We start from the raw sequence: 576,716 nt of genomic DNA, 5'->3' as shown, positions 1-576,716 counted from the left end.
AATATCACGTTGCCAATTCCACAAGAACTGTCTTAGCGAAAGGCTTCTTGAGGGTAAAGCTGTAACTCTGTGAGATGATTTCACAGAACACAAAGAAGTTTCTCAGAAAGCTTCTTTCTCTTTGTTATCGGAGGATATTTCCTTTGGCCCTATAATCTTCAAAGGGATCCGAAATATCTGTTCTCAGATTCCACAGAAATAAGGCTAGCAAAGAGATCCACGAAATACAGATGTAACTCTGTGAGTTGAATTAACAGAACACTAAGCAGTTTCTCAGAAAGCTTCTTTCCAGATATCATCTGAGGATATTTCCTTTTTCACCATAGCCCTCTATGGGCTTCCAAATATCACTTTGCCAATTCCACAAAAACTGTCTCAGCGAAAGGCTCCTTTAGGGGAAAGCTGTAACTCTGTGAGATGATTTCACAGAACAAAACGAAGATTCTCAGAAAGCTTCTTTCTCTTTTTTATCGGTGGATATTTCCTGTGGCCCTATAGTCTTCAAAGGAATCCGAAATATCTGTTCTCAGATTCAACAGAAATAAGGCTAGCAAAGACATCCATGTAATGCAGATGTAACTCTGTGAGATGAATTAACAGAACACTAAGCAGTTTCTCAGAAAGCTTCTTTCCAGATTTCATCTGAGGATATTTCCTTTTTCACCATAGCCCTCTATGGGCTTCCAAATATCACTTTGCCAATTCCACAAGAACTGTCTTAGCGAAAGGCTCCTTGAGGGGAAAGCTGTAACTCTGTGAGATGATTTCACAGAACACAACGAAGTTTCTCAGAAAGCTTCTTTCTCTTTGTTATCGGAGGATATTTCCTTTGGAATTATAGTCTTCAAAGGGATCCGATATATCTGTTCTCAGATTCCACAGAAATAAGGCTAGCAAAGAGATCCACGAAATACAGATGTAACTCTGTGAGATGAATTAACAGAACACTAAGCAGTTTCTCAGAAAGCTTCTTTCCAGATTTCCTCTGAGGATATTTCCTTTTTCACCATAGCCCTCTATGGGCTTCAAAATATCACTTTGCCAATTCCAAAAGAACTGTCTTAGCGAAAGGCTCCATGAGGGTAAAGCTGTAACTCTGTGAGATGATTTCACAGAACACAACGAAGTTTCTCAGAAAGCTTCTTTCTTTTTGTTATCGGAGGATATTTCCTTTGGCCCTATAGTCTTCAAAGGGATCCGAAATATCTGTTCTCAGATTCCACAGAAATAAGGCTAGCAAAGAGATCCACGAAATACAGATGTAACTCTGTGAGATGAATTAACAGAACACTAAGCAGTTTCTCAGAAATCTTCTTTCCAGATTTCATTTGAGGATATTTCCTTTTTCACCGTAGCCCTCTATGGGCTTCCAAATATCACTTTGCCAATTCCACAAGAACTGACTTAGCGAAAGGCTTCTTGAGGGGAAAGCTGTAACTCTGGCAAGATGTCACAGAACACAAAGACTTTTCTCAGAAAGCTTCTTTCTCTTTGTTATCGGAGGATATTTCCTTTGGCCCTATAGTCTTCAAAGGGAACCGAAATATCTGTTCTCAGATTCCACAGAAATAAGACTAGCAAAGAGATCCACGAAATAGAGATGTAACTCTGTGAGATGAATTAACAGAACACAAAGCAGTATCTCAAAAAGCTTCTTTCCAGATTTCATCTGACGATATTTCCTTTTTCACCATAGCCCTCTATGGGCTTCCAGATATCAATTTGCCAATTCCACAAGAACTGTCTTAGCGAAAGTCTCCTTGGGGGGAAAGATGTAACTCTGTGAGATGATTTCACAGAACACCAAGAAGTTTCTCAGAAAGCTTCTTTCTCTTTGTTTTCGGAGGATATTTCCTTTGGCCCTATAGTCTTCAAAGGGATCCGAAATATCTGTTCTCAGATTCAACAGAAATAAGGCTAGCAAAGAGATCCACGAAATACAGATGTAACTCTGTAAGATGACTTCACAGAACACAACGAAGTTTCTCAGAAAGCTTTTTTCTCTTTGTTATCGGAGGATATTTCCTTTGGCCCTATAGTCTTCAAAGGGATCCGAAATATCTGTTCTCAGATTCCACAGAAATAAGGCTAGCAAAGAGATCCACGAAATACAGATGTAACTCTGTGAGATGAATTAACAGTACACTAAGCAGTTTCTCAGAAAGATTCTTTCCAGATTTCATTTGAGGATATTTCCTTTTTCACCATAGCCCTCTATGGGCTTCCAAATATCACTTTGCCAATTCCAAAAGACCTGTCTTAAGGAAAGGCTTCTAGAGGGGAAAGCTGTAACTCTGTGAGATGATTTCACAGAACACAAAGAAGTTTCTCAGAAAGCTTCTTTCTCTTTGTTATCGGAGGATATTTCCTTTGGCCCTATAGTCTTCAAAGGGATCCGAAATATCTGTTCTCAGATTCCACAGAAATAAGGCTAGCAAAGAGATCCACGAAATACAGATATAACTCTGTGAGTTGAATTAACAGAACACTAAGCAGTTTCTCAGAAAGCTTCTTTCCAGATTTCATCTGAGGATATTTCCTTTTTCACCATAGCCCTCTATGGGCTCCCGAATATCATTTTCCCAATTCCACAAAAACTGTCTTAGCGAAAGGCTCCTTGAGGGGAAAGCTGTAACTCTGTGAGATGATTTCACAGAACACAACGAAGTTTCTCAGAAAGCTTCTTTCTCTTTGTTATCGGAGGATATTTCCTTTGGCCCTATAGTCTTCAAAGGGATCCGAAATATCTGTTCTCAGATTCCACAGAAATAAGGCTAGCAAAGGCATCCACGAAATACAGATGTAACTCTGTGAGATGAATTAACAGAACACTAAGCAGTTTCTCAGAAAGCTTCTTTCCAGAGTTCATTTGAGGATATTTCCTTTTTCACCATTGCCCTCTATGGACTTCCAAATATCACTTTGCCAATTCCACAAGAACTGTCTTAGCGAAAGGCTTCTTGAGGGGAAAGCTGTAAATCTGTGAGATGATTTCACAGAACACAAGGAAGTTTCTCAGAAAGCTTCTTTCTCTTTGTTATCGGAGGATATTTCCTTTGGCCCTATAGTCTTCAAAGGGATCCGAAATATCTGTTCTCAGATTCCACAGAAATAAGGCTAGCAAACAGATCCACGAAATACAGATGTAACTCTGTGAGATGAATTAACAGAACACTAAGCAGTTTCTCAGAAAGCTTCTTTCCAGATTTCATTTTAGGATATTTCCTTTTTCACCATAGCCCTCTATGGGCTTCCAGATATCTCTTTGCCAATTCCAAATGAACTGTCTTAACGGAAGGCTCCTTGAGGGGAAAGCTGCAACTCTGTGAGATGATTTCAGAGAACACAACGAAGTTTCTCAGAAAGCTTCTTTCTCTTTGTTATCGGAGGATATTTCCTTTGTCCCTATAGTCTTCAAAGGGATCCGAAATATCTGTTCTCAGATTCCACAGAAATAAGGCTAGCAAAGAGATCCACGAAATACAGATGTAACTCTGTGAGATGAATTAACAGAACACTAAGCAGTTTCTCAGAAAGCTTCTTTCCAGATTTCCTCTGAGGATATTTCCTTTTTTACCATAGCCCTCTATGGGCTTCCAAATATCACTTTGCCAATACCAAAAGAACTGTCTTAGAGAAAGTCTCCGTGAGGGGAAAGCTGTAACTCTGTGAGATGATTTCACAGAACACAACGAAGTTTCTCAGAAAGCTTCTTTCTCTTTGTTATCGGAGGATATTTCCTTTAGCCCTGTAGTCTCAAAGGGATCCGAAATATCTGTTCTCAGATTCCACAGAAATAAGGCTAGGAAAGAGATCCACGAAATACAGATGTAACTCTGTGAGATGAATTAACAGAACACTAAGCAGTTTCTCAGAAAGCTTCTTTCCAGATTTCATTTGACGATATTTCCTTTTTCACCGTAGCCCTCTATGGGCTTCGAATTATCACTTTTCCAATTCCACAAGAACTGACTTAGCGAAAGGCTTCTTGAGGGGAAAGCTGTAACTGTGTGCACGATATCACAGAACACAAAGAAGTTTCTCAGAAAGCTTCTTTCTCTTTGTTATCGGAGGATATTTCCTTTGGCCCTATAGTCTTCAAAGGGATCCGAAATATCTGTTCTCAGATTCCACAGAAATAAGACGAGCAAAGAGATCCACGAAATACAGATGTAACTCTGTGAGATGAATTAACAGAACACAAAGCAGTTTCTCAGAAAGCTTCTTTCCAGATTTCATCTGAGGATATTTCCTTTTTCACCATAGCCCTCTATGGGCTTCCAGATAACAATTTGCCAATTCCACAAGAACTGTCTTAGCGAAAGTCTCCTTGAGGGGAAAGCTGTAACTCTGTGAGATGATTTCACAGAACACCAAGAAGTTTCTCAGAAAGCTTCTTTCTCTTTGTTTTCGGAGGATATTTTCTTTGTCCCTATAGTCTTCAAAGGGATCCGAAATATCTGTTCTCAGATTCAACAGAAATAAGGCTAGCAAAGAGATCCACGAAATACAGATGTAACTCTGTGAGATGATTTCACAGAACACAACGAAGTTTCTCAGAAAGCTTCTTTCTCTTTGTTATCGCAGGATATTTCCTTTGGCCCTATAGTCTTCAAGGGATCCGAAATATCTGTTCTCAGATTCCACAGAAATAAGGCTAGCAAAGAGATCCATGAAATACAGATGTAACTCTGATAGATGAATTAACAGAACACTAAGCAGTTTCTCAGAAGGCTTCTTTCCAGATTTCATCTGAGGATATTTCCTTTTTCACCATAGCCCTCTAAGGGCTTCCAGATATCAATTTGCCAATTCCACAAGCACTGTCTTAGCGAAAGGCTCCTTGAGGGGAAAGCTGTAACTCTGTGAGATGATTTCACAGAACACAACGAAGTTTCTCAGAAAGCTTCTTTCTCTTTGTTAACGGTGGATATTTCCTTTGGCCCTATAGTCTTCAAAGGGATCCGAAATATCTGTTCTCAGATTCCACAGAAATAAGGCTAGCAAAGAGATCCACGAAATACAGATGTAACTCTGTGAGATGAATTAACAGAACACTAAGCAGTTTCTCAGAAAGCTTCTTTCCAGATTTCCTCTGAGGATATTTCCTTTTTTACCATAGCCCTCTATGGGCTTCCAAATATCACTTTGCCAATACCAAAAGAACTGTCTTAGAGAAAGTCTCCGTGAGGGGAAAGCTGTAACTCTGTGAGATGATTTCACAGAACACAACGAAGTTTCTCAGAAAGCTTCTTTCTCTTTGTTATCGGAGGATATTTCCTTTAGCCCTGTAGTCTTCAAAGGGATCCGAAATATCTGTTCTCAGATTCCACAGAAATAAGGCTAGGAAAGAGATCCACGAAATACAGATGTAACTCTGTGAGATGAATTAACAGAACACTAAGCAGTTTCTCAGAAAGCTTCTTTCCAGATTTCATTTGACGATATTTCCTTTTTCACCGTAGCCCTCTATGGGCTTCGAATTATCACTTTTCCAATTCCACAAGAACTGACTTAGCGAAAGGCTTCTTGAGGGGAAAGCTGTAACTGTGTGCACGATATCACAGAACACAAAGAAGTTTCTCAGAAAGCTTCTTTCTCTTTGTTATCGGAGGATATTTCCTTTGGCCCTATAGTCTTCAAAGGGATCCGAAATATCTGTTCTCAGATTCCACAGAAATAAGACGAGCAAAGAGATCCACGAAATACAGATGTAACTCTGTGAGATGAATTAACAGAACACAAAGCAGTTTCTCAGAAAGCTTCTTTCCAGATTTCATCTGAGGATATTTCCTTTTTCACCATAGCCCTCTATGGGCTTCCAGATAACAATTTGCCAATTCCACAAGAACTGTCTTAGCGAAAGTCTCCTTGAGGGGAAAGCTGTAACTCTGTGAGATGATTTCACAGAACACCAAGAAGTTTCTCAGAAAGCTTCTTTCTCTTTGTTTTCGGAGGATATTTTCTTTGTCCCTATAGTCTTCAAAGGGATCCGAAATATCTGTTCTCAGATTCAACAGAAATAAGGCTAGCAAAGAGATCCACGAAATACAGATGTAACTCTGTGAGATGATTTCACAGAACACAACGAAGTTTCTCAGAAAGCTTCTTTCTCTTTGTTATCGCAGGATATTTCCTTTGGCCCTATAGTCTTCAAAGGGATCCGAAATATCTGTTCTCAGATTCCACAGAAATAAGGCTAGCAAAGAGATCCATGAAATACAGATGTAACTCTGATAGATGAATTAACAGAACACTAAGCAGTTTCTCAGAAGGCTTCTTTCCAGATTTCATCTGAGGATATTTCCTTATTCACCATAGCCCTCTAAGGGCTTCCAGATATCAATTTGCCAATTCCACAAGCACTGTCTTAGCGAAAGGCTCCTTGAGGGGAAAGCTGTAACTCTGTGAGATGATTTCACAGAACACAACGAAGTTTCTCAGAAAGCTTCTTTCTCTTTGTTAACGGTGGATATTTCCTTTGGCCCTATAGTCTTCAAAGGGATCCGAAATATCTGTTCTCAGATTCCACAGAAATAAGGCTAGCAAAGAGATCCACGAAATACAGATGTAACTCTGTGAGATGAATTAACAGAACACTAAGCAGTTTCTCAGAAAGCTTCTTTCCAGATTTCATCTGAGGATATTTCCTTTTTCACCATAGCCCTCTATGGGCTTCCAAATATCACTTTGCCAATTCCACAAGAACTGTCTTAGCGAAAGGCTCCTTGAGGGGAAAGCTGTAACTCTGTGAGATGATTTCACAGAACACAACGAAGTTTCTCAGAAAGCTTCTTTCTCTTTGTTATCGGAGGATATTTCCTTTGGCCCTATAGTTTTCATAGGGATCCGAAATATCTGTTCTCAGATTCCATAGAAATAAGGCTAGCAAAGAGATCCACGAAATACAGATGTAACTATGAGAGTTGAATTAACAGAACCCTAAGCAGTTTCTCAGAAAGCTTCTTTCCAGATTTCATCTGAGGATATTTCCTTTTTCACCATAGCCCTCTATGGGCTTCGAAATATCACTTTGCCAATTCCACAAGAACTGTCTTAGCGAAAGACTCCATGAGGGGAAAGCTGTAACTCTGTGAGATGATTTCACAGAACACAAAGAAGTTTCTCAGAAAGCTTCTTTCTCTTTTTTTTCAGAGGATATTTCCTTTGGACCTACAGTCTTCAAAGGGATCCGAAATATCTGTTCTCAGATTCAACAGAAATAATTCTTGCAAAGGGTTCCACGAAATACAGATGTAACTCTGTGAGATGAATTAACAGAACACTAAGCAGTTTCTCAGAAAGCTTCTTTCCAGATTTCCTCTGAGGATATTTCCTTTTTCACCATAGCCTTCTACGGGCTTCAAAATATCACTTTGCCAATTCCAAAAGAACTGTCTTAGCGAAAGGCTCCTTGAGGGGAAAGCTGTAACTCTGTGAGATGATTTCACAGAACACAACGAAGTTTCTCAGAAAGCTTCTTTCTCTTTGTTATCGGAGGATATTTCCTTTGGCCCTATAGTCTTCAAAGGGATCCGAAATATCTGTTCTCAGATTCCACAGAAATAAGGCTAGCAAAGAGATCCACGAAATACAGATGTAACTCTCTGAGATGAATTAACAGAACACTAAGCAGTTTCTCAGAAAGCTGCTTTCCAGATTTCATTTGAGGATATTTCCTTTTTCACCATAGCCCTCTATGGGCTTCCAAATATCACTTTGCCAATTCCACAAGAACTGTCTTAGCGAAAGGCTTCTTGAGGGTAAAGCTGTAACTCTGTGAGATGATTTCACAGAACACAAAGAAGTTTCTCAGAAAGCTTCTTTCTCTTTGTTATCGGAGGATATTTCCTTTGGCCCTATAGTATTCAAAGGGATCCGAAATATCTGTTCTCAGATTCCACAGAAATAAGGCTAGCAAAGAGATCCACGAAATACAGATGTAACTCTGTGAGTTGAATTAACAGAACACTAAGCAGTTTCTCAGAAAGCTTCTTTCCAGATTTCATCTGAGGATATTTCCTTTTTCACCATAGCCCTCTATGGGCTTCCAAATATCACTTTGCCAATTCCACAAAAACTGTCTCAGCGAAAGGCTACTTGAGGGGAAAGCTGTAACTCTGTGAGATGATTTCACAGAACACAACGAAGTTTCTCAGAAAGCTTCTTTCTCTTTGTTATCGGAGGATATTTCCTTTGGCCCTATAGTCTTCAAAGGGATCCGAAATATCTGTTCTCAGATTCCACAGAAATAAGGCTAGCAAAGAGATCCACGAAATACAGATATAACTCTGTGAGTTGAATTAACAGAACACTAAGCAGTTTCTCAGAAAGCTTCTTTCCAGATTTCATCTGAGGATATTTCCTTTTTCACCATAGCCCTCTATGGGCTCCCGAATATCATTTTCCCAATTCCACAAAAACTGTCTTAGCGAAAGGCTCCTTGAGGGGAAAGCTGTAACTCTGTGAGATGATTTCACTGAACACCAAGAAGATTCTCAGAAAGCTTCTTTCTCTTTGTTTTCGGAGGATATTTTCTTTGGCCCTATAGTCTTCAAAGGGATCCGAAATATCTGTTCTCAGATTCCACAGAAATAAGGCTAGCAAGGAGATCCACGAAATACAGATGTAACTCTGTGAGATGGTTTCTCAGAACACAACGAAGTTTCTCAGAAAGCTTCTTTCTCTTTGTTATCGGAGGATATTTCCTTTGGCCCTATAGTCTTCAAAGCGATCCGAAATATCTGTTCTCAGATTCCACAGAAATAAGGCTAGCAAGGAGATCCACGAAATACAGATGTAACTCTGTGAGATGAATTAACAGAACACTAAGCAGTTTCTCTGAAAGCTTCTTTCGAGATTTCATCTGAGGATATTTCCTTTTTCACCATAGCCCTCTATGGGCTTCCAAATATCACTTTGCCAATTCCACAAGAACTGTCTTAGCGAAAGGCTCCTTGAGGGGAAAGCTGTAACTCTGTGAGATGATTTCACAGAACACAACGAAGTTTCTCAGAAAGCTTCTTTCTCTTTGTTATCGGAGGATATTTCCTTTGCCCCTATAGTCTTCAAAGGGATCTGAAATATCTGTTCTGAGATTCCACAGAAATAAGGCTAGCAAAGAGATCCACGAAATACAGATGTAACTCTGTGAGATGAATTAACAGAACACTAAGCAGTTTCTCAGAAAGCTTCTTTCCAGATTTCATCTGAGGATAATTGCTTTTTCACCATAGCCCTCTATGGGCTTCCAAATATCACTTTGCCAATTCCACAAGAACTGTCTTAGCGAAAGGCTCCTTGAGGGGAAAGCTGTAACTCTGTGAGGTGATTTCACAGAACACAACGAAGTTTCTCAGAAAGCTTCTTTCTCTTTGTTATCAGAGGATATTTCCTTTGGCCCTATAGTCTTCAAAGGGATCCGAAATATCTGATCTCAGATTCCACAGAAATAAGGCTAGCAAAGAGATCCACGAAATACAGATGTAACTCTGTGAGATGAATTAACAGAACACTAAGCAGTTTCTCAGAAAGCTTCTTTCCAGATTTCCTCTGAGGATATTTCCTTTTTCACCATAGCCCTCTATGGGCTTCCAAATATCACTTTGCCAATTCCAAAAGAACTATCTTAGCGAAAGGCTCCATGAGGGGAAAGCTGTAACTCTGTGAGATGATTTCACAGAACACAACGAAGTTTCTCAGAAAGCTTCTTTCTCTTTGTTATCGGAGGATATTTCCTTTGGCCCTATAGTCTTCAAAGGGATCCGAAATATCTGTTCTCAGAATCCACAGAAATAAGGCTAGCAAAGAGATCCACGAAATACAGATGTAACTCTGTGAGATGAATTAACAGAACACTAAGCAGTTTCTCAGAAAGCTTCTTTCCAGATTTCATCTGAGGATATTTCCTTTTTCACCATAGCCCACTATGGGCTTACAAATATCACTTTTCCAATGCCACAAGAACTGTCTTAGCGAAAGGCTCCTTGAGGGGAAAGCTGTAACTCTGTGAGATGATTTCACAGAACACAACGAAGTTTCTCAGAAAGCTTCTTTCTCTTTGTTATCGGAGGATATTTCCTTTGGCCCTATAGTCTTCAAAGGGATCCGAAATATCTGTTCTCAGATTCCACAGAAATAAGGCTAGCAAGGAGATCCACGAAATACAGATGTAACTCTGTGAGATGAATTAACAGAACACTAAGCAGTTTCTCAGAAAGCTTCTTTCCAGATTTCCTCTGAGGATATTTCCTTTTTCACCATAGCCCTCTATGGGCTTCCAAATATCACTTTGCCAATTCCAAAAGAACTGTCTTAGCGAAAGGCTCCTTGAGGGGAAAGCTGTAACTCTGTGAGATGATTTCACAGAACACAACGAAGTTTCTCAGAAAGCTTCTTTCTCTTTGTTATCGGAGGATATTTCCTTTGGCCCTATAGTCTTCATAGGGATCCGAAATATCTGTTCTGAGATTCTACAGAAATAAGGCTAGCAAAGACATCCACGAAATACCGATGTAACTCTGTGAGATGAATTAACGGAACACTAAGCAGTTTCTCAGAAAGCTTCTTTCCAGATTTCATCTGAGGATATTTCCTTTTTCACCATAGCCCTCTATGGGCTTCCAAATATCACTTTGCCAATTCCACAAGAACTGTCTTAGCGAAAGGATCCTTGAGGGGAAAGCTGCAACTCTGTGAGATGATTTCACAGAACACAACGAAGTTTCTCAGAAAGCTTCTTTCTCTTTGTTATCGGAGAATATTTCCTTTGGCCCTATAGTGTTCAAAGGGATCCGAAATATCTGTTCTCAGATTCAACAGAAATAAGGCTAGCAAAAAGATCCACGAAATACAGATGTAACCTTGTGAGATGAATTAACAGAACACTAAGCAGTTTCTCACAAAGCTTCTTCCAGATTTCATCTGAGGATATTTCCTTTTTCACCATAGCCCTCTATGGGCTTCCAAATATCAATTTGCCAATTCCACAAGAACTGTCTTAGCGAAAGACTCCTTGAGGGGAAAGCTGTAACTCTGTGAGATGATTTCACAGAACACCAAGAAGTTTCTCAGAAAGCTTCTTTCTCTTTGTTTTCGGAGGATATTTCCTTTGGCCCTATAGTCTTCAAGGGGATCCGAAATATCTGTTCTCAGATTCAACAGAAATAAGGCTAGCAAAGAGATCCGCGATATACAGATGTATCTCTGTGAGATGATTTCGCAGAACACAACGAAGTTTCTCAGAAAGCTTCTTTCTCTTTGTTATCGTAGGATATTTCCTGTGGCCCTATAGTCTTCAAAGGGATCCGAAATATCTGTTCTCAGATTCCACAGAAATAAGGCTAGCAAAGACATCCATGAAATACAGATGTAACTCTGTGAGATGAATTAACAGAACACTAAGCAGTTTCTCAGAAATCTTCTTTCCAGATTTCATCTGAGTATATTTCCTTTTTCACCATAGCCCTCTATGGGCTTCCAAATATCACTTTGCCAATTCCACAAGAACTGTCTTAGCGAAAGGCTCCTTGAGGAGAAAGCTGCAATTCTGTGAGATGATTTCATAGAACACAAAGAAGTTTTTCAGAAAGCTTCTTTCTCTTTGTTATCAGAGGATATTTCCTTTGGACCTATAGTCTTCAAAGGGATCCGAAATATCTGTTCTCAGATTCCACAGAAATAAGGCTAGCAAAGAGATCCACGAAATACAGATGTTACTCTGTGAGATGAATTAACAGAACACTAAGCAGTTTCTCAGAAAGCTTCTTTCCAGATTTCATCTGAGGATATTTCCTTTTTCACCATAGCCCTCTATGGGCTTCCAGATGTCAATTTGCCAATTACACAAGAACTGTCTTAGCGAAAGACTCCTTGAGAGGAAAACAGTAACTCTGTGAGATGATGTCACAGAAAACCAAGAAGTTTCTCAGAAAGCTTCTTTCTCTTTGTTTTCGGAGGATATTTGCTTTGGCCCTATAGTCTTCAAAGGGATCCTAAATATCTGTTATCAGATTCCACAGAAATAAGGCTAGCAAAGAGATCCACGAAATACAGATGTAACTCTGTGAGATGAATTAACAGAACACTGAGCAGTTTCTCAGAAAGCTTCCTTCCAGATTTCCTCTGAGGATATTTCCTTTTTCACCATAGCCCTCTATGGGCTTCCAAATATCACTTTGCCAATTCCACATGAACTGTCTTAGCGAAAGGCTCTGTGAGGGGAAAGCTGTAACTCTGTGAGATGATTTCACAGAACACAACGAAGTTTCTCAGAAAGCTTCTTTCTCTTTGTTATCGGAGGATATTTCCTTTGGCCCTATAGTCTTCAAAGGGATCCGAAATATCTGTTCTCAGATTCCACAGAAATAAGGCTAGCAAAGAGATCCACGAAATACAGATGTAACTCTGTGAGTTGAATTAACAGAACACTAAGCAGTTTCTCACAAAGCTTCTTTCCAGATTTCATCTGAGGATATTTCCTTTTTCACCATAGCCCTCTATGGGCTTCCAGATATCAATTTGCCAATTCCACAAGAACTATCTTAGCGAAAGACTCCTTGAGAGGAAAGCAGTAAGTCTGTGAGATGATTTCACAGAACACCAAGAAGTTTCTCAGAAAGCTTTTTTCCCTTTGTTTTCGGAGGATATTTCCTTTGGCCCTATAGTCTTCAAAGGGATCCGAAATATCTGTTATCAGATTCCACAGAAATAAGGCTAGCAAAGAGATCCACGAAATACAGATGTAACTCTGTGAGATGAATTAACAGAACACTAAGCAGTTTCTCAGAAAGCTTCTTTCCAGATTTCCTCTGAGGATATTTCCTTTTTCACCATAGCCCTCTCTGGGCGTCCAAATATCACTTTGCCAATTCCAAAAGAACTGTCTTAGCGAACGGCTTCTTGAGGGGAAAGCTGTAACTCTGTGAGATGATTTCACAGAACACAAAGAAGGTTCTCAGGAAGCTTCTTTCTCTTTGTTATCGGAGGATATTTCCTTTGGCCCTATAGTCTTCAAAGGGATCCGAAATATCTGTTCTCAGATTCCACAGAAATAAGGCTAGCAAAGATATCCACGAAATACAGATGTAACTCTCTGAGATGAATTAACAGAACACTAAGCAGTTTCTCAGAAAGCTTCTTTCCAGATTTCCTCTGAGGATATTTCCTTTTTCACCATAGCCCTCTATGGTCTTCCAAATATTACTTTGCCAATTCCACAAGAACTGTCTTAGCGAAAGGCTTCTTGAGGGTAAAGCTGTAACTCTGTGAGATGATTTCACAGAACACAAAGAAGTTCCTCAGAAAGCTTCTTTCTCTTTGTTATCGGAGGATATTTCCTTTGGCCCTATAGTCTTCAAAGGGATCCGAAATATCTGTTCTCAGATTCCACAGAAATAAGGCTAGCAAAGATATCCACGAAATACAGATGTAACTCTGTGAGTTGAATTAACAGAACACTAAGCAGTTTCTCAGAAAGCTTCTTTCCAGATTTCATCTGAGGATATTTCCTTTTTCACCATAGCCCTCTATGGGCTTCCAAATATCACTTTGCCAATTCCACAAGAACTGTCTTAGCGAAAGGCTCCTTGAGGGGAAAGCTGTAACTCTGTGAGATGATTTCACGGAACACAACGAAGTTTCTCGGAAAGCTTCTTTCTCTTTGTTATCGGAGGATATTTCCTTTGGCCCTATAGTCTTCAAAGGGATCCGAAATATCTGTTATCAGATTCCACAGAAATAAGGCTAGCAAAGAGATCCACGGAATACAGATGTAACTCTGTGAGATGAGTTAACAGAACACTAAGCAGTTTCTCAGAAAGCTTCTTTCCAGATTTCCTCTGAGGATATTTCCTTTTTCACCATAGCCCTCTATGGGCTTCCAAATATCACTTTGCCAATTCCAAAAGAACTGTCTTAGCGAAAGGCTCCGTGAGGGGAAAGCTGTAACTCTGTGAGATGATTTCACAGAACACAACGAAGTTTCTCAGAAAGTTTCTTTTTCTTTGTTAATGGAGGATATTTCCTTTGGCCCTATAGTCTTCAAAGGGATCCGAAATATCTGTTCTCAGATTCCACAGAAATAAGGCTAGCAAAGACATCCACGAAATACAGACGTAACTCTCTGAGATGAATTAACCGAACACTGAGCAGTTTCTCAGAAAGCTTCTTTCCAGATTTCATTTAGGATATTTCCTTTTGCACCACAGCCCTCTTTGGACTTGCAAATATCACTTTGCCAATTCCAAAAGAACTGTCTTAGCGAAAGGCTTCTTGAGGGGAAAGCTGTAACTCTGTGAGGTGATTTCACAGAACACAAAGAAGTCTCTCAGAAAGCTTCTTTCTCTTTGTTATCGGAGGATATTTCCTTTGGCCCTATAGTCTTCAAAGGGATCCGAAAGATCTGTTCTCAGATTCCACAGAAATAAGGCTAGCAAAGAGATCCACGAAATACAGATGTAACTCTGTGAGATGAATTAACAGAACACTAAGCAGTTTCTCAGAGAGCTTCTTTCCAGATTTCCTCTGAGGATATTTCCTTTTTCACCATAGCCCTCTACGGGCTTCCAAATATCACTTTCCCAATTCCACAAGAACTGTCTTAGCGAAAGGCTCCTTGAGGGGAAAGCTGTAACTCTGTGAGATGATGTCACAGAACACAACGAAGTTTCTCAGAAAGCTTCTTTCTCTTTGTTATCGGAGGATATTTCCTTTGGCCCTATAGTCTTCAAAGATATCTGAAATATCTCTTCTCAGATTCCAAAGAAATAAGGCTTGCAAAGAGATCCACGAAATACAGATGTAACTCTGTGAGATAAATTAACAGAACACTAAGCAGTTTCTCAGAAAGCTTCTTTCCAGATTTTCTCTGAGGATATTTCCTTTTTCACCATTGCCCTCTATGGGCTTCCAAATATCACTTTGCCAATTCCAAAAGAACTGTCTTAGCGAAAGGCTCCGTGAGGAGAAAGCTGTAACTCTGTGAGATGATTTCACAGAACACAACGAAGTTTCTCAGAAAGCTTCTTTCTCTTTGTTATCGGAGGATATTTCCTTTGGCCCTAGAGTCTTCAAAGGGATCCGAAATATCTGTTATCAGATTCCACAGAAATAAGGCTAGCAAAGAGATCCACGAAATACAGATGTAACTCTGTGAGATGAATTAACAGAACACTAAGCAGTTTCTCAGAAAGCTTCTTTCCAGATTTCATCTGAGGATATTTCCTTTTGCACCCTAGCCCTCTATGGGCTTCCAAATATCACTTTGCCAATTCCACAAGAACTGTCTTAGCGAAAGGCTCCGTGAGGGGAAAGCTGTAACTCTGTGAGATGATTTCACAGAACACAACGAAGTTTCTCAGAAAGCTTCTTTCTCTTTGTTATCGGAGGATATTTCCTTTGGCCCTATAGTCTTCAAAGGGATTCGAAATATCTGTTCTCAGATTCTACAGAAATAAGGCTAGCAAAGAGATCCACGAAATACAGATGTAACTCCGTGAGATGAATTAACAGAACACTAAGCAGTTTCTCAGAAAGCTTCTTTCCAGATTTCCTCTGAGGATATTTCCTTTTTCACCATAGCCCTCTATGGGCTTCCAAATATCACTTTCCCAATTCCAAAAGAACTGTCTTAGCGAAAGGCTCCGTGAGGGGAATGATGTAACTCTGTGAAATGATTTCACAGAACACAACTAAGTTTCTCAGAAAGCTTCTTTCTCTTTGTTATCAGAGGATATTTCCTTTGGCCCTATAGTCTTCAAAGGGATCCGAAATATCTGTTCTCAGATTCCACAGAAATAAGGCTAGCGAAGAGATCCACGAAATACAGATGTAACTCTGTGAGGTGAATTAACAGAACACTAAGCAGTTTCTCAGAAAGCTTCTTTCCAGATTTCATCTGAGGATATTTCCATTTTCACCATTGCCCTCTATGGGCTTCCAAATATCACTTTGCCAATTCCAGAAGAACTGTCTTAGCGAAAGGCTCCTTGAGGGGAAAGCTGTAACTCTGTGAGATGATTTCACAGAACACAACGAAGTTTCTCACAAAGCTTCTTTCTCTTTTTTATCAGAGGATATTTCCTTTGGCCTTATCGTCTTCAAAGGGATCCGAAATATCTGTTCTCAGATTCCACAGAAATAAGGCTAGCAAAGAGGTCCACGAAATACAGATGTAACTCTGTGAGATGAATTAACAGAACACTAAGCAGTTTCTCAGAAAGCTTCTTTCCAGATTTCATCTGAGGATATTTCCTTTTTCGCCATAGCCCTCTATGGGCTTCCAAATATCACTTTGCCAATTCCAGAAGAACTGTCTTAGCGAAAGGCTGCTTGAGGGGGAAGCTGTAACTCTGTGAGATGATTTCACAGATCACAACGAAGTTTCTCAGAAAGCTTCTTTCTCTTTGTTATCGGAGGATATTTCCTGTGGCCCTATAGTCTTCAAAGGGATCCGAAATATCTGTTCTCAGATTCCACAGAAATAAGGCTAGCAAAGACACCCATGAAATACAGATATAACTCTCTGAGATGAATTAACAGAACACTAAGCAGTTTCTCAGAAAGCTTCTTTCCAGATTTCATCCGAGGATATTTCCTTTTTCACCATAGCCCTCTATGGGCTTCCAAGTATCACTTTGCCAATTCCACAAGAACTGTCTTAGCGAAAGGCTCCTTGATGGGAAAGCTGTAACTCTGTGAGATGATTTCACAGAACACAACGAAGTTTCTCAGAAAGCTTCTTTCTCTTTGTTATCGGAGGATATTTCCTTTGGCCCTATAGTCTTCACAGGGATCCGAAATATCTTTTCTCAGATTCCACAGAAATAAGGCTAGCAAAGACATCCACGAAATACAGATGTAACTCTGTGAGATGAATTAACAGAACACTAAGCAGTTTCTCAGAAACCTTCTTTCCAGATTTCATCTGAGGATATTTCCATTTTCACCATAGCCCTCTATGGGCTTCCAAATATCACTTTGTCAATTCCAAAACAACTGTCTTAGCAAAAGGCTCCATGAGGGGAAAGCTGCAATTCTGAGAGATGATTTCACAGAACACAACGAGGTTTCTCAGAAAGATTCTTTCTCTTTGTTATCGAAGGATATTTCCTTTGGCCCTATAGCCTTCAAAGGGACCCGAAATATCTGTTCTCAGATTCCACAAAAATAAGGCTAGCAAAGACATCCATGAAATACAGATGTAACTCTGTTAGATGAATTAACAGAACACTAAGCAGTTTTTCAGAAATCTTCTTTCCAAATTTCATCTGAGGATATTTCCTTTTTCACCATAGCCCTCTATGGGCTTCCAAATATCACTTTGCCAATTCTACAAGAACTGTCTTAGCGAAAGGCTCCTAGAGGGGAAAGCTGCAACTCTGTGAGATGATTTCACAGAACACGAAGAAGTTTCTAAGAAAGCTTCTTTCTCTTTGTTATCGGAAGATATTTCCTTTGGAACTATTGTCTTCAAAGGGATCCGAAATATCTGTTCTCAGATTCCACAGAAATAAGGCTAGCAAAGAGATCCACGAAATACAGATGTAACTCTGTGAGATGAATTAACAGAACACTAAGCAGTTTCTCAGAAAGCTTCTTTCCAGATTTCCTCTGAGGATATTTCCTTTTTCACCATATCCCTCTATGGGCTTCCAAATATCACTTTGTGAATTCTAAAAGAACTGTCATATCAAAAGGCTCCGTGAGGGGAAAGCTGTAACTCTGAGAGATGATTTCACAGAACACAACGAGGTTTCTCAGAAAGATTCTTTCTCTTTGTTATCGAAGGATATTTCCTTTGGCCCTATAGTCTTCAAAGGGACCCGAAATATCTGTTCTCATTTCCACAAAAATAAGCTAGCAAAGACATCCATGAAATACAGATGTAACTCTGTTAGATGAATTAACAGAACACTAAGCAGTTTCTCAGAAATCTTCTTTGCAAATTTCATCTGAGGATATTTCCTTTTTCACCATAGCCCTCTATGGGCTTCCAAATATCACTTTGCCAATTCCACAAGAACTGTCTTAGCGAAAGGCTCCATGAGGGGAAAGCTGCAACTCTGTGAGATGATTTCACAGAACACAAAGAAGTTTCTGAGAAAGCTTCTTTCTCTTTGTTATCGGAAGATATTTCCTTTGGCCCTATAGTCTTTAAAGGGATCCGAAATATCTGTTCTCAGATTCCACAGAAATAAGGCTAGCAAAGAGATCCACCAAAAAGAGATGTAACTCTGTGAGGTGAATTAACAGAACACTAAGCAGTTTCTCAGAAAGCTTCTTTCCAGATTTCATCTGAGGATATTTCCATTTTCACCATTGCCCTCTATGGGCTTCCAAATATCACTTTTCCAATTCCAGAAGAACTGTCTTAGCGAAAGGCTCCTTGAGGGGAAAGCTGTAACTCTGTGAGATGATTTCACAGAACACAACGAAGTTTCTCACAAAGCTTCTTTCTCTTTTTTATCAGAGGATATTTCCTTTGGCCTTATAGTCTTCAAAGGGATCCGAAATATCTGTTCTCAGATTCCACAGAAATAAGGCTAGCAAAGAGGTCCACGAAATACAGATGTAACTCTGTGAGATGAATTAACAGAACACTAAGCAGTTTCTCAGAAAGCTTCTTTCCAGATTTCATCTGAGGATATTTCCTTTTTCGCCATAGCCCTCTAAGGGCTTCCAAATATCACTTTGCCAATTCCACAAGAACTGTCTTAGCGAAAGGCTCCTTGAGGGGGAAGCTGTAACTCTGTGAGATGATTTCACAGATCACAACGAAGTTTCTCAGAAAGCTTCTCTCTCTTTGTTATCGGAGGATATTTCCTGTGGCCCTATAGTCTTCAAAGGGATCCGAAATATCTGTTCAAAGATTCCACAGAAATAAGGCTAGCAAAGACATCCATGAAATACAGATATAACTCTCTGAGATGAATTAACAGAACACTAAGAAGTTTCTCAGAAAGCTTCTTTCCAGATTTCATCTGAGGATATTTCCTTTTTCACCATAGCCCTCTATGGGCTTCCAAATATCACTTTGCCAATTCCACAAGAACTGTCTTAGCGAAAGGCTCCTTGAGGGAGAAGCTGTAACTGTGTGAGATGATTTCACAGATCACAACGAAATTTCTCAGAAAGCTTCTTTCTCTTTGTTATCGGAGGATATTTCCTGTGGCCCTATAGTCTTCAAAGGTATCCGAAATATCTGTTCTCAGATTCCACAGAAATAAGGCTAGCAAAGACATCCATGAAATACAGATATAACTCTCTGAGATGAATTAACAGAACACTAAGCAGTTTCTCAGAAAGCTTCTTTCCAGATTTCATCTGAGGATATTTCCTTTTTCACCATAGCCCTCTATGGGCTTCCAAGTATCACTTTGCCAATTCCACAAGAACTGTCTTAGCGAAAGGCTCCTTGAGGGGAAAGCTGTAACTCTGTGAGATGATTTCACAGAACACAACGAAGTTTCTCAGAAAGCTTCTTTCTCTTTGTTATCGGAGGATATTTCCTTTGGCCCTATAGCCTTCAAAGGGATCCGAAATATCTGTTCTCAGATTCCACAGAAATGAGGCTAGCAAAGACATCCACGAAATACAGATGTAACCCTGTGAGATGAATTAACAGAACACTACGCAGTTTCTCAGAAAGCTTCCTTCCACATTTCATCTGAGGATATTTCCTTTTACACCATAGCCCTCTATGGGCTTCCAAGTATCACTTTGCCAATTCCACAAGAACTGTCTTAGCGAAAGGCTCCTTGAGGGGAAAGCTGTAACTCTGTGAGATGATTTCACAGAACACAACGAAGTTTCTCAAAAAGCTTCTTTCTCTTTGTTTTCGGAGGATATTTCCTTTGGCCCTATAGTCTTCAAAGGGATCCGAAATATCTGTTCTCAGATTCCACAGAAATAAGGCTAGCAAAGAGATCCACGAAATACAGATGTAACTCTGTGAGATGAATTAACAGAACACTAAGCAGTTTCTCAGAAAGCTTCTTTCCAGATTTCCTCTGAGGATATTTGCTTTTTCACCATAGCCCTTTATGGGCTTCCAAATATCATTTTGCCAATTCCACAAGAACTGTCTTAACGAAATGCTCCTTGAGGGGAAAGCTGTAACTCTGTGAGTTGATTTCACTGAACACAACGAAGTTTCTCAGAAAGCTTCTTTCTCTTTGTTATCGGAGGATATTTCCTTTGGCCCTATAGTCTTCAAAGGGATCCGAAATATCTGTTCGCAGATTTTACAGAAATAAGGCCAGGAAAGAGATCCACGAAATACAGATGTAACTCTGTGAGATGAATTAACAGAACACTAAGCAGTTTCTCAGAAAGCTTCTTTACAGATTTCATCTGAGGATATTTCCTTTTTCACCATAGCCCTCTATGGGCTTCCAAATATCACTTTGACAATTCCACAAGAACTGTCTTAGCGAAAGGCTACTTGATGGGAAAGCTGTAACTCTGTGAGATGATTTCACAGAACACAACGAAGTTTCTCAGAAAGCTTCTTTCTCTTTGTTATCGGAGGATATTTCCTTTGGCCATATAGTCTTCAAAGGGATCCGAAATATCTGTTCTCAGATTCCACAGAAATAAGGCTAGCAAAGAGATCCACGAAATACAGATGTAACTCTGTGAGATGAATTAACAGAACACTAAGCAGTTTCTCAGAAAGCTTCTTTCCAGATTTCATCTGAGGATATTTCCTTTATCACCATAGCCCTCTATGGGCTTCCAAATATCACTTTGCCAATTCCAAAAGAACTGTCTTAGCGAAAGGCTCCGTGAGGGGAAAGCTGTAACTCTGTGAGATGATTTCACAGAACACAAGGAAGTTTCTCAGAAAGCTTCTTTCTCTTTGTTATCGGAGGATATTTCCTTTGGCCCTATAGTCTTCAAAGGGATACGAAATATCTGTTCTCAGATTCCACAGAAATAAGGCTAGCAAAGAGATCCACGAAATACAGATGTAACTCTGTGAGATGAATTAACAGAACACTAAGCAGTTTCTCAGAAAACTTCTTTCCAGATTTCATTTGAGGATATTTCCTTTTTCACAATAGCCCTCTATGGTCTTCCAAATATCACTTTGAAAATTCCACAGACTGTCTTAGCGAAAGGCTTATGAGGGTAAAGTTGTAACTCTGTGAGATGATTTCACAGAACACAAAGAAGTTTCTCAGAAAGCTTCTTTCTCTTTGTTATCGGAAGATATTTCCTTTGGCCCTATAGTCTTCAAAGGGATCCGAAATATCTGTTCTCAGATTCCACAGAAATAAGGCTAGCAAAGAGATCCACGAAATACAGATGTAACTCTGTGAGATGAATTAACAGAACACTAAGCAGTCTCTCAGAAAGCTTCTTTCCAGATTTCTTCTGAGGATATTTCCTTTTTCACCATAGCCCTCTATGGGCTTCCAAATATCACTTTGCCAATTCCAAAAGAACTGTCTTAGCGAAAGGCTCCCTGAGGGGAAAGCTGTAAATCTGTGAGATGATTTCACATAACACAACGAAGTTTCTCAGAAAGCTTCTTTCTCTTTGTTATCGGAGGATATTTCCTTTGGCCCTATAATATTCAAAGGGATCCGAAATATCTGTTGTCAGATTCCACAGAAAAAAGGCTAGCAAAGAGATCCACGAAATACAGATGTAACTCTGTGAGATGAATTAACAGGACACTAAGCAGTTTCTCAGAAAGCTTCTTTCCAGATTTCATCTGAGGATATTTCCTTTTTCACAATAGCCCTCTATGGGCTTCCAAATATCACTTTGCCAATTCCACAAGAACTGTCTTAGCGAAAGGCTCCTTGAGGGGAAAGCTGTAACTCTGTGAGATGATTTCACAGAACACAAAGAAGTTTCTCAGAAAGCTTCTTTCTTTTTGTTATCGGAGGATATTTCCTCTGGCGCTATAGTCTTCAAAGGGATCCGAAATATCTGTTCTCAGATTCCACAGAAATAAGGCTAGCAAAGAGATCCACGAAATACAGATGTAACTCTGTGAGATGAATTAACAGAACACTAAGCAGTTTCTCAGAAAGCTTCTTTCAGGATTTCCTCTGAGGATATTTCCTTTTTCACCATAGCCCTCTATGGGCTTCCAAATATCTCTTTGCCAATTCCACAAGAACTGTCTTAGCGAAAGGCTCCTTGAGGAGAAAGCTGTATCTCTGTGAGATGATTTCACAGAACACAACGAAGTGTCTCAGAAAGCTTCTTTCTCTTTGTTATCGGAGGATATTTCCTTTGGCCATATAGTCTTCAAAGGGATCCGAAATATCTGTTCTCAGATTCCACAGAAATAAGGCTAGCAAAGAGATCCACGAAATACAGATGTAACTCTGTGAGATGAATTAACAGAACACTAAGCAGTTTCTCAGAAAGCTTCTTTCCAGATTTCATCTGAGGATATTTCCTTTATCACCATAGCCCTCTATGGGCTTCCAAATATCACTTTGCCAATTCCAAAAGAACTGTCTTAGCGAAAGGCTCCGTGAGGGGAAAGCTGTAACTCTGTGAGATGATTTCACAGAACACAAGGAAGTTTCTCAGAAAGCTTCTTTCTCTTTGTTATCGGAGGATATTTCCTTTGGCCCTATAGTCTTCAAAGGGATACGAAATATCTGTTCTCAGATTCCACAGAAATAAGGCTAGCAAAGAGATCCACGAAATACAGATGTAACACTGTGAGATGAATTAACAGAACACTAAGCAGTTTCTCAGAAAACTTCTTTCCAGATTTCATTTGAGGATATTTCCTTTTTCACAATAGCCCTCTACGGTCTTCCAAATATCACTTTGCCAATTCCACAGAACTGTCTTAGCGAAAGGCTTATGAGGGTAAAGTTGTAACTCTGTGAGATGATTTCACAGAACACAAAGAAGTTTCTCAGAAAGCTTCTTTCTCTTTGTTATCGGAAGATATTTCCTTTGGCCCTATAGTCTTCAAAGGGATCCGAAATATCTGTTCTCAGATTCCACAGAAATAAGGCTAGCAAAGAGATCCACGAAATACAGATGTAACTCTGTGAGATGAATTAACAGAACACTAAGCAGTCTCTCAGAAAGCTTCTTTCCAGATTTCTTCTGAGGATATTTCCTTTTTCACCATAGCCCTCTATGGGCTTCCAAATATCACTTTGCCAATTCCAAAAGAACTGTCTTAGCGAAAGGCTCCCTGAGGGGAAAGCTGTAAATCTGTGAGATGATTTCACAGAACACAACGAAGTTTCTCAGAAAGCTTCTTTCTCTTTGTTATCGGAGGATATTTCCTTTGGCCCTATAATATTCAAAGGGATCCGAAATATCTGTTGTCAGATTCCACAGAAAAAAGGCTAGCAAAGAGATCCACGAAATACAGATGTAACTCTGTTAGATGAATTAACAGGACACTAAGCAGTTTCTCAGAAAGCTTCTTTCCAGATTTCATCTGAGGATATTTCCTTTTTCACAATAGCCCTCTACGGGCTTCCAAATATCACTTTGCCAATTCCACAAGAACTGTCTTAGCGAAAGGCTCCTTGAGGGGAAAGCTGTAACTCTGTGAGATGATTTCACAGAACACAAAGAAGTTTCTCAGAAAGCTTCTTTCTCTTTGTTATCGGAGGATATTTCCTCTGGCGCTATAGTCTTCAAAGGGATCCGAAATATCTGTTCTCAGATTCCACAGAAATAAGGCTAGCAAAGAGATCCACGAAATACAGATGTAACTCTGTGAGATGAATTAACAGAACACTAAGCAGTTTCTCAGAAAGCTTCTTTCAGGATTTCCTCTGAGGATATTTCCTTTTTCACCATAGCCCTCTATGGGCTTCCAAATATCTCTTTGCCAATTCCAAAAGAACTGTCTTAGCGAAAGGCTCCGTGAGGGGAAAGCTGTAACTCTGTGAGGTGATTTCACAGAACACAACGAAGTTTCTCAGAAAGCTTCTTTCTCTTTGTTATCGGAGGATATTTCCTTTGGCCCTATAGTCTTCAAAAGGATCCGAAATATCTGTTCTCAGATTCCACAGAAATAAGGCTAGCAAAGAGATCCACGAAATACAGATGTAACTCTGTGAGATGAATTAACAGAACACTAAGCAGTTTCTCAGAAAGCTTCTTTACAGATTTCATTTGAGGATATTTCCTTTTTCACCATAGCCCTGTATGGGCTTCCAAATATCACTTTGCCAATCCCACAAGAACTGTCTTAGCGAAAGGCTCCTTGAGGGGAAAGCTGTAACTCTGTGAGATGATTTCACAGAACACAAAGAAGTTTTTCAGAAAGCTTGTTTCCCTTTGTTATCGGAGGATATTTCCTTTGACCCTATAGTCTTCATAGGGATCCGAAATATCTGTTCTCAGATTCCTCAGAAATAAGGCGAGTAAAGAGATCCAGGAAATACAGATGTAACTCGGTGAGATGAATTAACAGAACACTAAGCAGTTTCTCAGAAAGCTTCTTTCCAGATTTCATCTGAGGATATTTCCTTTTTCACCATAGCCCTCTATGGGCTTCCAAATATCACTTTGCCAATTCCACAAGAACTGTCTTAGCGAAAGGCTTCTTGAGGGGAAAGCTGTAACTCTGTGAGATGATTTCACAGAACACAAAGAAGTTTCTCAGACAGCTTCTTTCTCTTTGTTATCGGAGGATATTTCCTTTGGCCCTATAGTCTTCAAAGGGATCCGAAATATCTGTTCTCAGATTCCACAGAAATAAGGCTAGCAAAGAGATCCACGAAGTACAGATGTAACTCTGTGAGATGAATTAACAGAACACTAAGCAGTCTCTCAGAAAGCTTCTTTCCAGATTTCTTCTGAGGATATTTCCTTTTTCACCATAGCCCTCTATTGGCTTCCAAATATCACTTTGCCAATTCCAAAAGAACTCTCTTAGCGAAAGGCTCCCTGAGGGGAAAGCTGTAAATCTGTGAGGTGATTTCACAGAACACAACGAAGTTTCTCAGAAAGCTTCTTTCTCTTTGTTATCGGAGGATATTTCCTTTGGCCCTATAATATTCAAAGGGATCCGAAATATCTGTTGTCAGATTCCACAGAAAAAAGGCTAGCAAAGAGATCCACGAAATACAGATGTAACTCTGTGAGATGAATTAACAGAACACTAAGCAGTCTCTCAGAAAGCTTCTTTCCAGATTTCTTCTGAGGATATTTCCTTTTTCACCATAGCCCTCTATGGGCTTCCAAATATCACTTTGCCAATTCCAAAAGAACTGTCTTAGCGAAAGTCTCCCTGAGGGGAAAGCTGTAAATCTGTGAGATGATTTCACAGAACACAACGAAGTTTCTCAGAAAGCTTCTTTCTCTTTGTTATCGGAGGATATTTCCTTTGGCCCTATAATATTCAAAGGGATCCGAAATATCTGTTGTCAGATTCCACAGAAAAAAGGCTAGCAAAGAGATCCACGAAATACAGATGTAACTCTGTGAGATGAATTAACAGAACACTAAGCAGTTTCTCAGAAAGGTTCTTTCCAGATTTCATCTGAGGATATTTCCTTTATCACCATAGCCCTCTATGGGCTTCCAAATATCACTTTGCCAATTCCAAAAGAACTGTCTTAGCGAAAGGCTCCGTGAGGGGAAAGCTGTAACTCTGTGAGATGATTTCACAGAACACAAGGAAGTTTCTCAGAAAGCTTCTTTCTCTTTGTTATCGGAGGATATTTCCTTTGGCCCTATAGTCTTCAAAGGGATACGAAATATCTGTTCTCAGATTCCACAGAAATAAGGCTAGCAAAGAGATCCACGAAATACAGATGTAACACTGTGAGATGAATTAACAGAACACTAAGCAGTTTCTCAGAAAACTTCTTTCCAGATTTCATTTGAGGATATTTCCTTTTTCACAATAGCCCTCTATGGTCTTCCAAATATCACTTTGCCAATTCCACAGAACTGTCTTAGCGAAAGGCTTATGAGGGTAAAGTTGTAACTCTGTGAGATGATTTCACAGAACACAAAGAAGTTTCTCAGAAAGCTTCTTTCTCTTTGTTATCGGAAGATATTTCCTTTGGCCCTATAGTCTTCAAAGGGATCCGAAATATCTGTTCTCAGATTCCACAGAAATAAGGCTAGCAAAGAGATCCACGAAATACAGATGTAACTCTGTGAGATGAATTAACAGAACACTAAGCAGTCTCTCAGAAAGCTTCTTTCCAGATTTCTTCTGAGGATATTTCCTTTTTCACCATAGCCCTCTATGGGCTTCCAAATATCACTTTGCCAATTCCAAAAGAACTGTCTTAGCGAAAGGCTCCCTGAGGGGAAAGCTGTAAATCTGTGAGATGATTTCACAGAACACAACGAAGTTTCTCAGAAAGCTTCTTTCTCTTTGTTATCGGAGGATATTTCCTTTGGCCCTATAATATTCAAAGGGATCCGAAATATCTGTTGTCAGATTCCACAGAAAAAAGGCTAGCAAAGAGATCCACGAAATACAGATGTAACTCTGTTAGATGAATTAACAGGACACTAAGCAGTTTCTCAGAAAGCTTCTTTCCAGATTTCATCTGAGGATATTTCCTTTTTCACAATAGCCCTCTATGGGCTTCCAAATATCACTTTGCCAATTCCACAAGAACTGTCTTAGCGAAAGGCTCCTTGAGGGGAAAGCTGTAACTCTGTGAGATGATTTCACAGAACACAAAGAAGTTTCTCAGAAAGCTTCTTTCTCTTTGTTATCGGAGGATATTTCCTCTGGCGCTATAGTCTTCAAAGGGATCCGAAATATCTGTTCTCAGATTCCACAGAAATAAGGCTAGCAAAGAGATCCACGAAATACAGATGTAACTCTGTGAGATGAATTAACAGAACACTAAGCAGTTTCTCAGAAAGCTTCTTTCAGGATTTCCTCTGAGGATATTTCCTTTTTCACCATAGCCCTCTATGGGCTTCCAAATATCTCTTTGCCAATTCCAAAAGAACTGTCTTAGCGAAAGGCTCCGTGAGGGGAAAGCTGTAACTCTGTGAGGTGATTTCACAGAACACAACGAAGTTTCTCAGAAAGCTTCTTTCTCTTTGTTATCGGAGGATATTTCCTTTGGCCCTATAGTCTTCAAAAGGATCCGAAATATCTGTTCTCAGATTCCACAGAAATAAGGCTAGCAAAGAGATCCACGAAATACAGATGTAACTCTGTGAGATGAATTAACAGAACACTAAGCAGTTTCTCAGAAAGCTTCTTTACAGATTTCATTTGAGGATATTTCCTTTTTCACCATAGCCCTGTATGGGCTTCCAAATATCACTTTGCCAATCCCACAAGAACTGTCTTAGCGAAAGGCTTCTTGAGGGGAAAGCTGTAACTCTGTGAGATGATTTCACAGAACACAAAGAAGTTTTTCAGAAAGCTTGTTTCCCTTTGTTATCGGAGGATATTTCCTTTGACCCTATAGTCTTCATAGGGATCCGAAATATCTGTTCTCAGATTCCTCAGAAATAAGGCGAGTAAAGAGATCCACGAAATACAGATGTAACTCGGTGAGATGAATTAACAGAACACTAAGCAGTTTCTCAGAAAGCTTCTTTCCAGATTTCATCTGAGGATATTTCCTTTTTCACCATAGCCCTCTATGGGCTTCCAAATATCACTTTGCCAATTCCACAAGAACTGTCTTAGCGAAAGGCTTCTTGAGGGGAAAGCTGTAACTCTGTGAGATGATTTCACAGAACACAAAGAAGTTTCTCAGACAGCTTCTTTCTCTTTGTTATCGGAGGATATTTCCTTTGGCCCTATAGTCTTCAAAGGGATCCGAAATATCTGTTCTCAGATTCCACAGAAATAAGGCTAGCAAAGAGATCCACGAAGTACAGATGTAACTCTGTGAGATGAATTAACAGAACACTAAGCAGTCTCTCAGAAAGCTTCTTTCCAGATTTCTTCTGAGGATATTTCCTTTTTCACCATAGCCCTCTATGGGCTTCCAAATATCACTTTGCCAATTCCAAAAGAACTGTCTTAGCGAAAGGCTCCCTGAGGGGAAAGCTGTAAATCTGTGAGATGATTTCACAGAACACAACGAAGTTTCTCAGAAAGCTTCTTTCTCTTTGTTATCGGAGGATATTTCCTTTGGCCCTATAATATTCAAAGGGATCCGAAATATCTGTTGTCAGATTCCACAGAAAAAAGGCTAGCAAAGAGATCCACGAAATACAGATGTAACTCTGTGAGATGAATTAACAGAACACTAAGCAGTCTCTCAGAAAGCTTCTTTCCAGATTTCTTCTGAGGATATTTCCTTTTTCACCATAGCCCTCTATGGGCTTCCAAATATCACTTTCCCAATTCCAAAAGAACTGTCTTAGCGAAAGGCTCCCTGAGGGGAAAGCTGTAAATCTGTGAGATGATTTCACAGAACACAACGAAGTTTCTCAGAAAGCTTCTTTCTCTTTGTTATCGGAGGATATTTCCTTTGGCCCTATAATATTCAAAGGGATCCGAAATATCTGTTGTCAGATTCCACAGAAAAAAGGCTAGCAAAGAGATCCAGGAAATACAGATGTAACTCTGTGAGATGAATTAACAGAACACTAAGCAGTTTCTCAGAAAGCTTCTTTCCAGATTTCATCTGAGGATATTTCCTTTTTCACCATAGCCCTCTATGGGCTTCAAAATATCACTTTGCCAATTCCACAAGAACTGTCTTAGCGAAAGGCTCCTTGAGGGGAAAGCTGCAACTCTGTGAGATGATTTCACAGAACACAAAGAAGTTTCTCAGAAAGCTTCTTTCTCTTTGTTATCGGAGGATATTTCCTTTGGCGCTATAGTCTTCAAAGGGATCCGAAATATCTGTTCTCAGATTCCACAGAAATAAGGCTAGCAAAGAGATCCAAGAAATACAGATGTAACTCTGTGAGATGAATTAACAGAACACTAAGCAGTTTCTCAGAAAGCTTCTTTCAGGATTTCCTCTGAGGATATTTCCTTTTTCACCATAGCCCTCTATGGGCTTCCAAATATCACTTTGCCAATTCCAAAAGAACTGTCTAAGCGAAAGGCTCCGTGAGGGGAAAGCTGTAACTCTGTGAGATGATTTCACAGAACACAACGAAGTTTCTCAGAAAGCTTCTTTCTCTTTGTTATCGGAGGATATTTCCTTTGGCCCTATAGTCTTCAAAAGGATCCGAAATATCTGTTCTCAGATTCCACAGAAATAAGGCTAGCAAAGAGATCCACGAAATACAGATGTAACTCTGTGAGATGAATTAACAGAACACTAAGCAGTTTCTCAGAAAGCTTCTTTACAGATTTCATTTGAGGATACTTCCTTTTTCACCTTAGCCCTGTATGGGCTTCCAAATATCACTTTGCCAATCCCACAAGAACTGTCTTAGCGAAAGGCTTCTTGAGGGGAAAGCTGTAACTCTGTGAGATGATTTCACAGAACACAAAGAAGTTTTTCAGAAAGCTTATTTCCCTTTGTTATCGGAGGATATTTCCTTTGACCCTATAGTCTTCATAGGGATCCGAAATATCTGTTCTCAGATTCCACAGAAATAAGGCGAGTAAAGAGATCCACGAAATACAGATGTAACTCGGTGAGATGAATTAACAGAACACTAAGCAGTTTCTCAGAAAGCTTCTTTCCAGATTTCATCTGAGGATATTTCCTTTTTCACCATAGCCCTCTATGGGCTTCCAAATATCACTTTGCCAATTCCACAAGAACTGTCTTAGCGAAAGGCTTCTTGAGGGGAAAGCTGTAACTCTGTGAGATGATTTCACAGAACACAAAGAAGTTTCTCAGACAGCTTCTTTCTCTTTGTTATCGGAGGATATTTCCTTTGGCCCTATAGTCTTCAAAGGGATCCGAAATATCTGTTCTCAGATTCCACAGAAATAAGGCTAGCAAAGAGATCCACGAAGTACAGATGTAACTCTGTGAGATGAATTAACAGAACACTAAGCAGTCTCTCAGAAAGAATTCTTTCCAGATTTCTTTTGAGGATATTTCCTTTTTCACCATAGCCCTCTATGGGCTTCCAAATATCACTTTGCCAATTCCAAAAGAACTGTCTTAGCGAAAGGCTCCCTGAGGGGAAAGCTGTAAATCTGTGAGATGATTTCACAGAACACAACGAAGTTTCTCAGAAAGCTTCTTTCTCTTTGTTATCGGAGGATATTTCCTTTGGCCCTATAATATTCAAAGGGATCCGAAATATCTGTTGTCAGATTCCACAGAAAAAAGGCTAGCAAAGAGATCCACGAAATACAGATGTAACTCTGTGAGATGAATTAACAGAACACTAAGCAGTCTCTCAGAAAGCTTCTTTCCAGATTTCTTCTGAGGATATTTCCTTTTTCACCATAGCCCTCTATGGGCTTCCAAATATCACTTTGCCAATTCCAAAAGAACTGTCTTAGCGAAAGGCTCCCTGAGGGGAAAGCTGTAAATCTGTGAGATGATTTCACAGAACACAACGAAGTTTCTCAGAAAGCTTCTTTCTCTTTGTTATTGGAGGATATTTCCTTTGGCCCTATAATATTCTAAGGGATCCGAAATATCTGTTGTCAGATTCCACAGAAAAAAGGCTAGCAAAGAGATCCACGAAATACAGATGTAACTCTGTGGGATGAATTAACAGAACACTAAGCAGTTTCTCAGAAAGCTTCTTTCCAGATTTCATCTGAGGATATTTCCTTTTTCACAATAGCCCTCTATGGGCTTCCAAATATCACTTTGCCAATTAAACAAGAACTGTCTTAGCGAAAGGCTCCTTGAGGGGAAAGCTGCAACTCTGTGAGATGATTTCACAGAACACAAAGAAGTTTCTCAGAAAGCTTCTTTCTCTTTGTTATCGGAGGATATTTCCTTTGGCCCTATAGTCTTCAAAAGGATCCGAAATATCTGTTCTCAGATTCCACAGAAATAAGGCTTGCAAAGAGATCCACGAAATACAGATGTAACTCTGTGAGATGAATTAACAGAACACTAAGCAGTTTCTCAGAAAGCTTCTTTACAGATTTCATTTGATGATATTTCCTTTTTCACCATAGCCCTGTATGGGCTTCCAAATATCACTTTGCCAATCCCACAAGAACTGTCTTAGCGAAAGGCTCCGTGAGGGGAAAGCTGTAACTCTGTGAGATGATTTCACAGAACACAAGGAAGTTTCTCAGAAAGCTTCTTTCTCTTTGTTATCGGAGGATATTTCCTTTGGCCCTATAGTCTTCAAAGGGATACGAAATATCTGTTCTCAGATTCCACAGAAATAAGGCTAGCAAAGAGATCCACGAAATACAGATGTAACTCTATGAGATGAATTAACAGAACACTAAGCAGTTTCTCAGAACACTTCTTTCCAGATTTCATTTGAGGATATTTCCTTTTTCACCATAGCCCTCTATGGTCTTCCAAATATCACTTTGCCAATTCCACAGAACTGTCTTAGCGAAAGGCTTATGAGGGTAAAGCTGTAACTCTGTGAGATGATTTCACAGAACACAAAGAAGTTTCTCAGAAAGCTTCTTTCTCTTTGTTATCGGAGGATATTTCCTTTGGCGCTATAGTCTTCAAAGGGATACGAAATATCTGTTCTCAGATTCCACAGAAAGAAGGCTAGCAAATAGATCCACGAAATACAGATGTAACTCTGTGAGATGAATTAACAGAACACTAAGCAGTTTCTCAGAAAACTTCTTTCCAGATTTCATTTGAGGATATTTCCTTTTTCACCATAGCCCTCTATGGTCTTCCAAATATCACTTTGCCAATTCCACAGAACTGTCTTAGCGAAAGGCTTATGAGGGTAAAGCTGTAACTCTCTGAGATGATTTCACAGAACACAAAGAAGTTTTTCAGAAAGCTTCTTTCTCTTTGTTATCGGAAGATATTTCCTTTGGCCCTATAGTCTTCAAAGGGATCCGAAATATCTGTTCTCAGATTCCATAGAAATAAGGCTAGCAAAGAGATCCACGAAATACAGATGTAACTCTGTGAGATGAATTAACAGAACACTAAGCAGTCTCTCAGAAAGCTTCTTTCCAGATTTCTTCTGAGGATATTTCCTTTTTCACCATAGCCCTCTATGGGCTTCCAAATATCACTTTGCCAATTCCAAAAGAACTGTCTTAGCAAAAGGCTCCCTGAGGGGAAAGCTGTAAATCTGTGAGATGATTTCACAGAACACAACGAAGTTTCTCAGAAAGCTTCTTTCTCTTTGTTGTCGGAGGATATTTCCTTTGGCCCTATAGTCTTCTAAGGTATCCGAAATATCTGTTCTCAGATTCCACAGAAATAAGGCTAGCAAAGAGATCCACGAAATACAGATGTAACTCTGTGAGATGAATTAACAGAACACTAAGCAGTTTCTCAGAAAGCTTCTTTACAGATTTCATTTGAGGATATTTCCTTTTTCACCATAGCCCTCTATGGGCTTCCAAATATCACTTTGCCAATTCCACAAGAACTGTCTTAGCGAAAGGCTCCTTGAGGGGAAAGCTGCAACTCTGTGAGATGATTTCACAGAACACAAAGAAGTTTCTCAGAAAGCTTCTTTCTCTTTGTTATCGGAGGATATTTCCTTTGGCGCTATAGTCTTCAAAGGGATCTGAAATATCTGTTCTCAGATTCCACAGAAATAAGGCTAGCAAAGAGATCCACGAAATACAGATGTAACTCTGTGAGATGAATTAACAGAACACTAAGCAGTTTCTCAGAAAGCTTCTTTCAGGATTTCCTCTGAGGATATTTCCTTTTTCACCATAGCCCTCTATGGGCTTCCAAATATCACTTTGCCAATTCCAAAAGAACTGTCTTAGCGAAAGGCTCCGTGAGGGGAAAGCTGTAACTCTGTGAGATGATTTCACAGAACACAACGAAGTTTCTCAGAAAGCTTCTTTCTCTTTGTTATCGGAGGATATTTCCTTTGTCCCTATAGTCTTCAAAGGGATCCGAAATATCTGTTCTCAGATTCCACAGAAATAAGGCTAGCAAAGAGATCCACGAAATACAGATGTAACTCTCTGAGATGAATTAACAGAACACTAAGCAGTTTCTTAGAAAGCTTCTTTCCAGATTTCATTTGAGGATATTTCCTTTTTCACCATAGCCCTCTATGGGCTTCCAAATATCACTTTGCCAATTCCACAAGACCTGTCTTAGCGAAAGGCTTCTTGAGGGGAAAGCTGTAACTCGGTGAGATGATTTGACAGAACACAAAGAACTTTCTCAGAAAGCTTCTTTCTCTTTGTTATCGGAGGATATTTCCTTTGGCCCTATAGTCTTCAAAGGGATCCGAAATATCTGTTCTCAGATTCCACAGAAATAAGGCTAGCAAAGAGATCCACGAAATATAGATGTAACTCTGTGAGTTGAATTAACAGAACACTAAGCAGTTTCTCAGAAAGCTTCTTTCCAGATTTCATCTGAGGATATTTCCTTTTTCACCTTAGCCCTCTATGGGCTTCCAAATATCACTTTCCCAATTCCACAAAAACTGTCTTAGCGAAAGGCTCCTTGAGGGGAAAGCTGCAACTCTGTGAGATGATTTCACAGAACACAACGAAGTTTATCAGAAAGCTTCTTTCTCTTTGTTATCGGAGGATATTTCCTTTGGCCCTATAGACTTCAAAGGGATCAGAAATATCTGTTCTCAGATTCCACAGAAATAAGGCTAGCAAACAGATCCACGAAATACAGATGTAACTCTGTGAGATGAATTAACAGAACACTAAGCAGTCTCTCAGAAAGCTTCTTTCCAGATTTCCTCAGAGGATATTTCCTTTTTCACCATAGCCTTCTATGGGCTTCCAAATATCACTTTGCCAATTCCAAAAGAACTGTCTTAGCGAAAGGCTCCGTGAGGGGAAAGCTGTAACTCTGTGAGATGATTTCACAGAACACAACGAAGTTTCTCAGAAAGCTTCTTTCTCTTTGTTATCGGGGGATATTTACTTTGGCCCTATAATATTCAAAGGGATCCGAAATATCTGTTCTCAGATTCCACAGAAATAAGGCTAGCAAAGAGATCCACGAAATATAGATGTAACTCTGTGAGTTGAATTAACAGAACACTAAGCAGTTTCTCAGAAAGCTTCTTTCCAGATTTCATCTGAGGATATTCCCTTTTTCACCATAGCCCTCTATGGGCTTCCAAATATCACTTTCCCAATTCCACAAAAACTGTCTTAGCGAAAGGCTCCTTGAGGGGAAATCTGCAACTCTTTGAGATGATTTCACAGAACACAACGAAGTTTCTCAGAAAGCTTCTTTCTCTTTGTTATCGGAAGATATTTCCTTTGGCCCTATAGTCTTCAAAGGGATCCGAAATATCTGTTCTCAGATTCCACAGAAATAAGGCTAGCAAAGAGATCCACGAAATACAGATGTAACTCTGTGAGATGAATTAACAGAACACTAAGCAGTTTCTCAGAAAGCTTCTTTACAGATTTCATTTGATGATATTTCCTTTTTCACCGTAGCCCTGTATGGGCTTCCAAATATCACTTTGCCAATCCCACAAGAACTGTCTTAGCGAAAGGCTTCTTGAGGGGAAAGCTGTAACTCTGTGAGATGATTTCACAGAACACAAAGAAGTTTTTCAGAAAGCTTATTTCCCTTTGTTATCGGAGGATATTTCCTTTGGCCCTATAGTCTTCAAAGGGATCCGAAATATCTGTTCTCAGATTCCACAGAAATAAGGCGAGTAAAGAGATCCACGAAATACAGATGTAACTCTGTGAGATGAATTAACAGAACACTAAGCAGTTTCTCAGAAAGCTTCTTTCCAGATTTCATCTGAGGATATTTCCTTTTTCACCATAGCCCTCTATGGGCTTCCAAATATCACTTTGCCAATTCCACAAGAACTGTCTTAGCGAAAGGCTCCTTGAGGGGAAAGCTGTAACTCTGTGAGATGATTTCACAGAACACAAAGAAGTTTCTCAGACAGCTTCTTTCTCTCTGTTATCGGAGGATATTTCCTTTGGCCCTATAGTCTTCAAAGGGATCCGAAATACCTGTTCTCAGATTCCACAGAAATAAGGCTAGCAAAGAGATCCACGAAATACAGATGTAAATCTGTGAGATGAATTAACAGAACACTAAGCAGTTTCTCAGAAAGCTTCTTTACAGATTTCATTTGATGATATTTCCTTTTTCACCATAGCCCTGTATGGGCTTCCAAATATCAATTTGGCAATCCCACAAGAACAGTCTTAGCGAAAGGCTTCTTGAGGGGAAAGCTGTAACTCTGTGAGATGATTTCACAGAACCAAAGATGTTTTTCAGAAAGCTTATTTCCCTTTGTTATCGGAGGATATTTCCTTTGACCCTATAGTCTTCATAGGGATCCGAAATATCTGTTCACAGATTCCACAGAAATAAGGCGAGTAAAGAGATCCACGAAATACAGATGTAACTCGGTGAGATGAATTAACAGAACACTAAGCAGTTTCTCAGAAAGCTTCTTTGCAGATTTCATCTGAGGATATTTCCTTTTTCACCATAGCCCTCTATGGGCTTCCAAATATCACTTTGCCAATTCCACAAGAACTGTCTTAGCGAAAGTCTCCTTGAGGGGAAAGCTGTAACTCTGGGAGATGATTTCACAGAACACCAAGAAGTTTCTCAGAAAGCTTCTTTCTCTTTGTTTTCAGAGGATATTTCGTTTGGCCCTATAGTCTTCAAAGGGATCCGAAATATCTGTTCTCACATTCCACAGAAATAAGGCTAGCAAAGAGATCCACGAAATACAGATGTAACTCTGTGAGATGAATTAACAGAACACTAAGCAGTTTCTCAGAAAGCTTCTTTCCAGATTTCATCTGAGGATATTTCCTTTTTCACCATAGCCCTCTATGGGCTTCCAAATATCACTTTACCAATTCCAAAAGAACTGTCTTAGTGAAAGGCTCCGTGAGGGGAAAGCTGTAACTCTGTGAGATGATTTCACAGAACACAAAGAAGTTTCTCAGACAGCTTCTTTCTCTTTGCTATCGGAGGATATTTCCTTTTGCCCTATAGTCTTCAAAGGGATCCGAAATATCTGTTCTCAGATTCCACAGAAATAAGGCTAGCAAAGAGATCCACGAAATACAGATGTAACTCTGTGAGATGAATTAACAGAACACTAAGCAGTTTCTCAGAAAGCTTCTTTCCAGATTTCATCTGAGGATATTTCCTTTATCACGATAGCCCTCTATGGGCTTCCAAATATCACTTTGCCAATTCCACAAGAACTGTCTTAGCGAAAGGCTCCGTGAGGGGAAAGCTGTAACTCTGTGAGATGATTTCACAAAACACAAGGAAGTTTCTCAGAAAGCTTCTTTCTCTTTGTTATCGGAGGATATTTCCTTTGGCCCTATAGTCTTCAAAGGGATCCGAAATATCTGTTGTCAGATTCCACAGAAAAAAGGCTAGCAAAGAGATCCACGAAATACAGATGTCACTCTGTGAGATGAATTAACAGAACACTAAGCAGTTTCTCAGAAAGCTTCTTTACAGATTTCATTTGATGATATTTCCTTTTTCACCATAGCCCTGTATGGGCTTCCAAATATCACTTTGCCAATCCCACAAGAACTGTCTTAGCGAAAGGCTTCTTGAGGGGAAAGCTGTAACTCTGTGAGATGATTTCACAGAACACAAAGAAGTTTTTCAGAAAGCTTATTTCCCTTTGTTATCGGAGGATATTTCCTTTGACCCTATAGTCTTCATAGGGATCCGAAATATCTGTTCTCAGATTCCACAGAAATAAGGCGAGTAAAGAGATCCACGAAATACAGATGTAACTCGGTGAGATGAATTAACAGAACACTAAGCAGTTTCTCAGAAAGCTTCTTTCCAGATTTCATCTGAGGATATTTCCTTTTTCACCATAGCCCTCTATGGGCTTCCAAATATCACTTTGCCAATTCCACAAGAACTGTCTTAGCGAAAGTCTCCTTGAGGGGAAAGCTGTAACTCTGTGAGATGATTTCACAGAACACCAAGAAGTTTCTCAGAAAGCTTCTTTCTCTGTGTTTTCAGAGGATATTTCCTTTGGCCCTATAGTCTTCAAAGGGATCCGAAATATCTGTTCTCAGATTCCACAGAAATAAGGCTAGCAAAGAGATCCACGAAATACAGATGTAACTCTGTGAGATGAATTAAGAGAACACTAAGCAGTTTCTCAGAAAGCTTCTTTCCAGATTTCATCTGAGGATATTTCCTTTTTCACCATAGCCCTCTATGGGCTTCCAAATATCACTTTGCCAATTCCAAAAGAACTGTCTTAGCGAAAGGCTCCTTGAGGGGAAAGCTGTATCTCTGTGAGATGATTTCACAGAACACAACGAAGTGTCTCAGAAAGCTTCTTTCTCTTTGTTATCGGAGGATATTTCCTTTGGCCATATAGTCTTCAAAGGGATCCGAAATATCTGTTCTCAGATTCCACAGAAATAAGGCTAGCAAAGAGATCCACGAAATACAGATGTAACTCTCTGACATGAATTAACAGAACACTAAGCAGTTTCTCAGAAAGCTTCTTTCCAGATTTCATTTGAGGATATTTCCTTTTTCACCATAGCCCTCTATGGGCTTCCAAATATCACTTTGCCAATTCCACAAGAACTGTCTTAGCGAAAGGCTTCTTGAGGGGAAAGCTGTAACTCTGTGAGATGATTTCACAGAACACAAAGAAGTTTCTCAGACAGCTTCTTTCTCTTTGTTATCGGAGGATATTTCCTTTGGCCCTATAGTCTTCAAAGGGATCCGAAATATCTGTTCTCAGATTCCACAGAAATAAGGCTAGCAAAGAGATCCACGAAATACAGATGTAACTCTGTGAGATGAATTAACAGAACACTAAGCAGTTTCTCAGAAAGCTTCTTTCCAGATTTCATCTGAGGATATTTCCTTTATCACCATAGCCCTCTATGGGCTTCCAAATATCACTTTGCCAATTCCACATGAACTGTCTTAGCGAAAGGCTCCGTGAGGGGAAAGCTGTAACTCTGTGAGATGATTTCACAGAACACAAGGAAGTTTCTCAGAAAGCTTCTTTCTCTTTGTTATCGGAGGATATTTCCTTTGGCCCTATAGTCTTCAAAGGGATCCGAAATATCTGTTCTCAGATTCCACAGAAATAAGGCTAGCAAAGAGATCCACGAAATACAGATGTAACTCTGTGAGATGAATTAACAGAACACTAAGCAGTTTCTCAGAAAACTTCTTTCCAGATTTCATTTGAGGATATTTCCTTTTTCACCATAGCCCTCTATGGTCTTCCAAATATCACTTTGCCAATTCCACAGAACTGTCTTAGCGAAAGGCTTATGAGGGTAAAGCTGTAACTCTGTGAGATGATTTCACAGAACACAAAGAAGTTTCTCAGAAAGCTTCTTTCTCTTTGTTATCGGAAGATATTTCCTTTGGCCCTATAGTCTTCAAAGGGATCCGAAATATCTGTTCTCAGATTCCATAGAAATAAGGCTAGCAAAGAGATCCAGGAAATACAGATGTAACCCTGTGAGATGAATTAACAGAACACTAAGCAGTCTCTCAGAAAGCTTCTTTCCAGATTTCTTCTGAGGATATTTCCTTTTTCACCATAGCCCTCTATGGGCTTCCAAATATCACTTTGCCAATTCCAAAAGAACTGTCTTAGCTAAAGGCTCCCTGAGGGGAAAGCTGTAAATCTGTGAGATGATTTCACAGAACACACCGAAGTTTCTCAGAAAGCTTCTTTCTCTTTGTTATCGGAGGATATTTCCTTTGGCCCTATAGTCTTCTAAGGGATCCGAAATATCTGTTCTCAGATTCCACAGAAATAAGGCTAGCAAAGAGATCCACGAAATACAGATGTAACACTGTGAGATGAATTAACAGAACACTAAGCAGTCTCTCAGAAAGCTTCTTTCCAGATTTCCTCTGAGGATATTTCCTTTTTCACCATAGCCTTCTATGGGCTTCCAAATATCACTTTGCCAATTCCAAAAGAACTGTCTTAGCGAAAGGCTCCGTGAGGGGAAAGCTGTAACTCTGTGAGATGATTTCACAGAACACAACGAAGTTTCTCAGAAAGCTTCTTTCTCTTTGTTATCGGAGGATATTTACTTTGGCCCTATAATATTCAAAGGGATCCGAAATATCTGTTGTCAGATTCCACAGAAAAAAGGCTAGCAATGAGATCCACGAAATACAGATGTAACTCAGTGAGATGAATTAACAGAACACTAAGCAGTTTCTCAGAAAGCTTCTTTCCAGATTTCATCTGAGGATATTTCCTTTTTCACCATAGCCCTCTATGGGCTTCCAAATATCACTTTGCCAATTCCACAAGAACTGTCTTAGCGAAAGGCTCCTTGAGGGGAAAGCTGTAACTCTGTGAGATGATTTCACAGAACACAAAGAAGTTTCTCAGAAAGCTTCTTTCTCTTTGTTATCGGAGGATATTTCCTTTGGCCCTATAGTCTTCAAAGGGATACGAAATATCTGTTCTCAGATTCCACAGAAATAAGGCTAGCAAAGAGATCCACGAAATACAGATGTAACTCTGTGAGATGAATTAACAGAACACTAAGCAGTTTCTCAGAAAACTTCTTTCCAGATTTCATTTGAGGATATTTCCTTTTTCACCATAGCCCTCTATGGTCTTCCAAATATCAGTTTGCCAATTCCACAGAACTGTCTTAGCGAAAGGCTTATGAGGGTAAAGCTGTAACTCTGTGAGATGATTTCACAGAACACAAAGAAGTTTCTCAGAAAGCTTCTTTCTCTTTGTTATCGGAAGATATTTCCTTTGACCCTATAGTCTTCAAAGGGATCCGAAATATCTGTTCTCAGATTCCACAGAAATAAGGCTAGCAAAGAGATCCACGAAATACAGATGTAACTCTGTGAGTTGAATTAACAGAACACTAAGCAGTTTCTCAGAAAGCTTCTTTCCAGATTTCATCTGAGGATATTTCCTTTTTCACCATAGCCCTTTATGGGCTTCCAAATATAACTTTCCCAATTCCACAAAAACTGTCCTAGCGAAAGGCTCCTTGCGGGAAAGCTGCAACTCTGTGAGATGATTTCACAGAACACAACGAAGTTTCTCAGAAAGCTTCTTTCTCTTTGTTATCGGAAGATATTTCCTTTGGCCCTATAGACTTCAAAGGGATCAGAAATATCTGTTCTCAGATTCCACAGAAATAAGGCTAGCAAAGAGATCCACGAAATACAGATGTAACTCTGTGAGATGAATTAACAGAACACTAAGCAGTCTCTCAGAAAGCTTCTTTCCAGATTTCCTCTGAGGATATTTCCTTTTTCACCATAGCCTTCTATGGGCTTCCAAATATCACTTTGCCAATTCCAAAAGAACTGTCTTAGCGAAAGGCTCCGTGAGGGGAAAGCTGTAACTCTGTGAGATGATTTCACAGAACACAACGAAGTTTCTCAGAAAGCTTCTTTCTCTTTGTTATCCGAGGATATTTACTTTGGCCCTATAATATTCAAAGGGATCCGAAATATCTGTTGTCAGATTCCACAGAAAAAAGGCTAGCAAAGAGATCCACGAAATACAGATGTAACTCTGTGAGATGAATTAACAGAACACTAAGCAGTTTCTCAGAAAGCTTCTTTGCAGATTTTATCTGATGATATTTCCTTTTTCACCATAGCCCTCTATGGGCTTCCAAATATCACTTTGCCAATTCCACAAGAACTGTCTTAGCGAAAGGCTCCTTGAGGGGAAAGCTGTAACTCTGTGAGATGATTTCACAGAACATAAAGAAGTTTCTCAGAAAGCTTCTTTCTCTTTGTTATCGGAGGATATTTCCTTTGGCGCTATAGTCTTCAAAGGGATCCGAAATATCTGTTCTCAGATTCCACAGAAATAAGGCTAGCAAACAGATCCACGAAATACAGATGTAACTCTGTGAGATGAATTAACAGAACACTAAGCAGTTTCTCGGAAAGCTTCTTTCCAGATTTCCTCTGAGGATATTTCCTTTTTCACCATAGCCCTCTATGGGCTTCCAAATATCACTTTGCCAATTCCAAATGAACTGACTTAGCGAAAGGCTCCGTGAGGGGAAAGCTGTAACCATGTGAGATGATTTCACAGAACACAAGGAAGTTTCTCAGAAAGCTTCTTTCTCTTTGTTATCGGAGGATATTTCCTTTGGCCCTATAGTCTTCAAAAGGATCCGAAATATCTGTTCTCAGATTCCACAGAAATAAGGCTAGAAAAGAGATCCACGAAATACAGATGTAACTCTGTGAGATGAATTAACAGAACACTAAGCAGTTTCTCAGAAAGCTTCTTTACAGATTTCATTTGATGATATTTCCTTTTTCACCATTGCCCTCTATGGGCTTCCAAATATCACTTTGCCAATCCCACAAGAACTGTCTTAGCGAAAGGCTTCTTGAGGGGAAAGCTGTAACTCTGTGAGATGATTTCACAGAACACAAAGAAGTTTTTCAGAAAGCTTATTTCCCTTTATTATCGGAGGATCTTTCCTTTGACCCTATAGTCTTCATAGGGATCCGAAATATCTGTTCTCAGATTCCACAGAAATAAGGCGAGTAAAGAGATCCACGAAATACAGATGTAACTCGGTGAGATGAATTAACAGAACACTAAGCAGTTTCTCAGAAAGCTTCTTTCCAGATTTCATCTGAGGATATTTCCTTTTTCACCATAGCCCTCTATGGGCTTCCAAATATCACTTTGCCAATTCCACAAGAACTGTCTTAGCGAAAGGCTTCTTGAGGGGAAAGCTGTAATTCTGTGAGATGATTTCACAGAACACAACGAAGTTTCTCAGAAAGCTTCTTTCTCTTTGTTATCGGAGGATATTTCCTTTGGCCCTATAGTCTTCAAAGGGATCCGAAATATCTGTTCTCAGATTCCACAGAAATAAGGCTAGCAAAGAGATCCACGAAATACAGATGTAACTCTGTGAGATGAATTAACAGAACACTAAGCAGTTTCTCAGAAAGCTTCTTTCCAGATTTCATCTGAGGATATTTCCTTTATCACCATAGCACTCTATGGGCTTCAAAATATCACTTTGCCAATTCCAAAAGAACTGTCTTAGCGAAAGGCTCCGTGAGGGTAAAGCTGTAACTCTGTGAGATGATTTCACAGAACACAAGGAAGTTTCTCAGAAAGCTTCTTTCTCTTTGTTATCGGAGGATATTTCCTTTGGCCCTATAGTTTTCAAAGGGATCCAAAATATCTGTTCTCAGATTCCACAGAAATAAGGCTAGCAAAGAGATCCACGAAATACAGATGTAACTCCCTGAGATGAATTAACAGAACACTAAGCAGTTTCTCAGAAAGCTTCTTTCCAGATTTCATTTGAGGATATTTCCTTTTTCACCGTAGCCGTCTATGGGCTTCCAAATATCACTTTGCCAATTCCACAAGAACTGTCTCAGCGAAAGGCTTCGAGAGGAAAGCTGCAACTCTGTGAGATGATTTCACAGAACACAAAGAAGTTTCTCAGAAAGCTTCTTTCTCTTTGTTATCGGAAGATATTTCCTTTGGCCGTATAGTCTTTAAAGGGATCCGAAATATCTGTTCTCAGATTCCACAGAAATAAGGCTAGCAAAGAGATCCACGAAATACAGATGTAACTCTGTGAGATGAATTAAGAGAACACTAAGCAGTCTCTCAGAAAGCTTCTTGCCAGATTTCCTCTGAGGATATTTCCTTTTTCACCATAGCCTTCTATGGGCTTCCAAATATCACTTTGCCAATTCCAAAAGAACTGTCTTAGCAAAAGCCTCCGTGAGGGGAAAGCTGTAACTCTGTGAGATGATTTCACAGAACACAACCAAGTTTCTCAGAAAGCTTCTTTCTCTTTGTTATCGGAGGATATTTCCTTTGGCCCTATAATCTTCAAAGGGATCCAAAATATCTGTTCTCAGATTCCACAGAAATAAGGCTAGCAAAGAGATCCACGAAATACAGATGTAACTCTGTGAGGTGAATTAACAGAACACTAAGCAGTTTCTCAGAAAGTTTCTTTCCAGATTTCATCTGAGGATATTTCCTTTTTCACCATAGCCCTCTAAGGGCTTCCAAATATCACTTTGCCAATTCCACAAGAACTGTCTTAACGAAAGGCTCCTTGAGGGGAAAGCTGTAACTCTGTGACATGATTTCACAGAACACAAAGAAGTTTCTCAGAAAGCTTCTTTCTCTTTCTTATCGGAGGATATTTCCTTTGGCCCTATGTTCTTCAAAGGGATCCGAAATATCTGTTCTCAGATTCTACAGAAATAAGGCTACCAAAGAGACACACGAAATACAGATGTAACTCTGTGAGATGAATTAACAGAACACTAAGCAGTTTCTCAGAAAGCTTCTTTCCAGATTTCATCTGAGGATATTTCCTTTTTCACCATAGCCCTCCATGAGCTTCCAAATATCACTTTGCCAATTCCACAAAAACTGTCATAGCGAAAGGCTCCTTGAGGGGAACGCTGTAACTCTGTGAGATGATTTCACAGAACACAACGAAGTTTCTCAGAAAGCTTCTTTCTCTTTGTTATCGGAGGATATTTCCTGGGGCCCTATAGTCTTCAAAGGGATCCGAAATATCTGTTCTCAGATTCCACAGAAATAAGGCTAGCAAAGACATCCATGAAATACAGATGTAACTCTCTGAGATGAATTAACAGAACACTAAGCAGTTTCTCAGAAAGCTTCTTTCCAGATTTCATCTGAGGATATTTCCTTTTTCACCCTAGCCCTCTATGGGCTTCCAAATATCACTTTGTCAATTCCACAAGAACTGTCTTAGCGAAAGGCTCCTTGAGGGGAAAGCTGTAACTCTGTGAGATGTTTTCACAGAACACAACGAAGTTTCTCAGAAAGCTTCTTTCCCTTTGTTATCGGAGGATATTTCCTTTGGCCCTGTAGTCTTCAAAGGGATCCGAAATATCTGTTCTTAGATTCCACAGAAATAAGGCTAGCAAAGAGATCGACGAAATACAGATGTAACACTGTGAGATGAATTAACAGAACACTAAGCAGTTTCTCAGAAAGCTTCTTTACAGATTTCTTTTGATGATATTTCCTTTTTCACCATAGCCCTCTATGGGCTTCCAAATATCACTTTGCCAATTCCACAAGAACTGTCTTAGCGAAAGTCTCCTTGAGGGGAAAGCTGTAACTCTGTGAGATGATTTCACAGAACACCAAGAAGTTTCTCAGAAAGCTTCTTTCTCTTTGTTTTCAGAGGATATTTCCTTTGGCCCTATAGTCTTCAAAGGGATCGGAAATATCTGTTATCATATTCCACAGAAATAAGGCTAGCAAAGAGATCCACGAAATACAGATGTAACTCTGTGAGATGAATTAACAGAACACTAAGCAGTTTCTCAGAAAGCTTCTTTACAGATTTCCTCTGAGGATATTTCCTTTTTCAACATAGCCCTCTATGGGCTTCCAAATATCACTTTGCCAATTCCAAATGAACTGTCTTAGCGAAAGGCTCCGTGAGGGGAAAGCTGTAACTCTGTGAGATGATTTCACAGAACACAACGAAGTTTCTCAGAAAGCTTCTTTCTCTTTGTTATCCGAGGATATTTACTTTGGCCCTATAATATTCAAAGGGATCCGAAATATCTGTTGTCAGATTCCACAGAAAAAAGGCTAGCAAAGAGATCCACGAAATACAGATGTAACTCTGTGAGATGAATTAACAGAACACTAAGCAGTTTCTCAGAAAGCTTCTTTGCAGATTTTATCTGATGATATTTCCTTTTTCACCATAGCCCTCTAAGGGCTTCCAAATATCACTTTGCCAATTCCACAAGAACTGTCTTAGCGAAAGGCTCCTTGAGGGGAAAGCTGTAACTCTGTGAGATGAATTCACAGAACATAAAGAAGTTTCTCAGAAAGCTTCTTTCTCTTTGTTATCGGAGGATATTTCCTTTGGCGCTATAGTCTTCAAAGGGATCCGAAATATCTGTTCTCAGATTCCACAGAAATAAGGCTAGCAAACAGATCCACGAAATACAGATGTAACTCTGTGAGATGAATTAACAGAACACTAAGCAGTTTCTCGGAAAGCTTCTTTCCAGATTTCCTCTGAGGATATTTCCTTTTTCACCATAGCCCTCTATGGTCTTCCAAATATCACTTTGCCAATTCCAAATGAACTGACTTAGCGAAAGGCTCCGTGAGGGGAAAGCTGTAACCATGTGAGATGATTTCACAGAACACAAGGAAGTTTCTCAGAAAGCTTCTTTCTCTTTGTTATCGGAGGATATTTCCTTTGGCCCTATAGTCTTCAAAAGGATCCGAAATATCTGTTCTCAGATTCCACAGAAATAAGGCTAGAAAAGAGATCCACGAAATACAGATGTAACTCTGTGAGATGAATTAACAGAACACTAAGCAGTTTCTCAGAAAGCTTCTTTACAGATTTCATTTGATGATATTTCCTTTTTCACCATTGCCCTCTATGGGCTTCCAAATATCACTTTGCCAATCCCACAAGAACTGTCTTAGCGAAAGGCTTCTTGAGGGGAAAGCTGTAACTCTGTGAGATGATTTCACAGAACACAAAGAAGTTTTTCAGAAAGCTTATTTCCCTTTATTATCGGAGGATCTTTCCTTTGACCCTATAGTCTTCATAGGGATCCGAAATATCTGTTCTCAGATTCCACAGAAATAAGGCGAGTAAAGAGATCCACGAAATACAGATGTAACTCGGTGAGATGAATTAACAGAACACTAAGCAGTTTCTCAGAAAGCTTCTTTCCAGATTTCATCTGAGGATATTTCCTTTTTCACCATAGCCCTCTATGGGCTTCCAAATATCACTTTGCCAATTCCACAAGAACTGTCTTAGCGAAAGGCTTCTTGAGGGGAAAGCTGTAATTCTGTGAGATGATTTCACAGAACACAACGAAGTTTCTCAGAAAGCTTCTTTCTCTTTGTTATCGGAGGATATTTCCTTTGGCCCTATAGTCTTCAAAGGGATCCGAAATATCTGTTCTCAGATTCCACAGAAATAAGGCTAGCAAAGAGATCCACGAAATACAGATGTAACTCTGTGAGATGAATTAACAGAACACTAAGCAGTTTCTCAGAAAGCTTCTTTCCAGATTTCATCTGAGGATATTTCCTTTATCACCATAGCACTCTATGGGCTTCAAAATATCACTTTGCCAATTCCAAAAGAACTGTCTTAGCGAAAGGCTCCGTGAGGGTAAAGCTGTAACTCTGTGAGATGATTTCACAGAACACAAGGAAGTTTCTCAGAAAGCTTTTTTCTCTTTGTTATCGGAGGATATTTCCTTTGGCCCTATAGTTTTCAAAGGGATCCAAAATATCTGTTCTCAGATTCCACAGAAATAAGGCTAGCAAAGAGATCCACGAAATACAGATGTAACTCTCTGAGATGAATTAACAGAACACTAAGCAGTTTCTCAGAAAGCTTCTTTCCAGATTTCATTTGAGGATATTTCCTTTTTCACCGTAGCCGTCTATGGGCTTCCAAATATCACTTTGCCAATTCCACAAGAACTGTCTCAGCGAAAGGCTTCGAGAGGAAAGCTGCAACTCTGTGAGATGATTTCACAGAACACAAAGAAGTTTCTCAGAAAGCTTCTTTCTCTTTGTTATCGGAAGATATTTCCTTTGGCCGTATAGTCTTTAAAGGGATCCGAAATATCTGTTCTCAGATTCCACAGAAATAAGGCTAGCAAAGAGATCCACGAAATACAGATGTAACTCTGTGAGATGAATTAAGAGAACACTAAGCAGTCTCTCAGAAAGCTTCTTGCCAGATTTCCTCTGAGGATATTTCCTTTTTCACCATAGCCTTCTATGGGCTTCCAAATATCACTTTGCCAATTCCAAAAGAACTGTCTTAGCAAAAGCCTCCGTGAGGGGAAAGCTGTAACTCTGTGAGATGATTTCACAGAACACAACCAAGTTTCTCAGAAAGCTTCTTTCTCTTTGTTATCGGAGGATATTTCCTTTGGCCCTATAATCTTCAAAGGGATCCAAAATATCTGTTCTCAGATTCCACAGAAATAAGGCTAGCAAAGAGATCCACGAAATACAGATGTAACTCTGTGAGATGAATTAACAGAACACTAAGCAGTTTCTCAGAAAGTTTCTTTCCAGATTTCATCTGAGGATATTTCCTTTTTCACCATAGCCCTCTAAGGGCTTCCAAATATCACTTTGCCAATTCCACAAGAACTGTCTTAACGAAAGGCTCCTTGAGGGGAAAGCTGTAACTCTGTGACATGATTTCACAGAACACAAAGAAGTTTCTCAGAAAGCTTCTTTCTCTTTCTTATCGGAGGATATTTCCTTTGGCCCTATGTTCTTCAAAGGGATCCGAAATATCTGTTCTCAGATTCTACAGAAAAAAGGCTACCAAAGAGACACACGAAATACAGATGTAACTCTGTGAGATGAATTAACAGAACACTAAGCAGTTTCTCAGAAAGCTTCTTTCCAGATTTCATCTGAGGATATTTCCTTTTTCACCATAGCCCTCCATGAGCTTCCAAATATCACTTTGCCAATTCCACAAAAACTGTCATAGCGAAAGGCTCCTTGAGGGGAACGCTGTAACTCTGTGAGATGATTTCACAGAACACAACGAAGTTTCTCAGAAAGCTTCTTTCTCTTTGTTATCGGAGGATATTTCCTGGGGCCCTATAGTCTTCAAAGGGATCCGAAATATCTGTTCTCAGATTCCACAGAAATAAGGCTAGCAAAGACATCCATGAAATACAGATGTAACTCTCTGAGATGAATTAACAGAACACTAAGCAGTTTCTCAGAAAGCTTCTTTCCAGATTTCATCTGAGGATATTTCCTTTTTCACCCTAGCCCTCTATGGGCTTCCAAATATCACTTTGTCAATTCCACAAGAACTGTCTTAGCGAAAGGCTCCTTGAGGGGAAAGCTGTAACTCTGTGAGATGTTTTCACAGAACACAACGAAGTTTCTCAGAAAGCTTCTTTCCCTTTGTTATCGGAGGATATTTCCTTTGGCCCTGTAGTCTTCAAAGGGATCCGAAATATCTGTTCTTAGATTCCACAGAAATAAGGCTAGCAAAGAGATCGACGAAATACAGATGTAACACTGTGAGATGAATTAACAGAACACTAAGCAGTTTCTCAGAAAGCTTCTTTACAGATTTCTTTTGATGATATTTCCTTTTTCACCATAGCCCTCTATGGGCTTCCAAATATCACTTTGCCAATTCCACAAGAACTGTCTTAGCGAAAGTCTCCTTGAGGGGAAAGCTGTAACTCTGTGAGATGATTTCACAGAACACCAAGAAGTTTCTCAGAAAGCTTCTTTCTCTTTGTTTTCAGAGGATATTTCCTTTGGCCCTATAGTCTTCAAAGGGATCGGAAATATCTGTTATCATATTCCACAGAAATAAGGCTAGCAAAGAGATCCACGAAATACAGATGTAACTCTGTGAGATGAATTAACAGAACACTAAGCAGTTTCTCAGAAAGCTTCTTTACAGATTTCCTCTGAGGATATTTCCTTTTTCAACATAGCCCTCTATGGGCTTCCAAATATCACTTTGCCAATTCCAAAAGAACTGTCTTAGCGAAAGGCTCCGTGAGGGGAAAGCTGTAACTCTGTGAAATGATTTCACAGAACACAACGAAGTTTCTCAGAAAGCTTCTTTCTCTTTGTTATCGGAGGATATTTCCTTTGGCCGTATAGTCTTCAAAGGGATCCGAAATATCTGTTCTCAGATTCCACAGAAAACAGGCTAGCAAAGAGATCCACGAAATACAGATGTAAATCTGTGAGATGAATTAACAGAACACTAAGCAGTTTCTCAGAAAGCTTCTTTCCAGATTTCATCTGAGGATATTTCCTTTATCACCATAGCCCTCTATGGGCTTCAAAATATCACTTTGCCAATTCCAAAAGAACTGTCTTAGCGAAAGGCTTCTTGAGGGGAAAGCTGCAACTCTGTGAGATGATTTCACAGAACACAAAGAAGTTTCTCAGAAAGCTTCTTTCTCTTTGTTATTGGAGGATATTTCCTTTGGCCATAGTGTCTTCAAATGGATCCGAAATATCTGTTCTCAGATTCCACAGAAATAAGGCTAGCAAAGAGATCCACGAAATACAGATGTAACTCTGTGAGATGAATTAACAGAACACTAAGCAGTTTCTCAGAAAGCTTCTTTCCAGATTTCCTCTGAGGATATTTCCTTTTTCACCATAGCCCTCTATGGGCTTCCAAATATCACTTTGCCAATTCCACAAGAACTGTCTTAGCGAAAGGCTCCTTGAGGGGAAAGATGTAACTCTGTGAGATGATTTCACAGAACTCAACGAAGTTTCTCAGAAAGCTTCTTTCTCTTTGTTATCGGAGGATATTTCCTTTGGCCCTATAGTCTTCAAAGGGATCCGAAATATCTGTTCTCAGATTCCACAGAAGTAAGGCTAGCAAAGAGATCCACGAAAAACAGATGTAACTCAGTAAGATGAATTAACAGAACACTAAGGAGTTTCTCAGAAAGCTTCTCTCCAGATTTCATCTGAGGATATTTCCTTTTTCACCATAGCCCTCTATGGGCTTCCAAATATCACTTTGCCATTTACACATGAACTGTCTTAGCGAAAGGCTCCTTGAGGGGAAAGCTGTAACTCTGTGAGATGATTTCACAGAACACAAAGAAGTTTCTCAGAAAGCTTCTTTCTCTTTGTTATCGGAGGATATTTCCTTTGGCCCTATAGTCTTCAAAGGCATCCGAAATATCTGTTCTTAGATTCTACAGAAATAAGGCTAGCAAAGAGATCCACGAAATACAGATGTAACTCTGTGAGGTGAATTAACAGAACACTAAGCAGTTTCTCAGAAAGCTTCTTTCCAGATTTCATCTGAGGATATTTCCTTTTTCACCATAGCCCTCTATGGGCTTCCAAATATCACTTTGCCAATCCCACAAGAACTGTCTTAGCGAAAGGCTCCTTAGGGGAAAGCTGTAACTCTGTGAGATGATTTCACAGAACACAACGAAGTTTCTCAGAAAGCTTCTTTCTCTTTGTTATCGGAGGATATTTCCTTTGGCCCTATAGTCTTCAAAGGGATCCGAAATATCTGTTCTCAGATTCTACAGAAATAAGGCTAGCAAAGAGATCCACGAAATACAGATGTAACTCTGTGAGGTGAATTAACAGAACACTAAGCAGTTTCTCAGAAAGCTTCCTTCCACATTTCATCTGAGGATATTTCCTTTTTCACCATAGCCCTCTATGGTCTTCCAAATATCACTTTGCCAATCCCACAAGAACTGTCTTAGGGAAAGGCTCCTTGAGGGAAAAGCTGTAACTCTGTGAGATGATTTCACAGAACACAAGGAAGTTTCTCAGAAAGCTTCTTTCTCTTTGTTATCGGAGGATATTTCCTTTGGCCCTATAGTCTTCAAAGGGATCCGAAATATCTGTTCTCAGATTCCACAGAAATAAGGCTAGAGAAGAGATCCACGAAATACAGATGTAACTCTGTGAGATGAATTAACAGAACACTGCGCAGTTTCTCAGAAAGCGTCTTTCCAGGTTTCATCTGAGGATATTTCCTTTTTCACCATAGCCCTCTATGGGCTTCCAAATATCACTTTGCCAATTCCACAAGAACTGTCTTAGCGAAAGGCTCCTTGAGGGGAAAGCTGTAACTCTGTGAGATGATTTCACAGAACACAAGGAAGTTTCTCAGAAAGCTTCTTTCTCTTTGTTATCGGAGGATATTTCCTTTGGCCCTATAGTCTTCAAAGGGATCCGAAATATCTGTTCTCAGATTCCACAGAAATAAGGCTAGCAAAGAGATCCACGAAATACAGATGTAACTCTGTGAGATGAATTAACAGAACACTAAGCAGTCTCTCAGAAAGCTTCTTGCCAGATTGCCTCTGAGGATATTTCCCTTTTCACCATAGCCTTCTATGGGCTTCCAAATATCACTTTGCCGATTCCAAAAGAACTGTCTTAGCAAAAGGCTTCGTGAGGGGAAAGCTGTAACTCTGTGAGATTATTTCACAGAACACAACGAAGTTTCTCAGAAAGCTTCTTTCTCTTTGTTATCGGAGGATATTTCCTTTGGCCCTATAATCTTCAAAGGGATCCGAAATATCTGTTCTCAGATTCCACAGAAATAAGGCTAGCAAAGAGATCCACGAAATACAGATGTAACTCTGTGAGATGAATTAACAGAACACTAAGCAGTTTCTCAGAAAGCTTCTTTCCAGATTTCATCTGAGGATATTTGCTTTTTCACCATAGCCCTCTATGGGCTTCCAAATATCACTTTGCCAATTCCAAATGAACTGTCTTAGCGAAAGGCTCCTTGAGGGGAAAGCTGTAACTCTGTGACATGATTTCACAGAACACAAAGAAGTTTCTCAGAAAGCTTCTTTCTCTTTGTTATCGGAGGATATTTCCTTTGGCCCTATAGTCTTCAAAGGGATCCGAAATATCTGTTCTCAGATTCTACAGAAATAAGGCTAGCAAAGAGACACACGAAATACAGATGTAACTCTGTGAGATGAATTAACAGAACACTAAGCAGTTTCTCAGAAAGCTTCTTTCCAGATTTCATCTGAGGATATTTCCTTTTTCACCATAGCCCTCCATGGGCTTCCAAATAACACTTTGCCAATTCCACAAGAACTGTCTTAGCGAAAGGCTCCTTTAGGGGAAAGCTGCAACTCTGTGAGATGATTTCACAGAACACAACCAAGTTTCTCACAAAGCTTCTTCCTCTTTGTTATCGGAGGATATTTCCTTTGGCCCTATAGTCTTCAAAGGGATCCGAAATATCTGTTCTCAGATTCCAAAGAAATAAGGCTAGCAAAGAGATCCACGAAATACAGATGTAACTCTGTGAGATGAATTAACAGAACACTAAGCAGTTTCTCAGAAAGCTTCTTTCCAGATTTCATCTGAGGATATTTCCTTTTTCACCATAGCCCTCTATGGGCTTCCAAATATCACTTTGCCAATTCCACAAGAACTGTCTTAGCGAAAGGTTCCTTGAGGGGAAAGCTGCAACTCTGTGAGATGATTTCACAGAACACAAAGAAGTTTCTCAGAAAGCTTCTTTCTCTTTGTTATTGGAGGATATTTCCTTTGGCCATAGAGACTTCAAAGGGATCCGAAATATCTGTTCTCAGATTCCACAGAAATAAGGCTAGCAAAGAGATCCACGAAATACAGATGTAACTCTGTAAGATGAATTAACAGAACACTAAGCAGTTTCTCAGAAAACTTCTTTCCAGATTTCCTCTGAGGATATTTCCTTTTTCACCATAGCCCTCTATGGGCTTCCAAATATCACTTTGCCAATTACACAAGAACTGTCTTAGCGAAAGGCTCCTTGAGGGGAAAGATGTAACTCTGTGAGATGATTTCACAGAACTCAACGAAGTTTCTCAGAAAGCTTCTTTCTCTTTGTTATCGGAGGATATTTCCTTTGGCCCTATAGTCTTCAAAGGGATCCGAAATATCTGTTCTCAGATTCCACAGAAATAAGGCTAGCAAAGAGATCCACGAAAAACAGATGTAACTCTGTGAGATGAATTAACAGAACACTAAGCAGTTTCTCAGAAAGCTTCTCTCCAGATTTCATCTGAGGATATTTCCTTTTTCACCATAGCCCTCTATGGGCTTCCAAATATCACTTTGCCATTTCCACATGAACTGTCTTAGCAAAAGGCTCCTTGAGGGGAAAGCTGTAACTCTGTGAGATGATTTCACAGAACACAAAGAAGTTTCTCAGAAAGCTTCTTTCTCTTTGTTATCAGAGGATATTTCCTTTGGCCCTATAGTCTTCAAAGGGATCCGAAATATCTGTTCTCAGATTCTACAGAAATAAGGCTAGCAAAGAGATCCACGAAATACAGATGTAACTCTGTGAGGTGAATTAAAAGAACACTAAGCAGTTTCTCAGAAAGCTTCTTTCCAGATTTCATCTGAGGATATTTCCTTTTTCACCATAGCCCTCTATGGGCTTCCAAATATCACTTTGCCAATCCCACAAGAACTGTCTTAGCGAAAGGCTCCTTGAGGGAAAAGCTGTAACTCTGTGAGATGATTTCACAGAACACAACCAAGTTTTCAGAAAGCTTCTTTCTCTTTGTTATTGGAGGATATTTCCTTTGGCCCTATAGTCTTCAAAGGGATACGAAATATCTGTTCTCAGATTCCACAGAAATAAGGCTAGCAAAGAGATCCACGAAATACAGATGTAACTCTGTCAGATGAATTAACAGAACACTAAGCAGTTTCTCTGAAAGCTTCTTTCCAGATTTCATCTGAGGATATTTCCTTTTTCACCATAGCCCTCTATGGGCTTCCAAATATCACTTTGCCAATTCCACAAGAACTGTCTTAGCGAAAGGTTCCTTGAGGGGAAAGCTGCAACTCTGTGAGATGATTTCACAGAACACAAAGAAGTTTCTCAGAAAGCTTCTGTCTCTTTGTTTTCGGAGGATATTTCCTTTGGCCCTATAGTCTTCAAAGGGATCCGAAATATCTGTTCTCAGATTCCACAGAAATAAGGCTAGCAAAGAGATCCACGAAATACAGATGTAACTCTGTGAGATGAATTAACAAAACACTAAGCAGTTTCTCAGAAAGCTTCTTTCCAGATGTCCTCTGAGGATATTTCCTTTTTCACCATAGCCCTCTATGGGCTTCCAAATATCACTTTGCCAATTCCACAAGAACTGTCTTAGCGAAAGGCTCCTTGAGGGGAAAGCTGTAACTCTGTGAGATGATTTCACAGAACACAAAGAAGTTTCTCAGAAAGCTTCTTTCTCTTTGTTATCGGAGGATATTTCCTTTGGCCCTATAGTCTTCAAAGGGATCCGAAATATCTGTTCTCAGATTCCACAGAAATAAGGCTAGCAAAGAGATCCACGAAAAACAGATGTAACTCTGTGAGATGAATTAACAGAACACTAAGCAGTTTCTCAGAAAGCTTCTCTCCAGATTTCATCTGAGGATATTTCCTTTTTCACCATAGACCTCTAGGGGCTTCCAAATATCACTTTGCCAATTCCAAAAGAACTGTCTCAGTGAAAGGCTTCTTGAGGGGAAAGCTGCAACTCTGAGAGATGATTTCACAGAACACAAAGAAGTTTCTCAGAAAGCTTCCTTCTCTTTGTTATCGGAAGATATTTCCTTTGGCCCTATAGTCTTCAAAGGGATCCGAAATATCTGTTCTCAGATTCCACAGAAATAAGGCTAGCAAAGAGATCCACGAAATACAGATGTATCTCTCTGAGATGAATTAACAGAACACTAAGCAGTTTCTCAGAAAATTCTTTCCAGATTTCATTTGAGGATATTTCCTTTTTCACCATAGCCCTCTATGGGATTCCAAATATCACTTTGCCAATTCCACAAGAACTGTCTCAGCGAAAGGCTTCTTGAGGGGAAAGCTGTAACTCTGTGACATGATTTCACAGAACACAAAGAAGTTTCTCAGAAAGCTTCTTTCTCTTTGTTATCGGAGGATATTTCCTTTGGCCCTATAGTCTTCAAAGGGATCCGAAATATCTGTTCTCAGATTCTACAGAAATAAGGCTAGCAAAGAGACACACGAAATACAGATGTAACTCTGTGAGATGAATTAACAGAACACTAAGCAGTTTCTCAGAAAGCTTCTTTCCAGATTTCATCTGAGGATATTTCCTTTTTCACCATAGCCCTCCATGGGCTTCCAAATATCACTTGGCCAATTCCACAAGAACTGTCTTAGCGAAAGGCTCCTTGAGGGGAAAGCTGCAACTCTATGAGATGATTTCACAGACCACAACCAAGTTTCTCACAAAGCTTCTTCCTCTTTGTTATCGGAGGATATTTCCTTTGGCCCTATAGTCTTCAAAGGGATCCGAAATATCTGTTCTCAGATTCCACAGAAATAAGGCTAGCAAAGACATCCACGAAATACAGATGTAACTCTGTGAGATGAATTAACAGAACACTATGCAGTTTCTCAGAAAGCTTCTTTCCAGATTTCATCTGAGGATATTTCCTTTTTCACCATACCCCTCTATGGGCTTCCAAATATCACTTTGCCAATTCCACAAGAACTGTCTTAGCGAAAGGTTCCTTGAGGGGAAAGCTGCAACTCTGTGAGATGATTTCACAGAACACAACGAAGTTTCTCAGAAATCTTCTTTCTCTTTGTTATCGGAGGATATTTCCTTTGGCCATATAGTCTTCAAAGGGATCCGAAATATCTGTTCTCAGATTCCACAGAAATAAGGCTAGCAAAGAGATCCACGAAATACAGATGTAACTCTGTGAGATGAATTAACAGAACAGTAAGCAGTTTCTCAGAAAGCTTCTTTCCAGATTTCCTCTGAGGATATTTCCTTTTTCACCATAGCCCTCTATGGGCTTCCAAATATCACTTTGCCAATTCCACAAGAACTGTCTTAGCGAAAGGCTCCTTGAGGGGAAAGATGTAACTCTGTGAGATGATTTCACAGAACTCAACGAAGTTTCTCAGAAAGCTTCTTTCTCTTTGTTATCGGAGAATATTTCCTTTGGCCCTATAGTCTTCAAAGGGATCCGAAATATCTGTTCTCAGATTCCACAGAAATAAGGCTAGCAAAGAGATCCACGAAATACAGATGTAACTCTGTGAGATGAATTAACAGAACACTAAGCAGTTTCTCAGAAAGCTTCTTTCCAGATTTCATTTGAGGATATTTCCTTTTTCACCATAGCCCTCTATGGGCTTCCAAATATCACTTTGCCAATTCCACAAGAACTGTCTTAGCGAAAGGCTTCTTGAGGGGAAAGCAGTAACTCTGTGAGATGATTTCACAGAACACAAAGAAGTTTCTCAGAAAGCTTCTTTCTCTTTGTTATCGGAGGATAATTCCTTTGCCCTATAGTCTTCAAAGGGATCCGAAATATCTGTTCTCAGACTCCACAGAAATAAGGCTAGCAAAGAGATCCACGAAACACAGATGTAACTCTGTGAGGTGAATTAACAGAACACTAAGCAGTTTGTCAGAAAGCTTCTTTCCAGATTTCATCTGAGGATATTTCCTTTTTCACCATAGCCCTCTATTGGCTTCCAAATATCACTTTGCCAATTCCACAAGAACTGTCTTAGCGAAAGGCTCCTTGTGGGGAAAGCTGTAACTCTGTGAGATGATTTCACAGAACACAACGAAGTTTCTCAGAAAGCTTCTTTCTCTTTGTTATCGGAGGATATTTCCTTTGGCCCTATAGTCTTCAAAGGGATCCGAAATATCTGTTCTCAGATTCCACAGAAATAAGGGTAGCAAAGAGATACATGAAATACACATGTAACTCTGTGAGATGAATTAACAGAACACTAAGCAGTTTCTCAGAAAGCTTCTTTCCAGATTTCATCTGAGGATATTTCCTTTTTCACCATAGCCCTCTATGGGCTTCCAAATATCACTTTGCCAATTCCACAAGAACTGTCTTAGCGACAGGCTCCTTGAGGGGAAAGCTGTAACTCTGTGAGATGATTTCACAGAACACAACGAAGTTTCTCAGAAAGCTTCTTTCTCTTTGTTATCGGAGGATATTTCCTTTGTCCCTATAGTCTTCAAAGGGTTCCGAAATATCTGTTCTCAGAATCCACAGAAATAAGGCTAGCAAAGAGATCCACGAAATACAGATGTAACTCTGTGAGATGAATTAACAGAACACTAAGCAGTTTCTCAGAAAGCTTCTTTCCAGATTTCATCTGAGGATATTTCCTTTTTCACCATAGCCCTCTATGGGCTTCCAAATATCACTTTGCCAATTCCACATGAACTGTCTTAGCGAAAGGCTCCTTGAGGGGAAAGGTGTAACTCTGTGAGATGATTTCACCGAACACAACGAAGTTTCTCAGAAAGGTTCTTTCTCTTTGTTATCGGAGGATACTTCCTTTGGCCCTATAGCCTTCAAAGGGATCCGAAATATCTGTTCTCAGATTCCACAGAAATAAGGCTAGCAAAAAGATCCACGAAATACAGATGTAACTCTGAGAGATGAATTAACAGAACACTAAGCAGTTTCTCAGAAAGCTTCTTTCCAGATTTCCTCTGAGGATATTACCTTTTTCACCATAGCCCTCTATGGGCTTCCAAATATCACTTTGCCAATTCCAAAAGAACTATCTTAGCGAAAGGCTCCGTGAGGGGAAAGCTGTAACTCTGTGAGATGATTTCACAGAACACAACGAAGTTTCTCAGAAAGGTTCTTTCTCTTTGTTATCGGAGGATACTTCCTTTGGCCCCAGAGTCTTCAAAGGGATCCGAAATATCTGTTCTCATATTCCACAGAAATAAGGCTAGCAAAGAGATCCACGAAATACAGATGTAACTCTGTGAGATGAATTAACAGAACACTAAGCAGTTTCTCAGAAAGCTTCTTTCCAGATTTCCTCTGAGGATATTTCCTTTTTCACCATAGCCCTCTATGGGCTTCCAAATATCACTTTGCCAATTCCAAAAGAACTATCTTAGCGAAAGGCTCCGTGAGGGGAAAGCTGTAACTCTGTGAGATGATTTCACAGAACACAACGAAGTTTCTCAGAAAGGTTCTTTCTCTTTGTTATCGGAGGATACTTCCTTTGGCCCCAGAGTCTTCAACGGGATCCGAAATATCTGTTCTCAGATTCCACAGAAATAAGGCTAGCAAAGAGATCGACGAAATACAGATGTAACTCTGTGAGATGAATTAACAGAACACTAAGCAGTTTCTCAGAAAGCTTCTTTACAGATTTCTTTTGATGATATTTCCTTTTTCACCATAGCCCTCTATGGGCTTCCAAATATCACTTTGCCAATTCCACAAGAACTGTCTTAGCGAAAGTCTCCTTGAGGGGAAAGCTGTAACTCTGTGACATGATTTCACAGAACACCAAGGAGTTTCTCAGAAAGCTTCTTTCTCTTTGTTTTCAGAGGATATTTCCTTTGGCCCTATAGTCTTCAAAGGGATCGGAAATATCTGTTATCATATTCCACAGAAATAAGGCTAGCAAAGAGATCCACGAAATACAGATGTAACTCTGTGAGATGAATTAACAGAACACTAAGCAGTTTCTCAGAAAGCTTCTTTACAGATTTCCTCTGAGGATATTTCCTTTTTCAACATAGCCCTCTATGGGCTTCCAAATATCACTTTGCCAATTCCAAAAGAACTGTCTTAGCGAAAGGCTCCGTGAGGGGAAAGCTGTAACTCTGTGAGATGATTTCACAGAACACAACGAAGTTTCTCAGAAAGCTTCTTTCTCTTTGTTATCGGAGGATATTTCCTTTGGCCGTATAGTCTTCAAAGGGATCCGAAATATCTGTTCTCAGATTCCACAGAAAACAGGCTAGCAAAGAGATCCACGAAATACAGATGTAACTCTGTGAGATGAATTAAAAGAACACTAAGCAGTTTCTCAGAAAGCTTCTTTCCAGATTTCATCTGAGGATATTTCCTTTATCACCATAGCCCTCTATGGGCTTCAAAATATCACTTTGCCAATTCCAAAAGAACTGTCTTAGCGAAAGGCTCCGTGAGGGGAAAGCTGTAACTCTGTGAGATGATTTCACAGAACACAAGGAAGTTTCTCAGAAAGCTTCTTTCTCTTTGTTATCGGAGGATATTTCCTTTGGCCCTATAGTCTTCAAAGGGATCCGAAATATCTGTTCTCAGATTCCACAGAAATAAGGCTAGCAAAGAGATCCACGAAATACAGATGTAACTCTCTGAGATGAATTAACAGAACACTAAGCAGTTTCTCAGAAAGCTTCTTTCCAGATTTCATTTGAGGATATTTCCTTTTTCACCGTAGCCCTCTATGGGCTTCCAAATATCACTTTGCCAATTCCACAAGAACTGTCTCAGCGAAAGGCTTCTTGAGGGGAAAGCTGCAACTCTGTGAGATGATTTCACAGAACACAAAGAAGTTTCTCAGAAAGCTTCTTTCTCTTTGTTATTGGAGGATATTTCCTTTGGCCATAGTGTCTTCAAAGGGATCCGAAATATCTGTTCTCAGATTCCACAGAAATAAGGCTAGCAAAGAGATCCACGAAATACAGATGTAACTCTGTGAGATCAATTAACAGAACACTAAGCAGTTTCTCAGAAAGCTTCTTTCCAGATTTCCTCTGAGGATATTTCCTTTTTCACCATAGCCCTCTATGGGCTTCCAAATATCACTTTGCCAATTCCACAAGAACTGTCTTAGCGAAAGGCTCCTTGAGGGGAAAGCTGTAACTCTGTGAGATGATTTCACAGAACACAACGAAGTTTCTCAGAAAGCTTCTTTCTCTTTGTTATCGGAGGATATTTCCTTTGTCCCTATAGTCTTCAAAGGGTTCCGAAATATCTGTTCTCAGAATCCACAGAAATAAGGCTAGCAAAGAGATCCACGAAATACAGATGTAACTCTGTGAGATGAATTAACAGAACACTAAGCAGTTTCTCAGAAAGCTTCTTTCCAGATTTCATCTGAGGATATTTCCTTTTTCACCATAGCCCTCTATGGGCTTCCAAATATCACTTTGCCAATTCCACATGAACTGTCTTAGCGAAAGGCTCCTTGAGGGGAAAGCTGTAACTCTGTGAGATGATTTCACCGAACACAACGAAGTTTCTCAGAAAGGTTCTTTATCTTTGTTATCGGAGGATACTTCCTTTGGCCCTATAGTCTTCAAAGGGATCCGAAATATCTGTTCTCAGATTCCACAGAAATAAGGCTAGCAAAAAGATGCACGAAATACAGATGTAACTCTGAGAGATGAATTAACAGAACACTAAGCAGTTTCTCAGAAAGCTTCTTTCCAGATTTCCTCTGAGGATATTACCTTTTTCACCATAGCCCTCTATGGGCTTCCAAATATCACTTTGCCAATTCCAAAAGAACTATCTTAGCGAAAGGCTCCGTGAGGGGAAAGATGTAACTCTGTGAGATGATTTCACAGAACACAACGAAGTTTCTCAGAAAGGTTCTTTCTCTTTGTTATCGGAGGATACTTCCTTTGGCCCCAGAGTCTTCAAAGGGATCCGAAATATCTGTTCTCAGATTCCACAGAAATAAGGCTAGCAAAGAGATCCACGAAATGCAGATGTAACTCTGTGAGATGAATTAACAGAACACTAAGCAGTTTCTCAGAAAGCTTCTTTCCAGATTTCCTCTGAGGATATTTCCTTTTTCACCATAGCCCTCTATGGGCTTCCAAATATCACTTTGCCAATTCCAAAAGAACTGTCTTAGCGAAAGGCTCCGTGAGGGGAAAGCTGCAACTCTGTGAGATGATTTCACAGAACACAACGAAGTTTCTCAGAAAGCTTCTTTCTCTTTGTTATCGGAGGATATTTCCTTTGGCCCTATAGTCTTCAAAGGGATCCGAAATATCTGTTCTCAGATTCCACAGAAATAAGGCTAGCAAAAAGATACACGAAATACAGATGTATCTCTGTGAGATGAATTAAGAGAACACTAAGCAGTTTCTCAGAAAGCTTCTTTGCAGATTTCATTTGAGGATATTTCCTTTTTCACCATAGCGCTCTAGGGGCTTCCAAATATCACATTGCCAATTCCACAAGAACGGTCTTAGCGTAAGGCTTCTTGAGGGGAAAGCTGTAACTCTGTGAGATGATTTCACAGAACACAAAGAAGTTTCTCAGAAAGCTTCTTTCTCTTTGTTATCGGAGGATATTTCCTTTAGCCCTATAGTCTTCAAAGGGATCCGAAATATCTGCTCTCAGATTCCACAGAAATAAGGCTAGCAAAGAGATCCACGAAACACAGATGTAACTCTGTGAGATGAATTAACAGAACACTAAGCAGTTTCTCAGAAAGCCTCTTTCCAGATTTCATCTGAGGATATTTCCTTTTTCACCATAACCCCCTATGGGCTTCCAAATATCACTTTGCCAATTCCACAAGAACTGTCTTAGCGAAAGGCTCCTTGAGGGGAAAGCTGTAACTCTGTGAGATGATTTCACAGAACACAAAGAAGTTTCTCGGAAAGCTTCTTTCTCTTTGTTATCGGAGGATATTTCCTTTGGCACTATAGTCTTCAAAGGAATCCGAAATATCTGTTCTCAGATTACACAGAAATAAGGCTAGCAAAGAGATTCACGAAACACAGATGTAACTCTGTGAGATGAATTAACAGAACACTAAGCAGTTTCTCAGAAATCTTCTTTCCAGATTTCATCTGAGGATATTTCCTTTTTCAGCATAGCCCTCTATGGGCTTCCAAATATCACTTTGACAATTCCACAAGAACTGTCTTAGCGAAGGGCTCCTTGAGGGGACAGCTGTAACTCTGTGAGGTGATTGCACAGAACACAAAGAAGTTTCTCAGAAAGCTTCTTTCTCTCTGTTATCGGAGGATATTTCCTTTGGCCCTATAGTCATCAAAGGGATCCGAAATATCTGTTCTCAGATTCCACAGAAAAAAAGACTAGCAAAGAGATCCTCGAAATAAAGATGTAACTCTTTGAGATGAATTAACAGAACACTAAGCAGTTTCTCAGAAAACTTCTTTTCAGATTTCATATGAGGATACTTCCTTTTTCACCGTAGACCTCTATGGGCTTCCAAATATCACTTTGCCAATTCCACAATAACTGTCTTAGCGAAAGGCTTCTTGATGGGAAAGCTGTAACTCTGTGAGATGATTTCACAGAACACAAAGAAGTTTCTCAGAAAGCTTCTTTCTCTTTGTTATCGGAGGATATATCCTTTGACCCTATAATCTTTTAAGGGATTCGAAATATCTGTTCTCATATTCCACAGAAATAAGGCAAGCAAAGAGATCCACGAAATACAGATATAACTCTGTGAGATGAATTAACAGAAAACTAAGCAGTTTCTCAGAAAGCTTCTTTCCAGATTTCATCTGAGGATATTTTCTTTTTCACCATAGCCTTCTATGGGCTTCCAAATATCACTTTGCCAATTCCACAAGACCTGTCTTAGCGAAAGGCTCCTTAAGGAGATAGCTCTAAGTCTGTGAGATGATTGCACAGAACACAAAGAAGTTTCTCAGAAAGCTTCTTTCTCTCTGTTATCGGAGGATATTTCCTTTGGCCCTATAGTCTTCAAAGGGATCCGAAATATCTGTTCTCAGATTCCACAAAAAAAAGACTAGCAAAGAGATCCACGAAATACAGATGTAACTCTGTGAGATGAATTAACAGAACACTAAGCAGTTACTCAGAAATCTTCTTTCCAGATTTCATTTGAGGATATTTCCTTTTTCACCATAGTCCTCTACGGGCTTCCAAATATCACTTAGCCAAATCCACAAGAACTGTCGTAGCGAAAGGCTCCTTGAGGGGAAAGCTGTAACTCTGTGAGATGATTTCACAGAACACAAAGAACTTTCTCAGAAAGCTTCTTTCTCTTTGTTATCGGAGGATATTTCCTTTGGCCCTAGAGTTTTCCAAGGGATCCGAAGTATCTGTTCTCAGATACCACAGAAATAAGGCTAGGAAACAGATCCATGACATACAGATGTAACTCTGTGAGATGAATTAACAGAACACTAAGCAGTTTCTCAGAAAACTTCTTTTCAGATTTCATCTGAGGATATTTCCTTTTTCACCATAGCCCTCTATGGGCTTCCAAATATCACTTTGTCAATTCCACAAGAACTGTCGTAGCGAAAGGCTCCTTTAGGGGAAAGCTGTAACTCTCTGAGGAGATTTCATAGGACACAAAGAAGTTTCTCAGAAAGCTTCTTTCTCTTTGTTATAGGAGGATATTTCCTCTTGCCCTATAGTCTTCAAAGGGATCCGAAATATATGTTCTCAGATTCCACAGAAATAAGGCTAGAAAAGAGATCCACGAAATACAGATGTAACTCTGTGAGATGAATTAACAGAACACTAAGCAGTTTCTCAGAAAGCTTGTTTCCAGATTTCATCTGCGGATATTTCCTTTTTAGCCATAGCCCTCTATGCGCTTCCAAATATCACTTTGCCAATTCCACAAGAACTGTCTTAGCGAAAGGCTCCTAGAGGTGAGAGCTGTAACTCTGTGAGATGATTTCACAGAACGCAAAGAAGTTTCCCAGAAAGCTTCTTTCTCTTTGTTATCGGAGGATATTTCCTTTGGCCCTATAGTCTTCAAAGGGATCCAAAATATCTGTTCTCACATTTCACAGAAATAAGGCTAGCAAAGAGATACACAAAATAAAGATATAACTCTGTGAGATGAATTAACAGAACACTAAGCAGTTTCTCAGAAAGCTTCTTTCCATATTTCATCTGAGGATATTTGCTTTTTAAACATCGCCCTCTATGGGCTTCCAAATATCACTTTGCCAATTCCACAAGAACTGTCCTAGCGAAAGGCTCCTTGAGGGGAAAGCTGTAACTCTGTGAGATGATTCGACAGAACACAAAGAAGTTTCTCAGAACGCTTCTTTCTCTTTGTTATCGGAGGATATTTCCTTTGGCCCTACAATCTTCAAAGGGATCCGAAATATCTGTTCTCAGATTCCACAGAAATAAGGCTAGCTAAGAGATCCACGAAATACAGATGTAACTCTGTGAGATGAATTAACAGAACACTAAGCAGTTTCTCAGAAAGCTTCTTTCCAGATTTCATCTGAGGATATTTGCTTTTTCACCATAGCCCTCTATGGGCTTCCAAACATCACTTTGCCAATTCCACAAGAACTGTCTTAGGGAAAGGCTTCTTGATGGGGAAGCTGTACCTCTGTGAGATGATTTCACAGAATACAAAGAAGTTTCTCAGAAAGCTTCTTTCTCATTTTTATCGCAGGACATTTCCTTTGGCCCTATACTCTTCTAAGGGATGCGATATATCTGTTCTCATATTCCACAGAAATAAGGCAAGCAAAGAGATTCATAAAATACACCTGTAACTCTGTGAGATGAATTAACAGAACACTAAGCAGTTTCTCAGAAAGCTTCTTCCAGATTTCATCTGAGGATATTTCCTTTTTAGCCATAGCCCTCTATGGGCTTCCAAATATCACTTTGCCAATTCCACAAGAACTGTCTTAGCGAAAGGCTTATGGAGGGGAAAGCTGTAACTCTGTGAGATGATTTCACAGAACTCAACGAAATTTCTCAGAAAGCCTCTTTGTCTTTGTTATCGGAGGATATTTCCTTTTGCCCTATATTCTTCAAAGGGATCCGAAATATCTGTTCTCAGATTCCACAGAAATAAGGCTAGCAAAGAGATCCACGAAATACATATGTAACTCTGTGAGATGAATTAACAGAACACTAAGCAGTTTCTCAGAAAGCTTCTTTCCAGATTTCATCTGAGGATATTTCCTTTTTCACCATAGCCCTCTATGGGCTTCCAAATATCACTTTGCCTATTCCACAAGAACTGTCTTAGCGAAAGGCTCCTTAAGGAGATAGCTCTAAGTCTGTGAGTTGATTTCACCGAACACAAAGAAGTTGATCCCAAAGCTTCTTACTCTTTTTTATCGGAGGATATTTCCTTTGGCCCTATAGTCTTCAAAGGGATCCGAAATATCTTTTCTCAGGTTCCACAGAAAAAAGGCTAGCAAAGAGATCCACGAAATACAGATGTAACTCTGTGAGATGAATTAACAGAACACTAAGCAGTTTCTCAGAAAACTTCTTTCAAGATTTCATCTGAGGATACTTCCTTTTTCACCACAGCCCTCTAAGGGCTTCCAAATATCACTTTGCCAATTCCACAAGAACTGTCTTTGCGAAAGGCATCTTGATGGGTAAGCTGTAACTCTGTGAGATGATTTCACAGAACACAAAGAAGTTGCTCAGAAAGCTTCTTTCTCTTTATTATCGGAAGATATCTCCTTTGGTTCTATATTCTTCAAAGCGATCCGAAATATCTGTTCTCAGATTCCACAGAAATAAGGCTAGCAAAGATGTCCACGAAATACAGATGTAACTCTGTGAGATGAATTAACAGAACACTAAGCAGTTTCTCAGAAAGCTTCTTTCCAGATTTCATCTGAGGATATTTCCTTTTTCAGCATAGCCCTCTATGGGCTTCCAAATACCACTTTGACAATTCCACAAGAACTGTCTTAGCGAAAGGCTCCTTGAGGGGACAGCTGTAACTCTGTGAGATGATTGCACAGAACACAAAGAAGTTTCTCAGAAAGCTTCTTTCTCTCTGTTATCGGAGGATATTTCCTTTGGCCCTATAGCCTTCAAAGGGATCCGAAATACCTGTTCTCAGATTCCACAGAAAAAAGACTAGCAAAGAGATCCACGAAATAAAGATGTAACTCTTTGAGATGAAATAACAGAACACTAAGCAGTTTCTCAGAAAACTTCTTTTCATATTTCATCTGAGGATACTTCCTTTTTCACCATAGACCTCTAAGGGCTTCCAAACATCACTTTGCCAATTCCACAATAACTGTCTTAGCGAAAGGCTTCTTGATGGGAAAGCTGTAACTCTGTGAGATGATTTCACAGAACACAATGAAGTTTCTCAGAAAGCTTCTTTCTCTTTTTTATCGGAGGATATTTCCTTTGGCCCTATACTCTTCTAATGGATCCGGAATATCTGTTCTCATATTCCACAGAAATAAGGCAAGCAAAGAGATCCACGAAATACAGATATAAGTCTGTGAGATGAATTAACAGAAAACTAAGCAGTTTCTCAGAAAGCTTCTTTCCAGATTTCATCTCAGGATATTTCCTTTTTCACCATAGCCCTCTATGGGCTTCCAAATATCACTTTGCCAATTCCACAAGACCTGTCTTAGCGAAAGGCTCCTTAAGGAGATAGCTCTAAGTCTGTGAGATGATTGCACAGAACACAAAGAAGTTTCTCAGAAAGCTTCTTTCTCTCTGTTATCGCAGGATATTTCCTTTGGCCCTATAGTCTTCAAAGGGATCCGAAATATCTGTTCTCAGATTCCACAGAAAAAAGACTAGCAAAGAGATCCACGAAATACAGATGTAACTCTGTGAGATGAATTAACAGAACACTAAGCAGTTTCTCAGAAAACTTCTTTTCAGATTTCATCTGAGGATAATTCCTTTTTCACCATAGACCTCTATAGGCTTCCAAATATCACTTTGCCAATTCCGCAAGAACTGTCTTAGCGAAAGGCTCCTTGAGGGGAAAGCTTAACTCTGTGAGATGATTTCACAGAACACAAAGAAGTTTCTCAGAAAGCTTCTTTCTCTTTGTTATCGGAGGATATTTCCTTTGGCCCTATAGTCTTCAAAGGAATCCGAAATATCTGTTCTCAGATTACACAGAAATAGGGCTAGCAAAGAGATCCACGAAATACAGATGTAACTCTGTGAGATGAATTAACAGAACACTAAGCAGTTTCTCAGAAAGATTCTTTCCAGATTTCATCTGAGGATACTTCCTTTTTCACCATAGCCCTCTATGGGCTTCCAAATATCACTTTGCCAATTCCACAAGAACTGTCGTAGCGAAAGGCTCCTTGAGGGGACAGCTGTAACTCTGTGAGATGATTGCACTAAACACAAAGAAGTTTCTCAGAAAGCTTCTTTCTCTCTGTTATCGGAGGATATTTCCTTTGGCCCTATAGTCTTCAAAGGGATCCGAAATATCTGTTCTCAGGTTCCACAGAAAAAAGGCTAGCAAAGAGATCCACGAAATACAGAAGTAACTCTGTGAGATGAATTAACAGAACACGAAGCAGTTTCACAGAAAGCTTCTTTCCAGATTTCATCTGTGGATATTTGGTTTTTCACCATAGCCCTCTAAGAGCTTCCAAACATCACTTTGCCAATTCCACAAGAACTGTCGTAGCGAAAGGCTCCTTGATGGGAAAGCTGTAACTCTCTGAGATGATTTCACAGAAAACAAAGAAGTTTCTCAGAAAGCTTCTTGCTTTTTGTTATCGGAAGGTATTTCCTTTGGCCCTATAGTCTTCAAAGGAATCCGAAATATCTGTTCTCAGATTACACAGAAATAGGGCTAGCAAAGAGATCCACCAAATACAGATGTAACTCTGTGAGATGAATTACCAGAACACTAAGCAGTTACTCAGAAAACTTCTTTCCAGATTTCATTTGAGGATATTTCCTTTTTCACCATAGTCCTCTATGGGCTTCCAAATATCACTTAGCCAAATCCACAAGAACTCTCGTAGCGAAAGGCTCCTTGAGGGGAAAGCTGTAACTCTGTGAGATGATTTCACAGAACACAAAGAACTTTCTCAGAAAGCTTCTTTCTCTTTGTTATCGGAGGATATTTCCTTTGGCCCTAGAGTTTTCCAAGGGATCCGAAGTATCTGTTCTCAGATACCACAGAAATAAGGCTAGCAAACAGATCCATGACATACAGATGTAACTCTGTGAGATGAATTAACAGAACACTAAGCAGTTTCTCAGAAAGCTTCTTTTCAGATTTCATCTGAGGATATTTCCTTTTTCACCATAGCCCTCTATGGGCTTCCAAATATCACTTTGCCAATTCCACAAGAACTGTCGTAGCGAAAGGCTCCTTTAGGGGAAAGCTGTAACTCTGTGAGAAGATTTCATAGAACACAAAGAAGTTTCTCAGAAAGCTTCTTTCTCTTTGTTATAGGAGGATATTTCCTTTGGCCCTATAGTCTTCAAAGGGATCCGAAATATCTGTTCTCATATTTCACAGAAATAAGGCTAGCAAAGAGATACACAAAATACAGATATAACTCTGTGAGATGAATTAACAGAACACTAAGCAGTTTCTCAGAAAGCTTCTTTCCATATTTCATCTGAGGATATTTCCTTTTTCAACATAACTCTCTATGGGCTTCCAAATATCACTTTGCCAATTCCACAAGAACTGTCCTAGCGAAAGGCTCCTTGAGGGGAAAGCTGTAACTCTGTGAGATGATTTGACAGAACACAAAGAAGTTTCTCAGAACGCTTCTTTCTCTTTGTTATCGGAGGATATTTCCTTTGGCCCTACAATCTTCAAAGGGATCCGAAATATCTGTTCTCAGATTCCACAGAAGTAAGACTAGCTAAGAGATCCACGAAATACAGATGTAACTCTGTGAGATGAATTAACAGAACACTAAGCAGTTTCTCAGAAAGCTTCTTTCCAGATTTCATCTGAGGATATTTGCTTTTTCACCATAGCCCTCTATGGGCTTCCAAACATCACTTTTCCAATTCCACAAGAACTGTCTTAGGGAAAGGCTTCTTGAGGCAAAAGCTGTACCTCTGTGAGATGATTTCACAGAATACAAAGAAGTTTCTCAGAAAGCTTCTTTCTCATTTTTATCGCAGGACATTTCCTTTGGCCCTATAATCTTCTAAGGGATGCGATATATCTGTTCTCATATTCCACAGAAATAAGGCAGGCAAGGAGATTCATAAAATACACCTGTAACTCTGTGAGATGAATTAACAGAACACTAAGCAGTTTCTCAGAAAGCTTCTTTCCAGATTTCATCTGAGGATATTTCCTTTTTAGCCATAGCCCTCTATGGGCTTCCAAATATCACTTTGCCAATTCCACAAGAACTGTCTTAGCGAAAGGCTTATGGAGGGGAAAGCTGTAACTCTGTGAGATGATTTCACAGAACTCAACGAAATTTCTCAGAAAGCCTCTTTGTCTTTGTTATCGGAGGATATTTCCTTTTGCCTTATAGTCTTCAAAGGGATCCGAAATATCTGTTCTCAGATTCCACAGAAATAAGGCTAGCAAAGAGATCCACGAAATACATATGTAACTCTGTGAGATGAATTAACAGAACACTAAGCAGTTTCTCAGAAAGCTTCTTTCCAGATTTCATCTGAGGATATTTCCTTTTTCACCGTAGCCCTCTATGGGCTTCCAAATATCACTTTGCCTATTCCACAAGAACTGTCTTAGCGAAAGGCTCCTTAAGGAGATAGCTCTAAGTCTGTGAGTTGATTTCACCGAACACAAAGAAGTTGATCCCAAAGCTTCTTACTCTTTTTTATCGGAGGATATTTCCTTTGGCCCTATAGTCTTCAAAGGGATCCGAAATATCTGTTCTCAGGTTCCACAGAAAAAAGGCTAGCAAAGAGATCCACGAAATACAGATGTAACTCTGTGAGATGAATTAACAGAACACTAAGCAGTTTCTCAGAAAACTTCTTTCAAGATTTCATCTGAGGATACTTCCTTTTTCACCATAGCCCTCTAAGGGCTTCCAAATATCACTTTGCCAATTCCACAAGAACTGTCTTTGCGAAAGGCATCTTGATGGGTAAGCTGTAACTCTGTGAGATGATTTCACAGAACACAAAGAAGTTGCTCAGAAAGCTTCTTTCTCTTTATTATCGGAAGATATCTCCTTTGGCCCTATATTCTTCAAAGCGATCCGAAATATCTGTTCTCAGATTCCAGAGAAATAAGGCTAGCAAAGAGATCCACGAAATACAGATGTAACTCTGTGAGATGAATTAACAGAACACTAAGCAGTTTCTCAGAAAACTTCTTTTCAGATTTCATCTGAGGATAATTCCTTTTTCACCGTAGACCTCTATGGGCTTCCAAATATCACTTTGCCAATTCCGCAAGAACTATCTTAGCGAAAGGCTCCTTGAGGGGAAAGCTTAACTCTGTGAGATGATTTCACAGAACACAAAGAAGTTTCTCAGAAAGCTTCTTTCTCTTTGTTATCGGAGGATATTTCCTTTGGCCCTATAGTCTTCAAAGGAATCCGAAATATCTGTTCTCAGATTACACAGAAATAGGGCTAGCAAAGAGATCCACGAAATACAGATGTAACTCTGTGAGATGAATTAACAGAACACTAAGCAGTTTCTCAGAAATCTTCTTTCCAGATTTCATCTGAGGATATTTCCTTTTTCACCATAGTTCTCTAAGGGCTTCCAAATATCACTTAGCCAATTCCACAAGAACTGTCGTAGCGAAAGGCTCCTTGAGGGGACAGCTGTAACTCTGTGAGATGATTGCACTAAACACAAAGAAGTTTCTCAGAAAGCTTCTTTCTCTCTGTTATCGGAGGATATTTCCTTTGGCCCTACAGTCTTCAAATGGATCCGAAATATCTGTTCTCAGATTCCACAGAAAAAAGACTAGCAAAGAGATCCACGAAATACAGATGTAACTCTGTGAGATGAATTAACAGAACACTAAGCAGTTTCTCAGAAAACTTCTTTTCAGATTTCACCTGAGGATACCTCCTTTTTCACCATAGCCGTCTAAGGGCTTCGAAATATCACTTTGCCAATTCCACAATAACTGTCTTTGCGAAAGGCTTCTTGATGGGAAAGCTGTAACTCTGTGAGATGGTTTCACAGAACACAAAGAAGTTGCTCAGAAATCTTCTTTCTCTTTATTATCAGAGGATATTTCTTTTGGCCCTATAGTGTTCAAAGGGATCCGAAATATCTGTTCTCACATTCCCCAGAAATAAGGCTAGCAAAGAGATCAACGAAATACAGATGTAACTCTGTGAGATGAATTAACAGAACACAAAGAAGTTTCTCAGAAAGCTTCTTTCTCTCTGTTATCGGAGGATATTTCCTTTGGCCCTATAGTCTTCAAAGGGATCCGAAATATCTATTCTCAGAATCCACAGAAAAAAGACTAGCAAAGAGATCCACGAAATACAGATGTAAGTCTGTGAGATGAATTAACAGAACACTGAGCAGTTTCTCAGAAAACTTCTTTTCAGATTTCATCTGAGGATACTTCCTTTTTCACCATAGACCTCTATGGGCTTCCAAACATCACTTTGCCAATTCCACAAGAACTGTCTTAGCGAAAGTCTCCTTGAGGGGAAAGCTATTTCACAGAACACAAAGAAGTTTCTCAGAAAGCTTCTTTCTCTTTGTTATCGGAGGATATTTCCTTTGGCCCTATAGTCTTCAAAGGAATCCGAAATATCTGTTCTCAGTTTCCACAGAAATAAGGCTAGCAAAGAGATGCACGAAATACAGATGTAACTCTGTGAGATGAATTAACAGAACACTAAGCAGTTTCTCACAAAGATTCTTTCCAGATTTCATCTGAGGATATTTCCTTTTTCACCATAGCCCTATACGGTCTTCCAAATATCACTTGGCCAATTCCACAAGAACTGTCTTAGCTAAAGGCTCCTTGAGGGGAAAGCTTTAACTCTGTGAGATGATTTCACAGAACACAACGAAGTTTCTCAGAAAGCTTCTTTCTCTTTGTTATCGGAGGATATTTCCTTTGGCCCTATAGTCTTCAAACGGATCCGAAATATCTGTTCTCAGATTCTACAGAAATTAGGCTAGCAAAGAGATCCACGAAATACAGATGTAACTCTGTGAGGTGAATTAACAGAACACTAAGCAGTTTCTCAGAAAGCTTCTTTCCAGATTTCATCTGAGGATATTACCTTTTTCACCATAGCCCTCTATGGGCTTCCAAATATCACTTTGCCAATTCCACATAAACTGTCTTAGGGAAAGGCTCCTTGAGGGGAAAGCTGTAACTCTGTGAGATGATTTCACAGAACACAACGAAGTTTCTAAGAAAGCTTCTTTCTCTTTGTTATCGGTGGATATTTCCTGTGGCCCTATAGTCTTCAAAGGGATCCGAAATATCTGTTCTCAGATTCAAGAGAAATAAGGCTAGCAAAGAGATCCATTAAATACAGATGTAACTCTGTCAGATGAATTAACAGAACACTAAGCAGTTTCTCAGAAAGCTTCTTTCCAGATTTCATCTGAGGATATTTTCTTTTTCACCATAGCCCTCTATGGGCTTCCAAATATCACTTTGCCAATTCCACAAGAACTGTCTTAGCGAAAGGCTCCTTGAGGGGAAACCTGTAACTCTGTGAGATGATTTCACAGAACACAACGAAGTTTCTCAGAAAGCTTCTTTCTCTTTGTTATTGGAGGATATTTCCTTTGGCCCTATAGTCTTCAAAGGGATCCGAAATATCTGTTCTCAGATTCTACAGAAATAAGGCTAGCAAAGAGATCCACGAAATACAGATGTAACTCTGTGAGTTGAATTAACAGAACACTAAGCAGTTTCTCAGAAAGCTTCTTTCCAGATTTCATCTGAGGATATTTCCTTTTTCACCATAGCCCTCTATGGGCTTCCAAATATCACTTTGCCAATTCCACATGAACTGTCTTAGCGAAAGGCTCCTTGAGGGGAAAGCTGTAACTCTGTGAGATGATTTCACAGAACACAACGAAGTTTCTCAGAAAGCTTCTTTCTCTTTGTTTTCGGAGGATATTTCCTTTGGCCCTAAAGTGTTCAAAGGGATCCGAAATATCTGTTCTCAGATTCAACAGAAATAAGGCTAGCAAAGAGATCCACGAAATACAGATGTAACCCTGTGAGATGGATTAACAGAACACTAAGCAGTTTCTCAGAAAGCTTCTTTCCAGATTTCATCTGAGGATATTTCCTTTTTCACCATAGCCCTCTATGGGCTTCCAAATATCACTTTGCCAATTCCACATGAACTGTCTTAGCGAAAGGCTCCTTGAGGGGAAAGCTGTAACTCTGTGAGATGATTTCACAGAACATAAAGAAGTTTCTCAGAAAGCTTCTTTCTCTTTGTTATCGGAGGATATTTCCTTTGGCCCTATAGTCTTCAAAGGGATCCGAAATATCTGTTCTCAGATTCTACAGAAATAAGGCTAGCAAAGAGTTCCACGAAATACAGATGTAACTCTGTGAGGTGAATTAACAGAACACTAAGCAGTTTCTCAGAAAGCTTCTTTCCAGATTTCATCTGAGGATATTTCCTTTTTCACCATAGCCCTCTATGGGCTTCCAGATATCACTTTGCCAATTCCACAAGAACTGTCTTAGCGAAAGGCTCCTTGAGGGGAAAGCTGTAACTCTGTGTAATGATTTCACAGAACACAACGAAGTTTCTCAGAAAGCTTCTTTCTCTTTATTAACGGTGGATATTTCCTGTGGCCCTATAGTCTTCAAAGGGATCCGAAATATCTGTTCTCAGATTCCACAAAAATAAGGCTAGCAAAGAGATCCATGAAATACAGATGTAACTCTGTGAGATGAATTAACAGAACACTAAGCAGTTTCTCAGAAAGCTTCTTTCCAGATTTCATCTGAGGATATTTCCTTTTTCACCATAGCCGTCTATGGGCTTCCAGATATCACTTTTCCAATTCCACATAAACTGTCTTATCAAAAGGCTCCTTGAGGGGAAAGCTGTAACTCTGTGAGATGACTTCACAGAACACAACGAAGTTTCTCAGAAAGCTTCTTTCTCTTTGTTATCGGAGGATATTTCCTTTGGCCCTATAGTCTTCAAAGGGATCCGAAATATCTGTTCTCAGATTCTACAGAAATAAGGCTAGCAAAGAGATCCACGAAATACAGATGTAACTCTGTGAGTTGAATTAACAGAACACTAAGCTGTTTCTCAGAAAGCTTCTTTCCAGATTTCCTCTGAGGATATTTCCTTTTTCACCATAGCCCTCTATGGGCTTCCAAATATCACTCTGCCAATTCCACATGAACTGTCTTAGCGAAAGGCTCCTTGAGGGGAAAGCTGTAACTCTGTGAGATGATTTCACAGAACACAACGAAGTTTCTCAGAAAGCTTCTTTCTCTTTGTTATCGGTGGATATTTCCTGTGGCCCTATAGTCTTCAAAGGGATCCGAAATATCTGTTCTCAGATTCAACAGAAATAAGGCTAGCAAAGAGATCCACGAAATACAGATGTAACCCTGAGAGATGAATTAACAGAACACTAAGCAGTTTCTCAGAAAGCTTCTTTCCAGATTTCATCTGAGGATATTTCCTTTTTCACCATAGCCCTCTAGGGGCTTCCAAATATCACTTTGCCAATTCCACATGAACTGTCTTAGCGAAAGGCTCCTTGAGGGGAAAGCTGTAACTCTGTGAGATGATTTCACAGAACACAAAGAAGTTTCTCAGAAAGCTTCTTTCTCTTTGTTATCGGAGGATATTTCCTTTGGCCCTATAGTCTTCAAAGGGATCCGAAATATCTGTTCTCAGATTCCACAGAAATAAGGCTAGCAAAGAGATCCACGAAATACAGATGTGTTTCTGTGAGGTGAATTAACAGAACACTAAGCAGTTCTTCAGAAACCTTCTTTCCATATTTCATCTGAGGATATTTCCTTTTTCACCATAGCCCTCTGTGGGCTTCCAAATATCACTTTGCCAATTCCACAAGAACTGTCTTAGCGAAAGGCTCCTTGAGGGGAAAGCTGTAACTCTGTGAGATGATTTCACAGAACACAACGAAGTTTCTCAGAAAGCTTCTTTCTCTTTGTTATCGGAGGATATTTCCTTTTGCCCTATAGTCTTCAAAGGGATCCGAAATATCTGTTCTCAGATTCCACAGAAATAAGGCTAGCAAGGAGATCCGCGAAATACAGATGTAACTCTGTGAGATGAATTAACAGAACACTAAGCAGTTTCTCAGAAAGCTTCTTTCCAGATTTCATCTGAGGATATTTCCTTTTTCACCATAGCCCTCTATGGGCTTCCAAATATCACTTTGCCAATTCCACAAGAACTGTCTTAGAGAAAGGCTCCTTGAGGGGAAACCTGTAACTCTGTGAGATGATTTCACAGAACACAACGAAGTTTCTCAGAAAGCTTCATTCTCTTTGTTATCGGAGGATATTTCCTTTGGCCCTATAGTCTTCAAAGGGATCCGAAATATCTGTTCTCAGATTCTACAGAAATAAGGCTAGCAAAGAGATCCACGAAATACAGACGTAACTCTGTGAGTTGAATTAACAGAACACTAAGCAGTTTCTCAGAAAGCTTCTTTCCAGATTTCATCTGAGGATATTTCCTTTTTCACCATAGCCCTCTATGGGCTTCCAAATATCACTTTGCCAATTCCACATGAACTGTCTTAGCGAAAGGCTCCTTGAGGGGAAACCTGTAACTCTGTGAGATGATTTCACAGAACACAACGAAGTTTCTCAGAAAGCTTCTTTCTCTTTGTTATCGGAGGATATTTCCTTTGGCCCTATAGTGTTCAAAGGGATCCGAAATATCTGTTCTCAGATTCAACAGAAATAAGGCTAGCAAAGAGATCCACGAAATACAGATGTAACCCTGTGAGATGAATTAACAGAACACTAAGCAGTTTCTCAGAAAGCTTCTTTCCAGATTTCATCTGAGGATATTTCCTTTTTCACCATAGCCCTCTATGGGCTTCCAAATATCACTTTGCCAATTCCACATGAACTGTCTTAGCGAAAGGCTCCTTGAGGGGAAAGCTGTAACTCTGTGAGATGATTTCACAGAACGCAAAGAAGTTTCTCAGAAACCTTCTTTCTCTTTGTTATCGGAGGATATTTCCTTTGGCCCTATAGGCATCAAAGGGATCCGAAATATCTGTTCTTAGATTCTACAGAAATAAGGCTAGCAAAGAGATCCACGAAATACAGATGTAACTCTTTGAGGTGAATTAACAGAACACTAAGCAGTTTCTCAGAAAGCTTCTTTCCAGATTTCATCTGACGATATTTCCTTTTTCACCATAGCCCTCTATGGGCTTCCAAATATCACTTTGCCAATTCCACAAGAACTGTCTTAGCGAAAGGATCCTTGAGGGGAAAGCTGTAACTCTGTGAGATGATTTCACAGAACACAACGAAGTTTCTCAGAAAGCTTCTTTCTCTTTATTATCGGTGGATATTTCCTGTGGCCCTATTGTCTTCAAAGGGATCCGAAATATCTGTTCTCAGATTCCACAGAAATAAGGCTAGTAAAGAGATCCATGAAATACAGATGTAACTCTGTGAGACGAATTAACAGAACACTAAGCAGTTTCTCAGAAAGCTTCTTTCCAGATTTCATCTGAGGATATTTCCTTTTTCACCATAGCCCTCTATGGGCTTCCAGATATCACTTTGCCAATTCCACAAGAACTGTCTTAGCGAAAGGCTCCTTGAGGGGAAAGCTGTAACTCTGTGAGATGATTTCACAGAACACAACGAAGTTTCTCAGAAAGCTTCTTTCTCTTTGTTATCGGTGGATATTTCCTGTGGCCCTATAGTCTTCAAAGGGATCCGAAATATCTGTTCTCAGATTCTACAGAAATAAGGCTAGCAAAGACATCCATGAAATACAGATGTAACTCTGTGAGATGAATTAACAGAACACTAAGCAGTTTCTCAGAAAGCTTCTTTCCAGATTTCATCTGAGGATATTTCCTTTTTCACCATAGCCCTCTATGGGCTTCCAAATATCACTTTGCCAATTCCACAAGAACTGTCTTAGTGAAAGGCTCCTTGAGGGGAAAGCTGTAACTCTGTGAGATGATTTCACAGAACACAAAGAAGTTTCTCAGAAAGCTTCTTTCTCTTTGTTTTCAGAGGATATTTCCTTTGGCCCTACAGTCTTCAGAGGGATCCGAAATATCTGTTCTCAGATTCCACAGAAATAAGGCTAGCAAAGAGATCCACGAAATACAGATGTTACTCTGTGAGTTGAATTAACAGAACACTAAGCAGTTTCTCAGAAAGCTTCTTTCCAGATTTCATCTGAGGATATTTCCTTTTTCACCATAGCCCTCTATGGTCTTCCAAATATCACTTTGCCAATTCCAAAAGAACTGTCTTAGCGAAAGGCTCCGTGAGGGGAAAGCTGTAACTCTGTGAGATGATTTCACAGAACACAACGAAGTTTCTCAGAAAGCTTCTTTCTCTTTGTTATCGGAGGATATTTCCTTTGGCCCTATAGTCTTCAAATGGATCCGAAATATCTGTTCTCAGATTCCACAGAAATAAGGCTAGCAAAGAGATCCACAAAATACAGATGTAACTCTCTGAGATGAATTAACAGAACACTAAGCAGTTTCTCAGAAAGCTTCTTTCCAGATTTCATTTGAGGATATTTCCTTTTTCACCATAGCCCTCTATGGGCTTCCAAATATCACTTTGCCAAATCCACAAGAACTGTCTTAGCGAAAGGCTTCTTGAGGGTAAAGCTGTAACTCTGTGAGATGATTTCACAGAACACAACGAAGTTTCTCAGAAAGCTTCTTTCTCTTTGTTATCGGAGGATATTTCCTTTGGCCCTATAGTCTTCAAAGGGATCCGAAATATCTGTTCTCAGATTCCACAGAAATAAGGCTAGCAAAGAGATCCACGAAATACAGATGTAACTCTGTGAGATAAATTAACAGAACACTAAGCAGTTTCTCAGAAAGCTTCTTTCCAGATTTCATCTGAGGATATTTCCTTTTTCACCATAGCCCTCTATGGGCTTCCAAATTTCTCTTCGCCAATTCCACAAGAACTGTCTTAGCGAAAGGCTCCTTGAGGGGAAAGCTGTAACTCTGTGAGATGATTTCACAGAACACAACGAAGTTACTCAGAAAGCTTCTTTCTCTTTGTTATCGGAGGATATTTCCTTTGGCCCTATAGTCTTCAAAGGGATCCGAAATATCTGTTCTCAGATTCTACAGAAATAAGGCTAGCAAAGAGATCCACGAAATACAGATGTAACTCTGTGAGTTGAATTAACAGAACACTAAGCAGTTTCTCAGAAAGCTTCTTTCCAGATTTCATCTGAGGGTATTTCCTTTTTCACCATAGCCCTCTATTGGCTTCCAGATATCACTTTGCCAATTCCACAAGAACTGTCTTAGCGAAAGACTCCTTGAGGGGAAAGCTGTAACTCTGTGAGATGATTTCACAGAACACAAAGAAGTTTCTCAGAAAGCTTCTTTCTCTTTGTTATCGGAGGATATTTCCTTTGGCCCTATAGTCTTCAAAGGGATCCGAAATATCTGTTCTCAGTTTCTACAGAAATAAGGCTAGCAAAGAGATGAACGAAATACAGATGTAACTCTGTGAGATGAATTAACAGAACACTAAGCAGTTTCTCAGAAAGCTTCTTTCCAGATTTCATCTGAGGATATTTCCTTTTTCACCATAGCCCTATACGGGCTTCCAAATATCACTTTGCCAATTCCACAAGAACTGTCTTAGCTAAAGGCTCCTTGAGGGGAAAGCTGTAACTCTGTGAGATGATTTCACAGAACACAACGAAGTTTCTCAGAAAGCTTCTTTCTCTTTGTTATCGGAGGATATTTCCTTTGGCCCTATAGTCTTCAAAGGCATCCGAAATATCTGTTCTCAGATTCCACAGAAATAAGGCTAGCAAAGAGATCCACGAAATACAGATGTAACTCTGTTAGATGAATTAACAGAACACTAAGCAGTTTCTCAGAAAGCTTCTTTCCAGATTTCATTTGAGGATATTTCCTTTTTCACCATAGCCCTCTATGGGCTTCCAAATATCACTTTGCCAAATCCACAGGAACTGTCTTAGCGAAAGGCTTCTTGAGGGTAAAGCTGTAACTCTGTGAGATGATTTCACAGAACACAACGAAGTTTCTCAGAAAGCTGCTTTCTCTTTGTTATCGGAGGATATTTCCTTTGGCCCTATAGTGTTCAAAGGGATCCGAAATATCTGTTCTCAGATTCAACAGAAATAAGGCTAGCAAAGAGATCCACGAAATACAGATGTAACCCTGTGAGATGAATTAACAGAACACTAAGCAGTTTCTCAGAAACCTTCTTTCCAGATTTCATCTGAGGATATTTCCTTTTTCACCATAGCCCTCTATGGGCTTCCAAATATCACTTTGCCAATTCCACATGAACTGTCTTAGCGAAAGGCTCCTTGAGGGGAAAGCTGTAACTCTGTGAGATGATTTCACAGAACACAAAGAAGTTTCTCAGAAACCTTCTTTCTCTTTGTTATCGGAGGATATTTCCTTTGGCCCTATAGTCATCAAAGGGATCGGAAATATCTGTTCTTAGATTCTACAGAAATAAGGCTAGCAAAGAGATCCACGAAATACAGATGTAACTCTGTGAGGTGAATTAACAGAACACTAAGCAGTTTCTCAGAAAGCTTCTTTCCAGATTTCAGCTGACGATATTTCCTTTTTCACCATAGCCCTCTATGGGCTTCCAAATATCACTTTGCCAATTCCACAAGAACTGTCTTAGCGAAAGGCTCCTTGAGGGGAAAGCTGTAACTCTGTGAGATGATTTCACAGAACACAACGAAGTTTCTCAGAAAGCTTCTTTCTCTTTATTATCGGTGGATATTTCCTGTGGCCCTATTGTCTTCAAAGGGATCCGAAATATCTGTTCTCAGATTCCACAGAAATAAGGCTAGCAAAGAGATCCATGAAATACAGATGTAACTCTGTGAGATGAATTAACAGAACACTAAGCAGTTTCTCAGAAAGCTTCTTTCCAGATTTCATCTGAGGATATTTCCTTTTTCACCATAGCCCTCTATGGGCTTCCAGATATCACTTTGCCAATTCCACAAGAACTGTCTTAGCGAAAGGCTCCTTGAGGGGAAAGCTGTAACTCTGTGAGATGATTTCACAGAACACAACGAAGTTTCTCAGAAAGCTTCTTTCTCTTTGTAATCGGTGGATATTTCCTGTGGCCCTATAGTCTTCAAAGGGATCCGAAATATCTGTTCTCAGATTCAACAGAAATAAGGCTAGCAAAGACATCCATGAAATACAGATGTAACTCTGTGAGATGAATTAACAGAACACTAAGCAGTTTCTCAGAAAGCTTCTTTCCAGATTTCATCTGAGGATATTTCCTTTTTCACCGTAGCCCTCTATGGGCTTCCAAATATCACTTTGCCAATTCCACAAGAACTGTCTTAGCGAAAGGCTCCTTGAGGGGAAAGCTGTAACTCTGTGAGATGATTTCACAGAACACAACGAAGTTTCTCAGAAAGCTTCTTTCTCTTTATTATCGGTGGATATTTCCTGTGGCCCTATTGTCTTCAAAGGGATCCGAAATATCTGTTCTCAGATTCCACAGAAATAAGGCTAGCAAAGAGATCCATGAAATACAGATGTAACTCTGTGAGATGAATTAACAGAACACTAAGCAGTTTCTCAGAAAGCTTCTTTCCAGATTTCATCTGAGGATATTTCCTTTTTCACCATAGCCCTCTATGGGCTTCCAGATATCACTTTGCCAATTCCACAAGAACTGTCTTAGCGAAAGGCTCCTTGAGGGGAAAGCTGTAACTCTGTGAGATGATTTCACAGAACACAACGAAGTTTCTCAGAAAGCTTCTTTCTCTTTGTAATCGGTGGATATTTCCTGTGGCCCTATAGTCTTCAAAGGGATCCGAAATATCTGTTCTCAGATTCAACAGAAATAAGGCTAGCAAAGACATCCATGAAATACAGATGTAACTCTGTGAGATGAATTAACAGAACACTAAGCAGTTTCTCAGAAAGCTTCTTTCCAGATTTCATCTGAGGATATTTCCTTTTTCACCATAGCCCTCTATGGGCTTCCAAATATCACTTTGCCAATTCCACAAGAACTGTCTTAGCGAAAGGCTCCTTGAGGGGAAAGCTGTAACTCTGTGAGATGATTTCACAGAACACAAAGAAGTTTCTCAGAAAGCTTCTTTCTCTTTGTTTTCAGAGGATATTTCCTTTGGCCCTACAGTCTTCAAAGGGATCCGAAATATCTGTTCTCAGATTCCACAGAAATAAGGCTAGCAAAGAGATCCACGAAATACAGATGTTACTCTGTGAGTTGAATTAACAGAACACTAAGCAGTTTCTCAGAAAGCTTCTTTCCAGATTTCATCTGAGGTTATTTCCTTTTTCACCATAGCCCTCTAAGGTCTTCCAAATATCACTTTGCCAATTCCAAAAGAACTGTGTTAGCGAAAGGCTCCGTGAGGGGAAAGCTGTAACTCTGTGAGATGATTTCACAGAACTCAACGAAGTTTCTCAGAAAGCTTCTTTCTCTTTGTTATCGGAGGATATTTCCTTTGGCCCTATAGTCTTCAAAGGGATCCGAAATATCTGTTCTCAGTTTCCACAGAAATAAGGCTAGCAAAGAGATGCACGAAATACAGATGTAACTCTGTGAGATGAATTAACAGAACACTAAGCAGTTTCTCAGAAAGCTTCTTTCCAGATTTCATCTGAGGATATTTCCTTTTTCACCATAGCCCTATACGGGCTTCCAAATATCACTTTGCCAATTCCACAAGAACTGTCTTAGGTAAAGGCTCCTTGAGGGGAAAGCTGTAACTCTGTGAGATGATTTCACAGAACACAACGAAGTTTCTCAGAAAGCTTCTTTCTCTTTGTTATCGGAGGATATTTCCTTTGGCCCTATAGTCTTCAAAGGCATCCGAAATATCTGTTCTCAGATTCCACAGAAATAAGGCTAGCAAAGAGATCCACGAAATACAGATGTAACTCTGTTAGATGAATTAACAGAACACTAAGCAGTTTCTCAGAAAGCTTCTTTCCAGATTTCATTTGAGGATATTTCCTTTTTCACCATAGCCCTCTATGGGCTTCCAAATATCACTTTGCCAAATCCACAGGAACTGTCTTAGCGAAAGGCTTCTTGAGGGTAAAGCTGTATCTCTGTGAGATGATTTCACAGAACACAACGAAGTTTCTCAGAAAGCTTCTTTCTCTTTGTTATCGGAGGATATTTCCTTTGGCCCTATAGTGTTCAAAGGGATCCGAAATATCTGTTCTCAGATTCAACAGAAATAAGGCTAGCAAAGAGATCCACGAAATACAGATGTAACCCTGTGAGATGAATTAACAGAACACTAAGCAGTTTCTCAGAAAGCTTCTTTCCAGATTTCATCTGAGGATATTTCCTTTTTCACCATAGCCCTCTATGGGCTTCCAAATATCACTTTGCCAATTCCACAAGAACTGTCTTAGCGAAAGGCTCCTTGAGGGGAAAGCTGTAACTCTGTGAGATGATTTCACAGAACACAAAGAAGTTTCTCAGAAACCTTCTTTCTCTTTGTTATCGGAGGATATTTCCTTTGGCCCTATAGTCATCAAAGGGATCCGAAATATCTGTTCTTAGATTCTACAGAAATAAGGCTAGCAAAGAGATCCACGAAATACAGATGTAACTCTGTGAGGTGAATTAACAGAACACTAAGCAGTTTCTCAGAAAGCTTCTTTCCAGATTTCATCTGACGATATTTCCTTTTTCACCATAGCCCTCTATGGGCTTCCAAATATCACTTTGCCAATTCCACAAGAACTGTCTTAGCGAAAGGCTCCTTGAGGGGAAAGCTGTAACTCTGTGAGATGATTTCACAGAACACAACGAAGTTTCTCAGAAAGCTTCTTTCTCTTTGTTATCGGAGGATATTTCCTTTGGCCCTATAGTGTTCAAAGGGATCCGAAATATCTGTTCTCAGTTTCCACAGAAATAAGGCTAGCAAAGAGATGCACGAAATACAGATGTAACTCTGTGAGATGAATTAACAGAACACTAAGCAGTTTCTCAGAAAGCTTCTTTCCAGATTTCATCTGAGGATATTTCCTTTTTCACCATAGCCCTATACGGGCTTCCAAATATCACTTTGCCAATTCCACAAGAACTGTCTTAGCTAAAGGCTCCTTGAGGGGAAAGCTGTAACTCTGTGAGATGATTTCACAGAACACAACGAAGTTTCTCAGAAAGCTTCTTTCTCTTTGTTATCGGAGGATATTTCCTTTGGCCCTATAGTCTTCAAAGGCATCCGAAATATCTGTTCTCAGATTCCACAGAAATAAGGCTAGCAAAGAAATCCACGAAATACAGATGTAACTCTGTGAGATGAATTAACAGAACACTAAGCAGTTTCTCAGAAAGCTTCTTTCCAGATTTCATTTGAGGATATTTCCTTTTTCACCATAGCCCTCTATGGGCTTCCAAATATCACTTTGCCAAATCCACAGGAACTGTCTTAGCGAAAGGCTTCCTGAGGGTAAAGCTGTAACTCTGTGAGATGATTTCACAGAACACAGCGAAGTTTCTCAGAAAGCTTCTTTCTCTTTGTTATCGGAGGATATTTCCTTTGGCCCTATAGTGTTCAAAGGGATCCGAAATATCTGTTCTCAGATTCAACAGAAATAAGGCTAGCAAAGAGATCCAAGAAATACAGATGTAACCCTGTGAGATGAATTAACAGAACACTAAGCAGTTTCTCAGAAAGCTTCTTTCCAGATTTCATCTGAGGATATTTCCTTTTTCACCATAGCCCTCTATGGGCTTCCAAATATCACTTTGCCAATTCCACATGAACTGCCTTAGCGAAAGGCTCCTTGAGGGGAAAGCTGTAACTCTGTGAGATGATTTCACAGAACACAAAGAAGTTTCTCAGAAACCTTCTTTCTCTTTGTTATCGGAGGATATTTCCTTTGGCCCTATAGTCATCAAAGGGATCCGAAATATCTGTTCTTAGATTCTACAGAAATAAGGCTAGCAAAGAGATCCACGAAATACAGATGTAACTCTGTGAGGTGAATTAACAGAACACTAAGCAGTTTCTCAGAAAGCTTCTTTCCAGATTTCATCTGACGATATTTCCTTTTTCACCATAGCCCTCTATGGGCTTCCAAATATCACTTTGCCAATTCCACAAGAACTGTCTTAGCGAAAGGCTCCTTGAGGGGAAAGCTGTAACTCTGTGAGATGATTTCACAGAACACAACGAAGTTTCTCAGAAAGCTTCTTTCTCTTTATTATCGGTGGATATTTCCTGAGGCCCTATTGTCTTCAAAGGGATCCGAAATATCTGTACTCAGATTCCACAGAAATAAGGCTAGCAAAGAGATCCATGAAATACAGATGTAACTCTGTGAGATGAATTAACAGAACACTAAGCAGTTTCTCAGAAAGCTTCTTTCCAGATTTCATCTGAGGATATTTCCTTTTTCACCATAGCCCTCTATGGGCTTCCAGATATCACTTTGCCAATTCCACAAGAACTGTCTTAGCGAAAGGCTTCTTGAGGGTAAAGCTGTAACTCTGTGAGACGATTTCACAGAACACAACGAAGTTTCTCAGAAAGCTTCTTTCTTTTTGTTATCGGAGGATATTTCCTTTGGCCCTATAGTCTTCAAAGGGATCCGAAATATCTGTTCTCAGATTCCACAGAAATAAGGCTAGCAAAGAGATCCACGAAATACAGATGTAACTCTGTGAGATAAATTAACAGAACACTAAGCAGTTTCTCAGAAAGCTTCTTTCCAGATTTCATCTGAGGATATTTCCTTTTTCACCATAGCCCTCTATGGGCTTCCAAATATCACTTCGCCAATTCCACAAGAACTGTCTTAGCGAAAGGCTCCTTGAGGGGAAAGCTGTAACTCTGTGAGATGATTTCACAGAACACAACGAAGTTTCTCAGAAAGCTTCTTTCTCTTTGTTATCGGAGGATATTTCCTTTGGCCCTATAGTGTTCAAAGGGATCCGAAATATCTGTTCTCAGATTCAACAGAAATAAGGCTAGCAAAGAGATCCACGAAATACAGATGTAACCCTGTGAGATGAATTAACAGAACACTAAGCAGTTTCTCAGAAAGCTTCTTTCCAGATTTCATCTGAGGATATTTCCTTTTTCACCATAGCCCTCTATGGGCTTCCAAATATCACTTTGCCAATTCCACAAGAACTGTCTTAGCGAAAGGCTCCTTGAGGGGAAAGCTGTAACTCTGTGAGATGATTTCACAGAACACAAAGAAGTTTCTCAGAAACCTTCTTTCTCTTTGTTATCGGAGGATATTTCCTTTGGCCCTATAGTCATCAAAGGGATCCGAAATATCTGTTCTTAGATTCTACAGAAATAAGGCTAGCAAAGAGATCCACGAAATACAGATGTAACTCTGTGAGGTGAATTAACAGAACACTAAGCAGTTTCTCAGAAAGCTTCTTTCCAGATTTCATCTGACGATATTTCCTTTTTCACCATAGCCCTCTATGGGCTTCCAAATATCACTTTGCCAATTCCACAAGAACTGTCTTAGCGAAAGGCTCCTTGAGGGGAAAGCTGTAACTCTGTGAGATGATTTCACAGAACACAACGAAGTTTCTCAGAAAGCTTCTTTCTCTTTGTTATCGGAGGATATTTCCTTTGGCCCTATAGTGTTCAAAGGGATCCGAAATATCTGTTCTCAGTTTCCACAGAAATAAGGCTAGCAAAGAGATGCACGAAATACAGATGTAACTCTGTGAGATGAATTAACAGAACACTAAGCAGTTTCTCAGAAAGCTTCTTTCCAGATTTCATCTGAGGATATTTCCTTTTTCACCATAGCCCTATACGGGCTTCCAAATATCACTTTGCCAATTCCACAAGAACTGTCTTAGCTAAAGGCTCCTTGAGGGGAAAGCTGTAACTCTGTGAGATGATTTCACAGAACACAACGAAGTTTCTCAGAAAGCTTCTTTCTCTTTGTTATCGGAGGATATTTCCTTTGGCCCTATAGTCTTCAAAGGCATCCGAAATATCTGTTCTCAGATTCCACAGAAATAAGGCTAGCAAAGAAATCCACGAAATACAGATGTAACTCTGTTAGATGAATTAACAGAACACTAAGCAGTTTCTCAGAAAGCTTCTTTCCAGATTTCATTTGAGGATATTTCCTTTTTCACCATAGCCCTCTATGGGCTTCCAAATATCACTTTGCCAAATCCACAGGAACTGTCTTAGCGAAAGGCTTCCTGAGGGTAAAGCTGTAACTCTGTGAGATGATTTCACAGAACACAGCGAAGTTTCTCAGAAAGCTTCTTTCTCTTTGTTATCGGAGGATATTTCCTTTGGCCCTATAGTGTTCAAAGGGATCCGAAATATCTGTTCTCAGATTCAACAGAAATAAGGCTAGCAAAGAGATCCAAGAAATACAGATGTAACCCTGTGAGATGAATTAACAGAACACTAAGCAGTTTCTCAGAAAGCTTCTTTCCAGATTTCATCTGAGGATATTTCCTTTTTCACCATAGCCCTCTATGGGCTTCCAAATATCACTTTGCCAATTCCACATGAACTGCCTTAGCGAAAGGCTCCTTGAGGGGAAAGCTGTAACTCTGTGAGATGATTTCACAGAACACAAAGAAGTTTCTCAGAAACCTTCTTTCTCTTTGTTATCGGAGGATATTTCCTTTGGCCCTATAGTCATCAAAGGGATCCGAAATATCTGTTCTTAGATTCTACAGAAATAAGGCTAGCAAAGAGATCCACGAAATACAGATGTAACTCTGTGAGGTGAATTAACAGAACACTAAGCAGTTTCTCAGAAAGCTTCTTTCCAGATTTCATCTGACGATATTTCCTTTTTCACCATAGCCCTCTATGGGCTTCCAAATATCACTTTGCCAATTCCACAAGAACTGTCTTAGCGAAAGGCTCCTTGAGGGGAAAGCTGTAACTCTGTGAGATGATTTCACAGAACACAACGAAGTTTCTCAGAAAGCTTCTTTCTCTTTATTATCGGTGGATATTTCCTGAGGCCCTATTGTCTTCAAAGGGATCCGAAATATCTGTACTCAGATTCCACAGAAATAAGGCTAGCAAAGAGATCTATGAAATACAGATGTAACTCTGTGAGATGAATTAACAGAACACTAAGCAGTTTCTCAGAAAGCTTCTTTCCAGATTTCATCTGAGGATATTTCCTTTTTCACCATAGCCCTCTATGGGCTTCCAGATATCACTTTGCCAATTCCACAAGAACTGTCTTAGCGAAAGGCTTCTTGAGGGTAAAGCTGTAACTCTGTGAGACGATTTCACAGAACACAACGAAGTTTCTCAGAAAGCTTCTTTCTTTTTGTTATCGGAGGATATTTCCTTTGGCCCTATAGTCTTCAAAGGGATCCGAAATATCTGTTCTCAGATTCCACAGAAATAAGGCTAGCAAAGAGATCCACGAAATACAGATGTAACTCTGTGAGATAAATTAACAGAACACTAAGCAGTTTCTCAGAAAGCTTCTTTCCAGATTTCATCTGAGGATATTTCCTTTTTCACCATAGCCCTCTATGGGCTTCCAAATATCACTTCGCCAATTCCACAAGAACTGTCTTAGCGAAAGGCTCCTTGAGGGGAAAGCTGTAACTCTGTGAGATGATTTCACAGAACACAACGAAGTTTCTCAGAAAGCTTCTTTCTCTTTGTTATCGGAGGATATTTCCTTTGGCCCTATAGTCTTCAAAGGGATCCGAAATATCTGTTCTCAGATTCTACAGAAATAAGGCTAGCAAAGAGATCCACGAAATACAGATGTAACTCTGTGAGTTGAATTAACAGAACACTAAGCAGTTTCTCAGAAAGCTTCTTTCCAGATTTCATCTGAGGATATTTCCTTTTTCACCATAGCCCTCTTTGGGCTTCCAAATATCACTTTGCCAATTCCACATGAACTGTCTTAGCGAAAGGCTCCTTGAGGGGAAAGCTGTAACTCTGTGAGATGATTTCACAGAACACAACGAAGTTTCTCAGAAAGCTTCTTTCTCTTTATTATCGGTGGATATTTCCTGTGGCCCTATAGTCTTCAAAGGGATCCGAAATATCTGTTCTCAGATTCAACAGAAATAAGGCTAGCAAAGAGATCCATGAAATACAGATGTAACTCTGTGAGATGAATTAACAGAACACTAAGCAGTTTCTCAGAAAGCTTCTTTCCAGATTTCATCTGAGGATATTTCCTTTTTCACCATAGCCCTATACGGGCTTCCAAATATCACTTTGCCAATTCCACAAGAACTGTCTTAGCGAAAGGCTCCTTGAGGGGAAAGCTGTAACTCTGTGAGATGATTTCACAGAACACAACGAAGTTTCTCAGAAAGCTTCTTTCTCTTTGTTATCGGAGGATATTTCCTTTGGCCCTATAGTCTTCAAAGGCATCCGAAATATCTGTTCTCAGATTCCACAGAAATAAGGCTAGCAAAGAGATCCACGACATACAGATGTAACTCTGTGAGATGAATTAACAGAACACTAAGCAGTTTCTCAGAAACCTTCTTTCCAGATTTCATTTGAGGATATTTCCTTTTTCACCATAGCCCTCTATGGGCTTCCAAATATCACTTTGCCAAATCCACAGGAACTGTCTTAGCGAAAGGCTTCTTGAGGTTAAAGCTGTAACTCTGTGAGATGATTTCACAGAACACAATGAAGTTTCTCAGAAAGCTTCTTTCTCTTTGTTATAGGAGGATATTTCCTTTGGCCCTATAGTCTTCAAAGGGATCCGAAATATCTGTTGTCAGATTCTACAGAAATTAGGCTAGCAAAGAGATCCACGAAATACAGATGTAACTCTGTGAGATGAATTAACAGAACACTAAGCAGTTTCTCAGAAAACTTCTTTCCAGATTTCATCTGAGGATATTTCCTTTTTCACCATAGCCCTCTATGCGCTTCCAAATATCACTTTGCCAATTCCACATAAACTGTCTTATGGAAAGGCTCCTTGAGGGGAAATCTGTAACTCTGTGAGATGATTTCACAGAACACAACGAAGTTTCTCAGAAAGCTTCTTTCTATTTGTTATCGGTGGATATTTCCTGTGTCCCTATAGTCTTCAAAGGGATCCGAAATATCTGTTCTCAGATTCAACAGAAATAAGGCTAGCAAAGAGATCCTCGAAATACAGATGTAACCCTGTGAGATGAATTAACAGAACACTAAGCAGTTTCTCGGAAAGCTTCTTTCCAGATTTCATCTGAGGATATTTCCTTTTTCACCATAGCCCTCTATGGGCTTCCAAATATCACTTTGCCAATTCCACATGAACTGTCTTAGCGAAAGGCTCCTTGAGGGGAAAGCTGTAACTCTGTGAGATGATTTCACAGAACACAAAGAAGTTTCTCAGAAAGCTTCTTTCTCTTTGTTATTGGAGGATATTTCCTTTGGCCCTACAGTCTTCAAAGGGTTCCGAAATATCTGTTCTCAGATTCTACAGAAATAAGGCTAGCAAAGAGATCCACGAAATACAGATGTAACTCTGTGAGGTGAATTAACAGAACACTAAGCAGTTTCTCAGAAAGCTTCTTTCCAGATTTCATCTGAGGATATTTCCTTTTTCACCATAGCCCTCTATGGGCTTCCAAATATCACTTTGCCAATTCCACAAGAACTGTCTTAGCGAAAGGCTCCTTGAGGGGAAAGCTGTAACTCTGTGAGATGATTTCACAGAACACAACGAAGATTCTCAGAAAGCTTCTTTCTCTTTGTTATCGGAGGATATTTCCTTTTGCCCTATAGTCTTCAAAGGGATCTGAAATATCTGTTCTTAGATTCCACAAAAATAAGGCTAGCAAGGAGATCCACGAAATACAGATGTAACTCTGTGAGATGAATTAACAGAACACTAAGCAGTTTCTCAGAAAGCTTCTTTCCAGATTTCATCTGAGGATATTTCCTTTTTCACCATAGACCTCTATGGGCTTCCAAATATCACTTTGCCAATTCAACAAGAACTGTCTTAGCAAAAGGCTCCTTGAGGGGAAACCTGTAACTCTGTGAGATGATTTCACAGAACACAAAGAAGTTTCTCAGAAAGCTTCTTTCTCTTTGTTATCGGAGGATATTTCCTTTGGCCCTATAGTGTTCAAAGGGATCCGAAATATCTGTTCTCAGATTCAACAGAAATAAGGCTAGCAAAGAGATCCACGAAATACAGATGTAACCCTGTGAGATGGATTAACAGAACACTAAGCAGTTTCTCAGAAAGCTTCTTTCCAGATTTCATCTGAGGATATTTCCTTTTTCACCATAGCCCTCTAAGGTCTTCCAAATATCACTTTGCCAATTCCACATGAACTGTCTTAGCGAAAGGCTCCTTGAGGTGAAAGCTGTAACTCTGTGAGATGATTTCACAGAACATAAAGAAGTTTCTCAGAAAGCTTCTTTCACTTTGTTATCGGAGGATATTTCCTTTGGCCCTATAGTCTTCAAAGGGATCCGAAATATCTGTTCTCAGATTCTACAGAAATAAGGCTAGCAAAGAGATCCACGAAATGCAGATGTAACTCTGTGAGGTGAATTAACAGAACACTAAGCAGTTTCTCAGAAAGCTTCTTTCCAGATTTCATCTGAGGATATTTCCTTTTTCACCATAGCCCTCTATGGGCTTCCAAATATCACTTTGCCAATTCCACAAGAACTGTCTTAGCGAAAGGCTCCTTGAGGGGAAAGCTGTAACTCTGTGTAATGATTTCACAGAACACAACGAAGTTTCTCAGAAAGCTTCTTTCTCTTTATTATCGGTGGATATTTCCTGTGGCCCTATAGTCTTCAAAGGGATCCGAAATATCTGTTCTCAGATTCCACAGAAATAAGGCTAGCAAAGAGATCCACGAAATACAGATGTAACTCTGTGAGGTGAATTAACAGAACACTAAGCAGTTTCTCAGAAAGCTTCTTTCCAGATTTCATCTGAGGATATTTCCTTTCTCACCATAGCCCTCTAAGGGCTTCCAAATATCACTTTGCCAATTCCACATAAACTGTCTTAGGGAAAGGCTCCTTGAGGGGAAAGCTGTAACTCTGTGAGATGATTTCACAGAACACAACGAAGTTTCTCAGAAAGCTTCTTTCTCTTTGTTATCGGTGGATATTTCCTGTGGCCCTATAGTCTTCAAAGGGATCCGAAATATCTGTTCTCAGATTCAAGAGAAATAAGGCTAGCAATGAGATCCATTAAATACCGATGTAACTCTGTGAGATGAATTAACAGAACACTAAGCAGTTTCTCAGAAAGCTTCTTTCCAGATTTCATCTGAGGATATTTCCTTTTTCACCATAGCCCTCTATGGGCTTCCAAATATCACTTTGCCAATTCCACAAGAACTGACTTAGCGAAAGGCTCCTTGAGGGGAAAGCTGTAACTCTGTGAGATGATTTCACAGAACACAACGAAGTTTCTCAGAAAGCTTCTTTCTCTTTGTTATCGGAGTATATTTCCTTTGGCCCTATAGTCTTCAAAGGGATCCGAAATATCTGTTCTCAGATTCTACAGAAATAAGGCTAGCAAAGAGATCCACGAAATACAGATGTAACTCTGTGAGTTGAATTAACAGAACACTAAGCAGTTTCTCAGAAAGCTTCTTTCCAGATTTCATCTGAGGATATTTCCTTTTTCACCATAGCCCTCTATGGGCTTCCAAATATCACTTTGCCAATTCCACATGAACTGTCTTAGCGAAAGGCTCCTTGAGGGGAAAGCTGTAACTCTGTGAGATGATTTCACAGAACACAACGAAGTTTCTCAGAAAGCTTCTTTCTCTTTGTTTTCGGAGGATATTTCCTGTGGCCCTATAGTCTTCAAAGGGATCCGAAATATCCGTTCTCAGATTCTACAGAAATAAGGCTAGCAAAGAGATCCACGAAATACAGATGTAACTCTGTGAGTTGAATTAACAGAACACTAAGCAGTTTCTCGGAAAGCTTCTTTCCAGATTTCATCTGAGGATATTTCCTTTTTCACCATAGCCCTCTTTGGGCTTCCAAATATCACTTTGCCAATTCCACATGAACTGTCTTAGCGAAAGGCTCCTTGAGGGGAAAGCTGTAACTCTGTGAGATGATTTCACAGAACACAACGAAGTTTCTCAGAAAGCTTCTTTCTCTTTATTATCGGTGGATATTTCCTGTGGCCCTATAGTCTTCAAAGGGATCCGAAATATCTGTTCTCAGATTCAACAGAAATAAGGCTAGCAAAGAGATCCATGAAATACAGATGTAACTCTGTTAGATGAATTAACAGAACACTAAGCAGTTTCTCAGAAAGCTTCTTTCCAGATTTCATCTGAGGATATTTCCTTTTTCACCATAGCCCTCTATGGGCTTCCAGATATCACTTTGCCAATTCCACAAGAACTGTCTTAGCGAAAGACTCCTTGAGGGGAAAGCTGTAACTCTGTGAGATGATTTCACAGAACACAAAGAAGTTTCTCAGAAAGCTTCTTTCTCTTTGTTATCGGAGGATATTTCCTTTGGCCCTATAGTCTTCAAAGGGATCCGAAATATCTGTTCTCAGTTTCCACAGAAATAAGGCTAGCAAAGAGATGCACGAAATACAGATGTAACTCTGTGAGAAGAATTAACAGAACACTAAGCAGTTTCTCAGAAAGCTTCTTTCCAGATTTCATCTGTGGATATTTCCTTTTTCACCATAGCCCTATACGGGCTTCCAAATATCACTTTGCAAATTCCACAAGAACTGTCTTAGCTAAAGGCTCCTTGAGGCGAAAGCTGTAACTCGGTGAGATGATTTCACAGAACACAACGAAGTTTCTCAGAAAGCTTCTTTCTCTTTGTTATCGGAGGATATTTCCTTTGGCCCTATAGTCTTCAAAGGCATCCGAAATATCTGTTCTCAGATTCCACAGAAATAAGGCTAGCAAAGAGATCCACGAAATACAGATGTAACTCTGTGAGATGAATTAACAGAACACTAAGCAGTTTCTCAGAAAGCTTCTTTCCAGATTTCATTTGAGGATATTTCCTTTTTCACCATAGCCCTCTATGGGCTTCCAAATATCACTTTGCCAAATCCACAAGAACTGTCTTAGCGAAAGGCTTCTTGAGGGTAAAGCTGTAACTCTGTGAGATGATTTCACAGAACACAACGAAGTTTCTCAGAAAGCTTCTTTCTCTTTGTTATCGGAGGATATTTCCTTTGGCCCTATAGTCTTCAAAGGGATCCGAAATATCTGTTCTCAGATTCTACAGAAATTAGGCTAGCAAAGAGATCCACGAAATACAGATGTAACTCTGTGAGATGAATTAACAGAACACTAAGCAGTTTCTCAGAAATCTTCTTTCCAGATTTCATCTGAGGATATTTCCTTTTTCACCATAGCCCTCTATGCGCTTCCAAATATCACTTTGCCAATTCCACATAAACTGTCTTATGGAAAGGCTCCTTGAGGGGAAATCTGTAACTCCGTGAGATGATTTCACAGAACACAACGAAGTTTCTCAGAAAGCTTCTTTCTCTTTGTTATCGGTGGATATTTCCTGTGGCCCTATAGTCTTCAAAGGGATCCGAAATATCTGTTCTCAGATTTAACAGAAATAAGGATAGCAAAGAGATCCACGAAATACAGATGTAACCCTGTGAGTTGAATTAACAGAACACTAAGCAGTTTCTCAGAAAGCTTCTTTCCAGATTTCATCTGAGGATATTTCCTTTTTCACCATAGCCCTCTATGGGCTTCCAAATATCACTTTGCCAATTCCACATGAACTGTCTTAGCGAAAGGCTCCTTGAGGGGAAAGCTGTAACTCTGTGAGATGATTTCACAGAACACAAAGAAGTTTCTCAGAAAGCTTCTTTCTCTTTGTTATCGGAGGATATTTCCTTTGGCCCTATAGTCTTCAAAGGGATCCGAAATATCTGTTCTCAGATTCTACAGAAATAAGGCTAGCAAAGAGATCCACGAAATACAGATGTAACTCTGTGAGGTGAATTAACAGAACACTAAGCAGTTTCTCAGAAAGCTTCTTTCCAGATTTCATCTGAGGATATTTCCTTTTTCACCATAGCCCTCTATGGGCTTCCAAATATCACTTTGCCAATTCCACAAGAACTGTCTTAGCGAAAGGCTCCTTGAGGGGAAAGCTGTAACTCTGTGAGATGATTTCACAGAACACAACGAAGTTTCTCAGAAAGCTTCTTTCTCTTTGTTATCGGAGGATATTTCCTTTTGCCCTATAGTCTTCAAAGGGATCCGAAATATCTGTTCTCAGATTCCACAGAAATAAGGCTAGCAAGGAGATCCACGAAATACAGATGTAACTCTGTGAGATGAATTAACAGAACACTAAGCAGTTTCTCAGAAAGCTTCTTTCCAGATTTCATCTGAGGATATTTCCTTTTTCACCATAGCCCTCTATGGGCTTCCAAATATCACTTTGCCAATTCCACAAGAACTGTCTTAGCGAAAGGCTCCTTGAGGGGAAAGCTGTAACTCTGTGAGATGATTTCACAGAACACAACGAAGTTTCTCAGAAAGCTTCTTTCTCTTTATTATCGGTGGATATTTCCTGTGGCCCTATAGTCTTCAAAGGGATCCGAAATATCTGTTCTCAGATTCAACAGAAATAAGGCTAGCAAAGAGATCCATGAAATACAGATGTAACTCTGTTAGATGAATTAACAGAACACTAAGCAGTTTCTCAGAAAGCTTCTTTCCAGATTTCATCTGAGGATATTTCCTTTTTCACCATAGCCCTCTATGGGCTTCCAGATATCACTTTGCCAATTCCACAAGAACTGTCTTAGCGAAAGACTCCTTGAGGGGAAAGCTGTAACTCTGTGAGATGATTTCACAGAACACAAAGAAGTTTCTCAGAAAGCTTCTTTCTCTTTGTTATCGGAGGATATTTCCTTTGGCCCTATAGTCTTCAAAGGGATCCGAAATATCTGTTCTCAGTTTCCACAGAAATAAGGCTAGCAAAGAGATGCACGAAATACAGATGTAACTCTGTGAGAAGAATTAACAGAACACTAAGCAGTTTCTCAGAAAGCTTCTTTCCAGATTTCATCTGTGGATATTTCCTTTTTCACCATAGCCCTATACGGGCTTCCAAATATCACTTTGCAAATTCCACAAGAACTGTCTTAGCTAAAGGCTCCTTGAGGCGAAAGCTGTAACTCGGTGAGATGATTTCACAGAACACAACGAAGTTTCTCAGAAAGCTTCTTTCTCTTTGTTATCGGAGGATATTTCCTTTGGCCCTATAGTCTTCAAAGGCATCCGAAATATCTGTTCTCAGATTCCACAGAAATAAGGCTAGCAAAGAGATCCACGAAATACAGATGTAACTCTGTGAGATGAATTAACAGAACACTAAGCAGTTTCTCAGAAAGCTTCTTTCCAGATTTCATTTGAGGATATTTCCTTTTTCACCATAGCCCTCTATGGGCTTCCAAATATCACTTTGCCAAATCCACAAGAACTGTCTTAGCGAAAGGCTTCTTGAGGGTAAAGCTGTAACTCTGTGAGATGATTTCACAGAACACAACGAAGTTTCTCAGAAAGCTTCTTTCTCTTTGTTATCGGAGGATATTTCCTTTGGCCCTATAGTCTTCAAAGGGATCCGAAATATCTGTTCTCAGATTCTACAGAAATTAGGCTAGCAAAGAGATCCACGAAATACAGATGTAACTCTGTGAGATGAATTAACAGAACACTAAGCAGTTTCTCAGAAATCTTCTTTCCAGATTTCATCTGAGGATATTTCCTTTTTCACCATAGCCCTCTATGCGCTTCCAAATATCACTTTGCCAATTCCACATAAACTGTCTTATGGAAAGGCTCCTTGAGGGGAAATCTGTAACTCCGTGAGATGATTTCACAGAACACAACGAAGTTTCTCAGAAAGCTTCTTTCTCTTTGTTATCGGTGGATATTTCCTGTGGCCCTATAGTCTTCAAAGGGATCCGAAATATCTGTTCTCAGATTTAACAGAAATAAGGATAGCAAAGAGATCCACGAAATACAGATGTAACCCTGTGAGTTGAATTAACAGAACACTAAGCAGTTTCTCAGAAAGCTTCTTTCCAGATTTCATCTGAGGATATTTCCTTTTTCACCATAGCCCTCTATGGGCTTCCAAATATCACTTTGCCAATTCCACATGAACTGTCTTAGCGAAAGGCTCCTTGAGGGGAAAGCTGTAACTCTGTGAGATGATTTCACAGAACACAAAGAAGTTTCTCAGAAAGCTTCTTTCTCTTTGTTATCGGAGGATATTTCCTTTGGCCCTATAGTCTTCAAAGGGATCCGAAATATCTGTTCTCAGATTCTACAGAAATAAGGCTAGCAAAGAGATCCACGAAATACAGATGTAACTCTGTGAGGTGAATTAACAGAACACTAAGCAGTTTCTCAGAAAGCTTCTTTCCAGATTTCATCTGAGGATATTTCCTTTTTCACCATAGCCCTCTATGGGCTTCCAAATATCACTTTGCCAATTCCACAAGAACTGTCTTAGCGAAAGGCTCCTTGAGGGGAAAGCTGTAACTCTGTGAGATGATTTCACAGAACACAACGAAGTTTCTCAGAAAGCTTCTTTCTCTTTGTTATCGGAGGATATTTCCTTTTGCCCTATAGTCTTCAAAGGGATCCGAAATATCTGTTCTCAGATTCCACAGAAATAAGGCTAGCAAGGAGATCCACGAAATACAGATGTAACTCTGTGAGATGAATTAACAGAACACTAAGCAGTTTCTCAGAAAGCTTCTTTCCAGATTTCATCTGAGGATATTTCCTTTTTCACCATAGCCCTCTATGGGCTTCCAAATATCACTTTGCCAATTCCACAAGAACTGTCTTAGCGAAAGGCTCCTTGAGGGGAAAGCTGTAACTCTGTGAGATGATTTCACAGAACACAACGAAGTTTCTCAGAAAGCTTCTTTCTCTTTGTTATCGAAGGATATTTCCTTTGGCCCTATAGTCTTCAAAGGGATCCGAAATATCTGTTCTCAGTTTCCACAGAAATAAGGCTAGCAAAGAGATCCACGAAATACAGATGTAACTCTGTGAGATAAATTAACAGAACACTAAGCAGTTTCTCAGAAAGCTTCTTTCCAGATTTCATCTGAGGATATTTCCTTTTTCACCATAGCCCTCTATGGGCTTCCAAATTTCTCTTCGCCAATTCCACAAGAACTGTCTTAGCGAAAGGCTCCTTGAGGGGAAAGCTGTAACTCTGTGAGATGATTTCACAGAACACAACGAAGTTACTCAGAAAGCTTCTTTCTCTTTGTTATCGGAGGATATTTCCTTTGGCCCTATAGTCTTCAAAGGGATCCGAAATATCTGTTCTCAGATTCTACAGAAATAAGGCTAGCAAAGAGATCCACGAAATACAGATGTAACTCTGTGAGTTGAATTAACAGAACACTAAGCAGTTTCTCAGAAAGCTTCTTTCCAGATTTCATCTGAGGGTATTTCCTTTTTCACCATAGCCCTCTATGGGCTTCCAAATATCACTTTGCCAATTCCACAAGAACTGTCTTAGCGAAAGACTCCTTGAGGGGAAAGCTGTAACTCTGTGAGATGATTTCACAGAACACAAAGAAGTTTCTCAGAAAGCTTCTTTCTCTTTGTTATCGGAGGATATTTCCTTTGGCCCTATAGTGTTCAAAGGGATCCGAAATATCTGTTCTCAGTTTCCACAGAAATAAGGCTAGCAAAGAGATGCACGAAATACAGATGTAACTCTGTGAGATGAATTAACAGAACACTAAGCAGTTTCTCAGAAAGCTTCTTTCCAGATTTCATCTGAGGATATTTCCTTTTTCACCATAGCCCTATACGGGCTTCCAAATATCACTTTGCCAATTCCACAAGAACTGTCTTAGCTAAAGGCTCCTTGAGGGGAAAGCTGTAACTCTGTGAGATGATTTCACAGAACACAACGAAGTTTCTCAGAAAGCTTCTTTCTCTTTGTTATCGGAGGATATTTCCTTTGGCCCTATAGTCTTCAAAGGCATCCGAAATATCTGTTCTCAGATTCCACAGAAATAAGGCTAGCAAAGAGATCCACGAAATACAGATGTAACTCTGTTAGATGAATTAACAGAACACTAAGCAGTTTCTCAGAAAGCTTCTTTCCAGATTTCATTTGAGGATATTTCCTTTTTCACCATAGCCCTCTATGGGCTTCCAAATATCACTTTGCCAAATCCACAGGAACTGTCTTAGCGAAAGGCTTCCTGAGGGTAAAGCTGTAACTCTGTGAGATGATTTCACAGAACACAGCGAAGTTTCTCAGAAAGCTTCTTTCTCTTTGTTATCGGAGGATATTTCCTTTGGCCCTATAGTGTTCAAAGGGATCCGAAATATCTGTTCTCAGATTCAACAGAAATAAGGCTAGCAAAGAGATCCAAGAAATACAGATGTAACCCTGTGAGATGAATTAACAGAACACTAAGCAGTTTCTCAGAAAGCTTCTTTCCAGATTTCATCTGAGGATATTTCCTTTTTCACCATAGCCCTCTATGGGCTTCCAAATATCACTTTGCCAATTCCACATGAACTGTCTTAGCGAAAGGCTCCTTGAGGGGAAAGCTGTAACTCTGTGAGATGATTTCACAGAACACAAAGAAGTTTCTCAGAAACCTTCTTTCTCTTTGTTATCGGAGGATATTTCCTTTGGCCCTATAGTCATCAACGGGATCCGAAATATCTGTTCTTAGATTCTACAGAAATAAGGCTAGCAAAGAGATCCACGAAATACAGATGTAACTCTGTGAGGTGAATTAACAGAACACTAAGCAGTTTCTCAGAAAGCTTCTTTCCAGATTTCATCTGACGATATTTCCTTTTTCACCATAGCCCTCTATGGGCTTCCAAATATCACTTTGCCAATTCCACAAGAACTGTCTTAGCGAAAGGCTCCTTGAGGTGGAAGCTGTAACTCTGTGAGATGATTTCACAGAACACAACGAAGTTTCTCAGAAAGCTTCTTTCTCTTTATTATCGGTGGATATTTCCTGAGGCCCTATTGTCTTCAAAGGGATCCGAAATATCTGTACTCAGATTCCACAGAAATAAGGCTAGCAAAGAGATCCATGAAATACAGATGTAACTCTGTGAGATGAATTAACAGAACACTAAGCAGTTTCTCAGAAAGCTTCTTTCCAGATTTCATCTGAGGATATTTCCTTTTTCACCATAGCCCTCTATGGGCTTCCAGATATCACTTTGCCAATTCCACAAGAACTGTCTTAGCGAAAGGCTTCTTGAGGGTAAAGCTGTAACTCTGTGAGATGATTTCACAGAACACAACGAAGTTTCTCAGAAAGCTTCTTTCTTTTTGTTATCGGAGGATATTTCCTTTGGCCCTATAGTCTTCAAAGGGATCCGAAATATCTGTTCTCAGATTCCACAGAAATAAGGCTAGCAAAGAGATCCACGAAATACAGATGTAACTCTGTGAGATAAATTAACAGAACACTAAGCAGTTTCTCAGAAAGCTTCTTTCCAGATTTCATCTGAGGATATTTCCTTTTTCACCATAGCCCTCTATGGGCTTCCAAATATCACTTCGCCAATTCCACAAGAACTGTCTTAGCGAAAGGCTCCCTGAGGGGAAAGCTGTAACTCTGTGAGATGATTTCACAGAACACAACGAAGTTTCTCAGAAAGCTTCTTTCTCTTTGTTATCGGAGGATATTTCCTTTGGCCCTATAGTCTTCAAAGGGATCCGAAATATCTGTTCTCAGATTCTACAGAAATAAGGCTAGCAAAGAGATCCACGAAATACAGATGTAACTCTGTGAGTTGAATTAACAGAACACTAAGCAGTTTCTCAGAAAGCTTCTTTCCAGATTTCATCTGAGGATATTTCCTTTTTCACCATAGCCCTCTTTGGGCTTCCAAATATCACTTTGCCAATTCCACATGAACTGTCTTAGCGAAAGGCTCCTTGAGGGGAAAGCTGTAACTCTGTGAGATGATTTCACAGAACACAACGAAGTTTCTCAGAAAGCTTCTTTCTCTTTATTATCGGTGGATATTTCCTGTGGCCCTATAGTCTTCAAAGGGATCCGAAATATCTGTTCTCAGATTCAACAGAAATAAGGCTAGCAAAGAGATCCATGAAATACAGATGTAACTCTGTGAGATGAATTAACAGAACACTAAGCAGTTTCTCAGAAAGCTTCTTTCCAGATTTCATCTGAGGATATTTCCTTTTTCACCATAGCCCTCTATGGGCTTCCAGATATCACTTTGCCAATTCCACAAGAACTGTCTTAGCGAAAGACTCCTTGAGGGGAAAGCTGTAACTCTGTGAGATGATTTCACAGAACAGAAAGAAGTTTCTCAGAAAGCTTCTTTCTCTTTGTTATCGGAGGTTATTTCCTTTGGCCCTATAGTCTTCAATGGGATCCGAAATATCTGTTCTCAGTTTCCACAGAAATAAGGCTAGCAAAGAGATGCACGAAATACAGATGTAACTCTGTTAGATGAATTAACAGACCACTAAGCAGTTTCTCAGAAAGCTTCTTTCCAGATTTCATCTGAGGATATTTCCTTTTTCACCATAGCCCTATACGGGCTTCCAAATATCACTTTGCCAATTCCACAAGAACTGTCTTAGCGAAAGGCTCCTTGAGGGGAAAGCTGTAACTCTGTGAGATGATTTCACAGAACACAACGAAGTTTCTCAGAAAGCTTCTTTCTCTTTGTTATCGGAGGATATTTCCTTTGGCCCTATAGTCTTCAAAGGCATCCGAAATATCTGTTCTCAGATTCCACAGAAATAAGGCTAGCAAAGAGATCCACGACATACAGATGTAACTCTGTGAGATGAATTAACAGAACACTAAGCAGTTTCTCAGAAACCTTCTTTCCAGATTTCATTTGAGGATATTTCCTTTTTCACCATAGCCCTCTATGGGCTTCCAAATATCACTTTGCCAAATCCACAGGAACTGTCTTAGCGAAAGGCTTCTTGAGGTTAAAGCTGTAACTCTGTGAGATGATTTCACAGAACACAATGAAGTTTCTCAGAAAGCTTCTTTCTCTTTGTTATAGGAGGATATTTCCTTTGGCCCTATAGTCTTCAAAGGGATCCGAAATATCTGTTCTCAGATTCTACAGAAATTAGGCTAGCAAAGAGATCCACGAAATACAGATGTAACTCTATGAGATGAATTAACAGAACACTAAGCAGTTTCTCAGAAAACTTCTTTCCAGATTTCATCTGAGGATATTTCCTTTTTCACCATAGCCCTCTATGCGCTTCCAAATATCACTTTGCCAATTCCACATAAACTGTCTTATGGAAAGGCTCCTTGAGGGGAAATCTGTAACTCTGTGAGATGATTTCACAGAACACAACGAAGTTTCTCAGAAAGCTTCTTTCTATTTGTTATCGGTGGATATTTCCTGAGTCCCTATAGTCTTCAAAGGGATCCGAAATATCTGTTCTCAGATTCAACAGAAATAAGGCTAGCAAAGAGATCCACGAAATACAGATGTAACCCTGTGATATGAATTAACAGAACACTAAGCAGTTTCTCAGAAAACTTCTTTCCAGATTTCATCTGAGGATATTTCCTTTTTCACCATAGCCCTCTATGGGCTTCCAAATATCACTTTGCCAATTCCACATGAACTGTCTTAGCGAAAGGCTCCTTGAGGGGAAAGCTGTAACTCTGTGAGATGATTTCACAGAACACAAAGAAGTTTCTCAGAAAGCTTCTTTCTCTTTGTTATTGGAGGATATTTCCTTTGGCCCTACAGTCTTCAAAGGGTTCCGAAATATCTGTTCTCAGATTCTACAGAAATAAGGCTAGCAAAGAGATCCACGAAATACAGATGTAACTCTGTGAGGTGAATTAACAGAACACTAAGCAGTTTCTCAGAAAGCTTCTTTCCAGATTTCATCTGAGGATATTTCCTTTTTCACCATAGCCCTCTATGGGCTTCCAAATATCACTTTGCCAATTCCACAAGAACTGTCTTAGCGAAAGGCTCCTTGAGGGGAAAGCTGTAACTCTGTGAGATGATTTCACAGAACACAACGAAGATTCTCAGAAAGCTTCTTTCTCTTTGTTATCGGAGGATATTTCCTTTTGCCCTATAGTCTTCAAAGGGATCTGAAATATCTGTTCTTAGATTCCACAAAAATAAGGCTAGCAAGGAGATCCACGAAATACAGATGTAACTCTGTGAGATGAATTAACAGAACACTAAGCAGTTTCTCAGAAAGCTTCTTTCCAGATTTCATCTGAGGATATTTCCTTTTTCACCATAGACCTCTATGGGCTTCCAAATATCACTTTGCCAATTCAACAAGAACTGTCTTAGCAAAAGGCTCCTTGAGGGGAAACCTGTAACTCTGTGAGATGATTTCACAGAACACAAAGAAGTTTCTCAGAAAGCTTCTTTCTCTTTGTTATCGGAGGATATTTCCTTTGGCCCTATAGTGTTCAAAGGGATCCGAAATATCTGTTCTCAGATTCAACAGAAATAAGGCTAGCAAAGAGATCCACGAAATACAGATGTAACCCTGTGAGATGGATTAACAGAACACTAAGCAGTTTCTCAGAAAGCTTCTTTCCAGATTTCATCTGAGGATATTTCCTTTTTCACCATAGCCCTCTAAGGTCTTCCAAATATCACTTTGCCAATTCCACATGAACTGTCTTAGCGAAAGGCTCCTTGAGGTGAAAGCTGTAACTCTGTGAGATGATTTCACAGAACATAAAGAAGTTTCTCAGAAAGCTTCTTTCACTTTGTTATCGGAGGATATTTCCTTTGGCCCTATAGTCTTCAAAGGGATCCGAAATATCTGTTCTCAGATTCTACAGAAATAAGGCTAGCAAAGAGATCCACGAAATACAGATGTAACTCTGTGAGGTGAATTAACAGAACACTAAGCAGTTTCTCAGAAAGCTTCTTTCCAGATTTCATCTGAGGATATTTCCTTTTTCACCATAGCCCTCTATGGGCTTCCAAATATCACTTTGCCAATTCCACAAGAACTGTCTTAGCGAAAGGCTCCTTGAGGGGAAAGCTGTAACTCTGTGTAATGATTTCACAGAACACAACGAAGTTTCTCAGAAAGCTTCTTTCTCTTTATTATCGGTGGATATTTCCTGTGGCCCTATAGTCTTCAAAGGGATCCGAAATATCTGTTCTCAGATTCCACAGAAATAAGGCTAGCAAAGAGATCCACGAAATACAGATGTAACTCTGTGAGGTGAATTAACAGAACACTAAGCAGTTTCTCAGAAAGCTTCTTTCCAGATTTCATCTGAGGATATTTCCTTTTTCACCATAGCCCTCTAAGGGCTTCCAAATATCACTTTGCCAATTCCACATAAACTGTCTTAGGGAAAGGCTCCTTGAGGGGAAAGCTGTAACTCTGTGAGATGATTTCACAGAACACAACGAAGTTTCTCAGAAAGCTTCTTTCTCTTTGTTATCGGTGGATATTTCCTGTGGCCCTATAGTCTTCAAAGGGATCCGAAATATCTGTTCTCAGATTCAAGAGAAATAAGGCTAGCAAAGAGATCCATTAAATACCGATGTAACTCTGTGAGATGAATTAACAGAACACTAAGCAGTTTCTCAGAAAGCTTCTTTCCAGATTTCATCTGAGGATATTTCCTTTTTCACCATAGCACTCTATGGGCTTCCAAATATCACTTTGCCAATTCCACAAGAACTGACTTAGCGAAAGGCTCCTTGAGGGGAAAGCTGTAACTCTGTGAGATGATTTCACAGAACACAACGAAGTTTCTCAGAAAGCTTCTTTCTCTTTGTTATCGGAGTATATTTCCTTTGGCCCTATAGTCTTCAAAGGGATCCGAAATATCTGTTCTCAGATTCTACAGAAATAAGGCTAGCATAGAGATCCACGAAATACAGATGTAACTCTGTGAGTTGAATTAACAGAACACTAAGCAGTTTCTCAGAAAGCTTCTTTCCAGATTTCATCTGAGGATATTTCCTTTTTCACCATAGCCCTCTATGGGCTTCCAAATATCACTTTGCCAATTCCACATGAACTGTCTTAGCGAAAGGCTCCTTGAGGGGAAAGCTGTAACTCTGTGAGATGATTTCACAGAACACAACGAAGTTTCTCAGAAAGCTTCTTTCTCTTTGTTTTCGGAGGATATTTCCTGTGGCCCTATAGTCTTCAAAGGGATCCGAAATATCCGTTCTCAGATTCTACAGAAATAAGGCTAGCAAAGAGATCCACGAAATACAGATGTAACCCTGTGAGATGAATTAACAGAACACTAAGCAGTTTCTCAGAAAGCTTCTTTCCAGATTTCATCTGAGGATATTTCCTTTTTCACCATAGCCCTCTATGGGCTTCCAAATATCACTTTGCCAATTCCACAAGAACTGTCTTAGCGAAAGGCTCCTTGAGGGGAAAGCTGTAACTCTGTGAGATGATTTCAGAGAACACAACGAAGTTTCTCAGAAAGCTTCTTTCTCTTTATTATCGTTGCATATTTCCTGTGGCCCTATTGTCTTCAAAGGGATCCGAAATATCTGTTCTCAGATTCCACAGAAATAAGGCTAGCAAAGAGATCCATGAAATACAGATGTAACTCTGTGAGATGAATTAACAGAACACTAAGCAGTTTCTCAGAAAGCTTCTTTCCAGATTTCATCTGAGGATATTTCCTTTTTCACCATAGCCCTCTAGGGGCTTCCAGATATCACTTTGCCAATTCCACAAGAACTGTCTTAGCGAAAGGCTCCTTGAGGGGAAAGCTGTAACTCTGTGAGATGATTTCACAGAGCACAACGAAGTTTCTCAGAAAGCTTCTTTCTCTTTGTTATCGGAGGATATTTCCTTTGGCCCTATAGTCTTCAAAGGGATCCGAAATATCTGTTCTCAGATTCCACAGAAATAAGGCTAGCAAAGAGATCCACGAAATACAGATGTAACTCTGTGAGATAAATCAACAGAACACTAAGCAGTTTCTCAGAAAGCTTCTTTCCAGATTTCATCTGAGGATATTTCCTTTTTCACCATAGCCCTCTATGGGCTTCCAAATATCACTTCGCCAATTCCACAAGAACTGTCTTAGCGAAAGGCTCCTTGAGGGGAAAGCTGTAACTCTGTGAGATGATTTCACAGAACACAACGAAGTTTCTCAGAAAGCTTCTTTCTCTTTTTTATCGGAGGATATTTCCTTTGGCCCTATAGTCTTCAAAGGGATCCGAAATATCTGTTCTCAGATTCTACAGAAATAAGGCTAGCAAAGAGATCCACGAAATACAGATGTAACTCTGTGAGTTGAATTAACAGAACACTAACCAGTTTCTCGGAAAGCTTCTTTCCAGATTTCATCTGAGGATATTTCCTTTTTCACCATAGCCCTCTTTGGGCTTCCAAATATCACTTTGCCAATTCCACATGAACTGTCTTAGCGAAAGGCTCCTTGAGGGGAAAGCTGTAACTCTGTGAGATGATTTCACAGAACACAACGAAGTTTCTCAGAAAGCTTCTTTCTCTTTATTATCGGTGGATATTTCCTGTGGCCCTATAGTCTTCAAAGGGATCCGAAATATCTGTTCTCAGATTCAACAGAAATAAGGCTAGCAAAGAGATCCATGAAATACAGATGTAACTCTGTTAGATGAATTAACAGAACACTAAGCAGTTTCTCAAAAAGCTTCTTTCCAGATTTCATCTGAGGATATTTCCTTTTTCACCATAGCCCTCTATGGGCTTCCAGATATCACTTTGCCAATTCCACAAGAACTGTCTTAGCGAAAGACTCCTTGAGGGGAAAGCTGTAACTCTGTGAGATGATTTCACAGAACACAAAGAAGTTTCTCAGAAAGCTTCTTTCTCTTTGTTATCGGAGGATATTTCCTTTGGCCCTATAGTCTTCAAAGGGATCCGAAATATCTGTTCTCAGTTTCCACAGAAATAAGGCTAGCAAAGAGATGCACGAAATACAGATGTAACTCTGTGAGAAGAATTAACAGAACACTAAGCAGTTTCTCAGAAAGCTTCTTTCCAGATTTCATCTGTGGATATTTCCTTTTTCACCATAGCCCTATACGGGCTTCCAAATATCACTTTGCAAATTCCACAAGAACTGTCTTAGCTAAAGGCTCCTTGAGGCGAAAGCTGTAACTCGGTGAGATGATTTCACAGAACACAACGAAGTTTCTCAGAAAGCTTCTTTCTCTTTGTTATCGGAGGATATTTCCTTTGGCCCTATAGTCTTCAAAGGCATCCGAAATATCTGTTCTCAGATTCCACAGAAATAAGGCTAGCAAAGAGATCCACGAAATACAGATGTAACTCTGTGAGATGAATTAACAGAACACTAAGCAGTTTCTCAGAAAGCTTCTTTCCAGATTTCATTTGAGGATATTTCCTTTTTCACCATAGCCCTCTATGGGCTTCCAAATATCACTTTGCCAAATCCACAAGAACTGTCTTAGCGAAAGGCTTCTTGAGGGTAAAGCTGTAACTCTGTGAGATGATTTCACAGAACACAACGAAGTTTCTCAGAAAGCTTCTTTCTCTTTGTTATCGGAGGATATTTCCTTTGGCCCTATAGTCTTCAAAGGGATCCGAAATATCTGTTCTCAGATTCTACAGAAATTAGGCTAGCAAAGAGATCCACGAAATACAGATGTAACTCTGTGAGATGAATTAACAGAACACTAAGCAGTTTCTCAGAAATCTTCTTTCCAGATTTCATCTGAGGATATTTCCTTTTTCACCATAGCCCTCTATGCGCTTCCAAATATCACTTTGCCAATTCCACATAAACTGTCTTATGGAAAGGCTCCTTGAGGGGAAATCTGTAACTCCGTGAGATGATTTCACAGAACACAACGAAGTTTCTCAGAAAGCTTCTTTCTCTTTGTTATCGGTGGATATTTCCTGTGGCCCTATAGTCTTCAAAGGGATCCGAAATATCTGTTCTCCGATTTAACAGAAATAAGGCTAGCAAAGAGATCCACGAAATACAGATGTAACCCTGTGAGTTGAATTAACAGAACACTAAGCAGTTTCTCAGAAAGCTTCTTTCCAGATTTCATCTGAGGATATTTCCTTTTTCACCATAGCCCTCTATGGGCTTCCAAATATCACTTTGCCAATTCCACATGAACTGTCTTAGCGAAAGGCTCCTTGAGGGCAAAGCTGTAACTCTGTGAGATGATTTCACAGAACACAAAGAAGTTTCTCAGAAAGCTTCTTTCTCTTTGTTATCGGAGGATATTTCCTTTGGCCCTATAGTCTTCAAAGGGATCCGAAATATCTGTTCTCAGATTCTACAGAAATAAGGCTAGCAAAGAGATCCACGAAATACAGATGTAACTCTGTGAGGTGAATTAACAGAACACTAAGCAGTTTCTCAGAAAGCTTCTTTCCAGATTTCATCTGAGGATATTTCCTTTTTCACCATAGCCCTCTATGGGCTTCCAAATATCACTTTGCCAATTCCACAAGAACTGTCTTAGCGAAAGGCTCCTTGAGGGGAAAGCTGTAACTCTGTGAGATGATTTCACAGAACACAACGAAGTTTCTCAGAAAGCTTCTTTCTCTTTGTTATCGGAGGATATTTCCTTTTGCCCTATAGTCTTCAAAGGGATCCGAAATATCTGTTCTCAGATTCCACAGAAATAAGGCTAGCAAGGAGATCCACGAAATACAGATGTAACTCTGTGAGATGAATTAACAGAACACTAAGCAGTTTCTCAGAAAGCTTCTTTCCAGATTTCATCTGAGGATATTTCCTTTTTCACCATAGCCCTCTATGGGCTTCCAAATATCACTTTGCCAATTCCACATAAACTGTCTTAGGGAAAGGCTCCCTGAGGGGAAAGCTGTAACTCTGTGAGATGATTTCACAGAACACAACGAAGTTTCTCAGAAAGCTTCTTTCTCTTTGTTATCGGTGGATATTTCCTGTGGCCCTATAGTCTTCAAAGGGATCCGAAATATCTGTTCTCAGATTCAAGAGAAATAAGGCTAGCAAAGAGATCCATTAAATACAGATGTAACACTGTGAGATGAATTAACAGAACACTAAGCAGTTTCTCAGAAAGCTTCTTTCCAGATTTCATCTGAGGATATTTCCTTTTTCACCATAGCCCTCTATGGGCTTCCAAATATCACTTTGCCAATTCCACAAGAACTATCTTAGCGAAAGGCTCCTTGAGGGGAAAGCTGTAACTCTGTGAGATGATTTCACAGAACACAACGAAGTTTCTCAGAAAGCTTCTTTCTCTTGGTTATCGGAGTATATTTCCTTTGGCCCTATAGTCTTCAAAGGGATCCGAAATATCTGTTCTCAGATTCTACAGAAATAAGGCTAGCAAAGAGATCCACGAAATACAGATGTAACTCTGTGAGATGAATTAACAGAACACTAAGCAGTTTCTCAGAAAGCTTCTTTCCAGATTTCATCTGAGGATATTTCCTTTTTCACCATCGCCCTCTAGGGGTTCCAAATATCAGTTTGCCAATTCCACAAGAACTGTCTTAGCGAAAGGCTCCTTGAGGGGAAAGCTGTAACTCTGTGAGATGATTTCACAGAACACAACGAAGTTTCTCAGAAAGCTTCTTTCTCTTTGTTTTCGGAGGATATTTCCTTTGGCCCTATAGTCTTCAAATGGATCCGAAATATCTGTTCTCAGATTCCACAGAAATAAGGCTAGCAAAGAGATCCACGAAATACAGATGTAACTCTCTGAGATGAATTAACAGAACACTAAGCAGTTTCTCAGAAAGCTTCTTTCCAGATTTCATTTGAGGATATTTCCTTTTTCACCATAGCCCTCTAGGGGCTTCCAAATATCACTTTGCCAAATCCACAAGAACAGTCTTAGCGAAAGGCTTCTTAAGGGTAAAGCTGTAACTCTGTGAGATGATTTCACAGGACACAAAGAAGTTTCTCAGAAAGCTTCTTTCTCTTTGTTATCGGAGGATATTTCCTTTGGCCCTATAGTCTTCAAAGGGATCCGAAATATCTGTTCTCAGTTTCCACAGAAATAAGGCTAGCAAAGAGATGCACGAAATACAGATGTAACTGTGTGAGATGAATTAACAGAACACTAAGCAGTTTCTCAGAAAGCTTCTTTCCAGATTTCATCTGTGGATATTTCCTTTTTCACCATAGCCCTATACGGGCTTCCAAATATCACTTTGCAAATTCCACAAGAACTGTCTTAGCTAAAGGCTCCTTGAGGGGAAAGCTGTAACTCGGTGAGATGATTTCACAGAACACAACGAAGTTTCTCAGAAAGCTTCTTTCTCTTTGTTATCGGAGGATATTTCCTTTGGCCCTATAGTCTTCAAAGGCATCCGAAATATCTGTTCTCAGATTCCACAGAAATAAGGCTAGCAAAGAGATCCACGAAATACAGATGTAACTCTGTGAGATGAATTAACAGAACACTAAGCAGTTTCTCAGAAAGCTTCTTTCCAGATTTCATTTGAGGATATTTCCTTTTTCCCCATAGCCCTCTGTGGGCTTCCAAATATCACTTTGCCAAATCCACAAGAACTGTCTTAGCGAAAGGCTTCTTGAGGGTAAAGCTGTAACTCTGTGAGATGATTTCACAGAACACAACGAAGTTTCTCAGAAAGCTTCTTTCTCTTTGATATCGGAGGATATTTCCTTTGGCCCTATAGTCTTCAAAGGGATCCGAAATATCTGTTCTCAGATTCTACAGAAATTAGGCTAGCAAAGAGATCCATGAAATACAGATGTAACTCTGTGAGAAGAATTAACAGAACACTAAGCAGTTTCTCAGAAAACTTCTTTCCAGATTTCATCTGAGGATATTTCCTTTTTCACCATAGCCCTCTATGCGCTTCCAAATATCACTTTGCCAATTCCACATAAACTGTCTTATGGAAAGGCTCCTTGAGGGGAAATCTGTAACTCCGTGAGATGATTTCACAGAACACAACGAAGTTTCTCAGAAAGCTTCTTTCTATTTGTTATCGGTGGATATTTCCTGTGGCCCTATAGTCTTCAAAGGGATCCGAAATATCTGTTCTCAGATTCAACTGAAATAAGGCTAGCAAAGAGATCCACGAAATACAGATGTAACCCTTTGAGATGAATTAACAGAACACTAAGCAGTTTCTCAGAAAGCTTCTTTCCAGATTTCATCTGAGGATATTTCCTTTTTCAACATAGCCCTCTATGGGCTTCCAAATATCACTTTGCCAATTCCACATGAACTGTCTTAGCGAAAGGCTCCTTGAGGGGAAAGCTGTAACTCTGTGAGATGATTTCACAGAACACAAAGAAGTTTCTCAGAAAGCTTCTTTCTCTTTGTTATCGGAGGATATTTCCTTTGGCCCTATAGTCTTCAAAGGGATCCGAAATATCTGTTCTCAGATTCTACAGAAATAAGGCTAGCAAAGAGATCCACGAAATACAGATGTAACTCTGTGAGGTGAATTAACAGAACACTAAGCAGTTTCTCAGAAAGCTTCTTTCCAGATTTCATCTGAGGATATTTCCTTTTTCACCATAGCCCTCTATGGGCTTCCAAATATCACTTTGCCAATTCCACAAGAACTGGCTTAGCGAAAGGCTCCTTGAGGGGAAAGCTGTAACTCTGTGAGATGATTTCACAGAACACAACGAAGTTTCTCAGAAAGCTTCTTTCTCTTTGTTATCGGAGGATATTTCCTTTTGCCCTATAGTCTTCAAAGGGATCCGAAATATCTGTTCTCAGATTCCACAGAAATAAGGCTAGCAAGGAGATCCACGAAATACAGATGTAACTCTGTGAGATGAATTAACAGAACACTAAGCAGTTTCTCAGAAAGCTTCTTTCCAGATTTCATCTGAGGATATTTCCTTTTTCACCATAGCCCTCTATGGGCTTCCAAATATCACTTTGCCAATTCCACAAGAACTGTCTTAGCGAAAGGCTCCTTGAGGGGAAAGCTGTAACTCTGTGAGATGATTTCACAGAACACAACGAAGTTTCTCAGAAAGCTTCTTTCTCTTTGTTATCGGAGGATATTTCCTTTTGCCCTATAGTCTTCAAAGGGATCCGAAATATCTGTTCTCAGATTCCACAGAAATAAGGCTAGCAAGGAGATCCACGAAATACAGATGTAACTCTGTGAGATGAATTAACAGAACACTAAGCAGTTTCTCAGAAAGCTTCTTTCCAGATTTCATCTGAGGATATTTCCTTTTTCACCATAGCACTCTATGGGCTTCCAAATATCACTTTGCCAATTCCACAAGAACTGACTTAGCGAAAGGCTCCTTGAGGGGAAAGCTGTAACTCTGTGAGATGATTTCACAGAACACAACGAAGTTTCTCAGAAAGCTTCTTTCTCTTTGTTATCGGAGTATATTTCCTTTGGCCCTATAGTCTTCAAAGGGATCCGAAATATCTGTTCTCAGATTCTACAGAAATAAGGCTAGCATAGAGATCCACGAAATACAGATGTAACTCTGTGAGTTGAATTAACAGAACACTAAGCAGTTTCTCAGAAAGCTTCTTTCCAGATTTCATCTGAGGATATTTCCTTTTTCACCATAGCCCTCTATGGGCTTCCAAATATCACTTTGCCAATTCCACATGAACTGTCTTAGCGAAAGGCTCCTTGAGGGGAAAGCTGTAACTCTGTGAGATGATTTCACAGAACACAACGAAGTTTCTCAGAAAGCTTCTTTCTCTTTGTTTTCGGAGGATATTTCCTGTGGCCCTATAGTCTTCAAAGGGATCCGAAATATCCGTTCTCAGATTCTACAGAAATAAGGCTAGCAAAGAGATCCACGAAATACAGATGTAACCCTGTGAGATGAATTAACAGAACACTAAGCAGTTTCTCAGAAAGCTTCTTTCCAGATTTCATCTGAGGATATTTCCTTTTTCACCATAGCCCTCTATGGGCTTCCAAATATCACTTTGCCAATTCCACAAGAACTGTCTTAGCGAAAGGCTCCTTGAGGGGAAAGCTGTAACTCTGTGAGATGATTTCAGAGAACACAACGAAGTTTCTCAGAAAGCTTCTTTCTCTTTATTATCGTTGCATATTTCCTGTGGCCCTATTGTCTTCAAAGGGATCCGAAATATCTGTTCTCAGATTCCACAGAAATAAGGCTAGCAAAGAGATCCATGAAATACAGATGTAACTCTGTGAGATGAATTAACAGAACACTAAGCAGTTTCTCAGAAAGCTTCTTTCCAGATTTCATCTGAGGATATTTCCTTTTTCACCATAGCCCTCTAGGGGCTTCCAGATATCACTTTGCCAATTCCACAAGAACTGTCTTAGCGAAAGGCTCCTTGAGGGGAAAGCTGTAACTCTGTGAGATGATTTCACAGAGCACAACGAAGTTTCTCAGAAAGCTTCTTTCTCTTTGTTATCGGAGGATATTTCCTTTGGCCCTATAGTCTTCAAAGGGATCCGAAATATCTGTTCTCAGATTCCACAGAAATAAGGCTAGCAAAGAGATCCACGAAATACAGATGTAACTCTGTGAGATAAATCAACAGAACACTAAGCAGTTTCTCAGAAAGCTTCTTTCCAGATTTCATCTGAGGATATTTCCTTTTTCACCATAGCCCTCTATGGGCTTCCAAATATCACTTCGCCAATTCCACAAGAACTGTCTTAGCGAAAGGCTCCTTGAGGGGAAAGCTGTAACTCTGTGAGATGATTTCACAGAACACAACGAAGTTTCTCAGAAAGCTTCTTTCTCTTTTTTATCGGAGGATATTTCCTTTGGCCCTATAGTCTTCAAAGGGATCCGAAATATCTGTTCTCAGATTCTACAGAAATAAGGCTAGCAAAGAGATCCACGAAATACAGATGTAACTCTGTGAGTTGAATTAACAGAACACTAACCAGTTTCTCGGAAAGCTTCTTTCCAGATTTCATCTGAGGATATTTCCTTTTTCACCATAGCCCTCTTTGGGCTTCCAAATATCACTTTGCCAATTCCACATGAACTGTCTTAGCGAAAGGCTCCTTGAGGGGAAAGCTGTAACTCTGTGAGATGATTTCACAGAACACAACGAAGTTTCTCAGAAAGCTTCTTTCTCTTTATTATCGGTGGATATTTCCTGTGGCCCTATAGTCTTCAAAGGGATCCGAAATATCTGTTCTCAGATTCAACAGAAATAAGGCTAGCAAAGAGATCCATGAAATACAGATGTAACTCTGTTAGATGAATTAACAGAACACTAAGCAGTTTCTCAAAAAGCTTCTTTCCAGATTTCATCTGAGGATATTTCCTTTTTCACCATAGCCCTCTATGGGCTTCCAGATATCACTTTGCCAATTCCACAAGAACTGTCTTAGCGAAAGACTCCTTGAGGGGAAAGCTGTAACTCTGTGAGATGATTTCACAGAACACAAAGAAGTTTCTCAGAAAGCTTCTTTCTCTTTGTTATCGGAGGATATTTCCTTTGGCCCTATAGTCTTCAAAGGGATCCGAAATATCTGTTCTCAGTTTCCACAGAAATAAGGCTAGCAAAGAGATGCACGAAATACAGATGTAACTCTGTGAGAAGAATTAACAGAACACTAAGCAGTTTCTCAGAAAGCTTCTTTCCAGATTTCATCTGTGGATATTTCCTTTTTCACCATAGCCCTATACGGGCTTCCAAATATCACTTTGCAAATTCCACAAGAACTGTCTTAGCTAAAGGCTCCTTGAGGCGAAAGCTGTAACTCGGTGAGATGATTTCACAGAACACAACGAAGTTTCTCAGAAAGCTTCTTTCTCTTTGTTATCGGAGGATATTTCCTTTGGCCCTATAGTCTTCAAAGGCATCCGAAATATCTGTTCTCAGATTCCACAGAAATAAGGCTAGCAAAGAGATCCACGAAATACAGATGTAACTCTGTGAGATGAATTAACAGAACACTAAGCAGTTTCTCAGAAAGCTTCTTTCCAGATTTCATTTGAGGATATTTCCTTTTTCACCATAGCCCTCTATGGGCTTCCAAATATCACTTTGCCAAATCCACAAGAACTGTCTTAGCGAAAGGCTTCTTGAGGGTAAAGCTGTAACTCTGTGAGATGATTTCACAGAACACAACGAAGTTTCTCAGAAAGCTTCTTTCTCTTTGTTATCGGAGGATATTTCCTTTGGCCCTATAGTCTTCAAAGGGATCCGAAATATCTGTTCTCAGATTCTACAGAAATTAGGCTAGCAAAGAGATCCACGAAATACAGATGTAACTCTGTGAGATGAATTAACAGAACACTAAGCAGTTTCTCAGAAATCTTCTTTCCAGATTTCATCTGAGGATATTTCCTTTTTCACCATAGCCCTCTATGCGCTTCCAAATATCACTTTGCCAATTCCACATAAACTGTCTTATGGAAAGGCTCCTTGAGGGGAAATCTGTAACTCCGTGAGATGATTTCACAGAACACAACGAAGTTTCTCAGAAAGCTTCTTTCTCTTTGTTATCGGTGGATATTTCCTGTGGCCCTATAGTCTTCAAAGGGATCCGAAATATCTGTTCTCCGATTTAACAGAAATAAGGCTAGCAAAGAGATCCACGAAATACAGATGTAACCCTGTGAGTTGAATTAACAGAACACTAAGCAGTTTCTCAGAAAGCTTCTTTCCAGATTTCATCTGAGGATATTTCCTTTTTCACCATAGCCCTCTATGGGCTTCCAAATATCACTTTGCCAATTCCACATGAACTGTCTTAGCGAAAGGCTCCTTGAGGGCAAAGCTGTAACTCTGTGAGATGATTTCACAGAACACAAAGAAGTTTCTCAGAAAGCTTCTTTCTCTTTGTTATCGGAGGATATTTCCTTTGGCCCTATAGTCTTCAAAGGGATCCGAAATATCTGTTCTCAGATTCTACAGAAATAAGGCTAGCAAAGAGATCCACGAAATACAGATGTAACTCTGTGAGGTGAATTAACAGAACACTAAGCAGTTTCTCAGAAAGCTTCTTTCCAGATTTCATCTGAGGATATTTCCTTTTTCACCATAGCCCTCTATGGGCTTCCAAATATCACTTTGCCAATTCCACAAGAACTGTCTTAGCGAAAGGCTCCTTGAGGGGAAAGCTGTAACTCTGTGAGATGATTTCACAGAACACAACGAAGTTTCTCAGAAAGCTTCTTTCTCTTTGTTATCGGAGGATATTTCCTTTTGCCCTATAGTCTTCAAAGGGATCCGAAATATCTGTTCTCAGATTCCACAGAAATAAGGCTAGCAAGGAGATCCACGAAATACAGATGTAACTCTGTGAGATGAATTAACAGAACACTAAGCAGTTTCTCAGAAAGCTTCTTTCCAGATTTCATCTGAGGATATTTCCTTTTTCACCATAGCCCTCTATGGGCTTCCAAATATCACTTTGCCAATTCCACATAAACTGTCTTAGGGAAAGGCTCCCTGAGGGGAAAGCTGTAACTCTGTGAGATGATTTCACAGAACACAACGAAGTTTCTCAGAAAGCTTCTTTCTCTTTGTTATCGGTGGATATTTCCTGTGGCCCTATAGTCTTCAAAGGGATCCGAAATATCTGTTCTCAGATTCAAGAGAAATAAGGCTAGCAAAGAGATCCATTAAATACAGATGTAACACTGTGAGATGAATTAACAGAACACTAAGCAGTTTCTCAGAAAGCTTCTTTCCAGATTTCATCTGAGGATATTTCCTTTTTCACCATAGCCCTCTATGGGCTTCCAAATATCACTTTGCCAATTCCACAAGAACTATCTTAGCGAAAGGCTCCTTGAGGGGAAAGCTGTAACTCTGTGAGATGATTTCACAGAACACAACGAAGTTTCTCAGAAAGCTTCTTTCTCTTGGTTATCGGAGTATATTTCCTTTGGCCCTATAGTCTTCAAAGGGATCCGAAATATCTGTTCTCAGATTCTACAGAAATAAGGCTAGCAAAGAGATCCACGAAATACAGATGTAACTCTGTGAGATGAATTAACAGAACACTAAGCAGTTTCTCAGAAAGCTTCTTTCCAGATTTCATCTGAGGATATTTCCTTTTTCACCATCGCCCTCTAGGGGTTCCAAATATCAGTTTGCCAATTCCACAAGAACTGTCTTAGCGAAAGGCTCCTTGAGGGGAAAGCTGTAACTCTGTGAGATGATTTCACAGAACACAACGAAGTTTCTCAGAAAGCTTCTTTCTCTTTGTTTTCGGAGGATATTTCCTTTGGCCCTATAGTCTTCAAATGGATCCGAAATATCTGTTCTCAGATTCCACAGAAATAAGGCTAGCAAAGAGATCCACGAAATACAGATGTAACTCTCTGAGATGAATTAACAGAACACTAAGCAGTTTCTCAGAAAGCTTCTTTCCAGATTTCATTTGAGGATATTTCCTTTTTCACCATAGCCCTCTAGGGGCTTCCAAATATCACTTTGCCAAATCCACAAGAACAGTCTTAGCGAAAGGCTTCTTAAGGGTAAAGCTGTAACTCTGTGAGATGATTTCACAGGACACAAAGAAGTTTCTCAGAAAGCTTCTTTCTCTTTGTTATCGGAGGATATTTCCTTTGGCCCTATAGTCTTCAAAGGGATCCGAAATATCTGTTCTCAGTTTCCACAGAAATAAGGCTAGCAAAGAGATGCACGAAATACAGATGTAACTGTGTGAGATGAATTAACAGAACACTAAGCAGTTTCTCAGAAAGCTTCTTTCCAGATTTCATCTGTGGATATTTCCTTTTTCACCATAGCCCTATACGGGCTTCCAAATATCACTTTGCAAATTCCACAAGAACTGTCTTAGCTAAAGGCTCCTTGAGGGGAAAGCTGTAACTCGGTGAGATGATTTCACAGAACACAACGAAGTTTCTCAGAAAGCTTCTTTCTCTTTGTTATCGGAGGATATTTCCTTTGGCCCTATAGTCTTCAAAGGCATCCGAAATATCTGTTCTCAGATTCCACAGAAATAAGGCTAGCAAAGAGATCCACGAAATACAGATGTAACTCTGTGAGATGAATTAACAGAACACTAAGCAGTTTCTCAGAAAGCTTCTTTCCAGATTTCATTTGAGGATATTTCCTTTTTCCCCATAGCCCTCTGTGGGCTTCCAAATATCACTTTGCCAAATCCACAAGAACTGTCTTAGCGAAAGGCTTCTTGAGGGTAAAGCTGTAACTCTGTGAGATGATTTCACAGAACACAACGAAGTTTCTCAGAAAGCTTCTTTCTCTTTGATATCGGAGGATATTTCCTTTGGCCCTATAGTCTTCAAAGGGATCCGAAATATCTGTTCTCAGATTCTACAGAAATTAGGCTAGCAAAGAGATCCATGAAATACAGATGTAACTCTGTGAGAAGAATTAACAGAACACTAAGCAGTTTCTCAGAAAACTTCTTTCCAGATTTCATCTGAGGATATTTCCTTTTTCACCATAGCCCTCTATGCGCTTCCAAATATCACTTTGCCAATTCCACATAAACTGTCTTATGGAAAGGCTCCTTGAGGGGAAATCTGTAACTCCGTGAGATGATTTCACAGAACACAACGAAGTTTCTCAGAAAGCTTCTTTCTATTTGTTATCGGTGGATATTTCCTGTGGCCCTATAGTCTTCAAAGGGATCCGAAATATCTGTTCTCAGATTCAACTGAAATAAGGCTAGCAAAGAGATCCACGAAATACAGATGTAACCCTTTGAGATGAATTAACAGAACACTAAGCAGTTTCTCAGAAAGCTTCTTTCCAGATTTCATCTGAGGATATTTCCTTTTTCAACATAGCCCTCTATGGGCTTCCAAATATCACTTTGCCAATTCCACATGAACTGTCTTAGCGAAAGGCTCCTTGAGGGGAAAGCTGTAACTCTGTGAGATGATTTCACAGAACACAAAGAAGTTTCTCAGAAAGCTTCTTTCTCTTTGTTATCGGAGGATATTTCCTTTGGCCCTATAGTCTTCAAAGGGATCCGAAATATCTGTTCTCAGATTCTACAGAAATAAGGCTAGCAAAGAGATCCACGAAATACAGATGTAACTCTGTGAGGTGAATTAACAGAACACTAAGCAGTTTCTCAGAAAGCTTCTTTCCAGATTTCATCTGAGGATATTTCCTTTTTCACCATAGCCCTCTATGGGCTTCCAAATATCACTTTGCCAATTCCACAAGAACTGGCTTAGCGAAAGGCTCCTTGAGGGGAAAGCTGTAACTCTGTGAGATGATTTCACAGAACACAACGAAGTTTCTCAGAAAGCTTCTTTCTCTTTGTTATCGGAGGATATTTCCTTTTGCCCTATAGTCTTCAAAGGGATCCGAAATATCTGTTCTCAGATTCCACAGAAATAAGGCTAGCAAGGAGATCCACGAAATACAGATGTAACTCTGTGAGATGAATTAACAGAACACTAAGCAGTTTCTCAGAAAGCTTCTTTCCAGATTTCATCTGAGGATATTTCCTTTTTCACCATAGCCCTCTATGGGCTTCCAAATATCACTTTGCCAATTCCACAAGAACTGTCTTAGCGAAAGGCTCCTTGAGGGGAAAGCTGTAACTCTGTGAGATGATTTCACAGAACACAACGAAGTTTCTCAGAAAGCTTCTTTCTCTTTGTTATCGGAGGATATTTCCTTTTGCCCTATAGTCTTCAAAGGGATCCGAAATATCTGTTCTCAGATTCCACAGAAATAAGGCTAGCAAGGAGATCCACGAAATACAGATGTAACTCTGTGAGATGAATTAACAGAACACTAAGCAGTTTCTCAGAAAGCTTCTTTCCAGATTTCATCTGAGGATATTTCCTTTTTCACCATAGCCCTCTATGGGCTTCCAAATATCACTTTGCCAATTCCACATAAACTGTCTTAGGGAAAGGCTCCTTGAGGGGAAAGCTGTAACTCTGTGAGATGATTTCACAGAACACAACGAAGTTTCTCAGAAAGCTTCTTTCTCTTTGTTATCGGTGGATATTTCCTGTGGCCCTATAGTCTTCAAAGGGATCCGAAATATCTGTTCTCAGATTCCACAGAAATAAGGCTAGCAAAGAGATCCATTAAATACAGATGTAACACTGTGAGATGAATTAACAGAACACTAAGCAGTTTCTCAGAAAGCTTCTTTCCAGATTTCATCTGAGGATATTTCCTTTTTCACCATAGCCCTCAATGGGCTTCCAAATATCACTTTGCCAATTCCACAAGAACTATCTTAGCGAAGGCTCCTTGAGGGGAAAGCTGTAACTCTGTGAGATGATTTCACAGAACACAACGAAGTTTCTCAGAAAGCTTCTTTCTCTTTGTTATCGGAGTATATTTCCTTTGGCCCTACAGTCTTCAAAGGGATCCGAAATATCTGTTCTCAGATTCTACAGAAATAAGGCTAGCAAAAAGATCCACGAAATACAGATGTACTCTGTGAGTTGAATTAACAGAACACTAAGCAATTTCTCAGAAAGCTTCTTTCCAGATTTCATCTGAGGATATTTCCTTTTTCACCATAGCCCTCTATGGGCTTCCAAATATCACTTTGCCAATTCCATATGAATTGTCTTAGCGAAAGGCTCCTTGAGGGGAAAGCTGTAACTCTGTGAGATGATTTCACAGAACACAACGAAGTTTCTCAGAAAGCTTCTTTCTCTTTGTTTTCGGAGGATATTTCCTTTGGCCCTATAGTGTTCAAAGGGATCCGAAATATCTGTTCTCAGATTCAACAGAAATAAGGCTAGCAAAGAGATCCACGAAATACAGATGTAACCCTGTGAGATAGATTAACAGAACACTAAGCAGTTTCTCAGAAAGCTTCTTTCCAGATTTCATCTGAGGATATTTCCTTTTTCACCATAGCCCTCTATGGGCTTCCAAATATCACTTTGCCAATTCCACATGAACTGTCTTAGCGAAAGGCTCCTTGAGGTGAAAGCTGTAACTCTGTGAGATGATTTCACAGAACATAAGAAGTTTCTCAGAAAGCTTCTTTCTCTTTGTTATCGGAGGATATTTCCTTTGGCCCTATAGTCTTCAAAGGGATCCGAAATATCTGTTCTCAGATTCTACAGAAATAAGGCTTGCAAAGAGATCCACGAAATACAGATGTAACTCTGTGAGGTGAATTAACAGAACACTAAGCAGTTTCTCAGAAAGCTTCTTTCCAGATTTCATCGGAGGATATTTCCTTTTTCACCATAGCCCTCTATGGGCTTCCAAATATCACTTTGCCAATTCCACAAGAACTGTCTTAGCGAAAGGCTCCTTGAGGGGAAAGCTGTAACTCTGTGTAATGATTTCACAGAACACAACGAAGTTTCTCAGAAATCTTCTTTCTCTTTATTATCGGTGGATATTTCCTGTGGCTCTATAGTCTTCAAAGGGATCCGAAATATCTGTTCTCAGATTCCACAGAAATAAGGCTAGCAAAGAGATCCACGAAAAAGAGATGTAACTCTGTGAGATGAATTAACAGAACACTAAGTAGTTTCTCAGAAAGCTTCTTTCCAGATTTCATCTGAGGATATTTCCTTTTTCACCATAGCCGTCTATGGGCTTCCAGATATCACTTTGCCAATTCCACAAGAACTGTCTTATCGAAAGGCTCCTTGAGGGGAAAGCTGTAACTCTGTGAGATGATTTCACGGAACACAACGAAGTTTCTCAGAAAGCTTCTTTCTCTTTGTTATCGGAGGATATTTCCTTTTGCCCTATAGTTTTCAAAGGGATCCGAAATATCTGTTCTCAGATTCCACAGAAATAAGGCTAGCAAGGAGGTCCGCGAAATACAGATGTAACTCTGTGAGATGAATTGACAGAACACTAAGCAGTTTCTCAGAAAGCTTCTTTCCAGATTTCATCTGAGGATATTTCCTATTTCACCATAGCCCTCTATGGGCTTCCAAATATCACTTTGCCAATTCCACAAGAACTGTCTTAGCGAAAGGCTCCTTGAGGGGAAAGCTGTAACTCTGTGAGATGATTTCACAGAACACAACGAAGTTTCTCAGAAAGCTTCTTTCTCTTTGTTATCGGAGGATATTTCCTTTGGCCCTACAGTCTTCAAAGGGATCCGAAATATCTGTTCTCAGATTCTACAGAAATAAGGCTAGCAAAGAGATCCACGAAATACAGATGTAACCCTGTGAGTTGAATTAACAGAACACTAAGCAGTTTCTCAGAAAGCTTCTTTCCAGATTTCATCTGAGGATATTTCCTTTTTCACCATAGCCCTCTATGGGCTTCCAAATATCACTTTGCCAATTCCACATGAACTGTCTTAGCGAAAGGCTCCTTGAGGGGAAAGCTGTAACTCTGTGAGATGATTTCACAGAACACAACGAAGTTTCTCAGAAAGCTTCTTTCTCTTTATTATCGGTGGATATTTCCTGTGGCCCTATTGTCTTCAAAGGGATCCGAAATATCTGTTCTCAGATTCCACAGAAATAAGGCTAGCAAAGAGATACATGAAATACACATGTAACTCTGTGAGATGAATTAACAGAACACTAAGCAGTTTCTCAGAAAGCTTCTTTCCAGATTTCATCTGAGGATATTTCCTTTTTCACCATAGCCCTCTAGGGGTTCCAAATATCACTTTGCCAATTCCACAAGAACTGTCTTAGCGAAAGGCTCCTTGAGGGGAAAGCTGTAACTCTGTGAGATGATTTCACAGAACACAACGAAGTTTCTCAGAAAGCTTCTTTCTCTTTGTTATCGGTGGATATTTCCTGTGGCCCTATAGTCTTCAAAGGGATCCGAAATATCTGTTCTCAGACTCAACAGAAATAAGGCTAGCAAAGACATCCATGAAATGCAGATGTAACTCAGTGAGATGAATTAACAGAACACTAAGCAGTTTCTCAGAAAGCTTCTTTCCAGATTTCATCTGAGGATATTTCCTTTTTCACCAAAGCCCTCTATGGGCTTCCAGATATCACTTTGCCAATTCCACAAGAACTGTCTTAGCGAAAGCCTCCTTGAGGGGAAAGCTGTAACTCTGTGAGATGATTTCACAGAACACAAAGAAGTTTCTCAGAAAGCTTCTTTCTCGTTGTTATCAGAGGATATTTCCTTTGGCCCTATAGTCTTCAAAGGGATGCGAAATATCTGTTCTCAGATTCCACAGAAATAAGGCTAGCAAAGAGATCCACGAAATACAGATGTAACTCTGTGAGATGAATTAACAGAACACTAAGCAGTTTCTCAGAAAGCTTCTTTCCAGATTTCATCTGACGATATTTCCTTTTTCACCATAGCCCTCTATGGGCTTCCAAATATCACTTTGCCAATTCCACAAGAACTGTCTTAGCGAAAGGCTCCTTGAGGGGAAAGCTGTAACTCTGTGAGATGATTTCACAGAACACAAAGAAGTTTCTCAGAAAGCTTCTTTCTCTTTGTTTTCAGAGGATATTTCCTTTGGCCCTACAGTCTTCAAAGGGATCCGAAATATCTGTTCTCAGATTCCACAGAAATAAGGCTAGCAAGGAGATCCACGAAATACAGATGTAACTCTGTGAGATGAATTAACAGAACACTAAGCAGTTTCTCAGAAAGCTTCTTTCCAGATTTCATCTGAGGATATTTCCTTTTTCACCATAGCCCTCTATGGGCTTCCAAATATCACTTTGCCAATTCCACAAGAACTGTCTTAGCGAAAGGCTCCTTGAGGGGAAAGCTGTAACTCTGTGAGATGATTTCACAGAACACAACGAAGTTTCTCAGAAAGCTTCTTTCTCTTTGTTATCGGAGGATATTTCCTTTTGCCCTATAGTCTTCAAAGGGATCCGAAATATCTGTTCTCAGATTCCACAGAAATAAGGCTAGCAAGGAGATCCACGAAATACAGATGTAACTCTGTGAGATGAATTAACAGAACACTAAGCAGTTTCTCAGAAAGCTTCTTTCCAGATTTCATCTGAGGATATTTCCTTTTTCACCATAGCCCTCTATGGGCTTCCAAATATCACTTTGCCAATTCCACATAAACTGTCTTAGGGAAAGGCTCCTTGAGGGGAAAGCTGTAACTCTGTGAGATGATTTCAGAGAACACAACGAAGTTTCTCAGAAAGCTTCTTTCTCTTTGTTATCGGTGGATATTTCCTGTGGCCCTATAGTCTTCAAAGGGATCCGAAATATCTGTTCTCAGATTACACAGAAATAAGGCTAGCAAAGAGATCCATTAAATACAGATGTAACCCTGTGAGATGAATTAACAGAACACTAAGCAGTTTCTCAGAAAGCTTCTTTCCAGATTTCATCTGAGGATATTTCCTTTTTCACCATAGCCCTCTATGGGCTTCCAAATATCACTTTGCCAATTCCACAAGAACCATCTTAGCGAAAGGCTCCTTGAGGGGAAAGCTGTAACTCTGTGAGATGATTTCACAGAACACAACGAAGTTTCTCAGAAAGCTTCTTTCTCTTTGTTTTCGGAGGATATTTCCTTTGGCCCTATAGTGTTCAAAGGGATCCGAAATATCTGTTCTCAGATTCAACAGAAATAAGGCTAGCAAAGAGATCCACGAAATACAGATGTAACCCTGTGAGATAGATTAACAGAACACTAAGCAGTTTCTCAGAAAGCTTCTTTCCAGATTTCATCTGAGGATATTTCCTTTTTCACCATAGCCCTCTATGGGCTTCCAAATATCACTTTGCCAATTCCACATGAACTGTCTTAGTGAAAGGCTCCTTGAGGTGAAAGCTGTAACTCTGTGAGATGATTTCACAGAACACAAAGAAGTTTCTCAGAAAGCTTCTTTCTCTTTGTTATCGGAGGATATTTCCTTTGGCCCTATAGTCTTCAAAGGGATCCGAAATATCTGTTCTCAGATTCTACAGAAATAAGGCTAGCAAAGAGATCCACGAACTACAGATGTAACTCTGTGAGGTGAATTAACAGAACACTAAGCAGTTTCTCAGAAAGCTTCTTTCCAGATTTCATCTGAGGATATTTCCTTTTTCACCATAGCCCTCTATGGGCTTCCAAATATCACTTTGCCAATTCCACAAGAACTGTCTTAGCGAAAGGCTCCTTGAGGGGAAAGCTGTAACTCTGTGTAATGATTTCACAGAACACAACGAAGTTTCTCAGAAAGCTTCTTTCTCTTTATTATCGGTGGATATTTCCTGTGGCTCTATAGTCTTCAACGGGATCCGAAATATCTGTTCTCAGATTCCACAGAAATAAGGCTAGCAAAGAGATCCATGAAATACAGATGTAACTCTGTGAGATGAATTAACAGAACACTAAGCAGTTTCTCAGAAAGCTTCTTTCCAGATTTCATCTGAGGATATTTCCTATTTCACCATAGCCCTCTATGGGCTTCCAAATATCACTTTGCCAATTCCACAAGAACTGTCTTAGCGAAAGTCTCCTTGAGGGGAAAGCTGTAACTCTGTGAGATGATTTCACAGAACACAACGAAGTTTCTCAGAAAGCTTCTTTCTCTTTGTTATCGGAGGATATTTCCTTTGGCCCTATAGTGTTCAAAGGGATCCGAAATATCTGTTCTCAGATTCCACAGAAATAAGGCTAGCAAAGAGATCCACGAAATACAGATGTAACCCTGTGAGATGAATTAACAGAACACTAAGCAGTTTCTCAGAAAGCTTCTTTCCAGATTTCATCTGAGGATATTTCCTTTTTCACCATAGCCCTCTATGGGCTTCCAAATATCACTTTGCCAATTCCACATGAACTGTCTTAGCGAAAGGCTCCTTGAGGGGAAAGCTGTAACTCTGTGAGATGATTTCACAGAACACAAAGAAGTTTCTCAGAAACCTTCTTTCTCTTTGTTATCGGAGGATATTTCCTTTGGCCCTATAGTCTTCAAAGGGATCCGAAATATCTGTTCTCAGATTCTACAGAAATAAGGCTAGCAAAGAGATCCACGAAATACAGATGTAACTCTGTGAGGTGAATTAACAGAACACTAAGCAGTTTCTCAGAAAGCTTCTTTCCAGATTTCATCTGACGATATTTCCTTTTTCACCATAGCCCTCTATGGGCTTCCAAATATCACTTTGCCAATTCCACAAGAACTGTCTTAGCGAAAGGCTCCTTGAGGGGAAAGCTGTAACTCTGTGAGATGATTTCACAGAACACAACGAAGTTTCTCAGAAAGCTTCTTTCTCTTTATTATCGGTGGATATTTCCTGTGGCCCTATTGTCTTCAAAGGGATCCGAAATATCTGTTCTCAGATTCCACAGAAATAAGGCTAGCAAAGAGATCCATGAAATACAGATGTAACTCTGTGAGATGAATTAACAGAACACTAAGCAGTTTCTCAGAAAGCTTCATTCCAGATTTCATCTGAGGATATTTCCTTTTTCACCATAGCCCTCTAGGGGTTCCAAATATGACTTTGCCAATTCCACAAGAACTGTCTTAGCGAAAGGCTCCTTGAGGGGAAAGCTGTAACTCTGTGAGATGATTTCACAGAAGACAATGAAGTTTCTCAGAAAGCTTCTTTCTCTTTATTATCGGTGGATATTTCCTGTGGCCCTATAGTCTTCAAAGGGATCCGAAATATCTGTTCTCAGATTCAACAGAAATAAGGCTAGCAAAGACATCCATGAAATACAGATGTAACTCTGTGAGATGAATTAACAGAACACTAAGCAGTTTCTCAGAAAGCTTCTTTCCAGATTTCATCTGAGGATATTTCCTTTTTCACCATAGCCCTCTATGGGCTTCCAGATATCACTTTGCCAATTCCACAAGAACTGTCTTAGCGAAAGCCTCCTTGAGGGGAAAGCTGTAACTCTGTGAGATGATTTCACAGAACACAAAGAAGTTTCTCAGAAAGCTTCTTTCTCGTTGTTATCGGAGGATATTTCCTTTGGCCCTATAGTCTTCAAAGGGATGCGAAATATCTGTTCTCAGATTCCACAGAAATAAGGCTAGCAAAGAGATCCACGAAATACAGATGTAACTCTGTGAGATGAATTAACAGAACACTAAGCAGTTTCTCAGAAAGCTTCTTTCCAGATTTCATCTGAGGATATTTCCTTTTTCACCATAGCCCTCTATGGGCTTCCAAATATCACTTTGCCAATTCCACAAGAACTGTCTTAGCGAAAGGCTCCTTGAGGGGAAAGCTGTAACTCTGTGAGATGATTTCACAGAACACAAAGAAGTTTCTCAGAAAGCTTCTTTCTCTTTGTTATCGGAGGATATTTCCTTTGGCCCTACAGTCTTCAAAGGGATCCGAAATATCTGTTCTCAGATTCCACAGAAATAAGGCTAGCAAAGAGATCCACGAAATACAGATGTTACTCTGTGAGTTGAATTAACAGAACACTAAGCAGTTTCTCAGAAAGCTTCTTTCCAGATTTCATCTGAGGATATTTCCTTTTTCACCATAGCCCTCTAAGGTCTTCCAAATATCACTTTGCCAATTCCACAAGAACTGTCTTAGCGAAAGGCTCCGTGAGGGGAAAGCTGTAACTCTGTGAGATGATTTCACAGAACACAACGAAGTTTCTCAGAAAGCTTCTTTCTCTTTGTTATCGGAGGATATTTCCTTTGGCCCTATAGTCTTCAAATGGATCCGAAATATCTGTTCTCAGATTCCACAGAAATAAGGCTAGCAAAAAGATCCACGAAATACAGATGTAACTCTCTGAGATGAATTAACAGAACACTAAGCAGTTTCTCAGAAAGCTTCTTTCCAGATTTCATTTGAGGATATTTCCTTTTTCACCATAGCCCTCTATGGGCTTCCAAATATCACTTTGCCAAATCCACAAGAACTGTCTTAGCGAAAGGCTTCTTGAGGGTAAAGCTGTAACTCTGTGAGATGATTTCACAGAACACAACGAAGTTTCTCAGAAAGCTTCTTTCTCTTTGTTATCGGAGGATATTTCCTTTGGCCCTATAGTCTTCAAAGGGATCCGAAATATCTGTTCTCAGATTCCACAGAAATAAGGCTAGCAAAGAGATCCACGAAATACAGATGTAACTCTGTGAGATAAATTAACAGAACACTAAGTAGTTTCTCAGAAAGCTTCTTTCCAGATTTCATCTGAGGATATTTCCTTTTTCACCATAGCCCTCTATGGGCTTCCAAATATCACTTCGCCAATTCCACAAGAACTGTCTTAGCGAAAGGCTCCTTGAGGGGAAAGCTGTAACTCTGTGAGATGATTTCACAGAACACAACGAAGTTTCTCAGAAAGCTCTTTCTCTTTGTTATCGGAGGATATTTCCTTTGGCCCTATAGTCTTCAAAGGGATCCGAAATATCTGTTCTCAGATTCTACAGAAATAAGGCTAGCAAAGAGATCCACGAAATACAGATGTAACTCTGTGAGTTGAATTAACAGAACACTAAGCAGTTTCTCAGAAAGCTTCTTTCCAGATTTCATCTGAGGATATTTCCTTTTTCACCATAGCCCTCTTTGGGCTTCCAAATATCACTTTGCCAATTCCACATGAACTGTCTTAGCGAAAGGCTCCTCGAGGGGAAAGCTGTAACTCTGTGAGATGATTTCACAGAACACAACGAAGTTTCTCAGAAAGCTTCTTTCTCTTTATTATCGGTGGATATTTCCTGTGGCCCTATAGTCTTCAAAGGGATCCGAAATATCTGTTCTCAGATTCAACAGAAATAAGGCTAGCAAAGAGATCCATGAAATACAGATGTAACTCTGTGAGATGAATTAACAGAACACTAAGTACTTTCTCAGAAAGCTTCTTTCCAGATTTCATCTGAGGATATTTCCTTTTTCACCGTAGCCCACTACGGGCTTCCCAATATCACTTTGCCAATTCCAGAAGAACTGTCTTAGCGAAAGACTCCTTGAGGGGAAAGCTGTAACTCTGTGAGATGATTTCACAGAACACAAAGAAGTTTCTCAGAAAGCTTCTTTCTCTTTGTTATCGGAGGATATTTCCTTTGGCCCTATAGTCTTCAAAGGGATCCGAAATATCTGTTCTCAGTTTCCACAGAAATAAGGCTAGCAAAGAGATTCACGAAATACAGCTGTAACTCTGTGAGATGAATTAACAGAACACTAAGCAGTTTCTCAGAAAGCTTCTTTCCAGATTTCATCTGAGGATATTTCCTTTTTCACCATAGCCCTATACGGGCTTCCAAATATCACTTTGCCAATTCCGCAAGAACTGTCTCATCTAAATTCTCCTTGAGGGGAAAGCTGTAACTCTGTGAGATGATTTCACAGAACACAACGAAGTTTCTCAGAAAGCTTCTTTATCTTTGTTATCGGAGGATATTTCCTTTGGCCCTATAGTCTTCAAAGGCATCCGAAATATCTGTTCTCAGATTCCACAGAAATAAGGCTAGCAAAGAGATCCACGAAATACAGATGTAACTCTGTGAGGTGAATTAACAGAACACTAAGCAGTTTCTCAGAAAGCTTCTTTCCAGATTTCCTCTGAGGATATTTCCTTTTTCACCATAGCCCTCTATGGGCTTCAAAATATCACTTTGCCAATTCCAAAAGAACTGTCTTAGCGAAAGTCTCCATGAGGGTAAAGCTGTAACTCTGTGAGATGATTTCACAGAACACAACGAAGTTTCTCAGAAAGCTTCTTTCTTTTTGTTATCGGAGGATATTTCCTTTGGCCCTATAGTCTTCAAAGGGATCCGAAATATCTGTTCTCAGATTCCACAGAAATAAGGCTAGCAAAGAGATCCACGAAATACAGATGTAACTCTGTGAGATGAATTAACAGAACACTAAGCAGTTTCTCAGAAAGCTTCTTTCCAGATTTCATTTGAGGATATTTCCTTTTTCACCGTAGCCCTCTATGGGCTTCCAAATATCACTTTGCCAATTCCACAAGAACTGACTTAGCGAAAGGCATCTTGAGGGGAAAGCTGTAACTCTGTGCAAGATGTCACAGAACACAAAGACGTTTCTCAGAAAGCTTCTTTCTCTTTGTTATCGGAGGATATTTCCTTTGGCCCTATAGTCTTCAAAGGGATCCGAAATATCTGTTCTCAGATTCCACAGAAATAAGACAAGCAAAGAGATCCACGAAATAGAGATGTAACTCTGTGAGATGAACAGAACACAAAGCAGTATCTCAAAAAGCTTCTTTCCAGATTTCATCTGACGATATTTGCTTTTTCACCATAGCCCTCTATGGGCTTCCAGATATCAATTTGCCAATTCCACAAGAACTGTCTTAGCGAAAGTCTCCTTGGGGCGAAAGCTGTAACTCTGTGAGATGATTTCACAGAACACCAAGAAGTTTCTCAGAAAGCTTCTTTCTCTTTGTTTTCGGAGGATATTTCCTTTGGCCCTATAGTCTTCAAAGGGATCCGAAATATCTGTTCTCAGATTCAACAGAAATAAGGCTAGCAAAGAGATCCACGAAATACAGATGTAACTCTGTAAGATGACTTCACAGAACACAACGAAGTTTCTCAGAAAGCTTCTTTCTCTTTGTTATCGGAGGATATTTCCTTTGGCCCTATAGTCTTCAAAGGGATCCGAAATATCTGTTCTCAGATTCCACAGAAATAAGGCTAGCAAAGAGATCCACGAAATACAGATATAACTCTGTGAGTTGAATTAACAGAACACTAAGCAGTTTCTCAGAAAGCTTCTTTCCAGATTTCATCTGAGGATATTTCCTTTTTCACCATAGCCCTCTATGGGCTCCCGAATATCATTTTCCCAATTCCACAAAAACTGTCTTAGCGAAAGGCTCCTTGAGGGGAAAGCTGTAACTCTGTGAGATGATTTCACAGAACACAACGAAGTTTCTCAGAAAGCTTCTTTCTCTTTGTTATCGGAGGATATTTCCTTTGGCCCTATAGTCTTCAAAGGGATCCGAAATATCTGTTCTCAGATTCCACAGAAATAAGGCTAGCAAAGGCATCCACGAAATACAGATGTAACTCTGTGAGATGAATTAACAGAACACTAAGCAGTTTCTCAGAAAGCTTCTTTCCAGATTTCATTTGAGGATATTTCCTTTTTCACTATTGCCCTCTATGGACTTCCAAATATCACTTTGCCAATTCCACAAGAACTGTCTTAGCGAAAGGCTTCTTGAGGGGAAAGCTGTAAATCTGTGAGATGATTTCACAGAACACAAGGAAGTTTCTCAGAAAGCTTCTTTCTCTTTGTTATCGGAGGATATTTCCTTTGGCCCTATAGTCTTCAAAGGGATCCGAAATATCTGTTCTCAGATTCAACAGAAATAAGGCTAGCAAAGAGATCCACGAAATACAGATGTAACTCTGTGAGATGATTTCACAGAACACAACGAAGTTTCTCAGAAAGCTTCTTTCTCTTTGTTATCGCAGGATATTTCCTTTGGCCCTATAGTCTTCAAAGGGATCCGAAATATCTGTTCTCAGATTCCACAGAAATAAGGCTAGCAAAGAGATCCACGAAATACAGATGTAACTCTGTGAGTTGAATTAACAGAACACTAAGCAGTTTCTCAGAAAGCTTCTTTCCAGATTTCATCTGAGGATATTTCCTTTTTCACCATAGCCCTCTATGGGCTTCCAAATATCACTTTGCCAATTCCACAAAAACTGTCTCAGCGAAAGGCTACTTGAGGGGAAAGGTGTAACTCTGTGAGATGATTTCACAGAACACAACGAAGTTTCTCAGAAAGCTTCTTTCTCTTTGTTTTCGGAGGATATTTCCTGTGGCCCTATAGTCTTCACAGGGATCCGAAATATCTTTTCTCAGATTCCACAGAAATAAGGCTATCAAAGACATCCATAAAATACAGATATAACTCTGTGAGATGAATTAACAGAACACTAAGCAGTTTCTCAGAAAGCTTCTTTCCAGATTTCATTTGAGGATATTTCCTTTTTCACCATAGCCCTCTATGGGCTTCCAAATATCACTTTGCCAATTCCACAAGAACTGTCTTAGCGAAAGGCTCCTTGAGGGTAAAGCTGTAACTCTGTGAGATGATTTCACAGAACACAACGAAGTTTCTCAGAAAGCTTCTTTCTCTTTGTTATCGGAGGATATTTCCTTTGGCCCTATTGTCTTCAAAGGGATCCGAAATATCTGTTCTCAGAATCCACAGAAATAAGGCTAGCAAAGAGATCCACGAAATACAGATGTAACTCTGTGAGATGAATTAACAGAACACTAAGCAGTTTCTCAGAAAGCTTCTTTCCAGATTTCATCTGAGGATATTTCCTTTTTCACCATAGCCCACTATGGGCTTACAAATATCACTTTGCCAATGCCACAAGAACTGTCTTAGCGAAAGGCTCCTTGAGGGGAAAGCTGTAACTCTGTGAGATGATTTCACAGAACACAACGAAGTTTCTCAGAAAGCTTCTTTCTCTTTGTTATCGGAGGATATTTCCTTTGGCCCTATAGTCTTCAAAGGGATCCGAAATATCTGTTCTCAGATTCCACAGAAATAAGGCTAGCAAGGAGATCCACGAAATACAGATGTAACTCTGTGAGATGAATTAACAGAACACTAAGCAGTTTCTCAGAAAGCTTCTTTCCAGATTTCCTCTGAGGATATTTCCTTTTTCACCATAGCCCTCTATGGGCTTCCAAATATCACTTTGCCAATTCCAAAAGAACTGTCTTAGCGAAAGGCTCCTTGAGGGGAAAGCTGTAACTCTGTGAGATGATTTCACAGAACACAACGAAGTTTCTCAGAAAGCTTCTTTCTCTTTGTTATCGGAGGATATTTCCTTTGGCCCTATAGTCTTCATAGGGATCCGAAATATCTGTTCTGAGATTCTACAGAAATAAGGCTAGCAAAGACATCCACGAAATACCGATGTAACTCTGTGAGATGAATTAACGGAACACTAAGCAGTTTCTCAGAAAGCTTCTTTCCAGATTTCATCTGAGGATATTTCCTTTTTCACCATAGCCCTCTATGGGCTTCCAAATATCACTTTTCCAATTCCACAAGAACTGTCTTAGCGAAAGGCTCCTTGAGGGGAAAGCTGTAACTCTGTGAGATGATTTCACAGAACACAACGAAGTTTCCCAGAAAGCTTCTTTCTCTTTGTTATCGGAGGATATTTCCTTTGGCCCTATAGTCTTCATAGGGATCCGAATTATCTGTTCTGAGATTCTACAGAAATAAGGCTAGCAAAGACATCCACGAAATACAGATGTAACTCTGTGAGATGAATTAACGGAACACTAAGCATTTTCTCAGAAAGCTTCTTTCCAGATTTCATCTGAGGATATTTCCTTTTTCACCATAGAACTCTATGGGCTTCCAAATATCACTTTGCCAATTCCACAAGAACTGTCTTAGCGAAAGGATCCTTGAGGGGAAAGCTGCAACTCTGTGAGATGATTTCACAGAACACAACGAAGTTTCTCAGAAAGCTTCTTTCTCTTTGTTATCGGAGAATATTTCCTTTGGCCCTATAGTGTTCAAAGGGATCCGAAATATCTGTTCTCAGATTCAACAGAAATAAGGCTAGCAAAGAGATCCACGAAGTACAGATGTAACCTTGTGAGATGAATTAACAGAACACTAAGCAGTTTCTCACAAAGCTTCTTTCCAGATTTCATCTGAGGATATTTCCTTTTTCACCATAGCCCTCTATGGGCTTCCAGATATCAATTTGCCAATTCCACAAGAACTGTCTTAGCGAAAGACTCCTTGAGGGGAAAGCTGTAACTCTGTGAGATGATTTCACAGAACACCAAGAAGTTTCTCAGAAAGCTTCTTTCTCTTTGTTTTCGGAGGATATTTCCTTTGGCCCTATAGTCTTCAAGGGGATCCGAAATATCTGTTCTCAGATTCAACAGAAATAAGGCTAGCAAAGAGATCCGCGATATACAGATGTATCTCTGTGAGATGACTTCACAGAACACAACGAAGTTTCTCAGAAAGCTTCTTTCTCTTTGTTATCGTAGGATATTTCCTGTGGCCCTATAGTCTTCAAAGGGATCCGAAATATCTGTTCTCAGATTCCACAGAAATAAGGCTAGCAAAGACATCCATGAAATACAGATGTAACTCTGTGAGATGAATTAACAGAACACTAAGCAGTTTCTCAGAAAGCTTCTTTCCAGATTTCATCTGAGTATATTTCCTTTTTCACCATAGCCCTCTATGGGCTTCCAAATATCACTTTGCCAATTCCACAAGAACTGTCTTAGCGAAAGGCTCCTTGAGGAGAAAGCTGCAATTCTGTGAGATGATTTCATAGAACACAAAGAAGTTTCTCAGAAAGCTTCTTTCTCTTTGTTATCAGAGGATATTTCCTTTGGCCCTATAGTCTTCAAAGGGATCCGAAATATCTGTTCTCAGATTCCACAGAAATAAGGTTAGCAAAGAGATCCACGAAATACAGATGTAACTCTGTGAGATGAATTAACAGAACACTAAGCAGTTTCTCAGAAAGCTTCTTTCCAGATTTCATCTGAGGATATTTCCTTTTTCACCTTAGCCCTCTATGGGCTTCCAGATGTCAATTTGCCAATTACACAAGAACTGTCTTAGCGAAAGACTCCTTGAGAGGAAAACAGTAACTCTGTGAGATGATGTCACAGAACACCAAGAAGTTTCTCAGAAAGCTTCTTTCTCTTTGTTTTCGGAGGATATTTCCTTTGGCCCTATAGTCTTCAAAGGGATCCTAAATATCTGTTATCAGATTCCACAGAAATAAGGCTAGCAAAGAGATCCACGAAATACAGATGTAACTCTATGAGATGAATTAACAGAACACTGAGCAGTTTCTCAGAAAGCTTCCTTCCAGATTTCCTCTGAGGATATTTCCTTTTTCACCATAGCCCTCTATGGGCTTCCAAATATCACTTTGCCAATTCCACATGAACTGTCTTAGCGAAAGGCTCTGTGAGGGGAAAGCTGTAACTCTGTGAGATGATTTCACAGAACACAACGAAGTTTCTCAGAAAGCTTCTTTCTCTTTGTTATCGGAGGATATTTCCTTTGGCCCTATAGTCTTCAAAGGGATCCGAAATATCTGTTCTCAGATTCCACAGAAATAAGGCTAGCAAAGACATCCACGAAATACAGATGTAACTCTCTGAGATGAATTAACAGAACACTAAGCAGTTTCTCAGAAAGCTTCTTTCCAGATTTCATTTGATTATATTTCCTTTTGCACCATAGCCCTCTATGGGCTTCCAAATATCACTTTGACAATTCCACAAGAACTGTCTTAGCGAAAGGCTTCATGAGGGGAAAGCTGTAACTCTGTGAGATGATTTCACAGAACACAACGAAGTTTCTCAGAAAGCTTCTTTCTCTTTGTTATCGGAGGATATTTCCTTTGGCCCTATAGTCTTCAAAGGGATCCGAAATATCTGTTCTCAGATTCCACAGAAATAAGGCTAGCAAAGAGATCCACGAAATACAGATGTAACTCTGTGAGTTGAATTAACAGAACACTAAGCAGTTTCTCACAAAGCTTCTTTCCAGATTTCATCTGAGGATATTTCCTTTTTCACCATAGCCCTCTATGGGCTTCCAGATATCAATTTGCCAATTCCACAAGAACTGTCTTAGCGAAAGACTCCTTGAGAGGAAAGCAGTAAGTCTGTGAGATGATTTCACAGAACACCAAGAAGTTTCTCAGAAAGCTTTTTTCCCTTTGTTTTCGGAGGATATTTCCTTTGGCCCTATAGTCTTCAAAGGGATCCGAAATATCTGTTATCAGATTCCACAGAAATAAGGCTAGCAAAGAGATCCACGAAATACAGATGTAACTCTGTGAGATGAATTAACAGAACACTAAGCAGTTTATCAGAAAGCTTCTTACCAGATTTCCTCTGAGGATATTTCCTTTTTCACCAGAGCCCTCTCTGGGCTTCCAAATATCTCTTTGCCAATTCCAAAAGAACTGTCTTAGCGAAAGGCTCCATGAGGGGAAAGCTGTAACTCTGTGAGATGATTTCACAGAACACAACGAAGTTTCTCAGAAAGTTTCTTTCTCTTTGTTAATGGAGGATATTTCCTTTGGCCCTATAGTCTTCAAAGGGATCCGAAATATCTGTTCTCAGATTCCACAGAAATAAGGCTAGCAAAGACATCCACGAAATACAGACGTAACTCTCTGAGATGAATTAACCGAACACTAAGCAGTTTCTCAGAAAGCTTCTTTCCAGATTTCATTTAGGATATTCCTTTTGCACCACAGCCCTCTTTGGACTTCCAAATATAACTTTGCCAATTCCACAAGAACTGTCTTAGCGAAAGGCTTCTTGAGGGGAAAGCTGTAACTCTGTGAGGTGATTTCACAGAACACAAAGAAGTTTCTCAGAAAGCTTCTTTCTCTTTGTTATCGGAGGATATTTCCTTTGGCCCTATAGTCTTCAAAGGGATCCGAAATATCTGTTCTCAGATTCCACAGAAATAAGGCTAGCAAAGAGATCCACGAAATACAGATGTAACTCTGTGAGATGAATTAACAGAACACTAAGCAGTTTCTCAGAGAGCTTCTTTCCAGATTTCCTCTGAGGATATTTCCTTTTTCACCATAGCCCTATACGGGCTTCCAAATATCACTTTGCCAATTCCACAAGAACTGTCTTAGCGAAAGGCTCCTTGAGGGTAAAGCTGTAACTCTGTGAGATGATGTCACAGAACACAACGAAGTTTCTCAGAAAGCTTCTTTCTCTTTGTTATCGGAGGATATTTACTTTGGCCCTATAGTCTTCAAAGATATCTGAAATATCTGTTCTCAGATTCCAAAGAAATAAGGCTTGCAAAGAGATCCACGAAATATAGATGTAACTCTGTGAGATGAATTAACAGAACACTAAGCAGTTTCTCAGAAAGCTTCTTTCCAGATTTTCTCTGAGGATATTTCCTTTTTCACCACTGCCCTCTATGGGCTTCCAAATATCACTTTGCCAATTCCAAAAGAACTGTCTTAGCGAAAGGCTCCGTGAGGATAAAGCTGTAACTCTGTGAGATGATTTCACAGAACACAACGAAGTTTCTCAGAAAGCTTCTTTCTCTTTGTTATCGGAGGATATTTCCTTTGGCCCTATAGTCTTCAAAGGGATCCGAAATATCTGTTCTCAGATTCCACAGAAATAAGGCTAGCAAAGACATCCACGAAATACAGATGTAACTCTTTGTGATGAATTAACAGAACACTAAGCAGTTTCTCAGAAAGCTTCTTTCCAGATTTCATTTGAGGATATTTCCCTTTTCACCATAGCCGTCTATGGTCTTTCAAATATAACTTTGCCAATTCCACAAGAACTGTCTTAGCGAAAGGCTTCTTGAGTGTAAAGCTGTAACTCTGTGAGATGATTTCACAGAACACAAAGAAGTTCCTCAGAAAGCTTCTTTCTCTTTGTTATCTTAGGATATTTCCTTTGGCCCTATAGTCTTCAAAGGGATCCGAAATATCTGTTCTCAGATTCCACAGAAATAAGGCTAGCAAAGACATCCACGAAATACAGATGTAACTCTGTGAGTTGAATTAACAGAACGCTAAGCAGTTTCTCCGAAAGCTTCTTTCCAGATTTCATCTGAGGTTATTTCCTTTTTCAGCATAGCCCTCTATTGGCTTCCAAATATCACTTTGCCAATTCCACAAGAACTGTCTTAGCGAAAGGCTCCTTGAGGGGAAAGCTGTAACTCTGTGAGATGATTTCACAGAACACAAAGAAGTTTCTCAGAAAGCTTCTTTCTCTTTGTTATCGGAGGTTATTTCCTTTGGCCCTATAGTCTTCAAATGGATCCGAAATATCTGTTCTCAGATTCCACAGAAATAAGGCTAGCAAAGAGATCCACGAAATACAGATGTAACTCTGTGAGATGAATAAACAGAACACTAAGCAGTTTCTCAGAAAGCTTATTTCCAGATTTCTTCTGAGGATATTTCCTTTTTCACCATAGCCCTCTATGGGCTTCCAAATATCACTTTGGCAATTCCAAAAGAACTGTCTTAGCGAAACGCTCCGTGAGGGGAAAGCTGCAACTGTGTGAGATGATTTCACAGAACACAACGAAGTTTCTCAGAAAGCTTCTTTCTCTTTGTTATCGGAGGATATTTCCTTTGGCCCTATAGTCTTCAAAGGGATCCGAAATATCTGTTCTCAGATTCCACAGAAATAAGGCTAGCAAAGAGATCCACGAAATACAGATGTAACTCTGTGAGATGAATTAACAGAACACTAAGCAGTTTCTCAGAAAGCTTCTTTCCAGATTTCATCTGAGGATATTTCCTTTTTCACCTTAGCGCTCTATGGGCTTCCAAATATCACTTTGCCAATTCCACAAGAACTGTCTTAGCGAAAGGCTTCTTGAGGGGAAAGCTGTAACTCTGTGAGATGATTTCACAGAACACAAAGAAGTTTCTCAGAAAGCTTCTTTCTCTTTGTTATCGGAGGATATTTACTTTGGCCTTACAGTCTTCAAAGGGATCCGAAATATCTGTTCTCAGATTCCACAGAAATAAGGCAAGCAAAGAGATCCACGAAACACAGATGTAACTCTATGAGATGAATTAACAGAACACTAAGCAGTTTCTCAGAAAGCTTCTTTACAGATTTCATCTGAGGATATTTCCTTTTTCACCATAGCCCTCTATGGGCTTCCAGATATCAATTTGCCAATTCCACAAGAACTGTCTTAGCGAAAGACTCCTGGAGGGGAAAGCTGTAACTCTGTGAGATGATTTCACAGAACACCAAGAAGTTTCTCAGAAAGCTTCTTTCTCTTTGTTTTCGGAGGATATTTCCTTTGGCCCTATAGTCTTCAAAGGGATCCGAAATATCTGTTCTCAGATTCTACAGAAATAAGGCTAGCAAAGAGATCCACGAAATACAGATGTAACTCTGTGAGATGAATTAACAGAACACTACGCAGTTTCTCAGAAATCTTCTTTCCAGATTTCCTCTAAGGATATTTCCTTTTTCACCATAGCCCTCTATGGGCTTCCAAATATCACTTTGCTAATTCCAAAAGAACTGTCTTAGCGAAAGGCTCCGTGAGGGGAAAGCTGTAACTCTGTGAGATGATTTCACAGAACACAACGAAGTTTCTCAGAAAGCTTCTTTCTCTTTGTTATCGGAGGATATTTCCTTTGGCCCTATAGGCTTCAAAGGGATCCGAAATATCTGTTCTCAGATTCCACAGAAATAAGGCTAGCAAAGAGATCCACGAAATACAGATGTAACTCTGTGAGATGAATTAACAGAACACTAAGCAGTTTCTCAGAAAGCTTCTTTCCATATTTCCTCTGAGGATATTTACTTTTTCACCTTAGCCCTTTATGGGCTTCCAGATATCACTTTGCCAATTCCAAAAGAACTGTCTTAGAGAAAGGCTCCGTGAGGGGAAAGCTGTAACTCTGTGAGATGATTTCACAGAACACAACGAAGTTTCTGAGAAAGCTTCTTTCTCTTTGTTATCGGAGGATATTTCCTTTGGCCCTATAGTCTTCAAAGGGATCCGAAATATCTGTTCTCAGATTCCACAGAAATAAGGCTAGCAAAGAGATCCACGAAATACAGATGTAACTCTGTGAGATGAATTAACAGAACACTAAGCAGTTTCTCAGAAAGCTTCTTTACAGATTTCATTAGAGGATATTTCCTTTTGCACCATAGCCCTCTATGGGCTTCCAAATATCACTTTGCCAATTCCACAAGAACTGTCTTTGCAAAAGGCTCCGTGAGGGGAAAGCTCTAACTCTTTGAGATGATTTCACAGAACACTAAGAAGTTTCTCAGAAAGCTTCTTTCTCTTTGTTATCGGAGGTTATTTCCTTTGGCCCTATAGTCTTCAAAGGGATCCGAAATATCTGTTCTCAGATTCCACAGAAATAAGGCTAGCAAAGAGATCCACGAAATACAGATGTAACTCTGTGAGATGAATAAACAGAACACTAAGCAGTTTGTCAGAAAGCTTCTTTCCAGATTTCATCAGAGGATATTTCCTTTTTTACCATAGCCCTCTATGGGCTTCCAGATATCAATTTGCCAATACCACAAGAACTGTCTTAGCGAAAGACTCCTTGAGAGGAAAGCAATAACTCTGAGAGATGATGTCACAGAACACCAAGAAGTTTCTCAGAAAGCTTCTTTCTCTTTGTTTTCGGAGGATATTTCCTTTGGCCCTATAGTCTTCAAAGGGATCCGAAATATCTGTTATCAGATTCCACAGAAATAAGGCTAGCAAAGGGATCCACGAAATACAGATGTAACTCTGTGAGATGAATTAACAGAACACTAAGCAGTTTCTCAGAAAGCTTCTTTCCAGATTTCCTCTGAGGATATTTCCTTTTTCACCATAGCCCTCTATGGGCTTCCAAATATCACTTTGCCGATTCCAAAAGAAGTGTCTTAGCGAAAGGCTCCGTGAAGGGAAAGCTGTAACTCTGTGAGATGATTTCACAGAACACAAAGAAGTTTCTCAGAAAGCTTCTTTCTCTTTGTTATCGGAGGATATTTCCTTTGGTCCTATAGTCTTCAAAGGGATCCGAAATATCTGTTCTCAGATTCCACAGAAATAAGGGTAGCAAAGACATCCACGAAATACAGATGTAACTCTGTGAGATGAATTAACAGAATACTAAGCAGTTTCTCAGAAAGCTTCTTTCCAGATTTCATAAGTGGATATTTCCTTTTTCACCATAGCCCTCTATGGGCTTCCAAATATCACTTTGCCAATTTCACATGAACTGTCTTAGCGAAAGGCTCCTTGAGGGGAAAGCTGTAACTCTGTGAGATGATTTCACAGAACACAACGAAGTTTCTCAGAAAGCTTCTTTCTCTTTGTTATCGGAGGATATTTCCTTTGGCCCTATAGTCTTCAAAGGGATCCGAAATATCTGTTCTCAGATTCTACAGAAATAAGGCTAGCAAAGAGACCCACGAAATACAGATGTAACTCTGTGAGGTGAATTAATAGAACACTAAGCAGTTTCTCAGAAAGCTTCTTTCCAGATTTCATCTGAGGATATTTCCTTTTTCACCCTAGCCCGATATGGGCTTCCAAATATCACTTTGCCAATTCCACAAGAACTGTCTTAGCGAAAGGCTCCTTGAGGGGAAAGCTGCAACTCTGTGAGATGATTTCACAGAACACAACCAAGTTTCTCAGAAAGCTTCCATCTCTTTGTTATCAGAGGTTATTTCCTTTGGCCCTATAGTCTTCAAAGGGATCCGAAATATCTGTTCTCACATTCCACAAAATAAGGGTAGCAAAGAGATCCACGAAATACAGATGTAACTCTGAGATGAATTAAGAGAACACTACGCAGTTTCTCAGAAAGCTTCTTTCCAGATTTCCTCTGAGGATATTTCCTTTTTCACCATAGCCATCTATGGGCTTCCAAATATCACTTTGCTAATTCCAAAAGAACTGTCTTAGCGAAAGGCTCCGTGAGGGGAAAGCTGTAACTCTGTGAGATGATTTCACAGAACACAACGAAGTTTCTCAGAAAGCTTCTTTTTTTGTTATCGGAGGATATTTCCTATGGCCCTATAGTCTTCAAAGGGATCCGAAATATCTGTTCTCAGATTCCACAGAAATAAGGCTAGCAAAGAGATCCACGAAATACAGATGTAACTCTATGAGATGAATTAACAGAACACTGAGCAGTTTCTCAGAAAGCTTCCTTCCAGATTTCCTCTGAGGATATTTCCTTTTTCACCATAGCCCTCTATGGGCTTCCAAATATCACTTTGCCAATTCCACATGAACTGTCTTAGCGAAAGGCTCTGTGAGGGGAAAGCTGTAACTCTGTGAGATGATTTCACAGAACACAACGAAGTTTCTCAGAAAGCTTCTTTCTCTTTGTTATCGGAGGATATTTCCTTTGGCCCTATAGTCTTCAAAGGGATCCGAAATATCTGTTCTCAGATTCCACAGAAATAAGGCTAGCAAAGACATCCACGAAATACAGATGTAACTCTCTGAGATGAATTAACAGAACACTAAGCAGTTTCTCAGAAAGCTTCTTTCCAGATTTCATTTGATTATATTTCCTTTTGCACCATAGCCCTCTATGGGCTTCCAAATATCACTTTGACAATTCCACAAGAACTGTCTTAGCGAAAGGCTTCATGAGGGGAAAGCTGTAACTCTGTGAGATGATTTCACAGAACACAACGAAGTTTCTCAGAAAGCTTCTTTCTCTTTGTTATCGGAGGATATTTCCTTTGGCCCTATAGTCTTCAAAGGGATCCGAAATATCTGTTCTCAGATTCCACAGAAATAAGGCTAGCAAAGAGATCCACGAAATACAGATGTAACTCTGTGAGTTGAATTAACAGAACACTAAGCAGTTTCTCACAAAGCTTCTTTCCAGATTTCATCTGAGGATATTTCCTTTTTCACCATAGCCCTCTATGGGCTTCCAGATATCAATTTGCCAATTCCACAAGAACTGTCTTAGCGAAAGACTCCTTGAGAGGAAAGCAGTAAGTCTGTGAGATGATTTCACAGAACACCAAGAAGTTTCTCAGAAAGCTTTTTTCCCTTTGTTTTCGGAGGATATTTCCTTTGGCCCTATAGTCTTCAAAGGGATCCGAAATATCTGTTATCAGATTCCACAGAAATAAGGCTAGCAAAGAGATCCACGAAATACAGATGTAACTCTGTGAGATGAATTAACAGAACACTAAGCAGTTTATCAGAAAGCTTCTTACCAGATTTCCTCTGAGGATATTTCCTTTTTCACCAGAGCCCTCTCTGGGCTTCCAAATATCTCTTTGCCAATTCCAAAAGAACTGTCTTAGCGAAAGGCTCCATGAGGGGAAAGCTGTAACTCTGTGAGATGATTTCACAGAACACAACGAAGTTTCTCAGAAAGTTTCTTTCTCTTTGTTAATGGAGGATATTTCCTTTGGCCCTATAGTCTTCAAAGGGATCCGAAATATCTGTTCTCAGATTCCACAGAAATAAGGCTAGCAAAGACATCCACGAAATACAGACGTAACTCTCTGAGATGAATTAACCGAACACTAAGCAGTTTCTCAGAAAGCTTCTTTCCAGATTTCATTTAGGATATTCCTTTTGCACCACAGCCCTCTTTGGACTTCCAAATATAACTTTGCCAATTCCACAAGAACTGTCTTAGCGAAAGGCTTCTTGAGGGGAAAGCTGTAACTCTGTGAGGTGATTTCACAGAACACAAAGAAGTTTCTCAGAAAGCTTCTTTCTCTTTGTTATCGGAGGATATTTCCTTTGGCCCTATAGTCTTCAAAGGGATCCGAAATATCTGTTCTCAGATTCCACAGAAATAAGGCTAGCAAAGAGATCCACGAAATACAGATGTAACTCTGTGAGATGAATTAACAGAACACTAAGCAGTTTCTCAGAGAGCTTCTTTCCAGATTTCCTCTGAGGATATTTCCTTTTTCACCATAGCCCTATACGGGCTTCCAAATATCACTTTGCCAATTCCACAAGAACTGTCTTAGCGAAAGGCTCCTTGAGGGTAAAGCTGTAACTCTGTGAGATGATGTCACAGAACACAACGAAGTTTCTCAGAAAGCTTCTTTCTCTTTGTTATCGGAGGATATTTACTTTGGCCCTATAGTCTTCAAAGATATCTGAAATATCTGTTCTCAGATTCCAAAGAAATAAGGCTTGCAAAGAGATCCACGAAATATAGATGTAACTCTGTGAGATGAATTAACAGAACACTAAGCAGTTTCTCAGAAAGCTTCTTTCCAGATTTTCTCTGAGGATATTTCCTTTTTCACCACTGCCCTCTATGGGCTTCCAAATATCACTTTGCCAATTCCAAAAGAACTGTCTTAGCGAAAGGCTCCGTGAGGATAAAGCTGTAACTCTGTGAGATGATTTCACAGAACACAACGAAGTTTCTCAGAAAGCTTCTTTCTCTTTGTTATCGGAGGATATTTCCTTTGGCCCTATAGTCTTCAAAGGGATCCGAAATATCTGTTCTCAGATTCCACAGAAATAAGGCTAGCAAAGACATCCACGAAATACAGATGTAACTCTTTGTGATGAATTAACAGAACACTAAGCAGTTTCTCAGAAAGCTTCTTTCCAGATTTCATTTGAGGATATTTCCCTTTTCACCATAGCCGTCTATGGTCTTTCAAATATAACTTTGCCAATTCCACAAGAACTGTCTTAGCGAAAGGCTTCTTGAGTGTAAAGCTGTAACTCTGTGAGATGATTTCACAGAACACAAAGAAGTTCCTCAGAAAGCTTCTTTCTCTTTGTTATCTTAGGATATTTCCTTTGGCCCTATAGTCTTCAAAGGGATCCGAAATATCTGTTCTCAGATTCCACAGAAATAAGGCTAGCAAAGACATCCACGAAATACAGATGTAACTCTGTGAGTTGAATTAACAGAACGCTAAGCAGTTTCTCCGAAAGCTTCTTTCCAGATTTCATCTGAGGTTATTTCCTTTTTCAGCATAGCCCTCTATTGGCTTCCAAATATCACTTTGCCAATTCCACAAGAACTGTCTTAGCGAAAGGCTCCTTGAGGGGAAAGCTGTAACTCTGTGAGATGATTTCACAGAACACAAAGAAGTTTCTCAGAAAGCTTCTTTCTCTTTGTTATCGGAGGTTATTTCCTTTGGCCCTATAGTCTTCAAATGGATCCGAAATATCTGTTCTCAGATTCCACAGAAATAAGGCTAGCAAAGAGATCCACGAAATACAGATGTAACTCTGTGAGATGAATAAACAGAACACTAAGCAGTTTCTCAGAAAGCTTATTTCCAGATTTCTTCTGAGGATATTTCCTTTTTCACCATAGCCCTCTATGGGCTTCCAAATATCACTTTGGCAATTCCAAAAGAACTGTCTTAGCGAAACGCTCCGTGAGGGGAAAGCTGCAACTGTGTGAGATGATTTCACAGAACACAACGAAGTTTCTCAGAAAGCTTCTTTCTCTTTGTTATCGGAGGATATTTCCTTTGGCCCTATAGTCTTCAAAGGGATCCGAAATATCTGTTCTCAGATTCCACAGAAATAAGGCTAGCAAAGAGATCCACGAAATACAGATGTAACTCTGTGAGATGAATTAACAGAACACTAAGCAGTTTCTCAGAAAGCTTCTTTCCAGATTTCATCTGAGGATATTTCCTTTTTCACCTTAGCGCTCTATGGGCTTCCAAATATCACTTTGCCAATTCCACAAGAACTGTCTTAGCGAAAGGCTTCTTGAGGGGAAAGCTGTAACTCTGTGAGATGATTTCACAGAACACAAAGAAGTTTCTCAGAAAGCTTCTTTCTCTTTGTTATCGGAGGATATTTACTTTGGCCTTACAGTCTTCAAAGGGATCCGAAATATCTGTTCTCAGATTCCACAGAAATAAGGCAAGCAAAGAGATCCACGAAACACAGATGTAACTCTATGAGATGAATTAACAGAACACTAAGCAGTTTCTCAGAAAGCTTCTTTACAGATTTCATCTGAGGATATTTCCTTTTTCACCATAGCCCTCTATGGGCTTCCAGATATCAATTTGCCAATTCCACAAGAACTGTCTTAGCGAAAGACTCCTGGAGGGGAAAGCTGTAACTCTGTGAGATGATTTCACAGAACACCAAGAAGTTTCTCAGAAAGCTTCTTTCTCTTTGTTTTCGGAGGATATTTCCTTTGGCCCTATAGTCTTCAAAGGGATCCGAAATATCTGTTCTCAGATTCTACAGAAATAAGGCTAGCAAAGAGATCCACGAAATACAGATGTAACTCTGTGAGATGAATTAACAGAACACTACGCAGTTTCTCAGAAATCTTCTTTCCAGATTTCCTCTAAGGATATTTCCTTTTTCACCATAGCCCTCTATGGGCTTCCAAATATCACTTTGCTAATTCCAAAAGAACTGTCTTAGCGAAAGGCTCCGTGAGGGGAAAGCTGTAACTCTGTGAGATGATTTCACAGAACACAACGAAGTTTCTCAGAAAGCTTCTTTCTCTTTGTTATCGGAGGATATTTCCTTTGGCCCTATAGGCTTCAAAGGGATCCGAAATATCTGTTCTCAGATTCCACAGAAATAAGGCTAGCAAAGAGATCCACGAAATACAGATGTAACTCTGTGAGATGAATTAACAGAACACTAAGCAGTTTCTCAGAAAGCTTCTTTCCATATTTCCTCTGAGGATATTTACTTTTTCACCTTAGCCCTTTATGGGCTTCCAGATATCACTTTGCCAATTCCAAAAGAACTGTCTTAGAGAAAGGCTCCGTGAGGGGAAAGCTGTAACTCTGTGAGATGATTTCACAGAACACAACGAAGTTTCTGAGAAAGCTTCTTTCTCTTTGTTATCGGAGGATATTTCCTTTGGCCCTATAGTCTTCAAAGGGATCCGAAATATCTGTTCTCAGATTCCACAGAAATAAGGCTAGCAAAGAGATCCACGAAATACAGATGTAACTCTGTGAGATGAATTAACAGAACACTAAGCAGTTTCTCAGAAAGCTTCTTTACAGATTTCATTAGAGGATATTTCCTTTTGCACCATAGCCCTCTATGGGCTTCCAAATATCACTTTGCCAATTCCACAAGAACTGTCTTTGCAAAAGGCTCCGTGAGGGGAAAGCTCTAACTCTTTGAGATGATTTCACAGAACACTAAGAAGTTTCTCAGAAAGCTTCTTTCTCTTTGTTATCGGAGGTTATTTCCTTTGGCCCTATAGTCTTCAAAGGGATCCGAAATATCTGTTCTCAGATTCCACAGAAATAAGGCTAGCAAAGAGATCCACGAAATACAGATGTAACTCTGTGAGATGAATAAACAGAACACTAAGCAGTTTGTCAGAAAGCTTCTTTCCAGATTTCATCAGAGGATATTTCCTTTTTTACCATAGCCCTCTATGGGCTTCCAGATATCAATTTGCCAATACCACAAGAACTGTCTTAGCGAAAGACTCCTTGAGAGGAAAGCAATAACTCTGAGAGATGATGTCACAGAACACCAAGAAGTTTCTCAGAAAGCTTCTTTCTCTTTGTTTTCGGAGGATATTTCCTTTGGCCCTATAGTCTTCAAAGGGATCCGAAATATCTGTTATCAGATTCCACAGAAATAAGGCTAGCAAAGGGATCCACGAAATACAGATGTAACTCTGTGAGATGAATTAACAGAACACTAAGCAGTTTCTCAGAAAGCTTCTTTCCAGATTTCCTCTGAGGATATTTCCTTTTTCACCATAGCCCTCTATGGGCTTCCAAATATCACTTTGCCGATTCCAAAAGAAGTGTCTTAGCGAAAGGCTCCGTGAAGGGAAAGCTGTAACTCTGTGAGATGATTTCACAGAACACAAAGAAGTTTCTCAGAAAGCTTCTTTCTCTTTGTTATCGGAGGATATTTCCTTTGGTCCTATAGTCTTCAAAGGGATCCGAAATATCTGTTCTCAGATTCCACAGAAATAAGGGTAGCAAAGACATCCACGAAATACAGATGTAACTCTGTGAGATGAATTAACAGAATACTAAGCAGTTTCTCAGAAAGCTTCTTTCCAGATTTCATAAGTGGATATTTCCTTTTTCACCATAGCCCTCTATGGGCTTCCAAATATCACTTTGCCAATTTCACATGAACTGTCTTAGCGAAAGGCTCCTTGAGGGGAAAGCTGTAACTCTGTGAGATGATTTCACAGAACACAACGAAGTTTCTCAGAAAGCTTCTTTCTCTTTGTTATCGGAGGATATTTCCTTTGGCCCTATAGTCTTCAAAGGGATCCGAAATATCTGTTCTCAGATTCTACAGAAATAAGGCTAGCAAAGAGACCCACGAAATACAGATGTAACTCTGTGAGGTGAATTAATAGAACACTAAGCAGTTTCTCAGAAAGCTTCTTTCCAGATTTCATCTGAGGATATTTCCTTTTTCACCCTAGCCCGATATGGGCTTCCAAATATCACTTTGCCAATTCCACAAGAACTGTCTTAGCGAAAGGCTCCTTGAGGGGAAAGCTGCAACTCTGTGAGATGATTTCACAGAACACAACCAAGTTTCTCAGAAAGCTTCCATCTCTTTGTTATCAGAGGTTATTTCCTTTGGCCCTATAGTCTTCAAAGGGATCCGAAATATCTGTTCTCACATTCCACAAAATAAGGGTAGCAAAGAGATCCACGAAATACAGATGTAACTCTGAGATGAATTAAGAGAACACTACGCAGTTTCTCAGAAAGCTTCTTTCCAGATTTCCTCTGAGGATATTTCCTTTTTCACCATAGCCATCTATGGGCTTCCAAATATCACTTTGCTAATTCCAAAAGAACTGTCTTAGCGAAAGGCTCCGTGAGGGGAAAGCTGTAACTCTGTGAGATGATTTCACAGAACACAACGAAGTTTCTCAGAAAGCTTCTTTTTTTGTTATCGGAGGATATTTCCTATGGCCCTATAGTCTTCAAAGGGATCCGAAATATCTGTTCTCAGATTCCACAGAAATAAGGCTAGCAAAGAGATCCACGAAAAAAAGATGTAACTCTCTGAGATGAATTAACAGAACACTAAGCAGTTTCTCAGAAAGCTTCTTTCCAGATTTCATCTGAGGATATTTCCTTTTTCACCATACCCTCTATGGGCTTCCAAATATCACTTTGCCAATTCCACAAGAACTGTCTTAGCGAAAGGCTCCTTGAGGGGAAAGCTGTAACTCTGTGAGATGATTTCACAGAACACAACGAAGTTTCTCAGAAAGCTTCTTTCTCTTTGTTATCGGAGGATATTTCCTTTGGCCCTATAGTCTTCAAAGGGATCCGAAATATCTGTTATCAGATTCCACAGAAATAAGGCTAGCAAAGGGATCCACGAAATACAGATGTAACTCTGTGAGATGAATTAACAGAACACTAAGCAGTTTCTCAGAAAGCTTCTTTCCAGATTTCCTCTGAGGATATTTCCTTTTTCACCATAGCCCTCTATGGGCTTCCAAATATCACTTTGCCGATTCCAAAAGAAGTGTCTTAGCGAAAGGCTCCGTGAAGGGAAAGCTGTAACTCTGTGAGATGATTTCACAGAACACAAAGAAGTTTCTCAGAAAGCTTCTTTCTCTTTGTTATCGGAGGATATTTCCTTTGGTCCTATAGTCTTCAAAGGGATCCGAAATATCTGTTCTCAGATTCCACAGAAATAAGGGTAGCAAAGACATCCACGAAATACAGATGTAACTCTGTGAGATGAATTAACAGAACACTAAGCAGTTTCTCAGAAAGCTTCTTTCCAGATTTCATAAGTGGATATTTCCTTTTTCACCATAGCCCTCTATGGGCTTCCAAATATCACTTTGCCAATTTCACATGAACTGTCTTAGCGAAAGGCTCCTTGAGGGGAAAGCTGTAACTCTGTGAGATGATTTCACAGAACACAACGAAGTTTCTCAGAAAGCTTCTTTCTCTTTGTTATCGGAGGATATTTCCTTTGGCCCTATAGTCTTCAAAGGGATCCGAAATATCTGTTCTCAGATTCTACAGAAATAAGGCTAGCAAAGAGACCCACGAAATACAGATGTAACTCTGTGAGGTGAATTAATAGAACACTAAGCAGTTTCTCAGAAAGCTTCTTTCCAGATTTCATCTGAGGATATTTCCTTTTTCACCCTAGCCCGATATGGGCTTCCAAATATCACTTTGCCAATTCCACAAGAACTGTCTTAGCGAAAGGCTCCTTGAGGGGAAAGCTGCAACTCTGTGAGATGATTTCACAGAACACAACCAAGTTTCTCAGAAAGCTTCCATCTCTTTGTTATCAGAGGTTATTTCCTTTGGCCCTATAGTCTTCAAAGGGATCCGAAATATCTGTTCTCACATTCCACAAAATAAGGGTAGCAAAGAGATCCACGAAATACAGATGTAACTCTGAGATGAATTAACAGAACACTACGCAGTTTCTCAGAAAGCTTCTTTCCAGATTTCCTCTGAGGATATTTCCTTTTTCACCATAGCCCTCTATGGGCTTCCAAATATCACTTTGCTAATTCCAAAAGAACTGTCTTAGCGAAAGGCTCCGTGAGGGGAAAGCTGTACCTCTGTGAGATGATTTCACAGAACACAACGAAGTTTCTCAGAAAGCTTCTTTTTTTGTTATCGGAGGATATTTCCTATGGCCCTATAGTCTTCAAAGGGATCCGAAATATCTGTTCTCAGATTCCACAGAAATAAGGCTAGCAAAGAGATCCACGAAATACAGATGTAACTCTCTGAGATGAATTAACAGAACACTAAGCAGTTTCTCAGAAAGCTTCTTTCCAGATTTCATCTGAGGATATTTCCTTTTTCACCATACCCTCTATGGGCTTCCAAATATCACTTTGCCAATTCCACAAGAACTGTCTTAGCGAAAGGCTCCTTGAGGAGAAAGCTGCAACTCTGTTAGTTGATTTCACAGAACACAACCAAGTTTCTCAGAAAGCTTCTTTCTCTTTGTTATCGGAGGATATTTCCTTTGGCCCTATAGTCTTCAAAGGGATCCGAAATATCTGTTCTCACATTCCACAGAAATAAGGCTAGCAAAGAGATCCACGAAATACAGATGTAACGCTGTGAGATGAATTAACAGAACACTAAGCAGTTTCTCAGAAAGCTTCTTTCCAGATTTAATCTGAGGATATTTCCTTTTTCACCATAACCCTCTATGGGCTTCCAAATATCACTTTGCCAATTCCAAAAGAACTGTCTTAGCGAAAGGCTCCGTGAGGGGAAAGCTGTAACTCTGTGATATGATTTCACAGAACACAACGAAGTTTCTCAGAAAGCTTCTTTCTCTTTGTTATCGGAGGATATTTCCTTTGGCCCTATAGTCTTCAAAGGGATCCGAAATATCTTTTCTCAGATTCCACAGAAATAAGGCTAGCAAAGAGATCCACGAAATACAGATGTAACTCTGTGAGATGAATTAACAGAACACTAAGCAGTTTCTCAGAAAGCTTCTTTCCAGATTTCATCTGAGGATATTTCCTTTTTCACCATAGCCCTCTATGGGCTTCCAAATATCTCTTTGCCAATTCCACAAGAACTGTCTTAGCGAAAGGCTTCCTGAGGGGAAAGCTGTAACTCTGTGAGATGATTTCTCAGAACACAAAGAAGTTTCTCAGAAAGCTTCTTTCTCTTTGTTTTCGGAGGATATTTCCTTTGGCCCTATAGTCTTCAAAGGGATCCGAAATATCTGTTCTCAGATTCCACAGAAATAAGGCTAGCAAAGAGATCCACGAAATAAGGATGTAACTCTGTGAGATGAATTAACAGAACACTACGCAGTTTCTCAGAAAGCTTCTTTCCAGATTTCCTCTGAGGATATTTCCTTTTTCACCATAGCCCGATATGGGCTTCCAAATATCACTTTGCTAATTCCAAAAGAACTGTCTTAGCGAAAGGCTCGGTGAGGGGAAAGCTGTAACTCTGTGAGATGATTTCACAGAACACCAAGAAGATTCTCTGAAAGCTTCTTTCTCTTTGTTTTAGAGGATATTTCCTTTGGCCCTATAGTCTTCAAAGGGATCCGAAATATCTGTTCTCAGATTCAACAGAAATAAGGCTAGCAAAGAGATCCACGAAATACAGATGTAACTCTGTGAGATTAATTAACAGAACACTAAGCAGTTTCTCAGAAAGCTTCTTTCCAGATTTAATCTGAGGATATTTCCTTTTTCACCATAGCCCTCTATGGGCTTCCAAATATCACTTTGCCAATACCAAAAGTACTGTCTTAGCGAAAGGCTCCGTGAGGGGAAAGCTGTAACTCTGTGAGATGATTTCACAGAACACAACGAAGTTTCTCAGAAAGCTTCTTTCTCTTTGTTATCGGAGGATATTTCCTTTGGCCCTATAGTCTTCAAAGGGATCCGAAATATCTGTTCTCAGATTCCACAGAAATAAGGCTAGCAAAGAGATCCACGAAATACAGATGTAACTCTCTGAGATGAATTAACAGAACACTAAGCAGTTTCTCAGAAAGCTTCTTTCCAGATTTCCTCTGAGGATATTTCCTTTTTCACCATAGCCCTCTATGGGCTTCCAAATATCACTTTGCCAATTCCACAAGAACTGTCTTAGCGAAAGGCTCCTTGAGGGGAAAGCTGTAACTCTGTGAGATGATTTCACAGAACACAACGAAGTTTCTCAGAAAGCTTCTTTCTCTTTGTTATCGGAGGATATTTCCTTTGGCCCTATAGTCTTCAAAGGGATCCGAAATAACTGTTCTCAGATTCCACAGAAATAAGGCTAGCAAAGAGATCCACGAAATACAGATGTAACCCTGTGAGATGAATTAACAGAACACTATGCAGTTTCTCAGAAAGCTTCTTTCCAGATTTCATTTGAGGATATTTCCTTTTTCACCATAGCCCTCTATGGGCTTCCAAATATCACTTTGCCAATTCCACAAGAACTTTCTTAGCGAAAGACTCCTTGAGGGGAAAGCTGTAACTCTGTGAGATGATTTCACAGAACACCAAGAAGTTTCTCAGAAAGCTTCTTTCTCTTTGTTTTCGGAAGATATTTCCTTTGGCCCTATAGTCTTCACAGGGATCCGAAATATCTGTTCTCAGATTCGACAGAAATAAGGCTAGCAAAGAGATCCACGAAATACAGATGTAACTCTGTGAGATGAATTAAAAGAACACTAAGCAGTCTCTCAGAAAGCTTCTTTCCAGATTTCCTCTGAGGATATTTCCTTTTTCACCATAGCGCTCTATGGGCTTCCAAATATCACTTTGCCAATTCCACATAAACTGTCTTAGCGAAAGGCTCCTTGAGGGGAAAGCTGTAACTCTGTGAGATGATTTCACAGAACACAACGAAGTTTCTCAGAAAGCTTCTTTCTCTTTGTTATCGGAGGATATTTCCTGTGGCCCTATAGTCTTCAAAGGGTTCCGAAATATCTGTTCTCAGATTCCACAGAAATAAGGCTAGCAAAGACATCCATGAAATACACATGTAACTCTGTGAGATGAATTAACAGAACACTAAGCAGTTTCTCAGAAAGCTTCTTTCCAGATTTCATCTGAGGATATTTCCTTTTTCACCATAGCCCTCTATGGGCTTCAAATATCACTTTGCCAATTCAACAAGAACTGTCTTAGCAAAAGGCTCCTTGAGGGGAAAGCTGCAACTCTGTGAGATGATTTCACAGAACTAAACGAAGTTTCTCAGAAAGCTTCTTTCTCTTTTTTATCGGAGGATATTTCCTTTGGCCCTATAGTCTTCAAAGGGATCCGAAATATCTGTTCTCAGATTCCACAGAAATAAGGCTAGCAAAGAGATCCATGAAATACACATGTAACTTTGTGAGATAAATTAACAGAACACTAAGCAGTTTCTCAGAAAGCTTCTTTCCAGATTTCATCTGAGGATATTTCCTTTTTCACCATAGCCCTCTATGGGCTTCCAAATATCACTTTGCCAATTCCACAAGAACTGTCTTAGTGAAAGGCTCCTTGAGGGGAAAGCTGTAACTCTGTGAGATGATTTCAAAGAACACAACGATGTTTCTCAGAAAGCTTCTTTCTCTTTGTTGTCGTAGGATATTTCCTTTGACCCTATAGTCTTCAAAGGGATCCGAAATATCTGTTCTCAGATTCCACAGAAATAAGGCTAGCAAAGAGATCCACGAAATACAGATGTAACTCTGTGAGACGAAGAAACAGAACACTAAGCAGTTTCTCAGAAAGCTTCTTTCCAGATTTCATCTGAGGATATTTCCTTTTTCACCATAGCCCTCTATGGGCTTCCAGATATCACTTTGCCAATTCCACAAGAACTGTCTTAGCGAAAGGCTCCTTGAGGGGAAAGCTGCAACTCTGTGAGATGATTTCACAGAACACAACGAAGTTTCTCAGAAAGCTTCTTTCTCTTTGTTATCAGAGGATATTTCTTTGGCCCTATAGTCTTCAAAGGGATCCGAAATATCTGTTCTCAGATTCCACAGAAATAAGGCTAGCAAAGAGATCCACGAAACACAGATGTAACTCTATGAGATGAGTTAACAGAACACTAAGCAGTTTCTCAGAAAGCTTCTTTCCAGATTTCATCTGAGGATATTTCCTTTTTCACCATAGCCCTCTAGGGGCTTCCAGATATCAATTTGCCAATTCCACAAGAACTGTCTTAGCGAAAGACTCCTTTAGGGGAAGCTGTAACTCTGTGGGATGATTTCACAGAACACCAAGAAGTTTCTCAGAAAGCTTCTTTCTCTTTGTTTTCGGAGGATATTTCCTTTGGCCCTATAGTCTTCAAAGGGATCCGAAATATCTGTTCTCAGATTCCACAGAAATAAGGCTAGCAAAGAGATCCACGAAATAAGGATGTAACTCTGTGAGATGAATTAACAGAACACTAAGCAGTTTCTCAGAAAGCTTCTTTCCAGATTTCATCTGAGGATATTTCCTTTTTCACCATAGCCCTCTATGGGCTTCCAAATATCTCTTTGCCAATTCCACAAGAACTGTCTTAGCGAAAGGCTTCCTGAGGGGAAAGCTGTAACTCTGTGAGATGATTTCTCAGAACACAAAGAAGTTTCTCAGAAAGCTTCTTTCTCTTTGTTTTCGGAGGATATTTCCTTTGGCCCTATAGTCTTCAAAGGGATCCGAAATATCTGTTCTCAGATTCCACAGAAATAAGGCTAGCAAAGAGATCCACGAAATAAGGATGTAACTCTGTGAGATGAATTAACAGAACACTACGCAGTTTCTCAGAAAGCTTCTTTCCAGATTTCCTCTGAGGATATTTCCTTTTTCACCATAGCCCGATATGGGCTTCCAAATATCACTTTGCTAATTCCAAAAGAACTGTCTTAGCGAAAGGCTCGGTGAGGGGAAAGCTGTAACTCTGTGAGATGATTTCACAGAACACCAAGAAGTTTCTCTGAAAGCTTCTTTCTCTTTGTTTTAGAGGATATTTCCTTTGGCCCTATAGTCTTCAAAGGGATCCGAAATATCTGTTCTCAGATTCAACAGAAATAAGGCTAGCAAAGAGATCCACGAAATACAGATGTAACTCTGTGAGATTAATTAACAGAACACTAAGCAGTTTCTCAGAAAGCTTCTTTCCAGATTTAATCTGAGGATATTTCCTTTTTCACCATAGCCCTCTATGGGCTTCCAAATATCACTTTGCCAATACCAAAAGAACTGTCTTAGCGAAAGGCTCCGTGAGGGGAAAGCTGTAACTCTGTGAGATGATTTCACAGAACACAACGAAGTTTCTCAGAAAGCTTCTTTCTCTTTGTTATCGGAGGATATTTCCTTTGGCCCTATAGTCTTCAAAGGGATCCGAAATATCTGTTCTCAGATTCCACAGAAATAAGGCTAGCAAAGAGATCCACGAAATACAGATGTAACTCTCTGAGATGAATTAACAGAACACTAAGCAGTTTCTCAGAAAGCTTCTTTCCAGATTTCCTCTGAGGATATTTCCTTTTTCACCATAGCCCTCTATGGGCTTCCAAATATCACTTTGCCAATTCCAAAAGAACTGTCTTAGCGAAAGGCTCCTTGAGGGGAAAGCTGTAACTCTGTGAGATGATTTCACAGAACACAACGAAGTTTCTCAGAAAGCTTCTTTCTCTTTGTTATCGCAGGATATTTCCTGTGGCCCTATAGTCTTCAAAGGGATCCGAAATATCTGTTCTCAGATTCCACAGAAATAAGGCTAGCAAAGACATCCACGAAATACAGATGTAACTCTGTGAGATGAATTAACAGAACACTAAGCAGTTTCTCAGAAAGCTTCTTTCCAGATTTCATCTGAGGATATTTCCTTTTTCACCATAGCCCTCTATGGGCTTCCAAATATCACTTTGCCAATTCCAAAAGAACTGTCTTAGCGAAAGGCTCCGTGAGGGGAAAGATGTAACTCTGTGAGATGATTTCACAGAACACAACGAAGTTTCTCAGAAAGCTTCTTTCTCTTTGTTATCGGAGGATATTTCCTTTGGCCCTATAGTCTTCAAAGGGATCCGAAATAACTGTTCTCAGATTCCACAGAAATAAGGCTAGCAAAGAGATCCACGAAATACAGATGTAACCCTGTGAGATGAATTAACAGAACACTATGCAGTTTCTCAGAAAGCTTCTTTCCAGATTTCATTTGAGGATATTTCCTTTTTCACCATAGCCCTCTATGGGCTTCCAAATATCACTTTGCCAATTCCACAAGAACTTTCTTAGCGAAAGACTCCTTGAGGGGAAAGCTGTAACTCTGTGAGATGATTTCACAGAACACCAAGAAGTTTCTCAGAAAGCTTCTTTCTCTTTGTTTTCGGAAGATATTTCCTTTGGCCCTATAGTCTTCACAGGGATCCGAAATATCTGTTCTCAGATTCAACAGAAATAAGGCTAGCAAAGAGATCCACGAAATACAGATGTAACTCTGTGAGATGAATTAAAAGAACACTAAGCAGTCTCTCAGAAAGCTTCTTTCCAGATTTCCTCTGAGGATATTTCCTTTTTCACCATAGCGCTCTATGGGCTTCCAAATATCACTTTGCCAATTCCACATAAACTGTCTTAGCGAAAGGCTCCTTGAGGGGAAAGCTGTAACTCTGTGAGATGATTTCACAGAACACAACGAAGTTTCTCAGAAAGCTTCTTTCTCTTTGTTATCGGAGGATATTTCCTGTGGCCCTATAGTCTTCAAAGGGTTCCGAAATATCTGTTCTCAGATTCCACAGAAATAAGGCTAGCAAAGACATCCATGAAATACACATGTAACTCTGTGAGATGAATTAACAGAACACTAAGCAGTTTCTCAGAAAGCTTCTTTCCAGATTTCATCTGAGGATATTTCCTTTTTCACCATAGCCCTCTATGGGCTTCAAATATCACTTTGCCAATTCAACAAGAACTGTCTTAGCAAAAGGCTCCTTGAGGGGAAAGCTGCAACTCTGTGAGATGATTTCACAGAACTAAACGAAGTTTCTAAGAAAGCTTCTTTCTCTTTTTTATCGGAGGATATTTCCTTTGGCCCTATAGTCTTCAAAGGGATCCGAAATATCTGTTCTCAGATTCCACAGAAATAAGGCTAGCAAAGAGATCCATGAAATACACATGTAACTTTGTGAGATAAATTAACAGAACACTAAGCAGTTTCTCAGAAAGCTTCTTTCCAGATTTCATCTGAAGATATTTCCTTTTTCACCATAGCCCTCTATGGGCTTCCAAATATCACTTTGCCAATTCCACAAGAACTGTCTTAGTGAAAGGCTCCTTGAGGGGAAAGCTGTAACTCTGTGAGATGATTTCAAAGAACACAACGATGTTTCTCAGAAAGCTTCTTTCTCTTTGTTGTCGGAGGATATTTCCTTTGACCCTATAGTCTTCAAAGGGATCCGAAATATCTGTTCTCAGATTCCACAGAAATAACGCTAGCAAAGACATCCACGAAATACAGATGTAACTCTGTGAGATGAATTAACAGAACACTAAGCAGTTTCTCAGAAAGCTTCTTTCCAGATTTCATCTGAGGATATTTCCTTTTTCACCATAGCCCTCTATGGGCTTCCAAATATCACTTTGCCAATTCCAAAAGAACTGTCTTAGCGAAAGGCTCCGTGAGGGGAACGATGTAACTCTGTGAGATGATTTCACAGAACACAACGAAGTTTCTCAGAAAGCTTCTTTCTCTTTGTTATCGGAGGATATTTCCTTTGGCCCTATAGTCTTCAAAGGGATCCGAAATAACTGTTCTCAGATTCCACAGAAATAAGGCTAGCAAAGAGATCCACGAAATACAGATGTAACCCTGTGAGATGAATTAACAGAACACTATGCAGTTTCTCAGAAAGCTTCTTTCCAGATTTCATTTGAGGATATTTCCTTTTTCACCATAGCCCTCTATGGGCTTCCAAATATCACTTTGCCAATTCCACAAGAACTTTCTTAGCGAAAGACTCCTTGAGGGGAAAGCTGTAACTCTGTGAGATGATTTCACAGAACACCAAGAAGTTTCTCAGAAAGCTTCTTTCTCTTTGTTTTCGGAAGATATTTCCTTTGGCCCTATAGTCTTCACAGGGATCCAAAATATCTGTTCTCAGATTCAACAGAAATAAGGCTAGCAAAGAGATCCACGAAATACAGATGTAACTCTGTGAGATGAATTAAAAGAACACTAAGCAGTCTCTCAGAAAGCTTCTTTCCAGATTTCCTCTGAGGATATTTCCTTTTTCACCATAGCGCTCTATGGGCTTCCAAATATCACTTTGCCAATTCCACATAAACTGTCTTAGCGAAAGGCTCCTTGAGGGGAAAGCTGTAACTCTGTGAGATGATTTCACAGAACACAACGAAGTTTCTCAGAAAGCTTCTTTCTCTTTGTTATCGGAGGATATTTCCTGTGGCCCTATAGTCTTCAAAGGGTTCCGAAATATCTGTTCTCAGATTCCACAGAAATAAGGCTAGCAAAGACATCCATGAAATACACATGTAACTCTGTGAGATGAATTAACAGAACACTAAGCAGTTTCTCAGAAAGCTTCTTTCCAGATTTCATCTGAGGATATTTCCTTTTTCACCATAGCCCTCTATGGGCTTCAAATATCACTTTGCCAATTCAACAAGAACTGTCTTAGCAAAAGGCTCCTTGAGGGGAAAGCTGCAACTCTGTGAGATGATTTCACAGAACTAAACGAAGTTTCTCAGAAAGCTTCTTTCTCTTTTTTATCGGAGGATATTTCCTTTGGCCCTATAGTCTTCAAAGGGATCCGAAATATCTGTTCTCAGATTCCACAGAAATAAGGCTAGCAAAGAGATCCATGAAATACACATGTAACTTTGTGAGATAAATTAACAGAACACTAAGCAGTTTCTCAGAAAGCTTCTTTCCAGATTTCATCTGAGGATATTTCCTTTTTCACCATAGCCCTCTATGGGCTTCCAAATATCACTTTGCCAATTCCACAAGAACTGTCTTAGTGAAAGGCTCCTTGAGGGGAAAGCTGTAACTCTGTGAGATGATTTCAAAGAACACAACGATGTTTCTCAGAAAGCTTCTTTCTCTTTGTTGTCGGAGGATATTTCCTTTGACCCTATAGTCTTCAAAGGGATCCGAAATATCTGTTCTCAGATTCCACAGAAATAAGGCTAGCAAAGAGATCCACGAAATACAGATGTAACTCTGTGAGACGAAGAAACAGAACACTAAGCAGTTTCTCAGAAAGCTTCTTTCCAGATTTCATCTGAGGATATTTCCTTTTTCACCATAGCCCTCTATGGGCTTCCAGATATCACTTTGCCAATTCCACAAGAACTGTCTTAGCGAAAGGCTCCTTGAGGGGAAAGCTGCAACTCTGTGAGATGATTTCACAGAACACAACGAAGTTTCTCAGAAAGCTTCTTTCTCTTTGTTATCAGAGGATATTTCTTTGGCCCTATAGTCTTCAAAGGGATCCGAAATATCTGTTCTCAGATTCCACAGAAATAAGGCTAGCAAAGAGATCCACGAAATAAGGATGTAACTCTGTGAGATGAATTAACAGAACACTAAGCAGTTTCTCAGAAAGCTTCTTTCCAGATTTTATCTGAGGATATTTCCTTTTTCACCATAGCCCTCTATGGGCTTCCAGATATCAGTTTGCCAATTCCACAAGAACTGTCTTAGCGAAAGTCTCCTTGAGGATAAAGCTGTAACTCTGTGAGATGATTTCACAGAACACCAAGAAGTTTCTCTGAAAGCTTCTTTCTCTTTGTTTTCAGAGGATATTTCCTTTGGCCCTATAGTCTTCAAAGGGATCCGAAATATCTGTTCTCAGATTCAACAGAAATAAGGCTAGCAAAGAGATCCACGAAATACAGATGTAACTCTGTGAGATGAATTAACAGAACACTAAGCAGTTTCTCAGAAAGCTTCTTTCCAGATTTAATCTGAGGATATTTCCTTTTTCACCATAGCCCTCTATGGGCTTCCAAATATCACTTTGCCAATACCAAAAGAACTGTCTTAGCGAAGGCTCCGTGAGGGGAAAGCTGTAACTCTGTGAGATGATTTCACAGAACACAACGAAGTTTCTCAGAAAGCTACTTTCTCTTTGTTATCGGAGGATATTTCCTTTGGCCCTATAGTCTTCAAAGGGATCCGAAATATCTGTTCTCAGATTCCACAGAAATAAGGCTAGCAAAGAGATCCACGAAATACAGATGTAACGCTCTGAGATGAATTAACACAACACTAAGCAGTTTCTCAGAAAGCTTCTTTCCAGATTTCCTCTGAGGATATTTCCTTTTTTACCATAGCCCTCTAGGGGCTTCCAAATATCACTTTGCCAATTCCACAAGAACTGTCTTAGCGAAAGGCTCCTTGAGGGGAAAGCTGTAACTCTGTGAGATGATTTCCGAGAACACAAAGAAGTTTCTCAGAAAGCTTCTTTCTCTTTGTTATCGGAAGATATTTCCTTTCGCCCTATAGTCTTCAAAGGGATCCGAAATACCTGTTCTCAGATTCTACAGAAATAAGGCTAGCAAAGAGATCCACGAAATACAGATGTAACTCTATGAGGTGAATTAACAGAACACTAAGCAGTTTCTCAGACAGCTTCTTTCCAGATTTCATCTGAGGATATTTCCTTTTTCACGATAGCCCTCTATGGGCTTCCAAATATCACTTTGCCAATTCCAGAAGAACTGTCTTAGCGAAAGGCTCCTTGAGGGGAAAGCTGTAACTCTGTGAGATGATTTCACAGAACACAACGAAGTTTCTCACAAAGCTTCTTTCTCTTTTTTATCAGAGGATATTTACTTTGGCCTTATAGTCTTCAAAGGGATCCGAAATATCTGTTCTCAGATTCCACAGAAATAAGGCTGGCAATGAGATCCACGAAATACAGATGTAACTCTGTGAGATGAATTAACAGAACACTAAGCAGTTTCTCAGAAAGCTTCTTTCCAGATTTCATCTGAGGATATTTCCTTTTTCACCATAGAACTCTATGGGCTTCCAAATATCACTTTGCCAATTCCACAAGAACTGTCTTAGCGAAAGGCTCCTTGAGGGGAAAGCTGCAACTCTGTGAGATGATTTCACAGAACACAAAGAAGTTTCTAAGAAAGCTTCTTTCTCTTTGTTATCGGAAGATATTTCCTTTGGAACTATAGTCTTCAAAGGGATCCGAAATATCTGTTCTCAGATTCCACAGAAATAAGGCTAGCAAAGAGATACACGAAATACAGATGTAACTCTGTGAGATGAATTAACAGAACACTAAGCAGTTTCTCAGAAAGCTTCTTTCCAGATTTCCTCTGAGGATATTTCCTTTTTCACCATAGCCCTCTATGGGCTTCCTAATATCACTTTGTCAATTCCAAAAGAACTGTCTTAGCAAAAGGCTCCGTGAGGGGAATGCTGTAACTCTGAGAGATGATTTCACAGAACACAACGAGGTTTCTCAGAAAGATTCTTTCTCTTTGTTATCGAAGGATATTTCCTTTGGCCCTATAGTCTTCAAAGGGACCCGAAATATCTGTTCTCAGATTCCACAAAAATAAGGCTAACAAAGACATCCATGAAATACAGATGTAACTCTGTTAGATGAATTAACAGAACACTAAGCAGTTTCTCAGAAATCTTCTTTCCAAATTTCATCTGAGGATATTTCCTTTTTCACCATAGCCCTCTATGGGCTTCCAAATATCACTTTGCCAATTCCACAAGAACTGTCTTAGCGAAAGGCTCCTTGAGGGGAAAGCTGTAACTCTGTGAGATGATTTCACAGAACACCAAGAAGTTTCTCTGAAAGCTTCTTTCTCTTTGTTATCAGAGGATATTTCCTTTGGCCCTATAGTCTTCAAAGGGATCCGAAATACCTGTTCTCAGATTCTACAGAAATAAGGCTAGCAAAGAGATCCACGAAATACAGATGTAACTCTGTGAGGTGAATTAACAGAACACTAAGCAGTTTCTCAGAAAGCTTCTTTCCATATTTCACCTGAGGATATTTCCTTTTTCACGATAGCCCTCTATGTGCTTCCAAATATCACTTTGCCAATTCCACAAGAACTGTCTTAGCGAAAGGCTCCTTGAGGGGAAAGCTGTAACTCTGTGAGATGATTTCACAGAACACAACGAAGTTTCTCACAAAGCTTCTTTCTCTTTTTTATCAGAGGATATTTCCTTTGGCCTTATAGTCTTCAAAGGGATCCGAAATATCTGTTCTCAGATTCCACAGAAATAAGGCTTGCAAAGAGGTCCACGAAATACAGATGTAACTCTGTGAGATGAATTAACAGAACACTAAGCAGTTTCTCAGAAAGCTTCTTTCCAGATTTCATCTGAGGATATTTCCTTTTTCGCCATAGCCCTCTATGGGCTTCCAAATATCACTTTGCCAATTCCACAAGAACTGTCTTAGCGAAAGGCTCCTTGAGGGGGAAGCTGTAACTCTGTGAGATGATTTCACAGATCACAACGAAGTTTCTCAGAAAGCTTCTTTCTCTTTGTTATCGGAGGATATTTCCTGTGGCCCTATAGTCTTCAAAGGGATCCGAAATATCTGTTCTCAGATTCCACAGAAATAAGGCTAGCAAAGACATCCATGAAATACAGATATAACTCTCTGAGATGAATTAACAGAACACTAAGCAGTTTCTCAGAAAGCTTCTTTCCAGATTTCATCTGAGGATATTTCCTTTTTCACCATAGCCCTCTATGGGCTTCCAAGTATCACTTGGCCAATTCCACAAGAACTGTCCTAGCGAAAGGCTCCTTGAGACGAAAGCTGCATCTCTGTGAGATGATTTCAAAGAACACAACGAAGTTTTTCAGAAAGCTTCTTTCTCTTTGTTATCGGAGGATATTTCCTTTGGCCCTATAGTCTTCAAAGGGATCCGAAATATCTGTTCTCAGATTCCACAGAAATGAGGCTAGCAAAGACATCCATGAAATACAGATGTAACTCTGTGAGATGAATTAACAGAACACTACGCAGTTTCTCAGAAAGCTTCTTTCCAGATTTCATCTGAGGATATTTCCTTTTTCACCATAGCCCTCTATGGGCTTCCAAATATCACTTTGACAATTCCACAAGAACTGTCTTAGCGAAAGGCTCCTTAATGGGAAAGCTGTAAATCTGTGAGATGATTTCACAGAACACAACGAAGATTCTCAGAAAGCTTCTTTCTCTTTGTTATCGGAGGATATTTCCTGTGGCCCTATAGTCTTCACAGGGATCCGAAATATCTTTTCTCAGATTCCACAGAAATAAGGCTAGCAAAGACATCCATGAGATACAGATATAACTCTGTGAGATGAATTAACAGAACACTAAGCAGTTTCTCAGAAAGCTTCTTTCCAGATTTCATCTGAGGATATTTCCTTTTTCACCATAGCCCTCTATGGGCTTCCAAATATCACTTTGCCAATTCCACATGAACTGTCTTAGCGAAAGGCTCCTTGAGGGGAGAGCTGCAACTCTGTGAGATGATTTCACAGAACACAAAGAAGTTTCTCAGAAAGCTTCTTTCTCTTTGTTATTGGAAGATATTTCCTTTGGCCCTACAGTCTTCAAAGGGATCCGAAATATCTGTTCTCAGATTCCACAGAAATAAGGCTAGCAAAGAGATCCACGAAATACAGATGTAACTCTGTGAGGTGAATTAACAGAACACTAAGCAGTTTCTCAGAAAGCTTCTTTCCAGATTTCATCTGAGGATATTTCCATTTTCACCATAGCCCTCTATGGGCTTCCAAATATCACTTTGTCAATTCCAAAAGAACTGTCTTAGCAAAAGGCTCCGTGAGGGGAAAGCTGTAACTCTGAGAGATGATTTCACAGAACACAACGAGGTTTCTCAGAAAGATTCTTTCTCTTTGTTATCGAAGGATATTTCCTTTGGCCCTATAGCCTTCAAAGGGACCCGAAATATCTGTTCTCAGATTCCACAGAAATGGGGCTAGCAAAGACATCCATGAAATACAGGGTAACTCTGTGAGATGAATTTACAGATCACTAAGCAGTTTCTCAGAAATCTTCTTTCCAAATTTCATCTGAGGATATTTCCTTTTTCACCATAGCCCTCTATGGGCTTCCAAATATCACTTTGCCAATTCCACAAGAACTGTCTTAGCGAAAGGCTCCTTGAGGGGAAAGCTGTAACTCTGTGAGATGATTTCACAGAACACCAAGAAGTTTCTCAGAAAGCTTCTTTCTCTTTGTTATCGGAGGATATTTCCTTTGGCCCTATAGTCTTCAAAGGGATCCGAAATACCTGTTCTCAGATTCTACAGAAATAAGGCTAGCAAAGAGATGTACGAAATACAGATGTAACTCTGTGAGGTGAATTAACAGAACACTAAGCAGTTTCTCAGAAAGCTTCTTTCCAGATTTCATCTGAGGATATTTCCTTTTTCACGATAGCCCTCTATGGGCTTCCAAATATCACTTTGCCAATTCCACAAGAACTGTCTTAGTGAAAGGCTCCTTGAGGGGAAAGCTGTAACTCTGTGAGATGATTTCACAGAACACAACGAAGTTTCTCACAAAGCTTCTTTCTCTTTTTTATCAGAGGATATTTACTTTGGCCTTATAGTCTTCAAAGGGATCCGAAATATCTGTTCTCAGATTCCACAGAAATAAGGCTGGCAAAGAGATCCACGAAATACAGATGTAACTCTGTGAGATGAATTAACAGAACACTAAGCAGTTTCTCAGAAAGCTTCTTTCCAGATTTCATCTGAGGATATTTCCTTTTTCACCATAGCCCTCTATGGGCTTCCAAATATCACTTTGCCAATTCCACAAGAACTGTCTTAGCGAAAGGCTCCTTGAGGGGAAAGCTGCAACTCTGTGAGATGATTTCACAGAACACAAAGAAGTTTCTAAGAAAGTTTCTTTCTCTTTGTTATCGGAAGATATTTCCTTTGGAACTATAGCCTTCAAAGGGATCCGAAAGATCTGTTCTCAGATTCCACAGAAATAAGGCTAGCAAAGAGATCCACGAAATACAGATGTAACTGTGTGAGATGAATTAACAGAACACTAAGCAGTTTCTCAGAAAGCTTCTTTCCAGATTTCATCTGAGGATATTTCCTTTATCACCATAGCCCTCAATGGGCTTCCAAATATCACTTTGCCAATTCAACAAGAACTGTCTTAGCGAAAGGCTCCTTGAGACGAAAGTGGATCTCTGTGAGATGATTTCAAAGAACACAATGAAGTTTCTCAGAAAGCTTCTTTCTCTTTGTTATCGGAGGATATTTCCTTTGGCCCTTAGTCTTCAAAGGGATCCGAAATATCTGTTCGCAGATTCTACAGAAATAAGGCTAGCAAAGAGTTCCACGAAATACAGATGTAACTCTGTGAGTTGAATTAACAGAACACTAAGCAGTTTCTCAGAAAGCTTCTTTCCAGATTTCATCTGAGGATATTTCCTTTTTCACCATAGCCCTCTATGGGCTTCCAAATATCACTTTGACAATTCCACAAGGACTGTCTTAGCGAAAGGCTCCTTGATGGGAAAGCTGTAAATCTGTGAGATGATTTCACAGAACACAACGAAGTTTCTCAGAAAGCTTCTTTCTCTTTGTTATCGGAGGATATTTCCTTTGGCCCTATAGTCTTCAAAGGGATCCGAAATATCTGTTCTCAGATTCCACAGAAATAAGGCTAGCAAAGAGATCCACGAAATACAGATGTAACTGTGTGAGATGAATTAACAGAACACTAAGCAGTTTCTCAGAAAGCTTCTTTCCACATTTCCTCTGAGGATATTTCCTTTTTCACCATAGCCCTCTATGGGCTTCCAAATATCACTTTGTCAATTCCAAAAGAACTGTCTTAGCAAAAGGCTCCGTGAGGGGAAAGCTGTAACTCTGAGAGATGATTTCACAGAACACAACGAGGTTTCTCAGAAAGATTCTTTCTCTTTGTTATCGAAGGATATTTCCTTTGGCCCTATAGTCTTCAAAGGGACCCGAAATACCCGTCTCAGATTCCACAAAAATAAGGCTAGCAAAGACATCCATGAAATACAGATGTAACTCTGTTAGATGAATTAACAGAACACTAAGCAGTTTCTCAGAAATCTTCTTTCCAAATTTCATCAGAGGATATTTCCTTTTTCACCATAGCCCTCTATGGGCTTCCAAATATCACTTTGCCAATTCCACAAGAACTGTCTTAGCGAAAGGCTCCTTGAGGGGAAAGCTGTAACTCTGTGAGATGATTTCACAGAACACCACGAAGTTTCTCAGAAAGCTTCTTTCTCTTTGTTATCAGAGGATATTTCCTTTGGCCCTATAGTCTTCAAAGGGATCCGAAATACCTGTTCTCAGATTCTACAGTAATAAGGCTAGCAAAGAGATCCACGAAATACAGATGTAACTCTGTGAGGTGAATTAACAGAACACTAAGCAGTTTCTCAGAAAGCTTCTTTCCATATTTCACCTGAGGATATTTCCTTTTTCACGATAGCCCTCTATGTGCTTCCAAATATCACTTTGCCAATTCCAGAAGAACTGTCTTAGCGAAAGGCTCCTTGAGGGGAAAGCTGTAACTCTGTGAGATGATTTCACAGAACACAACGAAGTTTCTCACAAAGCTTCTTTCTCTTTTTTATCAGAGGATATTTCCTTTGGCCTTATAGTCTTCAAAGGGATCCGAAATATCTGTTCTCTGATTCCACAGAAATAAGGCTTGCAAAGAGGTCCACGAAATACAGATGTAACTCTGTGAGATGAATTAACAGAACACTAAGCAGTTTCTCAGAAAGCTTCTTTCCAGATTTCATCTGAGGATATTTCCTTTTTCGCCATAGCCCTCTATGGGCTTCCAAATATCACTTTGCCAATTCCACAAGAACTGTCTTAGCGAAAGGCTCCTTGAGGGGGAAGCTGTAACTCTGTGAGATGATTTCACAGATCACAACGAAGTTTCTCAGAAAGCTTCTTTCTCTTTGTTATCGGAGGATATTTCCTTTGGCCCTATAGTCTTCAAAGGGATCCGAAATATCTGTTCTCAGATTCCACAGAAATAAGGCTAGCAAAGACATCCATGAAATACAGATATAACTCTCTGAGATGAATTAACAGAACACTAAGCAGTTTCTCAGAAAGCTTCTTTCCAGATTTCATCTGAGGATATTTCCTTTTTTACCATAGCCCTCTATGGGCTTCCAAATATCACTTTGCCAATTCCACATGAACTGTCTTAGCGAAAGGCTCCTTGAGGGGAGAGCTGCAACTCTGTGAGATGATTTCACAGAACACAAAGAAGTTTCTCAGAAAGCTTCTTTCTCTTTGTTATCGGAAGATATTTCCTTTGGCCCTACAGTCTTCAAAGGGATTCGAAATATCTGTTCTCAGATTCCACAGAAATAAGGCTAGCAAAGAGATCCACGAAATACAGATGTAACTCTGTGAGGTGAATTAACAGAACACTAAGCAGTTTCTCAGAAAGCTTCTTTCCAGATTTCATCTGAGGATATTTCCATTTTCACCATAGCCCTCTATGGGCTTCCAAATATCACTTTGCCAATTCCAGAAGAACTGTCTTAGCGAAAGGCTCCTTGAGGGGAAAGCTGTAACTTTGTGAGATGATTTCCCAGAACACAACGAAGTTTCTCACAAAGCTTCTTTCTCTTTTTTATCAGAGGATATTTCCTTTGGCCTTATAGTCTTCAAAGGGATCCGAAATATCTGTCCTCAGATTCCACAGAAATAAGGCTAGCAAAGAGGTCCACGAAATACAGATGTAACTCTGTGAGATGAATTAACAGAACACTAAGCAGTTTCTCAGAAAGCTTCTTTCCAGATTTCATCTGAGGATATTTCCTTTTTCGCCATAGCCCTCTATGGGCTTCCAAGTATCACTTGGCCAATTCCACAAGAACTGTCCTAGCGAAAGGCTCCTTGAGACGAAAGCTGCATCTCTGTGAGATGATTTCAAAGAACACAACGAAGTTTTTCAGAAAGCTTCTTTCTCTTTGTTATCGGAGGATATTTCCTTTGGCCCTATAGTCTTCAAAGGGATCCGAAATATCTGTTCTCAGATTCCACAGAAATGAGGCTAGGAAAGACATCCATGAAATACAGATGTAAATCTGTGAGATGAATTAACAGAACACTACGCAGTTTCTCAGAAATCTTCTTTCCAGATTTCATCTGAGGATATTTCCTTTTTCACCATAGCCCTCTATGGGCTTCCAAATATCACTTTGACAATTCCACAAGAACTGTCTTAGCGAAAGGCTCCTTGATGGGAAAGCTGTAACTCTGTGAGATGATTTCACAGAACACAACGAAGTTTCTCAGAAAGCTTCTTTCTCTTTGTTATCGGTGGATATTTCCTGTGGCCCTATAGTCTTCACAGGGATCCGAAATATATTTTCTCAGATTCCACAGAAATAAGGCTAGCAAAGAGATCCACGAAATACAGATGTAACTCTGTGAGATGAATTAACAGAACACTAAGCAGTTTCTCAGAAAGCTTCTTTCCAGATTTCCTCTGAGGATATTTCCTTTTTCACCATAGCCCTCTATGGGCTTCCAAATATCACTTTGCCAATTCCACAAGAACTGTCTTAGCGAAAGGCTCCTTCAGGGGAAAGATGTAACTCTGTGAGATGATTTCACAGAACACCAAGAAGTTTCTCAGAAAGCTTCTTTCTCTTTGTTATCGGAGGATATTTCCTTTGGCCCTATAGTCTTCAAAGGGATCCGAAATACCTGTTCTCAGATTCTACAGAAATAAGGCTAGCAAAGAGATGCACGAAATACAGATGTAACTCTGTGAGGTGAATTAACAGAACACTAAGCAGTTTCTCAGAAAGCTTCTTTCCAGATTTCATCTGAGGATATTTCCTTTTTCACGATAGCCCTCTATGGGCTTCCAAATATCACTTTGCCAATTCCACAAGAACTGTCTTAGCGAAAGGCTCCTTGAGGGGAAAGCTGCAACTCTGTGAGATGATTTCAGAGAACACAAAGAAGTTTCTAAGAAAGTTTCTTTCTCTTTGTTATCGGAAGATATTTCCTTTGGAACTATAGCCTTCAAAGGGATCCGAAAGATCTGTTCTCAGATTCCACAGAAATAAGGCTAGCAAAGAGATCCACGAAATACAGATGTAACTCTGTGAGATGAATTAACAGAACACTAAGCAGTTTCTCAGAAAGCTTCTTTCCAGATTTCCTCTGAGGATATTTCCTTTTTCACCATAGCCCTCTATGGGCTTCCAAATATCACTTTGTCAATTCCAAAAGAACTGTCTTAGCAAAAGGCTCCGTGAGGGGAAAGCTGTACCTCTGAGAGATGATTTCACAGAACACAAAGAGGTTTCTCAGAAAGATTCTTTCTCTTTGTTATCGAAGGATATTTCCTTTGGCCCTATAGTCTTCAAAGGGACCCGAAATATCTGTTCTCAGATTCCACAAAAATAAGGCTAGCAAAGACATCCATGAAATACAGATGTAACTCTGTTAGATGAATTAACAGAACACTAAGCAGTTTCTCAGAAATCTTCTTTCCAAATTTCATCTGAGGATATTTCCTTTTTCACCATAGCCCTCTATGGGCTTCCAAATATCACTTTGCCAATTCCAAAAGAACTGTCTCAGCGAAAGGCTCCTTGAGGGGAAAGCTGTAACTCTGTGAGATGATTTCACAGAACACCAAGAAGTTTCTCAGAAAGCTTCTTTCTCTTTGTTATCGGAGGATATTTCCTTTGGCCCTATAGTCTTCAAAGGGATCCGAAATACCTGTTCTCAGATTCTACAGAAATAAGGCTAGCAAAGAGATCCACGAAATACAGATGTATCTCTGTGAGGTGAATTAACAGAACACTAAGCAGTTTCTCAGAAAGCTTCTTTCCATATTTCACCTGAGGATATTTCCTTTTTCACGATAGCCGTCTATGTGCTTCCAAATATCACTTTGCCAATTCCAGAAGAACTGTCTTAGCGAAAGGCTCCTTGAGGGGAAAGCTGTAACTCTGTGAGATGATTTCACAGAAAACAACGAAGTTTCTCACAAAGCTTCTTTCTCTTTTTTATCAGAGGATATTTCCTTTGGCCTTATAGTCTTCAAAGGGATCCGAAATATCTGTTCTCAGATTCCACAGAAATAAGGCTTGAAAAGAGGTCCACGAAATACAGATGTAACTCTGTGAGATGAATTAACAGAACACTAAGCAGTTTCTCAGAAAGCTTCTTTCCAGATTTCATCTGAGGATATTTCCTCTTTCGCAATAGCCCTCTATGGGCTTCCAGATATCAATTTGCCAATTCCACAAGAACTGTCTTAGCGAAAGGCTCCTTGAGGGGAAAGCTGTAACTCTGTGAGATGATTTCACAGAACACCAAGAAGTTTCTCAGAAAGCTTCTTTCTCTTTGTTATCGGAGGATATTTCCTTTGGCCCTATAGTCTTCAAAGGGATCCGAAATATCTGTTCTCAGATTCTACAGAAATAAGGCTAGCAAAGAGATCCACGAAATACAGATGTAACTCTGTGAGATGAATTAACAGAACACTAAGCAGTTTCTCAGAAAGCTTCTTTCCAGATTTCCTCTGAGGATATTTCCTTTTTCACCGTAGCCCTCTATGGGCTTCCAAATATCACTTTGTCAATTCCAAAAGAACTGTCTTAGCGAAAGGCTCCTTGAGGGGAAAGCTGTAACTCTGTGAGATGATTTCACAGAACACCAAGGAGTTTCTCAGAAAGCTTCTTTCTCTTTGTTATCGGAGGATATTTCCTTTGGCCCTATAGTCTTCAAAGGGATCCGAAATATCTGTTCTCAGATTCCACAGAAATAAGGCTAGCAAAGAGATCCACGAAATACAGATGTAACTCTGTGAGATGAATTAACAGAACACTAAGCAGTTTCTCAGAAAGCTTCTTTCCAGATTTCATCTGAGGATATTTCCTTTTTCACCATAGACCTTTATGGGCTTCCAAATATCACTTTGCCAATTCCACAAGAACTGTCTTAACGAAAGGCTCCTTGAGGGGAAAGCTGTAACTCTGTGAGTTGATTTCACAGAACACAACGGTTTCTCAGAAAGCTTCTTTCTCTTTGTTATCGGAGGATATTTCCTTTGGCCCTATAGTCTTCAAAGGGATCCGAAATATCTGTTCTCAGATTCCACAGAAATAAGGCTGGCAAAGAGATCCACGAAATACAGATGTAACTATGTGAGATGAATTAACAGAACACTAAGCAGTTTCTCAGAAAGCTTCTTTCCAGATTTCATCTGAGGATATTTCCTTTTTCACCATAGCCCTCTATGGGCTTCCAAATATCACTTTGCCAATTCCACAAGAACTGTCTTAGCGAAAGGCTCCTTGATAGGAAAGCTGCAACTCTGTGAGATGATTTCACAGAACACAAAGAAGTTTCTCAGAAAGCTTCTTTCTCTTTGTTATCGGAAGATATTTCCATTGGCCCTATAGTCTTCAAAGGGATCCGAAATATCTGTTCTCAGATTCCACAGAAATAAGGCTAGCAAAGAGATCCACGAAATACAGATGTAACTCTATGAGGTGAATTAACAGAACACTAAGCAGTTTCTCAGAAAGCTCCTTTCCAGATTTTATCTGAGGATATTTCCATTTTCACCATAGCCCTCTATGGGCTTCCAAGTATCACTTTGCCAATTCCAGAAGAACGGTCTTAGCGAAAGGCTCCTTGAGGGGAAAGCTGTAACTCTGTGAGATGATTTCACAGAACACAACGAAGTTTCTCAGAAAGCTTCTTTCTCTTTGTTATCGGAGGATATTTCCTGTGGCCCTATAGTCTTCAAAGGGATCCGAAATATCTGTTCTCAGATTCCACAGAAATAAGGCTAGCAAAGAGATCCACGAAATACAGATGTAACTCTGTGAGATGAATTAACAGAATACTAAGCAGTTTCTCAGAAAGCTTCTTTCCAGATTTCATCTGAGGATATTTCCTTTTTCACCATAGCCCTCTATGGGCTTCCAAATATCACTTTGCCAATTCAACAAGAACTGTCTTTGCGAAAGGCTCCTTGAGAGGAAAGCTGCAACTCTGTTAGATGATTTCAAAGAACACAGCGAAGTTTCTCAGAAAGCTTCTTTCTCTTTGATATCGGAGGATATTTCCTTTGGCCCTTAGTCTTCAAAGGGATGCGAAATATCTGCTCGCAGATTCTACAGAAATAAGGCTAGCAAAGAGATCCACGAAATACAGATGTAACTCTGTGAGTTGAATTAACAGAACACTAAGCAGTTTCTCAGAAAGCTTCCTTCCAGGTTTCATCTGAGGATATTTCCTTTTTCACCATAGCCCTCTATGGGCTTCCAAATATCACTTTGCCAATTCAACAAGAACTGTCTTAGCGAAAGGCTCCTTGAGGGGAAAGCTGCAACTCTGTGAGATGATTTCACAGAACACAAAGAAGTTTCTCAGAAAGCTTCTTTCTCTTTGTTATCGGAAGATATTTCCTTTGGCCCTATAGTCTTCAAAGGGATCCGAAATATCTGTTCTCAGATTCCACAGAAATAAGGCCAGCAAAGAGATCCACGAAATACAGATGTAACTCTGTGAGGTGAATTAACAGAACACTAAGCAGTTTCTCAGAAAGCTTCTTTCCAGATTTCATCTGAGGATATTTCCATTTTCACCATTGCCCTCTATGGGCTTCCAAATATCACTTTGCCAATTCCAGAAGAACTGTCTTAGCGAAAGGCTCCTTGAGGGGAAAGCTGTAACTCTGTGAGATGATTTCACAGAACACAACGAAGTTTCTCACAAAGCTTCTTTCTCTTTTTTATCAGAGGATATTTCCTTTGGCCTTATAGTCTTCAAAGGGATCCGAAATATCTGTTCTCAGATTCCACAGAATTAAGGCTAGCAAAGAGGTCCACGAAATACAGATGTAACTCTGTGAGATGAATTAACAGAACACTAAGCAGTTTCTCAGAAAGCTTCTTTCCAGATTTCATCTGAGGATATTTCCTTTTTCACCATAGCTCTCTATGGGCTTCCAAGTATCACTTTGCCAATTCCACAAGAACTGTCTTAGCGAAAGTCTCCTTGAGGGGAAAGCTGTAACTCTGTGAGATGATTTCACAGAACACAATGAAGTTTCTCAGAAAGCTTCTTTCTCTTTGTTATCGGAGGATATTTCCTTTGGCCCTATAGTCTTCAAAGGGATCCGAAATATCTTTTCTCAGATTCCACAGAAATAAGGCTAGCAAAGACATCCATGAAATACAGATATAACTCTGTGAGATGAATTAACAGAACACTAAGCAGTTTCTCAGAAAGCTTCTTTCCAGATTTCATCTGAGGATATTTCCTTTTTCACCATAGCCCTCTATGGGCTTCCAAATATCACTTTGCCAATTCCACAAGAACTGTCTTAGCGAAAGGCTCCTTGAGAGGAAAGCTGCAACTCTGTGAGATGATTTCACAGAACACAAAGAAGTTTCTCAGAAAGCTTCTTTCTCTTTGTTATCGGAGGATATTTCCTTTGGCCCTATAGTCTTCAAAGGGATCCGAAATATCTGTTCTGAGATTCCACAGAAATGAGGCTAGCAAAGAAATCCATGAAATACAGATGTAACTGTGTGAGATGAATTAACAGAACACTACGCAGTTTCTCATAGAGCTTCTTTCCAGATTTCATCTGAGGATATTTCCTTTTTCACCATAGCCCTCTATGGGCTTCCAAATATCACTTTGACAATTCCACAAGAACTGTCTTAGCGAAAGGCTCCTTAATGGGAAAGCTGTAACTCTGTGAGATGATTTCACAGAACACAACGAAGTTTCTCAGAAAGCTTCTTTCTCTTTGTTATCGGAGGATATTTCCTGTGGCCCTATAGTCTTCACAGGGATCCGAAATATCTTTTCTCAGATTCCACAGAAATAAGGCTAGCAAAGACATCCACGAAATACAGATGTAACTCTGTGAGATGAATTAACAGAACACTAAGCAGTTTCTCAGAAACCTTCTTTCCAGATTTCATCTGAGGATATTTCCTTTTTCACCATAGCCCTCTAAGGGCTTCCAAATATCACTTTGTCAATTCCAAAACAACTGTCTTAGCAAAAGGCTCCATGAGGGGAAAGCTGCAATTCTGAGAGATGATTTCACAGAACACAACGAGGTTTCTCAGAAAGATTCTTTCTCTTTGTTATCGAAGGATAATTCCTTTGGCCCTATAGCCTTCAAAGGGACCCGAAATATCTGTTCTCAGATTCCACAAAAATAAGGCTAGCAAAGACATCCATGAAATACAGATGTAACTCTGTTAGATGAATTAACAGAACACTAAGCAGTTTCTCAGAAATCTTCTTTCCAAATTTCATCTGAGGTTATTTCCTTTTTCACCATAGCCCTCTATGGGCTTCCAAATATCACTTTGCCAATTCCACAAGAACTGTCTTAGCGAAAGGCTCCTAGAGGGGAAAGCTGCAACTCTGTGAGATGATTTCACAGAACACGAAGAAGTTTCTAAGAAAGCTTCTTTCTCTTTGTTATCGGAAGATATTTCCTTTGGAACTATAGTCTTCAAAGGGATCCGAAATATCTGTTCTCAGATTCCACAGAAATAAGGCTAGCAAAGAGATCCACGAAATACAGATGTAACGCTGTGAGATGAATTAACAGAACACTAAGCAGTTTCTCAGAAAGCTTCTTTCCAGATTTCCTCTGAGGATATTTCCTTTTTCACCATAGCCCTCTATGGGCTTCCAAATATCACTTTGTGAATTCTAAAAGAACTGTCATAGCAAAAGGCTCCGTGAGGGGAAAGCTGTAACTCTGAGAGATGATTTCACAGAACACAACGGGGTTTCTCAGAACGATTCTTTCTCTTTGTTATCGAAGGATATTTCCTTTGGCCCTATAGTCTTCAAAGGGACCCGAAATATCTGTTCTCGGATTCCACAAAAATAAGCTAGCAAAGACATCCATGAAATACAGATGTAACTCTGTGAGATGAATTAACAGAACACTAAGCAGTTTCTCAGAAATCTTCTTAGCAAATTTCATCTGAGGATATTTCCTTTTTCACCATAGCCCTCTATGGGCTTCCAAATATCACTTTGCCAATCCCACAAGAACTGTCTTAGCGAAAGGCTCCTTGAGGGGAAAGCTGCAACTCTGTGAGATGATTTCACAGAACACAAAGAAGTTTCTCAGAAAGCTTCTTTCTCTTTGTTAACGGAAGATATTTCCTTTGGCCCTATAGTCTTTAAAGGGATCCGAAATATCTGTTCTCAGATTCCACAGAAATAAGGCTAGCAAAGAGATCCACGAAATACAGATGTAACTCTGTGAGGTGAATTAACAGAACACTAAGCAGTTTCTCAGAAGGCTTCTTTCCAGATTTCATCTGAGGATATTTCCATTTTCACCACAGCCCTCTATGGGCTTCCAAATATCACTTATCCAATTCCAGAAGAACTGTCTTAGCGAAAGGCTCCTTGAGGGGAAAGCTGTAACTCTGTGAGATGATTTCACAGAACACAACGAAGTTTCTCACAAAGCTTCTTTCTCTTTTTTATCAGAGGATATTTCCTTTGGCCTTATAGTCTTCAAAGGGATCCGAAATATCCGTTCTCAGATTCCACAGAAATAAGGCTAGCAAAGAGGTCCACGAAATACAGATGTAACTCTGTGAGATGAATTAACAGAACACTAAGCAGTTTCTCAGAAAGCTTCTTTCCAGATTTCATCTGAGGATATTTCCTTTTTCGCCATAGCCCTCTAAGGGCTTCCAAATATCACTTTGCCAATTCCACAAGAACTGTCTTAGCGAAAGGCTCCTTGAGGGGGAAGCTGTAACTCTGTTAGATGATTTCACAGATCACAACGAAGTTTCTCAGAAAGCTTCTCTCTCTTTGTTATCGGAGGATATTTCCTGTGGCCCTATAGTCTTCAAAGGGATCCGAAATATCTGTTCAAAGATTCCACAGAAATAAGGCTACCAAAGACATCCATGAAATACAGATATAACTCTCTGAGATGAATTAACAGAACACTAAGCAGTTTCTCAGAAAGCTTCTTTCCAGATTTCATCTGAGGATATTTCCTTTTTCACCATAGCCCTCTATGGGCTTCCAAGTATCACTTTGCCAATTCCACAAGAACTGTCCTAGCGAAAGGCTCCTTGAGACGAAAGTTGCATCTCTGTGAGATGATTTCAAAGAACACTACGAAGTTTTTCAGAAAGCTTCTTTCTCTTTGTTATCGGAGGATATTTCCTTTGGCCCTATAGTCTTCAAAGGGATCCGAAATATCTGTTCTCAGATTCCACAGAAATGAGGCTAGCAAAGAAATCCATGAAATACAGATGTAACTCTGTGAGATGAATTAACAGAACACTACGCAGTTTCTCATAAAGCTTCTTTCCAGATTTCATCTGAGGATATTTCCTTTTTCACCATATCCCTCTATGGGCTTCCAAATATCACTTTGACAATTCCACAAGAACTGTCTTAGCGAAAGGCTCCTTGATTGGAAAGCTGTAACTCTGTGAGATGATTTCACAGAACACAACGAAGTTTCTCAGAAAGCTTCTTTCTCTTTGTTATCGGAGGATATTTCCTGTGGCCCTATAGTCTTCACAGGGATTCGAAATATCTTTTCTCAGATTCCACAGAAATAAGGCTAGCAAAGACATCCACCAAATACAGATGTAACTGTGTGAGATGAATTAACAGAACACTAAGCAGTTTCTCAGAAACCTTCTTTCCAGATTTCATCTGAGGATATTTCCTTTTTCACCATAGCCCTCTATGGGCTTCCAAGTATCACTTTGCCAATTCCACAAGAACTGTCCTAGCGAAAGGCTCCTTGAGACGAAAGCTGCATCTCTGTGAGATGATTTCAAAGAACACTGCGAAGTTTTTCAGAAAGCTTCTTTCTCTTTGTTATCGGAGGATATTTCCTTTGGCCCTATAGTCTTCAAAGGGATCCGAAATATCTGTTCTCAGATTCCACAGAAATGAGGCTAGCAAAGAAATCCATGAAATACAGACGTAACTCTGTGAGATGAATTAACAGAACACTACGCAGTTTCTCATAAAGCTTCTTTCCAGATTTCATCTGAGGATATTTCCTTTTTCACCATAGCCCTCTATGGGCTTCCAAATATCACTTAGACAATTCCACAAGAACTGTCTTAGCGAAAGGCTCCTTGATGGGAAAGCTGTAACTCTGTGAGATGATTACACAGAACACAACGAAGTTTCTCAGAAAGCTTCTTTCTCTTTGTTATCGGAGGATATTTCCTGTGGCCCTATAGTCTTCACAGGGATCCGAAATATCTTTTCTCAGATTCCACAGAAATAAGGCTAGCAAAGACATCCACGAAATACAGATGTAACTCTGTGAGATGAATTAACAGAACACTAAGCAGTTTCTCAGAAACCTTCTTTCCAGATTTCATCTGAGGATATTTCCTTTTTCACCATAGCCCTCTATGGGCTTCCAAATATCACTTTGTCAATTCCAAAACAACTGTCTTAGCAAAAGGCTCCGTGAGGGGAAAGCTGTAATTCTGAGAGATGATTTCACAGAACACAACGAGGTTTCTCAGAAAGATTCTTTGTCTTTGTTATCGAAGGATATTTCCTTTGGCCCTATTGCCTTCAAAGGGACCCGAAATATCTGTTCTCAGATTCCACAAAAATAAGCCTAGCAAAGACATCCATGAAATACAGATGTAACTCTGTTAGATGAATTAACAGAACACTAAGCAGTTTCTCAGAAATCTTCTTTCCAAATTTCATCTGAGGATATTTCCTTTTTCACCATAGCCCTCTATGGGCTTCCAAATATCACTTTGCCAATTCCACAAGAACTGTCTTAGCGAAAGGCTCCTAGAGGGGAAAGCTGCAACTCTGTGAGATGATTTCACAGAACACGAAGAAGTTTCCCAGAAAGCTTCTTTCTCTTTGTTATCGGAAGATATTTCCTTTGGAACTATAGTCTTCAAAGGGATCCGAAATATCTGTTCTCAGATTCCACAGAAATAAGGCTAGCAAAGAGATCCACGAAATACAGATGTAACTCTGTGAGATGAATTAACAGAACACTAAGCAGTTTCTCAGAAAGCTTCTTTCCAGATTTCCTCTGAGGATATTTCCTTTTTCACCATAGCCCTCTATGGGCTTCCAAATATCACTTTGTGAATTCTAAAAGAACTGTCTTAGCAAAAGGCTCCGTGAGGGGAAAGCTGTAACTCTGAGAGATGATTTCACAGAACACAACGAGGTTTCTCAGAAAGATTCTTTCTCTTTGTTATCGAAGGATATTTCCTTTGGCCCTATAGTCTTCAAAGGGACCCGAAATATCTGTTCTCATTTCCACAAAAATAAGCTAGCAAAGACATCCATGAAATACAGATGTAACTCTGTTAGATGAATTAACAGAACACTAAGCAGTTTCTCAGAAATCTTCTTTGCAAATTTCATCTGAGGATATTTCCTTTTTCACCATAGCCCTCTATGGGCTTCCAAATATCACTTTGCCAATCCCGCAAGAACTGTCTTAGCGAAAGGCTCCTTGAGGGGAAAGCTGTAACTCTGTGAGATGATTTCACAGAACACAACGAAGTTTCTCAGAAAGCTTCTTTCTCTTTGTTATCGGAAGATATTTCCTTTGGCCCTATAGTCTTCAAAGGGATCCGAAATATCTGTTCTCAGATTCCACAGAAATAAGGCTAGCAAAGAGATCCACGAAATACAGATGTAACTCTGTGAGATGAATTAACAGAACACTGCGCAGTTTCTCAGAAAGCTTCTTTCCAGGTTTCATCTGAGGATATTTCCTTTTTCACCATAGCCCTCTATGGGCTTCCAAATATCACTTTGCCAATTCCACAAGAACTGTCTTAGCGAAAGGCTCCTTGAGGGGAAAGCTGTAACTCTGTGAGATGATTTCACAGAACACAACGAAGTCTCTCAGAAAGCTTCTTTCTCTTTTTTATCGGAGGATATTTCCTTTGGCCCTATAGTCTTCAAAGGGATCCGAAATATCTGTTCTCAGATTCCACAGAAATAAGGCTAGCAAAGAGATCCACGAAATACAGATGTAACTCTGTGAGATGAATTAACAGAACACTAAGCAGTTTCTCAGAAAGCTTCTTTCCAGATTTCATCTGAGGATATTTCCTTTATCACCATAGCCCTCTATGGGCTTCCACATATCACTTTGCCAATTCCAAAAGAACTGTCTTAGCGAAAGGCTCCGTGAGGGGAAAGCTGTAACTCTGTGAGATGATTTCACAGAACACAAGGAAGTTTCTCAGAAAGCTTCTTTCTCTTTGTTATCGGAGGATATTTCCTTTGGCCCTATAGTCTTCAAAGGGATCCGAAATATCTGTTCTCAGATTCCACAGAAATAAGGCTAGCAAAGAGATCCACGAAATACAGATGTAACTCTCTGAGATGAATTAACAGAACACTAAGCAGTTTCTCAGAAAGCTTCTTTCCAGATTTCATTTGAGGATATTTCCTTTTTCACCATAGCCCTCTATGGGCTTCCAAATATCACTTTGCCAATTCCACAAGAATTGTCTCAGCGAAAGGCTTCTTGAGGGGAAAGCTGCAACTCTGTGAGATGATTTCACAGAACACAAAGAAGTTTCTCAGGAAGCTTCTTTCTCTTTGTTATCGGAAGATATTTCCTTTGGCCCTAGAGTCTTCAAAGGGATCCGAAATATCTGTTCTCAGATTCCACAGAAATAAGGCTAGCAAAGAGATCCACGAAATACAGATGTAACTCTGTGAGATGAATTAACAGAACACTAAGCAGTCTCTCAGAAAGCTTCTTGCCAGATTTCCTCTGAGGATATTTCCTTTTTCACCATAGCATTCTATGGGCTTCCAAATATCACTTTGCCAATTCCAAAAGAACTGTCTTAGCAAAAGGCTCCGTGAGGGGAAAGCTGTAACTCTGTGAGATGATTTCACAGAACACAACGAAGTTTCTCAGAAAGCTTCTTTCTCTTTGTTATCGGAGGATATTTCCTTTGGCCCTATAATCTTCAAAGGGATCCGAAATATCTGTTCTCAGATTCCACAGAAATAAGGCTAGCAAAGAGATCCACGAAATACAGATGTAACTCTGTGAGATGAATTAACAGAACACTAAGCAGTTTCTGAGAAAGCTTCTTTCCAGATTTCATCTGAGGATATTTCCTTTTTCACCATAGCCCTATATGGGCTTCCAAATATCACTTTGCCAATTCCAAATGAACTGTCTTAGCGAAAGGCTCCTTGAGGGGAAAGCTGTAACTCTGTGACATGATTTCACAGAACACAAAGAAGTTTCTCAGAAAGCTTCTTTCTCTTTGTTATCGGAGGATATTTTCTTTGGCCCTATAATCTTCAAAGGGATCCGAAATATCTGTTCTCAGATTCTACAGAAATAAGGCTAGCAAAGAGACAAACGAAATACAGATGTAACTCTGTGAGATGAATTAACAGAACACTAAGCAGTTTCTCAGAAAGCTTCTTTCCAGATTTCATCTGAGGATATTTCCTTTTTCACCATAGCCCTCCATGGGCTTCCAAATATCACTTTGCCAATTCCACAAAAACTGTCATAGCGAAAGGCTCCTTGAGGGGAACGCTGTAACTCTGTGAGATGATTTCACAGAACACAACAAAGTTTTTCAGAAAGCTTCTTTCTCTTTGTTATCGGAGGATATTTCCTGGGGCCCTATAGTCTTCAAAGGGATCCGAAATATCTGTTCTCAGATTCCACAGAAATAAGGCTATCAAAGACATCCATGAAATACACATGTAACTCTGTGTGATGAATTAACAGAACACTAAGCAGTTTCTCAGAAAGCTTCTTTCCAGATTTCATGTGAGGATATTTCCTTTTTCACCATAGCCCTCTATCGGCTTCCAAATATCACTTTGCCAATTCCACAAGAACTGTCTTAGCGAAAGGCTCCTTGAGGGGAAAGCTGTAACTCTGTGAGATGATTTCACAGAACACAACGAAGTTTCTCAGAAAGCTTCTTTCTCTTTTTTATCGGAGGATATTTCCTTTGGCCCTATAGTTTTCAAAGGGATCCGAAATAACTGTTCTCAGATTCCACAGAAATAAGGCTAGCAAAGAGATCCACGAAATACAGATGTAACTCTGTGGGATGAATTCAGAGAACACTAAGCAGTTTCTCAGAAAGCTTCTTTCAGGATTTCCTCTATGGATATTTCCTTTTTCACCATAGCCCTCTATGGGCTTCCAAATATCACTTTGCCAATTCCAAAAGAACTGTCTTAGCGAAAGGCTCCGTGAGGGGAAAGCTGTAACTCTGTGAGATGATTTCACAGAACACAACGAAGTTTCTCAGAAAGCTTCATTCTCTGTGTTATCGGAGGATATTTCCTTTGGCCCTATAGTCTTCAAAGGGATCCGAAATATCTGTTCTCAGATTCTACAGAAATAAGGCTAGCAAAGAGACCCACGGAACACAGATGTAACTCTTTGAGGTGTATTAACAGAACACTAAGCAGTTTCTCAGAAAGCTTCTTTCCAGATTTCATCTGAGGATATTTCCTTTTTCACCCTAGCCCTCTATGGGTTTCCAAATATCACTTTGCCAATTCCACAAGAACTGTCTTAGCGAAAGGCTCCTTGAGGGGAAAGCTGCAACTCTATGAGATGATTTCACAGACCACAACCAAGTTTCTCACAAAGCTTCTTCCTCTTTGTTATCGGAGGATATTTCCTTTGGCCCTATAGTCTTCAAAGGGATCCGAAATATCTGTTCTCAGATTCCACAGAAATAAGGCTAGCAAAGACATCCACGAAATACAGATGTAACTCTGTGAGATGAATTAACAGAACACTATGCAGTTTCTCAGAAAGCTTCTTTCCAGATTTCATCTGAGGATATTTCCTTTTTCACCATACCCCTCTATGGGCTTCCAAATATCACTTTGCCAATTCCACAAGAACTGTCTTAGCGAAAGGTTCCTTGAGGGGAAAGCTGCAACTCTGTGAGATGATTTCACAGAACACAACGAAGTTTCTCAGAAAGCTTCTTTCTCTTTGTTATCGGAGGATATTTCCTTTGGCCATATAGTCTTCAAAGGGATCCGAAATATCTGTTCTCAGATTCCACAGAAATAAGGCTAGCAAAGAGATCCACGAAATACAGATGTAACTCTGTGAGATGAATTAACAGAACACTAAGCAGTTTCTCAGAAAGCTTCTTTCCAGATTTCCTCTGAGGATATTTCCTTTTTCACCATAGCCCTCTATGGGCTTCCAAATATCACTTTACCAATTCCACAAGAACTGTCTTAGCGAAAGGATCCTTGAGGGGAAAGATGTAACTCTGTGAGATGATTTCACAGAACTCAACGAAGTTTCTCAGAAAGCTTCTTTCTCTTTGTTATCGGAGAATATTTCCTTTGGCCCTATAGTCTTCAAAGGGATCCGAAATATCTGTTCTCAGATTCCACAGAAATAAGGCTAGCAAAGAGATCCACGAAATACAGATGTAACTCTGTGAGATGAATTAACAGAACACTAAGCAGTTTCTCAGAAAGCTTCTTTCCAGATTTCATTTGAGGATATTTCCTTTTTCACCATAGCCCTCTATGGGCTTCCAAATATCACTTTGCCAATTCCAAAAGAACTATCTTAGCGAAAGGCTCCGTGAGGGGAAAGCTGTAACTCTGTGAGATGATTTCACAGAACACAACGAAGTTTCTCAGAAAGGTTCTTTCTCTTTGTTATCGGAGGATACTTCCTTTGGCCCCAGAGTCTTCAAAGGGATCCGAAATATCTGTTCTCAGATTCCACAGAAATAAGGCTAGCAAAGAGATCCACGAAATACAGATGTAACTCTGTGAGATGAATTAACAGAACACTAAGCATTTCTCAGAAAGCTTCTTTCCAGATTTCCTCTGAGGATATTTCCTTTTTCACCATAGCCCTCTATGGGCTTCCAAATATCACTTTGCCAATTCCAAAAGAACTGTCTTAGCGAAAGGCTCCGTGAGGGGAAAGCTGCAACTCTGTGAGATGATTTCACAGAACACAACGAAGTTTCTCAGAAAGCTTCTTTCTCTTTGTTATCGGAGGATATTTCCTTTGGCCCTATAGTCTTCAAAGGGATCCGAAATATCTGTTCTCAGATTCCACAGAAATAAGGCTAGCAAAAAGATCCACGAAATACAGATGTAACTCTGTGAGATGAATTAAGAGAACACTAAGCAGTTTCTCAGAAAGCTTCTTTGCAGATTTCATTTGAGGATATTTCCTTTTTCACCATAGCCCTCTAGGGGCTTCCAAATATCACTTTGCCAATTCCACAAGAACGGTCTTAGCGTAAGGCTTCTTGAGGGGAAAGCTGTAACTCTGTGAGATGATTTCACAGAACACAAAGAACTTTCTCAGAAAGCTTCTTTCTCTTTGTTATCGGAGGATATTTCCTTTAGCCCTATAGTTTTCAAAGGGATCCGAAATATCTGCTCTCAGATTCCACAGAAATAAGGCTAGCAAAAGATCCACGAAACACAGATGTAACTCTGTGAGATGAATTAACAGAACACTAAGCAGTTTCTCAGAAAGCCTCTTTCCAGATTTCATCTGAGGATATTTCCTTTTTCACCATAACCCTCTATGGGCTTCCAAATATCACTTTGCCAATTCCACAAGAACTGTCTTAGCGAAAGGCTCCTTGAGGGGAAAGCTGCAACTCTGTGAGATTATTTCACAGAACACAACCAAGTTTCTCAGAAAGCTTCTTTCTCTTTGTTATCGGAGGATATTTCCTTTGGCCCTATAGTCTTCAAAGGTATCCGAAATATCTGTTCTCAGATTCCACAGAAATAAGGCTAGCAAAGAGATCCACGAAATACAGATGTAACTCTGTGAGATGAATTAACAGAACACAAAGCAGTTTCTCAGAAAGCTTCTTTCCAGATTTCATTTGAGGATATTTCCTTTTTCACCATAGCCCTCTATGGGCTTCCAAATATCACTTTGCCAATTCCACAAGAACTGTCTTAGCGAAAGGCTTCTTGAGGGGAAAGCTGTAACTCTGTGAGATGATTTCACAGAACACAAAGAAGTTTCTCAGAAAGCTTCTTTCCCTTTGTTATCGGAGGATAATTCCTTTGGCCCTATAGTCTTCAAAGGGATCCGAAATATCTGTTCTCAGACTCCACAGAAATAAGGCTAGCAAAGAGATCCACGAAACACAGATGTAACTCTGTGAGGTGAATTAACAGAACACTAAGCAGTTTGTCAGAAAGCTTCTTTCCAGATTTCATCTGAGGATATTTCCTTTTTCACCATAGCCCTCTATGGGCTTCCAAATATCACTTTGCCAATTCCACAAGAACTGTCTTAGCGAAAGGCTCCTTGTGGGGAAAGCTGTAACTCTGTGAGATGATTTCACAGAACACAACGAAGTTTCTCAGAAAGCTTCTTTCTCTTTGTTATCGGTGGATATTTCCTTTGGCCCTATAGTCTTCAAAGGGATCCGAAATATCTGTTCTCCGATTCCACAGAAATAAGGCTAGCAAAGAGATACATGAAATACACATGTAACTCTGTGAGATGAATTAACAGAACACTAAGCAGTTTCTCAGAAAGCTTCTTTCCAGATTTCATCTGAGGATATTTCCTTTTTCACCATAGCCCTCTATGGGCTTCCAAATATCACTTTGCCAATTCCACAAGAACTGTCTTAGCGAAAGGCTCCTTGAGAGGAAAGCTGTAACTCTGTGAGATGATTTCACAGAACACAACGAAGTTTCTCAGAAAGCTTCTTTCTCTTTGTTATCGGAGGATATTTCCTTTGTCCCTATAGTCTTCAAAGGGTTCCGAAATATCTGTTCTCAGAATCCACAGAAATAAGGCTAGCAAAGAGATCCACGAAATACAGATGTAACTCTGTGAGATGAATTAAAAGAACACAACGAAGTTTCTCAGTAAACTTCTTTCTCTTTGTTATCGGAGGATATTTCCTTTGGCCCTATGGTCTTCAAAGGGATCCGAAATATCTGTTCTCAGATTCCACAGAAATAAGGCTAGCAAAGAGATCCACGAAATACAGATGTAACTCTGTGAGAGGAATTAACAGAACTTTAGCAGTTTCTCAGAAAGTTTCTTTCCAGATTTCAACTGAGGATATTTCCTTTTTCACCATAGCCCTCTATGGGTTTCCAAATATCACTTTGACAATTCCACAATAACTGTCTTAGTGAAAGGCTCCTTGAGGGGAAAGCTGTAACTCTGTGAGATGATTTCACAGGACACAACGAAGTTTCTCAGAAAGTTTCTTTCTCTTTGTTATCGGAGGATATTTCCTTCGGCCCTTTAGTCCTCAAAGGGATCCGAAATATCTGTTCTCAGATTCCACAGAAATAAGGCTAGCAAAGACATCCATGAAATACAGATGTACTCTGTGAGATGAATTAACAGAACACTAAGCAGTTTCTCAGAAAGCTTCTTTCCAGATTTCATCTGTGGATATTTCCTTTTTCACCATAGCCCTCTACGGGATTCCAAATATCACTTTGCCAATTCCACAAGAACTGTCTTAGCGAAAGGCTCTTTGAGGGGAAAGCTGTAACTCTGTGAGATGATTTCACAAAACACAACGAAGTTTCTCAGAAAGCTTCTTTCTCTTTGTTATCGGAGGATATTTCCTTCGGCCCTATAGTCTTCAAAGGGATCCGAAATATCTGTTCTCAGATTCCACAGAAATAAGGCTAGCAAAGACATCCATGAAATACAGATGTAACTCTCTGAGATGAATTAACAGAACACTAAGCAGTTTCTCAGAAAGCCTCTTTCCAGATTTCATGTGAGGATATTTCCTTTTTCACCAAAGCCCTCTATGGGCTTCCAAATATCACTTTGCCAATTCCACAAGAACTGTCTTAGCGAAAGGCTCCTTGAGGGGAAAGCTGTAACTCTGTGAGATGATTTCACAGAACACAACGAAGTTTCTCAGAAAGCTTCTTTCTCTTTGTTATCGGAGGATATTTCCTTTGGCCCTATAGTCTTCAAAGGGATCCGAAATATCTGTTCTCAGATTCCACAGAAATAAGGCTAGCAAAGAGATCCACGAAATACAGATGTAACGCTGTGAGATGAATTAACAGAACACTAAGCAGTTTCTCAGAAAGCTTCGTTCCAGATTGCATCTGAAGATATTTCCTTTTTCACCATAGCCCTCTAAGGGCTTCCAAATATCACTTTGCCAATTCCACAAGAGCTGTCTTAGCGAAAGGCTCCTTGAGGGGAAAGCTGTAACTCTGTGAGATGATTTCACATAACACAACGAAGTTTCTCAGTAAACTTCTTTCTCTTTGTTATCGGAGGATATTTCCTTTGGCCCTATAGTCTTCAAAGGGATCCGAAATATCTCTTCTCAGATTACACAGAAATAAGTCTAGCAAAGAGATCCACGAAATACAGATGTAACTCTGTGAGATGAATTAAGAGAACACTAAGCAGATTCTCAGAAAGCTTCTTTCCAGATTTCATCTGAGGATATTTCCTTTTTCACCATAGCCCTCTATGGGCTTCCAAATATCACTTTGCCAATTCCACAAGAACTGTCTTAGCGAAAGGCTTCTTTAGGGGAAAGCTGTAACTCTGTGAGATGATTTCACAGAACACAACGAAGTTTCTCAGAAAGCTTCTTTCTCTTTGTTATCGGAGGATATTTCCTTTGGCCCTATAGTCTTCAAAGGGATCCGAAATATCTGTTCTCAGATTCCACAGAAATAAGACTAGCAAAGAGATCCACGAAATACAGATGTAACTCTGTGAGATGAATTAACAGAACACTAAGCAGTTTCTCACAAAGCTTCTTTCCAGATTTCATCTGTGGATATTTCCTTTTTCACCATAGCCCTCTAAGGGCTTCCAAAAATCACTTTACCAATTCCACAAGAACTGTCTTAGCGAAAGGCTCCTTGAGGGGAAAGCTGAACCTCTGTGAGATGATTTCACAGAACACAAAGAAGTTTCTCAGAAAGCTTCTTTCTCTTTGTTATCGGAGGATATTTCCTTTGGCCCTATAGTCTTCAAAGGGATCCGAAATTTCTGTTAACAGATTCCACAGAAATAAGGCTAGCAAAGAGATCCACGAAACACAGATGTAACTCTGTGAGATGAATTAACAGAACACTAAGCAGTTTCTCAGAAAGCTTCTTTCCAGATTTCATCTGAGGATATTTCCTTTTTCACCATAGCCCTCCATGGGCTTCCAAATATCACTTTGCCAATTCCACATGAACTGTCTTAGCGAAAGGCTCCTTGAGGGGAAAGCTGTAACTCTGTGAGATGATTTCACAGAACACAAAGAAGTTTCTCAGAAAGCTTCTTTCTCTTTGTTATCGGAGGATATTTCCTTAGGCCCTATAGTCTTCAAAGGGATCCGAAATATCTGTTCTCAGATTCCACAGAAATAAGGCTAGCAAAGAGATCCACGAAATACAGATGTAACTCTGTGAGAGGAATTAACAGAACTTTAGCAGTTTCTCAGAAAGTTTCTTTCCAGATTTCATCTGAGGATATTTCCTTTTTCACCATAGCCCTCTATGGGTTTCCAAATATCACTTTGACAATTCCACAATAACTGTCTTAGCGAAAGGCTCCTTGAGGGGAAAGCTGTAACTCTGTGAGATGATTTCACAGAACACAACGAAGTTTCTCAGAAAGTTTCTTTCCCTTTGTTATCGGAGGATATTTCCTTCGGCCCTATAGTCCTCAAAGGGATCCGAAATATCTGTTCTCATATTCCACAGAAATAAGGCTAGCAAAGACATCCATGAAATACAGATGTACTCTGTGAGATGAATTAACAGAACACTAAGCAGTTTCTCAGAAAGCTTCTTTCCAGATTTCATCTGAGGATATTTCCTTTTTCACCATAGCCCTCTACGGGATTCCAAATATCACTTTGCCAATTCCACAAGAACTGTCTTAGCGAAAGGCTCTTTGAGGGGAAAGCTGTAACTCTGTGAGATGATTTCACAAAACACAACGAAGTTTCTCAGAAAGCTTCTTTCTCTTTGTTATCGGAGGATATTTCCTTTGGCCCTATAGTCTTCAAAGGGATCCGAAATTTCTGTTAACAGATTCCACAGAAATAAGGCCAGCATAGAGATCCACGAAACACAGATGTAACTCTGTGAGATGAATTAACAGAACACTAAGCAGTTTCTCAGAAAGCTTCTTTCCAGATTTCATCTGAGGATATTTCCTTTTTCACCATAACCCTCTATGGGATTCCAAATATCACTTTGCCAATTCCACAAGAACTGTCTTAGCGAAAGGCTCTTTGAGGGGAAAGCTGTAACTCTGTGAGATGATTTCACAAAACACAACGAAGTTTCTCAGAAAGCTTCTTTCTCTTTGTTATCGGAGGATATTTCCTTTGGCCCTATAGTCTTCAAAGGGATCCGAAATATCTGTTCTCAGATTCCACAAAAATAAGGCTAGCAAAGACATCCATGAAATACAGATGTAACTCTCTGAGATGAATTAACAGAACACTAAGCAGTTTCTCAGAAAGCCTCTTTCCAGATTTCATGTGAGGATATTTCCTTTTTCACCAAAGCCCTCTATGGGCTTCCAAATATCACTTTGCCAATTCCACAAGAACTGTCTTAGCGAAAGGCTCCTTGAGGGGAAAGCTGTAACTCTGTGAGATGATTTCACAGAACACAACGAAGTTTCTCAGAAAGCTTCTTTCTCTTTGTTATCGGAGGATATTTCCTTTGGCCCTATAGTCTTCAAAGGGATCCGAAATATCTGTTCTCAGATTCCACAGAAATAAGGCTAGCAAAGAGATCCACGAAATACAGATGTAACGCTGTGAGATGAATTAACAGAACACTAAGCAGTTTCTCAGAAAGCTTCGTTCCAGATTGCATCTGAAGATATTTCCTTTTTCACCATAGCCCTCTAAGGGCTTCCAAATATCACTTTGCCAATTCCACAAGAACTGTCTTAGCGAAAGGCTCCTTGAGGGGAAAGCTGTAACTCTGTGAGATGATTTCACATAACACAACGAAGTTTCTCAGTAAACTTCTTTCTCTTTGTTATCGGAGGATATTTCCTTTGGCCCTATAGTCTTCAAAGGGATCCGAAATATCTGTTCTCAGATTACACAGAAATAAGTCTAGCAAAGAGATCCACGAAATACAGATGTAACTCTGTGAGATGAATTAAGAGAACACTAAGCAGATTCTCAGAAAGCTTCTTTCCAGATTTCATCTGAGGATATTTCCTTTTTCACCATAGCCCTCTATGGGCTTCCAAATATCACTTTGCCAATTCCACAAGAACTGTCTTAGCGAAATGCTTCTTTAGGGGAAAGCTGTAACTCTGTGAGATGATTTCACAGAACACAACGAAGTTTCTCAGAAAGCTTCTTTCTCTTTGTTATCGGAGGATATTTCCTTTGGCCCTATAGTCTTCAAAGGGATCCGAAATATCTGTTTTCAGATTCCACAGAAATAAGGCTAGCAAAGACATCCATGGAATACACATGTAACTCTGTGAGATGAATTAACAGATCACTAAGCAGTTTCTCAGAAAGCTTCTTTCCAGATTTCATCTGAGGATATTTCCTTTTTCACCATAGCCCTCTATGGGCTTCCAAATATCACTTTGCCAATTCCACAAGAACTGTCTTAGCGAAAGGCTCCTTGAGGGGAAAGCTGTAACTCTGTGAGATGATTTCACAGAACACAACGAAGTTTCCCAGAAAGCTTCTTTCTCTTTGTTATCGGAGGATATTTCCTTTGGCCCTATAGTCTTCAAAGGGATCCGAAATATCTGTTCTCAGATTCCACAGAAATAAGGCTAGCAAAGAGATCCACGAAATACAGATGTAACTCTGTGAGATGAATTAACAGAACACTAAGCAGTTTCTCAGAAAGCTTCTTTCCAGATTTCATCTGAGGATATTTCCTTTTTCACCATAGCCCTCTAAGGGCTTCCAAACATCACTTCGCCAATTCCACAAGAACTGTCTTAGCGAAAGGCTCCTTGAGGGGAAAGCTGTAACTCTGTGAGATGATTTCACAGAACACAAAGAAGTTTATCAGAAAGCTTCTTTCTCTTTGTTATCGGAGGATATTTCCTTTGGCCCTATAGTCTTCAAAGGGATCCGAAATATCTGTTCTCAGATTCCACAGAAATAAGGCTAGCAAAGACATCCATGAAATACAGATGTAACTCTGTGAGATGAATTAACAGAACACTAAGCAGTTTCTCAGAAAGCTTCTTTCCAGATTTCATGTGAGGATATTTCCTTTTTCACCAAAGCCCTCTATGGGCTTCCAAATATCACTTTGCCAATTCCACAAGAACTGTCTTAGCGAAAGGCTACTTGAGGGGAAAGCTGTAACTCTGTGAGATGATTTCACAGAACACAACGTAGTTTCTCAGAAATCTTCTTTCTCTTTGTTATCGGAGGATATTTCCTTTGGCCCTATAGTCTTCAAAGGGATCCGAAATATCTGTTCTCAGATTTCACAGAAATAAGGCTAGCAAAGAGATCCACGAAATACAGATGTAACTCTGTGAGATGAATTAACAGAACACTAAGCAGTTTCTCAGAAAGCTTCTTTCCAGATTTCATCTGAGGATATTTCCTTTTTCACCATAGCCCTCTATGGGCTTCCAAATATCACTTTGCCGATTCCACAAGAACTGTCTTAGCGAAAGGCTCCTTGAGGGGAAAGCTGTAACTCTGTGAGATGATTTCACAGAACACAAAGAAGTTTCTCAGAAAGCTTCTTTCTCTTTGTTATCGGAGGATATTTCCTTTGGCCCTATAGTCTACAAAGGGATCCGAAATATCTGTTCTCAGACTCTACAGAAATAAGGCTAGCAAAGACATCCACGAAATACAGATGTAACTGTGTGAGTTGAATTAACAGAACACTAAGCAGTTTCTCAGAAAGCTTCTTTCCAGATTTTATCTGAGGATATTTCCTTTTTCACCATAGCCCTCTATGGGCTTCCAAATATCACTTTGCCAATTCCACAAGAACTCTCTTAGCGAAAGGCTCCTTGATGGGAAAGCTGTAAGTAACTCTGTTAGATGATTTCACAGAACACAACGAAGTTTCTCAGAAAGCTTCTTTCTCTTTGTTATCGGAGGCTATTTCCTTTGGCCCTATAGTCTTCAAAGGGATCCGAAATATCTGTTTTCAGATTCCACAGAAATAAGGCTAGCAAAGACATCCATGGAATACACATGTAACTCTGTGAGATGAATTAACAGATCTCTAAGCAGTTTCTCAGAAAGCTTCTTTCCAGATTTCATCTGAGGATATTTCCTTTTTCACCATAGCCCTCTATGGGCTTCCAAATATCACTTTGACAATTCCACATGAACTGTCTTAGCGAAAGGCTACTTGAGGGGAAAGCTGTAACTCTGTGAGATGATTTCACAGAATACAAAGAAGTTTCTCAGAAAGCTTCTTTCTCTTTGTTATCGGAGGATATTTCCTTTGGCCCTATATTCTTCAAAGGGATCCGAAATATCTGTTCTCAGATTCCACAGAAATGAGGCTAGCAAAGAGCTCCACGAAATACGGATGTAACTCTGTGAGAGTAATTAACAGAACATTAAGCAGTTTCTCAGAAAGCTTCTTTCCAGATTTCATCTGAGGATATTTCCTTTTTCACCATTGCCCTCTATGGGCTTCCAAATATCACTTTGCAAAATCCACAAGAACTGTCTTAGCGAAAGGCTCCTTGAGGGGAAAGCTGCAACTCTGTGAGATGATTTCACAGAACACAACGAAGTTTCTCAGAAAGCTTCTTTCTCTTTGTTATCGGAGGCTATTTCCTTTGGCCCTATAGTCTACAAAGGGATCCGAAATATCTCCTCTCAGATTCCACAGAAATAAGGCTAGCAAAGAGATCCACGAAATACAGATGTAACTCTGTGAGATGAATTAACAGAACACTAAGCAGTTTCTCAGAAAGCTTCCTTCCAGATTTCATCTGAGGATATTTCCTTTTTCACCACAGCCCTCTATGGGCTTTCAAATATCACTTTGCCAATTCCACAAGAACTGTCTTAGCGAAAGGCTTCTTGAGGGGAAAGCTGTAACTCTGTGAGATGATTTCACAGAACACCAAGAAGTTTCTCAGAAAGCTTCTTTCTCTTTGTTATCGGAGGATATTTCCTTTGGCCCTGTAGTCTTCAAAGGGATCTAAAATATCTGTTCTCAGATTCCACAGAAATAAGGCTAGCAAGGAGATCCACGAAATACAGATGTAACTCTGTGAGATGAATTAACAGAACACTAAGCAGTTTCTCAGAAAGCTTCTTTCCAGATTTCATCTGAGGATATTTCCTTTTTCACCGTAGCCATCTATGGGCTTCCAAATATCACTTTGCCAATTCCACAAGAACTGTCTTAGGAAAGGCTCCGTGAGGGGAAAGCTGTAACTCTGTGAGATGATTTCAGAGAACACAACGAAGTTTCTCAAAAAGCTTCTTTCTCTTTGTTATCGGAGGATATTTCCTTTGGCCCTATAGTCTTCAAAGGGATCCGAAATATATCTTCACAGATTCCACAGAAATAAGGTTACCAAAGAGATCCACGAAATACAGATGTAACTCTGTGAGATGAATTAACAGAACACTAAGCAGTTTCTCAGAAAGCTTCTTTCCAGATTTCATCTGAGGATATTTCCTTTTTCATCATAGCCCTCTATGGGCTTCCAAATATCACTTTGCCAATTCCACAAGAACTGTCTTAGCGAAAGGCTTCTTGAGGGGAAAGCTGTAACTCTGTGAGATGATTTCACAGAACACCAAGAAGTTTCTCAGAAAGCTTCTTTCTCTTTGTTATCGGAGGATATTTCCTTTGGCCCTATAGTCTTCAAAGGGATCCGAAATATCTGTTAACAGATTCCACAGAAATAAGGCTAGCAAAGAGATCCACGAAACACAGATGTAACTCTGTGAGATGAATTAACAGAACACTAAGCAGTTTCTCAGAAAGCTTCTTTCCAGATTTCATCTGAGCATATTTCCTTTTTCACCATAGCCCTCTATGGGCTTCCAAATATCACTTTGCCAATTCCACATGAACTGTCTTAGCGAAAGGCTCCTTGAGGGGAAAGCTGTAACTCTGTGAGATGATTTCACAGAACACAAAGAAGTTTCTCAGAAAGCTTCTTTCTCTTTGTTATCGGAGGATATTTCCTTTGGCCCTATAGTCTTCAAAGGGATCCGAAATATCTGTTCTCAGATTCCACAGAAATAAGGCTAGCAAAGACATCCATGAAATACAGATGTAACACTCTGAGATGAATTAACAGAACACTAAGCAGTTTCTCAGAAAGCTTCTTTCCAGATTTCATGTGAGGATATTTCCTTTTTCAACAAAGCCCTCTATGGGCTTCCAAATATCACTTTGCCAATTCCACAAGAACTGTCTTAGCGAAAGGCTCCTTGAGGGGAAAGCTGTAACTCTGTGAGATGATTTCAGAGAACACTACGAAGTTTCTCAGAAAGCTTCTTTCTCTTTGTTATCGGAGGATATTTCCTTTGGCCCTATAGTCTTCAAAGGGATCCGAAATATCTGTTCTCAGATTCCACAGAAATAAGGCTAGCAAAGAGATCCACGAAATACAGATGTAACTCTGTGAGATGAATTAACAGAACACTAAGCAGTTTCTCAGAAAGCTTCTTTCCAGATTTCATCTGAGGATATTTCCTTTTTCACCATAGCCCTCTAAGGGCTTCCAAATATCACTTCGCCAATTCCACAAGAACTGTCTTAGTGAAAGGCTCCTTGATGGGAAAGCTGTAAGTAACTCTGTTAGATGATTTCACAGAACACAACGAAGTTTCTCAGAAAGCTTCTTTCTCTTTGTTATCGGAGGCTATTTCCTTTGGCCCTATAGTCTTCAAAGGGATCCGAAATATCTGTTTTCAGATTCCACGGAAATAAGGCTAGCAAAGACATCCATGGAATACACATGTAACTCTGTGAGATGAATTAACAGATCACTAAGCAGTTTCTCAGAAAGCTTCTTTCCAGATTTCATCTGAGGATATTTCCTTTTTCACCATAGCCCTCTAAGGGCTTCCAAATATCACTTTGACAATTCCACATGAACTGTCTTAGCGAAAGGCTCCTTGAGGGGAAAGCTGTAACTCTGTGAGATGATTTCACAGAATACAAAGAAGTTTCTCAGAAAGCTTCTTTCTCTTTGTTATCGGAGGATATTTCCTTTGGCCCTATGTTCTTCAAAGGGATCCGAAGTATCTGTTCTCAGATTCCACAGAAATAAGGCTAGCAAAGAGCTCCACGAAATACGGATGTAACTCTGTGAGAGGAATTAACAGAACATTAAGCAGTTTCTCAGAAAGCTTCTTTCCAGATTTCATCTGAGGATATTTCCTTTTTCACCATTGCCCTCTATGGGCTTCCAAATATCACTTTGCAAAATCCACAAGAACTGTCTTAGCGAAAGGCTCCTTGAGGGGAAAGCTGCAACTCTGTGAGATGATTTCACAGAACACAACGAAGTTTCTCAGAAAGCTTCTTTCTCTTTGTTATCGGAGGATATTTCCTTTGGCCCTATAGTCTACAAAGGGATCAGAAATATCTCTTCTCAGATTCCACAGAAATAAGGATAGCAAGGAGATCCACGAAATACAGATGTAACTCTGTGAGATGAATTAACAGAACACTAAGCAGTTTCTCAGAAAGCTTGTTTCCAGATTTCATCTGAGGATATTTCCTTTTTCACCGTAGCCATCTATGGGCTTCCAAATATCACTTTGCCAATTCCACAAGAACTGTCTTAGGAAAGGCTCCTTTAGGGGAAAGCTGTAACTCTGTGAGATGATTTCACAGAACACAACGAAGTTTCTCAGAAAGCTTCTTTCTCTTTGTTATCGGAGGATATTTCCTTTGGCCCTATAGTCTTCAAAGGGATACGAAATATCTGTTCACAGATTCCACAGAAATAAGGTTAGCAAAGAGATCCACGAAATACAGATGTAACTCTGTGAGATGAATTAACAGAACACTAAGCAGTTTCTCAGAAAGCTTCTTTCCAGATTTCATCTGAGGATATTTCCTTTTTCACCACAGCCCTTTATGGGCTTCCAAATATCACTTTGCCAATTCCACAAGTACTGTCTTAGCGAAAGGCTTCTTGAGGGGAAAGCTGTAACTCTGTGAGATGATTTCACAGAATACCAAGAAGTTTCTCAGAAAGCTTCTTTCTCTTTGTTATCGGATTATATTTCCTTTGGCCCTATAGTCTTCAAAGGGATCCGAAATATCTGTTCTCAGATTCCACAGAAATAAGGCTAGCAAAGAGATCCACGAAATACAGATGTAACTCTGTGAGATTAATTAACAGAACACTAAGCAGTTTCTCAGAAAGCTTCTTTCCAGATTTCATCTGAGGATATTTCCTTTTTCACCATAGCCCTCTATGGGCTTCCAAATATCACTTCGCCAATTCCACAAGAACTGCCTTAGCGAAAGGCTCCTTGAGGGGAAAGGTGTAACTCTGTGAGATGATTTCACAGAACACAACGAAGTTTCTCAGAAAGCTTCTTTCTCTTTGTTATCGGAGGATATTTCCTTTGGCCCTATAGTCTTCAAAGTGATTTGAAATATCTGTTCTCAGATTCCACAGAAATAAGCCTAGCAAAGAGATCCACGAAATACAGATGTAACTCTGTGAGATGAATTAACAGAACACTAAGCAGTTTCTCAGAAAGCTTCTTTCCAGATTTCATCAAGGATATTTCCTTTTTCACCATTGCCCACTAAGGGCTTCCAAATATCACTTTGCGAATTCCACAAGAACTGTCTTAGCGAAAGGCTCCTTGAGGGGAAAGCTGTAACTCTGTGAGATGATTTCACAGAACACAACGAAGTTTCTCAGAAAGCTTCTTTCTCTTTGTTATCGGAGGATATTTCCTTTGACCCTATAGTCTTCAAAAAGATCCGAAATATCTGTTCTCAGATTCCACAGAAATAAGGCTTGCAAAGACATCCACGACATAAAGATGTAACTCTGTGAGATGAATTAACAGAACACTAAGCAGTTTCTCAGAAAGCTTCTTTCCAGATTTCATCTGAGGATATTTCCTTTTTCACCGTAGCCCTATATGGGCTTCCAAATATCACTTTACCAATTCCACAAGAACTGTCTAAGCGAAAGGCTCCTTGAGGGGCAAGCTGAACCTCTGTGAGATGATTTCACAGAACACAACGTAGTTTCTCAGAAAGCTTCTTTCTCTTTGTTATCGGAGGATATTTCCTTTGGCCCTATAGTCTTCATAGGGATCCGAAGTTTCTGTTAACAGATTCCACAGAAATAAGGCTAGCAAAGAGCTCCACGAAATACAGATGTAACTCTGTGAGATGAATTAACAGAACACTAAGCAGTTTCTCAGAAAGCTTCTTTCCAGATTTCATCTGAGCATCTTTCCTTTTTCACCATAGCCCTCTATGGGCTTCCAAATATCACTTTGCCAATTCCACAAGAATTGTCTTAGCGAAAGTCTCCTTGAGGGGAAATCTGTAACTCTGTGAGATGATTTCACAGAACACAACGAAGTTTCTCAGAAAGCTTCTTTCTCTTTGTTATCGGAGGATATTTCCTTTGGCCCTATAGTCTTCAAAGGGATCCGAAATATCTGTTCTCAGATTCCACAGAAATAAGGCTAGCAAAGACATCCACGAAATACAGATGTAACTGTGTGAGATGAATTAACAGAACACTAAGCAGTTTCTCAGAAAGCTTCTTTCCAGATTTTATCTGAGGATATTTCCTTTTTCACCATAGCCCTCTATGGGCTTCCAAATATCACTTTGCCAATTCCACAAGAACTGTCTTAGCGAAAGGCTCCTTGATGGGAAAGCTGTAACTCTGTTAGATGATTTCACAGAACACAACGAAGTTTCTCAGAAAGCTTCTTTCTCTTTGTTATCGGAGGATATTTCCTTGGCCCTATAGTCTTCAAAGGGATCCGAAATATCTGTTCTCAGATTCCACAGAAATAAGGCTAGCAAAGAGCTCCACGAAATACAGATGTAACTCTGTGAGAGGAATTAACAGAACATTAAGCAGTTTCTCAGAAAGCTTCTTTCCAGATTTCATCTGAGGATATTTCCTTTTTCACCTTAGCCCTCTATGGGCTTCGAAATATCACGTTGCCAATTCCACAAGAACTGTCTTAGCGAAAGGCTCCTTGAGGGGAAAGCTGTAACTCTGTGAGATGATTTCACAGAACACAATGAAGTTTCTCAGAGAGCTTCTTTCTCTTTGTTATCGGAGGATATTTCCTTTGGCCCTGTAGTCTTCAAAGGGATCCGAAATATCTTTTCTCAGATTCCATAGAAATAAGGCTAACAAAGAGATCCACGAAATACAGATGTAACTCTGTGAGATGAATTAACAGAACACTAAGCAGTTTCTCAGAAAGGTTCTTTCCAGATTTCATCTGAGGATATTTCCTTTTTCACCATAGCCCTCTATGGGCTTCCAAATATCACTTTCCCAATTCCACAAGAACTGTCCTAGCCAAAGGCTCCTAGAGGGGAAAGCTGCAACTCTGTGAGATGATTTCACAGAACACAACGAAGTTTCTCAGAAAGCTTCTTTCTCTTTGTTATCGGAGGATATTTCCTTTGGCCTTATAGTCTTCAAAGGGATCCGAAATATCTGTTCTCAGATTCCACAGAAATAAGGCTAGCAAAGACATCCACGAAATACAGATGTAACTCTGTGAGATGAATTAACAGAACACTAAGCAGTTTCTCAGAAAGCTTCTTTCCAGATTTCATCTGAGGATATTTCCTTTTTCACCATAGACCTCTAAGGGCTTCCAAATATCACTTTACCAATTCCACCAGAACTGTCTTAGCGAAAGGCTCCTTGAGTGGAAAGCTGTAACTCTGTGAGATGATTTCACAGAACACAACGAAGTTTCTGAGAAAGCTTCTTTCTCTTTGTTATCGGAGGATATTTCCTTTGGCCCTATAGTCTTCAAAGGGATCCGAAATATCTGTTTTCAGATTCCACAGAAATAAGGCAAGCAAAGACATCCATGAAACACAGATGTAACTCTGTGAGATGAATTAACACAACACTAAGGAGTTTCTCAGAAAGCTTCATTCCAGATTTCATCTGAGGATATTTCCTTTTTCACCATAGGCCTCTATGGGCTACCAAATATCACTTTGCCAATTCCACAAGAACTGTATTAGCCCAAGGCTCCTTGAGGGGAAAGCTGTAACTCTGTGAGATGATTTCGCAGAACACAACGAAGTTTCTCAGAAAGCTTCTTTCTCTTTGTTATCGGAGGATATTTCCTTTGGCCGTATAGTCTTCAAAGGGATCCGAAATATCTGTTCTCAGATTCCACAGAAATAAGGCTAGCAAGGAGATCCACGAAATACAGATGTAACTCTGTGAGATGAATTAACAGAACACTAAGCACTTTCTCAGAAAGCTTCTTTCCAGATTTCATCTGAGGATATTTCCTTTTTCACCATAGCCCTCTATGGGCTTCCAAATATCACTTTGCAAAATCCACAAGAACTGTCTTAGCGAAAGGCTTCTTTAGGGGAAAGCTGTAACTCTGTGAGATGATTTCACAGAACACAACGAAGTTTCTCAGAAAGCTTCTTTCTCTTTGTTATCGGAGGATATTTCCTTTGGCCCTATAGTCTTCAAAGGGATCCGAAATATCTGTTCTCAGATTCCACAGAAATAAGGCTAGCAAAGAGATCTACGAAATACAGATGTAACTCTGTGAGATGAATTAACAGAACACTAAGCAGTTTCTCAGAAAGCTTCTTTCCAGATTTCATCTGAGGATATTTCCTTTTTCACCGTAGCCCTCTATGGGCTTCCAAATATCACTTTGCCAATTCCACAAGAACTGTCTTAGCGAAAGGCTCCTTGAGGGGAAAGCTGTAACTCTGTGAGATGATTTCACAGAACACAACGAAGTTTCTCAGAAAGCTTCTTTCCTTTTGTTATCGGAGGATATTTCCTTTGGCCCTACAGTCTTCAAAGGGATCCGAAATATCTGTTCTCAGATTCCAGAGAAATAAGGCTCGCAAAGAGATCCACGAAATACAGATGTAACTCTGTGAGATGAATTAACAGAACACTAAGCAGTTTCTCAGAAAGCTTCTTTCCAGATTTCATCTGAGGATATTTCCTTTTTCACCATAGCCCTCTAAGGGCTTCCAAATATCACTTCGCCAATTCCACAAGAACTGTCTTAGCGAAAGGCTCCTTGAGGGGAAAGGTGTAACTCTGTGAGATGATTTCACAGAACACAACGAAGTTTCTCAGAAAGTTTCTTTCTCTTTGTTATCGGAGGATATTTCCTTTGGCCCTATAGTCTTCAAAGGGATCCGACATATCTGTTCTCAGATTCCACAGAAATAACACTAGCAAAGAGATCCACGAAATACAGATGTAACTCTGTGAGATGAATTAACAGAACACTAAGCAGTTTCTCAGAAAGCTTCTTTCCAGATTTCATCTGTGGATATTTCCTTTTTTCACCATAGCCCTCTAAGGGCTTCCAAATATCACTTTGCGAATTCCACAAGAACTGTCTTAGCGAAAGGCTCCTTGAGGGGAAAGCTGTAACTCTGTGAGATGATTTCACAGAACACAACGAAGTTTCTCAGAAAGCTTCTTTCTCTTTGTTATCGGAGGATATTTCCTTTGGCCCTACAGTCTTCAAAGGGATCCGAAATATCTGTTCTCAGATTCCACAGAAATAAGGCTAGCAAAGAGATCCACGACATACAGATGTAACTCTGTGAGATGAATTAACAGAACACTAAGCAGTTTCTCAGAAAGCTTCTTTCCAGATTTCATCTGAGGATATTTCCTTTTTCACCGTAGCCCTATATGGGCTTCCAAATATCACTTTACCAATTCCTCAAGAACTGTCTTAGCGAAAGGCTCCTTGAGGGGCAAGCTGAACCTCTGTGAGGTGATTTCACAGAACACAACGAAGTTTCTCAGAAAGATTCTTTCTATTTGTTATCGGAGGATATTTCCTTTGGCCCTATAGTCTTCAAAGGGATCCGAAATATCTGTTCTCAGATTCCACAGAAATAAGGCTAGCAAAGACATCCATGAAATACACATGTAACTATCTGAGATGAATTAACAGAAATACTAAGCAGTGTCTCAGAAAGCTTCTTTCCAGATTTCATCTGAGGATATTTCCTTTTTCACCATAGCCCTCTAAGGGCTTTCAAATATCACTTTGCCAATTCCACATGAACTGTCTTAGCGAAAGGCTCCTTGAGGGGAAAGCTGTAACTCTGTGAGATGATTTCACAGAACACAACGAAGTTTCTCAGTAAGCTTCTTTCTCTTTGTAATCGGAGGATATTTCCTTTGGCGCTATAGTCTTCAAAGGGATCCGAAATATCTGTTCTCAGATTCCACAGAAATAAGGCTAGCAAAGAGATCCACGAAATACAGATGTAACTCTGTGAGATGAATTAAGAGAACACTAATCAGATTCTCAGAAAGCTTCTTTCCAGATTTCATCTGGGGATATTTCCTTTTTCACCATAGCCCTCTATGGGCTTCCAAATATCACTTTGCCAATTCCACAAGAACTGTCTTAGCGAAAGTCTCCTTGAGGGGAAAGCTGTAACTCTGTGAGATGATTTCACAGAACACAACAAAGTTTCTCAGAAAGCTTCTTTCTCTTTGTTATCGGAGGATATTTCCTTTGGCCCTATAGTCTTCAAAGGGATCCGAAATATCTGTTCTCAGATTCCACAGAAATAAGGCTAGCAAAGAGATCCACGAAATACAGATGTAACTCTGTGAGAGGAATTAACAGAACATTAAGCAGTTTCTCAGAAAGTTTCTTTCCAGATTTCATTTGAGGATATTTCCTTTTTCACCATAGCGCTCTATGGGCTTCCAAATATCACTTTGACAATTCCACAAGAACTGTCTTAGCGAAAGGCTCCTTGAGGGGAAAGCTGTAACTATGTGAGATGATTTCACAGAACACAACGAAGTTTCTCAGAAAGCTTCTTTCTCTTTGTTATCAGAGGATATTTCCTTTGGCCCTATAGTCGTCAAAGGAATCCGAAATATCTGTTTTCAGATTCCACAGACATAAGGATAGCAAAGACATCGATGAAATACAGATGTAACTCTGTGAGATGAATTAACACAACACTAAGCAGTTTCTCAGAAAGCTTCTTTCCAGATTTCATCTGAGGATATTTCCTTTTTCACCATAGCCCTCTATGGGCTTCCAAATATCACTTTGCCAATTCCACAAGAACTGTCTAAGCGAAAGGCTCCTTGAGGGGATAGCTGTAACTCCGTGAGATGATTTCACAGAACACAACGAAGTTTCTCAGAAAGTTTCTTTCTCTTTGTTATCGGAGGATATTTCCTTTGGCCCTATAGTCTTCAAAGGGATCCGAAATATCTGTTCTCAGATTCCACAGAAATAAGGCTAGCAAAGAGATCCACGAAATACAGTTGTAACTCTGTGAGATGAATTAACAGAACACTAAGCAGTTTCTCAGAAAGCTTCTTTCCAGATTTCATCTGAGGATATTTCCTTTTTCACCATAGCCCTCTATGGGCTTCCAAATATCACTTTGCCAATTCCACAAGAACTGTCTTAGCGAAAGGCTCCGTGAGGGGAAAGCTGTAACTCTGTGAGATGATTTCACAGAACACAACGAAGTTTCTCAGAAAGCTTCTTTCATCGGAGGATATTTCCTTTGGCACTATAGTCTTCAAAGGGATCCGAAATATCTGTTCTCAGATTCCACAGAAATAAGGCTAGCAAAGAGATCCACGAATTACAGATGTAACTCTGTGAGAGGAATTAACAGAATATGAAGCAGTTTCTCAGAAAGTTTCTTTCCAGATTTCATCTGAGGATATTTCCTTTTTCAGCATAGCCCTCTATGGCTTCCAAATATCACTTTGCCAATTCCACAAGAACTGTCTTAGCGAAAGGCTTCTTGAGGGGAAAGCTGTAACTCTGTGAGATGATTTCACAGAACACAACGAAGTTTCTCAGAAACCTTCTTTCTCTTTGTTATCGGAGGATATTTCCTTTGGCCCTATAGTCTTCAAAGGGATCCGAAATATCTGTTCTCAGATTCCACAGAAATAAGGCTAGCAAAGAGATCCACGAAATACAGATGTAACTCTGTGAGGTGAATTAACAGAACACTAAGCAGTTTCTCAGAAAGCTTCTTTCCAGATTTCATCTGAGGATATTTCCTTTTTCACCGTAGCCCTCTATGGGCTTCCAAATATCACTTTGCCAATTCCACAAGAACTGTCTTAGCGAAAGGCTCCTTGAGGGGAAAGCTGTAACTCTGTGAGATGATTTCACAGAACACAACGAAGTTTCTCAGAAAGCTTCTTTCCCTTTGTTATCGGAGGATATTTCCTTTGGCCCTATAGTCTTCAAAGGGATCCGAAATATCTGTTCTCAGATTCCACAGAAATAAGGCTAGCAAAGAGAACCACGAAATACAGATGTAACTCTGTGAGATGAATTAAGAGAACACTAATCAGATTCTCAGAAAGCTTCTTTCCAGATTTCATCTGAGGATATTTCCTTTTTCACCATAGCCCTCTATGGGCTTCCAAATATCACTTTGCCAATTCCACAAGAACTGTCTTAGCGAAAGTCTCCTTGAGGGGAAAGCTGTAACTCTGTGAGATGATTTCACAGAACACAACGAAGTTTCTCAGAAAGCTTCTTTCTCTTTGTTATCGGAGGCTATTTCCTTTGGCCCTATAGTCTTCAAAGGGATCCGAAATATCTGTTCTCAGATTCCACAGAAATAAGGCTAGCAAAGAGCTCCACGAAATACAGATGTAACTCTGTGAGATGAATTAACAGAACACTAAGCAGTTTCTCAGAAAGCTTCTTTCCAGATTTCATCTGAGGATATTTCCTTTTTCACCATAGCCCTCTATGGGCTTCCAAATATCACTTTGCAAAATCCACAAGAACTGTCTTAGTGAAAGGCTTCTTTAGGGGAAAGCTGTAACTCTGTGAGATGATTTCACAGAACACAACGAAGTTTCTCAGAAAGCTTCTTTCTCTTTGTTATCGGAGGATATTTCCTTTGGCCCTATAGTCTTCAAAGGGATCCGAAATATCTGTTCTCAGATTCCACAGAAATAAGGCTAGCAAAGAGATCCACGAAATACAGATGTAACTCTGTGAGATGAATTAACAGAACACTAAGCAGTTTCTCAGAAAGCTTCTTTCCAGATTTCATCTTAGGATATTTCCTTTTTCACCGTAGCCCTCTATGGGCTTCCAAATATCACTTTGCCAATTCCACAAGAACTGTCTTAGCCAAAGGCTCCTTGAGGGGAAAGCTGTAACTCTGTGAGATGATTTCACAGAACACAACGAAGTTTCTCAGAAAGCTTCTTTCCCTTTGTTATCGGAGGATATTTCCTTTGGCCCTATAGTCTTCAAAGGGATCCGAAATATCTGTTCTCAGATTCCAGAGAAATAAGGCTCGCAAAGAGATCCACGAAATACAGATGTAACTCTGTGAGATGAATTAACAGAACACTAAGCACTTTCAAAGAAAGCTTCTTTCCAGATTTCATCTGAGGATATTTCCTTTTTCACCATAGCCCTCTAAGGGCTTCCAAATATCACTTCGCCAATTCCACAAGAACTGTCTTAGCGAAAGGCTCCTTGAGGGGAAAGGTGTAACTCTGTGAGATGATTTCACAGAACACAACGAAGTTTCTCAGAAAGTTTCTTTCTCTTTGTTATCGGAGGATATTTCCTTTGGCCCTATAGTCTTCAAAGGGATCCGAAATATCTGTTCTCAGTTTCCACAGAAATAACACTAGCAAAGAGATCCACGAAATACAGATGTAACTCTGTGAGATGAATTAACAGAACACAAACCAGTTTCTCAGAAAGCTTCTTTCCAGATTTCATCTGTGGATATTTCCTTTTTTCACCATAGCCCTCTAAGGGCTTCCAAATATCACTTTGCGAATTCCACAGGAACTGTCTTAGCGAAAGGCTCCTTGAGGGGTAAGCTGTAACTCTGTGAGATGATTTCACAGAACACAACGAAGTTTCTCAGAAAGCTTCTTTCTCTTTGGTATCGGAGGATATTTCCATTGGCCCTACAGTCTTCAAAGGGATCCGAAATATCTGTTCTCAGATTCCAAAGAAATAAGACTAGCAAAGATCCACGACATACAGATGTAACTCTGTGAGATGAATTAACAGAACACTAAGCAGTTTCTCAGAAAGCTTCTTTCCAGATTTCATCTGAGGATATTTCCTTTTTCACCGTAGCCCTATATGGGCTTCCAAATATCACTTTACCAATTCCTCAAGAACTGTCTTAGCGAAAGGCTCCTTGAGGGGCAAGCTGAACCTCTGTGAGATGATTTCACAGAACACAACGAAGTTTCTCAGAAAGATTCTTTCTATTTGTTATCGGAGGATATTTCCTTTGGCCCTATAGTCTTCAACGGGATCCGAAATATCTGTTCTCAGATTCCACAGAAATAAGGCTAGCAAAGACATCCATGAAATACACATGTAACTATCTGAGATGAATTAAGAGAACACTAAGCAGTGTCTCAGAAAGCTTCTTTCCAGATTTCATCTGAGGATATTTCCTTTTTCACCATAGCCCTCTAAGGGCTTCCAAATATCACTTTGCCAATTCCACAAGAACTGTCTTAGCGAAAGGCTCTTTGAGGGGAAAGCTGTAACTCTGTGAGATGATTTCACAGAACACAACGAAGTTTCTCAGAAAGCTTCTTTCTCTTTGTTATCGGAGGATATTTCCTTGGCCCTATAGTCTTCAAAGGGATCCGAAATATCTGTTCTCAGATTCCACAGAAATAAGGCTAGCAAAGAGCTCCACGAAATACAGATGTAACTCTGTGAGAGGAATTAACAGAACATTAAGCAGTTTCTCAGAAAGCTTCTTTCCAGATTTCATCTGAGGATATTTCCTTTTTCACCTTAGCCCTCTATGGGCTTCGAAATATCACGTTGCCAATTCCACAAGAACTGTCTTAGCGAAAGGCTCCTTGAGGGGAAAGCTGTAACTCTGTGAGATGATTTCACAGAACACAATGAAGTTTCTCAGAGAGCTTCTTTCTCTTTGTTATCGGAGGATATTTCCTTTGGCCCTGTAGTCTTCAAAGGGATCCGAAATATCTTTTCTCAGATTCCATAGAAATAAGGCTAACAAAGAGATCCACGAAATACAGATGTAACTCTGTGAGATGAATTAACAGAACACTAAGCAGTTTCTCAGAAAGGTTCTTTCCAGATTTCATCTGAGGATATTTCCTTTTTCACCATAGCCCTCTATGGGCTTCCAAATATCACTTTCCCAATTCCACAAGAACTGTCCTAGCCAAAGGCTCCTAGAGGGGAAAGCTGCAACTCTGTGAGATGATTTCACAGAACACAACGAAGTTTCTCAGAAAGCTTCTTTCTCTTTGTTATCGGAGGATATTTCCTTTGGCCTTATAGTCTTCAAAGGGATCCGAAATATCTGTTCTCAGATTCCACAGAAATAAGGCTAGCAAAGACATCCACGAAATACAGATGTAACTCTGTGAGATGAATTAACAGAACACTAAGCAGTTTCTCAGAAAGCTTCTTTCCAGATTTCATCTGAGGATATTTCCTTTTTCACCATAGACCTCTAAGGGCTTCCAAATATCACTTTACCAATTCCACCAGAACTGTCTTAGCGAAAGGCTCCTTGAGTGGAAAGCTGTAACTCTGTGAGATGATTTCACAGAACACAACGAAGTTTCTGAGAAAGCTTCTTTCTCTTTGTTATCGGAGGATATTTCCTTTGGCCCTATAGTCTTCAAAGGGATCCGAAATATCTGTTTTCAGATTCCACAGAAATAAGGCAAGCAAAGACATCCATGAAACACAGATGTAACTCTGTGAGATGAATTAACACAACACTAAGGAGTTTCTCAGAAAGCTTCATTCCAGATTTCATCTGAGGATATTTCCTTTTTCACCATAGGCCTCTATGGGCTACCAAATATCACTTTGCCAATTCCACAAGAACTGTATTAGCCCAAGGCTCCTTGAGGGGAAAGCTGTAACTCTGTGAGATGATTTCACAGAACACAACGAAGTTTCTCAGAAAGCTTCTTTCTCTTTGTTATCGGAGGATATTTCCTTTGGCCGTATAGTCTTCAAAGGGATCCGAAATATCTGTTCTCAGATTCCACAGAAATAAGGCTAGCAAGGAGATCCACGAAATACAGATGTAACTCTGTGAGATGAATTAACAGAACACTAAGCACTTTCTCAGAAAGCTTCTTTCCAGATTTCATCTGAGGATATTTCCTTTTTCACCATAGCCCTCTATGGGCTTCCAAATATCACTTTGCAAAATCCACAAGAACTGTCTTAGCGAAAGGCTTCTTTAGGGGAAAGCTGTAACTCTGTGAGATGATTTCACAGAACACAACGAAGTTTCTCAGAAAGCTTCTTTCTCTTTGTTATCGGAGGATATTTCCTTTGGCCCTATAGTCTTCAAAGGGATCCGAAATATCTGTTCTCAGATTCCACAGAAATAAGGCTAGCAAAGAGATCTACGAAATACAGATGTAACTCTGTGAGATGAATTAACAGAACACTAAGCAGTTTCTCAGAAAGCTTCTTTCCAGATTTCATCTGAGGATATTTCCTTTTTCACCGTAGCCCTCTATGGGCTTCCAAATATCACTTTGCCAATTCCACAAGAACTGTCTTAGCGAAAGGCTCCTTGAGGGGAAAGCTGTAACTCTGTGAGATGATTTCACAGAACACAACGAAGTTTCTCAGAAAGCTTCTTTCCTTTTGTTATCGGAGGATATTTCCTTTGGCCCTACAGTCTTCAAAGGGATCCGAAATATCTGTTCTCAGATTCCAGAGAAATAAGGCTCGCAAAGAGATCCACGAAATACAGATGTAACTCTGTGAGATGAATTAACAGAACACTAAGCAGTTTCTCAGAAAGCTTCTTTCCAGATTTCATCTGAGGATATTTCCTTTTTCACCATAGCCCTCTAAGGGCTTCCAAATATCACTTCGCCAATTCCACAAGAACTGTCTTAGCGAAAGGCTCCTTGAGGGGAAAGGTGTAACTCTGTGAGATGATTTCACAGAACACAACGAAGTTTCTCAGAAAGTTTCTTTCTCTTTGTTATCGGAGGATATTTCCTTTGGCCCTATAGTCTTCAAAGGGATCCGACATATCTGTTCTCAGATTCCACAGAAATAACACTAGCAAAGAGATCCACGAAATACAGATGTAACTCTGTGAGATGAATTAACAGAACACTAAGCAGTTTCTCAGAAAGCTTCTTTCCAGATTTCATCTGTGGATATTTCCTTTTTTCACCATAGCCCTCTAAGGGCTTCCAAATATCACTTTGCGAATTCCACAAGAACTGTCTTAGCGAAAGGCTCCTTGAGGGGAAAGCTGTAACTCTGTGAGATGATTTCACAGAACACAACGAAGTTTCTCAGAAAGCTTCTTTCTCTTTGTTATCGGAGGATATTTCCTTTGGCCCTACAGTCTTCTAAGGGATCCGAAATATCTGTTCTCAGATTCCACAGAAATAAGGCTAGCAAAGAGATCCACGACATACAGATGTAACTCTGTGAGATGAATTAACAGAACACTAAGCAGTTTCTCAGAAAGCTTCTTTCCAGATTTCATCTGAGGATATTTCCTTTTTCACCGTAGCCCTATATGGGCTTCCAAATATCACTTTACCAATTCCTCAAGAACTGTCTTAGCGAAAGGCTCCTTGAGGGGCAAGCTGAACCTCTGTGAGGTGATTTCACAGAACACAACGAAGTTTCTCAGAAAGATTCTTTCTATTTGTTATCGGAGGATATTTCCTTTGGCCCTATAGTCTTCAAAGGGATCCGAAATATCTGTTCTCAGATTCCACAGAAATAAGGCTAGCAAAGACATCCATGAAATACACATGTAACTATCTGAGATGAATTAACAGAAATACTAAGCAGTGTCTCAGAAAGCTTCTTTCCAGATTTCATCTGAGGATATTTCCTTTTTCACCATAGCCCTCTAAGGGCTTTCAAATATCACTTTGCCAATTCCACATGAACTGTCTTAGCGAAAGGCTCCTTGAGGGGAAAGCTGTAACTCTGTGAGATGATTTCACAGAACACAACGAAGTTTCTCAGTAAGCTTCTTTCTCTTTGTAATCGGAGGATATTTCCTTTGGCGCTATAGTCTTCAAAGGGATCCGAAATATCTGTTCTCAGATTCCACAGAAATAAGGCTAGCAAAGAGATCCACGAAATACAGATGTAACTCTGTGAGATGAATTAAGAGAACACTAATCAGATTCTCAGAAAGCTTCTTTCCAGATTTCATCTGGGGATATTTCCTTTTTCACCATAGCCCTCTATGGGCTTCCAAATATCACTTTGCCAATTCCACAAGAACTGTCTTAGCGAAAGTCTCCTTGAGGGGAAAGCTGTAACTCTGTGAGATGATTTCACAGAACACAACAAAGTTTCTCAGAAAGCTTCTTTCTCTTTGTTATCGGAGGATATTTCCTTTGGCCCTATAGTCTTCAAAGGGATCCGAAATATCTGTTCTCAGATTCCACAGAAATAAGGCTAGCAAAGAGATCCACGAAATACAGATGTAACTCTGTGAGAGGAATTAACAGAACATTAAGCAGTTTCTCAGAAAGTTTCTTTCCAGATTTCATTTGAGGATATTTCCTTTTTCACCATAGCGCTCTATGGGCTTCCAAATATCACTTTGACAATTCCACAAGAACTGTCTTAGCGAAAGGCTCCTTGAGGGGAAAGCTGTAACTATGTGAGATGATTTCACAGAACACAACGAAGTTTCTCAGAAAGCTTCTTTCTCTTTGTTATCAGAGGATATTTCCTTTGGCCCTATAGTCGTCAAAGGAATCCGAAATATCTGTTTTCAGATTCCACAGACATAAGGATAGCAAAGACATCGATGAAATACAGATGTAACTCTGTGAGATGAATTAACACAACACTAAGCAGTTTCTCAGAAAGCTTCTTTCCAGATTTCATCTGAGGATATTTCCTTTTTCACCATAGCCCTCTATGGGCTTCCAAATATCACTTTGCCAATTCCACAAGAACTGTCTAAGCGAAAGGCTCCTTGAGGGGATAGCTGTAACTCCGTGAGATGATTTCACAGAACACAACGAAGTTTCTCAGAAAGTTTCTTTCTCTTTGTTATCGGAGGATATTTCCTTTGGCCCTATAGTCTTCAAAGGGATCCGAAATATCTGTTCTCAGATTCCACAGAAATAAGGCTAGCAAAGAGATCCACGAAATACAGTTGTAACTCTGTGAGATGAATTAACAGAACACTAAGCAGTTTCTCAGAAAGCTTCTTTCCAGATTTCATCTGAGGATATTTCCTTTTTCACCATAGCCCTCTATGGGCTTCCAAATATCACTTTGCCAATTCCACAAGAACTGTCTTAGCGAAAGGCTCCGTGAGGGGAAAGCTGTAACTCTGTGAGATGATTTCACAGAACACAACGAAGTTTCTCAGAAAGCTTCTTTCATCGGAGGATATTTCCTTTGGCACTATAGTCTTCAAAGGGATCCGAAATATCTGTTCTCAGATTCCACAGAAATAAGGCTAGCAAAGAGATCCACGAATTACAGATGTAACTCTGTGAGAGGAATTAACAGAATATGAAGCAGTTTCTCAGAAAGTTTCTTTCCAGATTTCATCTGAGGATATTTCCTTTTTCAGCATAGCCCTCTATGGCTTCCAAATATCACTTTGCCAATTCCACAAGAACTGTCTTAGCGAAAGGCTTCTTGAGGGGAAAGCTGTAACTCTGTGAGATGATTTCACAGAACACAACGAAGTTTCTCAGAAACCTTCTTTCTCTTTGTTATCGGAGGATATTTCCTTTGGCCCTATAGTCTTCAAAGGGATCCGAAATATCTGTTCTCAGATTCCACAGAAATAAGGCTAGCAAAGAGATCCACGAAATACAGATGTAACTCTGTGAGGTGAATTAACAGAACACTAAGCAGTTTCTCAGAAAGCTTCTTTCCAGATTTCATCTGAGGATATTTCCTTTTTCACCGTAGCCCTCTATGGGCTTCCAAATATCACTTTGCCAATTCCACAAGAACTGTCTTAGCGAAAGGCTCCTTGAGGGGAAAGCTGTAACTCTGTGAGATGATTTCACAGAACACAACGAAGTTTCTCAGAAAGCTTCTTTCCCTTTGTTATCGGAGGATATTTCCTTTGGCCCTATAGTCTTCAAAGGGATCCGAAATATCTGTTCTCAGATTCCACAGAAATAAGGCTAGCAAAGAGAACCACGAAATACAGATGTAACTCTGTGAGATGAATTAAGAGAACACTAATCAGATTCTCAGAAAGCTTCTTTCCAGATTTCATCTGAGGATATTTCCTTTTTCACCATAGCCCTCTATGGGCTTCCAAATATCACTTTGCCAATTCCACAAGAACTGTCTTAGCGAAAGTCTCCTTGAGGGGAAAGCTGTAACTCTGTGAGATGATTTCACAGAACACAACGAAGTTTCTCAGAAAGCTTCTTTCTCTTTGTTATCGGAGGCTATTTCCTTTGGCCCTATAGTCTTCAAAGGGATCCGAAATATCTGTTCTCAGATTCCACAGAAATAAGGCTAGCAAAGAGCTCCACGAAATACAGATGTAACTCTGTGAGATGAATTAACAGAACACTAAGCAGTTTCTCAGAAAGCTTCTTTCCAGATTTCATCTGAGGATATTTCCTTTTTCACCATAGCCCTCTATGGGCTTCCAAATATCACTTTGCAAAATCCACAAGAACTGTCTTAGTGAAAGGCTTCTTTAGGGGAAAGCTGTAACTCTGTGAGATGATTTCACAGAACACAACGAAGTTTCTCAGAAAGCTTCTTTCTCTTTGTTATCGGAGGATATTTCCTTTGGCCCTATAGTCTTCAAAGGGATCCGAAATATCTGTTCTCAGATTCCACAGAAATAAGGCTAGCAAAGAGATCCACGAAATACAGATGTAACTCTGTGAGATGAATTAACAGAACACTAAGCAGTTTCTCAGAAAGCTTCTTTCCAGATTTCATCTTAGGATATTTCCTTTTTCACCGTAGCCCTCTATGGGCTTCCAAATATCACTTTGCCAATTCCACAAGAACTGTCTTAGCCAAAGGCTCCTTGAGGGGAAAGCTGTAACTCTGTGAGATGATTTCACAGAACACAACGAAGTTTCTCAGAAAGCTTCTTTCCCTTTGTTATCGGAGGATATTTCCTTTGGCCCTATAGTCTTCAAAGGGATCCGAAATATCTGTTCTCAGATTCCAGAGAAATAAGGCTCGCAAAGAGATCCACGAAATACAGATGTAACTCTGTGAGATGAATTAACAGAACACTAAGCACTTTCAAAGAAAGCTTCTTTCCAGATTTCATCTGAGGATATTTCCTTTTTCACCATAGCCCTCTAAGGGCTTCCAAATATCACTTCGCCAATTCCACAAGAACTGTCTTAGCGAAAGGCTCCTTGAGGGGAAAGGTGTAACTCTGTGAGATGATTTCACAGAACACAACGAAGTTTCTCAGAAAGTTTCTTTCTCTTTGTTATCGGAGGATATTTCCTTTGGCCCTATAGTCTTCAAAGGGATCCGAAATATCTGTTCTCAGTTTCCACAGAAATAACACTAGCAAAGAGATCCACGAAATACAGATGTAACTCTGTGAGATGAATTAACAGAACACAAACCAGTTTCTCAGAAAGCTTCTTTCCAGATTTCATCTGTGGATATTTCCTTTTTTCACCATAGCCCTCTAAGGGCTTCCAAATATCACTTTGCGAATTCCACAGGAACTGTCTTAGCGAAAGGCTCCTTGAGGGGTAAGCTGTAACTCTGTGAGATGATTTCACAGAACACAACGAAGTTTCTCAGAAAGCTTCTTTCTCTTTGGTATCGGAGGATATTTCCATTGGCCCTACAGTCTTCAAAGGGATCCGAAATATCTGTTCTCAGATTCCAAAGAAATAAGACTAGCAAAGATCCACGACATACAGATGTAACTCTGTGAGATGAATTAACAGAACACTAAGCAGTTTCTCAGAAAGCTTCTTTCCAGATTTCATCTGAGGATATTTCCTTTTTCACCGTAGCCCTATATGGGCTTCCAAATATCACTTTACCAATTCCTCAAGAACTGTCTTAGCGAAAGGCTCCTTGAGGGGCAAGCTGAACCTCTGTGAGATGATTTCACAGAACACAACGAAGTTTCTCAGAAAGATTCTTTCTATTTGTTATCGGAGGATATTTCCTTTGGCCCTATAGTCTTCAACGGGATCCGAAATATCTGTTCTCAGATTCCACAGAAATAAGGCTAGCAAAGACATCCATGAAATACACATGTAACTATCTGAGATGAATTAAGAGAACACTAAGCAGTGTCTCAGAAAGCTTCTTTCCAGATTTCATCTGAGGATATTTCCTTTTTCACCATAGCCCTCTAAGGGCTTCCAAATATCACTTTGCCAATTCCACAAGAACTGTCTTAGCGAAAGGCTCTTTGAGGGGAAAGCTGTAACTCTGTGAGATGATTTCACAGAACACAACGAAGTTTCTCAGAAAGCTTCTTTCTCTTTGTTATCGGAGGATATTTCCTTTGGCCCTATAGTCTTCAAAGGGATCCGAAATATCTGTTCTCAGATTCCACAGAAATAAGGCTACCAAAGACATCCATGAAATACAGATGTAACTATCTGAGTTGAATTAACAGAACACTAAGCAGTGTCTCAGAAAGCTTCTTTCCAGATTTCATCTGAGGATATTTCCTTTTTCACCAAAGCCCTCTATGGGCTTCCAAATATCACTTTGCCAATTCCACAAGAACTGTCTTAGCGAAAGGCTCCTTGAGGGGAAAGCTGTAACTCTGTGAGATGATTTCACAGAACACAACGAAGTTTCTCAGAAATCTTCTTTCTCTTTGTTATAGGAGGACATTTCCTTTGGCCCTATAGTCTTCAAAGGGATCCGAAATATCTGTTCCCACATTCCACAGAAATAAGGCTAGCAAAGAGATCCACGAAATACAGATGTAACTCCGTGAGAGGAATTAACAGAACATTAAGCAGTTTCTCAGAAAGTTTCTTTCCAGATTTCATCTGAGGATATTTCCTTTTTCACCATAGCCCTCTATGGGCTCCCAAATATCACTTTACCATTACCACAAGAACTGTCTTAGCGAAAGGCTCCTTGAGGGGAAGGCTGTAACTCTGTGAGATGATTTCACAGAACACAACGAAATTTCTCAGAAAGCTTATTTCTCTTTACTTATCGGAGGATATTTCCTTTGGCCCTATAGTCTTCAAAGGGATCCGAAATATCTGTTTTCAGATTCCACAGAAAAAAGGCTAGGAAGGAGATCCACGAAATACAGATGTAACTCTGTGAGATGAATTAACAGAACACTAAGCAGTTTCTCAGAAAGCTTCTTTCCAGATTTCATCTGAGGATATTTCCTTTTTCACCCTAGCCCTCTAAGGGCTTCCAAATATCACTTTGCAATATCCACAAGAACTGTCTTAGCGAAAGGCTCCTTGAGGGGAAAGCTGCAACTCTGTGAGATGATTTCACAGAACACAACGAAGTTTCTCAGAAAGCTTCTTTCTCTTTGTTATCGGAGGATATTTCCTTTGGCCCTATAGTCTTCAAACGGATACGAAATATCTGTTCTCAGGTTCCACAGAAATAAGGCTAGCAAAGAGATCCACGAAATACAGATGTAACTCTGTGAGAGGAATTAACAGAACATTAAGCAGTTTCTCAGAAAGTTTCTTTCCAGATTTCATTTGAGGATATTTCCTTTTTCACCATAGCCCTCTATGGGCTTCCAAATATCACTTTGACAATTCCACAAGAACTGTCTTAGCGAAAGGCTCCTTGAGGGGAAAGCTGTAACAATGTGAGATGATTTCACAGAACACAACGAAGTTTCTCAGAAAGCTTCTTTCATCGGAGGATATTTCCTTTGGCCCTATAGTCTTCAAAGGGATCCGAAATATCTGTTCTCAGATTCCACAGAAATAAGGCTAGCAAAGAGATCCACGAAATACAGATGTAACTCTGTGAGAGGAATTAACAGAATATGAAGCAGTTTCTCAGAAAGTTTCTTTCCAGATTTCATCTGAGGATATTTCCTTTTTCAACATAGCCCTCAATGGGCTTCCAAATATCACTTTGCCAATTCCACAAGAACTGTCTTTGCGAAAGGCTTCTTGAGGGGAAAGCTGTAACTCTGTGAGATGATTTCACAGAACACAACGAAGTTTCTCAGAAAGCTTCTTTGTCTTTGTTATCGGAGGATATTTCCTTTGGCCCTATAGTCCTCAAAGGAATCCGAAATATCTGTTTTCAGATTCCAGAGACATAAGCATAGCAAAGACATCCATGAAATACAGATGTAACTCTGTGAGATGAATTAACACAACACTAAGCAGTTTCTCAGAAAGCTTCTTTCCAGATTTCATCTGAGGATATTTCCTTTTTCACCATAGCCCTCTATGGGCTTCCAAATATCACTTTGCCAATTCCACAAGAACTGTCTAAGCGAAAGGCTCCTTGGGGGGATAGCTGTAACTCCGTGAGATGATTTCACAGAACACAACGAAGTTTCTCAGAAAGCTTCTTTCTCTTTGTTATCGGAGGATATTTCCTTTGGCCCTATAATCTTCAAAGGAATCCGAAATATCTGTTCTCAGATTCCACAGAAATAAGGCTAGCAAAGAGATCCACGAAATACAGATGTAACTCTGTGAGATGAATTAACAGAAAACTAAGCAGTTTCTCAGAAAGCTTCTTTCCAGATTTCATCTGAGGATATTTCCTTTTTCACCATAGCCCTCTAGGGGCTTCTAAATATCACTTTACCATTTCCACAAGAACTGTCTTAGGGAAAGGCTCCTTGAGAGGAAAGCTGTAACTCTGTGAGTTGATTTCACAGAACACAACGAAGTTTCTCAGAAAGCTTCTTTCTCTTTGTTATCGGAGGATATTTCCTTTGGCCCTATAGTCTTCAAAGGGATCCGAAATATCTGTTTTCATATTCCACAGAAATAAGGCTAGCAAAGACATCCATAGAATACATATGTAACTCTGTGAGATGAATGAGATGAATTAACAGAACACTAAGCAGTTTCTCAGAAAACTTCTTTCCAGATTTCATCTGAGGATATTTCCTTTTTCACCAAAGCCCTCTATGGGCTTCCAAATATCACTTTATGAATTCCACAAGAACTGTCTTAGCGAAAGGCTCCTTGAGGGGAAAGCTGTAACTCTGTGAGATGATTTCACAGAACACAACGAAGTTTCTCAGAAATCTTCTTTCTCTTTGTTATCGGAGGATATTTCCTTTGGCTCCATAGTCTTCAAAGGGATCCGAAATATCTGTTCTCAGATTCCACAGAAATAAGGCAAGCAAAGAGATCCACGAAATACAGATGTAACTCTGTGAGATGAATTAAGAGAACACTAAGCAGTTTCTCAGAAAGCTTCTTTCCAGATTTCATCTGAGGATCTTTCCTTTTTCACCATAGCCCTCTATGGGCTTCCAAATATCACTTTGCCAATTCCACAAGAACTGTCTTAGCGAAAGGCTCCTTGAGAGGAAAGCTGTAACTCTGTGAGATGATTTCACAGAACACAACGAAGTTTCTCAGAAAGCTTCTTTCTCTTTGTTATCGGAGGATATTTCCTTTGGCCCTATAGTCTTCAAAGGGATCCGAAATATCTGTTCTCAGATTCCACAGAAATAAGGCTAGCAAAGACATCCACGAAATACAGATGTAACTCTGTGAGATGAATTAAGAGAACACTAAGCAGTTTCTCAGAAAGCTTCTTTCCAGATTTTATCTGAGGATATTTCCTTTTTCACCATAGCCCTCTATGGGCTTCCAAATATCACTTTGACAATTCCACAAGAACTGTCTTAGCTAAAGGCTCCTTGAGGGGAAAGCTGTAACTCTGTTAGATGATTTCACAGAACACAACGAAGTTTCTCAGAAAGGTTCTTTCTCTTTGTTATCGGAGGATATTTCCTTGGCCCTATAGTCTTCAAAGTGATCCGAAATATCTGTTCTCAGATTCCACAGAAATAAGGATAGCAAAGAGCTCCACGAAATACAGATGTAACTCTGTGAGAGGAATTAACAGAACATTAAGCAGTTTCTCAGAAAGCTTCTTTCCAGATTTCATCTGAGGATATTTCCTTTTTCACCATAGCCCTCTAGGGGCTTCTAAATATCACTTTACCATTTCCACAAGAACTGTCTTAGGGAAAGGCTCCTTGAGGGGAAAGCTGTAACTCTGTGAGATGATTTCACAGAACACAACGAAGTTTCTCAGAAAGCTTCTTTCTCTTTGTTATCGGAGGATATTTCCTTTAGCCCTATAGTCTTCAAAGGGATCCGAAATATCTGTTTTCATATTCCACAGAAATAAGGCTAGCAAAGACATCCATAGAATACATATATAACTCTGTGAGATGAATTAACAGAACACTAAGCAGTTTTTCAGAAAGCTTCTTTCCAGATTTCATCTGAGGATATTTCCTTTTTCACCATAGACCTCTACGGGCTTCCAAATATCACTTTGACAATTCCACAAGAACTGTCTTAGCGAAAGGCTCCTTGAGGGGAAAGCTGTAACTCTGTGAGATGATTTCACAGAACACAACGAAGTTTCTCAGAAAGCTTCTTTCTCTTTGTTATCGGAGGATATTTCCTTTGGCCCTCTAGTCTTCAAAGGGATCCGAAATTTCTGTTAACAGATTCCACAGAAATAAGGCTAGCAAAGAGATCCCCGAAATACAGATGTAACTCTGTGAGATGAATTAACAGAACACTAAGCAGTTTCTCAGAAAGCTTCTTTCCAGATTTCATCTGAGGATATTTCCTTTTTCACCATAGCCCTCTATGGGCTTCCAAATATCACTTTGCCAATTCCACATGAACTGCCTTAGCGAAAGTCTCCTTGAGGGGAAAGCTGTAACTCTGTGAGATGATTTCACAGAACACAACGAAGTTTCTCAGAAAGCTTCTTTCATCGGAGGATATTTCCTTTGGCCCTATAGTCTTCAAAGGGATCCGAAATATCTGTTCTCAGATTCCACAGAAATAAGGCTAGCAAAGAGATCCACGAAATACAGATGTAACTCTGTGAGAGGAATTAACAGAACATGAAGCAGTTTCTCAGAAAGTTTCTTTCCAGATTTCATCTGAGGATATTTCCTTTTTCAGCATAGCCCTCTATGGGCTTCCAAATATCACTTTGACAATTCCACAAGAACTGTCTTAGCGAAAGGCTTCTTGAGGGGAAAGCTGTAACTCTGTGAGATGATTTCACAGAACACCAAGAAGTTTCTCAGAAAGCTTCTTTCTCTTTGTTTTCGGAGGATATTTCCTTTGGCCCTATAGTCTTCAAAGGGATCCGAAATATCTGTTCTCAGATTCCACAGAAATAAGGCTAGCAAGGAGATCCACGAAATACAGATGTAACTCTGTGAGATGAATTAACAGAACACTAAGCAGTTTCTCAGAAAGCTTCTTTCCAGATTTCATCTGAGGATATTTCTTTTTTCACCGTAGCCCTCTATGGGCTTCCAAATATCACTTTGCCAATTCCACAAGAACTGTCTTAGGCAAAGGCTCCTTGAGGGGAAAGATGTAACTCTGTGAGATGATTTCAAAGAACACAACGAAGTTTCTCAGAAACCTTCTTTCTCTTTGTTATCGGAGGAAATTTCCTTTGGCCCTATAGTCTTCAAAGGGATCTGAAATATCTGTTCTCAGATTCCACAGAAATAAGGCTAGCAAAGAGATCCACGAAATACAGATGTATCTCTGTGAGATGAATTAACAAAACACTAAGCAGTTTCTCAGAAAGCTTCTTTCCAGATTTCATCTGAGGATATTTCCTTTTTCACCGTAGCCCTCTATGGGCTTCCAAATATCACTTTGCCAATTCCACAAGAACTGTCTTAGCCAAAGGCTCCTTGAGGGGAAAGCTGTAACTCTGTGAGATGATTTCACAGAACACAACGAAGTTTCTCAGAAAGTTTCTTTCTCTTTGTTATCGGAGGATATTTCCTTTGGCCCTATAGTCTTCAAAGGGATCCGAAATTTCTGTTAACAGATTCCACAGAAAAAAGGCTAGCAAAGAGATCCACGAAACACAGATGTAACACTGTGAGATGTATTAACTGAACACTAAGCAGTTTCTCAGAAAGTTTCTTTCCAGATTTCATCTGAGGATATTTCCTTTTTCACCTTAGCCCTCTATGGGCTTCAAAATATCACTTTGACAATTCCACAAGAACTGTCTTAGCGAAAGGCTCCTTGAGGGGAAAGCTGTAACTCTGTGAGATGATTTCCCAGAACACAACGAAGTTTCTCAGAAAGCTTCTTTCTCTTTGTTATCGGAGGATATTTCCTTTGGCCCTATAGTCCTCAAAGGGATCCGAAATATCTGTTCTCAGATTCCACAGAAATAAGGCAAGCAAAGACATCCATGAAATACATACGTACTCTGTGAGATGAATTAACAGAATACTAAGCAGTTTCTCAGAAAGCTTCTTTCCAGATTTCATCTGAGGATATTTCCTTTTTCACCATAGCCCTCTATGGGCTTCCAAATATCACTTTGCCAATTCCACAAAAACTGTCTTAGCAAAAGGCTCTTTGAGGGGAAAGCTATAACTCTGTGAGATGACTTCACAGAACACAACGAAGTTTCTCAGAAAGCTTCTTTCTCTTTGTTATCGGAGGATATTTCCATTGGCCCTATAGTCTTCAAGGGGATCCGAAATATCTGTTCTCAGATTCCACAGAAATAAGGCTAGCAAAGACATCCATGAAATACAGATGTAACTCTCTGAGATGAATTAACAGAACACTAAGCAGTTTCTCAGAAAGCTTCTTTCCAGATTTCATCTGAGGATATTTCCTTTTTCACCAAAGCCCTCTATGGGCTTCCAAATATCACTTTATGAATTCCACAAGAACTGTCTTAGCGAAAGGCTCCTTGAGGGGAAAGCTGTATCTCTGTGAGATGATTTCACAGAACACAACGAAGTTTCTCAGAAATCTTCTTTCTCTTTGTTAGCGGAGGATATTTCCTTTGGCCCTATAGTCTTCAAAGGGATCCGAAATATCTGTTCTCAGATTCAGCAGAAATAAGGCTAGCAAAGAGATCCACGAAATACAGATGTAACTCTGTGAGATGAATTAAGAGAACACTAAGCAGTTTCTCAGAAAGCTTCTTTCCAGATTTCATCTGAGGATCTTTCCTTTTTCACCGTAGCCCTCTATGGGCTTCCAAATATCACTTTGCCAATTCCACAAGAACTGTCTTAGCGAAAGGCTCCTTGAGAGGAAAGCTGCAACTCTGTGAGATGATTTCACAGAACACAACGAAGTTTCTCAGAAAGCTTCTTTCTCTTTGTTATCGGAGGATATTTCCTTTGGCCCTATAGTCTTCTAAGGGATCCGAAATATCTGTTCTCAGATTCCACAGAAATAAGGCTAGCAAAGACATCCACGAAATACAGATGTAACTCTGTGAGATGAATTAACAGAACACTAAGCAGTTTCTCAGAAAGCTTCTTTCCAGATTTTATCTGAGGATATTTCCTTTTTCACCATAGCCCTCTATGGGCTTCCAAATATCACTTTGCCAATTCCACAAGAACTGTCTTAGCGAAAGGCTCCTTGAGGGGTAAGCTGTAACTCTGTGAGATGATTTCACAGAACACAACGAAGTTTCTCAGAAAGCTTCTTTCTCTTTGTTATCGGAGGATATTTCCATTGGCCCTACAGTCTTCAAAGGGATCCGAAATATCTGTTCTCAGATTCCAAAGAAATAGACTAGCAAAGATCCACGACATACAGATGTAACTCTGTGAGATGAATTAACAGAACACTAAGCAGTTTCTCAGAAAGCTTCTTTCCAGATTTCATCTGAGGATATTTCCTTTTTCACCATAGCCCTCTATGGGCTTCCAAATATCACTTTACCAATTCCTCAAGAACTGTCTTAGCGAAAGGCTCCTTGAGGGGCAAGCTGAACCTCTGTGAGATGATTTCACAGAACACAACGAAGTTTCTCAGAAAGATTCTTTCTATTTGTTATCGGAGGATATTTCCTTTGGCCCTATAGTCTTCAACGGGATCCGAAATATCTGTTCTCAGATTCCACAGAAATAAGGCTAGCAAAGACATCCATGAAATACACATGTAACTATCTGAGATGAATTAACAGAACACTAAGCAGTGTCTCAGAAAGCTTCTTTCCAGATTTCATCTGAGGATATTTCCTTTTTCACCATAGCCCTCTAAGGGCTTCCAAATATCACTTTGCCAATTCCACAAGAACTGTCTTAGCGAAAGGCTCTTTGAGGGGAAAGCTGTAACTGTGTGAGATGATTTCACAGAACACAACGAAGTTTCTCAGAAAGCTTCTTTCTCTTTGTTATCGGAGGATACTTCCTTTGGCCCTATAGTCTTCAAAGGGATCCGAAATATCTGTTCTCAGATTCCACAGAAATAAGGCTACCAAAGACATCCATGAAATACAGATGTAACTATCTGAGATGAATTAACAGAACACTAAGCAGTGTCTCAGAAAGCTTCTTTCCAGATTTCATCTGAGGATATTTCCTTTTTCACCAAAGCCCTCTATGGGCTTCCAAATATCACTTTGCCAATTCCACAAGAACTGTCTTAGCGAAAGGCTCCTTGAGGGGAAAGCTGTAACTCTGTGAGATGATTTCACAGAACACAACGAAGTTTCTCAGAAATCTTCTTTCTCTTTGTTATAGGAGGACATTTCCTTTGGCCCTATAGTCTTCAAAGGGATCCGAAATATCTGTTCCCACATTCCACAGAAATAAGGCTAGCAAAGAGATCCACGAAATACAGATGTAACTCCGTGAGAGGAATTAACAGAACATTAAGCAGTTTCTCAGAAAGTTTCTTTCCAGATTTCATCTGAGGATATTTCCTTTTTCACCATAGCCCTCTATGGGCTCCCAAATATCACTTTACCATTACCACAAGAACTGTCTTAGCGAAAGGCTCCTTGAGGGGAAGGCTGTAACTCTGTGAGATGATTTCACCGAACACAACGAAATTTCTCAGAAAGCTTCTTTCTCTTTACTTATCGGAGGATATTTCCTTTGGCCCTATAGTCTTCAAAGGGATCCGAAATATCTGTTTTCAGATTCCACAGAAAAAAGGCTAGGAAGGAGATCCACGAAATACAGATGTAACTCTGTGAGATGAATTAACAGAACACTAAGCAGTTTCTCAGAAAGCTTCTTTCCAGATTTCATCTGAGGATATTTCCTTTTTCACCCTAGCCCTCTATGGGCTTCCAAATATCACTTTGCAATATCCACAAGAACTGTCTTAGCGAAAGGCTCCTTGAGGGGAAAGCTGCAACTCTGTGAGATGATTTCACAGAACACAACGAAGTTTCTCAGAAAGCTTCTTTCTCTTTGTTATCGGAGGATATTTCCTTTGGCCCTATAGTCTTCAAACGGATACGAAATATCTGTTCTCAGGTTCCACAGAAATAAGGCTAGCAAAGAGATCCACGAAATACAGATGTAACTCTGTGAGAGGAATTAACAGAATATTAAGCAGTTTCTCAGAAAGTTTCTTTCCAGATTTCATTTGAGGATATTTCCTTTTTCACCATAGCCCTCTATGGGCTTCCAAATATCACTTTGACAATTCCACAAGAACTGTCTTAGCGAAAGGCTCCTTGAGGGGAAAGCTGTAACTCTGTGAGATGATTTCACAGAACACAACGAAGTTTCTCAGAAAGCTTCTTTCATCGGAGGATATTTCCTTTGGCCCTATAGTCTTCAAAGGGATCCGAAATATCTGTTCTCAGATTCCACAGAAATAAGGCTAGCAAAGAGATCCACGAAATACAGATGTATCTCTGTGAGATGAATTAACAAAACACTAAGCAGTTTCTCAGAAAGCTTCTTTCCAGATTTCATCTGAGGATATTTCCTTTTTCACCGTAGCCCTCTATGGGCTTCCAAATATCACTTTGCCAATTCCACAAGAACTGTCTTAGCCAAAGGCTCCTTGAGGGGAAAGCTGTAACTCTGTGAGATGATTTCACAGAACACAACGAAGTTTCTCAGAAAGTTTCTTTCTCTTTGTTATCGGAGGATATTTCCTTTGGCCCTATAGTCTTCAAAGGGATCCGAAATATCTGTTCTCAGATTCCACAGAAAAAAGGCTAGCAAAGAGATCCACGAAACACAGATGTAACTCTGTGAGATGTATTAACTGAACACTAAGCAGTTTCTCAGAAAGTTTCTTTCCAGATTTCATCTGAGGATATTTCCTTTTTCACCTTAGCCCTCTATGGGCTTCAAAATATCACTTTGACAATTCCACAAGAACTGTCTTAGCGAAAGGCTCCTTGAGGGGAAAGCTGTAACTCTGTGAGATGATTTCCCAGAACACAACGAAGTTTCTCAGAAAGCTTCTTTCTCTTTGTTATCGGAGGATATTTCCTTTGGCCCTATAGTCCTCAAAGGGATCCGAAATATCTGTTCTCAGATTCCACAGAAATAAGGCAAGCAAAGACATCCATGAAATACATACGTACTCTGTGAGATGAATTAACAGAATACTAAGCAGTTTCTCAGAAAGCTTCTTTCCAGATTTCATCTGAGGATATTTCCTTTTTCACCATAGCCCTCTATGGGCTTCCAAATATCACTTTGCCAATTCCACAAAAACTGTCTTAGCAAAAGGCTCTTTGAGGGGAAAGCTATAACTCTGTGAGATGACTTCACAGAACACAACGAAGTTTCTCAGAAAGCTTCTTTCTCTTTGTTATCGGAGGATATTTCCATTGGCCCTATAGTCTTCAAGGGGATCCGAAATATCTGTTCTCAGATTCCACAGAAATAAGGCTAGCAAAGACATCCATGAAATACAGATGTAACTCTCTGAGATGAATTAACAGAACACTAAGCAGTTTCTCAGAAAGCTTCTTTCCAGATTTCATCTGAGGATATTTCCTTTTTCACCAAAGCCCTCTATGGGCTTCCAAATATCACTTTATGAATTCCACAAGAACTGTCTTAGCGAAAGGCTCCTTGAGGGGAAAGCTGTATCTCTGTGAGATGATTTCACAGAACACAACGAAGTTTCACAGAAATCTTCTTTCTCTTTGTTATCGGAGGATATTTCCTTTGGCCCTATAGTCTTCAAAGGGATCCGAAATATCTGTTCTCAGATTCAGCAGAAATAAGGCTAGCAAAGAGATCCACGAAATACAGATGTAACTCTGTGAGATGAATTAACAGAAAACTCAGCAGTTTCTCAGAAAGCTTCTTTCCAGATTTCATCTGAGGATATTTCCTTTTTCACCATAGCCCTCTAGGGGCTTCTAAATATCACTTTACCATTTCCAAAAGAACTGTCTTAGGGAAAGGCTCCTTGAGGGGAAAGCTGTAACTCTGTGAGATGATTTCACAGAACACAACGAAGTTTCTCAGAAAGCTTCTTTCTCTTTGTTATCGGAGGATATTTCCTTTGGCCCTATAGTCTTCAAAGGGATCCGAAATATCTGTTCTCAGATTCCACAGAAATAAGGCTAGCAAAGACATCCACGAAATACAGATGTAACTCTGTGAGATGAATTAACAGAACACTAAGCAGTTTCTCAGAAAGCTTCTTTCCAGATTTTATCTGAGGATATTTCCTTTTTCACCATAGCCCTCTATGGGCTTCCAAATATCACTTTGCCAATTCCACAAGAACTGTCTTAGCGAAAGGCTCCTTGAGGGGTAAGCTGTAACTCTGTGAGATGATTTCACAGAACACAACGAAGTTTCTCAGAAAGCTTCTTTCTCTTTGTTATCGGAGGATATTTCCATTGGCCCTACAGTCTTCAAAGGGATCCGAAATATCTGTTCTCAGATTCCAAAGAAATAGACTAGCAAAGATCCACGACATACAGATGTAACTCTGTGAGATGAATTAACAGAACACTAAGCAGTTTCTCAGAAAGCTTCTTTCCAGATTTCATCTGAGGATATTTCCTTTTTCACCATAGCCCTCTATGGGCTTCCAAATATCACTTTACCAATTCCTCAAGAACTGTCTTAGCGAAAGGCTCCTTGAGGGGCAAGCTGAACCTCTGTGAGATGATTTCACAGAACACAACGAAGTTTCTCAGAAAGATTCTTTCTATTTGTTATCGGAGGATATTTCCTTTGGCCCTATAGTCTTCAACGGGATCCGAAATATCTGTTCTCAGATTCCACAGAAATAAGGCTAGCAAAGACATCCATGAAATACACATGTAACTATCTGAGATGAATTAACAGAACACTAAGCAGTGTCTCAGAAAGCTTCTTTCCAGATTTCATCTGAGGATATTTCCTTTTTCACCATAGCCCTCTAAGGGCTTCCAAATATCACTTTGCCAATTCCACAAGAACTGTCTTAGCGAAAGGCTCTTTGAGGGGAAAGCTGTAACTGTGTGAGATGATTTCACAGAACACAACGAAGTTTCTCAGAAAGCTTCTTTCTCTTTGTTATCGGAGGATACTTCCTTTGGCCCTATAGTCTTCAAAGGGATCCGAAATATCTGTTCTCAGATTCCACAGAAATAAGGCTACCAAAGACATCCATGAAATACAGATGTAACTATCTGAGATGAATTAACAGAACACTAAGCAGTGTCTCAGAAAGCTTCTTTCCAGATTTCATCTGAGGATATTTCCTTTTTCACCAAAGCCCTCTATGGGCTTCCAAATATCACTTTGCCAATTCCACAAGAACTGTCTTAGCGAAAGGCTCCTTGAGGGGAAAGCTGTAACTCTGTGAGATGATTTCACAGAACACAACGAAGTTTCTCAGAAATCTTCTTTCTCTTTGTTATAGGAGGACATTTCCTTTGGCCCTATAGTCTTCAAAGGGATCCGAAATATCTGTTCCCACATTCCACAGAAATAAGGCTAGCAAAGAGATCCACGAAATACAGATGTAACTCCGTGAGAGGAATTAACAGAACATTAAGCAGTTTCTCAGAAAGTTTCTTTCCAGATTTCATCTGAGGATATTTCCTTTTTCACCATAGCCCTCTATGGGCTCCCAAATATCACTTTACCATTACCACAAGAACTGTCTTAGCGAAAGGCTCCTTGAGGGGAAGGCTGTAACTCTGTGAGATGATTTCACCGAACACAACGAAATTTCTCAGAAAGCTTCTTTCTCTTTACTTATCGGAGGATATTTCCTTTGGCCCTATAGTCTTCAAAGGGATCCGAAATATCTGTTTTCAGATTCCACAGAAAAAAGGCTAGGAAGGAGATCCACGAAATACAGATGTAACTCTGTGAGATGAATTAACAGAACACTAAGCAGTTTCTCAGAAAGCTTCTTTCCAGATTTCATCTGAGGATATTTCCTTTTTCACCCTAGCCCTCTATGGGCTTCCAAATATCACTTTGCAATATCCACAAGAACTGTCTTAGCGAAAGGCTCCTTGAGGGGAAAGCTGCAACTCTGTGAGATGATTTCACAGAACACAACGAAGTTTCTCAGAAAGCTTCTTTCTCTTTGTTATCGGAGGATATTTCCTTTGGCCCTATAGTCTTCAAACGGATACGAAATATCTGTTCTCAGGTTCCACAGAAATAAGGCTAGCAAAGAGATCCACGAAATACAGATGTAACTCTGTGAGAGGAATTAACAGAATATTAAGCAGTTTCTCAGAAAGTTTCTTTCCAGATTTCATTTGAGGATATTTCCTTTTTCACCATAGCCCTCTATGGGCTTCCAAATATCACTTTGACAATTCCACAAGAACTGTCTTAGCGAAAGGCTCCTTGAGGGGAAAGCTGTAACTCTGTGAGATGATTTCACAGAACACAACGAAGTTTCTCAGAAAGCTTCTTTCATCGGAGGATATTTCCTTTGGCCCTATAGTCTTCAAAGGGATCCGAAATATCTGTTCTCAGATTCCACAGAAATAAGGCTAGCAAAGAGATCCACGAAATACAGATGTATCTCTGTGAGATGAATTAACAAAACACTAAGCAGTTTCTCAGAAAGCTTCTTTCCAGATTTCATCTGAGGATATTTCCTTTTTCACCGTAGCCCTCTATGGGCTTCCAAATATCACTTTGCCAATTCCACAAGAACTGTCTTAGCCAAAGGCTCCTTGAGGGGAAAGCTGTAACTCTGTGAGATGATTTCACAGAACACAACGAAGTTTCTCAGAAAGTTTCTTTCTCTTTGTTATCGGAGGATATTTCCTTTGGCCCTATAGTCTTCAAAGGGATCCGAAATATCTGTTCTCAGATTCCACAGAAAAAAGGCTAGCAAAGAGATCCACGAAACACAGATGTAACTCTGTGAGATGTATTAACTGAACACTAAGCAGTTTCTCAGAAAGTTTCTTTCCAGATTTCATCTGAGGATATTTCCTTTTTCACCTTAGCCCTCTATGGGCTTCAAAATATCACTTTGACAATTCCACAAGAACTGTCTTAGCGAAAGGCTCCTTGAGGGGAAAGCTGTAACTCTGTGAGATGATTTCCCAGAACACAACGAAGTTTCTCAGAAAGCTTCTTTCTCTTTGTTATCGGAGGATATTTCCTTTGGCCCTATAGTCCTCAAAGGGATCCGAAATATCTGTTCTCAGATTCCACAGAAATAAGGCAAGCAAAGACATCCATGAAATACATACGTACTCTGTGAGATGAATTAACAGAATACTAAGCAGTTTCTCAGAAAGCTTCTTTCCAGATTTCATCTGAGGATATTTCCTTTTTCACCATAGCCCTCTATGGGCTTCCAAATATCACTTTGCCAATTCCACAAAAACTGTCTTAGCAAAAGGCTCTTTGAGGGGAAAGCTATAACTCTGTGAGATGACTTCACAGAACACAACGAAGTTTCTCAGAAAGCTTCTTTCTCTTTGTTATCGGAGGATATTTCCATTGGCCCTATAGTCTTCAAGGGGATCCGAAATATCTGTTCTCAGATTCCACAGAAATAAGGCTAGCAAAGACATCCATGAAATACAGATGTAACTCTCTGAGATGAATTAACAGAACACTAAGCAGTTTCTCAGAAAGCTTCTTTCCAGATTTCATCTGAGGATATTTCCTTTTTCACCAAAGCCCTCTATGGGCTTCCAAATATCACTTTATGAATTCCACAAGAACTGTCTTAGCGAAAGGCTCCTTGAGGGGAAAGCTGTATCTCTGTGAGATGATTTCACAGAACACAACGAAGTTTCACAGAAATCTTCTTTCTCTTTGTTATCGGAGGATATTTCCTTTGGCCCTATAGTCTTCAAAGGGATCCGAAATATCTGTTCTCAGATTCAGCAGAAATAAGGCTAGCAAAGAGATCCACGAAATACAGATGTAACTCTGTGAGATGAATTAACAGAAAACTCAGCAGTTTCTCAGAAAGCTTCTTTCCAGATTTCATCTGAGGATATTTCCTTTTTCACCATAGCCCTCTAGGGGCTTCTAAATATCACTTTACCATTTCCAAAAGAACTGTCTTAGGGAAAGGCTCCTTGAGGGGAAAGCTGTAACTCTGTGAGATGATTTCACAGAACACAACGAAGTTTCTCAGAAAGCTTCTTTCTCTTTGTTATCGGAGGATATTTCCTTTGGCCCTATAGTCTTCAAAGGGATCCGAAATATCTGTTCTCAGATTCCACAGAAATAAGGCTAGCAAAGACATCCACGAAATACAGATGTAACTCTGTGAGATGAATTAACAGAACACTAAGCAGTTTCTCAGAAAGCTTCTTTCCAGATTTTATCTGAGGATATTTCCTTTTTCACCATAGCCCTCTATGGGCTTCCAAATATCACTTTGCCAATTCCACAAGAACTGTCTTAGCTAAAGGCTCCTTGAGGGGAAAGCTGTAACTCTGTTAGATGATTTCACAGAACACAACGAAGTTTCTCAGAAAGGTTCTTTCTCTTTGTTATCGGAGGATATTTCCTTGGCCCTATAGTCTTCAAAGGGATCCGAAATATCTGTTCTCAGATTCCACAGAAATAAGGATAGCAAAGAGCTCCACGAAATACAGATGTAACTCTGTGAGAGGAATTAACAGAACATTAAGCAGTTTCTCAGAAAGCTTCTTTCCAGATTTCATCTGAGGATGTTTCCTTTTTCACCTTAGCCCTCTATGGGCTTCCAAATATCACGTTGCCAATTCCACAAGAACTGTCTTAGCGAAAGGCTCCTTGAGGGGAAAGCTGTAACTCTGTAGGATGATTTCACAGAAAACAATGAAGTTTCTCAGAAAGCTTCTTTCTCTTTGTTATCGGAGGATATTTCCTTTGGCCCTGTAGTCTTCAAAGGGATCCGAAATATCTGTTCTCAGATTCCATAGAAATAAGGCCAGCAAAGAGATCCACGAAATACAGATGTAACTCTGTGAGATGAATTAACAGAACACTAAGCAGTTTCTCAGAAAGCTTCTTTCCAGATTTCATCTGAGGATATTTCCTTTTTCACCATAGCCCTCTATGGGCTTCCAAATATCACTTTTCCAATTCCACAAGAACTGTCTTAGCGAAAGGCTGCTTGATGGGAAAGCTGCAACTCTGTGAGATGATTTCACAGAACACAACGAAGTTTCTCAGAAAGCTTCTTTCTCGTTGTTATCGGAGGATATTTCCTTTGGCCCTATAGTCTTCAACGGGATCCGAAATATCTGTTCTCAGATTCCACAGAAATAAGGCTAGCAAAGACATCCACGAAATACAGATGTAACTCTGTGAGATGAATTAACAGAACACTAAGCAGTTTCTCAGAAAGCTTCTTTCCAGATTTCATCTGAGGATATTTCCTTTTTCACCATAGCCCTCTATTGGCTTCCAAATATCACTTTACAAATTCCACTAGAATTGTCTTAGCGAATGGCTCCTTGAGGGGAAAGCTGTAACTCTGTGAGATGATTTCACAGAACACAACGAAGTTTCTCAGAAAGCTTCTTTCATCGGTGGATATTTCCTTTGGCCCTATAGTCTTCAAAGGGATCCGAAATATCTGTTCTCAGATTCCACAGAAATAAGGCTAGCAAAGAGATCCACGAAATACAGATGTAACTCTGTGAGAGGAATTAACAGAATATGAAGCAGTTTCTCAGAAAGTTTCTTTCCAGATTTCATCTGAGGATATTTCCTTTTTCAACATAGCCCTCTATGGGCTTCCAAATATCACTTTGCCAATTCCACAAGAACTGTCTTATCGAAAGACTTCTTGAGGGGAAAGCTGTAACTCTGTGAGATGATTTCACAGAACACAACGAAGTTTCTCAGAAAGCTTCTTTCTCTTTGTTATCGGAGGATATTTCCTTTGGCCCTATAGTCCTCAAAGGAATCCGAAATATCTGTTTTCAGATTCCACAGACATAAGCATAGCAAAGACATCCATGAAATACAGATGTAACTCTGTGAGTTGAATTAACACAACACTAAGCAGTTTCTCAGAAAGCTTCTTTCCAGATTTCATCTGAGGATATTTCCTTTTTCACCATAGCCCTCTATGGGCTTCCAAATATCACTTTGCCAATTCCACAAGAACTGTCTAAGCGAAAGGCTCCTTGGGGGCGTAGCTGTAACTCCGTGAGATGATTTCACAGAACACAACGAAGTTTCTCAGAAAGCTTCTTTCTCTTTGTTATCGGAGGATATTTCCTTTGGCCCTATAGTCTTCAAAGGGATCCGAAATATCTGTTCTCAGATTCCACAGAAATAAGGCTAGCAAAGAGATCCACGAAATACAGATGTAACTCTGTGAGATGAATTAACAGAAAACTAAGCAGTTTCTCAGAAAGCTTCTTTCCAGATTTCACCTGAGGATATTTCCTTTTTCACCATAGCCCTCTAGGGGCTTCTAAATATCACTTTACCATTTCCACAAGAACTGTCTTAGGGAAAGGCTCCTTGAGGGGAAAGCTGTAACTCTGTGAGATGATTTCACAGAACACAACGAAGTTTCTCAGAAAGCTTCTTTCTCTTTGTTATCGGAGGATATTTCCTTTAGCCCTATAGTCTTCAAAGGGATCCGAAATATCTGTTTTCATATTCCACAGAAATAAGGCTAGCAAAGACATCCATAGAATACATATGTAACTCTGTGAGATGAATTAACAGAACACTAAGCAGTTTTTCAGAAAGCTTCTTTCCAGATTTCATCTGAGGATATTTCCTTTTTCACCATAGACCTCTACGGGCTTCCAAATATCACTTTGACAATTCCACAAGAACTGTCTTAGCGAAAGGCTCCTTGAGGCGAAAGCTGTAACTCTGTGAGATGATTTCACAGAACACAACGAAGTTTCTCAGAAAGCTTCTTTCTCTTTGTTATCGGAGGATATTTCCTTTGGCCCTCTAGTCTTCAAAGGGATCCGAAATTTCTGTTAACAGATTCCACAGAAATAAGGCTAGCAAAGAGATCCCCGAAATACAGATGTAACTCTGTGAGATGAATTAACAGACCACTAAGCAGTTTCTCAGAAAGCTTCTTTCCAGATTTCATCTGAGGATATTTCCTTTTTCACCATAGCCCTCTATGGGCTTCCAAATATCACTTTGCCAATTCCACATGAACTGCCTTAGCGAAAGTCTCCTTGAGGGGAAAGCTGTAACTCTGTGAGATGATTTCACAGAACACAAAGAATTTTCTCAGAAAGCTTCTTTCTCTTTGTTACCGGAGGATATTTCTTTTGGCCCTATAGTCTTCAAAGGGATCCGAAATATCTGTTCTCAGATTCCACAGAAATAAGGCTAGCAAAGAGATCCACGAAATACAGATGTAACTCTGTGAGATGAATTAACAGAACACTAAGCAGTTTCTCAGAAAGCTTCTTTCCAGATTTCATCTGAGGATATTTCCTTTTTCACCATAGCCCTCTATGGGCTTCCAAATATCACTTTGCCAATTCCACAAGAACTGTCTTAGCGAAAGGCTCCGTGTGGGGAAAGCTGTAACTCTGTGAGATGATTTCACAGAACACAACGAAGTTTCTCAGAAAGCTTCTTTCATCGGAGGTTATTTCCTTTGGCCCTATAGTCTTCAAAGGGATCCGAAATATCTGTTCTCAGATTCCACAGAAATAAGGCTAGCAAAGAGATCCACGAAATACAGATGTAACTCTGTGAGAGGAATTAACAGAACCTGAAGCAGTTTCTCAGAAAGTTTCTTTCCAGATTTCATCTGAGGATATTTCCTTTTTCAGCATAGCCCTCTATGGGCTTCCAAATATCACTTTGACAATTCCACAAGAACTGTCTTAGCGAAAGGCTTCTTGAGGGGAAAGTTGTAACTCTGTGAGATGATTTCACAGAACACCAAGAAGTTTCTCAGAAAGCTTCTTTCTCTTTGTTTTCGGAGGATATTTCCTTTGGCCCTATAGTCTTCAAAGGGATCCGAAATATCTGTTCTCAGATTCCACAGAAATAAGGCTAGCAAGGAGATCCACGAAATACAGATGTAACTCTGTGAGATGAATTAACAGAACACTAAGCAGTTTCTCAGAAAGCTTCTTTCCAGATTTCATCTGAGGATATTTCTTTTTTCACCGTAGCCCTCTATGGGCTTCCAAATATCACTTTGCCAATTCCACAAGAACTGTCTTAGGCAAAGGCTCCTTGAGGGGAAAGATGTAACTCTGTGAGATGATTTCACAGAACACAACGAAGTTTCTCAGAAACCTTCTTTCTCTTTGTTATCGGAGGAAATTTCCTTTGGCCCTATAGTCTTCAAAGGGATCCGAAATATCTGTTCTCAGATTCCACAGAAATAAGGCTAGCAAAGAGATCCACGAAATACAGATGTATCTCTGTGAGATGAATTAACAAAACACTAAGCAGTTTCTCAGAAAGCTTCTTTCCAGATTTCATCTGAGGATATTTCCTTTTTCACCGTAGCCCTCTATGGGCTTCCAAATATCACTTTGCCAATTCCACAAGAACTGTCTTAGCCAAAGGCTCCTTGAGGGGAAAGCTGTAACTCTGTGAGATGATTTCACAGAACACAACGAAGTTTCTCAGAAAGTTTCTTTCTCTTTGTTATCGGAGGATATTTCCTTTGGCCCTATAGTCTTCAAAGGGATCCGAAATTTCTGTTAACAGATTCCACAGAAAAAAGGCTAGCAAAGAGATCCACGAAACACAGATGTAACTCTGTGAGATGTATTAACTGAACACTAAGCAGTTTCTCAGAAAGTTTCTTTCCAGATTTCATCTGAGGATATTTCCTTTTTCACCTTAGCCCTCTATGGGCTTCAAAATATCACTTTGACAATTCCACAAGAACTGTCTTAGCGAAAGGCTCCTTGAGGGGAAAGCTGTAACTCTGTGAGATGATTTCCCAGAACACAACGAAGTTTCTCAGAAACCTTCTTTCTCTTTGTTATCGGAGGATATTTCCTTTGGCCCTATAGTCCTCAAAGGGATCCGAAATATCTGTTCTCAGATTCCACAGAAATAAGGCAAGCAAAGACATCCATGAAATACATATGTACTCTGTGAGATGAATTAACAGAATACTAAGCAGTTTCTCAGAAAGCTTCTTTCCAGATTTCATCTGAGGATATTTCCTTTTTCACCATAGCCCTCTATGGGCTTCCAAATATCACTTTGCCAATTCCACAAAAACTGTCTTAGCAAAAGGCTCTTTGAGGGGAAAGCTATAACTCTGTGAGATGACTTCACAGAACACAACGAAGTTTCTCAGAAAGCTTCTTTCTCTTTGTTATCGGAGGATATTTCCATTGGCCCTATAGTCTTCAAGGGGATCCGAAATATCTGTTCTCAGATTCCACAGAAATAAGGCTAGCAAAGACATCCATGAAATGCAGATGTAACTCTCTGAGATGAATTAACAGAACACTAAGCAGTTTCTCAGAAAGCTTCTTTCCAGATTTCATCTGAGGATATTTGCTTTTTCACCAAAGCCCTCTATGGGCTTCCAAATATCCCTTTATGAATTCCACAAGAACTGTCTTAGCGAAAGGCTCCTTGAGGGGAAAGCTGTATCTCTGTGAGATGATTTCACAGAACACAACGAAGTTTCTCAGAAATCTTCTTTCTCTTTGTTATCGGAGGATATTTCCTTTGGCCCTATAGTCTTCAAAGGGATCCGAAATATCTGTTCTCAGATTCAGCAGAAATAAGGCTAGCAAAGAGATCCACGAAATACAGATGTAACTCTGTGAGATGAATTAACAGAACACTAAGCAGTTTCTCAGAAAGCTTCTTTCCAGATTTCATCTGAGGATCTTTCCTTTTTCACCGTAGCCCTCTATGGGCTTCCAAATACCACTTTGCCAATTCCACAAGAACTGTCTTAGCGAAAGGCTCCTTGAGAGGAAAGCTGCAACTCTGTGAGATGATTTCACAGAACACAACGAAGTTTCTCAGAAAGCTTCTTTCTCTTTGTTATCGGAGGATATTTCCTTTGGCCCTATAGTCTTCAAAGGGATCCGAAATATCTGTTCTCAGATTCCACAGAAATAAGGCTAGCAAAGACATCCACGAAATACAGATGTAACTCTGTGAGATGAATTAACAGAACACTAAGCAGTTTCTCAGAAAGCTTCTTTCCAGATTTCATCTGAGGATATTTCCTTTTTCACCATAGCCCTCTATGGGCTTCCAAATATCACTTTGCCAATTCCACAAGAACTGTCTAAGCGAAAGGCTCCTTGGGGGCGTAGCTGTAACTCCGTGAGATGATTTCACAGAACACAACGAAGTTTCTCAGAAAGCTTCTTTCTCTTTGTTATCGGAGGATATTTCCTTTGGCCCTATAGTCTTCAAAGGGATCCGAAATATCTGTTCTCAGATTCCACAGAAATAAGGCTAGCAAAGAGATCCACGAAATACAGATGTAACTCTGTGAGATGAATTAACAGAAAACTAAGCAGTATCTCAGAAAGCTTCTTTCCAGATTTCATCTGAGGATATTTCCTTTTTCACCATAGCCCTCTAGGGGCTTCTAAATATCACTTTACCATTTCCACAAGAACTGTCTTAGGGAAAGGCTCCTTGAGGGGAAAGCTGTAACTCTGTGAGATGATTTCACAGAACACAACGAAGTTTCTCAGAAAGCTTCTTTCTCTTTGTTATCGGAGGATATTTCCTTTAGCCCTATAGTCTTCAAAGGGATCCGAAATATCTGTTTTCATATTCCACAGAAATAAGGCTAGCAAAGACATCCATAGAATACATATGTAACTCTGTGAGATGAATTAACAGAACACTAAGCAGTTTTTCAGAAAGCTTCTTTCCAGATTTCATCTGAGGATATTTCCTTTTTCACCATAGACCTCTACGGGCTTCCAAATATCACTTTGACAATTCCACAAGAACTGTCTTAGCGAAAGGCTCCTTGAGGGGAAAGCTGTAACTCTGTGAGATGATTTCACAGAACACAACGAAGTTTCTCAGAAAGCTTCTTTCTCTTTGTTATCGGAGGATATTTCCTTTGGCCCTCTAGTCTTCAAAGGGATCCGAAATTTCTGTTAACAGATTCCACAGAAATAAGGCTAGCAAAGAGATCCCCGAAATACAGATGTAACTCTGTGAGATGAATTAACAGAACACTAAGCAGTTTCTCAGAAAGCTTCTTTCCAGATTTCATCTGAGGATATTTCCTTTTTCACCATAGCCCTCTATGGGCTTCCAAATATCACTTTGCCAATTCCACATGAACTGCCTTAGCGAAAGTCTCCTTGAGGGGAAAGCTGTAACTCTGTGAGATGATTTCACAGAACACAAAGAATTTTCTCAGAAAGCTTCTTTCTCTTTGTTACCGGAGGATATTTCTTTTGGCCCTATAGTCTTCAAAGGGATCCGAAATATCTGTTCTCATATTCCACAGAAATAAGGCTAGCAAAGAGATCCACGAAATACAGAAGTAACTCTGTGAGATGAATTAACAGAACACTAAGCAGTTTCTCAGAAAGCTTCTTTCCAGATTTCATCTGAGGATATTTCCTTTTTCACCATAGCCCTCTATGGGCTTCCAAATATCACTTTGCCAATTCCACAAGAACTGTCTTAGCGAAAGGCTCCGTGTGGGGAAAGCTGTAACTCTGTGAGATGATTTCACAGAACACAACGAAGTTTCTCAGAAAGCTTCTTTCATCCGAGGATATTTCCTTTGGCCCTATAGTCTTCAAAGGGATCCGAAATATCTGTTCTCAGATTCCACAGAAATAAGGCTAGCAAAGAGATCCACGAAATACAGATGTAACTCTGTGAGAGGAATTAACAGAACATGAAGCAGTTTCTCAGAAAGTTTCTTTCCAGATTTCATCTGAGGATATTTCCTTTTTCAGCATAGCCCTCTATGGGCTTCCAAATATCACTTTGACAATTCCACAAGAACTGTCTTAGCGAAAGGCTTCTTGAGGGGAAAGCTGTAACTCTGTGAGATGATTTCACAGAACACAACGAAGTTTCTCAGAAATCTTCTTTCTCTTTGTTATAGGAGGACATTTCCTTTGGCCCTATAGTCTTCAAAGGGATCCGAAATATCTGTTCCCACATTCCACAGAAATAAGGCTAGCAAAGAGATCCACGAAATACAGATGTAACTCCGTGAGAGGAATTAACAGAACATTAAGCAGTTTCTCAGAAAGTTTCTTTCCAGATTTCATCTGAGGATATTTCCTTTTTCACCATAGCCCTCTATGGGCTCCCAAATATCACTTTACCATTACCACAAGAACTGTCTTAGCGAAAGGCTCCTTGAGGGGAAGGCTGTAACTCTGTGAGATGATTTCACAGAACACAACGAAATTTCTCAGAAAGCTTATTTCTCTTTACTTATCGGAGGATATTTCCTTTGGCCCTATAGTCTTCAAAGGGATCCGAAATATCTGTTTTCAGATTCCACAGAAAAAAGGCTAGGAAGGAGATCCACGAAATACAGATGTAACTCTGTGAGATGAATTAACAGAACACTAAGCAGTTTCTCAGAAAGCTTCTTTCCAGATTTCATCTGAGGATATTTCCTTTTTCACCCTATCCCTCTAAGGGCTTCCAAATATCACTTTGCAATATCCACAAGAACTGTCTTAGCGAAAGGCTCCTTGAGGGGAAAGCTGCAACTCTGTGAGATGATTTCACAGAACACAACGAAGTTTCTCAGAAAGCTTCTTTCTCTTTGTTATCGGAGGATATTTCCTTTGGCCCTATAGTCTTCAAACGGATACGAAATATCTGTTCTCAGGTTCCACAGAAATAAGGCTAGCAAAGAGATCCACGAAATACAGATGTAACTTTGTGAGAGGAATTAACAGAACATTAAGCAGTTTCTCAGAAAGTTTCTTTCCAGATTTCATTTGAGGATATTTCCTTTTTCACCATAGCCCTCTATGGGCTTCCAAATATCACTTTGACAATTCCACAAGAACTGTCTTAGCGAAAGGCTCCTTGAGGGGAAAGCTGTAACTCTGTGAGATGATTTCACAGAACACAACGAAGTTTCTCAGAAAGCTTCTTTCATCGGAGGATATTTCCTTTGGCCCTATAGTCTTCAAAGGGATCCGAAATATCTGTTCTCAGATTCCACAGAAATAAGGCTAGCAAAGAGATCCACGAAATACAGATGTAACTCTGTGAGAGGAATTAACAGAATATGAAGCAGTTTCTCAGAAAGTTTCTTTCCAGATTTCATCTGAGGATATTTCCTTTTTCAACATAGCCCTCAATGGGCTTCCAAATATCACTTTGCCAATTCCACAAGAACTGTCTTTGCGAAAGGCTTCTTGAGGGGAAAGCTGTAACTCTGTGAGATGATTTCACAGAACACAACGAAGTTTCTCAGAAAGCTTCTTTGTCTTTGTTATCGGAGGATATTTCCTTTGGCCCTATAGTCCTCAAAGGAATCCGAAATATCTGTTTTCAGATTCCAGAGACATAAGCATAGCAAAGACATCCATGAAATACAGATGTAACTCTGTGAGATGAATTAACACAACACTAAGCAGTTTCTCAGAAAGCTTCTTTCCAGATTTCATCTGAGGATATTTCCTTTTTCACCATAGCCCTCTATGGGCTTCCAAATATCACTTTGCCAATTCCACAAGAACTGTCTAAGCGAAAGGCTCCTTGGGGGGATAGCTGTAACTCCGTGAGATGATTTCACAGAACACAACGAAGTTTCTCAGAAAGCTTCTTTCTCTTTGTTATCGGAGGATATTTCCTTTGGCCCTATAATCTTCAAAGGAATCCGAAATATCTGTTCTCAGATTCCACAGAAATAAGGCTAGCAAAGAGATCCACGAAATACAGATGTAACTCTGTGAGATGAATTAACAGAAAACTAAGCAGTTTCTCAGAAAGCTTCTTTCCAGATTTCATCTGAGGATATTTCCTTTTTCACCATAGCCCTCTAGGGGCTTCTAAATATCACTTTACCATTTCCACAAGAACTGTCTTAGGGAAAGGCTCCTTGAGAGGAAAGCTGTAACTCTGTGAGTTGATTTCACAGAACACAACGAAGTTTCTCAGAAAGCTTCTTTCTCTTTGTTATCGGAGGATATTTCCTTTGGCCCTATAGTCTTCAAAGGGATCCGAAATATCTGTTTTCATATTCCACAGAAATAAGGCTAGCAAAGACATCCATAGAATACATATGTAACTCTGTGAGATGAATGAGATGAATTAACAGAACACTAAGCAGTTTCTCAGAAAACTTCTTTCCAGATTTCATCTGAGGATATTTCCTTTTTCACCAAAGCCCTCTATGGGCTTCCAAATATCACTTTATGAATTCCACAAGAACTGTCTTAGCGAAAGGCTCCTTGAGGGGAAAGCTGTAACTCTGTGAGATGATTTCACAGAACACAACGAAGTTTCTCAGAAATCTTCTTTCTCTTTGTTATCGGAGGATATTTCCTTTGGCTCCATAGTCTTCAAAGGGATCCGAAATATCTGTTCTCAGATTCCACAGAAATAAGGCAAGCAAAGAGATCCACGAAATACAGATGTAACTCTGTGAGATGAATTAAGAGAACACTAAGCAGTTTCTCAGAAAGCTTCTTTCCAGATTTCATCTGAGGATCTTTCCTTTTTCACCATAGCCCTCTATGGGCTTCCAAATATCACTTTGCCAATTCCACAAGAACTGTCTTAGCGAAAGGCTCCTTGAGAGGAAAGCTGTAACTCTGTGAGATGATTTCACAGAACACAACGAAGTTTCTCAGAAAGCTTCTTTCTCTTTGTTATCGGAGGATATTTCCTTTGGCCCTATAGTCTTCAAAGGGATCCGAAATATCTGTTCTCAGATTCCACAGAAATAAGGCTAGCAAAGACATCCACGAAATACAGATGTAACTCTGTGAGATGAATTAAGAGAACACTAAGCAGTTTCTCAGAAAGCTTCTTTCCAGATTTTATCTGAGGATATTTCCTTTTTCACCATAGCCCTCTATGGGCTTCCAAATATCACTTTGCCAATTCCACAAGAACTGTCTTAGCTAAAGGCTCCTTGAGGGGAAAGCTGTAACTCTGTTAGATGATTTCACAGAACACAACGAAGTTTCTCAGAAAGGTTCTTTCTCTTTGTTATCGGAGGATATTTCCTTGGCCCTATAGTCTTCAAAGGGATCCGAAATATCTGTTCTCAGATTCCACAGAAATAAGGATAGCAAAGAGCTCCACGAAATACAGATGTAACTCTGTGAGAGGAATTAACAGAACATTAAGCAGTTTCTCAGAAAGCTTCTTTCCAGATTTCATCTGAGGATATTTCCTTTTTCACCATAGCCCTCTAGGGGCTTCTAAATATCACTTTACCATTTCCACAAGAACTGTCTTAGGGAAAGGCTCCTTGAGGGGAAAGCTGTAACTCTGTGAGATGATTTCACAGAACACAACGAAGTTTCTCAGAAAGCTTCTTTCTCTTTGTTATCGGAGGATATTTCCTTTAGCCCTTTAGTCTTCAAAGGGATCCGAAATATCTGTTTTCATATTCCACAGAAATAAGGCTAGCAAAGACATCCATAGAATACATATGTAACTCTGTGAGATGAATTAACAGAACACTAAGCAGTTTTTCAGAAAGCTTCTTTCCAGATTTCATCTGAGGATATTTCCTTTTTCACCATAGACCTCTACGGGCTTCCAAATATCACTTTGACAATTCCACAAGAACTGTCTTAGCCAAAGGCTCCTTGAGGGGAAAGCTGTAACTCTGTGAGATGATTTCACAGAACACAACGAAGTTTCTCAGAAAGGTTCTTTCTCTTTGTTATCGGAGGATATTTCCTTGGCCCTCTAGTCTTCAAAGGGATCCGAAATTTCTGTTAACAGATTCCACAGAAATAAGGCTAGCAAAGAGATCCCCGAAATACAGATGTAACTCTGTGAGATGAATTAACAGAACACTAAGCAGTTTCTCAGAAAGCTTCTTTCCAGATTTCATCTGAGGATATTTCCTTTTTCACCATAGCCCTCTATGGGCTTCCAAATATCACTTTGCCAATTCCACATGAACTGCCTTAGCGAAAGTCTCCTTGAGGGGAAAGCTGTAACTCTGTGAGATGATTTCACAGAACACAACGAAGTTTCTCAGAAAGCTTCTTTCATCGGAGGATATTTCCTTTGGCCCTATAGTCTTCAAAGGGATCCGAAATATCTGTTCTCAGATTCCACAGAAATAAGGCTAGCAAAGAGATCCACGAAATACAGATGTAACTCTGTGAGAGGAATTAACAGAACATGAAGCAGTTTCTCAGAAAGTTTCTTTCCAGATTTCATCTGAGGATATTTCCTTTTTCAGCATAGCCCTCTATGGGCTTCCAAATATCACTTTGACAATTCCACAAGAACTGTCTTAGCGAAAGGCTTCTTGAGGGGAAAGCTGTAACTCTGTGAGATGATTTCACAGAACACCAAGAAGTTTCTCAGAGAGCTTCTTTCTCTTTGTTTTCGGAGGATATTTCCTTTGGCCCTATAGTCTTCAAAGGGATCCGAAATATCTGTTCTCAGATTCCACAGAAATAAGGCTAGCAAGGAGATCCACGAAATACAGATGTAACTCTGTGAGATGAATTAACAGAACACTAAGCAGTTTCTCAGAAAGCTTCTTTCCAGATTTCATCTGAGGATATTTCTTTTTTCACCGTAGCCCTCTATGGGCTTCCAAATATCACTTTGCCAATTCCACAAGAACTGTCTTAGGCAAAGGCTCCTTGAGGGGAAAGATGTAACTCTGTGAGATGATTTCAAAGAACACAACGAAGTTTCTCAGAAACCTTCTTTCTCTTTGTTATCGGAGGAAATTTCCTTTGGCCCTATAGTCTTCAAAGGGATCTGAAATATCTGTTCTCAGATTCCACAGAAATAAGGCTAGCAAAGAGATCCACGAAATACAGATGTATCTCTGTGAGATGAATTAACAAAACACTAAGCAGTTTCTCAGAAAGTTTCTTTCCAGATTTCATCTGAGGATATTTCCTTTTTCACCTTAGCCCTCTATGGGCTTCAAAATATCACTTTGACAATTCCACAAGAACTGTCTTAGCGAAAGGCTCCTTGAGGGGAAAGCTGTAACTCTGTGAGATGATTTCCCAGAACACAACGAAGTTTCTCAGAAAGCTTCTTTCTCTTTGTTATCGGAGGATATTTCCTTTGGCCCTATAGTCCTCAAAGGGATCCGAAATATCTGTTCTCAGATTCCACAGAAATAAGGCAAGCAAAGACATCCATGAAATACATACGTACTCTGTGAGATGAATTAACAGAATACTAAGCAGTTTCTCAGAAAGCTTCTTTCCAGATTTCATCTGAGGATATTTCCTTTTTCACCATAGCCCTCTATGGGCTTCCAAATATCACTTTGCCAATTCCACAAAAACTGTCTTAGCAAAAGGCTCTTTGAGGGGAAAGCTATAACTCTGTGAGATGACTTCACAGAACACAACGAAGTTTCTCAGAAAGCTTCTTTCTCTTTGTTATCGGAGGATATTTCCATTGGCCCTATAGTCTTCAAGGGGATCCGAAATATCTGTTCTCAGATTCCACAGAAATAAGGCTAGCAAAGACATCCATGAAATACAGATGTAACTCTCTGAGATGAATTAACAGAACACTAAGCAGTTTCTCAGAAAGCTTCTTTCCAGATTTCATGTGAGGATATTTCCTTTTTCACCAAAGCCCTCTATGGGCTTCCAAATATCACTTTATGAATTCCACAAGAACTGTCTTAGCGAAAGGCTCCTTGAGGGGAAAGCTGTATCTCTGTGAGATGATTTCACAGAACACAACGAAGTTTCTCAGAAATCTTCTTTCTCTTTGTTAGCGGAGGATATTTCCTTTGGCCCTATAGTCTTCAAAGGGATCCGAAATATCTGTTCTCAGATTCAGCAGAAATAAGGCTAGCAAAGAGATCCACGAAATACAGATGTAACTCTGTGAGATGAATTAAGAGAACACTAAGCAGTTTCTCAGAAAGCTTCTTTCCAGATTTCATCTGAGGATCTTTCCTTTTTCACCGTAGCCCTCTATGGGCTTCCAAATATCACTTTGCCAATTCCACAAGAACTGTCTTAGCGAAAGGCTCCTTGAGAGGAAAGCTGAAACTCTGTGAGATGATTTCACAGAACACAACGAAGTTTCTCAGAAAGCTTCTTTCTCTTTGTTATCGGAGGATATTTCCTTTGGCCCTATAGTCTTCTAAGGGATCCGAAATATCTGTTCTCAGATTCCACAGAAATAAGGCTAGCAAAGACATCCACGAAATACAGATGTAACTCTGTGAGATGAATTAACAGAACACTAAGCAGTTTCTCAGAAAGCTTCTTTCCAGATTTTATCTGAGGATATTTCCTTTTTCACCATAGCCCTCTATGGGCTTCCAAATATCACTTTGCCAATTCCACAAGAACTGTCTTAGCGAAAGGCTCCTTGAGGGGTAAGCTGTAACTCTGTGAGATGATTTCACAGAACACAACGAAGTTTCTCAGAAAGCTTCTTTCTCTTTGTTATCGGAGGATATTTCCATTGGCCCTACAGTCTTCAAAGGGATCCGAAATATCTGTTCTCAGATTCCAAAGAAATAGACTAGCAAAGATCCACGACATACAGATGTAACTCTGTGAGATGAATTAACAGAACACTAAGCAGTTTCTCAGAAAGCTTCTTTCCAGATTTCATCTGAGGATATTTCCTTTTTCAACATAGCCCTCTATGGGCTTCCAAATATCACTTTACCAATTCCTCAAGAACTGTCTTAGCGAAAGGCTCCTTGAGGGGCAAGCTGAACCTCTGTGAGATGATTTCACAGAACACAACGAAGTTTCTCAGAAAGATTCTTTCTATTTGTTATCGGAGGATATTTCCTTTGGCCCTATAGTCTTCAACGGGATCCGAAATATCTGTTCTCAGATTCCACAGAAATAAGGCTAGCAAAGACATCCATGAAATACACATGTAACTATCTGAGATGAATTAACAGAACACTAAGCAGTGTCTCAGAAAGCTTCTTTCCAGATTTCATCTGAGGATATTTCCTTTTTCACCATAGCCCTCTAAGGGCTTCCAAATATCACTTTGCCAATTCCACAAGAACTGTCTTAGCGAAAGGCTCTTTGAGGGGAAAGCTGTAACTGTGTGAGATGATTTCACAGAACACAACGAAGTTTCTCAGAAAGCTTCTTTCTCTTTGTTATCGGAGGATATTTCCTTTGGCCCTATAGTCTTCAAAGGGATCCGAAATATCTGTTCTCAGATTCCACAGAAATAAGGCTACCAAAGACATCCATGAAATACAGATGTAACTATCTGAGATGAATTAACAGAACACTAAGCAGTGTCTCAGAAAGCTTCTTTCCAGATTTCATCTGAGGATATTTCCTTTTTCACCAAAGCCCTCTATGGGCTTCCAAATATCACTTTGCCAATTCCACAAGAACTGTCTTAGCGAAAGGCTCCTTGAGGGGAAAGCTGTAACTCTGTGAGATGATTTCACAGAACACAACGAAGTTTCTCAGAAATCTTCTTTCTCTTTGTTATAGGAGGACATTTCCTTTGGCCCTATAGTCTTCAAAGGGATCCGAAATATCTGTTCCCACATTCCACAGAAATAAGGCTAGCAAAGAGATCCACGAAATACAGATGTAACTCCGTGAGAGGAATTAACAGAACATTAAGCAGTTTCTCAGAAAGTTTCTTTCCAGATTTCATCTGAGGATATTTCCTTTTTCACCATAGCCCTCTATGGGCTCCCAAATATCACTTTACCATTACCACAAGAACTGTCTTAGCGAAAGGCTCCTTGAGGGGAAGGCTGTAACTCTGTGAGATGATTTCACCGAACACAACGAAATTTCTCAGAAAGCTTCTTTCTCTTTACTTATCGGAGGATATTTCCTTTGGCCCTATAGTCTTCAAAGGGATCCGAAATATCTGTTTTCAGATTCCACAGAAAAAAGGCTAGGAAGGAGATCCACGAAATACAGATGTAACTCTGTGAGATGAATTAACAGAACACTAAGCAGTTTCTCAGAAAGCTTCTTTCCAGATTTCATCTGAGGATATTTCCTTTTTCACCCTAGCCCTCTATGGGCTTCCAAATATCACTTTGCAATATCCACAAGAACTGTCTTAGCGAAAGGCTCCTTGAGGGGAAAGCTGCAACTCTGTGAGATGATTTCACAGAACACAACGAAGTTTCTCAGAAAGCTTCTTTCTCTTTGTTATCGGAGGATATTTCCTTTGGCCCTATAGTCTTCAAACGGATACGAAATATCTGTTCTCAGGTTCCACAGAAATAAGGCTAGCAAAGAGATCCACGAAATACAGATGTAACTCTGTGAGAGGAATTAACAGAATATTAAGCAGTTTCTCAGAAAGTTTCTTTCCAGATTTCATTTGAGGATATTTCCTTTTTCACCATAGCCCTCTATGGGCTTCCAAATATCACTTTGACAATTCCACAAGAACTGTCTTAGCGAAAGGCTCCTTGAGGGGAAAGCTGTAACTCTGTGAGATGATTTCACAGAACACAACGAAGTTTCTCAGAAAGCTTCTTTCATCGGAGGATATTTCCTTTGGCCCTATAGTCTTCAAAGGGATCCGAAATATCTGTTCTCAGATTCCACAGAAATAAGGCTAGCAAAGAGATCCACGAAATACAGATGTATCTCTGTGAGATGAATTAACAAAACACTAAGCAGTTTCTCAGAAAGCTTCTTTCCAGATTTCATCTGAGGATATTTCCTTTTTCACCGTAGCCCTCTATGGGCTTCCAAATATCACTTTGCCAATTCCACAAGAACTGTCTTAGCCAAAGGCTCCTTGAGGGGAAAGCTGTAACTCTGTGAGATGATTTCACAGAACACAACGAAGTTTCTCAGAAAGTTTCTTTCTCTTTGTTATCGGAGGATATTTCCTTTGGCCCTATAGTCTTCAAAGGGATCCGAAATATCTGTTCTCAGATTCCACAGAAAAAAGGCTAGCAAAGAGATCCACGAAACACAGATGTAACTCTGTGAGATGTATTAACTGAACACTAAGCAGTTTCTCAGAAAGTTTCTTTCCAGATTTCATCTGAGGATATTTCCTTTTTCACCTTAGCCCTCTATGGGCTTCAAAATATCACTTTGACAATTCCACAAGAACTGTCTTAGCGAAAGGCTCCTTGAGGGGAAAGCTGTAACTCTGTGAGATGATTTCCCAGAACACAACGAAGTTTCTCAGAAAGCTTCTTTCTCTTTGTTATCGGAGGATATTTCCTTTGGCCCTATAGTCCTCAAAGGGATCCGAAATATCTGTTCTCAGATTCCACAGAAATAAGGCAAGCAAAGACATCCATGAAATACATACGTACTCTGTGAGATGAATTAACAGAATACTAAGCAGTTTCTCAGAAAGCTTCTTTCCAGATTTCATCTGAGGATATTTCCTTTTTCACCATAGCCCTCTATGGGCTTCCAAATATCACTTTGCCAATTCCACAAAAACTGTCTTAGCAAAAGGCTCTTTGAGGGGAAAGCTATAACTCTGTGAGATGACTTCACAGAACACAACGAAGTTTCTCAGAAAGCTTCTTTCTCTTTGTTATCGGAGGATATTTCCATTGGCCCTATAGTCTTCAAGGGGATCCGAAATATCTGTTCTCAGATTCCACAGAAATAAGGCTAGCAAAGACATCCATGAAATACAGATGTAACTCTCTGAGATGAATTAACAGAACACTAAGCAGTTTCTCAGAAAGCTTCTTTCCAGATTTCATCTGAGGATATTTCCTTTTTCACCAAAGCCCTCTATGGGCTTCCAAATATCACTTTATGAATTCCACAAGAACTGTCTTAGCGAAAGGCTCCTTGAGGGGAAAGCTGTATCTCTGTGAGATGATTTCACAGAACACAACGAAGTTTCACAGAAATCTTCTTTCTCTTTGTTATCGGAGGATATTTCCTTTGGCCCTATAGTCTTCAAAGGGATCCGAAATATCTGTTCTCAGATTCAGCAGAAATAAGGCTAGCAAAGAGATCCACGAAATACAGATGTAACTCTGTGAGATGAATTAACAGAAAACTCAGCAGTTTCTCAGAAAGCTTCTTTCCAGATTTCATCTGAGGATATTTCCTTTATCACCATAGCCCTCTAGGGGCTTCTAAATATCACTTTACCATTTCCAAAAGAACTGTCTTAGGGAAAGGCTCCTTGAGGGGAAAGCTGTAACTCTGTGAGATGATTTCACAGAACACAACGAAGTTTCTCAGAAAGCTTCTTTCTCTTTGTTATCGGAGGATATTTCCTTTGGCCCTATAGTCTTCAAAGGGATCCGAAATATCTGTTCTCAGATTCCACAGAAATAAGGCTAGCAAAGACATCCACGAAATACAGATGTAACTCTGTGAGATGAATTAACAGAACACTAAGCAGTTTCTCAGAAAGCTTCTTTCCAGATTTTATCTGAGGATATTTCCTTTTTCACCATAGCCCTCTATGGGCTTCCAAATATCACTTTGCCAATTCCACAAGAACTGTCTTAGCTAAAGGCTCCTTGAGGGGAAAGCTGTAACTCTGTTAGATGATTTCACAGAACACAACGAAGTTTCTCAGAAAGGTTCTTTCTCTTTGTTATCGGAGGATATTTCCTTGGCCCTATAGTCTTCAAAGGGATCCGAAATATCTGTTCTCAGATTCAACAGAAATAAGGATAGCAAAGAGCTCCACGAAATACAGATGTAACTCTGTGAGAGGAATTAACAGAACATTAAGCAGTTTCTCAGAAAGCTTCTTTCCAGATTTCATCTGAGGATGTTTCCTTTTTCACCTTAGCCCTCTATGGGCTTCCAAATATCACGTTGCCAATTCCACAAGAACTGTCTTAGCGAAAGGCTCCTTGAGGGGAAAGCTGTAACTCTGTAGGATGATTTCACAGAAAACAATGAAGTTTCTCAGAAAGCTTCTTTCTCTTTGTTATCGGAGGATATTTCCTTTGGCCCTGTAGTCTTCAAAGGGATCCGAAATATCTGTTCTCAGATTCCATAGAAATAAGGCCAGCAAAGAGATCCACGAAATACAGATGTAACTCTGTGAGATGAATTAACAGAACACTAAGCAGTTTCTCAGAAAGCTTCTTTCCAGATTTCATCTGAGGATATTTCCTTTTTCACCATAGCCCTCTATGGGCTTCCAAATATCACTTTTCCAATTCCACAAGAACTGTCTTAGCGAAAGGCTGCTTGATGGGAAAGCTGCAACTCTGTGAGATGATTTCACAGAACACAACGAAGTTTCTCAGAAAGCTTCTTTCTCGTTGTTATCGGAGGATATTTCCTTTGGCCCTATAGTCTTCAAAGGGATCCGAAATATCTGTTCTCAGATTCCACAGAAATAAGGCTAGCAAAGACATCCACGAAATACAGATGTAACTCTGTGAGATGAATTAACAGAACACTAAGCAGTTTCTCAGAAAGCTTCTTTCCAGATTTCATCTGAGGATATTTCCTTTTTCACCATAGCCCTCTATTGGCTTCCAAATATCACTTTACAAATTCCACTAGAATTGTCTTAGCGAATGGCTCCTTGAGGGGAAAGCTGTAACTCTGTGAGATGATTTCACAGAACACAACGAAGTTTCTCAGAAAGCTTCTTTCATCGGTGGATATTTCCTTTGGCCCTATAGTCTTCAAAGGGATCCGAAATATCTGTTCTCAGATTCCACAGAAATAAGGCTAGCAAAGAGATCCACGAAATACAGATGTAACTCTGTGAGAGGAATTAACAGAATATGAAGCAGTTTCTCAGAAAGTTTCTTTCCAGATTTCATCTGAGGATATTTCCTTTTTCAACATAGCCCTCTATGGGCTTCCAAATATCACTTTGCCAATTCCACAAGAACTGTCTTATCGAAAGACTTCTTGAGGGGAAAGCTGTAACTCTGTGAGATGATTTCACAGAACACAACGAAGTTTCTCAGAAAGCTTCTTTCTCTTTGTTATCGGAGGATATTTCCTTTGGCCCTATAGTCCTCAAAGGAATCCGAAATATCTGTTTTCAGATTCCACAGACATAAGCATAGCAAAGACATCCATGAAATACAGATGTAACTCTGTGAGTTGAATTAACACAACACTAAGCAGTTTCTCAGAAAGCTTCTTTCCAGATTTCATCTGAGGATATTTCCTTTTTCACCATAGCCCTCTATGGGCTTCCAAATATCACTTTGCCAATTCCACAAGAACTGTCTAAGCGAAAGGCTCCTTGGGGGCGTAGCTGTAACTCCGTGAGATGATTTCACAGAACACAACGAAGTTTCTCAGAAAGCTTCTTTCTCTTTGTTATCGGAGGATATTTCCTTTGGCCCTATAGTCTTCAAAGGGATCCGAAATATCTGTTCTCAGATTCCACAGAAATAAGGCTAGCAAAGAGATCCACGAAATACAGATGTAACTCTGTGAGATGAATTAACAGAAAACTAAGCAGTTTCTCAGAAAGCTTCTTTCCAGATTTCATCTGAGGATATTTCCTTTTTCACCATAGCCCTCTAGGGGCTTCTAAATATCACTTTACCATTTCCACAAGAACTGTCTTAGGGAAAGGCTCCTTGAGGGGAAAGCTGTAACTCTGTGAGATGATTTCACAGAACACAACGAAGTTTCTCAGAAAGCTTCTTTCTCTTTGTTATCGGAGGATATTTCCTTTAGCCCTATAGTCTTCAAAGGGATCCGAAATATCTGTTTTCATATTCCACAGAAATAAGGCTAGCAAAGACATCCATAGAATACATATGTAACTCTGTGAGATGAATTAACAGAACACTAAGCAGTTTTTCAGAAAGCTTCTTTCCAGATTTCATCTGAGGATATTTCCTTTTTCACCATAGACCTCTACGGGCTTCCAAATATCACTTTGACAATTCCACAAGAACTGTCTTAGCGAAAGGCTCCTTGAGGCGAAAGCTGTAACTCTGTGAGATGATTTCACAGAACACAACGAAGTTTCTCAGAAAGCTTCTTTCTCTTTGTTATCGGAGGATATTTCCTTTGGCCCTCTAGTCTTCAAAGGGATCCGAAATTTCTGTTAACAGATTCCACAGAAATAAGGCTAGCAAAGAGATCCCCGAAATACAGATGTAACTCTGTGAGATGAATTAACAGAACACTAAGCAGTTTCTCAGAAAGCTTCTTTCCAGATTTCATCTGAGGATATTTCCTTTTTCACCATAGCCCTCTATGGGCTTCCAAATATCACTTTGCCAATTCCACATGAACTGCCTTAGCGAAAGTCTCCTTGAGGGGAAAGCTGTAACTCTGTGAGATGATTTCACAGAACACAAAGAATTTTCTCAGAAAGCTTCTTTCTCTTTGTTACCGGAGGATATTTCTTTTGGCCCTATAGTCTTCAAAGGGATCCGAAATATCTGTTCTCAGATTCCACAGAAATAAGGCTAGCAAAGAGATCCACGAAATACAGATGTAACTCTGTGAGATGAATTAACAGAACACTAAGCAGTTTCTCAGAAAGCTTCTTTCCAGATTTCATCTGAGGATATTTCCTTTTTCACCATAGCCCTCTATGGGCTTCCAAATATCACTTTGCCAATTCCACAAGAACTGTCTTAGCGAAAGGCTCCGTGTGGGGAAAGCTGTAACTCTGTGAGATGATTTCACAGAACACAACGAAGTTTCTCAGAAAGCTTCTTTCATCGGAGGATATTTCCTTTGGCCCTATAGTCTTCAAAGGGATCCGAAATATCTGTTCTCAGATTCCACAGAAATAAGGCTAGCAAAGAGATCCACGAAATACAGATGTAACTCTGTGAGAGGAATTAACAGAACATGAAGCAGTTTCTCAGAAAGTTTCTTTCCAGATTTCATCTGAGGATATTTCCTTTTTCAGCATAGCCCTCTATGGGCTTCCAAATATCACTTTGACAATTCCACAAGAACTGTCTTAGCGAAAGGCTTCTTGAGGGGAAAGTTGTAACTCTGTGAGATGATTTCACAGAACACCAAGAAGTTTCTCAGAAAGCTTCTTTCTCTTTGTTTTCGGAGGATATTTCCTTTGGCCCTATAGTCTTCAAAGGGATCCGAAATATCTGTTCTCAGATTCCACAGAAATAAGGCTAGCAAGGAGATCCACGAAATACAGATGTAACTCTGTGAGATGAATTAACAGAACACTAAGCAGTTTCTCAGAAAGCTTCTTTCCAGATTTCATCTGAGGATATTTCTTTTTTCACCGTAGCCCTCTATGGGCTTCCAAATATCACTTTGCCAATTCCACAAGAACTGTCTTAGGCAAAGGCTCCTTGAGGGGAAAGATGTAACTCTGTGAGATGATTTCACAGAACACAACGAAGTTTCTCAGAAACCTTCTTTCTCTTTGTTATCGGAGGAAATTTCCTTTGGCCCTATAGTCTTCAAAGGGATCCGAAATATCTGTTCTCAGATTCCACAGAAATAAGGCTAGCAAAGAGATCCACGAAATACAGATGTATCTCTGTGAGATGAATTAACAAAACACTAAGCAGTTTCTCAGAAAGCTTCTTTCCAGATTTCATCTGAGGATATTTCCTTTTTCACCGTAGCCCTCTATGGGCTTCCAAATATCACTTTGCCAATTCCACAAGAACTGTCTTAGCCAAAGGCTCCTTGAGGGGAAAGCTGTAACTCTGTGAGATGATTTCACAGAACACAACGAAGTTTCTCAGAAAGTTTCTTTCTCTTTGTTATCGGAGGATATTTCCTTTGGCCCTATAGTCTTCAAAGGGATCCGAAATTTCTGTTAACAGATTCCACAGAAAAAAGGCTAGCAAAGAGATCCACGAAACACAGATGTAACTCTGTGAGATGTATTAACTGAACACTAAGCAGTTTCTCAGAAAGTTTCTTTCCAGATTTCATCTGAGGATATTTCCTTTTTCACCTTAGCCCTCTATGGGCTTCAAAATATCACTTTGACAATTCCACAAGAACTGTCTTAGCGAAAGGCTCCTTGAGGGGAAAGCTGTAACTCTGTGAGATGATTTCCCAGAACACAACGAAGTTTCTCAGAAACCTTCTTTCTCTTTGTTATCGGAGGATATTTCCTTTGGCCCTATAGTCCTCAAAGGGATCCGAAATATCTGTTCTCAGATTCCACAGAAATAAGGCAAGCAAAGACATCCATGAAATACATATGTACTCTGTGAGATGAATTAACAGAATACTAAGCAGTTTCTCAGAAAGCTTCTTTCCAGATTTCATCTGAGGATATTTCCTTTTTCACCATAGCCCTCTATGGGCTTCCAAATATCACTTTGCCAATTCCACAAAAACTGTCTTAGCAAAAGGCTCTTTGAGGGGAAAGCTATAACTCTGTGAGATGACTTCACAGAACACAACGAAGTTTCTCAGAAAGCTTCTTTCTCTTTGTTATCGGAGGATATTTCCATTGGCCCTATAGTCTTCAAGGGGATCCGAAATATCTGTTCTCAGATTCCACAGAAATAAGGCTAGCAAAGACATCCATGAAATGCAGATGTAACTCTCTGAGATGAATTAACAGAACACTAAGCAGTTTCTCAGAAAGCTTCTTTCCAGATTTCATCTGAGGATATTTGCTTTTTCACCGAAGCCCTCTATGGGCTTCCAAATATCCCTTTATGAATTCCACAAGAACTGTCTTAGCGAAAGGCTCCTTGAGGGGAAAGCTGTATCTCTGTGAGATGATTTCACAGAACACAACGAAGTTTCTCAGAAATCTTCTTTCTCTTTGTTATCGGAGGATATTTCCTTTGGCCCTATAGTCTTCAAAGGGATCCGAAATATCTGTTCTCAGATTCAGCAGAAATAAGGCTAGCAAAGAGATCCACGAAATACAGATGTAACTCTGTGAGATGAATTAACAGAACACTAAGCAGTTTCTCAGAAAGCTTCTTTCCAGATTTCATCTGAGGATCTTTCCTTTTTCACCGTAGCCCTCTATGGGCTTCCAAATACCACTTTGCCAATTCCACAAGAACTGTCTTAGCGAAAGGCTCCTTGAGAGGAAAGCTGCAACTCTGTGAGATGATTTCACAGAACACAACGAAGTTTCTCAGAAAGCTTCTTTCTCTTTGTTATCGGAGGATATTTCCTTTGGCCCTATAGTCTTCAAAGGGATCCGAAATATCTGTTCTCAGATTCCACAGAAATAAGGCTAGCAAAGACATCCACGAAATACAGATGTAACTCTGTGAGATGAATTAACAGAACACTAAGCAGTTTCTCAGAAAGCTTCTTTCCAGATTTCATCTGAGGATATTTCCTTTTTCACCATAGCCCTCTATGGGCTTCCAAATATCACTTTGCCAATTCCACAAGAACTGTCTAAGCGAAAGGCTCCTTGGGGGCGTAGCTGTAACTCCGTGAGATGATTTCACAGAACACAACGAAGTTTCTCAGAAAGCTTCTTTCTCTTTGTTATCGGAGGATATTTCCTTTGGCCCTATAGTCTTCAAAGGGATCCGAAATATCTGTTCTCAGATTCCACAGAAATAAGGCTAGCAAAGAGATCCACGAAATACAGATGTAACTCTGTGAGATGAATTAACAGAAAACTAAGCAGTATCTCAGAAAGCTTCTTTCCAGATTTCATCTGAGGATATTTCCTTTTTCACCATAGCCCTCTAGGGGCTTCTAAATATCACTTTACCATTTCCACAAGAACTGTCTTAGGGAAAGGCTCCTTGAGGGGAAAGCTGTAACTCTGTGAGATGATTTCACAGAACACAACGAAGTTTCTCAGAAAGCTTCTTTCTCTTTGTTATCGGAGGATATTTCCTTTAGCCCTATAGTCTTCAAAGGGATCCGAAATATCTGTTTTCATATTCCACAGAAATAAGGCTAGCAAAGACATCCATAGAATACATATGTAACTCTGTGAGATGAATTAACAGAACACTAAGCAGTTTTTCAGAAAGCTTCTTTCCAGATTTCATCTGAGGATATTTCCTTTTTCACCATAGACCTCTACGGGCTTCCAAATATCACTTTGACAATTCCACAAGAACTGTCTTAGCGAAAGGCTCCTTGAGGGGAAAGCTGTAACTCTGTGAGATGATTTCACAGAACACAACGAAGTTTCTCAGAAAGCTTCTTTCTCTTTGTTATCGGAGGATATTTCCTTTGGCCCTCTAGTCTTCAAAGGGATCCGAAATTTCTGTTAACAGATTCCACAGAAATAAGGCTAGCAAAGAGATCCCCGAAATACAGATGTAACTCTGTGAGATGAATTAACAGAACACTAAGCAGTTTCTCAGAAAGCTTCTTTCCAGATTTCATCTGAGGATATTTCCTTTTTCACCATAGCCCTCTATGGGCTTCCAAATATCACTTTGCCAATTCCACATGAACTGCCTTAGCGAAAGTCTCCTTGAGGGGAAAGCTGTAACTCTGTGAGATGATTTCACAGAACACAAAGAATTTTCTCAGAAAGCTTCTTTCTCTTTGTTACCGGAGGATATTTCTTTTGGCCCTATAGTCTTCAAAGGGATCCGAAATATCTGTTCTCATATTCCACAGAAACAAGGCTAGCAAAGAGATCCACGAAATACAGAAGTAACTCTGTGAGATGAATTAACAGAACACTAAGCAGTTTCTCAGAAAGCTTCTTTCCAGATTTCATCTGAGGATATTTCCTTTTTCACCATAGCCCTCTATGGGCTTCCAAATATCACTTTGCCAATTCCACAAGAACTGTCTTAGCGAAAGGCTCCGTGTGGGGAAAGCTGTAACTCTGTGAGATGATTTCACAGAACACAACGAAGTTTCTCAGAAAGCTTCTTTCATCCGAGGATATTTCCTTTGGCCCTATAGTCTTCAAAGGGATCCGAAATATCTGTTCTCAGATTCCACAGAAATAAGGCTAGCAAAGAGATCCACGAAATACAGATGTAACTCTGTGAGAGGAATTAACAGAACATGAAGCAGTTTCTCAGAAAGTTTCTTTCCAGATTTCATCTGAGGATATTTCCTTTTTCAGCATAGCCCTCTATGGGCTTCCAAATATCACTTTGACAATTCCACAAGAACTGTCTTAGCGAAAGGCTTCTTGAGGGGAAAGCTGTAACTCTGTGAGATGATTTCACAGAACACCAAGAAGTTTCTCAGAAAGCTTCTTTCTCTTTGTTTTCGGAGGATATTTCCTTTGGCCCTATAGTCTTCAAAGGGATCCGAAATATCTGTTCTCAGATTCCACAGAAATAAGGCTAGCAAAGAGATCCACGAAATACAGATGTATCTCTGTGAGATGAATTAACAGAACACTAAGCAGTTTCTCAGAAAGCTTCTTTCCAGATTGCATCTGAAGATATTTCCTTTTTCACCATAGCCCTCTATGGGCTTCCAAATATCACTTTGCCAATTCCACAAGAACTGTCTTAGGCAAAGGCTCCTTGAGGGGAAAGATGTAACTCTGTGAGATGATTTCACAGAACACAACGAAGTTTCTCAGAAACCTTCTTTCTCTTTGTTATCGGAGGAAATTTCCTTTGGCCCTATAGTCTTCAAAGGGATCCGAAATATCTGTTCTCAGATTCCACAGAAATAAGGCTAGCAAAGAGATCCACGAAATACAGATGTATCTCTGTGAGATGAATTAACAAAACACTAAGCAGTTTCTCAGAAAGCTTCTTTCCAGATTTCATCTGAGGATATTTCCTTTTTCACCGTAGCCCTCTATGGGCTTCCAAATATCACTTTGCCAATTCCACAAGAACTGTCTTAGCCAAAGGCTCCTTGAGGGGAAAGCTGTAACTCTGTGAGATGATTTCACAGAACACAACGAAGTTTCTCAGAAAGTTTCTTTCTCTTTGTTATCGGAGGATATTTCCTTTGGCCCTATAGTCTTCAAAGGGATCCGAAATTTCTGTTAACAGATTCCACAGAAAAAAGGCTAGCAAAGAGATCCACGAAACACAGATGTAACTCTGTGAGATGTATTAACTGAACACTAAGCAGTTTCTCAGAAAGTTTCTTTCCAGATTTCATCTGAGGATATTTCCTTTTTCACCTTAGCCCTCTATGGGCTTCAAAATATCACTTTGACAATTCCACAAGAACTGTCTTAGCGAAAGGCTCCTTGAGGGGAAAGCTGTAACTCTGTGAGATGATTTCCCAGAACACAACGAAGTTTCTCAGAAAGCTTCTTTCTCTTTGTTATCGGAGGATATTTCCTTTGGCCCTATAGTCCTCAAAGGGATCCGAAATATCTGTTCTCAGATTCCACAGAAATAAGGCAAGCAAAGACATCCATGAAATACATATGTACTCTGTGAGATGAATTAACAGAATACTAAGCAGTTTCTCAGAAAGCTTCTTTCCAGATTTCATCTGAGGATATTTCCTTTTTCACCATAGCCCTCTATGGGCTTCCAAATATCACTTTGCCAATTCCACAAAAACTGTCTTAGTAAAAGGCTCTTTGAGGGGAAAGCTATAACTCTGTGAGATGACTTCACAGAACACAACGAAGTTTCTCAGAAAGCTTCTTTCTCTTTGTTATCGGAGGATATTTCCATTGGCCCTATAGTCTTCAAGGGGATCCGAAATATCTGTTCTCAGATTCTACAGAAATAAGGCTAGCAAAGACATCCATGAAATACAGATGTAACTCTGTGAGATGAATTAACACAACACTAAGCAGTTTCTCAGAAAGCTTCTTTCCAGATTTCATCTGAGGATATTTCCTTTTTCACCAAAGCCCTCTATGGGCTTCCAAATATCACTTTATGAATTCCACAAGAACTGTCTTAGCGAAAGGCTCCTTGAGGGGAAAGCTGTATCTCTGTGAGATGATTTCACAGAACACAACGAAGTTTCTCAGAAATCTTCTTTCTCTTTGTTATCGGAGGATATTTCCTTTGGCCCTATAGTCTTCAAAGGGATCCGAAATATCTGTTCTCAGATTCAGCAGAAATAAGGCTAGCAAAGAGATCCACGAAATACAGATGTAACTCTGTGAGATGAATTAACAGAACACTAAGCAGTTTCTCAGAAAGCTTCTTTCCAGATTTCATCTGAGGATCTTTCCTTTTTCACCGTAGCCCTCTATGGGCTTCCAAATACCACTTTGCCAATTCCACAAGAACTGTCTTAGCGAAAGGCTCCTTGAGAAGAAAGCTGCAACTCTTTGAGATGATTTCACAGAACACAACGAAGTTTCTCAGAAAGCTTCTTTCTCTTTGTTATCGGAGGATATTTCCTTTGGCCCTATTGTCTTCAAAGGGATCCGAAATATCTGTTCTCAGATTCCACAGAAATAAGGCTAGCAAAGACATCCACGAAATACAGATGTAACTCTGTGAGATGAATTAACAGAACACTAAGCAGTTTCTCAGAAAGCTTCTTTCCAGATTTTATCTGAGGATATTTCCTTTTTCACCATAGCCCTCTATGGGCTTCCAAATATCACTTTGCCAATTCCACAAGAACTGTCTTAGCGAAAGTCTCCTTGATGGGAAAGCTGTAACTCTGTTAGATGATTTCACAGAACACAACGAAGTTTCTCAGAAAGGTTCTTTCTCTTTGTTATCGGAGGATATTTCCTTGGCCCTATAGTCTTCAAAGGGATCCGAAATATCTGTTTCAGATTCCACAGAAATAAGGATAGCAAAGAGCTCCACGAAATACAGATGTAACTCTGTGAGAGGAATTAACAAAACATTAAGCAGTTTCTCAGAAAGCTTCTTTCCAGATTTCATCTGAGGATATTTCCTTTTTCACCATAGCGCTCTATGGGCTTCCAAATATCACTTTGCCAAATCCACAAGAACTGTCCTAGCGAAAGGCTCCTTGATGGGAAAGCTGCAACTCTGTGAGATGATTTCACAGAACACAACGAAGTTTCTCAGAAAGCTTCTTTCTCTTTGTTATCGGAGGATATTTCCTTTGGCCCTATAGTCTTCAAAGGGATCCGAAATATCTGTTCTCAGATTCCACAGAAATAAGGCTAGCAAAGACATCCACGAAATACAGATGTAACTCTGTGAGATGAATTAACAGAACACTAAGCAGTTTCTCAGAAAGCTTCTTTCCAGATTTCATCTGAGGATATTTCCTTTTTCACCATAGCCCTCTATGGGCTTCCTAATATCACTTTACAAATTCCACAAGAACTGTCTTAGCGAAAGGCTCCTTGAGGGGAAAGCTGTAACACTGTGAGATGATTTCACAGAACACAACGAAGTTTCTCAGAAAGCTTCTTTCTCTTTGTTATCGGAGGATATTTCCTTTGGCCCTATAGTCTTCAAAGGGATCCGAAATATCTGTTTTCAGATTGCACAGAAATAAGGCAAGCAAAGACATCCATGAAATACAGATGTAACTCTGTGAGATGAATTAACACAACACTAAGCAGTTTCTCAGAAAGCTTCATTCCAGATTTCATCTGAGGATATTTCCTTTTTCACCATAGCCCTCTATGGGCTTCCAAATATCACTTTGCCAATTCCACAAGAACTGTATTAGCCAAGGCTCCTTGAGGGGAAAGCTGTAACTCTGTGAGATGATTTCAAAGAACACAACGAAGTTTCTCAGAAAGCTTCTTTCTCTTTGTTATCGGAGGATATTTCCTTTGGCCCTATAGTCTTCAAAGGGATCCGAAATATCCGTTCTCAGATTCCACAGAAATAAGGCTAGCAAAGACATCCATGGAATACACATGTATCTCTGTGAGATGAATTAACAGAACACTAAGCAGTTTCTCAGAAAGCTTCTTTCCAGATTTCATCTGAGGATATTTCCTTTTTCACCATAGCCCTCTATGGGATTCCAAATATCACTTTGACAATTCCACATGAACTGTCTTAGCGAAAGGCACCTTGAGGGGAAAGCTGTAACTCTGTGAGATGATTTAACAGAACACAAAGAAGATTCTCAGAAAGCTTCTTTCTCTTTGTTATCGGAGGATATTTCCTTTGGCCCTATAGTCTTCAAAGGGATCCGAAATATCTGTTCTCAGATTCCACAGAAATAAGGCTAGCAAAGAGCTCGACGAAATACAGATGTAACTCTGTGAGATGAATTAACAGAACACTAAGCAGTTTCTCAGAAATCTTCTTTCCAGATTTCATCTGAGGATATTTCCTTTTTCACCATAGCCCTCTATGGGCTTCCAAATATCACTTTGCCAATTCCACAAGAACTGTCTTAGCGAAAGGCTCCGTGTGGGGAAAGCTGTAACTCTGTGAGATGATTTCACAGAACACAACGAAGTTTCTCAGAAAGCTTCTTTCTCTTTGTTATCGGAGGATATTTCCTTTGGCCCTATAGTCTTCAAAGGGATCCGAAATATCTGTTCTCAGATTCCACAGAAATAAGGCTAGCAAAGAGATCCACGAAATACAGATGTATCTCTGTGAGATGAATTAACAGAACACTAAGCAGTTTTTCAGAAAGCTTCTTTCCAGATTTCATCTGAGGATATTTCCTTTTTCACCGTAGCCCTCTATGGGCTTCCAAATATCACTTTGCCAATTCCACAAGAACTGTCTTAGCCAAAGGCTCCTTGAGGGGAAAGCTGTAACTCTGTGAGATGATTTCACAGAACACAACGAAGTTTCTCAGAAAGTTTCTTTCTCTTTTTTATCGGAGGATATTTCCTTTGGCCCTATAGTCTTCAAAGGAATCAGAAATTTCTGTTAACAGATTCCACAGAAAAAAGGCTAGCAAAGAGATCCACGAAACACAGATGTAACTCTGTGAGATGTATTAACTGAACACTAAGCAGTTTCTCAGAAAGCTTCTTTCCAGATTTCATCTGAGGATATTTCCTTTTTCACCTTAGCCCTCTATGGGCTTCAAAATATCACTTCGCCAATTCCACAAGAACTGTCTTAGCGAAAGGCTCCTTGAGGGGAAAGCTGTAACTCTGTGAGATGATTTCACAGAACACAAAGAAGATTCTCAGAAAGCTTCTTTCTCTTTGTTATCAGAGCATATTTCCTTTGGCCCTATAGTCTTCAAAGGGATCCGAAATATCTGTTCTCAGATTCCACAGAAATAAGGCTAGCAAAGAGCTCGACGAAATACAGATGGAACTCTGTGAGATGAATTAACAGAACACTAAGCAGTTTCTCAGAAAGCTTCTTTCCAGATTTCATCTGAGGATATTTCCTTTTTCACCATAGACCTCTATGAGCTTCCAAATATCACTTTGACAATTCCACAAGAACTGTCTTAGCGAAAGGCTCCTTGAGGGTAAAGCTGTAACTCTGTGAGATGATTACACAGAACACAACGAAGTTTCTCAGAAAGCTTCTTTCTCTTTATTATCGGAGGATATTTCCTTTGGCCCTATACTCTTCAAAGGGATCCGAAATATCTGTTCTCAGATTCCACAGAAATAAGGCTAGCAGGAAGATCCACGAAATACAGATGTAACTCTGTGAGATGAATTAACAGAACACTAAGCAGTTTCTCAGAAAGCTTCTTTCCAGATTTCATCTGAGGATATTTCCTTTTTCACCGTAGCCCTCTGTGGGCTTCCAAATATCACCTTGCCAATTCCACAAGAACTGTCTTAGCGAAAGGCTCCGTGAGGGGAAAGCTGTAACTCTGTGAGATGATTTCACAGAACACAACGAAGTTTCTCAGAAAGCTTCCTTCATCGGAGGATATTTCCTTTGGCCCTATAGTCTTCAAAGGGATCCGAAATATCTGTTCTCAGATTCCACAGAAATAAGGCTAGCAAAGTGATCCACGAAATACAGATATAACTCTGTGAGAGGAATTAACAGAACATGAAGCAGTTTCTCAGAAAGTTTCTTTCCAGATTTCATCTGAGGATATTTCCTTTTTCAGCATAGCCCTCTATGGGCTTCCAAATATCACTTTGCCAATTCCACAAGAACTGTCTTAGCGAAAGGCTTCTTGAGGGGAAAGCTGTACTCTGTGAGATGATTTCACAGAACACCAAGAAGTTTCTCAGAAAGCTTCTTTCTCTTTGTTATCGGAGGATATTTCCTTTGGCCCTATAGTCTTCAAAGGGATCCGAAATATCTGTTCTCAGATTCCACAGAAATAAGGCTAGCAAGGAGATCCACGAAATACAGATGTAACTCTGTGAGGTGAATTAACAGAACACTAAGCAGTTTCTCAGAAAGCTTCTTTCCAGATTTCATCTGAGGATATTTCCTTTTTCACTGTAGCCCTCTATGGGCTTCCAAATATCACTTTGCCAATTCCACAAGAACTGTCTTAGCGAAAGGCTCCTTGAGGGGAAAGCTGTAACTCTGTGAGATGATTTCACAGAACACAACGAAGTTTCTCAGAAAGCTTCTTTCTCTTTGTTATCGGAGGATATTTCCTTTGGCCCTATAGTCTTCAAAGGGATCCGAAATATCTGTTCTCAGATTCCACAGAAATAAGGCTAGCAAAGAGATCCACGAAATACAGATGTAACTCTGTGAGATGAATTAACAGAACACTAAGCAGTTTCCCAGAAAGCTTCTTTCCAGATTTCATCTGAGGATATTTCCTTTTTCGCCATAGCCCTCTATGGGCTTCCAAATATCACTTTGCCAATTCCACAAGAACTGTATTAGCCAAAGGCTCCTTGATGGGAAAGCTGTAACTCTGTGAGATGATTTCACAGAACACAAGGAAGTTTCTCAGAAAGCTTCTTTCTCTTTGTTATCGGAGGATATTTCCTTTGGCCCTATAGTCTTCAAAGGGATCCGAAATATCCGTTCTCAGATTCCACAGAAATAAGGCTAGCAAAGACATCCATGGAATACACATGTAACTCTGTGAGATGAATTAACAGAACACTAAGCAGTTTCTCAGAAAGCTTCTTTCCAGATTTCATCTGAGGATATTTCCTTTTTCACCATAGCCCTCTATGGGCTTCCAAATATCACTTTGACAATTCCACATGAACTGTCTTAGCGAAAGGCTCCTTGAGGGGAAAGCTGTAACTCTGAGATGATTTCACAGAACACAAAGAAGTTTCTCAGAAAGCTTTTTTCTCTTTGTTATCGGAGGATATTTCCTTTGGCCCTATAGTCTTCAAAGGGATCCGAAATATCTGTTCTCAGATTCCACAGAAATAAGGCTAGCAAAGAGCTCCACGAAATACAGATGTAACTCTGTGAGATGAATTAACAGAACACTAAGCAGTTTCTCAGAAATATTCTTTCCAGACTTCATCTGAGGATATTTCCTTTTTCACCATAGACCTCTATGAGCTTCCAAATATCACTTTGACAATTCCACAAGAACTGTCTTAGCGAAAGGCTCCTTGAGGGTAAAGCTGTAACTCTGTGAGATGATTACACAGAACACAACGAAGTTTCTCAGAAAGCTTCTTTCTCTTTGTTATCGGAGGATATTTCCTTTGGCCCTATAGTCTTCAAAGGGATCCGAAATATCTGTTCTCAGATTCCACAGAAATAAGGCTAGCAGGGAGATCCACGAAATACACATGTAACTATGTGAGATGAATTAACAGAACACTAAGCAGTTTCTCAGAAAGCTTCTTTCCAGATTTCATCTGAGGATATTTCCTTTTTCACCATAGTCCTCTATGGGCTTCCAAATATCACTTTGCCAATTCCACAAGAACTGTCTTAGCGAAAGGCTTCTTGAGGGGAAAGCTGTAACTCTGTGAGATGATTTCACAGAACACCAAGAAGTTTCTCAGAAAGCTTCTTTCCCTTTGTTATCGGAGGATATTTCCTTTGGCCCTATAGTCTTCAAACGGATCCGAAATATCTGTTCTCAGATTCCACAGAAATAAGGCTAGCAAAGAGATCCACGAAATACAGATGTAACTCTGTGAGAGGAATTAACAGAACATTAAGCAGTTTCTCAGAAAGTTTCTTTCCAGATTTCATTTGAGGATATTTCCTTTTTCACCATAGCCCTCTATGGGCTTCCAAATATCACTTTGACAATTCCACAAGAACTGTCTTAGCGAAAGGCTCCTTGAGGGGAAAGCTGTAACTCTGTGAGATGATTTCACAGAACACAACGAAGTTTCTCAGAAAGCTTCTTTCTCTTTGTTATCGGAGGATATATCCTTTGGCCCTATAGTCCTCAAAGGAATCTGAAATATCTGTTTTCAGATTCCACAGACATAAGGATAGCAAAGACATCCATGAAATACAGATGTAACTCTGTGAGATGAATTAACACAACACTAAGCAGTTTCTCAGAATGCTTCTTTCCAGATTTCATCTGAGGATATTTCCTTTTTCACCATAGCCCTCTATGGGCTTCCAAATATCACTTTGCCAATTCCACAAGAACTGTGTAAGCGAAAGGCTCCTTGAGGGGATAGCTGTAACTCCGTGAGATGATTTCACAGAACACAACGAAGTTTCTCAGAAAGCTTCTTTCTCTTTGTTATCGGAGGATATTTCCTTTGGCCCTATAGTCTTCAAAGGAATCCGAAATATCTGTTCTCAGATTACACAGAAATAAGGCTAGCAAAGAGATCCACGAAATACAGATGTAACTCTGTGAGATGAATTAACAGAACACTAAGCAGTTTCTCAGAAAGCTTCTTTCCAGATTTCATCTGAGGATATTTCCTTTTTCACCATAGCCCTCTAGGGTCTTCTAAATATCACTTTACCATTTCCACAAGAACTGTCTTAGCGAAAGGCTCCTTGTGGGGAAAGCTGTAACTCTGTGAGATGATTTCACAGAACACAACGAAGTTTCTCAGAAAGCTTCTTTCTCTTTGTTATCGGAGGATATTTCCTTTGGCCCTATAGTCTTCAAAGGGATCCGAAATTTCTGTTAACAGATTCCACAGAAATAAGGCTAGCAAAGAGATCCCCGAAATACAGATGTAACTCTGTGAGATGAATTAACAGAACACTAAGCAGTTTCTCAGAAAGCTTCTTTCCAGATTTCATCTGAGGATATTTCCTTTTTCACCATAGCCCTCTATGGGATTCCAAATATCACTTTGACAATTCCACATGAACTGTCTTAGCGAAAGGCTCCTTGAGGGGAAAGCTGTAACTCTGTGAGATGATTTCACAGAACACAAAGAAGTTTCTCAGAAAGCTTCTTTCTCTTTGTTATCGGAGGATATTTCCTTTGGCCCTATAGTCTTCAAAGGGATCCGAAATATCTGTTCTCAGATTCCACAGAAATAAGGCTAGCAAAGACATCCACGAAATACAGATGTAACTCTGTGAGATGAATTAACAGAACACTAATCAGTTTCTCAGAAAGCTTCTTTGCAGATTTCATCTGAGGATATTTCCTTTTTCACCATAGCCCTCTATGGGCTTCCAAATATCACTTTGCCAATTCCACAAGAACTGTCTTAGCGAAAGGCTCCGTGAGTGGAAAGCTGTAACTCTGTGAGATGATTTCACAGAACACAACGAAGTTTCTCAGAAAGCTTCTTTCATCGGAGGATATTTCCTTTGGCCCTATAGTCTTCAAAGGGATCCGAAATATCTGTTCTCAGATTCCACAGAAATAAGGCTAGCAAAGAGATCCACGAAATACAGATGTAACTCTGTGAGAGGAATTAACAGAACATGAAGCAGTTTCTCAGAAAGTTTCTTTCCAGATTTCATCTGAGGATATTTCCTTTTTCAGCATAGCCCTCTACGGGCTTCCAAATAACACTTTGCCAATTCCACAAGAACTGTCTTAGCGAAAGGCTTCTTGAGGGGAAAGCTGTAACTCTGTGAGATGATTTCACAGAACACCAAGAAGTTTCTCAGAAAGCTTCTTTCTCTTTGTTATCGGAGGATATTTCCTTTGGCCCTATAGTCTTCAAAGGGATCCGAAATACCTGTTCTCAGATTCCACAGAAATAAGGCTAGCAAGGAGATCCACGAAATACAGATGTAACTCTGTGAGATGAATTAACAGAACACTAAGCAGTTTCTCAGAAAGCTTCTTTCCAGATTTCATCTGAGGATATTTCCTTTTTTACCAAAGCCCTCTAAGGGCTTCCAAATATCACTTCGCCAATTCCACAAGAACTGTCTTAGCGAAAGGCTCTTTGAGGGGAAAGCTGTAACTCTGTGAGATGACTTCACAGAACACAACGAAGTTTCTCAGAAAGCTTCTTTCTCTTTGTTATCGGAGGATATTTCCTTTGGCCCTATAGTCTTCAAGGGGATCCGAAATATCTGTTCTCAGATTCCACAGAAATAAGGCTAGCAAAGACATCCATGAAATACAGATGTAACTCTCTGAGATGAATTAACAGAACACTAAGCAGTTTCTCAGAAAGCTTCTTTGCAGATTTCATCTGAGGATATTTCCTTTTTCACCAAAGCCCTCTATGGGCTTCCAAATATCACTTTATCAATTCCACAAGAACTGTCTTAGCGAAAGGCTCCTTGAGGGGAAAGCTGTAACTCTGTGAGATGATTTCACAGAACACAACGAAGTTTCTCAGAAATCTTCTTTCTCTTTGTTATCGGAGGATATTTTTTTTGGCCCTATAGTCTTCAAAGGGATCTGAAATATCTGTTCCCAGATTCAACAGAAATAAGGCTAGCAAAGAGATCCACGAAATACAGATGTAACTCTGTGAGATGAATTAACAGAACACTAAGCAGTTTCTCAGAAAGCTTCTTTCCAGATTGCATCTGAGGATATTTCCTTTTTCACCATAGCCCTCTATGGGCTTCCAAATATCACTTTGCCAATTCCACAAGAACTGTCTTAGCGAAAGGCTCCTTGAGGGGAAAGCTGTAACTCTGTGAGATGATTTCACAGAACACAACGAAGTTTCTCAGAAAGCTTCTTTCTCTTTGTTATCGGAGGATATTTCCTTTGGCCCTATAGTCTTCAAAGGGATCCGAAATATCTGTTCTCAGATTCCACAGAAATAAGACTAGCAAAGACATCCACGAAATACAGATGTAACTCTGTGAGATGAATTAACAGAACACTAATCAGTTTCTCAGAAAGCTTCTTTCCAGATTTCATCTGAGGATATTTCCTTTTTCACCATAGCCCTCTATGGGCTTCCAAATATCACTTTGCCAATTCCACAAGAACTGTCTTAGCGAAAGGCTCCGTGAGTGGAAAGCTGTAACTCTGTGAGATGATTTCACAGAACACAACGAAGTTTCTCAGAAAGCTTCTTTCATCGGAGGATATTTCCTTTGGCCCTAGAGTCTTCAAAGGGATCCGAAATATCTGTTCTCAGATTCCACAGAAATAAGGCTAGCAAAGAGATCCACGAAATACAGATGTAACTCTGTGAGATGAATTAACAGAACACTAAGCAGTTTCTCAGAAAGCTTCTTTCCAGATTTCATCTGAGGATATTTCCTTTTTCACCATAGCCCTCTAAGGGCTTCCAAATATCACTTCGCCAATTCCACAAGAACTGTCTTAGCGAAAGGCTCCTTGAGGGGAAAGGTGTAACTCTGTGAGATGATTTCACAGAACACAACGAAGTTTCTCAGAAAGCTTCTTTCTCTTTGTTATCGGAGGATATTTCCTTTGGCCCTATAGTCTTCAAAGGGATCCGAAATATCTGTTCTCAGATTCCACAGAAATAAGACTAGCAAAGAGATCCACGAAATACAGATGTAACTCTGTGAGATGAATTAACTGAACACTAAGTAGTTTCTCAGAAAGCTTCTTTCCAGATTTCATCTGAGGATATTTCCTTTTTCACCGTAGCCCACTATGGGCTTCCAAATATCACTTTGCCAATTCCACAAAAACTGTCTTAGCGAAAGGCTCTTTGAGGGGAAAGCTGTAACTCTGTGAGATGACTTCACAGAACACAACGAAGTTTCTCAGAAAGCTTCTTTCTCTTTGTTATCGGAGGATATTTCCTTTGGCCCTATAGTCTTCTAGGGGATCCGAAATATCTGTTCTCAGATTCCACAGAAATAAGGCTAGCAAAGACATCCATGAAATACAGATGTAACTCTCTGAGATGAATTAACAGAACACTAAGCAGTTTCTCAGAAAGCTTCTTTCCAGATTTCATCTGAGGATATTTCCTTTTTCATCAAAGCCCTCAATGGGCTTCCAAATATCACTTTATCAATTCCACAAGAACTGTCTTAGCGAAAGGCTCCTTAAGGGGAAAGCTGTAACTCTGTGAGATGATTTCACAGAACACAACGAAGTTTCTCAGAAATCTTCTTTCTCTTTGTTATCGGAGGATATTTTTTTTGGCCCTATAGTCTTCAAAGGGATCCGAAATATCTGTTCCCAGTTTCAACAGAAATAAGGCTAGCAAAGAGATCCACGAAATACAGATGTAACTCTGTGAGATGAATTAACAGAACACTAAGCAGTTTCTCAGAAAGCTTCTTTCAAGATTTCATCTGAGGATTTTTCCATTTTCACCATAGCCCTCTATGGGCTTCCAAATATCACTTTGCCAATTCCACAAGAACTGTCTAAGCGAAAGGCTACTTGAGAGGAAAGCTGTAACTCTGTGAGATGATTTCACAGAACACAACGAAGTTTCTCAGAAAGCTTCTTTCTCTTTGTTATCGGAGGATATTTCCTTTGGCCCTATGGTCTTCAAAGGGATCCGAAATATCTGTTCTCAGATTCCACAGAAATAAGGCTAGCAAAGACATCCACGAAATACAGATGTAACTGTGTGAGATGAATTAACAGAACACTAAGCAGTTTCTCAGAAAGCTTCTTTCCAGATTTTATCTGAGGATATTTCTTTTTTCACCATAGCCCTCTATGGGCTTCCAAATATCACTTTGCCAATTCCACAAGAACTGTCTTAGCGAAAGGCTCCTTGAGGTTAAAGCTGTAACTCTGTGAGATGATTACACAGAACACAACGAAGTTTCTCAGAAAGCTTCTTTCTCTTTGTTATCGGAGGATATTTCCTTTGGCCCTATAGTCTTCAAAGGGATCCGAAATATCTGTTCTCAGATTCCACAGAAATAAGGCTAGCAGGGAGATCCACGAAATACAGATATAACTCTGTGAGATGAATTAACAGAACACTAAGCAGTTTCTCAGAAAGCTTCTTTCCAGATTTCATCTGAGGATATTTCCTTTTTCACCGTAGCCCTCTATGGGCTTCCATATATCACTTTGCCAATTCCACAAGAACTGTCTTAGCGAAAGGCTCCGTGAGGGGAAAGCTGTAACTCTGTGAGATGATTTCGCAGAACACAACGAAGTTTCTCAGAAAGCTTCTTTCTCTTTGTTATCGGAGGATATTTCCTTTGGCCCTATAGTCTTCAAAGGGATCCGAAATATCTGTTCTCAGATTCCACAGTAATAAGGCTAGCAAAGAGATCCACGAAATACAGATGTACCTCTGTGAGATGAATTAAGGGAACACTAAGCACTTTCTCAGAAAGCTTCTTTCCAGATTTCATCTGAGGATATTTCCTTTTTCACCATAGCCCTCTATGGGCTTCCAAATATCACTTTGCCAATTCCACAAGAACTGTCTTAGCGAAAGGCTCCGTGAGTGGAAAGCTGTAACTCTGTGAGATGATTTCACAGAACACAACGAAGTTTCTCAGAAAGCTTCTTTCATCGGAGGATATTTCCTTTGGCCCTATAGTCTTCAAAGGGATCCGAAATATCTGTTCTCAGATTCCACAGAAATAAGGCTAGCAAAGAGATCCACGAAATACAGATGTAACTCTGTGAGATGAATTAACAGAACACTAAGCAGTTTCTCAGAAAGCTTCTTTCCAGATTTCATCTGAGGATATTTCCTTTTTCACCATAGCCCTCTAAGGGCTTCCAAATATCACTTCGCCAATTCCACAAGAACTGTCTTAGCGAAAGGCTCCTTGAGGGGAAAGGTGTAACTCTGTGAGATGATTTCACAGAACACAACGAAGTTTCTCAGAAAGCTTCTTTCTCTTTGTTATCGGAGGATATTTCCTTTGGCCCTATAGTCTTCAAAGGGATCCGAAATATCTGTTCTCAGATTCCACAGAAATAAGACTAGCAAAGAGATCCACGAAATACAGATGTAACTCTGTGAGATGAATTAACTGAACACTAAGCAGTTTCTCAGAAAGCTTCTTTCCAGATTTCATCTGAGGATATTTCCTTTTTCACCGTAGCCCTCTATGGGCTTCCAAATATCACTTTGCCAATTCCACAAAAACTGTCTTAGCGAAAGGCTCTTTGAGGGGAAAGCTGTAACTCTGTGAGATGACTTCACAGAACACAACGAAGTTTCTCAGAAAGCTTCTTTCTCTTTGTTATCGGAGGATATTTCCTTTGGCCCTATAGTCTTCAAGGGGATCCGAAATATCTGTTCTCAGATTCCACAGAAATAAGGCTAGCAAAGACATCCATGAAATACAGATGTAACTCTCTGAGATGAATTAACAGAACACTAAGCAGTTTCTCAGAAAGCTTCTTTGCAGATTTCATCTGAGGATATTTCCTTTTTCACCAAAGCCCTCTATGGGCTTCCAAATATCACTTTATCAATTCCACAAGAACAGTCTTAGCGAAAGGCTCCTTAAGGGGAAAGCTGTAACTCTGTGAGATGATTTCACAGAACACAACGAAGTTTCTCAGAAATCTTCTTTCTCTTTGTTATCGGAGGATATTTTTTTTGGCCCTATAGTCTTCAAAGGGATCCGAAATATCTGTTCCCAGTTTCAACAGAAATAAGGCTAGCAAAGAGATCCACGAAATACAGATGTAACTCTGTGAGATGAATTAACAGAACACTAAGCAGTTTCTCAGAAAGCTTCTTTCCAGATTTCATCTGAGGATATTCCCTTTTTCACCTTAGCCCTCTATGGGCTTCCAAATATCACTTTTACAATTCCACATGAACTGTCTTAGCGAAAGGCTCCTTGAGGGGAAAGCTGTAACTCTGTGAGATGATTTCACAGAACACAAAGAAGTTTCTCAGAAAGCTTCTTTCTCTTTGTTATCGGAGGATATTTCCTTTGGCCCTATAGTCTTCAAAGGGATGCGAAATATCTCTTCTCAGATTCCACAGAAATAAGGCTAGCAAAGAGCTCCACGAAATACAGATGTAACTCTGTGAGATGAATTAACAGAACACTAAGCAGTTTCTCAGAAAGCTTCTTTCCAGATTTCATCTGAGGATATTTCCTTTTTCACCATAGACCTCTATGAGCTTCCAAATATCACTTTGACAATTCCACAAGAACTGTCTTAGCGAAAGGCTCCTTGAGGTTAAAGCTGTAACTCTGTGAGATGATTACACAGAACACAACGAAGTTTCTCAGAAAGCTTCTTTCTCTTTGTTATCGGAGGATATTTCCTTTGGCCCTATAGTCTTCAAAGGGATCCGAAATATCTGTTCTCAGATTCCACAGAAATAAGGCTAGCAGGGAGATCCACGAAATACAGATGTAACTCTGTGAGATGAATTAACAGAACACTAAGCAGTTTCTCAGAAAGCTTCTTTCCAGATTTCATCTGAGGATATTTCCTTTTTCACCGTAGCCCTCTATGGGCTTCCATATATCACTTTGCCAATTCCACAAGAACTGTCTTAGCGAAAGGCTCCGTGAGGGGAAAGCTGTAACTCTGTGAGATGATTTCGCAGAACACAACGAAGTTTCTCAGAAAGCTTCTTTCTCTTTGTTATCGGAGGATATTTCCTTTGGCCCTATAGTCTTCAAAGGGATCCGAAATATCTGTTCTCAGATTCCACAGTAATAAGGCTAGCAAAGAGATCCACGAAATACAGATGTACCTCTGTGAGATGAATTAAGGGAACACTAAGCACTATCTCAGAAAGCTTCTTTCCAGATTTCATCTGAGGATATTTCTTTTTCACCATAGCCCTCTATGGGCTTCCAAATATCACTTTGCCAATTCCAGAAGAACTGTCTTAGCGAAAGGCTCCTTTAGGGGAAAGCTGTAACTCTGTGAGATGATTTCACAGAACACAACGAAGTTTCTCAGAAAGCTTCTTTCTCTTTGTTATCGGAGGATATTTCCTTTGGCCCTATAGTCTTCAAAGGGATCCGAAATATCTGTTCTCAGATTCCACAGAAATAAGGCTTGCAAAGAGATCCACGAAATACAGATGTAACTCTGTGAGATGAATTAACAGAACACTAATCAGTTTCTCAGAAAGCTTCTTTCCAGATTTCATCTGAGGATATTTCCTTTTTCACCATAGCCCTCTATGGGCTTCCAAATATCACTTTGCCAATTCCACAAGAACTGTCTTAGCGAAAGGCTCCGTGAGTGGAAAGCTGTAACTCTGTGAGATGATTTCACAGAACACAACGAAGTTTCTCAGAAAGCTTCTTTCATCGGAGGACATTTCCTTTGGCCCTATAGTCTTCAAAGGGATCCGAAATATCTGTTCTCAGATTCCACAGAAATAAGGCTAGCAAAGAGATCCACGAAATACAGATGTAACTCTGTGAGAGGAATTAACAGAACATGAAGCAGTTTCTCAGAAACTTTCTTTCCAGATTTCATCTGAGGATATTTCCTTTTTCAGCATAGCCCTCTATGGGCTTCCAAATATCACTTTGCCAATTCCACAAGAACTGTCTTAGCGAAAGGCTTCTTGAGGGGAAAGCTGTAACTCTGTGAGATGATTTCACAGAACACCAAGAAGTTTCTCAGAAACCTTCTTTCTCTTTGTTATCGGAGGATATTTCCTTTGGCCCTATAGTCTTCAAAGGGATCCGAAATATCTGTTCTCAGATTCCACAGAAATAAGGCTAGCAAGGAGATCCACGAAATACAGATGTAACTCTGTGAGATGAATTAACAGAACACTAAGCAGTTTCTCAGAAAGCTTCTTTCCAGATTTCATCTGAGGATATTTCCTTTTTCACTGTAGCCCTCTATGTGCTTCCAAATATCACTTTGCCAATTCCACAAGAACTGTCTTAGCCAAAGTCTACTTGAGGGGAAAGATGTAACTCTGTGAGATGATTTCACAGAACACAACGAAGTTTCTCAGAAAGCTTCTTTCTCTTTGTTATTGGAGGATATTTCCTTTGGCCCTATAGTCTTCAAAGGGATCCGAAATATCTGTTCTCAGATTCCACAGAAATAAGGCTAGCAAAGAGATCCACGAAATACTGATGTAACTCTGTGAGATGAATTAACAGAACACTAAGCAGTTTCTCAGAAAGCTTCTTTCCAGATTTCATCTGAGGATATTTCCTTTTTCACCGTAGCCCTCTATGGGCTTCCAAATATCACTTTGCCAATTCCACAAGAACTGTCTTAGCGAAAGGCTCCTTGAGGGGAAAGCTGTAACTCTGTGAGATGATTTCACAGAACACAACGAAGTTTCTCAGAAAGCTTCTTTCTCTTTGTTATCGGAGGATATTTCCTTTGGCCCCATAGTCTTCAAAGGGATCCGAAATATCTGTTCTCAGATTCCACAGAAAAAAGGCTAGCAAAGAGATCCACGAAATACAGATGTAACTCTGTGAGATGAATTAACAGAACACTAAGCAGTTTCTCAGAAAGCTTCTTTCCAGATTTCATCTGAGGATATTTCCTTTTTCACCATAGCCCTCTAAGGGCTTCCAAATATCACTTCGCCAATTCCACAAGAACTGTCTTAGCGTAAGGCTCCTTGAGGGGAAAGGTGTAACTCTGTGAGATGATTTCACAGAACACAACGAAGTTTCTCAGAAAGCTTCTTTCTCTTTGTTATCGGAGGATATTTCCTTGGCCCTATAGTCTTCAAAGGGATCCGAAATATCTGTTCTCAGATTCGACAGAAATAAGGCTAGCAAAGAGCTCCACGAAATACAGATGTAACTCTGTGAGAGGAATTAACAGAACATTAAGCAGTTTCTCAGAAAGCTTCTTTCCAGATTTCATCTGAGGATATTTCCTTTTTCACCTTAGCCCTCTATGGGCTTCCAAATATCACGTTGCCAATTCCACAAGAACTGTCTTAGCGAAACGCTCCTTGAGGGGAAAGCTGTAACTCTGTGAGATGATTTCACAGAACACAATGAAGTTTCTCAGAAAGCTTCTTTCTCTTTGTTATCGGAGGATATTTCCTTTGGCCCTGTAGTCTTCAAAGGGATCCGAAATATCTGTTCTCAGATTCCATAGAAATAAGGCCAGCAAAGAGATCTACGAAATACAGATGTAACTCTGTGAGATGAATTAACAGAACACTAAGCAGTTTCTCAGAAAGCTTCTTTCCAGATTTCATCTGAGGATATTTCCTTTTTCACCTTAGCCCTCTATGGGCTTCCAAATATCACTTTTACAATTCCACATGAACTGTCTTAGCGAAAGGCTCCTTGAGGGGAAAGCTGTAACTCTGTGAGATGATTTCACAGAACACAAAGAAGTTTCTCAGAAAGCTTCTTTCTCTTTGTTATCGGAGGATATTTCCTTTGGCCCTATAGTCTTCAAAGGGATGCGAAATATCTGTTCTCAGATTCCACAGAAATAAGGCTAGCAAAGAGCTCCACGAAATACAGATGTAACTCTGTGAGATGAATTAACAGAACACTAAGCAGTTTCTCAGAAAGCTTCTTTCCAGATTTCATCTGAGGATATTTCCTTTTTCACCATAGACCTCTATGAGCTTCCAAATATCACTTTGACAATTCCACAAGAACTGTCTTAGCGAAAGGCTCCTTGAGGTTAAAGCTGTAACTCTGTGAGATGATTACACAGAACACAACGAAGTTTCTCAGGAAGCTTCTTTCTCTTTGTTATCGGAGGATATTTCCTTTGGCCCTATAGTCTTCAAAGGGATCCGAAATATCTGTTCTCAGATTCCACAGAAATAAGGCTAGCAGGGAGATCCACGAAATACAGATGTAACTCTGTGAGATGAATTAACAGAACACTAAGCAGTTTCTCAGAAAGCTTCTTTCCAGATTTCATCTGAGGATATTTCCTTTTTCACCGTAGCCCTCTATGGGCTTCCATATATCACTTTGCCAATTCCACAAGAACTGTCTTAGCGAAAGGCTCCGTGAGGGGAAAGCTGTAACTCTGTGAGATGATTTCGCAGAACACAACGAAGTTTCTCAGAAAGCTTCTTTCTCTTTGTTATCGGAGGATATTTCCTTTGGCCCTGTAGTCTTCAAAGGGATCCGAAATATCTGTTCTCAGATTCCACAGTAATAAGGCTAGCAAAGAGATCCACGAAATACAGATGTAACTCTGTGAGATGAATTAAGGGAACACTAAGCACTTTCTCAGAAAGCTTCTTTCAAGATTTCATCTGAGGATATTTCCTTTTTCACCATAGCCCTCTATGGGCTTCCAAATATCACTTTGCCAATTCCACAAGAACTGTCTTAGCGAAAGGCTTCTTTAGGGGAAAGCTGTAACTCTGTGAGATGATTTCACAGAACACAACGAAGTTTCTCAGAAAGCTTCTTTCTCTTTGTTATCGGAGGATATTTCCTTTAGCCCTATAGTCTTCAAAGGGATCCGAAATATCTGTTCTCAGATTCCAAAGAAATAAGACTAGCAAAGACATCCACGAAATACAGATGTAACTCTGTGAGATGAATTAACAGAACACTAAGCAGATTCTCAGAAAGCTTCTTTCCAGATTTCATCTGAGGATATTTCCTTTTTCACCATAGCCCTCTAAGGGCTTCCAAATATCACTTTGACAATTCCACAAGAACTGTCTTAGCGAAAGGCTCCTTGAGGGGAAAGCTGTAACTCTGTGAGATGATTTCACAGAACACAACGAAGTTTCTCAGAAAGCTTCTTTCTCTTTGTTATCGGAGGATGTTTCCTTTGGCCCTATAGTCTTCAAAGGGATCCGAAATATCTGTTCTCAGATTCCACAGAAATAAGGCTAGCAAAGAGATCCACGAAATACAGATGTAACTCTGTGAGATGAATTAACAGAACACTAAGCAGTTTCTCAGAAAGCTTCTTTCCAGATTTCATCTGAGGATATTTCCTTTTTCACCATAGCCCTCTATGGGCTTCCAAATATCACTTTGCCAATTCCACAAGAACTGTCTTAGCGAAAGGCTTCTTGAGGGGAAAGCTGTAACTCTGTGAGATGATTTCACAGAACACCAAGAAGTTTCTCAGAAGGCTTCTTTCTCTTTGATATCGGAGGATATTTCCTTTGGCCCTACAGTCTTCAAAGGGATCCGAAATATCTGTTCTCAGATTCCACAGAAATAAGGCTAGCAAAGAGATCAACGAAATACAGATGTAACTCTGTGAGATGAATTAACAGAACACTAAGCAGTTTCTCAGAAAGCTTCTTTCCAGATTTCATCTGAGGATATTTCCTTTTTCACCATAGCCCTCTATGGGCTTCCAAATATCACTTTGCCAATTCCACAAGAACTGTCTTAGCGAAAGGCTCCGTGAGGGGAAAGCTGTAACTCTGTGAGATGATTTCACAGAACACAACGAAGTTTCTCAGAAAGCTTCCTTCATCGGAGGATATTTCCTTTGGCCCTATAGTCTTCAAAGGGATCCGAAATATCTGTTCTCAGATTCCACAGAAATAAGGCTAGCAAAGTGATCCACGAAATACAGATATAACTCTGTGAGAGGAATTAACAGAACATGAAGCAGTTTCTCAGAAAGTTTCTTTCCAGATTTCATCTGAGGATATTTCCTTTTTCAGCATAGCCCTCTATGGGCTTCCAAATATCACTTTGCCAATTCCACAAGAACTGTCTTAGCGAAAGGCTTCTTGAGGGGAAAGCTGTACTCTGTGAGATGATTTCACAGAACACCAAGAAGTTTCTCAGAAAGCTTCTTTCTCTTTGTTATCGGAGGATATTTCCTTTGGCCCTATAGTCTTCAAAGGGATCCGAAATATCTGTTCTCAGATTCCACAGAAATAAGGCTAGCAAGGAGATCCACGAAATACAGATGTAACTCTGTGAGATTAATTAACAGAACACTAAGCAGTTTCTTAGAAAGCTTCTTTCCAGATTTCATGTGAGGATATTTCCTTTTTCAACATAGACCTCTATGGGCATCCAAATATCACTTTACCATTACCACAAGAACTGTCTTAGCGAAAGGCTCCTTGAGGGGAAGGCTGTAACTCTGTGAGATGATTTCACAGAACACGACGAAATTTCTCAGAAAGCTTCTTTCTCTTTGTTATCGGAAGATATTTCCTTTGGCCCTATAGTCTTCAAAGGGATCCGAAATATCTGTTCTCAGATTCCACAGAAATAAGGCTAGCAAGGAGATCCACGAAATACAGATGTAACTCTGTGAGGTGAATTAACAGAACACTAAGCAGTTTCTCAGAAAGCTTCTTTCCAGATTTCATCTGAGGATATTTCCTTTTTCACTGTAGCCCTCTATGGGCTTCCAAATATCACTTTGCCAATTCCACAAGAACTGTCTTAGCGAAAGGCTCCTTGAGGGGAAAGCTGTAACTCTGTGAGATGATTTCACAGAACACAACGAAGTTTCTCAGAAAGCTTCTTTCTCTTTGTTATCGGAGGATATTTCCTTTCGCCCTATAGTCTTCAAAGGGATCCGAAATATCTGTTCTCAGATTCCACAGAAATAAGGCTAGCAAAGAGATCCACGAAATACAGATGTAACTCTGTGAGATGAATTAACAGAACACTAAGCAGTTTCCCAGAAAGCTTCTTTCCAGATTTCATCTGAGGATATTTCCTTTTTCGCCATAGCCCTCTATGGGCTTCCAAATATCACTTTGCCAATTCCACAAGAACTGTATTAGCCAAAGGCTCCTTGATGGGAAAGCTGTAACTCTGTGAGATGATTTCACAGAACACAACGAAGTTTCTCAGAAAGCTTCTTTCTCTTTGTTATCGGAGGATATTTCCTTTGGCCCTATAGTCTTCAAAGGGATCCGAAATATCCGTTCTCAGATTCCACAGAAATAAGGCTAGCAAAGACATCCATGGAATACACATGTAACTCTGTGAGATGAATTAACAGAACACTAAGCAGTTTCTCAGAAAGCTTCTTTCCAGATTTCATCTGAGGATATTTCCTTTTTCACCATAGCCCTCTATGGGCTTCCAAATATCACTTTGACAATTCCACATGAACTGTCTTAGCGAAAGGCTCCTTGAGGGGAAAGCTGTAACTCTGTGAGATGATTTCACAGAACACAAAGAAGTTTCTCAGAAAGCTTTTTTCTCTTTGTTATCGGAGGATATTTCCTTTGGCCCTATAGTCTTCAAAGGGATCCGAAATATCTGTTCTCAGATTCCACAGAAATAAGGCTAGCAAAGAGCTCCACGAAATACAGATGTAACTCTGTGAGATGAATTAACAGAACACTAAGCAGTTTCTCAGAAATCTTCTTTCCAGATTTCATCTGAGGATATTTCCTTTTTCACCATAGACCTCTATGAGCTTCCAAATATCACTTTGACAATTCCACAAGAACTGTCTTAGCGAAAGGCTCCTTGAGGGTAAAGCTGTAACTCTGTGAGATGATTACACAGAACACAACGAAGTTTCTCAGAAAGCTTCTTTCTCTTTGTTATCGGAGGATATTTCCTTTGGCCCTATAGTCTTCAAAGGGATCCGAAATATCTGTTCTCAGATTCCACAGAAATAAGGCTAGCAGGGAGATCCACGAAATACACATGTAACTATGTGAGATGAATTAACAGAACACTAAGCAGTTTCTCAGAAAGTTTCTTTCCAGATTTCATCTGAGGATATTTCCTTTTTCACCATAGCCCTCTATGGGCTTCCAAATATCACTTTGCCAATTCCACAAGAACTGTCTTAGCGAAAGGCTTCTTGAGGGGAAAGCTGTAACTCTGTGAGATGATTTCACAGAACACCAAGAAGTTTCTCAGAAAGCTTCTTTCTCTTTGTTATCGGAGGATATTTCCTTTGGCCCTATAGTCTTCAAACGGATCCGAAATATCTGTTCTCAGATTCCACAGAAATAAGGCTAGCAAAGAGATCCACGAAATACAGATGTAACTCTGTGAGAGGAATTAACAGAACATTAAGCAGTTTCTCAGAAAGTTTCTTTCCAGATTTCATTTGAGGATATTTCCTTTTTCACCATAGCCCTCTATGGGCTTCCAAATATCACTTTGACAATTCCACAAGAACTGTCTTAGCGAAAGGCTCCTTGAGGGGAAAGCTGTAACTCTGTGAGATGATTTCACAGAACACAACGAAGTTTCTCAGAAAGCTTCTTTCTCTTTGTTATCGGAGGATATTTCCTTTGGCCCTATAGTCCTCAAAGGAATCTGAAATATCTGTTTTCAGATTCCACAGACATAAGGATAGCAAAGACATCCATGAAATACAGATGTAACTCTGTGAGATGAATTAACACAACACTAAGCAGTTTCTCAGAATGCTTCTTTCCAGATTTCATCTGAGGATATTTCCTTTTTCACCATAGCCCTCTATGGGCTTCCAAATATCACTTTGCCAATTCCACAAGAACTGTGTAAGCGAAAGGCTCCTTGAGGGGATAGCTGTAACTCCGTGAGATGATTTCACAGAACACAACGAAGTTTCTCAGAAAGCTTCTTTCTCTTTGTTATCGGAGGATATTTCCTTTGGCCCTATAGTCTTCAAAGGAATCCGAAATATCTGTTCTCAGATTACACAGAAATAAGGCTAGCAAAGAGATCCACGAAATACAGATGTAACTCTGTGAGATGAATTAACAGAACACTAAGCAGTTTCTCAGAAAGCTTCTTTCCAGATTTCATCTGAGGATATTTCCTTTTTCACCATAGCCCTCTAGGGTCTTCTAAATATCACTTTACCATTTCCACAAGAACTGTCTTAGCGAAAGGCTCCTTGTGGGGAAAGCTGTAACTCTGTGAGATGATTTCACAGAACACAACGAAGTTTCTCAGAAAGCTTCTTTCTCTTTGTTATCGGAGGATATTTCCTTTGGCCCTATAGTCTTCAAAGGGATCCGAAATTTCTGTTAACAGATTCCACAGAAATAAGGCTAGCAAAGAGATCCCCGAAATACAGATGTAACTCTGTGAGATGAATTAACAGAACACTAAGCAGTTTCTCAGAAAGCTTCTTTCCAGATTTCATCTGAGGATATTTCCTTTTTCACCATAGCCCTCTATGGGATTCCAAATATCACTTTGACAATTCCACATGAACTGTCTTAGCGAAAGGCTCCTTGAGGGGAAAGCTGTAACTCTGTGAGATGATTTCACAGAACACAAAGAAGTTTCTCAGAAAGCTTCTTTCTCTTTGTTATCGGAGGATATTTCCTTTGGCCCTATAGTCTTCAAAGGGATCCGAAATATCTGTTCTCAGATTCCACAGAAATAAGGCTAGCAAAGACATCCACGAAATACAGATGTAACTCTGTGAGATGAATTAATAGAACACTAATCAGTTTCTCAGAAAGCTTCTTTGCAGATTTCATCTGAGGATATTTCCTTTTTCACCATAGCCCTCTATGGGCTTCCAAATATCACTTTGCCAATTCCACAAGAACTGTCTTAGCGAAAGGCTCCGTGAGTGGAAAGCTGTAACTCTGTGATATGATTTCACAGAACACAACGAAGTTTCTCAGAAAGCTTCTTTCATCGGAGGATATTTCCTTTGGCCCTATAGTCTTCAAAGGGATCCGAAATATCTGTTCTCAGATTCCACAGAAATAAGGCTAGCAAAGAGATCCACGAAATACAGATGTAACTCTGTGAGAGGAATTAACAGAACATGAAGCAGTTTCTCAGAAAGTTTCTTTCCAGATTTCATCTGAGGATATTTCCTTTTTCAGCATAGCCCTCTACGGGCTTCCAAATAACACTTTGCCAATTCCACAAGAACTGTCTTAGCGAAAGGCTTCTTGAGGGGAAAGCTGTAACTCTGTGAGATGATTTCACAGAACACCAAGAAGTTTCTCAGAAAGCTTCTTTCTCTTTGTTATCGGAGGATATTTCCTTTGGCCCTATAGTCTTCAAAGGGATCCGAAATACCTGTTCTCAGATTCCACAGAAATAAGGCTAGCAAGGAGATCCACGAAATACAGATGTAACTCTGTGAGATGAATTAACAGAACACTAAGCAGTTTCTCAGAAAGCTTCTTTCCAGATTTCATCTGAGGATATTTCCTTTTTTACCAAAGCCCTCTAAGGGCTTCCAAATATCACTTCGCCAATTCCACAAGAACTGTCTTAGCGAAAGGCTCTTTGAGGGGAAAGCTGTAACTCTGTGAGATGACTTCACAGAACACAACGAAGTTTCTCAGAAAGCTTCTTTCTCTTTGTTATCGGAGGATATTTCCTTTGGCCCTATAGTCTTCAAGGGGATCCGAAATATCTGTTCTCAGATTCCACAGAAATAAGGCTAGCAAAGACATCCATGAAATACAGATGTAACTCTCTGAGATGAATTAACAGAACACTAAGCAGTTTCTCAGAAAGCTTCTTTGCAGATTTCATCTGAGGATATTTCCTTTTTCACCAAAGCCCTCTATGGGCTTCCAAATATCACTTTATCAATTCCACAAGAACTGTCTTAGCGAAAGGCTCCTTGAGGGGAAAGCTGTAACTCTGTGAGATGATTTCACAGAACACAACGAAGTTTCTCAGAAATCTTCTTTCTCTTTGTTATCGGAGGATATTTTTTTTGGCCCTATAGTCTTCAAAGGGATCTGAAATATCTGTTCCCAGATTCAACAGAAATAAGGCTAGCAAAGAGATCCACGAAATACAGATGTAACTCTGTGAGATGAATTAACAGAACACTAAGCAGTTTCTCAGAAAGCTTCTTTCCAGATTGCATCTGAGGATATTTCCTTTTTCACCATTGCCCTCTATGGGCTTCCAAATATCACTTTGCCAATTCCACAAGAACTGTCTTAGCGAAAGGCTTCTTTAGGGGAAAGCTGTAACTCTGTGAGATGATTTCACAGAACACAACGAAGTTTCTCAGAAAGCTTCTTTCTCTTTGTTATCGGAGGATATTTCCTTTGGCCCTATAGTCTTCAAAGGGATCCGAAATATCTGTTCTCAGATTCCACAGAAATAAGACTAGCAAAGACATCCACGAAATACAGATGTAACTCTGTGAGATGAATTAACAGAACACTAATCAGTTTCTCAGAAAGCTTCTTTCCAGATTTCATCTGAGGATATTTCCTTTTTCACCATAGCCCTCTATGGGCTTCCAAATATCACTTTGCCAATTCCACAAGAACTGTCTTAGCGAAAGGCTCCGTGAGTGGAAAGCTGTAACTCTGTGAGATGATTTCACAGAACACAACGAAGTTTCTCAGAAAGCTTCTTTCATCGGAGGATATTTCCTTTGGCCCTAGAGTCTTCAAAGGGATCCGAAATATCTGTTCTCAGATTCCACAGAAATAAGGCTAGCAAAGAGATCCACGAAATACAGATGTAACTCTGTGAGATGAATTAACAGAACACTAAGCAGTTTCTCAGAAAGCTTCTTTCCAGATTTCATCTGAGGATATTTCCTTTTTCACCATAGCCCTCTAAGGGCTTCCAAATATCACTTCGCCAATTCCACAAGAACTGTCTTAGCGAAAGGCTCCTTGAGGGGAAAGGTGTAACTCTGTGAGATGATTTCACAGAACACAACGAAGTTTCTCAGAAAGCTTCTTTCTCTTTGTTATCGGAGGATATTTCCTTTGGCCCTATAGTCTTCAAAGGGATCCGAAATATCTGTTCTCAGATTCCACAGAAATAAGACTAGCAAAGAGATCCACGAAATACAGATGTAACTCTATGAGATGAATTAACTGAACACTAAGCAGTTTCTCAGAAAGCTTCTTTCCAGATTTCATCTGAGGATATTTCCTTTTTCACCGTAGCCCTCTATGGGCTTCCAAATATCACTTTGCCAATTCCACAAAAACTGTCTTAGCGAAAGGCTCTTTGAGGGGAAAGCTGTAACTCTGTGAGATGACTTCACAGAACACAACGAAGTTTCTCAGAAAGCTTCTTTCTCTTTGTTATCGGAGGATATTTCCTTTGGCCCTATAGTCTTCAAGGGGATCCGAAATATCTGTTCTCAGATTCCACAGAAATAAGGCTAGCAAAGACATCCATGAAATACAGATGTAACTCTCTGAGATGAATTAACAGAACACTAAGCAGTTTCTCAGAAAACTTCTTTCCAGATTTCATCTGAGGATATTTCCTTTTTCATCAAAGCCCTCAATGGGCTTCCAAATATCACTTTATCAATTCCACAAGAACTGTCTTAGCGAAAGGCTCCTTAAGGGGAAAGCTGTAACTCTGTGAGATGATTTCACAGAACACAACGAAGTTTCTCAGAAATCTTCTTTCTCTTTGTTATCGGAGGATATTTTTTTTGGCCCTATACTCTTCAAAGGGATCCGAAATATCTGTTCCCAGTTTCAACAGAAATAAGGCTAGCAAAGAGATCCACGAAATACAGATGTAACTCTGTGAGATGAATTAACAGAACACTAAGCAGTTTCTCAGAAAGCTTCTTTCAAGATTTCATCTGAGGATTTTTCCATTTTCACCATAGCCCTCTATGGGCTTCCAAATATCACTTTGCCAATTCCACAAGAACTGTCTAAGCGAAAGGCTACTTGAGAGGAAAGCTGTAACTCTGTGAGATGATTTCACAGAACACAACGAAGTTTCTCAGAAAGCTTCTTTCTCTTTGTTATCGGAGGATATTTCATTTGGCCCTATGGTCTTCAAAGGGATCCGAAATATCTGTTCTCAGATTCCACAGAAATAAGGCTAGCAAAGACATCCACGAAATACAGATGTAACTGTGTGAGATGAATAAACAGAACACTAAGCAGTTTCTCAGAAAGCTTCTTTCCAGATTTTATCTGAGGATATTTCTTTTTTCACCATAGCCCTCTATGGGCTTCCAAATATCACTTTGCCAATTCCACAAGAACTGTCTTAGCGAAAGGCTCCTTGATGGGAAAGCTGTAACTCTGTTAGATGATTTTACAGAACACAACGAAGTTTCTCAGAAAGGTTCTTTCTCTTTGTTATCGGAGGATATTTCCTTGGCCCTATAGTCTTCAAAGGGATCCGAAATATCTGTTCTCAGATTCCACAGAAATAAGGCTAGCAAAGAGCTCCACGAAATACAGATGTAACTCTGTGAGAGGAATTAACAGAACATTAAGCAGTTTCTCAGAAAGCTTCTTTCCAGATTTTATCTGAGGATATTTCCTTTTTCACCTTAGCCCTCTATGGGCTTCCAAATATCACTTTGCCAATTCCACAAGAACTGTCTTAGCGAAAGGCTCCTTGAGGGGAAAGCTGTAACTCTGTGAGATGATTTCACAGAACACAATGAAATTTCTCAGAAAGCTTCTTTCTCTTTGTTATCGGAGGATATTTCCTTTGGCCCTGTAGTCTTCAAAGGGATCCGAAATATCTGTTCTCAGATTCCATAGAAATAAGGCCAGCAAAGAGATCCACGAAATACAGATGTAACTCTGTGAGATGAATTAACAGAACACTAAGCAGTTTCTCAGAAAGCTTCTTTCCAGATTTCATCTGAGGATATTTCCTTTTTCACCTTAGCCCTCTATGGGCTTCCAAATATCACTTTTACAATTCCACATGAACTGTCTTAGCGAAAGGCTCCTTGAGGGGAAAGCTGTAACTCTGTGAGATGATTTCACAGAACACAAAGAAGTTTCTCAGAAAGTTTCTTTCTCTTTGTTATCGGAGGATATTTCCTTTGGCCCTATAGTCTTCAAAGGGATGCGAAATATGTGTTCTCAGATTCCACAGAAATAAGGCTAGCAAAGAGCTCCACGAAATACAGATGTAACTCTGTGAGATGAATTAACAGAACACTAAGCAGTTTCTCAGAAAGCTTCTTTCCAGATTTCATCTGAGGATATTTCCTTTTTCACCATAGACCTCTATGAGCTTCCAAATATCACTTTGACAATTCCACAAGAACTGTCCTAGCGAAAGGCTCCTTGAGGTTAAAGCTGTAACTCTGTGAGATGATTACACAGAACACAACGAAGTTTCTCAGAAAGCTTCTTTCTCTTTGTTATCGGAGGATATTTCCTTTGGCCCTATAGTCTTCAAAGGGATCCGAAATATCTGTTCTCAGATTCCACAGAAATAAGGCTAGCAGGGAGATCCACGAAATACAGATGTAACTCTGTGAGATGAATTAACAGAACACTAAGCAGTTTCTCAGAAAGCTTCTTTCCAGATTTCATCTGAGGATATTTCCTTTTTCACCGTAGCCCTCTATGGGCTTCCATATATCACTTTGCCAATTCCACAAGAACTGTCTTAGCGAAAGGCTCCGTGAGGGGAAAGCTGTAACTCTGTGAGATGATTTCGCAGAACACAACGAAGTTTCTCAGAAAGCTTCTTTCTCTTTGTTATCGGAGGATATTTCCTTTGGCCCTATAGTCTTCAAAGGGATCCGAAATATCTGTTCTCAGATTCCACAGTAATAAGGCTAGCAAAGAGATCCACGAAATACAGATGTACCTCTGTGAGATGAATTAAGGGAACACTAAGCACTTTCTCAGAAAGCTTCTTTCCAGATTTCATCTGAGGATATTTCCTTTTTCACCATAGCCCTCTATGGGATTCCAAATATCACTTTGACAATTCCACAAGAACTGTCTTAGCGAAAGGCTCCGTGAGTGGAAAGCTGTAACTCTGTGAGATGATTTCACAGAACACAACGAAGTTTCTCAGAAAGCTTCTTTCATCGGAGGATATTTCCTTTGGCCCTATAGTCTTCAAAGGGATCCGAAATATCTGTTCTCAGATTCCACAGAAATAAGGCTAGCAAAGAGATCCACGAAATACAGATGTAACTCTGTGAGATGAATTAACAGAACACTAAGCAGTTTCTCAGAAAGCTTCTTTCCAGATTTCATCTGAGGATATTTCCTTTTTCACCATAGCCCTCTAAGGGCTTCCAAATATCACTTCGCCAATTCCACAAGAACTGTCTTAGCGAAAGGCTCCTTGAGGGGAAAGGTGTAACTCTGTGAGATGATTTCACAGAACACAACGAAGTTTCTCAGAAAGCTTCTTTCTCTTTGTTATCGGAGGATATTTCCTTTGGCCCTATAGTCTTCAAAGGGATCCGAAATATCTGTTCTCAGATTCCACAGAAATAAGACTAGCAAAGAGATCCACGAAATACAGATGTAACTCTGTGAGATGAATTAACTGAACACTAAGCAGTTTCTCAGAAAGCTTCTTTCCAGATTTCATCTGAGGATATTTCCTTTTTCATCGTAGCCCTCTATGGGCTTCCAAATATCACTTTGCCAATTCCACAAAAACTGTCTTAGCGAAAGGCTCTTTGAGGGGAAAGCTGTAACTCTGTGAGATGACTTCACAGAACACAACGAAGTTTCTCAGAAAGCTTCTTTCTCTTTGTTATCGGAGGATATTTCCTTTGGCCCTATAGTCTTCAAGGGGATCCGAAATATCTGTTCTCAGATTCCACAGAAATAAGGCTAGCAAAGACATCCATGAAATACAGATGTAACTCTCTGAGATGAATTAACAGAACACTAAGCAGTTTCTCAGAAAGCTTCTTTGCAGATTTCATCTGAGGATATTTCCTTTTTCACCAAAGCCCTCTATGGGCTTCCAAATATCACTTTATCAATTCCACAAGAACTGTCTTAGCGAAAGGCTCCTTGAGGGGAAAGCTGTAACTCTGTGAGATGATTTCACAGAACACAACGAAGTTTCTCAGAAATCTTCTTTCTCTTTGTTATCGGAGGATATTTTTTTTGGCCCTATAGTCTTCAAAGGGATGCGAAATATGTGTTCTCAGATTCCACAGAAATAAGGCTAGCAAAGAGCTCCACGAAATACAGATGTAACTCTGTGAGATGAATTAACAGAACACTAAGCAGTTTCTCAGAAAGCTTCTTTCCAGATTTCATCTGAGGATATTTCCTTTTTCACCATAGACCTCTATGAGCTTCCAAATATCACTTTGACAATTCCACAAGAACTGTCCTAGCGAAAGGCTCCTTGAGGTTAAAGCTGTAACTCTGTGAGATGATTACACAGAACACAACGAAGTTTCTCAGAAAGCTTCTTTCTCTTTGTTATCGGAGGATATTACCTTTGGCCCTATAGTCTTCAAAGGGATCCGAAATATCTGTTCTCAGATTCCACAGAAATAAGGCTAGCAGGGAGATCCACGAAATACAGATGTAACTCTGTGAGATGAATTAACAGAACACTAAGCAGTTTCTCAGAAAGCTTCTTTCCAGATTTCATCTGAGGATATTTCCTTTTTCACCGTAGCCCTCTATGGGCTTCCATATATCACTTTGCCAATTCCACAAGAACTGTCTTAGCGAAAGGCTCCGTGAGGGGAAAGCTGTAACTCTGTGAGATGATTTCGCAGAACACAACGAAGTTTCTCAGAAAGCTTCTTTCTCTTTGTTATCGGAGGATATTTCCTTTGGCCCTATAGTCTTCAAAGGGATCCGAAATATCTGTTCTCAGATTCCACAGTAATAAGGCTAGCAAAGAGATCCACGAAATACAGATGTACCTCTGTGAGATGAATTAAGGGAACACTAAGCACTTTCTCAGAAAGCTTCTTTCCAGATTTCATCTGAGGATATTTCCTTTTTCACCATAGCCCTCTATGGGATTCCAAATATCACTTTGACAATTCCACAAGAACTGTCTTAGCGAAAGGCTCCGTGAGTGGAAAGCTGTAACTCTGTGAGATGATTTCACAGAACACAACGAAGTTTCTCAGAAAGCTTCTTTCATCGGAGGATATTTCCTTTGGCCCTATAGTCTTCAAAGGGATCCGAAATATCTGTTCTCAGATTCCACAGAAATAAGGCTAGCAAAGAGATCCACGAAATACAGATGTAACTCTGTGAGATGAATTAACAGAACACTAAGCAGTTTCTCAGAAAGCTTCTTTCCAGATTTCATCTGAGGATATTTCCTTTTTCACCATAGCCCTCTAAGGGCTTCCAAATATCACTTCGCCAATTCCACAAGAACTGTCTTAGCGAAAGGCTCCTTGAGGGGAAAGGTGTAACTCTGTGAGATGATTTCACAGAACACAACGAAGTTTCTCAGAAAGCTTCTTTCTCTTTGTTATCGGAGGATATTTCCTTTGGCCCTATAGTCTTCAAAGGGATCCGAAATATCTGTTCTCAGATTCCACAGAAATAAGACTAGCAAAGAGATCCACGAAATACAGATGTAACTCTGTGAGATGAATTAACTGAACACTAAGCAGTTTCTCAGAAAGCTTCTTTCCAGATTTCATCTGAGGATATTTCCTTTTTCATCGTAGCCCTCTATGGGCTTCCAAATATCACTTTGCCAATTCCACAAAAACTGTCTTAGCGAAAGGCTCTTTGAGGGGAAAGCTGTAACTCTGTGAGATGACTTCACAGAACACAACGAAGTTTCTCAGAAAGCTTCTTTCTCTTTGTTATCGGAGGATATTTCCTTTGGCCCTATAGTCTTCAAGGGGATCCGAAATATCTGTTCTCAGATTCCACAGAAATAAGGCTAGCAAAGACATCCATGAAATACAGATGTAACTCTCTGAGATGAATTAACAGAACACTAAGCAGTTTCTCAGAAAGCTTCTTTCCAGATTTCATCTGAGGATATTTCCTTTTTCACCAAAGCCCTCTATGGGCTTCCAAATATCACTTTATCAATTCCACAAGAACAGTCTTAGCGAAAGGCTCCTTAAGGGGAAAGCTGTAACTCTGTGAGATGATTTCACAGAACACAACGAAATTTCTCAGAAATCTTCTTTCTCTTTGTTATCGGAGGATATTTTTTTTGGCCCTATAGTCTTCAAAGGGATAAGAAATATCTGTTCCCAGTTTCAACAGAAATAAGGCTAGCAAAGAGATCCACGAAATACAGATGTAACTCTGTGAGATGAATTAACAGAACACTAAGCAGTTTCTCAGAAAGCTTCTTTCCAGATTTCATCTGAGGATTTTTCCATTTTCACCATAGCCCTCTATGGGCTTCCAAATATCACTTTGCCAATTCCACAAGAACTGTCTTAGCGAAAGGCTACTTGAGAGGAAAGCTGTAACTCTGTGAGATGATTTCACAGAACACAACGAAGTTTCTCAGAAAGCTTCTTTCTCTTTGTTATCGGAGGATATTTCCTTTGGCCCTATGGTCTTCAAAGGGATCCGAAATATCTGTTCTCAGATTCCACAGAAATAAGGCTAGCAAAGACATCCACGAAATACAGATGTAACTGTGTGAGATAAATTAACAGAACACTAAGCAGTTTCTCAGAAAGCTTCTTTCCAGATTTTATCTGAGGATATTTCCTTTTTCACCATAGCCCTCTATGGGCTTCCAAATATCACTTTGCCAATTCCACAAGAACTGTCTTAGCGAAAGGCTCCTTGATGGAAAGCTGTAACTCTGTTAGATGATTTTACAGAACACAACGAAGTTTCTCAGAAAGGTTCTTTCTCTTTGTTATCGGAGGATATTTCCTTGGCCCTATAGTCTTCAAAGGGATCCGAAATATCTGTTCTCAGATTCCACAGAAATAAGGCTAGCAAAGAGCTCCACGAAATACAGATGTAACTCTGTGAGAGGAATTAACAGAACATTAAGCAGTTTCTCAGAAAGCTTCTTTCCAGATTTTATCTGAGGATATTTCCTTTTTCACCTTAGCCCTCTATGGGCTTCCAAATATCACGTTGCCAATTCCACAAGAACTGTCTTAGCGAAAGGCTCCTTGAGGGGAAAGCTGTAACTCTGTGAGATGATTTCACAGAACACAATGAAGTTTCTCAGAAAGCTTCTTTCTCTTTGTTATCGGAGGATATTTCCTTTGGCCCTGTAGTCTTCAAAGGGATCCGAAATATCTGTTCTCAGATTCCATAGAAATAAGGCCAGCAAAGAGATCCACGAAATACAGATGTAACTCTGTGAGATGAATTAACAGAACACTAAGCAGTTTCTCAGAAAGCTTCTTTCCAGATTTCATCTGAGGATATTCCCTTTTTCACCTTAGCCCTCTATGGGCTTCCAAATATCACTTTTACAATTCCACATGAACTGTCTTAGCGAAAGGCTCCTTGAGGGGAAAGCTGTAACTCTGTGAGATGATTTCACAGAACACAAAGAAGTTTCTCAGAAAGCTTCTTTCTCTTTGTTATCGGAGGATATTTCCTTTGGCCCTATAGTCTTCAAAGGGATGCGAAATATCTCTTCTCAGATTCCACAGAAATAAGGCTAGCAAAGAGCTCCACGAAATACAGATGTAACTCTGTGAGATGAATTAACAGAACACTAAGCAGTTTCTCAGAAAGCTTCTTTCCAGATTTCATCTGAGGATATTTCCTTTTTCACCATAGACCTCTATGAGCTTCCAAATATCACTTTGACAATTCCACAAGAACTGTCTTAGCGAAAGGCTCCTTGAGGTTAAAGCTGTAACTCTGTGAGATGATTACACAGAACACAACGAAGTTTCTCAGAAAGATTCTTTCTCTTTGTTATCGGAGGATATTTCCTTTGGCCCTATAGTCTTCAAAGGGATCCGAAATATCTGTTCTCAGATTCCACAGAAATAAGGCTAGCAGGGAGATCCACGAAATACAGATGTAACTCTGTGAGATGAATTAACAGAACACTAAGCAGTTTCTCAGAAAGCTTCTTTCCAGATTTCATCTGAGGATATTTCCTTTTTCACCGTAGCCCTCTATGGGCTTCCATATATCACTTTGCCAATTCCACAAGAACTGTCTTAGCGAAAGGCTCCGTGAGGGGAAAGCTGTAACTCTGTGAGATGATTTCGCAGAACACAACGAAGTTTCTCAGAAAGCTTCTTTCTCTTTGTTATCGGAGGATATTTCCTTTGGCCCTATAGTCTTCAAAGGGATCCGAAATATCTGTTCTCAGATTCCACAGTAATAAGGCTAGCAAAGAGATCCACGAAATACAGATGTACCTCTGTGAGATGAATTAAGGGAACACTAAGCACTATCTCAGAAAGCTTCTTTCCAGATTTCATCTGAGGATATTTCTTTTTCACCATAGCCCTCTATGGGCTTCCAAATATCACTTTGCCAATTCCACAAGAACTGTCTTAGCGAAAGGCTCCTTTAGGGGAAAGCTGTAACTCTGTGAGATGATTTCACAGAACACAACGAAGTTTCTCAGAAAGCTTCTTTCTCTTTGTTATCGGAGGATATTTCCTTTGGCCCTATAGTCTTCAAAGGGATCCGAAATATCTGTTCTCAGATTCCACAGAAATAAGGCTTGCAAAGATATCCACGAAATACAGATGTAACTCTGTGAGATGAATTAACAGAACACTAATCAGTTTCTCAGAAAGCTTCTTTCCAGATTTCATCTGAGGATACTTCCTTTTTCACCATAGCCCTCTATGGGCTTCCAAATATCACTTTGCCAATTCCACAAGAACTGTCTTAGCGAAAGGCTCCGTGAGTGGAAAGCTGTAACTCTGTGAGATGATTTCACAGAACACAACGAAGTTTCTCAGAAAGCTTCTTTCATCGGAGGACATTTCCTTTGGCCCTATAGTCTTCAAAGGGATCCGAAATATCTGTTCTCAGATTCCACAGAAATAAGGCTAGCAAAGAGATCCACGAAATACAGATGTAACTCTGTGAGAGGAATTAACAGAACATGAAGCAGTTTCTCAGAAAGTTTCTTTCCAGATTTCATCTGAGGATATTTCCTTTTTCAGCATAGCCCTCTATGGGCTTCCAAATATCACTTTGCCAATTCCACAAGAACTGTCTTAGCGAAAGGCTTCTTGAGGGGAAAGCTGTAACTCTGTGAGATGATTTCACAGAACACCAAGAAGTTTCTCAGAAACCTTCTTTCTCTTTGTTATCGGAGGATATTTCCTTTGGCCCTATAGTCTTCAAAGGGATCCGAAATATCTGTTCTCAGATTCCACAGAAATAAGGCTAGCAAGGAGATCCACGAAATACAGATGTAACTCTGTGAGATGAATTAACAGAACACTAAGCAGTTTCTCAGAAAGCTTCTTTCCAGATTTCATCTGAGGATATTTCCTTTTTCACTGTAGCCCTCTATGTGCTTCCAAATATCACTTTGCCAATTCCACAAGAACTGTCTTAGCCAAAGTCTACTTGAGGGGAAAGATGTAACTCTGTGAGATGATTTCACAGAACACAACGAAGTTTCTCAGAAAGCTTCTTTCTCTTTGTTATTGGAGGATATTTCCTTTGGCCCTATAGTCTTCAAAGGGATCCGAAATATCTGTTCTCAGATTCCACAGAAATAAGGCTAGCAAAGAGATCCACGAAATACAGATGTAACTCTGTGAGATGAATTAACAGAACACTAAGCAGTTTCTCAGAAAGCTTCTTTCCAGATTTCATCTGAGGATATTTCCTTTTTCACCGTAGCCCTCTATGGGCTTCCAAATATCACTTTGCCAATTCCACAAGAACTGTCTTAGCGAAAGGCTCCTTGAGGGGAAAGCTGTAACTCTGTGAGATGATTTCACAGAACACAACGAAGTTTCTCAGAAAGCTTCTTTCTCTTTGTTATCGGAGGATATTTCCTTTGGCCCTATAGTCTTCAAAGGGATCCGAAATATCTGTTCTCAGATTCCACAGAAAAAAGGCTAGCAAAGAGATCCACGAAATACAGATGTAACTCTGTGAGATGAATTAACAGAACACTAAGCAGTTTCTCAGAAAGCTTCTTTCCAGATTTCATCTGAGGATATTTCCCTTTTCACCATAGCCCTCTAAGGGCTTCCAAATATCACTTCGCCAATTCCACAAGAACTGTCTTAGCGAAAGGCTCCTTGAGGGGAAAGGTGTAACTCTGTGAGATGATTTCACAGAACACAACGAAGTTTCTCAGAAAGCTAATTTCTCTTTGTTATCGGAGGATATTTCCTTGGCCCTATAGTCTTCAAAGGGATCCGAAATATCTGTTCTCAGATTCCACAGAAATAAGGCTAGCAAAGAGCTCCACGAAATACAGATGTAACTCTGTGAGAGGAATTAACAGAACATTAAGCAGTTTCTCAGAAAGCTTCTTTCCAGATTTCATCTGAGGATATTTCCTTTTTCACCTTAGCCCTCTATGGGCTTCCAAATATCACGTTGCCAATTCCACAAGAACTGTCTTAGCGAAACGCTCCTTGAGGGGAAAGCTGTAACTCTGTGAGATGATTTCACAGAACACAATGAAGTTTCTCAGAAAGCTTCTTTCTCTTTGTTATCGGAGGATATTTCCTTTGGCCCTGTAGTCTTCAAAGGGATCCGAAATATCTGTTCTCAGATTCCATAGAAATAAGGCCAGCAAAGAGATCCACGAAATACAGATGTAACTCTGTGAGATGAATTAACAGAACACTAAGCAGTTTCTCAGAAAGCTTCTTTCCAGATTTCATCTGAGGATATTTCCTTTTTCACCTTAGCCCTCTATGGGCTTCCAAATATCACTTTTACAATTCCACATGAACTGTCTTAGCGAAAGGCTCCTTGATGGGAAAGCTGTAACTCTGTGAGATGATTTCACAGAACACAAAGAAGTTTCTCAGAAAGCTTCTTTCTCTTTGTTATCGGAGGATATTTCCTTTGGCCCTATAGTCTTCAAAGGGATGCGAAATATCTGTTCTCAGATTCCACAGAAATAAGGCTAGCAAAGAGCTCCACGAAATACAGATGTAACTCTGTGAGATGAATTAACAGAACACTAAGCAGTTTCTCAGAAAGCTTCTTTCCAGATTTCATCTGAGGATATTTCCTTTTTCACCATAGACCTCTATGAGCTTCCAAATATCACTTTGACAATTCCACAAGAACTGTCTTAGCGAAAGGCTCCTTGAGGTTAAAGCTGTAACTCTGTGAGATGATTACACAGAACACAACGAAGTTTCTCAGAAAGCTTCTTTCTCTTTGTTATCGGAGGATATTTCCTTTGGCCCTATAGTCTTCAAAGGGATCCGAAATATCTGTTCTCAGATTCCACAGTAATAAGGCTAGCAAAGAGATCCACGAAATACAGATGTAACTCTGTGAGATGAATTAAGGGAACACTAAGCACTTTCTCAGAAAGCTTCTTTCAAGATTTCATCTGAGGATATTTCCTTTTTCACCATAGCCCTCTATGGGCTTCCAAATATCACTTTGCCAATTCCACAAGAACTGTCTTAGCGAAAGGCTTCTTTAGGGGAAAGCTGTAACTCTGTGAGATGATTTCACAGAACACAACGAAGTTTCTCAGAAAGGTTCTTTCTCTTTGTTATCGGAGGATATTTCCTTTGGCCCTATAGTCTTCAAAGGGATCCGAAATATCTGTTCTCAGATTCCAAAGAAATAAGACTAGCAAAGACATCCACGAAATACAGATGTAACTCTGTGAGATGAATTAACAGAACACTAAGCAATTTCTCAGAAAGCTTCTTTCCAGATTTCATCTGAGGATATTTCCTTTTTCACCATAGCCCTCTAAGGGCTTCCAAATATCACTTTGACAATTCCACAAGAACTGTCTTAGCGAAAGGCTCCTTGAGGGGAAAGCTGTAACTCTGTGAGATGATTTCACAGAACACAACGAAGTTTCTCAGAAAGCTTCTTTCTCTTTGTTATCGGAGGATATTTCCTTTGGCCCTATAGTCTTCAAAGGGATCCGAAATATCTGTTCTCAGATTCCACAGAAATAAGGCTAGCAAGGAGATCCACGAAATACAGATGTAACTCTGTGAGGTGAATTAACAGAACACTAAGCAGTTTCTCAGAAAGCTTCTTTCCATATTTCATCTGAGGATATTTCCTTTTTCACCGTAGCCCTCTATGGGCTTCCAAATATCACTTTGCCAATTCCACAAGCACTGTCTTAGCGAAAGGCTCCTTGAGGGGAAAGCTGTAACTCTGTGAGATGATTTCACAGAACACCAAGAAGTTTCTCAGAAAGCTTCTTTCTCTTTGTTATCGGAGGATGTTTCCTTTGGCCCTATAGTCTTCAAAGGGATCCGAAATATCTGTTCTCAGATTCCACAGAAATAAGGATAACAAAGAGATCCACGAAATACAGATGTAACTCTGTGAGATAAATTAAGAGAACACTAAGCAGTTTTCTCCGAAAGCTTCTTTCCAGATTTCATCTGAGGATATTTCCTTTTTCACCATAGCCCTCTATGGGCTTCCAGATATCACTTTGCCAATTCCACAAGAACTGTCTTAGGGAAAGGCTCCTTGAGGGGAAAGCTGTAACTCTGTGAGATGATTTCACAGAACATAACGAAATTTCTCAGAAAGCTTCTTTCTCTTTGTTATCGGAGGATATTTCCTTTGGCCCTATAGTCTTCAAAGGGATCCGTAATATCTGTTCTCAGATTCCACAGAAATAAGGCAAGCAAAGAGATCCACGAAATACAGATGTAACTCTGTGAGATGTATTAACAGAACACTAAGCAGTTTCTCAGAAAGCTTCCTTCCATATTTCATCTGAGGATATTTCCTTTTTCACCATAGCCCTCTATGGGCTTCCAAATATCACTTTGCCAATTCCACAAGAACTGTCTTAGCGAAAGGCTTCTTTAGGGGAAAGCTGTAACTCTGTGAGATGATTTCACAGAACACAACGAAGTTTCTCAGAAAGCTTCTTTCTCTTTGTTATCGGAGGATATTTCCTTTGGCCCTATAGTCTTCAAAGGGATCCGAAATACCTGTTCTCAGATTCCACAGAAATAAGGCTAGCAAAGAGATCCACGAAATACAGATGTAACACTGTGAGATGAATTAACAGAACACTAAGCAGTTTCTCAGAAAGCTTCTTTCCAGATTTCATCTGAGGATACTTCCTTTTTCACCATAGCCCTCTATGGGCTTCCAAATATCACTTGGCCAATTCCACAAGAACTGTCTTAGCGAAAGGCTTCTTGAGGGGAAAGCTGTAACTCTGTGAGATGATTTCACAGAACACCAAGAAGTTTCTCAGAAAGCTTCTTTCTCTTTGTTATCGGAGGATATTTCCTTTGGCCCTATAGTCTTCAAAGGGATCCGAAATATCTGTTCTCAGATTCCACAGAAATAAGGCTAGCAAAGAGATCCACGAAATACAGATGTAACTCTGTGAGATGAATTAACGGATCACTAAGCACTTTCTCAGAAAGCTTCTTTCCAGATTTCATCTGAGGATATTTCCTTTTTCACCATAGCCCTCTATGGGATTCCAAATATCACTTTGCCAATTCCACAAGAACTGTCTTAGCGAAAGGCTTCTTTAGGGGAAAACTGTAACTCTGTGAGATGATTTCACAGAACACAACGAAGTTTCTCAGAAAGCTTCTTTCTCTTTGTTATCGGAGGATATTTCCTTTGGCCCTATAGTCTTCAAAGGGATCCGAAATATCTGTTCTCAGATTCCAAAGAAATAAGACTAGCAAAGAGATCCACGAAATACAGATGTAACTCTGTGAGATGAATTAACAGAACACTAAGCAGTTTCTCAGAAAGCTTCTTTCCAGATTTCATATGAGGATATTTCCTTTTTCACCGTAGCCCTATATGGGCCTCCAAATATCACTTTACGAATTCCTCAAGAACTGTCTTAGCGAAAGGCTCCTTGAGGGGCAAGCTGAACCTCTGTGAGATGATTTCACAGAACACAACGAAGGTTCTCAGAAAGCTTCTTTCTCTTTGTTATCGGAGGATATTTCCTTTGGCCCTACAGTCTTCAAAGGGATCCGAAATATCTGTTCTCAGATTCCACAGAAATAAGGCTAGCAAAGAGATCCACGAAATACAGATGTAACTCTGTGAGATGAATTAACAGAACACTAAGCAGTTTCTCAGAAAGCTTCTTTCCAGATTTCATCTGAGGATATATCCTTTTTCACCATAGCCCTCTAGGGGCTTCCAAATATCACTTTGCCAATTCCACAAGAACTGTCTTAGCGAAAGGCTTCTTGAGGGGAAAGCTGTAACTCTGTGAGATGATTTCACAGAACACCAAGAAGTTTCTCAGAAAGCTTCTTTCTCTTTGTTATCGGAGGATATTTCCTTTGGCCCTATAGTCTTCAAAGGGATCCGAAATATCTCTTCTCAGATTCCACAGAAATAAGGCTAGCAAGGAGATCCACGAAATACAGATGTAACTCTGTGAGGTGAATTAACAGAACACTAAGCAGTTTCTCAGAAAGCTTCTTTCCAGATTTCATCTGAGGATATTTCCTTTTTCACCGTAGCCCTCTATGGGCTTCCAAATATCACGTTGCCAATTCCACAAGAACTGTCTTAGCGAAAGGCTCCTTGAGGGGAAAGCTGTAACTCTGTGAGATGATTTCACAGAACACAACGAAGTTTCTCAGAAAGCTTCTTTCATCGGAGGATATTTCCTTTGGCCCTATAGTCTTCAAAGGGATCCGAAATATCTGTTCTCTGATTCCACAGAAATAAGGCTAGCAAAGTGATCCACGAAATACAGATGTAACTCTGTGAGAGGAATTAACAGAACATTAAGCAGTTTCTCAGAAAGCTTCTTTCCAGATTTCATATGAGGATATTTCCTTTTTCACCGTAGCCCTCTATGGGCTTCCAAATATCACGTTGCCAATTCCACAAGAACTGTCTTAGCGAAAGGCTCCTTGAGGGGAAAGCTGTAATTCTGTGAGATGATTTCACAGAACACAACGAAGTTTCTCAGAAAGCTTCTTTTTCTTTGTTATCGGAGGATATTTCCTTTGGCCCTATAGTCTTCAAAGGAATCCGAAATATCTGTTCTCAGATTCCACGGAAATAACGGTAGCAAAGTGATCCACGCAATACAGATGTAACTCTGTGAGATGAATTAACAGAACACTAAGCAGTTTCTCAGAAAGCTTCTTTCAAGATTTCATCTGAGGATATTTCCTTTTTCACCAGAGTCCTCTATGGGCTTACAAATATCACTTTGCCAATTCCACAAGAACTGTCTTAGCGAAAGGCTTCTTGAGGGGAAAGCTGTAACTCTGTGAGATGATTTCACAGAACACAACGAAGTTTCTCAGAAAGCTTCTTTCTCTTTGTTATCCGAGGATATTTCCTTGGCCCTATAGTCTTCAAAGGGATCCGAAATATCTGTTCTCAGATTCCACAGAAATAAGGCTAGCAAAGACATCCACGAAATACAGATGTAACTCTGTGAGATGAATTAACAGAACACTAAGCAGTTTCTCAGAAAGCTTCTTTCCAGATTTCATCTGAGGATATTTCCTTTTTCACCATAGCCCTCTATGGGCTTCCAAATATCACTTTGACAATTCCACAAGAACTGTCTTAGCGAAAGGCTCCTTGAGGGGAAAGCTGTAACTCTGTGAGATGATTTCACAGAACACAACGAATTTTCTCAGAAAGATTCTTTCTCTTTGTTATCGGAGGATATTTCCTTTGGCCCTATAGTCTTCAAAGGGATCCGAAATATCTGTTCTCAGATTCCACAGAAATAAGGCTAGCAAAGAGATCTACGAAATACAGATGTAACTCTATGAGATGAATTAACAGAACACTAAGCAGTTTCTCAGAAAGCTTCTTTCCAGATTTCATCTGAGGATATTTCCTTTTTCACCATAGCCCTCTATGGGCTTCGAAATATCACTTTGCCAATTCCACAAGAACTGTCTTAGCGAAAGGCGGCTTGAGGGGAAAGCTGTAACTCTGTGAGATGATTTCACAGAACACCAAGAAGTTTCTCAGAAAGCTTCTTTCTCTTTGTTATCGGAGGATGTTTCCTTTGGCCCTATAGTCTTCAAAGGGATTCGAAATATCTCTTCTCAGATTCCACAGAAATAAGGCTAGCAAAGAGATCCACGAAATACAGATGTAACTCTGTGAGATGAATTAAGAGAACACTAAGCAGTTTTCTCCGAAAGCTTCTTTCCAGATTTCATCTGAGGATATTTCCTTTTTCACCATAGCCCTCTATGGGCTTCCAGATATCACTTTGCCAATTCCACAAGAACTGTCTTAGGGAAAGGCTCCTTGAGGGGAAAGCTGTAACTCTGTGAGATGATTTCACAGAACATAACGAAATTTCTCAGAAAGCTTCTTTCTCTTTGTTATCGGAGGATATTTCCTTTGGCCCTATAGTCTTCAAAGGGATCCGTAATATCTGTTCTCAGATTCCACAGAAATAAGGTTAGCAAAGAGATCCACGAAATACAGATGTAACTCTGTGAGATGTATTAACAGAACACTAAGCAGTTTCTCAGAAAGCTTCCTTCCATATTTCATCTGAGGATATTTCCTTTTTCACCATAGCCCTATATGGGCTTCCAAATATCACTTTACCAATTCCAGAAGAACTGTCTTAGCGAAAGGCTCCTTGAGGGGAAAGCTCTAACTCTGTGAGATGATTTCACAGAACACAACGAAGTTTCTCAGAAAGCTTCTTTCTCTTTGTTATCGGAGGATATTTCCTTTGGCCCTATAGCCTTCAAAGGGATACGAAATATCTGTTCTCAGATTCCACAGAAATAAGGCTAGCAAAGAGATCCACGAAATACAGATGTAACTCTGTGAGATGAATAAACAGAACACTAAGCAGTTTCTCAGAAAGCTTCCTTCCAGATTTCATCTGAGGATATTTCCTTTTTCACCATAGCCCTCTAGGGCTTCCAAATATCACTTTGACAATTCCACAAGGACTGTCTTAGCGAAAGGCTCCTTGAGGGGAAAGCTGTAACTCTGTGAGATGATTTCACAGAACACAACGAAGTTTCTCAGAAACCTTCTTTCTCTTTGTTATCGGAGGATATTTCCTTAGGCCCTATAGTCTTCAAAGGGATCCGAAATATCTTTTCTCAGATTCCACAGAAATAAGGCTAGCAAGGAGATCCATGAAATATAGATGTAACTCTGTGAGATGAATAAACAGAACACTAAGCATTTTTTCAGAAAGCTTCTTTCTAGATTTCATCTGAGGATATTTCCTTTTTCACCATAGCAATGTAAGGGCTTCCAAATATCACTTTGCCAATTCCACATGAACTGTCTTAGCGAAAGGCTCCTTCAGGGGAAAGCTGTTACTCTGTGAGATGATTTCACAGAACACAACGACGTTTCTCAGAAAGCTTCTTTCTCTTTGTTATCGGAGGATATTTCCTTTGGCCCTATAGTCTTCAAAGGGATCCGAAATAACTGTTCTCAGATTCCACAGAAATAAGGCTAGCAAAAAGATCCACGAAATACAGATGTAACTCTGTGAGATGAATAAACAGAACACTAAGCAGTTTCTCAGAAAGCTTCTTTCCAGATTTCATCTGAGGATATTTCATTTTTCACCATAGCCCTCTATGGGATTCCAAATATCACTTTGCCAATTCCACAAGAACTGTCTTAGCGAAAGGCTCCTTGAGGGGAAAGCTGTAACTCTGTGAGATGATTTCACAGAACACAACGAAGTTTCTCAGAAAGCATCTTTCTCTTTGTTATCGGAGGATATTTCCTTTGGCCCTATAGTCTTCAAAGGGATCCGAAATATCTGTTCTCAGATTCCACAGAAATAAGGCTAGCAAAAATATCCAAGAAATACAGATGTAACTCTGTGAGATGAATTAACAGAACACTAAGCAGTTTCTCAGAAAGCTTTTTTCCAGATTTCTTCTGAGGATATTTCATTTTTCAACATAGCCCACTAAGGGCTTCCAAATATTACTTTGACAATTCCACAAGAACTGTCTTAGCGAAAGGCTCCTTGAGGGGAAAGCTGTAACTCTGTGAGATGATTTCACAGAACACAACGAAGTTTCTCAGAAAGCTTCTTTCTCTTTGTTATCGGAGGATATTTCCTTTGACCCTATACTCTTCAAAGGGATCCGAAATATCTGTTCTCAGATTTAACAGAAATAAGACTAGCAAAGAGATCCATGAAATACAGATGTAACTCTGTGAGATGAATTAACAGAACACTAAGCAGTTTTTCAGAAAGCTTCTTTCCTAATTTCATCTGAGGATATTTCCTTTTTCACCATAGCCCTATATGGGCTTCCATATATCACTTTGCCAATTCCGCAAGAACTGTCTTAGGAAAAGGCTCCTTGAGGGAAAAGCTGTAACTCTGTGAGATGATTTCACAGAACACAACGAAGTTTCTCAGAAAGCTTCTTTCTCTTTGTTATCGGAGGATATTTCCTTGGCCCTATAGTCTTCATAGGGATCCGAAATATCTGTTCTCAGATTCCACAGAAATAAGGCTAGTAAAGAGTTCCACGAAATACAGATGTAACTCGGTGAGAGGAATTAACAGAATATTAAGCAGTTTCTCAGAAAGCTTCTTTCCAGATTTCATCTGAGGATATTTCCTTTTTCACCATAGCCCTCTTCGGGCTTCCAAATATCACGTTGCCAATTCCACAAGAACTGTCTTAGCGAAAGGCTCCTTGAGGGGAAAGCTGTAACTCTCTGAGATGATTTCACAGAACACAATGAAGTTTCTCAGAAAGCTTCTTTCTCTTTGTTATCGCAAGATATTTCCTTTGGCCTTGCAGTCTTCAAAGGGATCCGAAATATCTGTTCTCAGATTCCATAGAAATAAGGCTAGCAAAGAGATCCACGAAATACAGATGTAACTCTGTGAGATGAATAACAGAACACTAAGCAGTTTCTCAGAAAGGTTCTTTCCAGGTTTCATCTGAGGATATTTCCTTTTTCACCATAGCCCTCTATGGGCTTCCAAATATCACTTTGACAATTCCACAAGAACTGTCCTAGCGAAAGGCTCCTTGAGGGGAAAGCTGCAACTCTGTGAGATGATTTCACAGAACACAACGAAGTTTCTCAGAAAGCTCCTTTCTCTTTGTTACCGGAGGATATTTCCTTTGTCCCTTAGTCTTCAAAGGGATCCGAAATATCTGTTCTCAGATTCTACAGAAATAAGGCTAGCAAAGACATCAAAGAAATACAGATGTAACTCCGTGAGATGAATTAACAGAACAGTAAGCAGTTTCTCAAAAAGCTTCTTTCCAGATTTCATCTGAGGATATTTCCTTTTTCACCCTAGCCCTCTATGGGCTTCCAAATATCACTTTGCAAAATCCTCAAGAACTGTCTTAGCGAAAGGCTCCTTGAGGGGAAAGCTGCAACTCTGTGAGATGATTTCACAGAAAACAACGAAGTTTCTCAGAAAGCTTCTTTCTCTTTGTTATCGGCGGATATTTCCTTTGGCCCTATAGTCTTCAAAGGGATCCGAAATATCTGTTCTCAGATTCCACAGAAATAAGGCTAGCAAAGAGATCCACGAAATACAGATGTAACTCTTTGAGAGGAATTAACAGAACATTAAGCAGTTTCTCAGAAAGTTTCTTCCCAGATTTCATTTGAGGATATTTCCTTTTTCACCATAGCCCTCTATGGGCTTCCAAATATCACTTTGACAATTCCACAAGAACTGTCTTAGCGAAAGGCTACTTGAGGGGAAAGCTGTAACTCTGTGAGATGATTTCACAGAACACAACGAAGTTTCTCAGAAAGCTTCTTTCTCTTTGTTATCGAAGGATATTTCCTTTGGCCCTATAGTCCTCAAAGGAATCCGAAATATCTGTTTTCAGATTCCACAGACATAAGGCTAGCAAAGACATCCATGAAATACAGATGTAACTCTGTGAGATGAATTAACACAACACTAGGCAGTTTCTCAGAAAGGTTCTTTCCAGATTTCATCTGAGGATATTTCCTTTTTCACCATTGCCCTCTATGGGCTTCCAAATATCACTTTGCCAATTCCACAAGAACTGTCTAAGCGAAAGGCTCCTTGAGGGGATAGCTGTAACTCCGTGAGATGATTTCACAGAACACAACGAAGTTTCTCAGAAAGAGTTATCGGAGGATATTTCCTTTGGCCCTATAGTCTTCAAAGGGATCCGAAATATCTGTTCTCAGATTCCACAGAAATAAGGCTAGCAAAGTGATCCACGAAATACAGATGTAACTCTGTGAGATGAATTAACAGAACACTAAGCAGTTTCTCAGAAAGCTTCTTTCCAGATTTCATCTGAGGATATTTCCTTTTTCACCATAGCCCTCTATGGGCTTCTAAATATCACTTTACCATTTCCACAAGAACTGTCTTAGCGAAAGGCTCCTTGAGGGGAAAGCTGTAACTCTGTGAGATGATTTCACAGAACACAACCAAGTTTCTCAGAAAGCTTCTTTCTCTTTTTTATCGGAGGATATTTCCTTTGGCCGTATAGTCTTTAAAGGGATCCGAAATATCTGTTCTGAGATTCCACAGAAATAAGGCTAGCAAAGAGATCCACGAAATACAGATGTAACTCTGTGAGATGAATAAACAGAACACTAAGCAGTTTCTCAGAAAGCTTCCTTCCAGATTTCATCTGAGGATATTTCCTTTTTCACCATAGCCCTCTAGGGGCTTCCAAATATCACTTTGACAATTCCACAAGGACTGTCTTAGCGAAAGGCTCCTTGAGGGGAAAGCTGTAACTCTGTGAGATGATTTCACAGAACACAACGAAGTTTCTCAGAATCCTTCTTTCTCTTTGTTATCGGAGGATATTTCCTTTGGCCCTATAGTCTTCAAAGGGATCCGAAATATCTTTTCTCAGATTCCACAGAAATAAGGCTAGCAAGGAGATCCATGAAATATAGATGTAACTCTGTGAGATGAATAAACAGAACACTAAGCATTTTTTCAGAAAGCTTCTTTCTAGATTTCATCTGAGGATATTTCCTTTTTCACCATAGCAATGTAAGGGCTTCCAAATATCACTTTGCCAATTCCACATGAACTGTCTTAGCGAAAGGCTCCTTCAGGGGAAAGCTGTTACTCTGTGAGATGATTTCACAGAACACAACGACGTTTCTCAGAAAGCTTCTTTCTCTTTGTTATCGGAGGATATTTCCTTTGGCCCTATAGTCTTCAAAGGGATCCGAAATAACTGTTCTCAGATTCCACAGAAATAAGGCTAGCAAAAAGATCCACGAAATACAGATGTAACTCTGTGAGATGAATAAACAGAACACTAAGCAGTTTCTCAGAAAGCTTCTTTCCAGATTTCATCTGAGGATATTTCATTTTTCACCATAGCCCTCTAAGGGCTTCCAAATATCACTTTGCCAATTCCACAAGAACTGTCTTAGCGAAAGGCTCCTTGAGGGGAAAGCTGTAACTCTGTGAGATGATTTCACAGAACACAACGAAGTTTCTCAGAAAGCTTCTTTCTCTTTGTTATCGGAGGATATTTCCTTTGACCCTATACTCTTCAAAGGGATCCGAAATATCTGTTCTCAGATTTAACAGAAATAAGACTAGCAAAGAGATCCACGAAATACAGATGTAACTCTGTGAGATGAATTAACAGAACACTAAGCAGTTTTTCAGAAAGCTTCTTTCCTAATTTCATCTGAGGATATTTCCTTTTTCACCATAGCCCTATATGGGCTTCCCTATATCACTTTGCCAATTCCGCAAGAACTGTCTTAGGAAAAGGCTCCTTGAGGGAAAAGCTGTAACTCTGTGAGATGATTTCACAGAACACAACGAAGTTTCTCAGAAAGCTTCTTTCTCTTTGTTATCGGAGGATATTTCCTTGGCCCTATAGTCTTCATAGGGATCCGAAATATCTGTTCTCAGATTCCACAGAAATAAGGCTAGCAAAGAGCTCCACGAAATACAGATGTAACTCGGTGAGAGGAATTAACAGAATATTAAGCAGTTTCTCAGAAAGCTTCTTTCCAGATTTCATCTGAGGATATTTCCTTTTTCACCATAGCCCTCTTCGGGCTTCCAAATATCACGTTGCCAATTCCACAAGAACTGTCTTAGCGAAAGGCTCCTTGAGGGGAAAGCTGTAACTCTGTGAGATGATTTCACAGAACACAATGAAGTTTCTCAGAAAGCTTCTTTCTCTTTGTTATCGCAAGATATTTCCTTTGGCCTTGCAGTCTTCAAAGGGATCCGAAATATCTGTTCTCAGATTCCATAGAAATAAGGCTAGCAAAGAGATCCACGAAATACAGATGTAACTCTGTGAGATGAATAACAGAACACTAAGCAGTTTCTCAGAAAGGTTCTTTCCAGGTTTCATCTGAGGATATTTCCTTTTTCACCATAGCCCTCTATGGGCTTCCAAATATCACTTTGACAATTCCACAAGAACTGTCCTAGCGAAAGGCTCCTTGAGGGGAAAGCTGCAACTCTGTGAGATGATTTCACAGAACACAACGAAGTTTCTCAGAAAGCTTCTTTCTCTTTGTTACCGGAGGATATTTCCTTTGTCCCTTAGTCTTCAAAGGGATCCGAAATATCTGTTCTCAGATTCTACAGAAATAAGGCTAGCAAAGACATCAAAGAAATACAGATGTAACTCCGTGAGATGAATTAACAGAACACTAAGCAGTTTCTCAAAAAGCTTCTTTCCAGATTTCATCTGAGGATATTTCCTTTCTCACCCTAGCCCTCTATGGGCTTCCAAATATCACTTTGCAAAATCCACAAGAACTGTCTTAGGGAAAGGCTCCTTGAGGGGAAAGCTGCAACTCTGTGAGATGATTTCACAGAAAACAACGAAGTTTCTCAGAAAGCTTCTTTCTCTTTGTTATCGGCGGATATTTCCTTTGGCCCTATAGTCTTCAAAGGGATCCGAAATATCTGTTCTCAGATTCCACAGAAATAAGGCTAGCAAAGAGATCCACGAAATACAGATGTAACTCTTTGAGAGGAATTAACAGAACATTAAGCAGTTTCTCAGAAAGTTTCTTCCCAGATTTCATTTGAGGATATTTCCTTTTTCACCATAGCCCTCTATGGGCTTCCAAATATCACTTTGACAATTCCACAAGAACTGTCTTAGCGAAAGGCTCCTTGAGGGGAAAGCTGTAACTCTGTGAGATGATTTCACAGAACACAACGAAGTTTCTCAGAAAGCTTCTTTCTCTTTGTTATCGAAGGATATTTCCTTTGGCCCTATAGTCCTCAAAGGAATCCGAAATATCTGTTTTCAGATTCCACAGACATAAGGCTAGCAAAGACATCCATGAAATACAGATGTAAGTCTGTGAGATGAATTAACACAACACTAGGCAGTTTCTCAGAAAGGTTCTTTCCAGATTTCATCTGAGGATATTTCCTTTTTCACCATTGCCCTCTATGGGCTTCCAAATATCACTTTGCCAATTCCACAAGAACTGTCTAAGCGAAAGGCTCCTTGAGGGGATAGCTGTAACTCCGTGAGATGATTTCACAGAACACAACGAAGTTTCTCAGAAAGAGTTATCGGAGGATATTTCCTTTGGCCCTATAGTCTTCAAAGGGATCCGAAATATCTGTTCTCAGATTCCACAGAAATAAGGCTACCAAAGTGATCCACGAAATACAGATGTAACTCTGTGAGATGAATTAACAGAACACTAAGCAGTTTCTCAGAAAACTTCTTTCCAGATTTCATCTGAGGATATTTCCTTTTTCACCATAGCCCTCTATGGGCTTCTAAATATCACTTTACCATTTCCACAAGAACTGTCTTAGCGAAAGGCTCCTTGAGGGGAAAGCTGTAACTCTGTGAGATGATTTCACAGAACACAACCAAGTTTCTCAGAAAGCTTCTTTCTCTTTTTTATCGGAGGATATTTCCTTTGGCCGTATAGTCTTTAAAGGGATCCGAAATATCTGTTCTGAGATTCCACAGAAATAAGGCTAGCAAAGAGATCCACGAAATACAGATGTAACTCTGTGAGATGAATAAACAGAACACTAAGCAGTTTCTCAGAAAGCTTCCTTCCAGATTTCATCTGAGGATATTTCCTTTTTCACCATAGCCCTCTAGGGGCTTCCAAATATCACTTTGACAATTGCACAAGGACTGTCTTAGCGAAAGGCTCCTTGAGGGGAAAGCTGTAACTCTGTGAGATGATTTCACAGAACACAACGAAGTTTCTCAGAATCCTTCTTTCTCTTTGTTATCGGAGGATATTTCCTTTGGCCCTATAGTCTTCAAAGGGATCCGAAATATCTTTTCTCAGATTCCACAGAAATAAGGCTAGCAAGGAGATCCATGAAATATAGATGTAACTCTGTGAGATGAATAAACAGAACACTAAGCATTTTTTCAGAAAGCTTCTTTCTAGATTTCATCTGAGGATATTTCCTTTTTCACCATAGCAATGTAAGGGCTTCCAAATATCACATTGCCAATTCCCATGAACTGTCTTAGCGAAAGGCTCCTTCAGGGGAAAGCTGTTACTCTGTGAGATGATTTCACAGAACACAACGACGTTTCTCAGAAAGCTTCTTTCTCTTTGTTATCGGAGGATATTTCCTTTGGCCCTATAGTCTTCAAAGGGATCCGAAATAACTGTTCTCAGATTCCACAGAAATAAGGCTAGCAAAAAGATCCACGAAATACAGATGTAACTCTGTGAGATGAATAAACAGAACACTAAGCAGTTTCTCAGAAAGCTTCTTTCCAGATTTCATCTGAGGATATTTCATTTTTCACCATAGCCCTCTAAGGGCTTCCAAATATCACTTTGCCAATTCCACAAGAACTGTCTTAGCGAAAGGCTCCTTGAGGGGAAAGCTGTAACTCTGTGAGATGATTTCACAGAACACAACGAAGTTTCTCAGAAAGCTTCTTTCTCTTTGTTATCGGAGGATATTTCCTTTGACCCTATACTCTTCAAAGGGATCCGAAATATCTGTTCTCAGATTCCACAGAAATAAGGCTAGCAAAGAGATCTACGAAATACAGATGTAACCCTATGAGATGAATTAACAGAACACGAAGCAGTTTCTCAGAAAGCTTCTTTCCAGATTTCATCTGAGGATATTTCCTTTTTCACCATAGCCCTCTAAGAGCTTCCAAATATCACTTTGCCAATTCCACACGAACTCTCTTAGCGAAAGGCTCCTTGAGGGGAAAGCTGTAACTCTGTGAGATGATTTCACAGAACACCAAGAAGTTTCTCAGAAAGCTTCTTTCTCTTTGTTATCGGAGGATATTTCCTTTGGCCCTATAGTCTTCAAAGGGATTCGAAATATCTCTTCTCAGATTCCACAGAAATAAGGCTAGCAAAGAGATCCACGAAATACAGATGTAACTCAGTGAGATGAATTAAGAGAACACTAAGCAGTTTCTCCGAAAGCTTCTTTCCAGATTTCATCTGAGGATATTTCCTTTTTCACCATAGCCCTCTATGGGCTTCCAGATATCACTTTGAGAATTCCACAAGAACTGTCTTAGCGAAAGGCTCCTTGAGGGGAAAGCTGTAACTCTGTGAGATGATTTCACAGAACATAACGAAGTTTCTCAGAAAGCTTCTTTCTCTTTGTTATCGGAGGATATTTCCTTTGGCCCTATAGTCTTCAAAGGGATCCGTAATATGTGTTCTCAGATTCCACAGAAATAAGGCTAGCAAAGAGATCCACGAAATACAGATGTAACTCTGTGAGATGAATTAACAGAACACTAAGCAGTTTTTCAGAAAGCTTCTTTCCTAATTTCATCTGAGGATATTTCCTTTTTCACCATAGCCCTATATGGGCTTCCATATATCACTTTGCCAATTCCGCAAGAACTGTCTTAGGAAAAGTCTCCTTGAGGGAAAAGCTGCAACTCTGTGAGATGATTTCACAGAAAACAACGAAGTTTCTCAGAAAGCTTCTTTCTCTTTGTTATCGGCGGATATTTCCTTTGGCCCTATAGTCTTCAAAGGGATCCGAAATATCTGTTCTCCGATTCCACAGAAATAAGGCTAGCAAAGAGATCCACGAAATACAGATGTAACTCTTTGAGAGGAATTAACAGAACATTAAGCAGTTTCTCAGAAAGTTTCTTCCCAGATTTCATTTGAGGATATTTCCTTTTTCACCATAGCCCTCTATGGGCTTCCAAATATCACTTTGACAATTCCACAAGAACTGTCTTAGCGAAAGGCTCCTTGAGGGGAAAGCTGTAACTCTGTGAGATGATTTCACAGAACACAACGAAGTTTCTCAGAAAGCTTCTTTCTCTTTGTTATCGAAGGATATTTCCTTTGGCCCTATAGTCCTCAAAGGAATCCGAAATATCTGTTTTCAGATTCCACAGACATAAGGCTAGCAAAGACATCCATGAAATACAGATGTAACTCTGTGAGATGAATTAACACAACACTAAGCAGTTTCTCAGAAAGGTTCTTTCCAGATTTCATCTGAGGATATTTCCTTTTTCACCATTGCCCTCTATGGGCTTCCAAATATCACTTTGCCAATTCCACAAGAACTGTCTAAGCGAAAGGCTCCTTGAGGGGATAGCTGTAACTCCGTGAGATGATTTCACAGAACACAACGAAGTTTCTCAGAAAGAGTTATCGGAGGATATTTCCTTTGGCCCTATAGTCTTCAAAGGGATCCGAAATATCTGTTCTCAGATTCCACAGAAATAAGGCTAGCAAAGAGATCCACGAAATACAGATGTAACTCTGTGAGATGAATTAACAGAACACTAAGCAGTTTCTCAGAAAGCTTCTTTCCAGATTTCATCTGAGGATATTTCCTTTTTCACCATAGCCCTCTATGGGCTTCTAAATATCACTTTACCATTTCCACAAGAACTGTCTTAGCGAAAGGCTCCTTGAGGGGAAAGCTGTAACTCTGTGAGATGATTTCACAGAACACAACCAAGTTTCTCAGAAAGCTTCTTTCTCTTTTTTATCGGAGGATATTTCCTTTGGCCGTATAGTCTTTAAAGGGATCCGAAATATCTGTTCTGAGATTCCACAAAAATAAGGCTAGCAAAGAGATCCACGAAATGCAGATGTAAGTCTGTGAGATGAATTAACAGAACACTAGGCAGTTTCTCAGAAAGCTACTTTCCAGATTTCTTCTGAGGATATTTCCTTTTTCACCATAGACCTCTATGGGCTTCCAAATATCACTTTGCCAATTCCACAAGAACTGTCTCAGAGAAAGGCTCCTTGAGGGGAAAGCTGTAACTCTGTGAGATGATTTCACAGAACACAAGGAAGTTTCTCAGAAAGCTTCTTTCTCTTTGTTATCGGAGGATATTTCCTTTGGCCCTATAGTGTTCAAAGGGATCCGAAATTTCTGTTAACAGATTCCACAGAAATAAGGCTAGCAAAGAGATCCCCGAAATACAGATGTAACTCTGTGAGATGAATTAACAGAACACTAAGCAGTTTCTCAGAAAGCTTCTTTCCAGATTTCATCTGAGGATATTTCCTTTTTCACCATAGCCCTCTATGGGCTTCCAAATATCACTTTGCCAATTCCACATGAACTGTCTTAGCGAAAGGCTCCTTGAGCGGAAAGCTGTAACTCTGTGAGATGATTTCACAGAACACAAAGAAGTTTCTCAGAAAGCTTCTTTCTCTTTGTTATCGGAGGATATTTCCTTTGGCCCTATAGTCTTCAAAGGGATCCGAAATATCTGTTCTCAGATTCCACAGAAATAAGGCTAGCAAAGAGATCCACGAAATACAGATGTAACTCTGTGAGATGAATTAACAGAACACTAAGCAGTTTCTCAGAAAGCTTCTTTCCAGATTTCATCTGAGGATATTTCCTTTTTCACCAGAGTCCTCTATGGGCTAACAAATATCACTTTGCCAATTCCACAAGAACTGTCTTAGCGAAAGGCTTCTTGAGGGGAAAGCTGTAACTCTGTGAGATGATTTCACAGAACACAACGAAGTTTCTCAGAAAGCTTCTTTCTCTTTGTTATCCGTGGATATTTCCTTGGCCCTATAGTCTTCAAAGGGATCCGAAATATCTGTTCTCAGATTCCACAGAAATAAGGCTAGCAAAGACATCCACGAAATACAGATGTAACTCTGTGAGATGAATTAAAAGAACACTAAGCAGTTTCTCAGAAAGCTTCTTTCCAGATTTCATCTGAGGATATTTCCTTTTTCACCATAGCCCTCTATGGGCTTCCAAATATCACTTTGACAATTCCACAAGAACTGTCTTAGCGAAAGGCTCCTTGAGGGGAAAGCTGTAACTCTGTGAGATGATTTCACAGAACACAACGAAGTTTCTCAGAAAGATTCTTTCTCTTTGTTATCGGAGGATATTTCCTTTGGCCCTATAGTCTTCAAAGGGATCCGAAATATCTGTTCTCAGATTCCACAGAAATAAGGCTAGCAAAGAGATCTACGAAATACAGATGTAACTCTATGAGATGAATTAACAGAACACTAAGCAGTTTCTCAGAAAGGTTCTTTCCAGATTTCATCTGAGGATATTTCCTTTTTCACCATAGACCTCTAAGAGCTTCCAAATATCACTTAGCCAATTCCACACGAACTCTCTTAGCGAAAGGCTCCTTGAGGGGAAAGCTGTAACTCTGTGAGATGATTTCACAGAACACAACGAAGTTTCTCAGAAAGCTTCTTTCTCTTTGTTATCGGAGGATATTTCCTTTGGCCCTATAGTCTTCAAAGGGATCCGAAATATCTGTTCTCAGATTCCACAGAAATAAGGCTAGCAAAGTGATCCACGAAATACAGATGTAATTCGGTGAGGTGAATTAACAGAACACTGAGCAGTTTCTCAGAAAGCTTCTTTCCAGATTTCATCTGAGGATATTTCCTTTTTCACCATAGCCCTCTATGGGCTTCCAAATATCACTTTGCCAATTCCACAAGAACTGTCTTAGCGAAAGGCTCCTTGAGGGGAAACCTGTAAGTCTGTGAGATGATTTCACAGAACACAACGAAGTTTCTCAGAAAGCTTCTTTCTCTTTGTTTTCGGAGGATATTTCCTTTGGCCCTATAGTCTTCAAAGGGATCCGAAATATCTGTTCTCAGATTCCACAGAAATAAGGCTAGCAAGGAGATCCACGAAATACAGATGTAACTCTGTGAGATGAATTAACAGAACACTAAGCAGTTTCTCAGAAAGCTTCTTTCCAGATTTCATCTGAGGATATTTCCTTTTTCAACATAGCCCTCTATGGGCTTCCAAATATCACTTTGCCAATTCCACAAGAACTGTCTTAGCGAAAGGCTGCTTGAGGGGAAAGCTGTAACTCTGTGAGATGATTTCACAGAACACCAAGAAGTTTCTCAGAAAGCTTCTTTCTCTTTGTTATCGGAGGATATTTCCTTTGGCCCTATAGTCTTCAAAGGGATTCGAAATATCTCTTCTCAGATTCCACAGAAATAAGGCTAGCAAAGAGATCCACGAAATACAGATGTAACTCTGTGAGATGAATTAAGAGAACACTAAGCAGTTTCTCCGAAAGTCTCTTTCCAGATTTCATCTGAGGATATTTCCTTTTTCACCATAGCCCTCTATGGGCTTCCAGATATCACTTTGCCAATTCCACAAGAACTGTCTTAGCGAAAGGCTCCTTCAGGGGAAAGCTGTAACTCTGTGAGATGATTTCACAGAACACAACGACGTTTCTCAGTAAGCTTCTTTCTCTTTGTTATCGGAGGATATTTCCTTTGGCCCTATAGTTTTCATAGGGATCCGAAATATCTGTTCTCAGATTCCACAGAAATAAGGCTAGCAAAGAGATCCACGAAATACAGATGTAACCCTGTGAGATGAATTAACAGAACACTAAGCAGTTTCTCAGAAAGCTTCTTTCCAGATTTCATCTGAGGATATTTCCTTTTTCACCATAGCCCTCTATGGGCTTCCAGATATCACTTTACCAATTTCATAAGAACTGTCTTAGCGAAAGGCTCCTTGAGAGGAAAGCTGTAACTCTGTGAGATGATTTCACAGAACACAACGAAGTTTCTCAGAAAGCTTCTTTCTCTTTGTTATCGGAGGATATTTCCTTTGGCCCTATACTCTTCAAAGAGATCCGAAATATCTGCTCTCAGATTCCACAGAAATAAGAGTAGCAAAGAGATCCACGAAATACAGATGTAACTCTGTGAGATGAATAAACAGAACACTAAGCAGTTTCTCAGAAAGCTTCTTTCCAGATTTCATCTGAGGATATTTCCTTTTTCACCATAGCCCTCTAGGGGCTTCCAAATATCACTTTGCCAATTCCACAAGAACTGTCTTAGCGAAAGGCTGCTTGAGGGGAAAGCTGTAACTCTGTGAGATGATTTCACAGAACACAACGAAGTTTCTCAGAAAGCTTCTTTCTCTTTGTTATCGGAGGATATTTCCTTTGGCCCTATAGTCTACAAAGGGATCCGAAATATCTGTTCTCAGATTCCACAGAAATTAGGCTAGCAAAGAGATCCACGAAATACAGATGTAACTCTGTGAGATGAATTAACAGAACACTAAGCAGTTTCTCAGAAAGCTTCTTTCCATATTTCCTCTGAGGATATTTCCTTTTTCACCTTAGCCCTCTATGGGCTTCCAAATATCACTTTGCCAATTCCACAAGAACTGTCTTAGCGAAACGCTCCTTGAGGGGAAAGCTGTAACTCTGTGAGATGATTTCACAGAACACCAAGAAGTTTCTCAGAAAGCTTCTTTCTCTTTGTTATCGGAGGATATTTCCTTTGGCCCTATAGTATTCAAAGGGATCCGAAATATCTGTTCTCAGATTCCACAGAAATAATGCTAGCAAAGAGATCCACGAAATACAGATGTAACTCTGTGAGGTGAATTAACAGAACACTAAGCAGTTTCTAAGAAAGCTTCTTTCCAGATTTCATCTGAGGATATTTCCTTTTTCACCATAGCCCTCTATGGGCTTCCAGATATCACTTTGCCAATTTCACAAGAACTGTCTTAGCGAAAGGCTCCTTGAGAGGAAAGCTGTAACTCTGTGAGATGATTTCACAGAACACAAAGAAGTTTCTCAGAAAGCTTCTTTCTCTTTGTTATCGAAGGATATTTCCTTTGGCCCTATAGTCTTCATAGGGATCCGAAATATCTGTTCTCAGATTCCACAGAAATAAGGCTAGCAAAGACATCAACGAAATACAGATGTAACTCTGTGAGATGAATTAACAGAACACTAAGCAGTTTCTCAGAAAGCTTCTTTCCAGATTTCATCTGAGGATATTTCCTTTTTCACCATAGCCCTCTATGGGCTTCCAAATATCACTTTGCCAATTCCACAAGAACTGTCTTAGCGAAAGTCTCCTTGAGGGGAAAGCTGTAACTCTGTGAGATGATTTCACAGAACACAACGAAGTGTCTCAGAAAGCTTCTTTCTCTTTGTTATCAGAGGATATTTCCTTTGGCCCTATAGTCTTTAAAGGGATCCGAAATATCTGTCCTCAGATTCCACAGAAATAAGTCTAGCAAAGAGATCCACGAAATACAGATGTAACTCTGTGAGATGAATTAACAGAATACGAAGCAGTTTCTCAGAAAACTTCTTTCCAGATTTCATCTGAGGGTATTTCCTTTTTCACCGTAGCCCTCTATGGGCTTCCAAATATCACTTTGCCAATTCCACAGGAACTGTCTTAGCCAAAGGCTCCTTGAGGGGAAAGCTGTAACTCTGTGAGATGATTTCACAGAACACAACGAAGTTTCTCAGAAAGCTTCTTTCTCTTTGTTATCGGAGGATATTTCCTTTGGCCCTATAGTCTTCAAAGGGATCCGAAATATCTGTTCTCAGATTCCACAGAAATAAGGCTAGCAAAGAGATCCACGAAATACAGATGTAACTCTCTGAGATGAATTAACGGAACACTAAGCACTTTCTCAGAAAGCTTCTTTCCAGATTTCATCTGAGGATATTTCCTTTTTCACCATAGCCCTCTATGGGCTTCCAAATATCACTTTGCCAATTCCACAAGAACTGTCTCAGAGAAAGGCTTCTTTAGGGGAAAGCTGTAACTCTGTGAGATGATTTCACGGAACACAACGAAGTTTCTCAGAAAGCTTCTTTCTCTTTGTTATCGGAGGATATTTCCTTTGGCCCTATAGTCTTCAAAGGGATCCGAAATATCTGTTCTCAGATTCCAAAGAAATAAGACTAGCAAAGAGATCCACGAAATACAGATGTAACTCTGTGAGATGAATTAACAGAACACTAAGCAGTTTCTCAGAAAGCTTCTTTCCAGATTTCATCTGAGGATATTTCCTTTTTCACCATAGCCCTCTATGGGCTTCCAGATATCACTTTGCCAATTTCACAAGAACTGTCTTAGCGAAAGGCTCCTTGAGAGGAAAGCTGTAACTCTGTGAGATGATTTCACAGAACACAACGAAGTTTCTCAGAAAGCTTCTTTCTCTTTGTTATCGGAGGATATTTCCTTTGGCCCTATACTCTTCAAAGAGATCCGAAATATCTGCTCTCAGATTCCACAGAAATAAGACTAGCAAAGAGATCCACGAAATACAGATGTAACTCTGTGAGATGAATAAACAGAACACTAAGCAGTTTCTCAGAAAACTTCTTTCCATATTTCCTCTGAGGATATTTCCTTTTTCACCTTAGCCCTCTATGGGCTTCCAAATATCACTTTGCCAATTCCAAAAGAACTGTCTTAGCGAAACGCTTCTTGAGGGGAAAGCTGTAACTCTGTGAGATGATTTCACAGAACACCAAGAAGTTTCTCAGAAAGCTTCTTTCTCTTTGTTATCAGAGGATATTTCCTTTGGCCCTATAGTCTTCAAAGGGATCCGAAATATCTGTTCTCAGATTCCACAGAAATAATGCTAGCAAAGAGATCCACGAAATACAGATGTAACTCTGTGAGGTGAATTAACAGAACACTAAGCAGTTTCTCAGAAAGCTTCTTTCCAGATTTCATCTGAGGATATTTCCTTTTTCACCATAGCCCTCTAAGGGCTTCCAAATATCACTTTGCCAATTCCACAAGAACTGTCTTAGCGAAAGGCTCCTTGAGGGGAAAGTTGTAACTCTGTGAGATGATTTCACAGAACACAACGAAGTTTCTCAGAAAGCTTCTTTCTCTTTGTTATCAGAGGATATTTCCTTTGGCCCTATAGTCTTTAAAGGGATCCGAAATATCTGTCCTCCGATTCCACTGAAATAAGCCTAGCATAGAGATCCACGAAATACAGATGTAACTCTGTGAGATGAATTAACAGAACACGAAGCAATTTCTCAGAAAGCTTCTTTCCAGATTTCATCTGAGGATATTTCCTTTTTCACCATAGCCCTCTATGGGCTTCCAAATATCACTTTGACAATTCCAAAAGAACTGTCTTAGCGAAAGGCTCCTTGAGGGGAAGCTGTAACTCTGTGAGATGATTTCACAGAACACCACGAAGTTTCTCAGAAAGCTTCTTTCTCTTTGTTATCGGAGGATATTTCCTTTGGCCCTATACTCTACAAAGGGATCCGAAATATCTGTTCTCAGATTCCACAGAAATAAGGCTAGCAAGGAGATCCACGAAATACAGATGTAACTCTGAGAGATGAATTAACAGAACACTAAGCAGTTTCTCAGAAAGCTTCTTTCCAGATTTCATCTGAGGATATTTCCTTTTTCACCATAGCCCTCTATGGGCTTCCAAATATCACTTTGACAATTCCACAAGAACTGTCTTAGCGAAAGGCTCCTTGAGCGGAAAGCTGCAACTCTGTGAGATGATTTCCAGGACACAAAGAAGTTTCTCAGAAAGCTTCTTTCTCTTTGTTATCGGAGGATATTTCCTTTGGCAATATAGTCTTCAAAGGGATCCGAAATATCTGTTCTCAGATTCCACAGAAATAAGGCTAGCAAAGAGATCCACGAAATACAGATGTAACTCTGTGAGATGAATTAACAGAACACTAAGCAGTTTCTCAGAAAGCTTCTTTCCATATTTCCTCTGAGGATATTTCCTTTTTCACCTTAGCCCTCTATGGGCTTCCAAATATCACTTTTCCAATTCCACAAGAACTGTCTTAGCGAAACGCTCCTTGCGGGGAAAGCTGTAACTCTGTGAGATGATTTCACAGAACACCAAGAAGTTTCTCAGAAAGCTTCTTTCTCTTTGTTATCGGAGGATATTTCCTTTGGCCCTATGGTATTCAAAGGGATCCGAAATATCTGTTCTCAGATTCCACAGAAATAATGCTAGCAAAGAGATCCACGAAATACAGATGTAACTCTGTGAGGTGAATTAACAGAACACTAAGCAGTTTCTCAGAAAGCTTCTTACCAGATTTCATCTGAGGATATATCCTTTTTCACCATAGCCCTCTATGGGCTTCCAAATATCACTTTGCCAATTCCACAAGAACTGTCTTAGCGAAAGTCTCCTTGAGGGGAAAGATGTAACTCTGTGAGGTGATTTCACAGAACACAACGAAGTGTCTCAGAAAGCTTCTTTCTCTTTGTTATCAGAGGATATTTCCTTTGGCCCTATAGCCTTTAAAGGGTTCCGAAATATCTGTCCTCAGATTCCACAGAAATAAGTCTAGCAAAGAGATCCACGAAATACAGATGTAACTCTGTGAGGTGAATTAACAGAACACGAAGCAGTTTCTCAGAAAACTTCTTTCCAGATTTCATCTGAGGGTATTTCCTTTTTCACCGTAGCCCTCTATGGGCTTTCAAATGTCACTTTGCCAATTCCACAAGAACTGTCTTAGCCAAAGGCTCCTTGAGGGGAAAGCTGTAACTCTGTGAGATGATTTCACAGAACACAACGAAGTTTCTCAGAAAGCTTCTTTCTCTTTGTTATCGGAGGATATTTCCTTTGGCCCTATAGTCTTCAAAGGGATCCGAAATATCTGTTCTCAGACTCCACAGAAATAAGGCTAGCAAAGAGATCCACGAAATACAGATGTAACTCTGTGAGATGAATTAACGGAACACTAAGCACTTTCTCAGAAAGCTTCTTTCCAGATTTCATCTGAGGATATTTCCTTTTTCACCATAGCCCTCTATGGGCTTCCAAATATCACTTTGCCAATTCCACAAGAACTGTCTTAGCGAAAGGCTTCTTTAGGGGAAAGCTGTAACTCTGTGAGATGATTTTACAGAACACAACGAAGTTTCTCAGAAAGCTTCTTTCTCTTTGTTATCCGAGGATATTTCCTTTGGCCCTATAGTCTTCAAAGGGATCCGAAATATCTGTTCTCAGATTCCACAGAAATAAGGCTAGCAAAGAGCTCCACGAAATACAGATGTAACTCGGTGAGAGGAATTAACAGAACATTAAGCAGTTTCTCAGAAAGCTTCTTTCCAGATTTCATCTGAGGATATTTCCTTTTTCACCATAGCCCTCTACGGGCTTCCAAATATCACGTTGCCAATTCCACAAGAACTGTCTTAGCGAAAGGCTCCTTGAGGGGAAAGCTGTAACTCTTTGAGATGATTTCACAGAACACAATGAAGTTTCTCAGAAAGATTCTTTTTCTTTGTTATCGCAGGATATTTCCTTTGGACCTGCAGTCTTCAAATGGATCCGAAATATCTGTTCTCAGATTCCATAGAAATAAGGCTAGCAAAGAGATCCACGAAATACAGATGTAACTCTGTGAGATGAATTAACAGAACACTAAGCAGTTTCTCAGAAAGGTTCTTTCCAGGTTTCATCTGAGGATATTTCCTTTTTCACCATAGCCCTCTATGGGCTTCCAAATATCACTTTGCCAATTCCACAAGAACTGTCCTAGCGAAAGGCTCCTTGAGGGGAAAGCTGCAACACTGAGAGATGATTTCACAGAACACGACGAAGTTTCTCAGAAACCTTCTTTCTCTTTGTTACCGGAGGATATTTCCTTTGTCCCTTAGTCTTCAAAGGGATCCGAAATATCTGTTCTCAGATTCTACAGAAATAAGGCTAGCAAAGACATCAAAGAAATACAGATGTAATTCTGTGAGGTGAATTAACAGAACACTGAGCAGTTTCTCAGAAAGCTTCTTTCCAGATTCATCTGAGGATATTTCCTTTTTCACCATAGCCCTCTAAGGGCTTCCAAATATCACTTTGCCAATTCCACAAGAACTGTCTTAGCGAAAGGCTCCTTGATGGGAAAGCTGTAACTCTGTTAGATGATTTCACAGAACACAACGAAGTTTCTCAGAAAGCTTCTTTCTCTTTGTTATCGGAGGATATTTCCTTGGCCCTATTGTCTACAAAGGTATCCGAAATATCTGTTCTCAGATTCCACAGAAATAAGGCTAGCAAAGAGCTCCACGAAATACAGATGTAACTCTGTGAGAGAAATTAACAGAACATTAAGCAGTTTCTCAGAAAGCTACTTTCCAGATTTCATCTGAGGATATTTCCTTTTCCACCATAGCCCTCTATGGGCTTCCAAATATCACATTGCCAATTCCACAAGAACTGACTTAGCGAAAGACTCTTTGAGGGGAAAGCTGTAAGTCTGTGAGATGATTTCACAGAACACAATGAAGTTTCTCAGAAAGCTTCTTTCTCTTTGTTATCGCAGGATATTTCCTTTGGCCCTGTAGTCTTCAAAGGGATCCGAAATATCTGTTCTCAGATTCCATAGAAATAAGGCTAGCAAAGAGATCCACGAAATACAGATGTAACTCTGTGAGATGAATTAACAGAACACTAAGCAGTTTCTCAGAAAGGTTCTTTCCAGATTTCATCTGAGGATATTTCCTTTTTCACCATAGCCCTCTATGGGCTTCCAAACATCACTTTGCCAATTCCACAAGAACTGTCCTAGCGAAAGGCTCCTTGAGGGGAAAGCTGCAACTCTTTGAGATGATTTCACAGAACACAACGAAGTTTCTCAGAAAGCTTCTTTCTCTTTGTTATCGGAGGATATTTCCTTTGTCCCTTAGTCTTCAAAGGGATCCGAAATATCTGTTCCCAGATTCCACAGAAATAAGGCTAGCAAAGACATCAAAGAAATACAGATGTAATTCTGTGATGTGAATTAACAGAACACTGAGCAGTTTCTCAGAAAGCTTCTTTCCAGATTTCATCTGAGGATATTTCCTTTTTCACCATAGCCCTCTATGGGCTTCCAAATATCACTTTACCATTACCACAAGAACTGTCTTAGCGAAAGGCTCCTTGAGGGGAAGGCTGTAATTCTGTGAGATGATTTCACAGAACACAACGAAGTTTCTCAGAAAGCTTCTTTCTCTTTGTTATCGGAGGATATTTCCTTAGGCCCTATATTCTTCAAAGGGATCCGAAATATCTGTTTTCAGATTCCACAGAAAAAAGGCTAGGAAGGAGATCCACGAAATACAGATGTAATTCTGTGAGATGAATTAACAGAACACTAAGCAGTTTCTCAGAAAGCTTCTCTTCAGATTTCATCTGAGGATATTTCCTTTTTCACCTTCGCCCTCTATGGGCTTCCAAATATCACTTTGCAAAATCCACAAGAACTGTCTTAGCGAAAGGCTCCTTGAGGGGAAAGCTGCAACTCTGTGAGATGATTTCACAGAAAACAACGAAGTTTCTCAGAAAGCTTCTTTCTCTTTGTTATCGGAGGATATTTCCTTTGGCCCTATAGTCTTTAAAGGGATCCGAAATATCTGTCCTCAGATTCCACAGAAATAAGTCTAGCAAAGAGATCCACGAAATACAGATGTAACTCTGTGAGATGAATTAACAGAATACGAAGCAGTTTCTCAGAAAAGTTCTTTCCAGATTTCATCTGAGGGTATTTCCTTTTTCACCGTAGCCCTCTATGGGCTTCCAAATATCACTTTGCCAATTCCACAGGAACTGTCTTAGCCAAAGGCTCCTTGAGGGGAAAGCTGTAACTCTGTGAGATGATTTCACAGAACACAACGAAGTTTCTCAGAAAGCTTCTTTCTCTTTGTTATCGGAGGATATTTCCTTTGGCCCTATAGTCTTCAAAGGGATCCGAAATATCTGTTCTCAGATTCCACAGAAATAAGGCTAGCAAAGAGATCCACGAAATACAGATGTAACTCTCTGAGATGAATTAACGGAACACTAAGCACTTTCTCAGAAAGCTTCTTTCCAGATTTCATCTGAGGATATTTCCTTTTTCACCATAGCCCTCTATGGGATTCCAAATATCACTTTGCCAATTCCACAAGAACTGTCTCAGAGAAAGGCTTCTTTAGGGGAAAGCTGTAACTCTGTGAGATGATTTCACGGAACACAACGAAGTTTCTCAGAAAGCTTCTTTCTCTTTGTTATCGGAGGATATTTCCTTTGGCCCTATAGTCTTCAAAGGGATCCGAAATATCTGTTCTCAGATTCCAAAGAAATAAGACTAGCAAAGAGATCCACGAAATACAGATGTAACTCTGTGAGATGAATTAACAGAACACTAAGCAGTTTCTCAGAAAGCTTCTTTCCAGATTTCATCTGAGGATATTCCCTTTTTCACCATAGCCCTCTATGGGCTTCCAGATATCACTTTGCCAATTTCACAAGAACTGTCTTAGCGAAAGGCTCCTTGAGAGGAAAGTTGTAACTCTGTGAGATGATTTCACAGAACACAACGAAGTTTCTCAGAAAGCTTCTTTCTCTTTGTTATCGGAGGATATTTCCTTTGGCCCTATACTCTTCAAAGAGATCCGAAATATCTGCTCTCAGATTCCACAGAAATAAGCCTAGCATAGAGATCCACGAAATACAGATGTAACTCTGTGAGATGAATTAACAGAACACGAAGCAGTTTCTCAGAAAGCTTCTTTCCAGATTTCATCTGAGGATATTTCATTTTTCACCATAGCCCTCTATGGGCTTCCAAATATCACTTTGACAATTCCACAAGAACTGTCTTAGCGAAAGGCTCCTTGAGGGGAAGCTGTAACTCTGTGAGGTGATTTCACAGAACACAACGAAGTTTCTCAGAAAGCTTCTTTCTCTTTGTTATCAGAGGATATTTCCTTTGGCCCTATAGTCTTTAAAGGGATCCGAAATATCTGTCCTCAGATTCCACAGAAATAAGCCTAGCATAGAGATCCACGAAATACAGATGTAAATCTGTGAGATGAATTAACAGAACACGAAGCAATTTCTCAGAAAGCTTCTTTCCAGATTTCATCTGAGGATATTTCCTTTTTCACCATAGCCCTCTATGGGCTTCCAAATATCACTTTGCCAATTCCAAAAGAACTGTCTTAGCGAAACGCTTCTTGAGGGGAAAGCTGTAACTCTGTGAGATGATTTCACAGAACACAACGAAGTTTCTCAGAAAGCTTCTTTCTCTTTGTTATCAGAGGATATTTCCTTTGGCCCTATAGTCTTCAAAGGGATCCGAAATATCTGTTCTCAGATTCCACAGAAATAATGCTAGCAAAGAGATCCACGAAATACAGATGTAACTCTGTGAGGTGAATTAACAGAACACTAAGCAGTTTCTCAGAAAGCTTCTTTCCAGATTTCATCTGAGGATATTTCCTTTTTCACCATAGCCCTCTAAGGGCTTCCAAATATCACTTTGCCAATTCCACAAGAACTGTCTTAGCGAAAGGCTCCTTGAGGGGAAAGTTGTAACTCTGTGAGATGATTTCACAGAACACAACGAAGTTTCTCAGAAAGCTTCTTTCTCTTTGTTATCAGAGGATATTTCCTTTGGCCCTATAGTCTTTAAAGGGATCCGAAATATCTGTCCTCCGATTCCACTGAAATAAGCCTAGCATAGAGATCCACGAAATACAGATGTAACTCTGTGAGATGAATTAACAGAACACGAAGCAGTTTCTCAGAAAGCTTCTTTCCAGATTTCATCTGAGGATATTTCCTTTTTCACCATAGCCCTCTATGGGCTTCCAAATATCACTTTGACAATTCCACAAGAACTGTCTTAGCGAAAGGCTCCTTGAGGGGAAGCTGTAACTCTGTGAGGTGATTTCACAGAACACAACGAAGTTTCTCAGAAAGCTTCTTTCTCTTTGTTATCAGAGGATATTTCCTTTGGCCCTATAGTCTTTAAAGGGATCCGAAATATCTGTCCTCAGATTCCACAGAAATAAGCCTAGCATAGAGATCCACGAAATACAGATGTAAATCTGTGAGATGAATTAACAGAACACGAAGCAATTTCTCAGAAAGCTTCTTTCCAGATTTCATCTGAGGATATTTCCTTTTTCACCATAGCCCTCTATGGGCTTCCAAATGTCACTTTGACAATTCCAAAAGAACTGTCTTAGCGAAAGGCTCCTTGAGGGGAAGCTGTAACTCTGTGAGATGATTTCACAGAACACCACGAAGTTTCTCAGAAAGCTTCTTTCTCTTTGTTATCGGAGGATATTTCCTTTGGCCCTATACTCTACAAAGGGATCCGAAATATCTGTTCTCAGATACCACAGAAATAAGGCTAGCAAGGAGATCCACGAAATACAGATGTAACTCTGAGAGATGAATTAACAGAACACTAAGCAGTTTCTCAGAAAGCTTCTTTCCAGATTTCATCTGAGGATATTTCCTTTTTCACCATAGCCCTCTATGGGCTTCCAAATATCACTTTGACAATTCCACAAGAACTGTCTTAGCGAAAGGCTCCTTGAGCGGAAAGCTGCAACTCTGTGAGATGATTTCCAGGACACAAAGAAGTTTCTCAGAAAGCTTCTTTCTCTTTGTTATCGGAGGATATTTCCTTTGGCCCTATAGTCTTCAAAGGGATCCGAAATATCTGTTCTCCGATTCCACAGAAATAAGGCTAGCAAAGAGATCCACGAAATACAGATGTAACTCTGTGAGATGAATTAACAGAACACTAAGCACTTTCTCAGAAAGCTTCTTTCCATATTTCCTCTGAGGATATTTCCTTTTTCACCTTAGCCCTCTATGGGCTTCCAAATATCACTTTTCCAATTCCACAAGAACTGTCTTAGCGAAACGCTCCTTGCGGGGAAAGCTGTAACTCTGTGAGATGATTTCACAGAACACCAAGAAGTTTCTCAGAAAGCTTCTTTCTCTTTGTTATCGGAGGATATTTCCTTTGGCCCTATGGTATTCAAAGGGATCCGAAATATCTGTTCTCAGATTCCACAGAAATAATGCTAGCAAAGAGATCCACGAAATACAGATGTAACTCTGTGAGGTGAATTAACAGAACACTAAGCAGTTTCTCAGAAAGCTTCTTTCCAGATTTCATCTGAGGATATTTCCTTTTTCACCGTAGCCCTCTATGGGCTTCCAGATATCACTTTGCCAATTTCACAAGAACTGTCTTAGCGAAAGGCTCCTTGAGAGGAAAGCTGTAACTCTGTGAGATGATTTCACAGAACACAACGAAGTTTCTCAGAAAGCTTCTTTCTCTTTGTTATGGAAGGATATTTCCTTTGGCCCTATAGTCTTCATAGGGATCCGAAATATCTGTTCTCAGATTCCACAGAAATAAGGCTAGCAATGACATCCACGAAATACAGATGTAACTCTGTGAGGTGAATTAACAGAACACTAAGCAGTTTCTCAGAAAGCTTCTTACCAGATTTCATCTGAGGATATTTCCTTTTTCACCATAGCCCTCTATGGGCTTCCAAATATCACTTTGCCAATTCCACAAGAACTGTCTTAGCGAAAGGCTCCTTGAGGGGAAAGCTGCAACTCTGTGAGATGATTTCACAGAAAACAACGAAGTTTCTCAGAAAGCTTCTTTCTCTTTGTTATCGGAGGATATTTCCTTTGGCCCTATAGTCTTCAAAGGGATCCGAAATATCTGTTCTCAGATTCCACAGAAATAAGGCTAGCAAAGAGATCCACGAAATACAGATGTAACTCTTTGAGAGGAATTAACAGAACATTAAGCAGTTTCTCAGAAAGTTTCTTTCCAGATTTCATTTGAGGATATTACCTTTTTCACCATAGCCCTCTATGGGCTTCCAAATATCACTTTGACAATTCCACAAGAACTGTCTTAGCGAAAGGCTCCTTGAGGGGAAAGCTGTAACTCTGTGAGATGATTTCACAGAACACAACGAAGTGTCTCAGAAAGCTTCTTTCTCTTTGTTATCAGAGGATATTTCCTTTGGCCCTATAGTCTTTAAAGTTATCCGAAATATCTGTCCTCAGATTCCACAGAAATAAGTCTAGCAAAGAGATCCACGAAATACAGATGTAACTCTGTGAGATGAATTAACAGAATACGAAGCAGTTTCTCAGAAAACTTCTTTCCAGATTTCATCTGAGGGTATTTCCTTTTTCACCGTAGCCCTCTATGGGCTTCCAAATATCACTTTGCCAATTCCACAGGAACTGTCTTAGCCAAAGGCTCCTTGAGGGGAAAGCTGTAACTCTGTGAGATGATTTCACAGAACACAACGAAGTTTCTCAGAAAGCTTCTTTCTCTTTGTTATCGGAGGATATTTCCTTTGGCCCTATAGTCTTCAAAGGGATCCGAAATATCTGTTCTCAGATTCCACAGAAATAAGGCTAGCAAAGAGATCCACGAAATACAGATGTAACTCTCTGAGATGAATTAACGGAACACTAAGCACTTTCTCAGAAAGCTTCTTTCCAGATTTCATCTGAGGATATTTCCTTTTTCACCATAGCCCTCTATGGGATTCCAAATATCACTTTGCCAATTCCACAAGAACTGTCTCAGAGAAAGGCTTCTTTAGGGGAAAGCTGTAACTCTGTGAGATGATTTCACGGAACACAACGAAGTTTCTCAGAAAGCTTCTTTCTCTTTGTTATCGGAGGATATTTCCTTGGGCCCTATAGACTTCAAAGGGATCCGAAATATCTGTTCTCAGATTCCAAAGAAATAAGACTAGCAAAGAGATCCACGAAATACAGATGTAACTCTGTGAGATGAATTAACAGAACACTAAGCAGTTTCTCAGAAAGCTTCTTTCCAGATTTCATCTGAGGATATTCCCTTTTTCACCATAGCCCTCTATGGGCTTCCAGATATCACTTTGCCAATTTCACAAGAACTGTCTTAGCGAAAGGCTCCTTGAGAGGAAAGTTGTAACTCTGTGAGATGATTTCACAGAACACAACGAAGTTTCTCAGAAAGCTTCTTTCTCTTTGTTATCGGAGGATATTTCCTTTGGCCCTATACTCTTCAAAGAGATCCGAAATATCTGCTCTCAGATTCCACAGAAATAAGACTAGCAAAGAGATCCACGAAATACAGATGTAACTCTGTGAGATGAATAAACAGAACACTAAGCAGTTTCTCAGAAAACTTCTTTCCATATTTCCTCTGAGGATATTTCCTTTTTCACCTTAGCCCTCTATGGGCTTCCAAATATCACTTTGCCAATTCCAAAAGAACTGTCTTAGCGAAACGCTTCTTGAGGGGAAAGCTGTAACTCTGTGAGATGATTTCACAGAACACAACGAAGTTTCTCAGAAAGCTTCTTTCTCTTTGTTATCAGAGGATATTTCCTTTGGCCCTATAGTCTTCAAAGGGATCCGAAATATCTGTTCTCAGATTCCACAGAAATAATGCTAGCAAAGAGATCCACGAAATACAGATGTAACTCTGTGAGGTGAATTAACAGAACACTAAGCAGTTTCTCAGAAAGCTTCTTTCCAGATTTCATCTGAGGATATTTCCTTTTTCACCATAGCCCTCTAAGGGCTTCCAAATATCACTTTGCCAATTCCACAAGAACTGTCTTAGCGAAAGGCTCCTTGAGGGGAAAGTTGTAACTCTGTGAGATGATTTCACAGAACACAACGAAGTTTCTCAGAAAGCTTCTTTCTCTTTGTTATCAGAGGATATTTCCTTTGGCCCTATAGTCTTTAAAGGGATCCGAAATATCTGTCCTCCGATTCCACTGAAATAAGCCTAGCATAGAGATCCACGAAATACAGATGTAACTCTGTGAGATGAATTAACAGAACACGAAGCAGTTTCTCAGAAAGCTTCTTTCCAGATTTCATCTGAGGATATTTCCTTTTTCACCATAGCCCTCTATGGGCTTCCAAATATCACTTTGACAATTCCACAAGAACTGTCTTAGCGAAAGGCTCCTTGAGGGGAAGCTGTAACTCTGTGAGGTGATTTCACAGAACACAACGAAGTTTCTCAGAAAGCTTCTTTCTCTTTGTTATCAGAGGATATTTCCTTTGGCCCTATAGTCTTTAAAGGGATCCGAAATATCTGTCCTCAGATTCCACAGAAATAAGCCTAGCATAGAGATCCACGAAATACAGATGTAAATCTGTGAGATGAATTAACAGAACACGAAGCAATTTCTCAGAAAGCTTCTTTCCAGATTTCATCTGAGGATATTTCCTTTTTCACCATAGCCCTCTATGGGCTTCCAAATATCACTTTGACAATTCCAAAAGAACTGTCTTAGCGAAAGGCTCCTTGAGGGGAAGCTGTAACACTGTGAGATGATTTCACAGAACACCACGAAGTTTCTCAGAAAGCTTCTTTCTCTTTGTTATCGGAGGATATTTCCTTTGGCCCTATACTCTACAAAGGGATCCGAAATATCTGTTCTCAGATACCACAGAAATAAGGCTAGCAAGGAGATCCACGAAATACAGATGTAACTCTGAGAGATGAATTAACAGAACACTAAGCAGTTTCTCAGAAAGCTTCTTTCCAGATTTCATCTGAGGATATTTCCTTTTTCACCATAGCCCTCTATGGGCTTCCAAATATCACTTTGACAATTCCACAAGAACTGTCTTAGCGAAAGGCTCCTTGAGCGGAAAGCTGCAACTCTGTGAGATGATTTCCAGGACACAAAGAAGTTTCTCAGAAAGCTTCTTTCTCTTTGTTATCGGAGGATATTTCCTTTGGCCCTATAGTCTTCAAAGGGATCCGAAATATCTGTTCTCCGATTCCACAGAAATAAGGCTAGCAAAGAGATCCACGAAATACAGATGTAACTCTGTGAGATGAATTAACAGAACACTAAGCAGTTTCTCAGAAAGCTTCTTTCCATATTTCCTCTGAGGATATTTCCTTTTTCACCTTAGCCCTCTATGGGCTTCCAAATATCACTTTTCCAATTCCACAAGAACTGTCTTAGCGAAACGCTCCTTGCGGGGAAAGCTGTAACTCTGTGAGATGATTTCACAGAACACCAAGAAGTTTCTCAGAAAGCTTCTTTCTCTTTGTTATCGGAGGATATTTCCTTTTTCCCTATAGTCTTCAAAGGGATCCGAAATATCTGTTCTCAGATTCCACAGAAATAATGCTAGCAAAGAGATCCACGAAATACAGATGTAACTCTGTGAGGTGAATTAACAGAACACTAAGCAGTTTCTCAGAAAGCTTCCTTCCAGATTTCATCTGAGGATATTTCCTTTTTCACCGTAGCCCTCTATGGGCTTCCAGATATCACTTTGCCAATTTCACAAGAACTGTCTTAGCGAAAGGCTCCTTGAGAGGAAAGCTGTAACTCTGTGAGATGATTTCACAGAACACAACGAAGTTTCTCAGAAAGCTTCTTTCTCTTTGTTATGGAAGGATATTTCCTTTGGCCCTATAGTCTTCATAGGGATCCGAAATATCTGTTCTCAGATTCCACAGAAATAAGGCTAGCAATGACATCCACGAAATACAGATGTAACTCTGTGAGGTGAATTAACAGAACACTAAGCAGTTTCTCAGAAAGCTTCTTACCAGATTTCATCTGAGGATATTTCCTTTTTCACCATAGCCCTCTATGGGCTTCCAAATATCACTTTGCCAATTCCACAAGAACTGTCTTAGCGAAAGTCTCCTTGAGGGGAAAGATGTAACTCTGTGAGGTGATTTCACAGAACACAACGAAGTGTCTCAGAAAGCTTCTTTCTCTTTGTTATCAGAGGATATTTCCTTTGGCCCTATAGCCTTTAAAGGGTTCCGAAATATCTGTCCTCAGATTCCACAGAAATAAGTCTAGCAAAGAGATCCACGAAATACAGATGTAACTCTGTGAGATGAATTAACAGAACACGAAGCAGTTTCTCAGAAAACTTCTTTCCAGATTTCATCTGAGGGTATTTCCTTTTTCACCGTAGCCCTCTATGGGCTTTCAAATGTCACTTTGCCAATTCCACAAGAACTGTCTTAGCCAAAGGCTCCTTGAGGGGAAAGCTGTAACTCTGTGAGATGATTTCACAGAACACAACGAAGTTTCTCAGAAAGCTTCTTTCTCTTTGTTATCGGAGGATATTTCCTTTGGCCCTATAGTCTTCAAAGATATCCGAAATATCTGTTCTCAGACTCCACAGAAATAAGGCTAGCAAAGAGATCCACGAAATACAGATGTAACTCTGTGAGATGAATTAACGGAACACTAAGCACTTTCTCAGAAAGCTTCTTTCCAGATTTCATCTGAGGATATTTCCTTTTTCACCATAGCCCTCTATGGGCTTCCAAATATCACTTTGCCAATTCCACAAGAACTGTCTTAGCGAAAGGCTTCTTTAGGGGAAAGCTGTAACTCTGTGAGATGATTTTACAGAACACAACGAAGTTTCTCAGAAAGCTTCTTTCTCTTTGTTATCCGAGGATATTTCCTTTGGCCCTATAGTCTTCAAAGGGATCCGAAATATCTGTTCTCAGATTCCACAGAAATAAGGCTAGCAAAGAGCTCCACGAAATACAGATGTAACTCGGTGAGAGGAATTAACAGAACATTAAGCAGTTTCTCAGAAAGCTTCTTTCCAGATTTCATCTGAGGATATTTCCTTTTTCACCATAGCCCTCTACGGGCTTCCAAATATCACGTTGCCAATTCCACAAGAACTGTCTTAGCGAAAGGCTCCTTGAGGGGAAAGCTGTAACTCTTTGAGATGATTTCACAGAACACAATGAAGTTTCTCAGAAAGATTCTTTTTCTTTGTTATCGCAGGATATTTCCTTTGGACCTGCAGTCTTCAAAGGGATCCGAAATATCTGTTCTCAGATTCCATAGAAATAAGGCTAGCAAAGAGATCCACGAAATACAGACGTAACTCTGTGAGATGAATTAACAGAACACTAAGCAGTTTCTCAGAAAGGTTCTTTCCAGGTTTCATCTGAAGATATTTCCTTTTTCACCATAGCCCTCTATGGGCTTCCAAATATCACTTTGCCAATTCCACAAGAACTGTCCTAGCGAAAGGCTCCTTGAGGGGAAAGCTGCAACACTGAGAGATGATTTCACAGAACACGACGAAGTTTCTCAGAAACCTTCTTTCTCTTTGTTACCGGAGGATATTTCCTTTGTCCCTTAGTCTTCAAAGGGATCCGAAATATCTGTTCTCAGATTCTACAGAAATAAGGCTAGCAAAGACATCAAAGAAATACAGATGTAATTCTGTGAGGTGAATTAACAGAACACTGAGCAGTTTCTCAGAAAGCTTCTTTCCAGATTCATCTGAGGATATTTCCTTTTTCACCATAGCCCTCTAAGGGCTTCCAAATATCACTTTGCCAATTCCACAAGAACTGTCTTAGCGAAAGGCTCCTTGATGGGAAAGCTGTAACTCTGTTAGATGATTAAACAGAACACAACGAAGTTTCTCAGAAAGCTTCTTTCTCTTTGTTATCGGAGGATATTTCCTTGGCCCTATTGTCTACAAAGGTATCCGAAATATCTGTTCTCAGATTCCACAGAAATAAGGCTAGCAAAGAGCTCCACGAAATACAGATGTAACTCTGTGAGAGAAATTAACAGAACATTAAGCAGTTTCTCAGAGCTACTTTCCAGATTTCATCTGAGGATATTTCCTTTTCCACCATAGCCCTCTATGGGCTTCCAAATATCACATTGCCAATTCCACAAGAACTGACTTAGCGAAAGGCTCTTTGAGGGGAAAGCTGTAAGTCTGTGAGATGATTTCACAGAACACAATGAAGTTTCTCAGAAAGCTTCTTTCTCTTTGTTATCGCAGGATATTTCCTTTGGCCCTGCAGTCTTCAAAGGGATCCGAAATATCTGTTCTCAGATTCCTTAGAAATAAGGCTAGCAAAGAGATCCACGAAATACAGATGTAACTCTGTGAGATGAATTAACAGAACACTAAGCAGTTTCTCAGAAAGGTTCTTTCCAGATTTCATCTGAGGATATTTCCTTTTTCACCATAGCCCTCTATGGGCTTCCAAACATCACTTTGCCAATTCCACAAGAACTGTCCTAGCGAAAGGCTCCTTGAGGGGAAAGCTGCAACTCTTTGAGATGATTTCACAGAACACAACGAAGTTTCTCAGAAAGCTTCTTTCTCTTTGTTATCGGAGGATATTTCCTTTGTCCCTTAGTCTTCAAAGGGATCCGAAATATCTGTTCCCAGATTCCACAGAAATAAGGCTAGCTAAGACATCAAAGAAATACAGATGTAATTCTGTGATGTGAATTAACAGAACACTGAGCAGTTTCTCAGAAAGCTTCTTTCCAGATTTCATCTGAGGATATTTCCTTTTTCACCATAGCCCTCTATGGGCTTCCAAATATCACTTTACCATTACCACAAGAACTGTCTTAGCGAAAGGCTCCTTGAGGGGAAGGCTGTAATTCTGTGAGATGATTTCACAGAACACAACGAAGTTTCTCAGAAAGCTTCTTTCTCTTTGTTATCGGAGGATATTTCCTTAGGCCCTATATTCTTCAAAGGGATCCGAAATATCTGTTTTCAGATTCCACAGAAAAAAGACTAGGAAGGAGATCCACGAAATACAGATGTAATTCTGTGAGATGAATTAACAGAACACTAAGCAGTTTCTCAGAAAGCTTCTCTTCAGATTTCATCTGAGGATATTTCCTTTTTCACCTTCGCCCTCTATGGGCTTCCAAATATCACTTTGCAAAATCCACAAGAACTGTCTTAGCGAAAGGCTCCTTGAGGGGAAAGCTGCAACTCTGTGAGATGATTTCACAGAAAACAACGAAGTTTCTCAGAAAGCTTCTTTCTCTTTGTTATCGGAGGATATTTCCTTTGGCCCTATAGTCTTCAAAGGGATCCGAAATATCTGTTCTCAGATTCCACAGAAATAAGGCTAGCAAAGAGATCCACGAAATACAGATGTCACTCTTTGAGAGGAATTAACAGAACATTAAGCAGTTTCTCAGAAAGTTTCTTTCCAGATTTCATTTGAGGATATTACCTTTTTCACCATAGCCCTCTATGGGCTTCCAAATATCACTTTGACAATTCCACAAGAACTGTCTTAGCGAAAGGCTCCTTGAGGGGAAAGCTGTAACTCTGTGAGATGATTTCACAGAACACAACGAAGTTTCTCAGAAAGCTTCTTTCTCTTTGTTATCGAAGGATGTTTCCTTTGGCCCTATAGTCCTCAAAGGAATCCGAAATATCTGTTTTCAGATTCCACAGAAATAAGGCTAGCAAAGAGACATACGAAATACAGATGTAACTCTGGGAGGTGAATTAACAGAACACTACGCAGTTTCTCAGAAAGCTTCTTTCCAGATTTCATCTGAGGATATTTCCTTTTTCACCATTGCCCTCTATGGGCTTCCAAATATCACTTTGCCAATTCCACAAGAACTGTCTTAGCGAAAGGCTCCTTGAGGGGAAAGCTGTAACTCTGTTAGATGATTCACAGAACACAACCAAGTTTCTCAGAAAGCTTCTTTCTCTTTGTTATCGGAGGATATTTCCTTTGGCCCTATAATCTTCAAAGGGATCCGAAATATCTGTTCTCAGATTCAACAGAAATAAGGCTAGCAAAGAGATCCACGAAATACAGATGTAACTCTGTGAGATAAATTAACAGAACACTAAGCAGTCTCTCAGAAAGCTTCTTTCCAGATTTCCTCTGAGGATATTTCCTTTTTCACCATAGCCCTGTATGGGCTTCCAAATATCACTTTGCCAATTCCAAAAGAACTGTCTTAGCGAAAGGTTCCGTGAGGGGAAAGCTGTAACTCTGTGAGATGATTTCACAGAACACAAAGAAGTTTCTCAGAAAGCTTCTTTCTCTTTGTCATCAGAGGATATTTCCTTTTGCCCTATAGTCTTCAAAGGGATCCGAAATAACTGTTCTCAGATTCCACAGAAATAAGGCTAGCAAAGACATCCACGAAATACAGGTGTAACTCTGTGAGATGAATTAACAGAACACTAAGCAGTTTCTCAGAAAGCTTCTTTCCAGATTTCATCTGAGGATATTTCCTTTTTCACCGTAGCCCTCTATGGGCTTCTGAATATCACTTTGCCAATTCCACAAGAACTGTCTTAGCGAAAGGCTCCTTGAGCGGAAAGCTGCAACTCTGTGAGATGATTTCACAGAACACAAAGAAGTTTCTCAGAAAGCTTCTTCCTCTTTGTTATCGGAGGATATTTCCTTTGGCCCTATAGGCTTCAAAGGGATCCGAAATATCTGTTCTCAGATTCCACAGAAATAAGGCTAGCAAAGAGATCCACGAAATACAGATGTAACTCTGTGAGATGAATTAACAGAACACTAAGCAGTTTCTCAGAAAGCTTCTTTCCATATTTCCTCTGAGGATATTTCCTTTTTCACCTTAGCCCTCTATGGGCTTCCAAATATCACTTTGCCAATTCCTCAAGAACTGTCTTAGCGAAACGCTACTTTAGGGGAAAGCTGTAACTCTGTGAGATGATTCACAGAACACAACCATGTTTCTCAGAAAGCTTCTTTCTCTTTGTTATCGGAGGATATTTCCTTTGGCCCTATAGTCTTCAAAGGGATCCGAAATATCTGTTCTCAGATTCCACACAAATAAGGCTAGCAAAGAGATCCACGAAATACAGATGTAACTCTGTGAGATGAATTAACAGAACACTAAGCAGTTTCTCAGAAAGCTTCTTTCCAGATTTCATCTGAGGATATTTCCTTTTTCACCATAGCCCTCTATGGGCTTCCAAATATCACTTTGCCAATTCCACAAGAACTGTCTTAGCGAAAGGCTCCTTGAGCGGAAAGATACAACTCTGTGTGATGATTTCACAGAACACAAAGAAGTTTCTCAGAAAGCTTCTTCCTCTTTGTTATCGGAGGATATTTCCTTTGGCCCTATAGTCTTCAAATGGATCCGAAATATCTGTTCTCAGATTCCACAGAAATAAGGCTAGCAAAGAGATCCACGAAATACAGATGTAACTCTCTGAGATGAATTAACAGAACACTAAGCAGTTTTTCAGAAAGCTTCTTTCCATATTTCCTCTGAGGATATTTCCTTTTTCACCTTAGCCCTCTATGGGCTTCCAAATATCACTTTGCCAATTCCTCAAGAACTGTCTTAGCGAAACGCTCCTTGAGGGGAAAGCTGTAACTCTGTGAGATGATTTCACAGAACACCAAGAAGTTTCTCAGAAAGCTTCTTTCTCTTTGTTATCGGAGGATATTTCCTTTGGCCCTATTGTCTTCAAAGGGATCCGAAATATCTGTTCTCAGAATCCACAGAAATAACACTAGCAAAGAGATCCACGAAATACAGATGTAACTCTGTGAGGTGAATTAACAGAACACTAAGCAGTTTCTCAGAAAGCTTCTTTCCAGATTTCATCTGAGGATATTTCCTTTTTCACCATAGCCCTCTATGGGCTTCCAGATATCACTTTGCCAATTTCACAAGAACTGTCTTAGCGAAAGGCTCCTTGAGAGGAAAGCTGTAACTCTGTGAGATGATTTCACAGAACACAACGAAGTTTCTCAGAAAGCTTCTTTCTCTTTGTTATCGGAGGATATTTCCTTTGGCCCTATAGTCTTCATAGGGATCTGAAATATCTGTTCTCAGATTCCACAGAAATAAGGCTAGCAAAGACATCCACGAAATACAGATGTAACTCTGTGAGATGAATTAACAGAACACTAAGCAGTTTCTCAGAAAGCTTCTTTCCAGATTTCATCTGAGGATATTTCCTTTTTCACCATAGCCCTCTATGGGCTTCCAAATATCACTTTGCCAATTCCACAAGAACTGTCTTAGCGAAAGTCTCCTTGAGGGGAAAGCTGTAACTCTGTGAGATGATTTCACAGAACACAACGAATTTTCTCAGAAAGCTTCTTTCTCTTTGTTATCAGAGGATATTTCCTTTGGCCCTATAGTCTTTAAAGGGATCCGAAATATCTGTCCTCAGATTCCACAGAAATAAGTCTAGCAAAGAGATCCACGAAATACAGATGTAACTCTGTGAGATGAATTAACAGAACACGAAGCAGTTTCTCAGAAAGCTTCTTTCCAGATTTCATCTGAGCATATTTCCTTTTTCAACATAGCCCTCTATGGGCTTCCAAATATCACTTTGACAATTCCACAAGAACTGTCTTAGCGAAAGGCTCCTTGAGGGAAAGCTGTAACTCTGTGAGATGATTTCACAGAACACAACGAAGTTTCTCAGAAAGCTTCTTTCTCTTTGTTATCGGAGGATATTTCCTTTGGCCCTATAATCTTCAAAGGGATCCGAAATATCTGTTCTCAGATTCCACAGAAATAATGCTAGCAAAGAGATCCACGAAATACAGATGTAACTCCGTGAGATGAATTAACAGAACACTAATCAGTTTCTCAGAAAGCTTCTTTCCAGATTTCATCTGAGGATATTTCCTTTTTCACCATAGGCCTCTATGGGCTTCCAGATATCACTTTGCCAATTTCACAAGAACTGTCTTAGCTAAAGGCTCCTTGAGAGGAAACCTGTAACTCTGTGAGATGATTTCACAGAACACAACGAAGTTTCTCAGAAAGCTTCTTTCTCTTTGTTATCGGAGGATATTTCCTTTGGCCCTATAGTCTTCATAGGGATCCGAAATATCTGTTCTCAGATTCCACAGAAATAAGGCTAGCAAAGACATCCACGAAATACAGATGTAACTCTGTGAGATGAATTAACAGAACACGAAGCAGTTTCTCAGAAAGCTTCTTTGCAGATTTCATCTGAGGATATTTCCTTTTTCACCATAGCCCTCTATGGGCTTCCAAATATCACTTTGACAATTCCACAAGAACTGTCTTATCGAAAGGCTCCTTGAGGGGAAGCTGTAACTCTTTGAGATGATTTCAGAGAACACAACGAAGTTTCTCAGAAAGCTTCTTTCTCTTTGTTATCGGAGGATATTTCCTTTGGCCCCATACTCTTCAAAGAGATCCGAAATATCAGCTCTCAGGTTCCACAGAAATAAGACTAGCAAAGAGATCCACGAAATACAGATGTAACTCTGTGAGATGAATAAACAGAACACTAAGCAGTTTCTCAGAAAGCTTCTTTCCAGATTTCATCTGAGGATATTTCCTTTTTCACCATAGCCCTCTATGGGCTTCCAAATATCACTTTGCCAATTCCACAAGAACTGTCTTAGCGAAAGGCTGCTTGAGGGGAAAGCTGTAACTCTGTGAGATGATTTCACAGAACACCAAGAAGTTTCTCAGAAAGCTTCTTTCTCTTTGTTATCGGAGGATATTTCCTTTGGCCCTATAGTCTACAAAGGGATCCTAAATATCTGTTCTCAGATTCCACAGAAATAAGGCTAGCAAGGAGATCCACGAAATACAGATGTAACTCTGTGAGATGAATTAACAGAACACTAAGCAGTTTCTCAGAAAGCTTCTTTCCAGATTTCATCTGAGGATATTTCCTTTTTCACCATAGCCCTCTATGGGCTTCCAGATATCACTTTGCCAATTCCACAAGAACTGCTTAGCAAAAGTCTCCTTGAGGGGAAAGCTGTAACTCTGTGAGATGATTTCACAGAACACAACGAAGGTTCTCAGAAAGCATCTTTCTCTTTGTTATCGGAGGATATTTCCTATGCCCCTATAGTCTTCAAAGGGATCCGAAATATCTGTTCTCAGATTCCACAGAAATAACGCTAGCAAGGAGATCCACGAAATACAGATGTAACTCTGTGAGATGAATTAACAGAACACTAAGCAGTTTCTCAGAAAGATTCTTTCCAGATTTCGTCTGAGGATATTTCCTCTTTCACCATAGCCCTCTAAGGGCTACCAAATATCACTTTGCCAATTCCACAAGAACTCCCTTAGCGAAAGGCTCCTTGAGGGGAAAGCTGTAACTCTGTGAGATGATTTCACAGAACACAAAGAAGTTTCTCAGAAAGCTTCTTTCTCTTTGTTATCGGAGGATATTTCCTTTGGCCCTATAGTCTTCAAAGGGATCCGAAATATCTGTTCTCAGATTCCACAGATATAAGGCTAGCAAGGAGATCCACGAAATACAGATGTAACTCTGTGAGTTGAATTAACAGAACACTAAGCAGTTTCTCAGAAAGCTTCTTTCCAGATTTCAGCTGAGGATATTTCCTTTTTCACCATAGCCCTCTATGGGCTTCCAAATATCACTTTGCCAATTCCACAAGAACTGTCTTAGCGAAAGGCTCCTTGAGGGGAAAGCTGTAACTCTGTGAGATGATTTCACAGAACACAACGAAGTTTCTCTGAAAGCTTCTTTCTCTTTGTTATCGGAGGATATTTCCTTTGGCTCTATAGTCTTCAAAGGGATCCGAAATATCTGTTCTCAGATTCCACAGAAATAAGGCTAGCAAAGAGATCCACGAAATACAGATGTAACTGTGTGAGATGAATTAACAGAACACTAAGCAGTTTCTCAGAAAGCTTCTTTCCAGATTTCATCAGAGGATATTTCCTTTTTCACCATAGCCCTCTAAGGGCTTCCAAATATCACTTTGCCAAATCCACAAGAACTGTATTAGCGAAAGGCTCCTTGAGGGGAAAGCTGTAACTCTGTGAGATGATTTCACAGAACACAACGAAGTTTCTCAGAAAGCTTCTTTCTCTTTGTTATCGGAGGATATTTCCTTTGGCCCTATAGTCTTCAAAGGGATCCGAAATATCTGTTCTCAGATTCCACAGAAAAAAGACTAGCAGAGAGATCCAGGAAATACAGATGTAACTCTGTGAGATGAATAAACAGAACACTAAGCAGTTTCTCAGAAAGCTTCTTTCCAGATTTCATCTGAGGATATTTCCTTTTTCACCATAGCCCTCTATGGGCTTCCAAATATCACTTTGCCAATTCCACAAGAACTGTCTTAGCGAAAGGCTGCTTGAGGGGAAAGCTGTAACTCTGTGAGATGATTTCACAGAACACAACGAAGTTTCTCAGAAAGTTTCTTTCTCTTTTTTATCGGAGGATATTTCTTTGGCCCTATAGTATTCAAAGGAATCCGAAATATCTGTTCTCAGATTCCACAGAAATAAGGCTAGCAAGGAGATCCAGGAAATACACATGTAACTCTGTGAGATGAATTAACAGAACACTAAGCAGTTTCTCAGAAAGCTTCTTTCCAGATTTCATCTGAGGATATTTCCTTTTTCACTATAGCCCTCTATGGGCTTCTAAATATCACTTTGACAATTCCCCAAGAACTGTCTTAGCCAAAGGCTCCTTGAGGGAAAGCTGTAACTCTGTGAGATGATTTCACAGAACACAACGAAGTTTCTCAGAAAGCTTATTTCTCTTTGTTATCGGAGGATATTTCCTTTGGCCCTATAGTCTTCAAAGGGATCCGAAATATCTGTTCTCAGATTCCACAGAAATAAGGCTAGCAAAGACATCCACGAAATACAGATGTAACTCCGTGAGATGAATTAACAGAACACTAATCAGTTTCTCAGAAAGCTTCTTTCCAGATTTCAACTGAGGATATTTCCTTTTTCACCATAGCCCTCTATGGGCTTCCAAATATCACTTTGCCAATTCAACAAGAACTGTCTTAGCGAAAGGCTCCGTCAGGGGAAAGCTGTAACTCTGTGAGATGATTTCACAGAACACAACGAAGTTTCTCAGAAAGCTTCTTTCTCTTTGTTATCGGAGGATATTTCCTTTGGCCCTATAGTCTTCAAAGGGATACGAAATATGTGTTCTCAGATTCCACAGAAATAAGGCTAGCAAAGAGATCCACGAAATAGAGATGTAACTCTGTGAGATGAATTAACAGAACACTAAGCAGTTTCTCAGAAAGCTTCCTTCCAGGTTTCATCTGAGGATATTTCCTTTTTCACCATAGCCCTCTATGGGCTTCCAAATATCACTTTGCCAATTCCATATGAACTGTCTCAGCGAAAGGCTCCTTGAGGGGAAAGCTGTAACTCTGTGAGATGATTTCACAGAACACAACGAAGTTTCTCAGAAAGCTTCTTTCTCTTTGTTATCGGAGGATATTTCCTTTGGCCCTGTATTCTTCAATGGGATCCGAAATATCTGTTCTCAGATTCCACAGAAATAAGGCTAGCAAAGAGACCCACGAAATACAGATGTAACTCTGTGAGTTGAATTAACAGAACACTAAGCAGTTTCTCAGAAAGCTTCTTTCCAGATTTCATCTGAGGATATTTCCTTTTTCACAATAGCCCTCTATGGGCTTCCAAATATCACTTTGCCAATTCCACAAGAACTGTCTTAGCGAAAGGCTCCTTGAGGGGAAAGCTGTAACTCTGTGAGATGATTCACAGAACACAACGAAGTTTCTCAGAAAGCTTCTTTCACTTTGTTATCAGAGGATATTTCCTTTGGCCCTATAGTCTTCAAAGGGATCCGAAATATCTGTTCTCAGATTCAACAGAAATAAGGCTAGCAAAGAGATCCACGAAATACGGATGTAACTCTGTGAGATGAATTGACAGAACACTAAGCAGTCTCTCAGAAAGCTTCTTTCCAAATTTCCTCTGAGGGTATTTCCTTTTTTACCATAGCCCTCTAGGGGCTTCCAAATATCACTTTGCCAATTCCAAAAGAACTGTCTTAGCGAAAGGCTCCCTGAGGGGAAAGCTGGAACTCTGTGAGATGATTTCACAGAACACAACGAAGTTTCTCAGAAAGCTTCTTTCTCTTTGTTATCGGAGGATATTTCCTTTGGCCCTATAGTCTTCAAAGGGATCCGAAATATCTGTTCTCAGATTCCACAGAAAAAAGACTAGCAAAGAGATCCAGGCAATACAGATGTAACTCTGTGAGATGAATAAACAGAACACTAAGCAGTTTCTCAGAAAGCTTCTTTCCAGATTTCATCTGAGGATATTTCCTTTTTTACCATAGCCCTCTATGGGCTTCCAAATATCACTTTGCCAATTCCACAAGAACTGTCTTAGCGAAAGGCTGCTTGAGGGGAAAGCTGTAACTCTGTGAGATGATTTCACAGAACACAACGAAGTTTCTCAGAAAGTTTCTTTCTCTTTTTTATCGGAGGATATTTCCTTTGGCCCTATAGTATTCAAAGGACTCCGAAATATCTGTTCTCAGATTCCACAAAAATAAGGCTAGCAAGGAGATCCACGAAATACAGATGTAACTCTGTGAGATGAATTAACAGAACACTAAGCAGTTTCTCAGAAAGCTTCTTTCCAGATTTCATCTGAGGATATTTCCTTTTTCACGATAGCCCTCTATGGGCTTCTAAATATCACTTTGACAATTCCACAAGAACTGTCTTAGCCAAAGTCTCCTTGAGGGGAAGCTGTAACTCTGTAAGATGATTTCACAGAACGCAACAAAGTTTCTCAGGAAGCTTCTTTCTCTTTGCTATCGGAGGATATTTCCTTTGGCCCTATAGTCTTCAAAGGGATCTGAAATATCTGTTCTCAGATGCCACAGAAATAAGGCTAGCAAGGAGATCCAGGAAATACAGATGTAACTCTGTGAGATGAATTAACAGAACACTAAGCAGTTTCTCAGAAAGCTTCTTTACAGATTTCATCTGAGGATATTTCCTTTTTCACCGTAGCCCTCTATGGGCTTCCAAATATCACTTTGCCAATTCCACAAGAACAGTCTTAGCGAAAGGCTCCTTGAGGGAAAGCTGTAACTCTGTGAGATGATTTCACAGAACACAACGAAGTTTCTCAGAAAGCTTATTTCTCTTTGTTTTCGGAGGATATTTCCTTTGGCCCTGTAGTCTTCAAAGGGATCCGAAATATCTGTTCTCAGATTCCACAGAAATAAGGCTAGCAAAGACATCCACGAAATACAGATGTAACTCCGTGAGATGAATTAACAGAACACTAATCAGTTTCTCAGAAAGCTTCTTTCCAGATTTCATCAGAGGATATTTCCTTTTTCACCATAGCCCTCTAAGGGCTTCCAAATATCACTTTGCCAAATCCACAAGAACTGTATTAGCGAAAGGCTCCTTGAGGGGAAAGCTGTAACTCTGTGAGATGATTTCACAGAACACAACGAAGTTTCTCAGAAAGCTTCTTTCTCTTTGTTATCGGAGGATATTTCCTTTGGCCCTATAGTCTTCAAAGGGATCCGAAATATCTGTTCTCAGATTCCACAGAAAAAAGACTAGCAGAGAGATCCAGGAAATACAGATGTAACTCTGTGAGATGAATAAACAGAACACTAAGCAGTTTCTCAGAAAGCTTCTTTCCAGATTTCATCTGAGGATATTTCCTTTTTCACCATAGCCCTCTATGGGCTTCCAAATATCACTTTGCCAATTCCACAAGAACTGTCTTAGCGAAAGGCTGCTTGAGGGGAAAGCTGTAACTCTGTGAGATGATTTCACAGAACACAACGAAGTTTCTCAGAAAGTTTCTTTCTCTTTTTTATCGGAGGATATTTCTTTGGCCCTATAGTATTCAAAGGAATCTGAAATATCTGTTCTCAGATTCCACAGAAATAAGGCTAGCAAGGAGATCCAGGAAATACACATGTAACTCTGTGAGATGAATTAACAGAACACTAAGCAGTTTCTCAGAAAGCTTCTTTCCAGATTTCATCTGAGGATATTTCCTTTTTCACTATAGCCCTCTATGGGCTTCTAAATATCACTTTGACAATTCCCCAAGAACTGTCTTAGCCAAAGGCTCCTTGAGGGAAAGCTGTAACTCTGTGAGATGATTTCACAGAACACAACGAAGTTTCTCAGAAAGCTTATTTCTCTTTGTTATCGGAGGATATTTCCTTTGGCCCTATAGTCTTCAAAGGGATCCGAAATATCTGTTCTCAGATTCCACAGAAATAAGGCTAGCAAAGACATCCACGAAATACAGATGTAACTCCGTGAGATGAATTAACAGAACACTAATCAGTTTCTCAGAAAGCTTCTTTCCAGATTTCAACTGAGGATATTTCCTTTTTCACCATAGCCCTCTATGGGCTTCCAAATATCACTTTGCCAATTCAACAAGAACTGTCTTAGCGAAAGGCTCCGTCAGGGGAAAGCTGTAACTCTGTGAGATGATTTCACAGAACACAACGAAGTTTCTCAGAAAGCTTCTTTCTCTTTGTTATCGGAGGATATTTCCTTTGGCCCTATAGTCTACAAAGGGATACGAAATATGTGTTCTCAGATTCCACAGAAATAAGGCTAGCAAAGAGATCCACGAAATAGAGATGTAACTCTGTGAGATGAATTAACAGAACACTAAGCAGTTTCTCAGAAAGCTTCCTTCCAGGTTTCATCTGAGGATATTTCCTTTTTCACCATAGCCCTCTATGGGCTTCCAAATATCACTTTGCCAATTCCATATGAACTGTCTCAGCGAAAGGCTCCTTGAGGGGAAAGCTGTAACTCTGTGAGATGATTTCACAGAACACAACGAAGTTTCTCAGAAAGCTTCTTTCTCTTTGTTATCGGAGGATATTTCCTTTGGCCCTGTATTCTTCAATGGGATCCGAAATATCTGTTCTCAGATTCCACAGAAATAAGGCTAGCAAAGAGACCCACGAAATACAGATGTAACTCTGTGAGTTGAATTAACAGAACACTAAGCAGTTTCTCAGAAAGCTTCTTTCCAGATTTCATCTGAGGATATTTCCTTTTTCACAATAGCCCTCTATGGGCTTCCAAATATCACTTTGCCAATTCCACAAGAACTGTCTTAGCGAAAGGCTCCTTGAGGGGAAAGCTGTAACTCTGTGAGATGATTCACAGAACACAACGAAGTTTCTCAGAAAGCTTCTTTCACTTTGTTATCAGAGGATATTTCCTTTGGCCCTATAGTCTTCAAAGGGATCCGAAATATCTGTTCTCAGATTCAACAGAAATAAGGCTAGCAAAGAGATCCACGAAATACGGATGTAACTCTGTGAGATGAATTGACAGAACACTAAGCAGTCTCTCAGAAAGCCTCTTTCCAAATTTCCTCTGAGGGTATTTCCTTTTTTACCATAGCCCTCTAGGGGCTTCCAAATATCACTTTGCCAATTCCAAAAGAACTGTCTTAGCGAAAGGCTCCCTGAGGGGAAAGCTGGAACTCTGTGAGATGATTTCACAGAACACAACGAAGTTTCTCAGAAAGCTTCTTTCTCTTTGTTATCGGAGGATATTTCCTTTGGCCCTATAGTCTTCAAAGGGATCCGAAATATCTGTTCTCAGATTCCACAGAAAAAAGACTAGCAAAGAGATCCAGGCAATACAGATGTAACTCTGTGAGATGAATAAACAGAACACTAAGCAGTTTCTCAGAAAGCTTCTTTCCAGATTTCATCTGAGGATATTTCCTTTTTTACCATAGCCCTCTATGGGCTTCCAAATATCACTTTGCCAATTCCACAAGAACTGTCTTAGCGAAAGGCTGCTTGAGGGGAAAGCTGTAACTCTGTGAGATGATTTCACAGAACACAACGAAGTTTCTCAGAAAGTTTCTTTCTCTTTTTTATCGGAGGATATTTCCTTTGGCCCTATAGTATTCAAAGGACTCCGAAATATCTGTTCTCAGATTCCACAAAAATAAGGCTAGCAAGGAGATCCACGAAATACAGATGTAACTCTGTGAGATGAATTAACAGAACACTAAGCAGTTTCTCAGAAAGCTTCTTTCCAGATTTCATCTGAGGATATTTCCTTTTTCACGATAGCCCTCTATGGGCTTCTAAATATCACTTTGACAATTCCACAAGAACTGTCTTAGCCAAAGGCTCCTTGAGGGGAAGCTGTAACTCTGTAAGATGATTTCACAGAACGCAACAAAGTTTCTCAGGAAGCTTCTTTCTCTTTGTTATCGGAGGATATTTCCTTTGGCCCTATAGTCTTCAAAGGGATCTGAAATATCTGTTCTCAGATGCCACAGAAATAAGGCTAGCAAGGAGATCCAGGAAATACAGATGTAACTCTGTGAGATGAATTAACAGAACACTAAGCAGTTTCTCAGAAAGCTTCTTTACAGATTTCATCTGAGGATATTTCCTTTTTCACCGTAGCCCTCTATGGGCTTCCAAATATCACTTTGCCAATTCCACAAGAACAGTCTTAGCGAAAGGCTCCTTGAGGGAAAGCTGTAACTCTGTGAGATGATTTCACAGAACACAACGAAGTTTCTCAGAAAGCTTATTTCTCTTTGTTTTCGGAGGATATTTCCTTTGGCCCTGTAGTCTTCAAAGGGATCCGAAATATCTGTTCTCAGATTCCACAGAAATAAGGCTAGCAAAGACATCCACGAAATACAGATGTAACTCCGTGAGATGAATTAACAGAACACTAATCAGTTTCTCAGAAAGCTTCTTTCCAGATTTCATCTGAGGATATTTCCTTTTTCACCATAGCCCTCTATGGGCTTCCAAATATCACTTTGCCAATTCAACAAGAACTGTCTTAGCGAAAGGCTCCTTGAGGGGAAAGCTGTAACTCTGTGAGATGATTTCACAGAACACAAAGAAGTTTCTCAGAAAGCTTCTTTCTCTTTGTTATCGGAGGATATTTCCTTTGGCCCTATAGTCTTCAAAGGGATACGAAATATGTGTTCTCGGATTCCACAGAAATAAGGCTAGCAAAGAGATCCACGAAATAGAGATGTAACTCTGTGAGATGAATTAAAAGAACACTAAGCAGTTTCTCAGAAAGCTTCCTTCCAGGTTTCATCTGAGGATATTTCCTTTTTCACCATAGCCCTCTATGGGCTTCCAAATATCACTTTGCCAATTCCATATGAACTGTCTCAGCGAAAGGCTCCTTGAGGGGAAAGCTGTAACTCTGTGAGATGATTTCACAGAACACAACGAAGTTTCTCAGAAAGCTTCTTTCTCTTTGTTATCGGAGGATATTTCCTTTGGCCCTATATTCTTCAATGGGATCCGAAATATCTGTTCTCAGATTCCACAGAAATAAGGCTAGCATAGAGACCCACGAAATACAGATGTAACTCTGTGAGTTGAATTAACAGAACACTAAGCAGTTTCTCAGAAAGCTTCTTTCCAGATTTCATCTGAGGATATTTCCTTTTTCACCTTAGCCCTCTATGGGCTTCCAAATATCACTTTGCCAATTCCACAAGAACTGTCTTAGCGAAAGGCTCCTTGAGGGGAAAGCTGTAACTCTGTGAGATGATTCACAGAACACAACGAAGTTTCTCAGAAAGCTTCTTTCACTTTGTTATCAGAGGATATTTCCTTTGGCCCTATAGTCTTCAAAGGGATCCGAAATATCTGTTCTCAGATTCAACAGAAATAAGGCTAGCAAAGAGATCCACGAAATACGGATGTAACTCTGTGAGATGAATTGACAGAACACTAAGCAGTCTCTCAGAAAGCTTCTTTCCAAATTTCCTCTGAGGGTATTTCCTTTTTTACCATAGCCCTCTAGGGGCTTCCAAATATCACTTTGCCAATTCCAAAAGAACTGTCTTAGCGAAAGGCTCCTTGAGGGGAAAGCTGGAACTCTGTGAGATGATTTCACAGAACACAACGAAGTTTCTCAGAAAGCTTCTTTCTCTTTGTTATCGGAGGATATTTCCTTTGGCCCTATAGTCTTCATAGGGATCCGAAATATCTGTTCTCAGATTCCACAGAAATAAGGCTAGCAAAGAGATCCACGAAATACAGATGTAACTCTGTGAGATGAATTAACAGAACACTAAGCAGTTTCTCAGAAAGCTTCTTTCCAGATTTCATCTGAGGATATTTCCTTTTTCACCATAGCCCTCTACGGGCTTCCAAATATCACTTTGCAAATTCCACAAGAACTGTCTTAGCGAAAATCTCCTTGAGGGGAAAGCTGTAACTCTGTGAGATGATTTCACAGAACACAACGAAGTTTCTCAAGAAGCTTCTTTCTCTTTGTTATCTGAGGATATTTCCTGTGGCCCTATAGTCTTCAAAGGGATCCGAAATATCTGTTCTCAGATTCCACAGAAATAAGGCTAGCAAAGAGATCCACGAAATACAGAAGTAACTCTGTGAGATGAATTAACAGAACACTAAGCAGTTTCTCAGAAAGCTTCTTTCCAGATTTCATCTGAGGATATTTCCTTTTTCACCATAGCCCTCTATGGGCTTCCAAGTATCACTTTGCCAATTCCACAAGAACTGTCTTAGCGAAAGGCTCCTTGAGGGGAAAGCTGTAACTCTGTGAGATGATTTCACAGAACACAACGAAGTTTCTCAGAAAGCTTCTTTCTCTTTGTTTTCGGAGGATATTTCCTTTGGCCCTATAGTCTTCAAAGGGATCCGAAATATATGTTCTCAGATTCCACAGAAATAAGGCTAGCAAAGAGATCCACGAAATACAGAAGTAACTCTGTGAGATGAATTAACAGAACACTAAGCAGTTTCTCAGAAAGCTTCTTTCCAGATTTCATCTGAGGATATTTCCTTTTTCACCATAGCCCTCTATGGGCTTCCAAGTATCACTTTGCCAATTCCACAAGAACTGTCTTAGCGAAAGGCTCCTTGAGGGGAAAGCTGCAACTCTGTGAGATGATTTCACAGAACACAACGAAGTTTCTCAGAAAGCTTCTTTCTCTTTGTTATCGGAGGATATTTCCTTTGGCCCTATAGTCGTCAAATTGATCCGAAATATCTGTTCTCAGATTCCACAGAAATAAGGCTAGCAAAGACATCCATGAAATAGAGATGTAACTCTGTGAGATGAATTAACAGAACACTACGCAGTTTCTCGGAAAGCCTCTTTCCAGATTTCATCTGAGGATATTTCCTTTTTCACCATAGCCCTCTATGGGCTTCCAAGTATCACTTTGCAAATTCCTCAAGAACTGTCTTAGCGAAAGGCTCCTTGAGGGGAAAGCTGTAACTCTGTGAGATGATTTCACAGAACACAACGAAGTTTCTCAGAAAGCTTCTTTCTCTTTGTTATCGGAGGATATTTCCTTTGGCCCTATAGTCTTCAAAGGGATCAGAAATATCTGTTCTCAGATTCCACAGAAATAAGGCTAGCAAGGAGATCCACGAAATACAGATGTAACTCTGTGAGATCAATTAACAGAACACTAAGCAGTTTCTCAGAAAGCTTCTTTCCAGATTTCATCTGAGGATATTGCCTTTTTCACCATAGCCCACTATGGGCTTCCAAATATCACTTTGACCATTCCACAAGAACTGTCTTAGCGAAATGCTCCTTGAGGGGAAAGCTGTAACTCTGTGAGATGATTTCACAGAACACAAAGAAGTTTCTCAGAAAGCTTCTTTCTCTTTGTTATCGGAGGATATTTCCTTTGGCCCTATAGTCTTTAAAGGGATCCGAAATATCTGTTCTCAGATTCCACAGAAATAAGGCCAGCAAAGAGACCCACGAAATACAGATGTAACTCTGTGAGGTGAATTAACAGAACACTAAGCAGTTTCTCAGAAAGCTTCTTTCCAGATTTCATCTGAGGATATTTCCTTTTTCACCATAGCCCTCTATGGGCTTCCAGATATCACTTTGCCAATTCCACAAGAACTGTCTTAGCGAAAGGCTCCTTGAGGGGAAAGCTGTAACTCTGTGAGATGATTTCACAGAACACAACGAAGTTTCTCAGAAAGCTTCTTTCTCTTTGTTTTCGGAGGATATTTCATTTGGCCCTATAGTCTTCATAGGGATCCGAAATATCTGTTCTCAGATTGCACAGAAATAAGGCTAGCAAAGAGATCCACGAAATACAGATGTAACTCTGTGAGATGAATTAACAGAACACTAAGCAGTTTCTCAGAAAGCTTCTTTCCAGATTTCATCTGAGGATATTTCCTTTTTCACCATAGCCCTCTATGGGCTTCCAAATATCACTTTGCCAATTCCACAAGAACTGTCTTAGCGAAAATCTCCTTGAGGGGAAAGCTGTAACTCTGTGAGATGATTTCACAGAACACAACGAAGTTTCTCAGATAGCTTCTTTCTCTTTGTTATCTGAGGATATTTCCTGTGGCCCTATAGTCTTCAAAGGGATCCGAAATATCTGTTCTCAGATTCCTCAGAAATAAGGCTAGCAAAGAGATCCACGAAATACAGAAGTAACTCTGTGAGATGAATTAACAGAACACTAAGCAGTTTCTCAGAAAGCTTCTTTCCAGATTTCATCTGAGGATATTTCCTTTTTCACCATAGCCCTCTATGGGCTTCCAAGTATCACTTTGCCAATTCCACAAGAACTGTCTTAGCGAAAGGCTCCTTGAGGGGAAAGCTGTAACTCTGTGAGATGATTTCAGAGAACACAACGAAGTTTCTCAGAAAGCTTCTTTCTCTTTGTTATCTGAGGATATTTCCTGTGGCCCTATAGTCTTCAAAGGGATCCGAAATATGTGCTCTCAGATTCCACAGAAATAAGGCTAGCAAAGACATCCATGAAATATATATGTAACTCTGTGAGATGAATTAACAGAACACTAAGCAGTTTCTCAGAAAGCTTCTTTCCAGATTTCATCTGAGGATATTTCCTTTTTCACCATAGCCCTCTAAGGGCTTCCAAGTATCACTTTGCCAATTCCACAAGAACTGTCTTAGCGAAAGGCTCCTTGAGGGGAAAGCTGCAACTCTGTGAGATGATTTCACAGAACACAACGAAGTTTCTCAGAAAGCTTCTTTCTCTTTGTTTTCGGAGGATATTTCCTTTGGCCCTATAGTCTTCAACGGGATCCGAAATATCTGTTCTCAGATTCCACAGAAATAAGGCTAGCAAAGAGATCCACGAAATACAGAAGTAACTCTGTGAGGTGAATTAACAGACCACTAAGCAGTTTCTCAGAAAGCTTCTTTCCAGATTTCATCTGAGGATATTTCCTTTTTCACCATAGCCCTCTATGGGCTTCCAAATTTCACTTTGCCAATTCCACTAGAACTGTCTTAGCGAAAGGCTCCTTGAGGGGAAAGCTGTAACTCTGTGAGATGATTCACAGAACACAACGAAGTTTCTCAGAAAGCTTCCTTCTCTTTGTTATCGGAGGATATTTCCTTTGGCCCTATAGTCTTCAAAGGGATCCGAAATATCTGTTCTCAGATTCCACAGAAATAAGGCTAGCAAAGAGATCCACGAAATACAGATGTAACTCTGTGAGATGAATTAACAGAACACTAAGCAGTTTCTCAGAAAGCTTCTTTCCAGTTTTCCTCTGAGGATATTTCCTTTTTCACCATAGCCCTCTATGGGCTTCCAAATATCACCTTGCCAATTCCACAAGAACTGTCTTAGCGAAAGGCTCCTTGAGCGTAAAGCTGCAACTCTGTGAGATGATTTCACAGAACACAAAGAAGTTTCTCAGAAAGCTTCTTTCTCTTTGTTATCGGAGGATATTTCCTTTGGCCCTATAGTCTTCAAAGGGATCCGAAATATCTGTTCTCAGATTCCACAGAAATAAGGCCAGCAAAGAGATCCACGAAATACAGATGTAACTCTGTGAGATGAATTAACAGAACACTAAGCAGTTTCTCAGAAAGCTTCTTTCCAGATTTCATCTGAGAATATTTCCTTTTTCACCTTAGCCCTCTATGGGCTTCCAAATATCACTTTGACAATTCCACAAGAACTGTCTTAGCGAAACACTCCTTGAGGGGAAAGCTGTAACTCTGTGAGATGATTTCACAGAACACCAAGAAGTTTCTCAGAAAGCTTCTTTCTCTTTGTTATCGGAGGATATTTCCTTTGGCCCTATAGTCTTCAAAGGGATCCGAAATATCTGTTCTCAGATTCCACAGAAATAATGCTAGCAAAGAGATCCACGAAATACAGATGTAACTCTGTGAGGTGAATTAAGAGAACACTAAGCAGTTTCTCAGAAAGCTTCTTTCCAGATTTCATCTGAGGATATTTCCTTTTTCACCATAGCCCTCTATGGGCTTCCAGATATCACTTTGCCAATTCCACAAGAACTGTCTTAGCGAAAGGCTCCTTGAGGGGAAAGCTGTAACTCTGTGAGATGATTTCACAGAACACAACGAAGTTTCTCAGAAAGCTTCTTTCTCTTTGTTTTCGGAGGATATTTCCTTTGGCCCTATAGTCTTCATAGGGATCCGAAATATCTGTTCTCAGATTCCACAGAAATAAGGCCAGCAAAGAGATCCACGAAATACAGATGTAACTCTGTGAGATGAATTAACAGAACACTAAGCAGTTTCTCAGAAAGCTTCTTTCCAGATTTCATCTGAGGATATTTCCTTTTTCACCATAGCCCTCTATGGGCTTCCAAATATCACTTTGCCAATTCCACAAGAACTGTCTTAGCGAAAATCTCCTTGAGGGGAAAGCTGTAACTCTGTGCGATGATTTCACAGAAAACAACGAAGTTTCTCAGAAAGCTTCTTTCTCTTTGTTATCTGAGGATATTTCCTGTGGCCCTATAGTCTTCAAAGGGATCCGAAATATCTGTTCTCAGATTCCACAGAAATAAGGCTAGCAAAGAGATCCACGAAACACAGAAGTAACTCTGTGAGATGAATTAACAGAACACTAAGCAGTTTCTCAGAAAGCTTCTTTCCAGATTTCATCTGAGGATATTTCCTTTTTCACCATAGCCCTCTATGGGCTTCCAGATATCACTTTGCCAATTCCACAAGAACTGTCTTAGCGAAAGGCTCCGTGAGGGGAAAGCTGTAACTCTGTGAGTTGATTTCACAGAACACAACGAAGTTTCTCAGAAAGCTTCTTTCTCTTTGTTATCGGAGGATATTTCCTTTGGCCCTATAGTCTTCATAGGGATCCGAAATATCTGTTCTCAGATTCCACAGAAATAAGGCTAGCAAAGAGATCCACGAAATACAGATGTAACTCTGTGAGATGAATTAACAGAACACTAAGCAGTTTCTCAGAAAGCTTCTTTCCAGATTTCATCTGAGGATATTTCCTTTTTCACCATAGCCCTCTATGGGCTTCCAAATATCACTTTGCCATTTCCACAAGAACTGTCTTAGCGAAAGGCTCCTTGAGGGGACAGCTGTAACTCTGTGAGATGATTTCACAGAACACAACGAAGTTTCTCAGAAAGCTTCTTTCTCTTTGTTATCGGAGGATATTTCCTTTGGCCCTATATTCTTCAATGGGATCCGAAATATCTGTTCTCAGATTCCACAGAAATAAGGCTAGCATAGAGACCCACGAAATACAGATGTAACTCTGTGAGTTGAATTAACAGAACACTAAGCAGTTTCTCAGAAAGCTTCTTTCCAGATTTCATCTGAGGATATTTCCTTTTTCACCTTAGCCCTCTATGGGCTTCCAAATATCACTTTGCCAATTCCACAAGAACTGTCTTAGCGAAAGGCTCCTTGAGGGGAAAGCTGTAACTCTGTGAGATGATTCACAGAACACAACGAAGTTTCTCAGAAAGCTTCTTTCACTTTGTTATCAGAGGATATTTCCTTTGGCCCTATAGTCTTCAAAGGGATCCGAAATATCTGTTCTCAGATTCAACAGAAATAAGGCTAGCAAAGAGATCCACGAAATACGGATGTAACTCTGTGAGATGAATTGACAGAACACTAAGCAGTCTCTCAGAAAGCTTCTTTCCAAATTTCCTCTGAGGGTATTTCCTTTTTTACCATAGCCCTCTAGGGGCTTCCAAATATCACTTTGCCAATTCCAAAAGAACTGTCTTAGCGAAAGGCTCCTTGAGGGGAAAGCTGGAACTCTGTGAGATGATTTCACAGAACACAACGAAGTTTCTCAGAAAGCTTCTTTCTCTTTGTTATCGGAGGATATTTCCTTTGGCCCTATAGTCTTCATAGGGATCCGAAATATCTGTTCTCAGATTCCACAGAAATAAGGCTAGCAAAGAGATCCACGAAATACAGATGTAACTCTGTGAGATGAATTAACAGAACACTAAGCAGTTTCTCAGAAAGCTTCTTTCCAGATTTCATCTGAGGATATTTCCTTTTTCACCATAGCCCTCTACGGGCTTCCAAATATCACTTTGCCAATTCCACAAGAACTGTCTTAGCGAAAATCTCCTTGAGGGGAAAGCTGTAACTCTGTGAGATGATTTCACAGAACACAACGAAGTTTCTCAAGAAGCTTCTTTCTCTTTGTTATCTGAGGATATTTCCTGTGGCCCTATAGTCTTCAAAGGGATCCGAAATATCTGTTCTCAGATTCCACAGAAATAAGGCTAGCAAAGAGATCCACGAAATACAGAAGTAACTCTGTGAGATGAATTAACAGAACACTAAGCAGTTTCTCAGAAAGCTTCTTTCCAGATTTCATCTGAGGATATTTCCTTTTTCACCATAGCCCTCTATGGGCTTCCAAGTATCACTTTGCCAATTCCACAAGAACTGTCTTAGCGAAAGGCTCCTTGAGGGGAAAGCTGTAACTCTGTGAGATGATTTCACAGAACACAACGAAGTTTCTCAGAAAGCTTCTTTCTCTTTGTTTTCGGAGGATATTTCCTTTGGCCCTATAGTCTTCAAAGGGATCCGAAATATATGTTCTCAGATTCCACAGAAATAAGGCTAGCAAAGAGATCCACGAAATACAGAAGTAACTCTGTGAGATGAATTAACAGAACACTAAGCAGTTTCTCAGAAAGCTTCTTTCCAGATTTCATCTGAGGATATTTCCTTTTTCACCATAGCCCTCTATGGGCTTCCAAGTATCACTTTGCCAATTCCACAAGAACTGTCTTAGCGAAAGGCTCCTTGAGGGGAAAGCTGCAACTCTGTGAGATGATTTCACAGAACACAACGAAGTTTCTCAGAAAGCTTCTTTCTCTTTGTTATCGGAGGATATTTCCTTTGGCCCTATAGTCGTCAAATTGATCCGAAATATCTGTTCTCAGATTCCACAGAAATAAGGCTAGCAAAGACATCCATGAAATAGAGATGTAACTCTGTGAGATGAATTAACAGAACACTACGCAGTTTCTCGGAAAGCCTCTTTCCAGATTTCATCTGAGGATATTTCCTTTTTCACCATAGCCCTCTATGGGCTTCCAAGTATCACTTTGCAAATTCCTCAAGAACTGTCTTAGCGAAAGGCTCCTTGAGGGGAAAGCTGTAACTCTGTGAGATGATTTCACAGAACACAACGAAGTTTCTCAGAAAGCTTCTTTCTCTTTGTTATCGGAGGATATTTCCTTTGGCCCTATAGTCTTCAAAGGGATCAGAAATATCTGTTCTCAGATTCCACAGAAATAAGGCTAGCAAGGAGATCCACGAAATACAGATGTAACTCTGTGAGATCAATTAACAGAACACTAAGCAGTTTCTCAGAAAGCTTCTTTCCAGATTTCATCTGAGGATATTGCCTTTTTCACCATAGCCCACTATGGGCTTCCAAATATCACTTTGACCATTCCACAAGAACTGTCTTAGCGAAATGCTCCTTGAGGGGAAAGCTGTAACTCTGTGAGATGATTTCACAGAACACAAAGAAGTTTCTCAGAAAGCTTCTTTCTCTTTGTTATCGGAGGATATTTCCTTTGGCCCTATAGTCTTTAAAGGGATCCGAAATATCTGTTCTCAGATTCCACAGAAATAAGGCCAGCAAAGAGACCCACGAAATACAGATGTAACTCTGTGAGGTGAATTAACAGAACACTAAGCAGTTTCTCAGAAAGCTTCTTTCCAGATTTCATCTGAGGATATTTCCTTTTTCACCATAGCCCTCTATGGGCTTCCAGATATCACTTTGCCAATTCCACAAGAACTGTCTTAGCGAAAGGCTCCTTGAGGGGAAAGCTGTAACTCTGTGAGATGATTTCACAGAACACAACGAAGTTTCTCAGAAAGCTTCTTTCTCTTTGTTTTCGGAGGATATTTCATTTGGCCCTATAGTCTTCATAGGGATCCGAAATATCTGTTCTCAGATTGCACAGAAATAAGGCTAGCAAAGAGATCCACGAAATACAGATGTAACTCTGTGAGATGAATTAACAGAACACTAAGCAGTTTCTCAGAAAGCTTCTTTCCAGATTTCATCTGAGGATATTTCCTTTTTCACCATAGCCCTCTATGGGCTTCCAAATATCACTTTGCCAATTCCACAAGAACTGTCTTAGCGAAAATCTCCTTGAGGGGAAAGCTGTAACTCTGTGAGATGATTTCACAGAACACAACGAAGTTTCTCAGATAGCTTCTTTCTCTTTGTTATCTGAGGATATTTCCTGTGGCCCTATAGTCTTCAAAGGGATCCGAAATATCTGTTCTCAGATTCCTCAGAAATAAGGCTAGCAAAGAGATCCACGAAATACAGAAGTAACTCTGTGAGATGAATTAACAGAACACTAAGCAGTTTCTCAGAAAGCTTCTTTCCAGATTTCATCTGAGGATATTTCCTTTTTCACCATAGCCCTCTATGGGCTTCCAAGTATCACTTTGCCAATTCCACAAGAACTGTCTTAGCGAAAGGCTCCTTGAGGGGAAAGCTGTAACTCTGTGAGATGATTTCAGAGAACACAACGAAGTTTCTCAGAAAGCTTCTTTCTCTTTGTTATCTGAGGATATTTCCTGTGGCCCTATAGTCTTCAAAGGGATCCGAAATATGTGCTCTCAGATTCCACAGAAATAAGGCTAGCAAAGACATCCATGAAATATATATGTAACTCTGTGAGATGAATTAACAGAACACTAAGCAGTTTCTCAGAAAGCTTCTTTCCAGATTTCATCTGAGGATATTTCCTTTTTCACCATAGCCCTCTAAGGGCTTCCAAGTATCACTTTGCCAATTCCACAAGAACTGTCTTAGCGAAAGGCTCCTTGAGGGGAAAGCTGCAACTCTGTGAGATGATTTCACAGAACACAACGAAGTTTCTCAGAAAGCTTCTTTCTCTTTGTTTTCGGAGGATATTTCCTTTGGCCCTATAGTCTTCAACGGGATCCGAAATATCTGTTCTCAGATTCCACAGAAATAAGGCTAGCAAAGAGATCCACGAAATACAGAAGTAACTCTGTGAGGTGAATTAACAGACCACTAAGCAGTTTCTCAGAAAGCTTCTTTCCAGATTTCATCTGAGGATATTTCCTTTTTCACCATAGCCCTCTATGGGCTTCCAAATTTCACTTTGCCAATTCCACTAGAACTGTCTTAGCGAAAGGCTCCTTGAGGGGAAAGCTGTAACTCTGTGAGATGATTCACAGAACACAACGAAGTTTCTCAGAAAGCTTCCTTCTCTTTGTTATCGGAGGATATTTCCTTTGGCCCTATAGTCTTCAAAGGGATCCGAAATATCTGTTCTCAGATTCCACAGAAATAAGGCTAGCAAAGAGATCCACGAAATACAGATGTAACTCTGTGAGATGAATTAACAGAACACTAAGCAGTTTCTCAGAAAGCTTCTTTCCAGTTTTCCTCTGAGGATATTTCCTTTTTCACCATAGCCCTCTATGGGCTTCCAAATATCACCTTGCCAATTCCACAAGAACTGTCTTAGCGAAAGGCTCCTTGAGCGTAAAGCTGCAACTCTGTGAGATGATTTCACAGAACACAAAGAAGTTTCTCAGAAAGCTTCTTTCTCTTTGTTATCGGAGGATATTTCCTTTGGCCCTATAGTCTTCAAAGGGATCCGAAATATCTGTTCTCAGATTCCACAGAAATAAGGCCAGCAAAGAGATCCACGAAATACAGATGTAACTCTGTGAGATGAATTAACAGAACACTAAGCAGTTTCTCAGAAAGCTTCTTTCCAGATTTCATCTGAGAATATTTCCTTTTTCACCTTAGCCCTCTATGGGCTTCCAAATATCACTTTGACAATTCCACAAGAACTGTCTTAGCGAAACACTCCTTGAGGGGAAAGCTGTAACTCTGTGAGATGATTTCACAGAACACCAAGAAGTTTCTCAGAAAGCTTCTTTCTCTTTGTTATCGGAGGATATTTCCTTTGGCCCTATAGTCTTCAAAGGGATCCGAAATATCTGTTCTCAGATTCCACAGAAATAATGCTAGCAAAGAGATCCACGAAATACAGATGTAACTCTGTGAGGTGAATTAAGAGAACACTAAGCAGTTTCTCAGAAAGCTTCTTTCCAGATTTCATCTGAGGATATTTCCTTTTTCACCATAGCCCTCTATGGGCTTCCAGATATCACTTTGCCAATTCCACAAGAACTGTCTTAGCGAAAGGCTCCTTGAGGGGAAAGCTGTAACTCTGTGAGATGATTTCACAGAACACAACGAAGTTTCTCAGAAAGCTTCTTTCTCTTTGTTTTCGGAGGATATTTCCTTTGGCCCTATAGTCTTCATAGGGATCCGAAATATCTGTTCTCAGATTCCACAGAAATAAGGCCAGCAAAGAGATCCACGAAATACAGATGTAACTCTGTGAGATGAATTAACAGAACACTAAGCAGTTTCTCAGAAAGCTTCTTTCCAGATTTCATCTGAGGATATTTCCTTTTTCACCATAGCCCTCTATGGGCTTCCAAATATCACTTTGCCAATTCCACAAGAACTGTCTTAGCGAAAATCTCCTTGAGGGGAAAGCTGTAACTCTGTGCGATGATTTCACAGAAAACAACGAAGTTTCTCAGAAAGCTTCTTTCTCTTTGTTATCTGAGGATATTTCCTGTGGCCCTATAGTCTTCAAAGGGATCCGAAATATCTGTTCTCAGATTCCACAGAAATAAGGCTAGCAAAGAGATCCACGAAACACAGAAGTAACTCTGTGAGATGAATTAACAGAACACTAAGCAGTTTCTCAGAAAGCTTCTTTCCAGATTTCATCTGAGGATATTTCCTTTTTCACCATAGCCCTCTATGGGCTTCCAGATATCACTTTGCCAATTCCACAAGAACTGTCTTAGCGAAAGGCTCCGTGAGGGGAAAGCTGTAACTCTGTGAGTTGATTTCACAGAACACAACGAAGTTTCTCAGAAAGCTTCTTTCTCTTTGTTATCGGAGGATATTTCCTTTGGCCCTATAGTCTTCATAGGGATCCGAAATATCTGTTCTCAGATTCCACAGAAATAAGGCTAGCAAAGAGATCCACGAAATACAGATGTAACTCTGTGAGATGAATTAACAGAACACTAAGCAGTTTCTCAGAAAGCTTCTTTCCAGATTTCATCTGAGGATATTTCCTTTTTCACCATAGCCCTCTATGGGCTTCCAAATATCACTTTGCCATTTCCACAAGAACTGTCTTAGCGAAAGGCTCCTTGAGGGGACAGCTGTAACTCTGTGAGATGATTTCACAGAACACAACGAAGTTTCTCAGAAAGCTTCTTTCTCTTTGTTATCGGAGGATATTTCCTTTGGCCCTATAGTTCTTCAAAGGGATCCGAAATATCTGTTCTCAGATTCCACAGAAATAAGGCTAGCAAAGAGATCCACGAAATACAGGTGTAACTCTGTGAGATGAATTAACAGAACACTAAGCAGTTTCTCAGAAAGCTTCTTTCCAGATTTCATCTGAGGATATTTCCTTTTTCACCGTAGCCCTCTATGGGCTTCCAAATATCAATTTGCCAATTCCACAAGAACTGTCTTAGCGAAAATCTCCTTGAGGGGAAAGCTGTAACTCTGTGAGATGATTTCACAGAACACAACGAAGTTTCTCAGAAAGCTTCTTTCTCTTTGTTATCTGAGGATATTTCCTGTGGCCCTATAGTGTTCAAAGGGATCCGAAATATCTGTACTCAGATTCCACAGAAATAAGGCTAGCAAAGAGATCCACGAAATACAGAAGTAACTCTGTGAGATGAATTAACAGAACACTAAGCAGTTTCTCAGAAAGCTTCTTTCCAGATTTCATCTGAGGATATTTCCTTTTTCACCATAGCCCTCTATGGGCTTCCAAGTATCACTTTGCCAATTCCACAAGAACTGTCTTAGCGAAAGGCTCCTTGAGGGGAAAGCTGTAACTCTGTGAGATGATTTCAGAGAACACAACGAAGTTTCTCAGAAAGCTTCTTTCTCTTTGTTATCTGAGGATATTTCCTGTGGCCCTATAGTCTTCAAAGGGATCCGAAATATGTGCTCTCAGATTCCACAGAAATAAGGCTAGCAAAGACATCCATGAAATATATATGTAACTCTGTGAGATGAATTAACAGAACACTAAGCAGTTTCTCAGAAAGCTTCTTTCCAGATTTCATCTGAGGATGTTTCCTTTTTCACCATAGCCCTCTAAGGGCTTCCAAGTATCACTTTGCCAATTCCACAAGAACTGTCTTAGCGAAAGGCTCCTTGGGGGGAAAGCTGCAACTCTGTGAGATGATTTCACAGAACACAACGAAGTTTCTCAGAAAGCTTCTTTCTCTTTGTTTTCGGAGGATATTTCCTTTGGCCCTATAGTCTTCAACGGGATCCGAAATATCTGTTCTCAGATTCCACAGAAATAAGGCTAGCAAAGAGATCCACGAAATACAGAAGTAACTCTGTGAGGTGAATTAACAGACCACTAAGCAGTTTCTCAGAAAGCTTCTTTCCAGATTTCATCTGAGGATATTTCCATTTTCACCATAGCCCTCTATGGGCTTCCAAATTTCACTTTGCCAATTCCACTAGAACTGTCTTAGCGAAAGGCTCCTTGAGGGGAAAGCTGTAACTCTGTGAGATGATTCACAGAACACAACCAAGTTTCTCAGAAAGCTTCCTTCTCTTTGTTATCGGAGGATATTTCCTTTGGCCCTATAGTCTTCAAAGGGATCCGAAATATCTGTTCTCAGATTCCACAGAAATAAGGCTAGGAAAGAGATCCACGAAATACAGATGTAACTCTGTGAGATGAATTAACAGAACACTAAGCAGTTTCTCAGAAAGCTTCTTTCCAGTTTTCCTCTGAGGATATTTCCTTTTTCACCATAGCCCTCTATGGGCTTCCAAATATCACCTTGCCAATTCCACAAGAACTGTCTTAGCGAAAGGCTCCTTGAGCGTAAAGCTGCAACTCTGTGAGATGATTTCACAGAACACAAAGAAGTTTCTCAGAAAGCTTCTTTCTCTTTGTTATCGGAGGATATTTCCTTTGGCCCTATAGTCTTCAAAGGGATCCCAAATATCTGTTCTCAGATTCCACAGAAACAAGGCCAGCAAAGAGATCCACGAAATACAGATGTAACTCTGTGAGATGAATTAACAGAACACTAAGCAGTTTCTCAGAAAGCTTCTTTCCAGATTTCATCTGAGAATATTTCCTTTTTCACCTTAGCCCTCTATGGGCTTCCAAATATCACTTTGCCAATTCCACAAGAACTGTCTTAGCGAAACACTCCTTGAGGGGAAAGCTGTAACTCTGTGAGATGATTTCACAGAACACCAAGAAGTTTCTCAGAAAGCTTCTTTCTCATTGTTATCGGAGGATATTTCCTTTGGCCCTATAGTCTTCAAAGGGATCCGAAATATCTGTTCTCAGATTCCACAGAAATAATGCTAGCAAAGAGATCCACGAAATACAGATGTAACTCTGTGAGGTGAATTAACAGAACACTAAGCAGTTTCTCAGAAAGCTTCTTTCCAGATTTCATCTGAGGATATTTCCTTTTTCACCGTAGACCTCTATGGGCTTCCAAATATCACTTTGCCAATTCCACAAGAACTGTCTTAGCGAAAATCTCCTTGAGGGGAAAGCTGTAACTCTGTGAGATGATTTCACAGAAAACAACGAAGTTTCTCAGAAAGCTTCTTTCTCTTTGTTATCTGAGGATATTTCCTGTGGCCCTATAGTCTTCAAAGGGATCCGAAATATCTGTTCTCAGATTCCACAGAAATAAGGCTAGCAAAGAGATCCACGAAACACAGAAGTAACTCTGTGAGATGAATTAACAGAACACTAAGCAGTTTCTCAGAAAGCTTCTTTCCAGATTTCATCTGAGGATATTTCCTTTTTCACCATAGCCCTCTATGGGCTTCCAAGTATCACTTTGCCAATTCCACAAGAACTGTCTTAGCGAAAGGCTCCTTGAGGGGAAAGCTGTAACTCTGTGAGATGATTTCACAGAACACAACGAAGTTTCTCAGAAAGCTTCTTTTTCTTTGTTATCGGAGGATATTTCCTTTGGCCCTATAGTCTTCAAAGGGATCCGAAATATATGTTCTCAGATTCCACAGAAATAAGGCTAGCAAAGAGATCCACGAAATACAGAAGTAACTCTGTGAGATGAATTAACAGAACACTAAGCAGTTTCTCAGAAAGCTTCTTTCCAGATTTCATCTGAGGATATTTCCTTTTTCACCATAGCCCTCTATGGGCTTCCAAGTATCACTTTGCCAATTAAACAAGAACTGTCTTAGCGAAAGGCTCCTTGAGGGGAAAGCTGTAACTCTGTGAGATGATTTCACAGAACACAACGATGTTTCTCAGAAAGCTTCCTTCTCTTTGTTATCGGAGGATATTTCGTTTGGCCCTATAGTCTTCAAATTGATCCGAAATATCTGTTCTCAGATTCCACAGAAATAAGGCTAGCAAAGACATCTATGAAATACAGATGTAACTCTGTGAGATGAATTAACAGAACACTACGCAGTTTCTCGGAAAGCCTCTTTCCAGATTTCATCTGAGGATATTACCTTTTTCACCATAGCCCTCTATGGGCTTCCAAGTATCACTTTGCAAATTCCTCAAGAACTGTCTTAGCGAAAGGCTCCTTGAGGGGAAAGCTGTAACTCTGTGAGATGATTTCACAGAACACAACGAAGTTTCTCAGAAAGCTTCTTTCTCTTTGTTATCGGAGGATATTTCCTTTGGCCCTATAGTCTTCAAAGGGATCCGAAATATATGTTCTCAGATTCCACAGAAATAAGGCTAGCAAAGAGATCCACGAAATACAGAAGTAACTCTGTGAGATGAATTAACAGAACACTAAGCAGTTTCTCAGAAAGCTTCTTTCCAGATTTCATCTGAGGATATTTCCTTTTTCACCATAGCCCTCTATGGGCTTCCAAGTATCACTTTGCCAATTCCACAAGAACTGTCTTAGCGAAAGGCTCCTTGAGGGGAAAGCTGTAACTCTGTGAGATGATTTCACAGAACACAACGAAGTTTCTCAGAAAGCTTCTTTCTCTTTGTTATCGGAGGATATTTCCTTTGGCCCTATAGTCGTCAAATTGATCCGAAATATCTGTTCTCAGATTCCACAGAAATAAGGCTAGCAAAGACATCCATGAAATACAGATGTAACTCTGTGAGATGAATTAACAGAACACTACGCAGTTTCTCGGAAAGCCTCTTTCCAGATTTCATCTGAGGATATTTCCTTTTTCACCATAGCCCTCTATGGGCTTCCAAGTATCACTTTGCAAATTCCTCAAGAACTGTCTTAGCGAAAGGCTCCTTGAGGGGAAAGCTGTAACTCTGTGAGATGATTTCACAGAACACAACGAAGTTTCTCAGAAAGCTTCTTTCTCTTTGTTATCGGAGGATATTTCCTTTGGCCCTATAGTCTTCAAAGGGATCAGAAATATCTGTTCTCAGATTCCACAGAAATAAGGCTAGCAAGGAGATCCACGAAATTCAGAAGTAACTCTGTGAGATGAATTAACAGAACACTAAGCAGTTTCTCAGAAAGCTTCTTTCCAGATTTCATCTGAGGATATTTCCTTTTTCACCATAGCCCTCTATGGGCTTCCAAGTATCACTTTGCCAATTCCACAAGAACTGTCTTAGCGAAAGGCTCCTTGAGGGGAAAGCTGTAACTCTGTGAGATGATTTCACAGAACACAACGAAGTTTCTCAGAAAGCTTCTTTCTCTTTGTTATCGGAGGATATTTCCTTTGGCCCTGTAGTCGTCAAATTGATCCGAAATATCTGTTCTCAGATTCCACAGAAATAAGGCTAGCAAAGACATCCATGAAATACAGATGTAACTCTGTGAGATGAATTAACAGAACACTACGCAGTTTCTCAGAAAGCTTCTTTCCAGATTTCATCAGAGGATATTTCCTTTTTCACCATAGCCCTCTATGGGCTTCCAAGTATCACTTTGCCAATTCCTCAAGAACTGTCTTAGCGAAAGGCTCCTTGAGGGGAAAGCTGTAACTCTGTGAGATGATTTCACAGAACACAACGAAGTCTCTCAGAAAGCTTCTTTCTCTTTGTTATCGGACGATATTTCCTTTTTCCCTATAGTCATCAAAGGGATCAGAAATATCTGTTCTCAGATTCCACAGAAATAAGGCTAGCAGGGAGATCCACGAAATACAGATGTAACTCTGTGAGATGAATTAACAGAAACCTAAGCAGTTTCTCAGAAAGCTTCTTTCCAGATTTCATCTGAGGATATTTCCTTTTTCACCATAGCCCTCTATGGGCTTCCAAATATCACTTTGCCAATTCCACAAGAACTGTCTTAGCGAAATTCTCCTTGAGGGGAAAGCTGTAACTCTGTGAGATGATTTCACAGAACACAACGAAGTTTCTCCGAAAGCTTCTTTCTCTTTGTTATCTGAGGATATTTCCTGTGGCCCTATAGTCTTCAAAGGGATCCGAAATATCTGTTCTCAGATTCCACAGAAATAACGCTAGCAAAGAGATCCACGAAATACAGAAGTAACTCTGTGAGATGAATTAACAGAACACTAAGCAGTTTCTCAGAAAGCTTCTTTCCAGATTTCATCTGAGGATATTTCCTTTTTCACCATAGCCCTCTATGGGCTTCCAAGTATCACTTTGCCAATTCCTCAAGAACTGTCTTAGCGAAAGGCTCCTTGAGGGGAAAGCTGTAACTCTGTGAGATGATTTCACAGAACACAACGAAGTTTCTCAGAAAGCTTCTTTCTCTTTGTTTTCGGAGGATATTTCCTTTGGCCCTATAGTCTTCAAAGGGATCCGAAATATCTGTTCTCAGATTCCACAGAAATAAGGCTAGCATAGAGATCCACGAAATTCAGAAGTAACTCTGTGAGATGAATTAACAGAACACTAAGAGGTTTCTCAGAAAGCTTCTTTCCAGATTTCATCTGAGGATATTTCCTTTTTCACCATAGCCCTCTATGGGCTTCCAAGTATCACTTTGCCAATTCCACAAGAACTGTCTTAGCGAAAGGCTCCTTGAGGGGAAAGCTGTAACTCTGTGAGATGATTTCACAGAACACAACGAAGTTTCTCAGAAAGCTTCTTTCTCTTTGTTATCGGAGGATATTTCCTTTGGCCCTATAGTCTTCAAAGGGATCCGAAATATCTGTTTTCAGATTCCACCGAAATAATGCTAGCAAAGAGATCCACGAAATACAGATGTAACTCTGTGAGGTGAATTAACAGAACACTAAGCAGTTTCTCAGAAAGCTTCTTTCCAGATTTCATCTGAGGATATTTCCTTTTTCACCATAGCCCTCTATGGGCTTCCAGATATCACTTTGCCAATTCCACAAGAACTGCCTTAGCGAAAGGCTCCTTGAGGGGAAAGCTGTAACTCAGTGAGATGATTTCACAGAAGACAACGAAGTTTCTCAGAAAGCTTCTTTCTCTTTGTTATCGGAGGATATTTCCTTTGGCCCTATAGTCTTCATAGGGATCCGAAATATCTGTTCTCAGATTCCACAGAAATAAGGCTAGCAAAGACATCCACGAAATACAGATGTAACTCTGTGAGATGAATTAACAGAACAGTAAGCAGTTTCTCAGAAAGCTTCTTTCCAGATTTCATCTGAGGATATTTCCTTTTTCACCGTAGCCCTCTATGGGCTTCCAAATATCAGTTTGCCAATTCCACAAGAACTGTCTTAGCGAAAGGCTCCTTGAGGGGAAAGCTGTAACTCTGTGAGATGATTTCACAGAACACAACGAAGTTTCTCAGAAAGCTTCTTTCTCTTTGTTATCGGAGGATATTTACTTTGGCCCTATAGTCTTCAAAGGGATCCGAAATATCTGTTCTCAGATTCCACAGAAATAAGGCTAGCAAAGAGATCCACGAAATACAGGTGTAACTCTGTGAGATGAATTAACAGAACACTAAGCAGTTTCTCAGAAAGCTTCTTTCCAGATTTCATCTGAGGATATTTCCTTTTTCACCATAGCCCTCTAGGGGCTTCCAAATATCTCTTTGCCAATTCCACAAGAACTGTCTTAGCGAAAGTCTCCTTGAGAGGAAAGCTGTAACTCTGTGAGATGATTTCACAGAACACAACGAAGTTTCTCAGAAAGCTTCTTTCTCTTTGTTATCTGAGGATATTTCCTGTGGCCCTATAGTCTTCAAGGGGATCCGAAATATCTGCTGTCAGATTCCACAGAAATAAGGCTAGCAAAGACATCCATGAAATATAGATGTAACTCCGTGAGATGAATTAACAGAACACTAAGCAGTTTCTCAGAAAGCTTCTTTCCAGATTTCATCTGAGGATAATTCCTTTTTCACCGTAGCCCTCTATGGGCTTCAAGATATCACTTTGCCAATTCCACAAGAACTGTCTTAGCGAAAGGCTCCTTGAGGGGAAAGCTGTAACTCTGTGAGATGATTTCACAGAACACAACGAAGTTTCTCAGAAAGTTTCTTTCTCTTTGTTTTCGGAGGATATTTCCTTTGGCCCTATAGTCTTCATAGGGATCCAAAATATCTGTTCTCAGATTCCACAGAAATAAGTCTAGCAAAGAGATCCACGAACTACAGATGTAACTCTGTGAGATGAATTAACAGAACACTAAGCAGTTTCTCAGAAAGCTTCTTTCCAGATTTCATCTGAGGATATTTCCTTTTTCACCATAGCCCTCTATGGGCTTCCAAATATCACTTTCCCAATTCCACAAGAACAGTCTTAGCGAAATTCTCCTTGAGGGGAAAGCTGTAACTCTGTGAGATGATTTCACAGAACACAACGAAGTTTCTCCGAAAGCTTCTTTCTCTTTGTTATCTGAGGATATTTCCTGTGGCCCTATAGTCTTCAAAGGGATCCGAAATATCTGTTCTCAGATTCCACAGATAACGCTAGCAAAGAGATCCACGAAATACAGAAGTAACTCTGTGAGATGAATTAACAGAACACTAAGCAGTTTCTCAGAAAGCTTCTTTCCAGATTTCATCTGAGGATATTTCCTTTTTCACCATAGCCCTCTATGGAATTCCAAGTATCACTTTGCCAATTCCACAAGAACTGTCTTAGCGAAAGGCTCCTTGAGGGGAAAGCTGTAACTCTGTGAGATGATTTCACAGAACACAACGAAGTTTCTCAGAAAGCTTCTTTCTCTTTGTTTTCGGAGGATATTTCCTTTGGCCCTATAGTCTTCAAAGGGATCCGAAATATCTGTTCTCAGATTCCACAGAAATAAGGCTAGCATAGAGATCCACGAAATTCAGAAGTAACTCTGTGAGATGAATTAACAGAACACTAAGCAGTTTCTCAGAAAGCTTCTTTCCAGATTTCATCTGAGGATATTTCCTTTTTCACCATAGCCCTCTATGGGCTTCCAAGTATCACTTTGCCAATTCCTCAAGAACTGTCTTAGCGAAAGGCTCCTTGAGGGGAAAGCTGTAACTCTGTGAGATGATTTCACAGAACACAACGAAGTTTCTCAGAAAGCTTCTTTCTCTTTGTTATCGGAGGATATTTCCTTTGGCCCTATAGTCTTCAAAGGGATCAGAAATATCTGTTCTCAGATTCCACAGAAATAAGGCTAGCAGGGAGATCCACGAAATACAGATGTAACTCTGTGAGATGAATTAACAGAACACTAAGCAGTTTCTCAGAAAGCTTCTTTCCAGATTTCATCTGAGGATATTTCCTTTTTCACCATAGCCCTCTATGGGCTTCCAAATATCACTTTGCCAATTCCACAAGAACTGTCTTAGCGAAATGCTCCTTGAGGGGAAAGCTGTAACTCTGTGAGATGATTTCACAGAACACAAAGAAGTTTCTCCGAAAGCTTCTTTCTCTTTGTTATCGGAGGATATTTCCTTTGGCCCTATAGTCTTCAAAGGGATCCGAAATATCTGTTCTCAGATTCCACAGAAATAAGGCCAGCAAAGAGATTCCCGAAATACAGATGTAACTCTGTGAGATGAATTAACAGAACACTACCCAGTTTCTCTGAAAGCTTCTTTCCAGATTTCATCTGAGGATATTTCCTTTTTCACCTTAGCCCTCTATGGGCTTCCAGATATCACTTTGCCAATTCCACAAGAAGTGTCTTAGCGAAAGGCTCCTTGAGGGGAAAGCTGTAACTCTGTGAGATGATTTCACAGAACACAACGAAGTTTCTCAGAAAGCTTCTTTCTCTTTGTTTTCGGAGGATATTTCCTTTGGCCCTATAGTCTTCAAAGGGATCCGAAATATCTGTTCTCAGATTCCACAGAAATAAGGCTAGCAAAGAGATCCACGAAATACAGATGTAACTCTGTGAGATGAATTAACAGAACATTAAGCAGTTTCTCACAAAGCTTCTTTCCAGATTTCATCTGAGGATATTTCCTTTTTCACCATAGCCCTCTATGGGCTTCCAAATATCTCTTTGCCAATTCCACAAGAACTGTCTTAGCGAAAGTCTCCTTGAGGGGAAAGCTGTAACTCTGTGAGATGACTTCACAGAACACAACGAAGTTTCTCAGAAAGCTTCTTTCTCTTTGTTATCGGAGGATATTTCCTGTGGCCCTATAGTCGTCAAATTGATCCGAAATATCTGTTCTCAGATTCCACAGAAATAAGGCTAGCAAAGACATCCATGAAATACAGATGTAACTCTGTGAGATGAATCAAAAGAACACTACGCAGTTTCTCAGAAAGCTTCTTTCCAGATTTCATCTGAGGATATTTCCTTTTTCACCATAGCCCTCTATGGGCTTCCAAGTATCACTTTGCCAATTCCTCAAGAACTGTCTTAGCGAAAGGCTCCTTGAGGGGAAAGCTGTAACTCTGTGAGATGATTTCACAGAACACAACGAAGTTTCTCAGAAAGCTTCTTTCTCTTTGTTATCGGAGGATATTTCCTTTGGCCCTATAGTCTTCAAAGGGATCAGAAATATCTGTTCTCAGATTCCACAGAAATAAGGCTAGCAAGGAGATCCACGAAATACAGATGTAACTCTGTGCGATGAATTAACAGAACACTAAGCAGTTTCTCAGAAAGCTTCTTTCCAGATTTCATCTGAGGATATTTCCTTTTTCACCATAGCCCTCTATGGGCTTCCAAATATCACTTTGACAATTTCAAAAGAACTGTCTTAGCGAAATGCTCCTTGAGGGGAAAGCTGTAACTCTGTGAGATGATTTCACAGAACACAAAGAAGTTCCTCTGAAAGCTTCTTTCTCTTTGTTATCGGAGGATATTTCCTGTGGCCCTATAGTCGTCAAATTGATCCGAAATATCTGTTCTCAGATTCCACAGAAATAAGGCTAGCAAAGACATCCATGAAATACAGATGTAACTCTGTGAGATGAATTAAGAGAACACTACGCAGTTTCTCAGAAAGCTTCTTTCCAGATTTCATCTGAGGATATTTCCTTTTTCACCATAGCCCTCTATGGGCTTCCAAGTATCACTTTGCCAATTCCTCAAGAACTGTCTTAGCGAAAGGCTCCTTGAGGGGAAAGCTGTAACTCTGTGAGATGATTTCACAGAACACAACGAAGTTTCTCAGAAAGCTTCTTTCTCTTTGTTATCATAGGATATTTCCTTTGGCCCTATAGTCTTCAAAGGGATCAGAAATATCTGTTCTCAGATTCCACAGAAATAAGGCTAGCAAGGAGATCCACGAAATACAGATGTAACTCTGTGCGATGAATTAACAGAACACTAAGCAGTTTCTCAGAAAGCTTCTTTCCAGATTTCATCTGAGGATATTTCCTTTTTCACCATAGCCCTCTATGGGCTTCCAAATATCACTTTGACAATTTCAAAAGAACTGTCGTAGCGAAATGCTCCTTGAGGGGAAAGCTGTAACTCTGTGAGATGATTTCACAGAACACAAAGAAGTTCCTCAGAAAGCTTCTTTCTCTTTGTTATCGGAGGATATTTCCTTTGGCCCTGTAGTCTTCAAAGGGATCCGAAATATCTGTTCTCAGATTCCACAGAAATAAGGCCAGCAAAGAGATCCACGAAATACAGATGTAACTCTGTGAGATGAATTAACAGAACACTAAGCAGTTTCTCAGAAAGCTTCTTTCCAGATTTCATCTGAGGATATTTCCTTTTTCACCATAGCACTCTATGGGCTTCCAGATATCACTTTGACAATTCCACAAGAACTGTCTTAGCGAAAGGCTCCTTGAGGGGAAAGCTGTAACTCTGTGAGATGATTTCACAGAACACAACGAAGTTTCTCAGAAAGCTTCTTTCTCTTTGTAATCGGAGGATATTTCCTTTGGCCCTATAGTCTTCAAAGGAATCCGAAACATCTGTTCTCAGATTCCACAGAAATAAGGCTAGCAAAGAGATCCACGAAATACAGATGTAACTCTGTGAGATTAATTAAGAGAACACTAAGCAGTTTCTCAGAAAGCTTCTTTCCAGATTTCATCTGAGGATATTTCCTTTTTCACCATAGCCCACCATGGGCTTCCAAATATCACTTTGCCAATTCCACAAGAACTGTCTTAGCGAAAGGCTCCTTGAGGGGAAAGCTGTTACTCTGTGAGGTCATTTCACAGAACACAACGAAGTATCTCGCAAAGCTTCTTTCTCTTTGTTATCGGAGGATATTTCCTTTGGCCCTATAGTCTTCAAAGGTATCCGAAATATCTGTTCTCAGATTCCACAGAAATAAGGCTAGCAAGGAGATCCACGAAATACAGATGTAATTCGGTGAGATGAATTAACAGAACACTAAGTAGTTTCTCAGAAAGCTTCTTTCCATATTTCATCTGAGGATATTTCCTTTTTCACCATAGCCCTCTATGGGCTTCCAGATATTACTTTGCCAATTCCACAAGAACTGTCTTAGCGAAAGGCTCCTTGAGGGGAAAGCTGTAACGCTGTGAGGTCATTTCACAGAACACAACGAAGTATCTCGCAAAGCTTCTTTCTCTTTGTTATCGGAGGATATTTCCTTTGGCCCTATAGTCTTCAAAGGTATCCGAAATATCTGTTCTCAGATTCCACAGAAATAGGGCTAGCAAGGAGATCCACGAAATACAGATGTAATTCTGTGAGATGAATTAACAGAACACTAAGCAGTTTCTCAGAAAGCTTCTTTCCATTTTTCATCTGAGGATATTTCCTTTTTCACCATAGCCCTCTATGGGCTTCCAGATATCACTTTGACAATTCCAAAAGAACTGTCTTAGCGAAAGGCTCCTTGAGGGGAAAGCTGTAACTCTGTGAGATGATTTCACAGAACACAACGAAGTTTCTCAGAAAGCTTCTTTCTCTTTGTTATCGGAGGATATTTCCTTTGGCCCTATAGTCTTCAAAGGGATCCGAAATATCTGTTCTCAGATTCCACAGAAATAAGGCTAGCAAAGAGATCCATGAAATACAGATGTAACTCTGTGAGATGAATTAACAGAACACTAAGCGGTTTCTCAGAAAGCTTCTTTCCAGATTTCATCTGAGGATATTTCCTTTTTCACCATAGCCCTCTATGGGCGTCCAAATATCACTTTGCCAATTCCACAAGAACTGTCTTAGCGAAAGTCTCCTTGAGGGGAAAGCTGTAAATCTGTGAGATGATTTCACAGAACACAACGAAGTTTCTCAGAAAGCTTCTTTCTCTTTGTTATCTGAGGATATTTCCTGTGGCCCTATCGTCTTCAAAGGGATCCGAAATATCTGTTCTCAGATTCCACAGAAATAAGGCTAGCAAAAAGATCCACGAAATACGGATGTAACTCTGTGAGATGAATTGACAGAACACTAAGCAGTCTCTCAGAAGGCTTCTTTCCAGATTTCCTCTGAGGGTATTTCCTTTTTTACCATAGCCCTCTAGGGGCTTCCAAATATCACTTTGCCAATTCCACAAGAACTGTCTTAGCGAAAGTCTCCGTGAGGGCAAAGCTGTAACTCTGTGAGATGATTTCACAGAACACAACGAAGTTTGTCAGAAAGCTTCTTTCTCTTTTTCATCGGAGGATATTTCCTTCGCCCTATAGTCTTCAAAGGGATGCGAAATATCTGTTCTCAGATTCCACAGAAATAAGGCTAGCAAAGAGATCCACGAAATACAGGTGTAACTCTGTGAGGTGAATTAACAGAACACTTAGCAGTTTCTCAGAAAGCTTCTTTCCAGATTTCATCTAAGGATATTTCCTTTTTCACCATAGCCCTCTTTGGGTTTCTGAATATCACTTTGCCAATTCCACATGAAGTGTCTTAGCGAAAGGCTCCTTGAGGGGAAAGCTGTAACTCTGTGAGATGATTTCACAGAACACAAAGAAGTTTCTCAGAAAGCTTCTTTCTCTTTGTTATCGGAGGATATTTCCTTTGGCCCTATAGTCTTGAAAGGGATCCGAAATATCTGTTCTCAGATTCCACAGAAATAAGGCTAGCAAAGAGATCCACGAAATACAGATGTAACTCTGTGAGATGAATTGACAGAACACTAAGCAGTTTCTCAGAAACTTCTTTCCAGATTTCATCTGAGGATATTTCCTTTTTCACCATAGCCGTCTATGGGCTTCCAAATATCACTTTGCCAATTCCACAAGAACTGCCTTAGCGAAAGGCTCCTTGAGCGGAAAGCTGCAACTCTGTGAGATGATTTCAGAGAACACAAAGAAGTTTCTCAGAAAGCTTCTTTCTCTTTGTTATCGGAAGATATTTCCTTTGGCTCTATAGTCTTCAAAGGGATCCGAAATATCTGTTCTCAGATTCCACAGAAATAAGGCTAGCAAAGAGATCCACGAAATACAGATGTAACTCTGTGAGATGAATTAACAGAACACTAAGCAGTTTCTCAGAAAGCTTCTTTCCAGATTTCCTCTGAGGATATTTCCTTTTTCACCTTAGACCTCTATGGGCTTCCAAATATCACTTTGCCAATTCCACAAGAACTGTCTTAGCGAAAGGCTCCTTGAGGGGAAAGCTGTAACTCTGTGAGATGATTTCACAGAACACCAAGAAGTTTCTCAGAAATCTTCTTTCTCTTTGTTATCGGAGGATATTTCCTTTGGCCCTATAGTCTTCAAAGGGATCCGAAATATCTGTTCTCAGATTCCACAGAAATAATGCTAGCAAAGAGATCCACGAAATACAGATGTAACTCAGTGAGGTGAATTAACAGAACACTAAGCAGTTTCTCAGAAAGCTTCTTTCCAGATTTCATCTGAGGATATTTCCTTTTTCACCATAGCCCTCTATGGGCTTCCAGATATCACTTTGCCAATTGCACAAGAACTGTCTTAGCGAAAGGCTCCTTGAGGGGAAAGCTGTAACTCTGTGAGATGATTTCACAGAACACAACGAAGTTTCTCAGAAAGCTTCTTTCTCTTTGTTATCGGAGGATATTTCCTTTGGCCCTATAGTCTTCATAGGGATCCGAAATATCTGTTCTCAGATTCCACAGAAATAAGGCTAGCAAAGACATCCACGAAATACAGATGTAACACTGTGAGATGAATTAACAGAACACTAAGCAGTTTCTCAGAAAGCTTCTTTCCAGATTTCATCTGAGGATATTTCCTTTTTCACCATAGCCCTCTATGGGCTTCCAAATATCACTTTGCCAATTCCACAAGAACTGTCTTAGCGAAAGGCTCCTTGAGGGGAAAGCTGTAACTCTGTGAGATGATTTCACAGAACACAACGAAGTTTCTCAGAAAGCTTCTTTCTCTTTGTTATCGGAGGATATTTCCTTTGGCCCTATAGTCTTCAAAGGGATCCGAAATATCTGTTCTCAGATTCCACAGAAATAAGGCTAGCAAAGAGATCCACGAAATACAGGTGTAACTCTGTGAGATGAATTAACAGAACACTAAGCAGTTTCTCAGAAAGCTTCTTTCCAGATTTCATCTGACGATATTTCCTTTTTCACCATAGCCCTCTAAGGGCTTCCGAATATCACTTTGCCAATTCCACAAGAACTTTCTTAGCGAAAGGCTCCTTGAGGGGAAAGCTGTAACTCTGTGAGATGATTTCACAGAACACAACGAAGTTTCTCAGAAAGCTTCTTTCTCTTTGTTTTCGGAGGATATTTCCTTTGGCCCTATAGTCTTCAAAGGGATCCGAAATATCTGTTCTCAGATTCCACAGAAATAAGGCTAGCAAAGAGATCCACGAAATACAGATGTAACTCTGTGAGATGAATTAACAGAACACTAAGCAGTTTCTCAGAAACCTTCCTTCCAGATTTCATCTGACGATATTTCCTTTTTCACCATAGCCCTCTATGGGCTTCCAAATATCACCTTGCCAATTCCACAAGAACTGTCTTAGCGAAAGGCTCCTTGAGCGTAAAGCTGCAACTCTGTGAGATGATTTCACAGAACACAAAGAAGTTTCTCCGAAAGCTTCTTTCTCTTTGTCATCGGAGGATATTTCCTTTGGCCCTATTGTCTTCATAGGGATCCGAAATATCTGTTCTCAGATTCCACAGCAATAAGGCTAGCAAAGACACCCATGAAATACAGATGTAACTCTGTGAGATGAATTAACAGAACACTAAGCAGTTTCTCAGAAAGCTTCTTTCCAGATTTCATCTGAGGATATTTCCTTTTTCACCATAGCCCTCTATGGGCTTCCAAATATCACTTTGCCAATTCCACAAGAACTGTCTTAGCGAAAGGCTCCTTGAGGGGAAAGCTGTAACTCTGTGAGATGATTTCACAGAACACAACGAAGTTTCTCAGAAAGCTTCTTTCTCTTTGTTATCGGAGGATATTTACATTGGCCCTATAGTCTTCAAAGGGATCCGAAATATCTGTTCTCAGATTCCACAGAAATAAGGCTAGCAAAGAGATCCATGAAATACAGGTGTAATTCTGTGAGATGAATTAACAGAACACTAAGCAGTTTCTCAGAAAGCTTCTTTCCAGATTTCATCTGAGGATATTTCCTTTTTCACTATAGCCCTCTAAGGGCTTCCGAATATCACTTTGCCAATTCCACAAGAACTATCTTAGCGAAAGGCTCCTTGAGGGGAAAGCTGTAACTCTGTGAGATGATTTCACAGAACACAACGAAGTTTCTCAGAAAGCTTCTTTCTCTTTGTTTTCGGAGGATATTTCCTTTGGCCCTATAGTCTTCAAAGGGATCCGAAATATCTGTTCTCAGATTCCACAGAAATAAGGCTAGCAAAGAGATCCACGAAATACAGATGTAACTCTGTGAGATGAATTAACAGAACACTAAGCAGTTTCTCAGAAAGCTTCTTTACAGATTTCATCTGAGGATATTTCCTTTTTCACCATAGCCCTCTATGCGCTTCCAAATATCACTTTGCCAATTCCAAAGAACTGTCTTAGCGAAAGGCTCCTTGAGGGGAAAGCTGTAACTCTGTGAGATGATTTCACAGAAAACAACGAAGTTTCTCAGAAAGCTTCTTTCTCTTTGTTATCTGAGGATATTTCCTGTGGCCCTATAGTCTTCAAAGGGATCCGAAATATCTGCTCTCAGATTCCACAGAAATAAGGCTAGCAAAGACATCCATGAAATATATATGTAACTCTGTGAGATGAATTAACAGAACACTAAGCAGTTTCTCAGAAAGCTTCTTTCCAGATTTCATCTGAGGATATTTCCTTTTTCACCATAGCCCTCTAAGGGCTTCCAAGTATCACTTTGCCAATTCCACAAGAACTGTCTTAGCGAAAGGCTCCTTGAGGGGAAAGCTGCAACTCTGTGAGATGATTAAACAGAACACAACGAAGTTTCTCTGAAAGCTTCTTTCTCTTTGTTTTCGGAGGATATTTACTTTGGCCCTATAGTCTTCAACGGGATCCGAAATATCTGTTCTCAGATTCCACAGAAATAAGGCTAGCAAAGAGATCCACGAAATACAGATGTAACTCTGTGAGATGAATTAACAGAACACTAAGCAGTTTCTCAGAAAGCTTCTTTCCAGATTTCCTCTGAGGATATTTCCTTTTTCACCTTAGCCCTCTAGGGGCTTCCAAATATCACTTTGCCAATTCCACAAGAACTGTCTTAGCGAAACACTCCTTGAGGGGAAAGCTGTAACTCTTTGAGATGATTTCACAGAACACAACGAAGTTTCTCAGAAAGCTTCTTTCTCTTTGTTATCGCAGGATATTTCCTTTGGCCCTATAGTCTTCAAAGGGATCCGAAATATCTGTTCTCAGATTCCACAGAAATAATGCTAGCAAAGAGATCCACGAAATACAGATGTAACTCAGTGAGGTGAATTAACAGAACACTAAGCAGTTTCTCAAAAAGCTTCTTTCCAGATTTCATCTGAGGATATTTCCTTTTTCACCATAGCCCTCTATGGGCTTCCAGATATCACTTTGCCAATTCCACAAGAACAGTCTTAGCGAAAGGCTCCTTGAGGGGAAAGCTGTAACTCAGTGAGATGATTTCACAGAAGACAACGAAGTTTCTCAGAAAGCTTCTTTCTCTTTGTTATCGGAGGATATTTCCTTTGGCCCTATAGTCTTCATAGGGATCCGAAATATCTGTTCTCAGATTCCACAGAAATAAGGCTAGCAAAGACATCCACGAAATACAGATGTAACTCTGTGAGATGAATTAACAGAACACTAAGCAGTTTCTCAGAACGCTTCTTCCCAGATTTCATCTGAGGATATTTCCTTTTTCACCATAGCCCTCTATGGGCTTCCAAATATCACTTTGCCAATTCCACAAGAACTGTCTTAGCGAAAGGCTCCTTGAGGGGAAAGCTGTAACTCTGTGAGATGATTTCACAGAACACAACGAAGTTTCTCAGAAAGCTTCTTTCTCTTTGTAATCGGAGGATATTTCCTTTGGCCCTATAGTCTTCAAAGGAATCCGAAACATCTGTTCTCAGATTCCACAGAAATAAGGCTAGCAAAGAGATCCACGAAATACAGATGTAACTCTGTGAGATGAATTAAGAGAACACTAAGCAGTTTCTCAGAAAGCTTCTTTCCAGAATTCATCTGAGGATATTTCCTTTTTCACCATAGCCCACCATGGGCTTCCAGATATCACTTTGCCAATTCCACAAGAACTGTCTTAGCGAAAGGCTCCTTGAGGGGAAAGCTGTAACCCTGTGAGATGATTTCACAGAACACAACGAAGTTTCTCAGAAAGCTTCTTTCTCTTTGTTATCTGAGGATATTTCCTGTGGCCCTATAGTCTTCAAGGGGATCCGAAATATCTGCTCTCAGATTACACAGAAATAAGGCTAGCAAAGACATCCATGAAATATAGATGTAACTCCGTGAGATGAATTAACAGAACACTAAGCAGTTTCTCAGAAAGCTTCTTTCCAGATTTCATCTGAGGATATTTCCTTTTTCACCGTAGCCCTCTATGGGCTTCCAGATATAACTTTGCCAATTCCACAAGAACTGTCTTAGCGAAAGGCTCCTTGAGGGGAAAGCTGTAACTCTGTGAGATGATTTCACAGAACACAACGAAGTTTCTCAGAAAGCTTCTTTCTCTTTGTTTTCGGAGGATATTTCCTTTGGCCCTATAGTCTTCAAAGGGATCCGAAATATCTGTTCTCAGATTCCACAGAAATAAGGCTAGCAAAGAGATCCACGAAATACAGATGTAACTCTGTGAGATGAATTAACAGAACACTAAGCAGTTTGTCAGAAAGCTTCTTTCCAGATTTCATCTGAGGATATTTCCTTTTTCACCATAGCCCTCTATGGGCTTCCAAATATCACTTTGCCAATTCCACAAGAACTGTCTTAGCGAAAGTCTCCTTGAGGGGAAAGCTGTAACTCTGTGAGATGATTTCACAGAACACAACGAAGTTTCTCCGAAAGCTTCTTTCTCTTTGTTATCTGAGGATATTTCCAGTGGCCCTATAGTCTTCAAAGGGATCCGAAATATCTGTTCTCAGATTCCACAGAAATAAGGCTAGCAAAGACATCCATGAAATACAGATGTAACTCTGTGAGATGAATTAACAGAACACTACGCAGTTTCTCAGAAAGCTTCTTTCCAGATTTCATCTGAGGATATTTCCTTTTTCACCATTGCCCTCTATGGGCTTCCAAGTATCACTTTGCCAATTCCTCAAGAACTGTCTTAGCGAAAGGCTCCTTGAGAGGAAAGCTGTAACTCTATGAGATGATTTCACAGAACACAACGAAGTTTCTCAGAAAGCTTCTTTCTCTTTGTTATCGGAGGATATTTCCTTTGGCCCTATAGTCTTCAAAGGGATCAGAAATATCTGTTCTCAGATTCCACAGAAATAAGGCTAGCAAGGAGATCCACGAAATACAGATGTAACTCTGTGAGATGAATTAACAGAACACTAAGCAGTTTCTCAGAAAGCTTCTTTCCAGATTTCATCTGAGGATATTTCCTTTTTCACCGTAGCCCTCTATGGGCTTCCAAATATCACTTTGACAATTTCAAAAGAAGTGTCTTAGCGAAATGCTCCTTGAGGGGAAAGTTGTAACTCTGTGAGATGATTTCACAGAACACAAAGAAGTTTCTCAGAAAGCTTCTTTCTCTTTGTTATGGGAGGATATTTCCTTTGGCCCTATAGTCTTCAAAGGGATCCGAAATATCTGTTCTTAGATTCCACAGAAATAAGGCCAGCAAAGAGATCTACGAAATACAGATGTAACTCTGTGAGATGAATTAACAGAACACTAAGCAGTTTCTTAGAAAGCTTCTTTCCAGATTTCAACTGAGGATATTTCCTTTTTCACCATAGCCCTCTATGGGCTTCCAGATATCACTTTGACAATTCCACAAGAACTGTCTTAGCGAAAGGCTCCTTGAGGGGAAAGCTGTAACTCTGTGAGGTGATTTCACAGAACACAACGAAGTTTCTCAGAAAGCTTCTTTCTCTTTGTAATCGGAGGATATTTCCTTTGGCCCTATAGTCTTCAAAGGAATCCGAAACATCTGTTCTCAGATTCCACAGAAATAAGGCTAGCAAAGAGATCCACGAAATACAGATGTAACTCTGTGAGATGAATAAAGAGAACACTAAGCAGTTTCTCAGAAAGCTTCTTTCCACATTTCATCTGAGGATATTTCCTTTTTCACCATAGCCCTCTATGGGCTTCCAAATATCACTTTGCCAATTCCACAAGAACTGTCTTAGCGAAAGACTCCTTGAGGGGAAAGCTGTAACTCTGTGAGGTCATTTCACAGAACACAACGAAGTATCTCGCAAAGCTTCTTTCTCTTTGTTATCGGAGGATATTTCCTTTGGCCCTGTAGTCTTCAAAGGTATCCGAAATATCTGTTCTCAGATTCCACAGAAATAAGGCTAGCAAGGAGATCCACGAAGTACAGATGTAATTCTGTGAGATGAATTAACAGAACACTAAGCAGTTTCTCAGAAAGCTTCTTTCCAGATTTCATCTGAGGATATTTCCTTTTTCACCATAGCCCTCTATGGGCTTCCAAATATCACTTTGCCAATTCCACTAGAACTGTCTTAGCGAAAGGCTCCTTGAGGGGAAAGCTGTAACTCTGTGAGATTATTCACAGAACACAACCAAGTTTCTCAGAAAGCTTCCTTCTCTTTGTTATCGGAGGATATTTCCTTTGGCCCTATAGTCTTCAAAGGGATCCGAAATATCTGATCTCAGATTCCACAGAAATAAGGCTAGCAAAGAGATCCACGAAATACAGATGTAACTCTGTGAGATGAATTTACAGAACACTAAGCAGTTTCTCAGAAAGCTTCTTTCCAGTTTTCCTCTGAGGATATTTCCTTTTTCACCATAGCCCTCTATGGGCTTCCAAATATCACCTTGCCAATTCCACAAGAACTGTCTTAGCGAAAGGCTCCTTGAGCGTAAAGCTGCAACTCTGTGAGATGATTTCACAGAAGACAAAGAAGTTTCTCAGAAAGCTTCTTTCTCTTTGTTATCGGAGGATATTTCCTTTGGCCCTATAGTCTTCAAAGGGATCCGAAATATCTGTTCTCAGATTCCACAGAAATAAGGCCAGCAAAGAGATCCACGAAATACAGATGTAACTCTGTGAGATGAATTAACAGAACACTAAGCAGTTTCTCAGAAAGCTTCTTTCCAGATTTCATCTGAGGATATTTCCTTTTTCACCTTAGCCCTCTATGGGCTTCCAAATATCACTTTGCCAATTCCACAAGAACTGTCTTAGCGAAACACTTCTTGAGGGGAAAGCTGTAACTCTGTGAGATGATTTCACAGAACACCAAGAGGTTTCTCAGAAAGCTTCTTTCTCTTTGTTATCGGAGGATATTTCCTTTGGCCCTATAGTCTTCATAGGGATCCGAAATATCTGTTCTCAGATTCCACAGAAATAAGGCTAGCAAAGACATCCACGAAATACAGATGTAACTCCGTGAGATGAATTAACAGAACACTAAGCAGTTTCTCAGAAAGCTTCTTTCCAGATTTCATCTGAGGATATTTCCTTTTTCACCATAGCCCTCTATGGGCTTCCAGATATCACTTTGCCAATTCCACAAGAACTGTCTTAGCGAAAGGCTCCTTGAGGGGAAAGCTGTAACTCTGTGAGATGATTTCACAGAACACAACGAAGTTTCTCAGCAAGCTTCTTTCTCTTTGTTTTCGGAGGATATTTCCTTTGGCCCTATAGTCTTCATAGGGATCCGAAATATCTGTTCTCAGATTCCACAGAAATAAGGCTAGCAAAGAGATCCACGAAATACAGATGTAACTCTGTGAAATGAATTAACAGAACACTAAGCAGTTTCTCAGAAAGCTTCTTTCCAGATTTCATCTGAGGATATTTCCTTTTTCACCATAGCCCTCTATGGGCTTCCAAATATCACTTTGCCAATTCCACAAGAACTGTCTTAGCGAAATTCTCCTTGAGGGGAAAGCTGTAACTCTGTGAGATGATTTCACAGAACACAACGAAGTTTCTCCGAAAGCTTCTTTCTCTTTGTTATCTGAGGATATTTCCTGTGGCCCTATAGTCTTCAAAGGGATCCGAAATATCTGTTCTCAGATTCCACAGAAATAACGCTAGCAAAGAGATCCACGAAATACAGAAGTAACTCTGTGAGATGAATTAACAGAACACTAAGCAGTTTCTCAGAAAGCTTCTTTCCAGATTTCATCTGAGGATATTTCCTTTTTCACCATAGCCCTCTATGGGCTTCCAAGTATCACTTTGCCAATTCCACAAGAACTGTCTTAGCGAAAGGCTCCTTGAGGGGAAAGCTGTAACTCTGTGAGATGATTTCACAGAACACAACGAAGTTTCTCAGAAAGCTTCTTTCTCTTTGTTTTCGGAGGATATTTCCTTTGGCCCTATAGTCTTCAAAGGGATCCGAAATATCTGTTCTCAGATTCCACTGAAATAAGGCTAGCATAGAGATCCACGAAATTCACAAGTAACTCTGTGAGATGAATTAACAGAACACTAAGCAGTTTCTCAGAAAGCTTCTTTCCAGATTTTATCTGAGGATATTTCCTTTTTCACCATAGCCCTCTATGGGCTTCCAAGTATCACTTTGCCAATTCCACAAGAACTGTCTTAGCGAAAGGCTCCTTGAGGGGAAAGCTGTAACTCTGTGAGATGATTTCACAGAAAACAACGAAGTTTCTCAGAAAGCTTCTTTCTCTTTGTTATCGGAGGATATTTCCTTTGGCCCTATAGTCTTCAAAGGGATCCGAAATATCTGTTCTCAGATTCCACAGAAATAAGGCTAGCAAAGAGATCCACGAAATACAGATGTAACTCTGTGAGATGAATTAACAGAACACTAAGCAGTTTCTCAGAAATCTTCTTTCCAGATTTCCTCTGAGGATATTTCCTTTTTCACCTTAGCCCTCTAGGGGCTTCCAAATATCACTTTGCCAATTCCACAAGAACTGTCTTAGCGAAACACTCCTTGAGGGGAAAGCTGTAACTCTTTGAGATGATTTCACAGAACACCAAGAAGTTTCTCAGAAAGCTTCTTTCTCTTTGTTATCGGAGGATATTTCCTTTGGCCCTATAGTCTTCAAAGGGATCCGAAATATCTGTTCTCAGATTCCACAGAAATAATGCTAGCAAAGAGATCCACGAAATACAGATGTAACTCTGTGAGGTGAATTAACAGAACACTAAGCAGTTTCTCAAAAAGCTTCTTTCCAGATTTCATCTGAGGATATTTCCTTTTTCACCATAGCCCTCTATGGGCTTCCAGATATCACTTTGCCAATTCCACAAGAACTGTCTTAGCGAAAGTTTCCTTGAGGGGAAAGCTGTAACTCAGTGAGATGATTTCACAGAAGACAACGAAGTTTCTCAGAAAGCTTCTTTCTCTTTGTTATCGGAGGATATTTCCTTTGGCCCTATAGTCTTCTTAGGGATCCGAAATATCTGTTCTCAGATTCCACAGAAATAAGGCTAGCAAAGACATCCACGAAATACAGATGTAACTCTGTGAGATGAATTAACAGAACACTAAGCAGTTTCTCAGAAAGCTTCTTCCCAGATTTCATCTGAGGATATTTCCTTTTTCACCATAGCCCTCTATGGGCTTCCAAATATCACTTTGCCAATTCCACAAGAACTGTCTTAGCGAAAGGCTCCTTGAGGGGAAAGCTGTAACTCTATGAGATGATTTCACAGAACACAACGAAGTTTCTCAGAAAGCTTCTTTCTCTTTGTTATCGGAGGATATTTACTTTGGCCCTATAGTCTTCAAAGGGATCCGAAATATCTGTTCTCAGATTCCACAGAAATAAGGCTAGCAAAGAGATCCACGAAATACAGGTGTAACTCTGTGAGATGAATTAACAGAACACTAAGCAGTTTCTCAGAAAGCTTCTTTCCAGATTTCATCTGAGGATATTTCCTTTTTCACCATAGCCCTCTATGGGCTTCCGAATATCACTTTGCCAATTCCACAAGAACTTTCTTAGCGAAAGGCTCCTTGAGGAGAAAGCTGTAACTCTGTGAGATGATTTCACAGAACACAACGAAGTATCTCAGAAAGCTTCTTTCTCTTTGTTTTCGGAGGATATTTCCTTTGGCCCTATAGTCTTCAAAGGGATCCGAAATATCTGTTTTCAGATTCCACAGAAATAAGGCTAGCAAGGAGATCCACGAAATACAGATGTAACTCTGTGAGATGAATTAACAGAACACTAAGCAGTTTCTCACAAAGCTTCTTTCCAGATTTCATCTGAGGATATTTCATTTTTCACCATAGCCCTCTAGGGGCTTCCAAATATCTCTTTGCCAATTCCTCAAGAACTGTCTTAGCGAAAGTCTCCTTGAGGGGAAAGATGTAACTCTGTGAGATGATTTCACAGAACACAACGAAGTTTCTCAGAAAGCTTCTTTCTCTTTGTTATCTGAGGATATTTCCTGTGGCCCTATAGTCTTCAAGGGGATCCGAAATATCTGCTGTCAGATTCCACAGAAATAAGGCTAGCAAAGACATCCATGAAATATAGATGTAACTCCGTGAGATGAATTAACACAACACTAAGCAGTTTCTCAGAAAGCTTCTTTCCAGATTTCATCTGAGGATAATTCCTTTTTCACCGTAGCCCTCTCTGGGCTTCCAGATATCACTTTGCCAATTCCACAAGAACTGTCTTAGCGAAAGGCTCCTTGAGGGGAAAGCTGTAACTCTGTGAGATGATTTCACAGAACACAACGAAGTTTCTCCGAAAGCTTCTTTCTCTTTGTTATCTGAGGATATTTCCTGTGGCCCTATAGTCTTCAAAGGGATCCGAAATATCTGTTCTCAGATTCCACAGAAATAACGCTAGCAAAGAGATCCACGAAATACAGAAGTAACTCTGTGAGATGAATTAACAGAACACTAAGCAGTTACTCAGAAAGCTTCTTTCCAGATTTCATCTGAGGATATTTCCTTTTTCACCATAGCCCTCTATGGGCTTCCAAGTATCACTTTGCCAATTCCACAAGAACTGTCTTAGCGAAAGGCTCCTTGAGGGGAAAGCTGTAACTCTGTGAGATGATTTCACAGAACACAACGAAGTTTCTCAGAAAGCTTCTTTCTCTTTGTTTTCGGAGGATATTTCCTTTGGCCCTATAGTCTTCAAAGGGATCCGAAATATCTGTTCTCAGATTCCACAGAAATAAGGCTAGCATAGAGATCCACGAAATTCAGAAGTAACTCTGTGAAATGAATTAACAGAACACTAAGCAGTTTCTCAGAAAGCTTCTTTCCAGATTTCATCTGAGGATATTTCCTTTTTCACCATAGCCCTCTATGGGCTTCCAAGTATCACTTTGCCAATTCCACAAGAACTGTCTTAGCGAAAGGCTCCTTGAGGGGAAAGCTGTAACTCTGTGAGATGATTTCACAGAAGACAACGAAGTTTCTCAGAAAGCTTCTTTCTCTTTGTTATCGGAGGATATTTCCTTTGGCCCTATAGTCTTCAAAGGGATACGAAATATCTGTTCTCAGATTCCACAGAAATAATGCTAGCAAAGAGATCCACGAAATACAGATGTAACTCTGTGAGGTGAATTAACAGAACACTAAGCAGTTTCTCAGAAAGCTTCTTTCCAGATTTCATCTGAGGATATTTCCTTTTTCACCATAGCCCTCTATGGGCTTCCGAATATCACTTTGCCAATTCCACAAGAACTTTCTTAGCGAAAGGCTCCTTGAGGAGAAAGCTGTAACTCTGTGAGATGATTTCACAGAACACAACGAAGTTTCTCAGAAAGCTTCTTTCTCTTTGTTTTCGGAGGATATTTCCTTTGGCCCTATAGTCTTCAAAGGGATCCGAAATATCTGTTTTCAGATTCCACAGAAATAAGGCTAGCAAGGAGATAAACGAAATACAGATGTAACTCTGTGAGATGAATTAACAGAACACTAAGCAGTTTCTCACAAAGCTTCTTTCCAGATTTCATCTGAGGATATTTCATTTTTCACCATAGCCCTCTAGGGGCTTCCAAATATCTCTTTGCCAATTCCACAAGAACTGTCTTAGCGAAAGTCTCCTTGAGGGGAAAGCTGTAACTCTGTGAGATGATTTCACAGAACACAACGAAATTTCTCAGAAAGCTTCTTTCTCTTTGTTATCTGAGGATATTTCCTGTGGCCCTATAGTCTTCAAGGGGATCCGAAATATCTGCTGTCAGATTCCACAGAAATAAGGCTAGCAAAGACATCCATGAAATATAGATGTAACTCCGTGAGATGAATTAACAGAACACTAAGCAGTTTCTCAGAAAGCTTCTTTCCAGATTTCATCTGAGGATAATTCCTTTTTCACCGTAGCCCTCTATGGGCTTCAAGATATCACTTTGCCAATTCCACAAGAACTGTCTTAGCGAAAGGCTCCTTGAGGGGAAAGCTGTAACTCTGTGAGATGATTTCACAGAAGACAACGAAGTTTCTCAGAAAGCTTCTTTCTCTTTGTTTTCGGAGGATATTTCCTTTGGCCCTATAGTCTTCATAGGGATCCGAAATATCTGTTCTCAGATTCCACAGAAATAAGGCTACCAAAGAGATCCACGAAATACAGATGTAACTCTGTGAGATGAATTAACAGAACACTAAGCAGTTTCTCAGAAAGCTTCTTTCCAGATTTCATCTGAGGATATTTCCTTTTTCACCATAGCCCTCTATGGGCTTCCAAATATCACTTTGCCAATTCCACAAGAACTGTCTTAGCGAAATTCTCCTTGAGGGGAAAGCTGTTACTCTGTGAGATGATTTCACAGAACACAACGAAGTTTCTCCGAAAGCTTCTTTCTCTTTGTTATCTGAGGATATTTCCTGTGGCCCTATAGTCTTCAAAGGGATCCGAAATATCTGTTCTCAGATTCCACAGAAATAATGCTAGCAAAGAGATCCACGAAATACAGAAGTAACTCTGTGAGATGAATTAACAGAACACTAAGCAGTTTCTCAGAAAGCTTCTTTCCAGATTTCATTTGAGGATATTTCCTTTTTCACCATAGCCCTCTATGGGCTTCCAAGTATCACTTTGCCAATTCCACAAGAACTGTCTTAGCGAAAGGCTCCTTGAGGGGAAAGCTGTAACTCTGTGAGATGATTTCACAGAACACAACGAAGTTTCTCAGAAAGCTTCTTTCTCTTTGTTTTCGGAGGATATTTCCTTTGGCCCTATAGTCTTCAAAGGGATCCGAAATATCTGTTCTCAGATTCCACAGAAATAAGGCTAGCATAGAGATCCACGAAATTCAGAAGTAACTCTGTGAGATGAATTAACAGAACACTAAGCAGTTTCTCAGAAAGCTTCTTTCCAGATTTCATCTGAGGATATTTCCTTTTTCACCATAGCCCTCTATGGGCTTCCAAGTATCACTTTGCCAATTCCACAAGAACTGTCTTAGCGAAAGGCTCCTTGAGGGGAAAGCTGTAACTCTGTGAGATGATTTCACAGAACACAACGAAGTTTCTCAGAAAGCTTCTTTCTCTTTGTTATCGGAGGATATTTCCTTTGGCCCTATAGTCGTCAAATTGATCCGAAATATCTGTTCTCAGATTCCACAGAAATAAGGCTAGCAAAGACATCCATGAAATACAGATGTAACTCTGTGAGATGAATTAACAGAACACTACGCAGTTTCTCAGAAAGCTTCTTTCCAGATTTCATCTGAGGATATTTCCTTTTTCACCATTGCCCTCTATGGGCTTCCAAGTATCACGTTGCCAATTCCTCAAGAACTGTCTTAGCGAAAGGCTCCTTGAGGGGAAAGCTGTAACTCTGTGAGATGATTTCACAGAACACAACGAAGTTTCTCAGAAAGCTTCTTTCTCTTTGTTATCGGAGGATATTTCCTTTGGCCCTATAGTCTTCAAAGGGATCAGAAATATCTGTTCTCAGATTCCAAAGAAATAAGGCTAGCAGGGAGATCCACGAAATACAGATGTAACTCTGTGAGATGAATTAACAGAACACTAAGCAGTTTCTCAGAAAGCTTCTTTCCAGATTTCATCTGAGGATAATTCCTTTTTCACCGTAGCCCTCTATGGGCTTCAAGATATCACTTTGCCAATTCCACAAGAACTGTCTTAGCGAAAGGCTCCTTGAGGGGAAAGCTGTAACTCTGTGAGATGATTTCACAGAAGACAACGAAGTTTCTCAGAAAGCTTCTTTCTCTTTGTTTTCGGAGGATATTTCCTTTGGCCCTATAGTCTTCATAGGGATCCGAAATATCTGTTCTCAGATTCCACAGAAATAAGGCTACCAAAGAGATCCACGAAATACAGATGTAACTCTGTGAGATGAATTAACAGAACACTAAGCAGTTTCTCAGAAAGCTTCTTTCCAGATTTCATCTGAGGATATTTCCTTTTTCACCATAGCCCTCTATGGGCTTCCAAATATCACTTTGCCAATTCCACAAGAACTGTCTTAGCGAAATTCTCCTTGAGGGGAAAGCTGTTACTCTGTGAGATGATTTCACAGAACACAACGAAGTTTCTCCGAAAGCTTCTTTCTCTTTGTTATCTGAGGATATTTCCTGTGGCCCTATAGTCTTCAAAGGGATCCGAAATATCTGTTCTCAGATTCCACAGAAATAATGCTAGCAAAGAGATCCACGAAATACAGAAGTAACTCTGTGAGATGAATTAACAGAACACTAAGCAGTTTCTCAGAAAGCTTCTTTCCAGATTTCATTTGAGGATATTTCCTTTTTCACCATAGCCCTCTATGGGCTTCCAAGTATCACTTTGCCAATTCCACAAGAACTGTCTTAGCGAAAGGCTCCTTGAGGGGAAAGCTGTAACTCTGTGAGATGATTTCACAGAACACAACGAAGTTTCTCAGAAAGCTTCTTTCTCTTTGTTTTCGGAGGATATTTCCTTTGGCCCTATAGTCTTCAAAGGGATCCGAAATATCTGTTCTCAGATTCCACAGAAATAAGGCTAGCATAGAGATCCACGAAATTCAGAAGTAACTCTGTGAGATGAATTAACAGAACACTAAGCAGTTTCTCAGAAAGCTTCTTTCCAGATTTCATCTGAGGATATTTCCTTTTTCACCATAGCCCTCTATGGGCTTCCAAGTATCACTTTGCCAATTCCACAAGAACTGTCTTAGCGAAAGGCTCCTTGAGGGGAAAGCTGTAACTCTGTGAGATGATTTCACAGAACACAACGAAGTTTCTCAGAAAGCTTCTTTCTCTTTGTTATCGGAGGATATTTCCTTTGGCCCTATAGTCGTCAAATTGATCCGAAATATCTGTTCTCAGATTCCACAGAAATAAGGCTAGCAAAGACATCCATGAAATACAGATGTAACTCTGTGAGATGAATTAACAGAACACTACGCAGTTTCTCAGAAAGCTTCTTTCCAGATTTCATCTGAGGATATTTCCTTTTTCACCATTGCCCTCTATGGGCTTCCAAGTATCACGTTGCCAATTCCTCAAGAACTGTCTTAGCGAAAGGCTCCTTGAGGGGAAAGCTGTAACTCTGTGAGATGATTTCACAGAACACAACGAAGTTTCTCAGAAAGCTTCTTTCTCTTTGTTATCGGAGGATATTTCCTTTGGCCCTATAGTCTTCAAAGGGATCAGAAATATCTGTTCTCAGATTCCAAAGAAATAAGGCTAGCAGGGAGATCCACGAAATACAGATGTAACTCTGTGAGATGAATTAACAGAACACTAAGCAGTTTCTCAGAAAGCTTCTTTCCAGATTTCATCTGAGGATATTTCCTTTTTCAACATAGCCCTCTATGGGCTTCCAAATATCACTTTGCCAATTCCACAAGAACTGTCTTAGCGAAATGCTCTTTGAGGGGAAAGCTGTAACTCTGTGAGATGATTTCACAGAACACAAAGAAGTTTCTCAGAAAGCTTCTTTCTCTTTGTTATCGGAGGATATTTCCTTTGGCCCTATAGTCTTCAAAGGGATCCGAATATCTGTTCTCAGAATCCACAGAAATAAGGCCAGCAAAGAGATTCCCGAAATACAGATGTAACTCTGTGAGATGAATTAACAGAACACTACGCAGTTTCTCAGAAAGCTTCTTTCCAGATTTCATCTGAGGATATTTCCTTTTTCACCATAGCCCTCTATGGGATCCAGATATCACTTTGACAATTCCACAAGAACTGTCTTAGCGAAAGGCTCCTTCAGGGGAAAGCTGTAACTCTGTGAGATGATTTCACAGAACACAACGAAGTTTCTCAGAAAGCTTCTTTCTCTTTGTTTTCGGAGGATATTTCCTTTGGCCCTATAGTCTTCAAAGGGATCCGAAATATCTGTTCTCAGATTCCACAGAAATAAGGCTAGCAAAGAGATCCACGAAATACAGATGTAACTCTGTGAGATGAATTAACAGAACATTAAGCAGTTTCTCACAAAGCTTCTTTCCAGATTTCATCTGAGGATATTTCCTTTTTCACCATAGCCCTCTAGGGGCTTCCAAATATCTCTTTGCCAATTCCACAAGAACTGTCTTAGCGAAAGTCTCCTTGAGGGGAAAGCTGTAACTCTGTGAGATGATTTCACAGAACACAACGAAGTTTCTCCGAAAGCTTCTTTCTCTTTGTTATCTGAGGATATTTCCTGTGGCCCTATAGTCTTCAAAGGGATCCGAAATATCTGTTCTCAGATTCCACAGAAATAATGCTAGCAAAGAGATCCACGAAATACAGAAGTAACTCTGTGAGATGAATTAACAGAACACTAAGCAGTTTCTCAGAAAGCTTCTTTCCAGATTTCATCTGAGGATATTTCCTTTTTCACCATAGCCCTCTATGGGCTTCCAAGTATCACTTTGCCAATTCCACAAGAACTGTCTTAGCCAAAGGCTCCTTGAGGGGAAAGCTGTAACTCTGTGAGATGATTTCACAGAACACAACGAAGTTTCTCAGAAAGCTTCTTTCTCTTTGTTTTCGGAGGATATTTCCTTTGGCCCTATAGTCTTCAAAGTGATCCGAAATATCTGTTCTCAGATTCCACAGAAATAAGGCTAGCATAGAGATCCACGAAATTCAGAAGTAACTCTGTGAGATGAATTAACAGAACACTAAGCAGTTTCTCAGAAAGCTTCTTTCCAGATTTCATCTGAGGATATTTCCTTTTTCACCATAGCTCTCTATGGGCTTCCAAGTATCACTTTGCCAATTCCACAAGAACTGTCTTAGCGAAAGGCTCCTTGAGGGGAAAGCTGTAACTCTGTGAGATGATTTCACAGAAGACAACGAAGTTTCTCAGAAAGCTTCTTTCTCTTTGTTATCGGAGGATATTTCCTTTGGCCCTATAGTCGTCAAATTGATCCGAAATATCTGTTCTCAGATTCCACAGAAATAAGGCTAGCAAAGACATCCATGAAATACAGATGTAACTCTGTGAGATGAATTAACAGAACACTACGCAGTTTCTCAGAAAGCTTCTTTCCAGATTTCATCTGAGGATATTTCCTTTTTCACCATAGCCCTCTATGGGCTTCCAAGTATCACTTTGCCAATTCCTCAAGAACTGTCTTAGCGAAAGGCTCCTTGAGGGGAAAGCTGTAACTCTGTGAGATGATTTCACAGAACACAACGAAGTTTCTCAGAAAGCTTCTTTCTCTTTGTTATCGGAGGATATTTCCTTTGGCCCTATAGTCTTCAAAGGGATCAGAAATATCTGTTCTCAGATTCCACAGAAATAAGGCTAGCAGGGAGATCCACGAAATACAGATGTAACTCTGTGAGATGAATTAACAGAACATTAAGCAGTTTCTCAGAAAGCTTCTTTCCAGATTTCATCTGAGGATATTTCCTTTTTCACCATAGCCCTCTATGGGCTTCCAAATATCACTTTGCCAATTCCACAAGAACTGTCTTAGCGAAATGCTCCTTGAGGGGAAAGCTGTAACTCTGTGAGATGATTTCACAGAACACAAAGAAGTTTCTCAGAAAGCTTCTTTCTCTTTGTTATCGGAGGATATTTCCTTTGGCCCTATAGTCTTCAAAGGGATCCGAAATATCTGTTCTCAGATTCCACAGAAATAAGGCCAGCAAAGAGATTCCCGAAATACAGATGTAACTCTGTGAGATGAATTAACAGAACACTACGCAGTTTCTCAGAAAGCTTCTTTCCAGATTTCATCTGAGGATATTTCCTTTTTCACCATAGCCCTCTCTGGGCTTCCAGATATCACTTTGACAATTCCACAAGAACTGTCTTAGCGAAAGGCTCCTTGAGGGGAAAGCTGTAACTCTGTGAGATGATTTCACAGAACACAACGAAGTTTCTCAGAAAGCTTCTTTCTCTTTGTTTTCGGAGGATATTTCCTTTGGCCCTATAGTCTTCAAAGGGATCCGAAATATCTGTTCTCAGATTCCACAGAAATAAGGCTAGCAAAGAGATCCACGAAATACAGATGTAACTCTGTGAGATGAATTAACAGAACATTAAGCAGTTTCTCACAAAGCTTCTTTCCAGATTTCATCTGAGGATATTTCCTTTTTCACCATAGCCCTCTATGGGCTTCCAAATATCTCTTTGCCAATTCCACAACAACTGTCTTAGCGAAAGTCTCCTTGAGGGGAAAGCTGTAACTCTGTGAGATGATTTCACAGAACACAACGAAGTTTCTCAGAAAGCTTCTTTCTCTTTGTTATCGGAGGATATTTCCTGTGGCCCTATAGCCGTCAAATTGATCCGAAATATCTGTTCTCAGATTCCACAGAAATAAGGCTAGCAAAGACATCCATGAAATACAGATGTAACTCTGTGAGATGAATTAACAGAACACTACGCAGTTTCTCAGAAAGCTTCTTTCCAGATTTCATCTGAGGATATTTCGTTTTTCACCGTAGCCCTCTATGGGCTTCCAAGTATCACTTTGCGAATTCTTCAAGAACTGTCTTAGCGAAAGGCTCCTTGAGGGGAAAGCTGTAACTCTGTGAGATGATTTCACAGAACACAACGAAGTTTCTCAGAAAGCTTCTTTCTCTTTGTTATCGGAGGATATTTCCTTTGGCCCTATAGTCTTCAAAGGGATCAGAAATATCTGTTCTCAGATTCCACAGAAATAAGGCTAGCAAGGAGATCCACGAAATACAGATGTAACTCTGTGCGATGAATTAACAGAACACTAAGCAGTTTCTCAGAAAGCTTCTTTCCAGATTTCATCTGAGGATATTTCCATTTTCACCATAGCCCTCTATGGGCTTCCAAATATCACTTTGACAATTTCAAAAGAACTGTCTTAGCGAAATGCTCCCTGAGGGGAAAGCTGTAACTCTGTGAGATGATTTCACAGAACACAAAGAAGTTCCTCAGAAAGCTTCTTTCTCTTTGTTATCGGAGGATATTTCCTTTGGCCCTATAGTCTTCAAAGGGATCCGAAATATCTGTTCTCAGATTCCACAGAAATAAGGCCAGCAAAGAGATCCACGAAATACAGATGTAACTCTGTGAGATGAATTAAGAGAACACTAAGCAGTTTCTCAGAAAGCTTCTTTCCAGATTTCATCTGAGGATATTTCCTTTTTCACCATAGCCCTCTATGGGCTTCCAGATATCACTTTGACAATTCCACAAGAACTGTCTTAGCGAAAGGCTCCTTGAGGGGAAAGCTGTAACTCTGTGAGATGATTTCACAGAACACAACGAAGTTTCTCAGAAAGCTTCTTTCTCTTTGTAATCGGAGGATATTTCCTTTGGCCCTATAGTCTTCAAAGGAATCCGAAACATCTGTTCTCCGATTCCACAGAAATAAGGCTAGCAAAGAGATCCACGAAATACAGATGTAACTCTGTGAGATGAATTAAGAGAACACTACGCAGTTTCTCAGAAAGCTTCTTTCCAGTTTTCATCTGAGGATATTTCCTTTTTCACCATAGCCCACCATGGGCTTCCAAATATCACTTTGCCAATTCCACAAGAACTGTCTTAGCGAAAGGCTCCTTGAGGGGAAAGCTGTAACTCTGTGAGATGATTTCACAGAACACAACGAAGTTTCTCAGAAAGCTTCTTTCTCTTTGTTATCGGAGGATATTTCCTTTGGCCCTATAGTCTTCAAAGGGATACGAAATATCTGTTCTCAGATTCCACAGAAATAATGCTAGCAAAGAGATCCACGAAATACAGATGTAACTCTGTGAGGTGAATTAACAGAACACTAAGCAGTTTCTCAGAAAGCTTCTTTCCAGATTTCATCTGAGGATATTTCCTTTTTCACCATAGCCCTCTATGGGCTTCCAGATATCACTTTGCGAATTCCACAAGAACTGCCTTAGCGAAAGGCTCCTTGAGGGGAAAGCTGTAACTCAGTGAGATGATTTCACAGAAGACAACGAAGTTTATCAGAAAGCTTCTTTCTCTTTGTTATCGGAGGATATTTCCTTTGGCCCTGTAGTCTTCATAGGGATCCGAAATATCTGTTCTCAGATTCCACAGAAATAAGGCTAGCAAAGACATCCACGAAATACAGATGTAACACTGTGAGATGAATTAACAGAACAGTAAGCAGTTTCTCAGAAAGCTTCTTTCCAGATTTCATCTGAGGATATTTCCTTTTTCACCATAGCCCTCTATGGGCTTCCAAGTATCACTTTGCCAATTCCACAAGAACTGTCTTAGCGAAAGGCTCCTTGAGGGGAAAGCTGTAACTCTGTGAGATGATTTCACAGAACACAACGAAGTTTCTCAGAAAGCTTCTTTCTCTTTGTTATCGGAGGATATTTCCTTTGGCCCCATAGTCGTCAAATTGATCCGAAATATCTGTTCTCAGATTCCACAGAAATAAGGCTAGCAAAGACATCCATGAAATACAGATGTAACTCTGTGAGATGAATTAACAGAACACTACGCAGTTTCTCAGAAAGCTTCTTTCCAGATTTCATCTGAGGATATTTCCTTTTTCACCATAGCCCTCTATGGGCTTCCAAGTATCACTTTGCCAATTCCTCAAGAACTGTCTTAGCGAAAGGCTCCTTGAGGGGAAAGCTGTAACTCTGTGAGATGATTTCACAGAACACAACGAAGTTTCTCAGAAAGCTTCTTTCTCTTTGTTATCGGAGGATATTTCCTTTGGCCCTATAGTCTTCAAAGGGATCAGAAATATCTGTTCTCAGATTCCACAGAAATAAGGCTAGCAGGGAGATCCACGAAATACAGATGTAACTCTGTGAGATGAATTAACAGAACACTAAGCAGTTTCTCAGAAAGCTTCTTTCCAGATTTCATCTGAGGATATTTCCTTTTTCACCATAGCCCTCTATGGGCTTCCAAATATCACTTTGCCAATTCCACAAGAACTGTCTTAGCGAAATGCTCCTTGAGGGGAAAGCTGTAACTCTGTGAGATGATTTCACAGAACACAAAGAAGTTTCTCAGAAAGCTTCTTTCTCTTTGTTATCGGAGGATATTTCCTTTGGCCCTATAGTCTTGAAAGGGATCCAAAATATCTGTTCTCAGATTCCACAGAAATAAGGCCAGCAAAGAGATTCCCGAAATACAGATGTAACTCTGTGAGATGAATTAACAGAACACTACGCAGTTTCTCAGAAAGCTTCTTTCCAGATTTCATCTGAGGATATTTCCTTTTTCACCATAGCCCTCTATGGGCTTCCAGATATCACTTTGACAATTCCACAAGAACTGTCTTAGCGAAAGGCTCCTTGAGGGGAAAGCTGTAACTCTGTGAGATGATTTCACAGAACACAACGAAGTTTCTCAGAAAGCTTCTTTCTCTTTGTTTTCGGAGGATATTTCCTTTGGCCCTATAGTCTTCAAAGGGATCCGAAATATCTGTTCTCAGATTCCACAGAAATAAGGCTAGCAAAGAGATCCACGAAATACAGATGTAACTCTGTGAGATGAATTAACAGAACATTAAGCCGTTTCTCTCAAAGCTTCTTTCCAGATTTCATCTGAGGATATTTCCTTTTTCACCATAGCCCTCTATGGGCTTCCAAATATCTCTTTGCCAATTCCACAAGAACTGTCTTAGCGAAAGTCTCCTTGAGGGGAAAGCTGTAACTCTGTGAGATGATTTCACAGAACACAACGAAGTTTCTCAGAAAGCTTCTTTCTCTTTGTTATCGGAGGATATTTCCTGTGGCCCTATAGCCGTCAAATTGATCCGAAATATCTGTTCTCAGATTCCACAGAAATAAGGCTAGCAAAGACATCCATGAACTACAGATGTAACTCTGTGAGATGAATTAACAGAACACTACGCAGTTTCTCAGAAAGCTTCTTTCCAGATTTCATCTGAGGATATTTCGTTTTTCACCATAGCCCTCTATGGGCTTCCAAGTATCACTTTGCCAATTCTTCAAGAACTGTCTTAGCGAAAGGCTCCTTGAGGGGAAAGCTGTAACTCTGTGAGATGATTTCACAGAACACAACGAAGTTTCTCAGAAAGCTTCTTTCTCTTTGTTATCGGAGGATATTTCCTTTGGCCCTATAGTCTTCAAAGGGATCAGAAATATCTGTTCTCAGATTCCACAGAAATAAGGCTAGCACGGAGATCCACGAAATACAGATGTAACTCTGTGCGATGAATTAACAGAACACTAAGCAGTTTCTCAGAAAGCTTCTTTCCAGATTTCATCTGAGGATATTTCCTTTTTCACCATAGCCCTCTATGGGCTTCCAAATATCACTTTGACAATTTCAAAAGAACTGTCTTAGCGAAATGCTCCCTGAGGGGAAAGCTGTAACTCTGTGAGATGATTTCACCCAACACAAAGAAGTTCCTCAGAAAGCTTCTTTCTCTTTGTTATCGGAGGATATTTCCTTTGGCCCTATAGTCTTCAAAGGGATCAGAAATATCTGTTCTCAGATTCCACAGAAATAAGGCCAGCAAAGAGATCTACGAAATACAGATGTAACTCTGTGAGATGAATTAACAGAACACTAAGCAGTTTCTCAGAAAGCTTCTTTCCAGATTTCAACTGAGGATATTTCCTTTTTCACCATAGCCCTCTATGGGCTTCCAGATATCACTTTGACAATTCCACAAGAACTGTCTTAGCGAAAGGCTCCTTGAGGGGAAAGCTGTAACTCTGTGAGATGATTTCACAGAACACAACGAAGTTTCTCAGAAAGCTTCTTTCTCTTTGTAATCAGAGGATATTTCATTTGGCCCTATAGTCTTCAAAGGAATCCGAAACATCTGTTCTCAGATTCCACAGAAATAAGGCTAGCAAAGAGATCCACGAAATACAGATGTAACTCTGTGAGATGAATTAAGAGAACACTAAGCAGTTTCTCAGAAAGCTTCTTTCCAGATTTCATCTGAGGATATTTCCTTTTTCACCATAGCCCTCTATGGGCTTCCAAATATCACTTTGCCAATTCCACAAGAACTGTCTTAGCAAAAGACTCCTTGAGGGGAAAGCTGTAACTCTGTGAGGTCATTTCACAGAACACAACGAAGTATCTCGCAAAGCTTCTTTCTCTTTGTTATCGGAGGATATTTCCTTTGGCCCTATAGTCTTCAAAGGTATCCGAAATATCTGTTCTCAGATTCCACAGAAATAAGGCTAGCAAGGAGATCCACGAAATACAGATGTAATTCTGGGAGATGAATTAACAGAACACTAAGCAGTTTCTCAGAAAGCTTCTTTCCATATTTCATCTGAGGATATTTCCTTTTTCACCATAGCCCTCTATGGGCTTCCAGATATCACTTTGCCAATTCCACAAGAACTGTCTTAGCGAAAGGCTCCTTGAGGGGAAAGCTGTAACTCTGTGAGATGATTTCACAGAACACAACGAAGTTTCTCAGAAAGCTTCTTTCTCTATGTTATCTGAGGATATTTCCTGTGGCCCTATAGTCTTCAAGGGGATCCGAAATATCTGCTCTCAGATTCCACAGAAATAAGACTAGCAAAGACATCCATGCAATATAGATGTAACTCCGTGAGATGAATTAACAGAACACTAAGCAGTTTCTCAGAAAGCTTCTTTCCAGATTTCATCTGAGGATATTTCCTTTTTCACCATAGCCCTCTATGGGCTTCCAGATATAACTTTGCCAATTCCACAAGAACTGTCTTAGCGAAAGGCTCCTTGAGGGGAAATCTGTAACTCTGTGAGATGATTTCACAGAACACGAAGAAGTTTCTCAGAAAGCTTCTTTCTCTTTGTTTTCGGAGGATATTTCCTTTGGCCCTATAGTCTTCAAAGGGATACGAAATATCTGTTCTCAGATTCCACAGAAATAAGGCCAGCAAAGAGATCCACGAAATACAGATGTAACTCTGTGAGGTGAATGAACAGAACACTAAGCAGTTTCTCAGAAAGCTTCTTTCCAGATTTCATCTGAGGATATTTCCTTTTTCACCATTGCCCTCTATGGGCTTCCAGATATCACTTTGTCAGTTCCACAAGAACTGTCATAGCGAAAGGCTCCTTGAGGGGAAAGCTGTAACTCTGTGAGATGATTTCACAGAAGACAACGAAGTTTCTCAGAAAGCTTCTTTCTCTTTGTTATCGGAGGATATTTCCTTTGGCCCTATAGTCGTCATAGGGATCCGAAATATCTGTTCTCAGATTCCACAGAAATAAGGCTAGCAAAGACATCCACGAAATACAGATGTAACTCTGTGAGATGAATTAACAGAACACTAAGCAGTTTCTCAGAAAGCCTCTTTCCAGATTTCATCTGAGGATATTTCCTTTTTCACCATAGCCCTCTATGGGCTTCCAAATATCACTTTGCCAATTCCTCAAGAACTGTCTTAGCGAAAGGCTCCTTGAGGGGAAAGCTGTAACTCTGTGAGATGATTTCACAGAACACAACGAAGTTTCTCAGAAAGCTTCTTTCTCTTTGTTATCGGAGGATATTTCCTTTGGCCCTATAGTCTTCAAAGGTATCAGAAATATCTGTTCTCAGATTCCACAGAAATAAGGCTAGCAGGGAGATCCACGAAATACAGATGTAACTCTGTGAGATGAATTAACAGAACACTAAGCAGTTTCTCAGAAAGCTTCTTTCCAGATTTCATTTGAGGATATTTCCTTTTTCACCATAGCCCTCTATGGGCTTCCAAATATCGCTTTGCCAATTCCACAAGAACTGTCTTAGCGAAATGCTCCTTGAGGGGAAAGCTGTAACTCTGTGAGATGATTTCACAGAACACAAAGAAGTTTCTCAGAAAGCTTCTTTCTCTTTGTTATCGGAGGATATTTCCTTTGGCCCTATAGTCTTCAAAGGGATCCGAAATATCTGTTCTCAGATTCCACAGAAATAAGGCCAGCAAAGGGATTCCCGAAATACAGATGTAACTCTGTGAGATGAATTAACAGAACACTACGCAGTTTCTCAGAAAGCTTCTTTCCAGATTTCATCTGTGGATATTTCCTTTTTCATCATAGCCCTCTATGGGCATCCAGATATCACTTTGACAATTCCACAAGAACTGTCTTAGCGAAAGGCTCCTTGAGGGGAAAGCTGTAACTCTGTGAGATGATTTCACAGAACACAACGAAGTTTCTCAGAAAGCTTCTTTCTCTTTGTTTTCGGAGGATATTTCCTTTGGCCCTATAGTCTTCAAAAGGATCCGAAATATCTGTTCTCAGATTCCACAGAAATAAGGCTAGCAAAGAGATCCACGAAATACAGATGTAACTCTGTGAGATGAATTAACAGAATATTAAGCAGTTTCTCACAAAGCTTCTTTCCAGATTTCATCTGAGGATATTTCCTTTTTCACCATAGCCCTCTATGGGCTTCTAAATATCTCTTTGCCAATTCCACAAGAACTGTCTTAGCGAAAGTCTCCTTGAGGGGAAAGCTGTAACTCTGTGAGATGATTTCACAGAACACAACGAAGTTTCTCAGAAAGCTTCTTTCTCTTTGTTATCGGAGGATATTTCCTGTGGCCCTATAGTCGTCAAATTGATCCGAAATATCTGTTCTCAGATTCCACAGAAATAAGGCTAGCAGAGAGATCCACGAAATACAGATGTAACTCTGTGAGATGAATTAAGAGAACACTAAGCAGTTTCTCAGAAAGCTTCTTTCCAGATTTCATCTGAGGATATTTCCTTTTTCACCATAGCCCACCATGGGCTTCCAAATATCACTTTGCCAATTCCACAAGAACTGTCTTAGCGAAAGGCTCCTTGAGGGGAAAGCTGTAACTCTGTGAGGTCATTTCACAGAACACAACGAAGTATCTCGCAAAGCTTCTTTCTCTTTGTTATCGGAGGATATTTCCTTTGGCCCTATAGTCTTCAAAGGTATCCGAAATATCTGTTCTCAGATTCCACAGAAATAAGGCTAGCAAGGAGATCCACGAAATACAGATGTAATTCGGTGAGGTGAATTAACAGAACACTAAGTAGTTTCTCAGAAAGCTTCTTTCCATATTTCATCTGAGGATATTTCCTTTTTCACCATAGCCCTCTATGGGCTTCCAGATATCACTTTGCCAATTCCACAAGAACTGTCTTAGCGAAAGTCTCCTTGAGGGGAAAGCTGTAACTCTGTGAGATGATTTCACAGAACACAACGAAGTTTCTCAGAAAGCTTCTTTCTCTTTGTTATCTGAGGATATTTCCTGTGGCCCTATAGTCTTCAAGGGGATCCGAAATATCTGCTCTCAGATTACACAGAAATAAGGCTAGCAAAGACATCCATGAAATATAGATGTAACTCCGTGAGATGAATTAACAGAACACTAAGCAGTTTCTCAGAAAGCTTCTTTCCAGATTTCATCTGAGGATATTTCCTTTTTCACCGTAGCCCTCTATGGGCTTCCAGATATCACTTTGCCAATTCCACAAGAACTGTCTTAGCGAAAGGCTCCTTGAGGGGAAAGCTGTAACTCTGTGAGATGATTTCACAGAACACAACGAAGTTTCTCAGAAAGCTTCTTTCTCTTTGTTTTCGGAGGATATTTCCTTTGGCCCTATAGTCTTCAAAGGGATCCGAAATATCTGTTCTCAGATTCCACAGAAATAAGGCTAGCAAAGAGATCCACGAAATACAGATGTAACTCTGTGAGATGAATTAACAGAACACTAAGCAGTTTGTCAGAAAGCTTCTTTCCAGATTTCATCTGAGGATATTTCCTTTTTCACCATAGCCCTCTATGGGCTTCCAAATATCACTTTGCCAATTCCACAAGAACTGTCTTAGCGAAAGTCTCCTTGAGGGGAAAGCTGTAACTCTGTGAGATGATTTCACAGAACACAACGAATTTTCTCCGAAAGCTTCTTTCTCTTTGTTATCGGAGGATATTTCCTTTGGCCCTATAGTCTTCAAAGGGATCCGAAATATCTGTTCTTAGATTCCACAGAAATAAGGCCAGCAAAGAGATCTACGAAATACAGATGTAACTTTGTGAGATGAATTAACAGAACACTAAGCAGTTTCTCAGAAAGCTTCTTTCCAGATTTCAACTGAGGATATTTCCTTTTTCACCATAGCCCTCTATGGGCTTCCAGATATCACTTTGCCAATTCCACAAGAACTGTCTTAGCGAAAGGCTCCTTGAGGGGAAAGCTGTAACTCTGTGAGATGATTTCACAGAACACAACGAAGTTTCTCAGAAAGCTTCTTTCTCTTTGTTTTCGGAGGATATTTCCTTTGGCCCTATAGTCTTCAAAGGGATCCGAAGTATCTGTTCTCAGATTCCACAGAAATAAGGCTAGCAAAGAGATCCACGAAATACAGATGTAACTCTGTGAGATGAATTAACAGAACATTAAGCAGTTTCTCTCAAAGCTTCTTTCCAGATTTCATCTGAGGATATTTCCTTTTTCACCATAGCCCTCTATGGGCTTCCAAATATCTCTTTGCCAATTCCACAAGAACTGTCTTAGCTAAAGGCTCCTTGAGGGGAAAGCTGTAACTCTGTGAGATGATTTCACAGAACACAACGAAGTTTCTCAGAAAGCTTCTTTCTCTTTGTTATCGGAGGATATTTCCTGTGGCCCTATAGCCGTCAAATTGATCCGAAATATCTGTTCTCAGATTCCACAGAAATAAGGCTAGCAAAGACATCCATGAAATACAGATGTAACTCTGTGAGATGAATTAACAGAACACTACGCAGTTTCTCAGAAAGCTTCTTTCCAGATTTCATCTGAGGATATTTCGTTTTTCACCATAGCCCTCTATGGGCTTCCAAGTATCACTTTGCCAATTCTTCAAGAACTGTCTTAGCGAAAGGCTCCTTGAGGGGAAAGCTGTAACTCTGTGAGATGATTTCACAGAACACAACGAAGTTTCTCAGAAAGCTTCTTTCTCTTTGTTATCGGAGGATATTTCCTTTGGCCCTATAGTCTTCAAAGGGATCAGAAATATCTGTTCTCAGATTCCACAGAAATAAGGCTAGCAAGGAGATCCACGAAATACAGATGTAACTCTGTGCGATGAATTAACAGAACACTAAGCAGTTTCTCAGAAAGCTTCTTTCCAGATTTCATCTGAGGATATTTCCTTTTTCACCATAGCCCTCTATGGGCTTCCAAATATCACTTTGACAATTTCAAAAGAACTGTCTTAGCGAAATGCTCCCTGAGGGGAAAGCTGTAACTCTGTGAGATGATTTCACTCAACACAAAGAAGTTCCTCAGAAAGCTTCTTTCTCTTTGTTATCGGAGGATATTTCCTTTGGCCCTATAGTCTTCAAAGGGATCCGAAATATCTGTTCTCAGATTCCACAGAAATAAGGCCAGCAAAGAGATCTACGAAATACAGATGTAACTCTGTGAGATGAATTAACAGAACACTAAGCAGTTTCTCAGAAAGCTTCTTTCCAGATTTCAACTGAGGATATTTCCTTTTTCACCATAGCCCTCTATGGGCTTCCAGATATCACTTTGACAATTCCACAAGAACTGTCTTAGCGAAAGGCTCCTTGAGGGGAAAGCTGTAACTCTGTGAGATGATTTCACAGAACACAACGAAGTTTCTCAGAAAGCTTCTTTCTCTTTGTAATCGGAGGATATTTCATTTGGCCCTATAGTCTTCAAAGGAATCCGAAACATCTGTTCTCAGATTCCACAGAAATAAGGCTAGCAAAGAGATCCACGAAATACAGATGTAACTCTGTGAGATGAATTAAGAGAACACTAAGCAGTTTCTCAGAAAGCTTCTTTCCAGATTTCATCTGAGGATATTTCCTTTTTCACCATAGCCCTCTATGGGCTTCCAAATATCACTTTGCCAATTCCACAAGAACTGTCTTAGCAAAAGACTCCTTGAGGGGAAAGCTGTAACTCTGTGAGGTCATTTCACAGAACACAACGAAGTATCTCGCAAAGCTTCTTTCTCTTTGTTATCGGAGGATATTTCCTTTGGCCCTATAGTCTTCAAAGGTATCCGAAATATCTGTTCTCAGATTCCACAGAAATAAGGCTAGCAAGGAGATCCACGAAATACAGATGTAATTCTGGGAGATGAATTAACAGAACACTAAGCAGTTTCTCAGAAAGCTTCTTTCCATATTTCATCTGAGGATATTTCCTTTTTCACCATAGCCCTCTATGGGCTTCCAGATATCACTTTGCCAATTCCACAAGAACTGTCTTAGCGAAAGGCTTCTTGAGGGGAAAGCTGTAACTCTGTGAGATGATTTCACAGAATACAACGAAGTTTCTCAGAAAGCTTCTTTCTCTATGTTATCTGAGGATATTTCCTGTGGCCCTATAGTCTTCAAGGGGATCCGAAATATCTGCTCTCAGATTCCACAGAAATAAGACTAGCAAAGACATCCATGCAATATAGATGTAACTCCGTGAGATGAATTAACAGAACACTAAGCAGTTTCTCAGAAAGCTTCTTTCCAGATTTCATCTGAGGATATTTCCTTTTTCACCATAGCCCTCTATGGGCTTCCAGATATAACTTTGCCAATTCCACAAGAACTGTCTTAGCGAATGGCTCCTTGAGGGGAAAGCTGTAACTCTGTGAGATGATTTCACAGAACACGAAGAAGTTTCTCAGAAAGCTTCTTTCTCTTTGTTTTCGGAGGATATTTCCTTTGGCCCTATAGTCTTCAAAGGGATACGAAATATCTGTTCTCAGATTCCACAGAAATAAGGCCAGCAAAGAGATCCACGAAATACATGTGTAACTCTGTGAGGTGAATGAACAGAACACTAAGCAGTTTCTCAGAAAGCTTCTCTCCAGATTTCATCTGAGGATATTTCCATTTTCACCATTGCCCTCTATGGGCTTCCAGATATCACTTTGTCAGTTCCACAAGAACTGTCATAGCGAAAGGCTCCTTGAGGGGAAAGCTGTAACTCTGTGAGATGATTTCACAGAAGACAACGAAGTTTCTCAGAAAGCTTCTTTCTCTTTGTTATCGGAGGATATTTCCTTTGGCCCTATAGTCGTCATAGGGATCCGAAATATCTGTTCTCAGATTCCACAGAAATAAGGCTAGCAAAGACATCCACGAAATACAGATGTAACTCTGTGAGATGATTTAACAGAACACTAAGCAGTTTCTCAGAAAGCTTCTTTCCAGATTTCATCTGAGGATATTTCCTTTTTCACCATAGCCCTCTATGGGCTTCCAAATATCACTTTGCCAATTCCTCAAGAACTGTCTTAGCGAAAGGCTCCTTGAGGGGAAAGCTGTAACTCTGTGAGATGATTTCACAGAACACAACGAAGTTTCTCAGAAAGCTTCTTTCTCTTTGTTATCGGAGGATATTTCCTTTGGCCCTATAGTCTTCAAAGGTATCAGAAATATCTGTTCTCAGATTCCACAGAAATAAGGCTAGCAGGGAGATCCACGAAATACAGATGTAACTCTGTGAGATGAATTAACAGAACACTAAGCAGTTTCTCAGAAAGCTTCTTTCCAGATTTCATCTGAGGATATTTCCTTTTTCACCATAGCCCTCTATGGGCTTCCAAATATCACTTTGCCAATTCCACAAGAACTGTCTTAGCGAAATGCTCCTTGAGGGGAAAGCTGTAACTCTGTGAGATGATTTCACAGAACACAAAGAAGTTTCTCAGAAAGCTTCTTTCTCTTTGTTATCGGAGGATATTTCCTTTGGCCCTATAGTCTTCAAAGGGATCCGAAATATCTGTTCTCAGATTCCACAGAAATATGGCCAGCAAAGGGATTCCCGAAATACAGATGTAACTCTGTGAGATGAATTAACAGAACACTACGCAGTTTCTCAGAAAGCTTCTTTCCAGATTTCATCTGTGGATATTTCCTTTTTCATCATAGCCCTCTATGGGCTTCCAGATATCACTTTGACAATTCCACAAGAACTGTCTTAGCGAAAGGCTCCTTGAGGGGAAAGCTGTAACTCTGTGAGATGATTTCACAGAACACAACGAAGTTTCTCAGAAAGCTTCTTTCTCTTTGTTTTCGGAGGATATTTCCTTTGGCCCTATAGTCTTCAAAAGGATCCGAAATATCTGTTCTCAGATTCCACAGAAATAAGGCTAGCAAAGAGATCCACGAAATACAGATGTAACTCTGTGAGATGAATTAACAGAATATTAAGCAGTTTCTCACAAAGCTTCTTTCCAGATTTCATCTGAGGATATTTCCTTTTTCACCATAGCCCTCTATGGGCTTCTAAATATCTCTTTGCCAATTCCACAAGAACTGTCTTAGCGAAAGTCTCCTTGAGGGGAAAGCTGTAACTCTGTGAGATGATTTCACAGAACACAACGAAGTTTCTCAGAAAGCTTCTTTCTCTTTGTTATCGGAGGATATTTCCTGTGGCCCTATAGTCGTCAAATTGATCCGAAATATCTGTTCTCAGATTCCACAGAAATAAGGCCAGCAGAGAGATCCACGAAATACAGATGTAACTCTGTGAGATGAATTAAGAGAACACTAAGCAGTTTCTCAGAAAGCTTCTTTCCAGATTTCATCTGAGGATATTTCCTTTTTCACCATAGCCCACCATGGGCTTCCAAATATCACTTTGCCAATTCCACAAGAACTGTCTTAGCGAAAGGCTCCTTGAGGGGAAAGCTGTAACTCTGTGAGGTCATTTCACAGAACACAAAGAAGTATCTCGCAAAGCTTCTTTCTCTTTGTTATCGGAGGATATTTCCTTTGGCCCTATAGTCTTCAAAGGTATCCGAAATATCTGTTCTCAGATTCCACAGAAATAAGGCTAGCAAGGAGATCCACGAAATACAGATGTAATTCGGTGAGATGAATTAACAGAACACTAAGTAGTTTCTCAGAAAGCTTCTTTCCATATTTCATCTGAGGATATTTCCTTTTTCACCATAGCCCTCTATGGGCTTCCAGATATCACTTTGCCAATTCCACAAGAACTGTCTTAGCGAAAGGCTCCTTGAGGGGAAAGCTGTAACTCTGTGAGATGATTTCACAGAACACAACGAAGTTTCTCAGAAAGCTTCTTTCTCTTTGTTATCTGAGGATATTTCCTGTGGCCCTATAGTCTTCAAGGGGATCCGAAATATCTGCTCTCAGATTACACAGAAATAAGGCTAGCAAAGACATCCATGAAATATAGATGTAACTCCGTGAGATGAATTAACAGAACACTAAGCAGTTTCTCAGAAAGCTTCTTTCCAGATTTCATCTGAGGATATTTCCTTTTTCACCGTAGCCCTCTATGGGCTTCCAGATATAACTTTGCCAATTCCACAAGAACTGTCTTAGCGAAAGGCTCCTTGAGGGGAAAGCTGTAACTCTGTGAGATGATTTCACAGAACACAACGAAGTTTCTCAGAAAGCTTCTTTCTCTTTGTTTTCGGAGGATATTTCCTTTGGCCCTATAGTCTTCAAAGGGATCCGAAATATCTGTTCTCAGATTCCACAGAAATAAGGCTAGCAAAGAGATCCACGAAATACAGATGTAACTCTGTGAGATGAATTAACAGAACACTAAGCAGTTTGTCAGAAAGCTTCTTTCCAGATTTCATCTGAGGATATTTCCTTTTTCACCATAGCCCTCTATGGGCTTCCAAATATCACTTTGCCAATTCCACAAGAACTGTCTTAGCGAAAGTCTCCTTGAGGGGAAAGCTGTAACTCTGTGAGATGATTTCACAGAACACAACGAATTTTCTCCGAAAGCTTCTTTCTCTTTGTTATCGGAGGATATTTCCTTTGGCCCTATAGTCTTCAAAGGGATCCGAAATATCTGTTCTTAGATTCCACAGAAATAAGGCCAGCAAAGAGATCTACGAAATACAGATGTAACTTTGTGAGATGAATTAACAGAACACTAAGCAGTTTCTCAGAAAGCTTCTTTCCAGATTTCAACTGAGGATATTTCCTTTTTCACCATAGCCCTCTATGGGCTTCCAGATATCACTTTGCCAATTCCACAAGAACTGTCTTAGCGAAAGGCTCCTTGAGGGGAAAGCTGTAACTCTGTGAGATGATTTCACAGAACACAACGAAGTTTCTCAGAAAGCTTCTTTCTCTTTGTAATCGGAGGATATTTCCTTCGGCCCTGTAGTCTTCAAAGGAATCCGAAACATGTGTTCTCAGATTCCACAGAAATAAGGCTAGCAAAGAGATCCACGAAATACAGATGTAACTCTGTGAGATGAATTAAGAGAACACTAAGCAGTTTCTCAGAAAGCTTCTTTCCAGATTTCATCTGAGGATATTTCCTTTTTCACCGTAGCCCTCTATGGGCTTCCAGATATCACTTTGCCAATTCCACAAGAACTGTCTTAGCGAAAGGCTCCTTGAGGGGAAAGCTGTAACTCTGTGAGATGATTTCACAGAACACAACGAAGTTTCTCAGAAAGCTTCTTTGTCTTTGTTTTCGGAGGATATTTCCTTTGGCCCTATAGTCTTCAAAGGGATCCGAAATATCTGTTCTCAGATTCCACAGAAATAAGGCTAGCAAAGAGACACACGAAATACAGATGTAACTCTGTGAGATGAATTAACAGAACACTAAGCAGTTTCTCAGAAAGCTTCTTTCCAGATTTCATCTGAGGATATTTCCTTTTTCACCATAGCCCTCTATGGGCTTCCAAATATCACTTTGCCAATTCCACAAGAACTGTCTTAGCGAAAGTCTCCTTGAGGGGAAAGCTGTAACTCTGTGAGATGATTTCACAGAACACAACGAAGTTTCTCCGAAAGCTTCTTTCTCTTTGTTTTCGGAGGATATTTCCTGTGGCCCTATAGTCTTCAAAGGGATCCGAAATATCTGTTCTCAGATTCCACAGAAATAAGGGTAGCAAAGACATCCATGAAATATAGATGTAACTCTGTGAGATGAGTTAACAGAACACTAAGCGGTTTCTCAGAAAGCTTCTTTCCAGATTTCATCTGAGGATATTTCCTTTTTCACCATAGCCCTCTAAGGGCTTCCAAGTATCACTTTGCCAATTCCACAAGAACTGTCTTAGCGAAAGTCTCCTTGAGGGGAAAACTGTAAGTCTGTGAGATGATTTCACAGAACACAACGAAGTTTCTCAGAAAGCTTCTTTCTCTTTGTTATCGGAGGATATATCCTTTGGCCCTATAGTCTTCAAAGGGATCCGAAATATCTGTTCTCAGATTCCACAGAAATAAGGCTAGCAAAGAGATCCACGAAATACAGATGTAACTCTCTGAGATGAATTAACAGGACACTAAGCAGTTTCTCACAAAGCTTCTTTCCAGATTTCATCTGAGGATATTTCCTTTTTCACCATAGCCCTCTATGGTCTTCCAGATATCACTATGCCAATTCCACAAGAACTGTCTTAGTGAAAGGCTCCTTGAGGGGAAAGCTGCAACTCTGTGAGATGATTTCACAGAACACAACGAAGTTTCTCAGAAAGCTTCTTTCTCTTTGTTTTCGGAGGATATTTCATTTGGCCCTATAGTCTTAAAAGGATCCGAATTATCTGTTCTCAGATTCCACAGAAATAAGGCTAGCAAAGAGATCCACGAAATACAGAAGTAACTCTGTGAGATGAATTAACAGAACACTAAGCAGTTTCTCAGAAAGTTTCTTTCCAGATTTCTCTGAGGATATTTCCTTTTTCACCATAGCCCTCTATGGGCTTCCAAGTATCACTTTGCCAATTCCACAAGAACTGTCTTAGCGAAAGGCTCCTTGAGGGGAAAGCTGTAACTCTGTGAGATGATTTCACAGAACACAACGAAGTTTCTCAGAAAGCTTCTTTCTCTTTGTTTTCGGAGGATATTTCCTTTGGCCCTATAGTCTTCAAAGGGATCCGAAATATCTGTTCTCAGATTCCACAGAAATAAGGCTAGCATAGAGATCCAGGAAATTCAGAAGTAACTCTGTGAGATGAATTAACAGAACACTAAGCAGTTTCTCAGAAAGCTTCTTTCCAGATTTCATCTGAGGATATTTCCTTTTTCACCATAGCCCTCTATGGGCTTCCAAGTATCACTTTGCCAATTCCACAAGAACTGTCTTAGCGAAAGTCTCCTTGAGGGGAAAGCTGTAACTCTGTGAGATGATTTCACAGAAGACAACGAAGTTTCTCAGAAAGCTTCTTTCTCTTTGTTATCGGAGGATATTTCCTTTGGCCCTATAGTCGTCAAATTGATCCGAAATATCTGTTCTCAGATTCCACAGAAATAAGGCTAGCAAAGACATCCATGAAATACAGATGTAACTCTGTGAGATGAATTAACAGAACACTACGCAGTTTCTCAGAAATCTTCTTTCCAGATTTCATCTGAGGATATTTCCTTTTTCACCTTAGCCCTCCATGGGCTTCCAAATATCACTTTGCCAATTCCACAAGAACTGTCTTAGCGAAACACTCCTTGAGGGGAAAGCTGTAACTCTGTGAGATGATTTCACAGAACACGAAGAAGTTTCTCAGAAAGCTTCTTTCTCTTTGTTATCGGAGGATATTTCCTTTGGCCCTATAGTCTTCAAAGGGATCCGAAATATCTGTTCTCAGATTCCACAGAAATAAGGCCACCAAAGAGATCCACGAAATACAGATGTAACTCTGTGAGGTGAATTAACAGAACACTAAGCAGTTTCTCAGAAAGCTTCTTTCCAGATTTCATCTGAGGATATTTCCTTTTTCACCATTGCCCTCTATGGGCTTCCAGATATCACTTTGCCAGTTCCACAAGAACTGTCTTAGCGAAAGGCTCCTTGAGGGGAAAGCTGTAACTCTGTGAGATGATTTCACAGAAGACAACGAAGTTTCTCAGAAAGCTTCTTTCTCTTTGTTATCGGAGGATATTTCCTTTGGCCCTATAGTCTTCATAGGGATCCGAAATATCTGTTCTCAGATTCCACAGAAATAAGGCTAGCAAAGACATCCATGAAATACAGATGTAACTCTGTGAGATGAATTAACAGAACACTAAGCAGTTTCTCAGAAAGCTTCTTTCCAGATTTCATCTGAGGATATTTCCTTTTTCACCATAGCCCTCTATGGGCTTCCAAATATCACTTTGCCAATTCCACAAGAACTGTCTTAGCGAAAGGCTCCTTGAGGGGACAGCTGTAACTCTGTGAGATGATTTCACAGAACACAACGAAGTTTCTCAGAAAGCTTCTTTCTCTTTGTTATCGGAGGATATTTACTTTGGCCCTATAGTCTTCAAAGGGATACGAAATATCTGTTCTCAGATTCCACAGAAATAAGGCTAGCAAAGAGATCCATGAAATACAGGTGTAACTCTGTGAGATGAATTAACAGAACACTAAGCAGTTTCTCAGAAAGCTTCTTTCCAGATTTCATCTGAGGATATTTCCTTTTTCACCATAGCCCTCTATGGGCTTCCGAATATCACTTTGCCAATTCCACAAGAACTTTCTTAGCGAAAGGCTCCTTGAGGAGAAAGCTGTAACTCTGTGAGATGATTTCACAGAACACAACAAAGTTTCTCAGAAAGCTTCTTTCTCTTTGTTTTCGGAGGATATTTCCTATGGCCCTATAGTCTTCAAGGGGATCCGAAATATCTGTTCTCAGATTCCACAGAAATAAGGCTAGCAAAGAGATCCACGAAATACAGATGTAACTCTGTGAGATGAATTAACAGAACATTAAGCAGTTTCTCACAAAGCTCCTTTCCAGATTTCATCTGAGGATATTTACTTTTTCACCATAGCCCTCTAAGGGCTTCCAAATATCTCTTTGCCAATTCCACAAGAACTGTCTTAGCGAAAGTCTCCTTGAGGGGAAAGCTGTAACTCTGTGAGATGATTTCACAGAACACAACGAAGTTTCTCAGAAAGCTTCTTTCTCTTTGTTATCGGAGGATATTTCCTGTGGCCCTATAGTCGTCAAATTGATCCGAAATATCTGTTCTCAGATTCCACAGAAATAAGGCTAGCAAAGACATCCATGAAATACAGATGTAACTCTGTGAGACGAATTAACAGAACACTACGCAGTTTCTCAGAAAGCTTCTTTCCAGATTTCATCTGAGGATATTTCCTTTTTCACCATAGCCCTCTATGGGCTTCCAAGTATCACTTTGCCAATTCCTCAAGAACTGTCTTAGCGAAAGGCTCCTTGAGGGGAAAGCTGTAACTCTGTGAGATGATTTCACAGAACACAACGAAGTTTCTCAGAAAGCTTCTTTCTCTTTGTTATCGGAGGATATTTCCTTTGGCCCTATAGTCTTCAAAGGGATCAGAAATATCTGTTCTCAGATTCCACAGAAATAAGGCTAGCAAGGAGATCCACGAAATACAGATCTAACTCTGTGAGATGAATTAACAGAACACTAAGCAGTTTCTCAGAAAGCTTCTTTCCAGATTTCATCTGAGGATATTTCCTTTTTCACCATAGCCCAATATGGGTTTCCAAATATCACTTTGACAATTTCAAAAGAACTGTCTTAGCGAAATGCTCCTTGAGGGGAAAGCTGTAACTCTGTGAGATGATTTCACAGAACACAAAGAAGTTTCTCAGAAAGCTTCTTTCTCTTTGTTATCGGAGGATATTTCCTTTGGCCCTATAGTCTTCAAAGGTTTCCGAAATATCTGTTCTCAGATTCCACAGAAATAAGGCTAGCAAGGAGATCCACGAAATACAGATGTAATTCTGTGAGATGAATTAACAGAACACTAAGCAGTTTCTCAGATAGCTTCTTTCCATATTTCATCTGAGGATATTTCCTTTTTCACCATAGCCCTCTATGGGCTTCCAGATATCACTTTGCCAATTCCACAAGAACTGTCTTAGCGAAAGGCTCCTTGAGGGGAAAGCTGTAACTCTGTGAGATGATTTCACAGAACACAACGAAGTTTCTCAGAAAGCTTCTTTCTCTTTGTTATCTGAGGATATTTCCTGTGGCCCTATAGTCTTCAAGGGGATCCGAAATATCTGCTCTCAGATTACACAGAAATAAGGCTAGCAAAGACATCCATGAAATATAGATGAAACTCCGTGAGATGAATTAACAGAACACTAAGCAGTTTCTCAGAAAGCTTCTTTCCAGATTTCATCTGAGGATATTTCCTTTTTCACCGTAGCCCTCTATGGGCTTCCAGATATCACTTCGCCAATTCCACAAGAACTGTCTTAGCGAAAGGCTCCTTGAGGGGAAAGCTGTAACTCTGTGAGATGATTTCACAGAACACAACGAAGTTTCTCAGAAAGCTTCTTTCTCTTTGTTTTCGGAGGATATTTCCTTTGGCCCTATAGTCTTCAAAGGGATCCGAAATATCTGTTCTCAGATTCCACAGAAATAAGGCTAGCAAAGAGATCCACGAAATACAGATGTAACTCTGTGAGTTGAATTTACAGAACACTAAGCAGTTTGTCAGAAAGCTTCTTTCCAGATTTCATCTGAGGATATTTCCTTTTTCACCATAGCCCTCTATGGGCTTCCAAATATCACTTTTCCAATTCCACAAGAACTGTCTTAGCGAAAGGCTCCTTGAGGGGAAAGCTGTAACTCTGTGAGATGATTTCACAGAACACAACGAAGTTTCTCAGAAAGCTTCTTTCTCTTTGTTATCTGAGGATATTTCCTGTGGCCCTATAGTCTTCAAAGGGATCCGAAATATCTGTTCTCAGATTCCACAGAAATAAGGCTAGCAAAGAAATCCATGAAATATAGATGTAACTCTGTGAGATGAATTAACAGAACACTAAGCAGTTTCTCAGAAAGCTTCTTTCCAGATTTCATCTGAGGATATTTCCTTTTTCACCATAACCCTCTAAGGGCTTCCAAGTATCACTTTGCCAATTCCACAAGAACTGTCTTAGCGAAAGGCTCCTTGAGGGGAAAACTGTAAGTCTGTGAGATGATTTCACAGAACACAACGAAGTTTCTCAGAAAGCTTCTTTCTCTTTCTAATCGGAGCATATTTCCTTTGGCCCTATAGTCGTCAAATTGATCCGAAATATCTGTTCTCAGATTCCACAGAAATAAGGCTAGCAAAGACATCTATGAAATACAGATGTAACTCTGTGAGATGAATTAACAGAACACTACGCAGTTTCTCAGAAAGCTTCTTTCCAGATTTCATCTGAGGATATTTCCTTTTTCACCATAGCCATCTATGGGCTTCCAAGTATCACTTTGCCAATTCCTCAAGAACTGTCTTAGCGAAAGGCTCCTTGAGAGGAAAGCTGTAACTCTGTGAGATGATTTCACAGAACACAACGAAGTTTCTCAGAAAGCTTCTTTCTCTTTGTTATCGGAGGATATTTCCTTTGGCCCTATAGTCTTCAAAGGGATCCGAAATATCTGTTCTCAGATTCCACAGAAATAAAGCTAGCAAGGAGATCCACGAAATACAGATGTAACTCTGTGAGATGAATTAACAGAACACTAAGCAGTTTCTCAGAAAGCTTCTTTCCAGATTTCATCTGAGGATATTTCCTGTTTCACCGTAGCCCTCCATGGGCTTCCAAATATCACATTGACAATTTCAAAAGAAGTGTCTTAGCGAAATGCTCCTTGAGGGGAAAGCTGCAACTCTGTGAGATGATTTCACAGAACACAAAGAAGTTTCTCAGAAAGCTTCTTTCTCTTTGTTATCGGAGGATATTTCCTTTGTCCCTATAGTCTTCAAAGGGATCCGAAATATCTGTTCTCAGATGCCACAGAAATAAGGCCAGCAAAGAGATCTACGAAATACAGATGTAACTCTGTGAGATGAATTAACGGAACACTAAGCAGTTTCTCAGAAAGCTTCTTTCCAGATTTCAACTGAGGATATTTCCTTTTTCACCATAGCCCTCTATGGGCTTCCAGATATCACTTTGACAATTCCACAAGAACTGTCTTAGCGAAAGGCTCCTTGAGGGGAAAGCTGTAACTCTGTGAGATGATTTCACAGAACACAACGAAGTTTCTCAGAAAGCTTCTTTCTCTTTGTTTTCGGAGGATATTTCCTTTGGCCCTATAGTCTTCAAAGGGGTCCGAAATATCTGTTCTCATATTCCACAGAAATAAGGCTAGCAAAGAGATCCACGAAATACAGATGGAACTCTGTGAGATGAATTAACAGAACACTAAGCAGTTTGTCAGAAAGCTTCTTTCCAGATTTCATCTGAGGATATTTCCTTTTTCACCATAGCCCTCTATGGGCTTCCAAATATCACTTTGCCAATTCCACAAGAACTGTCTTAGCGAAAGTCTCCTTGAGGGGAAAGCTGTAACTCTGTGAGATGATTTCACAGAACACAACGAAGTTTCTCCGAAAGCTTCTTTCTCTTTGTTATCTGAGGATATTTCCTGTGGCCCTATAGTCTTCAAAGGGATCCGAAATATCTCTTCTCAGATTCCACAGAAATAAGGGTAGCAAAGACATCCATGAAATATAGATGTAACTCTGTGAGACGAATTAACAGAACACTAAGCAGTTTCTCAGAAAGCTTCTTTCCAGATTTCATCTGAGGATATTTCCTTTTTCACCATAGCCCTCTAAGGGCTTCCAAGTATCACTTTGCCAATTCCACAAGAACTGTCTTAGCGAAAGTCTCCTTGAGGGGAAAACTGTAAGTCTGTGAGATGATTTCACAGAACACAACGAAGTTTCTCAGAAAGCTTCTTTCTCTTTGTTATCGGAGGATATTTCCTTTGGCCCTATAGTCTTCAAAGGGATCCGAAATATCTGTTCTCAGATTCCACAGAAATAAGGCTAGCAAAGAGATCCACGAAATACAGATGTAACTCTCTGAGATGAATTAACAGAACACTAAGCAGTTTCTCAGAAAGCTTCTTTCCAGATTTCATCTGAGGATATTTCCTTTTTCACCATAGCCCTCTATGGGCTTCCAGATATCACTATGCCAATTCCACAAGAACTGTCTTAGCGAAAGGCTCCTTGAGGGGAAAGCTGTAACTCTGTGAGATGATTTCACAGAACACAACGAAGTTTCTCAGAAAGCTTCTTTCTCTTTGTTATCTGAGGATATTTCCTGTGGCCCTATAGTCTTCAAGGGGATCCGAAATATCTGCTCTCAGATTCCACAGAAATAAGGCTAGCAAAGACATCTATGAAATATAGATGTAACTCCGTGAGATGAATTAACAGAACACTAAGCAGTTTCTCAGAAAGCTTCTTTCCAGTTTTCATCTGAGGATATTTCCTTTTTCACCGTAGCCCTCTATGGGCTTCCAGATATCACTTTGCCAATTCCACAAGAACTGTCTTAGCGAAAGGCTCCTTGAGGGGAAAGCTGTAACTCTGTGAGATGATTTCACAGAACACAATGAAGTTTCTCAGAAAGCTTCTTTCTCTTTGTTTTTGGAGGATATTTCCTTTGGCCCTATAGTCTTCAAAGGGATCCGAAATATCTGTTCTCAGATTCCACAGAAATAAGGCTAGCAAAGAGATCCACGAAATACAGATGTAACTCTGTGAGATGAATTAACAGAACACTAAGCAGTTTCTCAGAAAGCTTCTTTCCAGATTTCATCTGAGGATATTTCCTTTTTCACCATAGCCCTCTATGGGCTTCCAAATATCACTTTGCCAATTCCACAAGAACTGTCTTAGCGAAAGTCTCCTTGAGGAGAAAGCTGTAACTCTGTGAGATGATTTCACAGAACACAACGAAGTTTCTCAGAAAGCTTCTTTCTCTTTGTTATCGGAGGATATTTCCTTTGGCCCTTAGTCTTCAAAGGGATCCGAAATATCTGTTCTCAGATTCTACAGAATTAAGGCTAGCAAAGAGATCCACGAAATACAGATGTAACTCTGTGAGATGAATTAACAGAACACTAAGCAGTTTCTCAGAAAGCTTCTTTCCAGATTTCATCTGAGGATATTTCCTTTTTCACCATAGCCTTCTATGGGCTGCCAAATATCACTTTGCCAATTCCACAAGAACTGTCTTAGTGAAAGGCTCCTTGAGGGGAAAGCTGTAACTCTGTGAGATGATTTCACAGAACACAACGAAGTTTCTCAGAAAGCTTCTTTCTCTTTGTTATCGGAGGATATTTCCTTTGCCCCTATACTCTTCAAAGGGATCCGAAATATCTGTTCTCAGATTCCACAGAAATAAGACTAGCAAAGAGATCCACGAAATACAGATGTAACTCTGTGAGATGAATTAACAGAACACTATGCAGTTTTTCCGAAAGCTTCTTTCCAAATTTCATCTGAGGATATTTCCTTTTTCACCATAGCCCTATATGGGCTAACATATATCACTTTGAAATTCCGCAAGTACTGTCTTAGGGAAAGGCTCCTTGAGGGGAAAGCTGTAACTCTGTGAGATGATTTCACAGAACACAACGAAGTTTTTCAGAAAGCTTCTTTCTCTTTGTTATCAGAGGATATTTACTTTGGCCCTATAGTCTTCAAAGGGATCCGAAATATCTGTTCTCAGATTCCACAGAAATAAGGCTAGCAAAAAGATCCACGAAATACAGATGTAACTCTGTGAGATGAATTAACAGAACACTAAGCAGTTTCTCAGAAAGCTTCTTTCCAGATTTCATCTGAGGATATTTCCTTTTTCACCATAGCCCTCTATGGGCTTCCAAATATCACTTTGACAATTCCACAAGAACTGTCTTAGCGAATGGCTCCTTGAGGGGAAGCTGTAACTCTGTAAGATGATTTCACAGAACGCAACGAAGTTTCTCAGGAAGCTTCTTTCTCTTTGTTATCGGAGGATATTTCCTTTGGCCCTATAGTCTTCAAAGGGATCCGAAATATCTGTTCTCGGATGCCACAGAAATAAGGCTAGAAGGAGATCCAGGAAATACAGATGTAACTCTGTGAGATGAATTAACAGAACACTAAGCAGTTTATCAGAAAGCTTCTTTCCAGATTTCATATGAGGATATTTCCTTTTTCACCGTAGCACTCTATGGGCTTCCAAATATCACTTTGCCAATTCCACAAGAACTGTCTTAGCGAAAGGTTCCTTGAGGGGAAAGCTGTAACTCTGTGAGATGATTTCACAGAACACAACGAAGTTTCTCAGAAAGCTTCTTTCTCTTTGTTATCGGAGGATATTTCCTTTGGCCCTAAAGTCTTCAAAGGGATCCGAAATATCTGTTCTCAGATTCCACAGAAATAAGGCTAGCAAAGTCATCCACGAAATACAGATGTAACTCTGTGAGATGAATTAACAGAACACTAATCAGTATCTCAGAAAGCTTCTTTCCAGATTTCATCTGAGGATATTTCCTTTTTCACCATAGCCCTCTATGGGCTTGCAAATATCACTTTGCCAATTCAACAAGAACTGTCTTAGCGAAAGGCTGCTTGAGGGGAAAGCTGTAACTCTGTGAGATGATTTCACAGAACACAATGAAGTTTCTCAGAAAGCTTCTTTCTCTTTGTTATCGGAGGATATTTCCTTTGGCCCTATAGTCTTCAAAGGGATCAGAAATATCTGTTCTCAGATTCCACAGAAATAAGGCTAGCAAAGAGATCCACGAAATACAGATGTAACTGTGTGAGATGAATTAACAGAACACTAAGCAGTTTCTCAGAAAGCTTCTTTCCAGATTTCATCTGAGGAAATTTCCTTTTTCAACATAGCCCTCTATGGGCTTCCAAATATCACTTTGCCAATTCCAGAAGAACTGTCTTAGCGAAAGGCTCCTTGAGGGGAAAGCTGTAACTCCGTGAGATGATTTCACAGAACACAACGAAGTTTCTCAGAAAGCTTCTTTCTCTTTGTTATCGGAGGATATTTCCTTTGGCCCTGTAGTCTTCAAAGGGATCCGATATATCTGTTCTCAGATTCCACAGAAATAAGACTAGCAAAGAGATCCACGAAATACAGATGTAACTCTGTGAGATGAATAAACAGAACACTAAGCAGTTTTTCAGAAAGCTTCTTCCAGATTTCATCTGAGGATATTTCCTTTTTCACCATAGCCCTCTATGGGCTTCCAAATATCACTTTGCCAATTCCACAAGAACTGTCTTAGCCAAAGGCTGCTTGAATGGAAAGCTGTAACTCTCTGAGATGATTTCACAGAACACAAGGAAGTTTCTCCGAAAGCTTCTTTCTCTTTTTTATCGGAGGATATTTCCTTTGGCCCTATAGTCTTCAAAGGGATCCGAAATATCTGTTCTCAGATTCTACAGAAATAAGGCTAGCAAAGAGATCCACGAAATACAGGTGTAACTCTGTGAGATGAATTAACAGAACACTAAGCAGTTTCTCAGAAAGCTTCTTTCCAGATTTCATCTGAGGATATTTCCTTTTTCACCATAGCCCTCTAGGGGCTTCTGAATATCACTTTGCCAATTCCACATGAAGTGTCTTAGCGAAAGGCTCCTTGAGGGGAAAGCTGTAACTCTGTGAGATGATTTCACAGAACACAAAGAAGTTTCTCAGAAAGCTTCTTTCTCTTTGTTATCGGAGGATATTTCCTTTGGCCCTATAGTCTTGAAAGGGATCCAAAATATCTGTTCTCAGATTCCACAGAAATAAGGCTAGCAAAGAGATCCACGAAATACAGATGTAACTCTGTGAGATGAATTAACAGAACACTAAGCAGTTTCTCAGAAAGCTTCTTTCCAGATTTCATCTGAGGATATTTCCTTTTTCACCATAGCCCTCTGTGGGCTTCCAAATATCATTTTGCCAATTCCACAAGAACTGTCTTAGCGAAAGGCTCCTTGAGCGGAAAGCTGCAACTGTGTGAGATGATTTCACAGAACACAAAGAAGTTTCTCAGAAAGCTTCTTTCTCTTTGTTATCGGAGGATATTTCCTTTGGCTCTATAGTCTTCAAAGGGATCCGAAATATCTGCTCTCAGATTCCACAGAAATAAGGCTAGCAAAGAGATCCACGAAATACAGACGTAACTCTGTGAGATGAATTAACAGAGCACGAAGCAGTTTCTCAGAAAGTTTCTTTCCAGAGTTCCTCTGAGGATATTTCCTTTTTCACCTTAGCCCTCTATGGGCTTCCAGATATCACTTTGCCAATTCCACAAGAACTGTCTTAGCGAAACACTCCTTGAGGGGAAAGCTGTAACTCTGTGAGATGATTTCACAGAACACCAAGAAGTTTCTCAGAAAGCTTCTTTCTCTTTGTTATCGGAGGATATTTCCTTTGGCCCTATAGTCTTCAAAGGTATCCGAAATATCTGTTCTCAGATTCCACAGAAATAATGCTAGCAAAGAGATCCACGAAATACAGATGTAACTCTGTGAGGTGAATTAACAGAACACTAAGCAGTTTCTCAGAAAGCTTCTTTCCAGATTTCATCTGAGGATATTTCCTTTTTCACCATAGCCCTCTATGGGCTTCCAGATATCACTTTGCCAATTCCACAAGAACTGTCTTAGCGAAAGGTTCCGTGAGGGGAAAGCTGTAACTCTGTGAGATGATTTCACAGAACACAACGAAGTTTCTCAGAAAGCTTCTTTCTCTTTGTTTTCGGAGGATATTTCCTTTGGCCCTATAGTCTTCAAAGGGATCCGAAATATCTGTCCTCAGATTCCACAGAAATAAGGATAGCAAAGAGATCCACGAAATACAGATGTAACTCTGTGAGATGAATAAATAGAACACTAAGCAGTTTCTCAGAAAGCTTCTTTCCAGATTTCATCTGAGGATATTTCCTTTTTCACCATAGCCCCGTATGGGCTTCCAAATATCACTTTGCCAATTCCACAAGAACTGCCTTAGCGAAAGGCTGCTTGAGGGGAAAGCTGTAACTCTGTGAGATGATTTCACAGAACACCAAGAAGTTTCTCAGAAAGCTTCTTTCTCTTTGTTATCGGAGGATATTTCCTTTGGCCCTATATTCTACAAAGGTATCCCAAATATCTGTTCTCAGATTCCACAGAAATAAGGCTAGCAAAGAGATCCCCGAAATACAGGTGTAACTCTGTGAGATGAATTAACAGAACACTAAGCAGTTTCTCAGAAAGCTTCTTTCCAGATTTCATCTGAGGATATTTCCTTTTTCACCATAGCCCTCTGTGGGCTTCCAAATATCACTTTGCCAATTCCAGAAGAACTGTCTTAGCGAAAGGCTCCTTGAGCGGAAAGCTTCAATTCTGTGAGATGATTTCACAGAACACAAAGAAGTTTCTCAGAAAGCTTCTTTCTCTTTGTTATCGGAGGATATTTCCTTTAGCTCTATAGTCTTCAAAGGGATCCGAAATATCTGTTCTCAGATTCCACAGAAATAAGGCTAGCAAAGAGATCCACGAAATACAGATGTAACTCTGTGAGATGAATTAACAGATCACTAAGCAGTTTCTCAGAATGTTTCTTTCCAGATTTCCTCTGAGGATATTTCCTTTTTCACCTTAGCCCTCTAGGGGCTTCCAAATATCACTTTGCCAATTCCACAAGAACTGTCTTAGCGAAACACTCCTTGAGGGGAAAGCTGTAACTCTGTGAGATGATTTCACAGAACACCAAGAAGTTTCTCAGAAAGCTTCTTTCTCTTTGTTATCGGAGGATATTTCCTTTGGCCCTATAGTCTTCAAAGGGATCCGAAATATCTGTTCTCAGATTCCACAGAAATAATGCTAGCAAAGAGATCCACGAAATACAGATGTAACTCTGTGAGGTGAATTAACAGAACACTAAGCAGTTTCTCAGAAAGCTTCTTTCCAGATTTCATCTGAGGATATTTCCTTTTTCACCATAGCCCTCTATGGGCTTCCAGATATCACTTTGCCAATTCCACAAGAACTGTCTTAGCGAAAGGCTCCTTGAGAAGAAAGCTGTAACTCTGTGAGATGATTTCACAGAACACAACGAAGTTTCTCAGAAAGCTTCTTTCTCTTTGTTTTCGGAGGATATTTCCTTTGGCCCTATAGTCTTCAAAGGGATCCGAAATATCTGTTCTCAGATTCCACAGAAATAAGGATAGCAAAGAGATCCACGAAATACAGATGTAACTATGTGAGATGAATTAACAGAACACTAAGCAGTTTCTCAGAAAGCCTCTTTCCAGATTTCATCTGAGGATATTTCCTTTTTCACCATAGCCCTCCATGGGCTTCCAAATATCACTTTGCCAATTCCACAAGAACTGTCTTAGCGAAAGTCTCCTTGAGGGGAAAGCTGTAACTCTGTGAGATGATTTCACAGAACACAACGAAGTTTCTCAGAAAGCTTCTTTCTCTTTGTTATCTGAGGATATTTCCAGGGGCCCTATAGTCTTCAAAGGGATCCGAAATATCTGCTCTCAGATTCCACAGAAATAAGGCTAGCAAACACATCCATGAAATATATATGTAACTCTGTGAGATGAATTAACAGAACACTAAGCAGTTTCTCAGAAAGCTTCTTTCCTGATTTCATCTGAGAATATTTCCTTTTTCACCGTAGCCCTCTATGGGCTTCCAGATATCACTTTGCCAATTCCACAAGAACTGTCTTAGCGAAAGGCTCCTTGAGGGGCAAGCTGTAACTCTGTGAGATGATTTCACAGAACACAACGAAGTTTCTCAGAAAGCTTCTTTCTCTTTGTTTTCGGAGGATATTTCCTTTGGTCCTATAGTCTTCAAAGGGATACGAAATATCTGTTCTCAGATTCCACAGAAATAAGGCTAGCAAAGAGATCCACGAAATACAGATGTAACTCTGTGAGATGAATTAACAGAACACTAAGCAGTTTCTCAGAAAGCTTCTTGCCAGATTTCATGTGAGGATATTTCCTTTTTCACCATAGCCCTCTATGGGCTTCCAAATATCACTTTGCCAATTCCACAAGAACTGTCTTAGCGAAAGGCTCCTTGAGGGGAAAGCTGTAACTCTGTGAGATGATTTCACAGAACACAACGAAGTTTCTCCGAAAGCTTCTTTCTATTTGTTATCTGAGGATATTTCCTGTGGCCCTATAGTCTTCAAAGGGATCCGAAATATCTGTTCTCAGATTCCACAGAAATAAAGCTAGCAAAGACATCCATGAAATAGAGATGTAACTCTGTGAGATGAATTAACAGAACACTAAGCAGTTTCTCAGAAAGCTTCTTTCCAGATTTCATCTGAGGATATTTCCTTTTTCACCATAGCCCTCTAAGGGCTTCCAAGTATCACTTTGCCAATTCCACAAGAACTGTCTTAGCGAAAGGCTCCTTGAGGGGAAAGCTGCAACTCTGTGAGATGATTTCACAGAACACAACGAAGTTTCTCCGAAAGCTTCTTTCTCTTTGTTTTCGGAGGATATTTCCTTTGGCCCTATAGTCTTCAACGGGATCCGAAATATCTGTTCTCAGATTCCACAGAAATAAGGCTAGCAAAGAGATCCACGAAATACAGAAGTAACTCTGTGAGGTGAATTAACAGAACACTAAGCAGTTTCTCAGAAAGCTACTTTCCAGATTTCATCTGAGGATATTTCCTTTTTCACCATAGCCCTCTATGGGCTTCCAAATATCACTTGGCCAATTCCACTAGAACTGTCTTAGCAAAAGGCTGCTTGAGGGGAAAGCTGTAACTCTGTGAGATGATTCACAGAACACAACCAAGTTTCTCAGAAAGCTTCTTTCTCTTTGTTATCGGAGGATATTTCCTTTGGCCCTATAGTCTTCAAAGGGATCCGAAGTATCTGTTCTCAGATTCCACAGAAATAAGGCTAGCAAAGAGATCCACGAAATACAGATGTAACTCTGTGAGATGAATTAACAGAACACTAAGCAGTTTCTCAGAAAGCTTCTTTCCAGATTTCATCTGAGGATATTTCCTTTATCACCATAGCCCTCTATGGGCTTCCAAATATCACTTTGCCAATTCCACAAGAACTGTCTTAGCGAAAGGCTCCTTGAGCGGAAAGCTGCAACTCTGGGAGATGATTTCACAGAACACAAAGAAGTTTCTCAGAAATCTTCTTTCTCTTTGTTATCGGAGGATATTTCCTTTGGCCCTATAGTCTTCAAAGGGATCCGAAATATCTGTTCTCAGATTCCACAGAAATAAGGCTAGCAAAGAGATCCACGAAATACAGATGTAACTCTGTGAGATGAATTAACAGAACACTAAGCAGTTTCTCAGAAAGCTTCTTTCCAGATTTCCTCTGAGGATATTTCCTTTTTCACCATAGCCCTCTATGGGCTTCCAAATATCACTTTACCAATTCCACAAGAACTGTCTTAGTGAAAGGCTCCTTGAGGGGACAGCTGTAACTCTGTGAGATGATTTCACAGAACACAACGAAGTTTCTCCGAAAGCTTCTTTCTCTTTGTTTTCGGAGGATATTTCCTTTGGCCCTATAGTCTTCAACGGGATCCGAAATATCTGTTCTCAGATTCCACAGAAATAAGGCTAGCAAAGAGATCCACGAAATACAGAAGTAACTCTGTGAGGTGAATTAACAGAACACTAAGCAGTTTCTCAGAAAGCTACTTTCCAGATTTCATCTGAGGATATTTCCTTTTTCACCATAGCCCTCTATGGGCTTCCAAATATCACTTGGCCAATTCCACTAGAACTGTCTTAGCAAAAGGCTGCTTGAGGGGAAAGCTGTAACTCTGTGAGATGATTCACAGAACACAACCAAGTTTCTCAGAAAGCTTCTTTCTCTTTGTTATCGGAGGATATTTCCTTTGGCCCTATAGTCTTCAAAGGGATCCGAAGTATCTGTTCTCAGATTCCACAGAAATAAGGCTAGCAAAGAGATCCACGAAATAGAGATGTAACTCTGTGAGATGAATTAACAGAACACTAAGCAGTTTCTCAGAAAGCTTCTTTCCAGATTTCATCTGAGGATATTTCCTTAATCACCATAGCCCTCTATGGGCTTCCAAATATCACTTTGCCAATTCCACAAGAACAGTCTTAGCGAAAGGCTCCTTGAGCGGAAAGCTGCAACTCTGTGAGATGATTTCACAGAACACAAAGAAGTTTCTCAGAAATCTTCTTTCTCTTTGTTATCGGAGGATATTTCCTTTGGCCCTATAGTCTTCAAAGGGATCCGAAATATCTGTTCTCAGATTCCACAGAAATAAGTGTAGCAAAGAGATCCACGAAATACAGATGTAACTCTGTGAGATGAATTAACAGAACACTAAGCAGTTTCTCAGAAAGCTTCTTTCCAGATTTCCTCTGAGGATATTTCCTTTTTCACCATAGCCCTCTATGGGCTTCCAAATATCACTTTACCAATTCCACAAGAACTGTCTTAGTGAAAGGCTCCTTGAGGGGACAGCTGTAACTCTGTGAGATGATTTCACAGAACACAACGAAGTTTCTCAGAAAGCTTCTTTCTCTTTGTTATCGGAGGATATTTACTTTGGCCCTATAGTCTTCAAAGGGATCCGAAATATCTGTTCTCACATTCCACAGAAATAAGGCTAGCAAAGAGATCCACGAAATACAGATGTAACTCTGTGAGGTGAATTAACAGAACACTAAGCAGTTTCTCAGAAAGCTTCTCTCCAGATTTCATCTGAGGATATTTCCTTTTTCACCATAGCCCTCTATGGGCTTCCAGATATCACTTTGCCAATTCCACAAGAACTGTCTTAGCGAAAGGCTCCTTGAGGGGAAAGCTGTAACTCTGTGAGATGATTTCACAGAACACAACGAAGTTTCTCAGAAAGCTTCTTTCTCTTTGTTATCGGAGGATATTTACTTTGGCCCTATAGTCTTCAAAGGGATACGAAATATCTGTTTTCAGATTCCACAGAAATAAGGCTAGCAAAGAGATCCACGAAATACAGATGTAATTCTGTGAGTTGAATTAACAGAACAATAAGCAGTTTCTCAGAAAGCTTCTTGCCAGATTTCATGTGAGGATATTTCCTTTTTCACCTTAGCCCTCTATGGGCTTCCAAATATCACTTTGCCAATTCCACAAGAACTGTCTTAGCGAAAGCCTCCTTGAGGGGAAAGCTGTAACTCTGTGAGATGACTTCACAGAACACAACGAAGTTTCTCAGAAAGCTTCTTTCTCTTTGTTATCGGAGGATATTTCCTTTGGCCCTATAGTCTTCAAAGGGATACGAAAATCTGTTCTCAGATTCCACAGAAATAAGACTAGCAAACAGATCGACGAAATACAGATGTAACTCTGTGAGGTGAATTAACAGAACACTAAGCAGTTTCTCAGAAAGCTTCCTTCCAGATTTCATCTGAGGATATTTCCTTTTTCACCATAGCCCTCTAGGGGCTTCCAAATATCACTTTGCCAATTCCACAAGAACTGTCTTAGCGAAAAGCTCCTTGAGGGGAAAGCTGTAACTCTGTGAGTTGATTTCACAGAACACAATGAAGTTTCTCAGTAAGCTTCTTTCTCTTTGTTATCGGAGGATATTTCCTTTGGCCCTATAGTCTTCAAAGGGATCCGAAATATCTGTTCTCAGATTCCACAGAAATAAGGATAACAAAGAGATCCACGAAATACAGATGTAACTCTGTGAGATGAATTAACAGAACACTAAGCAGTTTCTCAGAAAGCCTCTTTCCAGATTTCATCTGAGGATATTTCCTTTTTCACCATAGCCCTCTATGGGCTTCCAAATATCACTTTGCCAATTCCACAAGAACTGTCTTAGCGAAAGTCTCCTTGAGGGGAAAGATGTAACTCTGTGAGATGATTTCACAGAACACAACGAAGTTTCTCAGAAAGCTTCTTTCTCTTTGTTATCTGAGGATATTTCCTGTGGCCCTGTAGTCTTCAAAGGGATCCGAAATATCTGCTCTCAGATTCCACAGAAATAAGGCTAGCAAAGACATCCATGAAATATATATGTAACTCTGTGAGATGAATTAACAGAACACTAAGCAGTTTCTCAGAAAGCTTCTTTCCAGATTTCATCTGAGGATATTTCCTTTTTCACCGTAGCCCTCGATGGGCTTCCAGATATCACTTTGCCAATTCCACAAGAACTGTCTTAGCGAAAGGCTCCTTGAGGGGAAAGCTGTAACTCTGTGAGATGATTTCACAGAACACAACGAAGTTTCTCAGAAAGCTTCTTTCTCTTTGTTATCGGAGGATATTTACTTTGGCCCTATAGTCTTCAAAGGGATCCGAAATATCTGTTCTCAGATTCCACAGAAATAAAGATAGCAAAGAGATCCACGAAATACAGATGTAACTCTGTGAGGTGAATTAACAGAACACTAAGCAGTTTCTCAGAAAGCTTCTCTCCAGATTTCATCTGAGGATATTTCCTATTTCACCATAGCTCTCTATGGGCTTCCAGATATCACTTTGCCAATTCCACAAGAACTGTCTTAGCGAAAGGCTCCTTGAGGGGAAAGCTGTAACTCTGTGAGATGATTTCACAGAACACAACGAAGTTTCTCAGAAAGCTTCTTTCTCTTTGTTATCGGAGGATATTTCCTTTGGCCCTATAGTCTTCATAGGGATCCGAAATATCTGTTCTCAGATTCCACAGAAATAAGGCTAGCAAAGACATGCACGAAATACAGATATAACTCTGTGAGATGAATTAACAGAACACTAAGCAGTTTCTCAGAAAGCTTCTTTCCAGATTTCATCTGAAATAATTCCTTTTTCACCATAGCCCTCTATGGGCTTACCAATATCACTTTGCCAATTCCACAAGAAGTGTCTTAGCGAAAGGCTCTTTAGGGGACAGCTGTAACTCTGTGACATGATTTCACAGAACACAACGAAGTTTCTCAGAAAGCTTCTTTCTCTTTGTTTTCGGAGGATATTTCCTTTGGCCCTATAGTCTTCAAAGGGATCCGAAATATCTGTTCTCAGATTCCACAGAAATAAGGCTAGCAAAGAGATCCACGAAATACAGATGTAACTCTGTGAGATGAATTAACAGAACACTAAGCAGTTTCTCAGAAAGCTTCTTTCCAGATTTCATCTGAGGATATTTCCTTTTTCACCATAGCCCTCTATGGGCTTCAAAATATCACTTTGCCAATTCCACAAGAACTGTCTTAGCGAAAGGCTCCTTGAGGGGAAAGCTGTAACTCTGTGATATGATTTCACAGAACACAACGAAGTTTCTCCGAAAGCTTCTTTCTCTTTGTTATCTGAGGATATTTCCTGTGGCCCTATAGTCTTCAAAGGGATCCGAAATATCTGCTCTCAGATTCCACAGAAATAAGGCTAGCAACGACATCCATGAAATATATATGTAACTCTGTGAGATGAATTAACAGAACACTAAGAAGTTTCTCAGAAAGCTTCTTTCCAGATTTCATCTGAGGATATTTCCTTTTTCACCATAGCCCTCTAAGGGTTTCCAAGTATCACTTTGCCAATTCCACAAGAACTGTCTTAGCGAAAGGCTCCTTGAGGGGAAAGCTGCAACTCTGGGAGATGATTTCACAGAACACAACGAAGTTTCTCAGAAAGTTTCTTTCTCTTTGTTTTCGGAGGATATTTCCTTTGGCCCTATAGTCTTCAACGGGATCCGAAATATCTGTTCTCAGATTCCACTGAAATAATGCTAGCAAAGAGATCCATGAAATACAGAAGTAACTCTGTGAGGTGAATTAACAGAACACTAAGCAGTTTCTCAGAAAGCTTCTTTCCAGATTTCATCTGAGGATATTTCCTTTTTCACCATAGCCCTATATGGGCTTCCAAATATCACTTTGCCAATTCCACTAGAACTGTCTTAGCGAAAGGCTGCTTGAGGGGAAAGCTGTAACTCTGTGAGATGATTCACAGAACACAACCATGTTTCTCAGAAAGCTTCTTTCTCTTTGTTATGGGAGGATATTTACTTTGGCCCTATAGTCTTCATAGGGATCCAAAATATCTGTTCTCAGATTCTACAGAAATAAGGCTAGCAAAGAGATCCACGAAATACAGATGTAACTCTGTGAGATGAATTGACAGAACACTAAGCAGTCTCTCAGAAAGCTTCTTTCCAGATTTCATCTGAGGATATTTCCTTTTTTACCATAGCCCTCTATGGGCTTCCAAATATCACTTTGCCAATTCCAAAAGAACTGTCTTAGCGAAAGGCTCCGTGAGGGGAAAGCTGTAACTCTGTGAGATGATTTCACAGAACACAACGAAGTTTCCCAGAAAGCTTCTTTCTCTTTTTCATCGGAGGATATTTCCTTTGGCCCTATAGTCTTCAAAGGGATCCGAAATATCTGTTCTCAGATTCCACAGAAATAAGGCTAGCAAAGAGATCCACGAAATACAGGTGTAACTCTGTGAGATGAATTAACAGAACACTAAGCAGTTTCTCAGAAAGCTTCTTTCCAGATTTCATCTGAGGATATTTCCTTTTTCACCATAGCCCTCTATGGGCTTCTGAATATCACTTTGCCAATTCCACATGAAGTGTCTTAGCGAAAGGCTCCTTGAGGGGAAAGCTGTAACTCTGTGAGATGATTTCACAGAACACCAAGAAGTTTCTCAGAAAGCTTCTTTCTCTTTGTTATCGGAGGATATTTCCTTTGGCCCTATAGTCTTGAAAGGGATCCAAAATATCTGTTCTCAGATTCCACAGAAATAAGGCTAGCAAAGAGATCCACGAAATACAGATGTAACTCTGTGAGATGAATTAGCAGAACACTAAGCAGTTTCTCAGAAAGCTTCTTTCCAGATTTCATCTGAGGATATTTCCTTTTTCACCATAGCCCTCTGTGGTCTTCCAAATATCACTTTGCCAATTCCACAAGAACTGTCTTAGCGAAAGGCTCCTTGAGGGGAAAGCTGTAACTCTGTGAGATGATTTCACAGAACACAACGAAGTTTCTCAGAAAGCTTCTTTCTCTTTGTTTTCGGAGGATATTTCCTTTGGCCCTATAGTCTTCAAAGGGATACGAAATATCTGTTCTCAGATTCCACAGACATAAGGCTAGCAAAGAGATCCAGGAAATACAGATGTAACTCTGTGAGATGAATTAACAGAACACTAAGCAGTTTCTCAGAAAGCTTCTTGCCAGATTTCATGTGAGGATATTTCCTTTTTCACCATAGCCCTCTATGGGCTTCCAAATATCACTTTGCCAATTCCACAAGAACTGTCTTAGCGAAAGGCTCCTTGAGGGGAAAGCTGTAACTCTGTGAGATGATTTCACAGAACACAACGAAGTTTCTCCGAAAGCTTCTTTCTATTTGTTATCTGAGGATATTTCCTGTGGCCCTATAGTCTTCAAAGGGATCCGAAATATCTGTTCTCAGATTCCACAGAAAAAAGGCTAGCAAAGACATCCATGAAATAGAGATGTAACTCTGTGAGATGAATTAACAGAACACTAAGCAGTTTCTCAGTAAGCTTCTTTCCAGGTTTCATCTGAGAATATTTCCTTTTTCACCGTAGCCCTCTATGGGCTTCCAGATATCACTTTGCCAATTCCACAAGAACTGTCTTAGCGAAAGGCTCCTTGAGGGGAAAGCTGTATCTCTGTGAGATGATTTCACAGAACACAACGAAGTTTCTCAGAAAGCTTCTTTCTCTTTGTTTTCGGAGGATATTTCCTTTGGCCCTATAGTCTTCAAAGGGATACGAAATATCTGTTCTCAGATTCCACAAAAATAAGGCTAGCAAAGAGATCCACGAAATACAGATGTAACTCTTTGAGATGAATTAACAGAACACTAAGCAGTTTCTCAGAAAGCTTCTTGCCAGATTTCATGTGAGGATATTTCCTTTTTCACCATAGCCCTCTAAGGGCTTCCAAATATCACTTTGCCAATTCCACAAGAACTGTCTTAGCGAAAGGCTCCTTGAGGGGAAAGCTGTAACTCTGTGAGATGATTTCACAGAACACAACGAAGTTTCTCCGAAAGCTTCTTTCTCTTTGTTATCTGAGGATATTTCCTGTGGCCCTATAGTCTTCAAAGGGATCCGAAATATCTGTTCTCAGATTCCACAGAAATAAGGCTAGCAAAGACATCCATGAAATAGAGATGTAACTCTGTGAGATGAATTAACAGAACACTAAGCAGTTTCTCAGAAAGCTTCTTTCCAGATTTCATCTGAGGATATTTCCTTTTTCACCATACCCCTCTAAGGGCTTCCAAGTATCACTTTGCCAATTCCACAAGAACTGTCTTAGCGAAAGGCTCCTTGAGGGGAAAGCTGCAACTCTGTGAGATGATTTCACAGAACACAACGAAGTTTCTCCGAAAGCTTCTTTCTCTTTGTTTTCGGAGGATATTTCCTTTGGCCCTATAGTCTTCATCGGGATCCGAAATATCTTTTCTCAGATTCCACTGAAATAAGGCTAGCAAAGAGATCCACGAAATACAAAAGTAACTCTGTGAGGTGAATTAACAGAACACTAAGCAGTTTCTCAGAAAGCTTCTTTCCAGATTTCATCTGAGGATATTTCCTTTTTCACCGTAGCCCTCTATGGGCTTCCAAATATCACTTTGCCAAATCCACTAGAACTGTCTTAGCGAAAGGCTGCTTGAGGGGAAAGCTGTAACTCTGTGAGATGATTCACAGAACACAACCAAGTTTCTCAGAAAGCTTCTTTCTCTTTGTTATCGGAGGATATTTCCTTTGGCCCTATAGTCTTCAAAGGGATCCGAAGTATCTGTTCTCTGATTCCACAGAAATAAGGCTAGCAAAGAGATCCACGAAATACAGATGTAACTCTGTGAGATGAATTAACAGAACACTAAGCAGTTTCTCAGAAAGCTTCTTTCCAGATTTCATCTGAGGATATTTCCTTTTTCACCATAGCCCTCTACGGGCTTCCAAATATCACTTTGCCAATTCCACAAGAACTGTCTTAGCGAAAGGCTCCTTGAGGGGAAAGCTGCAACTCTGTGAGATGATTTCACAGAACAGAAAGAAGTTTCTCAGAAAGCTTCTTTCTCTTTGTTATCGGAGGATATTTCCTTTGGCCCTATAGTCTTCAACGAAATCCGAAATATCTGTTCTCAGATTCCACAGAAATAAGGCTAGCAAAGAGATCCACGAAATACAGATGTAACTCTGTGAGATGAATTAACAGAACACTAAGCAGTTTCTCAGAAAGCTTCTTTCAGGATTTCCTCTGAGGATATTTCCTTTTACACCATAGCCCTCTATGGGCTTCCAAATATCACTTTACCAATTCCACAAGAACTGTCTTAGCGAAAGGCTCCTTGAGGGGACAGCTGTAACTCTGTGAGATGATTTCACAGAACACAACGAAGTTTCTCAGAAAGCTTCTTTCTCTTTGTTATCGGAGGATATTTCCTTTGGCCCTATAGTCTTCAAAGGGATCCGAAATATCTGTTCTCAGATTCCACAGAAATAAGGCTAGCAAGGAGATCCACGAAATACAGATGTAACTCTGTGAGATGAATTAAAAGAACACTAAGCAGTTTCTCAGAAAGCTTCTTTCCAGATTTCATCTGAGGATATTTCCTTTTTCACCGTAGCCCTCTATGGGCTTCCAAATATCACATTGACAATTCCGCAAGAACTGTCTTAGCGAAATGCTCCTTGAGGGGAAAGCTGTAACTCTGTGAGATGATTTCACAAAACACAAAGAAGTTTCTCAGAAAGCTTCTTTCTCTTTGTAATCGGAGGATATTTCCTTTGGCCCTATAGTCTTCAAAGGAATCCGAAATATCTGTTCTCAGATTCCACAGAAATAAGGCTAGCAAAGAGATCCACGAAATACAGATGTAACTCTGTGAGATGAATTAACAGAACACTAAGCAGTTTCTGAGAAAGCTTCTTTCCAGATTTCATCTGAGGATATTTCCTTTTTCACCATAGCCCTCTATGGGCTTCCAAATATCACTTTGCCAATTCCACAAGAACTGTCTTAGCGAAAGGCTCCTTGAGCGGAAAGCTGCAACTCTGTGAGGTGATTTCACAGAACAAAAAGAAGTTTCTCAGAAAGCTTCTTTCTCTTTGTTATCGGAGGATATTTTCTTTGGCTCTATAGTGTTCAAAGGGATCCGAAATATCTGTTCTCAGATTCCACAGAAATAAGGCTAGCAAAGAGATCCACGAAATACAGATGTAACTCTGTGAGATGAATTAACAGAACACTAAGCAGTTTCTCAAAAAGCTTCTTTCCAGATTTCCTCTGAGGATAGTTCCTTTTTCACCTTAGCCCTCTATGGGCTTCCAAATATCACTTTGCCAATTCCACAAGAACTGTCTTAGCGGAAGGCTCCTTGAGGGGAAAGCTGTAACTCTGTGAGATGATTTCACAGAACACAACGAAGTTTCTCAGAAAGCTTCTTTCTCTTTGTTTTCGGAGGATATTTCCTTTGGCCCTATAGTCTTCAAAGGGATCCGAAATATCTGTTCTCAGATTCCACAGAAAGAAGGATAGCAAAGAGATCCACGAAAAACAGATGTAACTCTGTGAGATGAATTAACAGAACACTAAGCAGTTTCTCAGAAAGCCTCTTTCCAGATTTCATCTGAGGATATTTCCTTTTTCACCATAGCCCTCTATGGGCTTCCAAATATCACTTTGCCAATTCCACAAGAACTGTCTTAGCGAAAGGCTCCTTGAAGGGAAAGCTGCAACTCTGGGAGATGACTTCACAGAACACAGCGAAGTTTCTCAGAAAGCTTCTTTCTCTTTGTTTTCGGAGGATATTTCCTTTGGCCCTATAGTCTTCAACGGGATCCGAAATATCTGTTCTCAGATTCCACTGAAATAATGCTAGCAAAGAGATCCACGAAATACAGAAGTAACTCTGTGAGGTGAATTAACAGAACACTAAGCAGTTTCTCAGAAAGCTTCTTTCCAGATTTCATCTGAGGATATTTCCTTTTTCACCATAGCCCTATATGGGCTTCCAAATATCACTTTGCCAATTCCACAAGAACTGTCTTAGCGAAAGGCTGCTTGAGGGGAAAGCTGTAACTCTGTGAGATGATTCACGGAACACAACCAAGTTTCTCAGAAAGCTTCTTTCTCTTTGTTATCGGAGGATATTTCCTTTGGCCCTATAGTCTTCAAAGGGATCCGAAATATCTGTTCTCAGATTCCACAGAAATAAGGCTAGCAAAGAGATCCACGAAATACAGATGTAACTCTGTGAGATGAATTAACACAACACGAAGCAGTTTCTCAGAAAACTTCTTTCCAGATTTCATCTGAGGATATTTCCTTTTTCACCATAGCCCTCTATGGGCTTCCAAATATCACTTTGCCAATTCCACAAGAACTGTCTTAGCGAAAGGCTCCGTGAGGGGAAAGCTGTAACTCTGTGAGATTATTTCACAGAACACAACGAAGTTTCTCAGAAAGCTTCTTTCTCTTTGTTATCGGAGGATATTTCCTTTGGCCCTATAGTCTTCAAAGGGATCCGAAATATCTGTTCTCAGATTCCACAGAAATAAGGCTAGCAAAGAGAACCACGAAATACAGATGTAACTCTGTGAGGTGAATTAACAGAACACTAAGCAGTTTCTCAGAAAGCTTCTTTCCAGATTTCCTCTGAGGATATTTCCTTTTTCAGCATAGCCCTCTATGGGCTTCCAAATATCACTTTGCCAATTCCACAAGAACTGTCTTAGCGAAAGTCTCCTTGAGGGGAAAGCTGCAACTCTGTGAGATGATTCACAGAACACAACCATGTTTCTCAGAAAGCTTCTTTCTCTTTGTTATCGGAGGATATTTCCGTTGGCCCTATAGTCTTCAAAGGGATCCAAAATATCTGTTCTCAGATTCAACAGAAATAAGGCTAGCAAAGAGATCCACGAAATACAGATGTAACTCTGTGAGATGAATTGACAGAACACTAAGCAGTCTCTCAGAAAGCTTCTTTCCAGATTTCATGTTAGGATATTTCCTTTTTTACCATAGCCCTCTATGGGCTTCCAAATATCACTTTGCCAATTCCAAAAGAACTGTCTTAGCGAAAGGCTCCGTGAGGGGAAAGCTGTAACTCTGTGAGATGATTTCACAGAACACAACGAAGTTTCTCAAAAAGCTTCTTTCTCTTTTTCATCGGAGGATATTTCCTTTGGCCCTATAGTCTTCAAAGGGATCCGAAATATCTGTTCTCAGATTCCACAGAAATAAGGCTAGCAAAGAGATCCACGAAATAGAGGTGTAACTCTGTGAGATGAATTAACAGAACACTAAGCAGTTTCTCAGAAAGCTTCTTTCCAGATTTCATCTGAGGATATTTCCTTTTTCACCATAGCCCTCTATGGGCTTCTGAATATCACTTTGCCAATTCCACATGAAGTGTCTTAGCGAAAGGCTCCTTGAGGGGAAAGCTGTAACTCTGTGAGATGATTTCACAGAACACAAAGAAGTTTCTCAGAAATCTTCTTTCTCTTTGTTATCGGAGGATATTTCCTTTGGCCCTATAGTCTTGAAAGGGATCCAAAATATCTGTTCTCAGATTCCACAGAAATAAGGCTAGCAAAGAGATCCACGAAATACAGATGTAACTGAGTGAGATGAATTAAGAGAACACTAAGCAGTTTCTCAGAAAGCTTCTTTCCAGATTTCATCTGAGGATATTTCCTTTTTCACCATAGCCCTCTGTGGGCTTCCAAATATCACTTTGCCAATTCCACAAGAACTGTCTTAGCGAAAGACTCCTTGAGCGGAAAGCTGCAACTCTGTGAGATGATTTCACAGAACACAAAGAAGTTTCTCAGAAAGCTTCTTTCTCTTTGTTATCGGAGGATATTTCCTTTGGCTCTATAGTCTTCAAAGGGATCCGAAATATCTGTTCTCAGATTCCACAGAAATAAGGCTAGCAAAGAGATCCACGAAATACAGATGTAACTCTGTGAGATGAATTAACAGAACACTAAGCAGCTTCTCAGAAAGTTTCTTTCCAGATTTCCTCTGAGGATATTTCTTTTTTCACCTTAGCCCTCTATGGGGTTCCAAATATCACTTTGCCAATTCCACAAGAACTATCTTAGCGAAACACTCCTTGAGGGGAAAGCTGTAACTCTGTGAGATGATTTCACAGAACACCAAGAAGTTTCTCAGAAAGCTTCTTTCTCTTTGTTCTCGGAGGATATTTCCTTTGGCCCTATAGTCTTCAAAGGTATCCGAAATATCTGTTCTCAGATTCCACAGAAATAATGCTAGCAAAGAGATCCACGAAATACAGATGTAACTCTGTGAGGTGAATTAACAGAACACTAAGCAGTTTCTCAGAAAGCTTCTTTCCAGATTTCATCTGAGGATATTTCCTTTTTCACCATAGCCCTCTATGGGCTTCCAGATATCACTTTGCCAATTCCACAAGAACTGTCTTAGCGAAAGGCTCCTTGAGGGGAAAGCTGTAACTCTGTGAGATGATTTCACAGAACACAACGAAGTTTCTCAGAAAGCTTCTTTCTCTTTGTTTTCGGAGGATATTTCCTTTGGCCCTATAGTCTTCAAAGGGATCCGAAATATCTGTTCTCAGATTCCACAGAAATAAGGATAGCAAAGAGATCCACGAAATACAGATGTAACTATGTGAGATGAATTAACAGAACACTAAGCAGTTTCTCAGAAAGCCTCTTTCCAGATTTCATCTGAGGATATTTCCTTTTTCACCATAGCCCTACATGGGCTTCCAAATATCACTTTGCCAATTCCACAAGAACTGTCTTAGCGAAAGTCTCCTTGAGGGGAAAGCTGTAACTCTGTGAGATGATTTCACAGAACACAACGAAGTTTCTCAGAAAGCTTCTTTCTCTTTGTTATCTGAGGATATTTCCTGTGGCCCTATAGTCTTCAAAGGGATCCGAAATATCTGCTCTCAGATTCCACAGAAATAAGGCTAGCAAAGACATCCATGAAATATATATGTAACTCTGTGACATGAATTAACAGAACACTAAGCAGTTTCTCAGAAAGCTGCTTTCCAGATTTCATCTGAGAATATTTCCTTTTTCACCGTAGCCCTCTATGGGCTTCCAGATATCACTTTGCCAATTCCACAAGAACTGTCTGAGCGAAAGTCTCCTTGAGGGGAAAGCTGTAACTCTGTGAGATGATTTCACAGAACACAACGAAGTTTCTCCGAAAGCTTCTTTCTCTTTGTTATCTGAGGATATTTCCTGTGGCCCTATAGTCTTCAAAGGGATCCGAAATATCTGTTCTCAGATTCCACAGAAATAAGGCTAGCAAAGAGATCCACGAAATACAGATGTAACTCTGTGAGATGAATTAACAGAACACTAAGCAGTTTCTCAGAAAGCTTCTTTCCAGATTTCATCTGAGGATATTCCCTTTTTCACCATAGCCCTCTATGGGTTTCTGAATATCACTTTGCCAATTCCACATGAAGTGTCTTAGCGAAAGGCTCCTTGAGGGGAAAGCTGTAACTCTGTGAGATGATTTCACAGAACACAAAGAAGTTTCTCAGAAAGCTTCTTTCTCTTTGTTATCGGAGGATATTTCCTTTGGCCCTATAGTCTTGAAAGGGATCCAAAATATCTGTTCTCAGATTCCACAGAAATAAGGCTAGCAAAGAGATCCACGAAATACAGATGTAACTCTGTGAGATGAATTAACAGAACACTAAGCAGTTTCTCAGAAAGCTTCTTTCCAGATTTCATCTGAGGATATTTCCTTTTTCACCATAGCCCTCTGTGGGCTTCCAAATATCACTTTGCCAATTCCACAAGAACTGTCATAGCGAAAGGCTCCTTGAGCAGAAAGCTGCAACTCTGTGAGATGATTTCACAGAACACAAAGAAGTTTCTCAGAAAGCTTCTTTCTCTTTGTTATCGGAGGATATTTCCTTTGGCCCTACAGTCTTCAAAGGGATCCGAAATATCTGTTCTCAGATTCCACAGAAATAAGGCTAGCAAAGAGATCCACGAAATACAGATGTAACTCTGTGAGATGAATTAACAGAACACTAAGCAGTTTCTCAGAAAGTTTCTTTCCAGATTTCCTCTGAGGATATTTCCTTTTTCACCTTAGCCCTCTATGGGCTTCCAAATATCACTTTGCCAATTCCACAAGAACTGTCTTAGCGAAACACTCCTTGAGGGGAAAGCTGTAACTCTGTGAGATGATTTCACAGAACACCAAGAAGTTTCTCAGAAAGCTTCTTTCTCTTTGTTATCGGAGGATATTTCCTTTGGCCCTATAGTCTTCAAAGGGATCCGAAATATCTGTTCTCAGATTCCACAGAAATAAGGCTAGCAAAGAGACCCACGAAATACAGATGTAACTCTGTGAGGTGAATTAACAGAACACTAAGCAGTTTCTCAGAAAGCTTCTTTCCAGATTTCCTCTGAGGATATTTCCTTTTTCACCATAGCCCTCTATGGGCTTCCAAATATCACTTTGCCAATTCCACAAGAACTGTCTTAGCGAACGGCTCCTTGAGGGGAAAGCTGTAACTCTGTGAGATGATTTCACAGAACACAACGAAGTTTCTCAGAAAGCTTCTTTCTCTTTGTAATCGGAGGATATTTCCTTTGGCCCTATAGTCTTCAAAGGAATCCGAAATATCTGTTCTCAGATTCCACAGAAATAAGGCTAGCAAAGAGATCCACGAAATACAGATGTAACTCTGTGAGATGAATTAACAGAACACTAAGCAGTTTCTCAGAAAGCTTCTTTCCAGATTTCATCTGAGGATATTTCCTTTTTCACCATAGCCCTCTATGGGCTTCCAGATATCACTTTGCCAATTCCACAAGAACTGTCTTAGCGAAAGGCTCCTTGAGGGGACAGCTGTAACTCTGTGAGATGATTTCACAGAACACAACGAAGTTTCTCAGAAAGCTTCTTTCTCTTTGTTATCGGAGGATATTTACTTTGGCCCTATAGTCTTCAAAGGGATCCGAAATATCTGTTCTCAGATTCCACAGAAATAAGGCTAGCAAAGAGATCCACGAAAGACAGATGTAACTCTATGAGATGAATTAACAGAACACTAAGCAGTTTCTCAGAAAGCTTCTCTCCAGATTTCATCTGAGGATATTTACTTTTTCACCATAGCCCTCTATGGGCTTCCAGATATCACTTTGCCAATTCCACAAGAACTGTCTCAGCGAAAGGATCCTTGAGGGGAAAGCTGTAACTCTGTGAGATGATTTCACAGAACACAACGAAGTTTCTCAGAAAGCTTCTTTCTGTTTGTTATCGGAGGATATTTCCTTTGGCTCTATAGTCTTCAAAGGGATCCGAAATATCTGTTCTCAGATTCCACAGAAATAAGGCTAGCAAAGACATCCATGAAATACAGATGTAACTCTGTGAGATGAATTAACAGAACACTACGGAGTTTCTCAGAAAGCTTCTTTCCAGATTTCATCTGAAGATATTTCCTTTTTCACCATAGCCCTCTATGGGCTTCCAAGTATCACTTTGCCAATTCCACAAGAACTGTCTTAGCGAAAGCCTCCTTGAGGGGAAAGCTGTAACTCTGTGAGATGACTTCACAGAACACAACGAAGTTTCTCAGAAAGCTTCTTTCTCTTTGTTATCGGAGGATATTTCCTTTGGCCCTAGAGTCTTCAAAGGGATCCGAAATATCTGTTCTCAGATTCCACAGAAATAAGGCTAGCAAAGAGATCCACGAAATACAGATGTAACTCTGTGAGATGAATTAACAGAACACTAAGAAGTTTCTCAGAAAGCTTCTTTCCAGATTTCATCTGAGGATATTTCCTTTTTCACCATAGCCCTCTATGGGTTTCTGAATATCACTTTGCCAATTCCACATGAAGTGTCTTAGCGAAAGGCTCCTTGAGGGGAAAGCTGTAACTCTGTGAGATTATTTCACAGAACACAAAGAAGTTTCTCAGAAAGCTTCTTTCTCTTTGTTATCGGAGGATATTTCCTTTGGCCCTACATTCTTCAAAGGGATCCGAAATATCTGTTCTCAGATTCCACAGAAATAAGGCTAGCAAAGAGATCCACGAAATACAGATGTAACTCTGTGAGATGAATTAACAGAAAACTAAGCAGTTTCTCAGAAAGTTTCTTTCCATATTTCCTCTGAGGATATTTCCTTTTTCACCTTAGCCCTCTATGGGCTTCCAAATATCACTTTGCCAATTCCACAAGAACTGTCTTAGCGAAAGGCTCCTTGAGGGGAAAGCTGCAACTCTGTGAGATGATTCACAGAACACAACCAAGTTTCTGAGAAAGCTTCTTTCTCTTTGTTATCGGAGGATATTTCCGTTGGCCCTATAGTCTTCAAAGGGATCCAAAATATCTGTTCTCAGATTCAACAGAAATAAGGCTAGCAAAGAGATCCACGAAATACAGATGTAACTCTGTGAGATGAATTGACAGAACACTAAGCAGTCTCTCAGAAAGCTTCTTTCCAGATTTCATCTGAGGATATTTCCTTTTTTACCATAGCCCTCTACGGGCTTCCAAATATCACTTTGCCAATTCCAAAAGAACTGTCTTAGCGAAAGGCTCCGTGAGGGGAAAGCTGTAACTCTGTGAGATGATTTCACAGAACACAACGAAGTTTCTCAGAAAGCTTCTTTCTCTTTTTCATCGGAGGATATTTCCTTTGGCCCTATAGTCTTCAAAGGGATCCGAAATATCTGTTCTCAGATTCCACAGAAATAAGGCTAGCAAAGAGATCCACGAAATACAGGTGTAACTCTGTGAGATGAATTAACAGAACACTAAGCAGTTTCTCAGAAAGCTTCTTTCCAGATTTCATCTGAGGATATTTCCTTTTTCACCATAGCCCTCTATGGGCTTCTGAATATCACTTTGCCAATTCCACATGAAGTGTCTTAGCGAAAGGCTCCTTGAGGGGAAAGCTGTAACTCTGTGAGATGATTTCACAGAACACAAAGAAGTTTCTCAGAAAGCTTCTTTCTCTTTGTTATCGGAGGATATTTCCTTTGGCCCTATAGTCTTGAAAGGGATCCAAAATATCTGTTCTCAGATTCCACAGAAATAAGGCTAGCAAAGAGATCCACGAAATACAGATGTAACTCTGTGAGATGAATTAACAGAACACTAAGCAGTTTCTCAGAAAGCTTCTTTCCAGATTTCATCTGAGGATATTTCCTTTTTCACCATAGCCCTCTGTGGGCTTCCAAATATCACTTTGCCAATTCCACAAGAACTGTCATTGCGAAAGGCTCCTTGAGCGGAAAGCTGCAACTCTGTGAGATGATTTCACAGAACACAAAGAAGTTTCTCAGAAAGCTTCTTTCTCTTTGTTATCGGAGGATATTTCCTTTGGCCCTACAGTCTTCAAAGGGATCCGAAATATCTGTTCTCAGATTCCACAGAAATAAGGCTAGCAAAGAGATCCACGAAATACAGATGTAACTCTGTGAGATGAATTAACAGAACACTAAGCAGTTTCTCAGAAAGTTTCTTTCCAGATTTCCTCTGAGGATATTTCCTTTTTCACCTTAGCCCTCTATGGGCTTCCAAATATCACTTTGCCAATTCCACAAGAACTGTCTTAGCGAAACACTCCTTGAGGGGAAAGCTGTAACTCTGTGAGATGATTTCACAGAACACCAAGAAGTTTCTCAGAAAGCTTCTTTCTCTTTGTTATCGGAGGATATTTCCTTTGGCCCTATAGTCTTCAAAGGTATCCGAAATATCTGTTCTCAGATTCCACGGAAATAATGCCAGTAAAGAGATCCACGAAATACAGATGTAACTCTGTGAGGTGAATTAACAGAACACTAAGCAGTTTCTCAGAAAGCTTCTTTCCAGATTTCATCTGATTATATTTCCTTTTTCACCATAGCCCTCTAAGGGCTTCCAAGTATCACTTTGCCAATTCCACAAGAACTGTCTTAGCGAAAGGCTCCTTGAGGGGAAAGCTGCAACTCTGTGAGATGATTTCACAGAACACAACGAAGTTTCTCCGAAAGCTTCTTTCTCTTTGTTTTCGGAGGTTATTTCCTTTGGCCCTATTGTCTTCAACGGGATCCGAAATATCTGTTCTCAGATTCCACAGAAATAAGGCTAGCAAAGAGATCCACGAAATACAGAAGTAACTCTGTGAGGTGAATTAACAGAACACTAAGCAGTTTCTCAGAAAGCTTCTTTCCAGATTTCATCTGAGGATATTTCCTTTTTCACCATAGCGCTCTATGGGCTTCCAAATATCACTTTGCCAAATCCACTAGAACTGTCTTAGCGAAAGGCTGCTTGAGGGGAAAGCTGTAACTCTGTGAGATGATTCACAGAACACAACCAAGTTTCTCAGAAAGCTTCTTTCTCTTTGTTATCGGAGGATATTTCCTTTGGCCCTATAGTCTTCAAAGGGATCCGAAGTATCTGTTCTCAGATTCCACAGAAATAAGGCTAGCAAAGAGATCCACGAAATACAGATGTAACTCTGTGAGATGAATTAACAGAACACTAAGCAGTTTCTCAGAAAGCTTCTTTCCAGATTTCATCTGAGGATATTTCCTTTTTCACCATAGCCCTCTATGGGCTTCCAAATATCACTTTGCCAATTCCACAAGAACTGTCTTAGCGAAAGGCTCCTTGAGCGGAAAGCTGCAACTCTGTGAGATGATTTCACAGAACACAAAGAAGTTTCTCAGAAAGCTTCTTTCTCTTTGTTATCGGAGGATATTTCCTTTGGCCCTATACTCTTCAAAGGGATCTGAAATATCTGTTCTCAGATTCCACAGAAATAAGGCTAGCAAAGAGATCCACGAAATACAGATGTAACTCTGTGAGATGAATTAACAGAACACTAAGCAGTTTCTCAGAAAGCTTCTTTCCAGATTTCCTCTGAGGATATTTCCTTTTTCACCATAGCCCTCTATGGGCTTCCAAATATCACTTTACCAATTCCACAAGAACTGTCTTAGCGAAAGGCTCCTTGAGGGGACAGCTGTAACTCTGTGAGATGATTTCACAGAACACAACGAAGTTTCTCAGAAAGCTTCTTTCTCTTTGTTATCGGAGGATATTTACTTTGGCCCTATAGTCTTCAAAGGGATCCGAAATATCTGTTCTCAGATTCCACAGAAATAAGGCTAGCAAAGAGATCCACGAAATACAGATGTAACTCTGTGAGGTGAATTAACAGAACACTAAGCAGTTTCTCAGAAAGCTTCTCTCCAGATTTCATCTGAGGATATTTCCTTTTTCACCATAGCCCTCTATGGGCTTCCAGATATCACTTTGCCAATTCCACAAGAACTGTCTTAGCGAAAGGCTCCTGGAGGGGAAAGCTGTAACTCTGTGAGATGATTTCACAGAACACAACGAAGTTTCTCAGAAAGCTTCTTTCTCTTTGTTATCGGAGGATATTTCCTTTGGCCCTATAGTCTTCAAAGGGATCCGAAATATCTGTTCTCAGATTCCACAGAAATAAGGCTAGCAAAGAGATCCACGAAAGACAGATGTAACTCTATGAGATGAATTAACAGAACACTAAACAGTTTCTCAGAAAGCTTCTCTCCAGATTTCATCTGAGGATATTTACTTTTTCACCATAGCCCTCTATGGGCTTCCAGATATCACTTTGCCAATTCCACAAGAACTGTCTCAGCGAAAGGATCCTTGAGGGGAAAGCTGTAACTCTGTGAGATGATTTCACAGAACACAACGAAGTTTCTCAGAAAGCTTCTTTCTGTTTGTTATCGGAGGATATTTCCTTTGGCTCTATAGTCTTCAAAGGGATCCGAAATATCTGTTCTCAGATTCCACAGAAATAAGGCTAGCAAAGACATCCATGAAATACAGATGTAACTCTGTGAGATGAATTAACAGAACACTACGCAGTTTCTCAGAAAGCTTCTTTCCAGATTTCATCTGAAGATATTTCCTTTTTCACCATAGCCCTCTATGGGCTTCCAAGTATCACTTTGCCAATTCCACAAGAACTGTCTTAGCGAAAGCCTCCTTGAGGGGAAAGCTGTAACTCTGTGAGATGACTTCACAGAACACAACGAAGTTTCTCAGAAAGCTTCTTTCTCTTTGTTATCGGAGGATATTTCCTTTGGCCCTAGAGTCTTCAAAGGGATCCGAAATATCTGTTCTCAGATTCCACAGAAATAAGGCTAGCAAAGAGATCCACGAAATACAGATGTAACTCTGTGAGATGAATTAACAGAACACTAAGAAGTTTCTCAGAAAGCTTCTTTCCAGATTTCATCTGAGGATATTTCCTTTTTCACCATAGCCCTCTATGGGTTTCTGAATATCACTTTGCCAATTCCACATGAAGTGTCTTAGCGAAAGGCTCCTTGAGGGGAAAGCTGTAACTCTGTGAGATTATTTCACAGAACACAAAGAAGTTTCTCAGAAAGCTTCTTTCTCTTTGTTATCGGAGGATATTTCCTTTGGCCCTACATTCTTCAAAGGGATCCGAAATATCTGTTCTCAGATTCCACAGAAATAAGGCTAGCAAAGAGATCCACGAAATACAGATGTAACTCTGTGAGATGAATTAACAGAAAACTAAGCAGTTTCTCAGAAAGTTTCTTTCCATATTTCCTCTGAGGATATTTCCTTTTTCACCTTAGCCCTCTATGGGCTTCCAAATATCACTTTGCCAATTCCACAAGAACTGTCTTAGCGAAAGGCTCCTTGAGGGGAAAGCTGCAACTCTGTGAGATGATTCACAGAACACAACCAAGTTTCTGAGAAAGCTTCTTTCTCTTTGTTATCGGAGGATATTTCCGTTGGCCCTATAGTCTTCAAAGGGATCCAAAATATCTGTTCTCAGATTCAACAGAAATAAGGCTAGCAAAGAGATCCACGAAATACAGATGTAACTCTGTGAGATGAATTGACAGAACACTAAGCAGTCTCTCAGAAAGCTTCTTTCCAGATTTCATCTGAGGATATTTCCTTTTTTACCATAGCCCTCTACGGGCTTCCAAATATCACTTTGCCAATTCCAAAAGAACTGTCTTAGCGAAAGGCTCCGTGAGGGGAAAGCTGTAACTCTGTGAGATGATTTCACAGAACACAACGAAGTTTCTCAGAAAGCTTCTTTCTCTTTTTCATCGGAGGATATTTCCTTTGGCCCTATAGTCTTCAAAGGGATCCGAAATATCTGTTCTCAGATTCCACAGAAATAAGGCTAGCAAAGAGATCCACGAAATACAGGTGTAACTCTGTGAGATGAATTAACAGAACACTAAGCAGTTTCTCAGAAAGCTTCTTTCCAGATTTCATCTGAGGATATTTCCTTTTTCACCATAGCCCTCTATGGGCTTCTGAATATCACTTTGCCAATTCCACATGAAGTGTCTTAGCGAAAGGCTCCTTGAGGGGAAAGCTGTAACTCTGTGAGATGATTTCACAGAACACAAAGAAGTTTCTCAGAAAGCTTCTTTCTCTTTGTTATCGGAGGATATTTCCTTTGGCCCTATAGTCTTGAAAGGGATCCAAAATATCTGTTCTCAGATTCCACAGAAATAAGGCTAGCAAAGAGATCCACGAAATACAGATGTAACTCTGTGAGATGAATTAACAGAACACTAAGCAGTTTCTCAGAAAGCTTCTTTCCAGATTTCATCTGAGGATATTTCCTTTTTCACCATAGCCCTCTGTGGGCTTCCAAATATCACTTTGCCAATTCCACAAGAACTGTCATTGCGAAAGGCTCCTTGAGCGGAAAGCTGCAACTCTGTGAGATGATTTCACAGAACACAAAGAAGTTTCTCAGAAAGCTTCTTTCTCTTTGTTATCGGAGGATATTTCCTTTGGCCCTACAGTCTTCAAAGGGATCCGAAATATCTGTTCTCAGATTCCACAGAAATAAGGCTAGCAAAGAGATCCACGAAATACAGATGTAACTCTGTGAGATGAATTAACAGAACACTAAGCAGTTTCTCAGAAAGTTTCTTTCCAGATTTCCTCTGAGGATATTTCCTTTTTCACCTTAGCCCTCTATGGGCTTCCAAATATCACTTTGCCAATTCCACAAGAACTGTCTTAGCGAAACACTCCTTGAGGGGAAAGCTGTAACTCTGTGAGATGATTTCACAGAACACCAAGAAGTTTCTCAGAAAGCTTCTTTCTCTTTGTTATCGGAGGATATTTCCTTTGGCCCTATAGTCTTCAAAGGTATCCGAAATATCTGTTCTCAGATTCCACGGAAATAATGCCAGTAAAGAGATCCACGAAATACAGATGTAACTCTGTGAGGTGAATTAACAGAACACTAAGCAGTTTCTCAGAAAGCTTCTTTCCAGATTTCATCTGAGGATATTTCCTTTTTCACCATAGCCCTCTAAGGGCTTCCAAGTATCACTTTGCCAATTCCACAAGAACTGTCTTAGCGAAAGGCTCCTTGAGGGGAAAGCTGCAACTCTGTGAGATGATTTCACAGAACACAACGAAGTTTCTCCGAAAGCTTCTTTCTCTTTGTTTTCGGAGGTTATTTCCTTTGGCCCTATTGTCTTCAACGGGATCCGAAATATCTGTTCTCAGATTCCACAGAAATAAGGCTAGCAAAGAGATCCACGAAATACAGAAGTAACTCTGTGAGGTGAATTAACAGAACACTAAGCAGTTTCTCAGAAAGCTTCTTTCCAGATTTCATCTGAGGATATTTCCTTTTTCACCATAGCGCTCTATGGGCTTCCAAATATCACTTTGCCAAATCCACTAGAACTGTCTTAGCGAAAGGCTGCTTGAGGGGAAAGCTGTAACTCTGTGAGATGATTCACAGAACACAACCAAGTTTCTCAGAAAGCTTCTTTCTCTTTGTTATCGGAGGATATTTCCTTTGGCCCTATAGTCTTCAAAGGGATCCGAAGTATCTGTTCTCAGATTCCACAGAAATAAGGCTAGCAAAGAGATCCACGAAATACAGATGTAACTCTGTGAGATGAATTAACAGAACACTAAGCAGTTTCTCAGAAAGCTTCTTTCCAGATTTCATCTGAGGATATTTCCTTTTTCACCATAGCCCTCTATGGGCTTCCAAATATCACTTTGCCAATTCCACAAGAACTGTCTTAGCGAAAGGCTCCTTGAGCGGAAAGCTGCAACTCTGTGAGATGATTTCACAGAACACAAAGAAGTTTCTCAGAAAGCTTCTTTCTCTTTGTTATCGGAGGATATTTCCTTTGGCCCTATACTCTTCAAAGGGATCTGAAATATCTGTTCTCAGATTCCACAGAAATAAGGCTAGCAAAGAGATCCACGAAATACAGATGTAACTCTGTGAGATGAATTAACAGAACACTAAGCAGTTTCTCAGAAAGCTTCTTTCCAGATTTCCTCTGAGGATATTTCCTTTTTCACCATAGCCCTCTATGGGCTTCCAAATATCACTTTACCAATTCCACAAGAACTGTCTTAGCGAAAGGCTCCTTGAGGGGACAGCTGTAACTCTGTGAGATGATTTCACAGAACACAACGAAGTTTCTCAGAAAGCTTCTTTCTCTTTGTTATCGGAGGATATTTACTTTGGCCCTATAGTCTTCAAAGGGATCCGAAATATCTGTTCTCAGATTCCACAGAAATAAGGCTAGCAAAGAGATCCACGAAATACAGATGTAACTCTGTGAGGTGAATTAACAGAACACTAAGCAGTTTCTCAGAAAGCTTCTCTCCAGATTTCATCTGAGGATATTTCCTTTTTCACCATAGCCCTCTATGGGCTTCCAGATATCACTTTGCCAATTCCACAAGAACTGTCTTAGCGAAAGGCTCCTGGAGGGGAAAGCTGTAACTCTGTGAGATGATTTCACAGAACACAACGAAGTTTCTCAGAAAGCTTCTTTCTCTTTGTTATCGGAGGATATTTCCTTTGGCCCTATAGTCTTCATAGGGATCCGAAATATCTGTTCTCAGATGCCACAGAAATAAGGCTAGCAAAGACATGCACGAAATACAGATATAACTCTGTGAGATGAATTAACAGAACACTAAGCAGTTTATCAGAAAGCTTCTTTCCAGATTTCATCTGAAATAATTCCTTTTTCACCATAGCCCTCTATGGGCTTACCAATATCACTTTGCCAATTCCACAAGAAGTGTCTTAGCGAAAGGCTCTTTTAGGGGACAGCTGTAACTCTGTGAGATGATTTCACAGAAAACAACGAAGTTTCTCAGAAAGCTTCTTTCTCTTTGTTTTCGGAGGATATTTCCTTTGGCCCTCTCGTCTTCAAAGGGATCCGAAATATCTGTTCTCAGATTCCACAGAAATAAGGCTAGCAAAGAGATCCACGAAATACAGATGTAACTCTGTGAGATGAATTAACAGAACACTAAGCAGTTTCTCAGAAAGCTTCTTTCCAGATTTCATCTGAGGATATTTCCTTTTTCACCATAGCCCTCTATGGGCTTGCAAATATCACTTTGCCAATTCCACAAGAACTGTCTTAGCGAAAGGCTCCTTGAGCGGAAAGCTGCAACTCTGTGAGATGATTTCACAGAACACAAAGAAGTTTCTCAGAAAGCTTCTTTCTCTTTGTTATCGGAGGATATTTCCTTTGGCTCTACAGTCTTCAAAGGGATCCGAAATATCTGTTCTCAGATTCCACAGAAATAAGGCTAGCAAAGAGATCCACGAAATACAGATGTAACTCTGTGAGATGAATTAACAGAACACTAAGCAGTTTCTCAGAAAGTTTCTTTCCATATTTCCTCTGAGGATATTTCCTTTTTCACCTTAGCCCTCTATGGGCTTCCAAATATCACTTTGCCAATTCCACAAGAACTGTCTTAGCGAAACACTCCTTGAGGGGAAAGCTGTAACTCTGTGAGATGATTTCACAGAACACCAAGAAGTTTCTCAGAAAGCTTCTTTCTCTTTGTTATCGGAGGATATTTCCTTTGGCCCTATAGTCTTCAAAGGGATCCGAAATATCTGTTCTCAGATTCCACAGAAATAAGGCTAGCAAAGAGACCCACGAAATACAGATGTAACTCTGTGAGGTGAATTAACAGAACACTAAGCAGTTTCTCAGAAAGCTTCTTTCCAGATTTCCTCTGAGGATATTTCCTTTTTCACCATAGCCCTCTATGGGCTTCCAAATATCACTTTGCCAATTCCACAAGAACTGTCTTAGCGAAAGCCTCCTTGAGGGGAAAGCTGTAACTCTGTGAGATGATTTCACAGAACACAACGAAGTTTCTCAGAAAGCTTCTTTCTCTTTGTTTTCGGAGGATATTTCCTTTGGCCCGAAAGTCTTCAAAGGGATCCGAAATATCTGCTCTCAGATTCCACAGAAATAAGGCTAGCAAAGACATCCATGAAATATATGTGTAACTCTGTGAGATGAATTAACAGAACACTAAGCAGTTTCTCAGAAAGCTTCTTTCCAGATTTCATCTGAGGATATTTCCTTTTTCACCGTAGCCCTCGATGGGCTTCCAGATATCACTTTGCCAATTCCACAAGAACTGTCTTAGCGAAAGGCTCCTTGAGGGGAAAGCTGTAACTCTGTGAGATGATTTCACAGAACACAACGAAGTTTCTCAGAAAGCTTCTTTCTCTTTGTTTTCGGAGGATATTTCCTTTGGCCCTATAGTCTTCAAAGGGATCCGAAATATCTGTTCTCAGATTCCACAGAAATAAGGCTAGCAAAGAGATCCACGAAATACAGATGTAACTCTGTGAGATGAATTAACAGAACACTAAGCAGTTTCTCAGAAAGCTTCTTTCCAGATTTCATCTGAGGATATTTCCTTTTTCACCATAGACCTCTATGGGCTTCCAAATATCACTTTGCCAATTCCACAAGAACTGTCTTAGCGAAAGGCTTCTTGAGGGGAAAGCTGTAACTCTGTGAGATGATTTCACAGAACACAACGAAGTTTCTCAGAAAGCTTCTTTCTCTTTGTTATCGGAGGATATTTCCTTTGGCCCTATAGTCTTCAAAGGGATCTGAAATATCTGTTCTCAGATTCCACAGAAATAAGGCTAGCAAGGAGATCCACGAAATACAGATGTAACTCTGTGAGATGAATTAAAAGAACACAAAGCAGTTTCTCAGAAAGCTTCTTTCCACATTTCATCTGAGGATATTTCCTTTTTAACCATAGCCCTCTATGGGCTTCCAAATATTACTTTGACAATTCCGCAAGAACTGTCTTATCGAAATGCTCCTTGAAGGGAAAGCTGTAACTCTGTGAGATGATTTCACAGAACACAAAGAAGTTTCTCAGAAAGCTTCTTTCTCTTTGTTATCGGAGGATATTGCCTTTGGCCCTATAGTCTTCAAAGGGATCCGAAATATCTGTTCTCAGATTCCACAGAAATAAGGCTAGCAAAGAGATCCACGAAATACAGATGTAACTCTGTGAGATGAATTAACAGAACACTAAGCAGTTTCTCAGAAAGCTTCTTTCCAGATTTCATCTGAGGATATTTCCTTTTTCACCATAGCCCTCTATGGGCTTCCAAATATCACTTTGCCAATTCCACATGAACTGTCTTAGCGAAAGACTCCTTGAGGGGAAAGCTGTATCTCTGTGAGATGATTTTACAGAACACAAAGAAGTTTCTCAGAAAGCTTCTTTCTCTTTGTTATCGGAGGATATTTCCTTTGGCCCTATAGTCTTCAAAGGGATCCGAAATATCTGTTCTCAGATTCTACAGAAATAAGGCTAGCAAAGAGATCCACGAAATACAGATGTAACTCTGTGAGGTGAATTAACAGAACACTAAGCAGTTTCTCAGAAAGCTTCTTTCCAGATTTCATCTGAAGATATTTCCTTTTTCACCATAGCCTTCTATGGGCTTCCAGATATCACTTTGCCAATTCCACAAGAACTGTCTTAGCGAAAGGCTCCTTGAGGGGAAAGCTGTAACTCTGTGAGATGATTTCACAGAACACAACGAAGTTTCTCAGAAAGCTTCTTTCTCTTTTTCATCGGAGGATATTTCCTTTGGCCCTATAGTCTTCATAGGGATCCGAAATATCTGTTCTCAGATTCCACAGAAATAAGGCTAGCAAAGACATGCACGAAATACAGATGTAACTCTGTGAGTTGAATTAAGAGAACACTAAGCAGTTTCTCAGAAAGCTTTCCAGATTTCATCTGAGAATATTTCCTATTTCACCATAGCCCTCAATGGGCTTCCAAATATCACTTTGCCAATTCCACAAGAACTGTCTTAGCGAAAGGCTCCTTGAGGGGGAGGGTGTAACTCTGTGAGATGATTTCACAGATCACAACGAAGTTTCTCAGAAAGCTTCTTTCTCTTTGTTATCGGAGGATATTTCCTGTGGCCCTATAGTCTTCAAAGGGATCCGAAATATCTGTTCTCAGATTCCACAGAAATAAGGCTAGCAAAGACATCCATGAAATACAGATATAACTCTCTGAGATGAACTAACAGAACACTAAGCAGTTTCTCAGAAAGCTTCTTTCCAGATTTCATCTGAGGATATTTCCTTTTTAACCCTAGCCCTCTATGGGCTTCCAAGTATCACTTTGCCAATTCCACAAGAATTGTCTTAGAGAAAGGCTCCTTGAGGGGAAAGCTCTAACTCTGTGAGATGATTTCACAGAACACAACGAAGTTTCTCAGAAAGCTTCTTTCTCTTTGTTATCGGAGGATATTTCCTTTGGCCCTATAGTCTTCAAAGGGATCCGAAATATCTGTTCTCAGATTCCACAGAAATAAGGCTAGCAAAGACATCCATGAAATACAGATGTAACTCTGTGAGATGAATTAACAGAACACTACGCAGTTTCTCAGAAAGCTTCTTTCCAGATTTCATCTGACGATATTTCCTTTTTCACCATAGCCCTCTATGGGCTTCCAAGTATCACTTTGCCAATTCCACAAGAACTGTCTTAGCGAAAGGCTCCTTGAGGGGAAAGCTGTAACTCTGTGAGATGATTTCACAGAACACAACGAATTTTCTGAGAAAGCTTCTTTCTCTTTGTTATCGGAGGATATTTCCTTTGGCCCTATAGTCTTCAAAGGGATCCGAAATATCTGTTCTCAGATTCCACAGAAATAAGGCTAGCAAGGAGATCCACGAAATACAGATGTAACTCTGTGAGATGAATTAACAGAACACTAAGCAGTTTCTCAGAAAGCTTCTTTCCAGTTTTCATGTGAGGATATTTACTTTTTCACCGTAGCCCTCTATGGGCTTCCAAATATCACTTTGCCAATTCCACAAGAACTGTCTTAGCGAAAGGCTCCTTGAGGGGAAAGCTGTAACTCTGTGAGGTCATTTCACAGAACACAACGAAGTTTCTCAGAAAGCTTCTTTCTCTTTGTTATCGGAGGATATTTCCTGTGGCCCTATAGTCTTCAAAGGGATCCGAAATATCTGTTCTCAGATTCCACAGAAATAAGGCTAGCAAAGAGATCCACGAAATACAGATGTAACTCTGTGAGATGAATTAACAGAACACTAAGCAGTTTCTCAGAAAGCTTCTTTCCAGATTTCATCTGAGGATATTTCCTTTTTCACCATAGACCTCTATGGGCTTCAAAATATCACTTTGCCAATTCCACAAGAACTGTCTTAGCGAAAGGCTCCTTGAGAGGAAAGCTGCAACTCTGTGAGATGATTTAAAAGAACACAACGACGTTTCTCAGAAAGCTTCTTTCTCTTTGTTATCGGAGGATATTTCCTTTGGCCCTTAGTCTTCAAAGGGATCCGAAATATCTGTTCTCAGATTCTACAGAAATAAGGCTAGCAAAGTGATCCACGAAATACAGATGTAACTCTGTGAGGTGAATAAACAGAACACTAAGCAGTTTCTCAGAAAGCTTCTTTCCAGATTTCATCTGAGGATATTTCCTTTTTCACCATAGCCCTCTATGGGCTTCCAAATATCACTTTGAGAATTCCACAAGAACTGTCTTAGAGAAAGGCTCCTTGATGGGAAAGCGGTAACTCTGTGAGATGATTTCACAGAACACAACGAAGTTTCTCAGAAAGCTTCTTTCTCTTTGTTATCGGAGGATATTTCCTGTGGCCCTATAGTCTTCACAGGGATCCGAAATATCTTTTCTCAGGTTCCACAGAAATAAGGCTAGCAAAGACATCCCTGAAATACAGATATAACTCTGTGAGATGAATTAACAGAACACTAAGCAGTTTCTCAGAAAGCTTCTTTCCAGATTTCATCTGAGGATATTTCCTTTTTCACCATAGCCCTCTATGGGCTTCCAAATATCACTTTGCCAATTCCACAAGAACTGTCTTAGCGAAAGGCTCCTTGAGGAGAAAGCTGCAACTCTGTGAGATGATTTCACAGACACAAAGAAGTTTCTCAGAAAGCTTATTTCTCTTTGTTATCGGAGGATATTTCCTTTGGCCCTATAGTCTTCAAAGGGATCCGAAATATCGGTTCTCAGATTCCACAGAAATAAGGCTAGCAAAGAGATCCACGAAATACAGATATAACTCTGTGAGATGAATTAACAGAACACTAAGCAGTTTCTCAGAAAGCTTCTTCCCAGATTTCATCTGAGGATATTTCCTTTGTCTCCATAGCCCTCTATGGGCTTCCAAATATCACTTTGTCAATTCCACAAGAACTGTCTTAGCGAAAGGCTCCGTGAGGGGAAAGCTGTAACTCTGTGAGATGATTTCACAGAACACAACGAAGTTTCTCAGAAAGCTTCTTTCTCTTTGTTTTCGGAGGATATTTCCTTTGGCCCTCTCGTCTTCAAAGGGATCCGAAATATATGTTCTCAGATTCCACAGAAATAAGGCTAGCAAAGACATCCATGAAATACAGATGTAACTCTGTGAGATGAATTAACAGAACACTACGCAGTTTCTCAGAAAACTTCTTTCCAGATTTCATATGAAGATATTTCCTTTTTCACCATAGCCCTCTATGGGCTTCCAAGTATCACTTTGCCAATTCCACAAGAACTGTCTTAGCGAAAGCCTCCTTGAGGGGAAAGCTGTAACTCTGTGAGATGATTTCACAGAACACAACGAAGTTTCTCAGAAAGCTTCTTTCTCTTTGTTATCGGAGGATATTTCCTTTGGCCCTATAGTCTTCAAAGGGATCCGAAATATCTGTTCTCAGATTCCACAGAAATAAGGCCAGCAAAGAGATCCACGAAATACAGATGTAACTCTGTGAGATGAATTAACAGAACACTAAGCAGTTTCTCAGAAAGCTTCTTTCCAGATTTCATATGAGGATATTTCCTTTTTCACCATAGCCCTCTAAGGGCTTCCAGATATCTCTTTTACAATTCCACAAGAACTGTCTTAGCGAACGGCTCCTTGAGGGGAAAGCTGTAACTCTGTGAGATGATTTCACAGAACACAACGAAGTTTCTCTGAAAGCTTCTTTCTCTTTGTAATCGGAGGATATTTCCTTTGGCCCTATAGTCTTCAAAGGAATCCGAAATATCTGTTCTCAGATTCCACAGAAATAAGGCTAGCAAAGAGATCCACGAAATACAGATGTAACTCTGTGAGATGAATTAACAGAACACTAAGCAGTTTCTCAGAAAGCTTCTGTCCAGATTTCATCTGAGGATATTTCCTTTTTCACCATAGCCCTCTATGGGCTTGCAAATATCACTTTGCCAATTCCACAAGAACTGTCTTAGCGAAAGGCTCCTTGAGGGGAAAGCTGCAACTCTGTGAGATGATTTCACAGAACACAAAGAAGTTTCTCAGAAAGCTTCTTTCTCTTTGTTATCGGAGGATATTTCCTTTGGCTCTATAGTCTTCAAAGGGATCCGAAATATCTGTTCTCAGATTCCACAGAAATAAGGCTAGCAAAGAGATCCACGAAATACAGATGTAACTCTGTGAGATGAATTAACAGAACACTAAGCAGTTTCTCAAAAAGCTTCTTTCCAGATTTCCTCTGAGGATAGTTCCTTTTTCACCTTAGCCCTCTATGGGCTTCCAAATATCACTTTGCCAATTCCACAAGAACTGTCTTAGCGAAAGGCTCCTTGAGGGGAAAGCTGTAACTCTGTGAGATGATTTCACAGAACACAACGAAGTTTCTCAGAAAGCTTCTTTCTCTTTGTTTTCGGAGGATATTTCCTTTGGCCCTATAGTCTTCAAAGGGATCCGAAATATCTGCTCTCAGATTCCACAGAAATAAGGCTAGCAAAGACATCCATGAAATATATATGTAACTCTGTGAGATGAATTAACAGAACACTAAGCAGTTTCTCAGAAAGCTTCTTTCCAGATTTCATCTGAGGATATTTCCTTTTTCACCGTAGCCCTCGATGGGCTTCCAGATATCACTTTGCCAATTCCACAAGAACTGTCTTAGCCAAAGGCTCCTTGAGGGGAAAGCTGTAACTCTGTGAGATGATTTCACAGAACACAACGAAGTTTCTCAGAAAGCTTCTATCTCTTTGTTTTCGGAGGATATTTCCTTTGGCCCTATAGTCTTCAAAGGGATCCGAAATATCTGTTCTCAGATTCCACAGAAATAAGGCTAGCAAAGAGATCCACGAAATACAGATGTAACTCTGTGAGATGAATTAACAGAACACTAAGCAGTTTCTCAGAAAGCTTCTTTCCAGATTTCATCTGAGGATATTTCCTTTTTCACCGTAGACCTCTATGGGCTTCCAAATATCACTTTGCCAATTCCACATGAACTGTCTTAGCGAAAGGCTCCTTGAAGGGAAAGCTGTAACTCTGTGAGATGATTTCACAGAACACAAAGAAGTTTCTCAGAAAGCTTCTTTCTCTTTGTTATCGGAGGATATTGCCTTTGGCCCTATAGTCTTCAAAGGGATCCGAAATATCTGTTCTCAGATTCCACAGAAATAAGGCTAGCAAAGAGATCCACGAAATACAGATGTAACTCTGTGAGATGAATTAACAGAACACTAAGCAGTTTCTCAGAAAGCTTCTTTCCAGATTTCATCTGAGGATATTTCCTTTTTCACCATAGCCCTCTATGGGCTTCCAAATATCACTTTGCCAATTCCACATGAACTGTCTTAGCGAAAGGCTCCTTGAGGGGAAAGCTGTATCTCTGTGAGATGATTTTACAGAACACAAAGAAGTTTCTCAGAAAGCTTCTTTCTCTTTGTTATCGGAGGATATTTCCTTTGGCCCTATAGTCTTCAAAGGGATCCGAAATATCTGTTCTCAGATTCAAAAGAAATAAGGCTAGCAAAGAGATCCACGAAATACAGATGTAACTGTGTGAGGTGAATTAACAGAACACTACGCAGTTTCTCAGAAAGCTTCTTTCCAGATTTCATCTGAGGATATTTCCTTTTTCACCATAGCCTTCTATTGGCTTCCAGATATCTCTTTGCCAATTCCACAAGAACTCTCTTAGCGAAAGGCTCCTTGAGGGGAAAGCTGTAACTCTGTGAGATGATTTCACAGAACACAACGAAGTTTCTCAGAAAGCTTCTTTCTCTTTTTTATCGGAGGATATTTCCTTTGGCCCTATAGTCTTCATAGGGATCCGAAATATCTGTTCTCAGATTCCACAGAAATAAGGCTAGCAAAGACATGCACGAAATACAGATGTAACTCTGTGAGTTGAATTAACAGAACACTAAGCAGTTTCTCAGAAAGCTTTCCAGATTTCATCTGAGGATATTTCCTATTTCACCATAGCCCTCAATGGGCTTCCAAATATCACTTTGCCAATTCCACAAGAACTGTCTTAGCGAAAGGCTCCTTGAGGGGGAGGGTGTAACTCTGTGAGATGATTTCACAGATCACAACGAAGTTTCTCAGAAAGCTTCTTTCTCTTTGTTATCGGAGGATATTTCCTGTGGCCCTATAGTCTTCAAAGGGATCCGAAATATCTGTTCTCAGATTCCACAGAAATAAGGCTAGCAAAGACATCCATGAAATACAGATATATCTCTCTGAGATGAACTAACAGAACACTAAGCAGGTTCTCAAAAAGCTTCTTTCCAGATTTCATCTGAGGATATTTCCTTTTTAACCATAGCCCTCTTTGGGCTTCCAAGTATCACTTTGCCAATTCCACAAGAACTGTCTTAGAGAAAGGCTCCTTGAGGGGAAAGCTCTAACTCTGTGAGATGATTTCACAGAACACAACGAAGTTTCTCAGAAAGCTTCTTTCTCTTTGTTATCGGAGGATATTTCCTTTGGCCCTATAGTCTTCAAAGGGATCCGAAATATCTGTTCTCAGATTCCACAGAAATAAGGCTAGCAAGGAGATCCACGAAATACAGATGTAACTCTGTGAGATGAATTAACAGAACACTAAGCAGTTTCTCAGAAAGCTTCTTTCCAGTTTTCATGTGAGGATATTTACTTTTTCACCGTAGCCCTCTATGGGCTTCCAAATATCACTTTGCCAATTCCACAAGAACTGTCTTAGCGAAAGGCTCCTTGAGGGGAAAGCTGTAACTCTGTGAGGTCATTTCACAGAACACAACGAAGTTTCTCAGAAAGCTTCTTTCTCTTTGTTATCGGAGGATATTTCCTGTGGCCCTATAGTCTTCAAAGGGATCCGAAATACCTGTTCTCAGATTCCACAGAAATAAGGCTAGCAAAGAGATCCACGAAATACAGATGTAACTCTGTGAGATGAATTAACAGAACACTAAGCAGTTTCTCAGAAAGCTTCTTTCCAGATTTCATCTGAGGATATTTCCTTTTTCACCATAGACCTCTATGGGCTTCAAAATATCACTTTGCCAATTCCACAAGAACTGTCTTAGCGAAAGGCTCCTTGAGAGGAAAGCTGCAACTCTGTGAGATGATTTAAAAGAACACAACGACGTTTCTCAGAAAGCTTCTTTCTCTTTGTTATCGGAGGATATTTCCTTTCGCCCTTAGTCTTCAAAGGGATCCGAAATATCTGTTCTCAGATTCTACAGAAATAAGGCTAGCAAAGTGATCCACGAAATACAGATGTAACTCTGTGAGGTGAATAAACAGAACACTAAGCAGTTTCTCAGAAAGCTTCTTTCCAGATTTCATCTGAGGATATTTCCTTTTTCACCATAGCCCTCTATGGGCTTCCAAATATCACTTTGAGAATTCCACAAGAACTGTCTTAGAGAAAGGCTCCTTGATGGGAAAGCGGTAACTCTGTGAGATGATTTCACAGAACACAACGAAGTTTCTCAGAAAGCTTCTTTCTCTTTGTTATCGGAGGATATTTCCTGTGGCCCTATAGTCTTCACAGGGATCCGAAATATCTTTTCTCAGGTTCCACAGAAATAAGGCTAGCAAAGACATCCCTGAAATACAGATATAACTCTGTGAGATGAATTAACAGAACACTAAGCAGTTTCTCAGAAAGCTTCTTTCCAGATTTCATCTGAGGATATTTCCTTTTTCACCATAGCCCTCTATGGGCTTCCAAATATCACTTTGCCAATTCCACAAGAACTGTCTTAGCGAAAGGCTCCTTGAGGAGAAAGCTGCAACTCTGTGAGATGATTTCACAGACACAAAGAAGTTTCTCAGAAAGCTTATTTCTCTTTGTTATCGGAGGATATTTCCTTTGGCCCTATAGTCTTCAAAGGGATCCGAAATATCGGTTCTCAGATTCCACAGAAATAAGGCTAGCAAAGAGATCCACGAAATACAGATATAACTCTGTGAGATGAATTAACAGAACACTAAGCAGTTTCTCAGAAAGCTTCTTCCCAGATTTCATCTGAGGATATTTCCTTTGTCTCCATAGCCCTCTATGGGCTTCCAAATATCACTTTGTCAATTCCACAAGAACTGTCTTAGCGAAAGGCTCCGTGAGGGGAAAGCTGTAACTCTGTGAGATGATTTCACAGAACACAACGAAGTTTCTCAGAAAGCTTCTTTCTCTTTGTTTTCGGAGGATATTTCCTTTGGCCCTCTCGTCTTCAAAGGGATCCGAAATATATGTTCTCAGATTCCACAGAAATAAGGCTAGCAAAGACATCCATGAAATACAGATGTAACTCTGTGAGATGAATTAACAGAACACTACGCAGTTTCTCAGAAAACTTCTTTCCAGATTTCATCTGAAGATATTTCCTTTTTCACCATAGCCCTCTATGGGCTTCCAAGTATCACTTTGCCAATTCCACAAGAACTGTCTTAGCGAAAGCCTCCTTGAGGGGAAAGCTGTAACTCTGTGAGATGATTTCACAGAACACAACGAAGTTTCTCAGAAAGCTTCTTTCTCTTTGTTATCGGAGGATATTTCCTTTGGCCCTATAGTCTTCAAAGGGATCCGAAATATCTGTTCTCAGATTCCACAGAAATAAGGCCAGCAAAGAGATCCACGAAATACAGATGTAACTCTGTGAGATGAATTAACAGAACACTAAGCAGTTTCTCAGAAAGCTTCTTTCCAGATTTCATATGAGGATATTTCCTTTTTCACCATAGCCCTCTAAGGGCTTCCAGATATCTCTTTGACAATTCCACAAGAACTGTCTTAGCGAACGGCTCCTTGAGGGGAAAGCTGTAACTCTGTGAGATGATTTCACAGAACACAACGAAGTTTCTCAGAAAGCTTCTTTCTCTTTGTAATCGGAGGATATTTCCTTTGGCCCTATAGTCTTCAAAGGAATCCGAAATATCTGTTCTCAGATTCCACAGAAATAAGGCTAGCAAAGAGATCCACGAAATACAGATGTAACTCTGTGAGATGAATTAACAGAACACTAAGCAGTTTCTCAGAAAGCTTCTGTCCAGATTTCATCTGAGGATATTTCCTTTTTCACCATAGCCCTCTATGGGCTTGCAAATATCACTTTGCCAATTCCACAAGAACTGTCTTAGCGAAAGGCTCCTTGAGGGGAAAGCTGCAACTCTGTGAGATGATTTCACAGAACACAAAGAAGTTTCTCAGAAAGCTTCTTTCTCTTTGTTATCGGAGGATATTTCCTTTGGCTCTATAGTCTTCAAAGGGATCCGAAATATCTGTTCTCAGATTCCACAGAAATAAGGCTAGCAAAGAGATCCACGAAATACAGATGTAACTCTGTGAGATGAATTAACAGAACACTAAGCAGTTTCTCAAAAAGCTTCTTTCCAGATTTCCTCTGAGGATAGTTCCTTTTTCACCTTAGCCCTCTATGGGCTTCCAAATATCACTTTGCCAATTCCACAAGAACTGTCTTAGCGAAAGGCTCCTTGAGGGGAAAGCTGTAACTCTGTGAGATGATTTCACAGAACACAACGAAGTTTCTCAGAAAGCTTCTTTCTCTTTGTTTTCGGAGGATATTTCCTTTGGCCCTATAGTCTTCAAAGGGATCCGAAATATCTGCTCTCAGATTCCACAGAAATAAGGCTAGCAAAGACATCCATGAAATATATATGTAACTCTGTGAGATGAATTAACAGAACACTATGCAGTTTCTCAGAAAGCTTCTTTCCAGATTTCATCTGAGGATATTTCCTTTTTCACCGTAGCCCTCGATGGGCTTCCAGATATCACTTTGCCAATTCCACAAGAACTGTCTTAGCCAAAGGCTCCTTGAGGGGAAAGCTGTAACTCTGTGAGATGATTTCACAGAACACAACGAAGTTTCTCAGAAAGCTTCTATCTCTTTGTTTTCGGAGGATATTTCCTTTGGCCCTATAGTCTTCAAAGGGATCCGAAATATCTGTTCTCAGATTCCACAGAAATAAGGCTAGCAAAGAGATCCACGAAATACAGATGTAACTCTGTGAGATGAATTAACAGAACACTAAGCAGTTTCTCAGAAAGCTTCTTTCCAGATTTCATCTGAGGATATTTCCTTTTTCACCATAGACCTCTATGGGCTTCCAAATATCACTTTGCCAATTCCACAAGAACTGTCTTAGCGAAAGGCTCCTTGAGGGGAAAGCTGTAACTCTGTGAGATGATTTCACAGAACACAACGAAGTTTCTCCGAAAGCTTCTTTCTCTTTGTTATCTGAGGATATTTCCTGTGGCCCTATAGTCTTCAAAGGGATCCGAAATATCTGTTCTCAGATTCCACAGAAATAAGGCTAGCAAAGACATCCATGAAATATATATGTAACTCTGTGAGATGAATTAACAGAACACTAAGCAGTTTCTCAGAAAGCTTCTTTCCAGATTTCATCTGAGGATATTTCCTTTTTCACCATAGCTCTCTAAGGGTTTCCAAGTATCACTTTGCCAATTCCACAAGAACTGTCTTAGCGAAAGGCTCCTTGAGGGGAAAGCTGCAACTCTGGGAGATGATTTCACAGAACACAACGAAGTTTCTCAGAAAGCTTCTTTCTCTTTGTTTTCGGAGGATATTTCCTTTGGCCCTATAGTCTTCAACGGGATCCGAAATATCTGTTCTCAAATTCCACTGAAATAATGCTAGCAAAGAGATCCACGAAATACAGAAGTAACTCTGTGAGGTGAATTAACAGAACACTAAGCAGTTTCTCAGAAAGCTTCTTTCCAGATTTCATCTGAGGATATTTCCTTTTTCACCTTAGCCCTCTATGGGCTTCCAAATATCACTTTGCCAATTCCACAAGAACTGTCTTAGCGAAAGGCTCCTTGAGGGGAAAGCTGTAACTCTGTGAGATGATTTCACAGAACACAACGAAGTTTCTCAGAAAGCTTCTTTCTCTTTGTTATCGGAGGATATTTCCTTTGGCCCTATAGTCTTCAAAGGGATCTGAAATATCTGTTCTCAGATTCCACAGAAATAAGGCTAGCAAGGAGATCCACGAAATACAGATGTAACTCTGTGAGATGAATTAAAAGAACACTAAGCAGTTTCTCAGAAAGCTTCTTTCCACATTTCATCTGAGGATATTCCCTTTTTAACCATAGCCCTCTATGGGCTTCCAAATATCACATTGACAATTCCGCAAGAACTGTCTTATCGAAATGCTCCTTGAAGGGAAAGCTGTAACTCTGTGAGATGATTTCACAGAACACAAAGAAGTTTCTCAGAAAGCTTCTTTCTCTTTGTTATCGGAGGATATTGCCTTTGGCCCTATAGTCTTCAAAGGGATCCGAAATATCTGTTCTCAGATTCCACAGAAATAAGGCTAGCAAAGAGATCCACGAAATACAGATGTAACTCTGTGAGATGAATTAACAGAACACTAAGCAGTTTCTCAGAAAGCTTCTTTCCAGATTTCATCTGAGGATATTTCCTTTTTCACCATAGCCCTCTATGGGCTTCCAAATATCACTTTGCCAATTCCACATGAACTGTCTTAGCGAAAGGCTCCTTGAGGGGAAAGCTGTATCTCTGTGAGATGATTTTACAGAACACAAAGAAGTTTCTCAGAAAGCTTCTTTCTCTTTGTTATCGGAGGATATTTCCTTTGGCCCTATAGTCTTCAAAGGGATCCGAAATATCTGTTCTCAGATTCTACAGAAATAAGGCTAGCAAAGAGATCCACGAAATACCGATGTAACTGTGTGAGGTGAATTAACAGAACACTACGCAGTTTCTCAGAAAGCTTCTTTCCAGATTTCATCTGAGGATATTTCCTTTTTCACCATAGCCTTCTATTGGCTTCCAGATATCTCTTTGCCAATTCCACAAGAACTCTCTTAGCGAAAGGCTCCTTGAGGGGAAAGCTGTAACTCTGTGAGATGATTTCACAGAACACAACGAAGTTTCTCAGAAAGCTTCTTTCTCTTTTTTATCGGAGGATATTTCCTTTGGCCCTATAGTCTTCATAGGGATCCGAAATATCTGTTCTCAGATTCCACAGAAATAAGGCTAGCAAAGACATGCACGAAATACAGATGTAACTCTGTGAGTTGAATTAACAGAACACTAAGCAGTTTCTCAGAAAGCTTTCCAGATTTCATCTGAGGATATTTCCTATTTCACCATAGCCCTCAATGGGCTTCCAAATATCACTTTGCCAATTCCACAAGAACTGTCTTAGCGAAAGGCTCCTTGAGGGGGAGGGTGTAACTCTGTGAGATGATTTCACAGATCACAACGAAGTTTCTCAGAAAGCTTCTTTCTCTTTGTTATCGGAGGATATTTCCTGTGGCCCTATAGTCTTCAAAGGGATCCGAAATATCTGTTCTCAGATTCCACAGAAATAAGGCTAGCAAAGACATCCATGAAATACAGATATAACTCTCTGAGATGAACTAACAGAACACTAAGCAGGTTCTCAAAAAGCTTCTTTCCAGATTTCATCTGAGGATATTTCCTTTTTAACCATAGCCCTCTATGGGCTTCCAAGTATCACTTTGCCAATTCCACAAGAACTGTCTTAGAGAAAGGCTCCTTGAGGGGAAAGCTCTAACTCTGTGAGATGATTTCACAGAACACAACGAAGTTTCTCAGAAAGCTTCTTTCTCTTTGTTATCGGAGGATATTTCCTTTGGCCCTATAGTCTTCAAAGGGATCCGAAATATCTGTTCTCAGATTCCACAGAAATAAGGCTAGCAAAGACATCCATGAAATACAGATGTAACACTGTGAGATGAATTAACAGAACACTACGCAGTTTCTCAGAAAGCTTCTTTCCAGATTTCATCTGACGATATTTCCTTTTTCACCATAGCCCTCTATGGGCTTCCAAGTATCACTTTGCCAATTCCACAAGAACTGTCTTAGCGAAAGGCTCCTTGAGGGGAAAGCTGTAACTCTGTGAGATGATTTCACAGAACACAACGAAGTTTCTGAGAAAGCTTCTTTCTCTTTGTTATCGGAGGATATTTCCTTTGGCCCTATAGTCTTCAAAGGTATCCGAAATATCTGTTCTCAGATTCCACAGAAATAAGGCTAGCAAGGAGATCCACGAAATACAGATGTAACTCTGTGAGGTGAATTAAAAGAACACTAAGCAGTTTCTCAGAAAGCTTCTTTCCAGATTTCAACTGAGGATATTTCATTTTTCACCATAGCCCTCTAAGGGCTTCCAAGTATCACTTTGCCAATTCGAGAAGAACTGTCTTAGCGAAAGGCTCCTTGAGGGGAAAGCTGTAAGTCTCTGAAATGATTTCACAGAACACAACGAAGTTTCTCAGAAAGTTTCTTTCTCTTTGTTATCGGAGGATATTTCCTTTGGCCCTATAGTCTTCAAAGGGATCCGAAATATCTGTTCTCAGATTCCACAGAAATAAGGCTAGCAAAGAGATCCACGAAATACAGATGTAACTCTCTGAGATGAATTAACAGAACACTAAGCAGTTTCTCAGAAAGCTTCTTTCCAGATTTCATTTGAGGATATTTCCTTTTTCACCATAGCCCTCTATGGGCTTCCAGATATCACTTTGCCAATTCCACAAGAACTGTCTTAGCGAAAGGCTCCTTGAGGGGAAAGATGTAACTCTGTGAGATGATTTCACAGAACACAACGAAGTTTCTCAGAAAGCTTCTTTCTCTTTGTTATCGGAGGATAATTCCTTTGGCCCTATAGTCTTCAAAGGGATCCGAAATATCTGTTCTCAGATTCCACAGAAATAAGGCTAGCAAAGAGATCCACGAAATACAGATGTATCTCTGTGAGATGAATTAACAGAACACTAAGCAGTTTCTCAGAAAGCTTCTTTCCATATTTCATCTGAGGATATTTCCTTTTTCACCATAGCCCTCTATGGGCTTCCAAATATCACTTTGCCAATTCCACATGAACTGTCTTAACGAAAGGCTCCTTGAGGGGAAAGCTGTATCTCTGTGAGATGATTTTACAGAACACAAAGAAGTTTCTCAGAAAGCTTCTTTCTCTTTGTTATCGGAGGATATTTCCTTTGGCTCTATAGTCTTCAAAGGGATCCGAAATATCTGTTCTCAGATTCTACAGAAATAAGGCTAGCAAAGAGATCCACGAAATACAGATGTAACTCTGTGAGGTGAATTAACAGAACACTAAGCAGTTTCTCAGAAAGCTTCTTTCAAGATTTCATCTGAGGATATTTCCTTTTTCATCATAGTCCTCTTTGGGCTTCCAGATATCACTTTGCCAATTCCACAAGAACTGTCTTAGCGAAAGGCTCCTTGAGGGGAAAGCTGTAACTCTGTGAGATGATTTCACAGAACACAACGAAGTTTCTCAGAAAGATTCTTTCTCTTTGTTATCGGAGGATATTTCCTTTGGCCCTGTAGTCTTCATAGGGATCCGAAATATCTGTTCTCAGATTCCACAGAAATAAGGCTAGCAAAGACATGCACGAAATACAGATGTAACTCTGTGAGTTGAATTAACAGAACACTAAGCAGTTTCTCAGAAAGCTTTCCAGATTTCATCTGAGGATATTTCCTATTTCACCATAGCCCTCAAAGGGCTTCCAAATATCACTTTGCCAATTCCACAAGAACTGTCTTAGCGAAAGGCTCCTTGAGGGGGAGGCTGTAACTCTGTGAGATGATTTCACAGATCACAACGAAGTTTCTCAGAAAGCTTCTTTCTCTTTGTTATCGGAGGATATTTCCTGTGGCCCTATAGTCTTCAAAGGGATCCGAAATATCTGTTCTCAGATTCCACAGAAATAAGGCTAGCAAAGACATCCATGAAATACAGATATAACTCTCTGAGATGAATTAACAGAACACTAAGCAGTTTCTCAGAAAGCTTCTTTCCAGATTTCATCTGAGGATATTTCCTTTTTCACCATAGCCCTCTATGGGCTTCCAAGTATCACTTTGCCAATTCCACAAGAACTGTCTTAGCGAAAGGCTCCTTGAGGGGAAAACTCTAACTCTGTGAGATGATTTCACAGAACACAACGAAGTTTCTCAGAAAGCTTCTTTCTCTTTGTTATCGGAGGATATTTCCTTTGGCCCTATAGTCTTCAAAGGGATCCGAAATATCTGTTCTCAGATTCCACAGAAATGAGGCTAGCAAAGACATCCATGAAATTCAGATGTAACTCTGTGAGATGAATTAACAGAACACTAAGCAGTTTCTCAGAAAGCTTCTTTCCAGTTTTCATGTGAGGATATTTACTTTTTCACCGTAGCCCTCTATGGGCTTCCAAATATCACTTTGCCAATTCCACAAGAACTGTCTTAGCGAAAGGCTCCTTGAGGGGAAAGCTGTAACTCTGTGAGATGATTTCACAGAACACAACGAAGTTTCTCAGAAAGCTTCTTTCTCTTTGTTTTCGGAGGATATTTCCTTTGGCCCTATAGTCTTCAAAGGGATCCGAAATATCTGCTCTCAGATTCCACAGAAATAAGGCTAGCAAAGACATCCATGAAATATATATGTAACTCTGTGAGATGAATTAACAGAACACTATGCAGTTTCTCAGAAAGCTTCTTTCCAGATTTCATCTGAGGATATTTCCTTTTTCACCGTAGCCCTCGATGGGCTTCCAGATATCACTTTGCCAATTCCACAAGAACTGTCTTAGCCAAAGGCTCCTTGAGGGGAAAGCTGTAACTCTGTGAGATGATTTCACAGAACACAACGAAGTTTCTCAGAAAGCTTCTATCTCTTTGTTTTCGGAGGATATTTCCTTTGGCCCTATAGTCTTCAAAGGGATCCGAAATATCTGTTCTCAGATTCCACAGAAATAAGGCTAGCAAAGAGATCCACGAAATACAGATGTAACTCTGTGAGATGAATTAACAGAACACTAAGCAGTTTCTCAGAAAGCTTCTTTCCAGATTTCATCTGAGGATATTTCCTTTTTCACCATAGACCTCTATGGGCTTCCAAATATCACTTTGCCAATTCCACAAGAACTGTCTTAGCGAAAGGCTCCTTGAGGGGAAAGCTGTAACTCTGTGAGATGATTTCACAGAACACAACGAAGTTTCTCCGAAAGCTTCTTTCTCTTTGTTATCTGAGGATATTTCCTGTGGCCCTATAGTCTTCAAAGGGATCCGAAATATCTGTTCTCAGATTCCACAGAAATAAGGCTAGCAAAGACATCCATGAAATATATATGTAACTCTGTGAGATGAATTAACAGAACACTAAGCAGTTTCTCAGAAAGCTTCTTTCCAGATTTCATCTGAGGATATTTCCTTTTTCACCATAGCTCTCTAAGGGTTTCCAAGTATCACTTTGCCAATTCCACAAGAACTGTCTTAGCGAAAGGCTCCTTGAGGGGAAAGCTGCAACTCTGGGAGATGATTTCACAGAACACAACGAAGTTTCTCAGAAAGCTTCTTTCTCTTTGTTTTCGGAGGATATTTCCTTTGGCCCTATAGTCTTCAACGGGATCCGAAATATCTGTTCTCAAATTCCACTGAAATAATGCTAGCAAAGAGATCCACGAAATACAGAAGTAACTCTGTGAGGTGAATTAACAGAACACTAAGCAGTTTCTCAGAAAGCTTCTTTCCAGATTTCATCTGAGGATATTTCCTTTTTCACCTTAGCCCTCTATGGGCTTCCAAATATCACTTTGCCAATTCCACAAGAACTGTCTTAGCGAAAGGCTCCTTGAGGGGAAAGCTGTAACTCTGTGAGATGATTTCACAGAACACAACGAAGTTTCTCAGAAAGCTTCTTTCTCTTTGTTATCGGAGGATATTTCCTTTGGCCCTATAGTCTTCAAAGGGATCTGAAATATCTGTTCTCAGATTCCACAGAAATAAGGCTAGCAAGGAGATCCACGAAATACAGATGTAACTCTGTGAGATGAATTAAAAGAACACTAAGCAGTTTCTCAGAAAGCTTCTTTCCACATTTCATCTGAGGATATTCCCTTTTTAACCATAGCCCTCTATGGGCTTCCAAATATCACATTGACAATTCCGCAAGAACTGTCTTATCGAAATGCTCCTTGAAGGGAAAGCTGTAACTCTGTGAGATGATTTCACAGAACACAAAGAAGTTTCTCAGAAAGCTTCTTTCTCTTTGTTATCGGAGGATATTGCCTTTGGCCCTATAGTCTTCAAAGGGATCCGAAATATCTGTTCTCAGATTCCACAGAAATAAGGCTAGCAAAGAGATCCACGAAATACAGATGTAACTCTGTGAGATGAATTAACAGAACACTAAGCAGTTTCTCAGAAAGCTTCTTTCCAGATTTCATCTGAGGATATTTCCTTTTTCACCATAGCCCTCTATGGGCTTCCAAATATCACTTTGCCAATTCCACATGAACTGTCTTAGCGAAAGGCTCCTTGAGGGGAAAGCTGTATCTCTGTGAGATGATTTTACAGAACACAAAGAAGTTTCTCAGAAAGCTTCTTTCTCTTTGTTATCGGAGGATATTTCCTTTGGCCCTATAGTCTTCAAAGGGATCCGAAATATCTGTTCTCAGATTCTACAGAAATAAGGCTAGCAAAGAGATCCACGAAATACCGATGTAACTGTGTGAGGTGAATTAACAGAACACTACGCAGTTTCTCAGAAAGCTTCTTTCCAGATTTCATCTGAGGATATTTCCTTTTTCACCATAGCCTTCTATTGGCTTCCAGATATCTCTTTGCCAATTCCACAAGAACTCTCTTAGCGAAAGGCTCCTTGAGGGGAAAGCTGTAACTCTGTGAGATGATTTCACAGAACACAACGAAGTTTCTCAGAAAGCTTCTTTCTCTTTTTTATCGGAGGATATTTCCTTTGGCCCTATAGTCTTCATAGGGATCCGAAATATCTGTTCTCAGATTCCACAGAAATAAGGCTAGCAAAGACATGCACGAAATACAGATGTAACTCTGTGAGTTGAATTAACAGAACACTAAGCAGTTTCTCAGAAAGCTTTCCAGATTTCATCTGAGGATATTTCCTATTTCACCATAGCCCTCAATGGGCTTCCAAATATCACTTTGCCAATTCCACAAGAACTGTCTTAGCGAAAGGCTCCTTGAGGGGGAGGGTGTAACTCTGTGAGATGATTTCACAGATCACAACGAAGTTTCTCAGAAAGCTTCTTTCTCTTTGTTATCGGAGGATATTTCCTGTGGCCCTATAGTCTTCAAAGGGATCCGAAATATCTGTTCTCAGATTCCACAGAAATAAGGCTAGCAAAGACATCCATGAAATACAGATATAACTCTCTGAGATGAACTAACAGAACACTAAGCAGGTTCTCAAAAAGCTTCTTTCCAGATTTCATCTGAGGATATTTCCTTTTTAACCATAGCCCTCTATGGGCTTCCAAGTATCACTTTGCCAATTCCACAAGAACTGTCTTAGAGAAAGGCTCCTTGAGGGGAAAGCTCTAACTCTGTGAGATGATTTCACAGAACACAACGAAGTTTCTCAGAAAGCTTCTTTCTCTTTGTTATCGGAGGATATTTCCTTTGGCCCTATAGTCTTCAAAGGGATCCGAAATATCTGTTCTCAGATTCCACAGAAATAAGGCTAGCAAAGACATCCATGAAATACAGATGTAACACTGTGAGATGAATTAACAGAACACTACGCAGTTTCTCAGAAAGCTTCTTTCCAGATTTCATCTGACGATATTTCCTTTTTCACCATAGCCCTCTATGGGCTTCCAAGTATCACTTTGCCAATTCCACAAGAACTGTCTTAGCGAAAGGCTCCTTGAGGGGAAAGCTGTAACTCTGTGAGATGATTTCACAGAACACAACGAAGTTTCTGAGAAAGCTTCTTTCTCTTTGTTATCGGAGGATATTTCCTTTGGCCCTATAGTCTTCAAAGGTATCCGAAATATCTGTTCTCAGATTCCACAGAAATAAGGCTAGCAAGGAGATCCACGAAATACAGATGTAACTCTGTGAGGTGAATTAAAAGAACACTAAGCAGTTTCTCAGAAAGCTTCTTTCCAGATTTCAACTGAGGATATTTCATTTTTCACCATAGCCCTCTAAGGGCTTCCAAGTATCACTTTGCCAATTCGAGAAGAACTGTCTTAGCGAAAGGCTCCTTGAGGGGAAAGCTGTAAGTCTCTGAAATGATTTCACAGAACACAACGAAGTTTCTCAGAAAGTTTCTTTCTCTTTGTTATCGGAGGATATTTCCTTTGGCCCTATAGTCTTCAAAGGGATCCGAAATATCTGTTCTCAGATTCCACAGAAATAAGGCTAGCAAAGAGATCCACGAAATACAGATGTAACTCTCTGAGATGAATTAACAGAACACTAAGCAGTTTCTCAGAAAGCTTCTTTCCAGATTTCATTTGAGGATATTTCCTTTTTCACCATAGCCCTCTATGGGCTTCCAGATATCACTTTGCCAATTCCACAAGAACTGTCTTAGCGAAAGGCTCCTTGAGGGGAAAGATGTAACTCTGTGAGATGATTTCACAGAACACAACGAAGTTTCTCAGAAAGCTTCTTTCTCTTTGTTATCGGAGGATAATTCCTTTGGCCCTATAGTCTTCAAAGGGATCCGAAATATCTGTTCTCAGATTCCACAGAAATAAGGCTAGCAAAGAGATCCACGAAATACAGATGTATCTCTGTGAGATGAATTAACAGAACACTAAGCAGTTTCTCAGAAAGCTTCTTTCCATATTTCATCTGAGGATATTTCCTTTTTCACCATAGCCCTCTATGGGCTTCCAAATATCACTTTGCCAATTCCACATGAACTGTCTTAACGAAAGGCTCCTTGAGGGGAAAGCTGTATCTCTGTGAGATGATTTTACAGAACACAAAGAAGTTTCTCAGAAAGCTTCTTTCTCTTTGTTATCGGAGGATATTTCCTTTGGCTCTATAGTCTTCAAAGGGATCCGAAATATCTGTTCTCAGATTCTACAGAAATAAGGCTAGCAAAGAGATCCACGAAATACAGATGTAACTCTGTGAGGTGAATTAACAGAACACTAAGCAGTTTCTCAGAAAGCTTCTTTCAAGATTTCATCTGAGGATATTTCCTTTTTCATCATAGTCCTCTTTGGGCTTCCAGATATCACTTTGCCAATTCCACAAGAACTGTCTTAGCGAAAGGCTCCTTGAGGGGAAAGCTGTAACTCTGTGAGATGATTTCACAGAACACAACGAAGTTTCTCAGAAAGATTCTTTCTCTTTGTTATCGGAGGATATTTCCTTTGGCCCTGTAGTCTTCATAGGGATCCGAAATATCTGTTCTCAGATTCCACAGAAATAAGGCTAGCAAAGACATGCACGAAATACAGATGTAACTCTGTGAGTTGAATTAACAGAACACTAAGCAGTTTCTCAGAAAGCTTTCCAGATTTCATCTGAGGATATTTCCTATTTCACCATAGCCCTCAAAGGGCTTCCAAATATCACTTTGCCAATTCCACAAGAACTGTCTTAGCGAAAGGCTCCTTGAGGGGGAGGCTGTAACTCTGTGAGATGATTTCACAGATCACAACGAAGTTTCTCAGAAAGCTTCTTTCTCTTTGTTATCGGAGGATATTTCCTGTGGCCCTATAGTCTTCAAAGGGATCCGAAATATCTGTTCTCAGATTCCACAGAAATAAGGCTAGCAAAGACATCCATGAAATACAGATATAACTCTCTGAGATGAATTAACAGAACACTAAGCAGTTTCTCAGAAAGCTTCTTTCCAGATTTCATCTGAGGATATTTCCTTTTTCACCATAGCCCTCTATGGGCTTCCAAGTATCACTTTGCCAATTCCACAAGAACTGTCTTAGCGAAAGGCTCCTTGAGGGGAAAACTCTAACTCTGTGAGATGATTTCACAGAACACAACGAAGTTTCTCAGAAAGCTTCTTTCTCTTTGTTATCGGAGGATATTTCCTTTGGCCCTATAGTCTTCAAAGGGATCCGAAATATCTGTTCTCAGATTCCACAGAAATGAGGCTAGCAAAGACATCCATGAAATTCAGATGTAACTCTGTGAGATGAATTAACAGAACACTAAGCAGTTTCTCAGAAAGCTTCTTTCCAGTTTTCATGTGAGGATATTTACTTTTTCACCGTAGCCCTCTATGGGCTTCCAAATATCACTTTGCCAATTCCACAAGAACTGTCTTAGCGAAAGGCTCCTTGAGGGGAAAGCTGTAACTCTGTGAGGTCATTTCACAGAACACAACGAAGTTTCTCAGAAAGCTTCTTTCTCTTTGTTATCGGAGGATATTTCCTGTGGCCCTATAATCTTCAAAGGGATCCGAAATATCTGTTCTCAGATTCCACAGAAATAAGGCTAGCAAAGAGATCCACGAAATACAGATGTAACTCTGTGAGATGAATTAACAGAACACTAAGCAGTTTCTCAGAAAGCTTCTTTCCAGATTTCATCTGAGGATATTTCCTTTTTCACCATAGACCTCTATGGGCTTCAAAATATCACTTTGCCAATTCCACAAGAACTGTCTTAGCGAAAGGCTCCTTGAGAGGAAAGCTGCAACTCTGTGAGATGATTTAAAAGAACACAACGAAGTTTCTCAGAAAGCTTCTTTCTCTTTGTTATCGGAGGATATTTCCTTTGGCCCTTAGTCTTCAAAGGGATCCGAAATATCTGTTCTCAGATTCTACAGAAATAAGGCTAGCAAAGTGATCCACGAAATACAGATGTAACTCTGTGAGGTGAATAAACAGAACACTAAGCAGTTTCTCAGAAAGCTTCTTTCCAGATTTCATCTGAGGATATTTCCTTTTTCACCATAGCCCTCTATGGGCTTGCAAATATCACTTTGAGAATTCCACAAGAACTGACTTAGCGAAAGGCTCCTTGATGGGAAAGCTGTAACTCTGTGAGATGATTTCACAGAACACAACGAAGTTTCTCAGAAAGCTTCTTTCTCTTTGTTATCGGAGGATATTTCCTGTGGCCCTATAGTCTTCACAGGGATCCGAAATATCTTTTCTCAGGTTCCACAGAAATAAGGCTAGCAAAGACATCCCTGAAATACAGATATAACTCTGTGAGATGAATTAACAGAACACTAAGCAATTTCTCAGAAAGCTTCTTTCCAGATTTCATCTGAGGATATTTCCTTTTTCACCATAGCCCTCTATGGGCTTCCAAATATCACTTTGCCAATTCCACAAGAACTGTCTTAGCGAAAGGCTCCTTGAGGAGAAAGCTGCAACTCTGTGAGATGATTTCACAGACACAAAGAAGTTTCTCAGAAAGCTTCTTTCTCTTTGTTATCGGAGGATATTTCCTTTGGCCCTATAGTCTTCAAAGGGATCCGAAATATCTGTTCTCAGATTCTACAGAAATAAGGCTAGCAAAGAGATCCACGAAATACAGATGTAACTCTGTGAGGTGAATTAACAGAACACTAAGCAGTTTCTCAGAAAGCTTCTTTCCAGATTTCATCTGAAGATATTTCCTTTTTCACCATAGCCTTCTATGGGCTTCCAGATATCACTTTGCCAATTCCACAAGAACTGTCTTAGCGAAAGGCTCCTTGAGGGGAAAGCTGTAACTCTGTGAGATGATTTCACAGAACACAACGAAGTTTCTCAGAAAGCTTCTTTCTCTTTTTCATCGGAGGATATTTCCTTTGGCCCTATAGTCTTCATAGGGATCCGAAATATCTGTTCTCAGATTCCACAGAAATAAGGCTAGCAAAGACATGCACGAAATACAGATGTAACTCTGTGAGTTGAATTAAGAGAACACTAAGCAGTTTCTCAGAAAGCTTTCCAGATTTCATCTGAGAATATTTCCTATTTCACCATAGCCCTCAATGGGCTTCCAAATATCACTTTGCCAATTCCACAAGAACTGTCTTAGCGAAAGGCTCCTTGAGGGGGAGGGTGTAACTCTGTGAGATGATTTCACAGATCACAACGAAGTTTCTCAGAAAGCTTCTTTCTCTTTGTTATCGGAGGATATTTCCTGTGGCCCTATAGTCTTCAAAGGGATCCGAAATATCTGTTCTCAGATTCCACAGAAATAAGGCTAGCAAAGACATACATGAAATACAGATATAACTCTCTGAGATGAACTAACAGAACACTAAGCAGTTTCTCAGAAAGCTTCTTTCCAGATTTCATCTGAGGATATTTCCTTTTTCACCATAGCCCTCTATGGGCTTCCAAGTATCACTTTGCCAATTCCACAAGAATTGTCTTAGAGAAAGGCTCCTTGAGGGGAAAGCTCTAACTCTGTGAGATGATTTCACAGAACACAACGAAGTTTCTCAGAAAGCTTCTTTCTCTTTGTTATCGGAGGATATTTCCTTTGGCCCTATAGTCTTCAAAGGGATCCGAAATATCTGTTCTCAGATTCCACAGAAATAAGGCTAGCAAAGACATCCATGAAATACAGATGTAACTCTGTGAGATGAATTAACAGAACACTACGCAGTTTCTCAGAAAGCTTCTTTCCAGATTTCATCTGAGGATATTTCCTTTTTCACCATAGCCCTCTATGGGCTTCAAAGTATCACTTTGCCAATTCCACAAGAACTGTCTTAGCGAAAGGCTCCTTGAGGGGAAAGCTGTAACTCTGTGAGATGATTTCACAGAACACAACGAATTTTCTGAGAAAGCTTCTTTCTCTTTGTTATCGGAGGATATTTCCTTTGGCCCTATAGTCTTCAAAGGGATCCGAAATATCTGTTCTCAGACTCCACAGAAATAAGGCTAGCAAGGAGATCCACGAAATACAGATGTAACTCTGTGAGATGAATTAACAGAACACTAAGCAGTTTCTCAGAAAGCTTCTTTCCAGTTTTCATGTGAGGATATTTACTTTTTCACCGTAGCCCTCTATGGGCTTCCAAATATCACTTTGCCAATTCCACAAGAACTGTCTTAGCGAAAGGCTCCTTGAGGGGAAAGCTGTAACTCTGTGAGGTCATTTCACAGAACACAACGAAGTTTCTCAGAAAGCTTCTTTCTCTTTGTTATCGGAGGATATTTCCTGTGGCCCTATAGTCTTCAAAGGGATCCGAAATATCTGTTCTCAGATTCCACAGAAATAAGGCTAGCAAAGAGATTCACGAAATACAGATGTAACTCTGTGAGATGAATTAACAGAACACTAAGCAGTTTCTCAGAAAGCTTCTTTCCAGATTTCATCTGAGGATATTTCCTTTTTCACCATAGACCTCTATGGGCTTCAAAATATCACTTTGCCAATTCCACAAGAACTGTCTTAGCGAAAGGCTCCTTGAGAGGAAAGCTGCAACTCTGTGAGATGATTTAAAAGAACACAACGACGTTTCTCAGAAAGCTTCTTTCTCTTTGTTATCGGAGGATATTTCCTTTGGCCCTATAGTCTTCAAAGGGATCCGAAATATCGGTTCTCAGATTCCACAGAAATAAGGCTAGCAAAGAGATCCACGAAATACAGATATAACTCTGTGAGATGAATTAACAGAACACTAAGCAGTTTCTCAGAAAGCTTCTTCCCAGATTTCATCTGAGGATATTTCCTTTGTCTCCATAGCCCTCTATGGGCTTCCAAATATCACTTTGTCAATTCCACAAGAACTGTCTTAGCGAAAGGCTCCGTGAGGGGAAAGCTGTAACTCTGTGAGATGATTTCACAGAACACAACGAAGTTTCTCAGAAAGCTTCTTTCTCTTTGTTTTCGGAGGATATTTCCTTTGGCCCTCTCGTCTTCAAAGGGATCCGAAATATATGTTCTCAGATTCCACAGAAATAAGGCTAGCAAAGACATCCATGAAATACAGATGTAACTCTGTGAGATGAATTAACAGAACACTGCGCAGTTTCTCAGAAAACTTCTTTCCAGATTTCATCTGAAGATATTTCCTTTTTCACCATAGCCCTCTATGGGCTTCCAAGTATCACTTTGCCAATTCCACAAGAACTGTCTTAGCGAAAGCCTCCTTGAGGGGAAAGCTGTAACTCTGTGAGATGATTTCACAGAACACAAAGAAGTTTCTCAGAAAGTTTCTTTCTCTTTGTTATCGGAGGATATTTCCTTTGGCCCTATAGTCTTCAAAGGGATCCGAAATATCTGTTCTCAGATTCCACAGAAATAAGGCCAGCAAAGAGATCCACGAAATACAGATGTAACTCTGTGAGATGAATTAACAGAACACTAAGCAGTTTCTCAGAAAGCTTCTTTCCAGATTTCATATGAGGATATTTCCTTTTTCACCATAGCCCTCTAAGGGCTTCCAGATATCTCTTTGACAATTCCACAAGAACTGTCTTAGCGAACGGCTCCTTGAGGGGAAAGCTGTAACTCTGTGAGATGATTTCACAGAACACAACGAAGTTTCTCAGAAAGCTTCTTTCTCTTTGTAATCGGAGGATATTTCCTTTGGCCCTATAGTCTTCAAAGGAATCCGAAATATCTGTTCTCAGATTCCACAGAAATAAGGCTAGCAAAGAGATCCACGAAATACAGATGTAACTCTGTGAGATGAATTAACAGAACACTAAGCAGTTTCTCAGAAAGCTTCTGTCCAGATTTCATCTGAGGATATTTCCTTTTTCACCATAGCCCTCTATGGGCTTGCAAATATCACTTTGCCAATTCCACAAGAACTGTCTTAGCGAAAGGCTCCTTGAGCGGAAAGCTGCAACTCTGTGAGATGATTTCACAGAACACAAAGAAGTTTCTCAGAAAGCTTCTTTCTCTTTGTTATCGGAGGATATTTCCTTTGGCTCTATAGTCTTCAAAGGGATCCGAAATATCTGTTCTCAGATTCCACAGAAATAAGGCTAGCAAAGAGATCCACGAAATACAGATGTAACTCTGTGAGATGAATTAACAGAACACTAAGCAGTTTCTCAGAAAGCTTCTTTCCAGATTTCCTCTGAGGATAGTTCCTTTTTCACCTTAGCCCTCTATGGGCTTCCAAATATCACTTTGCCAATTCCACAAGAACTGTCTTAGCGAAAGGCTCCTTGAGGGGAAAGCTGTAACTCTGTGAGATGATTTCACAGAACACAACGAAGTTTCTCAGAAAGCTTCTTTCTCTTTGTTATCTGAGGATATTTCCTGTGGCCCTATAGTCTTCAAAGGGATCCGAAATATCTGTTCGCAGATTCCACAGAAATAAGGCTAGCAAAGACATCCATGAAATATAGATGTAACTCTGTGAGATGAATTAACAGAACACTAAGCAGTTTCTCAGAAAGCTTCTTTCCAGATTTCATCTGAGGATATTTCCTTTTTCACCATAGCCCTCTAAGGGTTTCCAAGTATCACTTTGCCAATTCCACAAGAACTGTCTTAGCGAAAGGCTCCTTGAGGGGAAAGCTGCAACTCTGGGAGATGATTTCACAGAACACAACGAAGTTTCTCAGAAAGCTTCTTTCTCTTTGTTTTCGGAGGATATTTCCTTTGGCCCTATAGTCTTCAACGGGATCCGAAATATCTGTTCTCAAATTCCACTGAAATAATGCTAGCAAAGAGATCCACGAAATACAGAAGTAACTCTGTGAGGTGAATTAACAGAACACTAAGCAGTTTCTCAGAAAGCTTCTTTCCAGATTTCATCTGAGGATATTTCCTTTTTCACCATAGCCCTCTATGGGCTTCCAAATATCACTTTGACAATTCCACAAGAACTGTCTTAGCGAAAGGCTCCTTGAGGGGAAAGCTGTAACTCTGTGAGATGATTTCACAGAACACAACGAAGTTTCTCAGAAAGCTTCTTTCTCTTTGTTATCGGAGGATATTTCCTTTGGCCCTATAGTCTTCAAAGGGATCTGAAATATCTGTTCTCAGATTCCACAGAAATAAGGCTAGCAAGGAGATCCACGAAATACATATGTAACTCTGTGAGATGAATTAAAAGAACACTAAGCAGTTTCTCAGAAAGCTTCTTTCCACATTTCATCTGAGGATATTCCCTTTTTAACCATAGCCCTCTATGGGCTTCCAAATATCACTTTGACAATTCCGCAAGAACTGTCTTATCGAAATGCTCCTTGAAGGGAAAGCTGTAACTCTGTGAGATGATTTCACAGAACACAAAGAAGTTTCTCAGAAAGCTTCTTTCTCTTTGTTATCGGAGGATATTGCCTTTGGCCCTATAGTCTTCAAAGGGATCCGAAATATCTGTTCTCAGATTCCACAGAAATAAGGCTAGCAAAGAGATCCACGAAATACAGATGTAACTCTGTGAGATGAATTAACAGAACACTAAGCAGTTTCTCAGAAAGCTTCTTTCCAGATTTCATCTGAGGATATTTCCTTTTTCACCATAGCCCTCTATGGGCTTCCAAATATCACTTTGCCAATTCCACATGAACTGTCTTAGCGAAAGGCTCCTTGAGGGGAAAGCTGTATCTCTGTGAGATGATTTTACAGAACACAAAGAAGTTTCTCAGAAAGCTTCTTTCTCTTTGTTATCGGAGGATATTTCCTTTGGCCCTATAGTCTTCAAAGGGATCCGAAATATCTGTTCTCAGATTCTACAGAAATAAGGCTAGCAAAGAGATCCACGAAATACAGATGTAACTGTGTGAGGTGAATTAACAGAACACTACGCAGTTTCTCAGAAAGCTTCTTTCCAGATTTCATCTGAGGATATTTCCTTTTTCACCATAGCCTTCTATTGGCTTCCAGATATCTCTTTGCCAATTCCACAAGAACTGTCTTAGCGAAAGGCTCCTTGAGGGGAAAGCTGTAACTCTGTGAGATGATTTCACAGAACACAACGAAGTTTCTCAGAAAGCATCTTTCTCTTTTTTATCGGAGGATATTTCCTTTGGCCCTATAGTCTTCATAGGGATCCGAAATATCTGTTCTCAGATTCCACAGAAATAAGGCTAGCAAAGACATGCACGAAATACAGATGTAACTCTGTGAGTTGAATTAACAGAACACTAAGCAGTTTCTCAGAAAGCTTTCCAGATTTCATCTGAGGATATTTCCTATTTCACCATAGCCCTCAATGGGCTTCCAAATATCACTTTGCCAATTCCACAAGAACTGTCTTAGCGAAAGGCTCCTTGAGGGGGAGGGTGTAACTCTGTGAGATGATTTCACAGATCACAACGAAGTTTCTCAGAAAGCTTCTTTCTCTTTGTTATCGGAGGATATTTCCTGTGGCCCTATAGTCTTCAAAGGGATCCGAAATATCTGTTCTCAGATTCCACAGAAATAAGGCTAGCAAAGACATCCATGAAATACAGATATAACTCTCTGAGATGAACTAACAGAACACTAAGCAGTTTCTCAAAAAGCTTCTTTCCAGATTTCATCTGAGGATATTTCCTTTTTAACCATAGCCCTCTATGGGCTTCCAAGTATCACTTTGCCAATTCCACAAGAACTGTCTTAGAGAAAGGCTCCTTGAGGGGAAAGCTCTAACTCTGTGAGATGATTTCACAGAACACAACGAAGTTTCTCTGAAAGCTTCTTTCTCTTTGTTATCGGAGGATATTTCCTTTGGCCCTATAGTCTTCAAAGGGATCCGAAATATCTGTTCTCAGATTCCACAGAAATAAGGCTAGCAAAGACATCCATGAAATACAGATGTAACTCTGTGAGATGAATTAACAGAACACTACGCAGTTTCTCAGAAAGCTTCTTTCCAGATTTCATCTGACGATATTTCCTTTTTCACCATAGCCCTCTATGGGCTTCCAAGTATCACTTTGCCAATTCCACAAGAACTGTCTTAGCGAAAGGCTTCTTGAGGGGAAAGCTGTAACTCTGTGAGATGATTTCACAGAACACAACGAAGTTTCTGAGAAAGCTTCTTTCTCTTTGTTATCGGAGGATATTTCCTTTGGCCCTATAGTCTTCAAAGGGATCCGAAATATCTGTTCTCAGATTCCACAGAAATAAGGCTAGCAAGGAGATCCACGAAATACAGATGTAACTCTGTGAGATGAATTAAAAGAACACTAAGCAGTTTCTCAGAAAGCTTCTTTCCAGATTTCATCTGAGGATATTTCATTTTTCACCATAGCCCTCTAAGGGCTTACAAGTATCACTTTGCCAATTCCACAAGAACTGTCTTAGCGAAAGGCTCCTTGAGGGGAAAGCTGTAAGTCTCTGAAATGATTTCACAGAACACAACGAAGTTTCTCAGAAAGTTTCTTTCTCTTTGTTATCGGAGGATATTTCCTTTGGCCCTATAGTCTTCAAAGGGATCCGAAATATCTGTTCTCAGATTCCACAGAAATAAGGCTAGCAAAGAGATCCACGAAATACAGATGTAACTCTCTGAGATGAATTAACAGAACACTAAGCAGTTTCTCAGAAAGCTTCTTTCCAGATTTCATTTGAGGATATTTCCTTTTTCACCATAGCCCTCTATGGGCTTCCAGATATCACTTTGCCAATTCCACAAGAACTGTCTTAGCGAAAGGCTCCTTGAGCGGAAAGATGTAACTCTGTGAGATGATTTCACAGAACACAACGAAGTTTCTCAGAAAGCTTCTTTCTCTTTGTTATCGGAGGATAATTCCTTTGGTCCTATAGTCTTCAAAGGGATCCGAAATATCTGTTCTCAGATTCCACAGAAATAAGGCTAGCAAAGAGATCCACGAAATACAGATGTATCTCTGTGAGATGAATTAACAGAACACTAAGCAGTTTCTCAGAAAGCTTCTTTCCATATTTCATCTGAGGATATTTCCTTTTTCACCATAGCCCTCTATGGGCTTCCAAATATCACTTTGCCAATTCCACATGAACTGTCTTAGCGAAAGGCTCCTTGAGGGGAAAGCTGTATCTCTGTGAGATGATTTTACAGAACACAAAGAAGTTTCTCAGAAAGCTTCTTTCTCTTTGTTATCGGAGGATATTACCTTTGGCCCTATAGTCTTCAAAGGGATCCGAAATATCTGTTCTCAGATTCTACAGAAATAAGGCTAGCAAAGAGATCCATGAAATACAGATGTAACTCTGTGAGGTGAATTAACAGAACACTAAGCAGTTTCTCAGAAAGCTTCTTTCAAGATTTCATCTGAGGATATTTCCTTTTTCATCATAGTCCTCTTTGGGCTTCCAGATATCACTTTGCCAATTCCACAACAACTGTCTTAGCGAAAGGCTCCTTGAGGGGAAAGCTGTAACTCTGTGAGATGATTTCACAGAACACAACGAAGTTTCTCAGAAAGATTCTTTCTCTTTGTTATCGGAGGATATTTCCTTTGGCCCTGTAGTCTTCATAGGGATCCGAAATATCTGTTCTCAGATTCCACAGAAATAAGGCTAGCAAAGACATGCACGAAATACAGATGTAACTCTGTGAGTTGAATTAACAGAACACTAAGCAGTTTCTCAGAAAGCTTTCCAGATTTCATCTGAGGATATTTCCTATTTCACCATAGCCCTCAAAGGGCTTCCAAATATCACTTTGCCAATTCCACAAGAACTGTCTTAGCGAAAGGCTCCTTGAGGGGGAGGCTGTAACTCTGTGAGATGATTTCACAGATCACAACGAAGTTTCTCAGAAAGCTTCTTTCTCTTTGTTATCGGAGGATATTTCCTGTGGCCCTATAGTCTTCAAAGGGATCCGAAATATCTGTTCTCAGATTCCACAGAAATAAGGCTAGCAAAGACATCCATGAAATACAGATATAACTCTCTGAGATGAATTAACAGAACACTAAGCAGTTTCTCAGAAAGCTTCTTTCCAGATTTCATCTGAGGATATTTCCTTTTTCACCATAGCCCTCTATGGGCTTCCAAGTATCACTTTGCCAATTCCACAAGAACTGTCTTAGCGAAAGGCTCCTTGAGGGGAAAACTCTAACTCTGTGAGATGATTTCACAGAACACAACGAAGTTTCTCAGAAAGCTTCTTTCTCTTTGTTATCGGAGGATATTTCCTTTGGCCCTATAGTCTTCAAAGGGATCCGAAATATCTGTTCTCAGATTCCACAGAAATGAGGCTAGCAAAGACATCCATGAAATTCAGATGTAACTCTGTGAGATGAATTAACAGAACACTAAGCAGTTTCTCAGAAAGCTTCTTTCCAGTTTTCATGTGAGAATATTTACTTTTTCACCGTAGCCCTCTATGGGCTTCCAAATATCACTTTGCCAATTCCACAAGAACTGTCTTAGCGAAAGGCTCCTTGAGGGGAAAGCTGTAACTCTGTGAGGTCATTTCACAGAACACAACGAAGTTTCTCAGAAAGCTTCTTTCTCTTTGTTATCGGAGGATATTTCCTGTGGCCCTATAGTCTTCAAAGGGATCCGAAATATCTGTTCTCAGATTCCACAGAAATAAGGCTAGCAAAGAGATCCACGAAATACAGATGTAACTCTGTGAGATGAATTAACAGAACACTAAGCAGTTTCTCAGAAAGCTTCTTTCCAGATTTCATCTGAGGATATTTCCTTTTTCACCATAGACCTCTATGGGCTTCAAAATATCACTTTGCCAATTCCACAAGAACTGTCTTAGCGAAAGGCTCCTTGAGAGGAAAGCTGCAACTCTGTGAGATGATTTAAAAGAACACAACGAAGTTTCTCAGAAAGCTTCTTTCTCTTTGTTATCGGAGGATATTTCCTTTGGCCCTTAGTCCTCAAAGGGATCCGAAATATCTGTTCTCAGATTCTACAGAAATAAGGCTAGCAAAGTGATCCACGAAATACAGATGTAACTCTGTGAGGTGAATAAACAGAACACTAAGCAGTTTCTCAGAAAGCTTCTTTCCAGATTTCATTTGAGGATATTTCCTTTTTCACCATAGCCCTCTATGGGCTTCCAAATATCACTTTGACAATTCCGCAAGAACTGTCTTAGCGAAAGGCTCCTTGAGGGGAAAGCTGTAACTCTGTGACATGATTTCACAGAACACAACGAAGTTTCTCAGAAAGCTTCTTTCTCTTTGTAATCGGAGGACATTTCCTTTGGCCCTGTAGTCTTCAAAGGAATCCGAAATATCTGTTCTCAGATTCCACAGAAATAAGGCTAGCAAAGAGATCCACGAAATACAGATGTAACTCTGTGAGATGAATTAACAGAACACTAAACAGTTTCTCAGAAAGCTTCTTTCCAGATTTCATCTGAGGATATTTCCTTTTTCACCATAGCCCTCTATGGGCTTCCAAATATCACTTTGCCAATTCCACAAGAACTGTCTTAGCGAAAGGCTCCTTGAGCGGAAAGCTGCAACTCTGTGAGATGATTTCACAGAACACAAAGAAGTTTCTCAGAAAGCTTCTTTCTCTTTGTTATCGGAGGATATTTCCTTTGGCCCTATAGTCTTCAAAGGGATCCGAAATATCTGTTCTCAGATTCCACAGAAATAAGGCTAGCAAAGAGATCCACGAAATACAGATGTAACTCTGTGAGATGAATTAACAGAACACTAAGCAGTTTCTCAGAAAGCGTCTTTCCAGATTTCCTCTGAGGATATTTCCTTTTTCACCTTAGCCCTCTATGGGCTTCCAAATATCACTTTGCCAATTCCACAAGAACTGTCTTAGCGAAAGGCTCCTTGAGGGGGAGGCTGTAACTCTGTGAGATGATTTCACAGATCACAACGAAGTTTCTCAGAAAGCTTCTTTCTCTTTGTTATCGGAGGATATTTCCTGTGGCCCTATAGTCTTCAAAGGGATCCGAAATATCTGTTCTCAGATTCCACAGAAATAAGGCTAGCAAAGACATCCATGAAATACAGATATAACTCTCTGAGATGAATTAACAGAACACTAAGCAGTTTCTCAGAAAGCTTCTTTCCAGATTTCATCTGAGGATATTTCCTTTTTCACCATAGCCCTCTATGGGCTTCCAAGTATCACTTTGCCAATTCCACAAGAACTGTCTTAGCGAAAGGCTCCTTGAGGGGAAAACTCTAACTCTGTGAGATGATTTCACAGAACACAATGAAGTTTCTCAGAAAGCTTCTTTCTCTTTGTTATCGGAGGATATTTCCTTTGGCCCTATAGTCTTCAAAGGGATCCGAAATATCTGTTCTCAGATTCCACAGAAATGAGGCTAGCAAAGACATCCATGAAATTCAGATGTAACTCTGTGAGATGAATTAACAGAACACTAAGCAGTTTCTCAGAAAGCTTCTTTCCAGTTTTCATGTGAGAATATTTACTTTTTCACCGTAGCCCTCTATGGGCTTCCAAATATCACTTTGCCAATTCCACAAGAACTGTCTTAGCGAAAGGCTCCTTGAGGGGAAAGCTGTAACTCTGTGAGGTCATTTCACAGAACACAACGAAGTTTCTCAGAAAGCTTCTTTCTCTTTGTTATCGGAGGATATTTCCTGTGGCCCTATAGTCTTCAAAGGGATCCGAAATATCTGTTCTCAGATTCCACAGAAATAAGGCTAGCAAAGAGATCCACGAAATACACATGTAACTCTGTGAAATGAATTAACAGAACACTAAGCAGTTTCTCAGAAAGCTTCTTTCCAGATTTCATCTGAGGATATTTCCTTTTTCACCATAGACCTCTATGGGCTTCAAAATATCACTTTACCAATTCCACAAGAACTGTCTTAGCGAAAGGCTCCTTGAGAGGAAAGCTGCAACTCTGTGAGATGATTTAAAAGAACACAACGAAGTTTCTCAGAAAGCTTCTTTCTCTTTGTTATCGGAGGATATTTCCTTTGGCCCTTAGTCTTCAAAGGGATCCGAAATATCTGTTCTCAGATTCTACAGAAATAAGGCTAGCAAAGTGATCCACGAAATACAGATGTAACTCTGTGAGGTGAATAAACAGAACACTAAGCAGTTTCTCAGAAAGCTTCTTTCCAGATTTCATCTGAGGATATTTCCTTTTTCACCATAGCCCTCTATGGGCTTGCAAATATCACTTTGAGAATTCCACAAGAACTGTCTTAGCGAAAGGGTCCTTGATGGGAAAGCTGTAACTCTGTGAGATGATTTCACAGAACACAACGAAGTTTCTCAGAAAGCTTCTTTCTCTTTGTTATCGGAGGATATTTCCTGTGGCCCTATAGTCTTCACAGGGATCCGAAATATCTTTTCTCAGGTTCCACAGAAATAAGGCTAGCAAAGACATCCCTGAAATACAGATATAACTCTGTGAGATGAATTAACAGAACACTAAGCAGTTTCTCAGAAAGCTTCTTTCCAGATTTCATCTGAGGATATTTCCTTTTTCACCATAGCCCTCTATGGGCTTCCAAATATCACTTTGCCAATTCCACAAGAACTGTCTTAGCGAAAGGCTCCTTGAGGAGAAAGCTGCAACTCTGTGAGATGATTTCACAGACACAAAGAAGTTTCTCAGAAAGCTTATTTCTCTTTGTTATCGGAGGATATTTCCTTTGGCCCTATAGTCTTCAAAGGGATCCGAAATATCTGTTCTCAGATTCCACAGAAATAAGGCTAGCAAAGAGATCCACGAAATACAGATATAACTCTGTGAGATGAATTAACAGAACACTAAGCAGTTTCTCAGAAAGCTTCTTCCCAGATTTCATCTGAGGATATTTCCTTTGTCTCCATAGCCCTCTATGGGCTTCCAAATATCACTTTATCAATTCCACAAGAACTGTCTGAGCGAAAGGCTCCGTGAGGGGAAAGCGGTAACTCTGAGAGATGATTTCACAGAACACAACGAGGTTTCTCAGAAAGCTTCTTTCTCTTTGTTATCGGAGGATATTTCCTTTGGCCCTATAGTCTTCAAAGGGATCCGAAATATCTGTTCTCAGATTCCACAGAAATAAGGCTAGCAAGGAGATCCACGAAATACAGATGTAACTCTGTGAGATGAATTAAAAGAACACTAAGCAGTTTCTCAGAAAGCTTCTTTCCAGATTTCATTTGAGGATATTTCCTTTTTCACCATAGCCCTCTATGGGCTTCCAAATATCACTTTGACAATTCCGCAAGAACTGTCTTAGCGAAAGGCTCCTTGAGGGGAAAGCTGTAACTCTGTGACATGATTTCACAGAACACAACGAAGTTTCTCAGAAAGCTTCTTTCTCTTTGTAATCGGAGGACATTTCCTTTGGCCCTGTAGTCTTCAAAGGAATCCGAAATATCTGTTCTCAGATTCCACAGAAATAAGGCTAGCAAAGAGATCCACGAAATACAGATGTAACTCTGTGAGATGAATTAACAGAACACTAAACAGTTTCTCAGAAAGCTTCTTTCCAGATTTCATCTGAGGATATTTCCTTTTTCACCATAGCCCTCTATGGGCTTCCAAATATCACTTTGCCATTTCCACAAGAACTGTCTTAGCGAAAGGCTCCTTGAGCGGAAAGCTGCAACTCTGTGAGATGATTTCACAGAACACAAAGAAGTTTCTCAGAAAGCTTCTTTCTCTTTGTTATCGGAGGATATTTCCTTTGGCCCTATAGTCTTCAAAGGGATCCGAAATATCTGTTCTCAGATTCCACAGAAATAAGGCTAGCAAAGAGATCCACGAAATACAGATGTAACTCTGTGAGATGAATTAACAGAACACTAAGCAGTTTCTCAGAAAGCGTCTTTCCAGATTTCCTCTGAGGATATTTCCTTTTTCACCTTAGCCCTCTATGGGCTTCCAAATATCACTTTGCCAATTCCACAAGAACTGTCTTAGCGAAACACTCCTTGAGGGGAAAGCTGTAACTCTGTGAGATGATTTCACAGAACACCAAGAAGTTTCTCAGAAAGCTTCTTTCTCTTTGTTATCGGAGGATATTTCCTTTGGCCCTATAGTCTTCAAAGGGATCCGAAATATCTGTTCTCAGATTCCACAGAAATAATGCTAGCAAAGAGATCCACGAAATACAGATGTAACTCTGTGAGGTGAATTAACAGAACACTAAGCAGTTTCTCAGAAAGCTTCTTTCCAGATTTCATCTGAGGATATTTCCTTTTTCACCATAGCCCTCTATGGGCTTCCAAATATCACTTTGCCAATTCCACAAGAACTGTCTTAGCGAAAGGCTCCTTGAGGGGAAAGCTGTAACTCTGTGAGGTCATTTCACAGAACACAAAGAAGTTTCTCAGAAAGCTTCTTTCTCTTTGTTATCGGAGGATATTTCCTTTGGCCCTATAGTCTTCAAAGGGATCTGAAATATCTGTTCTAAGATTCCACAGAAATAAGGCTAGCAAAGACATCCATGAAATAGAGATGTAACTGTGTGAGATGAATTAACAGAACACTAAGCAGTTTCTCAGAAAGCTTCTTTCCAGATTTCATCTGAGGATATTTCCTTTTTCACCATAGCCCTCTATGGGCTTCCAAATATCACTTTGCCAATTCCACAAGAACTGTCTTAGCGAAAGGCTCCTTGAGGGGAAAGCTGTAACTCTGTGAGATGATTTCACAGAACACAACGAAGTTTCTCAGAAAGCTTCTTTCTCTTTGTTATCGGAGGATATTTCCTTTGGCCCTATAGTCTTCAACGGGATCCGAAATATCTGTTCTCAGATTCCACAGAAATAAGGCTAGCAGAGAGATCCGCGAAACACAGATGTAACTCTGTGAGATGAATTAACAGAACACTAAGCAGTTTCTCAGAAAGCTTCTTTCCAGATTTCATCTGAGGATATTTCCTTTTTCACCATAGCCCTCTATGGGCTTCCAAATATCACTTTGCCAATTCCACATGAACTGTCTTAGCGAAAGGCTCCTTGAGGGGAAAGCTGTATCTCTGTGAGATGATTTCACAGAACACAACGAAGTTTCTCAGAAAGCTTCTTTCTCTTTGTTATCCGAGGATATTTCCTTTGGCCCTTAGTCTTCAAAGGGATCCGAAATATCTGTTCTCAGATTCTACAGAAATAAGGCTAGCAAAGAGATCCACGAAATACAGATGTAACTCTGTGAGATGAATTAACAGAACACTACGCAGTTTCTCAGAAAGCTTCTTTCCAGATTTCATCTGAGGATATTTCCTTTTTCACCATAGCCCTCTATGGGCTTCCAAATATCACTTTGAGAATTCCACAAGAACTGTCTTAGCGAAAGGCTCCTTGATGGGAAAGCTGTAACTCTGTGAGATGATTTCACAGAACACAACGAAGTTTCTCAGAAAGCTTCTTTCTCTTTGTTATCGGAGGATATTTCCTGTGGCCCTATAGTCTTCACAGGGATCCGAAATATCTTTTCTCAGGTTCCACAGAAATAAGGCTGGCAAAGACATATCTGAAATACAGATATAACTCTGTGAGATGAATTAACAGAACACTAAGCAGTTTCTCAGAAAGCTTCTTTCCAGATTTCCTCTGAGGATATTTCCTTTTTCACCATAGCCCTCTATGGGCTTCCAAATATCACTTTGCCAATTCCACAAGAACTGTCTTAGCGAAAGGCTCCTTGAGGAGAAAGCTGTAACTCTGTGAGATGATTTCACAGACACAAAGAAGTTTCTCAGAAAGCTTATTTCTCTTTGTTATCGGAGGATATTTCCTTTGGCCCTATAGTCTTCAAAGGGATCCGAAATATCTGTTCTCAGATTCCACAGAAATAAGGCTAGCAAGGAGATCCACGAAATACAGATGTAACTCGGTTAGATGAATTAAAAGAACACTAAGCAGTTTCTCAGAAAGCTTCTTTCCAGATTTCATCTGAGGATATTTCCTTTTTCACCATAGCCCTCTATGGGCTTCCAAATATCACTTTGACAATTCCGCAAGAACTGTCTTAGCGAAAGGCTCCTTGAGGGGAAAGCTGTATCTCTGTGAGATGATTTCACAGAACACAACGAAGTTTCTCAGAAAGCTTCTTTCTCTTTGTAATCGGAGGATATTTCCTTTGGCCCTATAGACTTCAAAGGAATCCGAAATATCTGTTCTCAGATTCCACAGAAATAAGGCTAGCAAAGAGATCCACGAAATACAGATGTAACTCTGTGAGATGAATTAACAGAACACTAAGCAGTTTCTCAGAAAGCTTCTTTCCAGATTTCATTTGAGGATATTGCCTTTTTCACCATAGCCCTCTATGGGCTTCCAAATATCACTTTGCCAATTCCACAAGAACTGTCTTAGCGAAAGGCTCCTTGAGCGGAAAGCTGCAACTCTGTGAGATGATTTCACAGAACACAAAGAAGTTTCTCAGAAAGCTTGTTTCTCTTTGTTATCGGAGGATATTTCCTTTGGCCCTATAGTCTTCAAAGGGATCCGAAATATCTGTTCTCAGATTCCGCAGAAATAAGGCTAGCAAAGAGATTCACGAAATATAGATGTAACTCTGTGAGATGAATTAACAGAACACTAAGCAGTTTCTCAGAAAGCGTCTTTCCAGATTTCCTCTGAGGATATTTCCTTTTTCACCTTAGCCCTCTATGGGCTTCCAAATATCACTTTGCCAATTCCACAAGAACTGTCTTAGCGAAACACTCCTTGAGGGGAAAGCTGTAACTCTGTGAGATGATTTCACAGAACACCAAGAAGTTTCTCAGAAATCTTCTTTCTCTTTGTTATCGGAGCATATTTCCTTTGGCCCTAAAGTCTTCAAAGGGATCCGAAATATCTGTTCTCAGATTCCACAGAAATAATGCTAGCAAAGATATCCACGAAATACAGATGTAACTCTGTGAGGTGAATTAACAGAACACTAAGCAGTTTCTCAGAAAGCTTCTTTCCATATTTCATCTGAGGATATTTCCTTTTTCACCATAGCCCTCAATGGGCTTCCAGATATCACTTTGCCAATTCCACAAGAACTGTCTTAGCGAAAGGCTCCTTGAGGGGAAAGCTGTAACTCTGTGAGATGATTTCACAGAACACAACGAAGTTACTCAGAAAGCTTCTTTCTCTTTGTTTTCGGAGGATATTTCCTTTGGCCCTATAGTCTTCAAAGGGATCCGAAATATCTGTTCTCAGATTCCACAGAAATAAGGATAGCAAAGAGATCCACGAAATACAGATGTAACTCTGTGAGAAGAATTAACTGAACACTGAGCAGTTTCTCAGAAAGCCTCTTTCCAGATTTCATCTGAGGATATTTCCTTTTTCACCATAGCCCTCTATGGGCTTCCAAATATCACTTTGCCAATTCCACAAGAACTGTCTTAGCGAAAGTCTCCTTGAGTTTAAAGCTGTAACTCTGTGAGATGATTTCACAGAACACAACGAAGTTTCTCGGAAAGCTTCTTCCTCTTTGTTATCTGAGGATATTTCCTGTGGCCCTATAGTCTTCAAAGGGATCCGAAATATCTGTTCTCAGATTCCACAGAAATAAGGCTAGCAAAGACATCCATGAAATATATATGTAACTCTGTGAGATGAATTAACAGAACACTAAGCAGTTTGTCAAAAAGCTTCTTTCCAGATTTCATCTGAGGATATTTCCTTTTTCACCATAGCCCTCTATGGGCTTCCAAATATCACTTTGCCAATTCCACATGAACTGTCTTAGCGAAAGGCTCCTTGAGGGGAAAGCTGTATCTCTGTGAGATGATTTCACAGAACACAACGAAGTTTCTCAGAAAGCTTCTTTCTCTTTGTTATCCGAGGATATTTCCTTTGGCCCTTAGTCTTCAAAGGGATCCGAAATATCTGTTCTCAGATTCTACAGAAATAAGGCTAGCAAAGAGATCCACGAAATACAGATGTAACTCTGTGAGGTGAATAAACAGAACACTAAGCAGTTTCTCAGAAAGCTTCTTTCCAGATTTCATCTGAGGATATTTCCTTTTTCACCATAGCCCTCTATGGGCTTCCAAATATCACTTTGAGAATTCCACAAGAACTGTCTTAGCGAAAGGCTCCTTGATGGGAAAGCTGTAACTCTATGAGATGATTTCACAGAACACAACGAAGTTTCTCAGAAAGCTTCTTTCTCTTTGTTTTCGGAGGATATTTCCTTTGGCCCTCTCGTCTTCAAAGGGATCCGAAATATATGTTCTCAGATTCCACAGAAATAAGGCTAGCAAAGACATCCATGAAATACAGATGTAACTCTGTGAGATGAATTAACAGAACACTGCGCAGTTTCTCAGAAAACTTCTTTCCAGATTTCATCTGAAGATATTTCCTTTTTCACCATAGCCCTCTATGGGCTTCCAAGTATCACTTTGCCAATTCCACAAGAACTGTCTTAGCGAAAGCCTCCTTGAGGGGAAAGCTGTAACTCTGTGAGATGATTTCACAGAACTCAACGAAGTTTCTCAGAAAGCTTCTTTCTCTTTGTTATCGGAGGATATTTCCTTTGGCCCTATAGTCTTCAAAGGGATCCGAAATATCTGTTCTCAGATTCCACAGAAATAAGGCCAGCAAAGAGATCCACGAAATACAGATGTAACTCTGTGAGATGAAGTAACAGAACACTAAGCAGTTTCTCAGAAAGCTTCTTTCCAGATTTCATCTGAGGATATTTCCTTTTTCACCATAGCCCTCTATGGGCTTCCAAATATCACTTTGACAATTCCGCAAGAACTGTCTTAGCGAAAGGCTCCTTGAGGGGAAAGCTGTAACTCTGTGACATGATTTCACAGAACACAACGAAGTTTCTCAGAAAGCTTCTTTCTCTTTGTAATCGGAGGACATTTCCTTTGGCCCTGTAGTCTTCAAAGGAATCCGAAATATCTGTTCTCAGATTCCACAGAAATAAGGCTAGCAAAGAGATCCACGAAATACAGATGTAACTCTGTGAGATGAATTAACAGAACACTAAACAGTTTCTCAGAAAGCTTCTTTCCAGATTTCATCTGAGGATATTTCCTTTTTCACCATAGCCCTCTATGGGCTTCCAAATATCACTTTGCCAATTCCACAAGAACTGTCTTAGCGAAAGGCTCCTTGAGCGGAAAGCTGCAACTCTGTGAGATGATTTCACAGAACACAAAGAAGTTTCTCAGAAAGCTTCTTTCTCTTTGTTATCCGAGGATATTTCCTTTGGCCCTTAGTCTTCAAAGGGATCCGAAATATCTGTTCTCAGATTCTACAGAAATAAGGCTAGCAAAGAGATCCACGAAATACAGATGTAACTCTGTGAGATGAATTAACAGAACACTACGCAGTTTCTCAGAAAGCTTCTTTCCAGATTTCATCTGAGGATATTTCCTTTTTCACCATAGCCCTCTATGGGCTTCCAAATATCACTTTGAGAATTCCACAAGAACTGTCTTAGCGAAAGGCTCCTTGATGGGAAAGCTGTAACTCTGTGAGATGATTTCACAGAACACAACGAAGTTTCTCAGAAAGCTTCTTTCTCTTTGTTATCGGAGGATATTTCCTGTGGCCCTATAGTCTTCACAGGGATCCGAAATATCTTTTCTCAGGTTCCACAGAAATAAGGCTGGCAAAGACATATCTGAAATACAGATATAACTCTGTGAGATGAATTAACAGAACACTAAGCAGTTTCTCAGAAAGCTTCTTTCCAGATTTCCTCTGAGGATATTTCCTTTTTCACCATAGCCCTCTATGGGCTTCCAAATATCACTTTGCCAATTCCACAAGAACTGTCTTAGCGAAAGGCTCCTTGAGGAGAAAGCTGTAACTCTGTGAGATGATTTCACAGACACAAAGAAGTTTCTCAGAAAGCTTATTTCTCTTTGTTATCGGAGGATATTTCCTTTGGCCCTATAGTCTTCAAAGGGATCCGAAATATCTGTTCTCAGATTCCACAGAAATAAGGCTAGCAAGGAGATCCACGAAATACAGATGTAACTCGGTTAGATGAATTAAAAGAACACTAAGCAGTTTCTCAGAAAGCTTCTTTCCAGATTTCATCTGAGGATATTTCCTTTTTCACCATAGCCCTCTATGGGCTTCCAAATATCACTTTGACAATTCCGCAAGAACTGTCTTAGCGAAAGGCTCCTTGAGGGGAAAGCTGTATCTCTGTGAGATGATTTCACAGAACACAACGAAGTTTCTCAGAAAGCTTCTTTCTCTTTGTAATCGGAGGATATTTCCTTTGGCCCTATAGACTTCAAAGGAATCCGAAATATCTGTTCTCAGATTCCACAGAAATAAGGCTAGCAAAGAGATCCACGAAATACAGATGTAACTCTGTGAGATGAATTAACAGAACACTAAGCAGTTTCTCAGAAAGCTTCTTTCCAGATTTCATTTGAGGATATTGCCTTTTTCACCATAGCCCTCTATGGGCTTCCAAATATCACTTTGCCAATTCCACAAGAACTGTCTTAGCGAAAGGCTCCTTGAGCGGAAAGCTGCAACTCTGTGAGATGATTTCACAGAACACAAAGAAGTTTCTCAGAAAGCTTGTTTCTCTTTGTTATCGGAGGATATTTCCTTTGGCCCTATAGTCTTCAAAGGGATCCGAAATATCTGTTCTCAGATTCCGCAGAAATAAGGCTAGCAAAGAGATTCACGAAATATAGATGTAACTCTGTGAGATGAATTAACAGAACACTAAGCAGTTTCTCAGAAAGCGTCTTTCCAGATTTCCTCTGAGGATATTTCCTTTTTCACCTTAGCCCTCTATGGGCTTCCAAATATCACTTTGCCAATTCCACAAGAACTGTCTTAGCGAAACACTCCTTGAGGGGAAAGCTGTAACTCTGTGAGATGATTTCACAGAACACCAAGAAGTTTCTCAGAAATCTTCTTTCTCTTTGTTATCGGAGCATATTTCCTTTGGCCCTAAAGTCTTCAAAGGGATCCGAAATATCTGTTCTCAGATTCCACAGAAATAATGCTAGCAAAGATATCCACGAAATACAGATGTAACTCTGTGAGGTGAATTAACAGAACACTAAGCAGTTTCTCAGAAAGCTTCTTTCCATATTTCATCTGAGGATATTTCCTTTTTCACCATAGCCCTCAATGGGCTTCCAGATATCACTTTGCCAATTCCACAAGAACTGTCTTAGCGAAAGGCTCCTTGAGGGGAAAGCTGTAACTCTGTGAGATGATTTCACAGAACACAACGAAGTTACTCAGAAAGCTTCTTTCTCTTTGTTTTCGGAGGATATTTCCTTTGGCCCTATAGTCTTCAAAGGGATCCGAAATATCTGTTCTCAGATTCCACAGAAATAAGGATAGCAAAGAGATCCACGAAATACAGATGTAACTCTGTGAGAAGAATTAACTGAACACTGAGCAGTTTCTCAGAAAGCCTCTTTCCAGATTTCATCTGAGGATATTTCCTTTTTCACCATAGCCCTCTATGGGCTTCCAAATATCACTTTGCCAATTCCACAAGAACTGTCTTAGCGAAAGTCTCCTTGAGTTTAAAGCTGTAACTCTGTGAGATGATTTCACAGAACACAACGAAGTTTCTCGGAAAGCTTCTTCCTCTTTGTTATCTGAGGATATTTCCTGTGGCCCTATAGTCTTCAAAGGGATCCGAAATATCTGTTCTCAGATTCCACAGAAATAAGGCTAGCAAAGACATCCATGAAATATATATGTAACTCTGTGAGATGAATTAACAGAACACTAAGCAGTTTGTCAAAAAGCTTCTTTCCAGATTTCATCTGAGGATATTTCCTTTTTCACCATAGCCCTCTATGGGCTTCCAAATATCACTTTGCCAATTCCACATGAACTGTCTTAGCGAAAGGCTCCTTGAGGGGAAAGCTGTATCTCTGTGAGATGATTTCACAGAACACAACGAAGTTTCTCAGAAAGCTTCTTTCTCTTTGTTATCCGAGGATATTTCCTTTGGCCCTTAGTCTTCAAAGGGATCCGAAATATCTGTTCTCAGATTCTACAGAAATAAGGCTAGCAAAGAGATCCACGAAATACAGATGTAACTCTGTGAGGTGAATAAACAGAACACTAAGCAGTTTCTCAGAAAGCTTCTTTCCAGATTTCATCTGAGGATATTTCCTTTTTCACCATAGCCCTCTATGGGCTTCCAAATATCACTTTGAGAATTCCACAAGAACTGTCTTAGCGAAAGGCTCCTTGATGGGAAAGCTGTAACTCTATGAGATGATTTCACAGAACACAACGAAGTTTCTCAGAAAGCTTCTTTCTCTTTGTTTTCGGAGGATATTTCCTTTGGCCCTCTCGTCTTCAAAGGGATCCGAAATATATGTTCTCAGATTCCACAGAAATAAGGCTAGCAAAGACATCCATGAAATACAGATGTAACTCTGTGAGATGAATTAACAGAACACTGCGCAGTTTCTCAGAAAACTTCTTTCCAGATTTCATCTGAAGATATTTCCTTTTTCACCATAGCCCTCTATGGGCTTCCAAGTATCACTTTGCCAATTCCACAAGAACTGTCTTAGCGAAAGCCTCCTTGAGGGGAAAGCTGTAACTCTGTGAGATGATTTCACAGAACTCAACGAAGTTTCTCAGAAAGCTTCTTTCTCTTTGTTATCGGAGGATATTTCCTTTGGCCCTATAGTCTTCAAAGGGATCCGAAATATCTGTTCTCAGATTCCACAGAAATAAGGCCAGCAAAGAGATCCACGAAATACAGATGTAACTCTGTGAGATGAAGTAACAGAACACTAAGCAGTTTCTCAGAAAGCTTCTTTCCAGATTTCATCTGAGGATATTTCCTTTTTCACCATAGCCCTCTATGGGCTTCCAAATATCACTTTGACAATTCCGCAAGAACTGTCTTAGCGAAAGGCTCCTTGAGGGGAAAGCTGTAACTCTGTGACATGATTTCACAGAACACAACGAAGTTTCTCAGAAAGCTTCTTTCTCTTTGTAATCGGAGGACATTTCCTTTGGCCCTGTAGTCTTCAAAGGAATCCGAAATATCTGTTCTCAGATTCCACAGAAATAAGGCTAGCAAAGAGATCCACGAAATACAGATGTAACTCTGTGAGATGAATTAACAGAACACTAAACAGTTTCTCAGAAAGCTTCTTTCCAGATTTCATCTGAGGATATTTCCTTTTTCACCATAGCCCTCTATGGGCTTCCAAATATCACTTTGCCAATTCCACAAGAACTGTCTTAGCGAAAGGCTCCTTGAGCGGAAAGCTGCAACTCTGTGAGATGATTTCACAGAACACAAAGAAGTTTCTCAGAAAGCTTCTTTCTCTTTGTTATCGGAGGATATTTCCTTTGGCCCTATAGTCTTCAAAGGGATCCGAAATATCTGTTCTCAGATTCCACAGAAATAAGGCTAGCAAAGAGATCCACGAAATACAGATGTAACTCTGTGAGATGAATTAACAGAACACTAAGCAGTTTCTCAGAAAGCGTCTTTCCAGATTTCCTCTGAGGATATTTCCTTTTTCACCTTAGCCCTCTATGGGCTTCCAAATATCACTTTGCCAATTCCACAAGAACTGTCTTAGCGAAAGGCTCCTTGAGGGGGAGGCTGTAACTCTGTGAGATGATTTCACAGATCACAACGAAGTTTCTCAGAAAGCTTCTTTCTCTTTGTTATCGGAGGATATTTCCTGTGGCCCTATAGTCTTCAAAGGGATCCGAAATATCTGTTCTCAGATTCCACAGAAATAAGGCTAGCAAAGACATCCATGAAATACAGATATAACTCTCTGAGATGAATTAACAGAACACTAAGCAGTTTCTCAGAAAGCTTCTTTCCAGATTTCATCTGAGGATATTTCCTTTTTCACCATAGCCCTCTATGGGCTTCCAAGTATCACTTTGCCAATTCCACAAGAACTGTCTTAGCGAAAGGCTCCTTGAGGGGAAAACTCTAACTCTGTGAGATGATTTCACAGAACACAACGAAGTTTCTCAGAAAGCTTCTTTCTCTTTGTTATCGGAGGATATTTCCTTTGGCCCTATAGTCTTCAAAGGGATCCGAAATATCTGTTCTCAGATTCCACAGAAATGAGGCTAGCAAAGACATCCATGAAATTCAGATGTAACTCTGTGAGATGAATTAACAGAACACTAAGCAGTTTCTCAGAAAGCTTCTTTCCAGTTTTCATGTGAGAATATTTACTTTTTCACCGTAGCCCTCTATGGGCTTCCAAATATCACTTTGCCAATTCCACAAGAACTGTCTTAGCGAAAGGCTCCTTGAGGGGAAAGCTGTAACTCTGTGAGGTCATTTCACAGAACACAACGAAGTTTCTCAGAAAGCTTCTTTCTCTTTGTTATCGGAGGATATTTCCTGTGGCCCTATAGTCTTCAAAGGGATCCGAAATATCTGTTCTCAGATTCCACAGAAATAAGGCTAGCAAAGAGATCCACGAAATACACATGTAACTCTGTGAAATGAATTAACAGAACACTAAGCAGTTTCTCAGAAAGCTTCTTTCCAGATTTCATCTGAGGATATTTCCTTTTTCACCATAGACCTCTATGGGCTTCAAAATATCACTTTACCAATTCCACAAGAACTGTCTTAGCGAAAGGCTCCTTGAGAGGAAAGCTGCAACTCTGTGAGATGATTTAAAAGAACACAACGAAGTTTCTCAGAAAGCTTCTTTCTCTTTGTTATCGGAGGATATTTCCTTTGGCCCTTAGTCTTCAAAGGGATCCGAAATATCTGTTCTCAGATTCTACAGAAATAAGGCTAGCAAAGTGATCCACGAAATACAGATGTAACTCTGTGAGGTGAATAAACAGAACACTAAGCAGTTTCTCAGAAAGCTTCTTTCCAGATTTCATCTGAGGATATTTCCTTTTTCACCATAGCCCTCTATGGGCTTGCAAATATCACTTTGAGAATTCCACAAGAACTGTCTTAGCGAAAGGGTCCTTGATGGGAAAGCTGTAACTCTGTGAGATGATTTCACAGAACACAACGAAGTTTCTCAGAAAGCTTCTTTCTCTTTGTTATCGGAGGATATTTCCTGTGGCCCTATAGTCTTCACAGGGATCCGAAATATCTTTTCTCAGGTTCCACAGAAATAAGGCTAGCAAAGACATCCCTGAAATACAGATATAACTCTGTGAGATGAATTAACAGAACACTAAGCAGTTTCTCAGAAAGCTTCTTTCCAGATTTCATCTGAGGATATTTCCTTTTTCACCATAGCCCTCTATGGGCTTCCAAATATCACTTTGCCAATTCCACAAGAACTGTCTTAGCGAAAGGCTCCTTGAGGAGAAAGCTGCAACTCTGTGAGATGATTTCACAGACACAAAGAAGTTTCTCAGAAAGCTTATTTCTCTTTGTTATCGGAGGATATTTCCTTTGGCCCTATAGTCTTCAAAGGGATCCGAAATATCTGTTCTCAGATTCCACAGAAATAAGGCTAGCAAAGAGATCCACGAAATACAGATATAACTCTGTGAGATGAATTAACAGAACACTAAGCAGTTTCTCAGAAAGCTTCTTCCCAGATTTCATCTGAGGATATTTCCTTTGTCTCCATAGCCCTCTATGGGCTTCCAAATATCACTTTATCAATTCCACAAGAACTGTCTGAGCGAAAGGCTCCGTGAGGGGAAAGCGGTAACTCTGAGAGATGATTTCACAGAACACAACGAGGTTTCTCAGAAAGCTTCTTTCTCTTTGTTATCGGAGGATATTTCCTTTGGCCCTATAGTCTTCAAAGGGATCCGAAATATCTGTTCTCAGATTCCACAGAAATAAGGCTAGCAAGGAGATCCACGAAATACAGATGTAACTCTGTGAGATGAATTAAAAGAACACTAAGCAGTTTCTCAGAAAGCTTCTTTCCAGATTTCATTTGAGGATATTTCCTTTTTCACCATAGCCCTCTATGGGCTTCCAAATATCACTTTGACAATTCCGCAAGAACTGTCTTAGCGAAAGGCTCCTTGAGGGGAAAGCTGTAACTCTGTGACATGATTTCACAGAACACAACGAAGTTTCTCAGAAAGCTTCTTTCTCTTTGTAATCGGAGGACATTTCCTTTGGCCCTGTAGTCTTCAAAGGAATCCGAAATATCTGTTCTCAGATTCCACAGAAATAAGGCTAGCAAAGAGATCCACGAAATACAGATGTAACTCTGTGAGATGAATTAACAGAACACTAAACAGTTTCTCAGAAAGCTTCTTTCCAGATTTCATCTGAGGATATTTCCTTTTTCACCATAGCCCTCTATGGGCTTCCAAATATCACTTTGCCATTTCCACAAGAACTGTCTTAGCGAAAGGCTCCTTGAGCGGAAAGCTGCAACTCTGTGAGATGATTTCACAGAACACAAAGAAGTTTCTCAGAAAGCTTCTTTCTCTTTGTTATCGGAGGATATTTCCTTTGGCCCTATAGTCTTCAAAGGGATCCGAAATATCTGTTCTCAGATTCCACAGAAATAAGGCTAGCAAAGAGATCCACGAAATACAGATGTAACTCTGTGAGATGAATTAACAGAACACTAAGCAGTTTCTCAGAAAGCGTCTTTCCAGATTTCCTCTGAGGATATTTCCTTTTTCACCTTAGCCCTCTATGGGCTTCCAAATATCACTTTGCCAATTCCACAAGAACTGTCTTAGCGAAACACTCCTTGAGGGGAAAGCTGTAACTCTGTGAGATGATTTCACAGAACACCAAGAAGTTTCTCAGAAAGCTTCTTTCTCTTTGTTATCGGAGGATATTTCCTTTGGCCCTATAGTCTTCAAAGGGATCCGAAATATCTGTTCTCAGATTCCACAGAAATAATGCTAGCAAAGAGATCCACGAAATACAGATGTAACTCTGTGAGGTGAATTAACAGAACACTAAGCAGTTTCTCAGAAAGCTTCTTTCCAGATTTCATCTGAGGATATTTCCTTTTTCACCATAGCCCTCTATGGGCTTCCAAATATCACTTTGCCAATTCCACAAGAACTGTCTTAGCGAAAGGCTCCTTGAGGGGAAAGCTGTAACTCTGTGAGGTCATTTCACAGAACACAAAGAAGTTTCTCAGAAAGCTTCTTTCTCTTTGTTATCGGAGGATATTTCCTTTGGCCCTATAGTCTTCAAAGGGATCTGAAATATCTGTTCTAAGATTCCACAGAAATAAGGCTAGCAAAGACATCCATGAAATAGAGATGTAACTGTGTGAGATGAATTAACAGAACACTAAGCAGTTTCTCAGAAAGCTTCTTTCCAGATTTCATCTGAGGATATTTCCTTTTTCACCATAGCCCTCTATGGGCTTCCAAATATCACTTTGCCAATTCCACAAGAACTGTCTTAGCGAAAGGCTCCTTGAGGGGAAAGCTGTAACTCTGTGAGATGATTTCACAGAACACAACGAAGTTTCTCAGAAAGCTTCTTTCTCTTTGTTATCGGAGGATATTTCCTTTGGCCCTATAGTCTTCAACGGGATCCGAAATATCTGTTCTCAGATTCCACAGAAATAAGGCTAGCAGAGAGATCCGCGAAACACAGATGTAACTCTGTGAGATGAATTAACAGAACACTAAGCAGTTTCTCAGAAAGCTTCTTTCCAGATTTCATCTGAGGATATTTCCTTTTTCACCATAGCCCTCTATGGGCTTCCAAATATCACTTTGCCAATTCCACATGAACTGTCTTAGCGAAAGGCTCCTTGAGGGGAAAGCTGTATCTCTGTGAGATGATTTCACAGAACACAACGAAGTTTCTCAGAAAGCTTCTTTCTCTTTGTTATCCGAGGATATTTCCTTTGGCCCTTAGTCTTCAAAGGGATCCGAAATATCTGTTCTCAGATTCTACAGAAATAAGGCTAGCAAAGAGATCCACGAAATACAGATGTAACTCTATGAGATGAATTAACAGAACACTACGCAGTTTCTCAGAAAGCTTCTTTCCAGATTTCATCTGAGGATATTTCCTTTTTCACCATAGCCCTCTATGGGCTTCCAAATATCACTTTGAGAATTCCACAAGAACTGTCTTAGCGAAAGGCTCCTTGATGGGAAAGCTGTAACTCTGTGAGATGATTTCACAGAACACAACGAAGTTTCTCAGAAAGCTTCTTTCTCTTTGTTATCGGAGGATATTTCCTGTGGCCCTATAGTCTTCACAGGGATCCGAAATATCTTTTCTCAGGTTCCACAGAAATAAGGCTGGCAAAGACATATCTGAAATACAGATATAACTCTGTGAGATGAATTAACAGAACACTAAGCAGTTTCTCAGAAAGCTTCTTTCCAGATTTCCTCTGAGGATATTTCCTTTTTCACCATAGCCCTCTATGGGCTTCCAAATATCACTTTGCCAATTCCACAAGAACTGTCTTAGCGAAAGGCTCCTTGAGGAGAAAGCTGTAACTCTGTGAGATGATTTCACAGACACAAAGAAGTTTCTCAGAAAGCTTATTTCTCTTTGTTATCGGAGGATATTTCCTTTGGCCCTATAGTCTTCAAAGGGATCCGAAATATCTGTTCTCAGATTCCACAGAAATAAGGCTAGCAAGGAGATCCACGAAATACAGATGTAACTCGGTTAGATGAATTAAAAGAACACTAAGCAGTTTCTCAGAAAGCTTCTTTCCAGATTTCATCTGAGGATATTTCCTTTTTCACCATAGCCCTCTATGGGCTTCCAAATATCACTTTGACAATTCCGCAAGAACTGTCTTAGCGAAAGGCTCCTTGAGGGGAAAGCTGTATCTCTGTGAGATGATTTCACAGAACACAACGAAGTTTCTCAGAAAGCTTCTTTCTCTTTGTAATCGGAGGATATTTCCTTTGGCCCTATAGACTTCAAAGGAATCCGAAATATCTGTTCTCAGATTCCACAGAAATAAGGCTAGCAAAGAGATCCACGAAATACAGATGTAACTCTGTGAGATGAATTAACAGAACACTAAGCAGTTTCTCAGAAAGCTTCTTTCCAGATTTCATTTGAGGATATTGCCTTTTTCACCATAGCCCTCTATGGGCTTCCAAATATCACTTTGCCAATTCCACAAGAACTGTCTTAGCGAAAGGCTCCTTGAGCGGAAAGCTGCAACTCTGTGAGATGATTTCACAGAACACAAAGAAGTTTCTCAGAAAGCTTGTTTCTCTTTGTTATCGGAGGATATTTCCTTTGGCCCTATAGTCTTCAAAGGGATCCGAAATATCTGTTCTCAGATTCCGCAGAAATAAGGCTAGCAAAGAGATTCACGAAATATAGATGTAACTCTGTGAGATGAATTAACAGAACACTAAGCAGTTTCTCAGAAAGCGTCTTTCCAGATTTCCTCTGAGGATATTTCCTTTTTCACCACAGCCCTCTATGGGCTTCCAAATATCACTTTGCCAATTCCACAAGAACTGTCTTAGCGAAACACTCCTTGAGGGGAAAGCTGTAACTCTGTGAGATGATTTCACAGAACACCAAGAAGTTTCTCAGAAATCTTCTTTCTCTTTGTTATCGGAGCATATTTCCTTTGGCCCTAAAGTCTTCAAAGGGATCCGAAATATCTGTTCTCAGATTCCACAGAAATAATGCTAGCAAAGATATCCACGAAATACAGATGTAACTCTGTGAGGTGAATTAACAGAACACTAAGCAGTTTCTCAGAAAGCTTCTTTCCATATTTCATCTGAGGATATTTCCTTTTTCACCATAGCCCTCAATGGGCTTCCAGATATCACTTTGCCAATTCCACAAGAACTGTCTTAGCGAAAGGCTCCTTGAGGGGAAAGCTGTAACTCTGTGAGATGATTTCACAGAACACAACGAAGTTACTCAGAAAGCTTCTTTCTCTTTGTTTTCGGAGGATATTTCCTTTGGCCCTATAGTCTTCAAAGGGATCCGAAATATCTGTTCTCAGATTCCACAGAAATAAGGATAGCAAAGAGATCCACGAAATACAGATGTAACTCTGTGAGAAGAATTAACTGAACACTGAGCAGTTTCTCAGAAAGCCTCTTTCCAGATTTCATCTGAGGATATTTCCTTTTTCACCATAGCCCTCTATGGGCTTCCAAATATCACTTTGCCAATTCCACAAGAACTGTCTTAGCGAAAGTCTCCTTGAGTTTAAAGCTGTAACTCTGTGAGATGATTTCACAGAACACAACGAAGTTTCTCGGAAAGCTTCTTCCTCTTTGTTATCTGAGGATATTTCCTGTGGCCCTATAGTCTTCAAAGGGATCCGAAATATCTGTTCTCAGATTCCACAGAAATAAGGCTAGCAAAGACATCCATGAAATATATATGTAACTCTGTGAGATGAATTAACAGAACACTAAGCAGTTTGTCAAAAAGCTTCTTTCCAGATTTCATCTGAGGATATTTCCTTTTTCACCATAGCCCTCTATGGGCTTCCAAATATCACTTTGCCAATTCCACATGAACTGTCTTAGCGAAAGGCTCCTTGAGGGGAAAGCTGTATCTCTGTGAGATGATTTCACAGAACACAACGAAGTTTCTCAGAAAGCTTCTTTCTCTTTGTTATCCGAGGATATTTCCTTTGGCCCTTAGTCTTCAAAGGGATCCGAAATATCTGTTCTCAGATTCTACAGAAATAAGGCTAGCAAAGAGATCCACGAAATACAGATGTAACTCTGTGAGGTGAATAAACAGAACACTAAGCAGTTTCTCAGAAAGCTTCTTTCCAGATTTCATCTGAGGATATTTCCTTTTTCACCATAGCCCTCTATGGGCTTCCAAATATCACTTTGAGAATTCCACAAGAACTGTCTTAGCGAAAGGCTCCTTGATGGGAAAGCTGTAACTCTATGAGATGATTTCACAGAACACAACGAAGTTTCTCAGAAAGCTTCTTTCTCTTTGTTTTCGGAGGATATTTCCTTTGGCCCTCTCGTCTTCAAAGGGATCCGAAATATATGTTCTCAGATTCCACAGAAATAAGGCTAGCAAAGACATCCATGAAATACAGATGTAACTCTGTGAGATGAATTAACAGAACACTGCGCAGTTTCTCAGAAAACTTCTTTCCAGATTTCATCTGAAGATATTTCCTTTTTCACCATAGCCCTCTATGGGCTTCCAAGTATCACTTTGCCAATTCCACAAGAACTGTCTTAGCGAAAGCCTCCTTGAGGGGAAAGCTGTAACTCTGTGAGATGATTTCACAGAACTCAACGAAGTTTCTCAGAAAGCTTCTTTCTCTTTGTTATCGGAGGATATTTCCTTTGGCCCTATAGTCTTCAAAGGGATCCGAAATATCTGTTCTCAGATTCCACAGAAATAAGGCCAGCAAAGAGATCCACGAAATACAGATGTAACTCTGTGAGATGAAGTAACAGAACACTAAGCAGTTTCTCAGAAAGCTTCTTTCCAGATTTCATCTGAGGATATTTCCTTTTTCACCATAGCCCTCTAAGGGCTTCCAGATATCTCTTTGACAATTCCACAAGAACTGTCTTAGCGAACGGCTCCTTGAGGGGAAAGCTGTAACTCTGTGAGATGATTTCACAGAACACAACGAAGTTTCTCAGAAAGCTTCTTTCTCTTTGTAATCGGAGGATATTTCCTTTGGCCCTATAGTCTTCAAAGGAATCCGAAATATCTTTTCTCAGATTCCACAGAAATAAGGCTAGCAAAGAGATCCACGAAATACAGATGTAACTCTGTGAGATGAATTAACAGAACACTAAGCAGTTTCTCAGAAAGCTTCTGTCCAGATTTCATCTGAGGATATTTCCTTTTTCACCATAGCCCTCTATGGGCTTGCAAATATCACTTTGCCAATTCCACAAGAACTGTCTTAGCGAAAGGCTCCTTGAGCGGAAAGCTGCAACTCTGTGAGATGATTTCACAGAACACAAAGAAGTTTCTCAGAAAGCTTCTTTCTCTTTGTTATCGGAGGATATTTCCTTTGGCTCTATAGTCTTCAAAGGGATCCGAAATATCTGTTCTCAGATTCCACAGAAATAAGGCTAGCAAAGAGATCCACGAAATACAGATGTAACTCTGTGAGATGAATTAACAGAACACTAAGCAGTTTCTCAAAAAGCTTCTTTCCAGATTTCCTCTGAGGATAGTTCCTTTTTCACCTTAGCCCTCTATGGGCTTCCAAATATCACTTTGCCAATTCCACAAGAACTGTCTTAGCGAAAGGCTCCTTGAGGGGAAAGCTGTAACTCTGTGAGATGATTTCACAGAACACAACGAAGTTTCTCAGAAAGCTTCTTTCTCTTTGTTTTCGGAGGATATTTCCTTTGGCCCTATAGTCTTCAAAGGGATCCGAAATATCTGCTCTCAGATTCCACAGAAATAAGGCTAGCAAAGACATCCATGAAATATATATGTAACTCTGTGAGATGAATTAACAGAACACTTAGCAGTTTCTCAGAAAGCTTCTTTCCAGATTTCATCTTAGGATATTTCCTTTTTCACCGTAGCCCTTGATGGGCTTCCAGATATCACTTTGCCAATTCCACAAGAACTGTCTTAGCCAAAGGCTCCTTGAGGGGAAAGCTGTAACTCTGTGAGATGATTTCACAGAACACAACGAAGTTTCTCAGAAAGCTTCTTTCTCTTTGTTTTCGGAGGATATTTCCTTTGGCCCTATAGTCTTCAACGGGATCCGAAATATCTGTTCTCAGATTCCACAGAAATAAGGCTAGCAAAGAGATCCACGAAATACAGATGTAACTCTGTGAGATGAATTAACAGAACACTAAGCAGTTTCTCAGAAAGCTTCTTTCCAGATTTCATCTGAGGATATTTCCTTTTTCACCATAGACCTCTATGGGCTTCCAAATATCACTTTGCCAATTCCACAAGAACTGTCTTAGCGAAAGGCTCCTTGAGGGGAAAGCTGTAACTCTGTGAGATGATTTCACAGAACACAACGAAGTTTCTCAGAAAGCTTCTTTCTCTTTGTTATCTGAGGATATTTCCTGTGGCCCTATAGTCTTCAAAGGGATCCGAAATATCTGTTCGCAGATTCCACAGAAATAAGGCTAGCAAAGACATCCATGAAATATAGATGTAACTCTGTGAGATGAATTAACAGAACACTAAGCAGTTTCTCAGAAAGCTTCTTTCCAGATTTCATCTGAGGATATTTCCTTTTTCACCATAGCCCTCTAAGGGTTTCCAAGTATCACTTTGCCAATTCCACAAGAACTGTCTTAGCGAAAGGCTCCTTGAGGGGAAAGCTGCAACTCTGGGAGATGATTTCACAGAACACAACGAAGTTTCTCAGAAAGCTTCTTTCTCTTTGTTTTCGGAGGATATTTCCTTTGGCCCTATAGTCTTCAACGGGATCCGAAATATCTGTTCTGAAATTCCACTGAAATAATGCTAGCAAAGAGATCCACGAAATACAGAAGTAACTCTGTGAGGTGAATTAACAGAACACTAAGCAGTTTCTCAGAAAGCTTCTTTCCAGATTTCATCTGAGGATATTTCCTTTTTCACCATAGCCCTCTATGGGCTTCCAAATATCACTTTGCCAATTCCACAAGAACTGTCTTAGCGAAAGGCTCCTTGAGGGGAAAGCTGTAACTCTGTGAGATGATTTCACAGAACACAACGAAGTTTCTCAGAAAGCTTCTTTCTCTTTGTTATCGGAGGATATTTCCTTTGGCCCTATAGTCTTCAAAGGGATCTGAAATATCTGTTCTCAGATTCCACAGAAATAAGGCTAGCAAGGAGATCCACGAAATACAGATGTAACTCTGTGAGATGAATTAAAAGAACACTAAGCAGTTTCTCAGAAAGCTTCTTTCCACATTTCATCTGAGGATATTCCCTTTTTAACCATAGCCCTCTATGGGCTTCCAAATATCACTTTGACAATTCCGCAAGAACTGTCTTATCGAAATGCTCCTTGAAGGGAAAGCTGTAACTCTGTGAGATGATTTCACAGAACACAAAGAAGTTTCTCAGAAAGCTTCTTTCTCTTTGTTATCGGAGGATATTGCCTTTGGCCCTATAGTCTTCAAAGGGATCCGAAATATCTGTTCTCAGATTCCACAGAAATAAGGCTAGCAAAGAGATCCACGAAATACAGATGTAACTCTGTGAGATGAATTAACAGAACACTAAGCAGTTTCTCAGAAAGCTTCTTTCCAGATTTCATCTGAGGATATTTCCTTTTTCACCATAGCCCTCTATGGGCTTCCAAATATCACTTTGCCAATTCCACATGAACTGTCTTAGCGAAAGGCTCCTTGAGGGGAAAGCTGTATCTCTGTGAGATGATTTTACAGAACACAAAGAAGTTTCTCAGAAAGCTTCTTTCTCTTTGTTATCGGAGGATATTTCCTTTGGCCCTATAGTCTTCAAAGGGATCCGAAATATCTGTTCTCAGATTCTACAGAAATAAGGCTAGCAAAGAGATCCACGAAATACAGATGTAACTGTGTGAGGTGAATTAACAGAACACTACGCAGTTTCTCAGAAAGCTTCTTTCCAGATTTCATCTGAGGATATTTCCTTTTTCACCATAGCCTTCTATTGGCTTCCAGATATCTCTTTGCCAATTCCACAAGAACTGTCTTAGCGAAAGGCTCCTTGAGGGGAAAGCTGTAACTCTGTGAGATGATTTCACAGAACACAACGAAGTTTCTCAGAAAGCTTCTTTCTCTTTTTTATCGGAGGATATTTCCTTTGGCCCTATAGTCTTCATAGTGATCCGAAATATCTGTTCTCAGATTCCACAGAAATAAGGCTCGCAAAGACATGCACGAAATACAGATGTAACTCTGTGAGTTGAATTAACAGAACACTAAGCAGTTTCTCAGAAAGCTTTCCAGATTTCATCTGAGGATATTTCCTATTTCACCATAGCCCTCAATGGGCTTCCAAATATCACTTTGCCAATTCCACAAGAACTGTCTTAGCGAAAGGCTCCTTGAGGGGGAGGGTGTAACTCTGTGAGATGATTTCACAGATCACAACGAAGTTTCTCAGAAAGCTTCTTTCTCTTTGTTATCGGAGGATATTTCCTGTGGCCCTATAGTCTTCAAAGGGATCCGAAATATCTGTTCTCAGATTCCACAGAAATAAGGCTAGCAAAGACATCCATGAAATACAGATATAACTCTCTGAGATGAACTAACAGAACACTAAGCAGTTTCTCAAAAAGCTTCTTTCCAGATTTCATCTGAGGATATTTCCTTTTTAACCATAGCCCTCTATGGGCTTCCAAGTATCACTTTGCCAATTCCACAAGAACTGTCTTAGAGAAAGGCTCCTTGAGGGGAAAGCTCTAACTCTGTGAGATGATTTCACAGAACACAACGAAGTTTCTCAGAAAGCTTCTTTCTCTTTGTTATCGGAGGATATTTCCTTTGGCCCTATAGTCTTCAAAGGGATCCGAAATATCTGTTCTCAGATTCCACAGAAATAAGGCTAGCAAAGACATCCATGAAATACAGATGTAACTCTGTGAGATGAATTAACAGAACACTACGCAGTTTCTCAGAAAGCTTCTTTCCAGATTTCATCTGACGATATTTCCTTTTTCACCATAGCCCTCTATGGGCTTCCAAGTATCACTTTGCCAATTCCACAAGAACTGTCTTAGCGAAAGGCTCCTTGAGGGGAAAGCTGTAACTCTGTGAGATGATTTCACAGAACACAACGAAGTTTCTGAGAAAGCTTCTTTCTCTTTGTTATCGGAGGATATTTCCTTTGGCCCTATAGTCTTCAAAGGGATCCGAAATATCTGTTCTCAGATTCCACAGAAATAAGGCTAGCAAGGAGATCCACGAAATACAGATGTAACTCTGTGAGATGAATTAAAAGAACACTAAGCAGTTTCTCAGAAAGCTTCTTTCCAGATTTCATCTGAGGATATTTCATTTTTCACCATAGCCCTCTAAGGGCTTCCAAGTATCACTTTGCCAATTCGAGAAGAACTGTCTTAGCGAAAGGCTCCTTGAGGGGAAAGCTGTAAGTCTCTGAAATGATTTCACAGAACACAACGAAGTTTCTCAGAAAGTTTCTTTCTCTTTGTTATCGGAGGATATTTCCTTTGGCCCTATAGTCTTCAAAGGGATCCGAAATATCTGTTCTCAGATTCCACAGAAATAAGGCTAGCAAAGAGATCCACGAAATACAGATGTAACTCTCTGAGATGAATTAACAGAACACTAAGCAGTTTCTCAGAAAGCTTCTTTCCAGATTTCATTTGAGGATATTTCCTTTTTCACCATAGCCCTCTATGGGCTTCCAGATATCACTTTGCCAATTCCACAAGAACTGTCTTAGCGAAAGGCTCCTTGAGGGGAAAGATGTAACTCTGTGAGATGATTTCACAGAACACAACGAAGTTTCTCAGAAAGCTTCTTTCTCTTTGTTATCGGAGGATAATTCCTTTGGCCCTATAGTCTTCAAAGGGATCCGAAATATCTGTTCTCAGATTCCACAGATATAAGGCTAGCAAAGAGATCCACGAAATACAGATGTATCTCTGTGAGATGAATTAACAGAACACTAAGCAGTTTCTCAGAAAGCTTCTTTCCATATTTCATCTGAGGATATTTCCTTTTTCACCATAGCCCTCTATGGGCTTCCAAATATCACTTTGCCAATTCCACATGAACTGTCTTAGCGAAAGGCTCCTTGAGGGGAAAGCTGTATCTCTGTGAGATGATTTTACAGAACACAAAGAAGTTTCTCAGAAAGCTTCTTTCTCTTTGTTATCGGAGGATATTTCCTTTGGCCCTATAGTCTTCAAAGGGATCCGAAATATCTGTTCTCAGATTCTACAGAAATAAGGCTAGCAAAGAGATCCACGAAATACAGATGTAACTCTGTGAGGTGAATTAACAGAACACTAAGCAGTTTCTCAGAAAGCTTCTTTCAAGATTTCATCTGAGGATATTTCCTTTTTCATCATAGTCCTCTTTGGGCTTCCAGATATCACTTTGCCAATTCCACAAGAACTGTCTTAGCGAAAGGCTCCTTGAGGGGAAAGCTGTAACTCTGTGAGATGATTTCACAGAACACAACGAAGTTTCTCAGAAAGATTCTTTCTCTTTGTTATCGGAGGATATTTCCTTTGGCCCTGTAGTCTTCATAGGGATCCGAAATATCTGTTCTCAGATTCCACAGAAATAAGGCTAGCAAAGACATGCACGAAATACAGATGTAACTCTGTGAGTTGAATTAACAGAACACTAAGCAGTTTCTCAGAAAGCTTTCCAGATTTCATCTGAGGATATTTCCTATTTCACCATAGCCCTCAAAGGGCTTCCAAATATCACTTTGCCAATTCCACAAGAACTGTCTTAGCGAAAGGCTCCTTGAGGGGGAGGCTGTAACTCTGTGAGATGATTTCACAGATCACAACGAAGTTTCTCAGAAAGCTTCTTTCTCTTTGTTATCGGAGGATATTTCCTGTGGCCCTATAGTCTTCAAAGGGATCCGAAATATCTGTTCTCAGATTCCACAGAAATAAGGCTAGCAAAGACATCCATGAAATACAGATATAACTCTCTGAGATGAATTAACAGAACACTAAGCAGTTTCTCAGAAAGCTTCTTTCCAGATTTCATCTGAGGATATTTCCTTTTTCACCATAGCCCTCTATGGGCTTCCAAGTATCACTTTGCCAATTCCACAAGAACTGTCTTAGCGAAAGGCTCCTTGAGGGGAAAACTCTAACTCTGTGAGATGATTTCACAGAACACAACGAAGTTTCTCAGAAAGCTTCTTTCTCTTTGTTATCGGAGGATATTTCCTTTGGCCCTATAGTCTTCAAAGGGATCCGAAATATCTGTTCTCAGATTCCACAGAAATGAGGCTAGCAAAGACATCCATGAAATTCAGATGTAACTCTGTGAAATGAATTAACAGAACACTAAGCAGTTTCTCAGAAAGCTTCTTTCCAGTTTTCATGTGAGAATATTTACTTTTTCACCGTAGCCCTCTATGGGCTTCCAAATATCACTTTGCCAATTCCACAAGAACTGTCTTAGCGAAAGGCTCCTTGAGGGGAAAGCTGTAACTCTGTGAGGTCATTTCACAGAATACAACGAAGTTTCTCAGAAAGCTTCTTTCTCTTTGTTATCGGAGGATATTTCCTGTGGCCCTATAGTCTTCAAAGGGATCCGAAATATCTGTTCTCAGATTCCACAGAAATAAGGCTAGCAAAGAGATCCACGAAATACAGATGTAACTCTGTGAGATGAATTAACAGAACACTAAGCAGTTTCTCAGAAAGCTTCTTTCCAGATTTCATCTGAGGATATTTCCTTTTTCACCATAGACCTCTATGGGCTTCAAAATATCACTTTGCCAATTCCACAAGAACTGTCTTAGCGAAAGGCTCCTTGAGAGGAAAGCTGCAACTCTGTGAGATGATTTAAAAGAACACAACGAAGTTTCTCAGAAAGCTTCTTTCTCTTTGTTATCGGAGGATATTTCCTTTGGCCCTTAGTCTTCAAAGGGATCCGAAATATCTGTTCTCAGATTCTACAGAAATAAGGCTAGCAAAGTGATCCACGAAATACAGATGTAACTCTGTGAGGTGAATAAACAGAACACTAAGCAGTTTCTCAGAAAGCTTCTTTCCAGATTTCATCTGAGGATATTTCCTTTTTCACCATAGCCCTCTATGGGCTTGCAAATATCACTTTGAGAATTCCACAAGAACTGTCTTAGCGAAAGGCTCCTTGATGGGAAAGCTGTAACTCTGTGAGATGATTTCACAGAACACAACGAAGTTTCTCAGAAAGCTTCTTTCTCTTTGTTATCGGAGGATATTTCCTGTGGCCCTATAGTCTTCACAGGGATCCGAAATATCTTTTCTCAGGTTCCACAGAAATAAGGCTAGCAAAGACATCCCTGAAATACAGATATAACTCTGTGAGATGAATTAACAGAACACTAAGCAGTTTCTCAGAAAGCTTCTTTCCAGATTTCATCTGAGGATATTTCCTTTTTCACCATAGCCCTCTATGGGCTTCCAAATATCACTTTGCCAATTCCACAAGAACTGTCTTAGCGAAAGGCTCCTTGAGGAGAAAGCTGCAACTCTGTGAGATGATTTCACAGACACAAAGAAGTTTCTCAGAAAGCTTATTTCTCTTTGTTATCGGAGGATATTTCCTTTGGCCCTATAGTCTTCAAAGGGATCCGAAATATCTGTTCTCAGATTCCACAGAAATAAGGCTAGCAAAGAGATCCACGAAATACAGATATAACTCTGTGAGATGAATTAACAGAACACTAAGCAGTTTCTCAGAAAGCTTCTTCCCAGATTTCATCTGAGGATATTTCCTTTGTCTCCATAGCCCTCTATGGGCTTCCAAATATCACTTTATCAATTCCACAAGAACTGTCTGAGCGAAAGGCTCCGTGAGGGGAAAGCTGTAACTCTGTGACATGATTTCACAGAACACAACGAAGTTTCTCAGAAAGCTTCTTTCTCTTTGTAATCGGAGGACATTTCCTTTGGCCCTGTAGTCTTCAAAGGAATCCGAAATATCTGTTCTCAGATTCCACAGAAATAAGGCTAGCAAAGAGATCCACGAAATAGAGAAGTATCTCTGTGAGGTGAATTAACAGAACACTAAGCAGTTTCTCAGAAAGCTTCTTTCCAGATTTCATCTGAGGATATTTCCTTTTTCACCATAGCCCTCTATGGGCTTCCAAATATCACTTTGCCAATTCCACGAGAACTGTCTTAGCGAAAGGCTGCTTGAGGGGAAAGCTGTAACTCTGTGAGATGATTCACAGAACACAACGAAGTTTCTCAGAAAGCTTCTTTCTCTTTGTTATCGGAGGATATTTCCTTTGGCCCTAGAGTCTTCAAAGGGATCCGAAATATCTGTTCTCAGATTCCACAGAAATAAGGATAGCAAAGAGATCCACGAAATACAGATATAACTCTGTGAGATGAATTAACAGAACACTAAGCAGTTTCTCAGAAAGCTTCTTTCCAGATTTACTCTGAGGATATTTCCTTTTTCACCATAGCCCTCTATGGGCTTCCAAATATCACTTTGAGAATTCCACAAGAACTGTCTTAGCGAAAGGCTCCTTGATGGGAAAGCTGTAACTCTGTGAGATGATTTCACAGAACACAACGAAGTTTCTCAGAAAGCTTCTTTCTCTTTGTTTTCGGAGGATATTTCCTTTGGCCCTCTCGTCTTCAAAGGGATCCGAAATATATGTTCTCAGATTCCACAGAAATAAGGCTAGCAAAGACATCCATGAAATACAGATGTAACTCTGTGAGATGAATTAACAGAACACTGCGCAGTTTCTCAGAAAACTTCTTTCCAGATTTCATCTGAAGATATTTCCTTTTTCACCATAGCCCTCTATGGGCTTCCAAGTATCAGTTTGCCAATTCCACAAGAACTGTCTTAGCGAAAGCCTCCTTGAGGGAAAAGCTGTAACTCTGTGAGATGATTTCACAGAACTCAACGAAGTTTCTCAGAAAGCTTCTTTCTCTTTGTTATCGGAGGATATTTCCTTTGGCCCTATAGTCTTCAAAGGGATCCGAAATATCTGTTCTCAGATTCCACAGAAATAAGGCCAGCAAAGAGATCCACGAAATACAGATGTAACTCTGTGAGATGAATTAACAGAACACTAAGCAGTTTCTCAGAAAGCTTCTTTCCAGATTTCATATGAGGATATTTCCTTTTTCACCATAGCCCTCTAAGGGCTTCCAGATATCTCTTTGACAATTCCACAAGAACTGTCTTAGCGAACGGCTCCTTGAGGGGAAAGCTGTAACTCTGTGAGATGATTTCACAGAACACAACGAAGTTTCTCAGAAAGCTTCTTTCTCTTTGTAATCGGAGGATATTTCCTTTGGCCCTATAGTCTTCAAAGGAATCCGAAATATCTGTTCTCAGATTCCACAGAAATAAGGCTAGCAAAGAGATCCACGAAATACAGATGTAACTCTGTGAGATGAATTAACAGAACACTAAGCAGTTTCTCAGAAAGCTTCTGTCCAGATTTCATCTGAGGATATTTCCTTTTTCACCATAGCCCTCTATGGGCTTGCAAATATCACTTTGCCAATTCCACAAGAACTGTCTTAGCGAAAGGCTCCTTGAGCGGAAAGCTGCAACTCTGTGAGATGATTTCACAGAACACAAAGAAGTTTCTCAGAAAGCTTCTTTCTCTTTGTTATCGGAGGATATTTCCTTTGGCTCTATAGTCTTCAAAGGGATCCGAAATATCTGTTCTCAGATTCCACAGAAATAAGGCTAGCAAAGAGATCCACGAAATACAGATGTAACTCTGTGAGATGAATTAACAGAACACTAAGCAGTTTCTCAAAAAGCTTCTTTCCAGATTTCCTCTGAGGATAGTTCCTTTTTCACCTTAGCCCTCTATGGGCTTCCAAATATCACTTTGCCAATTCCACAAGAACTGTCTTAGCGAAAGGCTCCTTGAGGGGAAAGCTGTAACTCTGTGAGATGATTTCACAGAACACAACGAAGTTTCTCAGAAAGCTTCTTTCTCTTTGTTTTCGGAGGATATTTCCTTTGGCCCTATAGTCTTCAAAGGGATCCGAAATATCTGCTCTCAGATTCCACAGAAATAAGGCTAGCAAAGACATCCATGAAATATATATGTAACTCTGTGAGATGAATTAACAGAACACTAAGCAGTTTCTCAGAAAGCTTCTTTCCAGATTTCATCTTAGGATATTTCCTTTTTCACCGTAGCCCTCGATGGGCTTCCAGATATCACTTTGCCAATTCCACAAGAACTGTCTTAGCCAAAGGCTCCTTGAGGGGAAAGCTGTAACTCTGTGAGATGATTTCACAGAACACAACGAAGTTTCTCAGAAAGCTTCTTTCTCTTTGTTTTCGGAGGATATTTCCTTTGGCCCTATAGTCTTCAAAGGGATCCGAAATATCTGTTCTCAGATTCCACAGAAATAAGGCTAGCAAAGAGATCCACGAAATACAGATGTAACTCTGTGAGATGAATTAACAGAACACTAAGCAGTTTCTCAGAAAGCTTCTTTCCAGATTTCATCTGAGGATATTTCCTTTTTTACCATAGACCTCTATGGGCTTCCAAATATCACTTTGCCAATTCCACAAGAACTGTCTTAGCGAAAGGCTCCTTGAGGGGAAAGCTGTAACTCTGTGAGATGATTTCACAGAACACAACGAAGTTTCTCCGAAAGCTTCTTTCTCTTTGTTATCTGAGGATATTTCCTGTGGCCCTATAGTCTTCAAAGGGATCCGAAATATCTGTTCGCAGATTCCACAGAAATAAGGCTAGCAAAGACATCCATGAAATATAGATGTAACTCTGTGAGATGAATTAACAGAACACTAAGCAGTTTCTCAGAAAGCTTCTTTCCAGATTTCATCTGAGGATATTTCCTTTTTCACCATAGCCCTCTAAGGGTTTCCAAGTATCACTTTGCCAATTCCACAAGAACTGTCTTAGCGAAAGGCTCCTTGAGGGGAAAGCTGCAACTCTGGGAGATGATTTCACAGAACACAACGAAGTTTCTCAGAAAGCTTCTTTCTCTTTGTTTTCGGAGGATATTTCCTTTGGCCCTATAGTCTTCAACGGGATCCGAAATATCTGTTCTGAAATTCCACTGAAATAATGCTAGCAAAGAGATCCACGAAATACAGAAGTAACTCTGTGAGGTGAATTAACAGAACACTAAGCAGTTTCTCAGAAAGCTTCTTTCCAGATTTCATCTGAGGATATTTCCTTTTTCACCATAGCCCTCTATGGGCTTCCAAATATCACTTTGCCAATTCCACAAGAACTGTCTTAGCGAAAGGCTCCTTGAGGGGAAAGCTGTAACTCTGTGAGATGATTTCACAGAACACAACGAAGTTTCTCAGAAAGCTTCTTTCTCTTTGTTATCGGAGGATATTTCCTTTGGCCCTATAGTCTTCAAAGGGATCTGAAATATCTGTTCTCAGATTCCACAGAAATAAGGCTAGCAAGGAGATCCACGAAATACAGATGTAACTCTGTGAGATGAATTAAAAGAACACTAAGCAGTTTCTCAGAAAGCTTCTTTCCACATTTCATCTGAGGATATTCCCTTTTTAACCATAGCCCTCTATGGGCTTCCAAATATCACTTTGACAATTCCGCAAGAACTGTCTTATCGAAATGCTCCTTGAAGGGAAAGCTGTAACTCTGTGAGATGATTTCACAGAACACAAAGAAGTTTCTCAGAAAGCTTCTTTCTCTTTGTTATCGGAGGATATTGCCTTTGGCCCTATAGTCTTCAAAGGGATCCGAAATATCTGTTCTCAGATTCCACAGAAATAAGGCTAGCAAAGAGATCCACGAAATACAGATGTAACTGTGTGAGGTGAATTAACAGAACACTACGCAGTTTCTCAGAAAGCTTCTTTCCAGATTTCATCTGAGGATATTTCCTTTTTCACCATAGCCTTCTATTGGCTTCCAGATATCTCTTTGCCAATTCCACAAGAACTGTCTTAGCGAAAGGCTCCTTGAGGGGAAAGCTGTAACTCTGTGAGATGATTTCACAGAACACAACGAAGTTTCTCAGAAAGCTTCTTTCTCTTTTTTATCGGAGGATATTTCCTTTGGCCCTATAGTCTTCATAGGGATCCGAAATATCTGTTCTCAGATTCCACAGAAATAAGGCTAGCAAAGACATGCACGAAATACAGATGTAACTCTGTGAGTTGAATTAACAGAACACTAAGCAGTTTCTCAGAAAGCTTTCCAGATTTCATCTGAGGATATTTCCTATTTCACCATAGCCCTCAATGGGCTTCCAAATATCACTTTGCCAATTCCACAAGAACTGTCTTAGCGAAAGGCTCCTTGAGGGGGAGGGTGTAACTCTGTGAGATGATTTCACAGATCACAACGAAGTTTCTCAGAAAGCTTCTTTCTCTTTGTTATCGGAGGATATTTCCTGTGGCCCTATAGTCTTCAAAGGGATCCGAAATATCTGTTCTCAGATTCCACAGAAATGAGGCTAGCAAAGACATCCATGAAATACAGATATAACTCTCTGAGATGAACTAACAGAACACTAAGCAGTTTCTCAAAAAGCTTCTTTCCAGATTTCATCTGAGGATATTTCCTTTTTAACCATAGCCCTCTATGGGCTTCCAAGTATCACTTTGCCAATTCCACAAGAACTGTCTTAGAGAAAGGCTCCTTGAGGGGAAAGCTCTAACTCTGTGAGATGATTTCACAGAACACAACGAAGTTTCTCAGAAAGCTTCTTTCTCTTTGTTATCGGAGGATATTTCCTTTGGCCCTATAGTCTTCAAAGGGATCCGAAATATCTGTTCTCAGATTCCACAGAAATAAGGCTAGCAAAGACATCCATGAAATACAGATGTAACTCTGTGAGATGAATTAACAGAACACTACGCAGTTTCTAAGAAAGCTTCTTTCCAGATTTCATCTGACGATATTTCCTTTTTCACCATAGCCCTCTATGGGCTTCCAAGTATCACTTTGCCAATTCCACAAGAACTGTCTTAGCGAAAGGCTCCTTGAGGGGAAAGCTGTAACTCTGTGAGATGATTTCACAGAACACAACGAAGTTTCTGAGAAAGCTTCTTTCTCTTTGTTATCGGAGGATATTTCCTTTGGCCCTATAGTCTTCAAAGGGATCCGAAATATCTGTTCTCAGATTCCACAGAAATAAGGCTAGCAAGGAGATCCACGAAATACAGATGTAACTCTGTGAGATGAATTAAAAGAACACTAAGCAGTTTCTCAGAAAGCTTCTTTCCAGATTTCATCTGAGGATATTTCATTTTTCACCATAGCCCTCTAAGGGCTTCCAAGTATCACTTTGCCAATTCGAGAAGAACTGTCTTAGCGAAAGGCTCCTTGAGGGGAAAGCTGTAAGTCTCTGAAATGATTTCACAGAACACAACGAAGTTTCTCAGAAAGTTTCTTTCTCTTTGTTATCGGAGGATATTTCCTTTGGCCCTATAGTCTTCAAAGGGATCCGAAATATCTGTTCTCAGATTCCACAGAAATAAGGCTAGCAAAGAGATCCACGAAATACAGATGTAACTCTCTGAGATGAATTAACAGAACACTAAGCAGTTTCTCAGAAAGCTTCTTTCCAGATTTCATTTGAGGATATTTCCTTTTTCACCATAGCCCTCTATGGGCTTCCAGATATCACTTTGCCAATTCCACAAGAACTGTCTTAGCGAAAGGCTCCTTGAGGGGAAAGATGTAACTCTGTGAGATGATTTCACAGAACACAACGAAGTTTCTCAGAAAGCTTCTTTCTCTTTGTTATCGGAGGATAATTCCTTTGGCCCTATAGTCTTCAAAGGGATCCGAAATATCTGTTCTCAGATTCCACAGATATAAGGCTAGCAAAGAGATCCACGAAATACAGATGTATCTCTGTGAGATGAATTAACAGAACACTAAGCAGTTTCTCAGAAAGCTTCTTTCCATATTTCATCTGAGGATATTTCCTTTTTCACCATAGCCCTCTATGGGCTTCCAAATATCACTTTGCCAATTCCACATGAACTGTCTTAGCGAAAGGCTCCTTGAGGGGAAAGCTGTATCTCTGTGAGATGATTTTACAGAACACAAAGAAGTTTCTCAGAAAGCTTCTTTCTCTTTGTTATCGGAGGATATTTCCTTTGGCCCTATAGTCTTCAAAGGGATCCGAAATATCTGTTCTCAGATTCTACAGAAATAAGGCTAGCAAAGAGATCCACGAAATACAGATGTAACTCTGTGAGGTGAATTAACAGAACACTAAGCAGTTTCTCAGAAAGCTTCTTTCAAGATTTCATCTGAGGATATTTCCTTTTTCATCATAGTCCTCTTTGGGCTTCCAGATATCACTTTGCCAATTCCACAAGAACTGTCTTAGCGAAAGGCTCCTTGAGGGGAAAGCTGTAACTCTGTGAGATGATTTCACAGAACACAACGAAGTTTCTCAGAAAGATTCTTTCTCTTTGTTATCGGAGGATATTTCCTTTGGCCCTGTAGTCTTCATAGGGATCCGAAATATCTGTTCTCAGATTCCACAGAAATAAGGCTAGCAAAGACATGCACGAAATACAGATGTAACTCTGTGAGTTGAATTAACAGAACACTAAGCAGTTTCTCAGAAAGCTTTCCAGATTTCATCTGAGGATATTTCCTATTTCACCATAGCCCTCAAAGGGCTTCCAAATATCACTTTGCCAATTCCACAAGAACTGTCTTAGCGAAAGGCTCCTTGAGGGGGAGGCTGTAACTCTGTGAGATGATTTCACAGATCACAACGAAGTTTCTCAGAAAGCTTCTTTCTCTTTGTTATCGGAGGATATTTCCTGTGGCCCTATAGTCTTCAAAGGGATCCGAAATATCTGTTCTCAGATTCCACAGAAATAAGGCTAGCAAAGACATCCATGAAATACAGATATAACTCTCTGAGATGAATTAACAGAACACTAAGCAGTTTCTCAGAAAGCTTCTTTCCAGATTTCATCTGAGGATATTTCCTTTTTCACCATAGCCCTCTATGGGCTTCCAAGTATCACTTTGCCAATTCCACAAGAACTGTCTTAGCGAAAGGCTCCTTGAGGGGAAAACTCTAACTCTGTGAGATGATTTCACAGAACACAACGAAGTTTCTCAGAAAGCTTCTTTCTCTTTGTTATCGGAGGATATTTCCTTTGGCCCTATAGTCTTCAAAGGGATCCGAAATATCTGTTCTCAGATTCCACAGAAATGAGGCTAGCAAAGACATCCATGAAATTCAGATGTAACTCTGTGAGATGAATTAACAGAACACTAAGCAGTTTCTCAGAAAGCTTCTTTCCAGTTTTCATGTGAGAATATTTACTTTTTCACCGTAGCCCTCTATGGGCTTCCAAATATCACTTTGCCAATTCCACAAGAACTGTCTTAGCGAAAGGCTCCTTGAGGGGAAAGCTGTAACTCTGTGAGGTCATTTCACAGAACACAACGAAGTTTCTCAGAAAGCTTCTTTCTCTTTGTTATCGGAGGATATTTCCTGTGGCCCTATAGTCTTCAAAGGGATCCGAAATATCTGTTCTCAGATTCCACAGAAATAAGGCTAGCAAAGAGATCCACGAAATACAGATGTAACTCTGTGAGATGAATTAACAGAACACTAAGCAGTTTCTCAGAAAGCTTCTTTCCAGATTTCATCTGAGGATATTTCCTTTTTCACCATAGACCTCTATGGGCTTCAAAATATCACTTTGCCAATTCCACAAGAACTGTCTTAGCGAAAGGCTCCTTGAGAGGAAAGCTGCAACTCTGTGAGATGATTTAAAAGAACACAACGAAGTTTCTCAGAAAGCTTCTTTCTCTTTGTTATCGGAGGATATTTCCTTTGGCCCTTAGTCTTCAAAGGGATCCGAAATATCTGTTCTCAGATTCTACAGAAATAAGGCTAGCAAAGTGATCCACGAAATACAGATGTAACTCTGTGAGGTGAATAAACAGAACACTAAGCAGTTTCTCAGAAAGCTTCTTTCCAGATTTCATCTGAGGATATTTCCTTTTTCACCATAGCCCTCTATGGGCTTGCAAATATCACTTTGAGAATTCCACAAGAACTGTCTTAGCGAAAGGCTCCTTGATGGGAAAGCTGTAACTCTGTGAGATGATTTCACAGAACACAACGAAGTTTCTCAGAAAGCTTCTTTCTCTTTGTTATCGGAGGATATTTCCTGTGGCCCTATAGTCTTCACAGGGATCCGAAATATCTTTTCTCAGGTTCCACAGAAATAAGGCTAGCAAAGACATCCCTGAAATACAGATATAACTCTGTGAGATGAATTAACAGAACACTAAGCAGTTTCTCAGAAAGCTTCTTTCCAGATTTCATCTGAGGATATTTCCTTTTTCACCATAGCCCTCTATGGGCTTCCAAATATCACTTTGCCAATTCCACAAGAACTGTCTTAGCGAAAGGCTCCTTGAGGAGAAAGCTGCAACTCTGTGAGATGATTTCACAGACACAAAGAAGTTTCTCAGAAAGCTTATTTCTCTTTGTTATCGGAGGATATTTCCTTTGGCCCTATAGTCTTCAAAGGGATCCGAAATATCTGTTCTCAGATTCCACAGAAATAAGGCTAGCAAAGAGATCCACGAAATACAGATATAACTCTGTGAGATGAATTAACAGAACACTAAGCAGTTTCTCAGAAAGCTTCTTCCCAGATTTCATCTGAGGATATTTCCTTTGTCTCCATAGCCCTCTATGGGCTTCCAAATATTACTTTATCAATTCCACAAGAACTGTCTGAGCGAAAGGCTCCGTGAGGGGAAAGCTGTAAATCTGAGAGATGATTTCACAGAACACAACGAGGTTTCTCAGAAAGCTTCTTTGTCTTTGTTATCGGAGGATATTTCCTTTGGCCCTATAGTCTTCAAAGGGATCCGAAATATCTGTTCTCAGATTCCACAGAAATAAGGCTAGCAAGGAGATCCACGAAATACAGATGTAACTCTGTGAGATGAATTAAAAGAACACTAAGCAGTTTCTCAGAAAGCTTCTTTCCAGATTTCATTTGAGGATATTTCCTTTTTCACCATAGCCCTCTATGGGCTTCCAAATATCACTTTGACAATTCCGCAAGAACTGTCTTAGCGAAAGGCTCCTTGAGGGGAAAGCTGTAACTCTGTGACATGATTTCACAGAACACAACGAAGTTTCTCAGAAAGCTTCTTTCTCTTTGTAATCGGAGGACATTTCCTTTGGCCCTGTAGTCTTCAAAGGAATCCGAAATATCTGTTCTCAGATTCCACAGAAATAAGGCTAGCAAAGAGATCCACGAAATACAGATGTAACTCTGTGAGATGAATTAACAGAACACTAAACAGTTTCTCAGAAAGCTTCTTTCCAGATTTCATCTGAGGATATTTCCTTTTTCACCATAGCCCTCTATGGGCTTCCAAATATCACTTTGCCAATTCCACAAGAACTGTCTTAGCGAAAGGCTCCTTGAGCGGAAAGCTGCAACTCTGTGAGATGATTTCACAGAACACAAAGAAGTTTCTCAGAAAGCTTCTTTCTCTTTGTTATCGGAGGATATTTCCTTTGGCCCTATAGTCTTCAAAGGGATCCGAAATATCTGTTCTCAGATTCCACAGAAATAAGGCTAGCAAAGAGATCCACGAAATACAGATGTAACTCTGTGAGATGAATTAACAGAACACTAAGCAGTTTCTCAGAAAGCGTCTTTCCAGATTTCCTCTGAGGATATTTCCTTTTTCACCTTAGCCCTCTATGGGCTTCCAAATATCACTTTGCCAATTCCACAAGAACTGTCTTAGCGAAACACTCCTTGAGGGGAAAGCTGTAACTCTGTGAGATGATTTCACAGAACACCAAGAAGTTTCTCAGAAAGCTTCTTTCTCTTTGTTATCGGAGGATATTTCCTTTGGCCCTATAGTCTTCAAAGGGATCCGAAATATCTGTTCTCAGATTCCACAGAAATAATGCTAGCAAAGAGATCCACGAAATACAGATGTAACTCTGTGAGGTGAATTAACAGAACACTAAGCAGTTTCTCAGAAAGCTTCTTTCCAGATTTCATCTGAGGATATTTCCTTTTTCACCATAGCCCTCTATGGGCTTCCAAATATCACTTTGCCAATTCCACAAGAACTGTCTTAGCGAAAGGCTCCTTGAGGGGAAAGCTGTAACTCTGTGAGATGATTTCACAGAACACAACGAAGTTTCTCAGAAAGCTTCTTTCTCTTTGTTATCGGAGGATATTTCCTTTGGCCCTATAGTCTTCAACGGGATCCGAAATATCTGTTCTCAGATTCCACAGAAATAAGGCTAGCAGAGAGATCCGCGAAACACAGATGTAACTCTGTGAGATGAATTAACAGAACACTAAGCAGTTTCTCAGAAAGCTTCTTTCCAGATTTCATCTGAGGATATTTCCTTTTTCACCATAGCCCTCTATGGGCTTCCAAATATCACTTTGCCAATTCCACATGAACTGTCTTAGCGAAAGGCTCCTTGAGGGGAAAGCTGTATCTCTGTGAGATGATTTCACAGAACACAACGAAGTTTCTCAGAAAGCTTCTTTCTCTTTGTTATCCGAGGATATTTCCTTTGGCCCTTAGTCTTCAAAGGGATCCGAAATATCTGTTCTCAGATTCTACAGAAATAAGGCTAGCAAAGAGATCCACGAAATACAGATGTAACTCTGTGAGATGAATTAACAGAACACTACGCAGTTTCTCAGAAAGCTTCTTTCCAGATTTCATCTGAGGATATTTCCTTTTTCACCATAGCCCTCTATGGGCTTCCAAATATCACTTTGAGAATTCCACAAGAACTGTCTTAGCGAAAGGCTCCTTGATGGGAAAGCTGTAACTCTGTGAGATGATTTCACAGAACACAACGAAGTTTCTCAGAAAGCTTCTTTCTCTTTGTTATCGGAGGATATTTCCTGTGGCCCTATAGTCTTCACAGGGATCCGAAATATCTTTTCTCAGGTTCCACAGAAATAAGGCTGGCAAAGACATCCCTGAAATACAGATATAACTCTGTGAGATGAATTAACAGAACACTAAGCAGTTTCTCAGAAAGCTTCTTTCCAGATTTCCTCTGAGGATATTTCCTTTTTCACCATAGCCCTCTATGGGCTTCCAAATATCACTTTGCCAATTCCACAAGAACTGTCTTAGCGAAAGGCTCCTTGAGGAGAAAGCTGTAACTCTGTGAGATGATTTCACAGACACAAAGAAGTTTCTCAGAAAGCTTATTTCTCTTTGTTATCGGAGGATATTTCCTTTGGCCCTATAGTCTTCAAAGGGATCCGAAATATCTGTTCTCAGATTCCACAGAAATAAGGCTAGCAAGGAGATCCACGAAATACAGATGTAACTCTGTTAGATGAATTAAAAGAACACTAAGCAGTTTCTCAGAAAGCTTCTTTCCAGATTTCATCTGAGGATATTTCCTTTTTCACCATAGCCCTCTATGGGCTTCCAAATATCACTTTGACAATTCCGCAAGAACTGTCTTAGCGAAAGGCTCCTTGAGGGGAAAGCTGTAACTCTCTGACATGATTTCACAGAACACAACGAAGTTTCTCAGAAAGCTTCTTTCTCTTTGTAATCGGAGGATATTTCCTTTGGCCCTATAGTCTTCAAAGGAATCCGAAATATCTGTTCTCAGATTCCACAGAAATAAGGCTAGCAAAGAGATCCACGAAATACAGATGTAACTCTGTGAGATGAATTAACAGAACACTAAGCAGTTTCTCAGAAAGCTTCTTTCCAGATTTCATTTGAGGATATTGCCTTTTTCACCATAGCCCTCTATGGGCTTCCAAATATCACTTTGCCAATTCCACAAGAACTGTCTTAGCGAAAGGCTCCTTGAGCGGAAAGCTGCAACTCTGTGAGATGATTTCACAGAACACAAAGAAGTTTCTCAGAAAGCTTCTTTCTCTTTGTTATCGGAGGATATTTCCTTTGGCCCTATAGTCTTCAAAGGGATCCGAAATATCTGTTCTCAGATTCCACAGAAATAAGGCTAGCAAAGAGATTCACGAAATACAGATGTAACTCTGTGAGATGAATTAACAGAACACTAAGCAGTTTCTCAGAAAGCGTCTTTCCAGATTTCCTCTGAGGATATTTCCTTTTTCACCTTAGCCCTCTATGGGCTTCCAAATATCACTTTGCCAATTCCACAAGAACTGTCTTAGCGAAACACTCCTTGAGGGGAAAGCTGTAACTCTGTGAGATGATTTCACAGAACACCAAGAAGTTTCTCAGAAATCTTCTTTCTCTTTGTTATCGGAGGATATTTCCTTTGGCCCTAAAGTCTTCAAAGGGATCCGAAATATCTGTTCTCAGATTCCACAGAAATAATGCTAGCAAAGATATCCACGAAATACAGATGTAACTCTGTGAGGTGAATTAACAGAACACTAAGCAGTTTCTCAGAAAGCTTCTTTCCATATTTCATCTGAGGATATTTCCTTTTTCACCATAGCCCTCAATGGGCTTCCAGATATCACTTTGCCAATTCCACAAGAACTGTCTTAGCCAAAGGCTCCTTGAGGGGAAAGCTGTAACTCTGTGAGATGATTTCACAGAACACAACGAAGTTACTCAGAAAGCTTCTTTCTCTTTGTTTTCGGAGGATATTTCCTTTGGCCCTATAGTCTTCAAAGGGATCCGAAATATCTGTTCTCAGATTCAACAGAAATAAGGATAGCAAAGAGATCCACGAAATACAGATGTAACTCTGTGAGAAGAATTAACTGAACACTGAGCAGTTTCTCAGAAAGCCTCTTTCCAGATTTCATCTGAGGATATTTCCTTTTTCACCATAGCCCTCTATGGGCTTCCAAATATCACTTTGCCAATTCCACAAGAACTGTCTTAGCGAAAGTCTCCTTGAGTTTAAAGCTGTAACTCTGTGAGATGATTTCACAGAACACAACGAAGTTTCTCGGAAAGCTTCTTCCTCTTTGTTATCTGAGGATATTTCCTGTGGCCCTATAGTCTTCAAAGGGATCCGAAATATCTGTTCTCAGATTCCACTGAAATAAGGCTAGCAAAGACATCCATGAAATATATATGTAACTCTGTGAGATGAATTAACAGAACACTAAGCAGTTTCTCACAAAGATTCTTTCCAGATTTCATCTGAGGATATTTCCTTTTTCAGCGTAGCCCTCTATGGGCTTCCAAATATCACTTTGCCAATTCCACAAGAACCGTCTTAGCGAAAGGCTCCTTGGGGGAAAGCTGTAACTCTGTGAGATGATTTCACAGAACACCAAGAAGTTTCTCAGAAAGCTTCTTTCTCTTTGTTTTCGGAGGATATTTCATTTGCCCCTATAGTCTTCAACGGGATCCGAAATATCTGTTCTCAGATTCCACAGAAATAAGGCTAGCAAAGAGATCCACGAAATACAGAAGTATCTCTGTGAGGTGAATTAACAGAACACTAAGCAGTTTCTCAGAAAGCTTCTTTCCAGATTTCATCTGAGGATATTTCCTTTTTCACCATAGCCCTCTATGGGCTTCCAAATATCACTTTGCCAATTCCACGAGAACTGTCTTAGCGAAAGGCTGCTTGAGGGGAAAGCTGTAACTCTGTGAGATGATTCACAGAACACAACGAAGTTTCTCAGAAAGCTTCTTTCTCTTTGTTATCGGAGGATATTTCCTTTGGCCCTAGAGTCTTCAAAGGGATCCGAAATATCTGTTCTCAGATTCCACAGAAATAAGGATAGCAAAGAGATCCACGAAATACAGATGTAACTCTGTGAGATGAATTAACAGAACACTAAGCAGTTTCTCAGAAAGCTTCTTTCCAGATTTACTCTGAGGATATTTCCTTTTTCACCATAGCCCTCTATGGGCTTCCAAATATCACTTTGCCAATTCCACAAGAACTGTCTTAGCGAAAGGCTCCTTGAGGGGAAAGCTGTAACTCTGTGAGATGATTTCACAGAACACAACGAAGTTTCTCAGAAAGCTTCTTTCTCTTTGTTATCGGAGGATATTTCCTTTGGCCCTATAGTCTTCAACGGGATCCGAAATATCTGTTCTCAGATTCCACAGAAATAAGGCTAGCAGAGAGATCCGCGAAACACAGATGTAACTCTGTGAGATGAATTAACTGAACACTAAGCAGTTTCTCAGAAAGCTTCTTTCCAGATTTCATCTGAGGATATTTCCTTTTTCACCATAGCCCTCTATGGGCTTCCAAATATCACAATGCCAATTCCACATGAACTGTCTTAGCGAAAGGCTCCTTGAGGGGAAAGCTGTATCTCTGTGAGATGATTTCACAGAACACAACGAAGTTTCTCAGAAAGCTTCTTTCTCTTTGTTATCCGAGGATATTTCCTTTGGCCCTTAGTCTTCACAGGGATCCGAAATATCTTTTCTCAGGTTCCACAGAAATAAGGCTGGCAAAGAGATCCCTGAAATACAGATATAACTCTGTGAGATGAATTAACAGAACACTAAGCAGTTTCTCAGAAAGCTTCTTTCCAGATTTCATCTGAGGATATTTCCTTTTTCACCATAGCCCTCTATGGGCTTCCAAATATCACTTTGCCAATTCCACAAGAACTGTCTTAGCGAAAGGCTCCTTGAGGAGAAAGCTGTAACTCTGTGAGATGATTTCACAGACACAAAGAAGATTCTCAGAAAGCTTATTTCTCTTTGTTATCGGAGGATATTTCCTTTGGCACTATAGTCTTCAAAGGGATCCGAAATATCTGTTCTCAGATTCCACAGAAATAAGGCTAGCAAAGAGATCCACGAAATACAGATATAACTCTGTGAGATGAATTAACAGAACACTAAGCAGTTTCTCAGAAAGCTTCTTCCCAGATTTCATCTGAGGATATTTCCTTTTTCACCATAGACCTCTATGGGCTTCCAAATATCACTTTGTCCATTCCACAAGAACTGTCTTAGCGAAAGGCTCCGTGAGGGGAAAGCTGTAACTCTGAGAGATGATTTCACAGAACACAACGAGGTTTCTCAGAAAGCTTCTTTGTCTTTGTTATCGGAGGATATTTTCTTTGGCCCTATACTCTTGAAAGGGATCCGAAATATCTGTTCTCAGATTCCACAGAAATAAGGCTAGCAAGGAGATCCAGGAAATACAGATGTAACTCTGTGAGATGAATTAAAAGAACACTAAGCAGTTTCTCAGAAAGCTTCTTTCCAGATTTCATCTGAGGATATTTCCTTTTTCACCATAGCCCTCTATGGGCTTCCAAATATCACTTTGACAATTCCGCAAGAACTGTCTTAGCGAAAGGCTCCTTGAGGGGAAAGCTGTAACTCTGACATGATTTCACAGAACACAACGAAGTTTCTCAGAAAGCTTCTTTCTCTTTGTAATCGGAGGATATTTCCTTTGGCCCTATAGTCTTCAAAGGAATCCGAAATATCTGTTCTCAGATTCCACAGAAATAAGGCTAGCAAAGAGATCCACGAAATACAGATGTAACTCTGTGAGATGAATTAACAGAACACTAAGCAGTTTCTCAGAAAGCTTCTTTCCAGATTTCATTTGAGGATATTGCCTTTTTCACCATAGCCCTCTATGGGCTTCCAAATATCACTTTGCCAATTCCACAAGAACTGTCTTAGCGAAAGGCTCCTTGAGCGGAAAGCTGCAACTCTGTGAGATGATTTCACAGAACACAAAGAAGTTTCTCAGAAAGCTTCTTTCTCTTTGTTATCGGAGGATATTTCCTTTGGCCCTATAGTCTTCAAAGGGATCCGAAATATCTGTTCTCAGATTCCACAGAAATAAGGCTAGCAAAGAGATCCACGAAATACAGATGTAACTCTGTGAGATGAATTAACAGAACACTAAGCAGTTTCTCAGAAAGCGTCTTTCCAGATTTCCTCTCAGGATATTTCCTTTTTCACCTTAGCCCTCTATGGGCTTCCAAATATCACTTTGCCAATTCCACAAGAACTGTCTTAGCGAAACACTCCTTGAGGTGAAAGATGTAACTCTGTGAGATGATTTCACAGAACACCAAGAAGTTTCTCAGAAAGCTTCTTTCTCTTTGTTATCGGAGGATATTTCCTTTGGCCCTATAGTCTTCAAAGGGATCCGAAATATCTGTTCTCAGATTCCACAGAAATAATGCTAGCAAAGAGATCCACGAAATACAGATGTAACTCTGTGAGGTGAATTAACAGAACACTAAGCAGTTTCTCAGGAAGCTTCTTTCCAGATTTCATCTGAGGATATTTCCTTTTTCACCATAGCTCTCAATGGGCTTCCAGATATCACTTTGCCAATTCCACAAGAACTGTCTTAGCGAAAGGCTCCTTGAGGGGAAAGCTGTAACTCTGTGAGATGATTTCACAGAACACAACGAAGTTTCTCAGAAAGCTTCTTTCTCTTTGTTTTCGGAGGATATTTCCTTTGGCCCTATAGTCTTCAAAGGGATCCGAAATATCTGTTCTCAGATTCCACAGAAATAAGGATAGCAAAGAGATCCACGAAATACAGATGTAACTCTGTGAGAAGAATTAACTGAACACTAAGCAGTTTCTCAGAAAGCCTCTTTCCAGATTTCATCTGAGGATATTTCCTTTTTCACCATAGCCCTCTATGGGCTTCCAAATATCACTTTGCCAATCCACAAGAACTGTCTTAGCGAAAGTCTCCTTGAGTTTAAAGCTGTAACTCTGTGAGATGATTTCACAGAACACAACGAAGTTTCTCGGAAAGCTTCTTCCTCTTTGTTATCTGAGGATATTTCCTGTGGCCCTATAGTCTTCAAAGGGATCCGAAATATCTGCTCTCAGATTCCACAGAAATAAGGCTAGCAAAGACATCCATGAAATATATATGTAACTCTGTGAGATGAATTAACAGAACACTAAGCAGTTTGTCAAAAAGCTTCTTTCCAGATTTCATCTGAGGATATTTCCTTTTTCAGCGTAACCCTCTATGGCCTTCCAAATATCAGTTTGCCAATTCCACAAGAACCGTCTTAGCGAAAGGCTCCTTGAGGGGAAAGCTGTAACTCTGTGAGATGATTTCACAGAACACCAAGAAGTTTCTCAGAAAGCTTCTTTCTCTTTGTTCTCGGAGGATATTTCCTTTGGCCCTATAGTCTTCAAAGGGATCCGAAATATCTGTTCTCAGATTCCACAGAAATAAGGCTAGCAAAGAGATCCACGAAATACAGAAGTATCTCTGTGAGGTGAATTAACAGAACACTAAGCAGTTTCTCAGAAAGCTTCTTTCCAGATTTCATCTGAGGATATTTCCTTTTTCACCATAGCCCTCTATGGGCTTCCAAATATCACTTTGCCAATTCCACGAGAACTGTCTTAGCGAAAGGCTGCTTGAGGGGAAAGCTGTAACTCTGTGAGATGATTCACAGAACACAACGAAGTTTCTCAGAAAGCTTCTTTCTCTTTGTTATCGGAGGATATTTCCTTTGGCCCTATAGTCTTCAAAGGGATCCGAAATATCTGTTCCCAGATTCCACAGAAATAAGGCTAGCAAAGAGATCCACGAAATACAGATGTAACTCTGTGAGATGAATTAACAGAACACTAAGCAGTTTCTCAGAAAGCTTCTTTCCAGATTTCATCTGAGGATATTTCCTTTTTCACCATAGCCCTCTATGGGCTTCCAAATATCACTTTGCCAATTCCACAAGAACTGTCTTAGCGAAAGGCTCCTTGAGCGGAAAGCTGCAACTCTGTGAGATGATTTCACAGAACTCAAAGAAGTTTCTCAGAAAGCTTCTTTCTCTTTGTTATCGGAGGATATTTCCTTTGGCCCTATAGTCTTCAAAGGGATCCGAAATATCTGTTCTCAGATTCCACAGAAATAAGGCTAGCAAAGAGATCCACGAAATACAGATGTAACTCTGTGAGATGAATTAACAGAACACTAAGCAGTTTCTCAGAAAGCTTCTTTCCAGATTTCCTCTGCGGATATTTCCTTTTTCACCATAGCCCTCTATGGGCTTCCAAATATCACTTTACCAATTCCACAAGAACTGTCTTAGCGAAAGGCTCCTTGAGGGGACAGCTGTAACTCTGTGAGATGATTTCACAGAACACAACGAAGTTTCTCAGAAAGCTTCTTTCTCTTTGTTATCGGAGGATATTTACTTTGGCCCTATAGTCTTCAAAGGGATCCGAAATATCTGTTCTCAGATTCCACAGAAATATGGCTAGCAAAGGGATCCACGAAATACAGATGTAACTCTGTGAGGTGAATTAACAGAACACTAAGCAGTTTCTCAGAAAGCTTCTCTCCAGATTTCATCTGAGAATATTTCCTTTTTCACCATAGCCCTCTATGGGCTTCCAAATATCACTTTGCCAATTCCACAAGAACTGTCTTAGCGAAAGGCTCCTTGTGGGGAAAGCTGTAACTCTGTGAGATGATTTCACAGAACACAACGAAGTTTCTCAGAAAGGTTCTTTCTCTTTGTTATCGGAGGATATTTCCTTTGGCCCTATAGTCTTCATAGGGATCCGAAATATCTGTTCTCAGATTCCACAGAAATAAGACTAGCACAGACATGCACGAAATACAGATATAACTCTGTGAGATGAATTAACAGAACACTAAGCAGTTTCTCAGAAAGCTTCTTTCCAGATTTCATCTGAAGATATTTCTTTTTCACCATAGCCCTCTATGGGCTTCCAAGTATCACTTTGCCAATTCCACAAGAACTGTCTTAGCGAAAGGCTCCTTGAGGGGAAAGCTATAACTCTGTGAGATGATTTCACAGAACACAACGAAGTTTCTCAGAAAGCTTCTTTCTCTTTGTTATCGGAGGATATTTCCTTTGGCCCTATAGTCTTCAAAGGGATCCGAAATATCTGTTCTCAGATTCCACAGAAATAAGGCTAGCAAGGAGATCCACGAAATACAGATGTAACTCTGTGAGATGAATTAAAAGAACACTAAGCAGTTTCTCAGAAAGCTTCTTTCCAGATTTCATCTGAGGATATATCCTTTTTCACCATAGCCCTCTATTGGCTTCCAAATATCACTTTGACAATTCCGCAAGAACTGTCTTAGCGAAATGCTGCTTGAGGGGAAAGCTGTAACTCTCTGAGATGATTTCACAGAACACAAAGAAGTTTCTCAGAAAGCTTCTTTCTCTTTGTTATCGGAGGATATTTCCTTTGGCCCTATAGTCTTTAAAGGGATCCGAAATATCTGTTCTCAGATTCCACAGAAATAAGGCCAGCAAAGAGATCCACGAAATACAGATGTAACTCTGTGAGATGAATTAACAGAACACCAAGCGGTTTCTCAGAAAGCTTCTTTCCAGATTTCATCTGAGGATATTTCCTTTTTCACCATAGCCCTCTATCGGCTTCCAATATCTCTTTGCCAATTCCACATGAACTGTCTTAGCGAAAGGCTCCTTGAGGGGAAAGCTGTATCTCTGTGAGATGATTTTACAGAACACCAAGAAGTTTCTCAGAAAGCATCTTTCTCTTTGTTATCGGAGGATATTTCCTTTGGCCCTATAGCCTTCAAAGGGATCCGAAATATCTGTTCTCAGATTCCACAGAAATGAGGCTAGCAAAGACATCCATGAAATACAGATGTAACTCTGTGAGATGAATTAACAGAACACTACGCTGTTTCTCAGAAAGCTTCTTTCCAGATTTCATCTGAGGATATTTCCTTTTTCACCATAGCCCTCTATGGGCTTCCAAATATCACTTTGCCAATTCCACAAGAACTGTCTTAGCGAAAGGCTCCTTGAGGGGAAAGCTGTAACTCTGTGAGGTCATTTCACAGAACAAAACGAAGTTTCTCAGAAAGCTTCTTTCTCTTTGTTATCGGAGGATATTTCCTTTGGCCCTATAGTCTTCAAAGGGATCCGAAATATCGGTTCTCAGATTCCACAGAAATAAGGCTAGCAAAGACATCCATGAAATAGAGATGTAACTCTGTGAGATGAATTAACAGAACACTAAGCAGTTTCTCAGAAAGCTTCTTTCCAGATTTCATCTGAGGATATTTCCTTTTTCACCATAGCCCTCTATGGGCTTCCAAATATCACTTTGCCAATTCCACAAGAACTGTCTTAGCGAAAGTCTCCTTGAGGGGAAAGCTGTAACTCTGTGAGATGATTTCACAGAACACAACGAAGTTTCTCAGAAAGCTTCTTTCTCTTTGTTATCGGAGGATATTTCCTTTGTCCCTATAGTCTTCAACGGGATCCGAAATATCTGTTCTCAGATTCCACAGAAATAAGGCTAGCAAAGAGAGCCACGAAATACAGATGTAACTCTGTGAGATGAATTAACAGAACACTAAGCAGTTTCTCAGAAAGCTTCATTCCAGATTTCATCTGAGGATATTTCCTTTTTCACCATAGCCCTCTATGGACTTCCAAATATCACTTTGAGAATTCCACAAGAACTGTCTTAGCGAAAGGCTCCTTGATGGGAACGCTGTAACTCTGTGAGATGATTTCACAGAACACAACGAAGTTTCTCAGAAAGCTTCTTTCTCTTTGTTATCGGAGGATATTTCCTGTGGCCCTATAGTCTTCACAGGGATCCGAAATATCTTTTCTCAGATTCCACAGAAATAAGGCTATCAAAGACATCCATGAAATACAGATATAACCCTGTGAGATGAATTAACAGAACACTAAGCAGTTTCTCAGAAAGGTTCTTTCCAGATTTCATCTGAGGATATTTCCTTTTTCACCATAGCCCTCTATGGGCTTCCAAACATCACTTTGCCAATTCCACAAGAACTGTCTTAGCGAGAGGCTCCTTGAGGAGAAAGCTGCAACTCTGTGAGATGATTTCACAGACACAAAGAAGTTTCTCAGAAAGCTTCTTTCTCTTTGTTATCGGAAGATATTTCCTTTGGCCCTATAGTCTTCAAAGGGATCCGAAATATCTGTTCTCAGATTCCACAGAAATAAGGCCAGCAAAGAGATCCACGAAATACAGATTTAACTCTGTGAGATGAATTAACAGAACACTAAGCAGTTTCTCAGAAAGCTTCTTCCCAGATTTCATCTGAGGATATTTCCTTTTTCACCATAGCCCTCTATGGGCTTCCAAATATCACTTTGTCAATTCCAAAAGAACTGTCTTAGCGAAAGGCTCCGTGAGGGGAAATCTGTAACTCTGAGAAATGATTTCACAGAAAACAACGAGGTTTCTCAGAAAGCTTCTTTCTCTTTGTTATCGGAGGATATTTCCTTTGGCCCTATAGTCTTCAAAGGGATCCGAAATATCTGTTCTCAGATTCCACAAAAATAAGGCTAGCAAAGACATCCATGAAATACAGATGTAACTCTGTGAGATGAATTAACAGAACACTACGCAGTTTCCCAGAAAGCTTCTTTCCAGATTTCATCTGAGGATATTTCCTTTTTCACCATAGCCCTCTATGGGCTTCCAAGTATCCCTTTGCCAATTCCAGAAGAACTGTCTTAGCGAAAGGCTCCTTGATGGGAAAGCTGTAACTCTGTGAGATGATTTCACAGAACACAACGAAGTTTCTCAGAAAGCTTCTTTCTCTTTGTTTTCGGAGGATATTTCCTGTGGCCTTATAGTCTTCACAGGGATCCGAAATATCTTTTCTCAGACTCCACAGAAATAAGGCTATCAAAGACATCCATAAAATACAGATATAACTCTGTGAGATGAATTAACAGAACACTAAGCAGTTTCTCAGAAAGCTTCTTCCCAGATTTCATCTGAGGATATTTCCTTTTTCACCATAGCCCTCTATGGGCTTCCAAATATCACTTTGTCAATTCCACAAGAACTGTCTTAGCGAAAGGCTCCGTGAGGGGAAAGCTGTAACTCTGAGAGATGATTTCACAGAACACAACGAGGTTTCTCAGAAAGCTTCTTTGTCTTTGTTATCGGAGGATATTTCCTTTGGCCCTATAGTCTTCAAAGGGATCCGAAATATCTGTTCTCAGATTCCACAGAAATAAGGCTAGCAAGGAGATCCACGAAATACAGATGTAACTCTGTGAGATGAATTAAAAGAACACTAAGCAGTTTCTCAGAAAACTTCTTTCCAGATTTCATCTGAGGATATTTCCTTTTTCACCATAGCCCTCTATGGGCTTCCAAATATCACTTTGACAATTCCGCAAGAACTGTCTTAGCGAAAGGCTCCTTGAGGGGAAAGCTGTAACTCTGTGACATGATTTCACAGAACATAACGAAGTTTCTCAGAAAGCTTCTTTCTCTTTGTAATCGGAGGATATTTCCTTTGGCCCTATAGTCTTCAAAGGAATCCGAAATATCTGTTCTCACATTCCACAGAAATAAGGCTAGCAAAGAGATCCACGAAATACAGATGTAACTCTGTGAGATGAATTAACAGAACACTAAGCAGTTTCTCAGAAAGCTTCTTTCCAGATTTCATCTGAGGATATTTCCTTTTTCACCATAGCCCTCTAAGGGCTTCCAAATATCACTTTGCCAATTCCACAAGAACTGTCTTAGCGAAAGGCTCCTTGAGCGGAAAGCTGCAACTCTGTGAGATGATTTCACAGAACACAAAGAAGTTTCTCAGAAAGCTTCTTTCTCTTTGTTATCGGAGGATATTTCCTTTGGCCCTATAGTCTTCAAAGGGATCCGAAATATCTCTTCTCAGATTCCACAGAAATAAGGCTAGCAAAGAGATTCACGAAATACAGATGTAACTCTGTGAGATGAATTAACAGAACACTAAGCAGTTTCTCAGAAAGCGTCTTTCCAGATTTCCTCTGAGGATATTTCCTTTTTCACCTTAGCCCTCTATGGGCTTCCAAATATCACTTTGCCAATTCCACAAGGACTGACTTAGCGAAACACTCCTTGAGGGGAAAGCTGTAACTCTGTGAGATGATTTCACAGAACACCAAGAAGTTTCTCAGAAAGCTTCTTTCTCTTTGTTATCGGAGGATATTTCCTTTGGCCCTATAGTCTTCAAAGGGATCCGAAATATCTGTTCTCAGATTCCACAGAAATAATGCTAGCAAAGAGATTCACGAAATACAGATGTAACTCTGTGAGGTGAATTAACAGAACACTAAGCAGTTTCTCAGAAAGCTTCTTTCCAGATTTCATCTGAGGATATTTCCTTTTTCACCATAGCCCTCTATGGGCTTCCAAATATCACTTTGCCAATTCCACGAGAACTGTCTTAGCGAAAGGCTGCTTGCGGGGAAAGCTGTAACTCTGTGAGATGATTCACAGAACACAACCAAGTTTCTCAGAAAGCTTCTTTCTCTTTGGTATCGGAGGATATTTCCTTTGGCCCTATAGTCTTCAAAGGGATCCGAAATATCTGTTCTCAGATTCCACAGAAATAAGGATAGCAAAGAGATCCACGAAATACAGATGTAACTCTGTGAGATGAATTAACAGAACACTAAGCAGTTTCTCAGAAAGCTTCTTTCCAGATTTCATCTGAGGATATTTCCTTTTTCACCATAGCCCTCTATGGGCTTCCAAATATCACTTTGCCAATTCCACAAGAACTGTCTTAGCGAAAGGCTCCTTGAGCGGAAAGCTGCAACTCTGTGAGCTGATTTCACAGAACTCAAAGAAGTTTCTCAGAAAGCTTCTTTCTCTTTGTTATCGGAGGATATTTCCTTTGGCCCTATAGTCTTCAAAGGGATCCGAAATATCTGTTCTCAGATTCCACAGAAATAAGGCTAGCAAAGAGATCCACGAAATACAGATGTAACTCTGTGAGATGAATTAAGAGAACACTAAGCAGTTTCTCAGAAAGCTTCTTTCCAGATTTCCTCTGAGGATATCTCCTTTTTCACCATAGCCCTCTATGGGCTTCCAAATATCACTTTACCAATTCCACAAGAACTGTCTTAGCGAAAGGCTCCTTGAGGGGACAGCTGTAACTCTGTGAGATGATTTCACAGAACACAACGAAGTTTCTCAGAAAGCTTCTTTCTCTTTGTTATCGGAGGATATTTACTTTGGCCCTATAGTCTTCAAAGGGATCCGAAATATCTGTTCTCAGATTCCACAGAAATATGGCTAGCAAAGGGATCCACGAAATACAGATGTAAATCTGTGAGGTGAATTAACAGAACACTAAGCAGTTTCTCAGAAAGCTTCTCTCCAGATTTCATCTGAGAATATTTCCTTTTTCACCATAGCCCTCTATGGGAATCCAGATATCACTTTGCCAATTCCTCAAGAACTGTCTTAGCAAAAGGCTCCTTGAGGGGAAAGCTGTAACTCTGTGAGATGATTTCACAGAACACAACGAAGTTTCTCAGAAAGCTTCTTTCTCTTTGTTATCGGAGGATATTTCCTTTGGCCCTATAGTCTTCATAGGGATCCGAAATATCTGTTCTCAGATTCCACAGAAATAAGACTAGCAAAGACATGCACGAAATACAGATATAACTCTGTGAGATGAATTAACAGAACACTAAGCAGTTTCTCAGAAAGCTTCTTTCCAGATTTCATCTGAAGATATTTCTTTTTCACCCTAGCCCTCTATGGGCTTCCAAGTATCACTTTGCAAATTCCACAAGAACTGTCTTAGCGAAAGGCTCCTTGAGGGGAAAGCTGTAACTCTGTGAGATGATTTCACAGAACACAACGAAGTTTCTCAGAAAGCTTCTTTCTCTTTGTTATCGGAGGATATTTCCTTTGGCCCTATAGTCTTCAAAGGGATCCGAAATATCTCTTCTCAGATTCAACAGAAATGAGGTTAGCAAAGACATCCATGAAATACAGACGTAATTCCGTGAGATGAATTAACAGAACACTACGCAGTTTCCCAGAAAGCTTCTTTCCAGATTTCATCTGAGGATATTTCCTTTTTCACCATAGCCCTCTATGGGCTTCCAAGTATCCCTTTGCCAATTCCACAAGAATTGTCTTAGCGAAAGGCTCCTTGATGGGAAAGCTGTAACTCTGTGAGATGATTTCACAGAACACAACGAAGTTTCTCAGAAAGCTTCTTTCTCTTTGTTTTCGGAGGATATTTCCTGTGGCCCTATAGTCTTCACAGGGATCCGAAATATCTTTTCTCAGATTCCACAGAAATAAGGCTATCAAAGACATCCATAAAATACAGATATAACTCTGTGAGATGAATTAACAGAACACTAAGCAGTTTCTCAGAAAGCTTCTTTCCAGATTTCCTCTGAGGATATTTCCTTTTTCACCATAGCCTCTATGGGCTTCCAAATATCACTTTACCAATTCCACAAGAACTGTCTTAGCGAAAGGCTCCTTGAGGGGACAGCTGTAACTCTGTGAGATGATTTCACAGAACACAACGAAGTTTCTCAGAAAGCTTCTTTCTCTTTGTTATCGGAGGATATTTACTTTGGCCCTATAGTCTTCAAAGGGATCCGAAATATCTGTTCTCAGATTCCACAGAAATATGGCTAGCAAAGGGATCCACGAAATACAGATGTAACTCTGTGAGGTGAATTAACAGAACACTAAGCAGTTTCTCAGAAAGCTTCTCTCCAGATTTCATCTGAGAATATTTCCTTTTTCACCATAGCCCTCTATGGGATTCCAGATATCACTTTGCCAATTCCACAAGAACTGTCTTAGCAAAAGGCTCCTTGAGGGGAAAGCTGTAACTCTCTGAGATGATTTCACAGAACACAACGAAGTTTCTCAGAAAGCTTCTTTCTCTTTGTTATCGGAGGATATTTCCTTTGGCCCCATAGTCTTCATAGGGATCCGAAATATCTGTTCTCAGATTCCACAGAAATAAGACTAGCAAAGACATGCACGAAATACAGATATAACTCTGTGAGATGAATTAACAGAACACTAAGCAGTTTCTCAGAAAGCTTCTTTCCAGATTTCATCTGAAGATATTTCTTTTTCACCCTAGCCCTCTATGGGCTTCCAAGTATCACTTTGCCAATTCCACAAGAACTGTCTTAGCGAAAGGCTCCTTGAGGGGAAAGCTGTAACTCTGTGAGATGATTTCACAGAACACAACGAAGTTTCTCAGAAAGCTTCTTTCTCTTTGTTATCGGAGGATATTTCCTTTGGCCCTATAGTCTTCAAAGGGATCCGAAATATCTTTTCTCAGATTCCACAGAAAGAAGGCTAGCAAGGACATCCACGAAATACAGATGTAACTCTATGAGATGAATTAAAAGAACACTAAGCAGTTTCTCAGAAAGCTTCTTTCCAGATTTCATCTGAGGATATATCCTTTTTCACCATAGCCCTCTATGGGCTTCCAAATATCACTTTGACAATTCCGCAAGAACTGTCTTAGCGAAATGCTGCTTGAGGGGAAAGCTGTAACTCTCTGAGATGATTTCACAGAACACAACGAAGTTTCTCAGAAAGCTTCTTTCTCTTTGTTATCGGAGGATATTTCCTTTGGCCCCATAGTCTTCATAGGGATCCGAAATATCTGTTCTCAGATTCCACAGAAATATGGCTAGCAAAGGGATCCACGAAATACAGATGTAAATCTGTGAGGTGAATTAACAGAACACTAAGCAGTTTCTCAGAAACCTTCTCTCCAGATTTCATCTGAGAATATTTCCTTTTTCACCATAGCCCTCTATGGGAATCCAGATATCACTTTGCCAATTCCTCAAGAACTGTCTTAGCAAAAGGCTCCTTGAGGGGAAAGCTGTAACTCTGTGAGATGATTTCACAGAACACAACGAAGTTTCTCAGAAAGCTTCTTTCTCTTTGTTATCGGAGGATATTTCCTTTGGCCCTATAGTCTTCATAGGGATCCGAAATATCTGTTCTCAGATTCCACAGAAATAAGACTAGCAAAGACATGCACGAAATACAGATATAACTCTGTGAGATGAATTAACAGAACACTAAGCAGTTTCTCAGAAAGCTTCTTTCCAGATTTCATCTGAAGATATTTCTTTTTCACCCTAGCCCTCTATGGGCTTCCAAGTATCACTTTGCAAATTCCACAAGAACTGTCTTAGCGAAAGGCTCCTTGAGGGGAAAGCTGTAACTCTGTGAGATGATTTCACAGAACACAACGAAGTTTCTCAGAAAGCTTCTTTCTCTTTGTTATCGGAGGATATTTCCTTTGGCCCTATAGTCTTCAAAGGGATCCGAAATATCTCTTCTCAGATTCAACAGAAATGAGGTTAGCAAAGACATCCATGAAATACAGACGTAATTCCGTGAGATGAATTAACAGAACACTACGCAGTTTCCCAGAAAGCTTCTTTCCAGATTTCATCTGAGGATATTTCCTTTTTCACCATAGCCCTCTATGGGCTTCCAAGTATCCCTTTGCCAATTCCACAAGAATTGTCTTAGCGAAAGGCTCCTTGATGGGAAAGCTGTAACTCTGTGAGATGATTTCACAGAACACAACGAAGTTTCTCAGAAAGCTTCTTTCTCTTTGTTTTCGGAGGATATTTCCTGTGGCCCTATAGTCTTCACAGGGATCCGAAATATCTTTTCTCAGATTCCACAGAAATAAGGCTATCAAAGACATCCATAAAATACAGATATAACTCTGTGAGATGAATTAACAGAACACTAAGCAGTTTCTCAGAAAGCTTCTTTCCAGATTTCCTCTGAGGATATTTCCTTTTTCACCATAGCCTCTATGGGCTTCCAAATATCACTTTACCAATTCCACAAGAACTGTCTTAGCGAAAGGCTCCTTGAGGGGACAGCTGTAACTCTGTGAGATGATTTCACAGAACACAACGAAGTTTCTCAGAAAGCTTCTTTCTCTTTGTTATCGGAGGATATTTACTTTGGCCCTATAGTCTTCAAAGGGATCCGAAATATCTGTTCTCAGATTCCACAGAAATATGGCTAGCAAAGGGATCCACGAAATACAGATGTAACTCTGTGAGGTGAATTAACAGAACACTAAGCAGTTTCTCAGAAAGCTTCTCTCCAGATTTCATCTGAGAATATTTCCTTTTTCACCATAGCCCTCTATGGGATTCCAGATATCACTTTGCCAATTCCACAAGAACTGTCTTAGCAAAAGGCTCCTTGAGGGGAAAGCTGTAACTCTCTGAGATGATTTCACAGAACACAACGAAGTTTCTCAGAAAGCTTCTTTCTCTTTGTTATCGGAGGATATTTCCTTTGGCCCCATAGTCTTCATAGGGATCCGAAATATCTGTTCTCAGATTCCACAGAAATAAGACTAGCAAAGACATGCACGAAATACAGATATAACTCTGTGAGATGAATTAACAGAACACTAAGCAGTTTCTCAGAAAGCTTCTTTCCAGATTTCATCTGAAGATATTTCTTTTTCACCCTAGCCCTCTATGGGCTTCCAAGTATCACTTTGCCAATTCCACAAGAACTGTCTTAGCGAAAGGCTCCTTGAGGGGAAAGCTGTAACTCTGTGAGATGATTTCACAGAACACAACGAAGTTTCTCAGAAAGCTTCTTTCTCTTTGTTATCGGAGGATATTTCCTTTGGCCCTATAGTCTTCAAAGGGATCCGAAATATCTTTTCTCAGATTCCACAGAAAGAAGGCTAGCAAGGAGATCCACGAAATACAGATGTAACTCTATGAGATGAATTAAAAGAACACTAAGCAGTTTCTCAGAAAGCTTCTTTCCAGATTTCATCTGAGGATATATCCTTTTTCACCATAGCCCTCTATGGGCTTCCAAATATCACTTTGACAATTCCGCAAGAACTGTCTTAGCGAAATGCTGCTTGAGGGGAAAGCTGTAACTCTCTGAGATGATTTCACAGAACACAATGGAGTTTCTCAGAAAGCTTCTTTCTCTTTGTTATCGGAGGATATTTCCTTTGGCCCTATAGTCTTTAAAGGGATCCGAAATAACTGTTCTCAGATTCCACAGAAATAAGGCCAGCAAAGAGATCCACGAAATACAGATGTAAGTCTGTGAGATGAATTAACAGAACACTAAGCAGTTTCTCAGAAAGCTTCTTTCCAGATTTCATCGGAGGATATTTCCTTTTTCACCATAGCCCTCTATGGGCTTCCAGATATCACTTTGCCAATTCCACAAGAACTGTCTTAGCGAAAGGCTCCTTGAGGGGAAAGCTGTAACTCTGTGAGATGATTTCACAGAACACAACGAAGTTTCTCAGAAAGCTTCTTTCTCTTTGTTATCGGAGGATATTTCATTTGGCCCTATAGCCTTCAAAGGGATCCGAAATATCTGTTCTCAGATTCTACAGAAATAAGGCTAGCAAAGAGATCCACGAAATACAAATGTAACTCTGTGAGGTGAATTAACAGAACACTAAGCAGTTTCTCAGAAAGCTTCTTTCCAGATTTCATCTGAGGATATTTCCTTTTTCACCATAGCCCTCTATGGGCTTCCAGATATCACTTTGCCAATTCCACAAGAACTGTCTTAGCGAAAGGCTCCTTGAGGGGAAAGCTGTATCTCTGTGAGATGATTTCACAGAACACAACGAAGTTTCTCAGAAAGCTTCTTTCTCTTTGTTATCGGAGGATATTTCCTTTGGCCCTATAGTCTTCAAAGGGATCCGAAATATCTGTTCTCAGATTCCACAGAAATAAGGCTAGCAAAGACATGCACGAAATACAGATGTAACTCTGTGAGTTGAATTAACAGAACACTAAGCAGTTTCTCAGAAAGCTTTCCAGATTTCATCTGAGGATATTTCCTATTTCACCATAGCCCTCAATGGGCTTCCAAATATCACTTTGCCAATTCCACAAGAATTGTCTTAACGAAAGGCTCCTTGAGGGGGAGGCTGTAACTCTGTGAGATGATTTCACAGATCACAACGAAGTTTCTCAGAAAGCTTCTTTCTCTTTGTTATCGGAGGAGATTTCCTGTGGCCCTATAGTCTTCAAAGGGATCCGAAATATCTGTTCTCAGATTCCACAGAATTAAGGCTAGCAAAGACATCCATGAAATACAGATATAACTCTCTGAGATGAATTAACAGAACACTAAGCAGTTTCTCAGAAAGCTTCTTTCCAGATTTCATCTGAGGATATTTCCTTTTTCACCATAGCCCTCTATGGGCTTCCAAGTATCACTTTGCCAATTCCACAAGAACTGTCTTAGCGAAAGGCTCCTTGAGGGGAAAGCTCTAACTCTGTGAGATGATTTCACAGAACACAACGAAGTTTCTCAGAAAGCTTCTTTCTCTTTGTTATCGGAGGATATTTCCTTTGGCCCTATAGCCTTCAAAGGGATCCGAAATATCTGTTCTCAGATTCTACAGAAATAAGGCTAGCAAAGAGATCCACGAAATACAGATGTAACTCTGTGAGGTGAATTAACAGAACACTAAGCAGTTTCTCAGAAAGCTTCTTTCCAGATTTCATCTGAGGATATTTCCTTTTTCACCATAGCCCTCTATGGGCTTCCAGATATCACTTTGCCAATTCCACAAGAACTGTCTTAGCGAAAGGCTCCTTGAGGGGAAAGCTGTATCTCTGTGAGATGATTTCACAGAACACAACGAAGTTTCTCAGAAAGCTTCTTTCTCTTTGTTATCGGAGGATATTTCCTTTGGCCCTATAGTCTTCAAAGGGATCCGAAATATCTGTTCTCAGATTCCACAGAAATAAGGCTAGCAAAGACATGCACGAAATACAGATGTAACTCTGTGAGTTGAATTAACAGAACACTAAGCAGTTTCTCAGAAAGCTTTCCAGATTTCATCTGAGGATATTTCCTATTTCACCATAGCCCTCAATGGGCTTCCAAATATCACTTTGCCAATTCCACAAGAACTGTCTTAACGAAAGGCTCCTTGAGGGGGAGGCTGTAACTCTGTGAGATGATTTCACAGATCACAACGAAGTTTCTCAGAAAGCTTCTTTCTCTTTGTTATCGGAGGATATTTCCTGTGGCCCTATAGTCTTCAAAGGGATCCGAAATATCTGTTCTCAGATTCCACAGAATTAAGGCTAGCAAAGACATCCATGAAATACAGATATAACTCTCTGAGATGAATTAACAGAACACTAAGCAGTTTCTCAGAAAGCTTCTTTCCAGATTTCATCTGAGGATATTTCCTTTTTCACCATATCCCTCTATGGGCTTCCAAGTATCACTTTGCCAATTCCACAAGAACTGTCTTAGCGAAAGGCTCCTTGAGGGGAAAGCTCTAACTCTGTGAGATGATTTCACAGAACACAACGAAGTTTCTCAGAAAGCTTCTTTCTCTTTGTTATCGGAGGATATTTCCTTTGGCCCTATAGTCTTCAAAGGGATCCGAAATATCTGTTCTCAGATTCCACAGAAATGAGGCTAGCAAAGACATCCATGAAATACAGATGTAACTCTGTGAGATGAATTAACAGAACACTACGCTGTTTCTCAGAAAGCTTCTTTCCAGATTTCATCTGAGGATATTTCCTTTTTCACCATAGCCCTCTTTGGGCTTCCAAATATCACTTTGCCAATTCCACAAGAACTGTCTTAGCGAAAGGCTCCTTGAGGGGACACCTGTAACACTGTGAGATGATTTCACAGAACACAACGAAGTTTCTCAGAAAGCTTCTTTCTCTTTGTTATCGGAGGATATTTACTTTGGCCCTATAGTCTTCAAAGGGATCCGAAATATCTGTTCTCAGATTCCACAGAAATAAGGCTAGCAAGGAGATCCACGAAATACAGATGTAACTCTGTGAGGTGAATTAACAGAACACTAAGCAGTTTCTCAGAAAGCTTCTCTCCAGATTTCATCTGAGAATATTTCCTTTTTCACCATAGCCCTCTATGGGCTTCCAGATATCACTTTGCCAATTCCACAAGAACTGTCTTAGCAAAAGGCTCCTTGAGGGGAAAGCTGTAACTCTGTGAGATGATTTCACAGAACACAACGAAGTTTCTCAGAAAGCTTCTTTCTCTTTGTTATCTGAGGATATTTCCTTTGGCCCTATAATCTTCATAGGGATCCGAAATATCTGTTCTCAGATTCCACAGAAATAAGACTAGCAAAGACATGCACGAAATACAGATATAACTCTGTGAGATGAATTAACAGAACACTAAGCAGTTTCTCAGAAAGCTTCTTTCCAGATTTCATCTGAGGATATATCCTTTTTCACCATAGCCCTCTATGGGCTTCCAAATATCACTTTGACAATTCCGCAAGAACTGTCTTAGCGGAATGCTGCTTGAGGGGAAAGCTGTAACTCTCTGAGATGATTTCACAGAACACAAAGAAGTTTCTCAGAAACCTTCTTTCTCTTTGTTATCGGAGGATATTTCCTTTGGCCCTATAGTCTTTAAAGGGATCCGAAATATCTGTTCTCAGATTCCACAGAAATAAGGCCAGCAAAGAGATCCACGAAATACAGATGTAACTCTGTGAGATGAATTAACAGAACACTAAGCAGTTTCTCAGAAAGCTTCTTTCCAGATTTCATCGGAGGATATTTCCTTTTTCACCATAGCCCTCTATGGGCTTCCAGATATCACTTTGCCAATTCCACAAGAACTGTCTTAGCGAAAGGCTCCTTGAGGGGAAAGCTGTAACTCTGTGAGATGATTTCACAGAACACAACGAAGTTTCTCAGAAAGCTTCTTTCTCTTTGTAATCGGAGGATATTTCCTTTGGCCCTATAGTCTTCAAAAAAATCCGAAATATCTGTTCTCAGATTCCACAGAAATAAGGCTAGCAAAGAGATCCACGAAATACAGATGTAACTCTGTGAGATGAATTAAGAGAACACTAAGCAGTTTCTCAGAAAGCTTCTTTCCAGATTTCCTCTGAGGATATTTCCTTTTTCACCATAGCCCTCTAAGGGCTTCCAAATATCAGTTTGCCAATTCCACAAGAACAGTCTTAGCGAAAGGCTCCTTGAGGGGAAAGCTGTAACTCTGTGAGGTCATTTCACAGTACACAACGAAGTATCTCGCAAAGCTTCTTTCTCTTTGTTATCGGAGGATATTTCCTTTGGCCCTATAGTCTTCAAAGGGATCCGAAATATCTTTTCTCAGATTCCACAGAAAGAAGGCTAGCAAGGACATCCACGAAATACAGATGTAACTCTATGAGATGAATTAAAAGAACACTAAGCAGTTTCTCAGAAAGCTTCTTTCCAGATTTCATCTGAGGATATATCCTTTTTCACCATAGCCCTCTATGGGCTTCCAAATATCACTTTGACAATTCCGCAAGAACTGTCTTAGCGAAATGCTGCTTGAGGGGAAAGCTGTAACTCTCTGAGATGATTTCACAGAACACAACGAAGTTTCTCAGAAAGCTTCTTTCTCTTTGTTATCGGAGGATATTTCCTTTGGCCCCATAGTCTTCATAGGGATCCGAAATATCTGTTCTCAGATTCCACAGAAATATGGCTAGCAAAGGGATCCACGAAATACAGATGTAAATCTGTGAGGTGAATTAACAGAACACTAAGCAGTTTCTCAGAAACCTTCTCTCCAGATTTCATCTGAGAATATTTCCTTTTTCACCATAGCCCTCTATGGGAATCCAGATATCACTTTGCCAATTCCTCAAGAACTGTCTTAGCAAAAGGCTCCTTGAGGGGAAAGCTGTAACTCTGTGAGATGATTTCACAGAACACAACGAAGTTTCTCAGAAAGCTTCTTTCTCTTTGTTATCGGAGGATATTTCCTTTGGCCCTATAGTCTTCATAGGGATCCGAAATATCTGTTCTCAGATTCCACAGAAATAAGACTAGCAAAGACATGCACGAAATACAGATATAACTCTGTGAGATGAATTAACAGAACACTAAGCAGTTTCTCAGAAAGCTTCTTTCCAGATTTCATCTGAAGATATTTCTTTTTCACCCTAGCCCTCTATGGGCTTCCAAGTATCACTTTGCAAATTCCACAAGAACTGTCTTAGCGAAAGGCTCCTTGAGGGGAAAGCTGTAACTCTGTGAGATGATTTCACAGAACACAACGAAGTTTCTCAGAAAGCTTCTTTCTCTTTGTTATCGGAGGATATTTCCTTTGGCCCTATAGTCTTCAAAGGGATCCGAAATATCTCTTCTCAGATTCAACAGAAATGAGGTTAGCAAAGACATCCATGAAATACAGACGTAATTCCGTGAGATGAATTAACAGAACACTACGCAGTTTCCCAGAAAGCTTCTTTCCAGATTTCATCTGAGGATATTTCCTTTTTCACCATAGCCCTCTATGGGCTTCCAAGTATCCCTTTGCCAATTCCACAAGAATTGTCTTAGCGAAAGGCTCCTTGATGGGAAAGCTGTAACTCTGTGAGATGATTTCACAGAACACAACGAAGTTTCTCAGAAAGCTTCTTTCTCTTTGTTTTCGGAGGATATTTCCTGTGGCCCTATAGTCTTCACAGGGATCCGAAATATCTTTTCTCAGATTCCACAGAAATAAGGCTATCAAAGACATCCATAAAATACAGATATAACTCTGTGAGATGAATTAACAGAACACTAAGCAGTTTCTCAGAAAGCTTCTTTCCAGATTTCCTCTGAGGATATTTCCTTTTTCACCATAGCCTCTATGGGCTTCCAAATATCACTTTACCAATTCCACAAGAACTGTCTTAGCGAAAGGCTCCTTGAGGGGACAGCTGTAACTCTGTGAGATGATTTCACAGAACACAACGAAGTTTCTCAGAAAGCTTCTTTCTCTTTGTTATCGGAGGATATTTACTTTGGCCCTATAGTCTTCAAAGGGATCCGAAATATCTGTTCTCAGATTCCACAGAAATATGGCTAGCAAAGGGATCCACGAAATACAGATGTAACTCTGTGAGGTGAATTAACAGAACACTAAGCAGTTTCTCAGAAAGCTTCTCTCCAGATTTCATCTGAGAATATTTCCTTTTTCACCATAGCCCTCTATGGGATTCCAGATATCACTTTGCCAATTCCACAAGAACTGTCTTAGCAAAAGGCTCCTTGAGGGGAAAGCTGTAACTCTCTGAGATGATTTCACAGAACACAACGAAGTTTCTCAGAAAGCTTCTTTCTCTTTGTTATCGGAGGATATTTCCTTTGGCCCCATAGTCTTCATAGGGATCCGAAATATCTGTTCTCAGATTCCACAGAAATAAGACTAGCAAAGACATGCACGAAATACAGATATAACTCTGTGAGATGAATTAACAGAACACTAAGCAGTTTCTCAGAAAGCTTCTTTCCAGATTTCATCTGAAGATATTTCTTTTTCACCCTAGCCCTCTATGGGCTTCCAAGTATCACTTTGCCAATTCCACAAGAACTGTCTTAGCGAAAGGCTCCTTGAGGGGAAAGCTGTAACTCTGTGAGATGATTTCACAGAACACAACGAAGTTTCTCAGAAAGCTTCTTTCTCTTTGTTATCGGAGGATATTTCCTTTGGCCCTATAGTCTTCAAAGGGATCCGAAATATCTTTTCTCAGATTCCACAGAAAGAAGGCTAGCAAGGAGATCCACGAAATACAGATGTAACTCTATGAGATGAATTAAAAGAACACTAAGCAGTTTCTCAGAAAGCTTCTTTCCAGATTTCATCTGAGGATATATCCTTTTTCACCATAGCCCTCTATGGGCTTCCAAATATCACTTTGACAATTCCGCAAGAACTGTCTTAGCGAAATGCTGCTTGAGGGGAAAGCTGTAACTCTCTGAGATGATTTCACAGAACACAATGGAGTTTCTCAGAAAGCTTCTTTCTCTTTGTTATCGGAGGATATTTCCTTTGGCCCTATAGTCTTTAAAGGGATCCGAAATAACTGTTCTCAGATTCCACAGAAATAAGGCCAGCAAAGAGATCCACGAAATACAGATGTAAGTCTGTGAGATGAATTAACAGAACACTAAGCAGTTTCTCAGAAAGCTTCTTTCCAGATTTCATCGGAGGATATTTCCTTTTTCACCATAGCCCTCTATGGGCTTCCAGATATCACTTTGCCAATTCCACAAGAACTGTCTTAGCGAAAGGCTCCTTGAGGGGAAAGCTGTAACTCTGTGAGATGATTTCACAGAACACAACGAAGTTTCTCAGAAAGCTTCTTTCTCTTTGTTATCGGAGGATATTTCATTTGGCCCTATAGCCTTCAAAGGGATCCGAAATATCTGTTCTCAGATTCTACAGAAATAAGGCTAGCAAAGAGATCCACGAAATACAAATGTAACTCTGTGAGGTGAATTAACAGAACACTAAGCAGTTTCTCAGAAAGCTTCTTTCCAGATTTCATCTGAGGATATTTCCTTTTTCACCATAGCCCTCTATGGGCTTCCAGATATCACTTTGCCAATTCCACAAGAACTGTCTTAGCGAAAGGCTCCTTGAGGGGAAAGCTGTATCTCTGTGAGATGATTTCACAGAACACAACGAAGTTTCTCAGAAAGCTTCTTTCTCTTTGTTATCGGAGGATATTTCCTTTGGCCCTATAGTCTTCAAAGGGATCCGAAATATCTGTTCTCAGATTCCACAGAAATAAGGCTAGCAAAGACATGCACGAAATACAGATGTAACTCTGTGAGTTGAATTAACAGAACACTAAGCAGTTTCTCAGAAAGCTTTCCAGATTTCATCTGAGGATATTTCCTATTTCACCATAGCCCTCAATGGGCTTCCAAATATCACTTTGCCAATTCCACAAGAATTGTCTTAACGAAAGGCTCCTTGAGGGGGAGGCTGTAACTCTGTGAGATGATTTCACAGATCACAACGAAGTTTCTCAGAAAGCTTCTTTCTCTTTGTTATCGGAGGAGATTTCCTGTGGCCCTATAGTCTTCAAAGGGATCCGAAATATCTGTTCTCAGATTCCACAGAATTAAGGCTAGCAAAGACATCCATGAAATACAGATATAACTCTCTGAGATGAATTAACAGAACACTAAGCAGTTTCTCAGAAAGCTTCTTTCCAGATTTCATCTGAGGATATTTCCTTTTTCACCATAGCCCTCTATGGGCTTCCAAGTATCACTTTGCCAATTCCACAAGAACTGTCTTAGCGAAAGGCTCCTTGAGGGGAAAGCTCTAACTCTGTGAGATGATTTCACAGAACACAACGAAGTTTCTCAGAAAGCTTCTTTCTCTTTGTTATCGGAGGATATTTCCTTTGGCCCTATAGCCTTCAAAGGGATCCGAAATATCTGTTCTCAGATTCTACAGAAATAAGGCTAGCAAAGAGATCCACGAAATACAGATGTAACTCTGTGAGGTGAATTAACAGAACACTAAGCAGTTTCTCAGAAAGCTTCTTTCCAGATTTCATCTGAGGATATTTCCTTTTTCACCATAGCCCTCTATGGGCTTCCAGATATCACTTTGCCAATTCCACAAGAACTGTCTTAGCGAAAGGCTCCTTGAGGGGAAAGCTGTATCTCTGTGAGATGATTTCACAGAACACAACGAAGTTTCTCAGAAAGCTTCTTTCTCTTTGTTATCGGAGGATATTTCCTTTGGCCCTATAGTCTTCAAAGGGATCCGAAATATCTGTTCTCAGATTCCACAGAAATAAGGCTAGCAAAGACATGCACGAAATACAGATGTAACTCTGTGAGTTGAATTAACAGAACACTAAGCAGTTTCTCAGAAAGCTTTCCAGATTTCATCTGAGGATATTTCCTATTTCACCATAGCCCTCAATGGGCTTCCAAATATCACTTTGCCAATTCCACAAGAACTGTCTTAACGAAAGGCTCCTTGAGGGGGAGGCTGTAACTCTGTGAGATGATTTCACAGATCACAACGAAGTTTCTCAGAAAGCTTCTTTCTCTTTGTTATCGGAGGATATTTCCTGTGGCCCTATAGTCTTCAAAGGGATCCGAAATATCTGTTCTCAGATTCCACAGAATTAAGGCTAGCAAAGACATCCATGAAATACAGATATAACTCTCTGAGATGAATTAACAGAACACTAAGCAGTTTCTCAGAAAGCTTCTTTCCAGATTTCATCTGAGGATATTTCCTTTTTCACCATATCCCTCTATGGGCTTCCAAGTATCACTTTGCCAATTCCACAAGAACTGTCTTAGCGAAAGGCTCCTTGAGGGGAAAGCTCTAACTCTGTGAGATGATTTCACAGAACACAACGAAGTTTCTCAGAAAGCTTCTTTCTCTTTGTTATCGGAGGATATTTCCTTTGGCCCTATAGTCTTCAAAGGGATCCGAAATATCTGTTCTCAGATTCCACAGAAATGAGGCTAGCAAAGACATCCATGAAATACAGATGTAACTCTGTGAGATGAATTAACAGAACACTACGCTGTTTCTCAGAAAGCTTCTTTCCAGATTTCATCTGAGGATATTTCCTTTTTCACCATAGCCCTCTTTGGGCTTCCAAATATCACTTTGCCAATTCCACAAGAACTGTCTTAGCGAAAGGCTCCTTGAGGGGACACCTGTAACACTGTGAGATGATTTCACAGAACACAACGAAGTTTCTCAGAAAGCTTCTTTCTCTTTGTTATCGGAGGATATTTACTTTGGCCCTATAGTCTTCAAAGGGATCCGAAATATCTGTTCTCAGATTCCACAGAAATAAGGCTAGCAAGGAGATCCACGAAATACAGATGTAACTCTGTGAGGTGAATTAACAGACACTAAGCAGTTTCTCAGAAAGCTTCTCTCCAGATTTCATCTGAGAATATTTCCTTTTTCACCATAGCCCTCTATGGGCTTCCAGATATCACTTTGCCAATTCCACAAGAACTGTCTTAGCAAAAGGCTCCTTGAGGGGAAAGCTGTAACTCTGTGAGATGATTTCACAGAACACAACGAAGTTTCTCAGAAAGCTTCTTTCTCTTTGTTATCTGAGGATATTTCCTTTGGCCCTATAATCTTCATAGGGATCCGAAATATCTGTTCTCAGATTCCACAGAAATAAGACTAGCAAAGACATGCACGAAATACAGATATAACTCTGTGAGATGAATTAACAGAACACTAAGCAGTTTCTCAGAAAGCTTCTTTCCAGATTTCATCTGAAGATATTTCTTTTTCACCATAGCCCTCTATGGGCTTCCAAGTATCACTTTGCCAATTCCACAAGAACTGTCTAAGCGAAAGGCTCCTTGAGGGGAAAGCTGTAACTCTGTGAGATGATTTCACAGAACACAACGAAGTTTCTCAGAAAGCTTCTTTCTCTTTGTTATCGGAGGATATTTCCTTTGGCCCTATAGTCTTCAAAGGGATCCGAAATATCTGTTCTCAGATTCCACAGAAATAAGGCTAGCAAGGAGATCCACGAAATACAGATGTAACTCTGTGAGATGAATTAAAAGAACACTAAGCAGTTTCTCAGAAAGCTTCTTTCCAGATTTCATCTGAGGATATATCCTTTTTCACCATAGCCCTCTATGGGCTTCCAAATATCACTTTGACAATTCCGCAAGAACTGTCTTAGCGGAATGCTGCTTGAGGGGAAAGCTGTAACTCTCTGAGATGATTTCACAGAACACAAAGAAGTTTCTCAGAAACCTTCTTTCTCTTTGTTATCGGAGGATATTTCCTTTGGCCCTATAGTCTTTAAAGGGATCCGAAATATCTGTTCTCAGATTCCACAGAAATAAGGCCAGCAAAGAGATCCACGAAATACAGATGTAACTCTGTGAGATGAATTAACAGAACACTAAGCAGTTTCTCAGAAAGCTTCTTTCCAGATTTCATCGGAGGATATTTCCTTTTTCACCATAGCCCTCTATGGGCTTCCAGATATCACTTTGCCAATTCCACAAGAACTGTCTTAGCGAAAGGCTCCTTGAGGGGAAAGCTGTAACTCTGTGAGATGATTTCACAGAACACAACGAAGTTTCTCAGAAAGCTTCTTTCTCTTTGTAATCGGAGGATATTTCCTTTGGCCCTATAGTCTTCAAAAAAATCCGAAATATCTGTTCTCAGATTCCACAGAAATAAGGCTAGCAAAGAGATCCACGAAATACAGATGTAACTCTGTGAGATGAATTAAGAGAACACTAAGCAGTTTCTCAGAAAGCTTCTTTCCAGATTTCCTCTGAGGATATTTCCTTTTTCACCATAGCCCTCTAAGGGCTTCCAAATATCAGTTTGCCAATTCCACAAGAACAGTCTTAGCGAAAGGCTCCTTGAGGGGAAAGCTGTAACTCTGTGAGGTCATTTCACAGTACACAACGAAGTATCTCGCAAAGCTTCTTTCTCTTTGTTATCGGAGGATATTTCCTTTGGCCCTATAGTCTTCAAAGGGATCCGAAATATCTGTTCTCAGATTCCACAGAAATAAGGCTAGCAAGGAGATCCACGAAATACAGATGTAATTCTGTGAGATGAATTAACAGAACACTAAGCAGTTTCTCAGAAAGCTTCTTTCCATATTTCATCTGAGGATATTTCCTTTTTCACCATAGCCCTCTACGGGCTTCCAGATATCACTTTGCCAATTCCACAAGAACTGTCTTAGCGAAAGGCTCCTTGAGGGGAAAGCTGTAACTCTGTGAGATGATTTCACAGAACACCAAGAAGTTTCTAAGAAAGCTTCTTTCTCTTTGTTTTCGTAGGATATTTCCTTTGGCCCTATAGTCTTCAAAGGGATCCGAAATATCTGTTCTCAGATTCCACAGAAATAAGGCTAGCAAAGAGATCCACGAAATACAGATGTAACTCTGTGAGATGAATTAACAGAACACCGAGCGGTTTCTCAGAAAGCTTCTTTCCAGATTTCATCTGAGGATATTTCCTTTTTCACCATAGCCCTCTATGGGCTTCCAGATATCACTTTGCCAATTCCACAAGAACTGTCTTAGCGAAAGGCTCCTTGAGGGGAAAGCTGTAACTCTGTGAGGTCATTTCACAGAACAAAACGAAGTTTCTCAGAAAGCTTCTTTCTCTTTGTTATCGGAGGATATTTCCTTTGGCCCTATAGTCTTCAAAGGGATCCGAAATATCTGTTCTCAGATTCCACAGAAATAAGGCTAGCAAAGACATCCATGAAATAGAGATGTAACTCTGTGAGATGAATTAACAGAACACTAAGCAGTTTCTCAGAAAGCTTCTTTCCAGATTTTATCTGAGGATATTTCCTTTTTCACCATAGCCCTCTATGGGCTTCCAAATATCACTTTGCCAATTCCACAAGAACTGTCTTAGCGAAAGTCTCCTTGAGGGGAAAGCTGTAACTCTGTGAGATGATTTCACAGAACACAACGAAGTTTCTCAGAAAGCTTCTTTCTCTTTTTTATCGGAGGATATTTCCTTTGGCCCTATAGTCTTCAACGGGATATGAAATATCTGTTCTCAGATTCCACAGAAATAAGGCTAGCAAAGAGATCCACGAAATACAGATGTAACTCTGTGAGATGAATTAACAGAACACTAAGCAGTTTCTCAGAAAGCTTCATTCCAGATTTCATCTGAGGATATTTCCTTTTTCACCATAGCCCTCTATGGACTTCCAAATATCACTTTGAGAATTCCACAAGAACTGTCTTAGCGAAAGGCTCCTTGATGGGAAAGCTGTAACTCTGTGAGATGATTTCACAGAACACAACGAAGTTTCTCAGAAAGCTTCTTTCTCTTTGTTATCGGAGGATATTTCCTGTGGCCCTATAGTCTTCACAGGGATCCGAAATATCTTTTCTCAGATTCCACAGAAATAAGGCTATCAAAGACATCCATGAAATACAGATATAACCCTGTGAGATGAATTAACAGAACACTAAGCAGTTTCTCAGAAAGGTTCTTTCCAGATTTCATCTGAGGATATTTCCTTTTTCACCATAGCCCTCTATGGGCTTCCAATCATCACTTTGCCAATTCCACAAGAACTGTCTTAGCGAAAGGCTCCTTGAGGAGAAAGCTGCAACTCTGTGAGATGATTTCACAGACACAAAGAAGTTTCTCAGAAAGCTTCTTTCTCTTTGTTATCGGAAGATATTTCCTTTGGCCCTATAGTCTTCAAAGGGATCCGAAATATCTGTTCTCAGATTCCACAGAAATAAGGCTAGCAAAGAGATCCACGAAATACAGATGTAACTCTGTGAGATGAATTAACAGAACACTAAGCAGTTTCTCAGAAAGCTTCTTCCCAGATTTCATCTGAGGATATTTCCTTTTTCACCATAGCCCTCTACGGGCTTCCCAATATCACTTTGTCAATACCAAAAGAACTGTCTTAGCGAAAGGCTCCGTGACGGGAAATCTGTAACTCTGAGAAATGATTTCACAGAAAACAACGAGGTTTCTCAGAAAGCTTCTTTCTCTTTGTTATCGGAGGATATTTCCTTTGGCCCTATAGTCTTCAAAGGGATCCGAAATATCTGTTCTCAGATTCCACAAAAATAAGGCTAGCAAAGACATCCATGAAATACAGATGTAACTCTGTTAGATGAATTAACAGAACACTAAGCAGTTTCTCAGAAATCTTCTTTCCAGATGTCATCTGAGGATATTTCCTTTTTCACCATAGCCCTCTATGGGCTTCCAAATATCACTTTGCCAATTCCACAAGAACTGTCTTAGCGAAAGGCTCCTTGAGGGGAAAGCTGTAACTCTGTGAGATGATTTCACAGAACACAACGAAGTTTCTCAGAAAGCTTCTTTCTCTTTGTTATCGGAGGATATTTCCTTTGGCCCTATAGTCTTCAAAGGGATCCGAAATATCTGTTCTCAGATTCTACAGAAATAAGGCTAGCAAAGAGATCCACGAAATACAGATGTAACTCTGTGAGTTGAATTAACAGAACACTAAGCAGTTTCTCAGAAAGCTTCTTTCCAGATTTCATTTGAGGATATTTCCTTTTTCACCATTGCCCTCTATGGGCTTCCAAATATCACTTTGCCAATTCCACAAGAACTGTCTTAGCGAAAGGCTCCTTGAGGGGAAAGCTGTAACTCTGTGAGATGATTTCACAGAACACCAAGAAGTTTCTAAGAAAGCTTCTTTCTCTTTGTTTTCGTAGGATATTTCCTTTGGCCCTATAGTCTTCAAAGGGATCCGAAATATCTGTTCTCAGATTCCACAGAAATAAGGCTAGCAAAGAGATCCACGAAATACAGATGTAACTCTGTGAGATGAATTAACAGAACAGCGAGCGGTTTCTCAGAAAGCTTCTTTCCAGATTTCATCTGAGGATATTTCCTTTTTCACCACAGCCCTCTATGGGCTTCCAAATATCTCTTTGCCAATTCCACATGAACTGTCTTAGCGAAAGGCTCCTTGAGGGGAAAGCTGTATCTCTGTGAGATGATTTTACAGAACACAAAGAAGTTTCTCAGAAAGCATGTTTCTCTTTGTTATCGGAGGATATTTCATTTGGCCCTATAGCCTTCAAAGGGATCCGAAATATCTGTTCTCAGATTCTACAGAAATAAGGCTAGCAAAGAGATCCACGAAATACAGATGTAACTCTGTGAGGTGAATTAACAGAACACTAAGCACTTTCTCAGAAAGCTTCTTTCCAGATTTCATCTGAGGATATTTCCTTTTTCACCATAGCCCTATACGGGCTTCCAAATATCACTTTGCCAATTCCACAAGAACTGTCTTAGCGAAAGGCTCCTTGAGGGGAAAGCTGTAACTCTGTGAGGTCATTTCACAGAACACAACGAAGTTTCTCAGAAAGCTTCTTTCTCTTTGTTATCGGAGGATATTTCCTTTGGCCCTATAATCTTCATAGGGATCCGAAATATCTGTTCTCAGATTCCACAGAAATAAGACTAGCAAAGACATGCACGAAATACAGATATAACTCTGTGAGATGAATTAACAGAACACTAAGCAGTTTCTCAGAAAGCTTCTTTCCAGATTTCATCTGAAGATATTTCTTTTTCACCATAGCCCTCTATGGGCTTCCAAGTATCACTTTGCCAATTCCACAAGAACTGTCTAAGCGAAAGGCTCCTTGAGGGGAAAGCTGTAACTCTGTGAGATGATTTCACAGAACACAACGAAGTTTCTCAGAAAGCTTCTTTCTCTTTGTTATCGGAGGATATTTCCTTTGGCCCTATAGTCTTCAAAGGGATCCGAAATATCTGTTCTCAGATTCCACAGAAATAAGGCTAGCAAGGAGATCCACGAAATACAGATGTAACTCTGTGAGATGAATTAAAAGAACACTAAGCAGTTTCTCAGAAAGCTTCTTTCCAGATTTCATCTGAGGATATATCCTTTTTCACCATAGCCCTCTATGGGCTTCCAAATATCACTTTGACAATTCCGCAAGAACTGTCTTAGCGAAATGCTGCTTGAGGGGAAAGCTGTAACTCTCTGAGATGATTTCACAGAACACAAAGAAGTTTCTCAGAAACCTTCTTTCTCTTTGTTATCGGAGGATATTTCCTTTGGCCCTATAGTCTTTAAAGGGATCCGAAATATCTGTTCTCAGATTCCACAGAAATAAGGCCAGCAAAGAGATCCACGAAATACAGATGTAACTCTGTGAGATGAATTAACAGAACACTAAGCAGTTTCTCAGAAAGCTTCTTTCCAGATTTCATCGGAGGATATTTCCTTTTTCACCATAGCCCTCTATGGGCTTCCAGATATCACTTTGCCAATTCCACAAGAACTGTCTTAGCGAAAGGCTCCTTGAGGGGAAAGCTGTAACTATGTGAGATGATTTCACAGAACACAACGAAGTTTCTCAGAAAGCTTCTTTCTCTTTGTAATCGGAGGATATTTCCTTTGGCCCTATAGTCTTCAAAAAAATCCGAAATATCTGTTCTCAGATTCCACAGAAATAAGGCTAGCAAAGAGATCCACGAAATACAGATGTAACTCTGTGAGATGAATTAAGAGAACACTAAGCAGTTTCTCAGAAAGCTTCTTTCCAGATTTCCTCTGAGGATATTTCCTTTTTCACCATAGCCCTCTAAGGGCTTCCAAATATCACTTTGCCAATTCCACAAGAACAGTCTTAGCTAAAGGCTCCTTGAGGGGAAAGCTGTAACTCTGTGAGGTCATTTCATAGAACACAACGAAGTATCTCGCAAAGCTTCTTTCTCTTTGTTATCGGAGGATATTTCCTTTGGCCCTATAGTCTTCAAAGGGATCCGAAATATCTGTTCTCAGATTCCACAGAAATAAGGCTAGCAAGGAGATCCACGAAATACAGATGTAATTCTGTGAGATGAATTAACAGAACACTAAGCAGTTTCTCAGAAAGCTTCTTTCCATATTTCATCTGAGGATATTTCCTTTTTCACCATAGCTTCTACGGGCTTCCAGATATCACTTTGCCAATTCCACAAGAACTGTCTTAGAGAAAGGCTCCTTGAGGGGAAAGCTGTAACTCTGTGAGATGATTTCACAGAACACCAAGAAGTTTCTAAGAAAGCTTCTTTCTCTTTGTTTTCGTAGGATATTTCCTTTGGCCCTATAGTCTTCAAAGGGATCCGAAATATCTGTTCTCAGATTCCACAGAAATAAGGCTAGCAAAGAGATCCACGAAATACAGATGTAACTCTGTGAGATGAATTAACAGAACACCAAGCGGTTTCTCAGAAAGCTTCTTTCCAGATTTCATCTGAGGATATTTCCTTTTTCACCATAGCCCTCTATGGGCTTCCAAATATCTCTTTGCCAATTCCACATGAACTGTCTTAGCGAAAGGCTCCTTGAGGGGAAAGCTGTATCTCTGTGAGATGATTTTACAGAACACAAAGAAGTTTCTCAGAAAGCATCTTTCTCTTTGTTATCGGAGGATATTTCATTTGGCCCTATAGCCTTCAAAGGGATCCGAAATATCTGTTCTCAGATTCTACAGAAATAAGGCTAGCAAAGAGATCCACGAAATACAGATGTAACTCTGTGAGGTGAATTAACAGAACACTAAGCAGTTTCTCAGAAAGCTTCTTTCCAGATTTCATCTGAGGATATTTCCTTTTTCACCATAGCCCTCTATGGGCTTCCAGATATCACTTTGCCAATTCCACAAGAACTGTCTTAGGGAAAGGCTCCTTGAGGGGAAAGCTGTAACTCTGTGAGATGATTTCACAGAACACAACGAAGTTTCTCAGAAAGCTTCTTTCTCTTTGTTATCGGAGGATATTTCCTTTGGCCCTATAGTCTTCATAGGGATCCGAAATATCTGTTCTCAGATTCCACAGAAATAAGGCTAGCAAAGACATGCACGAAATACAGATGTAACTCTGTGAGTTGAATTAACAGAACACTAAGCAGTTTCTCAGAAAGCTTTCCAGATTTCATCTGAGGATATTTCCTATTTCACCATAGCCCTCAATGGGCTTCCAAATATCACTTTGCCAATTCCACAAGAACTGTCTTAACGAAAGGCTCCTTGAGGGGGAGGCTGTAACTCTGTGAGATGATTTCACAGATCACAACGAAGTTTCTCAGAAAGCTTCTTTCTCTTTGTTATCGGAGGATATTTCCTTTGGCCCTATAGTCTTCAAAGGGATCCGAAATATCTGTTCTCAGATTCCACAGAATTAAGGCTAGCAAAGACATCCATGAAATACAGATATAACTCTCTGAGATGAATTAACAGAACACTAAGCAGTTTCTCAGAAAGCTTCTTTCCAGATTTCATCTGAGGATATTTCCTTTTTCACCATAGCCCTCTATGGGCTTCCAGATATCACTTTGCCATTTCCACAAGAACTGTCTTAGCGAAAGGCTCCTTGAGGGGAAAGCTGTAACTCTGTGAGATGATTTCACAGAACACAACGAAGTTTCTCAGAAAGCTTCTTTCTCTTTGTTATCGGAGGATATTTCCTTTGGCCCTATAGTCTTCAAAGGAATCCGAAATATCTGTTCTCAGATTCCACAGAAATAAGGCTAGCAAAGAGATCCACGAAATACAGATGTAACTCTGTGAGATGAATTAAGAGAACACTAAGCAGTTTCTCAGAAAGCTTCTTTCCAGATTTCCTCTGAGGATATTTCCTTTTTCACCATAGCCCTCTAAGGGCTTCCAAATATCACTTTGCCAATTCCACAAGAACAGTCTTAGCGAAAGGCTCCTTGAGGGGAAAGCTGTAACTCTGTGAGGTCATTTCACAGTACACAACGAAGTATCTCGCAAAGCTTCTTTCTCTTTGTTATCGGAGGATATTTCCTTTGGCCCTATAGTCTTCAAAGGGATCCGAAATATCTGTTCTCAGATTCCACAGAAATAAGGCTAGCAAGGAGATCCACGAAATACAGATGTAATTCTGTGAGATGAATTAACAGAACACTAAGCAGTTTCTCAGAAAGCTTCTTTCCATATTTCATCTGAGGATATTTCCTTTTTCACCATAGCCCTCTACGGGCTTCCAGATATCACTTTGCCAATTCCACAAGAACTGTCTTAGCGAAAGGCTCCTTGAGGGGAAAGCTGTAACTCTGTGAGATGATTTCACAGAACACCAAGAAGTTTCTAAGAAAGCTTCTTTCTCTTTGTTTTCGTAGGATATTTCCTTTGGCCCTATAGTCTTCAAAGGGATCCGAAATATCTGTTCTCAGATTCCACAGAAATAAGGCTAGCAAAGACATCCATGAAATAGAGATGTAACTCTGTGAGATGAATTAACAGAACACTAAGCAGTTTCTCAGAAAGCTTCTTTCCAGATTTCATCTGAGGATATTTCCTTTTTCACCATAGCCCTCTATGGGCTTCCAAATATCACTTTGCCAATTCCACAAGAACTGTCTTAGCGAAAGTCTCCTTGAGGGGAAAGCTGTAACTCTGTGAGATGATTTCACAGAACACAACGAAGTTTCTCAGAAAGCTTCTTTCTCTTTTTTATCGGAGGATATTTCCTTTGGCCCTATAGTCTTCAACGGGATATGAAATATCTGTTCTCAGATTCCACAGAAATAAGGCTAGCAAAGAGATCCACGAAATACAGATGTAACTCTGTGAGATGAATTAACAGAACACTAAGCAGTTTCTCAGAAAGCTTCATTCCAGATTTCATCTGAGGATATTTCCTTTTTCACCATAGCCCTCTATGGACTTCCAAATATCACTTTGAGAATTCCACAAGAACTGTCTTAGCGAAAGGCTCCTTGATGGGAAAGCTGTAACTCTGTGAGATGATTTCACAGAACACAACGAAGTTTCTCAGAAAGCTTCTTTCTCTTTGTTATCGGAGGATATTTCCTGTGGCCCTATAGTCTTCACAGGGATCCGAAATATCTTTTCTCAGATTCCACAGAAATAAGGCTATCAAAGAAATCCATGAAATACAGATATAACCCTGTGAGATGAATTAACAGAACACTAAGCAGTTTCTCAGAAAGGTTCTTTCCAGATTTCATCTGAGGATATTTCCTTTTTCACCATAGCCCTCTATGGGCTTCCAATCATCACTTTGCCAATTCCACAAGAACTGTCTTAGCGAAAGGCTCCTTGAGGAGAAAGCTGCAACTCTGTGAGATGATTTCACAGACACAAAGAAGTTTCTCAGAAAGCTTCTTTCTCTTTGTTATCCGAAGATATTTCCTTTGGCCCTATAGTCTTCAAAGGGATCCGAAATATCTGTTCTCAGATTCCACAGAAATAAGGCTAGCAAAGACATCCATGAAATAGAGATGTAACTCTGTGAGATGAATTAACAGAACACTAAGCAGTTTCTCAGAAAGCTTCTTTCCAGATTTCATCTGAGGATATTTCCTTTTTCACCATAGCCCTCTATGGGCTTCCAAGTATCACTTTGCCAATTCCACAAGAACTGTCTTAGCGAAAGTCTCCTTGAGGGGAAAGCTGTAACTCTGTGAGATGATTTCACAGAACACAACGAAGTTTCTCAGAAAGCTTCTTTCTCTTTTTTATCGGAGGATATTTCCTTTGGCCCTATAGTCTTCAACGGGATATGAAATATCTGTTCTCAGATTCCACAGAAATAAGGCTAGCAAAGAGATCCACGAAATACAGATGTAACTCTGTGAGATGAATTAACAGAACACTAAGCAGTTTCTCAGAAAGCTTCATTCCAGATTTCATCTGAGGATATTTCCTTTTTCACCATAGCCCTCTATGGACTTCCAAATATCACTTTGAGAATTCCACAAGAACTGTCTTAGCGAAAGGCTCCTTGATGGGAAAGCTGTAACTCTGTGAGATGATTTCACAGAACACAACGAAGTTTCTCAGAAAGCTTCTTTCTCTTTGTTATCGGAGGATATTTCCTGTGGCCCTATAGTCTTCACAGGGATCCGAAATATCTTTTCTCAGATTCCACAGAAATAAGGCTATCAAAGACATCCATGAAATACAGATATAACCCTGTGAGATGAATTAACAGAACACTAAGCAGTTTCTCAGAAAGGTTCTTTCCAGATTTCATCTGAGGATATTTCCTTTTTCACCATAGCCCTCTATGGGCTTCCAATCATCACTTTGCCAATTCCACAAGAACTGTCTTAGCGAAAGGCTCCTTGAGGAGAAAGCTGCAACTCTGTGAGATGATTTCACAGACACAAAGAAGTTTCTCAGAAAGCTTCTTTCTCTTTGTTATCCGAAGATATTTCCTTTGGCCCTATAGTCTTCAAAGGGATCCGAAATATCTGTTCTCAGATTCCACAGAAATAAGGCTAGCAAAGAGATCCACGAAATACAGATGTAACTCTGTGAGATGAATTAACAGAACACTAAGCAGTTTCTCAGAAAGCTTCTTCCCTGATTTCATCTTTGGATATTTCCTTTTTCACCATAGCCCTCTACGGGCTTCCCAATATCACTTTGTCAATACCAGAAGAACTGTCTTAGCGAAAGGCTCCGTGACGGGAAATCTGTAACTCTGAGAAATGATTTCACAGAAAACAACGAGGTTTCTCAGAAAGCTTCTTTCTCTTTGTTATCGGAGGATATTTCCTTTGGCCCTATAGTCTTCAAAGGGATCCGAAATATCTGTTCTCAGATTCCACAAAAATAAGGCTAGCAAAGACATCCATGAAATACAGATGTAACTCTGTTAGATGAATTAACAGAACACTAAGCAGTTTCTCAGAAATCTTCTTTCCAGATGTCATCTGAGGATATTTCCTTTTTCACCATAGCCCTCTATGGGCTTCCAAATATCACTTTGCCAATTCCACAAGAACTGTCTTAGCGAAAGGCTCCTTGAGGGGAAAGCTGTAACTCTGTGAGATGATTTCACAGAACACAACGAAGTTTCTCAGAAAGCTTCTTTCTCTTTGTTATCGGAGGATATTTCCTTTGGCCCTATAGTCTTCAAAGGGATCCGAAATATCTGTTCTCAGATTCTACAGAAATAAGGCTAGCAAAGAGATCCACGAAATACAGATGTAACTCTGTGAGGTGAATTAACAGAACACTAAGCAGTTTCTCAGAAAGCTTCTTTCCCGATTTCATCTGAGGATATTTCCATTTTCACCATAGCCCTTTATGGGCTTCCAAATATCACTTTGCCAATTCCACAAGAATTATCGTAACGAGAGGCTCCTTGAGGGGAAAGCTGTAACTCTGTGAGATGATTTCACAGAACACAAAGAAGTTTCACAGAAAGCTTCTTTCTCTTTGTTATCGGAGGATATTTCCTTTGGCCCTATAGTCTTCAAAGGGATCTTAAATATCTGTTCTCAGATTCCACAGAAATGAGGCTACCAAAGAGATCCACGAAATACAGATGTAACTGTGTGAGATGAATTAACAGAACACTAAGCAGGTCTCAGAAAGCTTCTTTCCAGATTTCATCTGACGATATTTCCTTTTTCACCATAGCCCTCTATGGGCTTCCAAATATCACTTTGCCAATTCCACAAGAACTGTCTTAGCGAAAGGCTCCTTGAGAGGAAAGCTGTAACTCTGTGAGATGATTTCAAAGAACACAACGAAGTTTCTCAGAAAGCTTCTTTCTCTTTGTTATCGGAGGATATTTCCTTTGGCCCTTAGTCTTCAAAGGGATCCGAAATATCGGATCTCAGATTCTACAGAAATAAGGCTAGCAAAGAGATCCACGAAATACAGATGTAACTCTGTGAGTTGAATTAACAGAACACTAAGCAGTTTCTCAGAAAGCTTCTATCCAGATTTCATCGGAGGATATTTCCTTTTTCACCATTGCCCTCTATGGGCTTCCAAATATCACTTTGCCAATTCCACAAGAACTGTCTTAGCGAAAGGCTCCTTGAGGGGAAAGCTGTAACTCTGTGAGATGATTTCACAGAACACCAAGAAGTTTCTAAGAAAGCTTCTTTGTCTTTGTTTTCGTAGGATATTTCCTTTGGCCCTATAGTCTTCAAAGGGATCCGAAATATCTGTTCTCAGATTCCACAGAAATAAGGCTAGCAAAGAGATCCACGAAATACAGATGTAACTCTGTGAGATGAATTAACAGAACAGCGAGCGGTTTCTCAGAAAGCTTCTTTCCAGATTTCATCTGAGGATATTTCCTTTTTCACCACAGCCCTCTATGGGCTTCCAAATATCTCTTTGCCAATTCCACATGAACTGTCTTAGCGAAAGGCTCCTTGAGGGGAAAGCTGTATCTCTGTGAGATGATTTTACAGAACACAAAGAAGTTTCTCAGAAAGCATCTTTCTCTTTGTTATCGGAGGATATTTCATTTGGCCCTATAGCCTTCAAAGGGATCCGAAATATCTGTTCTCAGATTCTACAGAAATAAGGCTAGCAAAGAGATCCACGAAATACAGATGTAACTCTGTGAGGTGAATTAACAGAACACTAAGCACTTTCTCAGAAAGCTTCTTTCCATATTTCATCTGAGGATATTTCCTTTTTCACCATAGCCCTCTATGGGCTTCCAAATATCACTTTGCCAATTCCACAAGAACTGTCTTAGCGAAAGGCTCCTTGAGGGGAAAGCTGTAACTCTGTGAGGTCATTTCACAGAACAAAACGAAGTTTCTCAGAAAGCTTCTTTCTCTTTGTTATCGGAGGATATTTCCTTTGGCCCTATAGTCTTCAAAGGGATCCGAAATATCTGTTCTCAGATTCCACAGAAATAAGGCTAGCAAAGACATCCATGAAATAGAGATGTAACTCTGTGAGATGAATTAACAGAACACTAAGCAGTTTCTCAGAAAGCTTCTTTCCAGATTTCATCTGAGGATATTTCCTTTTTCACCATAGCCCTCTATGGGCTTTCAAATATCACTTTGCCAATTCCACAAGAACTGTCTTAGCGAAAGTCTCCTTGAGGGGAAAGCTGTAACTCTGTGAGATGATTTCACAGAACACAACGAAGTTTCTCAGAAAGCTTCTTTCTCTTTTTTATCGGAGGATATTTCCTTTGGCCCTATAGTCTTCAACGGGATATGAAATATCTGTTCTCAGATTCCACAGAAATAAGGCTAGCAAAGAGATCCACGAAATACAGATGTAACTCTGTGAGATGAATTAACAGAACACTAAGCAGTTTCTCAGAAAGCTTCATTCCAGATTTCATCTGAGGATATTTCCTTTTTCACCATAGCCCTCTATGGACTTCCAAATATCACTTTGAGAATTCCACAAGAACTGTCTTAGCGAAAGGCTCCTTGATGGGAAAGCTGTAACTCTGTGAGATGATTTCACAGAACACAACGAAGTTTCTCAGAAAGCTTCTTTCTCTTTGTTATCGGAGGATATTTCCTGTGGCCCTATAGTCTTCACAGGGATCCGAAATATCTTTTCTCAGATTCCACAGAAATAAGGCTATCAAAGACATCCATGAAATACAGATATAACCCTGTGAGATGAATTAACAGAACACTAAGCAGTTTCTCAGAAAGGTTCTTTCCAGATTTCATCTGAGGATATTTCCTTTTTCACCATAGCCCTCTATGGGCTTCCAATCATCACTTTGCCAATTCCACAAGAACTGTCTTAGCGAAAGGCTCCTTGAGGAGAAAGCTGCAACTCTGTGAGATGATTTCACAGACACAAAGAAGTTTCTCAGAAAGCTTCTTTCTCTTTGTTATCGGAAGATATTTCCTTTGGCCCTATAGTCTTCAAAGGGATCCGAAATATCTGTTCTCAGATTCCACAGAAATAAGGCTAGCAAAGAGATCCACGAAATACAGATGTAACTCTGTGAGATGAATTAACAGAACACTAAGCAGTTTCTCAGAAAGCTTCTTCCCAGATTTCATCTGAGGATATTTCCTTTTTCACCATAGCCCTCTACGGGCTTCAAAATATCACTTTGTCAATACCAAAAGAACTGTCATAGCGAAAGGCTCCGTGACGGGAAATCTGTAACTCTGAGAAATGATTTCACAGAAAACAACGAGGTTTCTCAGAAAGCTTCTTTCTCTTTGTTATCGGAGGATATTTCCTTTGGCCCTATAGTCTTCAAAGGGATCTGAAATATCTGTTCTCAGATTCCACAAAAATAAGGCTAGCAAAGACATCCATGAAATACAGATGTAACTCTGTTAGATGAATTAACAGAACACTAAGCAGTTTCTCAGAAATCTTCTTTCCAGATTTCATCTGAGGATATTTCCTTTTTCACCATAGCCCTCTATGGGCTTCCAAATATCACTTTGCCAATTCCACAAGAACTGTCTTAGCGAAAGGCTCCTTGAGGGGAAAGCTGTAACTCTGTGAGATGATTTCACAGAACACAACGAAGTTTCTCAGAAAGCTTCTTTCTCTTTGTTATCGGAGGATATTTCCTTTGGCCCTATAGTCTTCAAAGGGATCCGAAATATCTGTTCTCAGATTCTACAGAAATAAGGCTAGCAAAGAGATCCACGAAATACAGATGTAACTCTGTGAGGTGAATTAACAGAACACTAAGCAGTTTCTCAGAAAGCTTCTTTCCAGATTTCATCTGAGGATATTTCCATTTTCACCATAGCCCTTTATGGGCTTCCAAATATCACTTTGCCAATTCCACAAGAATTATCGTAACGAGAGGCTCCTTGAGGGGAAAGCTGTAACTCTGTGAGATGATTTCACAGAACACAAAGAAGTTTCACAGAAAGCTTCTTTCTCTTTGTTATCGGAGGATATTTCCTTTGGCCCTATAGTCTTCAAAGGGATCTTAAATATCTGTTCTCAGATTCCACAGAAATAAGGCTACCAAAGAGATCCACGAAATACAGATGTAACTGTGTGAGATGAATTAACAGAACACTAAGCAGGTCTCAGAAAGCTTCTTTCCAGATTTCATCTGAGGATATTTCCTTTTTCACCATAGCCCTCTATGGGCTTCCAAATATCACTTTGCCAATTCCACAAGAACTGTCTTAGCGAAAGGCTCCTTGAGAGGAAAGCTGTAACTCTGTGAGATGATTTCAAAGAACACAACGAAGTTTCTCAGAAAGCTTCTTTCTCTTTGTTATCGGAGGATATTTCCTTTGGCCCTTAGTCTTCAAAGGGATCCGAAATATCGGTTCTCAGATTCTACAGAAATAAGGCTAGCAAAGAGATCCACGAAATACAGATGTAACTCTGTGAGTTGAATTAACAGAACACTAAGCAGTTTCTCAGAAAGCTTCTTTCCAGATTTCATCGGAGGATATTTCCTTTTTCACCATAGCCCTCAATGGGCTTCCAAATATCACTTTGCCAATTCCACAAGAACTGTCTTAGCGAAAGGCTCCTTGAGGGGAAAGCTGTAACTCTGTGAGATGATTTCACAGAACACAACGAAGTTTCTCACAAAGCTTCTTTCTCTTTTTTATCAGAGGATATTTCCTTTGTCCTTATAGTCTTCAATGGGATCCGAAATATCTGTTCTCAGATTCCACAGAAATAAGGCTAGCAAAGAGATCCACGAAATACAGATGTAACTCTGTGAGATGAATTAACAGAACACTAAGCAGTTTCTCAGAAAGCTTCTTTCCAGATTTCATCTGAGGATATTTCCTTTTTCACCATAGCCCTCTATGGGCTTCCAAATATCCCTTTGCCAATTCCACAAGAACTGTCTTAGCGAAAGGATCCTAGAGGGGAAAGCTGCAACTCTGTGAGATGATTTCACAGAACACAACGAAGTTTCTCAGAAAGCTTCTTTCTCTTTGTTATCGCAAGATATTTCCTTTGGCCCTATAGTCTTCAAAGGGATCCGAAATATCTGTTCTCAGATTCCACAGAAATAAGGCTAGCAAAGAGATCCACGAAATACAGATGTAACTCTGTGAGATGAATTAACAGAACCCTAAGCAGTTTCTCAGAAAGCTTCTTTCCAGATTTCATCTGAGGATATTTCCTTTTTCACCATAGCCCTCTATGGGCTTCCAAATATCACTTTGCCAATTCCACAAGAACTGTCTTAGCGAAAGGCTCCTTTAGGGGAAAGCTGTAACTCTGTGAGATGATTTCACAGATCACAACGAAGTTTCTCAGAAAGCTTCTTTCTCTTTGTTATCGGAGGATATTTCCTGTGGCCCTATAGTCTACAAAGGGATCCGAAATATCTGTTCTCAGATTCCACAGAAATAAGGCTAGCAAAGACATCCATGAAATACAGATATAACTCTCTGAGATGAATTAACAGAACACTAAGCAGTTTCTCAGAAAGCTTCTTTCCAGATTTCATCTGAGGATATTTCCTTTTTCACCATAGCCTTCTATGTTCTTCCAAGTATCACTTTGCCAATTCCACAAGAACTGTTTTAGCGAAAGGCTCCTTGAGGGGAAAGCTGTAACTCTGTGAGATGATTTCACAGAACACAACGAAGTTTCTCAGAAAGCTTCTTTCTCTTTGTTATCGGAGGATATTTCCTTTGGCCCTATAGTCTTCAAAGGGATCCGAAATATCTGTTCTCAGATTCCACAGAAATGAGGTTAGCAAAGACATCCATGAAATACAGATGTAACTCTGTGAGATGAATTAACAGAACACTACGCAGTTTCCCAGAAAGCTTCTTTCCAGATTTCATCTGAGGATATTTCCTTTTTCACCATAGCCCTCTATGGGCTTCCAAGTATCCCTTTGCCAATTCCACAAGAACTGTCTTAGCGAAAGTCTCCTTGATGGGAAAGCTGTAACTCTGTGAGATGATTTCACAGAACACAACGAAGTTTCTCAGAAAGCTTCTTTCTCTTTGTTTTCGGAGGATATTTCCTGTGGCCCTATAGTCTTCACAGGGATCCGAAATATCTTTTCTCAGATTCCACAGAAATAAGGCTATCAAAGACATCCATAAAATACAGATATAACTCTGTGAGATGAATTAACAGAACACTAAGCAGTTTCTCAGAAAGCTTCTTTCCAGATTTCATATGAGGATATTTCCTTTTTCACCATAGCCCTCTATGGGCTTCCAAATATCACTTTGCCAATTCCACAAGAACTGTCTTAGCTAAAGGCTCCTTCAGGGGAAAGCTGTAACTCTGTGAGATGATTTCACAGAACACAAAGAAGTTTCTCAGATAGCTTCTTTCTCTTTGTTATCAGAGGATATTTCCTTTGGCCCTATAGTCTTCAAAGGGTTCCGAAATATCTGTTCTCAGATTCCACAGAAATAAGGCTAGCAAAGAAATCCACGAAATACAGATGTAACTCTGTGAGTTGAATTAACAGAACACTAAGCAGTTTCTCAGAAAGCTTCTTTCCAGATTTCATCGGAGGATATTTCCTTTTTCACCATAGCCCTCTATGGGCTTCCAAATATCACTTTGCCAATTCCACAAGAACTGTCTTAGCGAAAGGCTCCTTGAGGGGAAAGCTGCAACTCTGTGAGATGATTTCACAGAACACAAAGAAGTTTCTCAGAAAGCTTCTTTCTCTTTGTTATCGCAAGATATTTCCTTTGGCCCTATAGTCTTCAAAGGGATCCGAAATATCTGTTCTCAGATTCCACAGAAATAAGGCTAGCAAAGAGATCGACGAAATACAGATGTAACTCTGTGAGATGAATTAACAGAACACTAAGCAGTTTCTCAGAAAGCTTCTTTCAGGATTTCCTCTGAGGATATTTCCTTTTTCACCATTGCCCTCTATGGGCTTCCAAATATCACTTTGCCAATTCCACAAGAACTGTCTTAGCGAAAGGCTCCGTGAGGGGAAAGCTGTAACTCTGTGAGATGATTTCACAGAACACAACGAAGTTTCTCAGAAAGCTTCCTTCTCTTTGTTATCGGAGGATATTTCCTTTGGCCCTATAGTCTTCAAAGGGATCCGAAATATCTGTTCTCAGATTCCACAGAAATAAGGCTAGCAAAGAGATCCACGAAATACAGATGTAACTCTCTGAGATGAATTAAAAGAACACTTAGCAGTTTCTCAGAAAGCTTCTTTCCAGATTTCATTTGAGGATATTTCCTTTTGCACCATAGCCCTCTATGGGCTTCCAAATATCACTTTGCCAATTCCACAAAAACTGTCTTAGCGAAAGGCTCCTTGAGGGGAAAGCTGTAACTCTGTGAGATGATTTCAAAGAACACAACGAAGTTTCTCAGAAAGCTTCCATCTCTTTTTTATCAGAGGATATTTCCTTTGGCCCTATAGTCTTCAAAAGAATCCAAAATATCTGTTCTCAGATTCCACAGAAATAAGGCTAGCAAAGAGATTCACGAAATACAGATGTAACTCTGTGAGATGAATTAACAGAACACTAAGCAGTTTCTCAGAAAGCTTCTTTCCAGATTTCATCTGAGGATATTTCCTTTTTCACCATAGCCCTCTATGGGCTTCCAAATATCACTTTGCCAATTCCACATGAACTGTCTTAGCGAAAGGTTCATTGAGGGGAAAGGTGTAACTCTGTGAGATGATTTCACAGAACACAACGATGTTTCTCAGAAAGCTCCTTTCTCTTTGTTATCGGAGGATATTTCCTTTGGCCCTATAGTCTTCAAAGGGATCCGAAATATCTGTTCTCAGATTCCACAGAAATAAGGCTAGCAAAGAGATCCACGAAATACAGATGTAACTCTGTGAGTTGAATTAACAGAACACTAAGCAGTTTCTCAGAAAGCTTCTTTCCAGATTTCATCTGAGGATATTTCCTTTTTCACCATAGCCCTCTATGGGCTTCCAAATATCCCTTTGCCAATTCCACAAGAACTGTCTTAGCGAAAGGATCCTAGAGGGGAAAGCTGCAACTCTGTGAGATGATTTCACAGAACACAACGAAGTTTCTCAGAAAGCTTCTTTCTCTTTGTTATCGCAAGATATTTCCTTTGGCCCTATAGTCTTCAAAGGGATCCGAAATATCTGTTCTCAGATTCCACAGAAATAAGGCTAGCAAAGAGATCCACGAAATACAGATGTAACTCTGTGAGATGAATTAACAGAACCCTAAGCAGTTTCTCAGAAAGCTTCTTTCCAGATTTCATCTGAGGATATTTCCTTTTTCACCATAGCCCTCTATGGGCTTCCAAATATCACTTTGCCAATTCCACAAGAACTGTCTTAGCGAAAGGCTCCTTTAGGGGGAAGCTGTAACTCTGTGAGATGATTTCACAGATCACAACGAAGTTTCTCAGAAAGCTTCTTTCTCTTTGTTATCGGAGGATATTTCCTGTGGCCCTATAGTCTACAAAGGGATCCGAAATATCTGTTCTCAGATTCCACAGAAATAAGGCTAGCAAAGACATCCATGAAATACAGATATAACTCTCTGAGATGAATTAACAGAACACTAAGCAGTTTCTCAGAAAGCTTCTTTCCAGATTTCATCTGAGGATATTTCCTTTTTCACCATAGCCTTCTATGGGCTTCCAAGTATCACTTTGCCAATTCCACAAGAACTGTTTTAGCGAAAGGCTCCTTGAGGGGAAAGCTGTAACTCTGTGAGATGATTTCACAGAACACAACGAAGTTTCTCAGAAAGCTTCTTTCTCTTTGTTATCGGAGGATATTTCCTTTGGCCCTATAGTCTTCAAAGGGATCCGAAATATCTGTTCTCAGATTCCACAGAAATGAGGTTAGCAAAGACATCCATGAAATACAGATGTAACTCTGTGAGATGAATTAACAGAACACTACGCAGTTTCCCAGAAAGCTTCTTTCCAGATTTCATCTGAGGATATTTCCTTTTTCACCATAGCCCTCTATGGGCTTCCAAGTATCCCTTTGCCAATTCCACAAGAACTGTCTTGGCGAAAGTCTCCTTGATGGGAAAGCTGTAACTCTGTGAGATGATTTCACAGAACACAACGAAGTTTCTCAGAAAGCTTCTTTCTCTTTGTTTTCGGAGGATATTTCCTGTGGCCCTATAGTCTTCACAGGGATCCGAAATATCTTTTCTCAGATTCCACAGAAATAAGGCTATCAAAGACATCCATAAAATACAGATATAACTCTGTGAGATGAATTAACAGAACACTAAGCAGTTTCTCAGAAAGCTTCTTTCCAGATTTCATCTGAGGATACTTCCTTTTTCACCGTAGAATGGGCTTCCAAATATCACTTTGCCAATTCCACAAGAACTGTCTTAGCGAAAGGCTCCTTGAGGGGAAAGCTGCAACTCTCTGAGATGATTTCACAGAACACAAAGAAGTTTCTCAGAAAGCTTCTTTCTCTTTGTTATCAGAGGATATTTCCTTTGGCCCTATAGTCTTCAAAGGGTTCCGAAATATCTGTTCTCAGATTCCACAGAAATAAGGCTAGCAAAGAGATCCACGTAATACAGATGTAACTCTGTGAGTTGAATTAACAGAACACTAAGCAGTTTCTCAGAAAGCTTCTTTCCAGATTTCATCTGAGGATATTTCCTTTTTCACCATAGCCCTCTATGGGCTTCCAAATATCACTTTGCCAATTCCACAAAAACTGTCTTAGCGAAAGGCTCCTTGAGGGGAAAGCTGCAACTCTGTGAGATGATTTCACAGAACACAACGAAGTTTATCAGAAAGCTTCTTTCTCTTTGTTATCGGAGGATATTTCCTTTGGCCCTATAGTCTTCAAAGGGATCCGAAATATCTGTTCTCAGATTCCACAGAAATAAGGCTAGCAAACAGACCCACGAAATACAGATGTAACTCTCTGAGGTGAATTAACAGAACACTAAGCAGTTTCTCAGAAAGCTTCTTTCCAGATTTTATCTGAGGATATTTCCTTTTTCACCATAGCCCTCTATGGGCTTCCAAATATCACTTTGCCAATTCCACAAGAACTGTCTTAGCGAAAGTCTCCTTGAGTGGAAAGCTGAAACTCTGTGAGATGATTTCACAGAACACAAAGAAGTTTCTCAGAAAGCTTCTTTCTCTTTGTTATCGGAGGATATTTCCTTTGGCCCTACAGTCTTCAAAGGGATCCGAAATATCTGTTCTCAGATTCCACAGAAATAAGGCTAGCAAAGAGATCCACGAAATACAGATGTAACTCTGTGAGATGAATTAACAGAACACTAAGCAGTTTCTCAGAAAGCTTCTTTCAGGATTTCCTCTGAGGATATTTCCTTTTTCACCATAGCCCTCTATGGGCTTCCAAATATCACTTTGCCACTTCCAAAAGAACTGTCTTAGCGAAAGGCTCCGTGAGGGGAAAGCTGTAACTCTGTGAGATGATTTCACAGAACACAACGAAGTTTCTCAGAATGCTTCTTTCTCTTTGTTATCGGAGGATATTTCCTTTGGCCCTATAGTCTTCAAAGGGATCCGAAATATCTGTTCTCAGATTCCACAGAAATAAGGCTAGCAAAGAGATCCACGAAATACAGATGTAACTCTATGAGATGAATTAACAGAACACTAAGCAGTTTCTCAGAAAGCTTCTTTCCAGATTTCATTTGAGGATATTTCCTTTTGCACCATAGCCCTCTATGGGCTTCCAAATATCACTTTGCCAATTCCACAAAAACTGTCGTAGCGAAAGGCTCCTTGAGGGGAAAGTTGTAACTCTGTGAGATGATTTCACAGAACACAACGAAGTTTCTCAGAAAGCTTCTTTCTCTTTGTTATCGGAGGATATTTCCTTTGGCCCTATAGTCTTCAAAGGGATCCGAAATATCTGTTCTCAGATTCCACAGAAATAAGGCTAGCAAACAGACCCACGAAATACAGATGTAACTCTCTGAGGTGAATTAACAGAACACTAAGCAGTTTCTCAGAAAGCTTCTTTCCAGATTTCATCTGAGGATATTTCCTTTTTCACCATAGCCCTCTATGGGCTTCCAAATATCACTTTGCCAATTCCACATGAACTGTCTTAGCGAAAGGTTCATTGAGGGGAAAGGTGTAACTCTGTGAGATGATTTCACAGAACACAACGATGTTTCTCAGAAAGCTCCTTTCTCTTTGTTATCGGAGGATATTTCCTTTGGCCCTATAGTCTTCAAAGGGATCCGAAATATCTGTTCTCAGATTCCACAGAAATAAGGCTAGCAAAGAGATCCACGAAATACAGATGTAACTCTGTGAGTTGAATTAACAGAACACTAAGCAGTTTCTCAGAAAGCTTCTTTCCAGATTTCATCTGAGGATATTTCCTTTTTCACCATAGCCCTCTATGGGCTTCCAAATATCCCTTTGCCAATTCCACAAGAACTGTCTTAGCGAAAGGATCCTAGAGGGGAAAGCTGCAACTCTGTGAGATGATTTCACAGAACACAACGAAGTTTCTCAGAAAGCTTCTTTCTCTTTGTTATCGCAAGATATTTCCTTTGGCCCTATAGTCTTCAAAGGGATCCGAAATATCTGTTCTCAGATTCCACAGAAATAAGGCTAGCAAAGAGATCCACGAAATACAGATGTAACTCTGTGAGATGAATTAACAGAACCCTAAGCAGTTTCTCAGAAAGCTTCTTTCCAGATTTCATCTGAGGATATTTCCTTTTTCACCATAGCCCTCTATGGGCTTCCAAATATCACTTTGCCAATTCCACAAGAACTGTCTTAGCGAAAGGTTCCTTTAGGGGGAAGCTGTAACTCTGTGAGATGATTTCACAGATCACAACGAAGTTTCTCAGAAAGCTTCTTTCTCTTTGTTATCGGAGGATATTTCCTGTGGCCCTATAGTCTACAAAGGGATCCGAAATATCTGTTCTCAGATTCCACAGAAATAAGGCTAGCAAAGACATCCATGAAATACAGATATAACTCTCTGAGATGAATTAACAGAACACTAAGCAGTTTCTCAGAAAGCTTCTTTCCAGATTTCATCTGAGGATATTTCCTTTTTCACCATAGCCTTCTATGGGCTTCCAAGTATCACTTTGCCAATTCCACAAGAACTGTTTTAGCGAAAGGCTCCTTGAGGGGAAAGCTGTAACTCTGTGAGATGATTTCACAGAACACAACGAAGTTTCTCAGAAAGCTTCTTTCTCTTTGTTATCGGAGGATATTTCCTTTGGCCCTATAGTCTTCAAAGGGATCCGAAATATCTGTTCTCAGATTCCACAGAAATGAGGTTAGCAAAGACATCCATGAAATACAGATGTAACTCTGTGAGATGAATTAACAGAACACTACGCAGTTTCCCAGAAAGCTTCTTTCCAGATTTCATCTGAGGATATTTCCTTTTTCACCATAGCCCTCTATGGGCTTCCAAGTATCCCTTTGCCAATTCCACAAGAACTGTCTTGGCGAAAGTCTCCTTGATGGGAAAGCTGTAACTCTGTGAGATGATTTCACAGAACACAACGAAGTTTCTCAGAAAGCTTCTTTCTCTTTGTTTTCGGAGGATATTTCCTGTGGCCCTATAGTCTTCACAGGGATCCGAAATATCTTTTCTCAGATTCCACAGAAATAAGGCTATCAAAGACATCCATAAAATACAGATATAACTCTGTGAGATGAATTAACAGAACACTAAGCAGTTTCTCAGAAAGCTTCTTTCCAGATTTCATCTGAGGATACTTCCTTTTTCACCGTAGAATGGGCTTCCAAATATCACTTTGCCAATTCCACAAGAACTGTCTTAGCGAAAGGCTCCTTGAGGGGAAAGCTGCAACTCTCTGAGATGATTTCACAGAACACAAAGAAGTTTCTCAGAAAGCTTCTTTCTCTTTGTTATCAGAGGATATTTCCTTTGGCCCTATAGTCTTCAAAGGGTTCCGAAATATCTGTTCTCAGATTCCACAGAAATAAGGCTAGCAAAGAGATCCACGTAATACAGATGTAACTCTGTGAGTTGAATTAACAGAACACTAAGCAGTTTCTCAGAAAGCTTCTTTCCAGATTTCATCTGAGGATATTTCCTTTTTCACCATAGCCCTCTATGGGCTTCCAAATATCACTTTGCCAATTCCACAAAAACTGTCTTAGCGAAAGGCTCCTTGAGGGGAAAGCTGCAACTCTGTGAGATGATTTCACAGAACACAACGAAGTTTATCAGAAAGCTTCTTTCTCTTTGTTATCGGAGGATATTTCCTTTGGCCCTATAGTCTTCAAAGGGATCCGAAATATCTGTTCTCAGATTCCACAGAAATAAGGCTAGCAAACAGACCCACGAAATACAGATGTAACTCTCTGAGGTGAATTAACAGAACACTAAGCAGTTTCTCAGAAAGCTTCTTTCCAGATTTTATCTGAGGATATTTCCTTTTTCACCATAGCCCTCTATGGGCTTCCAAATATCACTTTGCCAATTCCACAAGAACTGTCTTAGCGAAAGTCTCCTTGAGTGGAAAGCTGAAACTCTGTGAGATGATTTCACAGAACACAAAGAAGTTTCTCAGAAAGCTTCTTTCTCTTTGTTATCGGAGGATATTTCCTTTGGCCCTACAGTCTTCAAAGGGATCCGAAATATCTGTTCTCAGATTCCACAGAAATAAGGCTAGCAAAGAGATCCACGAAATACAGATGTAACTCTGTGAGATGAATTAACAGAACACTAAGCAGTTTCTCAGAAAGCTTCTTTCAGGATTTCCTCTGAGGATATTTCCTTTTTCACCATAGCCCTCTATGGGCTTCCAAATATCACTTTGCCACTTCCAAAAGAAATGTCTTAGCGAAAGGCTCCGTGAGGGGAAAGCTGTAACTCTGTGAGATGATTTCACAGAACACAACGAAGTTTCTCAGAATGCTTCTTTCTCTTTGTTATCGGAGGATATTTCCTTTGGCCCTATAGTCTTCAAAGGGATCCGAAATATCTGTTCTCAGATTCCACAGAAATAAGGCTAGCAAAGAGATCCACGAAATACAGATGTAACTCTATGAGATGAATTAACAGAACACTAAGCAGTTTCTCAGAAAGCTTCTTTCCAGATTTCATTTGAGGATATTTCCTTTTGCACCATAGCCCTCTATGGGCTTCCAAATATCACTTTGCCAATTCCACAAAAACTGTCGTAGCGAAAGGCTCCTTGAGGGGAAAGTTGTAACTCTGTGAGATGATTTCACAGAACACAACGAAGTTTCTCAGAATGCTTCTTTCTCTTTGTTATCGGAGGATATTTCCTTTGGCCCTATAGTCTTCAAAGGGATCCGAAATATCTGTTCTCAGATTCCACAGAAATAAGGCTAGCAAAGAGATCCACGAAGTACAGATGTAACACTGTGAGATGAATTAACAGAACACTAAGCAGTTTCTCAGAAAGCTTCTTTCAGGATTTCCTCTGAGGTTATTTCCTTTTTCACCATAGCCCTCTATGGGCTTCCAAATATCACTTTGCCAATTCCAAAAGAACTGTCTTAGCGAAAGGCTCCATGAGGAGAAAGGTGCAACTCTGTGAGATGATTTCACAGAACACAACGAAGTTTCTCAGAAAGCTTCTTTCTCTTTGTTATCGGAGCATATTTCCTTTGGCCCTATAGTCTTCAAAGGGATCCAAAATATCTGTTCTCAGATTCCACAGAAATAAGGCTAGCAAGGAGATCCACGAAATACAGATGTAACTCTGTGAGATGAATTAACAGAACACAAAGCAGTTTCTCAGAAAGCTTCTTTCCAGATTTCATCTGAGGATATTTCCTTTTTTACCAGAGCCCTCTATGGGCTTCCAAATATCACTTTGCAAATTCCACAAGAACTGTCTTAGCGAAAGGCTCCTTGAGGGGAAAGCTGCAACTCTGTGACATGATTTCACAGAACACAAAGAAGTTTATCAGAAAGCTTCTTTCTCTTTGTTATCGTAAGATATTTCCTTTGGCCCTATAGTCTTCAAAGGGATCCGCAATATCTGTTCTCAGATTCCACAGAAATAAGGCTAGGAAAGAGATCCACGCAATACAGATGTAACTCTGTGAGATGAATTAACAGAACACTAAGCAGTCTCTCAGAAAGCTTCTTTCCAGATTTCCTCTGAGGATATTTCCTTTTTCACCATAGCCCTCTATGGGCTTCCAAATATCACTTTGCCAATTCCAAAAGAACGGTCTTAGCGAAAGGCTCCGTGAGGGGAAAGCAGTAACTCTGTGAGATGATTTCACAGAACACAACGAAGTTTCTCAGAAAGCTTCTTTCTCTTTGTTATCGGAGGATATTTCCTTTGGCCCTATAATCTTCAAAGGGATCCGAAATATCTGTTCTCAGATTCCACAGAAATAAGGCTAGCAAAGAGATCCACGAAATACAGATGTAACTCTGTGAGATGAATTAACAGAACACTAAGCAGTTTCTCAGAAAGCTTCTTTCCAGATTTCATTTGAGGATATTTCCTTTTTCACCATAGCCCTCTGTGGGCTTCCAAATATCACTTTGCCAATTCCACATGATCTGTCTTAGCGAAAGGCTCCTTGAGGGAAAAGCTGTAACTCTGTGACATGATTTCACAGAACACAAAGAAGTTTCTCAGAAAGCTTCTTTCTCTTTGTTATCGGAGGATATTTCCTTTGGCCCTATAGTCTTCAAAGGGATCCGAAATATCAGTTCTCAGATTCCACAGAAATAAGGCTAGCAAAGAGATCCACGAAATACAGATGTAACTCTGTGAGATGAATTAACAGAACGCTAAGCAGTTTCTCACAAAGCTTCTTTCCAGATTTCCTCTGAGGATATTTCCTTTTTCACATAGCCCTCTATGGGCTTCCAAATATCACTTTGCCAATTCCAAAAGAACTGTCTTAGCGAAAGGCTCCATGAGGGGTAAGCTGTAACTCTGTGAGATGATATCACAGAACACAACGAAGTTTATCAGAAAGCTTCTTTCTCTTTGTTATCGGAGGATATTTCCTTTGGCCCTAAAATCTTCATAGGGATCCGAAATATCTGTTCTGAGATTCTACAGAAATAAGGCTAGCAAAGACATCCACGACATACAGATGTAACTCTGTGAGATGAATCAACGGAACACTAAGCAGTTTCTCAGAAAGCTTCTTTCCAGATTTCATCTGAGGATATTTCCTTTTTCACCATAGCCCTCTATGGGCTTCCAAATATCACTTTGCCAATTCCACAAGAACTGTCTTAGCGAAAGGCTGCTTGAGGGGAAAGCTGTAACTCTGTGAGATGATTTCACAGAACACAACGAAGTTTATCAGAAAGCTTCTTTCTCTTTGTTATCGGAGGATATTTCTTTGGCCCTTAGTCTTCAAAGGGATCCGAAATATCTGTTCTCAGATTCTACAGAAATAAGGCTAGCAAAGAGATCCACGAAATACAGATGTAACTCTGTGAGTTGAATTAACAGAACACTAAGTAGTTTCTCTGAAAGCTTCTTTCCAGATTTCATCTGAGGATATTTCCTTTTTCACCGTAGCCCTCTATGGGCTTCCAAATATCACTTTGCCAATTCCACAAGAACTGTCTTAGCGAAAGGCTCCTTGAGGGGAAAGCTGTAACTCTGTGAGATGATTTCACAGAACACAAAGAAGTTTCTCAGAAAGCTTCTTTGTCTTTGTTATCGGAGGATATTTCCTTTGGCCCTATAGTCTTCAAAGGGATCCGAAATATCTGTTCTCAGATTCAACAGAAATAAGGCTAGCAAAGAGATCCACGAAATACAGATGTAACTCTGTGAGATGAATTAACAGAACGCTAAGCAGTTTCTCACAAAGCTTCTTTCCAGATTTCCTCTGAGGATATTTCCTTTTTCACATAGCCCTCTATGGGCTTCCAAATATCACTTTGCCAATTCCAAAAGAACTGTCTTAGCGAAAGGCTCCATGAGGGGTAAGCTGTAACTCTGTGAGATGATATCACAGAACACAACGAAGTTTATCAGAAAGCTTCTTTCTCTTTGTTATCGGAGGATATTTCCTTTGGCCCTAAAATCTTCATAGGGATCCGAAATATCTGTTCTGAGATTCTACAGAAATAAGGCTAGCAAAGACATCCACGACATACAGATGTAACTCTGTGAGATGAATCAACGGAACACTAAGCAGTTTCTCAGAAAGCTTCTTTCCAGATTTCATCTGAGGATATTTCCTTTTTCACCATAGCCCTCTATGGGCTTCCAAATATCACTTTGCCAATTCCACAAGAACTGTCTTAGCGAAAGGCTGCTTGAGGGGAAAGCTGTAACTCTGTGAGATGATTTCACAGAACACAACGAAGTTTCTCAGAAAGCTTCTTTCTCTTTGTTATCGGAGGATATTTCTTTGGCCCTTAGTCTTCAAAGGGATCCGAAATATCTGTTCTCAGATTCTACAGAAATAAGGCTAGCAAAGAGATCCACGAAATACAGATGTAACTCTGTGAGTTGAATTAACAGAACACTAAGTAGTTTCTCAGAAAGCTTCTTTCCAGATTTCATCTGAGGATATTTCCTTTTTCACCGTAGCCCTCTATGGGCTTCCAAATATCACTTTGCCAATTCCACAAGAACTGTCTTAGCGAAAGGCTCCTTGAGGGGAAAGCTGTAACTCTGTGAGATGATTTCACAGAACACAAAGAAGTTTCTCAGAAAGCTTCTTTGTCTTTGTTATCGGAGGATATTTCCTTTGGCCCTATAGTCTTCAAAGGGATCCGAAATATCTGTTCTCAGATTCAACAGAAATAAGGCTAGCAAAGAGATCCACGAAATACAGATGTAACTCTGTGAGATGAATTAACAGAACACTAAGAAGTTTCTCAGAAAGCTTCTTTCCAGATTTCCTCTGAGGATATTTCCTTTTTCACCATAGCCCTCTACGGGCTTCCAAATATCACTTTGCCAATTCCAAAAGAACTGTTTAGCGAAAGCCTCCGTGAGGGGAAAGCTGTAACTCTGTGAGATGATTTCACAGAACACAACGAAGTTTCTCAGAAAGCTTCTTTCTCTTTGTTATCGGACGATATTTCCTTTGGCCCTATAGTCTTCAAAGGGATCCGAAATATCTGTTCTCAGATTCCACAGAAATAAGACTAGCAAAGAGATCCACGAAATACAGATGTAACTCTCTGAGATGAATTAACAGAACACTAAGCAGTTTCTCAGAAAGCTTCTTTCCAGATTTCATCTGAGGATATTTCCTTTTTCACCATAGCCCTCTATGGGCTTCCAAATATCACTTTGCCAATTCCACAAGAACTGTCTTAGCGAAAGGCTTCTTGAGGGTAAAGCTGTAATTCTGTGAGATGATTTCACAGAACACTAAGAAGTTTCTCAGAAAGATTCTTTCTCTTTGTTATCGGAGGATATTTCCTTTGACCTTTAGTCTTCAAAGGGATCCGAAATATCTGTTCTCAGATTCCACAGAAATAAGGCTAGCAAAGAGATCCACGAAATACAGATGTGACTCTGTGAGTTGAATTAACAGAACACTAAGCAGTTTCTCAGAAAGCTTCTTTCCAGATTTCATCTGAGTATATTTCCTTTTTCACCATAGCCCTCTATGGGCTTCCAAATATCACTTTGCCAATTCCACAAGAACTGTCTTAGCGAAAGGCTCCTTGAGGGGAAAGCTGTAACTCTGTGAGATGATTTCACAGAACACAACGAGGTTTTTCAGAAAGCTTCTTTCTCTTTGTTATCGGAGGATATTTCCTTTGGCCCTATAGTCTTCAAAGGGATCCGTAATATCTGTTCTCAGATTCCACGGAAATAAGGCTTCCAAGGAGATCCACGAAATACAGATGTAACTCTGTGAGATGAATTAACAGAACACTAAGCAGTTTCTCAGAAAGCTTCTTTCCAGATTTCCTCTGAGGATATTTCCTTTTTCACCCTAGCCCTCTATGGGCTTCCAAATATCACTTTGCCAATTCCACAAGAACTGTCTTAGCGAAAGGCTCCTTGAGGGGAATGCTGCAACTCTGTGAGATGATTTCACAGAACACAACGAAGTTTCTCAGAAAGCTTCTTTCTCTTTGTTATCGGAGGATATTTCTTTGGCCCTTAGTCTTCAAAAGGATCCGAAATATCTGTTCTCAGATTCTACAGAAATAAGGCTAGCAAAGAGATCCACGAAATAGAGATGTAACTCTGTGAGTTGAATTAACAGAACACTAAGCAGTTTCTCAGAAAGCTTCTTTCCAGATTTCATCCGAGGATATTTCCTTTTTCACCATAGCCCTCTATGGTCTTCCAAATATCGCCTTGCCAATTCCACAAGAACTGTCTTAGCGAAAGGCTCCTTGAGGGGAAAGCTGTAACTCTGTGATATGATTTCAGAGAACACAACGAAGTTTCTCAGAAAGCTTCTTTCTCTTTGTTATCGGAGGATATTTCCTTTGGCCCTATAGTGTTCAAAGGGATCCGAAATATCTGTTCTCAGATTCAACAGAAATAAGGCTCGCAAAGAGATCCACGAAATACAGATGTAACCCTGTGAGATGAATTAACAGAACACTAAGCAGTTTCTCAGAAAGCTTCTTTCCAGATTTCATCTGAGGATATTTCCGTTTTCACCATAGCCCTCTATGGGCTTCCAAATATCACTTTGCCAATTCCACAAGAAGTGTCTTAGTGAAAGGCTCCTTGACGGGAAAGCTGTAACTCTGTGAGATGATTTCACAGAACACAACGAAGTTTCTCCGAAAGTTTCTTTCTCTTTGTTATCGGTGGATATTTCCTTTGGCCCTATAGTCTTCAAAGGGATCCGAAATATCTGTTCTCAGATTCCACAGAAATAAGGCAAGCAAAGAGATCCACGAAATACAGATGTAACTCTGTGAGATGAAATAACAGAACACTAAGAAGTTTCTCATAAAGCTTCTTTCCAGATTTCATCTGAGGATATTTCCTTTTTCACCATAGCCCTCTATGGGCTTCCAAATATCACTTTGCCAATTCCACATAAATTGTCTTAGCGAAAGGCTCCTTGAGGGGAAAGCTGTAACTCTGTGAGATGATTTCACAGAACACAACGAAGTTTCTCAGAAAGCTTCTTTCTCTTTGTTATCAGAGGATATTTCCTTTGGCCCTATAGTCTTCAAAGGGATCCGAAATATCTATTCTCAGATTCCACAGAAATAAGGCTAGCAAAGAGATCCACGAAATACAGATGTAACTCTGTGAGATGAATTAACAGAACACTAAGCAGTTTCTCAGAAAGCTTCTTTCCAGATTTCATCTGAGGATATTTCCTTTTTCACCATAGCCCTCTATGGGCTTCCAAATATCACTTTGCCAATTCCACAAGAACTGTCTTAGCGAAAGGCTCTTTGAGGGGAAAGCTGCAACTCTGTGAGATGATTTCAAAGAACACAAAGAAGTTTCTCAGAAAGCTTCTTTCTCTCTGTTATCGGAAGATATTTCCTTTGGCCCTATAGTCTTCAAAGGGATCCGAAATATCTGTTCTCAGATTCCACAGAAATAAGGCTAGCAAAGAGATCCACGAAATACAGATGTAACTCTCTGAGATGAATTAAGAGAACACTAAGCAGTTTCTCAGAAAGCTTCTTTCCAGATTTCCTTTGAGGATATTTCCTTTTTCACCATAGCTTCTATGGGCTTCCAAATATCACTTTGCCAATTCCACAAGAACTGTCTTAGCGAAAGGCTTCTTGAGGGTAAAGCTGTAACTCTGTGAGATGATTTCACAGAACACAAAGAAGTTTCTCAGAAAGCTTCTTTCTCTTTGTTATCGGAAGATATTCCCTTTGACCCTATAGTCTTCAACGGGATCCGAAATATCTGTTCTCAGATTCCACAGAAATAAGGCTGGCAAAGAGATCCACGAAATACAGATGTAACTCTGTGAGTTGAATTAACAGAACACTAAGCAGTTTCTCAGAAAGCTTCTTTCCAGATTTCATCTGAGGATATTTCCTTTTTCACCATAGCACTCTATGGTCTTCAAAATATCACTTTGCCAATTCCACAAGAACTGTCTTAGCGAAAAGCTCCTTGAGGGGAAAGCTGTAACTCTATGAGACGATTTCACAGAACACAACGAAGTTTCTCAGAAAGCTTCTTTCTCTTTGTTATCGGAGGATATTTCCTTTGGCCCTATAGTCTTCAAAGGGATCCGAAATATCTGTTCTCAGATTCCACAGAAATAAGGCTAGCAAAGAGATCCACGAAATACAGATGTAACTCTGTGAGATGAATTAACAGAACACTAAGCAGTTTCTCAGAAAGCTTATTTCCAGATTTCATCTGAGGATATTTCCTTTTTCACCATAGCCCTCTATGGGCTTCCAAATATCACTTTGCCAATTCCACAAGAACTGTCTTAGCGAAAGGCTCCTTGAGGGGAAAGCTGTAACTCTGTGAGATGATTTCACAGAACACAACGAAGTTTCTCAGAAAGCTTCTTTCGCTTTGTTATCGGAGGATATTTCCTTTGGCCCTATAGTCTTCATAGGGATCCGAAATATCTGTTCTGAGATTCTACAGAAATAAGGCTAGCAAAGACATCCACGAAATACAGATGTAACTCTGTGAGATGAATTAACGGAACACTAAGCAGTTTCTCAGAAAGCTTCTTTCCAGATTTCATCTGAGGATATTTCCTTTTTCACCATAGCCCTCTATGGGCTTCCAGATATCACTTTGCCAATTCCACAAGAACTGTCTTGGCGAAAGGCTCCCTGAGGGGAAAGCTGCAACTCTGTGAGATGATTTCACAGAACACAACGAAGTTTCTCAGAAAGCTTCTTTCTCTTTCTTATCTGAGGATATTTCTTTGGCCCTTAGTCATCAAAGGGATCTGAAATATCTGTTCTCAGATTCCACAGAAATAAGGCTAGCAAAGAGATCCACGAAATACAGATGTAACTCTGTGAGATGAATTAACAGAACATTAAGCAGTTTCTCAGAAAGCTTCTTTGCAGATTTCATCTGAGGATATTTCCTTTTTCACCATAGCCCTCTATGGGCTTCCAAATATCACTTTGCCAATTCCACAAGGACTGTCTTAGCGAAAGGCTCCTTGAGGGGAAAGCTGTAACTCTGTGAGATGATTTCACAGAACACAACGAAGTTTCTCAGAAAGCTTCTTTCTCTTTGTTATCGGAGGATATTTCCTTTGGCCCTATACTCTTCAAAGGGATCCGAAATATCTGTTCTCAAATTCCACAGAAATAAGGCTAGCAAGGAGATCCACGAAATACAGATGTAACTCTGTGAGATGAATTAACAGAACACTAAGCAGTTTCTCAGAAAGCTTCTTTCCAGATTTCTTCTGAGGATATTTCCTTTTTCACCATAGCCCTCTATGGGCTTCCAAATATCACTTTGCCAATTCCACAAGAACTGTCTTAGCGAAAGGCTCCTGGAGGGGAAAGCTGTAACTCTGTGAGATGATTTCACAGAAGACAACGAAGTTTCTCAGAAAGCTTCTTTCTCTTTGTTATCGGAGGATATTTCCTTTGGCCCTATAGTCTTCATAGGGATCCGAAATATCTGTTCTGAGATTCTACAGAAATAATGCTAGCAAAGACATCCACGAAATACAGATGTAACTCTCTGAGATGAATTAACAGAACACTAAGCAGCTTCTCAGAAAGCTTCTTTCCAGATTTCATCTGAGGATATTTCCTTTTTCACCATAGCCCTCTATGGGCTTCCAGATATCACTTTGCCAATTCCACAAGAACTGTCTTAGCGAAAGGCTCCGTGAGGGGAAAGCTGTAACTCTGTGAGATGATTTCACAGAACACAACGAAGTTTCTGAGAAAGCTTCTTTCTCTTTGTTATCGGAGGATATTTCCTTTGGCCCTATAGTCTTCAAAGGGATCCGAAATATCTGTTCTCAGATTCCACAGAAATAAGGCTGGCAAAGAGATCCACGAAATACAGATGTCACTCTGTGAGATGAATTAACAGAACACTAAGCAGTTTCTCAGAAAGCTTCTTTCCAGATTTCATCTGAGGATATTTCCTTTTTCACCATAGCCCTCTATGGGCTTCCATATATCACTTTGCCAATTCCACAAGAACTGTCTTAGCGAAAGGCTCCTTGAGGGGAAAGCTGTAACTCTGTGAGATGATTTCACAGAACACAACGAAGTTTCTCAGAAAGCTTCTTTCTCTTTGTTATCGGAGGATATTTCCTTTGGCCCTATAGTCTTCAAAGGGATCCGAAATATCTGTTCTCAGATTCCACAGAAATAAGGCTAGCAAAGACATCCATGAAATACACCTGTAACTCTGTGAGATTAATTAACAGAACACTAAGAAGTTTCTCAGAAAGCTTCTTTCCAGATTTCCTCTGAGGTTATTTCCTTTTTCACCATAGCCCTCTATGGGCTTCCAAATATCACTTTGCCAAATTCCAGAAGAACTGTCTTAGCGAAAGGCTCCGTGAGGGGAAAGCTGTAACTCTGTGAGATGATTTCACAGAACACAACGAAGTTTCTCAGAAACCTTCTTTCTCTTTGTTATCGGAGGATATTTCCTTTGGCCCTATAGTCTTCAAAGGGATCCGAAATATCTGTTCTCAGATTCCACAGAAATAAGGCTAGCAAAGAGATCCACGAAATACAGATGTAACTCTGTGAGATGAATTAACAGAACACTAAGCAGTTTCTCAGAAAGCTTCTTTCCAGATTTCATTTGAGGATATTTCCTTTTTCACCATAGCCCTCTATGGGCTTCCAAATATCACTTTGCCAATTCCACAAGAACTGTCTTAGCGAAAGGCTTCTGGAGGGTAAAGCTGTAACTCTGTGAGATGATTTCACAGAACACAAAGAAGTTTCTCAGAAAGATTCGTTCTCTTTGTTATCGGAGGATATTTCCTTTGACCCTATAGTCTTCAAAGGGATCCGAAATATCTGTTCTCAGATTCCACAAAAATAAGGCTAGCAAAGACATCCACGAAATACAGATGTAACTCTGTGAGTTGAATTAACAGAACACTAAGCAGTTTCTCAGAAAGCTTCTTTCCAGATTTCATGTGAGGATATTTCCTTTTTCACCCTAGCCCTCAATGGGCTTCCAAATATCACTTTGCCAAATCCACAAAAACTGTCTTAGCGAAAGGCTCCTTGAGGGGAAAGCTGTAACTCTGTGAGGTGATTTAACAGAACACAACGAAGTTTCTCAGAAAGCTTCTTTCTCTTTGTTATCTGAGGATATTTCTTTGGCCCTTAGTCTTCAAAGGGATCCGAAATATCTGTTCTCAGATTCCACAGAAATAAGGCTAGCAAAGAGATCCACGAAATACAGATGTAACTCTGTGAGATGAATTAACAGAACATTAAGCAGTTTCTCAGAAAGCTTCTTTGCAGATTTCATCTGAGGATATTTCCTTTTTCACCATAGCCCTCTATGGGCTTCCAAATACCACTTTGCCAATTCCACAAGAACTGTCTTAGCG

The sequence above is a fragment of the Macaca fascicularis genome, chromosome 14 (assembly GCF_037993035.2).
Source record: "Macaca fascicularis isolate 582-1 chromosome 14, T2T-MFA8v1.1".
Lineage (NCBI taxonomy): Eukaryota > Metazoa > Chordata > Mammalia > Primates > Cercopithecidae > Macaca > Macaca fascicularis.
The sequence above is the reverse complement of the archived record's forward strand: the minus strand, read 5'-3'. Positions refer to the sequence as shown.